This window comes from Plecotus auritus (assembly GCF_963455305.1).
Source record: "Plecotus auritus genome assembly, chromosome: 1".
Lineage (NCBI taxonomy): Eukaryota > Metazoa > Chordata > Mammalia > Chiroptera > Vespertilionidae > Plecotus > Plecotus auritus.
Window position 1 is genome coordinate 29,484,684 of NC_137770.1, and position 561,834 is coordinate 30,046,517.

The 561,834-nt window shown below is 45.0% G+C and overlaps 10 protein-coding genes and 1 pseudogene across 31 annotated transcripts in view; 8 read left to right on the forward strand and 3 right to left on the reverse strand.

The window, feature by feature from the left end:
- The window catches only part of MED6 (mediator complex subunit 6), a 22,366-nt gene extending 19,206 nt beyond the window's left edge, over window positions 1-3,160 (forward strand). For both annotated transcript variants that reach the window (XM_080660557.1, XM_080660558.1), the window contains one exon: window positions 1-3,160. This exon is cut by the window's left edge and continues 1,227 nt beyond it. The gene's annotated coding sequence lies outside the window, so the exon portion shown is untranslated.
- A 22,158-nt stretch (window positions 3,161-25,318) lies between these two features.
- Window positions 25,319-28,297, forward strand: LOC308257367 (disintegrin and metalloproteinase domain-containing protein 20-like; the record flags this gene model as incomplete). Its single annotated transcript, XM_080686866.1, has 2 exons — window positions 25,319-27,487; window positions 28,256-28,297. The coding sequence occupies exons 1-2, from the start codon at window positions 25,331-25,333 to the stop codon at window positions 28,295-28,297; spliced, it is 2,199 nt and encodes a 732-aa protein (XP_080542992.1). The 5' UTR covers window positions 25,319-25,330.
- Window positions 28,298-38,626: 10,329 nt separating this feature from the next.
- LOC308244493 (disintegrin and metalloproteinase domain-containing protein 21-like) lies at window positions 38,627-40,759 on the reverse strand (the record flags this gene model as incomplete). Its single annotated transcript, XM_080660546.1, has 1 exon — window positions 38,627-40,759. The coding sequence occupies one exon, from the start codon at window positions 40,757-40,759 to the stop codon at window positions 38,627-38,629; it is 2,133 nt and encodes a 710-aa protein (XP_080516672.1).
- A 16,197-nt stretch (window positions 40,760-56,956) lies between these two features.
- On the reverse strand, window positions 56,957-89,973 carry LOC308257410 (disintegrin and metalloproteinase domain-containing protein 20-like; the record flags this gene model as incomplete). Its single annotated transcript, XM_080686985.1, is given in 6 exon segments — window positions 56,957-59,183; window positions 59,185-59,211; window positions 59,213-59,285; window positions 59,288-59,321; window positions 89,179-89,196; window positions 89,857-89,973. Coding segments are annotated over 6 exon segments (2,496 nt in total).
- A 291-nt stretch (window positions 89,974-90,264) lies between these two features.
- On the forward strand, window positions 90,265-124,442 carry LOC308250804 (synaptojanin-2-binding protein). Its single transcript, XM_080673532.1, has 4 exons — window positions 90,265-90,449; window positions 109,664-109,800; window positions 119,547-119,642; window positions 120,970-124,442. The coding sequence occupies exons 1-4, from the start codon at window positions 90,386-90,388 to the stop codon at window positions 121,108-121,110; spliced, it is 438 nt and encodes a 145-aa protein (XP_080529658.1). The 5' UTR covers window positions 90,265-90,385; the 3' UTR covers window positions 121,111-124,442.
- Window positions 124,443-135,851: 11,409 nt separating this feature from the next.
- On the forward strand, window positions 135,852-220,549 carry LOC308250810 (cytochrome c oxidase assembly protein COX16 homolog, mitochondrial). Of its 5 annotated transcripts, XR_013960871.1 has the most exons (6): window positions 135,852-136,080; window positions 141,955-142,026; window positions 148,942-149,004; window positions 176,375-176,534; window positions 184,644-184,763; window positions 185,104-185,402. XR_013960871.1 is itself a non-coding variant. In XM_080673545.1 (4 exons), the coding sequence occupies exons 1-4, from the start codon at window positions 136,012-136,014 to the stop codon at window positions 220,486-220,488; spliced, it is 279 nt and encodes a 92-aa protein (XP_080529671.1). In that variant the 5' UTR covers window positions 135,852-136,011; the 3' UTR covers window positions 220,489-220,549. The 5 variants fall into 5 exon arrangements, 3 of the variants coding, with proteins under 3 accessions (XP_080529671.1, XP_080529670.1, XP_080529672.1); XR_013960872.1 differs by lacking the exon at window positions 141,955-142,026 and having other exon boundaries at window positions 135,867-136,080; XM_080673545.1 differs by lacking the exons at window positions 176,375-176,534; window positions 184,644-184,763; window positions 185,104-185,402 and adding an exon at window positions 220,414-220,549.
- SLC8A3 (solute carrier family 8 member A3) lies at window positions 164,325-321,886 on the forward strand (the record flags this gene model as incomplete). 8 transcript variants are annotated; one of them, XM_080673470.1, is made up of 8 exons in its annotated part: window positions 194,786-194,869; window positions 269,320-269,393; window positions 305,856-305,959; window positions 310,531-310,548; window positions 314,466-314,590; window positions 315,404-315,503; window positions 317,357-317,632; window positions 319,930-321,884. In XM_080673470.1, 6 exons carry the CDS (start codon window positions 305,941-305,943, stop codon window positions 320,304-320,306), a joined length of 915 nt encoding a protein of 304 aa, XP_080529596.1. In that variant the 3' UTR covers window positions 320,307-321,884. The 8 variants fall into 8 exon arrangements, with proteins under 8 accessions (XP_080529594.1, XP_080529595.1, XP_080529596.1 ...); XM_080673468.1 differs by lacking the exons at window positions 194,786-194,869; window positions 269,320-269,393 and adding an exon at window positions 164,325-164,519 and having other exon boundaries at window positions 319,930-321,882; XM_080673463.1 differs by lacking the exons at window positions 194,786-194,869; window positions 269,320-269,393 and adding an exon at window positions 220,476-222,262 and having other exon boundaries at window positions 319,930-321,886.
- An 8,169-nt stretch (window positions 321,887-330,055) lies between these two features.
- On the reverse strand, window positions 330,056-469,626 carry SMOC1 (SPARC related modular calcium binding 1). Of its 8 annotated transcripts, none has more exons than XM_080649872.1 (13): window positions 469,243-469,626; window positions 403,192-403,357; window positions 401,943-402,055; window positions 381,002-381,101; window positions 378,339-378,386; window positions 365,752-365,808; window positions 363,779-363,859; window positions 347,666-347,858; window positions 347,094-347,176; window positions 344,894-344,999; window positions 337,041-337,285; window positions 332,525-332,578; window positions 330,056-332,044 (listed from the first exon to the last, which is right to left on the reverse strand). In XM_080649872.1, exons 1-13 carry the CDS (start codon window positions 469,339-469,341, stop codon window positions 332,031-332,033), a joined length of 1,359 nt encoding a protein of 452 aa, XP_080505998.1. In that variant the 5' UTR covers window positions 469,342-469,626; the 3' UTR covers window positions 330,056-332,030. The 8 variants fall into 8 exon arrangements, with proteins under 8 accessions (XP_080505998.1, XP_080505997.1, XP_080505996.1 ...); XM_080649871.1 differs by having other exon boundaries at window positions 330,056-332,047; XM_080649870.1 differs by having other exon boundaries at window positions 365,752-365,841; window positions 469,243-469,601.
- Window positions 414,859-415,907, forward strand: LOC308248440 (glyceraldehyde-3-phosphate dehydrogenase-like; annotated as a pseudogene). The gene has a single exon. The product of its transcript is annotated as a glyceraldehyde-3-phosphate dehydrogenase-like (transcript).
- A 10,164-nt stretch (window positions 469,627-479,790) lies between the features above and the next one.
- On the forward strand, window positions 479,791-481,738 carry LOC308238317 (aquaporin-9-like). Its single transcript, XM_080650042.1, has one exon. It carries the CDS (start codon window positions 479,919-479,921, stop codon window positions 480,768-480,770), a length of 852 nt encoding a protein of 283 aa, XP_080506168.1. The 5' UTR covers window positions 479,791-479,918; the 3' UTR covers window positions 480,771-481,738.
- Window positions 481,739-536,652: 54,914 nt separating this feature from the next.
- On the forward strand, window positions 536,653-561,080 carry SLC10A1 (solute carrier family 10 member 1). Of its 2 annotated transcripts, none has more exons than XM_080649921.1 (5): window positions 536,653-537,191; window positions 545,656-545,866; window positions 553,218-553,396; window positions 555,183-555,379; window positions 557,519-561,080. In XM_080649921.1, exons 1-5 carry the CDS (start codon window positions 536,836-536,838, stop codon window positions 557,620-557,622), a joined length of 1,047 nt encoding a protein of 348 aa, XP_080506047.1. In that variant the 5' UTR covers window positions 536,653-536,835; the 3' UTR covers window positions 557,623-561,080. The 2 variants fall into 2 exon arrangements, with proteins under 2 accessions (XP_080506047.1, XP_080506048.1); XM_080649922.1 differs by having other exon boundaries at window positions 536,708-537,191; window positions 545,728-545,866; window positions 557,519-560,932.
- Window positions 561,081-561,834: the final 754 nt, after the last annotated feature.

Here is a 561,834-nt window from a genome sequence, read left to right on the forward strand (position 1 = left end):
AATAGTACAAAGGATTCCTACATATATATACCTTTTGCCAAAACTCCTCATATGTTAACGTTTTTCCATATTTGTTTTTATTCTTCAATCCTTTTCTGTCCTCTCCCCCATCTCAAACTCTCGCTGACAATTGCTATTTTCCTCTCTCTCTCTCTCTCTCTCTCTCTCTCTCTCTCACTCTCTCTCTATATATAAATATAAATATAAATATAAATATAAATATAAATATAAATATATAGATAGATAGTTATTACACGTATATTCACACCTTTTACTTTTGGATTGAGAGTCATTTGCAGACATGTTCATGCCCATTTCCCTTAAGTACTTTTGTGTATATTTCCTAAAATCAAGGACATTCTCTTACATAGCTATAGTACAGTTACCAAAATTAAACTGGAATGATACCATTACCTAATCTGTAGATCTCATTCATATCTTACCAGAGGTGCCAAGAATGTCATTTACAGCAAAAGAATATCCTGAATTATGCATTGGGTTTAGTTGTACTGTCTCTTTAGTCTGTTTTAATCTGGAATAGTTCTTTGTGTTTCATGACTTGATATTTAGAGTTTAGGCCAGTTATTTTGTTGAATGTCTCTCAGTTTGCTTTTCTTCGATATATTTTCACGATTAAATTCACCTCTTGTGCTTTTATCAGGAATAACATGGAAAAGATGCTTGTGGAGGTACATGCTATTAATTGGCCTCATTTCTGATGATGTCAACTTTACTTGGTTAAAGGTACTGTCTGTCAGGTTACTCTACTGTAAAGTTACTATTTTTTCTTTTGTAATTTAGAGCTATCTTGTGGGGGAAATGGAGGTTTTGTAAATAGCATGGTATTCCTCAAACTTTTTCCCACAAGTTAGCATCCATTGATAATTCTTGCCTGAATATGATGGTTGCCAAATGGTCAATTTCTAAGTCCAGAATTCCTCTATGACTATTAGTTGGCTTTTTGCTATAAAGATGAGAGTTTTCCTTTCTCCCCTTTGTACTTATTTATATCATTTTGAACTTCTAGATTCTTATTTTATTTGATAAGTTTTATTTCTTTACTATTATTATTTATATTGATGCTCAAATTGTCCCAGATTGTGCCATGAGAGCCTCTTCACGCTGATTCCTGTGTCCTTTTGATATGACCCTCTCATTCATTGAGCATTTTCTTTACATTTTGGCACAGTAGGATATTCCATGTTCTTTCCAACCTTGGCCTGGAATCAGCCATGTTTCTAAGGTCCCTAGTTCCTTTTGGTGGAGAATGCATTTGGAAATCAAGATCTTTGTGCTAGGTGTGTTCGTTTGCTATTGTGTCATTGCTTCTAGGCCCTTTCAGCTGACACAGTTAAGAACTAGATATATACTTACAGATGAGTGAATACACATACATCTCCACACATATATCTATGTTTATTAAAAGCCATCAATTCACACTAATACCCCCAATGCCAGTCCATCACCACAGGGTTCACTCTTTTCTATATGTATAACTCTCACATTGGTGAGAATGCTGGTTCCTGTTATCCACAGTATTTTTACTTGCTTAATCCTATAATAACAAAGTAGTTTTAGAATTGCTAACTGTACCTCTGCCAAAAAGAGACCTCCTAATTAGAGTTCAGAGTTTGCTTATTTCTTTTAATGTTTAGCTTGAAGCTATGTAGTTTAGATATTGTGTTTTAAAATTACTTCCATTCAGCCCAGCTGGTGTGGCTCAGTGTTTGAGCGTCGACCCATGAACCCGGAGGTCACAGTTCAATTCTAGTCAGGGCATATGTTGGGTTGTGGGCTTAAGACCCAGTAGGTGGCATGCAGGAGGCAGCCGATCAATTATTCTCTCTCATCATTGATGTTTCTATACCTCTCCCTCTCTTTCTCTCTGATATCAATTTAAAAATATTTTAAAATGCTAATTACTTAGAAGTAATTTTTACCTTAAGTGTAAATTGCAACAAAAGAAGTAAAGCTGAGCCCTTGCTGGTGTGGCTCAGTTGGTTGGAGAGTCATCCTGTACACAGAAAGGTCGTGGATTCGATTCCTGGTTAAGGCACATAGCTAGATTTCAGGCTCGATCCCTAGTAGGGGGCTTTCAGGAGGCAACCAATCGATTCTCTCTCATCGTTGATGTTTCTATCTCTCCCTCTCTCTTCCTCTCTCTGAAATCAGTAAAAACTATATTAGCCCTAGCGGGTTTGGCTCAGTGAATAGAATGTTGGCCTGTGGACTGAAGGGTCCTGGATTCGGTTCCAATCAAGGACACATGCCCAGGTTGCTAGATCCTCAGTGGGGGACATGCAGGAAGCAGCCTAGCAATAGCAATGATTTTTTCTCATCATTGATGGTTCTCTCTCTCTCCCTGTCTCTGGCTGAAATCAATAAAATATATTTAAAAAAAATAAAAACTATATTAAAAAATTACATTGGCTCACTTTTTTTCCTTTTCAGTGTGGTTACATTACTCATTTATTAGGTTGTTTGGTTGATTTTATTCTGTTCTGAATTTAATTTTAGTTTCCCCCCCCATCATATTAATTTCTGTTTTGTTATATTGTTTGAGGCATGTGAGATGTTAACTTGGTTATAATTGTCAGAACTGTCAAAAAAGATTCTAAGTATTTTGCCCTTCATCCTCTGGCCCACTCATTTCTTCTGTCTTTTCCACCTCATTCCCTACCCATCCCCTCAACAGTAAGCAACTTAGTTATTCTCTATTTTACAAAGATATATAGGTATATTCCTATTTTCCCTCTTACACAAAAGGCAGCATATTATATAAACTTTTGCACTTTGCTCATTTTCCATTTATTTAAGCATGAATTTTTGACATAAAGTTATTAACTCTTTCTTTGTCATTCTTCCTTCAAGTATTTTTCCAGCAAAGCTCCTTTTCTAATAACTACATTACTGCAAAATATCACTTAATCGAAAAGCACACAAAATATTAGAGTACAACTCATTGTACCTGTGTAGCTCAATATGCAGGTAAAGAAATTGAACATTGCCATTACCTCAGAAACTACTTTATGTTCCCTTCTATTTACAGTGCTTGTCCTTCTGATCAGAGGGCATCCTTATCCCTAATTTTTTTTGGTAATCACTTGTTTTCTTTACATTTTTACTGTGTAACAATGTATCTATAAATAAATGTTTTGATTTCCTATTTTTCTTGTCAACCTTTTATTTTAGTTGTACTCACTATAGTAATTTTGAAATTTCAAAATATACAAATATATAAACTAAAATGTGAGCGTAAAAGAATTATTATTTCTATTTCAACTAAGTCTAATGTGTTAAAAAGATTTGCTAAGGGCTAGATCTTTAGAAAAACTGCAGTCAATGAAGAGTGGGTGAGACAACTCTAAAAGATTGAGGAGAAATATAAATCTAGATAGAGTGTGTACCTGGATTGCTTTGTGAATGTTTTTAAGTCCTCACTGCATTTTAAAGAAACTGAAACCAGAAATCTTAAATAATAATTTAAGGATATGATTTACTAAGAAGGAACAGGTGGGCCCATAGTTAAAGAAAAGTCCTTGGTCCTATATCCAAAGATTGCATAATGAATTTACATATTTTTTAAAACTAAAATGAAGTACTTAAAGTATCTTTCCCTATGCTTTAACATTTTTCTCATTAACCAACCAATGGACCTGGTTGAGTCAGTTAACAGGCTTAGACTATATAATAATTTTTAATAAAAATGAGTTCATCTATATATATACAATGGCAGTGACCATAAGGACCGAAGGCTCGACTGAACACCAGAAGTCAGTCCTGCAGTCAGTGCTGGGTTGCCGTGGCGACCCAACACTGACTGCTGCTGCTGCAGGCATGGCAACCCAGCACTGACTGCTGAGGGGGCTGCAGATCAGGCCCAGAGAGAGGTCTGGAGAGAGAAGCAGGGTCTGATCCATAGCCTCCGTGACAGCTGTTGATCAGCCCTTGCCACTCTCTTTCTCTCCGGGCTGCCGTGGGGGCTACTAATCAGCCCCCCTTCTCTGATCAGGCCTGGAGACACTGACTGGCATAGAAACCGACCAATCAGAACCAAATCTGGGTGAACTGTGAGGAGCGAATGGCTGCCTAGGAGGTGGAGCTTTTGACGCTGACTGGCATAGAAACCAACTAATCAGAACCTAATCTGGGTGAACTACGAAGGCAGAGCCTAGGGTGGGGGCTGAGGAGGGGTTTTAAGGCAGTTGGGGGCAAGATCAGGCTGGCAGGGGAGGGCCATTGGGGGTGAGATCAGGCTGACAGGGGAGAGCAGTTAGGGGCAACCAGGCTGGCAGGAGACGCAGTTGGGGGCAAGATGAGGCTGGTAGGGAGGGTAATTGGGGGTGAGATCAGACCGGCAGGGGAGGGCAGTAAGGGGTGATCAGGCAGGCAGAGGCAGTTGGGGGTGAGATCAGGCCAGCAGGGGAGAGCAGTTGGGAGTGAGATCAGGTCGGCAGGGGAGGGCAGTTAGGGGTGATCAGGCAGGCAGAGAGGTTAGGGGTGATCTGGCAGGCAGAGGGGTTAGGGCAGCCGTGGGCAAACTATGGCCCGCGGGCCAGATCCGGCCCGTTCAGCTGTTCTATCCGGCCCGCGAAGCCGAAAGAGTGGAGGGTTCTCTTGCTCTCCCCTCCGTTCCTTCACCAGCAGCAGTGTTAACATGGCAACGTCGGGAAACACGGCCGCAGCTCCTTCTTCTGAGTGGGCGGATTTATATCCGCCCATTCAGTAGAAGGAACAACCTCTCAATCTTCCAGAGGCTCCTTGTAATGCCCGCGGACGCGTCCCCCGACATCACCCTGGGAATGCGTACACACGTTATCGTGGTGATGTAGGGAGACACGCCCCTGGAGAGCACAGTATCAGAGCATTAGCTAAAAAGGAGACCAACAACACTGTTCCCACTGAAGTTGATGTTTTAAAGACCAAAAACCTTTCAACCCAGTCTACATTGCCATCTACATCTACGTCCCGGGCATAATTTGGAAGTTGCACTAAAAAAAATGTTTAATTTACTGTTTACACATTTTGTTCTTTTCTATTTGTTTTACTTTTAAATTATTTTATTATATTTAAGTTTAATTTGAAAGGCTTTTGTACCTTTCCTTTGTTAGGCAATTTTATTTTGCCTTTGCCATCTTCAATATAAGGTATGTTATTGTGCTGTGATTCCTCCATTTTTTGAAGTTTCAAATTATAATAATTAGTGTTTACATTCTTCTTGTTAAAATGTTTGAAATGGCCCTAACGGGTTTGGCTCAGTGGATAGAGCGTCGGCCTGCGGACTGAAGGGTCCTGGGTTCGATTCCGGTTAAGGGCATGTACCTGGGTTGCAGGCACATCCCCAGTGGGAGGTGTGCAGGAGGCAGCTGATCGATGTTTCTCTCTCATCGATGTTTCTAACTATCTATCCTCTCCCTTTCCTCTCTGTAAGAAATCAATAAAATATTTAAAAAAAATGTTTGAAATGAATAAAACTATTGAAAAAAAAAAAAAAAGACCGTACCCTTTTTTTTTTTTTTTAATATATTTTATTGATATTTTACAGAGAGGAAGGGAGAGGGATAGAGAGCCAGAAACACCGATGAGAGAGAGACATCGATCAGCTGCCTCCTGCACACCTCCCACTGGGGATGTGCCCGCAACCAAGGTACACGCCCCTGACCGGAATCGAACCCAGGACCCTTCAGTCCACAGGCCGACACTCTATCCACTGAGCCAAACCGGTTTCGGCAAGACCGTACCCTTTTATGTAATGATGTTTACTTTGAATTTATATTAGTTCACACAAACACTCCATCCATGCTTTTGTTCCGGCCCTCCGGTCCAGTTTAAGAACCCATTGTGGCCCTCGAGTCAAAAAGTTTGCCCACCCCTGGGTTAGGGGCAATCAGGCAGGCAGACAGGCAGATGAGCGGTTAGGAGTCAGCGGTCCCAGATTGCGAGAGGGATGTCCAGCTGCGGGGTTAGGCAGTCAGACATCCCTGGGATTCCTGGTTCAAATGGGTGTTCCATTTTTAATTTTTTGAGAAAACTCCATAAAATATCAGACTTTATATGTTAGTCTCTATAGTTCACCTTCATCCTTTTTCCGGTTTTCCCCTTTAATTCTTTATTGTTTAAAGTATTACATATGTCTCCTTTTTCCTCCATTGACTTCTCTCCAGCCTCTCCCACCCCCCAGCACATGCCCTCACCCCCCTAGTATCTGTGTCCATTGGTCATGCTTATATGCATGCATGCAAGTCCTTTAGTTGATCTCTTCCCCCCCGCAACCCGCCCCCCCCCCGCCCCCGTCTTCCCTCTGAAGCTTGACAACAGTCTGTTCGATGCTTCTCTGTCTCTGGATCTATTTTTGTTCATCAGTTTATGTTGTTAATTATATTCCACAAATGAGTGAGATCATGTGATACTTATCTTTTCCCAACTGGCTTATTTCGCTTAGCATAAGGCTCTCCAGGTCCATCCATGCTGTTGTGAATGGTAAGAATTAATTTTTTTTTCACAGCAGTGTAGTATTCCATTGTGTAGATGTTCCAGTTTTTTAATCCACTCATCTGCTGATGGGCACTTAGGCTGTTTCCAAATCTTAACTATTGTAAATCGTGCTGCTATGAACATAGGGGTGCATATATCCTTTTTGATTGGTGTTTCTGATTTCTTGGGCTATATACCTAGAAGTGGGATTCCTGGTTCAAATGGGAGTTCCATTTTTAATTTTTTTTAGGAAACTCCATACTGTTTTCCACAGTGGTTGCACCAGTCTGCATTCCCACCAGCAGCGCACAAGGGTTCCTTTTTCTCTACATCCTTGCCAGCACTTGTTTGTTGATTTGTTGAAGGTTGCCATTCTGACAGGTGTGAGGTGGTACCTCATTATCATTTTGATTTGCATCTCTCGGATGATTAGTGACTTTGAGCATGTTTTCATATGTCTCTTGGCTTTCTGTATGACCACTTTCAAAAAGTGTCTGTTTAGGTCCTTTGCCCATTTTTTGATTGGATTGTTTATCTTCTTTTGTTAAGATGTATGAGTTCCCTATAAATTTTGGAGATTAGACCCTTACTGGATATAACATTGGCAAATATGTTCTCCCATGCAGTGGGCTCTCTTGTTGTTTTTTTTATTTCCTATTTTTAAAACTTATTCTTGTATTTAAGTACTAGAGGCCCGGTGCACGAAATTCATGCATGGGGGCGGGGGCTGTCCCTCAGCCCAGCCTGCACCCTTTCCAATCTGGGAACCCTCAAGGGATGTCTGATGTACGTTTAAACGGGCAGTCGGACATCCCTCTCACAATCCACGATTGCAGGCTCCCAACTGCTCCCCTTTCTGATTGCCCCTAACTGCTTCTGCCTGCCAGCCTGATCACCCCCTCACCACTCCCCTGCCAGCCTGATTGATGCCTAACTGCTCCCCTGCCAGCCTGATTGCCCTAACTGCCCTCCCCTGCAGGCCTGGGTCCCCCCCAACTGCCCTTCTCTGCAGGCCCAGTTGCCCCCAACTTCCCTCCTCTCCCGGTCTGGTCACCCCTAACTGCCCTCCCCTGCAGGCTTGATTGCCCCCAACTGCCCTCCCTTGCAGGCCTGGTCCCTCCCAACTGACCTCCCCTGCTGGCCTGATCACCCACAACTGCCCTCCCCTGCTGGCCTGATCCCTCCCAACTGCTCTTCCCTGCTGGCCATCTTGTGGTGGCCATTTTGTGTCCACATGGGGGCAGCCATCTTGTGTGTTGGAGTGACAGTCAATTTGCATATTACCCGTTTATTAGATAGGATAGAGGCCTGGTGCACGGGTGGGGACCAGCTGGTTGCCCTGAAGGGTGTCGTGGATCAGGGTGGGGTTTCCCTTGGGGTGTGGGGTTGCCTGGGCGAGGGGCCTGTGGTGGTTTGCAGGCTGGCCACCCACCCGCCCCGGGACCCAAGTGGAGGTCCTGGTATCTGGGATTTATTTATCTTCTATAATTAAAACTTCGTAGCCTTGAGCAGAGGCCAGGGCCAGCCAGGAAGCTTGGCTTCCTCCATTGCTGGGAGCAACCCAAGCCTCCTGCTCTCTCCAGCTCTGTGGCTGCTGCCATTTTTGTTGGGATTTATTTATCTTCTATCATTGAAACTTTGTAGCCTTGAACGGAGGCCAGGGCCGGCCAGAGCAGGCGGGAAGCTTGGCTTCCTCCATTGTTGGGGAAACCCAAGCCTCCTGCTTGCTCCGTGGCCGCAGACATCTTGGTTGGCTTAATTTGCATATTTGCTCCTGATTGGCTGGTGGGCGTAGCTTGTGGGCATAGCAGAGGTACGGTCAATTTGCATGTTTCTCTTTTATTAGTGTAGATAGTTGCCATACAATCTTATATTGGCTATATTAATTTCAGGTGTACAATTTAGTGACTCAACATTTTTATACCTCACAGTGTGATCACTAATTCTGGTAATCATCTGTCACCGAGTAAACTTACCACAATGTTATTTGCTATTCCCCTTCCCCTTTTCACCTATTCTCCTACCCTCTCCCTCCTGTAATCATCTCTTTGGTCTCTGTTTCTATGAGTCTGTTTTTAGAGTCCACATATAAGTGAAACCATGCAGTATTTGTCTTTCTCTGCCTGACTTATTAAACTTAGCATAATACCCTTGAGATCCATCCATGCTGTCACATTCTTTTTTATTGCATAATAATCTATACATGTGTGTGTAATCTTTATTTTTAATTTTTAATATAAATGAATTCAGTGTGTGTGTGTGTGTGTGTGTGTGTGTGTGTTTCACATATGCCTTATTTTGTTCAATATTAAGTTTTTGAGGTTCATCAAAGTTGTTTCATGTTATTGCAGTTTATTTATTTTCATTGCTGTGCAGTATTCCATTAAATAAATATATTATGACTTTTAAAAATCTATCCTAATGGTGGTAGACATTTGGATTGTTTGTAGTTTTTTGCTATTACAAAAACTTGCTTTTATGAATATTCTTGTACATGGTTTTTGGTGTATATTATAAGCTGAATTGTGCCCTCCCTGACTCTGCTCCCAACAAGATATGTTGAAGTCCTAACTCCCATACCTCAGAATGCGACCTTATTTGGAAATAGGGTCATTGCAGATGTAATTAAGGTGAGGTCATGCTAGAGTCGACTGGGCCTTTAATCTAGTATGACTGGTGTCCTTATGAAAAGAAGTCCAAGTGAAGAGACAAACGGAGAATGTTAAGTGAAGATGGAGAATTGGAGTGATGCATCTGCAAGCCAGGGAATGCCAAAGATTGCAGCAAATCACCAGAAGCTAGGAAGATGTAAGGAAAGATTCCCCTGCAGGTTTCAGGGACCGTGTGGCCCTGCTGACACTTTGATTTTCGACTTCCAGCTTTCAGAACTTCGAGACAATAAATATCTGTTGTTTTAAGCCTCCAGTTTGTGGTACTAGTTACGGCTGCCCTAGGAAACTAACAGCAGTGTACGTGTGCTCATATTACTGTTTTACTGGGTCATAAGTATGTCTTTATTCAACTTTATTGATCATGCTAAAACATTTTCCAAAGTGTTTGTACTAGGTTATACTTTGGCCAGTAGGGTTTGAGTTCATGTTGTTCTATTCTTTTGTTAATCTTTGATATTGTCAATTAAAGAAAAAAATCAGTGATTCTGATGGTATACAGTGGTATCCTGTTGAAGCTGAAATTTGTATTTCCTGTCGATTGATGATGTTAAGCATCCTTTTGCACATTAAAATTTTTTTTCATCTGTCTTTGTCTTATAGCATTGGAAAAATTCTTTATATGTTTTGGATAGGAGTCTCTTGTCAGTTACATGTATTGTGTTTAAATGTATCTTCTCAACCTTGGCTTGCCTTTTTACTTTATTAATGGTGGCCTAAAATTTTAATGTAGTTCACTTTATCAGTCTTTTCCTTTATTTTTAATGCTTTCCTGTGTCTTATTTGAGATATTTCTCCACATTGAGGTTATAAAGATGTTTAGAAGCTTCATTATTTTACATTTCACATTTAGGAGTATAGCCATTTGTTTGGGATTGACCTATAGGTCAATTTGGGGAGAACTGACATTTTAGCACTATCAAGTCTTCAGGGCCACAAACATGCTATATTTATCTATTAAGTTTTCTTTAATTTCTGTCAACAAAGTTTTGCTTTCTCAGCGTATTTTTTTTTTTTAATAATGTAAATGGAGCCACTTTATAATAGAGTCAGGGCTACCACCCCAGAGGAACTGTCTTAGCACATCTTATGTCTCAAACCTTTGGAATGTTAAAACAGGGCAGAATAACTTTGAACTGGCTCTGAACCAACAGTGTATTTCAAACAATTGTTTGCAGAGATAACAAGAAAACATATCATGACTACTGGATTAAAAATTAAAAATATTTGCCGAAACCGGTTTGGCTCAGTGGATAGAGCGTCGGCCTGCGGACTGAAGGGTTCCGGGTTCGGTTCCGGTCAAGGGCATGTACCTTGGTTGCGGGCACATCCCCAGTAGGGGGTGTGCAGGAGGCAGCTGATAGATGTTTCTCTCTCATCAATGTTTCTAACTCTCTATCCCTCTTCCTTCCTCTCTCTAAAAAATCAATAAAATATATTTTTTTAAAAATTAAAAATATTGTTTAGGATTAGCATCACTAAGTTAGCCTATCTGCACTTATAGAAATTGTAAAAAAATTTTTTTTAATTAATTTTATAAAGAGAGAAGAAAGGGCGAGAGCAAGAGAGAAACATCGATTTGTTGTTCACCTGTTTAGCCATTCATTGGTTGATACTTGTATGTGCCCTGACTGGGGATCAAACCCACAACCTTGATGTATCTGGTCATAGCTCCAACCAACTGAACTACCTGGCCACAGCCCCAAATAGCTATTGTTTTATCTCAAATAAATGCTTGTTGCCTCTCACTTTGGCCTTTTATTTTTAGGTTAATAGTGTATACACATTCACATTCTTTTATTCATTCACAGGCAATGGACATTTGAGTTGTTTCCACCCTTTGGCTACTCTAATAATGCTGCTGTGAACATTGATGTACAAATATCTGTTTGAGTCCCTGCTTTCAATTCTTTTTGTGAAAGTACCCAGAAATGGTAATTCTATTTTTAATATTTTTGAGAAACCACTATATTGGATTCCATGGCAGCTGCATCATTTTATATTATAACCAACAATGCACAAGGATTTCAGTTTGTCCACAGCCTCACCAACACTTGTGATTTTCTGCATAGTTTTTTGGGGGTGAGTGTGTGTATGTGTGTGTGTTTTATAGTAGCCATCATCATAATGGGTGTAAAGTGGTATCTCATTATTGATTTTGATTTGCATTTATCTAATGCAGTTCTGACACCAATTCTAATGTATGTTTTTTCCATACCACCAAGCAATTCTCTAAGGCACCAGCTGGGTGTCCTGCAACTGAATTTTGACATCATCTACCTGGAGATAGCAGAGTCTCAGGGGCTCAGTCTACAAGACTGCCCCACTAAAGATGCAAATCGCAAATCCAGATTTGTCAACCTGGGCTTTGACTATTATAAATCAGGAGGTTGCCGTGACCTCTGGTGATTTGGGGTTGACAGGATCTGTAAGTAGGAGATCTCTGGGTGTGGTAGTTTCCCATCCCTCCTGATAGCTATACGTTACCTGAGGCACTGATTACCTTCTAGTCACTAGTGACTCCCTAGAAACAGTTTCTATTCTTGCCTTCTTCAGCATTATAATTTCTTTCAATCTTTTTCTCCCCCTTGCTTGCTCTCTGCTTGTTTCATTTCTGTTGCCTTTGTGAGCTATCCTTTATCAGTGTGTCTTAATCTTGGGCCCTTTCCTTTTCTCTGCTCCCTCTACTCTCAAATCCTCAAGCCTGCTTATGATTTCAATTATCTACACTAATAAAAGAGAAAGATGCAAATTGACCATACCTTCACAATGCTCACCAGCCAATCAGGAGTGGGTGTGCAAATTAACCCAACAAAGATGGTGGGTTAATTTGCATACACATCAGCATCGGGCCTCTAGTTGAAAGATAAATAGCCACTCAACTTCTGAAATTAAATGTCTTTTGCTTTTCCTTAGTAAGTACTCAGTTCTTTCCATTTACGGCAGTGTTGCACTCAGTAGGAAACCCTGGAAATGTGTTCCAGTGCTTTCATCATATTAACTCTGTGGCTACACCCTTAAACCAGGTATAAGGGAACAAGTGTGTGGCATAATCACTAAGACAAAGCATTAAAAGGCACAAGCTCCCTTTGTAATATCTGAAGGAGAACTGGTAGAGCAAATAAGAAGAAAGAACAAGGCTTATAAACAAAATAGCCAGGAAAGGGCCCCAAAATTATAGAGATATAAAAAGACAAAAGTCATGGAGTCAAAGGAAAGCACAGTAAAACATACTTTGTTTTTATGATCTTCATAAAAGCAAGCAATGACCTGCAAAGTTCTCCAGTGAATTCATTTCACAAAGGAATCTAGTGAGAAAAGGTATAGAATAAAAGAAAAATAATATATAGGCCAAACCTTATAGTTACTGCCTTGGCTATTAGAAAACACATGTGCGTGTCTGTGTGTGTATATGTAGTGTCAAGTACACTGTGCAGAGCTGTGAAGATTCTCTTGTCCTCAAAGTTGCTCAGGGTCTAGCTGGGGTAAAAAGACATGACAATACAGAATTATAGTGGAATGGTAAGATGGTGTGCACAGGGTTCTTGGCAGCACAAGTTATTGGAGTGGAGGGGAGGCAATCAGAAACATTTCCCAAGAGAGTTGACAACTGAGTTACCTCAGAAGGAAAAGTGGTAATGAAAATAGCCAACACTTATTGAGTACTTACCAAGTATCAGGTTCTAACCTAAAATAATATTAATATTAATGAACTCATTTCACTTTCAGAACAATTCTAACAGATGCATATTACTATTATCCCCATTTATAGTTGGGAGAACCTAGGCACAGAAGGATTGGTTAACTTATGAGACATACCTGGGAAAAAGTGAAGTTGTATTTGAACCCTAGACTTTGCTCTAAATCATTAAATGAGTATGAGTTTAAAATCCACATGGCATGGAATACATGACCTTTAAAGTCTGAGAATCCAAGTTCTGGCACTTAGTATCAATAGTAACTTGAGCACTCTTTAACCTCCACAATTTTTACTTCCTTGTTGGAAACACTGCGATTAAAATTTCCAAGGTTCTTGCAGACATTGGAGACTGCACAAGTACAATACCAGTCACACAGTAAGGATGTGAGAACAATGTGACCCTCTGCACTCTACTGGGCAAAAGTGAAGGGCAAGAACTCAGCTTCTTGCTGAGGAATGATGCTGCTCAAGATCCAAAGTATGAATTGGACCAAGATTATTAGGGTGGAGTTGTCTAAGTCATTCTAAAATGTTAGTCATAGTATAATGGACACGGTTGTACATTCATTCATCCATTCATTCAACAAAGATTTACTGATGTTTTTGGGGTGGGGGGGGTAATGGTAAGATATGTACACATATAATACCTTAATAAAAATTTGAAAAAAAAAAAAAAGATTTACTGATGTTGGGCACTGTGAGAAATGCTGGGGATACAGCAGAAAGCAAGGCTGACGTTGCTCATGGATGTTGAAGTCTAACATAGACGTCAAATACTAAACAAATAACTAAGTACAACTGTGTTGAGAATCCCCAAAAGAGAAAATTAGGGCCTATGAAAATGTATAAACTAGTTTGCAATTCAGAAAAGGCTTCCCTTTCTGAGAAAAGACATTTGATCTGAGATGTAAAAAATGAAGCAAAAATAAACAAGCTGAATGACAGAATGCATAAATTCCACACAAAGGGAAGAGTATCTGCAAAAAATTACCATCAGTATTTAACAGAGCTAATTACTTCCTTCTCCTTAAATTGCTTTTTCATTTGGTTTTCATGGGCTCACTTCACTGGCAGCTACTTCACCATTATTCTTTCATATATCCCCAACTCTAAATGTTGGGAGTGTTCTAGTGCTCAGTCCTTGGACATTTTCCCCCTCTCTCTACACTCATCCTACTGGTGATCTCATCCATCTCATGGTATTCAAGACCGTACATATGCTGATGACTCCAAAATGTGTATCTCCAGCTGGGACTTCTTTAAAATCCAGATTTGTGCTTCTAACTGCCTACTTGGCATCACCACTTGAATGTCTAATTGGCATTTCAAAATAAATATGCCCATACTACATTCTTTATCTCCCCCTCCCACCCTCACCCCTAAACTAGTTTGTCCCACAGTCTTCCTCATTTCAGTTAATGATAATTCTATCCTTTGAGAGGCTCGGAACAAAAATCTTAGTTATCCTTGATTCTTCTTTTTGTCCTACCTCGTATCCAATCTATCAGCAAACCCTGTTGTTTCAACCTTCAAGATATACATAGAATCTAATCGCTTCTCACAACCCCACAATTATCCTACTGGTTAAAACCACCATCATCTCCCACCTTGATTACTGCCACAATCTAACTTGTCTTCTGTTTCCATTCTTATCCCCAACACTCAATTCCCACATAGGAGGCAGTGACTGTTACAATGTAAGTCATACCCTATCATTACTTTGCTCAGAATCCTCCAATAGTTTCCCATGTCATACACAATAAGTCTATAGAACGTTCTACGAGGTCCTACCCAATGTACTCCCTCCCTGCCTCTTTACCTCTCTGACACATCTCCTACTTATTCTGTCCTTTGTCCACTCAGCTGTTCTCCTTGCTGATACACTAGCAAGCTTACCCTACCTCAGGACCTTTATTGTTACTCCCTTGACCTGCACTGATGGAGGAAAAAAGGAATGGAGGGAGGAGGGAATAGACTGAATAATCAGTTTCAAATTCAGCAGAGGAATCTCACCTCAATACATACATTTGGGAGTCTCCAGCATATAGAAGACTAGAGACCCGATGCATGAAGATTCATGCAAGAATGGGCCTTCCTTCCCCTGGCTGCCAGCACCGCCTTTGCTCTGGCCGGAGCTGCCTTTCCACCTTCCCACGCTGCCCAGAGGCCCGGAGCGGCTGGGGCAGTGCGGAACAGCTGCGTCATTGCCATGGTGATGACGCATCTTGCCCCGGCTGCTCAGCACCTGTGTATGCAAGGGGCTTGGCCCCCCCTGCCATGGCAGTTGCTTCTGCCTCAGCCCTTGCCACCATGGCTTCGTCCAGAAGGTCAGCTTGTCTAATTAGCATATTACACTTTTATTATTATAGACTAGAGGCCCGGTGCATGAAAATCATGCACTGGGGTGTGTGTGTGTGTGTGTGTGTGTGCCAGTGTGTGTTTCTCAGCATCTAGAAGGGTTCAGGAATCTGGAGAAGGCTCTGTGTGTAAATTAATCAAGAGTCTAGAGACGAAACATAATTTTGGAAGGCAGTTTGGGGAGCCAGAGAAGACTTAGCTAAAGGAACTAAGTTCTCTTTTCTCTTTGGACCCCTTGCTTTTTATTAACACAAATTGTCCTAAGGCAAAGTAGATATACATCAAAGGCAAGGTTTAGTATACAGAATCCATTGTCAGATTGGAGGTACTACCTCCGGCTGTTCAGGTGTTTGGCCAGGAGGAGGCAATAACATGTATATTGAAATGCCCTCAGCTGTCTGGCAGTAAGCAATCATTTATGCATCCTTATCAGGTTTGGGGAAATACCCTCAGCCATTTCCAGATGATTCAGCCCTGCTGACATGCAAGAATTGGCTTCCGGCAGGGGTTGGGGGGGAGTCCCTCAGCCCAGACTGCACCCTCTCCAATCTGGGGCCCCTAAACCAGCAGTCGGACATCCCTCTCACAATCCGGGACTGCTGGCTCACAACCGGTCATCTGCCTGCATAACTGATCCCCCCCCCGCCCCCGCCAGTCTGGTCACCCCACGCAGCCTACTGTTCAATCGTTTGGTCATCCCTCACTCACCCCCCTGCCGGCCTGGTCGCCCCTAACTGCCCCCCGCTGCCAGCCAGGTCACCCCCAACTGCCCCCTCCCTGCCAGCCTGGTCACTCCTAACTGCCCCGCCCCACCGGCCTGGTCGCCCCTAACTGCCCCCCCTGCTCGCCTGGTCGCCCCCAACTGCCCTCCCCCCCCCGCGGGCCTGGTCACCCCACACAGCCTGCTGTTCAGTCATTTGGTCGTCCCAACTGCCCTCCCCTGCAAGCCTGGTCGCCCCTAACTGCCCTCCCCTGCAGGCCTGGTCCCCTCCCAACTACCCTCCCCTGCAGGCCTGATTGCCCACAACTGCCCTCCCCTGCTGGCCTGATAGCTCACAACTACTCTCCCCTGCCGGCCATCTTGTGGTGGCCATTTTGTTGCCACATGGGGGTGGCCATCTTGTGTGAGGGTATGATGGTCAATTTGCATATTACCTCTTTATTATATAGGATTAAACATAAAGAACCAAGAAAATCTATTTTTGATCACACTTTCTAAATTAATGGACTGTGGGTCATTGAACAATGATCATGCAATTATCTTCTCTTCCCAAATATACTTTCTTTTTTAAAATTCTTTATTGTTTAATGTATTACATAAGTCTCCCCCCCCCCAATTGCCCTCTCCCCAGCTGCTCCCACCCCCCTCCAAAGATATTTTCTTTGAACCAGTGAATATTTTGCAATTCTTCCATTTCCTGTTTTAAGTTGTAAGGAAATATCATTATTTAGGAACTCATAAAAACAAAGTACTCTGATAAAAACATAAGATATTGAGCCCTGGCTGGTGTAGCTCGGTTGGCTGGAGCATCATCCCATAAACTGAAAGATTGTCAGTTTGATTCCTAGTCAGGGCACATACCTAGACTGCGACTTTGATCCCTAGTTGGGGGCATACAGGAGGCAACCAGTTGATGTTTCTCTCTCTCTGTTTGGGTCTCTGTTTCTGTCTGTCTGTCTCTCTCTTTTCCCTCTCTCAAAAATCAGGTTTGGGGTGGGGGGGCATATCCTCCAGTGAGGATTACAAACAAACAGACCATAAGATGTTAAGGCAAGGAAAAAGTGTGTGAATAGAATTATTGTGCAAAAGTATTCTGTTAATAGTGAGGGAAGGAGACTGCCCCTTGGAGCTGGGCTGCTGTCTGAGCTTTCTCCATAGCCTGTAAACTCACAGTAAGAATGAGCCCGCCCATACTGACAGTGGCAGTGCCCTTCATCGTTGCACAGTCCTCTCTGATAACATTTCTCTAATCTGGTCATAGTTGAGTGTTAAAGAATTGATACAACTCCTCATGCATATCTATTTTTATTGATTTCAGAGGGGAAAGGAGAGGGAGAGAGAGAGAGACATCATTGATGAGAGAGAGTTATTGATGGGCTGCCCCCTGCACACCCCCTACTGGGGATCAAGCCTGCAACCTGGACATGTGCCCTTGACCCGAATCAAACCCGCGACTTTTCAGTCAGCAGGCCGATGCTCTATCCACTGAGCCAAACCAACTAGGGTGACTGTTGGACATATATATATGTAAAGAGGTAATATGCAAATTGTTTGGAATGCCATAATGTCACAACTGCTCAGGAGGAAGCTGCGCGTGCAGGTGGGTGGGAAGGGACTGCATGCGAGGTGAGGCAAGCCACAGATGCCGCAGAGACTTGAGCAGGCCTGGAGTGGAGACAGGGGGGCCTGCCAGCCACGGTGCACCAGCAGTCCTGCCTCTGCGCGTGAGCTGCAGAGGAAACACCTTTTCTGACCACTCATTGGCTAAGTTCCCAGTACGCCACTCACAGTGTTCTTGGTAACTTGGGAAATAAGAATCCAAGAAGGTGATCTAGGGTTTATCCACCTCACTCCTGGAGGAAAAAACAAAGGTCCGCTGCTGGAGGGGCTAAGAAATGTTATATCCTGCCCTAGCCGGTTTGGTTCAGTGGATAGAGCCTTGGCCTGCCGACCGCAGGGTCCGGGTTCGATTCTGATCAAGGGCATGTACCTAGTTTGCAGGCTCCTCTCTGGCCGGGGCCCAGATCAGGGCTCATGCAGGAGGCAACCAATTGAAGTGTCCCTCTCACATTGATATTTCTCTCTGTCTTTCCCTCTCTCTTCCACACTCTCTCAAAAATCAATGGAAAAATATCCTCAGGTGGGGATAAGGAAGGAAGGAAGGAAGGAAGGAAGGAAGGAAGGAAGGAAGAAAGATCATATCCTATGAAAGAGACATCTTGAAATGCCTAAAGAAAGTTGTCATTTTTTCGTGGTGAAGGGACTGGAGTCCATGTTGATGAAAACACCTTGGTGGCTGCGGCTGCTAGCAGAGGCAGCAGCAGCGGGGTAATGTGGGTGGCACCTTCCTCTTATCAGCCCAGTTGCCTCCCGCAAAGGGAGGCCAGACTGTGGCTTAGGTCCGCTCCCCCTGGGGGGGCGGGGAGCGGGCCTAAGCTGTAAGTAGGACATCCCCTGAGGGCTCCCGGACTGTGAGAGGGGGCAGGCTGGGCTGAGGGACACCCCCTCCAGGGCATGAATTTCGTGCACCGGGCCTCTAGTTTTGTAATAATAGTAGGTACTGTCACCACAAGGCATCTCATCCTGCATGTAGAAATCCTCAGGGCACCACCTTGATCTTCCTTTGCACTCGTCGGGAAGGTCACATTCGCTGAAGTGTATTCTACGGGGCTTTCCAGGAAAGGTCCAAAAGAATTGTATACCCAAGGTTTCAATTTATAACATCATTTGAGGGCCATACAAAATTATCAGCTTAGGCCAAAACCGGTTTGGCTCAGTGGATAGAGTGTCAGCCTGTGGACTGAGGGGTCCCAGGTTCGATTCCGGTCAAGGGCACGTAACTTGGTTGCGGGCACATCCCCAGTGGGGGGTGTGCAGGAGGCGGCTGATCGATGTTTCTCTCTCATCGATGTTTCTAACTCTCTATCCCTCTTCCTTCCTCTCTGTAAAAAATCAATAAAATATATTAAAAAAAATTATCAGCTTAAAAATTAGCCTGCTATACTTGGTCAAACATTTAATTAACTCACCCCTAATGCCTTGGCAGGGCCAGACCAAATGATTTCAAGGGCCTTATATGGCCCGAGGGCTGGACCTTCCCCTTCTCTGCCATAGACAAATGCTGTGGTGCAGCCCTCCAAGCACAGACTGTTGCTGGGGGCACAAGGGGCTTTCCGAGGAATCGCCACTTGGGAGGGGCCTGAGTGCATGTGAACCAAATGAATGTTCTGCAGTTGTTGGATATAGTGTTTTATATGTATCAATTAGGTTAATTTGATAAACTTTGCTTAAATCTTTTATTTCCTTAATTTTTATTTTTTTGGTCTGATTGTTCTATCAGTTGCTAAGAGAAAGTGTGTTAATACTTGCAAGTAGATTTTGGATTTTTCTGTTTCTCCTTTTGATCCCTCAACATTTGCTGTATATATTTTGAAGCTGTTTATTAAGGAGATACATATTCCTGTTAAAGTTTATATTAAATATATCTTTAACTATGTAACTACTTCATCGTTTCTATTATTATGGCTTGTTTCCTTAATTTGGCCAATGTAAATTAGTAAAATAATCATTATTTTGTAGGAAAAGTTTTTTCCTCTCAATTCAGATGTTGAAGTTGTTCCTAGAGCCGACAGTAGTAAGAGTACATTGTGAGGAGACTAGGCATCCCCAGCTGAGATAATGCCAGGGCCTCAAGCTAGAGGTGGCCAGACTTCTCAGACATGAGAGGTCTGTGTTCTCTCCCTGGTAGAGGGACTCAGGGATACTTAGAGGCTCATCTTTAGAAGCAATCAAGTCCAGCTGGAATTCCCCTTTGCAAATATCAAGGTGTTTTTTTTTCCCTTCTCAGTATCCTAACTTTCCCACTCAAATCTTGGCAAATCTATGTATTCAACTTACATTGTGGTTCTGAAATTCCACAGTTAAAACTTGGTTTTCTATGAGGTAGGCCTGTGTCTAAAACAAATGAGACATTCTTTTAGGTCCACCATTCTCAGCTCTAGCTGAGAATTTAGAACCTTGAACCTCATTGTGCAACTTCTGCAGTAGAATTCAGTATGGCCAACCTGCCCCTCAGTCCTTGAGGTACTTACATTCATCATCACAGCTTGGTCCCCCACACACTTGCTGCAATAGGGCATTTCATCACAATCCGTACTGGGTGGTAATTTGTGATGCTACTACATGCCCAGTCCCCATTGGACAGGAGTTCAGCCATGTGTTGATGCCATGGATATGCCCAAACCAATGCCAGAGTCCCATTTTGTCTGTCTCTCTTGGCAGCACTCTTGGTACCAAATTCTGTATCTATCAGGATCTAGTCCAGAAAAGAGAAAAATCCAAGCATAATTAATATAAGAAAAATTTTTAAAGGCGCTAAAAACCTGACTAGATAAAAAGGAAACAACAGTGGGGTGTACTGAGGTATGAGTTGCCAGTAGGAGATCCACCCTAAGAATGGGGGAACAAAGGGAAGAGGTTGAGGTTATCATAAGGTAGAAACTCTCATAAGGGCCTCGTAGATCTAGACCTGGACTACAGAAGATTGGGCATTTCCCAGGTGATGCTGGCAATTTAGGAACTCAGAAAAGGAGCATCGTGGAGCCGATAGCTGTACCTCTTATAAGGTAATGCTGAGTTTGAGCTGGTTTCTTAGGGACGTGGAAGAAGTTCCACCAAAACTGGGACTCGGATCTCGGAGAGAGGTGCCATATACCTGGGGCTTGCATCAAGGCATTTTGGTTGTGGCCTGGAACATCAGAGAGGGACCCTGGCTGACTGGTGTGGGCTGTCTAGGCTCTTGGGTACTGGAGCATGGCTCTGTACATCCAGTCCTCAGGAGGGCGCCCTGTCCTGCCGTACTCGTACCCTTGACAGGGCTTGATGGAACTGGTTCTGGGTCTTTGTGGTAACCAACCCTCACCAGTAGAGCAAGGCACCATTGCTGGGGATTCACAGAAAGTCACAGCAGGCAAATAGGTAGTAACAAGTCCCTTAGCCTCTGCTTTTGCCTTCTATCCCCCCTCTAGTGCCCTTCTTTGGTAAAACTTCAGGAAGCCAAATAGCGATGGAGAAAGGCACCATGCAGAGCCTCAGCTCCAGTTTCATAGAAAAGGTATAAGTTTTAGTTTTGGAGTTTAGAAAATAGTTGATAATTAGCATAAGAAGGGACAGCAGAATGCTGCTCTAGCTTCTATGGTGACAGGTAATAATAGCAGGTGACATGATCATGATCTCTGTGAAGCTGTCTGTTATCTGTTTTTTTGGGTTTCATTTAGCTGTGGCTCACTAAATCGAATTCATGACCCTGGATGGTTTCTGACCCAAGTTTGAGAAACACTGAATTAGGCCATGACTGAGAATAAGTGGAGACATGGTAAGGAAGGGGTTTTGAGGGGTTTGTTATAGCTGCTGGAAATATAGGGTGTCCCAAAGAATGTATACATATTTTGAATGATTATAAAGTCAATGTTTATTAACATACAATTCATTTTTAAAATTTAAAAGCATCTACATAAATGAATAATTTTTTTTGTCAACACCTATTTTCAAACTGATGACCTTTCTGGTCCCGGCACTGCTGATAACACGAAGCAATGGAATCGCAAACACCAAGAATCATTTTGCCTGGCTTGTTGTGACTCAGAGGGTGATTGTCAAGCCCTGAACCAAGAAGTCACCAGTTTGATTCCCAGGTCAGGTACTCAGTCCCCAGTAGGGGGCGTGCAGAAGGCAGCATTTCAATGATGTTTCTTTCTCATTGATGTTTCTATCTCTATCCCTCTCCCTTCCTCTCACTCTAAAAGGCAATAAAAGCGTTTGTTTTTTTAAAGAATAATTTCATTTGGTATTTGTGTGCCCTCAATTTGTCAAGTGTTGCAGGTTTTGCACCACAAACTTTATCTTTTATGTGTCCCCATAAAAAAGTCTAGTGGATAAATTTTCTTTGTTCAAAGCTTAGTCTGGCTTCACCCATTATTTCAAATCAGTTAAACCTGAAAAGGAGTGAAAATTAAGTGAGTTATCAGCTGTTAAAATAATTATACAAGCAGTGTTTGTACTTCAACTGCATTTTCAAACTCTCAGTAGCATTTTAGGATGAATTTTCTGTGTTCAAAACTTAGTCTGGCTGAAAGGAAAGAAATGTCAGTTGAGCTGTCAACTGTTAAAGTGTGTATACATGCTTTTGGGATATCCTGTAGGAGAAAGAATTAATAATCGATACAGAGGATACACTACTTGAAGTGCTGATAATGCTGGAAAGGAAGGGCTTTGGAGTGACACCAGTTCCCATAATTAATGGTAAAGTGAAATTCCTTCAGAGCTTATCTTTGGAGTCATGCAGTAGTGACAAAGACTGATATGTCTCAAAGATTCTTGGCAATAAACTTTTCTATTACCACATCATGTTTCTGATAAAATTTAGTATGGGTTATTTTCTTTATAACATTTTATTGTTAACTAGAGGCCCAATGCACGAAATTCATGCAAGAGTAGGCCTTCTTTCCCCCAGCTGCCAGCACCAGCTTCCCTCTGGCACCTGGGACCCGGGCTTCCTTCCAGCCACCAGCAGGCACCCGGGACCCAGGCTTCCCTTGCAGCTCCAGTTTCATCCGGAAGTCATCTGGAAGGACGTCCGGTCTAATTAGCATATTATGCTTTTGTTATTATAGAAGATAATCCTCTTCCAACAATTCTTACCCATCTTAATATCTCCAGATCTGTAGCAAATACCAAGGATGTCATGGAGAGAGACCTGGAGAGGAAATCTGGTAATTAGGATTTCACCTCTGTCAGAGATGCTTTCTTGAAGAGGTTTCATCTAATATTCTTGGTTTTTGGCCCTAGCCAGCTCAGTGGATAGAATGTCAGCCTGCGGACTGAAAGGTTCCGGGTTCCATTCCAGTCAGAGCACATGCCCAGGTTGCGGGCTTGATCCCCAGTAGGGGGTGTTCAGGAAGCAGCCGATCAAGGATTCTCTCTCATCATTGATGCTTCTATCTCTCTCCCCATTTCTCTTCCTCTCTAAAATCATTAAAAATATATTTTAAAAAATAATAATATTCTTGGTTTTCAGTAGCCATTCATTAGTTCTGAAAAATTACCCACATGTATGCAGGTGTTTTTTTTTAAATAAGGTTTTATTGATTTTAAGGAGAGAGAAACATGGATGTGAGAGAGAATTATTGATCGGCTGCCTCCTACATGCCCCCTACTGGGGATAAAACTCAAAGCCCATGCATGTGCCCTGACCAGCAATCGAACCATGACCTTCTGGTTCATAGGTCGACACTCAACCACTGAGCCACGCCAGCCAGGCAAATTATTGATACTTTTAACTGAAAGTCAGTGAATGAGAAAAATTAGTTTTTGCCTGAGCTAAAATTTATATTTGTAACAGGAGTGATGTCAGTTCACTCAAATTGTGGTTTTTGAACAATTTAACAAATTAATTCTAGGTTTAAATTCCTCAGTCCAACTTTCTCTCGAGAATTTAGCTAACTCACCAGTCATGTAAAAACATAGAATAGAATCTGTATTTGTGCAACCAAGATAAGTGTCTTATGATTGAGAACATAATGCCCTGGGCTGGGTAGAGAGAAGGCTGCTGCCTTCATGTTGTGATGAGAGGCAATTGGGCTGTTTGCCTTGCCCCCAATCAGCAGCCCCACCCCATATCACTCCATCAGCATGGCTGCCTCCTTGGACATTCGTCTGGTCCTTTCTGCAGGTAAGCATGCATTATAAAATAAAAAAAATCTTCATTGGAGGAGGTCTCAAAACTAATGAGTCCCTTAAGTGGGGCTTACTTTGATAGCTAACTTCAAACAGAATGGGGAATAGATAAGATGTCTGCATGAGAAAAGGGGAGATGGAACAAACTGTTTGAATAAAGGGACCAAAAATGGTGGGTTTTGGATGGGGGAGTCCACATACTTGTTGAAGATAGCAGGGTATCAGTTGATTTGGAGTAGAGAGAAAATGTGGGACTTAGAGGTCAGTGTTTTTAATATGGAAATGTTTATGCCAATTTACATGTTTAGAAAATAGTATGTAATAAATCTTTATGTATCTACTATCCAGGTTCAACCATAATTCACCTATGATAAGTCTCATCTGTTTTTCTGGAAACCTACCTTTTTGCCCCCCCCACTTTCCCTTATCCTATATAATAAAAGGCTAATATGCAAATTGTCCCCTCAACCAGGAGTTCAACCAGCAGGCAGGCCAGCCATGTCCCCTCCCCCTGGCCAGGCTGGCCGGACCCCACCCATGCATGAATTCATGCACCGGGCCTCTAATCTACACTAATAAAAGAGAAACATGCAAATTAACCATCACTGTGCTATGGCCACAAGCCACGCCCACCAGTCAATCAGGAGTGAGTATGCAAATTAACCCAACCAAGATGGCGGCCGGCCACGGAGCTGGAGCAAACAGGAGGCTTGGGGTGCCCCAGCAATGGAGGAAGCCAAGCTTCCTGCCCGCCCTGGCTGGCCCTGGCCTCCGCTCAATACTACAAAGTTTCAATTATAGAAGATAAATAAATCCTAGACACTTGCTTCCAGCCAGCCCTGGCCTCTTCTCAAGGAGGCGGTGAAAAAAAAAAAAAAGAAAGAAAGAAAAAAAGGAGGGGCTGGGATCTTGGGTCACCGAGGGGTGATCAGGCCAGGATGGGATGGCAGGGGCTGTTGGGGGTAAGCAGACCAGCAGGGGGGCCAGTTGGGGGTGAGCAGGACAGCAGGGGAGGGGGCAGTTTGGAGTGAGCAGGCCAGCAGGGGGGCAGTTGGGGGTGAGCAGGCCAGTGGGGAGGGAAAGTGGGGGCGAGCAGGTCAGCAGGGGGGGCAGTTGGGGGTGAGCAGGCTGGCGTGGGGGGGGGATTTGGGATTGAGCAGGCTGGCAGGCAGAGTGGTTAGGGGCAATCAGGCAGGCAGGTGAGCAGCTGGAGCCAGCATCATCCCGGATTGTGAGAGGGATGTCTGACTGCTGGTTTAGGCCTGATCCCTGTAAAACGGCAGTAGGACATCCTTTGAGGGGGTCCCAGATTGGAGAGGGTGCAGGCTGGGCTGAGAACACCCTCCCCCCCCCCATGCACGAATTTCGTGCACCGGGCCACTAGTATATAAATAAGAGCAATTTCAGGTAATTTATTGATTCAAGCCTTGTCCCAATTGAAGAATCACTTTTACCTCACTTTCTTCTTTCTCCCTCTCTATCCCACTCTCCCTCCCCTCCCCACCCCATTTTAGCTCTATTTTCAACTTGCAGCACTGCAGCTCTGAGGGTCCAACTTTCCCAAGACACACATCTGTAAAGGTCAGCCCTGCACCCTGAGCAGCTCAAGGGAGGAACTGTACCAGCAGTGCCTCATGCCTCAGCCTTTCTCTGCCCTGGACCAATGGCTCCATAATGGCTTTGGGTGAGGCCCTGGTGCACATCAAGGTCACTCTTCTGCTGTTTTGGTTTGGGGTGTCTCTGTCCATTTCTGGCCACTCTCAGGCCAGGCCCTCTCTGCGCTTCTCCAGAGAAGTCGTGATCCCCTTGAAGGTGACCAGCAGGGACCGAGATGCTAAGGCTCTGGGCTGGCTCTCTTACAGCCTGCAGTTCGGGGGCCAGAGACACATTGTCCACATGAGGGTCAAGAAGTTCCTGGTTTCCAGACACCTACCAGTGTTCACCTACACAGACCAGCATGCCCTCCAGGAGGATCAGCCTTTTGTTCCTGATGACTGCTACTACCATGGTTATGTGCAGGGGGTCCCAGGGTCCCTGGTTGCCCTCAGTACCTGTTCTGGAGGTTTTCGAGGAATACTACAGATAAATGACCTTGCTTATGAAGTTGAGCCCATCAGGCACTCTACCACATTTGAACACCTGGTGTATAAGATAGATAATGATGATATACAGTTCCCACCTATGAGATGTGGCTTGACAGAAGAGAAAATAGCACGCCAATTGGAGTTGCAAGAGTTGCCTAAGTCCACTCTGATGCAAAGTTCTTATGTGAACTGGTGGACTCACTTGCGATTTCTTGAGTTGGCATTAGTTGTGGACCACTTTCGATACGTTTTCTCTGGAAGTAATGTGTCATTAGTGCAGCGTGAACTACTTAGTGTTGTCAATGTGATAGGTATCTTCTATAGCCCTTTCAAGCTTAATGTAATTTTGACCGGAATTGAGATCTGGAATCAACGAAACCTAGTTTCCACTGATGACATAGACCAGCTTCTGGAAGACTTTTCTCTCTGGAAGTTTACCCATCTTGATGGCCGACTGCATCATGATGATGTCCATCTTGTCATAAAAAAAAAGTTTGGTGATAAGCTTGGTCTTGCCTACGTTGGAGGACTATGCCGGAAGCCTTTTAATAGTGGAATTGTTGTTTTCCAGGACCACAATGTGTACTCTTTTGCACTTACTGTGACCCATGAGCTTGGTCATACTATGGGTATGCATCATGACACTGCATGGTGTGTGTGTGGTTTCAGGTGGTGCATAATGTCAGCCTTGAAACGGCCAACAGTTAAATTCAGCAACTGCAGTTATGCCCAGTATTGGGACAATACAATCCGTGCTGGTTCATGTATTTACCCTCCTCCATATCCAGGGAATATTTTTAGGTTACAGTATTGTGGGAACCTAGTTGTTGAAGGAAGAGAGGAGTGTGACTGTGGATCTATAAAGCAGTGTGAACAAGATCCCTGTTGTCTGTTGAACTGCACTCTGAGCCCTGGTTCTGCGTGTGCTTTTGGGCTGTGTTGTAAAGACTGCCAGTTCATGCCATCAGGGGCTTTGTGCAGACCACAGATCAGTGAATGTGACCTTCCAGAGTGGTGCAATGGGACATCCCACCAGTGCCCAGAAGATGGATATGTGCAGGATGGGATTCCCTGTGGTGACAATGCCTACTGCTATAAAAAGAGTTGTAATAGCCATGACAAACAGTGCAGGGAGATTTTTGGTGAAGATGCAGAGAGTGCATCTCAGGAGTGCTACAAAGAAATCAACTCCCAGGGAAGCCGTTTTGGCCACTGTGGTCTAAATAGCACGACATACCTAAAATGTAATACCTCAGATATCTTCTGCGGGAGAGTTCAGTGTGAAAAAGTGTCAGTTATTCCTAACCTGACAGAACATACTACAGTACATCAGCTTCAGATCGATTTCACCAGTTGCTGGGGCACTGATTACCATTTAGGGATAACCACACCTGATATTGGTCTAGTAAAAGATGGCTCAGTGTGTGGTCCAGGAAAGATATGCATCCACCAGAAATGTGTCGATATGCCTCTTGTATCGCAAGACTGTCAGACTGAGACCTGCCACATGAGGGGAGTCTGCAATAATAAACAGCATTGCCACTGCAGCCAAGAGTGGGCACCTCCCAACTGCACGCAAAGAGGCAATGGAGGTAGTATTGATAGCGGCCCACCTCCTTCTAAGAAAGAAGAACCACAGGCCAAGTTGTCTTACCTTTTTTTATTGTGGCTTATTCCTTTGATTGCTTTATTTTTGTGTTGCTTCCTTCTGCTTTTTATGAAAATGAAAAGAAAAAAGGAAGAAGAGGTAGAAAAAGAAAAAGGAGAAGAAAAAGAAAAAGAAGAAGAAAAAGAAGAAGAAAAGGAAAAAGAAAAAGAAGAAGAAGAAGTGGAAGAAGAAGAAGCAGAAAAAGAGGAACCTGAGAAAGAAGAGGAACAATAAGGCTCCTGCTTCATTTAAAAAATCTCTAGTTTTTTAATAGTAGAGAAACATGTCTACTATTTAAAGAAAAAATTTAAGGATCTCTCATGTCTGGATTATATTATCCTGAAGGATTCCCAGCACGTTCTTACTTCCTCTTCAGTGTTTCAAGCCATATTAAAAGTTCATTTTTTTTTTTCCTGGAAGTCGTCTCTTATTTTTTCAAAGAGAATTTTATAGGAATTTATTTGAGCCCTGGCTGGTGTGACTCAGTTGGTTGGGTGTCATCCGTGCACTGAGAGGTCACCTTTTGGATTCCTGGTCAGGGCGCATGGACGGGTTGCGGGCTCGATCCCCAGTAGGGGGCATGAAGGAGGCAGCCAATCAATGTTTCTCTCTCACATAGATGTTTCTCTCCCTCTCCTTTCCTCTCTCTGTAATATCAATAAAAACATATTTTTTAGAAAGAATGTATTTGAGTCAAATTGACAACATACTGGGGAGCAAGATCTCAAATGCTCCATGGAAGTCGCCTCTTTCTGTATCCTGAATGAAGGGACACAGGTCTAAACCTTCCCCCGCCTTTGCATTGTAAGTACTGTCTGGGAAGTGCCACTATATACCTCATTTCTGTGTTTGCCAGCTCTCTTCCAGGTAGCTATGCCAAAGCGGGGCAGTAGAAGTAGCCTGGAATGAAGGATGAGGGGAGAAGGAGTTGACTTTCCTGTGTGCTAAAAGTTACACTTAGTGTCCTTTTGGCTGGGGCCATTCACTCTGGTTGCCATGTTCGGTTTGGGATTCCAGTTTTGTTGGCTTTGTTACAACCATCCTCATCCTTCCTTAGAAGCACCAGCACCAGTTGGCCACGGACACCCTCAGAGTTGTGATTTCAGTGCTGGGGTTAGCAAGGTGATCCTCCTTTGAGTTCCTGAAGCGTGAGCGCTAGCTGGTCACTTGCCCTCCTTAAAGGGTCTTGGTCCCTGCTCTGCAGAGGAGCTCCTTTAATACGCTCAACTTTTCTTTGTTCCCCTGGCCCTAGAGCTTTGTCAGTAATTACTTCCTTGTGATAGTTGGAGTTCTCCAGAAGCAGACCCCGAATTGGAGTTTAGAATGCAAGATGTTTCTGAGGGATGAACACCTGGAAAGGAAAGCGCTGTGGGATGAAAACAGTTTTGCAGACAGAGAAACCGAATTATTTTGTAGGCCTGAACAAGCCTTGGCCAACCTGGATGAGCACTAGGGACCAAATATTTCCTGTCCGATTTTTCTTGCTTTGGGCTGCATTGGCAGGGCCTTCATCCCCAGTTATATATGGAATGTAGGTGCTGGTGGTTCTGGACCTCACTTACACTGCCCATTCCCTATGATCGTTTCCTTGAAGTTATAAATAAGGTTTAATGAGGGTAAGACCTCTGATTCCTGACAATCCAGTACTTTTGTTTTCTCAAAAATATTTGAAAGAATTAACTGTTGAAATCCTTTGTGAATCTGTGATTTCAGATTCAATCCCTTTAACAGAGGTAGAACTATCCCGTTTTTTAAATCTTGTGTCAATTTTGGTGAATTATGTTTTTCAAGGCATTTCCCCCCTTATTTTTCTCAAGTTTATTAACATAAAGTGTTCATAATACCTTTTCTTTTTCCTTTTTATATTTATATGAACTCTAATAATGTCTCCTTATTCCTTCCTTCCTGATACTGACAATTTCTCAATTTTGTTCTTGATCAATTTTCTATATGCCTGTGTTCCTATACAGTTAGGATTATTAGGTTTTCTTTCTTTTTTTAAAAAATTATTGTTTAAAGTATTACATATGTCTCCTTTTTCCCCATTGACCTTTCCCCGGCCACTCTCACCACCGCCCCCCCCAGCACATGCCCTTACCCCCCTAGTGTCTGTGTCCATTGTTTATGCTTATATGCATGCATACAAGTCCTTTGGTTGATCACTTACCCCCATCCCCTCTCCTGCCTTCCCTCTGAGGTTTGACGGTCTTAGATGCTTCTCTGTGTCTGGATCTATTTTTGTTCATCAGTTTATGTTGTTCATTATATTCCACAAATGAGTGAGATCATGTGATATTTATCTTTCTCTGACTAGCTTATTTCACTTAGCATAATGCTCTCCAGGTCCATCCATGCTGTTGTGAATGGTAAGAATTCCTTCCTTTTTAAAGCAGCATAGTATTCCATTGTGTAGATATACCAGTTTTTTCATCCATTCATCTGCTGATGGGCACTTAGGCTGTTTCCAAATCTTAACTATTGTAAATTGTGCTGCTATGAATATAGGGGTGCATATATCCTTTCTGATTGGTGTTTCTGATTTCTTGGGCTATATACCTAGAAGTGGGATTCCTGGTTCAAATGGGTGTTCCATTATTAATTTTTTTAGGAAACTCCATACTGTTTTTCACAGTGGTTGCACCAGTCTGCATTCCCACCAGCAGCGCACAAGGGTTCCTTTTTCTCCACATCCTCACCAGCACTTGTTGTTTATTGATTTGTTGATGATAGCCATTCTGACAGGTGTGAAATGGTACCTCATTGTTGTTTTGATTTGCATCTCTCGGATGATTAGTGACTTTGAGCATGTTTTCATGTCTCTTGGCCTTCTGTATGTCCACTTTCAAAAAGTGTCTATTTGGGTCCTTTGCCCATTTTTTGATTGGATTGTTTATCTTTTTTTGTTAAGATGTATGAGTTCCCTATAAATTTTGGAGATTAGACCCTTATTGGATATATTGGTAACATTGCCAAATATGTTCTCCCATGCAGTGGGCTTTCTTGTTTTATTTTTTTATGGTTTCTTTTGCTATGCAGAAGCTTTTTATTTTGATGTAGTCCCATTTATTTTCTCCTTAGTTTCCATTGTCCTAGGAGCTGTGTTGGTAAAGATATTGCTATGACATATGTCTGATAGTTTGGGATTGCTGGTTTTCTTGATGGTCTCTTCTAGTGAAGTTACTATATCTACCGTGTTTCCCCGAAAATAAGACAGTGTCTTATATTAATTTTTGCCCCCAAAGACACGCTAGGTCTTATTTTCAGGGGATGTCTTATTTTTCCATGAAGAAGAATACGGTACACATTTATTGTTAAATGAAAATAAAGGAAATTTATTACCTGTATACGGTACGGTAGTACAGTAGTTGTCAACACAAACCAGACAAACTGTAAATCCTACAGTATCAAGAATTTACTCATTTATGTCATCATCTTCTGGAACATCATCATAACAATCCAATTCCTGAATTTCCTGGTGAATTTCTTGTGACTCCATTTCTTTCAGAATCAGTGGACCAAATCTCTCATGTTTAGCAATAGCACTGTCTTTAAATGAGTACTTCTTGTCAAGGTAGCCTGCTCGCAGTGCATTTGCAATGCAACTGTCAGTGATTTTCTCCTATGAATTCTTCACCCAAGTCACAACTTCTTGCAGTTTAGGTTTCACAAAGTTTCCACGCTGATTTCTCTCCATTCTATTTTCAATGTAGTCATTAATTTCCATGCGCAAATTGTCTTTGAATGGCTTGTTTATTGCAATAGCAAGAGTCTGGAGATAGGCTGTCATTCCTGCGGGAATCATTATCTGATCTATTTTTCTTTCGTGAAGAAATATCTTCATGTCTTTAGCGCGGTGAGTGCTGGGTGCATCCCAGACTAGCAGACCTCTTTGGCTCCCTCGCATAACAAGCGGCAGCATTAAATCAACTCACTTCCTTATAACTGCTTGTGTGGCCCAGGCTTTTTCAGTTTCAGGAATAAAAACGCCCAAAACACGTTCAATCTTTTCCTTCTTGCCCTTAGAAATGATTAAAGGTGGGATTTTAGTGCCATCCAGACGAATTGCCAAAATACAGGAAACATGTGCACTTTCGTAAGCCGTGGAGGGAATGTTCAATTGTTGTTTGAGATGATTGGCCCATAAACACTGCAGTTTCATCCATAGCAATCATGTTGGAAAGATTGTATTTAGAGAAGTCAGCATCATCAATAAAGGACTTGAATGCAAGTGCTCGCTTGATAACTTGAGTATCTTCCAACCTAAACAATGTTGTAGATCTTCTTAAAGACAGTTCACTTCACTGAAGGAAATTATCCAGCCAGTGTTGTGATGCTTTGAAGTCTTCGGGGGCTATGTCAAACTGTGGTGCCATTGCAAGGGCAAATTCTTGAATCTGAGCCCTATTCACAACCAAAGCCTTTGCTCTCCTGTCAACAACCCATTCACAGATCAGGTCTTCCAGCTCGGAAAATAATGGTTGCCGACCTGATCCACACTTGCGCTTTTTAGCATTTCCCTTGTCCACTTGTTCAATGAGGTTACCATACTCTGCTCGCCATTTTTGGACCAATCGGATACTCAACATCTTCTCTTTGCAGAAAGCAGTAAGATTTTGGCCCCAAGAGTCTTCCACGATTCCTTTCTTGTACTCCATGGAGTAGCTTTTTCTTTTTGCGCTCATTTCTAGGGGTAAAAAAAAAGGAATTGGGGTATCAAGGTGGGGGGAGGGGGATCACTCAAAATGACACAGGGGGGATCAGAGGGGGGAATCAAAATGGCACAGGAGAATCAGGGGGGGGATTACCATTTTAGTAACCCCTTTTGATCCTCCTGTGTCATTTTTATTGCCCCCTCTGATCCTCCTGTGTCATTTTAAGTGATCCCCCTCCCCCCACCCCTGTGCCACTGAACACCTTCACCAGACATCCCCTCTACCCCTTTATCAGACATTTACCCCCTAGGGCCTGCCTGGGGACTGTCACTGGGCTTGCTGGGGCCTGGATCTGGGCTGGAGCAGGGTCTGCCACTGCCTGAGAACCTTCAGTCATCATGAAGGCGGCCACGAGCATCAGGTAGTGTCACCAGAGACAGACCAGCACTCACCACCTTCGCCGCGTCCCATCCGCTCTAATCCTCCTGTTCTTCTACACGCATCTGCGAAAGTCTCCTCCTCTCTCCCGCCCCACGCTCACTGCTCACTCCGGCCTCCGCTCCGCCTCCACACAGCAGTGACGTCAGGACTCCGCGTAACATCACTGGTTGCTAGACGCCAGTCGGGGCGGCCCTAGCGACCAGTTTATGGTAAATTAATTTTCATTCTGAGACAGAGCCTGGGGACCTTATTTTCGGGGGATGCCTTATATTTCACTCAGAAGGAAACCTGTGAGTAGGTCTTATTTTCGGAGGATGTTTTATTTTCGGGGAAACACGGTAGCACAGTGCACATGACTAGAATTTCTACTTATGTAAGTTGATGATAATTCACTGTCACTCACAAAGACCCATTTGATTCTTTGCTGTAGAAATACTATTGAATTAAATGGGAATAGGATGTGGATCACCACCTGCAAGCATTAAGTGGTGGCATTAATCTCTGCTGCTTCATTCGTGATATGTTAGTGTTTCTGTTTTACTATAGAGATAGGAGGGTATGGAGGAAATATTTAGGGTTTCTCACTTGGTCTTTGCTATCATAAGTTACTTCACAGGTCAAAGAACCATTATGAGGGCCCTGTCATCTTCTGAATTTATTTACTTGGGAGCCAGGGAAGTTACCAAAGTGTGGGTTCACAGACCTAGTGAACTCATTGTGAGATGCCCTGGGATCAGGATTTTCTTTATTAACATAGTCTCCTTCATGGGGCATTTTGTGGTGTGTCTGTCGGGTCAGACCTTGCATCCGATAGTCTTCAAAAGATAGGCCCCTTTCTCCCATACATGAATATCCATTTGGGGAATAAGTACCTTTGGGAAACAAGAACCAGTTGGGGGAAACAAGGTAAGGGTTATTTATTGCATATATTTGTGGTGACATTGCATGGTGTTTCCTGAAAGGTACCTGGTTTTTCCTTCCATTGGAAATGGCTCATTCATTGATCTGACTCAGGATTTGAAAACTGGACAAAAGATGCCCACTGCAGAAGTTGGCATCAGTATGTTTATCACCAGCTCTTGATCTTTTTTTGTTGTATAATGCAATAAATGCCCACATTGTCTGCCCCTCCTATATCACCCCTAGGAGAACCAAAATCTATTATACATGGCCTCAGATATACTTAGGTCAGGGCCCAGATTTCGTCATTCTAGTCTTATTGCCAATTACAGTAATTATACCACTTTGTTTCTAATAGTTAAGGACTAACACCATTTTTTTTTTTAACTATTCTGTAATCTATAACCTTCACTGGCACTACGGAGCCCAGTTCTATAGCACCCGGTCCTGTTATCAACCCAGGCCTACAGAGACAGCCACCATTGAGGTCCCAGTGCTGACTGCTTTCCTCTGACTGGCATGTGCATTTCTTACTGCTTGAGTCAAGACATTCCTCTGGGACCTCCAGGGAAATTGTGTCAGCGGTGGTTTCTCTGGCCTTTTGTAAGAAATTCATTCTAACACACCTTCTTCCCTAAATAGTCTGACCCCCATATTCACTTCTCTGCCAAAGTAGTTCTAGCATCTCTACCTCAATTATTATAGTCCACCAACATTTCCAAGCCTCAAAAATACAATTCCAGCATGGCCGGCGTGGCTCAGTTATTGAACATCGACCTATGAACCAGAAGGTCATTGATGTTTTTTTCTCTCTCTTCCTCTCCCTTCCTCTCTGAAATCAATAAAAATATATTTATATTTAAAAAAAAGAAAGAAAAACTTCTACAGAGACTTCACTGTTTCTGACTCGGTGACACAGCCTTGAAACCTAGGTCTTCACAGAGAGTGAATTTGTTTAAAAAATGAATAAAAATAAAATAAAATAAGGGGTTCTCAGGATTTAACATTCTTGCAGATACCCAGAGCTGATTCTAACGTGCTGCTGGAATTATTGCATTTTAAAATATTTTTCTATTTACTTCAGAGAGGAAGGGAGAGGAAAAGAGATATAGAAACATGATTGGCTGCCTGCTGCACACCCTCCACTAGGATTGAGCCCGCAACCCAGGCCTGTGCCCTGACCAGGAATCGAACCTGGGACCTTCAGTCTGCAGGCCAACGCTCTATCCACTGAGCCAAAGCGGCTAGGGCTGAGTGCCCCCTTATTTAAAAGCTTTCCCTTGTATAATCTTATATTCTATTTCTCCTGAAACAATATCCTCAGCATTTGTTCCTATACATTCCTGGTTCCCAAAGCTCTCTTGACCGGTGATCTACTTCTTTTCATACTAAGAACTGTACTGACCCTAGTTATTGGTCTGGGTGCAATGAGGGAAAGTTAAGAACAGAAATTTAGGAGGATAAGCATGATCTTTGGTGGAACATGGTCTCCAGGCAATGAGATGCTGTGCTCTTCCAGAAAAGGGTAAGGAGTGAGTTCTGCTGGCCCAGGGTGTTCATGAGAATCTCAGGATTCAAATTTTCAGATGCATCCACTCCAATGTCATCCTAAATCTCAGGATGGCATTTCTTCCTTAATAGGATTTTTACATAGGAAACATACCAGAGTTCTAAATCCAGTAATCCTTATAAATCTGCATATTGATGACAAATCTTGGGTATTATTTTCAACACAGTCTATAGAATGAGATTCTCTTCAACATTGTCATAGAGGTCTTAGGACTTTCACACCCTGTCTGAGTTATTTGAACTAAGCCTGTCATTTTCGTTCTTCATGGTTTCTTCACCAGTTAACTAACTTCATAATCTTCATACTTCTAATTCAAACACGAGAGCTGTTGTATAAGCCAGGGCACCACTTCCATCTGTGCCTCATCTTAACATACCACAAGTGAGAGTCTTAGTTCCTGGTGTTGCAGCACACCAGTTGTTACAAATCCACTGGCTGCAACTGTGAGTCCTAGTGGCCTTCTGACAGATGAGCAATCCAGTTCGAGAATCTCACATCCTATGGATCTGCCTTTTAAAGAACACTTCTGATACTAGCTATGCCGGACCCTGAGTCCACGAGATAAAAATTTGAGTGTGAGTAGTTTATTTGAGATACAGTCCCAAGATGTGAGTGCATGGTGAAGGAGTGGAAAACAGAGACAGGAAAGGGTTAAAAGCAATTCAAGCATACATGGGTGACCATGTGAGCAACCAGGACAGAATTCTACTACGGCCTTTCTGAGAGACATTGTCAGACACCTCACAATTATCCTATGAGGTTTTGGGGGGCTGTGAGGTATATTTACAAAATATCTCTTATTGGTTAACAGTTACTTCCAGATGTATTAACTTCCTCTTGCTTCCAGCCTGCTCCTGAATGGGCCAAGTACACTCCTGTAAAGTAAAAAGGTATTAGTGTATATAGGAATTGTCGCCAGTACAACAGGAGATAGATTTGCATTTAATCCTTGCCCTAGCATCTGTTTTCTAGGGAATCTGAATACAGTAGATGTTTATGGTCCACCCTACATGCCCTGGCAGCTACAGTAGACAATGTCCATCTCTGACAGTTTCCTACTTTAAGTGTTGTATCTCACTTCTTTTCCTGATAGCTTTCTCCTGCACCATGGAGGAGTATTCTGAGGTTTGTTTCACATGGCTTCTTATTGAGTCCTCAGGGGGATAGCTCCAGTAGTTCACAGTGGGAACTTGCTCATTAATATGCTCTTTTTGTGCTTCCAAATAAACTAGCTCAACCTAAATCCTGGTCTTGCATTTACTTTTTGGGGAATCCAAATAAAATAGCAGGTAAGACTCTATGTTTGCAATAGGAGGTTAATTCTACAAAATTATAAAAATACTAGAGGCCCAGTGCATGAAATTCATGCAGAGGGAGGGGGGAATCCCCTCAGCCCGGCCTCCATGCTCTTGCAATCTGGGATCCCTCAGGGGATGTCCGACTGCAGTTTAGGCCCGATCCCAGCAGTCAGACATCCCTCCCGCAATTTGGGACCACTGGCTCCTAACCGCTTGCCTGCCTGCCTGCCTGATCACCCCTGACCACTCTGCCTGCCTGTCCAATCTCCCCTAACCACTCTGCCTGCCTGCCTGATTGCCCCTTACTGCTCACCTGCCTGCTTGATTGCCCCTAACCACCTCTGCCTCAGCTCCCGCCACCGTGGCTTTGTCTGGAAGGACGTCCGGAATGAGGTCCGGAAGGTTGTTTGGCTGTCAGGTCTAATTAGCATATTATGCTTTTATTATTATAGATTTTTAAAATATATAAATCCTAGTAAATTTAAAAGAATTATTTAATTGATAAATTTGACTATCATCAAATGTAACTTTTTTTTTTTAACAAAAATAAAACAACTTCAAAAGACAGTAAACTGGAATAGCTGCCTTTTGTCTCCAGATGGCCATATACACTTAAAACATGTGGGTCTTCTCCAAGTTTAATCATATTATATTATTGATTCATGCTTCCCTGTTTCTATGGCTCAACTACATGTCCCTTCTTTCTATCCCTGGCTGGTAGGTTGTTAGACATTCTCCTCGTATATTCCTAGAGTACATCAAAGGGATGACCACAAAGTGACAGAAGCATATAAGTAGAACACATAACGTTTCACAAGGAAATGCCTTTCCAAAGGTATGATGTTTAACCTCTATTGAGAGAAAAATAGGAGTTTTCCAGGGCCTGGGTAGGGATGGTGGGTGGGGGAGGGTGGTAAACAGAATTTTTGGAATGAGAATTGCATGTACAGATGTGCAGACACACAACACAGCCAAGAATATTCAGAACAGAAAATAGAGGGTGCAAAGTGTGCAAAACATAATGGAAAATGATATCAAAAAGATCATTTGACTCAATTTACAAAGACTATCATTTAGAAGTTATCTAGATTATATATACAGGGTACCTGATTAGATATGTATTTTCAAGAGACAAGATTTCCAAAAGCATTGAAAACAGAATGGGGAGAAGACAAATTTGGGACAAAGAGACTGGTGAAAGGTAAGAACCAAAGCCAGCATTATAAACACACTATTTTAAATATTCAATGTCCAGTTTTGAGCAGGACTTTCAGTGGTTTTAAAAACAGGAGCAAGTTTTATTTTTAATTTTCCAAATTAATATAATTGATAATCCATTTATACTATTTCTTTCAAATATTTATTGTATATAAAGCACTGTTCTATATATTGGGATAAAACAGTGTGCAAAAACAGATATAAACAACCCTGCCCTCCCCGAGATCATGTTCTGGTATTCAAAGAAAATATGCCAAATCACCAAATGAAGGCAAAGAAAGCAGACAGACTTGGTTAGAAAACGCAGAGGGTACAGGGCCAGGAGGTTTATTAAACAATAATTTGTTTATACTTTAACAGGAATTTCTTTTTGTTACCAAATAGACCCAAGAGTTTGGGTGGGACAAGCAATAGTATCCTCTTTCTTTTCAGATTTTGGAGCAGAATGTTAGAAATTTTAAGTAATTTTCCCAACTTCATCACATCTCTTTTGACAATAGGAGGCACTGTCACTACAGGGAATCCAGGCCTGGGCATTTCCATCTTCTGGGCATTGATGGGATGTTCCATCGCACCACTCTGGAAGGTCATATTCATTGACCTGGTTTCTACAGAATTCTGTTGATGGCATGAACTTGCAGTCTCAACTTGTTCTATGCTTATCCTTGGGAAAACACTTCCAAGATTCCAAATTTCAATCCAAATCCAAATCACATAAGTACCCCACTGCGGATAAATGGTATTCACTATGCTGACAACAAGAAATATATCCTCTTTACCTCTGAGAAATTACTTTGGGAATAAATGGAGAGGCAAGACTCACCCATGGGTCTTCAGATGTCTGTCTCCTGGCTTTCCCATGAGTCATATGTGCACTCAAGAAACACAAAGAGTACCAACTCAGAGGGAAACTGGGGCTTTATTTGCTCTTTACACAATGAATAGTAGTTAGGAAGGTGTTGGGAATTACCTTTTCTTGATGGCAATGTTTCTGATATTGACCTGTTATAAAGGAAAGTCTCTTCATTTTTTTTTTGTGAACTGTCAGAAATGTGCTTCAGGCATGTAACATTTCTATCTCCAAGAAACTAAAACTTTATGATGCATAAGATATTAAATTAGAGGCATTTTCTTAATCTGAAGGGTGAGCCTTGGTCTTCTAGGGACCCAAACGTTTTTGGAGATATATAAATACAGTAATCGACAATAGGAGCAAAACAGACAAACTAAGCCCCGTAACTAGAAAGAATACTTTTCTGGCAGATGCTGGGCCGCTGTCAACACTACCTCCATAGCCTCTGTGCAGGCAGTAGGGCGGGGACCACCCATAGCCACAGTGGCAGTGATGTTTGTTATTGCAGATTCCCTTCATGTTGCAGGTCTCAGGCAGGCAGACTTGTGATAGGAGAGGGAGACTGACACACTTCTTCTGTATGCAGATCTTTCTTGAACCACACATGGTGCCATCTTTCACTTCACCAATATCAGGTGTGTTTATCCCTAAATGATGACCGACACCCCAGCAGGTGACACCATTGATATGAGTGTGCTGCAAAGCAGAGTGATCTCTTAGATGGGGAATGTTTCTTACATTCTCACATTGAACTCTCCCGCAGAAGATATCTGAGGTATTACATTTTAGGTATGTCGTGCTATTTAGACCACAGTGGCCAAAACGGCTTCCCTGGGAGTTGATTTCTTTGTAGCACTCCTGAGATGCACTCTCTGCATCTTCACCAAAAATCTCCCTGCACTGTTTGTCATGGCTATTACAACTCTTTTTATAGCAGTAGGCATTGTCACCACAGGGAATCCCATCCTGCACATATCCATCTTCTGGGCACTGGTGGGATGTCCCATTGCACCACTCTGGAAGGTCACATTCACTGATCTGTGGTCTGCACAAAGCCCCTGATGGCATGAACTGGCAGTCTTTGCAACACAGCCCAAAAGCACACGCAGAACCAGGGCTCAGAGTGCAGTTCAACAGACAACAGGGATCTTGTTCACACTGCTTTATAGATCCACAGTCACACTCCTCTCCTTCTTCAACCACATCATTTCCACAGCGCTTCAGCATAAGCATTTCCCCTGTACTTGGAAGATTGTGCAGACATGATCCCTGGTTTAAAGTGGTCTTTGTAAAAGCTGCATAACTACAGTTGGTGAATCTCTCTGCTGGCATTCTAATAGCACTCATGATGCAACCACTTTGCCCACACCAGCAGAATTCTTGATCATGCTGCATACCCAAAGTATGGCCTAACTCATGGGCCACGGTGAGGGCAAAAAGAGACCAGGGGTCTTCTTGGAAATTATTAACTGCACAGTCAATAGGAGGACGACATATTCCTGCAACATAGGCTATACCAAGTGTACTTATAAGTGAATTTTTAATAAAAATATGGGCAGCATCACACTGTAGCCTCGAAAGACTGATTTGTTTCCACTGAGCAAAATCCTCCAGAACCTGTTCTATGCTTATCATTGAGAAAACATTTTCATGATTCCAAATCTCAATCGCAATCAAAATCACATAGGTATCCAACTGCTGATAAATGGAATCCACTATGTTAATAACAAGATATACATCCTCCTGCACCTTTGAGAAGTTACTTTGGGAGTAAATGAAGAAATTTTGATCTACCACCACAACCAGCTCCAGAAACCATGAGTGGGCCCACCAGTTATCAGTTGAATTTTGTTTCAGAGTTGTTTTCTCAGCCTCTTCTAATCCCAGTTGTTGGTGTGCTACATCCTTCTTTGTCAAGCCACATCTCATAGGTGGGAACTGTATATCATCATTATCTATCTTATACACCAGGTGTTCAAATGTGGTAGAGTGCCTGATGGGCTCAATTTCATAAGCAAGGTCATTTATCTGTAGTATTCCTCGAAAACCTCCAGAACAGGTACTGAGGGCAACCAGGGACCCTGGGACCCCCTGCACATAACCATGGTAGTAGCAGTCATCAGGAACAAAAGGCTGATCCTCCTGGAGGGCATGCTGATCTGTGTAGGTGAACACTGGTAGGTGTCTGGAAACCAGGAACTTCTTGACCCTCATGTGGATAATGTGTCTCCAGCCCCCAAACTGAATGCTATAGGAGAGCCAGCCCGGAACCTGTGAACCTCTGCCCTTGCTTGTCACCTTCAGGGGGACCACCACTTCTGGGGAGCTGAGGTGTTGAGAAAGCCTAGCCTGGGAGAAGCCAGAAGGGGATAGAAACACCCCAAGCCAGAGCAGCAGGATAACAGTTCTCATGGACACCCTGGCATCCGCAGCCTCCATTATGGAGCTGCCATTACGGAGTCATCTATCCAGACAGAAAGAGTGTGAGGCACTGCGGGTCTGGCTCCTGCCTCTGAGCTGGTCGTTGTGTAGAGCTGACCTTTAAGGATCTGATTCCTGGCAGAGCTTCAGTGCTGAAATTGAAAATAAAAAGAAGGAAAGTGGGAGAGAGAAAGAATTGAATGGTGAAAAGTGATTGATGAATCATGAAAATGCTTTAGATTTGCTTCCAATAAATGGTGGTGGAAAGTTGGGGGTTATAGATAACACAGAATTGGCCATATGTTGATAGTTGTTGTAGTTGGATGATAGGCACGTGGGTTTTAATTTAATCTGATTAGGCTTGTGTAGGAGAAATGGAAATGAAGATGCCTGACCCACTACCAATGATCTGCTGGACTCTGAATTAATCCCTAGTCAATACTTCTTTTACTCTGATTCAAATCCTTCTATGTCATCTGTCCATACAGCTTCCCTTATGATTTCTGCTGTATTTTTTTGATGGCAAAAAGCGGGAGAAAGAGGGGGAAAGAGAACCAAAATGAATCCTAAACCTCTTCACAGAGCTCCTTTATATATACTTATCATATTAAACTTGAGCTTTCCCTAAAGCTCACTTTAGAGAAATCCAATTCTCAGAAGCCCTATATACCTCATGGTCCAGAGCCTGGGCTCCTATTCTCCCCATGAAGTCATTTCCAAACTATTCATCCTGCTACATTTGACTACACTAATTTTTAACTTTTCTTTCTCACTCTTCCATTAACCACTCCCTATCATTCTTATACAAACTTCAAGACAGTCTTATGCTCCATCAAAAGTCATGAACAATGATAGCAAGTATATAGACAACTCATCTGAAAACCAGAAGGTTTTTGTTTTTTTTAACATTTTTCAACCTCTCCAATTCAGCTTCAGTGTACTTCAGTTTACCCACCCATAGTCATAATCTATACCTCGTCGTCACCAAATGAAGCAAAACCAAACCATTTCTTATACACCAAGCCATTTACCAATAATTTTAATCGTTCCAGCTCTCTTTACTCCTGCTCTACCTATTCCTCAAACTCAAAGAGAACCCACATATTTTTGTCTTTCATTATCTCCCATTTCTCTCAACCTCATGCCTCTGTCTTCAGTTCCAGTCCATTTGAGCCTAGTTGGTCAGTTCTATCACTTCAACCACTTTCTGACAAAACCTTTAATTCCCAACAGCTCTACAGTAATTCTAATTTTCAAAAGAAAGAAAACTGGTTTAATTCTGCCATATACTTTTTCCATTTCATACACCATGGTGGGGGAGGGGGGGCGGATCTCAAAACAATTTGTTTGGGAAAATCTTACAAGGGGAATGCACAATCAGAATGAGAAAAGTTTGTGCTAGCTCCCCACCCTAAGGGATGGAGATGATAACTCAGCTGATATTTCAAACCCTCCTATGCCATATTGCTCTTTTCTTCATTCATTCTCCTGGACATTACATTTACACGTCCCGAATATTCTGAGTTCCTCATTTATGTATAGTGCCAGTAGTCAATATATTCTGATTACCTTTCAATCACAATTAAATAGTTAACCTACAGTATTTAAGATTATAATTTATCCTAGACTTGCTTTTATGTTGATGCTGGTAGGTAGGAAGGACTTGTTTTAGTCTGAACAATATCCTTAACATTAACATGCCTAGAGAGCTTGGAGCCCTATGAGCACATTCCATTGCTAATGGATAGGCACTTTATTCCAGGTGCAAGTAGTTCACAAGAGAAAAACAAAATTTATAGATAAATTCAACTATATAAAAACTTCCAACAGCAAAGCTCTCTAAATTGGGTGATACTCTCTTGATATGTTTGTTACTTATTATGGAGTGGCAGTTGTGGCTGGAAGTGCTGATAAAAATATAGTGTGGTGAAGAAGGCTGATAACCTATATAAACCATGTCATATTATTTTTCTTAGCGCTCCTCTTGAGAGCAGGAAATAATAGGAAAATGCTTCAAAGAATCTTTGAGCCACACTCTTTGCCCTTATTATATTATTCCAGGACCCCAGAGACTCAGACTCCTAAAGGAATATCATCCTACCATCAATGTAAAGTGGTGCCATTAAACACCCATATGCTCACTCAGCCTGTGTGACTCAGTTGGTTGTGGATCATCGCATGCACCAGGAGGTCACCAGTTTGATTTCCAGTCAGGACACATGTTGCGATTGTGGGCTCAATCCCCAGTAGGGGCGTGCGGGAGGCAGCCAATCCCTGTTTCTCTCTCATCGATGTTTCCATTTCTCCCTCTCTCCTCCCCTCTCTGAAATCACTGAAAACATTTTTAAAAAATCATATGCTTTAACATTATTGGAATCTCAAAGTAGAGAACAGTCTTCCTCCACATGTTTTATCAACTCTTCCTTTCCCCACAGCTATTTTAAATTCCTCAAGACCTCTACCTACCCATCTCTCCTCTTATTCTATCATGCTCAAATGCACTGTTTCCCCATCTGTCACTAATGTTGACTCATTAGTGAGTCGTGAAATCAGTTTCATTGGGCACAAGCTGCAGTTTTTTTCTTTAAGGAAATTGAATAAAAATATTAGAGGACATTCCTAGAAATTCCTTAGCAACTCTTAGGCCAAAATTTGGGGTGTGTTTGTGGCCACTGGGGCACAATATGAAATGGATTTATTACTCTGGAACACAGTAAAAATGCATATCTATAGTGATGCCAAATTCAAAGATAAAATGGCTTCTAAGATTTTCACCAGTACAAACTAATCTGAATTCATGCCCATTTCTACTTTTCCTTTACCCCACTCCATATCCCAGTCCAAGATCACATCTCCTACGTACTTGAGGACTGATCCTGTCAGTTTTCCCTACTTTCAACTCTATTTTGTGTTATTTATCAGTTTTTTAAATGTGTTTTTATTGATTTCAGGGGGATAGGGGAGAGAGATAGAAACATCAATGATGAGAGAGAATCATCAATTGGCTGCCTAATATAATAAGGGCAATCATGCCCCCAACCTGGGATTAAGCCCACAACCCAGGCATGTGCCCTGACTGTGATCTCCTGGTTCATAGGTCAACGCTCAACCACTGGGTCACACTAGTCAGTTTATCTTACCAGTTTTTAACTGATAATTAGGGTAAGCAATTCATTCCGGGTTGCCCTAGACCAGTGGTTGGCAAACTCATTAGTCAACAGAGCCAAATATCAACAGTACAATGATTGAAATTTCTTTTGAGAGCCCAATTTTTTAAACTTACACTATATAGGTAGGTACATTGTTATTAACTTAATTAGGGTACTCCTAAGCTGGCCTTTGCTAAAAACTCAAGCGGCCAAAGAGCCGCATGTGGCTCGAGAGCCGCAGTTTGCCGACCACTGCCCTAGATTGTCTTGGTTCCTGGTTTTTAAACCACAAGTCCTGTATCCCAGCAACCCCTTCAGTCCTAGGTAAACTGGAATGGTTAGTCAACCTATCCACAACACCTTACCCCACCCATGCTCAAGTCTCTCTCATCTTTAAAAAGGAAAACAAAACAAAAATTAAACTTCACATTATCCTATATAATAAGGAGCTAATATGCTAATTAGATCAAACAGCAGAACAACTGTCCGGATGACCTTCCTAATGAAGACGGGGATGCGAGGGCCAGCCGAGGCAGGCAGGGCTGCAAGGCCTGAGACCCTTGCATGAATTTCGTGTATCGGGCCTCTAGTACAACATAATATTCTGGATATCAACTTGTACATAGAGCCAAATTTGATGAATGACTTACCAGCAGAAGAAACAGTAGTTTCCATGATCTTTTCTTCCTAGACTGTTAGTACTACACTCATCAATGAACAAAGATTGGTAGTTGAGACCTCACATAACAAAAGGAAACATTAGCCCACCCCCTTTTGTCTCTCAGGTGACTAAATTCTATATTTAGCTGCTTAGCAACAAGAATCTTTCACTTCCCTAGAAACAATGGACTCTGAAGAATATCTTGCTCTGATTCAACAATTTCTATACAAATTTATGTCTGACTTTAATATAAATGGAATTGGGTAGCCTCCTCAGCTCCTTTCTATCCTCCTACAATGCAGATGCATTTCTGCTCCATAATTTTGCTCATGCAATTGCACTGGCCTAGACTATCAATCACTTTTCACTATTGGACTAAATTATAATAACTTTCTATGTCAAGATCAAATTCTACATCCAGCATCATATCTTCTGTAAATAATCAAGACAACATTGATATTCTGTAATACCCTTTTAAATTGCCATATTCAATGTATTTTAAATTATACAATTTATAACCTTGCTATTTTGTTTTATATACAAGTTTTTAAAATTACATCTCCTATTAAACTATAATGTTTTAAAGAAAAATATGCTCAAAATGGTTTGTGAGAGAATTTATGGTATAGTATTTGTCAAATATATCATCTATAAGATTTTGACTGTGTAAATATTGCATAGGATAAAAACTAATTCAATAAAGTATTAACTCTAACTCTGGGTAGATTCTTTTTTAAAGGGATATAAAATCATGATCTCAGTTCATTTCCTGGAACAAAGTCAATTTTCAGATCCAGAATCTGTTGATTAGAGAGACTGGTGGATTTCTAAGAGGAAGGACATATCAACATTATGATAAACACTAGTGTCCCGTGTTTTGTGCACATTGAAAAGAAATTAATTAGAAGAAATATTTTAATATCGCAATTCACTCTTTCTCTATAATAGAAGTGTCAACCAAATTCATGATCAACAATGACAGATCGAAACACATGCATGCAATTGGTGCCAGTGAGAGCTTTATATGAATCATGCATGCGTGAGTCAACTTAGCCTTTTATATATGTACTAGGGACCCAGTACACGAATTTGTGCACCTTGAAAGGAACTGTGGGCCAAGAGGCTATGGTAGGCATAGGGGCGGGTCTCAGCCCATCCTCTGTGCCCCCACCTGGCCCCTTCTGCCATGTCCCCCAGTCCCCTGTCTGCTGGCAGCTCTGCTCCCTCCGCCCCCACACACTGATGGTGCCAGCCCCGCCTGCACCCACTGATGGCGGGGAGCAATGGGGGCTGGCGCAGCAGTGGGTGCGAGTGGTGGCTGCTGCCCTGATTGCCCCTCAGGAGCAGGGGGAGGTGGAGAAGCCCTCAGGGGTGATCAGGTTGGCAGCTGCCGCTTGCACCCACTGCTGGCGCCAAGTGATCAGGACCGGTGCTTGGCACTGGCAGTGAGTGCGAGTGGCATCTCAGGCATCAGCTGTAGGTGCGAGGAGGGCTGGCGCTGGCAGTGGGTGCGAATGGCAGTTCCAGCATCATCAGCGGGTGTGAGTAGGGCCAGCACTGGGAGCAGGTGTGAATGCTGGGCTGGACCATGGCACACGGGAGCAAAGAACTTTCAGTAACCACCAGAGGCTCGCCCCGATGACAGCAACCAGCGCCCTGCCTTAGTCTGGTGCCGCTGCTCACCTGCTCCACCATCCCATCTCAGCCAACGCCCACTAGGTTCCGCACACGCCCCTGGTGGTCAGCGCATGTCATAACGACCGGTTGTTCAGTTGTCCAGTCTATTTGCATATTAGCCTTTCATTATATAGGATAGATAAACTTGCTTAATTAGACCTGCTTTCTGATTTAGCTAAACTTTTTCCAGCCCAGTGAAGCACCCCAACTTTTCTTTCAGGTAATTGTCAGCAACACAGCAGTAAATATCAACATGAAGCAGATTATTATTATAGATCATGCAGGGAGAACAAAGGGTGAAATATTAAACTGTAGCAATGTTTGACTATATTCTGTGCAGTGAGAAAACCTGAAGTCATTTTCAAGTTCCACCATTTCTTACTTCTTTTCAGTTGGGTCAAGTGTCTCAACTTTCTAAATCTCCATCGTCTTTCTACTGAGTCTCCTATCTACCTACTCCAGGACTTCTGTGAGGATCAAATGAGATGAGGCATGGGAAAATGCTTCACAAACATTTGGTTGAACTGTAAAATGTTTGCACCTGGCTATAAAGCAAGTCAGCTTCCTGGGCTGAAGAAACTCCAAGGAGGCTAGTCGCTAAGAAGAAGAGGCTGAGCATTGCTACGTGATATCATTACCCGGCGCCCACAGCAACTGTTTCCAGGCTGGGCACGGCTGTGGGCCACATTTTGCGCCATGGGGTCTTGGCAGCATTGGCTGTGATTTGGTGGGGTGTTGCTCTGGGGTGGTGGCAGGGTCTGTGTCCCACTTGGGGGAAGCCGAGTGTTGATTTGTCAGCGCCAGGTTTGTGGTGCTGTTTATTTTTAAATGGCCAGTGCGGGTCATGGCAACTCCTGCATTGAGCATCTGCCCCCTGGTGGTCATTGTACATCATAGCTACCGGTTGGAGGGAAGGATGGCTACTTAGCCTTTTATATATATTGACTAGAGGCCCAGTGCACGAATTCCTGCACAGGTGGGGTCTGGCTGGCCCAGCCGCAATCGGGGCAGATTGGGGCCAGGCCTGTTAGGAGGAGGAGACGGCAGGAGGTTGGCCAGCCAGCCCCACCCCGGATCAGGAGGGTTATGTGGCCTCAGTGGGCGTCATAGTGACTGGTCATTCGGTTGTTATGGCGTTACGGTCACTGGCTTTATATATATATAGATGTGATGTAATGATTATCCTAGTCCTTTCCTCAAGAAATCTATAGCCATTTTCTTGGGAGTCTGTATGCCAACCATATAAATATTTAGAGTTGAGAGGATCATTGGATATAGTGTCTGCATTGACATGGATACCCAGAACTACAAAACATCATCATGGACATTGTTATAGTGTCAGCTTTTGGACATCAGTCAATAAGTGGAGTCCTAGCTGGCGTAGAGATTACAGTGGGTTCAGTGGTCTTCAGGCCAACCCAGGTAGGTAATTGGGATTGACAGCTTCAGCAGTTAGAATAACATTCTCATAGGATCCTTAGTGTCATCACACTGCAGGTAGAAGTTCTTAAATGTTCCTCAAACCCTGGCCAGCACAATAAATCAAAAACAATCTTGTGTTCTGGGTGGGAAGGGGGATATATGTGCCACCATTAAAGGCTAAAACATGGGAGCCTGGACTCCAGCACCTTCTGCCTCATCCAATTTGGAGCTGGCTCAGGGGTTGTCGTCTCCATACCCACAAGCCTGTGCCTGCCGCCTATTTGGATGCAAGGTTTCCCTGCAATTATCATATGCTGCCACTAGGTGGTAGTAGATACAGCAGTATTTTGAGAGGTGCTCTTTTTTTTTTTTTTTTGGCCCAGGTCCCAGGTCTCAGATAATTTGGTCTCCAGATTTGTACCCTCTTATTTCTGAGCAGAGCGCCTGGCAGGATGTCCCTGCAATGTGTGGAGGAAAGAGCAGAGAGCTTTGATCCTAGAGACTGCGTACAAGTTCTGGCCACCACATCCCAGCCTGTGCCCTGGAGGGACCTCTCAGTACTATTCACAATGGCCCAAAGGTGGGGGCCACACAGGTGTCCATGGACCTATGATGGATAAACAGTGGAGGTCCAGTTGTAGGAAGGAATATTACTCAGCTTTAAACATGAGGGAGATTCTGACACGTGCCACAACCTGGAGGTGCCTTGAGGATGTCCTGAGTGAGGGTAATACAGTTCATAGCCACAGTGACAAATGCACAGAGGGCCCTGGAGCCTCCTGGGTTCGTGAAAATGGGGGCCACACACATCAGCGGCAGAGACCGTCCTGACTCCCAATCCAGCTCTGCTCCATCCCAGCTGAGGGGAGCGCCCAGGCCTGGATCTTATCTGTGAAATGAGATTGATGTGCTGGGCTGGCTCCCAGTGGGCACTGGCTGGGCTGCAGGGATGACTCTACCTTCTGCAGTAACAGGAGTGGGCCAGCAGAGGGCGACAGCCTCTGCCACCTCCCAAGGCAAGCAGCTGGGCTGGGCGGAAACCACACCTGGTTCCCCTTCCTCAGGGGTGAGTGAGAGGCTGAAGGAGGGCTTTGGGGCCAGGTGGGCTCCAGCTGCCCTGGGAGGCCTGTTCTACCTGCCACTCTGCAGATGGGTCCCCTCTGGTGGCCGCATTGCGCAGGCCCAGCCTTCCAGGAGCTGGACGTCAGCACAGACTCAGTGCTCAAGACTTTTCGGAGGGGGGGCGGGGAAGGGGAGTAAGGAGGGGGGAGTACCCAGCTGGTGTCTGCACCCCTCTGTCTAAGGGGTCAACCCACCAGCCCCTCCCAGACTGGTTTGAGGACCCTGGGGCTATAGGGGACTAGTGACAGGCTGGGGCCCAGGCTCAGCAGGTCCCTGGAGCTGTAGGGGAGTGCTGAGCACTGAATGGGGGCTCCAGGGGATGAGAAATGCTGCCACAGAGGTGGGGTGGCATACATCAGGGATTTGGACCAAGCAGCACTGGGGCAGAGCCACATCTCACAGAGCAGGAAATCAGCTGGTTTGAAAACTCGGAATCAATTTCCTTTGGAAGTAAAACAAAACCTGCCAGGGGAGGCAGGCAGGGGAAGCCAAAGGAAGAATAAAGGTACGTTGTAATCTAAGCCACAGACGAAGAGGGGAGGCGGGGCGTTCTTCACACAAGGCCCTCGCCCCAGTGCAGCGGGACTCTGCCAAGGTTACCAGCTTGGGGGGGGGGGGGGGGAGTGGGACTGCGAGACCAAGAGAGCAGCTGCCCAGAGGCATTGGTGTAATGACAGGACCCCTGTCCTCTGGAGGTGGAGGAGGGGGAGTGGAGGGAAGGGTGAAGCCCATCAGAGCAAATGGCCACAGGGTGAGGGGCCGCTTACCCAGAGGTCACAGGAAAAGGAGACACAGGCTCTGGGCAGCCCAGTATTCCATTGTTAGCTCTGTGCTTTCACTGCTGTGTGCCCTTGAGGAAGTCCCTAGCCCTCTCTGTGCTGCAGTAGCCTCACCTGTACAATGGGCCACAGCTGCTTCCCACAGGAGTGTGGGGTGATTGTGTGTGCCCCACTTGTCCTGAGGGCTTTCTGCTTCCTAGTCAGCACCCCGCCTCACTACCTTTCCCTCCCACAGCCATCCAGGGACTGCACAGGCCCCCCTAGACTTTTTTAAAAATATATTTTTATTGATTTCAGAGAGGAATGGAGAGGGAGAGATAGAAACATCAATGATGAGAGAGAATCATTGATCAGCTGCCTCCTGCACACCCCCCACTGGGGATCAAGCCCACGCAACAGGGCATGTGTCCTTGACCAGAATCAAACCTGAGATCGTTTAGTCCGCAGGCTGACAGCTCTATCCACTGAGCCAAACCAGCTAGAGCCCCTCTAGACTTCTTGGATGGACTCTGGACGGACCAATGCTCTCCTGTCTCCTTTTCAATCCCAGCTGTCACAGTCCCAGCAGGAAAGAGATGGCACACACAATTTTCTGGAAGGACTTTGGCAAAGGGACTGTTGACAGGTATGAGGAGCAGGGGCAGACGGCCAACCAGGGAGGTGGCACCCACAGAGACCACCCAAGGCCTCAAGGGGGCAGGGCCACGTGATCACGTGAGAGTGGGCATGTGAACAAGGGATGGGGCCACGTGAAGATTGAAGGGATGCAGCTGGTCAGGAGCCCCCAGAAGCTGAAGAGGCATGAAGGATCCTCCCCTGGAGCCCTCTGAGGGAGCAGAGCCCCACACACCCTGATTTCAGGTTCTGGCCCCAGAATGGAGAGAGCTCATGTTCCTGTTGCTTTAGGCCAGTCTGTAGTCATCGGGGCAGCAGCCCCAGGAGCTAGACCCCTCCTTGCCCCTCCTTTGGGGGCTTTGACCAGGTTCTGGGAACAGCTGAGCCCTGTGCCCCGGCCCTCTCACCCTCTAGACCTCTCACTGCAGGGGCTCACAGGGAGATTCATCCCTGTGCCTGAGCCTCTTCCCTGTCTCCCGCCCCGCCCCCCCTCTGCCCCCGGGGGCTCCTCGGCAGTGACAGTGCAGTGGGCACACCAGGGCAGGCTGTTCAGGGACTTCTCGCTGCCTTGGCGAGTCCTCAGCTGCAGGAGGATGATTCAGGGCACTCCCCAGCCCCGCCCTTATCTCCCAGGCCTTCTCCGCCTAATGAGTCCATCCTGGGCCTCCTCTTCCTAGAACAGTGGTCGCAAACTCATTAGTCAACAAAGCCAAATATCAACAGTACAACGATTGAAATGTCTTTTGAGAGCCAAATTTTTTAAACTTAAACTTCTTCAAGTTTAACGCCGCTTCTTCAAAATAGACTTGCCCAGGCCGTGGTATTTTGTGGACGAGCCACACTCAAGGGGCCAAAGAGCCGCATGTGGCTCGCGAGCCTCAGTTTGCCCACCACTGTGAGCATCTGGGTTGACAGGAGCCAGCAACTGGGTTGTCATGCCCATATTCTAGATGCCAAAACGGAGGCTCAGAGATGGGGTGCAGAGGTCCCTACCCCAGCCCACCTCCCCCTCAACTCAGCCCAGCTCACAGGTGGCTCCCCAGCTGCCACCTGGTTGCCATGATGTCAGAGGAGAAGGAGGAGGAGATTTCTGAGAAGCAATCCAAAAATACACACCAGTTGGGCCCTCCTTCCTCACTCCCTCTCGCAAGCTTCAAAACCTCCTTTTGTGCAGGTAGCGGGGGCCTCTTCCTGGCCAGGCAGCCGGGAGCAAAGGAGGTCAAGGAGGCAGAGGGTCCAAGTAGTGGGCTCTGGGACCTCAACCTCACCCAGCAGACTTCCTGGACCTGGGCTCCATCGCCCTCCCACAGTTCCCAGACCAGGCCGGCTGTTTCCTGCCTTCCTGCCTCCACCTTGAATGCCCTTCCTTGTCCTTCAAATCCCAGCTCAGCTTTAACTCCACTGGAGAATCTTCCCTGAGTCACTTGGGGCTCCCCATGCATCCTGCACCCACCCCAGCCACAGCTGCTTTCTTGATGTTCTCACAGGGCTGTGAGGTCTTGGGGATGCTAGCTTTGCCTTTGAACCCCAGGCCCTGGCACAGACAGGTGCTCAGTAAATCCAGAAGGAAGGGAAGGAGGGAGGGAGGGAAGGGGGCAAAGAAACACCTCTCCTAGGATTGGAGAGGATCTGGATTGTGAGCACCTGGCACAGGGCTGGGCACGGAGCAAAGCCCATTCCCTTCCTGCCGCCTCCACTTGAGCCTGGGCTCCAGCACCTTCTGCCTCATCCGATTTGGAGCCGGCTCAGGGGTCAACTCCATACCCGCAGGCCTGTGTCTGTCACCCATTTGGATGTAAGGTAATTACACCAGGATGCAGCCGTGCACTTGACTTCATAAGAAGCTAGTGTGTTTGGGAGAAAGGCCTCCATTCTCCCGAAATCCCGGACTGTGCAAACTTGCAAGGGCCTGAGGGGGTGTTTTCACACTGAATACTTTCTGCAAACAAAGCCTTACCTGAGGCCATTATGGAAACTGAGCTGCTTGGGGAGAAGTGGTGGGTGTTTAAGGCTACTGGGAGATGGGACCACAGTCACCTTTCCCCTGTAGCTCTGGGTCCCAGGGAGATGGGGGTTGGGGTTGGCCCTGGCAGTGGAAAGGGGCAGCCAGGAGAGAGGGAGAGCCCTGGGGAGAATCCAGTGGCTGGCATTTACTAACTGGTACAGAAGGACTTCAGTATCTTCAGAACTGCGTGTTCATGCCAGGGTGGCTGGGCCAACAAACTCATCTTTCACAGCAAGAAGTCAGTCTACACAAACAAAAATGAAAATATGTCCCTGGAAAAAACCATAATGACTTCAACCTTTAATGTTCTCACTATTTCTTTCTTTTTTTTTGATCTTTAGGGGAAGTATCTCTTGTCTAGAGGAAATATATGAATTCAGCAATTCCATCAACTTATCTTTCTTTTTCTTTTGTGAAATTCAAGTAAAAGTAAATTTAAGATTGTATAAAACACACACACACACAAACACAAACACAACACAGACTAAAATATGCAGCAGTGGTTGTCCCTATCAGATCCCACTCAAATCCCCAATCGGGCCCCTACAAAAACCATATTGATCCTGAAGAATGACTGTAAATTACATCAAGCTCTGCCCAGCAGAATCTCGTATTGTAGCTGCTGCGTCAGATGTGCTGTCATTGCTAGAGCAAACTAAGGCAGCCTCAAGTGCATGACATGCAGCCATTGATTTAGTAATAGTGCTCATTGCTGTTATGATCAGAAAAAGAGTATCATAAACAACTAGGCTCCATGTGGCAAGGATAAATGTCCTTATTTATAGCTTTGCCAGCAAGGGCTATATTCACCCATCCCCCTTACTTTGTCTTATAACTTTGCCCTTTGTTGATATGCCAAAGCCCTAGAAATAGGATTTAAAAAAGTAAGGCTAACCCTGAGCATTTCTGCCCGTGCGCTAACTGGGCAAAGTCCAGCTGTAATGAATCTGTCTCAGATATCGGGCCCCAACTAGAAACCACTTTTAAGGAATACACATGGTAGGCTTTACCACGACACAGCCACCTTTTAGAAGTTATGGCCTACAACCTGAATTGTCAATGCTATTTAGAAACATTTTAGGTGGGCAGACTACACCCACCCTTGGGTTAAAATCTTATTTCACCGTTCTGGAGAGAGCATGAGAACCAAAGACAAAACCGCACACACTCACAGTTATGGTAGAAGAAATTAAACAGCCGCAGGGAAACAAAAGGTCCTTAGCAAGTGCAAAACAGGTTAGTAAGGATATGAACCAATATTGAAAACGTGGGGGCAGAGGAGTTGGGAAAGAGAGGAAATCTTACTGGGTCCACAATTAACATGCTCTGGTCAACAGGCTGCTGAAACTGAAAGAGAATTGCTTCCCCTCCTAGGAAGAGAGTCTAGTTTCAACAGTTGCCCATGCATCAGCAAGAAATAACCCTGTTGGTCAGTGGTCATCCAACCTCGATTTTAGGAGATTGGTTGACAACTGCAAATGCAGCACCCCTGTTTGATAGGAGCATAGGAAGCAGGGACTCAGACCCATCATGGATGAAGGTCCAAATCACTCGACCACATACCAGTAAGCCACCTGACAAGTGGTGGCCATGAGAGCTCTATACAACATGGACTAATTGCAGTGTGACAGACTGATTATCTCCTGCTGCATCCCTCCTCCACCACTGGGTGGCTGCCCTCATCTGGACTCTGTATTTCCAGAAAGAGACTTGATCTGAAGCCTGAGGCGTCTAAATGGCACAAATACAGCACACTACTTGTCAGACTCTGTCCTAGTGCACTATTTCTGAAGTGATTACTTCCTGTTTCCTTTGACCTAAATGTGTGTCTTTGTACACACATCAGACAATCAGTTCTATTCTGTAATTTATAGGCAGGCTGTGATTAGTCAATTCCTTAGATTTTAATTGTGAGATACTGTGGATAGCGGCTACAGTTTTTGGACAGGGTCAAGCCTTGGACTAATGAGAAGGCACAGTCCTCTCATGGCCACGTTCAAGTCTCAGCTTGGAGGGAAGGGCTCTCCAAGCACAATTATAGTCAACAGCTATAATTGTAAGCTTGAACCCATGGTCCGAACATGTGGCCCCACGTGCCTAAGTGATATAGGCTGCAAGTAAGCAAAGTTTGATCAGGTGCATGTAATTGAGTAGGATCAAAACTCACAAGAAGGTTGTAAATATTTTGACCATGCCCTTACTTTGCCTTGTGGCATCTGGTTATAAAATAAAGACATGGCTTGTAGTCCGTGGCGCTGTCGCTAGTTCTGCATCAGAGAGGCTCTCCATCAGAGAGGACAGTGTCCCACCGAGCCCCAGCTTTCACTCTCTTGTCTGTCTTTCCTCAATCCTTTACCCGCCCCACTCAGGTTCACCCTTGGCTGTGCTGGCATGGCACAAAAAACTCTGACTTCAATAACCAGAGGCCTTATGAAATGATGTATCAGGGTCAATGGCTCCTCAGGTGTAGTTTTGCAATAAAGATGCAAGGCTGAAGTCATTATATTTGCAACTAGAGGCCCGGTGCACGAAATTCGTGCACAGGGCGTGGGGGATGGGGGGCTGTGTGTCTCTCAGCCCAGCCTGCAATCTGGGACCCCTTAAGGAATATTCGACTGCCCTCTCACAATCCAGGACTGCTGGCTCCCAACCACTCACCTGCCTGCCTGCCTGATTGCCCCTAACCACTTCTGCCTTTCAGCCTGATCACCCCCTAACCTCTCCCCTGCCAGCCTGATTGATGCATAACTGCTCTTCTGCCGGCCCAATTGCCCCTGACTGCCCTCTCCTGCTGGCCTGGTCTCTCCTAATTGCCCTCTCCTGTTGTCCTGGTTTCCCCTAACTGCTCTCCCCTGCTGGCCTGGTCTCCCCTAACAGCTCTCCCCTGCCAGCCTGGTCTCCCCTAACTGCTCTCCCCTGCTGTCCTGGTCGCCCCCAACTGCCCTCCCCTGCAGGCCTGGGCCCACCCAACTATGCTCCCATGCTGGCCTGGTCACCCCCAACTGCCCTCCTCTGCCGGCCTGATCACCCCTGACTGCCCTCCCCTGCAGGCCTGATCACCCACAACTGACCTCCTATGCAGGCCTGGGACCCCCCAACTGTCTTCCCCTGCAGGCCTGGTCACCCCCAACTGCCCTCCTCTGACAGCCCAGTCACCTCTAACTTCCCTCCCTTACCAGCCTGGCCGCCCCTAACTGCCCTCCCCTGCTGGCCTGGTTGCCCCTAACTGTGCTCCCCTGATGGCCCATTCACCCCTGACTGCCCTACCTTGCCAGCCTGGTCACCCCTAACTGCCCTCCCCTGCCAGGCCGGTCATCTCAACTCCCCTCCCCAAAGGCCTGGTCCCCCCAAACTGCCCTCCCCTGCAGGCCTGGTCCCCCCAAACTGCCCTCCCATGCAGGCCTGGTCCCCCCCAACTGCCCTACCCTGCTGGCCTGGTCTCCCTTAAGTGCTCTCCCTCTCCCCTGCAGGCCTGGTTGCCCCCAACTGCCCTCCTCTGCAGGCCTGATCCCCCAACTACCCTCCCATGCAGGCCTGGGTCCCCCCCAACTGTCCTCCCCTACAGGACTGGTCACCCCCAACTGACCTCCCCAATGGGCCCGGTCACCACTAAATGTCCTCCCTCGCCAGCCTGGTCACCCCTAACTGCCCTTCACTGCTGGCCTGGTCGCCTGCAACTGCCCTCCCCTGCAGGCGTGGTCTCCCACACAACTGCCCTCCCCTACATTCCTGGTCCCCCCCAACTGCCCTCCCCTGCCGGCCTCATCTCCCCTAAGTGCTCTCCCCTGCTGGCCTGATCACCCACAACTGACCTCCATGCAGGCCTGGGTTTCTCCCTACTGTCCTCCCCTGTATGCCTGGTCACCCCCAACTTCCCTCCCCTGCTGGCCATCTTGTGGCAGCCATCTTGTGTCCACATGGGGGCGGCCATCTTTGACCACATGAGGGTGGCCATCTTGTGTGTTGGAATAATGGTCAATTTGCATATTACCTCTTTATTATATAGGATACCCCAGGTTGACCTCAACCAAAGAGGAATAATGACAATTAGGAAAATGACAGAGTTAGCATAGAGTGCTTAAAACCTGTGGGCTTCTCTTAGATGCTTTCTTTGATCATGATATACCCTTAGAAATATATATATATATATATATATATATATATATATATATATATATATATATAATTTCTGCATGTAATTGTGGATCTTGAAAACATAACATTCTAAGGCTTCATGAAGGATCACAAACTGAGCAGGTGGTAGCAGTACTGTTGCCATCACGGGCCTATGCCACAGAAGTTTTTGATCTTCCCAGTTTTTCTGACGAGGGATTCCTCTTATGCTTACTTTACACTCGCAATAAAGTCAACAAATAACAGAAATTTAGCACATAAGCAGTTACTGAAAACTGTTATAAAAATCGTGCACACCACTGTACACAAGGTTTTCTACAGGCGCATCTATAAGACATAAGGACCAACATCTTAAGTAAGTACAGGTCCTCTTGCTAGTGAATCTAAGAGTTCCTACTGTCATCTACAGGAATATTAACAATATGGCCACATATGACTTGTTAAATGAGTTGAAACACACTGGGCCTTTTTAAATCTCCAAGTCATTTTATTTCAAGATGACAACCTTGGAATAGCTGTAGGATGATGTCATTATCAGAGTGAGTATTGACTATTTCTCCCAGTAAGTGCAATGTGATTTTACCCATTGAGTAGGTTCCAGTTAGCATTTAGTAAAGTTGTGGGGATTCTGTTTCTGTACCAGTTTAATTTTCAGTCCTCTTCATCCTGATCTGAACCTAAGTATGAAATGCAGCCAACAATGAATGCACACAGTAAAAGGGCTGAACGAACCATCAGTAGAACTAGAGCCTGGTTTACATTCACACCTATTTTGCCGCGAGCCGATGGTTCTCTGTCAGGTGGAGGGCCACTGTCTATACTACCACCCGGTCCTCGGATGTCACACAGGGGTGGATTCCATCCTTTCTGACAGTGACAATTTTTCCTATTGTTGCACACCCCTCTGAAATTGCATTTCTTGACATCACAGTCAAAAGCCATGTCTTGGTGAAAAGTACAATTCATTTTAAAACAGTAACTTCCTGGCGCACAGGTTGCACCATCTATTACATACGCAAGTGGTGGCAGGTCTATCCCAAAGTGTGAATCGAATCCAAAGCATCTTTCTTGGTTAACTAATAGCTGGTGAAATGTAGTGTGCTCACCTCCACCAGGTACTTGTTTGACATCACGACAGTGCAATATTCCACAAAGAACATCATCTGGTTCACATGGTTTATGTCTTTCTCCCCCTTTGTAGAAGACCTGCCCACAGTTTCCAAATCGGTCACCCCTTACATTCAAGGTATCATAGCACACTTGCGGGGCATCTCTTACTCGGTAGCCAAATAGGGCTTGACACTGCATGTCACGGTCACTACAGTTTCCTCTCACACAAACGGATAATGCTGAACACGGGGTTCCATCCTGGATATAAAAGTCATTTGGACAAGTAGGCTTTTTCCCGTCACAGTATTCTGATAGATCACAAATGCCACCCTTCTCTCTACAAATCCATCCAGGATTCGCGTATTTACAGTTAACACAGCACTCGCCTGTACTGCATTCACTACCAAGGGAGAGGGCACAGTTGGTCTCACAACATTTACTTTCAGCACAGTCTTTCAAGGAGCCACAGTCACATTCTTCCCAATGATCTATGATCTTGTCACCACAACGAGGCGCTACGTAAGGAAAATTATCGTATGGTGTCGTTGTGTAAGCCAAACATTCATCATATCCTTGCATTCGATAGTGGATTTGCGTATAAGAACAATTGCTGAACATATCGTTAAGACCTGGCGTAGGAGACATGACACAGAAAGTTCTTCGAAAACATTTACAACCAGCTACATCATGTCCCATGTTAAAAATATGACCCAGTGTATGTGCGGCGACACCGGCACCTAAAAATAGATGAAAATATGGTACATATACAAACGATACCCCCCAGTTGGGGTTGCATATTCCATTTTGGAAGCCAAAATATGTGCTACCAGCGATTTTATGTCCTGTAAGAAGTATTGAACAATCATGAATAATGAATTTATACCATCCCCAATATTTCCACAAACCATAAGTTTCCATAGCTTTACCGACATTACGAAAATTTGTTACGTCCGTTTCATCCCTATTCTCCCATATGAACATGACACGTATGTGGACAATCAGACGTTGATGATGAAAAATGCTGTGTAATATGCTGTTTATCATCACCACTCTCTCTATTATATCTGTCTTATTAGGCCTGACCCTGTATAATGAGTTAGTAACTGTGTAGTGAAGTTTTAAGTCTCTCCTATGGGGCCACCATAAATACACGGGCGCTGCTCTTGGGGTTTCAGCAAACTTTGCCTCTTCAAATGCTAGATCTGAATCTTCTTTTTCAATCGTACAACTTTCGTCCTCTGTTGATCGTTCTTTCACAAGCAGAGAAATCACATGCTCAAACTTGGAAGAAGCCTCCATTGGTTTGATTTCATAAGTCGAGTCATCCACCTGCAGCATGCCACGCAGACCCCCATAGCAAGTGTCCAGTGTGCCCATGGACCCAGGAACCTCCTCCAAGTAGCTAAAGTAGTAGCAGTCTCGAGGGATAAAGGGGTAGTCCTCCTGCATGGCACCTTGGTCGTTATCGGTGATAACTGGAAAATGTCTGGGCAGCAAGTCCTTCTTGACCTTCATGTGAACCACATATCTTCGGCCACTGAAGTGAATCCTGTAGGAGAGCTGGTCTTGTACCCCAGCTCCACCCAGCCTGTGGGACACCTTCCTGGGGATCACAATTTCAGAGGAAGTGAAACGCCATCCTGGTAGGGCATGGGAACCACTGACCTGGGACAGGAGTAGCCAGAGGAGAGTCAGCCAGAGAGGCCCTGTCAGATGGGCCTTGGCCCAGGCAGGCGCCATGAGCGAGGGAACCTGTGACCATAGAAAGTGCAGGCAAGACTAAAGCTGCAGTAGCACCTTTTCCAGCATGAGGAGAGCAGAGAGAGGCTGGAGGTTTGGCACCCCCAGAGCCTGGGTGGGGGAAGGGGTAGCTATTACGTAACAATGGTGCATTCTTTGTGGGAGGCTGTGCTCAGTGATGTAGGGAACCTGGGCTGAAAGGTCCCTTGGTCTCTTAGAGAAGACTCAGGGGAAGGCTATGTGGGTTTGGTGGCAATTTTAAGACACTTGGTGGCTTTTTTCCTCAAGACTAGAACATAATAGGTCAACATGACATTAAAATGGAGAATGGTGAGGAGAGTAGAAGATTCTCTGTATACGAATTTTGAGGAGAGAATTAGATTCTCTCACGCTTTATAAAAATTAAATGCAGTGGCACTGAGTGATGGAAAGGAAGTGTAACTAGATGTAACGATTAAGAAAACCAGGGTGTATAATCATAGTTTCTTGTAGAGTGAAACTCACACCTACTCTATGTCTCCGAGATTGTAGTGCTAGGAAATTACCCACTAAGACGTGCGCATGAATATTCATAGAGGCATTATTCATGAATTTATCCCATCAAATGGAAACCAACAACCAGTACTCAACCAGTATCTCAAATGGATAAACAAAAGGGTATATTTGTCCGATGGAATATTCTCAGTAAATCAGAAGAGACTCCTGATACGTGTAAGAACATGGATGTGTCTCACAGATATGAAGATGATGATGATGATAGAAAGACACGAGACCAAAGCAACTTAATATATGATTTAAATTTTATGAGGTTCTAGAGCACTCCAAAACCAGTTCTTGGAACAGAATTTAAATCAGTAGTTTCCTGACTTGGGAATGGAGGAGTGGAGAGAACTTTCTAGTAATGGAAAACTTGTGTATCTTGACTTGGGTGTGCTGTAGATTAAGTGTTTGTGTCCCTCCCAAATTCACATGTTGAAATTGTAAGTGTGTCCGGGTTTTGTGAAATTTGAGTAAAATTAAATTTAAAATTGTATCAGAAAAGAAGAAAAGACTGAAACATGCAGCAGTGGTTGTCCCTATCAGATCCCACTCAAATCCCCAATCGGGCCCCTACAAAAACCATATTGATCCTGAAGAATGACTGTAAATTACATCAAGCTCTGCCCAGCAGAATCTCGTATTATAGCTGCTGCGTCAGATGTGCTGTCATTGCTAGAGCAAACTAAGGCAGCCTCAAGTGCATGACATGCAGCCATTGATTTAGTAATAGTGCTCATTGCTGTTATGATCAGAAAAAGAGTATCATAAACAACTAGGCTCCATGTGGCAAGGATAAATGTCCTTATTTATAGCTTTGCCAGCAAGGGCTATATTCACCCATCCCCCTTACTTTGTCTTATAACTTTGCCCTTTGTTGATATGCCAAAGCCCTAGAAATAGGATTTAAAAAAGTAAGGCTAACCCTGAGCATTTCTGCCCTTGCGCTAACTGGGCAAAGTCCAGCTGTAATGAATCTGTCTCAGATATCGGGCCCCAATTAGAAACCACTTTTAAGGAATACACATGGTAGGCTTTACCACGACACAGCCACCTTTTAGAAGTTATGGCCTACAACCTGAATTGTCAATGCTATTTAGAAACATTTTAGGTGGGCAGACTACACCCACCCTTGGGTTAAAATCTTATTTCACCGTTCTGGAGAGAGCATGAGAACCAAAGACAAAACCGCACACACTCACAGTTATGGTAGAAGAAATTAAACAGCCGCAGGGAAACAAAAGGTCCTTAGCAAGTGCAAAACAGGTTAGTAAGGATATGAACCAATATTGAAAACGTGGGGGTAGGGGAGTTGGGAAAGAGGGGAAATCTTACTGGGTCCACAATTAACATGCTCTGGTCAACAGGCTGCTGAAACTGAAACAGAATTGCTCCCCTCCTAGGAAGAGAGTCTAGTTTCAACAGTTGCCCATGCATCAGCAAGAAATAACCCTGTTGGTCAGTGGTCATCCAACCTCGATTTTAGGAGATCGGTTGACAACTGCAAATGCAGCACCCCTGTTTGATAGGAGCATAGGAAGCAGGGACTCAGACCCATCATGGATGAAGGTCCAAATCACTCGACCACATACCAGTAAGCCACCTGACAAGTGGTGGCCATGAGAGCTCTATACAACATGGACTAATTGCAGTGTGACAGACTGATTATCTCCTGCTGCATCCCTCCTCCACCACTGGGTGGCTGCCCTCATCTGGACTCTGTATTTCCAGAAAGAGACTTGATCTGAAGCCTGAGGCGTCTAAATGGCACAAATACAGCACACTACTTATCAGACTCTGTTCTAGTGCACTATTTCTGAAGTGATTACTTCCTGTTTCCTTTGACCTAAATGTGTGTCTTTGTACACACATCAGACAATCAGTTCTATTCTGTAATTTATAGGCAGGCTGTGATTAGTCAATTCCTTAAGATTTTAATTGTGAGATACTATGACTTCAATAACCAGAGGCCTTATGAAATGAAGTATTGGTGATCAAAGGCTCTTTACGTGTAGTTTTACAATAAAGAGGCAAGGCTGAAGTCATTATATTTGCAATACTCCAGGTTTAGCACAACCGAAGAAGAATAATGACAATTAAGAAAATGACAGAGTTAGCATAGTAAGTGCTTAAAACCTGTGGGCTTTTCTTAGATGCTTTCTTTGATCATGATATTACCTTAGAAATATATATATATACACACACTGAGTGGCCAGATTATTATGATCGTTGAACGCATAATAATCTGGCCACTCAGTGTAGACTGACCACAGAGTTGGGATTTTTAAATAAGGTTTTTCCATGTATAAGAACTGCATTGTGGGTAGTTAGAAAGAAGCAGAGGACTTACTAGCCAGAGGCTGGGGGCCACTATCTTCTGGTCCCTTGACATATCAAGATTTGCAAGCTTTTTCTTACACATAAGTACACTGAGTGGCCAGATTATTATGCGTTCAGAGATCATAATAATCTGGCCAGTCAGTGTATATATATTCTATTTATATAAAAACCCTGGTTGTAACACATCATGACAGAAGTTGGACCAACTGGAAGGAAGTCAGTCTTGCAGGGGTCGCCTTAGCAACGACTGCACCCTCCCTGAGCTGTTCCCGCTGAGGGTGAGTTTTGAGGCAGGAACTGGCTCTCTGAGTGTGGAGGCACTGAGTCCTGGGTCGCCTTGGCAACAGCTGCGCCCTCCCTGAGCTGTTTCCTTCAAGGCCTGAGAGAAGAACCTACCCTCGGAGTGCCAGGAGCGCCCAGCGGCAGTCAGTCCTGGGTTGCCAAGGCAGAAGCCACTCAGTGGTAGAACTCTGGGTCTGGCCCAACAGGGATCATGGCAAGCCTTCAAACCAGACCCTGACAGGAGAGAGGAGGGAGCCCCATTCCTCACAGAATCCGCTGTTGGATAGCTTGCTGTCAGTGGCCTGCCAGCCAGGAACCCCATTCACCTGCACCCCGAATCCTGACAGGAGGGAGGAGGGAGCCCCATTCTTCACAGAATTCGCTGTTGGATAGCTTGCTGTCAGTGGCCTGCCAGCCAGGAACCCCATTCACCTGCACCCCGAATCCTGACAGGAGGGAGGAGGGAGCCCCATTCCTATTGGATTCGACAGGTGGCCAGCTTGCTGTCAGGGGCCTGCCAGCTAGGAATCCTATTCACCTGCATATCTGTATGTGCCGTGCCAGGATGGCCAAGGGTGACCCTGAGTGGGGGTAGTGAAAAGCTTAGAAAAGACAGACAAGAGAATGAAAGCTGGGTCTCAGTGGGACGCTGCTTCTCTGAGAGACAGCGACTGCGTCCACAAGCCATGTCTTTATTTTATAGCAGATGCCACAAGGCAAAGTAAGGGCCTGATCAAGATGTTTTCAACATTCTTGTGGGTTTCAATCCTACTCAACTACATGCATCTGAACTCTATATCCAGTAATTTGCTTTCTTCCATTTCTTTAATCTGTGACATGTTTCTTTGTCTCCGCATTTTGGCTGCTTCCCTGTGTTTGTTTTTATGTATTGTGTAGCTGCTAAGTCTCCTTGAGTTGATAGAAGTGGCCTTGTGTACTACGTGTCCTATAGGGCCCAGTGGCTCAGTCTCCCCAATCACCTGAGGTGGACACTCTTGGTGCACCCATTTGGGGGCTGTGTGCACAGTCTTGTTGTAGTTGAGCCTTGATTACTATTGGTATCAGTGGGAGGAATTGATCTCCAGGCCAATTGGCTGTGAGGACCAGCTTTGTCTACAATGGAAGAGCTGCTGTGCAGGAGACACCCTTATGGGGCAGGACTTGCTTCAGTGGGGCTTTGGTGCTCACTGAGTCTGTCACTTATGGATGTGAAGAGTTCTAATCTGGTATGGTCTTGCACTGACCACTGGGTACACTGGCCCTTGGATCTCCAAGGAGGTGCAAAGTCAGCCACTGCCTGGGCCACCCAGCAGGAGCTATAGAGAGATCTGCAGATTCCTCCTCTTTGTATGGGGTTTGGAAGTGCCCAGACAAGGCCCAGATTGTTTGACAGGATTTAGGCTGAGAAAGGACACGCCATTCATATGCAAAAGCTGCTGTGCGCAGCTTGGGTGGGGTTGTAAATTGGGAAGGGCAAGGTCTCAGGGAATCTCCAGGGTAGAGCAAATAGCAATGGCTGCCAGTCAGCCCTGCACCAGGGAGGTCCCAGCACAGGAACAATAAACATTGCAAGCACCTTTGTCTGGAAGAAAGCCACCCCTGCATTCCTGCCCCGATGCCAAACAGTCCAGTTTTTCCCCGTATGTGTCTGGGTCTCCCAGAGTCTCATCTGGCACTGGAGTTCAGAGCAAGCAGGACCTTGTATCTCCCTCCCGATTAAAAAGTGCCACACCCGGAGAAACCAAGATGGTGGCATAGGTAAGCACCTAAACTGCTGCCTCGCACAACAATTTCAAAACTACAACTAAAAGACAGAACGGACATCATCCAGAACCACAGGAAAGCTGGCTGAGTGGAAATTCTACAACTAGAAGGAAAGAGGAAAGCTCACAGAGAATCAGAGGAGTGGCAAAGGGCTGAGGTACAGAGACACGCACAGAGAGGAAGGACGACTGACTGCCTGGCTGACTTTCTCTGGCAGGAGGGGGAAGGAAGCCTCCGACTGCACTGAACCCCAGTTCCGACTGCACTGAAACCCAGTTCCGGGCGAAACCCCGTGGACCCAGGCTCATACAGGGGGAGTCTGGACTGTCAGGTAGAAAGAAAGGCACACGGAGACTCAGAGACTCGGAGACCCGGGGAGCCGCTGCGGGTCTGGAGGTGCACACGCGCACGTGAGTGCTCGCAGAGAAAGCTGAATGCGGAGGTTGCCACAGGCATTCCCTAGCAGAAGGGAGTTGGAAGCTCCTGACTGCACTGAACCCCAGTTCTGACTGCACTGATCCCCAGTTCCGGGCGAGCCCCTGGGGACCCATGCTCTTACAGGGGGAATCTGGACTGTCAGGCAGAAACTCAGGGGAGTTGCAGAAGGCAGAGGTGTGGAGGCACATGCATAAGGGCAGGGCTGACGGGAAGCCAAGACTGTCTGCTCTGCCCTGAGACTCCACCCCATCCAAGCTGAGCACAGAGGCTTTTGCAATTTTGCAAGTCTAATTCTATAAGGCTGTCTCCAGCACCGAACTTCTTCTAGCATAGACACAGTTGATCCTCACAGCCAATTGGCCTGGAGGTCTATTCCTCCCAGTGATACCAACAATACCATAATTAAAATGCCAAGGGCAAAAGACAAAGAGAGAATATTAAAAGCAGCAAGAGAAAAACAGTTAATTACCTACAAGGGAGTACCCATACGACAGGGCAGAAGGGAGTGGCAAGAAATATTCAAAGTGATGAATAGCAAGAACCTACAACCAAGATTACTCTACCCAGCAAAATTATCATTCAGAATGGAAGGTCAGATAAAGAGCTTCACAGATAATAAAAAGCTAAAGGAGTTCATCACCACCAAACCAGGATTATATGAAATGCTGAAAGGTATTCCTTAAGAAGAGGAAGAAGAAAAAAGTAAAGATAAAAATTATGAACAACAAATATATATCTATCAACAAGTGAACCTAAAAATCAAGGGAATTAAAAGTCTGAGGAACAAAATAAACTGGTGAATATAATAGAATTAGGGGCATAGAGAGGGAGTGGACTGATAGTTCTCGGGGGGAGGGGGAGTGGGGGGTGCAGGAAGAGACTGGACAAAAATCGTGCACCTCTGGATGTGGACAGTGGGGAGGAGGTGGGGGTGGAGGGTGGGGTGGGAACCGGGTGGAGGGGAGCTATGGGGGGAAAAAGGAGAAACAATTGTAATAATCTGAACAATAAAGATTTATTAAATTAGCCCTAACTGGTTTGGCTCAGTGGATAGAGCGTCGGCCTGCGGACTGAAGGGTCCCAGGTTCGATTCCAGTCAGGGGCATGTACCTGGGTTGCGGGCACATCCCCAGTAGGGGGCGTGCAGGAGGCAGCTGATCGATGTGTCTCTCTCATCGATGTTTCTAACTTTCTATCCCTCTCTCTTCCTCTCTGTAAAAAATCAATAAAATATATTTAAAAAAAAAAAAAGATTTATTAAATTAAAAAAAAAGTGGCACACCCGGGTGCCAGACTGTTCCGCGCCTCCGCACCTCCTACCAGCCTCAATGCACTTTCTTCTTTACCTCTCTAGTTGTAGTACTTCCACTCAGCCAGCTTTCCCACAGTTCTGGATGATAGTTGTTATGTATTTTAGTTGTCATTTTGATGTGGTTGTGGGAGGCAGCAAGTACAGGAGTTTACTTATGCTGCCATCTTGGTTCTTTTCTTAGTGTTTTTTTTTTTATGTACTCATTTTTTGTTTTTTACTAACACATACTAGTAATTAACATCACATTCTACAGTTTTAGGTGTAGGATTAGTGTCCTTATAAGAAAAGACACTCAAGCTCTCTCTCTCTCTCTCTCTCTCTCTTTCTCTCTCTCTCTCTCTCCCTCTTCTCCCTTCTCCCTCCTCACCACCCTCGCCTCCACTAACCCACTCCCCATGCACACTCAGCCACTGAGGAAGGTCATATGAGGACACAATGAGAAGGCAGTCATCTGCAAGCCAGGAAGAGAGCTCTCACCATTAACTAAATCAGCAGCAACTTTGATCTTGGACTTCTCACATCCAGAACTCTGAGAAAATTAATTTCTGTTGTTTAAACCACTAAGTCTCTGATACTTTGTTATAGCAGCCTGAGCAAACTAATAAAGATTTTTGTACTGAGAAGTGAGGTGGAGGAGAAACCAAGATGGCACCATAGGTAAACACCTATACTGCTGCCTCGCACAACAATTTCAAAACTGCAACTGGAAGACAGAGCGGACATCGTCCAGAACCACTGGAAAGCTGGCTGAGTGGAAATTCTACAACTAGAAGGAAAGATAAAAGGACACTGAGACCCAGAGGAGCTGTGGAGGACAGAGGTGCGGAGACCCGCGTGCACAGAAAGGGTGGGCAGCTGAATACGTGGCTGGCTTACTCGGGGTGTACGCAGAGGGCAGGCAGCAAGCGCGCTGCTAGCTGTCTCGTTCGGGAGGGAAACAAAACCTCCCGACTGCACTGAAATCCAGTTCTGGGTGAGACTTTTGGGTACCCAGATTCATTCGGGGAGAAACTGGACTGTCTGGCAGCAGGCGAAACTAGAGGGCAGCCTTCTCTCAGAGGTGCGTGCAGCCATTGCCGGGGGACACTGAGACACAGAGGCCTCGTAGGGCGGGGCTGATGGGAAACCAAGGCTGTCTGCTCCACCCTGAGACTCCGCTCCATCCAAGCTGAGCATAGAGGTTTTCCCAGCAGAGACACAACTGGTCCTCACAGCCAATTGGCCTGGAGGTCAATTCCTCCTAGTGATACTAACAACAATCTAGGCTTAACTAAAACAAGACTGCGCACACAGCCCACAAAGGGGCACACCAAGAGTGTCCACCTCAGGTAACTGGGGAGGCTAAGCCACTGGGCCCTGCTAGGACACCTAGCACACAAAGCCACTCCATCAACTCAGGAAAGCAGCCAAAATGCGGAGACAAAGAGGCAGGTCACAAATGAAGGAAATGGAGGAAAGTAAACGACTGGATATAGAGTTCAAAACCACGGTTATAAGGTTTTTCAAGAATTTCCTAGAAAATTTAACGAGACCCTCAAGGATATGAAAAAGGATCAACTAGAAATTAAGCATACACTGACTGAAATAAAAAATATTATACAGAGACCTAACAGCAGACTAGAGGATTGCAAGAACCAAGTCAAAGATTTGGAATACAAAGAAGCAAAAAACACTCAACCGTAAAAGCAAAAAGAAAAAAGAATCCAAAAAGTTGAAGATAGTGTAAGAAGCGTCTGGGATAACTTCAAGCATACCAACATCAGAATTATGGGGGTCCCAGAAGAAGAGAGAGAGCAAGATACTGAAAACCTATTTGAAGAAAATAGTGACTGAAAACTTCCCCCACCTGGTGAAAGAAATAGACTTACAAGTCCAGGAAGCGCACAGAACCCCAAACAAAAGGAATCCAAAGAGGACCACACCAAAACACATCATAATTAAAATGCCAAGAGCAAAAGACAAAGAGAGAATATTAAAAGCAGCAAGAGAAAAACAGTTAGTTACCTACAATGGAGCACCCATACGACTGTCAGCTGATTTCTCAACAGAAACTATGCAAGCCAGACAGGAATGGCAAGAAATATTCAAAGTGATGAATAGCAAGAAACAACAACCAAGATTACTCTACCCAGCAAAGCTATCATTCAGAATTGAAGGTCAGATAAAGAGCTTAACACATAAGAAAAAGCTAAAGGAGTTCATCACCGCCAAACCAGAATTATATGAAATGCTGAAAGGTATTCTTTAAGAAGAGGAGGAAGAAGAAAAAGATAAAGATAAAAATTATGAACAACAAATACGTATCTATCAACAAATGTATCTAAAAACCAAGGAAATAAAAAATTTGATGAACAGTATTAACTGGTGAATATATTAGAATCAGGGGCATAGAAAGGGAGTGGACTGACAATTCTTGTGGGAAAAGGGGAGTGGGGGGTTCGGGAAGAGACTGGACAAAAAGCCTACACCTATGGATGAGGACAGTCGGGGGGAGGTAAGGGCAGAGGGTGGGGTAGGAACCTGGTGGAGGGGAGCTATGGGAGGAAAAAAGAGGAACAATTGTAATAATCTGAACAATAAAGATTTTTTTAAAAAATATATTTTATTGATATTTTACAGAGAGGAAGGGAGAGGGATAGAGAGCTAGAAACATCGATGAGAGAAAAACATCGATCAGCTGCCTCCTGCACACCTCCCACTGGGGATGTGCCCGCAACCAAGGTACATGCCCTTGACCGGAATTGAACCCGGGACCCTTCAGTCCGCAGGCTGACGCTCTATCCACTGAGCCAAACCGGTTTTGGCAAAGATTTTGTAAATTAAAAAAAAAAAAGAGAGAGAGAAGTGAGGTGTTGCTATATTCAATACATAAAAATGTTCAAATAGATTTGGAACTGGGTGATGTGTAAAAGCCAGAAGTTTCCAGTCATGTGCTTAAAGCCTAGTTTGCCTTGAAGGGACTGTTGGTAGAACTACAAAGTTAAAAGTGAGGATGCAGAGAAAAGGAAATCCTCATGCACTGTTGATGGGATTATAAATTGGTTCAGCCACTATGGAAAATAGCATGAAGGTTCCTCAAAAAATTAAAAATAGAACATATGATCCAGCAATTTCACTTCTGGGTATTTATCCAAAGAAATAAAAAACACGAATTCAAAAATATATATGTAGCCCTATGTTCATTGCAGTATTAGTTACAATAGCCAAGATATGGAAGCCACCTAAGTGTCCATCAATAGACAAATGTATAAAGAAGATGTGGTACAGGCCTGGTTGGTGTGGCTCAGTGGTTTTGCATTGACCAGGCACTAGGAGGTCGCAGGTTCATTTCTTAGTCCTGGCACATGCCTGAGTTGAAGGGTCAAGTCCCAGTAGGAAGCAGCTGATCAATTTTGATGTTTCTCTTGCTCTCTCCCACTCCCTTCCTCTCTCTCACAAGCCAATGAAAACATGTTTGTTTTTTTTAAAAAAAAAGAAAATGTGATATCCTATATAATAAAAGAGTAATATGCAAATTAACCATCACTCCGCTATGCCCACAAGCCACGCCCACCAGCCAATCAGGAGCAGATATGCAAATAAACCCAACCAAGATGGCTACGGCCACACAGAGCAGGAGGGAGGCTTGGGTTTCCCCGGCGATGGAGGAAGCCAAGCTTTCCGCCTGCCCTTGCCGGCCTAGGCCTCCACTCAAGGCTACAAAGTTTCAATGATAGAAGATACATAAACTCAAACAGAAATGGCCGCAGCCACAGAGCTAGAAAGAGCAGGAGGCTAGGGTTGCCCCTGGCGATGGAGGAAGCCAAGCATTCCGCACACCCTGGCCGGCCCAGGCCTCGCTTAAGGCTACAAAGTTTCAATTATAGAAGATACATACATCCAAAAAAAAAATGGCTGCCGCCACGGAGCAAGCAGAAGGCTTGGCTCCACTCCAGGCTACAAAGTTTCAATTGTAGAAGATAAATAAACCCCAGATACCAGGGCCTCCGCTTGGGTCGCCAGGGGGCGTGGCTGGCCTGCAAACCACCACAGGCCCCTCGCCCAGGCCACCCCACGCCCCAAGGGAACCCCCACCCTGATCCGGGACACCCTTCAGGGCAAACCAGCTGGCCCCCACCCGTGCACCAGGCCTCTATCCTATCTAATAAAAGAGTAATATGCAGATTGACCATCACTCCAACACACAAGATGGCTGCCCTCTTGTGGTCAAAGATCCTGGGTGAAAAAGGTGAAGGGATTAAAGAAGTACAAATTGTCAGTATATAGAGTCAAAGGGATGTAAAGTACAACATAGGGAATATAGTCAATAATATTATAATCACTATGTATGGTGTCAAGTGGGTACTAACTTATCTGGGTGATCACTTTGTAAGCTGTATAAATGTCTAATCACTATGTTGTACACCTGAAACTAATATAATATTGTAGGTAAACTGTAATTGAAAAAGAAAAAACATGTGACACTTGAAGGCTATTGATCAGCCATGCTCCATGCAGTGGATTCACCTGAAGGGTAACCTGAGCAATGCATCTCTGTGGCTCACAGAACAACCAACCGCTGTAACCAGTAAGGTTTTTTTCAGGAGCCACACAAAGATCTTAAATGAGAACAAGATATGGACCACCATTCTTAAGTCCTTGAGGTAAACATTACTTCTGCAACTGCCTTCATTACATATTGCTTCTATGTTGGTGGAAGAGGAAGTTTAAGGAACTTTCTCTTGGACTTTGGTGCTATAATGACCCTTTCTCCATTTATCAGGAAACCCACGAGAGCATCTTGCAAGCTGCTAAGTGTGTCCATCGATTTTTCAGTGTAGGACTAGAATAAGAAAATGCCTGTCAATCCTTTCCATAGATTATGAGAAGGACTTGTGCCAGCAATCTACCTCCATATGCTCCCACATTAATGGATAATTATGATTGCATTTTGTTTCCCTTGTTATCAATGTCAGCTCAGACCTTGCATCTGACAACACTAGTAAGATCTGAAAATCTCCCTTTCTCTAAGATCTGAGTATCATTTGAGGAAGGAGTGGGGGAACAGGTTCTATAAGTACATTTATTATTCCCTTCAGAGTCTTCCCTTGAAGTGATTCCCTTGAGATGATCCTGCTTCTACTTCAATCATGGGTCTGGGTCTGGGTCTGGGAATCAGCTTAGGTCTGGCAATTGGATGAGAGATCATGATTTTCCATTGTGGCTACTAACATCATCCCTGAGAACTTTTTGCATGCATAAGTCATTCTATGCCTTCATTGACTCCCCATCTATCTCTCTCATAGGAATATCATGTTCTATTAGACATCATAGACCCCTGTGGGTCAAAGGTTAGGGGGTTGACATTCCAACCTTATTAATGTTACATAATTATACAATTTTTGCCCTCAATGGTTAAATGTCATATCTAGCCTCTGCCACTCTGGAATTCTGTCATCTGTAATGAGACTAGGAAGTCCAGTTCCATAGTAGCATCAAGCCAGCTCTACAGAATTCAGGCATCACTGAGCTGCTTAGAAGTAACTGCCCCCTTTTCTTGCTCATTCCTTATAGATTTTAGTGAAGGGATGCCCTCAGAACCCTCTCATGCAACATATCCAGCTGGTGGATTTTCTAGTCTTACACTCTAAATTCATTCTAGCATGCCCACCTCTGAGTGTTAGGTCTGATTTCCATCACAATTTGACTACTTTCAGCTACAGAAGATGAGTGCCTCTTTCTTTAAAATTTTTTAAAAAATCTTTATTGTTGAGAGTATTACAGATATCCCTCTTCTTCCCCCCCACCCAGTACTCCCCTCAACCCACTTTCCACCCCGCCCCAGACCTTCACCACCCTATTGTCTGTGTCCATAGGTAATGCATATATTCATGTAAGTTGTTTGGTTAATCTCTTCCTGCCCCCCTTCCCTCTGAGATTCATCAGTCTATTCCATGTTTACATGCCTCTGGTTCTATTTTATTAATCAGTTTATTTTGTTTATTAGATTCCTTGTTAGTTTATTTTGATTTTCAAATTCAATTGTTGATAGCTATGTATTTATTGCCACGTCATTGTTCATATTTTTCTCCTTTTCCTTCTCCTTCTTCTTCTAGAATATCCTTCAACATTTCATTTAATATTGGTCTGGTGGTGATGAACTCTTTTAGTTTTTTCTTGTCTGTGAAGTTCTTTATCTGATCTTCATTTCTAAATGATAGCTTTGTTGGGTAGAGTAATCTTGGTTGTAAGTCCTTTGAATATTTCTTGCCACTCCCCCTGGCCTGCAAAGTTTCTGTTGAGAAATCAGATGATAGTCCTGTCGGTGCTTTCTTGTAGGTAACTAACTGCATTTTTCTTGCTGCTTTTAAGATTCTCTGTCTTTAACCTTTGACACTTTAATTATGATGTGTCTTGGTATGGGCCTCTTTGGATTTCTCTTGTTTGGGAATCTCTGTGCTTCTTGGACTTGTAAGTCTATTCCTTTCACCAGGTAGGGGAAGTTTTCTGTTATTATTTCTTCAAATGGTTTTCAATACCTTGCTCACTCTCTCCTCCTTCTGGCAACCCTATAATATGAATGTTGGTACACTTGAAGTTGTCCCAGAGGCTCCTTACATTATCTTCATATTTTGGGGTTCTTTTTCTTTTTGCTGTTCTGATTCGGTGTTTTTTTGCTTCCTCATAATCCAAATCGTTGATTTGATTCTCTGCATCCTCTACTCTACTGTTGAATCCCTGTAAATTATTTTTTTTTGTTCCCTGTAAATTATTCTTTATCTCATTTAATGTATGCTGAATTTCCATCTGGTCCTTTTTCATGTCTTTGATGGTCTTACTTATTTTAAGATCCTTAAAATTCTCACTAAGTCCCTTGAAGCTCCCATTAAGATCCTTGAGCATGCTTATAACCATTGTTTTTAACTCTGTATCCAATAGTTTGTTTGCTTCTATTTCATTTAGTTCTTTTTCTGGAGATTTCTTCTGTTCTTTCATTTGTGACATGTTTCTTTGTCTCTGTATTTTCGCTACTTTCCTGTGTTTGTTTCTATGCACAGGCAGTCCTTGGGTTACGTCAGACTTGACATAAGTCATTTCATGGTTACATCGCCATCTCCCATTTATTTATATAAAAAAAAGTTCCGTCATTTCGACGTATGTACATATGTGCTTTATGTTTTTTTTTTATTATTTACTGTATTTATCACAAGTAAAGGTCAAGAATTGTTATCTTTCTTTTAAATTTTTTTTTTTACTGTTTCACTTCATTACTGCTGTGTATGTGCTCCATGTGAGTGACGTAGGTGCTTATATAGGTGGGTTCCGACTTACGGCGAAAATCGCGTTATGTCACCCATGTAATCCGAGGACCTACTGTATTAGGTAGAGCTGCTATGTCTCCTGGAATTGGTAAAGTGGCCTTGTGTAGTAGGTATCCTGTAGGGCCCAGTGGCTCAGTCTCCCCAGTCACCTGAGCTGGGCACTCTAGTTGCACCTCTGTGAGGGTGTGTACAGTCTTGTTGTAGTTGAGCCTTGATTGCTGTTGGTATCACTAGGAGAAATTGACCTCCAGGCCGATTGGCTATGAGGACCTGCTGGGACTACAGTGGAAGAGCTGTTGAGCAGGAGACACCCCTATGAAGCAGGACTTGCTTCAGTGGGGCTTTGGTGCTCACCAAGTCTGCCCCTTGAGTGTGTCACTCGTGGATGTGTAGAGTTGTAATCTCATGTGGTCTGAAGCTGTCCACTGGTTACACTTGCTCTGAGGCCTCCCAGGAGGTGCAAGTCAGCCACTGCCTGGGGCCACTTGGCAGGAGCTACAGATGGCTGCTACTTGTTGGGCTTGGAAGTGCCCAGGTGAGGCCAAGCTGTGAAGCAAGGCAGGCTGGTGCTAGTGCTGGGTCCAGGGCCTCTTATTGATAGATATGGGGCATGCTGATGCCAGCTGCTGTTTGTCTGAGAGATTTTAGGATAGTCTAAAGCCTGAGCCAGGATGGGCAATTCATATGGAAAAGCTGCTGCAAACAGCTTGGGTGGGGCTGCAAATTAAATGGAGCGGGGTTTCAGGAAATCACCAGGGTGGCAGCGTGAGCCAGGCTGATGGAGACTCAGATATGGCTGCCAGTCAGCTCTGGGACAGGGGGGTGTCAGCATAGGAACAATGAATTTGGTGAGCACCCCTGTCTGGGAGAAAGCTGCCCCTGAGTTCTTGCCCTGATGTCATACAATCCAGTTCCTCTCTGTATGTCCCTGTATCCCCCCAAGCCACTACTCCAGATCTGGAGCTCAGATGTAGTGAGTCCGAGTAAGTCCATGCCCCGGCCCTTTAAGAGGAACTGCCTGGTATTCCAGCAGCCTCCATGCCACTCAGCCACAATCCCCACTGGTTTTTACAGCCTGAAGTTATGGGGACTTCTTTTACTGGCACTGGAATCCTGGGCTGATGGGTCTGATGTGGGGCTGAGACCCCTTGCTCCTTATGGGAGGCCTCTGCTGCTGAGATATCCCTCACAATTAAAAAAATGCCACACATGGGTGTTGGACCAGCCTATTCCATGCCTCCGCCCCTCCTACCAGTCTCAATGTGCTTTCTTCTTTACTTCTGTAACTGTAGGACTTCCGTTCAGCCAGATTTCAGGTGGTTCTGAATGATGGCTGTTCTGTATTTTAGTTGTAATTTTGATTTGGTTGTGGGAGGCAGTTAGTGCCAGCATTTACCTATGCCACCATCTTGAGTCTTTGTCATGAGTGCCTCTTTAAGTGGAGATTTTCTGGGTTTTATAAGATATTCCAATTTGATAACTGGCTAATCTGAACCACCAAACAAAAATTCTATAGCAATTAAAATAGGCATACAATTTTACAATTATTATAGTTACCATTGCTCCAGTACTTTCAATAACTAGAGATCTTACCTAAGCCATTGTACCTTCTTTCACCTGAATCTGTCATAAGTGATAGTCTTCGTTAATACAATGGCATAAATATTATCATTACCCCACTTTCTGCCATAAAAACGGTCCTGTTGTCAAATGGCTATTGAGTGATCCGATTTCAAAATCCCATTCTTAAAGTCCACTTCCTAGGATCACTTACAGTACCAACTATTTTAGTAGCTTTTCCTTGATGCAAACTCAGAGAAAAAGACTTGCTCGAGTTCAAGTACTTCATTTAAGAGGTGCCTCCAGGAAATACAAGTATAGGAGTGGAAATATAAAAAAGGGAAGGGAAACAGCCATACAATGTCTGTTAGTGAGAAGGCTACTGCTATGAGCATCTGGGTCTCATTCATGATGCAGATCTCTGAGAAACTGTAAAACATGCATCAGAATTGATCAATATTAGGAGTGAGGAACCTGGCTTATCCATAAACTCTATCTTTTAGTGGTTGCAGACTGCTACTGGGAACACTGATTCCAAAGCACTTTCTAGCCTTTCATGCACATGAGCAATCTTCAGCAGCTATAAAATAAATAAAAGTAAACAAACAAACAAAAAAGCTCTCAGCAATAGAGTCACAGTTAAGATGCCTGAATGTACTGGAAAAATAAGAGGCTAAGAATGAAGCATAGACCTGATTTCAGATATCACGATTATCATATATCACATTTCCTTATGAACTTGATTTCTGAATTTTGTATACTACTCCACTGATTATGTTTCTATTCATTTACCATGCTGTTTTAATTACAGATGCTTTATTTAGACTATACTAATAAAAGAGAAACATGCAAATTAACCATCACTTCGCTATGCCCACCAGCCAATCAGGAGGGAATATGCAAATTAGAAGGAGAAAGATGGTGGCCGCCCAGCTGCTCCAGGCGTGGAGTGGCCTGCAGAGCAGGAGGCCTGCTATGAGAGGGAGGGTAGGGGGCAAAAGGATCTACAGGAGCAGCACTCTGGCCACATCGAAGATGAAGACCACAGACTCTGCCCGGAGTCTGCAGCGAAGCAGAGAAGACAAGATGGCAGACTCCGGCCTCAATCTGCCGCGAAGAAGGCAGACTCTGGCTGGAGTCTGCAGCAAAGACGAAGGTGGCAGACTCTGGCCAGAGCCTGCAGCATAGACAAAGAAGGCGGACTCTGGCTGGAGCGAAGGCCTGGGTCCCAGGTGCCGGAGGAAAACCGGTGCTGGAAGCCAAGGGAAAGAAGGCCTATTGCACGAATCTCTTCGTGCAACGGGCCTCTAGTGTGTTAATCACAGATAGGGCTATCCTGCCCCTAATTCTCTTCTTCTTCAGGAATTTTCTAGCTGGTTTATATTAAATTTTATATAGACTTTATAATCAAATCATCTAGCTCAAAAAAAAGTTATTAATTTTTCTGTTGAGATCATCTTGAATTAATATCTTATCTATGGAAAAACTGGCATTTTTATGAACTCAGGAAATGCTGTCTAAGAACAACAGATGTTTGTCTAGAACAAGTCAAGTTTTTGTTTTACAGGATTTAAATTTCAATGCATATATGTTGAAATTTCTTATTAAAAGTACTCCTAATCTTTCATATTTAGTGTTGCTATTGTAAGTGGAAATTTCTCTTCCATTAAATCTTGTAAATATTAATAGCTCATATATATGAAAGCCAGGTTTTGGGGTTAATTTTTCTTATGTGAAATAATTGCACTCATTGCTATTTGTATTTAATTTTAATCATTGATTCCCTTGGGGTTTCTATGTATACTTTGATATCAATTGTCAATAAGGATCTTTTCATGTCTCGCTTCTTAGTTCTTTTGCTTCTTACTATATTATCTTACCTGATTACTTTAGAAAATGATTTTTTCAATGTTAAATTATTTTGGAGATAATGAGGATCTAAGTATTTTTCCCTGTCTTTAGTGGGATGCTTCTACTCTTTCCAACGTTGCTAACACACTGGCTTTAGAGCCAAAAAAATATATTGACTGTATTCTATTAAGAAAGCATCAATCAATTGAAATTATGCTGAGGGATTTCACTTTTAAATTAGGAATGGTTATTGAATATTGTCAAAAACATTTCCAATGTCCCTGAAAGTAATTGTATATTCTTACTTTTAAATATTTTAATATATTTTAATGCTTTTTATAATACCTAACCATCTTTACATATTCAGAATGAAATCTACTTGATCAATTACATTTTAATAAGCAATTGGTTTCAGATTGCTCACTTTACATGTGGTTTTTGAATCAGTATTCATAGATTGGACTGTATATCCTTTTGTGAAATGTAGTGAAAATGTAGTGTCTACTTCTGTGTTTTGAAAAAAATGTAGCCTGGCCAGCATGGCTCAGTGGTTGAGCGTCAACCTTTGAACCAAGAGGTTACTGGTTCAATTCCTGGTCAGGGCACATGCCCAGGTTTTGGGCTCAGTCCCCAGTATGGGGCGTGCAGAAGGCAGCCGATCAATGATTCCCTCTCATCATTGATGTTTCTCGCTTTTCCTTTCCCTTCATCTCTAAAATCAATAAAAATATATTTAAAACAAAACAAAAGACTGCCAAGTCTTTCCAAAGTGATTGTATCATACTATAGTCCCACCAGAAATGTATGTGAGTTTCAGTTGTTCCACATCTTCACCCAAACCTAATTAATCTTAGGCATGCTAGGGGATGGCAAACAGTACCTTATTCTAGCTGTAATGTGCATTTCCCTGTAACCAATGACATTATGTGTCATAATTATATTTGTTGAATAGTTCCATATTTTTTTATGAAGTGACAGTTCAAGTTTTTTTGTTGTTTTTGTTTTTGTGGGGGTTTTTTTTTTTTGCCTATTTTTGTTTGGGCTATTTGTCTTAGTGTTAACTTGTAAGCATTCTTTATACATTTTGGATACACATTTCTTTGTTCATAGGTGTTTTACAAACGTTTTCTCCTAATTTCTGGGTTGCCTATTCATTTTGTGAATGGCATTATTTTAATCCTCTCCCAAGGATATGTTTATTGATGAGAGAGAGAGAGAGAGAGAGGGGGGGGGGGAGGGAGGGAGAGAGAGAAACATCAATGCAGAGATAAACATTGATCGGTTGCCTCCCATATGTGCTCCAACTGGAGACTGAACCCACAACCTAGGTATGTGCCCTGACTGGGAATTGAACTCAGCTTTCAGTGTATGGGATAATGCTCCAGCCAACTGAGCCACCCAACCCAGAACGTGAATGGCATCTTCTTAAGAGATGACATTTTTCATTTTGTGGAATCCCAATTTATCATTTTTTGTTCTCATTAATGTCTGTTGTGTCCTATGAAATCTTTGCCTATTCCAAGTTAACAAGAATATTTCCTTATTATTTTTCTAAAAATGTAAACATTTTATGCTCTGACTGGTGTGGCTCAGTTGGTTGGAGCGCCATCCCATGGACCGAAATGTCATGGGTTCCATCCCAGTCAGGGCACATGCCCGGATTGCGAGTTCCATCTCAGGTCAGAGTACATGCAGGAAGCAACCAATCAATGTTTCTGTCTCTCTCTCCCTCTCTTTTCTTCTCTCTCTAAAATAAAAACACATCCTTGGGTGATGATTAAAGAAAAAATTAAAAATTAAAATTAAAATGTAAGCATTTTAGCTTTTACATTTAATTGTAAGATCCTCCCACATTAATTTTTGTATATAGTAGAAGTACAAGTCAAGGTTAATTTTTTTCCCACATAAATATCCAGTTTTTTTCACCACCATTTGTTATGGACTAGGCGTTTTCATCTGTATATAAATGGGAACATGAGCCCCTTCCCATGGCCCAACCCCCCGCTCCACCTCTGGGCTATAGTGAAGGCCATCTGTAAGTAGACTGTGAGACCTTGAGAGCATGGCCAGCTCTTCTGTCTAAGAAAGGCCAACAAGAAACTGCCTCTTAATGTGAACCTGGATTGTAAACTGCTAGTGTTTAGATCTTACACAGTTGTATGTGGCACAAACCCTGTCCCTGCATGCCCTGTTTTGCTTTGTTTTCCATACTCTATAAAACCTTGTATTGGGAAAGTCTGGGTTTCAGGAAAACCATGGCACCAGCTGGCAGCCCCTGGTGGGGCCAGTCCGCAGGCCAGATAGGACTTGATGGAAAAACCTCACCAGTGGTGGCCACTACTAATGCACATGTAAGTCCTAATAAACCTGTGTCTTTCATGGCCAGTCCTTTGGGTTATTTCTTTGAAAAGCACAAACAATATGCTGAGGTTTTCTCAGACCTCCCTCAGCACTTTGCATAACAATTATTAAATTATCTTGGTACCTGTTTTTGTTTGCTACTAGAGGCCCGGTGCATGAGTTTGTGCATGGGTGGGGTCTGGCTGGCCCGCATGATCAGGCCTGCTGGAGGGAGGGGCCGCGGGGGGGTGGCCGGCCAGCCCTGCCCCCTGGCCCTGGTTGAGCTCCAGATCGAACTCCCAGGAGACGGGACAATTTGCATATTAGCCTTTTGTTATATAGGATTGTAAAAAATTATCATGTAATTAATGGTTGAAACAATGGAAATGTATTACCTTAACAGTTTTATAGGCTGTGTTCGTTTCTGGAGACATGAGGTGGGATCTGTTTCCTTATTTTATCCAACTCCTGGAGATGACCCACTTTTCTTGACTTGTGGCCCCCTTCCTCCATCATCAAAGCCAGCAACATTGCATCTCTCTGACCATTTCTTTGTAGTCAGCCTCTGACCAAGACCTAGAAAGGTTCTACTCTTTTAAGAACTCATATGTTTAGATTGGGTTCACCTGGGTAATCATCCCTCTCAAAGGCCCTTAACCATATCTGCAAATTCCCTTTTGCCATGATAGGTTAGATATTCACAGGTTCCTGAAATTAGGACACTGATATCTTGCAGGAGGAGTGGGGATTATTGTCTGTCTTTTCAAAAATCAATAAAAATTTTTTGGTCTTTTTTTGGTCTATCTTTTTATTGCTGGGCACCATATTTTCAATTGACCTATTTGGCCATTGTTTTGACAATGTACATTATCATTTTTTTTTCTTAATTGGTTTCAGAGAGGAAGGGAGGGGTAGAGAGAACAATGTACATTATCTTGATTGCTATGGCTTCATAGTAAGTCTTGATATCAGCAATATGTACACAAGGGATTACTGTGAGCATCTTTACAAACAATCTACCACAGTGAGATATAAAAAGTATTGTGTTTTTTAAATTTTTTTAGAGAGAGGAAGGAAGAACACGAGAGAGAGAGAGAAAGAGAGAGAGTGAAAGAGAGACATTGATTTGTTGTTCTCTTATTTATGCATTCATTGGTTGCTTCTTGTATGTGCTCGTAACCTTGGTGTGTCGGGACAATGCTCTAACCAACTGAGCTACCTGGCCAGGGCTATAAAAGGTATTATTTGGCTCAGTGGATAGAGTGTCGGCCTGCAGACCAAAAGGTCCCAGGTTCAATTCTGGCCAAGGGCACATACCTTGGTTGCAGGCTCCTCCCCAGCTCAAGTCCTGGTCGGGGCTCATGCAGGAGACAACCAATTGATGTGTTTCTCTCACATTGATATTTCTTTCTGTTTTTCCCTCTTTCTTCCACTCTCTCTAAAAATCAATGGAGCCCTAGCCAGTTTGGTTTAGCGGACAGAGCATTGGCCTGCAGACTGAAGGGCCTAGGTTCTATTCTGATCAAAGGCACATGCCCGAGTTGCTGGTTCGATCCCCAGTAGGGGACATGCAGGAGGCAGCCAATCAATGATTTTCTCTCATCATTGATGTTTCTATCTCTCCCTCTCCCTTTCTCTCTGAAATCAATAAAAATATATATTTTTTATATCAATAAAAAATATTCTTGGGTGAGGATTACAAAAAAGAAGGTATTGTTTATTAAATTTAAATTTTCAAATGTTTATTTTAAGAATGTGGAAATGTGTTAGACACTTTATATTATATTCATAATCTGCAAAATTTACTTATCAGTTCAATAAATTTTGCATAGATTTCTTAGGGTTTCCTAACTAAACAATCATGTTGTCAGTGAACAATAATAGCAGCAACAATTTTACATCTTCTTTCCAATCTTCACATTATTTTTATTTCTTTTTCTTGCCTATTTATACTGGTAATTTTCCCAGTAAAAGCTCAACAGATATAGTCAGAGATGACATCCTTTATTGTTCCAGTCTTAGAGGAAGCATTCAATATATTACCATTCAGTATGAATATCACTGTTGTTGATACTCTTCATCAAACTGAAAAAGCTCTCTTCTAGTCCTAGTTTGCCAAGTCCTCTTTAAACCATGACAAGTGCTGAAATTTATCATTTTTTAATGCCATGGTCAGAAGGACCACTTTTCCCCACCATATTTACTGAGGTATATTCTATATATATATAAAAGCCCAGCAACCATAGTGACGGAATGACCAGAACGACCGTCGCTATGACGCACACTGACCACCTTAGGGAGATGCTCAATGCAGGAGCTGCCCCCAGTTGGTCAGTGCTCTCCCACAGCGGGAGTGCTGCTCAGCCAGAAGCCGGGCTCATGGCTGGTGAGTGCAGCGGCAGTGGCGGGAGCCTTTCCTGCCTCCACAGCAGCACTAAGGAGTGGCAAGCCAAGCGGTAAGGAGCGAGCAGGCGGGCAGTTAGGAGCAAGGGGTCCTGGATTGTGAGAGGGTGCAGGCCAGGCTGAGGGACACCCCCTTGACCCCAATGCATGAATTTTGTGCATCGGGCCCCTAGTTTACAAATAAAATTGTATATGTATAAGCATATATATGAAGCATATAACGTGATGATCTGATATCTGTATATATTGTGACTTGATTACCACAATCAAGTTAATTAACATATCTATACCCTACACCAAGCATGTCAAACTCAAAGCTAACACGGGCCAAATAAACAAGGTTTAAGTTTATGTGGGCCACAAAAAAACAAAAGCTTCAATTTTCATAGAAACATAGGTTTATTTTGATAGAGACATGCTAAATACAAAGGGCTGAAATAAATGAGTAATTGTTAACATAAAATAATAGAACATTTTAATAAAAATTAATATTTTTTCTTGGATATTAACTTACCAGATACTGAATAACTATACAAATTAATAGGCATAACACAAATAAACCTATTTTTCTTGTCCTCCAAAAGTGAAATATTTCCTGTTGTGCACACCAAACAAGTCAGTCCAAGACTAATGACATGACAATCAGCTGCTAAAATATTCGGTGCTACTATTAGTGGAGAGAAATGGCACGTAAGGGAAATGAATGTAACATGATTATAGTAATCAATCATTAACGAACATTGTAGTTCATTATTAATAAGTATGTATAACAAGATATTGTAAAAATCAAGTTATGAAATTTTTATTGAAACGTTTCTTACATATCGTTATAATGGCTGGGTCACAAAAATATTCGTTGTGGGCCACATGTGGCCCGTGGGCTGTGAGTTTGATATGCTTGCTCTACACAGTTACCTGTGTGTGTGTGTGTGTGTGTGTGTGTGTGTGTGGTGAGAACACTTAAGATCTAGTCTGGTAGCAAATTTCAAGTATACAATACAGTATTGTTAACTATAGTCACCATTTTATGCATTAGACCCCCAGAACTTATTCATACTATATTCAAAGTATACCCTTTGACCAACATTTCTCCATTTACCCCACCCCTCAGCCATGGTAACCACCATTCCACTCTAGGTTTTTGTGAGTTTTACTTTAAAAAAATAAATAAATAAATAAAATATATATATTAGAGGTCTGGTGCACAAAATTCATGCACTGGCGGGAGGGGGGGGGTCCCTCAGCCTGGCCTGTGCCATCTTGCAATCTGGGACCACTCAGGGGATGTCCAACTGCTGGTTTAGGCCAGGTCTGCAGGGATCGGGCCTAAACTGGCAGTCGGACATCCCCTGAGGGATGTAGCAGTGCGCCAAGCAGCAGGTGGCCAGGGAGGAGCCAGAACTCAGGCTGGGCACCATGCCACTCGCTCTCATCCTGGTCCACTGCACCTGCTGCCACTGCTCTGTAGTGCTGCCTCAGAGTTGGGAGAGGCTCCCGCTGCCACAGCTGTGCTCACTGGCCATGAACCCGGCTTCTGGCTGAGCGGCGCTCCCTCTGTGGGAGTGCACTGACCACCAGGGGGCAGCTCCTGCGTTGAGCATCTGCATCTTGGTGGTCAGTGTGCATCACAGCGACTGGTCAACCGGTTGTTCTGGTCATTCAGCCATTTTGGTCACTTAGGCTTTTATATATAAAAATTTTTATTGATTTCATAGAGGAAGAGAGAGGGAGAGAGAGACAGAAACATCAGTAATGAGAGAGAATCATTGATTGGCTGCCTCCTGCAGTGGCTGCCACACACACACATTGAGGATCAAGCCCACAATCTGGGCATGTGCCCTGACTGTGAATCAAACCATGACTTCCTGGTTCATAGGTTGATGCTCAACCACTGAGACACACTGGCTGGGCTTTTTTTTTTTTTTTTTTTTTTTAAGATTCCAGTTATGAGTGAGAGAATGAGATAATTCAGTTTTTGTCATTTTCTATCTGGCTTATTTTACTTAGCATAGTGTCCTCCAGGCTCATCCATGGTGTCATAAATTGCAGAAAACAGCATACTTAAGAAGCAAGAGATAATACACCTGCATCTAATATGGGAATAATAAGGTTTCATCCCCCAACAGCAGTGTCTGATAAGTCCAATTACCATCCTATATAATAAAAAACTAATATGCAAATTGTCACCTGGACCAGAAGTTCACCCAGGAGTTCGAACAGGGGGTGGGGCTGGCTGGCCAACCACCCATGGCCCCGCCCCCCAGCCGGCCAATTGGCTCCGATCAGGTTGGGCCAGCTGGACCCTACCCGTGCACGAATTCATGCACCAGGCCTCTAGTGAAAACATAAAATGATATCAGTAGAGCCCAGAAGCAGCAAATTCTAATTTTTATTTCTTTGGTTAATCCTCATATGAGGATATTTTTTCCACTGATTTTGTTTAAATGACAGTAACTGGATTTTTTAAAAATATATGTTTTTATTTTAGAGAGAGAGAGAGGATGGGAGAGGGGGAGAGGAATAGAAGCATCAATGAGAGAGAAACATCTCCATCGATTGTTTGGCTGCCTCCAGCACACTGCCCCCCTACTGTGCACTGAGCCTGCAACCCAGGCATGTGCCCTGACAGGGAACTGATCTGGTGACCTCTCCACACTGAACCACTGAACCACACTAGCTGGATTTTTTAGAGAGAGTGGAAGGGAGGGAGGGACACCTCAGAAGGGGGGAGAGAGAGAGAGAGAGAGAGAGAGAGAGAGAGAGAGAGAGAGAGAGAGAGAGAAACATCAAGGTGAGAGAGACACATCAATTGGATGCCTTCCCCATGCACCCAGACCAGGGCCAGAGATTGAAACCGCAACCCAGGTACGTGCCCTTGACTGGGAATTGAAACTGCAACCCTTTGGTGCACAGGCTGACACTTTAACCACCAGCCAGGACAACAAGTTCCAATTTTAAAGAAACTGTCGCCAGTGTATATAAAAGCTGCACACAAAGATACAGATATATACTTTAACCAGTTGTTAGCAATGGGACAAATTTTTCTTTTGGCAGTCTGCAAAAAAAAAAAAAAAAAAAGGAGACTGCCTTTTGAAGGCGAACATTCTGGATTCATTCTGAGGACATCACAATGTGAATGGGAATAAATGAAAGGAAAACAAGCAGCAGAACTAGGACACTAGTGGGAGCAGCAGGTGATGAGACAGCAAAGGACAAATACAGTGTAACCTTCAGCAAGTGACTGAGTTTAAGTTTCATTATCACTGAAATACATTCATTCATTGAAGGCCTGCTACCAACTCTTCTAGGTAATAAAGATAAAGCACTGAACACGGAGAACATGGAGTGGGAGCAGAGGCCCAGCAAATACAAAGATCTAAAGCAAAATAAACTTGTTTGAGGAATATTAAAAGGCCAGTAAAAATGCCAAGTAGGGAGTGGGGGAAGGGGGTTGTTGTAGTAGATGAATGAGAGAACTAGGCAGAGGCCAGATCATACGGGAACTTGAGGGCAATATTAAGAACTTTGACTTTTATCCTAAGTCAGATGGACTTGATTGAAGAATTTCAAGCAGGTGCATGGCATGATATAATTTACATTTTTGCAAGATTGCCCTGACTTCTGTGAGAAGAACAAATTGATGGTGGGGAGTGGCAATGGGGCAAACTGTTAGGAAGAAGAGCAGAAGTCCAGGCAATAAATACTAGTGATTTGGAATAAGATGGTAGTAGCACAGATGGTCAGATACAGGCTATGTATACGTGTGTGTGTGTGTGTGTGTGTGTGTGTGTGTGTGTGTGTGTGTGTGTTATTGTTGTTAATCTTTACCTAAGGATATTTTTTCCATTGATATTTAGAGAGAGTGGAAAGGAGGGAGTAAGGTGGGGTAGGAGAGAGAGAAACACCAATGTGTAAGAGAGAGACGTTGATTGGTTGCCTCCTGCACACACCACAACCAGGCCAGGAATCGAACCTACAACTCTGGTATGTGCCCTTGACTGGAAATTAAACCTGTAACCCTTAGGTGCATGGGCTGATGCTCTAACCACTGAGCTGCCAGCCAGGGCAGACTATATATTTTTTCTATGTAGAGACAACTGGACTTTCTGATGGGTTGTATGCGGAGTAAGAGGGAAAGAATATGATCAAGAATGGTTGTGAGCGTCGTCCTTTACACCAAAAGAGGGCGGGTGGGTTTGATACCAGGTCTGTGCAGGGCTGATCAATGTTTCTCACTCACATAGATTTTTCTCTCTCCTTCCTTTCCTTGCTTTCAGATCAATTTTAAAAAATTATTGTGAAGATTTTTATTTGAACTGAATAAATAAAGTGACCCAAGGAAGGGGAAAGACTAAAGGAAGTATAGGTTTGAAGGTGTAGGGGTTAGGAATTCTATTTTTATCATGATAATTTAAGGTACCTATTAGGCATCCAAATTTTGAGATGATACGTAAACAATTGACTTATACAAAACTAATGCTAAATGAAGAGGTGAGCGCTGGAATATCAATGGCATTTATAGCTAGGGGACTAAATTAGATTTCTTGTAAAGAGAGTTATATATACAAAATAATGGAGAGTACCAACCAAGAAGGCTGCTAGAAGATGAGATCATTATAAATGCCTTACTGATGCTTGCTGTTATGAGTAGTTGAGGTCTGCAGTGCAACTTTCCCCAAGAACTTGGAAATTAAAAAAATACTACTGCTACCAGGATTAAACTAAAACCAATATGTGATGGGCCAATGCAGATATACAATGCCATTTTAAAGATATAGAACAGTTCTAAATCTGTAAGACATCACTATAATCTGTGTTATGAGATAAACTGTGTCCCCACAAAATTCATATGTTGAAGCTCTAACCAGCAGTACCTCGGAATCCTATATAATAATCCTATACAATAAAGAGGTAATATGCAAATTAACCCTCATACCCTCGCACAAGATGGCTGCCCCCATGTGGCCAAAGATGGCCACCACAAGATGGCTGGCAGGGGAGGGAAGTTGCGGGGGACCGGGCCTGCAGGGGAGGGTACTTGTGGGTGATCAGACCAGCAGGGGAGGGCAGTTAGGGGCAACCAGGCTGGCAGGGGAGGGGCGTTGGAGGCAACCAAGCCTGCAGGGAAGGGCAGTTGGGGGCAACCAGGCCAGCAGGGGAGGGCAGTTAGGGGCAACCAGGAAGGGTTGTTGGGGGAGACCGGGCCGGGAGAGGAGGGCAGTTGAGGGTGGTTGGGCTGGCAGGGGAGGGCAGTTGGGGCCAATCAGGCTGGCAGGGGAGCAGTTAGGTGTCGATAAGGCTAGCAGGGGAGTGGTTAGGGGGTGAACAGGCTGGCAGGCAGGCAAGTGGTTGGGAGCCAACAGTCCTGGATTGTGAGAGGGATGTCCGAGGGGTCCCAGATTAGAGAGGGTGCAGGCTGGGCTGAGGGACGCCCCTCCCCCCCCAGTTGCACGAATTTTGTACACCAGGCCTCTGGTGTTAATAATATATGGAGATAAGGTCTTTATAGAGGCAAATAAGTTAAAATGAGGTCTTTAGGATGAACCCTAAATCAACATAATTGGTGTCTTTAAGAAGAGGAAATTTGGATACAGATGTGTGCATGCACAGAAGAAAGATCATTTAAACAGAGAGAAAGAAGACAAACATCTACAAGCCAGGCGGAGTGGCCTGAGAAGAAACTCATACTGCCAACACCTTGATCTTGGACTTCTTGCCCCCAGAAATGTGAGAAAATAAATTTTTGTTGTCTAAGCCACTCAGTCTCTGGCATTTGTTATGGTAGCTCTAACAAGCTAATATACTCTGACTAAGTGTAATAACACAGCAAGTAAAGAGGTTTAATCACTTAAGGAAACATACAGAAAAATATAATATGTAAGAGTCTGAAACCAAAGGGGTCAGTTACAGGGCAACTTGGAACAAATGCCATATCAAAGGAGAGATGGTTAAATCTTAAATTCAAATACATCTATGAGTTAGTCATCAGAGAAGCAGATAGAATAAAATATTGAAGTAGGAGAGGATAGGAAGAAACATAAGATTGGGAAGACAAAGTGAATATATGACATGAAATGTGCAAAGATAGAGCAAATTGTAAATGAAGTCCCTCAAGGTGTGAGGCAAAGTTTCCACTAATATTGTAGATAGTAGGCTGAGGTATCCAAGATTCATACTTTTTAATACTTCAAGGTCATAAGGCCTTAAACAGGCTAGTTCAGACAAACAGTGTTATTTTGTGTGTCAGACTACCAATGGCCTGCCAAAATCCATTCTCATCTTTTAACCTATAATAGTAAACCTGATTTATTTTAGTTGGCACATTTCCATCCCACTAAAATATAGCATATCCTAGGTCTCCCTTACAGTTAGGTATAACCATAAGACCAGGTTTCTGGCTATCTATCCTAATAAAAGCCTAGGTGGCCCTCGTGCCCTCACATTGTCACAAGATGGCTGCCCCACATCATCACAAGATGGCTGCCACAAGATGGACACCCCCACATTGTCACAAGATGGCCCTTACAAGATGGCCACCACAAGATGGCTGGCAGGGGAGGGCAGTTGGGGGAGACCAGGCCAGCAGGGGAGGGCAGTTGGGGGCAACCAGGTTGGCAGGGGAGCGCTTAGGGGGCGATCAGGCAGGCAGACAGAGGGGTTAGGGGCAATCAGGCAGATAGGAAGGCGAGTGGTTAGGAGCCAACGGTCCTAGATTGCAAGAGGCAGTCGGACATCCCCCGAGGGGTCCCAGATTGGAGAGGGTACAGGCTGGGCTGAGGGACACCCCCCCCCCAGTGCACGAATTTCATGCACCGGGCCTCTAGTCGAGATATAAGAAGTACATGAAACTTCAAAGAGGTCTCCGTAAAGGTATGGAGTGAACCTTTCTTTGCCTTTTCTTCGCTACTTTCTTGGAATGTAAAGATGAGGGTTGAAGTTACAAAATCCATTTTGGACCATGAAGCAAAGGCCATACCTTTGGGAGAGGGCCGGAGAAGAGAACAGAAAGCTGGAAGGAACCTGGGCCCCGTGACTGAGGAGTCTTGATAGGAGGCTCCAGAATTCTTAAATACGAAAGAAATAAACTTCCATTTTAGCCTACTGCAAATAGAATTAAGTGCATATCTCTGCACTAGTGTTCCTCCACGATCTGTTTCTAGACTATTTTTTCAGTGTTATCACCTTGTCAACTCATTCTGCTTTTTTTCACTCATAGACTCTGTTGTATTTGCTATTCCCTAAATACCAATCCCCATTACTATCCTGATTCCATAATTTTTCTCAGTTGTTTTCTCTGAGTTGAAATCAGTATATCCTCAGTTTTCTTCCTTCCTACATACTAAAAGTTTCCTCATTGTTAAAAAACTATACTTACATTAAGATATAAAGGCAATTTACATGCCTAACCTGTTACTCCACTAATTACCAGTATTTCCTGAACTTATTTGGTGACTCTTTTCCTTTTACTGTCCTAATGTGTCTCTCTTGAAGTGGTGTGTTCAGGTGTGAAGGGTAATATTCCCAGGTACAAGCTAGTGATTTCCCCTTCAATAGTACACAAGAAACTTTTTTTTTTCTCCTCCAAATGTCTTCATTGATAACTTTCTTGATTTTATCTTCCTATTTTCACTTTATCTTTTTTCTCTTGGTATTCCAATATCTTACTTATACCTTAGTTTTTTCACTTTTCATACTCTGCTTTTTATTATGATCATTTTATTCATTCAATCTACATATGTTGAGGAGGGTTGGAAGTGAGGGTGGTAGGAATCTGAGTTTGAAGTTGAGAAGTAATCTTTAAAATTTCATCTCACTTAATCCTTTCAACAACCTTTTAAAGACCTATGATTATGCCCTTTTTCAGATGGGGGAAACACGGGAGATGATTATCTTACCTGCTCAAAGCTAGACAACTGGAAGAAGATAAAATCAAAACTTGAGATCAAGCCTTCTAACATTATCTCCTGTGTTCTTTCCACTATTCCATATTCACTTCTCTCTGGATTAGCTAATAAAAGGCCTTCCTGAGGAATCCACCTCTTTCTTGTTTTGCATGGTAAGTACTGTAGCTTCTGTTTTAATGATTTAATCTGAATTTGAATGCCTTAATGGGAACTGCACTGTTCAGTCCTCCAGAGTCCCCACCAATTCGGGTGGTCTAACTCGAGGTAGTTTCCTACATTTAAATCACCTTCTTGATCCTTCAGGCTTGTGAGTTTTTGACCCCTGAAGGTTCCTTCAAGCCCTGTTTTGGAATTCCACCTCCAGAGTCAGGAAGGCTGGGCTGAAGTCACAGCTAGTTCACCCACTAGTCTTACTGTAAGAATTTTTTTTAAAGGATTGAACTTTCTCTTTTACTATAACAAAGAGAACTTTACCCTTTTCCCTTTTCTTAAAGGATTTTCTTGAGTGAACTTGTAACCATAAATCCTTCCACTATTCCTTTTATAAGTCTATAGTTGCCTTGCTCAAAGCTGTAAGGACCTGCTTGTCATAGAGATAGAAACGTTTTAATTTTTACTCTTGATTATGGCAATTAACTAACACAGATGGTCACCAAAATGGTGACTTACCAAAGGGTGTATAGCAAATGGTGCTGTTAAGTCCTCTTCCGTGAAAACGTGCAAGTTGTGCACTGTATCTGCGTGGCTACATAAAAGAGTGAAGTTTCTGTCTGTCTTTGCAGTCATATGGGCGAACTGTGTGAGACGCCCAGCCCAGTCTGGTTTGGTGATCACAGAATAATAGAGCTCTTTTTTTTTTTTTCTTTGCTCCATTGGTGGAGATTTCTTAGAAGTTGCAGGATATTTTCCTTTTAATTTTTCCTTGACACTGACGTAGGTCTCTCACCTTTGCTTTCCCTCCATCCCCCACCCGCAGCAGTAACTTTGCTCCAGGCTCACTTTGCTCCAGTGCAACCCCATCCGCCACCAGAACTACGATTCCCAGCATTCTTGGTGCTCCCGCGCTCGGCTTCCGCTTCCGGTCCAGGGGCCGCAGAAACTGAAAGTACCGTGTTTTTAGGCGCCCCACTGAGATTGATTCACCTTCACCTGTGCGAGACCTAGTTGACCAGGTGGGAAACCAGACAGGCAGTAAAATATGAACGGAAGAGTGGATTATTTGGTCACTGAGGAAGAGATCAATCTTACCCGAGGACCCTCAGGTACGTTCGGAATTGGGCATCTTTGGGAGTAGGGTCCTTGAAGTGTGATTGCAAAGCAGACACCTCTTCTTCTGAGCCAGATATTTTTGGACTCGAAGCTGGCAGGCCCCAACCTAGAGGTTTCCTGCCACGCTTTCGAGCATGTAGAACAATATTTTGGCATCCATCGTTAGCCAGACAAGGACCTGAGGAATCCGTCTCATTTTTTTTTAGTTGGATTACCTTCTTTATTATAGTCAGGACAAGTTTCTTTCTGCTAATGGTACCAGAAAATCCTGGGAGAAAGCCTGCTTTTTAACCAGCACACAATGCACAACACACTCCTCCCATTGCCTGGTCTATACCTGTTTCTATGAGAGACTTTAATAAACATGGAATTATAAACGGTGTAGACTGTAAATGCACAGCCGTTTTCTTGGTGCTAGTATTCCTCCCTTCCTCCTTCTGGAAAAGTCATTTCGTGTCAACTTGAATTTTAAAGCAGAAAGAAAACTTAGCGATCTATTACAGAAGTTCCCAAACCTGGTTCTGCCTCAAAATTAACCAGGGTTTTGCTTAAAAAAAAAAAAAAAGTTAATTATTAGGTCCGGTCTCTAGGAATTTGGATTCAAAGCAGGCATTTTATCATTTGGGTTCTTGTGTGTGTGTGTGCTTCTGGAGTGCCAAAAATTTTCTGTTTCTTGACATGGATAATGGTTCCCTGATTCTGATACCGCCCAAATCTTCATTTACCCACAGCCCTCTTCCCCCTGATGCTCTTCACTCACGGGGCTGCTACCATTACTGCATGCTGCCTGTCTCGATTTTGTTGCTTTTCCCTTGCACCTGTCTAGTGTATGGATTCAGGAGCTTTAGCTGTGGGATTATGTAGGTCTCAATCTGATATCTGATTTCCTCCTAGTTCTTTGATATTTATACTCTGACCCATTTAACTGATGTAAGCCTTAGTTTCTCCTCTGTAAAATGTGCATAATAGGATACACTTCATAGGGTTATGAGAATGAAATGAATTAAACTATGTAATACCTTTAGAACATTTCCTACCACATGGTTAGCAATAGATAAGTATCTGCTATTACTGTTGTTATTGTTAATAGATGAATGGCGAGATTAACACAGTAAATCCCACTAAATACTGTTATTCCAAGAGTCTCCAATAAGTCATTAAGTACCATGAGCTCCATCTCCGAAATGTTTCTGTGAGCCTTCCACTCTTTTCTGTTTTACCTAGAACAGTCCATTATCTTTTCTCACATGGAATTTTGTAATAGCCTGACCACCATTTATAAATTATTCCCCATAACATATGGCTTTCAGAATCATTCATATTTTGCCTTCTTTCTTGTTATAAAAAATGGGAAGGTGACTTTACTTATCAAAATATAACTCATGGCTTATCTGCATGGTTTAGTGTCATGTACCATATGAGTTCCTAAACCTTTATCAAAGGCTCTTATGCCCAAGTTTCTTAGGTTCCCTTTTCCTGTTTTATGTAAATATCTCCTTTCTTTTTATTTATTTATTTATTTTTAAATTTAATAAATCTTTATTGTTCAGATCATTACAACTGTTTCTCCTTTTTCCCCGCAAAGCTCCCCTCCACCCAGTTCCCACCCCACCCTCTGCCCTAACCTCCCCCCCCCCACTGTCCTCATCCATAGGTGTACGATTTTTGTCCAGTCTCTTCCTGCACCCCCCACACCCTTTCCCCCCTGAGAATTATCAGTCCACTCCCTTTCTATGCCTCCGATTCTATTATATTCACCAGTTTATTCTGTTCCTCAGATTTTTAATTCACTTGATTTTTAGGTTCACTTGTTGATAGATATGTATTTGTTGTTCATAATTTTTATCTTTACCTTTTTCTTCTTCTTCCTCTTCTTAAAGAATACCCTTCAGCATTTCATGTAATCCTGGTTTGGTGGTGAATGAACTCCTTTAGCTTTTTCTTGTCTGTGAAGCTCTTTATCTGCCCTTCTATTCTGAATGACAACTTTGCTGGGTAGAGTAATCTTGGTTGTAGGTTCTTGCTATTCATCACTTTGAATATTTCTTGCCACTCCCTTCTGGCCTGCATAGTTTCTGTTGAGAAATCAGCTGACAATCATATGGGTGCTCCCTTGTAGGTAACTAACTGTTTTTCTCTTGCTGCTTTCAAGATTCTCTCTTTGTCTTTTGCCCTTGGCATTTTAATTATGATGTGTCTTGGTGTGGTCCTCTTTGGATTCCTTTTGTTTGGGGTTCTATGCGCTTCCTGGACTTGTAAGTCTATTTCTTTTACCAGGTGGGGGAAGTTTTCAGTCATTATTTCTTCAAATAGGTTTTCAGTATCTTGCTCTCTCTCTTCTTCTGGCACCCCCATAATTCTGATGTTGGTACGCTTGAAGTTTTCCCAGAGGTTTCTTACACTATATTCAACTTTTTGGATTCTTTTTTCTTCTTGCTTTTTTGGTTGAGTGTTTTTTGCTTCTTCGTTTTTCAAATCTTTGACTTGATTCTTGCGTTCCTCTAGTCTGCTGTTGGGTCTCTGTATAATATTTTTTATTTCAGTCAGTGTATGTTTAATTTCTAGTTGGTCCTTTTTCATATCCTTGAGGGTCTCGCTAAATTTATCGGCCTTTTCTAGGAGATTCTTGAAAAACCCTCTCGCTAAATTTATCGGCCTTTTCTAGGAGATTCTTGAAAAACCGTGGTTTTGAACTCTATATCCATTTCCTCCATTTCTTTCGTTTGTGATCTGTTTCTTTGTCTCCGCATTTTCGCTGCTTCCCTGAGTTGGTAGGGTAGCTTTGTGTGCTAGGTTTCCTATATGGCCCAGTGGGTCGGCCTCCCCAGTTACCTGAGGTGGACACTCTTGGTGCATCCCTTTGTGGGCTGTGTATACAGCCTTGTTGTAGTTAAGTCTTGATTGTTGTTGGTATCACTGGGAGGAATTGACCTCCAGGCCAGTTGGCTGTGAGGATCTGCTGTGTCTATGCCAGGAGAACTTCTGTGCTGGAGACAGCCTTATAGGATCAGACTTGCAAAATTGCAAAAACCTCTGTGCTCAGCTTGGATGGGGTGGAGTTTCAGGGCAGAGAAGACAGCCTTGGCTTTCCGTCAGCCCTGCCCTATGAGGCCCCTGGGTCTCAGTGTCCCTTGGTAATCGCTGCAAGCACCTCTGAGAGAAAGCTGCCCTCGAGTTTCTCCCAGTGCCAGACAGTCCAATTTCTCCCCCAATGAATCTGGATTCCCAGATTCTCGCCTGGAACTGGAGTTCAGTGCAGTCAGGTGCTTCCAGTTCCCTCCAGCTAGAGAAAGCCAGCGGCACACTCAGCAGTCAGTCCTCTCTGCGCGCACTTGCGCGTGCGCCTCCAGACCTCTGCCTTTCACGGCTCCCCTGAGTTTCCACCTGACAGTCCAGATTCCCCCCATAGGAGCCTGGGTCCCCAGGGGCTCGCCCGGAACTGGGGTTCAGTGCAGTCAGAACTGGGGTTCAGTGCAGTCAGGAGTTCCCGACTCCCTCCTGCTGGGGAAAGCCAGCGGCAACCTCAGCAGTCAGTCCTCTCTGTGTGCACTCGCGCGCACATGCGCGCTCCTCCAAACCCCTGCCCTCCGCGAATCCCCCGAGTCTCCGTGTGCCTTTCTCTCTACCTGACAGTCCAGACTCCCCCCGTATGAGCCTGGGTCCACAGGGTCTCGCCCAGAATTGGGGTTCAGTGCAGTCGGAACTGGGGTTCAGTGCAGTCGGGAGCTTCCTTCTCCCTCCCGCCAGAGAAAGCCAGCCAGGCACTCAGCCGCCCTTCCTCTCTGCGCGTGTATCTCTGTACCTCAGCCCTTTGCCGCTCCTCTGATTCTCCGTGAGCTTTTCTCTTCCCTTCTAGTTGTGGAATTTCCACTCAGCCAGCTTTCCTGTGGTTCTGGATGATGTCCATTCTGTCTTTTAGTTGTAGTTTTGAAATGGTTGTGCAAGGCAGCAGTTTAGGTGCTTACGTATGCCACCATCTTGGTTTCTCTCTGAAACATCTCCTTTCACCATCAAGGAGCTAACTTTGAAGCTAACATAGAAAATTATTAAACCAAAATTTGTCTTTTTTGTTGTTGTTTATTTAAAAAAATATGTTTCTATTGACTTTAGAGAGAGGAAGAAAGAGGGAGAGAGAGAAATATCTATCGCCTGCCTCCTGCATGCCCACTGCTGGGGACCAAGCCTGAAACCTGGGCATGTTCCCTGACTGGGAATCAAACCAGCAACCTTCTGTTGCATGGGACGCTCAACCAAGTGAGCCACAGTGGCAGGGCTGTTTTTATGTTTTTCATCCATTGATACTTGTTCTTCCCATAGGGCCCATTAAAACAATGGTAGTTCCTTTTCTGATTGCCCTGCATATATTTAAAGGCATCTAGTTGTCCTGCTTCTGTTTTGTCTCTTCCTGCTATAGTCTGCTTTTGATCTCTTGTGATGTGGTTTGAGGTTTTATTCTTGTCTCTTAGGAATTTAACGTACTTTGACATAGTCCTTTGGCTGTGGCATCCAACAGTATTTTCAGGATCTCCTTATTAGAGGAGAGCAGAACTCTGATATTATCTTGCATGTTCTAGTCACTAGATATTTTTAAAGTTCAGTATAGTATCACTTTACCTTTTTTGGTATTTGCCTAACAGTGTTGCTTGATGTTTAGCTCACATTCACTAAAATTCTGTGTTAATCTTACAGATGTTAGCATTTTTTTTCTGAATCATTGCAGTTAGGACAAACTTCAAGGAACTAATTAAGAAGAAGAATTATATCTAGCTAGTATATTTCCCCCAAAAGGGGTTTAATTTCTATACTATATGTGTATTTATTCACCTGGTGGCTTCTTTAAGTAGGTTCATGTCATACTCATATAAGTTGATAAACAAGAGAGTAGAGCCACAAATTTTGTATTGAACTTAGATTAGAACAATCATTTGAAGTTTGGGTGATTCAGTTAATAAGAAAAGGTATCAAACTTCTGTTATTAACTCCCAGAATTCCTTACCTGGTATGTGGTGTTCCTAAGAAGTCTCACAGTCTAATTCAGCTTTTTTTCACTGTATCATCATGCAGATACACAAGGAAGAAGTCCGTCATCACCACTGGAAACTTCCAGTGATTTTGGTAGTCCCCATAGGGACCTTTCTTTCTATAGAAGAACTATGAAAAGCCTCTAGTTCGCAGTATGCATTTCTGTTTGTGGACACTATTGTCACTCTTTGTGTACAACTTCCTATGCAGGAACTTGATAATTTAATCAGGTAACTGCAAGAATATACACTGACTGGCCAGATTATTATGATCTCTGAATGCATAATAATCTGGCCACTTAGTGTATATCCTATTAATAAAAGGCTAATATTGCAAATTGTCCCCTCCACCAGGAGTTCGACCAGCAGGCAGGCCGGCCAACCACCCATGTCCCCTTCCCATGGCCAGGCTGACCGGACCCCACCCATGCACGAATTCATGCACCGGGCCTCTAATTAATATATATATACATACACACACACACGCACACACTGAGTGGCCAGATTATTATGCGTTCAGAGATCATCATAATCTGGCCACTCAGTGTATATATCTTTGCTTTTTTTGTCGCCAATGATCTGTCAGGGGCAAAAGTCTTGGATATTTCCAGTGTTTGGGTCCATTTTGCAAGGCAGATGAACTGTTCTGTCTGATCTTGGTTACTTTAAAGGAAATAATGAAATCTTAGGAAAATTAAAACAATGTGGTATCTGGGGGGGCAAAAAGAAGCTTGGCATGCAGTTTGGCTTCTCTCCTATAACAACTTCCTCAACTGTGTAAGGAGAGGCTTAGGCCAGATGACTTTGCACATTTTTTCCACTTCCAAGAGTTCAGGATTCTTTGGTCATTTCACATATTATTTTATGATTCCTGCCATTTTGGACTAATAGTGGGTGCTTGAAGAATTGTCAAAGACAGTGGTCACAGTCTCAAATGTCTTCAAGGGTTTGAAGAGTTTACCTTTTATGCTTTATGGAACACTATCAGTTTTCTTTCTATGGTAGTCCAGCTAGATTAAGTCTTTAAGCCCCCTACTTGTTCCTTTATCAAATTGAGAGGTCTTAATGTTGGAAAGACTCTGTTACTCGAAGAAGTATGACCAGAATCTAATCTTGCTTCCCCCCCTCCCAACCTCCCACTGAAACAGGTAGAGATTGGTCATAAAGACAACCCTATTGTACATTGGGTATTAGGATTAGGATTCCTTGTTCAGGGCTGAGTCTCAATGGGTTTCAGCAAGTTGCTCCTGATATATCTTTAAAGAGTGGGGAAAGATCTCTTTCTCTACTCTCTTAAAAGGAGTTGCAGGAATAAATGGGTTGGTGTAATGTTTTAATACTGAATAATTAAGCAAATATCTTTTTGGTACTGTGCTAGTTACTTTATATATGTATTAACTCATTTAATTTTCACAGCAACCTTGAGAGTGGTAAGTGAATAATCCACATTAAGGGTAAGTGATTAATCCACATTAAGTATTTGCCCAAGTTCTAAAGCCAGTGAGTTTCAAGAGCTAGGAATTTAACCCAGATCTCTTGATTCTACTGTTTCATATGCTACATCCTAGTAGAGTAGCCATGTTTAGGGAGTTGACTCCAATCATTCTCCTGACCTTTATTTTATAATATCATGCCTTATTCCCAAAGGATTTGAGGCATCTTAAAGGACTTACACAATCCACAGTGGAAAGTTTTTATAGTTTGCTGTTGATAGAGCCAGGGCATGTCAAGGTGAGAACCTGAAAACAAGAAAACTCATTAAGTCCAAGCATTTAAGCCTCTACAAACCTCTCATGTGCTTTCTGTTTAACCTGAGACAGCTGCTAACAGTTTTCTGACCTATTCCTTCATGTACCAAATAGATCTGAGACTGAAATGCTGTATCTTTGCTGTATTTTCTATTGATTACATGAAGTCTAGCCCTCATGGAAATTACATAATTGGCATTCTCATGTAACAAGTTAAATCTCTGTGCAAAGATGCAGATGGTTATGGATTATGACCTGCATATATGTAATGGCAGGGCAAAGGAAGTATATAGCGGAATGTGTTCATCTGATCCTGTGATGGAAAAGTTCAAAGAATAGAGTTGTTGATAAGGCCAGATTGACCAATTACAAGAAGATAGAGCTTACGTTTATTTTGTAGATTGACCTTAGGCGAGTGTGAGAACAGGGATGGATATGGCCTAAGCAGTAATAGAGAAAATAAAATAAATTAAGCATATTTTAAACTCAGTGAGTAAACCAGCCTAGATAGAAGGAGAGTTAAGGGAGATGAGGTTGTTAAAATTGGTAGAGATTGGATGATTAAAAGTTCTCCATGTTACTGTGGAAACTTAACCTTTCTTTTTTGTTGTTGTTAATCCTCACTGGAGGATATTTTTTCCATTGATTTTTAGAGAGAGTGGAAGGGAGGCGGGAGGAGGGAGAGAGAGAGAGAGAGAGAGAGAGAGAGAGATTGGCTGCCTCCTACACGCTACCCCAACTGGTGGGGCTCGGAATCAAACCTGCAATCCTTTGTTGCGCAGGCCAACACTAACCACTGAGCACACTGGCCAGGGCGAAACTTAACCTTTCTTTAAGGTTCCATCTTGATTTCTTCTCCTTTGTATTTAGTGGTTAAAACTGAATTCAAGAGTCACCACCTCCAGGAAGCTTTTCTGATCCAGGCTAGATATCTCACTGATTAAGACTATCAGCCTGGCCGGTGTGGCTCAGTGGCTGAGCATCGACCCAATCAGCAGGAGGAAGCTGATCAGTGTTTCTCTCTCATCATTGATGTTTCTATTTCTCCCTCTTCCTTCTTCTCTGAAATCATGTGGCTAGGCAGCAAAGTAGCCAATTATTATATTTGAGTAAGATCAAAATTATGTATTGAAGAAAAAAAATTATATTTAGATTATGAATCAGAACAAACTATTGGTCTCAGAAGACTCAGAAATGAAGGGAAGCTATTTTTAAAAATACTCACTTAGTGTTTACTACATTATGATTAGAAATCATGGATGCTAGAATAAAAATTTTGAAAATGATCCCTATTTTTAAGAATGTTGCAGTTCAGCCTGGCTAGTGTGGCTCAGTGGTTGAGTATCAACCTATGAAGCAGGAGGTCATGATTTGATTCCCAGTCAGGGCATATGCCCAGGTTGTGAGCTCTATCCCCAGTGTGGGATGTACAGGAGGCAGCCAATCATTGAGTCTCTCTCATCATTGATGTTTCTGCCTCTTTCTCCCTCTCCCTTCCTCTCTGAGATCAATAAAAATATATTAAAAAGAATGTTGCACCCTAATCAGTTTGGCTCAGTGGATAGAGCGCTGGCCTGTGGACTGAAGGGTCCCAGATTCGATTACAGTCAAGGGCGTGTACCTTGGTTGCAGGCACATCCCCAGTAGGGGTATGCAGGAGGCAGCTGACCGATGATTCTCTTATCGGTATTTCTAATTCTCTATCCCTCTCCCTTCCTCTCTGTAAAAAAAATCAATAAGATATATTTTAAAAAAAAGAATGTTGCAGTTCAATAGGAGGATAATTATGATAGGCATGTGTCAAGTACCTTCAAGAGGTAGAATAATGAAAGTGCTATGGATCCTCATCAGATATGTTGTGTTCCTTGAAGAGTCAGAGGCAATGAATCATTTCAGGCAAAACAACAACAACAACAAAAACCCCAAGAAAATATTAAACGCCTTTAAGGAGCATTTTGGAAACAAATTAGATAATGTTATTTTTCCCCTTGTACAAAACTAAAGTATATTCAGGCAATGGCAATGATTATACATTGTGCCATTTACTGTATGTTGGGCAAGAAGAGTTGGAGTAAGAGAAAGTTGAAAAGAGGGTAGTGGAGAGGGTACTGATTATATTTTGAGGCAAAAATGAAGAGATTGAAACATTTCAAAAGCAATGAAGCAAACTGAGACATGGTGTAGTAGAGGCCAGGCATTTACGTTCAGTGCTTGAACAAGGGCTCGTTCTGGAGTGAGAGAATAAGAATGTCTACCTCGATATTTGAAAGCGAAGTTTAGGAGCAATAAAAAGAGGCCTCGGTATAGATCCTGGCAGGCACTGCCGGAAATATCTTTGGTAGGCCATATTTTGTTGCCCCTGTCAGAGGAAGCACTGGGATGAGGAGGGCATAATCCATGCTTTTATTGTTGGACCATCTTTCTGTTCCTTTGAGGTGAAAGATTTTCCCTCTTTCTGTCATTATTTGTCAATGCATATTTGTTACTGTCTTTTGGGAGAGGTAACAAAATGACAAGTGACATATTTCATCTTTGTAACAGTGGGTTTCTCCAGGGAATATATAATAATTTTGGGTCAAAAAATGCCTAGTAATTTAACTGGACTTGAAGATCTCCCTGACTTATGTGAGCTATGAGAATTATTCAGTATACAACTCCCTAGTTTTTGTGTGTCCAACCTTGTGGAGTTTCACTCAACATATGCATGACCTAGTACTTGGTAAAGACACATGCAGGTACCTAGAACTCCTTTTTTCTGTCTAACTACCTCCTTTTCAGAATTTTACCCTATAATTTCTAGCAACCTCACCTCCACAAACTTGGATTCCCCATCTCATCAACTCAGTGAAGCTGCTAGATTGTACTTGGGCCCTTCTTCCTGTGGTCATGATCCAGAAATTGCTGCTATACAGTAAATCAGGCTGATCAGAGAGTTACACTGTGTTAATTCAGCAGCATATTAAGAGGGATTATACACCATGACAAAGTGGGATTTATTCCAAGAATGCAAAGAAATTTAAGAAAATCCATCAATGCAATACATAATATTAATAGAATGAAGGAAAACCTTCATGATTATCTCAACAGAAAAAGTATTTGAGGAAATTCAACACCTTTTCATGGTAAAAACAATCAACAAATTATGAATAGAAGGAAACTTCCTCAACATGACAAAGGTCATATATGAAGAATCCACAGCTAACATACTCAATAATGTATGAATAAAAGTTTTTTCCTCCTAAGATCAGAAACAAACAAGAATGCCTGCTTTCACCACTTCCATTTAACATGGTATTGGAAATTCTAGTCAGAATAGTTAGGGAAGAAAAAGAAATAAAAGGCATTTACAGAAGACACAATCTTCTTATATATACAAAATTCTAAAGATTCTACACCAAAAAAACCTGTTAGAATTAATAACAAATTTTGCAAAGGTTGCAGGTTACAAAACACAAAATTAGCTAAGTTTCTATACATTTAACAATGAATAATATGAAAAGGAAATTAAGCAAGAAATTCCATTAACAATAGCATCAAAAAGAATAAAATACTTATACTGTTAGTAAATTCAACCAAGAAGGTAGTAACTTATACTTTGAAAACTGTATAATTTGGCTGGAAGAAATTAAAGACAAAAATAAGTAGAAATATATCCCACATTCATGGATTGGAAGATTAATAATGTTAAGGAAGTAATACTATCCAATGCACTCTTCAGACTCAATGTAATCTCCATCAAAATTTCATCAACCTTTTTTCAGAAATAGAAAACCCCATTCTAAAATTCATGTGAAATCTCAAAGGACCTCCTAACAACTAGAGAATCTTTAAAAGATTAGAACAAAGTTTGAGGACTCACACTACTTCCTGGACTGGAGCAGATACTTGTACACCAGTGTTACAGCAGCATTATTCACAACAGCCAAAGTATGGAGACAATCAAGTGTACATTGATAGATGACTAGATAAACAAAATATGGTATGTACATGCAATGGATTATTATTCAGTCTTTAAAAGGAATGAAATAATTCTGATACATGTTACAGCAAGGATGAACCTGGAAGACATTGTACAAAGGGAAGTAAGCAAGACAAAAGAACAAATATTGGATTATTCCACTTATCTGAGGTATGTAGAATAGGCAAACTCAGAGAAACAAAGTATAATAGAGGTTCTCAGGGGTTGGAGGAAGAAGGAATGAGAAGATATTCTTTAATGGGTACAGAATTTTTGTTTGGTATGATAAAAAAGTTCTAGATATGTATAGTGATGGTTGCACAACAACATTAATCATGCACTTAATGCCATTGAATTAATGTAACACACCTAAAAATGGTTAAAATGTTAAATTTCTTGTTACATGCATTTTACTACTAAACAAACTGAGTTGTGTGTCTCATACAGTTTTATTTTATGTTATGTTTATCTTATCACAAAATAAATAAGTAGTGGGTTGTGTATTTAGTAGAGTTGGATTGATGTCTAAGGGAAATTATAAAATTATCTTGTATAGAAAAAGCCTATAGGTAAATACAGAGAAAATAGGGTGTTTGTCAGTCTGGAGTTCATAACTCAGCAAGCAGCATTTATCATTGATGTTAGTGGACTATTTTTTTTTTCTTTTTAATTATGCTCAGACATTATTTCTAGAATAACAGATTGTTAAACACTGGTCTTTTATTTTATAACTTTTAGATTTAATAGACAGGAATCTGAATAAATTAAAGGTTTTTCCTTTTCTGGCCTGAAAGTTTGGCAATAGGGACCCTAACTAAGGTGACAAAACTCCAGAATGACCAATTCTTTCTCTGGAATATATTACCCTTGGGGACTGTTCTACAACAATTATCCCAACACTTGTTATTCAGAGCCAGACCAAAGACATTTTTTTCTAAAGCCATTTTTTTATATTTTCTGCAAAGATACAGTGTAGTAATAAAATGGTTTATAACTCACACTTTGGAATTAAACATCCTGGCTTAGTGTCTTGGCTTTATGAAAAGCTAACTGACCTTTTGTAAAGTTACCTAATGTCTTTATGTCTCACCTTTTAAATTCACCTGTAACATTTTTTTGAGAAGATTAAATGAGATAATATATGTGTAGTACATAGTGAATACCTGGTACGTATTTAATGCTCAGTAAATATTAGGTGTTGCTGCTGCTATTACTGATCTTATTCATAAACAAGCTCAAGGTCCAGACCTGGAAATAGGAGCAGTCCACAAGAAGATGTTTCTTGTTTAAATTTCCAAGGCTCTTAACCTAGGCACACTCTCTCCCAGTCCTATGGAGGTGGTGTCATTCTTATGCCTTACTTACTTTTGTTGTGTTTAAGACTTCTCTTCTAAAGTTGAGACTAAGCCACCCATTTTAATCTTGCCACTGCAAACCAAAATTAATTTTAGACTGTAGTAAAGAGTAAAAAGCATTAATATGAGCAAAAGAAGCTGCAGCCCAGGATAGATTCAGGTAGCAACCTAAATTGTGCCCCAGGAAGAACAAAGAAAGGGTTCTTAAAGGGAAAAATCACAAAATGTAATTCTTTCATGCGAATGAAGAATTACTGTCTAGGTTAACAAGGTTTGGTTAGTTGCAATATGCAAACAAGGGAGGCAGAAACTACAAGAAGGAGGTAAACTCCATATGAGTCCATGTAGCAGTTGTTCCAGGATATTGATGACTCAGTCTTGAACTGTGTTTAGCAACAGATTTAGCAACTTAATAGCAGCTCTGAGAATTGAGGCTCAAATGTGCAGAGGCTGTTGGGCCCCGCTTTCTTAATAGCCTCCTGACTCCATTTTAGGCCCCCCTGATATAAGTGACTACAGTTTAGATATTTTGGTTCACATCACATTTTAAAATTTATTTTTTTTATCTCTAGTAAATCTACTAGTAGTCGTTTTCTTTGCTCTCTCACCTTAACCCCTTTTGGATCGTAGATGCTGAGAACTGAATTGATTATATCCTTTAGATCCATAACACATTGTCATCATCAGTACATGCAAGATCTTTTTTGTTTTGTTTTATTTTTATCTTTCATTTCTAACCTCATCCTGTATCTTTCCCTAATAGTTACCCACTCTAATATTTCTTCACATGTCCTTAAATATGCATGCATTTTTGTAAATAGATGATACTGTTTTGTGCGAATGGGTTTTTAATTTATAAGAAGATATTGTGCTATTAATATCAAAATTAAAATTTAAACCTCCATTACTTTATATATGACTAGAGGCCCAGTGCATGACTTTCCTGCACTGGGGATTGGGGAGTCCCTCAGCCCGGCCTGCGCCCTTTCCTCAGTCTGGGAGCCCTTGAAGAATGTCCTTAGTCAGACAGCTGCCGCATAGGCGAGGCGGAAGAGGCTCCCACCACTGCTGCGCTCGCCAGCCTTCAGCCTGGCTTGTGGCTGAGCGGCACTCCCCCTGTGGGAGTGCACTGATCACCAGGGAACAGCTCCTGTGTTGAGCGTCTGCCCCCTGGTGGTCAGTGCACATCATAGCGACTGGTCATTCTGCCATTTGGTCGATTTGCAAATTACCCTTTTATTATATAGGACTAGAGGCCCGGTGTGCGAAATTCACGTATGGGGTGTGTGTCCCTCAGCCCAGCCTGCACCTTCTCCAATCTGGGACATCCCTCTCACAATCCAGGACTGCTGGCTCCCAACTGCTCGCCTGCCTGTCTTCCTGATTGCCCGTAACCGCTTCTGCCTGCCAGCCTGATCACCCCCTGACCACTCCCCTGCCAGCCTGATTGCCCCTAACTGCCCTCCGCTGCAGGCCTGGTTACCCCTAACTGCCCTCCCCTGCAGGCCTGGTCACCCCTAACTGCCCTCCCCTGCAGGCCTGGTCACCCCTAACTGCCCTCTCCTGCAGGCCTGGTCCCCTTAACAGCTCTCCCCTGCAGGCCTGGGTCTCCCCCAACTGCCCTCCTCTGCCGGTCTGGTCACCCCTAACTGCCCTCCCCTGCTGGCCATCTTGTGGTGGCCATCTTGTGTCCACATGGGGGCAGCCATCTTGTGTTTTGGAGTGACGGTCAATTTGCATATTACTCTTTTATTAGATAGGATAGAGGCCTGCTGCACCTGTGGGGGCCAGCTGGTTTGCCCTGAAGGGTGTCTTGGATCAGGGTGGGGGTTCCCTTGGGGCATGGGGTGGCCTGGGCTAGAGGCCTGTGGTGGTTTGAAGGCCGGCCCTGGCGACCCAAGCAGAGGCCCTGGTATTTGGGATTTATTTATCTTCTATAATTGAAACTTTGTAGCCTGGAGTGGAGGCCTGGGACAGCCAGGGTGTGCAGGAAGCTTGGCTTCCTCCATTGCTGGGGAAACCCAAACCTCCTGCTCGCTCCGTGCCCGCAGCCATCTTGGTTGGGTTAATTTGCATACTCACTCCTGATTGGCTGATGGATGTGGCTTGAGGGTGTAGCAGAGGCATGGTCAATTTGCATATTACTCTTTTATTAGCTAGGATTATTCAGTGCTTCTAACTTTTAACTATGTTTTAGTTACTGATTCCCCAAAGGATAGACACCTAAATTACTATCAGTCCACGCTATCACAAAACATGCTGCAATTAACATATTCTTACATCAGCCTTATAGATAGGATGATCACATTGGTCCAAACTGAGATGCCTTTGAAATTGAAGGGGAGTATTTTTATTACAGGAGTATTTCAAGACTCCCAGACCAACAGGAAATGTGGTCCACCCCGTTTATGGCAGATTGTTCTAAGACACAGCTGATAATCAACAGATATGTACTGGGATGGTCTTTCCCTTTTTGTTTCCAGCTGATATCTGTTGCAGTTGGTTGGTGCATGTGCTGGACTGATTATTGCTTATTTTAAATGCCACTCTTTGTAGATACTGCTCATGAGGAGAAATGTCTGGGTTACAGGTTATAGACATACTTAAAGTTTGAGTTTGTCCAGTCTTGTCCTATTAATGGATGGATGGACTTCTTAAAAATATATTTTTTATTGATTTCAAAGAGGAAGAGAGAAGGAGAAATGGAAACATCAACTATGAGAGAGAATCGTTGATCAGCTGCCTCCTGCATGCCTTCTACTGGGGATTAAGCCCATAACCCTGGCATGTGCCCTGACTGGGAATTGAACAAGTGACCTCCTGGTTCATAGGTCAACCACCAAGCCACACCAGCGGGCTGGATGGACTTTTTAATCTGTTTCCCTATATTTCAGGTTTATTCACATTTGTACTGTATAGTTATTCATCCTTTCTCCATCAAACTATCTGGTTTGGGACTGTAAGCAGGTACTACTAGTTCATTAACAACTACTTTAGTGCAATTCTAGTTTATAAGGGTTTTTTTTAGATTTATTAAGATAATTGGATCCTAACAATTACCTTTTGAGGTAGAGAGGGTAACATTATAATCCTTATGTTACAGAAAAGAAAGCTGTGGATCAGAGATGCAATGACTTTTTTTAGTCCACAAATCTGTTAAGTTATGGAGTTGAATTTGTGACCCGGTCTTCTGATTTTTATTTGCTTTTGCAAAATCTAAAAGGGACAAGAAAAGGGGTAAATTTCTGTTTATGATTAAAGCAGGAACTGTCTAGTTTAGCTTTATGTCTTTCTCAGAACATAACACAGTACCTGATACATGGTCAATCAGTAATTTTTTATTTACTTATTGATTTATTATTATGTTTGTTTTTTTTAGAGAGAGGGAGAGAAAAAAAACATTGATATGTTGTTCCACTTAGGCATTCATTGGTTGATTCTTGTATGTGCTCATCTTGACTGGAGATCGGACCCACAACCTTGGCATATTGGGATGATGCTCTAACCAGTGCTCGGCAAACTGCGGCTCGCGATCCACATGCGGCTCTTTGGCCCCTTGAGTGTGGCTCTTCCACAAAATACCCCGTGCGGGCACGTACATTGCGATTGAAAGTTTGTGGCCCATGCGCAGAAGTTGGTTTTCGGCTCTCAAAAGAAATTTCAATCGTTGTACTGTTGATATTTGGCTCTGTTGACTAATGAGTTTGCCGACCACTGCTCTAACCAATTGAGCTACCCAGCCAGGGCCAATCACCAGTAATTTTTAATGAACACATGAACTGGGGATTATGTAGATATCCATAGGTACCAGGTTTGAATTGGTAATGTTGCTGCTTCTCAGTACTTTGGTGACTTCTGTTTCTTGCAGCAGTGCTTTGAATTATAAGTGAGTTCAGTTCTGTAAATGTTCTGGCTGAAGAAAGGGATTTCACATCAGTCCAGGAGTTTTCATATTCAGTGGTGTGGTTCATTTACAACTGAAGTAGCAGTAGGTTATAAACATGCCTGTATGATGGGATTTCTAGAGGGAATAGACTGCACTTGTTTATTTTTAGAAAATTTCAGTAAGATTTCTTTCACTCTTTTTTTTTAGACACTGTTCTATAGGTTTAAATAACCAGTAGCAGAGTTCCTCCTCTTTCGTTTCTTGTTTTTAATTCTCATCCGAGGATATTTTTCCATTGCTTTTAGATGGAGTGGAAAGGAGATAGGGTGGAGAGAAAAAAACATCAATGTGAGAGAGAACATTGATTGGTTGCTTCCCGCATGCACCCTTTCCTGGCCAGGGATTGAGCCTGCAACCAAGCTACGTGCACTTGACTGGGAATTGAACCCTCAACCCTTTGGTGTGCGGATTAATGCTCTAACCACTGAGAAAACCAGCCAGGGCCCCTTCTCTTTCTTACTACTACGGTATATTGCATTCATCTGCTTAAAACGTGCTTTCTACCCAAGATTTCTAGTGGCAGCTGCAGTAGTGTTTGATTAGGATGTTGGATTTCACTGAAAGATTTTCTCCAAATAATTTTTTTTTTTTAAAGGAGCAAATTCTTTCTTTCTTTCTTTCTTTTTTTTTAAATATATTTTATTGATATCCCACAGAGAGGAAGGGAGAGTGACAGAGAGCTAGAAACATCGATGAGAGAGAAACATCAATCAGCTGCCTCCTGCACACCCCCCACTGGGGATGTGCCCGCAACCAAGGCACATGCCCCTGACCAGAATCAAACCCGGAACCCTTCAGTCCGCAGGCCAACGCTCTTTCCACTGAGCCAAACCGGTTTCGGCTCCAAATAATTTGTTCCAGTATTGAGAGAGGCTAGTTGGCCTGAGCCACCTTGCTCAAACCTGTCACAGTTGTTGTTTTTTAAATATATATTTTTATTGATTTCAGAGAGGAAGGGAGAGGAAGAGAGATAGAAACATCAATGATGAGAATCATTGATTGGCTGCTTCCTTCACGCCCCCTACTGGGGATTGAGGCCGCAATCCGGGCATGTACCCTTGACCAGAATCTAACCCAGCACCCTCCAGTGCACAGGCCAAGGCTCTATCCACTAAGCCAGCTAGGGTAAACCTGTCACAGTTTTGAAGTCATTTCAAAGCCTTCCATAAGGTAGGCTCCACCTACCTTTCCATCTTATCTCAAATAACTCCACCAGCCCCTTTCCAATACCTGCCACCCACTATAATACAAATTAAGAGTGTTCTAAGAGAAATCATTTAGTAACTTTAAATTTTTTATATCCTACCCTTCAAGGAAGTTGAAATAGTCATTTTCCAGAAGTAGTTCTTCTATCATGTATCTTAAATCCTTCTTTTCATTCTCTAGCTGCAGATATTCTGTGCACAACTTATGCTATTTAAGTGAAATATTTCCTGCTGCTTCTCTCTTCAGCCATGCATTTTCTTAAATCACAGATTAATTTTCTAGTGCGTATATTAATATTATGAGCTTTATATGTAAGTTCTCATCCCACCAGTGAGGAGAACTTTTAAGTATCTGCTTTCTATTGAAACCAGTAAGTAGGCTAGTGATTATGGCTATTCCTGCCAATTGTACTACCAGATTTTTGTTTTTCAATTGTTTCTAAACTATCTCCTTTCTCTTTGCACTGTTTGTTGTTTTCACTTCTACAGTGCTTGACATGAAGAAAACTCTAGGGAAGTTCTTTTTCTTTTCTTCTTATTGCATAGATAAAATCCGTTTATAACTATGGTTTTCACAAGCTGAAATCCCACAATTTAATGGTTGGTACATGAAAATAATACTTTGGTAGTCAGGTTTATTTTGTTTTATTTGTGTTAAAACATTTAAATGATATCTACTCTCTTAACAGATTTTTAAAAAATAAATTATGATTGAGTTATGTAATCAACACTACAGTTTTCATTCATTTACTTATTTATTTATTATTTTTAATCCTCACCCAAGGATATTTTTCTATTGATTTTTTAGAGAGAGTGGTAGAGAGAGGGAAAGACAGAGAGAAATATTAATGTGAGAGAAACACATAGATTGGTTGCCTCCTGTACGCACCCTGACCAGGGCCCAGGCCAGGGAGGAGCCTGCAACCGAGGTAGGTGCCCTTGACTGGAATCGAACCTGGAACCCTTTGGTCTTCAGGCCAACACTTTATCCACTGAGCCAAACCGGCTAGGGCTCTTAACAGATTTCTAAGTGTACAATACACTATTGTTATCTGTACAATGTTGTACATCAGATTTCTAGAACTTAATCTTATGTAACTGAAATTTTATGCCCATCTAAAATAGTCACTCCTAGAAGGGAAGAATAGAAAGAATGGTGGTTACCTGGGGCTGGGGAGAAGCTGAAATGGGGAATTGCTAATCATTGAATCAGTTTTCTACTGCAAATAAAACTTAGCAATCACTGTACCCAAGTGCATTGTTGTTTGCACTTGAGGTAGAAAAGGAAAGAAGAATGAATTTGATGATTTCCTTCTATCATGAAGCATCAGTTACCTTTCTATTTTCCAGGTTTCCTGCCAACACTTACACTACTGCCCCCTCAACTCAAAATAGAAAAAATAAATAAGACTACCAAGACCATTTCTTCCAAAATATCACCATACACAAATTCTCCCAAAGGTTGGAGAAGTATGGAAAATAAAGTTTGGTTAGTAATCTCTCTTCTACTAAATTAAGAATGGTTTATTTGCTAATTAGTTAAAAACATAGCTTCTTCTCATAGACGCAGCTAACCCTGTTACATGAATAAAAGGAAAGTCAAGAATTGGGTCCACTGAGTGCCATCAACAGAATCAGAATCAAATGTGAACAGAAGCACATCTTACAAGAATCACCATTATTCGTTCACTGAGTTAACATAGATCTTTCTTTTTATATTCAACAAACCATGTTGACCACGGTGTTTGTATTTTTAGTTCTACCTGATCTGAGTGGGCAATTCTAGATACACTTGACCACTGTTGGTGATATTATTCACTGACCTTGCCCATGAATATTCACCAGCTACATCAGTCTGACTCACCAGCCTCCCCTCTCTACTAGGCCTTTCCTCTCTCTTTATCTTCTTCTTCTCTAATCCCTTTCTTTTTCTTCACCCCTATCTCCTTCACAACTCCTCCATGATTTTCTCAGGGCTGGGCTTCAACATCGTCGGTGGGACAGATCAACAGTATGTCTCCAACGACAGTGGCATCTACGTCAGCCGCATCAAAGAGAATGGGGCTGCGGCCCTGGATGGGCGGCTCCAGGAGGGTGATAAGATCCTCTCGGTGAGAAATGGCTTCGGCCTCCTTCACTGTCCCTTGTTCCCTAGACCCTACTTCCTACTCTAACCCCTTCCTTGGGAAGAATCCTGCCTGCCTTTTTGGATCAGAAAATATCCAATTTGTAGAGTTCAGTAGGAGGGACCTTGATCAGTTGTCTTTTCCACAACTATCATAGAGTATGGAGTATATTAACTTGCTTTGATAGACAAAGCAAAAGTAAGTCTAGAAAGTAAAGTTACTTACCCATGTTTTAAAAGCATGAAACAGGGAGAGTTGAGGGACTGGTTGGTAGAGGGAGGTACTTAAAATCCACAATTTTGGTTTTTCTTCCATTATACTTTATCACTTCCTCTTTGTAGATTAAAAAGTTAATAAGTCTCCCTTTACACCAGAAGTGGCAAAAAAGTGAAGGTAGGAATTAAGTGTTCTTTTTAGACTCAGAGCCCTTTTTCACCCATTATTATGATAAAAAATTGGAATGCAATCTGATTTGGATATCTGTCCACTGTGCTTGCTCCCATTTCAACTCTGTTAATGTCTCTAGTAAAGACCCTTACTGCATGGTAACCATTAATTTTATTGTTTTTTAGAAGTTCCTCAGGTCAGGGACCAGATCTTTTTTTTAACCTTTTACATATGTATTTAACAAATAAAACAAGTTAGTAAATTCAGGCAAACCCAGCAAGGTTAGCTGATCAGAATATTAATAAAGTATCATGAGTGGTAATTTCCCATTTTAGTCCTTCTCACTGACCATTTTGCCTCTTTTTAGTCCATTAAACTTCTAGACCCTATTAATTAATCTGTTGAGATAGAGACAAAGATAATCTACCTTTTATCTCAAAAGGATATTGAGAAGTTAAGAAGCAGATTATTTCCTATTGCTCCAAGAAAGACATTCTGAAAATATGAAATCAACGTGAGTGGTACATAAAGGAACACTTGAGAGTGGGTTAAAAATAAAAGGTATAGCATGTAGTTAGAAACTATGTAGTCCAATATTTTGACATAAGAGGGACTTGAAAAGTATAGGGGTTAAGAAGAAAGCCTTCTTATTTGAAAATCTTTGGTTAAAGGCCTATTGAAAAATTAGAATGGTTAGCAGTTTTTGAGCACTATATGCTAAGCAATATGCTGAGAACTTTAAACTTATTTAATATTGTATTAACCCTATGAAGTGGGTACAATTATTATGCCTATTTTGCAGCTAAGAAAGCTGAGGCTTGGTAAGGTCAAGCAGCTTGCCCAGGGTCACATAAGTAGTAAGTGGCAGAGGATTAAAATTAGGTCTGTGAATTTGGAGCCTGTACTCTTAACCAGTATACTATACTGCCTCCTAACAGGTATAGGACTAGTTATCCTAAACAGAAAGTTGCATAGTGAATTAATAGTAGATTTTAGGTATGGTTTTATATAGAAACCATATGGTTTTATATAGAAATTAGTCTTTTTATAAAGGGTAGAATTAGATAAGGGGGGGGGAGACATAAACCTCAATGTGAGAGAATTTGTTAGACATAAGCTGAGACGATGAGCCTTTTTTATATGGGCCATTGCCTCATAGAGAAAGAAATTGGAAGGCCATACAAGTTTTTAAAAAGGGTAGGAGATAAATGTCATGAGAAAAGTAGATGTCTAAATAACTTAGCTCGCTTGACTTTAACATTTATAGCAAAGAGGATTTCACTTTATCAAATACAAGAAATATTACAAAAATCTATACAAGACAGTAAATATTACAAATCCTATATAATAAAAGCATAATATGCTCTGTCCAACTGATTGGTCAATGGTTTGGTCGACTGCTTGACCAGTCACTATGACACACACTGACCATCAGGGAGCAGATGCTCTGATTGGTAAGTTAGCTTGCTCCTGGGGTCCAGCGGATCGGGACTGAGTGAGAGGGCTGGACAAGCCCCCTCCCCAGCCAGCTCCCCGCTCCACCATCGGCCCCAATTGGGGCCAACCGGCCAACTTTCCATGGTCCCTCCCTGGCTGGCCCACCCCCATCAGCCCCAACCGGGACTGGGTGAATTTGTACACTGGGCCTCTAGTATATATATATATATAAAACACAGTACAAAGAATGATTCAAGTTTATGTTCTGTCCAGTTAAGGAAAAGACATGTGAAAGAAGAGAAAGGAAAATGCAAGTCAGAGTTGGAGAGAGATAGAGAAGACAGAGAACGAGGAAACAATGGAGCATATATAGGTGGAAAAGGCCAGCTATCCTCTCCATTCTATCTAGGTCTATATTCACTGACTCCAGTTTCCCTTCTAAGAGTTTGCTCCAAAATTCTTCTGGATCCCATTCCTTAAGAATTAGTGACTTTCTTGTCTCACCATCCTGTTCCCTCTATATCCTAAAGTGAACTAGTTACCCATTAATCCTTAAACAGTTACATCTATGCTTTAGCTCACTTTATCCCTTTGACGTACTTAAGTACTTATTAATTTTGGCTTTGGAGTCTCTATAAAATGATGCTAAATTATTTATTAGTCTATATTCCCATTTATTCTGTATGAGCTTTTCTATTCTCACATGGGTCCATGTTGTAAAATATGCCCCAACTTTTTTCTTGTAACTTTTGCCAGATAATCAAACTAAGAATATGCCCTTTCCTGAGCACAATATCCATTTTGGATAACTACTAGCAGTATCATTAAGTGATCTAGATTTCTTATGAGTATTATTGACTATTAATTTAATTTAATCTTTGCATTTCTCCCTAAATACCCATGTTTTGTCTTACTTTCAAGTTCTAAAATTAAATAACTGTATAATTCATTTTGCAGTTTCCCTTTCTCATTAAATGTGAAATTTAATTTTTATTTTGATCACTGTGGATGATTTAAACTGAAAAGAAAGAAAGAAAAGTTTTTCTTTAATGGATGTAAATGATATTTAAGATTGAAGGCCCTGTTACATCCGATAACCATGAAACAAAAACAGATATTACCAATAGAAGAACAGACCTGAAGCTGAGCTGAGGACTGGAGATTCATCACCCAAAGTTCATTTTTTGTGTGTGATGGTAAAGATGGTTTAATATCTGTATAGGTTACCAGAGAATCTGGGGAAATTTTATTTTTGTGGGGGGGAAAAAGGTATCTGTTTAGGTTTCTCATTTTTTCCATGTGTCAGGTGGGTAGTCAAAAATAGTCAATCCTCAGTGAACTATACATTTTTATAAAGCTCAGGGTGATATAGCTGGTTATTATAATGCACAGATGAATGTTTCATTTTGACCAAACCTCTTACATAACAAAAATGGCACAGATTGGGCCATTAGTCAGCTGCATTTCATATTCTCTTCAAGTACACTTATTAATTTGGTGAATGAAAGAGTTGAGTAGTCATTGACATTTATCAACTATTGTACTTGATGGCCTGCAGAGCACTGTGCCAGGTGCTATGGAAAATTAAAAGAAAAAATGAAAGTCTTGTTTCTGCCCTTATCTAGAAATCAATCGGAAAGACCCATTAGAAATCCTCATCCAGTCAGCTGCAGAGACATTGAAATATACAGACGGTACCTCTCCAGAAGGTACTTTGTCTTCCCATTTCTGTGTCCCCAGCATGTAGGTCTGTAGCTGACACAGAGTAAGCATCTAGTAAGTTAGTTGCTCTGTGAATGAATTATAGCATGATTGACATTTCTGGTTGGTCCTGATTAATTGGAACTGGATAATTTTCTCCCCTTCAACTTTGATAAAAAAAGAGACACTCCCTCCCCCAATTGCAGTTCCTTTCAGGATTTTGGTTAAAAATTTAAATACCCAGAGTATAACCTGAGGCCAGTGCTTATTAAATTGAACCCATTTTTTTTCTACATCTTATACATATACATTTATATTATCCTATAGTTATAGAGTTCCTGTAACTAACATCCTGAGATAATGTTAGATTATCCTGAGGCAATTCAAAATTATTACTCAGCAAAGAAAACAAATTTTAACTCATTTTATTCATTTCCTAAGTTTCCAGGAAATAGGAAACGCATTTTTAAAGACTGCTAACAATCATAGTTAAAGCAAAAATTTTTATGTTTTCTTATCAGAACACCTAGAATACTACTATCCCAATTCCCTGAACATTTAGTAAAATTTTCTAGCATATTGTAAATCTGCCTGTCTCAGGTTCAATAAAACTTACTATGCCATGAATTATGGAAGCTGAAGTAGCAAGTTTAGTAGTATTCTAAGATTTCTCATCTGAATAGCTCTTGGTACTAGAAGTGAGGTCCAAGACTATCTGGCCACCACATGAAAACCTGTGAGAAATAAATGCAGAGCCTCAGGAACCTTCCCTGACCAGCATTATAATGAGATCCCTGGATGAGTGTGAATAAAGTATGAGAAGCACTGCTCTAGGCAGATGTCTTTCAAACCTTTTAAATTATCGACTGTAATAGGAAATATAAGTGTGTGTATGTGCGCACAAACACACACACAATTGAAGCAAAGTTTAACAAAATAATAATTCTATATGTGATTATTTCTGATATATTGTATTTTCTTCTAATTTTACTTTTAAAAAATTCAATACTGGTCTTGACCTACTGGATTGCCTTCATTATCTTCTGTAATAGGTCAACAGACCCATATTTTTTTTAAAAAAAGTCACTACTCCAGTAAATGGAAAATCACTGATGAAATCTGTGGATGCATAAAGTATATATTAAATAGGGTCAGTAGACTGGGTATGGAAACCAGTTAGAAGACAATTGCAGGCAGTTTAGGTTAGAGCTAACTTAAACTTCAGGATCAACTGGAGGGCTTGGTTAAAGCATAGAATACTAGGATGGGCCTAATTTCCACGTTAAACAAGTTCCCAGAGTAATGCTAATGCTGCTGATTCTGGGACCACACTGAGATTCTCTGGTCTATATTAGTAAAGATGATGATTTTCTTTTAAAAAAAAGGATGTCACTTATATTTAGGGGTAAACCTTACAGAACTTGGTGGTTAATCAATAATGAGCTGGAATCTGTAAAAACACTTAGAGGAGCTAAATATTAAAAAGCAAATTTGTCTTTAGAGTAGAGGTGACATTGTCAAGAGAGAAAGAATCATAATTTGTTTTATGGGGCTGGTTTACCTCGGGCAAAGGATGAAAAATGGTTCTTTAAAAAAGAAATTCCCTTTGCATTTCTAAAAGGCCTCTTGTTTGGCATTTCATTTGTTTATTTTTTTAAGCAGTTGGAGTAAAAGTCCTCTTATATTAGAATACCTTTAGGCTTAAATAGGAAGGTCAAAAGGCGTAACCAGCATAATGTGCCTGTGCCCTGTGTAGCACCTTCTTTTGCCTGATGTCACCAATATCTTTCTTCCCCATTAGCAGGAGGAGGCTCAGCAGAGGACCGAGATTACATACACATTGAGTCGTGGGTGGGTAAAGCTGCTAATAGAGCACAGGCTTCTCAGCTTTGTGTCATATTGAGAATATGACCGTCAGACTTCGTGTAGTTATTTATGGCTGTTTGCAGGGTGTACTCTGCAACCAACCTTCAGAAAATCATGTGACATTTCTTATACTCAAGTGTTATTCAACACGCTATTTAGGTATTATAGGGATTATAATGATAAGTTGCGATACAAGCTCTCCAAGATATTTACAGTAGTATATAAAGTGATTATGATATAAGGCATAATTTAGTTTGACTTTAAGATGGTTATGTATATGGAGATTCAAAGTAGCAGATCAGTCACATCTAGAAAGGCCTTGTCAGTGACATAGGAGTTAAGTAAATTGCTTTTTAAATTTTAATGCTACTTCAATACATACAAATGAATAAAAATATTAATATATAAACACTTTATATTTTTATACAACTCAATTTTTTCAGTGTGTTACATACAGGTTCTCTCCCCAAAAATGTATATACACTTTAACAGCTGATAGCTCAATTTTGAAAATGAAATGTATTTTAATAAACACTGCCTTTATAATTATTCAACGTGTGTGCATACATTTTTGGGGGACAGCCTATATTAGATACAAATGAAATTGCAAAATCAATAAAAATTCAATTTACAGCATTAATGTGATGGATGGTGATATGTTACTGAACTAAAATTCTTGCTTACAGTGTAAATTTCTATAGCGTTTTAAAGTGAAAGTTTTGGCGCCAGGCAGCTTGAGTTTGAATCCTGGCTTTGCTGCTCCCATTATATATACCATGCACAAGCTGCGTAGCCTCTCTAGTTTTATCAATAACATAGGGGTTCCTAACTTACGGGACTGTTGTGAAACTGAGTAAGTGTTACATGTGAAATGACTGGACAGCTCCAGAGATTATGATAAATATGCAGTGGTTCCTGGCAATTATTACTGACTAACATGGCAAAGATTATTCTGAACTCACCGTTTTGTTTTATCCTCACCTGAGGATATGTTTTTATCGATTTTTTTAGAGAGAGAGAAAAACATCGATGTTGGAGAGAAACATCTATCGATTGTCTCTCATATGCGCCTCAACTGGGTATTGAGCCTGCAACCTAGGTATGTGCCCTGACCAGGAATTGAACCTGCAACCTTTTGGTGTTCAAGACAACGCTCCAACCAACTGAGCCACCCAGCCAGGGATGAACTCTGTATTCTTGCCGTTGAATGTCATATAGTTCTCTCATTTGCATTCATATTACTATGAAACTTGGCTCTAATATTGAACTATGACATCTGGCATTTGTTAGCATGACTACATCATTAACTTATTTGTCTCTGAGAGGAAATAAATACCTATTTCTTTAAATGAGAACTACAGTTGTCACAGGCTAAATTAGTTAAGTGAGTATTCTCACTACAATCAACAGTCTTTCCCCAGGAATTAACTAAAATAATTGAGTCATTGAGACATCTGGAAGTTTTTCCCTGTGGCATATCTTTAAAAAAACACACAAAAAAGATATGATCAGAATATGGTTTAGTAGCATAAGATCAAAGTCCATCAATTAGAAAACTTTGTATTCATTTCTACACTATAGGTACCAGGACTGATCCTATTTAAAATCAATCTTAGAAGATAAGTAGAATTTTTTAAAAGAAAAGGGTATTCAGATAGTGGATATAGCTTAAGCACAGGTATGTAAGTAAGAATATATGTTTTTTGTCTCAGGGTAATGTGTTATGTGATTTAGCTAGAGCATAGGATACGTGAAAGGGAGTAATGAGAGATTAAATTGGGAAGGTAGGTTCCAAAGGAAGGAATTTGCATTTCAGAATGAGAAATCAGGCATGCACTCTTTCCTCCCCTGCTTCAAATTCTGTTTTTGTTTTTGAGCCACAAAGTGGTATAATAAACAGAATTGTACTTCAGAAAGATTGGTCTGGGGACATAGTGTTTGAATAGAGTAGTATGGGGGAGGACCTATAAAAGTAAATCAGAGAGAAGGTGATTATGGTAGTTCAACTAAAAGTATCCACAGTCTAAAGAGAGAGGTACTAGACAGAAGATAATAGCATATGAGGAATGTCACCATGTTAGACTATAGGATTTGCCAATATATTGTATGTGAAGATTGACAGAGTACAGAGAGTTTAAAACTATTATCAAAAATTTAGTCTGAAAGGATGGTAGTGGCAATAAAAGAAAGTTGGGATAGTCTGGTTTTATGGGAATAATAAAGAGGATTTGGAAATGTTGGGTGGGGTCTGGCAGAATATCCAAGTGCAGGTACCCAGCAGAAAATAGGTAAATCCAGAAGTAGAAATAGGGATACAATTTTTTAAAATATATTTTTTATTGATTTCAGAGAGGAAGGGCGAGGGAGAGGGAGAGAGAAACATCAATGATGAGAGATAATCATTGATTGGCTACCTCCTGCACCTCCTGCACACCCCCTACTGGGGATCGAGCCCACAACCTGGGCATGTGCCCTTGACTGGAATTGAACCTGGTATCCTTCAGTTTGCAGGCTGACGCTCTATCAACTGAGCAAAACCAGCTAGGGCAGGATATAAATTTTGGAGTTGTCTTGCAGATTACAGTTGAAATTGTGAATAATCACATGGGAGAAAGAATAAGAGGACAAAAGACAACTGACATTGAGGAATATTTACTTGCCTTAAGAAGGAAAGAAGGAAAAGGGAGTTAGGAAAGGTATAGTATAAGAACTAAGAGAGCTAAATGTTCATAACTGAGACAGGAGAGAACTGCAAATCAGAGGAGGCAGTCTGAAGGCTGAAAAGGGGCCGTAAGATTTGGTGATTGGAATTCACTGCCCAATGTTGAAGTCCAAGGCTTATGCCACTTGGTGACTAATATGTAATAGAGCTAGAAACTATTAATTTGGGAAGGCCAAACTGTTGGTAGATGAATTCACCAAGGATATTGGCAGTAGATAGAGTGAAAGGACTTTCTGAACCTCTGGAGAAGGAACACTGTGACAAGGAAGGTGAGAGGTTTGAATATGTCAATGACCTGAGCTTTAGCTGAGCAGAGAATAGTTGGTGAGTCAAAGCAGAGGAGTAATGCAGAAGGAGCAGTAAAATCCAGGGTACTTTGATTTTCCTTCTGGTATTTAAACATACTAGCCCTGGTTTCTACACTTACTATGCCTTTGGGTACATTCCCTAACCTTGCTAGGCTTCAGTTTCTTCATCTGTGAAAACAAGATAAAAATAGTGTCTACCTCATAGGATTATTGTGAGAATTAAATTAGATAATTCATAATGTAAAGCGTATAGCACAGAGCCCATCAAGTAAATATATTAGGTGTTTTTGCTGCTGTTGCTGTTGCTGACACTAACATGCATAAAAGATATGTAGATCTTCATAAGGAAGGCCATGCTGTGTCACTGAGTGCAGCATGGATAGATATCACTGTGGCCAGTGTCACTCCTGACACTAAAAAGTAGTAATACCAGTAGTTCTTCACAACTCTCATCCCTAAGTGGTAGGACTGACCTACTGTGAAACATTTTTTACGAGTTTGGATCATCACAGAAACTTGAGGAGGATAGGAGTATCAATGGAATCAAGGGAAATTGTTCACAGTAGAACAAGACCAATGGAATGGGCCAGGAGATTTTGTACCACATCACAATGAATTGTGGGAGAGTTTCATGTAATTATATTTCTAGAGATGAAGCTGGCAATGCCAGGGATTAGAAATAAACCTGGAAGACCATGCGAGCTTAGGAAGCCAGACTGATGCTCATGGAAGACATACAAATACAGTAAAGAATTCCAGGTGTCCAAATGAGACTGGCCATAGGAGCTAAGAAGAAAGAGACTACCTTTTTAAAAAATATTTATTTTTTTAACATTTTTATTTATTGATTTCAGAGAGAAGGGAGAGGAAGAGAGAGAGAGAGAGAAACATCAGTGATGAGAGAGAATCATTGATCGGCTGCCTCCTGCACACCCCACACTGGGGATTGAGTCCTCAACCTGGGTGTATGGCCTGACCAGGAATTGAATTGTGACCGCCTGGTTCACAGGTTGATGCTCAACCTCTGAGCCATGCTGGCAGGCCAAGACTACCATTTTTTTTGTGTGTGTATTTTTTTTCTTAAATTTAAACTTAAGTGCTCTTCAAATGGTCCATAGAACTCAGTTTTAGGAAAACATAGCTTTGAAAATGAAAAACATTACATTGAGTTGACTTTATCCATTCTCCTAAACCTTGGAATTTGCTCTGTAGGCGTTGTTTTTTAAATGTTTGATCACCTGAAAGTAAATATTTGACTTCAGAGAGTTTACATTCTAACTCTTACTCCTTTTTCTTGATGTTTTCGACAGGTAAATGGCCAAGACCTAAAGAACCTGCTGCACCAGGATGCTGTAAACCTCTTTCGTAACGCAGGCTACGCTGTATCCCTGAGAGTGCAGCACAGGGTAGGTGTGGTGTCCTTTGCAGCCAGCACCGGGCCCCAGGCGTTTGTGCCATTGTGAATAAACCCTGTGGGGTGATCTTCAATGGTGTGTTTGGGTATTTTTCCTTTCACTCCCACTCTTTTGAAGAGCTTGTCTGGCAGGGGTCTTCTGGAACTCTGCTCATCATCAAAGGACATTCATAACAGTATTTTTGCAACCCAGGGCCTAGTTTTAAAGATAAAGCTTGACAACCAAATTGAAATAAATGGGGTGTTGGGGGGTATACAACCACAGTCAATTTTTTTTAGTGGGGAAGGAAAACATGTGTCTATCATTGGACATTGTTGTTTATAAAACTCTAAGTACAAAGATGGTAGGTTTTCTCCTACCTACCCACTATGTGCTTTTCCCTACCACCTCCATGAGCACTTTGGTGACTCTCCTGACCAAAGCTCTGGTGCTCAAAGTTGAGCTCCAGGAAAACAGAAATGGAATCCAGAATTCAGTCAAGACAGCACCTATCCCTGTATCCACTTCTTAGTTCCTAGTGTCTTACAATGTGAATGATGGGAAGAGAAGCCTGTAGACATAATTCCTCCCATAGCAAAGATTTTGGGGGCATTTGCAACACAGGTTCAGTGTGTCTTTAAAGTTATTCTCTCTTAAATGGATGCGTGGTTGTGATTTCTTTTCACTTCTTTACCTCTGATTCTGTTTGCCTCCATTCCATACAGGTTTCACCTTTATCTGTGTCCAGTGTCACAGAATAGGGGAGGAAGGACACAACCTCATGTTAGGAGGGAGTGGGGTGCCTTTTGAGTTGGAAATAATGGAATTACCCCTTGTGCAATTTATGCTTAGATAACAGATAATTTAAATAACATTGCTCAGATCTGCTCTTATTGCACTCTACTGACTGATTCTTTCTAAGTAAACATTCTAGGAAGATGGACATCCCCCCTGTCCCGACCAATAAATTTCAGGTTTCTTATAGGATCAATAGACTTCATCTCATATCTTCATTTCCTGAGATGATACACATATAGCTTGGTGGAGGCAGTACAAAAGCAGAAAGAGGTTAACTGGCTTATTCCCGGGGGTCCCTTTAGGTCAGTAGCACAGAAAAGGCAAATGTCTCCCCATCAGACTTATTTTGTTTCCAAAGAATCAGTGACATTGAACTATATAGTGAGGACAAACCAAGAGGACACTCTTTGCTAGATGTGCTTGGATTTGCAGCTTTGGGTAGTCTAGAGTTTATAGACCCAGGTAATGTGTCAACCCGGACATTTCAGTTGTGGTAAACTCACATTGGTCATTAGAGTTAACATTTTTCTTTCCCTTCCAGTTACAGGTGCAAAATGGGCCCCTAGGACATCGAGGCGAAGGGGAGCCGAGCGGTATTCCCATGCCTGTGGTGTTGGTGCCACTGTTTGCCCTCACCATGCTGGCAGCCTGGGCCTTCATGAGATACCGGCAACAACTTTGAAAAGCTCGCTTTCTTCCAGTGCTCCTGATGAAGATAACATTTCTTCCTTTCTCTCCTCCTCCTCCCCTGCCATTCTCCCATCTCTTGCCCTCTCTCTGCATAGCTCACACATGATTTAAAGAGACTGCTTCCCAACCAGAACCTGGCTCTTCAAAATCTCCAAGGCCTCGTATTCTGATGGGAGAGTAAAGGCATTGTTTGAAGGAAAGCTGAAGAAAGACTTGCTTAGGACAAATGAGGAGTTACATGTTTTACTAGGACCGCCAATAGAATCAGCTGCAACCAAAGAGGGAAAATCCAGTCTTCCCGTCACCATGGTGATACCCGTTTTCTTAGCTGGCTTGCCTCAAAGGCCAGCTGTGTGATATAAGAGGAAGAGAGGATTTTTCTTTCTAATGATCTTCCTTGGGAAATTTTTGTGGCCTTTATTTACTTTCTAATGACATACTTGGGTGCCTATATCAAACAAAATACAGTGAGGAGACCATTTTTACTTTGTGAAAAACAAATATATATGTATTTACGCATGTATGCACATACATGCATAAATGATAGTGAACAGTGAAGCCTTATGGAGAGCTGAAGAGGTAGAAAGCTGCTTGGTTTCTAGATTTCTGGTGGAAGGGGTGATCTGAATTGAGGGAGTAAGAGAGTGCACCTGACAGGATGCCCAGTTTGAGTCGTAAGAAAAAGGAAGGAAACTGAAGCAACTACTTTAAAATCTTAGAATTCTTATTTCTCATAACAGTTAAGGTGAAGTTGAGGAAAATGCCATAATCCAGCTTTGCGCAAGTCAATCTGTCGGAAAACCTTCGAGGTTTAGAGATAAATCTTACCAATCTCTGGCCTACCTTAGTGACTTTTTTGATACCTCACAGCCTGTGAACGGATCAGCTGGAACGATTGTGGTCAGAGCTGTAGTGATGGGGCCAAAACAACCCAGGGGAAAAACTCCAAAAAGGAAAAAGATAGTGCCTCCAAGGTGGTGCCTAAACCCCAGGCTGCCTGCCCCTCTCCGGGGGCTAATTACAGGCAAACTCTGAGCGAGGGAACTGCTCTCGGCAGGGTGGGCATGAAACCAGCCTTGCTTCTGATTCAGTTCAGTTTAGAGAGTTTGGATTGCTAGTTTGTTATTTTTTTGAAAAAACACGAAACACTGGTTATGGTTTTAATGAATGAACCACTTTGCAGGGAAGGGGAAGAAAAGAGTTTTGTTTGTTTTAGGGGGAAGGGAAGTTTCATAGGGAAACCTTGAGAGAAAGATGCAGATGAATGGATGCCGGGGAATACTGAGGTTAATAATGAAGTGGGAACCGTCCTGTGTAAGTGGTATTGAAGGGTGGCTTTAAAGCATGAAGGAGAGGTGAACCAAGCCTAATTTTCTGGCTTTAAGAAAACCATTTCCATCTTCCAAACATACTAGCTAGACTATAGGCCTTATACATACAATGTTGACAACAAGAGTGTGAGGATTTCCCCTCAGGCAAGCGGTTGTGTCTATTATTTAGCATAGATGATCTAACAAGTATTTTACAAATGTTGATTGGACATCAGCTTTGTTAAGACACTTTTACAAAGAAAGAAAATACATATTGCCTCCATCCTAAAGGTTTTTTTTGGTTCCAGTTGGGAACCAAACCTATATCCATAAAAATGGAATCTGCATAGTCAGGGCAATGTAAGTTTGGTGTCAAATGTACACTGCAGACAGCAAAAGGGAACAGTTACTGAGAACTGAGCAACCATCACTGAGAACGTTCCGTGGAGGAAGGGGACGAGTTAAGGATCCTTGAGGAGCCACAGTCTAGTTAGGAAAAGTCACATGTTATCAGGTTAAGTAACAGTTGAACACAATAATAAAAGAAATGGTACTATGCACAGCACCATGCAGCCATCACATTTTTTAAAGGCATTCAGAAAAAAAAGCTACCGCATAATGACACGAGGCCAGAGTGGAAAGGGAAGGCTTTTAAAAATAAAAATCCCAGTAAGACCTTGCCTCTGGGTCAACTATTCCTATAGGGAGAAACTTGCTTTAAATAATCCTGATGTGACTTATGCCTTTAAACCTGAACTGTTCACCTAGACAATTGGCATTTGTACATTCCTCAGAGAAACACTGACAATATTCCAGTTCTCGCCCCAACCCGCCCACTGTGGAGGCTCAGCCTCGGGGTCCTCCCTGTACCTGAAGTGTGTGTAGCCATTTCTGTAGGGGCCTGCTGGCCTCCCACGGTTCACCGCAGGGTGTGTACATTAACTCTTGAGAGGACCTGAGACATACATACCGAACGAAGCAAAGGAAAGGAAAGCTCTTTCTAGTTCCTTATTTGTTGGTATATGTAAATAAAGAGAACACCTATCCCATCGCTGGTAGAAATTTTGCTTTGGTCGATAATAGGGATTCTGATGCATTTTAATTTTGGTTTTCCCTGGATTTAAATAGCATTTAAAGATCAATATATTAACATTTTAGGCAGGTATGCTATATTTTTGTTTCTCATTCTTTAGAAGACTACATTTTAGATAAGATGTCAGAATCCATTGTAGGTCTTTTTAAAAAAAAATCCATGCTTTTTATGAATTGAATAGAATATTCCTGCCGTTTTATAGATTGTATTATTTCTACTACCTAAATTATTGTGTTCAAAGTTTTAAAGTATTTTTAAGACCATGTACTTAGAACACTTCTCTATATCATCCTATATTATACATATAATCCTAATAAGACATTGTTTGCTTCAATTGTGTATTTCCATTTCCTGCCAAGTTTTAATCTGTGCTATTAATTTAATTAATCACACCCTCTAGTCATGTGTAATGGAAAAGGGAGATTAATGTTTGTTACTGCATTTGTGCCAGGTACTGTACTAAACCCTGATTGATAACACTATTTGTTCATGCCTCACAACTCTGAAATCTAAGTATTGTTATAAAGACACTAAAGAAAATAAAATTACTTTCCTAAGATTGCATAGGTGGTAATAACAATCAAGATTTAAACTCAGGTCTTCAGGTGCCACCATCAGTGATATTTCCTCACTGGCAGTGGTTCTCAAAGTGAGGTCTCTGGTTAAAAGCATCAGCATCAACATCATAAACCTAGACACCGTTTAAGTTACATACAGACATGGCTCCAGCCACAACTGAGGATTTCACTTGGGTCTTTTTATTTTATTTTCTTAAAATGGAAGCTTATATTGCAATTTTCCCTCTACTTTATTGATTTTTTAAGAGAAATATCAGTGATGAGAGAGAATCATTGATTGACTGCCTCTCCTAGGGATCGAGGCTACGACCTGGGCATGTGCCCTGACTAGAAATGGAACTTGCTAGAAAAGCAAGTTCTTGGGCTTTATTCCAGACCTATTGATTCAGAAACTGAGTAGGGCACCCAGCAATCAGTAATAATCCCTCCAGGTGATGGATTCAGCTAAAGTTTAAGAATCACTTCTGAATGCCAATAATCGTCCCCATTTTCTCAGGTGAGAATTACCTGGAGAGCTTATAAGAATTCTGATGCCGAGGCTGTATCTAGGCCAATTCAACAGACTTTCTGGGTGTGGAAGTCAGGCATCATAAAATAAAGTTTACCAGGTGATTCTAGTATGCAGTGTCAGTAAAAAACAAACAAAAAAACAAAGAAAACAAACCACAAAACAAAAAATACTCTATGGCATTTAAACCTAGACACCGTTTAAGTTACATACAGACATGGCTCCAGCCACAACTGAGGATTTCACTTGGGTCTTTTTATTTTATTTTCTTAAAATGGAAGCTTATATTGCAATTTTCCCTCTACTTTATTGATTTTTTAAGAGAAATATCAGTGATGAGAGAGAATCATTGATTGACTGCCTCTCCTAGGGATCGAGGCTACGACCTGGGCATGTGCCCTGACTAGAAATGGAACTGGTGACCTCTTGATTCCTGGGTCGACGCTGGCCAGGCCACTTGGGCTTTTTTAGAGCCCAGCTCTCCATGAGCTTCTGCCCAAGTATAGATGTGGAATAAGAAGTGGAACATTCGTTGGCTTCTGATTTGCTAATGACTGATCAACCTCCAGCAAAATGTAGTAGCGTTTCAGGTTGTGCATCTGTTAAATCAGAAGCAAACTAGAACCCTGGAGCAGAAGGAATCTGGAAGATGCTAGGATGTATTTGTCTCAGATGAGAAATGAAGGCTCAGGGATGTGAGCTCACTTAACCCAGATCACACACTTGCTTTGTTGCATAAGTGCTCTTTCTATTTCATCTTTATGTCTTGAATGTATCTACTACATGAACATATACAAAACTCCTTTTTTTTTCTTTTTCTTTTTTTCTTATCTCAATCCACTTCCATCTTCTCTCTTTGGGTCTTAAATAAAGACCAAAGGAACTGATGGACTACACAAGTGTGTTGCAAGCTTCATGCATAATTGGGAGATGCCACAGAATAATCTGAGAAAGATCTAACGTCAAATTCAATTAAATGAGCTCTTCTGAGACTAATTTCAATAGTTCTAGAGAAGTATGTTTTTTGACATTGGACATTGTTTTTATTGTATAAATAAGCAAGTTAAGATATAATTTCGTGTGGAGCCAATAAAGATTTTACTGTAGTCAAATCTAGCCAAACTTATCTTTGTACAGATGAGGGTTTTCTTTTCCTTCAGCAAATGAGTGCATGCTAGGTGCTGAAGATACAAAGATAACATATAGTCACTCTTAAGCTAAAATTTCATTATTGGAAAGTGGTGGAGTATTTATTGGTGATCTTGATGTTAAATAATTTTTCTAATATCACCAAGAAGCAGAATATTGAGTTATGAAACTCTTTACCTCTCAGCTATAATAAGTTGGAAGGTGATTATGATCTTGGGTAAGCCCCTTTTTCTGTTTCTCTTTTATCTGCAAATCTTAGAGACCAGCATTTACATTTAAAAGGGTAATTGTGATAAAAAGGGAGCCAGTATTTTAAGGAATTCTGTTCTGATTGGAACCAGGTTCTTAACTGCCATAAACTCTTGCCTTATGTTGATATTTATATTTGGGCTACAAAGCACCTAATCTCTTACCTGATGCACTTGATGATAATGTAATAACATACAAGAAGGCATTGCTGTGTCTAAGGAATTAAGTTATACAAACACCAGGTCTTGTTTCTCTAAATGTTGTCCTTCCTGTTCATGTTCTTTTTGCTGAGTGAAAAGGGAGAGGACTGGGTAATGTTTTCAGATGCAAATCGATCATTAACAGAGTCATGTACAAAAGAACTTTGTAGTTACTGTAATTATTAAATGTATTGACCAATCAGGAAAGTTGAATAATCCTTCATTTGCAGATTGGCAAATGGAATCACACAATTCCATTTTAATTCTGTATCTGCAATGCTGATTTGAATATGAAATTATTATTGCTGGATATTTGTGCATGTTATCCCTGGGCCATATTAGTTCTTATAAGATTATTTTCCTTATGAACCTTATTTTATTTTGCTTCCTTTCTACTTTGATCCTAGTGTCACATTGCTTCCTGGACCTAAATAGCAAGTAGATGCCCTATAGCATCTTGGAAGATACATGGGCATAAAACTATCTTCTAGGAAATATAACTACAGATTAAATATGTTAGTGATGCCGTCAAATAAATGATAATTTCCTAAGCTTTGCTATTTGATACCAGATAGAGCAAATGAGATTCAACCGTGCCTCGCTCAATATTGGCATTTAATAAAAAATTGCTGCATTTGTCAGTGATCTTTATAATTTTTCCACCTTATTTTGGAGATTACTGAATTTTTTTTTTCTTTTTGCCAACTTCTTAAGAGTAGTGCCTCTGACAAAACAATGGAAAGAGGAAAGAAACATCTAAATGATCAATTTGAGGCTTAGCTTTGACTAAGGAGATAAGGAAGGGCACTATAATGTACTACTATTAACTGGCTAACGATTATTGAGCTCTTTTCAGCATTTCAGCTACTGTCCTAAGCATGTGTTCATTTAAGCCTCACAACAACTGTTGTCATTATTCCCATTTTACAGTGAGATGAGCGAGGCATTGAGGGGTTAAACCCCCCCCCCCGCCCCCAGTTATACAGCTAGAACCTGCAAACATAACCATGGCACTGTACTGTCCCTAGTCTCCATGGTGTCAGGCACTATCCTGGGGTGCTCTTTTGCATAACTAAGATAAAAAAAATCTCCCAATTATGCAACATAATGTCAGTAATCCCATTTTACAGGTAAGGTAACTCATGGTTTAAAGAGGTTAACTTGCTCATGATACATAGCTAGTTAGTTCCAGATCTGGGAATTTACTTAAAGCCAATGAGGAGTTCACTTCTCAGCAATCCAGAAAATGCAAGTTTAGTTTACTGAATTTGGTTCAACCATGCTAGCTCAGCCTTCCATTGTGGATAATAGGGAATTGGCTACACCAGGTACAAAATAGCAGTAGCTGTACCCTTCTGCATTTACATACAACGTTTGAAGGCAATTGCCAACCTTTAGTATCTTACTTCTGGTCCCTTCAACCCCCAAACCCATAAAAGGTACATAGAGGCAGAAATGGGTTTGTGCCATAGGATGAAAAAGGATTTATCAGAACTGAATATTGACTCTGCTTATAACTGACTTTGTTGTGAACAGGAAAGGCAGTTTACACTGGTCATTATGGCTCTGTCACAGAGCTTAAGCAAAGTGCAGGCCTGGAATCCAAGTGCGAATCTGTATCTGCTGTGTGTACAGAATGGCCACCTTCTCCCCGATGGGCGAAGAACAGATGTCAGTTATCAACTATATAACAAGCCACTGCAAAATTAAGTGACTTAAATCAATATTTTAATAAACTTTTAAAAGATTCTATGGGCTGCCTGAGTGTTTCTCCTCCTGATATCACCTGGGGTCACAAGCAGCTGCATTTATCTGATGGCAGAGCAGAGCATAGGTAGTCCTGGACATTAGTGCTGGCTACTAGCTAGGTGCCTTGGATCTTCTCCACATTGCCTTTCATCTTACAAACGACTAGATTGGGCTCACAGACTGGGGCGGAGAGGGGGGTCTTAGGGAAGTGTTTCCAGAAGGCCAGCCCCAATGTGGAAAGCACTAATCAAGCTTTGTATCCTTCACATTGCTGATGTCCTATTCGCCAGGCCAAGCCCTGGCCAAGCCCAGAGTCACCATGAAAGGGGCCCTAAACTCCACCCCTTGATGGGAGGTAGTGCAAAGAATTGGTGAACCTTTTTAATCCGTCACAGAAAGAAACTAGAATTTGAACAGCAAAATCCAGGGCTCAGCAAACTTTTTCATGAAGGACCAGATAGTAAATATGTAAGGCTTATGGGCCTTGGTTCTTTGCAGTTTTAGTGTGATAGCAACCATAGACTGTATCTAAGCAAAAGTGTGGCTGTGTTCCAGGAAAACTTTACTTACAAAACCAGCAGGCCCTGCCAGACTAGAGTTTGAGGACCGCTAACAAAGACTATTGCAGGTTGTGATGGACTTTCAGGAGTAAATTTGAGAGGAGAAAGCGCCCAAATGTTGGTCTCTTTCGAGTTCCAGACTGAAGAACATTGACACATTTCCTAGGTGTGTGTGTGTGTGTGTGTGTGTGTTTTAAAATCTTTTATCCGCCAAGAAAGCCAGAGAAAGTCCAACAAAAATTTCCCTTCATGTCATTCTGGAAATGAGTTGAATGACCATTGTCAGACCTGACTGAGCCCCCAGCATGGCCAGGACACAACTCAAAATTCAAGGACTCACATAAAAATACTAGTGATATTATATACTCACCAGGCACTTTGTAGTGGAAATCACTTAGCGTTTTAAAAAACCTTATTAGAGCCGAAACCAGTTTGGCTCAGTGGATAGAGCGTCGGCCTGCGGACTGAGGGATCCCAGGTTCGATTCAGGTCAAGGGCACGTACCTTGGTTGCGGGCACATCCCCAGTAGGAGGTGTGCAGGAGGCAGCTGATCGATGTTTCTAACTCTCTATCCCTCTCCCTTCCTCTCTGTAAAATATCAATAAAATATATTTAAAAAAACAAACCTTATTAGATTGAAATCATTCCCCTATTTTAAAGATGGAAAAAGAGAAAGTTACAGATGTGAAGTTCCTGTCCCTTGTTAGTGTCATTGGGTTTTAACACCCAAGATTTGAAGTCAAAAGCAGAACTTTTTCTGTGTTCCTTATACTCTACCATATTGCCCTTGTCTCTTGAATTTAAGAAGAAAGTAATGTATGTAGAAAACTTACTCATGGAACAATTACGTACTATTAGTAACATAAAATAGTGTCTCTGGGTGCAGATAGAAGAAGGAATAAGAAAGGATTAGTAGCTTTCTCCTTTTGTTTAAGAAAATATTTTTTCATTGATTTCAGAGAGGGAGAGAGAGAGAGAAAGAGAGGGAGAGAGAGAGAAACAACAATGATGAGAGAGAATCATTGATCGCTGCCTCACTGGGGACTGAGTCTGAAATCAGGCATGTGCCCTGACGGAGAATCAAACCATGACCTCCTGGTTTATAGGTTGACAATCAGCCACTGAGCCACGCTGACTGGGCCCTCCTACCTCTTTTAAATAGTGTGTATTAGTAGAATACTTAAGGCCAAAGATCAGGAGACAACCAACTTGGAAAAGACCATTTGTTACAGTTCCCAAGGGGACACACCATGCTGTGGGGCCACTCAGGGAAGCACTGGCATTGGTCACAAGGCAGAGGGAGAGGGAGGACCTGCGGACAAGAGCCTTCATTGTGGTTTTCATGGGAAGGAACAGGCCAGGCCAAGTGAGCAGACTTCGGATTGGCTAATTTGAGTGATGTCAATGGTCTCTGTGGCAAAGGAGCTGTCCCCAGTTGTCTGGTACCTGGCCTTGGGGTGATTGGAGCCTGTGAATAATGACCCTGAGTGTGAGAGCTCAATACAGAAGGTGGTTGGAATGTGGGCTCTGGATTAGTCGGTTTGTATTTGAAAAGGGCACGCATGTTTGATCCCCCGTCAGGGCACTTATCTAGCTTGTGGGTTCAATCCTCAGTCAGGGCGAGTAAGGAAGGCAACCGATCGATGTTTCTTTCTCACATCCATGTTTCTCTCTCCCTTCCTTTCTCAAATCAATTTTAAAACCAAATATCCTCAGATGAGGGTTAAAAGAAGAAGAAAAAAAGTGCACTCATGATAGAATTGTTTACTATCTCTAAAAATTAGCTGACCCCAAGAGGGTCATGTGTCAGAACATCAAAATACAGACAATACAAGACATAGTGAATGCACTACCATGACTACTATAGTGGGTTCTCTGTCTCTCCAATTTCTGCCTTTACTCCCAAACCTAAGATGGGCTTTAGTTGCCAGGGCAATTGAAGGTTAGAGTTTTCCTGATGTGCTCTCCCTGATGAAATGTGTCACAATCTAGGTAATAGAGCACTTCGAAACAATACAATTAACTGCGATTTTTTTTGTTTTGTTTCATTAATCTGTACAGAAGAGACCTCTAACACTTTTGTACAGAAGAGTTAGCTTTGATTTTTTCCAAAGTGTTACACAGCAGTTTTTTCTTTGACATAGCATTGTCACCTTTCCCGTTGCCACTTTATTTATTGGTTTTTCCAGAATTTATGAATTGTGGTTTAGGACTACAAAGGAAATTACGGAGGACAGAAATGTATCAGACATAACCCCATTCATGCCATAGCTTATATTCCATAAAAAAGTAATAAGACAATACATGAATAATTCTGAAACTAGAATGTTAATGATCACTATCACAAGAGAAATGTGTGCATTAAAAAAGAAACAGTTGATCCCCTAGCAGTCAGTGGTCGGCAAACCGGGGCTTGCGAGCCACATGCGGCTCTTTGGCCCCTTGAGTGTGGCTCTTCCACAGAATACCACGGCCTGGGCGAGTCTATTTTGAAGAAGTGGCGTTAGAAGAAGTTTAAGTTTAAAAAATTTGGCTCTCAAAAGAAATTTTAATCGTTGTACTGTTGATATTTGGCTCTGTTGACTAATGAGTTTGCCGACCACTGCCCTAGCTAAATAATGTCAAGGACTTAATTTTAACTTGTTTCAAATTGGACTGAACTTGCAACTGAGTAGCCAATGCTTAACTAATCTCGTTCTAGCCATAGGAATTAGGACAGCCCCGCTGGCACAGCTCAGTGGTTGAGCATCGACCTATGAACCAGGAGGTCACGGTTCGATTCCTGGTGAGGGCATATGCCCAGGTTGCGGGCTCAGTCCCCAGTGTGGGGCATGCAAGAGGCAGCTGATCAATAATTCTCTCTCATCATTAATGTTTCTAACTCTCTTTCCCTTCCTCTTCGAATTTATGTAATTAAAAAGAAGAATGGGAGGCAGAGAGTGAGGGAGAAAGAAAAGAAGGAATACATCTTCATGGCACGCTGACTTTGAGTTGTACGAAAACCATTGAGGCTACTGGATATGTACCAGAAATCATCCATGCTGTGATAACATTTGAAGCCAAGATAAGAGTTGAGTTTACCTAGGGAAAGAAAATAGAGCAGTGGTTCTCACACTGTAATCTTCAGACCACCAGGAGCAAAGTCTGTTAGAAAAGTCAATTTTCAGGTGTACTGAATTAGAAACTTTGAGGATGGGGCTGAGAAATCCGTGTTTTAATAAACTCTCCAGGGGATTCTGTGCACACTACAGTTTGAGAGTCACTGGGGCAGAACAAAAAGGGGAAAAGGATAAGACTCCAGTTTTCAGTCTACAAAGCTGAAGAAGAGAAAAGGAGGTCTCCAAGTTAGAGAAGATCCATGAGAGCCAAACATCCATGGAGGAGGGGATTTCAGGAAGGAGACAGTCAACGCTATTGTCAAATGCTACAGGAAGTTTAGTAGCAGTTGGGGTGCCGGGGTTCTTTTCCCAGCCTTACAAAGGGTTCAGCATTCTGGAGAAAGGGGCTGCGCATAGATGATTAAGAAGGAGTCCAAAGATGAAAGATAATTTTGAAAGGCATGGGGGGTCAGAGGAGCTTCAGCTAAAGGGAGCTAAAGACTCTCCCCTGACCAAGGACCTGTGCTTTTATTCAACACGATTTATCCTAAGGCAAGGTGGAAATATACACTTCAAAGGGTATGGTATCAAAGGGTAGAATACAGAAACATTATCAGTTTGGGGAATAGCCTACAGCTTTTCAGGTGTTTGGCCAACAGGAGGCAATAAAATGCCCTGAGCTGTCTGTCAGCTAACAATTATCCTATTCAGGTTTGGGGGAAGTGCCGTCTAGCCGATTCCAACCGGTAAATTACATATGTGGCTCACCCTTGTTGAGCTGCCCAAGCGTCACCAACCTTTTGGTAAAACTCTTGTAATTATTACATGCTGGAATTGGTTCTCGGCATTGGGGCATTTGTACTACTTTACAAAGTGTGACCTTGTGCAAGCCTCTTACTCTTCCTGATCCTCAATTTGCTCACCTGTAAAATGAGTCTGCAATCATGCTCTTTTAAAATTTATAAGGTTTTTCACCCTAGCCAGTTTGGCTCAGTGGATAGAATGTCAGCCCGAGGACTGAAGGGTCCAGGGTTCAATTCTGATCAAGGGCACTGCCAGGGTTGCAGGCTGGATTTCCAGTGTGGGGTATACAGGAGGCAGACAATCAATGATTCTCTCTCATCATTGACGTTTCTATCTCTATTGCCCTCTCCCTTCCTCTCTGAAATCAATAAAAATATATTTTACAAAATTAAGAAAATTATAAGGTTTTTGAGTGAATCAATTTAGATAATATATGTCAATTATGGAGCCATAAAAAACTCATGAAGAAACTAATCTTTCCATACCATAGCCATTACATCTGGCCATAGTTCTAAAACCTGACCTCAGTGCTAAAGCTCTCAAGATTGGTGATTTTGATACCTCTCATATACCTGCATGAGTCAAGTGAAGGTAGAGCAGATACTGGAGGGTAACTTGCCTAGATATCAAGAACATACCAGTGCTGAGGGACTGGCTTGGGTGGTAGAGATACCTTGTTTCCTGCATATAAATTTTATATCCTCCCACTTGGAAGTGTGACCGTTATAATGGATTTGGATTGTTTGTTAATACTGGAAACACACAGATGAGATTTGAGTCGTATTTCTGAAAAGGCAATAGAGCCCATACTGATGAGCTATTTTGTGCATTTTTAAAGTGAGAATTGTAAAAGTGATGACAAATGTCATTTGATTTAACAGATAAAGAAACTGAGATACACCACAGTAATGCTTAAGGTGAGTACTAAGCATAGACAATAGAATTTCTATGTAATAATATCCAATATGTGCTTAAATTCCTCTCTGCCCCAAAATTTGTCCCCTGACAATCTTCCAGCATACTTGTAATTCTTACAATTTAATTGCATCTTCAGGACCATCTCAAAGTTCTCAATAAATGCTTATTTGAATGATTGAACAAATGAGAGGCTGAAGACTTGTATTCACTTAAATAGAATATATGCTTCATCTGAAAAGGGTAACAGATTATTAGCTATAACATTACCTAGAGTATATGTATATTATTTAATCCATTATTAGCTACTAGTTGAGTATAGGGCTTTATTGGAGTTGGATCCAGTATGGTGATGTTTTTATATAGTTAAAAGGTAGAAAAAGGTCTAGACTTTTATTTTTTGTTAATCCTCACCTGAGGATATTTTTTTACATTGATTTTCAGAGAGAGTGGAAAGGAGAGGAAGAGACAAAGAGAAACATTGATGTGAGAGAGACACATTGATGGGTTGCCTCCCACATGTACCCAGATCAGGGCTGGGGATCAAGCTGCAACCGGTACATGCCCTTGACCAGAATTGAAATCAGGACCCTTCAGTCCATGGGATGATGTTCTATCCACTGAGCAAAACTGGCTGAGGCAAGGTCTGGGCTTTTAGAATAGCATGCTTGGCATCTAGGATCTGAGGGAAAGGGGACAAATAATGGACTTAACTAACCTGGATGCTTTATGAGTTCTGAAATGTCAAAAGGAAATGAATGAAGAGAGGAGCAATGCCTACTACAAATTTGCATACATCACAATACAACTTCTAATAAATGCTATGGCCCTATGTGTGTTTTTCCTGCACAAAGATTAATTAAACAAACACACAACAAAAGGCATAAGTCAAACAATCCAAAACAAAGTACAAATGAATCACAACATTAAAGGAGACCCTGTTTATAAACCATAGCAATCCTGTTTATAACCCATCCCTTCAATCCGAAATCCCCCTGCATTCTACAAATGCTCCAGACTCTCCTATAAATCTACGTAATTTTCTCTCAGTACTCTCAGACTTCTCAGGTTAAGTCCTCTCACCTTTCTTACTGCTCCAGTCCCCAGGTTTGCAATGTGTCTCTTCCTTGGAGAGACTGGAGTGAAGGAAGATTGGAGAAATAGGGATAAGGAAAGGAATTAACAAGTCTTACTTTTATAAGCCTTGTCCTGATCATTCTAAACCTCCCTTGGCTCAGTGTAGGTGATGCTTTTGAAGTGGGCAGGTTTGACTCATTTCCTTAGCCCAGAACCCAAAAGAAAACGCCAAGTTTCACATTAAAACTGAAGAATTCTTCCCACTGTGTTATTTTCATTTACTTATATGTTATTCAGAGCAACAATGACTTCATACACTAAAACTAAAGAGTGATAGTGCTCTGTGATATATGTTAGTTAAAAGCTACTGGACCTCCTAGCAGGGAATAATTTACATTGCCTGTGGAGTAAGGGAGGATTCAAGAATCTGGTGTTCCTGAAGCTGCATTTTAAAAAATACATTTTATTGATTTTTTACAGAGAGGAAGGGAGAAGGATAGAGAGTTAGAAACATCGATCAGCTGCCTCCTGCACACCCCCTACTGGAGATGTGCTGCAACCAAGGTACATGCCCTTGACCAGAATCAAACTTGGGACCCCTGAGTCCGCAGGCCAAGGCTCTATCCACTGAGCCAAACCTGTTAGGGCTGAATCTGCATTTTGAAGATGTGGAAGTTCATGGAATACTCAGGGAATAATATCTCCTCCAGGCTGGAGTATGGAGTGAAAGAGGAAAAGTGGCAGAAAAGACAGGCCAAAGTTAGTCATATTACAAAGGGCCTTAGATTCCTTGCTAAGAAATTGGAGTGACTATGTAGTACTTGGTAGGTGAGGCTTTCTCTGACTCACCCTGGCAAATGGCACCTGGGTGCGGTTTCCTAAACTATCACAGTAGTTCGACACATGTTCATTTGAGTGCCCATTAGATCGCCAGTTTCTTTAAGGCAGGGATCATATATTTTCATCTTTATGTTCCTGGAGCCTTCTAATGACCTGCAAAAAGGTGTGCTCGTTTGAATGACTGTAGAATTGTCATTCATGAATGAAGATTACAGGCTCTTTCACAGTAAAAGCATTAAAGCTTCAGTGATAGCATGACACTATATTGATTACCATTCAGCCTAACCGTTTGTGGCGATTTATGTATTTCTAAAAATCGATATTAAACTGGTAAACTCCTCATCCCACAAATAGCCACAGAAACGATCTCCAACTTTACTTTTTCCTTAGCTGATTTTATCGAGCGGCTGTGTCCCAGGGAGTGTTCTGAGGAGACGGTGGTCAAGACCCAGAACGTGGGCGGTACCGGTTACCATATCACCTGCCCACGAGTACAAACAACATTTAAATCCTTACCAAGCCAGCGTGCGGAACCAAGCTCTGACACTCCAGTTTCCGGACGGACGCGCGAGTATGTTACGATGAGTCGATTGCTTTTGCCTGGCGGAAGCCCGACGGGGGCGTACCCTGCCCCGGAGGGCGAGGGAAGGTGGCGAGTCTGGGACGTCCTGGTCTGGAAGGGAGGTTGAGCCCCTGGGATTCGCGAGGGCGTGAGGCCGGGCCAGCTTGGCCGGGTGTCCACGCGGGTCGGAGAGTCCCGTCATGTTTACACACGCGGTAACGCGCGCCTTGCGCAAGAACAAGACCCTTCGCTACGGGGTCCCCATGTTGGTGAGTCCAGAAGGAAAGAATGGGGCGGGATTGTGGAAGGGGTGGGACCTCAAGTTTGTCTGGGTGGAGGTAGCGGGAAGTCTGTCAGGGGAGAGCCGGGGCCTGTAACCTGGGCTAGGCAAGGGCTGGCGGTAGGCTGGAGCTTTTAGGCAGTCCTGTTCTCGTCTCTGGCTGGTAATGGCATCTCGAGTCCCCCCTCCTTCCTTCCCTGGTGCTTCAGAGAGCCACGTGAGAACCGGGTTTTTATCCAAATCTGAATGATTGCTGAACCGCCCCCCACCCCACCCCTCGTCTCTACAGCTTGACGTGACACGGGGTCACTGAAACTAGTCGGATTTACTTCATTTAACGGTACGGTTTCGGGCATCTCCATTTTCCAGCGTCCCGGTTTGTGGACTGGCTTCTCCCAGGTTGCTGTTGAGTTGAGGAAAGCCTTGTGACCTGAGTGTTCCGCACGGCGCCTACTCATCGTAGCAGCCCTCACAAGGTCGATGTTTATATTTTTAAAGAACTCAGGAAGTTCCAAGTTACTAGCTCCCTTCCGGGAACCCGGGACAAAGACCAGACTGTAACCCGGGTCCTGTGATTCCAGTGGGCCAGGAGAGCGAGGATCGTGGCCTGGACTACAGTATTAGAGAAGGACAAAGTCAGAAATTGTCAGACTCAGGAAATATTTTGCAAAGTAGAGGTGACAAGTCAGGGATGGATTGATTTGAGAAAGGAATGAGAGGAGCTAAAGATGACTCCAAAGAAGTTGGCTGGAGTATTTGGATGAAAGTAATTGACATTTTCCGGGACATGAAAGATTGGTTACGGGCAGGTTGGGGCAGAAAGAGTGTTGGGGTAAAAATCAAGAGGCTTAAAAAAAAAGTTAATTTGTATATACCTGTTAGACTTTTAAGTGGAGATGTCCAATAGGAAGGCAGGTCTTCAGTTCAGGGGGATATTTCCCATTGAAAGTGTACATTTGGAGGTTGGTAGGTCATAGAGGCTATATTTAAATCCATGGAACTGGAAGACATCACGTAGGGTCTTAGAGTTGGTCGAGAATAGGGAGAAGGTATGAAGATTGTAAAGGTGAATGAATAGAAGGAAACTGAGAAGGAGTTTGGAAAACGAGGGGTGTGTCTTTACATTGAAACAAAGAGATAAAAAGTATTTCGCTTTACAAAAAATTCTTACATATGGACATTGCAAATATTAACTGATTATATGTAACAGGTATACAGCTGATTTGTGGTCTTTTGACTTATGTTGTTTTATTTTTGTTAATCCTCACCCGAGGATATATTTCCATTGATTTTTAGAGTGGGAGGGGGAGAAATAGAGAGAGAGACACATCTACCGTGTTTCCCCGAAAATAAGACAGTGTCTTATATTAATTTTTGCCCCCAAAGACACGCTAGGTCTTATTTTCAGGGGATGTCTTATTTTTCCATGAAGAAGAATACGGTACACATTTATTGTTAAATGAAAATAAAGGAAATTTATTACCTGTATACGGTACGGTAGTACAGTAGTTGTCAACACAAACCAGACAAACTGTGAATCCTACTGTATCAAGAATTTACTCATTTATTCAATGACAATCATGTCATCATCTTCTGGAACATCATCATAACAATCCAATTCCTGAATTTCCTGGTGAATTTCTTGTGACTCCATTTCTTTCAGAATCAGTGGACCAAATCTCTCATGTTTAGCAATAGCACTGTCTTTAAATGAGTACTTCTTGTCAAGGTAGCCTGCTCGCAGTGTATTTGCAATGCAACTGTCAGTGATTTTCTCCCATGAATTCTTCACCCAAGTCACAACTTCTTGCAGTTTAGGTTTCACAAAGTTTCCACGCTGATTTCTCTCCATTCTATTTTCAATGTAGTCATTAATTTCCATGCACAAATTGTCTTTGAATGGCTTGTTTATTGCAATATCAAGAGTCTGGAGATAGGCCGTCATTCCTGCGGGAATCATTATCTGATCTATTTTTCTTTTGTGAAGAAATGTCTTCATGTCTTTAGCGCGGTGAGTGCTGGCTGCATCCCAGACTAGCAGACCTCTTTGGCTCCCTCGCATAACAAGCGGCAGCATTAAATCGACCCACTTCCTTATAACTGCTTGTGTGGCCCAGGCTTTTTCAGTTTCAGGAATAAAAGCGCCCAAAACACGTTCAATCTTTTCCTTCTTGCCCTTAGAAATGATTAAAGGTGGGATTTTAGTGCCATCCAGACGAATTGCCAAAATACAGGAAACATGTGCACTTCCGTAAGCAGTGGAGGGAATGTTCAATTGTTTGAGATGATTGGCCCATAAACACTGCAGTTTCATCCATAGCAATCATGTTGGAAAGATTGTATTTAGAGAAGTCAGCATCATCAATAAAGGACTTGAATGCAAGTGCTCGCTTAATAACTTGAGTATCTTCCAACCTAAACAATGTTGTAGATCTTCTTAAAGACAGTTCACTTCGCTGAAGGAAATTATCCAGCCAGTGTTGTGATGCTTTGAAGTCTTCAGGGGCTATGTCAAACTGTGGTGCCATTGCAAGGGCAAATTCTTGAATCTGAGCCCTATTCACAACCAAAGCCTTTGCTCTCCTGTCAACAACCCATTCACAGATCAGGTCTTCCAGCTCGGAAAATAATGGTTGCCGACCTGATCCACACTTGCGCTTTTTAGCATTTCCCTTATCCACTTGTTCAATGAGGTTACCATACTCTGCTCGCCATTTTTTGGACCAATCGGATACTCAACATCTTCTCTTTGCAGAAAGCAGTAAGATTTTGGCCCCAAGAGTCTTCCACGATTCCTTTCTTGTACTCCACGGAGTAGCTTTTTCTTTTTGCGCTCATTTCTAGGGGTAAAAAAAAAAAGGAATTGGGGTATCAAGGTGGGGGGAGGGGGATCACTCAAAATGACACAGGGGGGATCAGAGGGGGGAATCAAAATGGCACAGGAGAATCAGAGGGGGATTACCATTTTAGTAACCCCTTTTGATCCTCCTGTGTCCTTTTGATTGTCCCCTCTGATCCTCCTGTGTCATTTTGATCGTTCCCTCTGATCCTCCTGTGTCATTTTGATTGCCCCCTCTGAACCTCCTGTGTCATTTTAAGTGATCCCCCTCCCCCCACCCCTGTGCCACTGAACACCTTCACCAGACATCCCCCCTACCCCTTTATCAGACATTTACCCCCTGGGGCCTGCCTGGGGACTGTCACTGGGCTTGCTGGGGCCTGGATCTGGGCTGGAGCAGGGTCTGCCACTGACTGAGAACCTTCAGTCATCATGAAGGCAGCCGCGAGCATCAGGTAGTGTCACCAGAGACAGACCAGCACTCACCACCTTCGCCGCGTCCCGTCCACTCTAATCCTCCTGTTCTTCTACACGCATTTGCGAAAGTCTCCTCCTCTCTCCCGCCCCGCGCTCACCGCTCACTCCGACCTCCGCTCCGCCTCCACACAGCAGTGACGTCAGGACTCTGCGTAATGTCACTGGTTGCTAGATGCTAGTCGGGGCGGCCCTAGCGACCAGTTTACGGTAAATTAATTTTCATTCTGAGACAGAGCCTGGGGGCCTTATTTTCGGGGGGGTGCCTTATATTTCACTCAGAAGGAAACCTGTAAGTAGGTCTTATTTTCGGAGGATGTTTTATTTTCGGGGAAACATGGTATTGGTTGCCTCCCGCATGTGCCCTGACCAGGGCTGGGGATTGAGCCTGCAACCGAGGTATGTGCCCTTGACCAGAACTGAACCCAAACCAAACCTGGGACCCTTCAGTCCTCAGGACCCTTCAGTCCTCGGGCTGATGCTCTATCCACTGAGCCAAACTGGCTGGGGCTGTGTTGTTTTAATTTCATGTATTTGTTGGGATAGATGTTTTAAGTTTTTATGTGATCAGATTTATTGGGTTTTGAAATTCATGGTCTGAAGGTTTTGTTGGTATTCCAGTTTCAAAATTATAACTTTTTATGTCATGATGTTTCATATCTTTTTGTATTTCCTTTTTTTAAAATATATTTTTATTGATTTCAGAGAGGAAGGAAGAGGGAGAGAGAGATAGAAACATCCATGATGAGAGAGAATCATGGATTGGCTGCCTCCTGCAAGTCCCCCACTGGGGAACGAGCCCACAACCCAGGCATGTGCCCTTGACCGAAATCAGACCTGGGACCTTTCAGTTCGCAGGCCGACGCTCTGTCCATTGAGCTAAACCAGCTAGGGCTGTATTTCTTTAGTTGGTAATATTATCTGTATACAAAAGGCTAAATATCCATCCTTCCCTCTGACCAGTAGCTGTGATGCTCACTGACCACCAGGGGGCAGACGCTCAACACAGGAGCTACCATGATGCGCACTGGCCATTTAAAAATAAATGGCAACCCAGACCTGGCTCCGACAAATCAACACTCAGCTTCCCCCAAGTGGGGCACAGGCCCTGCCACCACCACAGAGCAACACCCCACCAAATTGCAGCCAATGCTGCCAAGACCCTATGGCACAAAATACAGCCCACAACCCAGTCCAGTCCAGAAAGGGTCACTGTGGGTGCCGGGTAATGACGTCACATAGCAACGCCCAGCTTCCTCTCTATAGCGACTAGCCTCAGAGTTTCTTCAGCCCAGGAACATGACTTGCTTTATAGCCAGGTGCAAACATTTTACACTTTAACCAAATGTTTGTGAAGGTTTTTCACGTGCCTCATCTTATTTGATCCTCACAGAAGTCCTGGAGTAGGTGGATAGGAGACTTGGTAGAATCCTATTTTCTTTTCATTAGCTGGAAAACGGAGATTTAGAAAGCTTAGGAATTTGACCCGACTGAAAAGAAGTAAGAAATGGTGGACCTTGAAAATGACTTCAGGTTTTCTCACTGCCCAGAATATAGTCAAACATTGCTACAGTTAAATATTTTACCCGTTGTTCTCCCTGCATGATCTACAATAATAATGTGCTTCATGTTGATATTTACTGCTGTGTTGCTGACAATTACCTGAAAGAGAAGCTGGGGTGCTTCACTGGGCTGGAAAAAGTTTAGCTAAACCAGAAAGCAGTTCTAATTAAGTTTATTCTATATATATATAAAAGGCTAAGTTGACTCGGGCCTGCGAAATACATATAAAGCTCTCACTGACGCCGATTGTGTGTGTTTCTATCTGTCATTGTTGATCGTGAATTTGGTTGACACTTCTATTATAGAGAAAGGGCGAATAGTGATATTAAAATATTTCTTTTAATTAATCTCCTTTCAGTGTGCACGAATCTGTGTACCGGGACACTGGTGTTGATATAAAAAGAAAGGTAGAGATTAAACTTAATGTTTTCCAAATTGTTATACTTTTGCAGCTTTAGGATGAGGAATTGAAGCTCATTAGGTTATTGGAGGAGATGATAAAGCAGCAAGGACAATTTGAGGGCTCTTTTGAGATTGAAAATATACTGAGAAGTATGGCATATTTCATGAGACTCTTATCACTTGGTAGGGTAATGGAGAAAAAATGCTCTCCCACTGGTCCTGAAGAAACAAGGCCAGAATTTTATTCCTGGCGTTATCCATTATGATAATGAACAAGTCATTTATTAAATGGATTTTTTTCTTTATTTCATGGGTCTTTTGTAAGGATCAACTAATATAATGCTTGTGATGATATTATTTAAACCGTAAGGTTAAGTACAGGTATGGGGTACTGGTTTTGGTATTTGGTAATGTGCTAAAATGTTTCCCAGTACAGTACATAAAGCATCTACTCTGAAAGATGAATGGAAAAATAATCTATAGGATTTGTATAATCTGTCACTATTGGCATTTAGATAAGTGATCTACAGGTAGACTGAATTCTGTCCTTCTGTTTTGTTTAATTGTTTCCTTTCTTTGTTTCAGTTGTTGGTTGTTGGAGGTTCTTTTGGTCTTCGTGAGTTTTCGCAAATCCGTTATGATGCTGTGAAGATTAAAGTAAGAACTGTATTTGGGATTGACATGTGTCTGTGTATATGTATGTATTGGTTTAGGAGATGTGTATACTCAGTATATTAAGCAGTCTTGAGTTTTATCTAGCTTTTCAAGACTGATATAATGATTGGGCTCTTGCTTATTCTTTAAAATAATATTAATGATCACTTGGAAATGAATCATGAAATGTGAAGAATTTACTAATCTTTCTCCTCATTCACTAGAAAATTTGCAATGTTAGTTTTCTGCCACACTTGCTCTGATATAGTTGTTTTGGGGATTTAGAAGGGACTAAAGTACATGGGACAACAATTCACTCCATTTTATTACTTTAGTTATAAATTAGCTATTTCATATTAATACCAGTAATTTTATACATTATATTGCTATGCATTATTAATAACTAATACTAAAAAAATTATTTTTCATAATAAAGAGTTATAGCTATCTTTATAGGTATGCCTTTGTGGAAGGACTGTACTGGTTCATATGTATATGGTTGTTTTTATTTTACAGGTGAGGACACTGAAGCTCAGAGAGGTTAAGTAACTTGTCTACTAAGGTCACGTGGCTTTTGAGGGGTAGAGCTAGTATTCTCACGCTCTGTGATTACACAATTACTGTCAAATTTAAGCCAAGTGTTACATAAGAACTCTGGTTGATTGATAAGTAGGTAGTTTTTGTTTGTGACTCACATTTGATATTGGAGGTTTTTTTCCAAGTAATATATATATTTCATTAGCAGACCTCAGTAATATGGGTGCAAAAATAAAGAGTATTCAATGTTCTCAGTTAATTTTATGGTTTAAGAGAAACACCAACTCTAGCTAATCTTAAAGACAATAGATTTTGAATAAATATTACATTCATTTTAAAAGAATGTACAATGGTTTCTGTAAGGGAATAGAGTGATTATCATCAACTAAATTAAAAAGTTTCTATTAGCATTCCCCATTATTTTATTGAGGAATTTTTCCCCTTTTGCTTTAAGATGAAAGTCATAATAATCTGACTTTTGGAAGTAGAATGACATGTACATTTTTTCTTATTGTTGTTAATCCTCACCCGAGGATATTTTTTTTCCCCATTGATTTTTTAGAGAGAGAGGGAGGGAGGGAGAGGGGGTTAGAGAGAGAGAGAAAGAGAGAGAGAGAGAGAGAGAGAGAGAGAGAGAAATATCAATATGAGAGAGACATATTCAGTGGTTGCCTCCTGAATGCTCCCTGACCAGGGCTGGGGATTGAATTCACAACCCTTCAGTGCTTGGGCTGATGCTATAAACACTGAGCAACATTGGCCAGGGCAGACATGTACATATTTGAAAAATAATTGAATATTTGTCATATTTATTATGTGTTAGGTCCAATAGATAAAGATTTAATAAATTGGTTCTTACAAAGCTTATAGCATAATCAAGATTGGAAGACATCTAAATATAAATATGTACCCAAACATATAATAACTAGAGGCCCGGTGCGCGGATTTGTGCACCAGTGGGGTCCCTCTGCCTGGCCTGTGAGGATCAGGCTGAAACCAGCTCTCTGACATCCCCTGAGGGGTCCTGGATTGCGAGAGGGCGTGGGCCAGGCTGAGGGACCCCACTGGTGCATGATTGGGGCTGGAGAAGAACCATGTGAGGGCTCCAGGGTGTGTCCAGCCCATCTCGCCTAGTCTCGATTGCCAGACCCCAGCAGCAAGCTAACCTACTTGTTAGAGCATCTGCCCCCTGGTGGTCAGTGCACGTCATAGCAACTGGTCGAATGGTTGGAGGGACAATTAGCATATTAGGCTTTTATATATATAGATGCTCAGAAAAAATGCTACATTAGAATTTTGCATCAAACATTACTAGAACTTCAGTTTAGACTTGGGAAGGATATTCAAGAAGGTTTCCTAGAAGTATCAACCTTTGAATTCAAGTTTTAAGAATGAGTAAGAGCTAACTGGTAGAAATGATTATTATTCTATAACACTGAGGGGAGTATTAGGCTTATGGTCAGATTTTCATCTTAGAAATATCTCTCCTGTAACAAGAGGACAGGATGGATAATGGTGTTTGGGGGATGAAGATGGAGGGAAGAGATTATTTCAGCTGGAGGTGAAGAGACCTGTTATGTTGTTTTGGCAGTATTATAGATGAACAATAATGGAACCTGAAATAAAACATGTACAATGAAGATAGAGAGAAATAATCGGGTTCCAGAAGAAAGTTTAGCAGCAAATTGATAGTATTTGGTGACTGATGTGATTGATGTACGTAATATAAAAATATGAATAAATCTCAGATGACTTGAGGTTTTGGTTATGAGGATTGGATAAATGGTGATGGTAATCACTCAGTTAAGGAAAGACAATGAGAGAGATTGGGATAATGGGGTCTAGAAGATAGGGTTAAAGTAAAGAGAACAAAGTTAGGTACAGTTGAGAGAAAAGGGTTGATTGAAGTGAGAGACAAGGTTGGTTGAAGTTAAGAGAACAACGAGAGTACAGGATGGGAGGTATGGTTGGTCGCGGTCTATGGAAGGAGGGGGAGAGGACAGAGTTCAGGTGATAAGGATCAGAGGGCAAGACCTACTGAGATTGAGAGGTTGATGTTGAGAAGTCAAACTGAGGTGAAGTCAAGAGTCATTGTTTGGGTGAGGTTGTTTTCAAATAGGGTAGAGAGGATGAGGTGGACTCAATTTGAGAGGATAAGATTGGTTGAGATTTACAGGTGCTACACAGGTTGAGATTAAGGGGGAGTCAAGAGGGCGAGTTTGCTGAGGTTAAAGTCAAGGCAGGTAAAAAGGGGTTGAGAGGACATATTTGGTTGAGATGAAGCAAGAAAGGATAAGTTCAGTAGAGAAGTTTTGGGATGGATAGATAAAGATGGTATTGATTCAGGGTAATCAGCCATGTTAGTTTGCCTGGAACTGTCCTGATTTTAGGACTGAAAGTTTAGCATCCCAGGACATAAAAGTTCCTGCTTTTCAGTCATGTGTATAGAAGGTTGAAAGGAAAGAAAAGAAGCAATGAGAGGACACAGGGATGTGATGTACAGCATAGGGAACAGAGTTTTCTAGAACTTTAGAATGTCTTGGCCCATCTAGCCATGAGATCATAATAATATCGTAATAACTATATACGGTGACAGATGGTTACTAGACTTATTGCGGTGATCACTTTGTAAGGTATATGAATGTTGGAATCACTATGTTGTAAAGCAGAAACTAATAGGTGTGTAAACTATAATTAAAAATAATTTTTTTAACCAGTTAATTGCCACGTGTCCAAAACGGAAACCATCCCCACACGCCATGATATTTTGAATTTAATTAAAAAATCAATTTGCAATGAATATTATAAAAATAAATATATTACAATTCGGGTGTTCTTGAATATTTTCGGTTGAAAATTCTCACGAAAAATGATTTTTAAAGTTGGTCTATAGATGCTTATGGCAGGCAAATGGTTAATTGGAAAAGAAAAAATAGAAACCATGAGATGGGCTAAGAAAATAAACTGAAAGCAATAGCTGTCAATTTTTAGTGTGAAATAGATATGACATAGTTTATCTGCCTTCCTTAGTGGCCATTGCTCTTTTATCTCCTGACTCCTAATGTTGACAACCATGGATTCACAATAATAGATCATCCATTGTTGCATCATGCTAAGTAATATGATATAAGTGTGCAGTTAAGTGTGTTGTAATCCTGACCATTATCAGTCTTTTTTTTTTTTTAAATATATTTTATTGATATTTTACAGAGAGGAAGGGAGAGGGATAGAAAGTCAGAAACATCGATGAGAGAGAAACATGAGAGAGAAACATCGATCAGCTGCCTCCTGCACACCCCCCACTGGGGATGTGCCCGCAACCAAGGTACATGCCCTTGACCGGAATCGAACCCGGGACCCTTGAGTCCGCAGGCCGACGCTCTACCCACTGAGCCAAACCGGTTTCGGCTATCAGTCTTTTTTGTTTGTTTGTTTTTTTTGTTTGTTGTACTTTGTAAGAAAAAAGTGCTAATTAAATTTTTAACATTATTAATATTGTGACCAGGTTTTCTAAGATTTAGATAATGGAAATGAGAAAAATAATAATAACCAATGCCAGTATGATCCAGACATCACTGAAAAAGAAAGCTAGCTGGGCCAGCATGGCTCAATGGTTGAATGTTGACCTATGAACAGGAGGTCACGGTTCGATTTCTGGTCAAGGCACATGCCTGGGTTGCGGATTCTATCCCCAGTGTGGGGTGTGCAGGAGGCAGCCAATCAATGATTCTCTCTCATCATTGATGTGTTTATCTCTCTCTCCCTCTCCCTTTCTTCTAATACACACACACACACACACATATATACGTATATACATATACATACACACACACATATATACATATATACGTATATACATATATATACATACACACACACACACACACACACACACACACACACACACACATATATATATATATATATATATGAATGACTTATTTTAATGACAGATGGAAGGACACTTACAACTGGATTAGGGAGTTAAATAACCAAAACAGATCATACTACAAAATTAAACAAAAAAGAATTTGAGATTGGGAGGAGAAGAGGAAGTTGGGAGAGCTATTCTAAACAGAGTTCTTCCTGTTGGGCTTCATTATCAGGGTAGATCCCAAGAGTTTCCCCTTCAGGCCTTCCAACTTGATTTTAAATGAGGTTTCTTCTTATTAATTTTTACAATAGATTTGGTCCATGGACCATACTTGCTGACCCCATGATTCTTTCATTGCTAGATGGTATTCCACTAAGTATTATAATTATTTATTTATTTATTTATTTAATCTTTGATAGACATTTGGGTTGATTTGCATTTTTTGTCTAGTGAAAATAATGCTGTTCTGAACATTCTTATTTGTTTTTTTTGTTGCACATGTACAAAAAAAGAATTGTTAGGGTATAGGGTATGTATATAATTTCTAAACTATTTTTAGAGTGATTGAACCAGTTGTAGGGGAAGAAAAATAATTTTTCCTTTACCCTTCTAGGTTCTTGGCTGAGATTCTTCCTGTAATGAAAGACAGATTAATAAGAGAAAAACAAACAAGTTTTATAATATGTATACCTCCTGTATACATGGGAGATACCCAGAAAAACTTAGTAATACTTTTCCCAAAATGGTCCAAGCCATCACCTTAAGTACCATCTTCAGCTAAAGAAGGATGTTTGGGGAGTGGGAACAGTTATGTGAAGTTAGTGTGTATATTTGAGGGGATGGTAGCAATCTAAATTTGTTGGGCTCAAAATTCTGTATAGACCTATTAGAAAAAGAACATAATTATTTTACTCACCTTTAAAAATAATATTTATTTATCATTTGCTTCATCTATTACTTTCTGGGGAAGATATGTTAAGCACCTATAGTATGTTTTTTGTATTTCTTATAGCAATTGTAGTCACATAATATTTTATAATTCTAACATCTTGAAAAATTGTTGTGTTTATCAATATAAAGTGTTCCTTTTTTATGCTGTTGGCCTTGAAACTTTTGTCCATTAAAAATACTGCTATGTATTGAACGCCCAACCCCACTAATATTTTTTTGTGTTGCATCATTTTTGTAACCCTCTGCCTTCAACTTTGTGCTTTCATTATTTTTTAAGTACATTTCTTATAAGTAGTATGGTATATAGCTGGATTTCTAAAAATTTCAGTCAGAAAATCTCTAATAGATGAATTCAATATTTACTGGGATTATTGATATGTTTGTGTGCATTTCTACCACTCAAACCAGTGATAGAGAAAACCTCAATCAAGTAGAAGCCAAGAAAGAAGAAATGAGAATATAGTAATAGTAAAATTGAAGTTCAAAGTAATCTCTCGATAATCAATATTGAAGAATAGTTTCATTTTATTTTAGCATTTTAAATTGCTGACCAACAATCTTTTTTCTAATTTTTATCCCTTTGTAGGTAAGCTGTCTTTTCACTCTTATTTTTCTTTTGAGACTTTCTTTTTATCCTTAATATTCTAAAGCTTTGCTATTACTTGACTAAGAATGGACTTTTGTTTATTTTCTTATGGTTATTTTTTATTGTGGTATTTCAGTCTAAGGACTTATTTTTTTCTATATGTTATTCATTTAATTACCGATTAATTATTTAATTATTGCCCTTATTCCATTCTCTTTAAAACTCTCTAATTCTAAAACCCCTAACAGACGTATGTTGGAACTTTTGCATCTAGCTTTCATAATATACCTTTTCTTTCTTTCATCCCATCTCTTTGTGCATCATTCTAATCCTCAGGTTGTATTTCTAGTACTAATTAGATCTTAAGCTGTGTTCAGTCACATTCAGCTATCCCAAAGATTTTGCCATACACAGGTAATATGGCATCAACTCCTATTTACTACTGTGGAATCCTGTCGAATTTTTTCATAGATACTTCTTTGTTTACAGCATGTGGAAGGAGTTCTCTTTTGTTTTTAAGAGCAACATTCTATTTATTAGTATTTTTATAACATTTCTAAATAATAATTTAGGGTGGTGGTTAATAGCATGGACCTCTGGAGGCAGAGGGCCAAGGTTCAGAGTCAAGTTCTGCCTCTTTGACAAATTATTCAAACTCCCTGTTTCCTATTATCCTTACTTGCGATCATAATAATAATACTTATCTCAGGTTTTTGTGAGGATTAAAAGAAATAATATTGTATGTGCCAAAATGCTTGGCACATAACAAGTACTCGGTAAGTATTAGCTGCTGTTAGTAGTGGTAGTGGTACTGCTACATTGTTACCATTATGCGATTGGATGGATGGATGGTGGGGATTTTGCCACGTGTTTATAATCTGCCATGCCATCCTAGCCGTCCCTTAAATAACTTCAAATTGAAAATTAATTCTACAGACTTAACGTATGGCTCTTCTTTCTCTTCTTACAGATTGATCCTGAATTAGAAAAAAAACTGAAAATGAATAACGTGTCATTGGAATCAGAGTATGAGGTACAGTGTTAATATAGTCTGTCTTTCACAATCTTCTTTGTTAGTGACTGGTTCTGTCTGCCTTAAAGTAAACTTAAATTATTAACAGTGCAGAAAAAATTGTTTATCTTTTAAAAAAATATATATTTTTATTGATTTCAGAGAGGAAAAGAGAGGGAGAGAGAGATAGAAACATTAGTGATGAGACAGAATCATTGATTGGGTGCTCCTGCAAGCCCCCCACTGGGGATCAAGCTCACAAACCAGGCATCGAACTGTGACCTCCTGGTTCATAGGCCGATGCTCAACCACTGAGCCACACCAGCCTGGCAAAAAGTGTTTATCTTAAGTAATATGGTATTGGGACAACTGTGTAGTCATTTGAAAAGAAAACAAAGATGCATCTGTATTTCATATACTATCAATGAATAAATTCTAGATGAATCAAGTATTTAAAAATAAGCCCTGGGTGGTGTTATTCAGTGGTTAGAGTTTTGGACAAGCACTGAAGGGTCATGGGTTTGATTCCTGGTCAAGGCCATTTACCTGGGTTGCAGGTTCGATCCCGCGCCCCTGTCAGGGTGCATGTGGAAGGCAACCAATTGATGTCTCTCTCTTACATCCATGTTTCTCTCTCTTTCCTTTCCTCCCTCCCTTCCATTCTCTCTAAAAATCAATGGAAAAATATCTTTAGGTGAGGATTAACAGAAAAATAATAAAAGAACAAAATGCTAAAAGTACTAGAAGGAAAAAAATGAACATTCTTTTTTGTGGTCTTGAATCAGAAAAGCCTGTTTAAAATAATGTGATACCAAACCCAGAAGCTTTAAAAGTAAAGATGCGTTTGTTCATACTTAAAAATTTAAAACTTCAGCCTAAAAACAAATAATGTATATAAAGTCACTAGTTAAGTGAGAAATCCTAAAAATATTATTTATCCTATGATGAATTAACTTATTGAAATATGAAGAACATCTGCAAATCAATGTGAAAAAGTTCAGCCATTCAGTTGGTCAGTGAGAACATGGGCAAAACATGTAAAGATTTCAGAGGAGCCTGGCCGGTGTCACTCAGTGGTTGAGTGTCAGCCTATGAACCAGGTCAATGGTTCTATTCCTGTCAGGACGCATGCCTGGCTTATGGGCTCCATGCCCAGTAGGGGGTGTGCAGGAGGCAGCTGGTCAATGATTCTGTAATTTCTATCTAAGATATTTCTATCTCTCCCTCTCCTGTCCTCTCTGAAATCAATAAAAATATATTTTAAAAAATATTCAGAGGAAGGGAAATAAATATATTTCTTAAACCTATGAAGAGATGCTCAATTTATAATAGGAATGTTAGTTAAAATTATAATGAGGTGTCACTTTCTACCCATTTTATTAGCAAAAATCAGAGTTTAATAAGTAACACATTGTAATATAGAATGTGAGGGAGGATGTTCTCTATCTCTTAGTTTGTTCATTTTTTTGGCTGGATTATACAAGGGTAGGCAAAAGTAGTTTTGCAGTTGCAAGTATGTGAAACACAGTTTATTCTTCTAATATTATTAAATTAATAAAATTTTGCTCATATATATATTTAATATAAACTCCTGATAAAACTATAAGTGAAATTTAGAGAATGATTTCATTCACTACTTCCCTCTTATTTAAAACCTGTAACTTGCTACTTCTCAATATATAAGCACTAGGTCAGTAGTGATGCTGTGGAGCAATGGTTCTCAACCTTTCTAATGCTGCGTCCTTTAATACAGTTCCTCATGTTGTGGTGACCCCCAACCATAAAATTATTTTCGTTGCTACTTCATAACTGTAATTTTGCTACTGTTATGAATCATAATGTAAATATCTGTGTTTTCCGATGATCTTAGGCAACCCTGCTAGCGGTTCTCAACCTGTGGGTCGTGACAAACCATCCACAGTGTGGAGGGTTTGTCTCGGAGTAGATTTTAGTTCTTTTAGAAACTGTATAAATTGATAATTGAAGAAACCATGTAGATCATTTGGTCCAACCATTTTATTATTAGTTACTAGAGGCCCGGTGCACAAAATTCGTGCATGAGAGGGGGGTTCCTCAGCCCAGCCTGCACCCTCTCCAATCCAGGACCCCTCGGGACTGCTGACTCCTAACCGTTCACCTGCCTGCCGGCCTGATCCCCCTAACTGCTCTCCCCTGCTGGCCTGATCCCCCTAACTGCTCTCCCCTGCCGGCCTGATCCTCCTAACTGCACTCCCCTGCCGGCCTGATTGCCTCTAACCACCTCTGCCTCAGCCCTGCCACTGTGGCTTTGTCCAGAAGGACGTCCGGAAGGTTGTCTGGAAAATGTTCAATCTAATTAGTATATTACCCTTTTATTAGTATAGATGCCACCTTGTCCTAAAAATGCAGGTTGTTAGCAGGTTTTCCTATCATGGAAGGGGAGCCCGTAGTAGCATCCTGGGTTCTGACCAGGGCTTATGCACTTGTGCTTTATCTCAGCAGATGAGATTCCTAGAAGACTCTTGGATGTACCTTGAACATTTCTATCGATTTTGCCAAATCATCCTCCAAAAATATTGAGCCACTTTAAACTCCCACCAGCAACCATGTGTGTGCCCTCTGTCCTACTTTGATGCCAATATCATTGATTTCCCCCTAGAAGCTTCCCTCCCCTCAGCCGGGACTGCTTGGCACTTGAGCCAACCTCACTGTTCAGCCCGGGACTTGATTTCCCAAGATAGAATTATGGAGGAGGAACAATAGTTTTCCTCTACCCTTCTGAGTTCTTAGTGGAGGCCCTTGTAATGAAAGACAGATCACCAAGAGAAAAACAAAAGTTCATTAACATGTGTACCTCAAGTATATGTGGGAGATCCCAGGGAAAAATGAATAACTCCCCAAGGTGGCTTAGAATCCAGATTTAAATACCCTCTTCCTAGAGAAAGGGGACAGGAGATGTAGGCCTCTTAGAGGAGTGTAAATGATTTTTAGGAAAGATGAATGGGGGTAGGGGGAGATAGTTGGTAACAAAGTTTGGGTGTGATGTCAACTTCTAGTCTCCTGTCCTGTGACAGGAGTCGGTCTTCGCTGGCTGATGACACTTTTCCCATCCAGGGGACCTATGACATTTAAGCTCCTTTTGGGGGGTCCGATCTTAGGCAGATCAGGAGACTTCAGTGAAAGCCTCTCCTTGCATTTGCTGTTTTTCAAGCATCTGCAGCTCAAGATCATCAATATAACAACATGGCATATATTGGGGTGGCATGTTCTCTGACCTTCAGAATAAACCCAACAAAAGCTTGTTTCCTCTCTTAGATGATTTGCCACAGTAGTGTTATTCCCTGGAGACAGTATTCTGATCAATCCTTCCTGGGAGTGGTCATAACATACGCTGTGCTTGTAGAAAGGTGTGGGCCATATCACTAAATAAATCAGGGTCAGTTTTCTTAACTTGTGGAAAAGGAGATAAAGTTATGATAGTTTATCTCCCTTTCTACAGGTTTCCTGCAGGTTTGTGTCTCCGCTGCAGCCCCAGCGGCCCAGTGCCACTGCGGCCTCAGGGCTTGGGGCCACTGGGCGCCGGGCCCCCCTGCGGGCTTGTGTCCCTGCTCCTCCGGTTCCAGCAGCCCCAGTGCTGCTGCTGCTGTGGGGCTTGGGGCTGCTGGGTGCCGGGCCACCCTGCGGGCTTGTGTCTCTGCTCCTCTGGCCCCAGTGGCCCCAGCGCTGCTGCGGCTGCGGGGCTTGGGGCTGCTGGGTGCCGGGTTCCCCTGTGGGCTTGTCTCTGCTCCTCCGGCCCCAGTGGCCCTAGCACCACCGTGGCTGTGGAGCTTGGGGCTTCTGGGTGCTGGGCCCCCCTGCGCGCTTGTGTCTCTGCTCCTCTGGCCCCAGTGGCCCTAGCGCCGCCATGGCCGTGGGGCTTGGAGCTGCTGGGTGCCGGGCCCCCTGCAGGCTTGCATCTTTGCTCCTCTGGCCCTCGTGGCATTGGCGACGAAGCAGGCCCAGAGGCCCCTCCGTGGGTGGGGTGGGGCAGAACGCCTGCATCCTGGCCCAGCCACTGCCATCTTTGTTGTGGAGTGACAGTCAATTTGCATATTCCCTCCTTATTAGATAGGATTATTAGATAGGATGAGGGAATTAGTGTCCAGATAGCCCTAGGTTATACAGCTCATTTTAAAAGAATAAAGCTTAGAATTCAAGTGTCAAGGTAAATGTACATTATTCCTTGTCTCTGGACATAAGGTGGCCTGTGTTCTCTTGAGCCTCTTTTTCTATTTAATTCACTGAATTATTCCAGAACAATGAAAGCTGATGAATGAAAGTTACTGCAAGAAGGTGAAGAAACACTCATGTTCTTTGCTTTTATCCTACTTTTATTCCTGGGAGACACTTCACAGTAACTGAAGACAGGGATCCAACTGTATTTGACTAGTTTTTATTACCTGAAAGAGCTTTGCTCATGGCAGCTATAAGGAATCTCTTTTCATTCTTAAACCCATGCTCATTTCTCAGGTGCAGGACAAATCATCTTGGTCTGTTTTTTTTCCTTCCAGCAGACTTCAGGGTCTCCACCTTTGTTCTTTTCCTCTCATTTACCACTATCACTCATGCTAACCCATGCTAGTCATTATTATGCTGGACCAGCCTTCACAGTCAGAGTTTTGTTTTCCTAGCTTCTTCCCTTTCTCTGTGCTCAAAAATAAAGCATGTGCACTCTTTTTTTTTCTCAATTTAATAGAATAATTTATTCTGATGGAGGAAAAGATAGACATTTACATAAATAACAAGTAAGAAAAATTCCAAATCCTAAGAAATATGTTACTTCTTCAGTTATTATGCTTGATATGCAGTGATTTTTTGTTGTTGTTGCTAACATTATAATTGAGGGCCTATTGGATTCTTTCCATTCACTTATTCATTCATTCATTCATTCATTCAGTGATGTCCTAATCAAAACCATAGGACTCTTATATATAATTTTTGTGGCTCTATAGAAAATAAAGGATTCTGCTTTTGATGATTGGAAGAATATTCGAGGACCCAGGCCTTGGGAAGATCCTGACCTCCTCCAAGGACGAAATCCAGAAATTCTGAAGACTAAGACAGCTTGACTATGCTGGTTCTTTTTTTTTTTTTTTTTTTTTTTTAATGTTATCAACTGAATTTGCACTACATACTCCTATCTGGTGGAAAGAAAATTCCAGATCTGCAGAAGCCTGGTTGTGAGTAATTCAATACAGATAATTATGATTTAAAAATCAGGTTCAAGTTTTTGCTTCCAACTCTGCCATTTGCAAACGTGTATTTTATAGCATTCAATAAAAGTGTGAACATTTCTACTTAAAAACTGTCATTTTTTCCACTACCAAATACACACCCATATTTCTTTTCCACCAGTCACTGGGGCAATATTTTGATACTTTAATTTTATTCCTAATGAGAACTGTAGGTCTGGATCTAAATTCTCATAGTAATACAGTATGTTAAACCTACGTAGGAAAGTAATATTGATAAGAATCTTGTTTTTATTTCTAGTACCTTACATGGTGTGCTTAATCAGTCTCCAAAGCATCACTTAGTGATTGTATCGCTACCATCAGTGTGTTAAGATAATTATATTGTTCCTGATTAAAACAGAAGTGATGAAGTATTGCATATTATATGCAGATACGGCAAATTTGTTCAGATAATCCACAGATGACTATAGTTTGAGAAACACTGATTTAAGGTATGGTTTATACCTTAACATGATTACATGCAAATTATTATAGTTTTTTTTTTTTAACTTAGTGTTTGCTATGATCTATTTTATTTTTTTTTTTATTGATTTGAGAGAGAGAGAGAGGAGAGGAGAGAGGAAGAAAGACAGAAAAACATCGATTTGTTGTACCACTTACTTATGCATTCATTAGTTGCTTCTGGTATGTGCCCTGAATGGGGATTGTACCCACAACCTTGGCATGTTGGGACAACCCTCTAACTAACTGAGCTATCTGGCTGGGCCAGCATTTGCTATGATCTAAATGCTAGGCAAAAGGGTAGAATTGAGGAAAGTTAGGTTTTTTTGTACGCAGTTTTCTTTTTGTTAGCCTTGTTTCCCTACATAATTGCCAAAAAATTTATAAATCCACCCACCTCTTCCCCCCCAAAAATCTCTATTTTCGCCTTTAGTGTGTCAGCCTGCACACTGAAGGGTTGCGGGTTCCATTACTGGTCAAGGGTACGTACCTGGGTTGCAGGTTCTATCCCCAGCCCTGGTTGGGGCGTGTGCAGGAGGCAACCAATCAATGTGTCCCCCTCACATCGATGTTTCTCTCCCACTCTCTCTCCTTCTCTCCCTTCCAGTCTCTCTAAAAAGCAATGGAAAAATATCCTTGTCTGAGGATTTATAATAACAACAACAAAAATCCTTGTTTTCAGTGGCTTAGTGTTAGCAAAAAGCAAAGCAAGCTGATTACCTAGTGCAGTGGTCGGCAAACTGCGGATCGCGAGCCACATGTGGCTTTCGAGCCGCGGTTTGCCGCTCTGTTGATTAATGAGTTTGCCGACCACTGCCTTAGGGAAAAACACTAAACATTTTAATAATGTACTAATGTCTTTAACCTGAAGTCAAAACTTCTGGGTAAGGGTAATGCCTTACGCAGTGGTTGGCAAACTCATTAGTCAACAGAGCGGCAAACCGCGGCTCGTGAGCCGCATGTGGCTCGCGAGCTGCAGTTTGCCGACCATTGACCTAGTGGATAATTTGTGATAGAGATGACTTATAAGACTTAGTTACCTGAGGGAGTAACTCAGTTTCATGGACAAAAACAAAACTAAACCTCTACTTAAGCTTCACTCCTTGTACAAAAACTAAGTCCAAATGGATCAGATTTAAATCCTATTCTATATAATAGAAGGCCAATATGCAAATTGTCTCCTCAACCGGGAATTTGACTGGGAGTTTGACCAAGGGGCTGAGCCAGCTGGCCAACCACTTGCGGGCCTCTCCCCTCCCCTGGGCCAGCCCCACTTTCAATCAGCCTCCCTCACCCTGATCGGGGGCGGGACTGGCTGGCCAACCTCCCATGTCCCCTCCCCCTGGCCGGCCTGGCCTGATCGGCCCTAATTGGGGCAGGCTGGCTGGACCCCACCTGTGCACGAATTCATGCACTGGGCCTCTAGTATAATAAAAGTATAATATGCTAAGTGTCTGAACGGTCAACCGCTAGACCAGGCACTATGACATGCACTGACCACCAGGGGGGCAGATGCTTCGACTGGTAGGTTAGCTTGCTGTTGGAGTCTGACCAATCAGAACTGGGCAAGAGGGTCAGACGTGCCCTGGAGCCCTTCCGCGGTCCCTCCTCTGCCAGCTGGCCCCCATCGGCCCCAATTGAGACTGGGCGAGATGGCCCCAATCAGCCCTGATCGCCAGCCGGGCTGAGGGACCCCACCTGTGCAAGAATTTGTGCACCAGGCCTCTAGCTTAAACATAAAACTTTTAGGAAAAAATAAAGTTATTAGGACCTAGTGTATAGTTCTTACCAAAAAGTTCATAAAGAAAAACTTGAAAAATTGGATACTTCATCAAATTAAAAACTTTTGCTTTCCAAAAACTCTGTTGGAAGGATAAAAAGCCAATCTTCAGAATGAGGAAATATTGTAAGCCACATATCTGTCAAAAGACGCATATTTAGGATATATAAAAAACTCTGAAAATGAAACAGTTAAAAAAAAGCAAACAATCCAATTAGAAAATGGGCAAAAGACACAGACATTTTACTGAAGAAGATATATGGATGGCAAATAAACTCATGAAAAGAATGTTTGACATTGCTAGCCATTGGGGAAATACAAATTTAGCTTCCATTGATAAATAGCTACACATCTGTTAGAACAGCTAAAATTTAAAAAACCGACAGTACCAAATGCTGACAAGGATATGGGGAAACTAGATCTCACACATTGCTAGTATGATAAATGGTATGACCAGTCTGGAAAATGTTTTGGCAGTTTCTTAAAAAACGAAGTAGGAGATTTCTGGTTTCCAGTTCAACATTATAGGAACCTTGGAAATCATAACTCCAATCCTAACAGAGAAAAAAGCTGAAAAACAAAATCCATGACTATTCTTTAGTCCATGAAATAACTGAGGTCACAAGACAAAAAACTCCACAACTCTGAACACTTGAGACAAATACAGAAAATCACGTTACTGGAGGGGAAACCACCACTGGGAATAATTTAAAGGGTAATTAACTCATTACCAGGGACCAGGCTGGGGGCACACGTTTGCGAGTTTTACTTCCTGGAGTCCACCAGCTCTTCACAGCGACTATCAGAGAAAAACGTCCTTGTGTTTTCAGCAGGGAAGGGGAAAGTAGTCATTCAGAAATATGCCCACTCCCCGAATTCTGTTCTCTTGAACAAAAGCCTGGCCTCAAAGGAAACTGTTTTGCTAGAGCCAAATCACACTGGATTTTACCAGAACCTAACCAAATGGGGTAAGGGAAATACCCAACTCCAGCCCCCTCTAGCCTTCCTGTCTCACCTAAATGGGAGTGGGGACTGAGAAGCAGTTGTGAGGGTCCATCTCAATGGCCCATGATCACTAAAAGACTGGGACCTAATCATAACACCATAGAATGTTCCCCTCTCCCTCCACATTAGTGCTATGTCATTCAAGTCCAGCGGGTATCATGTCCAACTCAACAACAAAAACTACAAGGCATACTACTAGTGAAGAAGCACTGTTTGAAACAAAAAGCATTAGAATCATTCATATATGAAAGGGATATTGGAATTATCAGACTGAGAATTTAAAATCACTGATGAATAGAGCTTAGAGCTCTAATGGAAAAAGTATGCAATATGTAAGAACAGTTGGGAAATGTAAGCAGAGAGATGGAAGTTTTGAGAATAAAAAGGAAATTCTAGAAATTAAAAATGTTATTAGAAATGAAGAATGCCTTTGATGGGGTCATCAATAGGGCAGACATGACTGAGGAAAGAAAAGGAAGGGAGGAAGGAAGGAAGGAAGGAAGGAAGGAAGGAAGGAAGGAAGGAAGGAAGGAAAAAGGAAGGGGAAGAGAGCAATAAATATTTAATTTCAGGCAAAGCAGTCTTCAGAGCAAGGAAAACTCTCAGGGATAAAGAAGGATAAACAAGTCAATTCTCCAAGGAGAACAATATTTAATGTACTTGCACCTAATGACACAGCAGCAAAACACTTGAAGCACTAAAACCAAAAGTTGTGTTGTTTTTTTAAAAAAACTGATAAAATTGGCAAGCCTTTAGTTTTACCAAAATAAAAAAAAAGAAGATTCCTAATTAAAATCAGGAATGAAAGAGGGACATTACTAGCAACCTTAGAGAAATAAAGAACTCTGAGGGAATGCTCTGAACAATTATATGCCAGTAAATTAGATAATTTTGATTATGTAAATTTCTGGAAAGACACAAACTACCAAAACTGACTTAAGAAGGAATATAAGCCCTGCCAGAATGGCTTAGTGATTGAGATCGACCTATGAACCAGGAGGTCACCATCTGATTCCCAGTCACGGGTGAGGGAGGGTACATGCCCAGGTTGCTGGCTCAATCCCCAGTGGGGGGCATGCAGGAGGCAGTCGATCAGTGATTCTCTATCATTGATGTCTCTATCTCTCCTTTTCCCTTTCCTCTATGGAAAAAAATATTAAAAAAAGAAGGAATATAAATCTGAATAGATCTATAACAAATAGAGAATTGAATTAGTATTTTAAAAGTAGCCACAAGAGCCAGCAAGCATGGCTCAGGGTTTGAGCATCAACCTATGAACCAGGAGGTAATGGTTCCCAGACCACGTTACCGGCTCGATCCCCACTAGGGGGTGTGCAGGAGGCAGCCAGTCAATGCTTCTCTCTCATCATCGATGTTTCTATCTCTCCCTCTCCCTTCCTCTCTGAAATCAATAAAATATTTTAGAAAAAAAAATACCCACAAGAAAAGCCCAGACCCATATGGCTTTGTTGGTGAATTCTACCAAATATTCAAAAGAAGAATTAGTACTAATTTTTTGCAAACTTTCCCCCCAAAATAGAAGAGAATGGAACACTTCCCAGCTCATTCTATGAGGCTAGTATTATTCTAATACAAAAACATCACAAGGTAAAGACATCACAGAGTTACTGAGCAATATCTTCCTTAAAATCTTTTTTCAGTTTAATTATTTTTTTTATTGATTTCAGAGAGTAAGGGAGAGGGAGAGTGAGACAGAAACATCAATGATGAGAGAGAATCATTGATTGGCTGCCTCCTGCACACCCACATTGGGGATTGAGCCCGTAATCCAGGCATGTGCCCTTGGCTAGAATCGAACTCGGGACCCTTCAATCGCAAGCCAACACTCTATCCACTGGGCAAAACCGGCTAGGGCAGTGGTCGGCAAACTGCGGCTCGCGAGCCACATGTGGCTCGCGAGCTGTGGTTTGCTGCTCTGTTGACTAATGAGTTTGCCGACCACTGGGATAGGGGCTTAATCACAAGGAACAACAACAGCCTGTAATTATTGGAATCGAAAGTCTAGGTCAGTCGTCAGCAAACTCATTAGTCAACAGAGTGGCAAACCGCGGCTCATGAGCCGCTTGTGGCTCGCGAGCCGCAGTTTGCCGACCACTGGGCTAGGGCGACCAATATCTTTTAAGAATGTAAATATAAAAATGCTCAACAAAATACTTGCAAATCAAACGCAGTAACATATAGAAAGGATTATACAGCATGATCAAGTGAGATTTCAGGAATGCAAGATTGATTTAATATTAAAAAATTATGTAATACACTATGGCAATAGACTTAAGGACCAAACAACAACAACAACACCCACATGATCATATCCAGATGTAGAAAAACATCACAAATTTTGACATCTCTTCATGATAAAAACAATAAACCAGTAGAAAGAAACATCTTTAACCTGATTAAAGGCATCGACAACAATAACAAAAAATTAGCTCACAACTAACATCATACTTCATAGGCAAAAAAATGAGTGCTCTCCTCTAAGAACACAGAGAAGACAAGAATGTCTGCTCTCATCACTGCTACTCAAGGTTGAACTGGAGGTTGTAGCCAGGTCGATTAGGAGCGGGGAAAGGAAATAAGCATCTAGACTGGAAGCAAGTAAAATGACCTCTACTTGTAGATGCCATGATCCTGTAGGTGTAGAACATTCTAAGGAATCCACTAAAAACTATTATAACTAATGAGTTCAGCACTTATAGGTGTATTCACTTACAAGGGTGGCAGTAGGATTTGGTAGGACTCAACCTCAAGGGCAGAGAATGTTTCTTTTAATTACCCTGTCCAATCTTTTCTCTCTTTTCTTTCTCACAACCATACTTTCTGAGCTGACCTGCTGTGGAAGGTCTTTCCAAGCTCCTGGTAAGAAATTAATATGTTGATTTAAGGCATTGGTACCTTTTGCCTTTGAGCATTCAGTTTGCCATGGGAGCATTTCAGTTTATAATGCAGTTGATTGGTAATGTTACCGTTTTTGACTTCCCCAACCTAAAGAAAATTCAGCTTCCTGACACAAGGTATTAATAATGTAAAATGTACTGAAGGTTTCATAGAGAAGAGACAGTTTACACTGCGCACCATATAATGAATAGCTTAGGAAATCCTCTTTTTAAATGTTTCCCACAAAGTTCATCATGGGCACCCCATCCTCTTCTCACTTGGCCATTTTCCTCTATAGGGCCCAGCCTCGATGGATCCTGATTTTTCTGTTTCTGCATCTTCTCTTGCTCTTAACCAATACACTCCCAATGCATTCTTTCTCCCCCTAACTCATGACTTTCATATGCACAGCAAGTCAGCTTTTACCAGCTCCTGCAAAGCTCGGTGCCTCTCTCCAGATCCTCTGCACATAAGCTCCTTTCCATCGCAGCAACCATAGTGAGGAACATTATATTGTGTGCATTAAATATACATATATTTAGTATATATGTGTGCATTATCTTGGGGAAGTTATTTAGCTGCTTCTTGTTTCCTCATGTGGAAAATGGAAATGATAATAATAGTAGTTAATGTGATTTAGTTATGTAAGGCTCTTAGATCAATAACTGGCATAGAGAAAGCACTCAGTAACTGGCATAGCTATCATTATTAAATAGAAAAGGATTATTAGTGACAACAAAAGTTCTTATCCAAACGTCACATCTAAAATAGTACTTTAGCCCTAACTGGTTTGGCTCAGTGGATAGAGCGTTGGCCTGCGGACTGAAGGGTCCCACGTTTAATTCTGGTCAAGGGCATGTACCTTGGCTGTGGGCACATCCCTAGTGGGGGGTGTGCAGGAGGCAGCTGATCAATATTTCTAACTCTCTATTTATCTCCCTTCCTCTCTGTAAGAAATCAATAAATATATTAAAAATAAAATAAAATAGTACTTTAATAATACTGCCCAGCCATTTATTAAATTGATAGCAATTAATCCTGTGTGGAAAGATGTCTCTAAGTGATCTCATATATCCCTCCTGCAAACAGCTAAGTGCAGTGGGAAACCATGCAAACTAACAGACCTGAATTGGAATCTTGGCTCTGTCCATTTGTCAGATTGCAAACTGTGTAATTTTACACAAATTACATAACCCATTTGAGTTTCAGTCAACTCATCTGTGAATTGGAATTTTGTAGTTGTCTGTGTCAATTAGGCAAAGAAAAGATAGGTGATAAAATGGTAGCTATTATTATTATTGACTAGTAGATGGAAACTAATCTGTTTACAGATGGTAAATATTGTCAAGTCATTGCTTCAAATAATTCAGTGAAACAATTTTCTCTGGTTGTTTTTCTGCCTTTTGACCCTTAAATATTTAATCTGCTGGAAGCATTACAAAATGACAGATTGAAAATGGACAAAGGTTTCTGAGATGGGATTTCTGATTTCCTCTGGTGAATGGAGACTAAACTTTGAGGACTAAAAGGTTAAGAGGCCTAATTTTGGTCTGTGGTGCTCCCATCAGTAATCACCTTGGTGTGAGAAAGCCTTGGAGTCACTGCTTCATACCACCAGAGGGCGAGCTAAGGCTATACGACACTGAGTTTGGGACCTAGAGGATATCTTAGGGACTGTCCCAGATTTATGTCAGACCACAGGTCCCAAGGAGGGAATGGATTTCATAGGAAGGCCATCTTGTCTTGTGACACTGTGCTGTGTGTGTGTGCATGTGTGTGTGTGTATGTGTGTGCGTGTGTGTATGTGTGTGCGTGCGCGTGTGCGCTCTTCCTGGAACATGTAATAGGTAGAAAATCAGCATTCCCACCTTTTACCTTCCAACATATCTGGCTCCACTCCCAAATCCCAAGCCCCATTTCTTCCTCTCCTCTGTTCATGAGGAATGAGAACTTGGGAAAGAGAGGGTTCAGTTTTGAACTGCTTGTGGCTGGTGAAATAATCTTGAAATAGCTCATTAAAATTTTTAGTACCCAGATGGACCTATATTTCATTTCATATCCCAATCTATATCCAGAGAGATCCAAGTCCTGAAACCATTTATTCTTTTCTTATCTGTTATGACAAATGTTCCCCCAAACGCCCAAAGGAGTTGGTTTAATTTCACATTGCCATCCCCAGATCACCTACCATCTCTATGTGTAGGTCTCTCCCAAAGCCCGGAGCTGCTGCAGCAGGTAGATAATGAGGCAGGGGGAGGGGACAGTTAGAGGAGCACCAGCATAGAAGGGCTCTTCTCTTTTGGAGACTAGATTCCTGGCACTTGACGAGTCAGTTAAAGGAGAGTGAGTCTGAAGGTTCACAGGGAGGATTTTGCTGCCTGCTTCCCATATCTGCGAGCAGAGCAGACTTGGCTGCTCCGGCTCAGTCTGTGATCCCTGGAGGGAGGAGTTATATTACCATGGATGAGCCAAATTATATTGTGTTTTTCTGGGAATGGGAATCAACCCAAGCTTAACTCCTATTTCTGTAAAATGAAAAAGATAAATTAAAGGGTTAGATACCCTGATTCACCATGATTTGCACTGAATTTTGTGCTGGAAATGGGCTCACTTAAGCTCTCTTTGATTTCATCAACTAATGAATATTAGATTTAAATTCAGGTTTCAGCGTCGTTGCTCAAATCAGTTTTATGGTATGCTACAATGCACAAAAACACACCCGGACGCTAGGGATTAGGTTTCCGATAGGCATAAGGGTTACAGTAGGAAAATAAGTCCTTTGAAGAAAAAATACTGGAAACATTTATACTCTGAGGCTAGTCAGAACACTCAGGGAATGGTGTCCTCCAGGATGGCGTTTGTAGTGAAAAGGGCATAGTAGCAGCAATCAGGTCTATTATATTACAAAAGGCCTGAAATTTCTTGCTAAGAAAATCAGAATTAATATTGTATGCAAAAGCAGGAGGTTCCCGTCATTTATATCTTTTAGGTAACTTTCAACCGTGTTTAAGATAAGACTTGAAAGTTACAATGGTTTCTTTCCTTTTTTTTTTTTTCTTTCCGTATTTCACCCCATAGTCCTGTAGCCATGTGTTACTAGAGATTAGGAATTTCTCCTGTGGAGACCACTTAAGGACTACTTTAATAGATGGAAAGATGGTAAGAAAATAAACTAGATATGTTTCAGTGGCAAAAGAGAGGCCAAGACAAATGGAAAGATTTCAGGGCTACCGCGGGAAATGTTACTCTGTATCACCTGCACTCTATACTATTGATCTCAAATAATACTTGATAGGTGAGGCTTTCTGGGACTCACCCTGGCCAACCGCCCCTGTGGGGGTCTGTTTCCTAAGCTACCGATGTACTTTAGGCACACATTCATTTATGTGCCCATCAGATTGCTGGCTTCTTTAGGGCAGGCATCATATACCTTTTCATCTCTGTCTTCTGCGAGTCTTTTGATGACCTGCAAGAAGGTGTGTTGGATGGTTGTTGAATGAGTGGGAAATACATATTCATAAATGACTAAAGATTAAAGACTAATTGGCAGCAAAAGCACTAGCATTAACGAGTCAATGATATCAAGACAGTAGGCTGTTTGCTATCAATCAACCGAACCTTTCGTAGCACCTAAAAATAAAAATAAAAATTAAGCTTGTAAATTCCCCATCCCACAAATAGCCATAGGCTAGAGTGCTAGCTTTACAATAACTTTTTTTTCCTTGGCTGGTTTTATTGAGTGGCTAACAGGGCGTGTTTTCAGAAGACGTTACTCAAGAACTGGAACACGGGAAGTACTACTTTCTCTATCAGTTTGATGGTAAAGGCGATTAGGAATTCAAATCTCCAAATTCCAATTACACGCCGGCGTGCCGGAACCAAACCGTTCGTGCTGCCATTTCCGGGCGGATGTCTGATTATGTTACAACGGATCGATAGCTCAAGTCCGGCGGAGGTCCCTCCGGAGAGGACTGCGAGCTGAGAGGCTGAGTCCTTGTCCTGGACGGAGCTTGAGCCGCAGATATTGGGGCACCGCGCTGGGCCTGTTGGGCAGTTTGTCCTGGATCGGAGAGTGCGCCCGGCGCAAGAACAAGACTCTTGGCTACGGTGTCCCGATGTCGGTGACGGTGTTGGGAGAGGTGAGAGCCAGCGGGCTAGAGGAAGAAGCGTGCGTGCGTGCGGGACTCAGGAAGGGGCGGGGGCTCCGCTGGGTGGGAGCAGATTGCGCGGAATCTAACGCGGGTGGCTGAACCCTGGGAACCTGGCACCCCTGGGTGGTGGATGGATAGGGAGTTTTTAGACGGCCCTCCCTAAGGCCGAGAGACTCGCAGAAGGTAACTCAACATCAGAGCCAAATTTCAACCCAAGTCTGGTGATTACAGAGTCTGCATTTTGCAATTCTTACAGCGTGCAGCTTCTCAGGATCGCTGGGGCCAAACGCAGTTACTTAATAATTGTACAATTTAGGGTATCTCCATGCACCAGTTTCCTAGTTTATGAAATGGGCTTAATTCGTATTTCACATAGTTGTAAGGATATTTATAGGGTTTAGCGCAATGTCTGCTAAGCAGTAGAGACTCCCAAAGTGATAGCTGTGTTCTCCTTTTTGCTTCTATAACTCTTTGTACTTACCCTTAGTACGTTACCGCTCCCAGGATATTCAGTGATGTTCTTCATGTGTTCCTGTCCGATCTTCCCTGAGCGCCCTGAGAATGGGGACTCTTCCCATTGCTCAAGGGAACACATGTTAACACTGGTATAACTGGAAGGATTAGGCCTTGAAATCAGTTAGACCGAGTTGGAATCCAGACAGCTCCCTTTATTTGCTGTGTGATTTGGGCAAGTTGTTTGCTTTTGCAGTCCTTATAACAGCATAATTAGGATAAAGGTTTGAAACAGGAGGTAGGCCTTTCAGTCAAAATTAAGTTCAATTATACTAATGGGACCAAGGACATGGTCACTTCATTTTCACCATAAAATAGTCTGTTTGGGGGAAGGGTTATAAGCCTTATCTTTGATGTCCTGTCAAATATACTGATTGGCTTATGAGCACAGTTGGAGTCAGGCAGACAAAAGTATTGAATTCAATGATCTTACCCCAACAAAAGTACTAGAATAGAACATCATATTATTTATATATGCTTCATAATTACTGTAACATCTTCAAGGTAGATTATTTCTTCTGATAAATATTAGTAATTTTTATGGAATAACATACAGAAGAGTGTTTTTACAGTACCAGGTATACACTAATAGTTTTCTCCTTTTCTTTTCTATTAACATTCTCCCCTCACCCCCAATAATGAATTTTCTGCTTGAGCTTCTTCTCTACCTATTCCCTAAGTTTCCCTGAATGATATCATCAGTGACCTATCACTTTCTAAATTCAGTACTTTCTCATTTTTATTCACTCTGACTGTATATGCTACCAATGCTGATTTCCTGCTTTTTAAAAACTCTGTTGTCTTAATAAATCCGCTGTGCTTCTCTTTTTTTGCTAACTTGCCTCTCTCATTTTCCTTCATGTTTTTTTGGGGGGTCTGTCCATTAATATGTATTTTTTAGACAGAAAGTCAAAGGACCAAGATTTGCCCAAGACAGTAATTAAGGTATATGAGCAAGGATAGACAAATAGACATGACTAAAAATAATAGAGATTCCAGGAACTAAAGACCCATGTATGTCAATACCTGATTTATGAGAAAAAAATTAAGGCATTATAAAGTACTATGTAAAGGAAGATCTTTTAAATATCTAGTGTTGAGATAAAATATTCACATGGCAAAAAATAAAATCTTGACTTCTATCCCACACCACATAAAATCAATATTCCATTAGTTATATATCACATGTAAAAGGTTAAAAGATATATATATATATATATATATAAAATCCTAATATGCAAATAGACCGAACAGCAGAACAACCGAACAAGCAGTCGCTATGACGTACACTGATCACCAGGGGGTGTGCGGGGAACATGATGGGTTTTGGCAGCAGACGGCAGAGCACATAACATGGTGGGCATCGGCTGTGGTGGGATGGTGGAGCAGGTGAGCGGGGGTGCCACACCAGGGCGGGGCGCCGGTCACTGTCATTGGGGTGAGCCTCTGGTGGTAACTGAAAATTCTTTGCTCCCACGCACTGCGGTCCCGCCAGGCTCTTGCACCCCTGCTGGCGCCAGCCCCGCTTGCACCCGCTGCCAGCACCCAGCGCCAGCCCCCATCACTCAGCTTGGTCAGTGGGTGTGAGCAGCGGCTGGCGGCCCCGATTACCGCTCAGGGCTTCTTTACCTCCCCTGGCTCCTGAGGGGTGATCAGGGCCGGCAGCTGCTGCTTGCACCCACTGCTGGTGCTGGCCATCCTCATACCCGCTGCTGGTGCCAGCTCCAATCGCCCTGCACAATCAGCGAGTGCGAGTGGGGCTGGCGATCTCAGCGCATGGGAGCGGTGGTGGCGGGACCTGGGCTGCTGGCAGACAGAGTACTGGGGACCGCCGTGGGAAGGACTGGGCAGGGGCGAGGAGGATGGGCCGAAACCCACACCTGTGCCCATTGCAGCCTCGAGGCCCACAGTTCCTTTCAGGTGCACGAATTCATGCACTGGGCCCATAGTTTTTAGATAATAGTAGATAATCTATTCAATGCAGAAACATAATTCTTAGGTGTAACATAAAATCATCGTAAAATAAAATATTGGTAAGTGTACAGTTAAAATTAAGAACTGATGCTTACCAAAAGATAACATAAAGAGAGAGAAAAGACAAACTTTATATTGGGAGAAGATATTTGCCACATATGCAATCAATAAAGGGCTTGTGTCCAGAAAGTAAAATGAACTTATAAATCAATAAGTAAAAGGACAGAGTTTCACAAAGGAGGATATCCAAATGGCCAAAACAAATGTGGAAAGAGTTCAGCCTCATTAATCAGAGAAAGAAATGCAAATTAAAACCACATTGAGATACCACTACACAGCTGACAGAATGGCTAAAATTTAAAAAGGAGAAAAAGCAGGAATCAGCAAGGATGTGGAACAACTAGAACTTTCACACACTGCTAATGGAATATAAATTGGTACCATTAATTTGGAAACTGAAATATGAGCCTGTGTATCAAGACACATAATAAGACTGTTCATAGCTGCATAATAATAATTCATAGCAATAAAAAACCAAAATCACCCAAATATCCATTATCAGCAGAATGAAAAAAATAAATTTATACAATGGAATCCTTTACAACAATGAAAATAAAAGAACTGTAGCTATATGCAATAACATAGATGAATTTCACAAGTATAATAGGGAGTGAGAAAGTCAAATATGAAAGAATATATGAGTTCCATTTATAGACATATCAAAAATAAACTACTGTGTTTAGGGATTCATGGTAAAATTATGAAGAAAAATAGCAATTACTATATATGTCACAATCATGTTTATCTTTTGGGAGAGGTAGGAGATAGGCATTCATGAAGGGTTATATGGGAATTGAACTAGGTCAGGCCAAATCTGGCCTTTCTTCTGTTTTTGTCAATAAAATCCCTTATTGAACACATCCATATCCTTTTGTTTACTATTGTCTGTCACTGCTTTTGCTACAACAGAATTAAGCAGTAGTGACAGAGTTCATATATCTGCAAAGCCTAAAACATTTACATCTGGCCCTCTACAGAAAAAGTGTGCTAACCTTTGCTCTGGGTGATGGTTACATGAGTGTGCTTTGTGATCATTCATTGAGCCTTACAGTTTTGACATACACTTTTTTGTTTGTATTTTATATATCACAATATTTTAAGAATTAAAAAGCAGTGGAATGCAGTAAGTGTTCTAATGCAAACATTTTCAAATCACTATGGAAGCACAACAAAGGCTCAGCAGGCTTAAAGTGTAAAAGAATGAGGAGGTCTGGCCCGGGTTGCTCAATGGTTGAGCATTGACCTATGAACCAGGAAGTCATGGTTTGATTCCCTGTCAGGGCTTAATCCTCAGTAGGGGGCGTGCAGGATGATCAATGATTCTCTCTCATAATTGATGTTTCTATCTCTCTTCCTTCTTCTCAATTAAAAAAAGAAACTGTGTTTCTTTAAAAAAAAAAAAAAAGCATGAGGAGTCCCAGAGGAAGTGATTGTGAAGCTGAGTCTGGAAGCATGAATAGGATTGTCCCAGCTGCCTGAAATAGGGAAGGACGTTAGCAGCACAGGTATCAACATGTATGCCCGCAAGAGGTGTGAGAGAAGAGAGCATGTTTTGGAGAACAGATATGGTTCAGTATGGTGGCACGGGAAGAATGCTAGGAAATGAGGCTGAAGAGGCAGCTGGGACCTTGACAACAAAAGTGATAGGGTATGTCATATTTACAGGTTTAGAGCTGACTTTGTGGAGGTGGTGAGGATTAAAAGGCATCAAGCAGAGATGTGAAAAACTCAAGCTTACATTTTATTAAGATGATTTTGACAACAGAGGATGGGTAGGAAGAGGATAGCACTGCAAGTGGGGAAAAGCAACTAGAAGACTGTTGTGTTTCCTAGAAAGAAGCAGTTTTAATAGGCCCTTATTCTTGCAGCACATGCCAAGGCCATTTAAAAGCCACGTTTGCATTCTGCTATGACTGATCACTGCTGCTGTACTGAACTGTTTATCTCAATATATCCCTCACGTCTTGCTCAGTTTGGATTTTAACTTATTCAGCAGCTAATCTTTACCTTGCTTGATCTTGATCTTGCATGATCTGATGCATGATCTTGACTTCTCAAATATGACTTTGACACTTCTCAACACTTAAATACATTAGTGTATGTAAAAAGCTTAGAACACCATTTGGTACATAATAAGTTTTTTTACAGTATTATAATTTTGCTGATACAGTATTATAATTTTGCTGACCTGATATTAAACATCAAACCAGACGTTGAGCTCAGACTTTTCATTTTTTCCAGACGTACTCAAGAGTATGTGTGTGTAAGACTACTAAAGATTGCGGGTGGGGGGGGGCGGAGATAAAGGAATTTGCATTTCATTTGTACCAACAGCTTAGAGTTTCAGGGTATACAATTTCTTTCTAAAAGTTTCTCAAATATTTCCAGGTTGAACTTACTCTCTCTTCTCATTCTTTACTCATCCCACGATTCCAATCTTCATGAATGCAGAGTATTTTAGCAATCTGTTTCTTCAACTTTAGTTCTACTGTAGGTGGCTCAAAAATTGATGTACACTTGTCATTCATTGTCTGTCTCTTTTCAGTAAGAATGAATTACTTTCTTCTGGGAAAACTTCAGGCCTGGTGTTCATTTGTAGTGAGTGGGTGTAAAGTTAGAGAACTTCTTCACTCCCATGATGGTAAAGAATGTACTACCAGAGACCCACATGATATTTATTCTACTGCATAATCCCAGGATAAATAATTTCATTCATGAGTAATTCTTACTCTTTTCACTCCACAGGACTCGGTAGCTGACTTACTATGTTATAATTATAATCCCTGTTGATATTCAGTTTCTTATGTGGAATAGTAAATAATTTAAATTTCTACCAAATTAACAGTTTGACCATAGTTATTCTAGTGGAGTATTCCTGGGGAGAAGAATGGGAAAAGTGGTTTCTAAGAGGGAGAGGTGACATTCTTTTCTCTGCAGACATTTCTAAAATGGCAGATAGCTCAGTGAATGTGGCTCAGTGGTTGAGCGTTGAACTATGAACCAGGAGGTCACGGTTTGATTTCCGATCAGGCCACATGTCAGAGCTGTGGGCTCACTCCCAAGTAGGAGGCATGTAGGAGGCAGCCAATCAATGATTCTCTTTCATCATTGATGTTTCTGTTTCTCCCTCTCTCTTCCTTTCTGAAATCAAAAAATATATACATTTTTTTAAATGGCAGATATTCTTTTGTTCCCTATACATTTTTGTTTAAAATATTTTTGTAATAAAGAGTGTGACTGCATTTTTTGATGTTTGACTGGCATCTTTTAAGCCTCACCTTTCCCTTTCCCTGCTTTGTCCCACATATGGGCACACCGATAAGAAAGCCCAAGTGATCTTTCTTTGTGCCTCTGGAAGTTTAAACCATGCACGGGAACCTTTGTTTGAGTCACCCTCCCTGGTCACCATAAAAACCCCAAGCCAATCTTCTTTTCCTGCTCTCTCAAGCCATTTTGGGGCCTGTTTGGAGCCACCCTGCTCTCATTATATGAGTAATACATCTTTTCATACCTTCTTGGTGTGTGTATATATACATTGAAACCAGATTTTGAGATCTTTGGCTTGAATAGAGTCCATTCCTACACTGTATCTGCAATGATTTTTATTAAATATTTAATGTATACAAAAGAATATTTTATGATTAAAGTATAAAAGTAGCAATTTTGAAAAATACTAGACCTATCACCAAACCTAAGAAATAGAACATTACCTATATATTTGAAGTGCTTTTCCCTGATTTCATGCCTCACCCTCCATAAACCATCCCCCAGTTAATCAGGGTATTAATTACCATGGATATTTGGTTATTTGATTATCACTCCCCTTATTTTATTTTTACTTTTTAACCACAGATGTAAGTATTCCTAAATTATATATTGTTTTGTTTTGCATGTTTATTAACTAATATAGATGAAATCATACTGTGTATACTATTTGGGTACTTTTTCTTTTCAATACTACTTTTGAAAGTTTTATTCATGTTCATTCATGTAGGTGAATGCATTCATTTTCTCTATTATGTTGTATGTCCATTGTATTAATATATTACAAGTAACTTATGGATTCTTCTTTCAGTAGAGATTTGAATTTTTTCCCTATCTTTTGATCTTACATGTAATATTGCTATGAACAAGAGCACATAAGGTCTGATGAAAATTTGCAAGAGTTTCTCCAGCATGTTTGGCCAAGAGTGGAATTTCTGGATTATACAATATCCTCAGTTTTAATTTTATTTAATGGTGACAAATTGATTTCCAAAGTGGCTGTAAAAATTGACATTCCAATTTTTTAGTTGTTGTTAATCCTCACCCAAGTATATTTTTTCCATTGATTTTTAGAGAGAGTGGAGGGGAGGGAGGAAGGGGAGAGGGAAACATTGATGTGAGAGAGACGCATCGATTGGTTGCCTCCCACAGGTGCCCCAACTCCTGGAGGTGGGGGGTGTAGAGGGGCAGGGGTGCGGGGATCGAGCCTGCAACTGAGCTATGTGCCCTTGACTGGGAATCAAACCGAGACCCTTCGGTCCACAGGCCAGTGCTTTAACCACTGAGTAAAACTGGCCAGGGTGGCATTCCAATTTTATATTTGACTGTTTGGATAAATAATTTTCCTAGCACCATTTATTTAAAGGTTCTTAATTCACTGATCCATATTATCGCCTCTCTCATAAGTCAAGTTTGCATATTCAGACGTTCCTTGATTTACCATAGGATTATGTCCTAATAAACCCAATGTAAGTTGAAATTGTCACAAGTCGAAAATGCATTTAATACACCTAACCCACTGAACATCATAGTTTAGGCTCAGCCAGTTTCTACTTTCACACCATTGAAAAGTCAAAAATTTGTAAGGTATGCTGTCTGTACATGCGGTCTGTTTTCAGAGTTCTCTATTCTGACTGATTTATTTGTCTGTTTTTGTCTCTTTCTGTACAAGTACAATTTGGGCTTGTGAATGTGGCTTAGTTATAAGCCTTGATATCTAATAGAAAAATACTTGCACTTTATTATTTTTATTCCGGAGTTTCCTAACTATTCTTGGTCCTTTGCTCTTTGATAGAAATTTTAGAAACAGCTTATTGAACCACTAACCAAAAAAAACAAACCAAAGCAAACAACAACCAAAAACTTGTTACACTTTTAATGGGATTGAATTGAATCTATAAGTCAATTCAGGAGGAGCATTTGAGGATTATTGACATATTTTTGCAGTCTTGAATCTACCTATATATAAATATGGCATAACTCCCCATTTGTCGAAGTCATCTTTATTGTCCTTAAAGAAAGTCTTCTTGTTTTCCCCAGGAACGGCTTGCATAGTTTTAATTAGATTTATTTCTAGCTACTTCATTTTTATATGCTATTGTAAATGTAATCTTTTCCTAAATTAGGTTTTACATTTAAAAAGTTGTGTTTTGATGACTATATAAAATAAACTGACTTGTATATCTTGGTTTTGTTTCCAAATTCAGTTAACAAAACTTCAGAGAGTTTACAAACTCATTCCAATAATTTATCTATAAATTATTTTGATTTTTCTCTGTTTCTCTAAATAATATTTTTTTAAAGCTTTAAAAAAAATGATTTTAGGGAAAGAGAGGAAGGGAGAGGGAGAATGAGAAACATGGATTGGCTCCCTCCAGCATGTCCCCTATTGGGGTCGAGCTGCAACCCGGGCATGTGCCCTAACTGGGAATCGAACTGGCAGCCTTTTGCTGCACGAGATGATGCCCAGCCAGCTGAGCCACATTGGTCAGGGCTCTAAATAATAACAGTTTTGATTCTTCCTTCCAGGCCTTGCATCTTTTAACTCTTTTTCTTGCCTTTAACTGGCTAGAACCTTTAGTACAGTGCTGTATAGACATGTCTTGTTCCTGATTGTGAAAAAGAAGGTTTTACCATAAAGTAAGTATATAGACTTTTTGTAGATTCTCTACATTGACTGATGGTGATCCTGAGGTGCCCTTTGGTTGCCTGACAATGAAACAGTTGGGACTGGGGACACTTCCTCTCCCAGTTCAGCTGGAGGAGTAAGCCTGAGCCTAACCTTTCCAGGACTGGATACTCTTCTTCTTCCCCAAGGTGCCTGAATCGAATTTCCCTGAGATCATCAGTAAACATGAAAACATATGACCATACAAAGACTTGAACACAAATGATCATGGTGGCATTTTTCACAATAGCCAAAAAGTGGAAACAACCTAAATGTCTATCACCTGGTAAATGGATAAATAAAATATGGTATAGTCATACAAGAGAATACCATTTGTCAGTAAAAAAGAATGAATTACTGACACATGCTACAACATGGATGACTACAAAACCATTATTATACTCAGTGAAAAAAAGCCAGCCACAAAAGAACACATTGTATTATTCTATTTATGTTAAATGTCCAAAAAAGGCAAATAGGTTAGTGTTATCTAGGGTTGGGAATGGGAATGGAAAATGGCTGTAAATGAACATGAGGTTTCTTTTTAAGTGATGGAAATGTTCTAAAATTAGGTTGTGGAGGGGTGTTTGTACAACTCTAAGTTATAGTAAAAAGTTCGTTTATACACTTAAAATAGATTAATGTTATGGTATGTAAATTATATCTTAATGAGGCTGTTTAAAAAAATGATCAATAAAAGCAGCTGAAGTTTCATGATAATTATCTGACTGACTGGTTTCTAAACCTAGCTGTCTTGGTGTCTAGGTCCTGACTGATTATTCCCTGCATAGAGGCTGCTCTGATGCTTGCATGGATGTTAGGATAGCAAAGGGGCAGAAGATCATGGCAAACAAATTACTGAACTGCTGCCATCTATTCAATTGCTTGCTAACTATACTTTCTACACTAAAGGCCATTCCTATTCTTCTATAATAATAAAAGTGTAATATGCTAATTAGACCGGATAGCCGAATGACCTTCCGACATCCTTCTGGATGAAGCCACGGTGGCGGGGGAAGAGGCAGAGGTGGTTAGGGGCAATCAGGCAGGCAGGCAGAGTGGTTAGGGGCTATCAGGCAGGCAGGCAAGTGGTTAAGGGTGATCAGGCAGGCAGGCAGGCAGGCGAGTGGTTAGGAGCCAGCGGTCCCAGATTGTGAGAGGGATGTCCAACTGCCAGTTAGGCCTGATCCCGCAGGAATCTCTGTGGGATCGGGCCTAAACCGGCAGTCAGACATCCCTCGAGGGGTCCTGGATTGTGAGAGGATGTAGGCCGGGCTGAGGGGGACTCCCCCCCCCCCCCCGCCACCCCCTGTGCGTGAATTTCATGTACCAGCCCTCTAGTAAATAATTATAAGCCTTATAGCAAGGCTATAGAGTACACATCTCCCTGTTCCCCATTGTAGTACCACACCTCCATCCAACAGTGCTCTGGCCCCTGCTTATCTCTGCATTGGATTATGAGAAAAAAGGAGGAATTGGACCTTGTCTTGCCGAAATGTTCCAAGTTTCCCCCTAAAACAAGACAAAACAAAAACCCCTGTTATGTATATGCATATCAGATATCACTATAGCGTTTGCCCTCACCTACTTCTTTAAAATTTTTTTAAATGGATTTTTTTTTAAGAGGAGAGGAGAGGGAGAGAGAGAAAAACATCGATGTGAGAGCAAAACATGGATCAGCTGCCTTCTACACGTTCCCTACCTAGGATTGAGCCAACAACCTTTTGGTGCATGGGATGACAACCAACTGAGCCACACTGTCCAGGGCTCACCTACTTCTTTTTTTTTTTAAAATATATTTTATTGATTTTTTACAGAGAGGAAGGGAGAAGGATAGAGAGTTAGAAACATCGATGAGAGAGAAACATCGATCAGCTGCCTCCTGCACACCCCCTACTGGGGATGTGCCCGCAACCAAGGTACATGCCCTTGACTGGAATCGAACCCAGGACCCTTCAATCCGCAGGCCGATGCTCTATCCACTGAGCCAAACCGGTTTCGGCGCTCACCTACTTCTAATCCTAGTTTGCAAATAACATTGTTATTATGGTGGACATAGAATGATTGAAATTTCCCCCATCTATTGAGGGGATTATCTTATATTTCTCCTTTAAGATGTTAATGTGATGAGTTACACAGATTAATTTTAGATTAGCTTTCTAATCCAATCCTCTCTTCATGAGACAAACCCAGCTTGGTCAATGTAGCAGACTGTTGGTGCCCCACCCAGATCTCCTGGGGTCCTTTTTACCATTTTTGTATACCCACCCCCCAGCTGCTGCCAGTGATGCTGCTAACAGGTCATACTCTCATGGTTCTCGGAAGACTTGCCCCTCTTCAACTGAAATTGCTTCACTAGACGATACTTACTTAGATGATCCTGTGGTGATCCTAGAAATATCGGTGGGTAAGACATCTTGTGGGATCTCTAGAAAGCATCAGAAGGAGAGTTGCAGTGGAGATGTCAACCAGCCACACTCACTGGTTACCACAGTGCTGATAAATGGGCTCATGAATTGAGGAGCCACAATGGCAGAGATAAAGGCTATACATGGGCACAAAAGCATGACATCCCTCACCAAAGCTGACCTAGCTACCACTGCCACCATACCTGCCAGCAACAGAGTCTGATACTAAGCCTTTGATCATGCATGAATCCTTGAGGAGATCAACCAGCCACTTAGTGGCACTTGATAACATAAGACCCCTTGCACCCTGGAAAGGACAGCAATTCATTTTGAATAAGATTGACATGTTTTCTAAGTGTGAGTTTACCTTTCATATCTGCTTTGAAAGTGGTTAGCACCTCTACTCGGGCTCACAGAGCATCTGATTCACTGACATGGGATCTTTCACATATTGTCACTTCAGATCAAGGGACTAAATTTATGAAAAAAGATTCAGTAGTGGGCACATGCCTGTGTGATTCACTGGTGCTGCTACATTCCACATCATTCATACGCTGCTAGCCTGATAGAGCAACGGAATGGCCTCTACGAAACACAGCTGAAGCAACAGCTTGGAGATGATACCCTACAAACATGGAGCACTATCCTTCCAGATGCAGTATGAAGGTTAAAGCAGAGGTTAGCAAACTATGGTTGAGAGGCCAAACGTGGCTTGCTGCTATTTTACAAACTTTTTGTTGGAACATAACCACACTCATCATCTACATATTGTCTATGGCTTCTTTCAAATTGTGATCAACCAGAATCCTGGAGAAGTTGTAAAAGAATGGACTGAACCTAATGTGCACAGCAAGTGGACCTGAGTGGTACAAGGGGTGGAGCAAAGCAGACAATGTTGGTGCTCTGTCTAGATTTTCTGGGTCTCATATTGATTCTGTGTGCCCACTCTTCTCCAGGTGCCTCACGTGATGCTACTAATGGCTCACACCTGCAACATTTTCTGGAGGCTTTCCCTTAGTAGATTGGAGCAACATCACCAGGAGGTGTCTGGAAGTTATGCACCACTCATCCCTGTAACAGTCAGTAAACAGTGACTGCCTAAAGCCTGATATGGAGGTACAAAAGCCTCACATCCTTGTCGCAATGTGCAAAGACTGTGGTGTGTTATAGGCATTAGAGCTCCTGGAGATTTCAGGCTGAGGCTACACCAAGCATGTCAAACTTGCGGCCCGCGGGCTGCATGTGGCCCACAATGAATATTTTTGCGCCCCCCCCCCCAATATAACGGTATGTAAGAAACATTTTAATAAAAATTTCATAATTTAATTTTTACACTATTCTGTTATACATACTTATTAATAATGAACTCCAATGTTCGCTAATGACTGATTACTATAATCGTGTTGCATTCATTTCCCTTATGTGCCTTACGCGCAGGTGCACCATTTCTCTCCACTTAATACTAGCAGTGAATATTTTAGCAGCCGATTGCCATGTCATTAGTCTTGGACTGACTTGTTTGGTGTGCGCAACAGGAAATATTTCGCTTTCGGAGAACAAGAAAAATAGGTTTATGTGCGTTATGCTTATTAATTTGTGCAGTTATTCAGTGTCTGGTAAGTTAATGTTCAAGAAAAAATATTAATTTTTATTAAAATGTTCTATTATTTTATGTTAACGATTACTCACTTATTTCAGCCCTTTGTATTCAGCATGTCTTTATTGAAATAAACCCACGTTTCTTTGAAAATTGAAGCTTTTGTTTTTTTCTGGCCCACATAAACTTAAACCTTGTTTATTTGGCCTGTGTTAGCCTTTGAGTTTGACATGCTTGGGCTACACCGAGCTGAAACCACATCTGTGGTTTCCCCTCATTCCCTTACAATTTCTTTTTTATTTTTATTTTTTGGTAAGTATAGTTATGAGGATGGACTATAAAAGATGCTGTTGATATGCTGATTGGTCTAAAACATGCAGCCCATGATTGTGTTTGGCCCAAGATATCTCATGTAATTATGTTATTTCTCCCTTTAAAAACTTGATTATATTTTTTCTGCTTTTGTAAAGTTTATTCTGTTTCTCCCCTAATGTCTAAAGATGGAATGCTTAGCTCGTTAATGTTGAGCCTCTTTTGTGCTTACTTAGGAATATATAATTTTCCTCAAAATAAGACTTTAGTAGTATCTCACAAGTACTGAGATGTCAACCAGCCACACTCACTGGTTACCACAGTGCTGATTAATGGGCTCATGAATTGAGGAGCCAGGATGGCAGAGATAAAGGCTATACATGGGCACAAAAGCACTGAATATGACTTTATCATTCAGCTCTAAGAAGTTTCTGATTTTCATTTTGACATTTTTTAACCCACAAATAAAATTTCCAAATACATGGCAATATTTCTACTTGTCTGTTGTTATTGATTTTTAACTTAATTTTATGATTGTCAAGTAAGTGTTCTATATGATATGAATTGCTTGAAATTTATTGTGATTTGTTTTATGAACTATCATGAATATTTTGTGCTTGAAATGAATGTATATTCTGCTGCTGTTGAGTGTGGTGTTCTATACTTATCTTTTTCATTAAGCTTGTTAGTTGTGTTGTATAGATTTTTTTTTAAAATATATTTTATTGATATTTCACAGAGAGGAAGGGAGAAGGATAGAGAGCTAGAAATATCGATGAGAGAGAAACATCGATCAGCTGCCTCCTGCACACCTCCCACTGGGGATGTGCCCGCAACCCAAGTACATGCCCTTGACCGGAATCGAACCCGGGACCCTTCAGTCCGCAGGCCGACGCTCTATCCACTGAGCCAAACCGGTTTCGGCTATAGATTTTTTTTATATCCTTATTTCTTGGTCCTTTTAATTTACTGTGAGGAAATTAAGTTAAAATCTTCCTTTAAGATGGTGAATTTGTTCATATATTATGAGACTATGTTATTAAGAGCATAAGTTTAGAACTGCTATATTTTCCTGATGAATTAAAGTTTTTATTTTTATGTAGTGGCCATCTTTATCACTAGAAATACTTTTTTGCTTTAAAATCTCATATTTTGTATGATATTAGTATAGCTACACAAGATTTCCTTGTTTAGTATTTTCCCCATGTCTTGACTTTTAGACTTTCTCTGTTCAAATGTTTTGGGTGAGGCACTTACAAAGAGCATAGAGTTGGATTATTTTTAATCCAGTCTGACAATCTTTGACTTCTAATTAGTTTAGACAAATTCCATTTATTAGGATCAGTTTTACATTTGATATGGTAGATTATTTTATTATAAAAATATTCACTGACCTTTCCTAATAGCTCCTCCTTACAAGGCCCCTCTCTTCTAGGCCTGCTCCTGTTAAAGTATTATACTTCTAACCCCATTAATACATAAGTATGTTAATAGGCTTGGCCATGTGATTGATTGATTTCTTTTTTAGCAATTAAAAGTTAGTATAATTAAATGTGCTACTTCTGAGTCACATTGTTGTTCTGAGTTGCTCTCTGCTACAGTAATGTGGTGTTCCAGACTGAAGCAATAGCTTGGGTCTTGGTCCGAGATTGAATATCTAAAGCCAACTGAAGACTGGCATGCAATGTGAGTGAGAAGTAAATCTTAGATTCTGTAAGGCTATCCTGCATTTGCTCCATAGCAATTTTGAAATTTTGGTGGGCAAATATTGCTAAAGCCCTCCATATTTGAGGTGAGGAATGTTCCTTGATTCAGTTACTCTACAGAGAGTTGAGGGATTTCTTGTTCCATTGTTTGTTGTGGCCCTGACTCTGCCTTCTGGAAAAAATTTCCTTTTCCTTTGTCCTTCTTGACCACATCTGAAATAGAGGGCAACAGAACCTCCTTTTGGATCGTGGTTTTCTTAGTGCTTTTCTTGCCCTACTTCCTCTGGCAATAAAACTACCCAAAACTCAACAGACTTCCTATCTATTTTATTCCAATCAGCTGTATGTACCAGATCCATATCCATAGTTTTTTATAAGATGTACTTTCTTGGGGTGTTATATTTCTCTTTTCTCACATACATATATTCTAATTACCAACCCCTTTAATACCAAGTGATTTGGGTCTATTAGAGGTCACTGGGGAAGATACATAAGTTGTTTTATCTGAATAAGCAATTTTTTGGGTACCACACCCTAATTTGGTTTTTGCCCGGAAGTCCTAAATCCATCTAATGGTTTTCACAAAGTTATAATGGACACACCTTTAATTTGACCTCTGCTTCAAAATTGTGTTACAATTAGCTTTTGTTACTCAAAGATTTTATTACACTTAATTTTTACATTTTGGGGTGGTAAGGTAGTGGTGGGTTTTTGTTTTTTTTCATCTCTGAAAGTCCATGGATTTTTATATTTTCTATTATCTTTATTACTGTTTGCAAACATACGAATTATTTTCTGAATTCAGGAAATGGTCAAAGGCTATCAACAGTTACCAACATTACTAGTAAAGTTTTGTTTTCCAACTTCTTCCCCTAGATACTTCTGGCTCTGTAATCTTGGACAAGTTACTTAACCTTTTGTGTATAGGTTTCTTTAGTTTACTAGTATAATATTGAGTTAGTAATAATACTATCTTCTTCAGAGGGATTTTTGAGGATTTAAAGTAATAATCCAAGTAAACCCTTAGAACACTCTTTGGCATGTATAAGTGATTCCTACTATAATTATTACTACAGTGTAAGCACTTCAGTTTGCATTCCTTGCTGTAGACAGAACTCCATCCCTCCACCATTAGATAGATTAAGCCAGACAATCAGATCAGATCATAACAAGAGAGCAGCTGTGCTTTCTGGGTTATTCTGCCCTAAGCAATTCTGCACAGGGACATCAATCATCCAGCCCATGTTGAGCTAAAGTGTGGCCAGTCCAATTACTTTTTATAGTCTCTATTCTAAAGGGAAGATCCTGCCTCACATCCTTCCTGCAGTTTTCAGTTTCCTGGCTCCAGATATCCTGCACATAATTAACTAAAAAGGAACGAGCAACACTTGCAAGGTAGTGCTCTCTAAATTCACACAAGCAAGCAACAGCATTTTCCCACCTTCACCATCCACCTCCAAAGAAGTTACAGTATCTCAGACATATTTCTGATTCAAACACACTTGAGAAGCCCCATCTCTCCCCTTCCTCCCCCCCCCAGAAAAAAAAGGTAAAATCAACTCTAAGTCAAGACTGGAAAAAAGTTGGCAATTTATAAAAGATTCCCAAAGAATCCTAAAACCTGGCTTTAAATAATCATATCTAGATATAAATTTAGATTATAAATAAAACTAGAGACCTGGTGCACGAAATTTGTGCACGGGGGGTGGGTGTCCCTTAGCCCAGCCTGCACCGTCTCTAATCTGAGACCCCTCAAGGGATGCCTGACTGCCTGTTTAGGCCCGATCCCATAAATGGGCAGTCACACATCTCTCTCACAATCCAGGACTGCTGGCTCCCAACCGCTCGCCTGCCTGCCTGCCTGATTGCCCCTAACTGCTTCTGCCTGCCAGCCTGATCACCCCCTTAACCACTCTCCTGCCAGCCTGATCGACGCCTAACTGCTCCCCTGCCAGCCCGATTGCCCCTAACTGCCCTCCCCTGCCGGCCTGGTCACCCCCAATGGCCCTCCCCTGCAGACCTGGTCCCCCCCAACTGCCCTCCCCTGCAGGCCTGGTCCCCCCCCCAATTGCCTTCCCCTGCTGGCCTGGTCCCCCCCAACTGTCCTCCCCTACAGGCCTGGTTCCTCCCAACTGTCCTCCCCTGCAGGCCTGGTCCCCCCCAACTGCCCTCCCCTGTAGGTCTGGTTCCTCCCAACTGTCCTCCCCTGCAGGCCTGGTCACCCCCAACTGCCCTCCCCTGGAGGCCTAGTCACACCCAACTGCCCTTCCTTGCAGGCCTGGTCCCTCCCAACTGCCCTCCCCTTCTGGCCATCTTGTGGTGGCCATCTTGTGTCCACATGGAGGCAGCCATCTTTGACCACATGGGGGCAGCCATCTTGTGTGTTGGAGTGATGGTCAATTTGCATATTACCCTTTTATTAGATAGTATGTACATATATAATTTTAGCAGAAGAGAGTCTACTTCCCATAATATCTTAAAATCAGCTCTTTTCACTGTATTACTAATATATTTGATGTCAATACATTTACAATATTGTTTTTCTGGTTTATTGTATTCTTCTGTATGAATGTAACAGTTGCCTATACTTGACATCTGGATTGTTTTCTGAGACTCCCCAAGACAACAGTGATGTTATAAACACTCATAAATTAAATTCGGAGAGCAGGTTTATTTGTTTACCTTGGGTTTTTTTTTTTTTTTTTTTTTTTTTTTTTTTTTTTTTTGATGTAATTGTAAGTCTTTCCCACCTTTGGAAATAATCCATTTGTAAGAAAGAAAATCTTAAAATATCCTAATTTGAATGTCCCATTTATTTCCAGTTAGAACTTAATTGACACAAAGACTATTACTTATAATATCTACAATGTGTCTTATACTTTACATTCTTAAATCACCCAACAGCCATTTGTGCTGTATTATTATCCTCATTTATAAAATGAGGCTCAAAAAAATAAAGTAGTATATGTTCAAGGTCACAGATGATTAAGAGCAGAAAATTTGAATTCTTTCTGGTCAGACTTCAAAGTTCAGGAACTTTCTAACACCATATTCCTGAAGAGATAACATAATTTAATTTTTTATAGATCCAAAAGTATGTTAGGTGCAGTAAAGAAGATGACCATTTAAAACTGTCAGTGAATGAATTTGTAAAATGAGTCATCATTCACTAAAAATAGATGGAAATTAAAATGTTTAGTTATAAAGTAGATGAAATCAAGAGATACTTCTCTAATTTCCTTTGATCCTGAAAATGCACAATTTGTACCATCTACTTGGAGATGGATGCCTGCTCAGGCTAAACTCCATGCTCTTCCTCAGTGCCTGTCCCAAGTTCTTTGAGAAGTCTCTAATCATGAATGTAACTCTCTGTTCTTATACTGTACTAGAGGCCTGGTTCACAAAATTCATGCACTCGGAGGGGGGGTTCCCTCAGCCTGGACTGCACCCTCTCACAGCCCAGGAGCCCTCAGGGGATGTCCAACAGTTGGACATCCTTAGTGCTGCAGCATCTTTAAGCCATCAGTTGGACACCCTTAGTGCTGCCGCAGAGGCACGAGAGGCTCCCACCAACGCTGCTGTGCTAGCCAGCCATGAGCTCGGCTTCTGGCTGAGTAGCGCTCCCCCTGTGGGAGCACACTGACCACCAGGGGACAGCTCCTGTGTTGAGTGTCTGCCCTCTGGTGGTCAGTGCGTGTCATAGCGACCAGTTGTTCTGCTCTTCAGTCGATTTGCATATTGGCCTTTTATTATATAGAATAAGTTAACCTTTCCCCACTAGGCATTGACGGAAACATAAATACTAATGCCAACATGTTTTAGATTTAACAGAGAAAATATTTGAAGAGTGTGCCACATTCTCTGTATGTAAGGTATCGTAGGATATAGATTCTGGTTGGTTCCTTTTTGTCCACTCTTTGATCTAAGTCTGTCCACCTTTTGGAGAGATCAGCTTCTACCAGTTGAAAGATAAATGCAATGCGTCCTGTTCACCCAGTTTGTCAACTCCTGAAATGGAATTTGTCAGTTTGTAGTTTTGCATTACTACAGTATTGCGGCTGCCCTTCAGAAAAGTTGAAACTCTCACTCTCTGGCCACCCTGGGCAGGTATCAATTAGGATAGGTTTACTTGCAAGAAAGGGTGCCTTAAACCATAAGAAATGTTCTTGATTCTTTTTTTAATATATGTTTTCACTGATTTTAGAGAGAGAGGAAGGGAAAGGGGTAGTGATAGAAACATTGATCGGCACATCCCCTACTGGGGATTGAGTCCTCAACCTGGCATGTTCCCTGACCAGGAATCGAACCAGTGACCTCTTGCTTCATGGGTCAACACTCAAGTACTGAGCCATACTGACCAGGCAAAATGTCCTTGTTTCTTAAGAAAGATATTCAAAGTGGGCAGTTCCAGAAATGATTGGCAACTCAAAAATGTCATCAACAGCCCTAGCCGGCTTGGTTCAGTGGATAAAGCATCAGCCTGCGGACTAAAGGATCCCAGGTTCGATTCCTGCCAAGGGCACATGCCCGGGTTGCAGGCTCGATCCCCCTCCACCCCCCGCCCACAGGGGACGTGCAGGAGGCAGCCAGTCAATGATTCTCTCTCATCATTGATGTTTCTATTTCTCTATCTCTCTCCCTCCCTCTCTGAAATCAATAAAAAAATATTAAAAAAAAAAGAATATTAAAAAATGTCATCAACCATCCAGTCACGAGATGGCTAACACAGCTCTAGGCATTAGCTCTTCACATTATTTTTAAAGGTGAGAAAAGCAGGGCAAAGGAAAATACCTTTTCCATTCATTTGGAAGGAAATATTTTACAGATTTTCTCCCATACAGGAACTGGATCACATAGCCATCCCTAACTGCAAGACAGCTGAAAAGTATCTGGCAAGGGGGTTTAAAATCCCCATAATTGGTTTAAGCCAGTCACAATTTATGTGTATTCAGCCTTTTTATTCCTACTTTTTAAGTGCTTTTTAAAATTTTTTATCTTTCACTCTTACAGTGGCCACGGCCCAAAAAAGGAGAAATGTCTATGGGACAAGCAGCTCATGTGATAGGGAAAGTCATATGATACTGTGCTCTGATAAGTAAGAAAGAACAACAATAAAGTTACCTATATGCTATGATTAGGGCTGGCCAAGTAGTGGCCTTGGTCTATGATTGGCTTCTTTAGACTTGGCTATGATAAGAATGAAAGAAATAACAAAGACACCAAAATTGTAGGAATACAAAAGCCAATTAAAACCCTCCATAGGCTAAACTCATTACAAGTACCATTCAGAGGATGAGCTGGGCCAAATACTAGTATAAGGAGGCAACTGAAGTTGTAGTTCTAAGTCAGGCAGAGAACAATATGATAGTATCTTTGCTGAAGACAGCTCCCCTTATCTCTTAAGAGTAGGAATCAGCCAATTTCCCTAGTTAGAAAGGCCCATTTGGTAGGGCAAAAGTCAGGATGTGTGTGCAATGATATGGGCAGTCAAAAAAATTTTAAATGCCATTTGTGTGGGAGTGTATGTGTGTGTTCCTCAGCAATGTGTTATGCATTGAAACAAGTCTGATCAACTGCTCCACACCAAATAAAATAATCTGCTCTTTATAGATCTCTGAGTCTCCCCTATCCTCTTTGTATGATACCCTCTTATAAATTGGAGAGGAGAGCCAAGAAGCTGCCAAGGTTGTAGCATGGTGGTGTTTACCTCAGAAAGCAATCACATGGGAGGTAAGCTTGGCCTTCGCGAACCATACCCTCTCTGCACTATTTCCCTTGGTGTCAGTAGAGCCTACAGCCCAGCTTGTGGAATTAAAAGGTAGTGTCAATGGGAAAGTGATTACTAAATAATGCTAATTTAAAATTAGGATACAAAATGACCCCCGTTATCCCCGAATATAGTATATTAAGCGTGTAATTATTTAAAATTAGAACCTTAATAATAGTTACTTCCAGGTGATGATATTTGGATAATTTTTCTTTATACTTTTCTGAATGTCTAATTTCACAACAATATTTCTTTCATAATTATGTAAATGTCCTTTTTTCCCCCTCTTTTTTTAAAAATCAGTGACACAGAAGAAGATGCAGTTACAACAGCTGGTACATACTGTTCACCATCTTGAGAGGAGCAAACCTTTCAAGTGCTGTCTTCTTTTCATCAAGAAGTGTATTTCTTACTGGTGAAACAGAGAATAATCAATACGAGTAGACCAAGATCATAAGTTTTGTGATAACTTCTCAGGGAAGAGACTGCTCAGGGTGTTTGGAGCTGTTCTGTCTGGCTTCCTGCTGCTTCTGGCTCGATGTAGAACTTTTCAGATTAATATATTTTTTTAAAATTTAATAAATCTTTATTGTTCAGATTATTACAATTGTTTCTCTTTTTTCCCCCCATAGCTCCCCTCCACCCGGTTCCCACCCCACCCTCTGCCCTTACCTCACCCCCACTGTCCTCATCCATAGGTGTACGATTTTTGTCCAGTCTCTTCCTACTCGCCCCCATACCCATTTCCCCCCGAGAATTATCAGTCCACTCCCTTTCTATGCCCCTGATTCTATTATATTCACCAGTTTATTCTGTTCCTCAGATTTTTAATTCACTTGATTTTTAGGTTCACTTGTTGATAGATATGTATTTGTTGTTCATAATTTTTATCTTTACTTTTTTTCTTCTTCCTCTTCTTTAAGAATACCTTTCAGCATTTCATATAATACTGGTTTGGTGGTGATGAACTCCTTTAGCTTTTTCTTATCTGTGAAGCTCTTTTTCTGACCTTCCATTCTGAATGATAACTTTTCTGGGTAGAGTAATCTTGCTATTCATCACTTTGAATATTTCTTGCCACTCCCGTCTGGCCTGCATAGTTTCTGTTGAGAAATCAGCAGATAATCATATGGGTGCTCCCTTGTAGGTAATTAACTGTTTTTCTCTTGCTGCTTTTAATATTCTCTCTTTGTCTTTTGCTCTTGGCATTTTAATTATGATGTGTCTTGGTGTGGTCCTCTTTGGATTCCTTTTGTTTGGGCTTCTGTGCACTTCCTGAACTTGTAGGTCTATTTCTTTCACCAGGTGGGAGAAGTTTTCAGTCATTATTTCTTCAAGTAGGTTTTTAGTATCTTGCTCTCTCTCTTCTTCTGGCACCCCCATAATTCTGATGTTGGTACGCTTGAAGTTGTCCCAGAGGCTTCTTACACTATCTTCAACTTTTTGGATTCTTTTTTTCTTTTTGCTTTTCCGGTTGAGTGTTTTTTGCTTCTTTGTATTTCAAATCTTTGACTTGATTCTGTGTTCCTCTAGTCTGCTGTTGGGTCTCTGTATAATATTTTTTATTTCAGTCAGTGTATGTTTAATTTCTAGTTGGTCCTTTTTCATATCTTCGAGGGTCTCACTAAATTTATCGGCCTTTTCTAGGATATTCTTGAAAAACCTTATGACCGTGGTTTTGAATTCTATATCCAGTTGTTTGTTTTCCTCAATTTCTTTTTTTTTTTAATGAATTTTATTGATTTTTTACAGAGAGGAAAGGAGAGGGATAGAGAGTGAGAAACATCGATGAGAGAGAAACATCGATTCAGCTGCCTCTTGCACACCCCCCACTGGGGATGTGCCCGCAACCAAGGTACATGCCCTTGACTGGAATTGAACCTGGGACCCTTCAGTCTGCAGGCCGATACTCTATCCACTGAGCCAAACCGGTTAGGGTGGTTTTCCTCCATTTCTTTCGTTTGTGATCTGTTTCTTTGTCTCCGCATTTTCGTTGCTTCCCTGAGTTCGTAGGGTAGCTTTGTGTGCTAGATTTCCTATATGGCCCAGTGGGTCGGCCTCACCAGTTAACCTGAGGTGGACACGCTTGGTGCACCCCTTTGTGGACTGTGTGTACAGCCTTGTTGTAGTTAAGTCTTGATTGTTGTTGGTATCACTGAGAGGAATTGACCTCCAGGCCAGTTGGCTGTGAGGATCAGCTGTGTCTATGCTGGGAGAAGTTCGGTACTGGAGACAGCCTTATAGGATCAGACTTGCAAAATTGCAAAAGCCTCTGTGCTCAGCTTGGATGGGGTGGAGTCTCAGGGTGGAGCAGACAGTCTTGGCTTCCCGTCAGCCCTGCCCTTGCGTGTGCACCTCCAGACCTCTCCCTTCCGTGGCTCCCCTGAGTTTTCGCCTAACAGTCCAGATTCCCCCCATAAGAGGGTGGGTCCCCAGGGGCTCGCCCGGAACTGGGGTTCAGTGCAGTTGGAACTAGGGTTCAGTGCAGTCAGGAGCTTCCGACTCCCTTCCGCTAGGGAAAGCCTGTGGCAACCTCCGCATTCAGTCTTCTCTGCGAGCACTCACGTGTGGGCGTGCCTCCAGATCCCTGCCCCCCGCGGCTCCCCCGAATCTCCGAGTCTCCGTGTGCCTTTCTCTCTACCTAACAGTCCAGACTCCCCCTGTATGAGCCTGGGTCCACGGGGTTTCACCCGGAACTGGGGTTCAGTGCAGTCGGAACTGGGGTTCAGTGCAGTCAGGGGCTTCCTTCCCCCTCCCGCCAGAGAAAGTCAGCCAGGCACTCAGCCGCCCTTCCTCTCTGCGCACGTGTCTCTGTACCTCAGCCCTGGATTCTCAGTGTGCTTTTCTCTTTCATTCTAGTTGTAGATTTTCCACTCAGCCAGCCTTCCTGTAGTTCTGGATGATGTCCATTTTGTCTTTTAGTTGTAGTTTTGAAATTGTTGTGCGAGGCAGCGGTTTAGGTGCTTACCTATGCCGCCATCTTGGTTTCTCCTTGCAGATTAATCTTGGTGCTCCACTAAGAGTTTGTTATTTTTATTTTTTCATTCTCACTGAGGCTGTTTTTATTGATTTTTCAGAAAGGGGGTGAGGGAGAGAGAGAGAAAAACATCAACGTGAGAGAGAAAGATTGGTTGCTCCTGTGTGTGCCCCTACCAGGCATCGAACCCACAACCTAGGTATGTGCTCTGATGGGGAATTGAACCCACAACCTTTTGGTGTATGGGAGGATGCTCCAACTGAGCCAGCTGACCAGGGTCAGACTTCGTTATTTATAGCTCTGTTTACTTCTAAACTATAGACAAACGAATATGCAATATACAAAGTACCTTGCTGGTGGGCAACAGAGTCCACCCCCCACCCACCTACCCAAGGAAACAGCCTTTCATTAGGAAGAGGACTACTTACACCAAGAGGAAGAATGATACAGTATCTGAGGTAGAAGGTATTTAAAGAAGATGAAATCAAGCTAAAAGCCTCAGGGACTCCAGGCTGCCTGGCTTCTCCTCAGCAGGTTTTCCCTTGTCTCCTTCTGCTCTCCCCTATCATTCTCTAGGCTCTTCTCATTCCTCCAACCCAGCCACTGCTCCTCTGCCCCCACATCTGCACATGGCTCACTCCTTCACTCCACTGATGTCGCTGCTCAAATGTTAACTTCTTCTGAGAGACCTTCTCAGAGAATTCAGTCTAGATTGCTAAAACATGCCCACCACAGCCTTCCATCTGGCTTGAGTTTTCTTTGTGTCACTTATCCTCATATTAAGTTTTATAAAAACACACCTAAGTTTATTTGTTGTTTATCTCCCTTGGACACAGAAGCACGAGAGCAGGAACTTTGTCTTGTTCACTGCTGAATAGCCACACCTGGACACTGGCATGTATGTGTAGTCAACTTTCAGTGAATAATTGTGTCATCAATGAATGAAGGAACAAATCGTCCTCCTCAACCCACTTGAGAAGGTGATTTTGTGGCCGCTTTACATCCCATCACTAAGTTGCAGTAATTCAGAATCTGATGTTGAATACGTTTGTCCCTTTTGTGTCCCTCCCTCACCGTGTTCACTGCCAGACTTTTAACTGTATTCGTGTCTACTTCGTTTCCTTCAACCTTCCCCCTGGGGAATCCCCTTAGAGCCTCAGCCTTTCCCAGTGTCTCCCTGTGTTCTTTTTTGCCAGCTTTACTGAGGTATGATTGACAAATAAAATTTGCATATATTTAGGTTGTATGACATTATTCTTTTAAGGTGTGCAATGTGATGACTTAATATACAAATATATTTTTGTGGTGAGAACACTTAATATCTACTCTCTTAGCAAATTTTAAGTATACAATATTATTAACTGTAGTCATCATTCTGTGCATTAGACTCCCAGAACTTATTAATCTTACAACTGAAAGTACCCCTTGACCAACATCTCCCCATTTCCTCCATCTCACACCCCCTCGCAACCACTGTTCTATTCTCTGGTCCTATGAGTGTGACTTTTTTAGATTCTCTGTGTAAGATACAGTATTTGTCTTTCTCTGTGTGGCTTATTTCATTTAGCATGGCCTCCAGGTTTATCCATGTTGTTGCAAATGGCAGGAGTTTCTTCCTTTGTGCACTTCATCATAATTGAAACCTGCTCTTCCCCATTTGGACCTCACCTCTGAACCTCAGAGACTATTAACTAGTGTCCAAGGTCAGTGACCCGGAGAAGCCCACAATGGCAGAAACTCCTATGGGGCCTAATTCACCCATGATACTTAATTCAGGTCTGTGATAAGTTTTTCTCCCTCAACAAAATGGAACAGATAGTCAGTCCTGCATTAAAACCTCTTACCAACTCTGGAGCTTACAAGCATGAGGGGAAAAGTCAACATGCCAGGGGCAGTTGAATAGAAATGTCTTACATCCTGGATGACATTACTGAACTGTTGAATTACCCTGAGATCACTTTCCTTTGAACTTCTTATGATTTTAAACTACTGTTGTTGAATACCCCATTACTTACAGAGGGAAGAAATCCTGACAGGGTTGTGGGCTGGAGTAAGGATTTCTTTAAGGATGGAAGATACTTGCACAAATGGAATGTACTTGCACATTAAGTCATTTTATATTTTATAGACAAAGATGCCTATTATTTTTTCTGTTATTCAATATTGTTTTACAAGTTTTAGCCAATATAAGAAAATAAAATGAAAAATTACAAATATTGGTAAATAGTGAAATTTTTATTTTCAGATTAGAAGATTGTTTTCCTAGAATCTAAGAAATTCTACTTTGTTTCACTTTTCTTATCTATAGAACTGATATATCTACCTTAGATATAACTGGTCTACCTTATAGGGATATTATGAGAATTAAATGAGCTAATCCTATGTAATAAAGAGGTAATATGCAAATTGACCATCAGTCCAACACACAAGATGCCCCCCCCCCCCCGCCATGTGGACACAAGATGACTGCCACAAGATGGCCTGCATGGAAGGGCAGTTGGGAGGAACCAGGCCAGCAGGGGAGGGCAGTTGGGGCAACCAGGCCTGCAAGGGAGGGCAGTTGGGGGTGATCAGGCCTGCAGGGGAGGGCAGTTGCGGGGGACCAGGCCTGCAGGGGAGGGCAGTTGGGAGGAACCAGGCCAGCAGGGGAGGGCAGTTAGGGGTGACCAGGCCTACAGGGGAGGGCAGTTAGGGGTGACCAGGCTGGCAAGGGAGGGAAGTTAGGGGTGATTGGGCCAGCAGGGGAGGGCAGTTGGGGGCAACCAGGCCTGCAGGGGAGGGCAGTTAGAGGCAATCGGGCCGGCGTCAATCAGGTTGGCAGGGGAGTGGTTAGGGGATGATCAGGCTGGCAGGCAGAAGCAGTTAGGGGCAATCAGGCAGACAGGCAGGCGAGCGGTTGGGAGCCAGCAGTCCTGGATTGTGAGAGGGATGTCCGACTGCCCGTTTAGGCCCAGGCTGGACTGAGGAACACAGCCTCCCCCGTGCACAAATTTCATGCACTGGGCCTCTAGTACACATAAAATACTTAGAACAATGTCTAGCCCTTTGTTAGTTTTCCATAAATGTTAGGCTGTTATTTAAATAGTTAAATAAGGTAACTGGATACAAAAGTAAAATACTTTTTTAAAAATTCATTTTAATAAATAGAATTAAAAATACATATATTTTTTGCATTTAATTTTTTCTTTATTGTTGAAAGTATTACAGATGTCCCCTTTGTTTCTCCCCCCCCCCCATTTATACCCTCCACCCCACACCTGCCCCTCTCAGGCCTCTATTGTCTGTGTTCATATATGCATACTAGAGGCCTGGTGCATAAATTCATGCACAGGTGGGGTCCGGCCAGCCCACCCTGATGGGAGCCCACCGGGGGTGGGGCTGGCCAGGGGGAGGGGCTTTGGGAGGGGTTTAGGGCATGTCCGGCCCATCTCAGTTCCAGTTGGCCGGACCCCAGCAACAAGCTAACCTACCGGTTGGAGCGTCTGCCCCCTGGTGGTGAGTGCATGTCATAGCGATCAGTCGACCGGATGACTGTCTGCCCCCTGGTGGTCACTGCGCAGTCACAGTGAGTGGTTGAGTGGTCTTAGCATATCATTAGCATATTATGCTTTGATTGGTTGAACAGATGACTGGATGACTGGATACTTAGCATATTAGGCTTTTATTATATAGGATAAGTTTTCCTGTTAATCACTCCTAACCCACTGCCCCACCCCCACCTTCTCTCTGAAATTTGTCAGTCTGTTCCATGCTTCTATGTTTCTGGATCTATTTTGTTCATCAGTTTATTGTTCATTAGATTTCACATATGAGTGATATCATGTGATACTTTCTCTGACTGGCTTATTTTGCTTTGCATAATACTTTCTAGGTCCATCCATGCTGTTGCAAATGGTAAGAGCTCTAGAATTTTAAAAAGATTTAAAAATATAGGTTCCATGAGGGCAGGGAGTTTTATCTTCATTATTCAATTTTATCCCCACACTAGAATAGTATTTGGCACATAGAAGGTGTTCCACAAATATGTATTTGTTGAGTGAAATAACACATGTAAAAACAGATAGTACAGCCCTAGCTGATTTGGCTCAGGGGTAGAGTGCTGGCCTGCGGACTGAAGGGTCCTGGATTCGATTCTGGTCAAGGGTACATGCCTGATTGCGGGCTGGATTCCCAGTAGGAGGCGTGCAGGAGGCAGCTGATCAATGATTCTCTCTCATCATTGATGTTTCTATCTCTCTCTTCCTCTCCCTTCTTCTCTGAAATCAATAAAAATATATTAAAAACAACAACACGTAGTACAGGGTCATAGGCATTCAATGAAAGCTGGTTTCTTTGCTTCCTTTTTGTTAAATTATAAAATCCATCATGTTTCAAGGTTCCAAATAACCCTAGGTAACTCCTTGAAGTTGGAATCTAATAAGGACTCATAGAATCAGCCAGAATACTTGGACTCTGTATTAGCCTGCTAGGGCTGCCATAACAAATTACCACTGACTGGGTGGCTTAAAAACAGAAACTTATTTTCTCACACTCTGGAGGTTAGAAGTCCAAGATCAAGGAACCAGTAGGCTTGGTTTCTTCTGAAGCTGCTCTTCTCAGCTTGCAGATGGCTGACTTCCTGCTTTATTTTCACATGGCCGTCCCTCTGTCTGCGTGGACACCAGTCATTCAGTGAGGGCTCACCATAACAACCCCACTTTAACTTAATTACCTCTTTGCAGTCACTTTCTGAGGTACTGGAGGTTACCACTTCAACATACACATTTGTGGGGGGGTGGGGGTGGGCACGGCACAGTTCAGCCCATAACAGATTCTATCCCTTGTAGGGTTCTGTGATTGGATCGAATCCCCTCCCTTCTTTGGGCATCAGTATCCTCCCAGCTTAAAATGAAGTTGGTGGCTCTTGCTCCGAATGCTGACCATCAAAGGTTTGCTTGCTGGCTTTACTGTGAAAATCCTCTTGAGTTCTAGCACAACCAGAAATAAAGGAATAAATAATGGCAGAAATTGAAGGCCAACTGTAATCAAATTTACTGTTTTCCAACCCTGCATGCATGTAGTAGAGAGGAGGAAATAGATGAGAAACTCCATGTCGTGTTCACAGGACAAAGTCGGGTGTAGAACTTCCAGTGGGAGAGAAGCAGGGTTGGGAGGAGAAAGAGAATTCACATATTTGGGAATTACTCTATACCGGACTATAATCTCACTGAATCTTCACAACTCCTTGAGGTGGATGTTATTACTTGCATTTTACTGGTGAGGACACAGAGGCTCAGAATGTTGAGTTGGGTTTTGTTATTTCAGTCTACCTAGAACTCAGAGAACACCCACAAGTCACTCTGCCTTTAGCGATAGTTGAATAAGTTCAGTAGCAAAGCACCTGGCCCTAGAGAGGTGCTGATAATTGGGAAGTATTATTTGTTGGCACCGCACACTTGGCTTTAGGTAACAGAGGCCTGAGAGAAACAACGTCCCCCTCTTATATTCTGTCCCAGAATCTGCATTGGTGTCTCTACAAAAGGCCAGCCACCATGATCATTTTAGATCTGTTTAACGCCATCGATGTACTAGGGAGATGAAACCCCATTCTTAGGAGAGGCCTGCTCGCCTCTCATGCCTCCAGGAGCAAGCCTGACAAATATAGCAGAAATTACAGGCATCTGATTTAAGGCTACATGTGTACACTTCGCCCGAGCCAAGCCCCAAACCCTAGTTCTGCTGCTGCATCAAAGGACCATCTCTCTTCCAGGCTCCAGGCTCAGAGTAAGCAGCAATTTGGGAGACAGCCCCCTCTTATTTTTAGCCTTAAAAACCCCAAACCAAAACATACCAGCGCTCACCCAAGCGTCTCTCACAAGCTGTTGTTTGATTTGGGTTGAGAAAATGACAGACTGAGTTCTGCACCAAGAACAGCAGAAAAAAAAGGGGGGGGGGAGGAGAAAGGAGTTTTATTTTCCCTCCACTGCCAACCTCCATCCTCCTCAACTCCTCCCCTAGGCCTGGGTGGACCCTGCCTGGGTAATCGTCCCCCTGCTATATTTAAAAACCACAGATGTTTGGTGGAAACTCAATTTCGGAATTGCAGACGGCGTCTCCTAAGGACAAGGGGAAAGCCGGTGCCGCGCGCCCGTTGCCCGCCCTCCCTGCCTGCTGCCCGGAGCTCCGGACTCGGCGGAATCCAGGTCAGGACGCGCCGCCGTCTTGGAAGTACCGCTGGCTTGGAGGAGCGGGGCGCCAGGCTCCGACGGTTGGGTGGGTGGCCGCGGGCGAGGGGTTGTGTCTGCATTCGTCCTCGGGTCTCTCTGGACTCAACGAGGTTCGGGCTCGACTTCCACACTGCCGGCCGGGAAGCGATCTGAAAATTCCCCCCACGGGCGGGCGAGGATACATACGCGCGGCTTGTCATTCCGCGCAGCGCGCTCTCTCCCAGCTGATAGGGTGACGTTCGGTGTGGAGGCTCAGAGATTGGCTTTTTGATTTGGCTTCTTGCTGCAGCTTAGTGGGCAAAGCTCTCGGCTCTCCCAGAAACCAGCCCCTCCGCGCGTCCCCTCCGTGCGCGGCGAGGCCGAGACGTCGCTCCCGGTGACGGCGTGCGAGGAGGAGAGCCGGCGCTCTCCCAGCCCCGGGAAACCCCGGCGACGCGACTGCAAGCCGGGGTCCCTCGGAGCCACCGGTACGCGCCAGCTGCCCGCCTTCCTGCCCCTCCCGGCAGGGATCCCCTGCAGCCGGCGGCCGGGACTCCGGGCCTCTCCCGGGCTTAGTCCGGAGCCCGGGGTCGGGGGTTTCCGGGGGTCTTGGGCGGGTTTTCCCTGCTCCTGCAATCCGCGCCGAGGGACCCCTCCCCACGTGCCCCGCCCCGGCCCCAGCCCTCGCGCTCCAGATGCGCTTCCCCGCAGCCCCCTGAAAGCTGCGAGCCCACGAGCCGCGGCCAGCCGGCGGCGGACTGACATGCCCCGGACGCGCCTGCGGCCGGCGGGCAGCCCGCGGGGGCGATGAGCGGCGGCGGCCGGTGAGGAGCCCGGCGGAGGGGGCTTCGCACGCCTTCCTCACCCCTTCATTTGTCCACTCCGCTCGGGAGACCGGGAAGAAACGGTGAGTAATGGGTGAGCCTCTTGCCCTTCCCCCTCAGCGGGTGGCCGAGGCAGGGGAGGCAGAGGTTGGGGGGCTTGAGCGTGTCCCCAAGAGGGTTCCAGCTTGTGAAGAATGGTGTTAATTAAGTTATTTTCTCAAGAGCATTCATATGGACTGCCTTCCTGAGGGCTTAGTGCCTGAAGAGGTGGGGGGAGGGTGCCCCGGAAAGTGTACGTTTTGTATGCGGTGTTGGGGGGGTCAGGGGGGAGCTTCTGGCAGAGTGTCTAGCAGGGGTGAGGGGGGTGAGGGGGCGGCGGAGCAAGAGATGCCTGGCCATGTGTGTGCAGTCGGGTTGGCGGCGGGTGCTCATTGGGAGGCAGACTGCTCGTGCTGCGTGCTGGATGCGTGTGTGCTGGCTGTGCCAGGCGTGCAGTGCTCCTGAGGCTCTGAGTGCCCACGGGCGTGGGGGCTTGGAGGGGAGCGCGTTAATCCAGTCGGCGCGCGCCCGCGTGCACACCGGCACGCGCGCACCCCAACGTCCGGACTCCACGGCAGCGGGTTGGGAACTGCAACCCCAGCGCACCCGCCCGCGGCGGCCTAGGGGCGGAGAGGAGGAGGGTCTCCCGTTCTGTGCTCTCCAGACAGCGGTGGTCTGGGCGGTCCCGGGCCAGGTGGAGAGAAGCGAAGTATGTAACTACCCCTCCAATACCCCCTCCCTGCATCACACACACACACACACACACACACACACAGCGCCACAGGCCCTCATTCAGAAGCTAGAGCTGCTCCTGCAGACCCTGCCTGACCTGCCTTGAGTACCGGAGCCATTGGAGGACATAAAGAAAGCCATTTAATCCAGGGGGAAAAAGAAGCTTTTCGTCTTTATTCACCGTGTTTTATTTTTAACCGTGGAGGGTTTGAGTGTGGTTAAATAGAACAAACGCCTTTAATGCAGTGCCATAAATTTACCCGTTCGCTGCCCGCCTGGTCCTCCCTCCCCCTATTTCTCTCCCTTCTGGCGATTGAAAAGCAAACCCAGAAGGTTTGGTGGTCTGTCTCCTGGGCAGAAGGATTGAAATTAGTGACTGTTATTCAGAAACGCAGGCCGCAGCTGGGGGCAAGGCGTAGAGCTCCTGGGTGGTCAAGAAACACCCAAGAGGAAGGAGTTGGGGGTACGTGAGAGGAGCACAGCTGGCCCACTGCTGGGGCACCGAGAGGGAAGCCCGGGGCCTTTGGCGACCTGGTGACTTACAGCCGCATGTGATTAATCTTCCACAGCTGTTGTGCCCCAGCCACTTGAGCCGAGCTCTTGTTTACCTCGATTTTCAAATATAGCTGCTGCGCCATGCTCTTCCTGAAATAGGGGGTCAGTTCACTCGCCTGGGCACTTGGCCTCTCACTGGCTCTTCTTTCCCTGCCGCACTGGGTCCCAGTTGGAGAGGAACTTGTCCCTTCATGCCTTGCAGTTCTTCAAATGAGGATGGTGAGTGATCAGAGCTTGGGTGACTAGGCGTGGGGTGGGCCCCCCAGCCCCGTCACTGCAATCTACATTTCCTATGGGCAGTCCCCACACAAAAGTCCACATGACAGCCTCATAGATGTGGGTTGAAGAGCAGCAGATGGAACCTACGGAACTGAACTTGAAGTGGTTCTTGAACTGAGTCAAGATGGGAAGGCTGTTTCTTCTCCTGAACTTCAACCCCCCTGGGTGTCTAATGTCCTCCTGTTCACCCCTTAGCTCTGACTCCCTTGGTTACCTCCTCCAGTAAGCCTCCCAGGCCTTCTTTGGGCCAGATCCCCTTATTTTATATACCTACTAGAGGCCCGGAGCACGAAATTCTTGCACTTGGGGGGGTCTCTCAGCACGGCCTGCACCCTCTCGCAGTCCCGGAGCCCTTGGGGGATGTCTGACTGATGGCTTAGGGAGAAGGCCTAAGCTGGCAGTCAGACATCCTTAGTGCTGCCATGGAGGCGGGAGAGGCTCCCGCCACTGCCACTGCACTCGCCAGCTGTGAGCCCGGCTTTTGGCTGAGCTGCGCTCCCCCTGTGGGATCGCACTGACCACCACAGGGCAGCTCCTGTGTTGAGCATCTGCCCTCTCGTGGTCAGTGTGCATCATAGCGACCAGTCATTCTGCCGTTTGGTCGATTTGCATATTAGCCTTTGATTATATAGGATAACCCAAACCAGTTATTTTGAAGTAATTTAAAGATGTACATCAAATCTATGAATGTGATTGAATAATGCCAGTTACACCTTTAGACCGTAAGCTGCAGGAAGGGAGGAAAGACAGCTGGTGAATTTACTCACATTGTATCCCCAGGGCCTAGCACTGTGCCCACCATAGAGTAGTTACTCAGTATTGTTGTATTAAATAAACATACTTGGAGGGAGGCGATACATCTCCTCTCTGCTCATGCTCCTCTGAGCTCCACATTGGCATCTCTTGCACTGCCCTCCACAGCCTTCTGGTCAGAGAAGGGAGAAGAGAGTTTTCAAACTGACCCTGTAAAAACATTCCCTTCCCCCAGGCTGCTCCCTGGGCTGAGGCCCTAAAGCCCAGGCAGTGTCCTCTTACCCTCGTCCTGCCCTATCTTTGGGCAAGGCGGTTCCTTATATAGGCTCTGGGCACAGTTGCTGGTATTGTCCATGGATGGTCATCATGGGCATTGTTCCATGGTCTGAATTGCCCACAATCTGGACTTGGGGGAATGTGTCACACATCTTGGCTTTTCTTTAAGCTACCAAGGTCAGATAAGAGGGGAATATAACTCCCTTTTCACTCAAGTCTGGTTACTTTGTCTAGAGCAGCCTTGGGCAAACTATGGCCCACGGGCTGGATCTGGCTGTTCTATCCGGTTCTCTTGCTCTCCCCTCCGCTCCTTTACTTTGAATTTATATTAGTTCACACAAACACTCCATCCATGCTTTTGTTCCGGCCCTCCGGTCCAGTTAAGAATCCATTGTGGCCCTCGAGTCAAAAAGTTTGCCCACCCCTGGTCTAGAGGTTCAAATATTGGGTGAGGTTCAGAGATACATTGGACTCCAAAAGAAAAAGCATTCATTTACTTACTCAATTAGTTATCCTATATAATAAAAGGCTAATATGCAAATTGACCGAACGGCAGAACCACCGGTCACTATGATGTGCACTGACCACCAAGGGGCAGACACACAATGCAGGAGCTGCCCCCTGGTGGTCAGTGCGTTCCCACAGGGGGAGTGCCACTCAACCAGAAGCTGGGCTCACCAGAAGCCTCTCCTGCCTCCATGGCAGCGCTAAGGAGACTGACAGCTTAGGCCCACTCCCCACTCTAAGCTGTCAGTCAGACATCTTCTGAGGGCTCCTGGACTGTGAAAGGGTGCAGGCCAGGCTGAGGGACCCCACCCCCCCAATGCATCAATTTTGTGCACTGGGCCTCTAGTTTATTCAATAAATATTCAACAACAACCTACTCTGCCAGGCATTTGCTGGGTACAGAGGCAAAGAAAAGAGAATGGTTCCTTTCCTCATAAACACACATTCATTTCAGCAGGCAATGACCATCTATATAAAATGACTCCTTTTAGTGGAGGGTAAATCCTGGGCACAATGGAAGCAATATAGGAAGATCACCTCTCTATGTGGCTTAAGGAGGGCTTCCTAGGGACAACTAAATCTCAGAAAGAAAGGATGGGTAGGAGTTGGCTTTGGTGAAAGTATGGAGGGGGTGGGGTGGGGGAGAAAGTGTTATGAGGGAAGGGATTGGATGAGAGCTCTTCCAAATGACTGAAGCCAGAGGCTAAAATTCGGGGACATGAGTTTTGAGAAGCTCTAGGGGCCAAACTTCGAAGGGCTGGTACTCCATGTTAAGGATTTCCACTGAATTTCCTTTGGGAGCTTAGGGAGGTTTTCAGTACTGAAGTGCAGGGCCAGATTTGTATTTTAGATAGTATGCGGAGACTGGGATGTAGGGAGAGAGAGGGAGGCAGGGCGTTAGGAGTCTGTGGTAGAAGCTGTAGTGTATCATTGTCCGGGTGGCCTGTGAAGGAGGGTAGGGGATTCCTCTTTCTGTTTTAGCATACAAAGCAGAGTTGCCCTTCTAGAAAGAAGTTCTATTGTATTATTTTTTAAAATCTTTATTGTTGAGTGCTCGCTTCAGCAGCACATGTACTAAAAAATCTTTAATGTTGAAAATATTACGTATGTCCACTCCCCCCCCCTCCCCCCATTGACCTCTTCTAGCCCGCTTCCACCCCCCACCCCAGGCCTTCACCATCTTATTGTCTGTGTCCATGGGTTATGCATATATGCATATGCAAGTGCCCATCAGTAGATGAATGTATTAATAAAGCTGTGGTGCATTTACACAATGGAATAGCACACAGCTATAAAAAAGGAAGAACTCTTACCATTTGCAACAGCATGGATGGACCTGGAGAGAGGTTCCACTATTTTTAATGAGATTGGTTGTCTGTTTTTTGAATGGGCACTCTAAACCCAACACTGGGCAGGTCACATTTGAGGGAAGAAAAAGTGGCTCCAGCAGGTGTAAAACATACTTCCTGGCCTACTGGGCTGTAAGGAGAACCCCCAAAGATAAGAGATCTCTGGGGGCTGGGGAAGGCCCCAAGAAGGAGTCTGGAAGGGTAAGAAGTATGTATATACATAGAGACAACTGAGCAAAGATATCTAGATAGGAAGAATCACAAATGTATGTGTATGCCTATGTTTTGGTAATATGAAGGGTGAATAAAGGCTAATTCCAGTATCAAGAGTTTTCAGATATGGCACACAGAGTCAGTTCTAAGAAAACAGCTCTATTTCGTCCTGGATGTAATTTGGAATGAGCCAAGTAGCATGGATGACATCGATATTTGGAATGATAAATAGTGCTTTTCTGGTTGTGTGCAAGAACAATAGGCCATGTGAGGGACTGGATCTGGGAGTGGGACTGGAACCCATAATCCTGCCCTGGCTTTCATGTGGTAGTTTCCAAGTCACTTGAGAGGGGAGAACCTCAAAGTCACGCACTGCTATGTCCGTCCTGCAGAATGAAGCCAAACAGTGTGAGCTTGGTTGATGTTCTTTGCGCCCTGTTCTCCCCACTTTGTTCCTCATCCTTCCCTGTCACTAGTCTCCTCCTCCTTCTGCATAGTGCCCAGGATCCACCCCGGCCCTGCCATCAAACCCCGTCCTAAAATGAACATCACTTGTCTAATTCCATCCCCCCATCATGCTCTTTTCCCATCTTACTGACAAAAAACTTTTACAATTTTAGAGTAATCACCTGTCTTTATTTTCTCATCACTTACTCATTCATTTAGCCCCTTGTTTTCCCACTTTTCTCCACCACTGGCCAATTCTCATCCACCAAAACATAACTTATTCTCCAAAACATAACAACTTCTTCCCGATTACCTATCTGTCATCTATCTTTTTATCTACCAATCATCTATTTATCTAACCTACCCCCTCCCCATCCCCATCCGATAAGATTGACCAGTAGTTCTTAAAACTTTCCCCTTTTGGCTTCTCTCCCACTGAACACTCTGGGCCCCACTAATTCTCTAGGTGGTCCCTCTTCCACTTCTCCAATATTCTCTCCTTCCCCCCAGGTTTCCCCTTTTCCGTTAGCCCTCGGCATCTCCTGCAATGGTTTGTGCTGTTACTCCAGTGCCGATAGTTCTGGCTCTGTGACTCCAGCTCTCCAATCCCAGTGAGTCTTGTTTCCAGCCACTTGCACAGTGCCTCCAAAAGGCTATCCTGTCAGCTCCTCAAGTTGAATTCTTGCTAAATGGACACCATCTTTGTTTTAAGGTGCTGCTCCTCCTGACTTCCCACTTTCCACTGATGGCACCAGCCAACTTCCAGTCACACTGGCTCAAAAACCCCAAGTTTATCGTTGACTCCTCTGCCTTGTCCCCCAAGTATTGCTAATGTCTGTTAAGTCCACCCCCCCATTCTATCCATCTTACTACAACCTGAGGACAGATTTGATGACTTCCTACATAATAATGACGATAATAGCAATTATTATTGTTAAAGCAGCCAGCATCTGTGTGTGTACCACCTGGCAGCTACTCTGTTGCAGAATGCTTCACCTGTATTAAGTAGTTGCTATCATACTATAAAAATAGCTTTCTGACATCTTCCCAACTTCAACCTCCCCCTCCAATTAATTTTCACACCTGTTACAGGATTCCTCTCCTAAAACGCCCTTCTAGGCTTGTCATTTTCCAGCAAAAACAAACAAACAAACAAACAAAAAACCCTTGAAGGGCCTCCCAGTATTTGCAGCAGTCCCAACTGCTCGTATTCAAGGCCCTCGTGGCATGGGTCACCACTCCATGTCTGGTCTCATGTTTTACATTTTCCATGTGGGCACCTCGGTAAACTTGGCCTTTTTCCTTCTGTGCTTTGTTCACAGTGTACCTTTCACTGAGAACCTACCCAATTCAAACGGTTCTTCCTGATGGGGAAGCTTCATGCAAAAGCAGTTCTTCCTCTGAATTTTGGTAACACAGCATCTATTTTTCACGTGGTCCTTACACCTATTGAAATGTGCGGGAGGAGGTTATTTGTTGTTTTTTTTGCTTGGGCTCACCCCACCTCCTGGACCAAGTGCTTTTTCTTTCTCCTACTCCCTGTTGCAATGATACCTGAAACACAGTGGGTATTCACTGGAAAATAAAGGAGCAAACGAATGCCTCACATAAAAAAAAATCTTTATTGCTGAGATTATTACAAATGTCCTTCCTTTTTTCCCCCATAGCTCTCCTCCACCCCGTTCCCACCCTACCCCAGGCCTTTGCCACCCTATTGTCTGTGTCCATAGGTAATGCATACACTCATATAAGATCTTTGTTTAATTTCTTCCTGCTCCCCCATCGCCCTTCCCTCTCAGAATCTTCAGTCTGTTCCATTTCCATGCCTCTGATTCTATTTTATTCACCTGTTTATTCTGTTCATTAGATTTCTTCTTCATTTGGTTTTAGATTCAATTGTTGATAAATATGTATTTGTTGCCATTTTGTTGTTCATATTTCTTACCTTTTTTCTTCTTCCTCTTCTTAAAGAATACCCTTCAGCATTTCATATAATACTGGTTTGGTGGTGATGAACTCCTTTAGCTTTTTCTTGTCTGTGAAGTTCTTTATCTGACCTTCAATTCTAAATGATAGTTTTGCTGGGTAGCGTAATCTTGGTTATAGGTCCTTGCTATTCATCACTTTGAATATTTCTTGCCACTCCCTTCTGGCCTGCATAGTTTTTTTTTAAAAAACATTTAAAAAAAAATTTTGTATATTTTTATTGATTTCAGAGAGGAAGGGAGAGGGATAAAGAGATAGAAACATCAATGATGAGAGAGAATCATTGATTGGCTGCCTCCTGCACGTCCCCTACTGGGGGGGATCGAGCCTGAAACCCCAGCATGTGCTCTTGGCCGGAATCGAACCTGGGACCCTTTAGTCCACAGGCCAATGCTCTACCAGGGGTCCACATGCGGCCCGCCGAGGACATTTATCTGGCCCGCCGGGTGCCGCTGCCTGTCCTGCTTAGCAGCTGACTCATCCCGGGCCCGCAGTGCACATAGGAATTTGTTGATAGTTTTTTTTCTTTAAACTATAGTCCGGCCCTCCCAACGGTCTGAGGGACAGTGAACTGGCCCCCTGCTTAAAAAGTTTGAGGACTCCTGCTCTATCCACTGAGCCAAACCAGCTAGGGCAGGCCTGCATAGTTCTTGTTGAGAAATCAGCGGACAGTCATATAGGTACTCCCCTGTAGGTAACTAACTGCTTTTCTCTTGCTGCTTTTAAGATTTTCTCTTTGTCTTTAGTCCTTGGCATTTTAATTATGATGTGTCTTGGTGTGGTCCTCTTGTTTGGCGTTCTCTGTGCTTCCTGGACTTGTACATCTATTTCTTTCACCAGGTAGGGGAAGTTTTCTGTCATTATTTCTTCAAATAGGTTTTCAATATCTTGCTCTCTCTCTCTTCTTCTGGCACTCGCATAATTCAGATGTTGGTACACTTGAAGTTGTCCCAGAGGCTCCTTACAATGTCTTCATATTTTTGGATTCTTTTTTCTTTTTGTTCTTCTGGTTGGGTGTTTTTTGCTTCCTTGTATTTCAAATCGTTGATTTGATTCTTGGGATCCTCTAGTCCAGCAGACGCCAACCTTTTAGACTTCACAGACCACCAGTGGTTCAAGGACCACTGGTTGGCGACCGCTGCTCCAAAGGCTTCCTTTAACCAGTGGTCGCCAACCTTTAGGACCTCACGGATCAGCAGTGGTCTGCGGACCACTGGTTGGCAACCTCTGCTTGAATCCCTGAAATATTATTCTTTACTTCAGTCAGTGTATGCTTAATTTCTGACTGGTCCTTTTCCATTTTTTTGGCATTCTTACTAAGATCCTTGAAAGTCTCACTACGTCCCTTGGAGGTTTCTAGAAGATTCTTGAGTAACCTTATAACTGTGGATTGAACTCTATATCTAGTAGTTTGCTTTCTTCCATTTCTTTCATTTGTGACATGTTTCTTTGTCTCCGCATTTTGGCTGCTTCCCTGTGTTGGTTTCTATGTATTGGGTAGAGCTGCTATGTCTCCTTGAGTTGATAGAGTGGCCTTGTGTACCAGGTATCCCATAGGGCCCAGTGGCTCAGCCTCCCCAATCACCTGAGGTGGACACTCTAGGTACACCCCTTTGTGGGCTGTGTGCACAGTCTTTTGTAGTTGAGACTTGATTGCTGTTGGTGTCACTGGGAGGAATTGATCTCCAGTCCAATTGGCTGTGGGGACCAGCTGCTACTACAGTGGGAGAGCTGCTGTGCAGGAGACACCCCTATGGAGGTCTTACTTCAGGAGGGCTTTGGTGCTCACTGAGTCTGCCCCTTGAGTGTGTCGCTTATGGATGTGTAGAGTTGTAATCTGGAATGATCTGACACCGGTATGATCAGACACGGACCACTGGGTACACTGGCTCTTGGGTCACCAGGGAGGTGTAAAGTCAGCCACTGCCTGGGGCCACCCAGAGGAGCTACAGAGTGATCTGGAGATTCCTCCTCTTTGTATGGGGTTTTGGAAGTGCCCAGACGAGGCCCAGCTGTGAAGCAAGGCAGGCTGCTGGTGGTGCTGGCCTTGGGCCGCCTTTTGATAGCTTTGGGGCTCCCTGACCCAGCTGCAGCTTGTTTGATAGGTTTTAGCCTGAGCAGCTGCTGCAAGCAGCTTGAGTGGGGTTATAAATTGGATGGGGTGAGGTCTCAGGGAATCACCAGGGCGGAGCAAAAGGAATGGCTGCTTTTCAGTCCTGTGACCAGGAAGGTCCCAGCATAGGACCAATGACCGCTGCGAGCACCTCTGGGAGAAAGTCAGTCAACCCTGAGTTCCTGCCCCCATGCCAGACAGTCCAGTTTCTCCTCGTATGTGTCTGGGTCCCCCATTGCCTCTCCTGGCACTGGAGCTCAGAGGAAGCAGGACCTTGTAAGTTCAATTTGTGGTGCCGGCCTTTTAAGAGGAGCAGCTGGGTCTCCAGCAGCCTCTATGTCACTGAGCCCCAATCCACACTGGTTTTTACAGCCCATAGTTCTCACTGCCCATAGGGACTTCTCTTGGGGCTGGGACCCCTTGCTCCTCTGGGCAACCTCTGCAGACGATGTCCCTCCCAATTAAAAGAGTGCCTAGTGGGTGCCCAGACCAGCCCGTTCCACACCTGCTAGCCTCCTACCAGTCTCAGTGTGCTTTCTTCCTTACTTATCTGTGCTGCGTCGGCGAGCTTGAGGGAGGGCCGGGGAAGGATGAAGAAAAGACAAAGAGAATAAGCTAGGTCTAGGTAGGTGGATCTTCTGTGCCTGGCTGAGGCCACAGAACAGATCCAGACTGCAAGCCAATGCTTTATTTTATAGTCAGAGGTAAACAAGGTAATTTACAATGTTCTTGTAAGTTTCACTTGTTTTGGCAGCACTTGCTGCACCTCCCATAGCCCATTAGCTACCCAGGAAAGATCTAGGGAGCAGTCACAAGATCAAGCTTAATTATGCTAAGAGGGCTGTGCCCTCCAAGCTGGGACTTGTTTGTGGCTTTGTCAGCAGGTCAGTCTGAGGCTTAACCCTATAACCGCTCCCTACACTTCTCTAGTAGGACTTCCATTCAGTCAGCTTTCCGGTGGTTCTGGATGATGGTTGTTCTGTATTTTAGTTGTAATTTTGATGTGGTTGTGGGAGGCAGCGAGTACAGGTGTTTACCTACACTGCCAACTTGCTTCTCTCTCTCCTGCCTCACTTTTGATGCAGGTGAAACAAGGTCAAGAAAGGAGGGGGTGTCTATGCCATTTATCAAAAAAGAGGCCAGTGGTGGAGTAAAAATAATCAAGCGAGGAACAGGCATCGAGGTGTCATGGAAACAGTGCTGAACTGGTGGTGAGAAGGTTATGTTTTAACAATCATAGGCAAGACCCACTTACGCTCTCTGGGCCTTGCATTCCTTATCCATCAAAGAGGTTATGTTGGATGTGTTGACTTTTAAGCAGCCTCCCTGGCCTGACAGTTCTGTATTGTGAGTCTTGTTCCACACCCAGTGGATTGCCTCCTGCTAAGAATACTTTTAGTGCCAATAGTACCTTATACCTGCAATTTGAAGCCCCCAGTTTATCCGTTGTCACATCGGATCTGTAGTGGTCAACATGGCCAGCCACCTTGACTGTCTGGATATTTGACCAGTGAGGGACCCTGAGCTGGCTAAGTGCCCTGATGCCCCTAGGTTGGCACTTCCATATGGAGTCACCCCCCCCCCCCCCCCCGCCCCACTGCAACACTCCAGGGCATTCCCGGAATGTCTAGTGGTGCTCTAGGCCCCCAAAGGCTCCAGCCAGTGCTGCCTCTACTCCTGAGCTTCTGTCATTCCTTTTCCATCCAGGAAGGATGCATTTAGAGCCATGTAGACTCTGTCAAGAGTCAGTGTGGAACCACTCTGCTCAGTAGCTTTCCAGGGACTCAGCCCACCGGCTGGAAGAGTCATCCTGAGCAAGTGCTTCCAGCCTCTCAGAAGGAATTAATCAGGGCATCAACTTCAAGGAGAATCATTAGAAGAGTGGGGAGTGAGCACAGCAGCAAAGTCAGTGGTAGATCTGCTGAGAACCCTAGGCATCTGCTCCTACCCCCTCTTGTGAAAGGGGGCCCAGAGAACCCTCAAAGTTGATTGTACCAGAAAATATCCTAGCCATGTCTCAGAGAGATGACTTTGACTGCTTGCCAGCATCCATTTGTTCTTCATTCAGGCAATGATATCAGTTAATTCCATATTTCAACACCTAAAAATTAAGAAAAATTAAATGGCATTAAAATAAAGCAAGCTCCTGGAGAATGAGCTGAGGAAAAGGTATATAAAGGCAGCTGATCATCAGCGGCCCCCTGATGGGTGGGTAACAGGGCAGAAGGATGTTGGCACTCTCTCTGTGGGTGACCACAAGAGCTAGGGCCCAGGTGCTTCCCTCTGGGAAACAGGCAGGGGCAGGAACAGTGCCCCCTCCGGTTGCCCTGGGTTCCTCACTCCCCTGACCCAGCCTGATTTCCTTGTAGCGGCAGGGGATGATTGCTCCTGGTCCTTGCTGACATGACACTGCTGTAGGCCTGGTGGAAGGAGACCTCTGGCAGCCAGGGGACCACAGCTTGGTTCTGGCTCCATTATTTGTTGGCATGGAGACTCTTGGCAATTAACTGAGCTACGGTTTCTTCATCTGTATGAAGAGCCTTACAAGAGGATTAAATGAGATCATGTGAGTGAGAAGGCCTTTGTGAACGGTTGGCACATAGAATTGCTTAATATTTATTGAATTAACGATGCACTATAAATATGGGTTATCATTATGCCACACACTGTGGAGAAAAGGTGCCAATGAGAGGGCTATAGTGGAGGAAGGAATTGTGTTTTGAAACAACCTCACAATTGCCGCCCACAGACTGTGGTCCTGTTGGTTTGCTGAATGAACAAAACTGCCTGCTGTCTGAGGTCTGGCTTTTCACCATTGACCTCTCCCAGCAAGTCTGAAGTCTCCCCTCACAGGTACATCTGTCCACACTTAATCCTGCAGACTTAACATTGATCCGTTCGACAAGTACCGGCATTCACTCTGCCGGGATCCACTCATACTGTGGTCAGCAAAAGGGACATGTTTCCTGCTATCATAGAGTTTATATTCTGTGATACACCAGTGACATGTAGAAACAGTGATGATCTCAGCAAGTGATATGTGCTCTAAAGAAAATGAAAAGTGGTGACAGTGTTGGTGAGCAGACACAGGATCACCTTTAGATACGAGGAGTGGGGGAAGCATCTGAGAAAGGGGCGTCTGAGACCTGAATGCAACTGAAAAGGTATCTACAGCGATCTTTCTGTAAGGGTGTTCCAAGCAGAGGGAACAGTAAATGCCAAGGTCCTAGGGCAGGTGCTCGCTTGGCAAGTTCTGGAAACTTAGAGGACTCCACCTTCGTTGGAGTGGCAGGAGTTAAGGGCCGTGGGTTAGGAGTCAGAAAGGGTCTGGGAGTTTCTGCAGGAGGAGGAGTTGCAAAGAATGGCGTGATCTATTAGATTTATATTTAAAAAAGACATTTTTGGCTGTTTTGTGGCAAGTAGACTGTAAGAGATGGGGCAAGACGGGCAGCTATTTTAGTATTCTAGATGTGAGGTATAATGTGAATCTCCGGCAGCTAGATCAGAGTGGGTCACACGTTTGGCACTCATAAATCTGGGAGCACATCTAGGCAGAAATGATCCTCAAGGAACCTACAACTGTGATGGGCACATAGCAAGTGCCCAACGAACAAATCCGTAGGCAGAATCACGCTTTCTTGTAGTCACTCTAGGACTTGAGTTCATCTCAATATTTTGGAGCTTTTAAAAATACTTTTTAGTTCTGTCCAGGTGGCTCGGTTGGTTGGAGTATCGTCCTGTACACCAAAAGGGTGTGGGTTTGATTCCCCGTCAGGGCACATACCTAGGTTGCGGGTTCCATCCTCGGTTGGGGCGCCTACAGGAGGCAACTGATCACTGTTTCTCTCTTACATCAATGTTTCTCTCTCCCTTCCTCTCTCTCTCAAATCAATAAAAACATGTCCTCAGGTGAGGATTAAAAAATACTTTTTCTTTTTTTAGGTAGCAGTATTTCATAGGGGCAGTACCTCCCATGAGTTCATTTTCTTCTCTGCGAAACTGTGTTCTTCTTTGAAATAGACATGAGAAATCCACCTCCATGATGCTTTCAGCCAGTGTTCATGACTCCCAGAACCCACATTTAGATACTGATCTTGTGTACTTTTCTTTGCACTTCTCCACGGCAGAGACCAGACCTGCTTCATCACTGCATCTCCAGAGCTTATCATCGTCTGGACTATTGAATCAACAAATAGTTACGGCGACGAGATTGCACTCTGGTGCCTTGCTTGAAGTCCAGGGCCTTCCTGCTGTCTCCCTGGAGCACCCAGAACTCTCACTGGCCTCATTGATCTCACAGTCACAGGACATTCCTGAAGCTAAACCTGTATCTAAGTTCAATGGTTTTATGCTGATTCCTTCAGCTTCCATTTCTTTGGGCCTCGAGATCCCTGAATCAGGAGGAACTTTGATACAGTTGGGTCCTTGCTATGCCTCTTCATTCCTCTTTCACCATCATCTTCTGTTTTCAATTGGTCTCCAGCATGTATTGATTCTACTTTTGAAAGAGCTCTTAAATCCACTCCTTCCTCAGCAGGCCTGCACTCCTTGCCTCTGCTTAGGTTCTGATCACGTCTCTCTCAAAGGCCGTGAGAGACTCTGAACTAGTCTTCCTGCCTCCAAGTCTTGCCCTGCTTTCTCCACCTACCCAAGGTCCATACTGTCATCACTCTACGTCTGCTATTCAAAGGAAAAACATTGATATTGTCCCTCCTCTGATTAAAAAACTTTCAGTGGTTCCTGATTGCCTCCAAGATGATGCCCCAATTCCTTGGCTGGGCGTACAAGGCCTTTTTCTGACCTAGTCCTCACTACCTTCGCAGCTTTTTTTCAAATGCCTTCTCCTTCAGCCACCCTGCTCATCCAGGCTGTCATTCTCTTTAGCATGGGCTTTGTTACCATTGTGTGAGATGCACTGGCTTCTACCCAGTTCGCTCCTGTTCATTCTCCAGATCCCAGGTCTAAAGTTACCTCGTTCATGGACTGGCCCTGACAATCTCAGGCAGCCTCAGAGCTTTCTTCCTCTGAGCTTGTTGGCACATGGCAAATGCTTCCAAACCTAATCCTTGTTTTGTTGTAATTGGTTTTCTGTCACTGTTCTCCAGTGAAGTGTGTTCCTAACCAGGAATTATATTTTGTTCATCTTACTGAAATTTGAAAAACCTTGCTCATAGCATCCCTGACAGATGGGATGCTCCATTTGAACACTGCCAAGAGTGGGAAAAATTACTGGATGTTATGCCTTCTATTTTTGCATACTTTAATCAATCTATCTATTCATTCAATAAATAAATACTGAACACCTACTACATGCCAGGCACTGTTATAGGCACTGGGGATACAGAAATACCAAACAGATAGAAATTTCTACCCTCTAGGAATTTTTACTGTAGTTTTTTTTGAGTGTACACAAAAATGAGTTGGGTGCATTTTTTCAGTATAATTTAGTGAAAGCCAACCTGTGACATATAGACTGGGTTTCATGCAAATGCATGCATGAATAAATAAATGAACAAAATGAATGAACAAACAAAGAAGTCCCGAGGAAAAGTGTGGCCAAGTTAACCTAAGCCATTATCCTTAAAGAAAAAACAACTAGAAACATGTCTTGCTGAACATGGATGAGTAGCATCATATTCCTGTGAAGATTAGGGAACACTGGGTCTTCTACATTTCTTTAGTAAAAGTGTAAACCAAGCAGACAGCAGGTTTAGGGAGAGACAGAGGGAAAATCCACTTATGTGAGTAGGGAGTTGATGCTGACTATCTTTGGCAAGGTATGAAAGTGAGAGTGTGGGAGGATGGGATGTTTGTTCATTGCCTAGAAAGGCTTTGTGGGACCCATTTGTGAGTCAGCTCATGATACACCGAGAGTCCTTTTCCTGGTCCAAAGAAAGTCCCTAATGGTTGGAATCTCTGAGATACAAATGTTGTATCATAGTCAGGCTATGCTCCTTGTCTTCTCTCCCAGGATTCTCCACTTTGGGTGTACTCAAAATCAACTAAGGAACTTGTTAAAAAACCTAAATATCTAGGCTCCCCTCCCAGAGAGTCTGACACTTAGGTCTGGAGTAGGATCCAGCTGTCTGTCTTTATTAGAGCTCCAAAGTTATTCTAATGTACCACCTCTCTAGCATGTGGCCCTACTGCTGGTAGTGCCTCCGCCTTGGGGGATGACTTGAACGCAGATGTAGATCTAGCAGTGGGAGAAGTGGAACTTAAGTGGGCAAAGCCCTTCCTTTTCCCATTTCTCTGGCCCACCCAGTCACTGTTTGCGACTCCCCAGATCTGTTAAGGACTTGCGTAGGGCAAAATGCTCTCTCTGGCTTCTGCAGAGCCTGGTAAAAGTAAACCTAAGAATCACAGAATCAACAAGGCTTTGAATCCTAGACTTTTAGGGGAGGCATAGGGGATTAACAGAATTCAAGTCCAACCTCTGAGCCTATCATTAGATTTCCACTGAGTGTGAGCACTTTTTGTCCTCCACCTCCAAAATAAATGCGTAAATAAACAAAGCTTCCGTATATCGAGTTGAAATCCCCCCTGGGAATGTACATGAATGTAGGAGATGTACATGTAAACAGGTAAGCTCAGGTCAGTGTACCAAGTGCTTCAGTGATGAACAAAGTGCTGGAGGAACGGGGTGTAAATGACTCATTTGGAAAGTGGAGGAAGAGGGTGTTGTCAGGGAAGGCTTCCCAGGGCAGGTAGAAGGTTCTGGGACTCTAGGTTCTTGACCTCAGGGCTCCAGATTCATATCCTTCCCTTTCACCCTACCCTTTACCACCTGGGGTTGAAAAGCAGACTTTGGTAATAGATATACCAAGTTTCACAGCCCAGCAGTGTCCCTCGCTCAGCTAGTGGACCTTTGGTGAATTATTTGTCTTTGAGCCCAAGACTCCTCATTTCTAAAACATACAACAATCCCTGTCTTATTGTGCGGTCCTTAGGGATTAAATAACAGCCATAAAAGTGCCTAACACAGTGCCGGCCATAGAGTAGGTACCCAATGAGTAGATGTGATTTTTGCTGTCATTTTTAAAGTCCTTGGTTCATGTAGAACACAAGGAGAAAGAGGCCTGCTAGTGCCTGGACCATTCAGGGGGCTTCCACTGGGGTGTTAGTGCCTGGCAAAATGTCAGCAGGGTTCCATGAAGTTATCATGTGGTTTGGATGCCCAAGGGTTTGAGGGGCTTCAGGGAAGGCAAAATAGGACAGTTGCATGAGATCGGAGAAGCAAGAACAGTCAAATACTGTATCATGTACTACGGCAAGATTCTCTGTGTTCTAAAGCCATGCTGCATTGCAGCCACTGACCACATGGTTGAAGGAGCTGTGTAGCAACCAACCTGAGAGCTCAGAGCAGCACGAGAGAAAGATATTACTTCCCATGACATCATTGTAATCCATTACTCCTGTAATTACTTGCTTGTCTCTGTCCCTCAGAAGATAAACTCTCTAAGGTTGGGGATATAGTATAGCTCATCCATGGCTGTACTCCCCATCACCAGCACAGTGCTTGGCCCCAAAAGGGCATTCAAAGAGTAGTTGTTCAAAAAATGGACTCGATCCAAGGAGCTTTTGGTAAATCCAGAATGTAGGCCCTCCTTGACTTTCTTCTGGGCTCCCCTTTTCTACCACCCAACCTTAACTTACTCTCTTATCCACTGAGGTCTCTTGGGGAGTCTCAAGTTTAGTACCTGGCTCTCACATTACTCAGGCCCAACTCATCTGTGTCCCGTCCCTTCTTTGCCTTTTGAGAGACAGGCTGCCTGCACTCAAAGCATCATTGTCTTAATGGAACTGTGGAGATCATCCAACCCAACATGAATTTTCTGGATGGGGAAGCTAATGCCCCGAGAGGTTCACAGACTCTTCAAAGTCTCACAGCTTGCTGAGGCATGGCTGGGAAGAAAGTTCTTTCCCCCTGCTTTCAAATTTGGGGCTCTACCATTCCTCTAGGCTGCCCTGGAGTATGTAGAGCCTCCACCCTTGTGGTGAGGCCTCCACATCCAGAAAGACTCCCCCTGCCCTCTCCAGGGCCTTGCTCAAAGGGGGGGGGGTCCCCAAACCCTAAGTACATACCCAGTACGGTTAAAACCACGTGTTCTGGAGTCAGGCTTCCAGAATAAAATGCTTATTTTTCTACTTAATAACTGTGATCTTGGGCAAACTAATCTTTACGAGCTCATATTTGCTTGTCTGTAAAAAGGCATGATGATAATAGTACTTCCTTTACTATAAAGATTTGAAGAGATAATGCACAAAAAACAGCATCGTTACGTTTTCCTCCTTGGATGCAAGTTCCAGTGGTGACAATCAAACTGCCTAAGCAGCTGAGGGCACGTATTTTCCACTCTTGGAAGTGCAGGGGACTTAGTTCCTGTGTTTCTGGTGGGGGTGGGGGGAGCATGGCCACAGAGAGAAGAGGGCTCTGCACTGACCTGCATGCCCTGTAGGCAGAGGAAGTGCCGAAGTTGCTGTGCTCTTGGATCCAGTGCAGCCTGGCTGCACCTAAAATTTTAGTGTAAATTGGCTGTGATGCCTGTGTAGGAGCCCAGATTTAGAAGCAGAGCAGGACGATTCTACACAGGCTGGTGACAGGCCCGGAGCAGTGTTCCCATTGGAGAAAGTGGAGGGCGTAGCAGAGGGAGACTTTGCTCACTCTAGCCTGGTGGCACTGTTTTATTAATGATCTGGAAGAGCAGAGGAACAGTGACTTTAATTAAATTTGCCAGTGATATTAAAAGATGTCAAGAGCCACTGCTGAGGACATAGACACCTTGCAGATGGCCCCGGGGGGTGTTAGGAAAATAATCAGGAAAGAGATGAGAGGCCGTGGGCTGAGCCGGGGTATCCATTCAGCTGAGGAAGAGGACAGAGGGTCATCATCTGCAGAGTGTATATACACTAGGCCCGCCCTCTTCATCTGTATCTGTTCTATTTCCAAAGGATTTCTAACTGATCTTCCTGCTCTGGTCTTGTCCCTCTTACAGCCATGCCTAAACCCTTTAGCTGAATTGGTTTTTTTCTGAACTACAAATCAGACCATGTCATTCTCCTGTTTAAAATCCTATCATTGGCTTTTCCCTGCCCTTAGGATACAACCCCATCTTCTCAGCCTGGCATATACAACGCCATAAATTGAGCCCTCCCTGCGTGTCCAGTTTTCTGAACACTCATCTTCTGCCCCTCCCGCTTCCCACAGGACTCCTTGTAATCCCACACACAGCAGGCTTCCCCATGTCTTCGTGTCTTTGCTTAGGCCGTTCTCTTTGACTCGAATACCCTTCCCACTTTATTTTGACTGAAGCTCACTCATGCTTGAAGACTCATTTCAGGGATCACCTCCTTCAGCATGCCTCCCTGACTCCCCAGGCTGGCTCCATGCCCTTCTCATGTTCTCACTTATTATAGTAAGAGTGCCGGTTTGTGCAGCTCTCCATCCCTGCTGGATAGTGCCCTTGAGGGCAAACCCAGTATCTTATTTTTCATTTTCCCCACCAGCCTCTAGTATCAGGCCTGGCAAATCACCTGCTTTTGTTAATTTTTGTCAACATTAACTGATGGAAGAATATTTAGGTGGGAGACAGCATTGGATAATTAGGACAGACCCAGGAAGTCTGGGGACTAGGCCAGTGTACCAAATGGCTAGTCTCTCCTGTTAGGGTGTGTGGGGCTGTCATATTGCTCCTAAGTCCACAGGGGACTGGAAGCTGATTGGGGGTCATGGACATTTTCGAACAAAGTGAGACATCTTAGTAAAATGGAGTGGTGAAAACCAGACCATTTTATGCCATCTCTGTGTGAGTTCTGACTCTCCTACTTCCTTGCTTTATACTTGGAGGAAATGACTTAACCTCAGTTTCCTGAAACTAAGGTGGGATAAAAATAGTACAAATATCACAGGATTGTTATGAGATTAACTGAGGAAGTACTTAGCATTATCCCACAATAGTCAGTTTTTGTTTTTGTTTTTTTAAATAAATCTTTATTCAGATTATTACAATTATTTCTCCTTTTCCCCCCCATAGCTCCCCTCCACCCATTTCCCACCCCACCTTCTGCCCTTACCTCCCCCCCACTGTCCTCATCCATAGGTGTATGATTTTTGTCGTCTCTTCATGAGCCCCCCATACCCCTTTCCCCCTGAGAATTATCAGTCCACTCCCTTTCTATGCCCCTGATTCTATTATATTCACCAGATTATTCTGTCCCTCAGGTTTTTAATTCACTTGATTTTTAGGTTCACTTGTTGATAGATATGTACTTGTTGTTCATAATTTTTATCTTTACTTTTTTCTTCTTCCTCTTCTTTAAGAATACCTTTCAGCATTTCATATAATACTGGTTTGGTGGTGATGAACTCCTTTAGCTTTTTCTTGTCTGTGAAACTCTTTATCTGCCCTTCAATTCTGAATGATAGCTTTGCTGGGTAGAGTAATCTTGGTTGTAGGTTCTTGCTATTCATCACATTGAAAATTTCTTGCCACTCCCGTCTGGCCTGCATAGTTTCTGTTGAAAAGTCAACTGACAGTCGTATGGGTGCTCCCTTGTAGGTAACTAACTGTTTTTCTCTTGCTGCTTTTAATATTCTCTCTTTGTCTTTTGCTCTTGGCATTTTAATTATGATGTGTCTTGGTGTGGTCCTCTTTGGATTCCTTTTGTTTGGGGTTCTGTGGGCTTCCTGGACTTGTAAGTCTATTTCTTTCACCAGGTGGGGGAAGTTTTCGGTCATTATTTCTTCAAATAGGTTTTCAGTATCTTGCTCTCTCTCTTCTTCTGGCACCCCCATAATTCTGATGTTGGTACGCTTGAAGTTGTCCCAGAGTCTTCTTACATTATTTTCAACTTTTTGGATTTTTTTTTTGCTTTTTGCTTTTTTGGTTGAGTGTTTTTTGCTTCTTTGTAATTCAATTCTTTGACTTGATTTTTGTGTTCCTCTTGTCTGTTTTTGGGTCTCTGTATAATATTTTTTATTTCAGTCAGTGTATGTTTAATTTCTAGTTGGTCCTTTTTCATATCTTCAAGGGTCTCGTTATATTTATCGGCCTTTTCTAGGATATTCTTAAAAAGCCTTATAACCGTGGTTTTGAATTCTATATCCAGTCGTTTGTTTTCCTCCATTTCTTTCATTTGTGATCTGATTCTTTGACGCCGCATTTTCACTGCTTCCCTGAGTTGGTAAGGTAGATTTGTGTGCTAGGTTTCCAATATGGCCCAGTGGGTCTGCCTCCCCAGTTAACCTGAGGTGGACACTCTTGGTGCACCCCTTTGTGGACTGTGTGTACAGCCTTGTTGTAATTAATTCTTTATTGTTGTTGGTATCACTGGGAAGAATTGACCTCCAGGCCAGTTGGCTGGGAGGATCAGCTGTGTCTATGCTGGGAGAAGTTCGGTGCTGGAGACAGCCTTATAGGATTAGACTTGCCAAATTGCAATAGCCTCTGTGCTCAGCTTGGATGAGGTGGAGTCTCAGTCTTGGCTTCCCGTCAGCCTTGCCCTTGCGCGCATGTGCGTGCCTTCAGACCTCTGCCTTCCCGGCTCCCGAGTCTCCGCCCGAGAGTCCAGACTCCCCCCACAAGAGCGTGGGTCCCCAGGGGCTCACCTGGAACTGGGGTTCACTGCAGTCAGAACTGGGGCTCAGTGCATTCAGGAGCCTCTGAGTCCCTTCCACTAGGGAAAGCCTGTTGCAACCTCTGCAGCCTTTGTGCACACTGGCGCGCGCGCGCTTTCAGTCCTCCGCCTTCCCCGGCTCCCGAGTCTCCGCCCGAGAGTCCAGACTTCCCCCATAAAAGCGTGGGTCCCCAGGGGCTCGCCCGGAACTGGGGTTCAGTGCAGTCAGAACTGGGGTTCAGTGCGGTCGGGGGCTTCCTTCCCCCTTCCGCCAGAGAAAGTGAGCCAGGCTCTCAGCCGCCCTTCCTCTCTGCGCGCACAAAGACCCTTTGCCGTACCTCCAATTCTCTGTGAGCTTTTCTCTTTCCTTCTAGTTGTAGAATTTTCACTCAGCCAGCTTTCCTGTGGTTCTGGATGGTGTCCGTTCTGTCTTTTAGTTGTAGTTTTGAAATTGTTGTGCGAGGCAGCAGTTTAGGTGTTTACCTATGCCGCCATCTTGGTTTCTCTTCTTCCACAATAGTTTTAAGTGTTATTTGCTGTTATTAATATTTTCATCATTTTTTTAAATATATTTTTTATTGATTTGTTACAGAGAGGAAGGAAGAGGGATAGAGAGTTAGAAACATCGATGGGAGAGAAACATCGATCAGCTGCCTCTTGCACACCTCCTACTGGGGATGTGCCCACAACCAAGGTACATGCCCTTGACCGGAATCGAACCTGGGACCCTTCAGTCCGCAGGCTGATGCTCTATCCACTGAGCCAAACCGGTTAGGGCAATATTTTCATCATTTGGGGTGGTTCTCAGGGATCGCTAGCTGAGTCATATTCCTGAGTACGCCTTAGGGCTGATGAAGAGCCTTCTAGAAACATTTGGGTTTCTAAGGGCTGGGGTGGACTCCCAGGACGTTGGGATCTGTTTCAATTGGTGTCGGAAGCACACAAAAAATGACCATTGGCTTGGTCATGAGAGGTGCCCCTCTCCCTCCCAAACCTCAAGCATAAACCACTTCCTGGCAGGGCTGGAAAGAACAACTGGGAATTCACAGGTCATTTTCTACCTTCAGTTCCAAAAACTTGGTGCAGGCATTTACTAGCCTCCTTCTTGCCTTGTATTCTTTCATCCTTTCCTTCAGTTCATCTGTTTTCGTAGGGAAAAGTCTTTCTAAACTGGCCTCTGATTCTGACCACATGATAGCTTATTTTCCATAGAAACCTGTTGCCACAGGTGTCCGTAAGACTGAGCAGAACAAAGACCATGATCCTCCTTGATTCTCCTGGTGGGTAAGAGAAGTAGGAGTCCTTATCCCTGTTAATCAGGATAACTCCACTACCTCAGTGTTCCGTGTCCTTTGACTGCAGAAGGCCAGCTTTCTTCCCTAACCTGTGGATAGCCTGCCTTCTTGGGGCTGGCTGGTCTACCCAGCTGCCACCTCCTGTCACCTCGTTGGCTCTTGATCAAAGAGCTGCTCCAGCTGTGCCCACCTTCTGTCTCCTCCTGCATGGGGCTTATCAGAATCTACAAGGTGTGGGGTTTCCAGAGGTCAAGGCAGGGTGCCAAGATCTGTCTCTATCCATATCTCTCCAGGGTGAGTGATTGTTAAACCTGTGAATGGGGTCTCTGTGTACATCACAGATTATGAGAGCTTTTTCAATCTTTTGAATATGGATGCTGAACACCTTCAACCACTCTGCTCTTCCACAGTCATTCTTGTAACCTTTTCTCTTCAGAGTGAGGTCAAAGCCCCAAACACCTGCTATGATGACCCCCAGCACCTGGACTAATGGGGAATGTGGCCTCAGCACTTGGCTGCCATTCTGGGGAATAAGAAACCAAGTTAATCCACCGAGCCCTTTGGGAGGAAGGCATGCACGAAGGCGTACTGTGTCCGAAGAGATCTTCTCTTTGAGTACAAGCCTCGGGAGTTTAAAGAGGTCCTATATAACCTCTAAAATTGAGTGAGGATTTGTCTATGGTATTTGTTTATTCTGTTTCTAAAACAAATGGCTATGTTCAGATCATAAAATGGCTTTAAAGAAGGCCAATGTTGGAGTGGTGGTAGTCTGCTCAGGCTGCCATAACGAAATACCATAGACTGGGTGGCTTAAACAACAGAAATTAATTTTCTCTCAGTTCTGGAGGCTGGGAGTCCAATATCAAGGTGTTGGCCAATTCCATTTCTGGCAAGAGCTGTCTTCCTGGCTTGCAGATGGCCACTTGATATGTCTTCACATGGTAGATCTCTCCCTCTCCCTCTCTCTCTCCCCTCTCCCCCTCCCCCCTCCCCTCTCTCCCCTCTCTTCTGCCCTCTCCCTCTTTTTATAAGGTCACCAATCTTATCAGGGTAGGGCCCCACCCTGTGACCTCATTATACCTTCATTCCCTCTTAAGAGCCCTATCTCACTATGCAGTCACATTGGGGCTTAAGGCTTCAACACATGGATGTGTGGGGGTGGAGGGGATAGACACAATTCAGTTATAGCACTGAATAAACTTCCTTAGTGACTACATATATTTATTCCAAAAACATACATTTACTGAACACCTAACTATCTCACTATTAGGATATCATGATAAACAGAATAGACAAAGTCTTTGCCTTTGTGTCATTCATAGTTTATTAGATGAGTTAGACATTAATCATATAATCTCACGCAAAATACAGGTAACTTCAAAGCTTTATAAATGCTGTGAAAGAAAAGTAAAGAGTGTGATAAGAGAACATAACAGAGGGAGTTGGACCATTGGGGGGTGGTGCGAGGGAAAGCTTGAGAAGGCAACTTAAGCTATGATCTGGATTGTTAAGAATGGGGATGCAAAGAATAAACAGTCATTTCAGGAATGCATGGATGATGTCATGTGCAAAGGTCCTGAGGTGGAAAACAACCTGATATGAAGTTCATTATTGCTGAAGTGCAGTAAGAGGAAGAGTGGCAGGCGATAAAGGTGGAAAAGAAGGAAGTGGTAGTGTAAGTCTTTGTTCTGTTTTTGCTTTAAAAAATATTTCTTTATTGATTTCAGAGAGGAAGAGAGAAGGAGAGAGAGATAGAAACATCAATGATGAGAGAGAATCATTGATCTTTTGCCTCCTGCACACCCCCCACTGGGGATCGAGCTGCAACCCAGGCATGTGCCCTTGGCCAGAATCGAACCTGGGACTCTTCCATCCACAGGCTGATGCTCTCTCCACTGAGCCAAGCCAGCTAGGGCTGTTTTTGCTTTTTAAAAACAGATTACTGTGGCTCTATGAGGACATGGACTAGAGAATGGCAAGAGTTGGAGTGGTGAGTTCAATTTGGTAGTTGCTGCATAGATTCATCAGGTGAGGAGTAATGGTGTATTGGGCTGTGATGGTGGTGATAGAGACCTAGGAAGAGTTGATAGGATTTAGTGCTGGATTGGATAAGGGACAGGTCGGAGAGGAAGGCTTGCATACTAGCAGGAGTAACTGGGTGGATGGAGGTGTTATTTTCTGAGATGGGAAACAGCAGAGGAGGAGGAGCAGGTCTGGATGCAAATGAGCATTTCTCTATTACTAGAAGGTCCCACAGGGTTGTAGCAGTAGTGGAAAAATTGGCATGGTTATTTGCATTCTCATTCTACCTGAATGAGGCAATGAGTGGAAGGATGAGTCTTAGTTTCAGTTGAGTTTCTTTCCATTCTTCTGAATTCACCTTTTAATGGCTTGAGGCCACCAGACGAGGCTGCATTTCACACTGAAATCTTGTCTCCAGTTAAAAACATTTATTTGAGAGCCACTTGCATGTTTTATTGATAGTGATTTCTACCACTTGACTCTTTCAGGATTTGGTTTGGAATTTGAATGGCTGACTGATCTTCATCTTCCTGTAACTGGAAACCAAAACGGTTTCATAAGCATGTTTTGCTGGAGGGCGAAGGGCTGCTGTGGACTGGGTTTTAGGCACAACTTATAGGACTTTGTTTTAGCTACACTGCAGGTAGCACTCACTACAGCATCAACCCTCTAGATTTTCCAAGCAATCTCAGAGTTACAGATTGCCTGCAGAAGTTTTGCATTGAGGGCTCAATTACACATAGACAAGGTGTTCTATTTTGGAGTTCAGCTCATGATAAGTTCAAATCTTGCAAACCTATGTTATGCAAGATTCTTGAGTATGATAACATTGAGGTAAAGAAGACTGAAAACCCTAGAAATAGTATAAGTGGGGATGAAAATTCAGGTCATCTTTAGCCTATTTTAAGTTGATTCTTTTTAAAAATATATTTTTACTGATTTAAGAGAGAAAGGGAGAGGGAGAGAGAGATAGCAGCTTCAATGATGAGAGAATCATTAATCGGCTGCCTCCTGGATGCCTCCTACTGAGGATCAAGCCCGAAATTTGGGCATGTGCTCTGTCTGGGAATCGAACTGTGAACTCCTGGTTCATCAGTTGACTCTCAACCACTGAGCAACACCAACGGGGCTTAAGTTGATTCTTGAGAACTCTCACAGATACCAGTAGGGTTGGAAGACAGGACAAGATGGCATCACTTATGTTTCCATTACCAATATTCCCAGCTATTTTAAGCCATTTCACAACCGAGTCTCCACCAGATGGTCCTGAGGACAGAGCAGCTATTTGTGTCTCCCACTGATATGTATTTTTCCAAGTGAGAGACTGCCCCATATGTTAGTACAATATGTTATTCAAGATGAAATACCAGTTTGTATTGGTGGGAATCTGCCATTGCTGTCTCCCTTTTCCTCATGCCTTTTCCTACCTCTCTGGTCTTTTCTAGGTCTCTGGCCTGTCAGGAGGACCATTGGTGCTGCAGTGGAAGCCAGTGGCTAAGTCTCATGTATGGCGTGGTTAAGGTTGCAGCCTCTCACCTCTGCCTTCCTCCATTTTGGGCTGATAACTTTTGTGCTCTTCCTGAATGGTCTTCGGGCAGAGACTGGTGGCTCAGAGGATGTGCCCAGCACAGGGCAGAACAATGAGTCCTGTTGGGGGTCATTGGACTGCAAGGAGGGTGTCATCTTACCAATTTGGTACCCGGAGAACCCTTCCCTTGGGGATAAGATTGCCAGGGTCATTGTCTATTTTGTGGCCCTGATATACATGTTCCTTGGGGTATCCATCATTGCTGACCGCTTCATGGCATCTATTGAAGTCATTACTTCTCAAGAGAGAGAGGTGACTATCAAAAAGCCCAATGGAGAGACCAGCACAACAATGATTCGGGTATGGAATGAAACTGTCTCCAACCTGACCCTTATGGCTCTGGGTTCCTCTGCTCCTGAGATCCTCCTCTCTTTAATTGAGGTGTGTGGTCACGGGTTCATTGCTGGTGATCTGGGACCTTCTACCATCGTAGGCAGTGCATCCTTCAACATGTTCATCATCATTGCCATCTGTGTGTACGTGATCCCCGATGGAGAGACTCGTAAGATCAAGCACCTACGAGTGTTCTTCGTCACTGCTGCTTGGAGCATCTTTGCCTATATCTGGCTCTATATGATCCTGGCAGTCTTCTCTCCTGGTGTGGTCCAGGTTTGGGAAGGCCTCCTCACTCTCTTTTTTTTCCCAGTGTGTGTCCTTCTGGCCTGGATAGCAGATAGGAGACTGCTCTTCTACAAATACATGCACAAAAAGTACCGTACAGATAAACACCGAGGAATTATCATAGAGACAGCGGGTGGCCACTCCAAGAGCATTGAAATGGATGGGAAAATGATGAATTCCCACTTTCTAGATGGGAATCTGGTGCCACCAGAAGGGAAAGAAGTAGATGAGTCCCGCAGGGAGATGATCGGGATTCTCAAGGATCTGAAGCAAAAACATCCAGAGAAGGACTTAGATCAGCTGGTAGAGATGGCCAATTACTATGCTCTTTCCCATCAACAGAAGAGCCGCGCCTTCTACCGGATTCAAGCCATCCGTATGATGATTGGTGCAGGCAATATCCTGAGGAAACATGCTGCAGAACAAGCCAAGAAGTCCGCTGCTATCAGTGAGGTGCACGCCGACCAGCCTGAGGACTTTGTCTCCAAGGTCTTCTTTGACCCATGCTCTTACCAGTGCCTGGAGAACTGTGGGGCTGTACTCCTGACAGTGGTGAGGAAAGGGGGGGACACATCCAAGACCATGTATGTGGACTACAAAACAGAGGATGGTTCTGCCAATGCAGGGGCTGACTATGAGTTCACAGAGGGCACCCTGGTTCTGAAGCCAGGAGAGACCCAGAAGGAGTTCTCTGTGGGCATCATTGATGATGACATTTTTGAGGAGGACGAATACTTCTTTGTGAGGTTGAGCAATGTCCGCATAGAGGATGAGCAGCCAGAGGAAGGGATGGCTCCAACAATACTGAATAATCTTCCCTTGCCTTCCAGGGCTGTCCTGGTGTCCCCTTGTGTGGCCAGAGTCACTATCTTGGATGATGACCATGCAGGCATCTTCACTTTTGAATGTGACACTATTCGTATCAGTGAGAGTATTGGTGTCATGGAGGTCAAGGTTCTGCGGACATCAGGTGCCAAGGGCACAGTCATCGTCCCCTTTAGGACAGTGGAAGGGACAGCCAGGGGTGGTGGTGAGGATTTTGAAGACATATATGGGGAGTTGGAGTTCAAGAATAATGAAACTGTGTAAGTAACTTTCAGTATTCTATCCCCTGCTATCCCTTGCCATATCCTTCTATCCTTCTGCACCACTTTTTCAATTTTTCCTTGGATTTGTGTTAATATAAAACTTTGGTTCCATCACAGGTATGCAGGATCAGCAGACACTACTGGCAGTTTCTGCTTCCAAACTCTCCTTCAGTTTTCTCACTTTGAAATGTTTCTAGGCAAGGAATCCTGAGGCAGGATCTCAGGACACAGATTTTTGTCTACTGAAACTCAACCTGATGGCTGGTGGAGGTGTGGGGTGACAGAAGTTTTGATATCAGATTTTGGAGAATTCTTGTGATTAAGCGAGAGCTAGGAGATTACTTGGGTGTCTCCTTCCTCCTCTCCTTGTGCCAAGAGCTTCTATGAGCCTTGAGGCCAATCCTTTCCACTCTGAGATAGCGCTAGCCCAATCAGGACATCCTCAAGAAAGCAAGTGGCACTGGCTTTTTTTTTTTTTTCCAGCGCCATATTGTAGTTGTATTGTACAACCAGATTTCAGGTACCTCTCCTTCAATTTGGAAATTGCAAAATTGATTGAAACTTGGCAGTCTGTTTAAATGCTTGTAGGCTCTTCTATGAGGCTTGCCTAGTCTAGGTGAGATGAGTCAGTATGGCTTGGGCACTGGATGTATGCTGGAGGCACAGAGCTCCCAGGGCAGCAGCCACTGTCTTTAGTCACAGGTCAGCTCCAAATTCTGTCTAAACAGTGAAGGAGATGCCTTTTAAGAATTGTGGGAGAAAACACATCTTCTGTGTGGTCATCTCTTTTCACAGTCTGGAATTCTCCTGAAAGAGTTTTCAGGTTAAGGCCCCATTTAGTCCTTCTCACACTGTGGGTATTACACTTCTATTGCCTCTGTAACTCTCCCCATTGAACCTTCTTATGCTGGGTCCTCTGTCCTCTTTCAGATAGATAACTGTGAAGAAGAACACATAATGACTTTCCCCAGGATTTGCAGCTTATGGGAGGGAAGACTTTCCAGGGTGGCCAAGAAGGATGTGGATGAGAAAGGGGAACCTTGTCTCTAAGTTCCTGTGGTGTCCATAAACAATAAGCAGTGGCAGGAGAAGGTGTGAAGAACAAAACGGGTATATAGAAATGGGGGGGGCGTGGTGTCAAACTGCTCCAAGAAACATTTTCAGTGGGAGGTGAAAACATAAACTTCCAGTAGAGCAGAGGAACTCATGGGAAAGGGGGTCCATAGATCTGAAAAAGAGATGCCATAGACGAGCTTTTCCCCAGGTCCAGCCTTGGGACAGAGCTTTAAAGAGGTTGGATTCTGCTGACAACAGAGCTGAGTGAGTCATTCAGGAGACTCTGCTCTTGTTCTTTCAAATTCTTCCTAATAATGTGACTTTGGGCAAGTCGTTTAGTCTTAGCTCTAGAACTAAATAGTCTCATCTCTAAAGTGGGAGTAACAACACTTTTCTTGCATGCAGGCAGGGTCAGATCCTTTTGCAGTGCCTCCCAGCTCTAGGATTTTCTGTACCATTGACATAGGCCACTCAATGTAGGTCATATTTGCACCAGCCAAAGATGGGACAGGGGATATTGTTTCCTGAAGTGAAATAGCCACTGACAAATTGATTTATTAGAACTCTATTTAGTCATTTTGCTGGGAATGATAGTCATTTGTTAGCGTAAGTAAAAACATGTGCCAGCTAGAGAATATGATCCATTTATATGTGCTCTGGAGAGAGTGTTTATACATACAAATGAAGGACAGGCCTTCGCTGGGAAGACAACTCCGTGATATTTCATACACTGGTTTATGGCAATGTCAGTATATAAGAGGTTACTGTCAGGCATTAAATGACATCAAGACCACAGCCTTGGCCATAATTTGACAGACCTGTGGTTCCTTTAGTTCAGTACCTATTCACCAATGGCACTGAAGGATAGTTTTTGAGGGAGCAGAAGCCTGGCTCCAAATTTCTTTGTCCCATGAATAATCAGTTGTGCACCTAGGTTCTCTAAATATACTAAACTTTCCCATCTGTGTTTTCAGCTTAAATGTAACTATGCTTCATGGATGATCACTTCTGGGTGATATTGGTGCTAAATGTATCTCGACCTCCACACATTTGAGATTCTGGTCCAGGTATTCTAGGATTTGATGAACAAGTCTATGTTCCCATCTATTCCTGTGCATTATTTTTTAGACCTTAGTAGGTTTAGACTACCCCTTTGGTCTTCTTCATTGCAGAAGATGGAGTCCAAAACCTGCTAGTCTCTCCTCACATTGCGTCCCGATGCTTGATACTTTAAATTTTACTGGAGGCAGTATAATGTAGCAGAAAAAACACGGACTCTAAATACTCTGGGTTAGGGTTTTGTCTCTACTATAGATTTAACCATGTAGTTTTGGGGAATTTTATTAATTTATGAGACTATTTTGTCATTGGTAAAAAGGGGATAGTAATGTTTCTTGCAGAACTGTTATGATGATTTAAGATACTATATGCACTGTTCCTTGTACATGGTATGTGCTCAGTGAATGAGGCCATTGATGGTAATATCGATGAATTAACAATATTGTTCAGAAGACACTGTGGAGGTGATCAGGTTGCTTGGATCTCTGTGTGACCCACATTAATAAGCATGCTAGTTTTTGGCTATCATGAAGATTCCTAGTCTCAACTCCTAAAATATTAAACTATTAGAGCCAGAAAAGACCGTAGAATATCTTGAGAGTGATGTTTCTCAGATTTTAATGTGCTGATGAACCACGTACAGATCTTGCTAAAATGCAGATTATGTTTCAAAATGTCTAGAGTAGGACTTGAGATTCTGCATTTCTAACAACCTCCTGATGCCATTGGTCCCAACTTAGAGTTGAAACCCTCAGGGTACTTAGACAGAAGCTGTGTGATGCCTGCAACACTGGCACTTTCTCATCCTTCCCTCTTTATGTAGCTCTATTTGCTCACCAAGCCTGGTAGCATTGTCAGTTTTGCCCTCACCATACTCCTCTAAATCTATCCAGGTGAAGCCAGGCTTATGCTCTATCAATAATGTTGGATCTGTGAATTCACTTATTTGGCTTTATGCTCTCCTTCTTCAAAGACGGTGAGATGGAAAAACATGAACTTAGGAGCTTGACAGACAGGTGCGAATCCATCAGTCACCAGCTGTGTAACTTTGAACAGGTCACTTCACCTATCTGAGTCCCAGATAGTTTGTTGGGATGATAGGAATCATAGTATCTAACTTGCAGGTGTGTGATAAGTACCACATTCAAATATGAAGAAAATGCACAACGCTTGCTCGTAAAAGGTGCTCAGACATTCAGTAGATGTTCATTAAATATCTGCTGCGTGCCAGGTACATTGCTAGGGACTCTGGAGATAATAAAGACAAGCTGGCATCCCCGCTCGCAAGGATCTTCTTCTCAGGTGGAGAGGATACAGGTAGACAGGTTAGGAGAGGCATATAGTTGAGATAAGTTCAATAAAAGAGGAATAAAATATCCTTGTTGTATGCATCACACCACTAAAGTTTTCAGAGTAACCATCGGGATAGTAGTGAAATAGATGACGTGGGGGTGGATACATGATTACTTTAAACCCACATTACAATAAACTCTTGACATTTGAGAGGGATACTATTGAGAAGAATCCCTACCTTTTTGACTGCCACTTGCTGTACACGATGAGAATCGTGGCCTTTGAGCTGACAATAGCAAAATCTCACAGAGCTGTGGGTTCTGCCAGCACATTAATCTCACTCACTGAACACGTGACTGGCTCCTGTAGCCCAGGCTAACAGCACGCTGCTGCAACATAACAGATTACTGAAGCTCATGGACCTTTGGGGTCTCTGGGAGTAGTCAAAACCACAGATGTCAAATATGCAAATGCCAAGATCTGCTGTAATTAAACAGCTTAGGCCTCTTTTGAAGAAGAATGGTGTATTAGCTGTGCCACATATTTTCCAACAAAATTAGACTTTTAAAGCTGGAAGGTGCCTGGCCAGCGTGGCTCAGTGGAGCATCAACCTATGACCCAGGGGGTCATGGTTTAATTCCCAGTCAGGGCACATTGCAGTGTGGGGCGTGTAGGAGGCAGTCAGACAATGAGTCTCTCATCATTGATGTTTCTATCTCTCCCGCTCCCTTCCTCTCTGAAATCAATACCAATATGTTAAAAAAATTAAAAATAAAACATCTTGTGAAAAAAAAAAGCTGGAAGGTGTCTGACCTCCCATTTTCACGAATGATGAAGCTGGATTCAGAGAGGGAAAGTAACTTGTCCAACAGCTGTCTAGGAAAGAAAGTTAGAGTTGGAAAGGAGTTTTTAAAGGGCACAGATTTAATGTCTTTGGACTTTTCCATTTTATTTTAACCCACCAGAAAAACATTAGCTTTGGAAAGGATATGGAAATTCTTGTGTGGAAGATGCTCTGGAAGTACAAATCCAAGAATATTATGTGACTAATATCTTAACCAACACTAAGAATATATTATGCACTATTTTAAATCTCTCGGTTCACCTTGAGACTGACTGTTCAGAAGGAAAATATTGAACCCATAGAAATTAAACACATACACACACACACACACACACACACACACACACACACACACAACTTTAACTTAGCAATCTCTTCTGAGAAAAGGTGACATCTTTCAGGCCCTGCTGGTAAACTGCAGACAGGACCTTGTTCCATGAAACAATGAAATGTTTTCACAATGATGCAGGCCATTCTCCACCAGGGGTGGTTGCTCCCTGCCATTTCAACCGTTAGTGACCTTTCCATCAAAACGTAGGAAAAGTCTGGAGTGCTCTGGACACAACGTAAACATTCTCCAACTTGTCTGAGACAAAGGAGGCCCTCCCCCACCTTTTTTTTTCTTTGATTCAGCAGAGTGTTAGGATCCTCTCTTTCCTGCCACCCAGGGAGGTCATTTGCCTTCAGAATGCCCTTCCTGTGCTTGAGAAAAGCCATGAGCTGCAAGTGGTGTGAGGGTGGGAGTCAGATGGAGGAGGTGATCATTCTCTAAGGGCCAGTATCCTCCCTTTCCCCTGGCCTCTGCCTCAGTGCCTGACTTCCAGTGACAAGCTCTCTCCCCAGCTTTAGGTAGCCAGTCGGTCACGAGGACCCATGGCTTCATGGAACTCGTGGTGGAACTATGTACCTGGCTTTGAGTTGTCCTGAAGAAGGGAATCCATGTCTATGCCAATTGCTGAATGGAGCAACTTAGCACAGTGGGACATTTCTAGTGGGTTGTTCAACGACAGTTCTTCTGGGCCTGATCACAGGCTATGTGGCCTTTTTAGTAGAGCTTTGGATATTATACCCAGAAAGGTCCACACCCTGATAATTTTTTCTTTCTTACTGAAATTGTCAAAAATTATAGCAAAGAAGGACATATTCCAACTCCAGGATCCATTAAGCACCCCAAATCTACTTAAATGTTATGTCTGCAGAAATCACTACAAGTCCAGAGCCTTCCTAGTTTATTTGTTTTAGGCCTAAGGGTGCAGGGTCCTCAGGCAACACTGGATCAGGCAGCACCCCTCTCCCTGCCTTGGTCAGGAACCATACGCATGCCCGCCCCGGTCTTCTCACATTAACTCATCCTCCGGAAAACTCAGTGTTGCAGGGTTGGAGAGCCCACGAGGGAGAATGTCAGGTTGGTTTCAGGAGAAGGCACATGGTGATTGACCACATGACTGGCCAGTGAAAAAATGAAACCGGCTGATGCCCAGTGCAGGTCCTCCTGTGCACTGCTTGGAGAGGTGCTAGTTGGGACTTGAGGCAGTAATAATAAAGGGGTACCGATGGCGATCCTGCCATGGCCTTGCTTATTTTGTCTCAATTCCTGGCTCGTAAGGTGAAAGTTTCCTCATTCACTCACAAGAGTGATGGAAAGGGACACTTGGGCAAAGTGATGCAGGTGAGTGGGGAGGACTCTTCCATGTCGTCCAACCATTTATCAACTTCCCAGATGTATTTGGATGGTGTATGAGCACTCGTTCCTTCTCCACCTTTTGGCTCTGCCCACGACAACTCCACAAGGAAGGTAGTAGAAATTCAGAGCTATGGTCTTCAGCTTATTCAAGGTGTTGTTTTCTTGTTGTTTTGAAAAGGAGAGACTAAATTGTGCGTCCAGAATCCAATAGGAAACCCTGGCCTAGAGCCAGTAGGATATAATTGATAGTTGGAGAGAGAATGCCTTGATGTACAAATAGAGCAAATACCCCATATTTAAATTCTGCACAGTCCAGAAGCATTTTGGAGGAATCAAATGCTTTGAGAGTTTTGCTACGTGACCATGAAGGAAAGCATAGGATAAACATTCTCAGGTGGCATGATAGTTATCATGCATAGGAATTATATTCTCACCCCTACCACCTACCAGGTACCCAAGTAGGAAATTACCTGGAGAAATAGAGTAGAAGATCAAGTTGAAAGTGAAACTTATTCATTATGGAGGAATTTGCCTTTATGAAAACTATGTGTGCATATTATATTTAAGTTTGGTCATTGATGTGGCACCATCCTGACCCATTCCAGCAATGGCTCAGCATGCCTAAACACAGCCTGGTTAACCTGTCCCTGCCTGAGCCCAGTTCATTTACCACTTGGTTGTTAGGTTTCACAAAACCAGTTATTTGTGATACAGACAACACTCTGTTGTACGTTTGTTGGTTCTTTCAAAAGGAGTGACATCATGATAGTAACTTAATACTCAGAATATGGCAGTAGAACAAATTACAGATTATGGGTGACTAATACTGCCCTTTCTCCCTAGTGGTCCATCTTTCGCCAGAGCTCGTGGTCTTGATTTGTTTCTCTGTTGGTTTTCTCGTAACACACGTGAATTCTCCTTGTGAACTCTCCTACCACCAGACCCTCTCTTTCTGAACTGTGGTGATGTGGGGTGTACTGTGCCACCATCACTAGAGCTAACCATGGCCCTGGCTACAAGTCTTCATGTCTGCAAATCTGTATTTCCCTGCTCATACCTTACTTTCTGTTTGTATACTCTCCTCTTCCACTTTCTCTCTTTCTCTCTTCTAAACAACTCCTGCTGCATCTTTTCTTTTTCTACTGTATATGCTTCAGGCATTGGTGCTGTGGTGTCCAGTCCTGCTCCCACTCAGTGCCTTTCTCCCCATTTCTGCTAGTCCTGTCTCCTCTTTTATTCTTATTCTAGTTCCTATAGCCCCTTTCTTCACACTGTTGGCGTCTGTAGTTGGGTTGCATTCTGTCCACTGTCTGATCTACGATTTCCTTGAGTGATCAAGAGTGAGCTGTGTATCCCTTAAGAAAGCCTGTCATTTCAATGGAAAGAACTATCATCACGATAATGCCAAGAAGACTGATAACTCCCAGGAAACAAACCACTCCCGTGGTGCTCTTTTCTCCTTCACCACAGAGTGTTTGCCGACTGGATTTTAAGACAAGAAGGTTGAGTTGTGAGGATCCAGCACTGACTGAAACTAGTACCAGAAAACAATCAGAGGCTGAGGGTGCCCTGGGACCACCTTCTCTTTCTGATGTGCTCCCCCCAGGCCATGTGGTCTCTGCCTCCTGGCATCTTTGCTTCTCTCTGTGGCCTTCTCCCTCATGGCTTCCACCTTGCAATACCTCTATGACCAGCAGTCCTATCTCACGGCTTCTCCTCCATAATGCTTTCAACTCCTACCTGGAAAGATCTTTCTATTTTTCTAGCTCAGATTCACAAGAGAGAGAATCTGATTCTCCTCCATGCTCCCCACTCTTTCCCTCCACCACCATTTCCCCAACTTGGCCATGTGAAGACCACTGGCCAGATATGTGTTGGTTGCCCTGTGTCAAGCCAAGCTCCTCCCTGCCCCACCCCAACCTGACAGTAATCAGCCTCAATAGTCCTCTCCAAGATACTGAGTGGTAGGGTGGAAAAATGAACTTGTCATGGGGATTCCATGATAAGCCACCTAAGCGGTGGCATCTGTAAGTGGTGCACAATGTCACTTAGAAGGAAGTCCCTTCTAAGTAAGGTGGGACAGTCATCTATCACCTCGAAACAGACACATTATATAAGGTTTGCAGGGCCTCGGAGAGAGCATTGATTTTACAGGGGTCTATGCTGAGGCAATAGGCTGGAGAATGAGAAGAATAGCCACCTCTTGAGCCCCAGCCCCATCAGATCCATCAAGCTGACCACTGATTCAACAGCCAAGATTAAGCTGGCCTCTGCCTAGATCAACAGAAAACATGCCTAGGGCCTGATTGATGCTCAGTGACACAAATATCAAGGCTACCAGGGTCATTTCTCTCCCTCTTCTGCTCTGTCCTTTCCAGGACACTAGCGTCAGAAGGTAATCTGCTGTCATTCTCAAGTACACTATTGGGGGACTGTGTCACTTTCAATGCCTCTTCCAGGGTTTGGGTTTCCAGAGCAGCCTGTGTTCCAGACAGAAACAGAAAGTTTCCCTGTCACTCATGCTTGCCAAGGGTAGATGACAGCTTTCTCTGTCTCGCCCCTCCCCTACTGGACAGCTGGTCAGCTGGACTTAGCTGGATCCAGCAGGCGCCCCATCTTTATCTTTGTGGCTGTCCAGGGGCATCTTGGAAAGGATTGTTGAGGCTGTGTGCATGCGAAAAGAAAAGGCCAAATACCTGTCAATGCCAGTCTAGGGATGAGAGATGGAGAGATCTTCATGGGATAAAGAATCTAGGAGTCTCCATTATTAGCATGAAGTCACCACTATCGTGCCAATACTGGGCTAATCCTAATGGGGAAAATGCATTGACTCACACTCTTCCGCATCCTACACAACACAGGGTGAATCCACAAGGACATACATTCCTATTGGACACATGAAGCAGATAAGTTCCTAATAGACCAGAATATTCCAGAACCCCTACTGATCTAGTGGGTTTCATAAAGTTGACCAGTGGTTCCCAACCAGATCCATACACAGACCATTTTATCTGCCCTCCTCATGGAACCCATGTTTTAGAAGATTATGAGCTGAAAAGTAATTAGATTTCCATTGTTTTCATAACATATAGCAACAGATAACTAGTGTTACTCTAGTGCAGTGGTCAGCAAACTGCGGCTCGTGAGCCGCGGTTTGCCACTCTGTTGACTAATGAGTTTGCCGACCACTGCTCTAGTGAGTTAATATAGTTCTATCCAAAGCAGAAAGAAATGACATTTTTAATTTTTATTTTAAATATATATATTTTTTGAGAAATGACATTTTAATTAACCCGTGTAGACTGCTGGAAGAACATATACTTCCTCTTTTGGGGGGTTGGGGAGAGAGTAGAATGAACATAGCCAAAGGCCAACTTTCAAAGGAACTAACTGATATACAACACTTTGAAAATTCTGGAGTCTAGTAGTTTAAAGTGGTTTTGATGAGAGTGGCCCCAGGGGAGAGCATAATATTCTAGAACAGTGGTTCTCAACCTTCCTAATGCCGCGACCCTTTAATACAGTTCCTCATGTTGTGGTGACCCCCAACCATAAAATTATTTTCGTTGCTACTTCATAACTGTAATTTTGCTACTGCTAATGAATCGTAATGTAAATATCTGTGTTTTCCGATGGTCTTAGGCTCTACTGCAGCGGTTCTCAACCTGTGGGTCGCTAGCAGGGTCGCCTAAGACCCTCAGAAAACACAGATATTTACATTATGATTCATTAGCAGTAGCAAAATTACAGTTATGAAGTAGCAACGAAAATAATTTTATGGTTGGGGGTCACCACAACATGAGGAACTGTATTAAAGGGTCGCGGCATTAGGAAGGTTGAGAACCACTGATCTAGAGAAATATCAGAATCCAGGACACAGTGTTGGTTACCTGGGCCTTACCACTGTTCAGATCTGGGGGTGGGGGGTGGGGTGTAGATTACTATTGTGGTTATTTTTCTTGCATAATAAAACTTCTAATATTTATATGAAAATATAAAAAAGTATAAGGATATTGTTATACCTTTAGGGTTAATATTACCATTTTCTTCAGGTTAGGTAATTGAGTCTATGAAAGATTAAATAATTTACCCTAGAACAAGGAACTTTTAAGAGTTTGTATCAAAACCTAGATCTTTGAAATCACATGATCTTTCTATTGTGTTACGTATTTTAGCATCAGAATAAGGTATGGAGGCTGAAAGCATCAGGCTTTCCTCCCCTCATATGGAAGAAGCTAAGAGAGCACCTCCTATCTCTTCCTTAACAGCCAGACTGGCCTTTCTTCTTAACCCAGCGCTAGCTAAGCCCAGGGAACTTGGCAAGGGCCAGTGGACTCCTTGACGCCAGCTCAGAAATCTGGGTTCATCACCCTGGACGGCTGACAGAGACCCACCCTTGCCCCAGCCAGTGTACAGAGGGTCCTTGTTGGTGTCACGTCACCACCAGAAACTGCCAGCAGGCAATGCTTTGCCCTGCTGCCTAGGAAACAGGGTGAGGCTGGCTCAGGACCATGGGTTGGGATTCAGGGGGTCTCCTTCGATGTGTCCATGTGTCCATGATATCTGAAGGCATCCAGGATCAAGGGATCGAGGGGGTGATGATAGAAGAGAGCAGGGGAGTGGGGGGGTCTCACTGGCAGCCCCTGGAGAGCCCGTGAGTACCCTCCAAATCAATGAGGCAGGAAGCAATGGGAGAACGGGGACTGGGAGGCGGGTGTCAGTTGCTGAGGATCCAATTAGCAGACTTTTGTTGAGCTCTTACTGTGGGCTGAGCACAGTGAGAAAAGGCACAGCCCCTGTCCTCAGGGAGTTCCCAGTCTGGTGGAGGAGTATGTGAGAGTTGTTGTAAAAGAGGGGAGCTCCGAGGGCTGTGGCCACACAGAGGCACTGCCCCTGCCTTTGGTCAGGATTCCGTTTGGTGTCGTTCAACTGAATTTAAACTGGAATAATTGCACACCCGCTCCAGTCAACCAGAAGGACTTGAGAGAATAGGCACTTGGCTCTGGCTTGTGCAGCACACACAGCTGTAGGTAGAAGTTGGCCTCAGGAGTAAATGGTCCCCAGGAAGACCATATCCTCAGACCACAGCCATGCCTGGTTCTTCCCGGTCCCTCCGAGCGCCTCATTCTGTGTCCCATTATAGCAGGGCGAGGAACCTTTTTTCTGCCAAGGGCCATTTTTATATTTATAACATATTCGAAGGCCATAAAAAATTATCAACTTGAAAATTAGCCTGCTATATTTAGTCAAACATTTAATTCACCCCTAATGCCTTGGCAGGGCCAGATCTAATGATTTCTTGGGCCTTACACATTCCTAGGGCTGGATATTCCCCACCCCTGCATTGTAGGGACACACAAAAATAAATGTCTTCTGAATGAATAAATGAGTGAATGAATGAATGAATGGAGTGAATTTCTGGCATGCCCTCTGGCTCTGTACCTCCTCCAGGTTGCAGCAAGCCCAGAGGACATGGGACTAGAATACCCACCCCCTCCCTCGCGTGCGCTGTGGGCTTGGGCATCCCTGAGCAACTCCACAGCCTGAGCCCTGCCCCACACCAGCTCCTCGGAGGTTCTGTTCCTGGGCTGCTGGGTCACCACTGAGCCCGGCTGCCTTTGATGCTCAGGGGACACCCTGTAATTCAATTAGGAGCTCCTTCCAGGGAGCATGTAATTATGTCCTATCTGGGCCTTGTAATGACAGCCCCCTGCCACTGCGCCCTGCTCAGCAGCCCAGAACCTTTTGCTGGGAGGGAATTAATCTGCTTAGCCCAGATTGGATGCAGTTCTGCATAGCCCTTCTCCGAAGGCCTCAGAAACGGGTCCCCACTAGCAGCAAGGGTCGCCTTGGGGGACCATGAGGCTTTTTGCCCTGAGCCCTCCTGCCTGGGATTGTCTGGGAGTGCCTAAGTGGGAGGCCTCATGGCCTGAGCTCCTGGGTGTCCCCATCTCTCCTAGGGTTAAAAGGGAGATGAAAGGAGAGATTGAAAGCATTTACCTATTTTTCATGTAGCTTGGAGGCGAGGGGAGGGGGTGGGATGCAGAGTGAGATGATTTGAATTACCGGGCATTTTACCTGGATAATTCAAATGGTGCACTTGGGAAGAAAGGCTGGCTGCTGTGTTTTGAGCTATGGGGGAAGTTGCCTTTGTTCTCTGCGTGACTTCCTTGGCTCCTTTGGGCTAGATTTCTGTGAAATGTTTTAGATGCAGGGGCAGTGCCTCAGTCCGCCACGGATACTGACTGCTCAGGGTGGTCTCCCCTCACCTCCCCACCTGCATGGACCCCTCCTCTTGAGAAGCTCAAATCCTTTCCCTGCTGTTGTGTGGGATCTGCCAAAACTGCCATTGACGAGCTGTCCTGGGTTGAATAGAGTCCCCCCTCCAAAATTCACATCCACCCAGAACTTCAGAACTCGACCTTATTTGGAAGTAGCCTTGCAGATGAGCTTAGTTGTGGTGAGGTTATACTCAGCAGGGGGGGTGGTCCTCGATCCCATGTCTGTCTGGCATCCTTACGAGAAGGCCACGTGACGACAGAGATGCAGAGTGATGCAGCTATAAGCCAAGGGACACCGGGATTTCGGGCAAATAGACTCTCCCAAAACCTCTGAGGGAGCCATCAACCCTGCTGACACCTTGATTTCAGACTTCAGCTTCCAGAATAAATTTCTGTTGTTTTAAGCCACCAAGTTTATGGTAATTTGTTAGAGGAGCTGTTGGAAATGAATACCCAAGCTCTGCATGATGCCTTGTGTAGACTTCAGTGCATGGGGGACCTCTCACTGATGGCCAGAGGAGGGGGTGGGGAATAAGAGGAGAGAGGGTGAGACGAGTGCTCCCTCTGGGGTTAGCTGTCTGGAGGCTTCAAGACAGCAGGAGGCCAGAGCTCATTTAACAGCTTTGTTACAGATGGACTGGGTTTGTAAGCCTTTCAATTCCTGTTGGCAAGTTAGATGAGGGCCCAAAAATAAAAAATAAAATGGCCACTTTCTCTAAGCCACATGCCCAATCAGTTTAGTTATGTTATTATCCTATCTAATAAAAGAGTAATATGCAGATTGACCATCACTCCAACACACAAGATGGCTGCCCCCATGTGGTCAAAGATCCTGCCCCCATGTGGACACAAGATGGCCACCACAAGATGGCCAGCAGGGGAGGGCAGTTGGGAGGGACCAGGCCTGCAAGGGAGGGCAGTTGGGGGCGATCAAGCCTGCAGGGGAGGGCAGTTAGGGGTGACCAGGCCGGCAGAGGAGGGAAGTTGGGGGCAAACAGGCTGGCAGTGGAGCAGTCAGACATCAATCAGGCTGACAGGGGAGTGGTTAGGGGGTGATCAGGCTGGCAGGCAGAAGCAGTTAGGGGCAACCAGGAAGGCAGGCAGGCAAGCAGGGGAAGGACCCCGAGCCAGCATTCCTGGATTGTGAGAGGGATGTCTGAATGCCTGTTTAAACGGGCATTCGGACATCCCTCGAGGGGTCCCAGATTGGAGAGGGTGCAGGCTGGGCTGAGGGACACCCTCCCCAGTGCACGAATTTTGTGCACCGGGCCTCTAGTAGGTATTATAATGGCCTCCTATCTTCCAGTCTCCTTAGTCCTGGTCCATTGAGCGTTCTTAACTTCCCAGGGGCTTGGCTGATGCTCCAGGAACTACAGGCCCATTTCTCGTCTTCTACCCTTCCAAAGGCTGAACTCTGGGCTGTTGGCAACGATGCCCAGTGTGTAGTTAAGAGTTTTCATGTTGTGACTGGGGAGGCAACTGAGGATCCCATTCTCCAGATCCTCTCTCCCTTTGGAGTTTACTGATGCTTTGCAACTGGTCCAGAGACGCAGGTTTGCTTGTCCCGAAATGTGGGTATGTTACCTGCTTCCCTGTGCAAAGCGAGGCAGTCTTGTTTGAACACAACTGAAAATGCTGTGGGCAACTTAAGGGCAAGCAAGCCATGGCTGGCGGCACTGACAGCTGAGTAGGGGACGCTGAATGAATACTGGGGAGCTGGAAATTTTGCTTTATCGTTTGCACAATGCAATTGCCAATAGCCAATAACCAAATTGTGAGAGCAGCAATGTGGGTAGAAGCCCACCTACACATAGGGTAACAGAGCAGGGTGATTAAATGCTCTGACCAGGTGTCACACAGACCATGTTGGCTATTGATTGGTGATGTGATCTGGGGAAAGTTATCTAACTTTTCCTTTTACCCATCTACATAATGTGGATAATAACATAGGGTTGTTGCAAGGACTGAACACGACTACAAAGCATTCAACATGGTGTCAAGCCTAAATTACTCATCAGGTGTGTCAGGTGCTAGTAATTCCTTAAGTAGTTAATAGAATCTTGGCCATGTCGCAGCCCATCTGACCTACGTGGGCCAGCGTATTGCTCAGTTCCCTTCAGCAATAATCCTTGTCCCTCCTTGAGCCCAAGGTGAGCTTTTAGGAAGAGACAGTTGATCTAAAGATAGAAAGTCAAAGAGTCTTGTCTGAAGGAAGGTGGAGGGGAATGCCATCTGAGCTTTCTTTGACGGTGTCAGGGAACATGACAGGCTGCTCTCCCAGGAGAGAGCAGCCCCAGGCCAGGGTAGAAGGTGACCTTGAGGTTGATTCCTCTGCATCCTGATGTGGACGTTACTGGATTTGTTTGGGAGTTAAAGGGGAAGAAAGAAGGAACGTAGAGAGAGGAGGAAGAAGGGCAGGGAGGAGGATGGGAAAAATCTTTCTAGTTGTGAGGATAATTACATGTGAAATTACTTGCCAGTGGGACACTGGGGCTGGGACGACTATAACTATAATAATTACAGTACAGGTTTCTGAGGGCTCTTGGGCAGGTCTCTGAGCGCATATAGGCAGTGTTGAGCCTCTCTCACTCGAGCTGCCTTCCAGGCCTCAGGGTACACCATCTACCCCAGAACCTGTTGCTGATCAGGAAGCTTAAATAGAACAACTACCATTTCAGAGTGGAGTCCCACCTGTGGGCTCCCGTGATGCAGACCACAAGCCTATAGGGCAGGGGTGGGCAAACTTTTTGACTCGAGGGCCACAATGGGTTCTTAAACTGGACCGGAGGGCCGGAACAAAAGCATGGATGGAGTGTTTGTGTGAACTAATATAAATTCAAAGTAAAGGAGCGGAGGGGAGAGCAAGAGAACCAGATAGAACAGCCGGATCCGGCCCACGGGCTGTAGTTTGCCCCCGGCTGCTATAGGGCCTGGGCGCCTGCAGATGGAGCAGCCTGCTCTTGGTGGCTGTGATCTGGAGCAAGACAAGCAATACTCCCCCTAGTGCTGCCCCAGGTGCTGCGCCTTCCCCAACGCCACCCAGAATAGGAAGTTCATTGACCAAAGAATGCCATCTTTTCCAGCCTCATTCTGGATTTCCTAGTCAGGGCCTCATACCTTTCTTTTTCATCCTTGTATTCGGAGATGACTCACCCTTGCCTTCATCTTACGTAAGCAAGACAGTCACCTACTGGGAACATGGCAATGGTCATATGCTGTGATTATGTTACAAGGCAAAGGCCAAGGGATTTTGCAGATGTAATTAGGGTTCCTAACTGGTTGACTTTTAAGCCTTGACTTGAAGGGAAATCATTTTAGGGGGACCTGACCTAATTGGATGAGCCCTTTAAAAGAGATGAGAGTCTCTCTCCTGCTGGCCTCGAAGAAGCAAGGTGCAAGTTCTGCAATGGCAAGGAAATTAATTCTGCCAGCAACCACTATAATTTGGAAAAGGACCCCGAGCCTCGGGCAAGACAGCAACCCCAACTGACATCTTAACTATGGCTAAGTTGTGCCTACACTCTTGATCCATGGAAACCGAGACGTAATGGTCAATGTTGTTTGTGGTAATTAGTTACACAGCAAGAAAAAACTCATACAGCGAAGGAGTGGCAGAGTCAGGATTCAAATACAGGTCCCCCTGCCCCCAAAGCTGATGCTCTTCGCCTTCATGCTGTATAACACGACCGTTTCCTACCTACCCTTCCTTTTGTTGTTCATGTATCCTGCAGTCTCTGTGATTTGAAATACCATAGACAACCATTCTAAGTTGTCAAAATTATGCCAAAAAGTAGAGTCGATTCTTGTGATTTGCAGTAGTTATGCTCTATAAAGTTGTTGAAAACACCGAATTAGTGAATACTGAAGCATTGCTCATGACGAAATACAGAGTTAGGTTTCTGTGAGTCTCTGGTTGCAACATTTTTTTTTTTTAATATTGATTTTTTACAGAGAGGAAGAGAGAGGGACAGAAAGCTAGAAACATCGATGAGAGAGAGACATCGATCAGCTGCCTCCTGCACGCCCCCTACCGGGGATGTGCCCGCAACCTAGGTACATGCCCCTGACCGGAATCGAACCCGGGACCCTTCAGTCCGCAGGCCGACACTCTATCCACTGAGCCAAACCAGTTAGGGCTCTGGTTGCAACATTTCCACTAACTGATGAAACCTTGTTTTAAATGTGTTTCTGTTTAGAGGCACTTTAATATATACCGTTGGCTAGTTAACGGTAAACTCACAGCCACAGCACTATAGATCATGCCCGAACACAGCTCATCTAAGACCCATATTTTCTCCGTAGGCACATCAAACACTAGACAGCACTTCAACACTATGCTTGGGGGCCACTTTAAACAGCAAAATCATCACCATCAACAAAAGACCCATCAAAATGTGAAAAACCTGGCACTAAATAGACCGCAGAAGGCACTGGGTTACAGTGTGAGATGGAACGAGAAGGCAGAGCATCACAGTGGTCAAGCTCCCCTGGAAGCAGGCAGTCAGGTGACCCAAATTTTAGAAACAGTATATATAAAACAGATAGGTTACTTGTCCCCTCAAATCTTTTTCTAATATTTTTTTAAATAACCATATTGAGGAGCTAGACAAGGGTCGGAAGTAAGGGCCCTTCTCCCTTTTCTGTTGCTGGGCCTCTTTGGAGAGCATTTCAATAATATTTCACAGCTCTTCTAAGGCACCATTAAAAGAGGGAAACAGAGTCACTACTGATTAAAAAAAATAAAACACCTGTTTGCCCATCACTCTTTACTAAGAAAAAGAATAGTTGGGGGAGCCTGGAGCCTTTTGAATACAGGGATTCAGCCCCCTACCTTCCAGCCTTGTTGCAGACCCAGATTCCTGCCAAAGGCAGTTCAGCTTCCACTCCTTGGCCATGGCATCATGGATGCTACAGACCTCCTGAGCTGCCTGTAGTGGTGAGACATCCACAGCAGCTGTTATATTTCAAAGATTGCCAAAGGGGTGAGGCCCATGTGGCTGGAGCTGGGTGTGGGTTGGCCAAACAAGATGCCCTTTCTTCTGCCTGTGGTGAAGGATGGCAACCGGGTCCAGCTGGTGGTGCCTTTGAGACACACTTGTGGTGTTCCAGAGGCCACCTTAGCCTCCGATTCCGACATTGGGGCACGCTGTCGTCTGGCTCTGCCCTCCTTCCTTCTACTCATCTGCTCTGAAGCCAGCTTTGCTGAGCGTCTGTCTTCGTGCCCCCTCATCAGTGACATCGGAGCCCTTCCCTTCTTCCTACTCTGCTAACTGCAGCTCATTAGAAGTCGGTGGCAACAGCTGTGTGTGCCAGGCAGCAGCAGCTGTGAGGCAGAAAACGGGGGGCCTGGGATCTGGTGTTGGGCGACAGGGTGGTGCAACGATTTTCCGGGGCAGGTGAACTCATTTGTTTCTTTTGTCCGCCTTTCCCCACCCCACTTTGACTGCACCAAAGGAAAACAGAAAACAGTGATCTGTTTGGCAATGTGGCTGCCTTTGGGTACCAAGCCTGCCGTCTGTGGGGGACCCTACTGAATCATCATCAGTCAGCAAAACAGGGCAGAAACCTGTGTTTCATAGCTGGCACAGCTGAGCAGCATCTGTACGGAGGGGGCTGGGAATCTATTTCCTTCATTGAGAAGTTAAGTAGCACTCCTGATTCCATATTTAGAAGTCCTACCTAGGAGCGAGTGTGCGTGTGCAGGCCCCAACCAGCCCAGCTGGCTCCATGTCTTTCCCCGCAGTGACTTGTTGAATTTAATCACGGAGATGTATGCATCCAGAGATTTGAACTGAAGGTTTAGGGGATTTGTGTCAAATTGATATGGAAGGAATTTGGGAGTGGATGAGGGATTCTTCCCTGATACTTCTATTTCAGAGCCAATAAGCATTTACAAAAAGCTAAAAAAGAAAAGGAAATAAGGCTTAATCTGAGAATTTGTGTGTCATAGGAACCACATCTTAGAATAAGAACTCTGCTTTTTCATTTCACAACCAGTCAGTATATATGATTAGTGAGTACCTAGGAAGTTCAGGGCACTGGGCTAGGAGGGGTTACCAAAAGTCTTCATTTAGCACAGCCCCGCTAAGCTCCTGACTTGTGCCAGCCTGGGGCTGCCTCTGAAGGGTCATGTCAGAGAGTGTCAGGCCTCAACAGAGCTTACAGTTTGTCAGGAGATATCAAGCAAGCGAGCCAACGAAATGGTCTACCACCTTAGAGACAGTCCCTAAATTCATGGAGTTCACCATCTGGTTAGGAAGGTAAGACGTCCACCTATGAGCATTGAAGGAAAACAACTATTGATGACAGTAACAGAAGAAGGCTATTGACAACTGAATTACACAGACGGCGATGACTATAAAAATTCACCAAAAGTGATCATTACAAACTGGGAGCAATCCAAGAGACATCTTTTTTTGGAGACAGGTTTCGAGCCAAACCTTGAAGGGTGGGAATTACTTTTGTTTTTTGCTTCCTGTAAAAAGTCTTTGTGTCAAATGGAGGTGAAGGGAAGGAGAGGTTGTGGCAACAGGAGGAGAAAGATTTCTCTAAAGATTTTTCTGGTATCAGAATCTAGCTCTTTATGTCTGAAGGTATTTTTTCAACCAGACGTCTGTCCTCTGTGCTTAATGCTTTGTTACACAGTGGGGGAACAGAGACTATTCAGACATAGCCCCAGTTCCTGTGTAGCTCACAGTCTGGGGGTTGGACAGAGACACACTTATAACAGTGAGATAAGTACAATGAGGTAAGTACTCTATGGGATGGATGATCATAGTTTTGTGGAACTTACAAGAAGGAATGACTAACTCTGGAGGAGGGACAGTGAGAGGGGCATGGGTGCAGGGGGAGAATTCACAGAGGATAAGCAATTGGGTGCTGTGAGCTGTGTCTGTAGCTAACAGCCATGTTACGTTTAGAATACAGATAAAAGGGGATAGAGCTACTGGTTCTCAGTGGGGAGGAAAGGGGGAGAGTAGTTGAGGATTTTAGAACACTCAGGTTTTGCAGGGGCAAAACCACCAAGTTATTGTTGCTGTTAGAACTCACATCAGCTCTGGGATCTCAAATTTGAACACTCAGGTAGGCATGAGTTCAGCACTTTCCTGTGGGCGAGTGGTTCTCAGCCTGGCTCCTATTTACAATCTCTACCTCTAGAGATTCTGACTTCACTGGGCTGAGTTGGGCCCAGGCATCAGTATATTTTAAAAGCAACCCAAGTGATCCTAATACGTGGCTGGGGTTGAGAACTGCTGCTCTAGAGTATCTCCCTGCACTCCAGAGGTGCTCCCAGGCCCTGGTCCCAGCACACCTGGGTTTAAATCTTCAGGCCACCATGTAGTGACCTTGACCAAGTTACTTAAACTTCCTAAACTTAATTAATCCTTAATTTGTAAAATGGGGACAATGGTAGGACCTCCTCATGGGATCATTGTGAAGTTTACTTGGAGTAATTCCGAGCTCATGAATACGTGCTCACTCAGGTGCTGTGGGCTGGGCCCTCAACACTTAATGTTTGAAACCAAGGGCAACAGTGAAATGTTAGGAATTTTATGCCACCAAGTAAATAATCTGAGACCACTGTTTAGAAGTAAAAACCAATCTCCAACAGCTCTCATTTGGGGACCATGGGAGCTTGGGTGGGATGAGTGTGCCCCACAGAGTTACCTGGAGGTAGGTGGGAACAGAATGAAGCTCAGGAAGACACTTCAATGTCATGTATATTTGCTCAATGATTAGATCATTCCATGAGTGCAGCCCCCAGACCAAAACTTTGTTGGTGAGGCAAAGACAATGAGTTAATTTTGCATTCATTGGGGAAAACTTCTAGAACTGTGCCTTTTTTTTTTTTTAAGGGAGCAGAAGAATCTAGATTATGTTTAATCTAAGTCCATGTGTAGGACAGAATCTTGCCCTCTAGACTTGATGGAAAAAAAGTCACTTAAGAGAAAGAACAAGAGGACCCTCCATAAAAAACCTAACATCCAGAGAACTACTTTTGAGTTAGGTCTTCTGGGGAATAGATTCCATTCATAAACGAATATATTTCTATCCAGGCCAATGATCAGAAGGCAATACGGGATTTCAACGTGATTCCCAAGAGAAAATCCAGTGTCATTCCTGTGTTGGTCTTTGGGAGAAATCAACCAGCCTATGCAAGGTTGGTTTGGGTCCAAGAATGCAGCCTCAAACTAACTCTAGCAAAGAATTACCTGAATGCCTTATACATAAACTCACAAATACTTGTGTAGAAGTTAAGTCATATTTCAGGGAGCCCTAGGGTCAAATGAAGAATCTTTCAGAGATAAAGCAATGTTCATCCGCTCTGTCATCCCCATAAACCCCACCCTACTTCCACATGAATCTGAGTTGTTGACGGATTCTAGCTTCTTTTCTGGTCTATGTGAGAGTGGAGTATAGCATTTCTCAATAAAGCCCAGGGCTGCTTGTTGGGGAGATATTGGAAGCCTCTCTGACAATAGCAGTTATGTGAATCAGTCAAAAAGTTATTCTACATACCAGACCTTCTTTCATGGGGTCTCTGGAGTCAGCCCTACCCAGGAAGGGGCAGCAGCTGATTTCTCTCTTTGGCTGCACATGGGTCTGCATTGGCCATTAAGTGCTGGGCTGGACTCTGTGGAGCTGGGCTCTATGGCTGGGCTCTTGTCATTGGTAGTAGGGAAGCCATTGGGAAGGATCTACAAATCCCAGGAGTAGCGGCCAAGTGGGCACGCTTTTCAGAGAAAACAGATTACAAGATGAAAAGCCCACTATGAGGTCAGCCAGGTAGAGGAGAGAGCAGATATAAGAAAGGTACTGAGTTCCTGGGGGGTGTAAAAGGAGGGTATCAGGGATGGCTCTGTAGGGTGTGATACTATTCCTAAAATCACAGCATTTAACTTCTCGTGGTGAACATTGATTTATGATCAATTGAAACTAGGGCATATGCCCCTGGTGTCATATCTGAAGCCTCACCAATCTTCCCACTAAGTCTGAGGAGAGGTTGTCCTATTGACAAGTGGTTAGGAGGGGCCTCACGAACTCTTTGGTCCTGTGAAGAGCTCCACAGACTGAAACAAACAAGTGATGTATTTATGAACTTCTGCTTTGGAGTCTTGTTTCTACTGAAAGACAGTGGACCTGACTGAACTCGAGAGCCAGGGAGCACAAATCTCCAAACTGTCCTTGATTAGCTACACATGTTTTGGCAAGTCGCCTAACCCCTAGCACCAGAACACAGGAGTGAAGGCTGTGCTTTGGAGACAAATGTCAAGGCTCTGAATCGTGAAGCTTTCATTTCCTTAGTACATCACGTTGAGCAATCTATTTAGCCTGTACACTTCTCTACTTTTCCACCTATAAATGGGCACACTAGTATCTATCATATAGATTTGCAGTACGGTCTAAATAGGATAATACACATGGGATACACTTTGAACAGTGTCTGTGCATATGGTAAGCTCTTGACAAATGTTAGTTAAGGCCAGTCAGCTATCCCACCAGCAAAAAAACCCTGTTAACCAGGGTTGATGGAAGGAGTCCATGAGAGAATGCATTTAAAGTACCTAGTACCATGCCTGATACAGAGTATTTGCTTAATAAATTAGTTGTTACGATCAGCATTATTATCATCATCCTCTTGCTCCTCCATAGGCCTCAGTTTTCCCAGCTGTTTCTCAGACAAACATCTCAGCTGAGGCGTTGTGTTGGGCTAGAGCATAGAAGTGGGAATGTGGTTCCACCCTTAAGTAGCTTATGGTCTAATTAGGAGCATATGATGTAATCAGATGGTAAGGAAACGAAACATATGCAAAACAGTTTGTGGGAAGTGCCCAGTGCTGCAGATAAAGGTTTCAGTTTGAAGATCCTATCTCCACAGGAGATAAAGGAGGAGGGTGCACCTTAAGTGAGGCTTTCAAGAAAAGGGCTGAAAGAATTCGTATTAATGTATTCCTGCATTACCTACCAGGCCTATGCAAAAGTGTTATCAAATCCTCACAATGCCTTGATGGGAGGCACTATGCCCATTGTACAGAGGAGGAAAAGGAGGAGGCTTAGACTCACTCAGTCACTGGCCCACAATCCCAAGGTGAGATGTGGTACCAGGACAGATCCACTGCTGCCTTGCCCCTGATTCATGCTCTGAATCCTCCACAGTGTCTGCCTTTGAACACATCTGGAGCTCAGGCCACAGGAAGGAATGGGATCAATGTTCTGCAAAAGTTGAGAGCGCTGGTACCTGTTGCTATGTGGCTTTCGGAAAATTATTTTACCTCCATAGACCTTGGTTTCTTTGTCTGTTCGGTGAGGATTGTATATCACACTTTACATGGCTGCTATAAGTACACAGTGATATAACCTATGTGTAAGTAGATCATTACGCAGTCTGAACTCAGGACGTACACAGCACAGTTTTATCTTCATTCACTGTCTCCAAAAGCCTTACGTTGAATTGCCCTCCCTCTCTAGGGCATGTACTTTAATGACCTCTTGGACAGAATCCCATGATTTCCTGGCAACTTCTGTTGTTAAACTTATCCTATCCATCTAGTGTAAAGTGCCAATCTCAAATCTCATTTGAGGATCCCCTCCCCCAGGGTAGTCAGGTTCATGACTCAAGGGGGGACTTCAAGGGTGAACCACTGCTTGTCCCTCTGGTCCTCGGAGTAGCAATGGGGATGCATGGTCGGCCCTGGGACACTGCCACCCTGGCCACCTTCTAGGCTCCAACTCCTCTGATGCTTTGGGTCAAGGTTGGGGAACAGGAAAAATGTCTTGGGTTGTCACCCCCTCTGGCTTCCAGTGTTGTGGATACAGCTCTACAGTCACTGCAGGCTTGCTAGGAGAGGGGCAGTCACACTTCCCTTAGGCCAGGCCCCTTCCCCCAACCTCTAGGGGGGATGCTGCCTGGGCAGCTTCACGGCTCCTCCCCACCCTCTACAGCAGCCTTAGGAGCCTCTGGGTTCCTCTTTCATACCCTCTGAGACCCAGAGGTAAGGAGGAAGGGGAGGGACATTAGGGCATTACACAGCTATTCCTCCTCACCTGGCTAGCTCCCTGGGCCACCCGCTGGGCAAGAAGCAGTAGGCATGCATCCAGTGTCCCCATATGGCCCCACCCCTAAGTCTTACATCCCACCTTAGCTCTTTTAAGAACTCTCTTAAATCTTTGCTCTGCTCAGCGTAGTGGCAGTACCAAACCGACATGCAAAATATCCACTGGGCGTGAAATACCAATGTCCTCTTCTTGGAGGTACCTCCAATATTTCTGAATAATTTTCTTGGTGCCCCTTCACTTGTCTTGGCAGGTGTGAGAGAAAGCACTTCTTCCCTTATGAAAGGAGAGGGAGAAGCCAAATATCTTCCGCCTGGTCAACAGTTCAGCGCCCCTCCTGTCCTGTTTTACAGACCTGAAAGGGGGCTTCCTGGAGTGGTGGCTGGGAGAGGGCGTGGCCAGAGCCAGCTCAACTGCCTTTTGCAAAATCCTGAGGGAGGTTTCTGGCCTGGACTGCTTTCTTTAAGTCTGGGGAGACTTAAGGCCTCTTTGCCTCAGCCCTGTACTCCAACTGCCAATGTTGGGACAGCAGGAGAAGTTCCATCTAACATCCTGGTAAATATGTAATGCATATTAGCATAGGGCCTGGCACTGGGCAGGTGTTTTCCAGGTGGTAGCCAACAGGAGGCCTACTGTATGATTTTCCTCTTTGCTTAACCTTCGAGGTGGCTAGGACCCTTTGTGTGTCCCACACAGCAAGACAAACAGAGCACTGAGACCTTGGCGCTCTCAGCCCTGTGTCCTTATTCCACCCGGGAGTCTGGAAGACACAGCCTAGAGACTCTCTCATTCTGCAAGTGTTTCCTGGGGCCTGCTCTATGCAGAGCACTGGGCTAGGCCATAGAGGTCACCTTTTCTGAACTCCAAGTCAGGACTCATGGTTGGACTACTTCAAGTGTGGGGACCAAGGGAAGAGTTGTTGTAAGCAGAACTCCAAGTCCCTACCTTCCAGGAGTTTGTAGTTGGTGCAGTTATGGGAGAGGCGGAACCAGGATTCAGTCTGCTTGATCTAGGTAGGTGGCACAGTGGGTGAAGATATGAGTTCAGAGCAGGAAGAAACCACTGGTTCAAAGAAGGGTCTGTCACATCTAAGCTATTGCATATGGCTGGTGGGAATTAATTCTTTCTTTCCTTCAGTCAACAATGATGTCTGAGTTCCTACCATTCTAGGTACTGAAGATGCAGTAGTGAGCAGAGCAGATAAGACTCCTGCCCCGAGGAGCTTATATACTAGGGATTGAGAGCCCCGTGCTCAGCAGCCACTCTCTTTATTAGAGAAGCCACAGGCTGTTCTCTCCTCCTGGTACCCATTGCTCCGAGAGAGTCACATAGGCCATCAGGAAGCCCTTCCAGCACCTGCACCCTCCGCTCCCTCCAGGGCAGGGCTTCAGCCGCTGGCAGTGTGAGGAGGGCCACCCCATACCCTGTTGCCTCCCTTGTCCTGAAAGCTAGATCCCAGGGAACACCTGCCATGCATTTTCCCTCCCTGCAGAGCACCAGGAGAGGTGTATGAGGGGGTTGAGAGGCATGATGGATTGGGGTACTGTGGAAATGAATCATGGCCCAGCACAGGGAGGAGAGCGAGGAGCCTGGCTTAGAGGACAGGCTGTACTCAGTCATCATTGTTCTCCCGCACAGAGGTGAATTGAAGATCCCATTTTTCCCAGAGAGTCAAATTAACAAGGTGCTGGGAAATTTCCAAATTGGCAAAAAATAAAAGATTGTCACCACCAGTTCTCAAATCAGACAGACTGGTGGGTGTTGTTGTTTTAACAGATCATTGCATTTGGCATCCAACCCTGAAAAAGGGGGTGACAGCAAGGAGTCTGTATTGAAAATGTATCCACCTCTGAGCAAGTGGTACAAATACGTATCATTGTGTTTTCAGAAGCAGGAATCACGGTTGGCCTGGATACCAACTACCTCAATAGACACAAGGCTGAATTTTCACAAATTATGAGTTAGGAAATTGTTGCTAATTTTATAAATTGGGTTACCTCGGGACTCCTTTTAAGTGGCCAGCCCCCTCAGTAGTTCTAAAATATGACTTGATTTATAAAAACTTGACATATAAACAGATTTCCGTGATATTCTTAGCATATGCTGATAGAAAAAGCATGAGTTTCAAGTCTTAGTGGCCTGGTTTCTAATTCTATTTCTGATTCCAACAAAAATATTCTATCACCTACATTGATTGGCCCTCTGTGCTTCATAGTGGGTGCTCCTCCCTTCAATACAGGGAGATATAACAGGAGGAGCCTTCAGTGTAGTATCCATCTATCCACCCATTCATTCATTAATAGCATAGTCATTGAGTAGTTTGACTGTGCCAAGCCTGTGTGAAAAACCAAGAACGCATTGGTGAACAAACGCCTTCACGACAGTGACGGTGAACTTGGCTTAGAATAGCAAGCCTACTTTAATGGCCCATGCCCTTCTGCAGCTAATATTCTAGTGGAAGAGTAAGATAAACAAATAGCTTTAAAAAAAGTGAACAACTTTAGGTCAAGATTGGTGCTGTGAAGGAATAAAGCAAGATGGTCTGGAAGGGCCTCTCTGAAGTAGACACTTTAAGCAAAACCAGATAAGAAAATGCCAATTACATGAACATCTGGAAGAGTAATGTTCTGTGGGAAAGGACTAACACATACAAAGGCCTTAAAAGAAAGATGGGCCCTACTGTGTTCTAGAACTTGAAGAAAAATCCAGTGTGGCCAGAGTAAGGGTGAGATGGCATAAAGGGGGTTCACTGGAGTAGGCAGGAACTTCATCACACATGTTCATAGAAGCCATGGGTGTGCGTTTCCCAGGGCTGCTGTAAACAAAGTACCACAAACAAGGCTTCAAACAACCAGGAATTATTGTCTCACTTTTGTGGAGGCCAGCAGGCTGAATGTAAGGTGTCACAGAGCCACACTTCCACCACAGAGGACCTTTCTTTGCCTCTTCCCCAGCTTCTGATGGGTCACCGGCAGGCTTTGGTGTCCCTGGACTTGCAGCTGCGTCACTCCAACTTGCCTTTGTCACCACATGGCATGCTCCTCTGTTTTATAAGGACACTAGGAATACTGGATTAGGGGACCATCCTACTTCACTAGGACCTCAGCTCTCCTATATCCCAGAATTTTGCTTCTACCAGAGCTGGGTTTTCTTCAGAACATCCCTTAAGCTTGTGTCTCCATTGCCCTTTTGTGTTTAAATTCCTGTCAGATCAGCTGAATGGGGCATTTGGGATGATCTCCATCAAGAGGGGCCTCCTGGCTTTGGTACCCAGCATAGTATGACCTCATTGGCCCCACCATTAGATGTGCTGTTGCCCCATTCTGGGTTCTCCTTCCCATGCATGGATTTGACCAAGACATGCTGAGTATCAGTTCCTCTTAAGCCTCAATCAACCTTACTCTGAATAAGATATTACCACCTAAGAAAATATTAAGGCATTTTCCTGCACCAGAAAGGGCCCCCAGCCCTCTTGTGGCTTTATCTGGGTGACAGTGAAGGAAGGAGTGGCTGCAGGGCCCACCATCTTTGGGCAGACCACCTCAGAGCTGTCATCTGGACCACTTGTCCAGCCTGTTGCGTGGAGGTTATTCTGCCTGAGCTGGGATCACAAAAGAGTTTTAAGCATCACTTACATCCCATTGTTTATTTTTCTCTTTTCCGTCATGGCTTCATTATTTTTAGCTTGAACAAATGGCAAAGGCCATTCCATTAAAGGTGCTAAGCGAATGGTAGGTGCTATTGGTTGGTGGAGAAGGATTTCTTAACTCATGTTTTCTTGGCTTTTATTGAGTGTCGATCTGGCAGTAAGTTAGACTCCAAAGACAGCAGTCAGTGATAAGCAGGGAGGCCAAAGGTGTTGTGAGGGGCAGGCAGCAGAGACAGGCGAATTGCTGGCTGGCCCCAAGAAGGGGATTCGAAGGTCTCATTCAGTCCTGTGGTGAATCCCCAGATGCCCGAGGATGGGCTGAGGTTACCTGTGCTCCTGCAAACACTGTCTCGTCTCTCCTCACTAGAGACTGACAAACAACACACACTTGCTCACAGGGCCAGGTATTCAGCAGCAAAGCAAAGAGCTGCATTTATCTGGTCAATCTAGACACCCCTTTCTGAACACCCATTGCCAGGATCCTCACCTCACTAGGCTTCCCTGAAATGCAACTGGAGAATGGGACAAAGGGCTTCCTGTCTCCTCCACATGTGCCTTTTGAGCTGCTCAGAGCAGCCAGTTGAAGCCGCCAGAGCTCTGCTTGCTTGCCCATACCTCACACACACAATGGCACTCCTGTGGCTGGGAATCTGAACACCTCAATTCTAGTCTCAGCTTGGCCCTGGATTCCCTGTGTGCTTGGCAAACTGCTTTCTTCATCTGTAAAATGAGTTGCCTCTTCCCAAACTGTTGTGTTTTTGTTTTGTTTTTTCAGCACTAACATACTAGGATTCCCACTAATAAACTAAAATAGTATATAGTGCAAGGAGGTGGGTCTCTGAATATTACAGTGAAGCCTGCAGCATTTCCTGAATTTATATAGATGGAGGGCTTTCATTTCTTGTCTGGTTTCCTCTTTCCCATTCCAACCCAGCAAGGCGGGATCACCAGGAGGGGAATTCATCAAGACAAGACAAGCCAACTTTTTTTAAAATTCATTTCAACCAAACAGATGCCATGGAAAGAAGCAAAGGATTCAAGTTCTTGCTTTAGCTCGGCATCAACTATGCATGTAGCGTCTGGAAATCAGCTTTCTGGACTCTAGCTCTTCCTTTACGTGATGACCAGGCAACCTGGAAGATTGCTAACCACTCTTATCCCACTCTCCCCTCCCCCAGATGAGAATCTGCTCACTTGGGAATTTTCCCATGAAGGTTGTACAGGGAGATGTCCCTCTTCCTGTTCAAAGACAGCCCTTGACCCTACCCGCTCCTTCCTTCCCCATGACCTTGTTTCATTTTTTATCTTGTTTCTACTTGGTCAGTTGTTCCCTCACTATCCTTGTCACTTCTAAACGATCACTAAGAACTTGACTTTCTATTATCCCTAAACTTCACCCCGATTTTCACACAGACACAGTGTCTTCCCAAACAATTACAGACTGTCACATTCTGTGGCCGGCACATCTCGGTTCAAGTGCAGTGAGCGGGGAAACCCACCACTTCTCTCACTTTCAGCAAGAGAAATGAGTAGCACTTGAACTGCACAATTTGACGTCACTGGGGCCAGTCCCTGAATTTGTCCTACCAGTCCCTATCCCTTCTGTCTTTTAGAAAACTCCTCCTATGAACTCGTGTCCTCCTCTAGCTCCATTTACAGAGCACCTACTGTATATCCTGTAGTCTAGCTTTTATTATGTTAATCTTACTGATGAAGAAACAAACTTGGATCCCTGGCTGGTTTGGTTCAGTGGATAGAGTGTTGTCCTGCGGACTGAAGGGTTCCAGATTCGACTCTGGTCAAAGGATCGGTTGCAGGCTCGATCCCTGGCCCAGTTGGGGTGCGTTCGGGAGGCAAACAGTAGATGTGTCTCTCTCAGATCGCTGTTTCACTCTCTGTGTCTCTTCCCGTCCTTTCAACTCTCTCTAAAAATCAATGGAAGAAATATCCTCGGGTGAGGATTAGCAACAATAACAAAAAAAGAAACAGCTTGGAGGTTAAAAAAAAATCATCTACTACAAGCACACAGTTGTATGGAAGCTGAGAGTCTAAGTTATATTTGATTCCAGAGCATTGCAGAAGCTCTACCCTCTGCTGCCTCTCCTACATCGCTTCAGCTCCTTCCCTCTCCAACCTCCAACTCCCATCCAAGCTTCTCAAACATCTTAGTGTCGCTATGCCCCCATCTCCCTTCACTCCTTGGCCCTCTGCCATCTCTGAGATCATCCGAGACGTCTCTGCTGGGTTTGACACTGTGGATCACTGGCCTTCCTGATGCTCCTTACTCCCATGTGCTCCAGAACAGCATTCTCCTGGCTCTTCTCATTCTGCCTCTGCCTCTTTTGCTGGTAGCTTGTTCTCCATCATGCCTCATTCATAGTGATGCTCCTCAGGGTCTCATCTTTGCTTCCTTGCCATACAGTGTCCTTGATCTATTTTATCCACTTAGGTTTTGCCCATAATGTCTGAATTGATAAGACCCAAATTTATCTCTTTAGCCATATATTTTGTTACTTGCTAGACACCTCTACCTGAATGTCTCACAGGCATTCCTCACAGTTATGTTCTTCATGGAACTGCCTCTTCCTCAGTTGGTAGCATCACCTTACACCTTGTCACCCGAGCTAGTAACCTGGGATTCTTTCAAGCTGCCCTTGCTTTGTTTCGCATCCAATCAAATCCCATGTCTGTTTCCCTAACAACTTTTCTCATTGATGTGTCTCAGAATGGCCTCTAATAATTCACCCCCTTCTTTCCATCTGCTCATCACCGCCCCTATTTCAGGTGTTCATCATCTCCATTTTCTTTTACTACAGTAGCTTCCTAAATGGTCTTGGTGTCTTTAGCCTTCCCCCCTCCACGTCCATTCCTCACATGGTCACCAAAGTAAACTATGCTCCTAGTACGTGGCAGAGCCAGACTAGAATGCAGTGCCATGTTTCCAGTGTTCAGGAGCCAGACAAGATAGACCTGGAGAGGGAGCAGGGAAATGTTGGAAGGGGGTGGATGTGAGGATGGGGGATTCCAGTTGCCCTCATTCCGCAGCTCAGTCCAGACTCCACAGCAGAGAACAATCCTTTTTTAAAAAAATATTTTTTTTATTACGGCATAGTGCCTCTTTCAAAATAATTTACAGCACATAACCAAGCCTGCTGTGCGGCATTACAATTTGTCATTAAAACTCCATTCCTCTTGCCAGAGTAAATGAGCCATTTACAGCCAGGGCGCCAAGATGGACTGTTGTTATTTTTTTCTGCCTTTGTTATTATGACTGTTCATAGCTCTTCTCAGACAAGTCCCTGGGGATTCCCAGAGGGCTTGCCTTGCCATTCAGACCAATTAGTCAGGCGTGTGGTGTTTTCCTGGATATGGATGTCACCCTTACAGGGCAGCAGGAAACCAGACCTGGTTCCTCAAATGTGGATGGTGAGCCTGAGAAGTGTCACTTGGACCTACACGTGCTATTACACATACACATGTACACATACACACGAGCTCACATGTGCACACACATGCATTCACAGTGTAAAAGCAAATCTGGGAAAACCAGTGTCTTGTCCTTCCTAGACATCAGCATTGTTGCGCCTCCATTAAGGGTGGGAACACGTGGATTAGCAGGTGAATTTCAAGCGAGTTGAGTATCATTAAGGAAGGTTATTAAATCTCCTCTGAAACATGGGCAGGGATAGGCTCAGTAAATGACTTCTAAATATTTCAGGGTATGAAGCTCTTTTTCCTAGTCTTTCAGGTCTCAGAATTACAGCCCCAGATGCTGTTCTGGATGTCTGACCCAGACTAGGCAGACGACAGTCAAATGAACAAGTAGGCCAAGTGTTCATGGAGGGAAGGAGGAGGAGGAGACGCCTTGGGTGGCTAGAGAAAGAAATATGCTACTGACTAAGGAAGAAGTTTACCCAGAGGGCTGAGGGCAAGGACTTGATCTTATTTATCTTTATATTCCACCCCCTCTTCATTCACATACTGCCCTGCAGGTACATAGAAGATGCTTGATTTTTAAAAAATCTGTTGAATTGAACTATGTATAAAAGATTTGATTCTGCCCTCAAGGAGTCCACAGTTTAGTTTCCCAGAAAGCACATGCCCTCCTATATCTGCCTTTTGAAGTCTGCCTATCTTGCCAAGCTGCTGGGCCAAATTCTCTTTTCTAGGTGAGACTTCTGAGTCAGTGCCAACCTGTCCATCTCCCTAACAAAATCTGGTTTACTTAAATATTTAACTGTCTTCTTGACTGGCCTGTGAACTTCTCGGGTCAGGGAGCATATCTGATTCATCCTTGTATCTCCCGCAATGTGTAGCACAGTAGTAAAATACTCAATACTCAATAAATACATTAAAACATGAATGAAGCTTACTAAATGCTCTGTTTTAGGAATCACAAAATGCAAACTTCTATAAACATTTTCTTCTCTGTGAAACAAGGATGATAACATTAATACTCACATAAGATTGCTGAGAGGATTAAGTGAGACGAAGTATGTAAAGCTCTTAGCACAGGCACCTGACTCACGGTGATAGTAGTTACTACGTAATGGTAGCCTCTGGAGGAGGTATCCTCAGTGTGATTTCCCCCTCCTTTACATCCAGGAGTCCAGATCAGAATGGTCAGATTCCGAGACACATGTTTTCTGTAGGTGCTTCCCTAGGAGGATAAGTAAGGTTCCTTAGGTTTCCCCATACTCTGTTGAACTCTGTCCTCTATTCACAGGCATTGAGTGTGGCTTTCCAAGCTTGAGAAGGGTGTGATCTTGAGATTGGGTTGAGTGTAGAGGGGAATTATGTGGGAACCCCTTTCACGTCCCGCGTGGTTCAGGGTTCCGGTTCAGGGTTCTGGTTCTGGAAGAGGCCGCACACAAATGAAAGAAGACTAGAAAAATATTAATTTGGGAAATGGGGGCCAGGTGGAAGCCCACCTCTAGTGGGAGGACTACCCTTTGCTTTGGCCTTGCCATCCCTTTTATTCAGGTTTGGGATACACCCATTGCCTTTAGGCAGGTAATTCCAGTGACAGGCAGATTATTTTATCAGTAAGGATTTACATGATTATTTGGTGGGGAAGTTGCTTCAGCTACTATTGTCTTAATTAGATAGGGAGTGGTTGGCTCTGACCTTTCAGAGCTTCAATGTTGATCAGCCTTCCAGGTTCCTTGTCCACATCTTTCTATTAGTGAGACAATGATCGGTTTCCGGCAGAATTATATTTAGGTCTACCCTATACAGGAAAATGCATCTCCTGAGGCCTGTCTGGCCTAGTGTAGAGGAGTTATACATGGGTATTTAGGCCCAGACTTCAAGCCAGTAATGGGACCCACTTCATATATGTAGCCACCTCTTACTGTCCCCACCACAACCACTGTGCCCATAACTACAACAGAGGCTAATAACCTGGTGATACCATTGACAAATGTCAAGGCACCCTAATGATCAAACTTCTCAGTGCTCTCTGCATGAATTTTTAAGCTGCTAGGGAAGGAAAACTGTTATATCGACACCTATCATGAAAGACAGGTGGCAAGAGCTAAAATAGAAGTACAAAGGAAAAATTATAAGGTGGTAGGATTTTAACAGCCTGAGGCCGGGCCCATTGATTGGGAGAAAGAAAATGTGTTAAAGGAGGCCACCCTATGACCACTTTCTCCAGGTTTTTTATGGTTTTGCTTTTTTGCACTGCTTCTTCTAGCATCTTTTTATCATAGTCTTAATAACCAGCAGGCCATCAATCTAACTAAAATGTTAAAAGGCATCAGTCTGGGAGAATATGTGGGATGAGAGATGACTTCATTAAAGAAGTGAGTCTTAAAGAAGTAGGGTTTTATCAAGATGGTATGGAAGGAAGGACATTTCTGGTCAAGAGGAGGAATTGTGGAGCCCATCGAGGAAGGAGTGAGTAGTGTAGTGAGGCTGGAGCAGGGTATAGAGTGAGAGAACTTCAGAGTATGACTGAATTGTAGGTCCCTGGACAACAGGCTGAAGGACTTGGTCATTATAGGCCATAAGTCACAACAAAAGTTCATTTTGATTCTTGAAGGGTTAGTCTGGCAGTCATATGGAGGATGGATAAGGGGCAGAAAGAGGATTAAGGAATCAATTAAGGAACTATCAAAGTAATGAAGGTGAAGGATGATGGGGGCCCAGTATGTTTATTGAAATAGATAGTAATAGATGGGTCATAAGGCATTCTATGATGAGAACCAATAGATTTAGAGATTAGGTGGCACTATGGAGGGAAAACAAGAGTGTAGAGTAAAAAAATGACTGCCCAGTTTTAATCCAACATGACAGAATGGATAGAATTGCCCTTAAAAAAGATGGAAAATATAAAAGTGGAGAGCAAGTTTGTGAGGTATTTGGGGATTAACGATGAGTTCCCTTTGGGGCATATTGTTTTTGAGACAGTAATGGGACATCCATGGGAAAATGTAGACAAATGGAAATATGGACCTGGCATTCAGGATAGGTTCAGAGCTAGGGTTGTAAGAGTGGAGGTGAGACCGAAGACACGGGAGTAGAGGAAATCACAAAGGGTTTAATTTAGAATTTAAAGAAGAGGTCAAAGCCTAACTCTGTGGTGTCCCTTCTCCTCCTGGCACCTTTCAGACATGAGCACACACCATCAGAGTGCCATGATGCTACTCCCCCGCTAATGGATAAACACAGGCAAGTCCCTTCTCTAGAAGGGCCTGATTTCCTCAGCTGTAAAATCAATCGGGTGGACTGGATTGTCCACATTCTGGGAAGCCATGTTTGGTGAGCATGTAACAAAGTGGCTGCCATCAGAGAAGGTCATTGAGGTGGAACTGAGCAAAAAATGTCTAGCACAGGGAAGAGCCTTCTGGTGCTGGTCCTAGGCAGGATTCCGCTTAACCCAATTGCCATCACTATCATCAGCCTTCAGCAACCACTGATCATGCTCACAAAAAGAGAAACAGTTAGAGCTGAGAGTTAACCCCGGGGAGATGGCTAAAGAACACTGGTTTGCAAGGCCTGTCAATAAAGCACTGTGCTTCCTGGGAGGTTTAGAAAGTCTGCCTGCTCAGCACACCATGCCCAGATGTCTGACCTTTACCAAGTCCACATTCACCATGTCCTCTACAGACCCAGTCTCAGCACCACCCAGCCTCTTTTTTCAAAGAACAGAACATTTGGTACTCAACTGTAGGTGTCTTGGATTCTATTTACTCCCCGACCCCCCTCCCCTTCCTCCATCGCCAATCCTTTCTGTCTTCTTCTAGTCTAATTTGCATGTAAATTACTTGGGAATGAATTTGGGAGCCATTACTAGGGGAATAGAAGGCAGAAATGATGGGAAGGGTAGAAGATGTTTCTTGCTACTTCCTGTTGTGCTCAGCAACTAGGAGGCATCCTGGGAGCCCCTTGCTATGGCCAGGAATTGGTTGTGGTGTGGCCTAACCTGATAGTAGGTTTGAGATGATACCAGCACTCTTTAAAAAATATATTTTTATTGATTTCAGAGAGGAAGGGATAGGGAGAGAGCGAGAGAAACATCAATGATGAGAGAGAATCATTGATCGGCTGCCTCCTGCACACCCCCTAATGTGGATCGAGCCCACACCCAAGCATGTGCCTTGACCCAAGAATCGAATGGTGACCTCCTGGTTCAACCACTAAGCCACACAAGCTGGGTGATACCAGCACTCTTAAGGTCAAAGAGACCTAGCTGGGAATGGCAGGAGGAACATGGATCTTTCCCTTCCCTGGGTGCCACCTGAAAACTGTTACTGTCAAGACCCTGCATTTAGTTCTAAATTGTGTGTGTTGATTGTTTTTCCTCAGTTATGGTCTAAGTTCCTCAGGACAAAACTTTGCGTTTCTTTGTGTAATAGTCTACCCTTAACCACAGTTTTACTTTCTATGGTTTCAATTACCTGTGGTCAACCCTGGCCCAAAACATTAAATACAAAGTCAGAAAGAATCCATAAGTTTTAAATTGTGCTCCATTCTGAGTAGCATGATGACACCCCTCCCTCGAGGAACCGCTCCATCCTGCCCGGGACATGAATCATCCGCATGTCCAGCGTATGCACGCTGTAAACACTCCCTGCCCATTAGTCACTTAGTGGGCATCTGGGTTATCAGATTGGTTCTCAGAGAGACACAGATAGGGACACCACATTCATGGTAACTTTTATTGTAATACTTTGTTATAATTGTTCTATTTTATTATTAGTCATTGTTGTTAATCTCTTACTGTGCCTAATTTATAAATTACTTGACCATAAGTATAGGAAAATACACAGTATATGTAGGGTTTGGTACAACCCACAGTTTCAGGCATCCACTGGGGCACTTGGAACGTATTCTCCGTGCACAAGGGGAGGGGGGAAAACTGTATTCTCTACACAACCCCTTGAATAATTCTAAACAATAATAGGGATTCATTAAGTCCTTGATTTTAGGCAGCTCCAAATTTCCTACATAGGAGGTGCCTTAAAGTCAACACTGTTATGAGAAAAGTGTAGGAACTTTTCTTAAAGCAGAAATGTTGAGAAAATGTTCATTGTGCATATTTAAGAATGGGTGGAGCTTAATAACCCCAGGTTACCCGTACCCTCATTGATTGATTGATTATTTGATTGATGATTGATTTGAGAAGTAATGTTTCCATTGGGTGTAGGGAAAAGAATATACTTTAGGTTTTTCATTTCTTCTAATTCTGGGAGCCTTTGATGAAGGTTTTTAGATTTCCAGTATAATAGCTGGACTCTGCTGGGGGAGAAACTCTTTCTAAAATGGAAGGAAAGACTGTTATAACTTGAATGCACCTTAAATACAATGCGGTAAAACCACCTTATTTTCTAACCAGTGAAATGAAGACCCACTGAAGTGCAGTGATTTGTTCATGATGACACAGCTATTCAGTAAAACCAGGACTTCAGAATCCCACTTCCCTTTTCTTCAACCAATGGTTCTCAACCTTGGGGGAGCTCTAAAAACTACTAGTGCTGAATCCTGCCCACACTAATTAAGTCGGAACCTACGGGAATGAGACCCAGACATCAGTGTTTTTTTAAAAAGCTCCCCAGGGTTGAGAGCCACAGCTCTATCTTATGGGGCCTCTGCCTTATTGTAGCTCAAAATGAGTTTAGAAAAATTTATGGATCAACTTTAAAATATTTACTGGCTTTCTACTATATGCAAGGCACTGTGTAAAGCGGCTGCAGGGGAATTAGAGGAGGGAACAAAGGCAAGGTCATGGCCTAGATGAGCTTCCTACTAATAGGAAAAATAAGCGATAAGAATGGAATGCCACCTTCTTCTCCCCCTTCTCCCCATTGTTTTGACAAGGGCAGATACTGCTGATTGGTTTAGCACCTTTTCCCCTGACCCAAAACAAATATGGTCTCATAAGCCTTTTCAACCCAGAGCTCCTGGCAGACATCACCTTTGGATCTCTTGGCACCTGGGAATAAACCCACTTACTGTTCTCAGACAGGTCATAGGTATATGGATAGAGCTGAACACTAAGTAGGGAAATAAGAATTAAAGCAAGGATTATAGGTTTAGGCGATAAAGAAGGGTCTTGTCTGTCAGACAGTGATTTTAAACTTTATTTTGTTGGCAATCACGAGTGACTGAAGTTTTTTGGATAAGAGACTATAAATAAGATTAACCTGGTTACTATGAAGGACGAAGAGACTGCAGTTAGTGAGACCAATTGGGAGGCGATTGCAGAGTTGAGTCATCAGGATGTATAGGAGGCCACAAGGGCCTGAGCATCGGGAGTCACAGTGGAAATTGAGAAAAGGGACAATTTGAGAGACATTGAAAGAGAAGAGTTGATAGGGCCTCATGATTAATAGAGTGAAACGCTAGAGAAGAGTGAGAGAACTCAGATGACTATCAGGTTTGGGGACTGAGTGAGTGAGGAAATGGTAACGCTGTTGGTGAGAAGAGAGACGCCAGAGAAATCACTAGATTTAGTGGAGAGATGATTAACTTGGGATGTCCAGACATTATACCGGTGGGAAAACCTGTTGTGTACTTTTAACAATAAAGATTTATTAAAAAAAACCAACAACAACCTGTTGTGAAGTGGCATTGGCATGCCTGGGTTGAAATTCCTGGTTCCATCCTTTATCTCTGAATGAAATAGAAATGGAGTAGGTAAGCCTTTTAATTTGTCCCAGTTGTAAAATGGGGGTGATGATACTAATAGTCGTATCACAGGGTTATTTTGAGCATTAAAAACACAAGTGTAGCAGGGCTTTGTAAACAGTAAGAAACCACAAGCAATTGATTAATTATGGATTCTTCTGGCTCATCCACATGGATGTATGCTGGCCCCGAGTCTGGGAGGGAAGTCAGGCCTGGAGATGGAGACTTGAAATTATTCTCTGTGGAAGAGATAATAAAGTTAGGCAATGTTTAAGATCTCTTGAGTAGATGTCCAAAAGAGAGCAGAGATCACATGGAATGTTGAATAATACACTTTTAAAGCAGTTTATTTCTAGCATAAAAGAAAATAAACCGTTCCACATAGTGTCCAGCCACCATACACATTATTCACATTTTATTGTATTTCTTTCTTTCATGTTCTTTGTTTTTAGCATAAACAATTATTTATAAAGGAGAATAAGGAAAGGAGAGTGAATAAGACATTTAAAAAATAGTTGAAATAACCTTAACTATGGAAGAGAGTCATAATACATTTTCTTTCCAGGAAGTGGGGATAGAAATCACAGATTCCTCCAATCGGGAAAACTGTTGAGGTCGTTTAGTCTAAACTATTTTTGTTGTTGTTGTTGCCAAGTCTACATTCATTAAGTTGGCATTATGCTCCAGGTCTTTGGCTAAATGATATCCATGCAATATATCATAGAATACCCCTAGGAGTGTTATGAAGTAGATAGTATTACTGTCCATCTTACAGATGAGGAAACAGGCCCAGAGGCTTAGTATCCTGACTCAGGTCTCAGGGCCAGGCCTGTCTGACAGCAGAGCTCAGGCTTTTAACTGCTGTGCCCTCAGAGCCCTCCCCACCGTCCTTGACCCAGTCAGGCTGGAGCTCTTCATAGGACTGGGTGTGGGACTGTGGCCCCGGGGGTGTGTCTGAGTCAGAAGCAGCTGGGAGTGGGCTGAGAAATGAGTCTTCTGTGAAACAGAGCGAAAAGAAAAGCGGGTCAGGAGACAATAATCGTTGCCAATCTTGGTGTGAATGTGTGGTGTGGGAGTGGGACTATAAAGGACTCCAAAGTCACACAGAGGAGACTTGTGGCTGCTCCCTGTCCCCATTCACACACCTGCCTCCCCCCCACCCCTGCCCCAAATCTTCTCTGATGGTTAGCTTTGCTTCTTCAGACAAGGGGTGCCCAGTCATCCTGCCTGGGGGAGAGGTACAGCTGTACCAGTAGAGATGAGGAAACCACTCCTCCTGAGTGAGTTTGTCTTTAAACAGAGCACCTGACTCCATAATCATTTGGAGAGAGCCTTGGGCCATTGCCCTTCTCTTGCCAGCTGGGCAATGCTGTGAGAAAAGAAGATGCCCTAGGTCCAGAGGCCGGGGAACCACTCCCAGCCCCTGTAAGAATCAGAAGGGCTGACAGGATTCCTTTTTCAGAAGCAGCCTTCCTCTTCCTTTGGAAAGAAAGCCCTCTCTCCAGCTCTGCTCCAAGGCAGCCTCCTGCAGAGCATCCAGAGAGCTGCTGAGCTGTTCCCATGACAACGGAGGAAGGGGCTTTTTGTTTTCCTCAGAGGGTTGAGTCCTTTCAACCAGAAGGTGGCTGTTGGCTCTTTTCCATATTCCACACTCCACCCCCTACCCTTGTTTGCGTGACTAGTTTTGCATTTATGGAGTTTTCAACATTGTTAGTATGGGTGTGGGCGTTGCAAATGCATACCTTTTTCACCTTCAAACCCAAAACTTATAGCCAAGAGTCACAGTGGTTAAACACTCTACTTTTCCCTTTCATTTTCTCAAAATATGCCCTGCTTTCATAACAATAGCAATAGCATATTAGTCAGGGTACTTCATACTAGCTGCTGTAACAACCTTACATATTAAGTTTGTGTCTTACTCATGCACAGGCTAATAGTTTGGTTCTTCTCCGAGCCATTTCTCAGGGACACAGGCTACTTCCATTTGCTCCACCATGTTGGGCTGCAGAATTGCTCTGGCACAATCCAGCCGGTAGAGGAGGGTGGTCTTTGTACCTGTCACTTAACCCTCTGGCCTAGCAGTGTCACACATCACTTCTACCTCCACTCCTCTGGTGGTCACTCAGTCTGTGCCCTGCTTAGTGCAAGAGAAGCTGACAAAAGTGGTCTCTGGCTGGTCAGCTACATCCCAGCAGCAACTCCACACTGTGGAAGGGGAGCTGAATCTTTGTTGGTCTTCCCCACAAAGCTAGCATTCATACAACATGTATTATTTGTCAGGCAATGTGCTAAGTATTATTTCATTGCACCAACCCTGTAAGGTTATCACCCTCAATGTACAGATGAAAAAGCTGACTGTAGAGATGTAACATAACTCTGTGTTATAACTCACAATATAAGATTACATAAGTAGTTGGTGGTAAATCCAAAAGTTAAGCCTTAACTCCAGAGCAGTGGTCACCAACCTTTTGGACCTCACAGACCATCAGTGGTCCGCGGACCCCCGGTTGGCGACCGCTGCTCCAGAGCACAGGCTCCTATCTGGTACGTTCCACTGCTTTTAGCTTCTGGCCTGAGAAACTATATTGGCCACTAAGCAGCCTAGGCGGTCTTTAGCAATTTACTTTTACTCTCTGCATCTTGGTTTCATCTTCTGTGAAGTGAGAATGTTAAACAGGATGAGGTCTGAGGTTGCTGGTAGCTGGGACATCATATGATTCTTGGGATGAACATATTAGTTGTGTGAGTGTCTTAGTCAGCTTGGGCTGCTATAACAAAAATATCATAGAATGGGTGCTTAAACGACAGACATTATTTCTGGAGGCTGGGAAGTCCAAGATCAAGGTGCCAGCAGATTTAGTGTCTGGAGAGGGCCCACTCTCTGAGTTGAAGGTAGCAGCCTTTTCGCTATATATCCTCACATAGTGGACAGAGAAAGCTCTGGTGTCTCTTCCTCTTCTTCTTTTTTTGTTTTTTTTAAAATATATTTTATTGATTTTTTACAGAGAGGAAGGAAGAGGGATAGATAGTCAGAAACATCAATGAGAGAGAAACATCGATCAGTTGCCTCTTGCACACCTCCTACTGGGGATGTGCCCGGGATGTGCCCACAACCAAGTTACATGCCCCTGACCGGAATCGAACCTGGGACCTTTCAGTCCGCAGGCTGACGCTCTATCCACTGAGCCAAACCGGTTTTGGCTCTTCCTCTTCTTATAAGGGCACTCATGGATGCTCCACCCTCATGGCCTCATTTAAACCTAATTGCCTCCCCTTTACTTTTGTTAATATTATCACTTTAGAGGTTAGGATATCACTGTGAAGTCTCATATCAGCCCTGCCTAGCCTCCTAGGAGGTGGCTGAGATAAGGAAGTTCCACCTCTCCACTCTTGAGAGCATTCCCTCACGCATCCTCCTTCCTTCCCTCCTTCCCTCCCTCCTTCCTTCCCTCCCTCCTTCCTTCCCTCCCTCCTTCCTTCCCTCCCTCCCTCTCTCCCTCCCTCCCTCCCTCCCTCCCTCCCTCCCTCAGGTGAGGAATCTGCACATCCCAGCAGGGATTCAGCTTCCCTCTCAGATTTTGCTTGCTATGGTAATGGCTTCAGTTGAGGGCTTGTATAATTGCAGAGTAGATAATGATCTCCAGGCCAACTTCAAGTCAAAGCTATTTTTAATGGAATTGCCAAAGGTGGTAGGGATGGGGATAGGGAGAAGAGATGTTTGGAGAATGCTTTTTTAAGCCCATACATCTCCCAGAATTTTAGCCCTTGTATTTCTGAACCTAAATTTTGAAGAGGGGGTTGGAGGATGCCAAGTAAATCCCCACAGACATATGTAAGACCTGGGTTCACTCTCCTGCACATACCTGTCTCTTTTAGATGCAGTTGCATAGAGTGGAATAGTCAAGTGACTGTTGCATATAGGCCAACAGTCAAGTGACCTGAGTCTATTCCCAGCTCTGCTAAAAGCTCTTCATGTGTCCTTGAACTGGTTGCTTCCCCTATCAGTTTCCTCATCTGCAAAATGAGAAGGTTGAACTAAATGATCCTCATGTCCCTTTCAACTCTAAAATCCTAGATGATCCTCAGATGTCAAGAGTGGTAAAGCCCTGAACTGAAATGTCATGTGCTCCACAAATGGCTGGATTCTTTCTGTTTAAACCCTTTCCTTCAAGACTTCTCGGTTACCTTTGTTGATACAACCTGACCTGTCTTAAGTGTCCAAGTCACAATATAATATTGAATATCAACTCTAATTGAAAAATTAAAATAAGCCAACAAAAAAGAACCTAGGGCTTTATTTTATACATTTTCTTGGGGAAGAAGGCAAAAGTTTTTCTGGGTTATGAATGCCATCTAGAAGGGCATAGTTCATGAGACTTATTATCAAATCTTCACAGAAGAAAATTTTACCAATACCCAGCAATGTAAAACAAACAAGCAAACAATGCCCCCTCTGCCATAGTCAGGTTAGACTGCTGAATTTGGATTTGACCTTGAACTTGTTATAAGTGAATGAGATAGACCAGAGGTGGGTTATAAACTGATTTGGGCAATACTGGTTCTATCTGTGAATGTTGACTTGGCCTGTGGTTATAGTGCTAACAGTTTAGTAATTTGCCTCATTTTTAATCTCCCTTTCTCTTTAGCAGGATCATTTTCTCTGTGTTAAGGGATTAACACTGAGGTAAGAATGGCTACATAAGAGCTCTTTCTGGAATACAAATGACTTTATAAATAAAGGAACACAAAAGGAAGGAGTAGGAAGAGTACTTAGCTCTATCAAAGTTGGCATATTCCATATGCTTTCTCCCCTGATCATAGCATTATGCATTCAGGTCTAGACACTATTTCAAGACCCATGCTAGAGTCTCCCCTGGGCACAAAGACCAGTGTGCTTAGATGAATAGTGTTCCCCAAAAGTTTATGTCCACCTCACAATGTAACCTTATTTAGAAATAAGGTCTTTGCAGATATAATATTTAAAATTATTCCAGAGTAGGTTGGGCCCTAAGTCCAGTATGACTGATGTTCTTGTAAGAAGAAGAGAAGAGACAGAGACACACAGACTGACAGGGGAGGTCATGTGATGACAGAGGCAGAGAGTGGAGTGATGAATCTATAGGATGAGGCAAGCACATAGTTTATTCTTATATTACTATTTACTAATTATTGTGTTATTTGCCATATGAATGATTGTAAACCCAGTTTTGCCCCACCCTGTGTAAGCCAGGGAACAGCAAGGATTGCTAGCAATCACCAGAAGTTAGTGAGAGACACAGAAGGAGGCGCCTCCCTAGAGCCTTCAGAGGGAACATGGCCCTGCTGACACCTTGATTTCAAACTTTTAGCCCCTGGAACTGTGAGACCATAAATTTCTGTTGTTTCAGGCAACCCAGTGTGTGGTCCTTTGTTACAGCAGCCCTGGGGAACTCATACAATCAGGGTGGAGAGGGGTCTGGAAGCCACATGAGAACAAATTGGAAGAGCCAGAAACCCCCAGTCTTGGGGTACTCGTTGCCCATTTTCTTCATTCCCACTTCCAGCTGTTGAGAAGTTGTTAAACCTGAGGATGGTCTCACTGCAAATCCTGCTCCCTAGTCCCACCCTAACCATCATGGCTAGTAGCAGCCTTGTATTCCTCTCTTACTGGCTGCTGTCCCATCCCCTCAAAGACTGTTTCAAACCTTTCTCAAGTCTCCAGATTCATCCACCTGCCTCACCCTCAATTGATGATTTACTCGTAGACACTGATGAGAGCACTCTTACCTTCTCTCTTCACCTGGAATCCCTCTCTGCATCCCGTGTCTGAGGGAAGGTGTGCACCTCTTGCTTATCAAAGGGAATCTTCATCTGTGCTCTTGACCCCAGCCCTTTGGGCAACCTCAGGCACCTTACTCCTTGAGCTCTTCTCTCCCCGGCTGCTGTCTCAATCTCTCCCTTCCTGTGCTTCCTTCCCTCCCCATCCTCAGTGTCTTTTTTATAAGCAGGCTTAGGTCTCTTTCAATAAAACTAAACCAAGCCAACAAACAAACACATTCCTCAGACACTATTGATCTTTCCCTTGACCTTCAGATTTCTTTACCGAATTGTTAATAGTCACTCCTTCCACCTCAACATACTCTTGGAGGCTATTGCCCTCACCCCTTAATGTGAAACCACTAGGGACTTTCAGCATCCACAAATCCCATTGTCTTCTCTCTATTGACATTAAAGACTTCTCAAAAACTAATCTTAGCCAGTTCAATTCCTGGTCAGGGCACATGCCCAGGTTGTGAGCTTGATCCCCAGTAGGTGGTGTGCAGGAGGCAGTGATAGATGATTCTCTCTCGTCATTGATGTGTCTATCTTTCTCTCCCTCTCCCTTCCTCTCTGAAATTAATAAAAAATGTATTTAAAAATAATTTTAAAGCACCACACATAGTCTCATACTTAATTTAAGTTTTTGCATCTTCACACACACACACACACACACACACACACACTCACACTCACACTCACACACACACATGGTTAACATGGTCACATGCTCTCTACAGCACTTATCACTGCTGACCATTCACTCTCTTCTTAAAACTTTCAACCTGCTTGGACCCAAGTTTTCTTCATACCTCTCCAACTGTTCCTTCTCAACATCTTTGGCTGGCTCCCCTTCCTTTTACCACTTTTGTTGGCCACTTTCTCTTCTCATTCTACATGCTACAATTTCAATGAACACCCACATGCTGATGGCTCACAAATTCTTATCCTCAGCCCAGACCTCTCCACTGATCTTCAGTCTCTCTTCTCCAACTACCTGCAAGGCAGCTCTGTCTTGATGTCCAACAGACACCTCATTTTCAACATACCTAAAGTTGAACTTGATCTTTCTCAAATAGTCTTCCTTTTCTGTGTTCTTTATCTCTGCACCAGATGTCTGCATCCACCTGCCACCCTCCTGTGTGACCTGGGAGCCACCTTAGGGCTTTCCCTTCTATATCTTCTACTTCACCTCTACTCCTTGTATGCCTTGGCTGCTGTCCCTGGCAGCACTATTTTCTTGGTCACTCAGAAGTCATTTTTGAGCCTATCATCTTGTCTCAGTGGTCAAATACTCTGGCTTCCAGCCCCATACTATTCCTCAAAACTTTTGTTTTTCATTCCTAATACCACCAATGAGGCTTTCATTATATTTCTTTCATTTGGACCCACTGCAATAGATTACTACCTAGCCCTGCAACAGGTTCTTTTCTGAGCCAATACCAACTTAAATAGTGACAGAAAATCCAAAGTACTGCTTAAGGTCTGAGTTTACGGGAGCATGACTTCATCCTAGTTAAAAACAAAAAAGTTCTTCGGTGGCAGAAGACTCAGACTGGCCTCCATCTGGCCTCCCTGCATGTCCTACTGCTCCCTGTACTTGCTCAAGATGCCAACACTCCTGGTTCTTTCAGCCTCTGTGTCTTGGCTCGGAGTGCTACTCCCTTCAGCATAATGGCCCCACCCACCCCACTCCTGCATCATCTAGCACTGCTCACTAAAATTCAGGACATACTTTAAAATTTATCCCAAGTCATCATGGCCATCATCACCACTGTTACCTTATGTTTGAACAGTATTTCACAGTTTTCACATGCATTTTCTCAAGCCTCACAGAAACCCAGTACTGGGAAGGGTAAATATTTATTATTCCTTGACAAATTTTGGAAACAGATCACAACAGGTAAATTGTTGGCCAGTACCCCACTGTCTTTGGGCCCTTCTTTATTTTTCTCTTGTCTCCCATCATATTCTGTCTCCTACTATGATTATTTGTACACTGGTCATATCTTCCATTCTATATTGTGAATTATACCACATCCTCGAATAATGTCGTTTTATCCAACATCGTTTCATTATAATATTTATGAGATGCTGTAGGAACTTCGTTCTCATTTATATCAATTAGAATATGGTAAAATTGGTTTGGTAATACATCATTTTGCTTAAAGTAACAGAATCTATTGCAGACATTAGTGATGAACATAAGACATAGGATGAACGCAGTATTTTGGATTGTCACGGTGGCTTGATTCTGGTATTTGAAAATTTGACCCATCGAAGAGTAAGAGGTGACTTCGTTTATGTGTCCCCATCTTGCAAAGCTAAAGCCGGTCAGTGGGCTTTAGAGGAAAGGCATTGTGGACCTGAAGCAACTCGATTACACTCAGAGCAGCTGGACACCTCAACTGTCAGAGACGGCCCATGTCAGGGATATTGCAGAAGCTACTTCTGCATTGAGGAGGGAAGATGGCCAGGGAGGGTAGATTCTTTATTTATCCCTTCATTAAATAACATTTAACAAGAATCATTTATGCACCAGGAACTGTGCAAGGTGATGGGAATGCAGTGGTAATAAAAACCAAGTCCCTCCTCTTGAGGAATTTTCAGCCCACTGGGAAAGATGGGCATAAGTGATAAGTAAATATGTAAATTACAACCTGTGAAAGGTGCTAGTGTTCTACAGAAAATAAAGGGTGCTGCCTTGAAAATCACGGGTGCACTTCATAATGAACTCAACTGGCAGATAGAGAAAAAGCAATCCAGGCAGAGAGACACCAAATGCAAAGACCTTGAGGTGGCGAAGAGCTTGGAGGAGAGACGGAAATGAAGGACGGCCAGTACGGCAGCACAGGCGTTCCGGTGCAGAGCTGGCGGGCCCCATAGTCCACGGGAAGGAGTTTAGATTTTCTTCTCAATGCCCTGGGCAACCATGGGAAATTCTAAGGTACTTTCATGTTCTAAAAATAATGTAATTGCTGTTTAAAAGCTAATTTATCTAAGGACGGCAGACTACATCCCTGTGAGTGGCAGCTGTTCTAATTCAGAGTGGGTGCTATTGCCAAACCCAGGGAGACAGATCTCTGATTCATAAAGAGGGCATTTTTCTTTGGGAGGAACCCTGAGATCTGTCTGGTCTCAGAGGAAACGAGACAGCAAGGGAAAACAAGCTGTTGCGATAGGGCTATTGTAGGGATAAAAAGAGGGAAGGAGGCAGCGAGCCCTTTTTCCTAATCCACAACTTCAGCTGAGACACACACACAGGAGAGAAAATCTCAGAAATAACTTGGGCTGCTTATCCAGTGGTTCTGTGAATTTTTACTGAGCCTCACTATGTACCAGCTGTACCAGGCCTTGGGGATCTGACCATGAGTCAGACAGAAAAAGCTCTTGCAATCAGAGAGCCTACCAATGGACGTGAGGGGGCGGAAAGCTACCCTTTAGGAAGTCATTGTAAGCATGTCCCAGAGAAGCAGAGCTAAGGGCAAACACATTCATTGATGCCAAACATGAGAGAGAGAGAGAGAGAGAGAGGGAGAGAGAGAGAGAGATTGAGATTGTAAGACCTGCCCTGAATGATGAAAGGAGGTTTTTGGAAAGGAAAATAGAGAAGGACAAGGGAAATTATCTGGATGGCAAAATTTGTTTCCTGTGGTACCTCAGTCTCTCTTTAATCCTTTTCTATCCCAACCCCAAATTTAAAAGGATTGCAGGAAGCTTTCGCTGGAGTCATTTCTGGGATAAAAAGATGTGCAGAAATGAAGACTTCCGTCCTGAGTTTGCAGACGCACCCATCTTTCACCCCTATTGTGTAAATCAGCTTGTATCAAAAGATAAGCTGTGGCCCTTTGAGCCGCTGTGATAATGTTAGGACCCCATCGAATGGGATTGGCATGAATTAACCTACTGCAGTATGTCTACAAATCAAGAGGTTGGCTTTTACTGGAAATGTCCCAAGGCTTTGTGCACAGGGCAAGCCAAATGTCTCCCCTCACTGAGACTGAAAATGCCCCGAGTGCCCTTGCTGATAAGATCTGATGTGTAGATGCTTGTCTACAAGCACTCAGCGGCTGCTGGCAACATTTATTACAACCCGAGTGTGAAACGTGCTAGTCTATTTCCGAGAAAATGTATCAGCCACAGTAGATGTATAAGAAATCTGGCTTTGCTGTGACTAATTTCCCATTTCTGTACCACCTTTAGCTTGGGGACAACGTAAGAAGGTGCTTACCAAATGAAGAGATACTGAACCCCCAGATTACATCCTTGCTGTTGAGGTCAGAACAACTACACCTAACCTACCTTTCCAGCCTCAGCTTTAATCTATCCTCCGTTACTCTGTTACCCCTCCAAACTAGACTACTTGTGGGATCCTGACTGGTCATCTTTGTTCTGCCTGGTACTTTAGCCAGGAACGGTCTTGGTCACCAGAGGAGTTTTCTCTCATCCTTTGTGACCCAGCTAAAATCTGAATGTCTCTGAAAATTCTCCCTGCCCTGCTGGAGAGCTTTTCTCCTTTGGGTTTCCATAGGTCAGGTCCTGTGCTTGGCATTGGGGATACAAAGTCAAGTAACATAGCGTCTGCCTCCTCAAATCTTCACAATCTGGCAGTGGGCCAGGCACCCGTCGCTATAATCGAATGTGGGCCCCAACCTTGAGCTCTTCCATCATCAGGAAATTCCCAGATGACTAGTGATATCACTGTCCCATCCTGGCTCTCTAGCCGGCACATTAGCCTCCTTCCTAGAAAGGTAATTACCATTCTCATTACAACCAGCAGCAACCTGACCACCATCATAATTTTAAAATTAGTAGGACAGAGCTAATGATATGCGAACTTTCTAAGTCAACAATGTATGGGATGATTATTTGTATTCTGAAGATTTTTCAATTTCTAAAGGCCTCTGCAAATGCTAAGATTCCTGCTACCAGGAAACTTGAGTTCCATTTACAGATATCGAATATAGTTCATTTGTTAGGAATGCTTCTCTGTTTCATGAAACAAAATTAAAAATGCATGTGAGACTATTAGCACAACAAAGTGGCAAAATAAATTGCATCTAGTCAGATATGAACTAAGATGCACATGCACTAACAAGGGGAATAGTGATGGTCACTGCCATATCCACAACATGATATATCTTTTTCAATGCATCTGTTGAACAGAGTACCAACTATTCACATGCATTAGAAGTTTGCTTCTTATACTTCAGATAACTTGTTTTTCTTAGAAAAGTTTTAGTTTACTCTCCTATCTATCAATTTATCCTTAGTGGAAACTAGAAATTCACTTCTCTGTTACACTGAACTGTCTATCCTTTTGGCAGTACCACCCTGGCTTAATTACTGTGGCATTTTAATAAGCAGTGGGAGTTCCTCAACTTCGTGCTTCTTGTTCAAAGATTATTCTAGGTCCTTTGCATCTCCATATACATGTCAGAATCAGCTTATTTATCAATTTTTACTTAGAAAATTGGTTGTGATTATAATTGGAAACATGGTGTTGAGTGTATAAGTCAATTTGGAGGAAACTGAAATCTTAACAACGTTGAGGCTTTTAGCCCATGAACATAATGCATCTCTTCATTTGTTTAGATGGTTAATTTCCCTCAGGAATGTTTTAGGGTTTTCAGTATAGATGTATTACATATATTTTCTTAAACTCATTTAAAAGGATTTTTACATTTTTGATGCTATGTTAAACATTTAAAATATTTAAAAAAATTTTATATTCCAGTTGTTTGCTGCTAGTGTATAGAAATACAATTGAGTTTTGTACATTGGCCTCATGTCCTACAACCTTGCTAAATTTACTTATTAGCAACTAATAGTTGTTTTATATATATTTTAGACTTTTTATATAAACAATCATGTTATCTATGAGTAGTTTTACTTCTTTTCTACTTGTATGCCGTTTATATATTTTTTTCTTGTTTTATTACACTGGTCTCCCATTCTTCTGGGTTTCTTCCAACCTTAGAGGGAAAAATGTGTACAAAGTAGAGGCATCTTTTCGAAGCAGGTTCTTAGTTTTTCAGATTGGAATCATGTTGGCGCTCTGGGCCCTTAGGGAAAGCAGCGAGCACAGAGGAAACGGTGTAGGCTCACAATCATTTGCCCTTATCAGCTCCCACATGGAGCACATTCCCATTTCCATTCTTGGCCTGCCATCCTGTTACAATTTAAAGTTGCTGGCTTTTTTTTTGTTGCAAAAAATATGTCTCAAAATTTTCTAATGCCTCTTTTTTATTTTAAGCCAATAAAGACTGTGCCAACACCCAGCCGTCAATCTAGGAAGAACTGTGGTTATTTGTGTGCTGTTTTCCCTAGACAGAAGGTGCTGAGTCCACATCCTCCATCCAGCTACTTCCTGTGACCAGCATGGACCTTCACATGACAACCTGCTGGGAACATCCTCTGAGTTTTTGACCACACCGAGCCAAATGGCTGATCCGGCCTTAACCTTGACCTTACCAGCACTATCTTCTCAGCACCACTTTGGCTCGGTAGCTGAGGGGTTTATTCCAAGTGATGAGTGAATGCAGTGTTAGTATCTCTTTGGGGCTTTTGAACTCATTTATCTATCAATCTTTTGTGAAAGGGAAAGACGAGGAGAAGATAGGCTAGTGTTTGCACTATTAGAGGTTGTCTGATTTCTCGCTGCATGTTCTTGGCCACTCTTCTGCTGTATCACAGTTCTGAAAGCCGTAGGAAAGTCATCACGGGGCTCAACACGATGGCATTGGCTTTAGTAGGTCTTGTGCATAACCGGGTCAGACTTGGAGCACAAGCTGTAAGGTAGTGATTTGGGTGAATTATAAATTCTGGCTTTAGGTGTTCATCATCAGAGCTGTTGTCAGACTCATGGCCCAGAATGCCGGCACCCAAGGAACACCTCAAAAATCTCAGGACCCTAATTCCTGAACCAGTCTTATGGTCCAAACCGAGGGGAAGAGTATTTGCAATTGGGGTAATCCCGGAGAAGAATCTAGATCATTTTTCTGCAATACTTTCTCACTTTTCCAATGTAGTTCTGATTACCATTTATAGAGCATTTATGCAGCCAACACTGTACTAAACTGGTATCTTCATTCTCTGTGAGACAGGTACTATGAGTCTAACTTTACAACGGGGAAAACTAAGACACGAAGAGATAAATTCCATAAATTAATTGAGCCTGTCTGTGGAGAAGCTGAGATTTGGACCTAAATCTGTCTGTCTCATTCCATAGCCTTCACTCTAAATCAGAGCTTGGCAAAGGATTTCTGTAAAGAAAAGATAGTATCTTGGTCTTTGGAGGCAATATGTGGTCTCTGTCTCACATTCTTTCTTCCTGCCTTTACAACCCTTTAACAAAGTAAAAGCCATTCTGAAACCACAAGCCACACAAAGAGGTCATGGGCCAAATTTGGTTTGGATTTGGCTTGTGGGCCAAGTTTGCTGACCCCTGCTTTCAGTCAGCACATACACACTGTTTCTCAGGATGCGAAAACTCAGTATTTCCAGTGGGAATTGGCCAGAAAAACAGGGCCTGGGAGAGGTAGCCAGTTACAATAGGTGTTATCCTTGCTCTGGTGAGATGAATGCGGGGGGTCACTTTAACCCCCTGTCAGCTGTGCCATGGAAGGATGGGTTCACCTTTCCCTTTGGGATCCCCTTAGGAACCTCAGGCCTCCAGCAGCCCAGAGAACCGCCGGCTCGGGGGAGATGCCTTCTCTCAGAGAAGGAAGCGGGCAGGGCAGACATTGTCTTCACATCTGCCTGACCCTTCTCAACCTGCCTCCTCTTCACCCTCTTGGTTATAATCACTGCACTATCAGGAACCCTGGAGTCAGCAGCTTTTCCTGTTCATATTATCATTTATTTTTTAGCTGCCAAGTGTTCGACTGTCTGAGGGACTCCACAGTAAATGTTTATCCCCGGCCTGGGAGAAGCTGAGGTCCCTTTGCTGAGCTCACAGTGTGGCTCTGAGAACGCTCCTGACCAGGACGGCTGACTGTCTCCGGCGGGCACAGTCCCCAGCTGTGGGCTGAGTCCCTTCCAGAAAGGCTGCAGGGCCAGCCAGCATCCGTGACTCCCCACTGCCCGCATCTAACCAGCATCTCCCGCTCCTCGCCACACGCTCGCTCCCCTGCCCACCCCCTTTCCCTGGCGCAGACACATTCTTCTGCCTGGAAAAGGAGCCTTGTTTCCATGGAAGCCTCATTAAATCTGCATCTTGCTCAGTTTGGGTCTGATCCCGGCTGCCAGAAGTATTTTTAGCCCGTGCACTTGTGTAATGAGATAGGGGTTGGGAGAGGGGACAGTATGGACAGAGAGAAGATTTTTTTTAAAAAAAAGAGAGGTAGGAAGGGAAGGCAAATCTCAGCAAGGGAGGGTTTCACCCCTTGGGCTGTTGGGGCCACTGCTCCGGGCTGGCTGCATCCTACTGGACGTCCATGGACACTCGCCATGACAACTGTCCTGGTCACATGTCAGGGAGCCTCTAATCTCCCTTTCCATGAGCTCAGTTGGCCCAGCCAGGGTATCACTTAACCCAGGGAGTGTGACTGACTGATGCTGCTGCCCAGGGATTTCCCCTCCCAGGGGCAGAGGGGCAGGGAAGGGAGAGCAGCGGGCAAAGGGCTGGTCCTCCGGGGTCTGCAGTGTGTGATGGCCGCAGAGTGACAGCAGGGGGGCGAGGGTGTCTTAACACATTGGAGGTTTACACCCAAAGTCAGGACTGGGGGTCAGACAGGGCATATGGTGCTGGAACCTTATACCGAGTTCATCCCTGGGCTGCTGGGCTCCTTAGAAGTTTTGTGTCCGTTCTTTAGCCAGACTGTGCCCTCACCTGCCCCTGCACTCGAGAGAGCACTTGGTAATGGGTTGGTTGTTTGCATTGGAGTTGTTGAAATGTGTGTGTGTGTGTGTGTGTGTGTGCGTGCACGCGTGTGCACATCCATGCATAACACCACATAAAGAAATAAAAACCACAGGCAGAGAGAATGGCTAATGCTCATTGAATCCTTACTGTGGTCACATGATATTCTAGGCATTGTTAACTCATTTTCCTTTTCCCTAATTCTATGGGCTAGAGTAGACTCTCACTATCTCCATTCTACAGACAGGGAAACTGAGGCACAGAGAAGTTGAGAAATTCCTCAAGGTCACAGAGTGCATGAGCGGCAGGGCCAGGTTTTGTAGTCAAGCCGCCCGCTTTGAGAATCTGCGGTTCTAAATCAGTAACGTCTCATTGGCCTGTCACACGTTTTCAACCTCTTTCTGTGCACAGACCCATTTATAGTAACTTTGTATTGATGAGCTGAAAGCAGTCTGCAGATGTGCCGCAGGGATTTCATTCATCCTCAAAGACGTGGGCTTTTTTTTTTTCTTTTTCCTTTAAAGATTTTCTGAGGGCGGTATCCAAATTCATAAAAATCTTTATAGTCAAGGTTTGCACTAGCTTCATTCTGACTCTCCTGCTTTGCCATTCTTCTCACATTTCCAGCTGGTTTTTATTGCCTCATCTCTCTCGAGTGCCCCATGGCCCCCAACATGGCTAGTAGGTCTGTGCCCCCCTTCACATTCTCGGGCAGCAGGGGTTCCTCTCCTGTCCAGCCCCACAGTCTGGCTTCTCCTCTGGGGACAGCATTTCATTTCCCACTGTTTTCTCCAGTCTCTCCCCTGAGGGGTAGCTCTGAGGGCCTTCCTTGAGCGCGGCAAGCTGCTTCCTTCTTTACCTGCCAGTCTCTTGGATGATGTATTTTTCAATCTGCCCCTCTTCAAAGCCTTTGTGTTCCCTGAAGTGACCCACTTCTCTCCGTATCCCTCCCAAAACCTATGTGGAGACGATGAAATCAAACTCCACTCACAGCCCTGCCTGCCATAGTCTATGTTCTAAATGCTTTCCCTGTTGTGTTTAGGACATGAAAATCATAGACGTGTGTTGAGGATTTATTTATTATACCATGTGCCTCAACCTTTACAATATGCCTGTGAGATAAGTTCCATAAATAGCCTCATTTTACAGATGAGTAAACTGAGGCACAGAGAGGTAGAGTAACTTCCTCAAGGTCACACAGCCAGGAAGTGGTTGGAACCGTGATGTGAAACTGGACAGTCTGGCTCCAGAACCTGTGCTCTTAGTCACCACTCTGTATTGCCTCCCCCTTGGGAACGTCCAAGGAAAAGATTGAGAAGGGTCAGCTGCAGTCTTCTTGTACAATAAAGCGGAGGCCATTGCCCTGGTCTACACTGGCTGAGTGTTCATTGTCAATGGCTCACATTCAGAAATGACCTCTAGGGCCCAGGGTGTTGCTCGGGTGCGGTGACAACTGGACAGCACCAGGGACAGCCGATGACTGATTTCACCAGTAATGCGGTAATTTGAGGGCAAGGCAGGAAGAGTGCCTTGTCCTTGTCACTCTCTTTTAGTGACCAGAAGCAGGAACCCACCGAATCTAGCTCTAAAAAAAGCAGGATGCATAAGATACAGAGGTGTCTTGCAGAACTCAAGTTAGGCAAACGGGCCTCCTGAGGCCCAACAGAAACTGGGATGTTGCCGTCTTTTCCTCTGGAACCCAGTGGGTTCCTCCTGCTTTTCTCACACCGCTGCCTCATTTCTCTCCATCTCTTGGGCCTATCTTTCACTGACTCTTCATGTCCGTGGAGAAACCTGCATCGACACTCCCAAGTTACCTCTGGCTGTAGCCATGGTGTCCTTAAAACTCCACATTCCCAGGAGAAAACATGGGTCAGGGGCCCAGCTGATGGGCAGGAAAATGGAGAAAAAGACACAGCTGCCAAGACCATGTGCAGCAGGGACTGGGCAGGAAGCTGTTGTCATGGTCCAACATGACAACTTCCAGGGTCAAGGCAGAAATGAGTCGCGTGCTTTTCACAGATGGAGAAACTGAGGCACAGAATGAGCCGGGCTGGGGATGCAGATCTCTGGCCTTTGTGTCAGTCGGAGGAACGGCAGATACGGTATCCAATCCCAAAGGAAGTATGTGTTTTCTCTACTTTGTTCTGCAGCCGTCCACACAGCACTGGCTGGCCAGGGCGGGTTGGGGTCCTCTTAGGATCAACTCAGTTCAAGAGCCCAGGAGAAAAGCACCCCAGGTGAAGTTTGGAAGAGCTCAGGCTCTGGATAAGGATGCCTGGGCCCGGGACCAGCTCTCTGCAGATCTGTTGTGAGGTGCCCTTTTGGAACTAACACTTACCGCTCTTGGCTTTAAATACAGGTCTGCAGAGCCTCCCTTCTTCCCACCATGTGACAAACTCATAAACCTCCCAACAATCCCATGAGAGACGAGTGCTTTCGGGCCCATATCACAGACAAGCAAATTGGGGCCAGAGGGTCAGCAGCGAGTTCAAGGTCACACAGCTGAGCCAGGATGTGAACACAGCTCTGTCTGATTCCTAACAGCCACTCGCGACACTGCTCTCTGCTTCATTTCCTCGTCTGTCAGATGGGAACGATAATGCCCGTGTCACATGGCTATTGTAGTGGGGGAAGCAGATGAAAGAAGATAAAGTGCTCTGAAAACGTAAGCAGCCTCTGCAGACGGGAATTATGTTTGTGGCTGTCACACACCGCCAGCGCCAGCCCGGGGCTTTGCTGAGCTGTACCCAGCATGGAGCTCCTTCCCGCCAACAGCAGGGGGGACAGTCTGTCTTCATCCCGAGCCAGGCTGACAGAGTGAGCGCTGTTCCCCCCACCCTCGCTTCCCACTCCCAGGAAGGACCTGAGCTCATGCTGCATCCTCCATTGTTGCGGGGAGGGAGGATGCAGACTCTAGAATTTGAGTTTCAGCAGGTCATGGAGATAAGGAGATAGATTCCCCCCACCCCCAAATTTATATTGTTGAAAATAATTTCATTTGTGGATTTGGGTCTGCATGCGCTTTTCTGCCAGAGATGTATGCTATCCCAGGGATAGGGGGCTGTTGGTTTTATAACTGGGGGATGGGAAAGGAAACGTCGGTTACTGAGCACCTACTGAGTGCTGGGTTTTATGATCCCCATTTTACAGGCTAGAAATGTGACCCAGCAAGGTTGTGCTTCTTGTGCTAGTTCTCCTGATGGCGGCAGGGCTGTTTTTCTACCACTGCCCACCCCCTGGGAGGGGAGGCCATGCAATGGGTGTCAGAGACATCCCCTTCCAGTCAAGCAGATTGGGAAGCTGCTGGAAGCTATTTATGCAAAGGTCAGCAAGGAAAGAAGCAGAGTGGGAGCTGGACAGCGCCCCCAGGCACCTTGCCCATGCTGGCCCACACCATCTGGCCAGTTGTCATCACTGGGTCTTAGGGCTGGCCGTCGGACAGAAACATCCTGGATATTGTACAAGCTGTGGGCACCTGTGAGGTTCCGCCCAACTCGTTAGCTAGGGCAGGTATCTGGGGGCATGTTCCAAGAGATGGACTAGGACAGTGGTCGGCAAACTCATTAGTCAACAGAGCCAGATATCAACAGTACAACGATTGAAATTTCTTTTGAGAGCCAATTTTTTTAACTTCTTCTAACGCCACTTCTTCAAAATAGACCTGCCCAGGTCTATTTTGTGGAAGAGCCACACTCAAGGGGCCAAAGAGCTGCCTGTGGCTCGCGAGCCGCAGTTTGCCGACCACTGGACTAGGAGACTGTTTAACTGACCAAAGGCTGAGCTGATAGGATGTCTGAGCAATGGCAGACAGAGAAATGTCCGGAAGCTTGTTTTGGCACTGGAGCCAGGAGGAGAAGAAAGCAAGCAGAAAGGCTCACCTGAGTTCCTTGACAAAGGTGCACCGGGCCAGCTCCAGAAGCAGTTGTCCGCCTTCGACCATATGTTTATCAAAGCAGCCCTGCCAGCCCTGCAGTGGCCTCTGTGTTTAGAGAAGGGCCCAACAGGATTCTCCTAGAAAGGATTTGACAACAACAGCAAGGTGCCACCATATGTGCTTTCTCATTGCATCCTTTCAGTGGTCCCGTGAGTGCTGCAAGGCAAGTCTCTCCACTTGGCAAATGGGGAAAGCACAGCCCAGAGCAGTTACGTTGCTTCTCCAGAGCTACACAGCTGCTAAACCACGTCCATCTCAGCTGTCTTCTCTCCCACGTCCAATGGTCTGTGCACCATGCAAATAGGAAGCCAGCTGGGCAGCCATTGAGCCCGTCGCTGAGTGCGCATGTTACACTCTCCCACATTTTGTCTTTCAGGGTTGTGTCCTGGAAGAGCTAATTATTCTTGGTTAGATAAGACTAATTTGCCAACATTTCTGCAGGATGGTTGATCAAATACCAAGAGAACAATCTCAGACCCAAATAGATGCTCAGAATGTGTGTTGAGTCACTTTACTATACACTCTAAGGTGGGATTCTCATACTGCTAACCCAGTATGACGTGTTCACTGTCATATGACAGACTTAGTCACTGTCACCTCTGTTACTGAGTCCACATTACAACAACCACGGTTTCAGGCTTTGAACTAACAACGGCTAGGTGTACGGAGCCCCCCTTTCAATTCCAGGCCCTGAGTCAGCACCTAGAAGTAGAGACATGAAGAAGGTGGTCAATATTACTTTGTCCCTGTCTTTTGCAAAGTTGGCTTCCCAACTTGCATTTGCTCTAGAGAAAGGGATTCACTGGCTCAGATAAGCAAAGCACGGGCAAAGCAGTCCCAGGGATGACCATAGCCAGGAATGTCTCCAGGATGCTTCCTGACTTCTCCTTTGATGTTAGCTTTCTTCTGCCAGACTGGTCCCCTCCACTGGGCTGGGGTCAGGTTGCAGGCAGTCGTCAGGCTCACATCTTTAGATTAAAGATAGTCTGTCCCTCTGGTGTCAGAGTCCACATAGACCAGCCACTCTTCCAGGGAGGGAGGATGTGTAAGAAGATGGCAGCTCACTTGGTTAGAATGAGAGGAATGAATATACTCCAAAGCAGAGTGTTGGAGGAAGGAGGTGCATGCGCTAGGTGACAGATAATATGCAGTCCTTGATCTGAAGGACTGAAGGAGCTCCCAGTCTAGTGAGGTGTGTGAGTGTGTGAGTGTGTGTGTGTGTGTGTGTGTGTGAGTGTGTGTGTGTGTGTGTGGGGGGGGCACAGACAAGTAAGTCACATGATAACACTGTGCCATGAGCTCTATGACGCAGAGCCTTGAGAGCCAGAGGAGGGGCATCCATGTGGGTCCGGATTAGGGTGAGGAGGGGCATCATTACAGGGGAGGAAGAGCTCTCCAGACAGAAACAGCCACCTTAGCAAATATGCAGAAGACTGTGAGAACCTGGGAAAGGCAAGTAGCTGAGTATTGCTGAAGGTCCAGGTTCAAAAGACAGGGCAGGAAGGCCCTGATGTTAAGGATAGAACAATAAAGTTTCTTCAGAAACATTTGTGGAGTCAGGATCTCAAGAACCCTGAAAGGATTTTTTTTTTAGGAGCAGAATCAAAGGACAACCTGAACGAAGTATATGGGTTAGGAAGTATTGAATAACAGGTAACATGGTGAGAAATGTTGGCTTGAAAACGGTATCTGTAGCATGATGGTATTTTAGAGGATTTTCCTTTGGAAAGAGACAAAAATCTCAAATTGTCTCAGTAACTAAAGAGCTTTCCTGTTTCCTGTACTCACAAAATCTTAGTGAATGCCTTTAGGAGGAGGCTGGTGCGATGGGCACAGTTGATCACAGCATAGTTTGTAATTAGTGGTTGCTTAAGTTGGCATATTTTTTTAGGTCACACTTTCAAATATGATTATGAAAAATTAAAGGTCAGTGAAGTTTGAAAAAAAATATTGATGGCGGGAGATTATGTTGCCTCAAGTTAAAAGGGATGGACATAGGAGATGCTGACTCAGATGATCCAGAGCACCAAGCTGCCCTTTAAGATTCTCCAGAATGGTGCAGGACCCAGATATCAGACATGTGCAAAGCAATATGGAATGAGAGAAATACCAGATATTTGAAAGGTTGGAACTGATAGAGAATTTTCAGGTGCCAGCTTCAATAAAATGAAATGAGATCTGATAAAGGTGAGTAGAGGTCAAGGGACAGGAAGATATTAGAGAAGGCAAGGAGCCAGGCTTTGGTGGGAAAGGAGCAGGAAGAGGCAGAAAGAGCACGGGGGCCTCCTCCTCGCCTCTCCTCCCTCTTGCTAAAAAGGGGGTTTGATTTAGCTGAAGTGACCATAAGGCAAATTTTTGTTTGGAAAAAGCTATTTTGTGCTGACTTCCATCATAAAACCAGAGCTGTGCTGACATAAAATAAAATCTCATAACAGAATGGGTAGGAAGGTTGGTATCCTGCAGAAGGAAAGAGGGCAGCCCGCTCAGTGCCATGCTGGGCGTGATTGCACACAGCCAGGCATCCCCTTCCGGGAGCTGTAGCTACTGCCCAGCAGTTCACATTTTCGTTGCAGCTGTTTTCTGCACATTCTGAGGTTCCTGAAATCTCTCCCCCATCCACAATGGATCATTATTCTGGAGCCTAAGGACCTTTAGGGGATCAATGGCTGGGTTTTCAGAGGGTCGGTGAACCCTCTGAAGTTACATACAAAATATCGTTTGTGAGCACGCACAATTTTCTGGTAAAAAGGTACCTGAATTATCAAAACAGTTCATGACCCCTCAAAAGGCTTTATCCCTAGAACGGAGTTTTTGCTACACTTCCAGATTTCACCAGGGCAGCTCACACAACAGGGAGGCACTTTCACACTTGACGCAGGTCTACACCCAGCGGTACACAGTCATCAAGGACATTTGCAGTCATTCTGTAGGATTCATAAATGTGGCATATCGAATTTATTTAGAATAAGGAGCACTGTGCACAGTTCTTCCAAAAGATCCAAGATTCTTCCCTTGCCAAGAAAGAACATTATCAGACTCGTGCAGCTCCCTTGTATTTTATATTTCAACCCTGAAAAATAATTGTTATTTTGCTAAATAAAACCTTTATACTTACAAATTGGAAAATACTGGCTGATTTTGGCTTCCAACGGTAAAATGTAGCCCTTGTGAAGTGCCAATGCACTGTACTCTCACCCACTGATAGGACCGAGCTTTTGAGATTGACAAGTAGTCGTAATAAGGATGTGCCCATGTTATGTGATATGTTTAAGGGCTCACAAATATTCACTTGAAATGGAGGCGATGAAAATTCAGAATGTAGAATTTCTTAAGAAAAATCAACTTGGAGGCAGGAGGCAGAGTGAGCAAGAATATTTTTTATAAAATATGGGTGGATCAATAGCCAGCCAATGTTGATTAAAGAAATTATCTTTTAAGGGAAAATAGTAAATATCAATTGAAAAATAGTCACCACTCTGCATAAAAACAAGCAACAGCCTGGCCTGTGTGGCTCAGTGGTTGAGCGTCAACCTATGAACCAAGAGGTCTCGGTCCTATTCCTGGTCAGGGCACATGCCGGGGTTGTGGGTTTGATCCCCAGTAGGGGGTGTGCAGGAGGCAGCTGATCAATGATTCTCTCTCATTATTCTGTCTCTCCCTCTTCCTCTTCCTTCCTCTCTAAAATCAATAAAAATATAATTAAAAAAAAACAAAAAAAACAGCCATCGGAAGTCATGATGGCCTGCCTGTGTGATGAGTTTATTAACAGCTGGAGTTAGCAAAATATGCTCAAAAAAAGAGAAAGAATTGTTAGGAGGAAACACACACAGTGCAGATCTTCAAAAAATTTTAAAATGGAGATAATTATTCAGAAAAGAAAAAGTCCTGAATCATATGGGTAACTGGTAAAACTTCCTTCATGAAGAAGCCGCTGTACAATGCTCTTTTCTCTATGAATTCTATAGTGAAGACATCTTCTATGTGGATTACTTCAAAGATGTCTTCTTTGTGTATAAATCCCACATCTGTGTCTCCTAAGCTCTGTTCCCTTATGTTTACCCACAACCTCCCAGTCAGCATGTCCAAATTGAAAGCATCATTTTCATTCACCAAAACCAGTTCCTCTTCTTCTATATGTCCCTCTCTCTGTCCATTGCCCCACCTTCCCCACCCAGTATGAAACCTTAAATTTACCTTTGACTTTGTCTTACCTCCAATTTCTGCATTCAAAATGTTTTCCTCATTCATTCATTCATTCATTCACTCATTTGTTCATTTCACAAGTATTTATGAACTCCTCTACATTCTGGAAACTGTGCTTGGTGTTGAACATGGCCTTACAAACAAGCACTGGCAATTAAGTGTGCTAAGTGTCATCACAGAGGCAAGGAGACTGCTAGGGGAGGACACGAGAGACTCACCAAACCAGTCCAGGGAAATGGGGAAAAGATTCTCAGAGAAGGGGATGTCAGAGATCCTGAGGATGTACAGGGACTGGGCGAGAAGGAGGGCAAATAACGGCATTCCAGAAAAGGGCCTTTTCAGCATGCTTAAGAAGCTTGGAGGACAGTGAAGAACCATTAAAGGGGGAGGAGGGCCCTAATGAGATTTGCAACTTGAACAGATGGCTACAGCTGTGTTGGGAGAATGAAACTGAGTGATTGGGCATGAATTAATTAGATCAGGGTGATGAGTTAGGAGACTGTTATTGGAATCCGGGCCAAAGGTGATGGCATGAGTTTTATGAGGGAATGGAAAGGAGAAATTGTGTTCATAGGCTGTAAGTAGTAGAAACAACAGGATCTGGTGCCTGATTGGAAGTGGGAGTAGGCAGGAGAGGGATCCAGGATGCAGGAGTGAGTGGACAGTGATGATCCACTGACATAGGGATCAAAGGAGGAGAAACAGTCTTGGTAAAGCATGTGAGTCCAGCTTTGATCTGTGTGAATGTTTATTTCAGAGGTGGAGCCGTTCTAGGTGATGACAGAGCTCAGGGTGTAGACTTGAGAGTGATGGCTGAAGCAGTGGCGAAGTCATTAAAGATGAGAAGGTCAAGGGACTGAGGGCCAAGGATTTTGGATTAGTCATCTTGGGGCCACTAACATCACCAGGGATGCTGGTGGGAAGACTGTGAGCCAAGTACCAAAGTCTTCAATGTTACATCTGAGGCAACTGACTCAGATGTCAGCAGACAGTAGCAGGAAGCAGCAGGGAAGGGTTTTATGGCCTGCGGGGAAAGGGACCATTACCTGAGGATAACAGGGAGGACAGACTCATTCCTGGCTGATGCAGCTTTGAGGATTGTGCTGGTCAGCCAACCCTTAGGAAAGAAACAGCAGTATCCGTAGGAGATGGTGGCATCAACTTCTCCAGAAAATCTGCTGAAATGGATTCTATTCCCAAGTCCTCCTATCTAGTTAAGAGGTTTTGTTATTTCTCGGAGCATCACCAACTATATATATATATATATATATATGTATATATATATATATATGTCCCTTCTTACGTGCTCCCACCTTCCTCCTGCTCTGGCCATATGGTCTATCCATGGTCTGCTGAAAGTACTTTGTATTTTCTTCTTTCAGAGCTGTACTATTTGTAACCTTCTCTCCTTTTCTTCACCTCACATCCTGAACCTTATGTATTCTTTTTAAAAATATATTTTTAAATTGATTTCAGAGAGGAAGGGAGAGGGAGAGAGAGATAGAAACATCAATGATGAGAGAGAATCATTGATCTGCTGCCTCCCGCACACCCCCTACCGGGGATCGAGCCTGCAACCGGGCATGTGCCCTGACCAGGAATCAAACCTTGACCTCCTGGTTCATAGGTTGATGCTCAACCACCAAGCCACACCAGCTTGGCTGTATTCTTAATAAATACTTACGAAGTGATCATTCTCTCCACTGACTGCACACTTCCCGTAGCTCCTGTTCTATAGCTATCAAATACTGCCTGTTAGGCACATATAGTGCATTCTTGGCAGACAGACAATCAGACCTATAATTTGTCAGTTTCTAGCACATTTCCATGCATACATAGATGCACCATAAATATCCAGAAGACCCGATAGCTATTTTCCTACTTGGCAATTAGAGGGACTGCAAAGTTCTGGCTTGTGTGTTTCTTTTATAAAATAGAAATGACTAACAGTACACAGAGCTCAAATTCTATGAAGCAAATACATATAAGTGATGGTGCTGAGTTTTTTGTTGTTTGTTTTTTTCTTCCCCTTTTTGGCTCTTGTAGCAACTGTTTTGAATTTTTTTGATTTACCTAAGAGCTAAAATTGTGAATGGCAACTCAAGGGATTTTTCTGTACATCAAGAAAATGGAATTGACTATTTGATAGAGAGTAATTGCTTAAGACAGGGAAAAGAGGAGATTGTAGCGCTCAAGATTTTTTTTTAATAGCAGAGCAATAAAAAATGTGAAGATAAATGAGGTCGAGTGGCAAGTGTCTAAACCTGTTGGACATAAGCCCCTGTGGCCATTGATGGACAGTGTTTATATGACTGCTGGGCTGTTGATAGATAGATAATGTGCACGAGTGGCCACTGTTCCAGGAAGTTTAAGGAGATGAATGGAAGTTGCACGGCAACCCAAGAGCCTTCCTAGGAAGGCAGTTACTCTTACAGAGTGCCATCTGCCTGTCTGCCTGTTCTCTGTTCTTCACTCCAAACTGTCTTCCTTCTCTCATCTTTATGATGGCTATCTGAATAACATGCTAGTGTGAACTTTGGCCAGGACATCTAGAGAGAGGACAATCCTGAATTATTTCCCCTTTTGGGTCATGCTTTAAAAAATTGGGTAGATGGCTAGAGATCCTTGAAGAGTTTTCTTGGATCATCATCCAACACAGTGAGACCTGTGCTTTGGATAGTGATACCCGTGGAAGCTGACATCAGCAGCAGCCCCAGGCTTCAGTGATTCAGGGCCTTTGGAGCTACAGGGGGATCATTGGCTGATACTCCCATCATCTTCCCTCCAAGTGCTTGCTAACTCGGCACTGGCTCCATGGAGTCGCGGGTCTGGTTTACGGAATCTGATTCAGACTTAGCAAGAGGTGGGTACAGACTCATTCCCAGAGCAGAAGGCTTGGCATGGCCGGTCTTAGGCTGAGGGAACTGGAAAAACTTGTCCTGTTGTTCTTGAAACTCCAGAATTTCGGGGGCACACAACCATCCAGTCCATGACAGGTGCACTGCTAGGACCCGTCTCGTCTAGCTGTAATGAAGGTTACGAGATGTGTTGAAAGCACTTAACACAGTGCCTGGTATATGAGGAACACTTGATAAATGCTTGGTGTAAGGAAGCCAGAGAAAACCAAAGGAGACAGTGGATGACAGTGGCCAAAATTTCCTTCTGCCTCACTTAAAAGCAGTTTTAATGATCTCATTTGAAAGGCAGTATAACATGGTGGTTAAGGCCTTGGACTATGGAACTAGACCATCTCAGTATAAGTTCTCTCTAGTTTTTTTAGCTGTGTGACCTTGGGCAGGTGCCTCAGTTTTATCATCCCTAAAAGAAGATAAAAAATAATAGTTCCTACCCTGTTGGGTTGTAGGGATTTGATGAGTTAATACATGTAAAGCTCTTAAAACAGTGCCTGGAACATATTAAATGAGATGTAAGTATTAGCTGTCATTATTATTTTAAAACAATAAGTGATTTAGGACATACAGGAACTTCAAAGGCTCGAGGTCCTTCCCAGTTTCAGAAGTCACCCTGAGTTTTCAGTATAAACATCTGCTTACATGTTAGCCTTCCCCATTGGGCTGTGAATTCTTGAAGAGGAGGAAAACTCTTTTATTTATCTCTGTGTAGCATAGCATCTTATTACGCTATGGCATCTATGCCATTTAAAAGCCTGACATTTACTAAGTGCCAAACACAGTGCTGGGCATATTGTAGAGGTTCAGTGGGTCAATGCAGGTGGGGAGGTGAGCAGGTTAAAGGTGAGAGAAGGGCCCTAGAGGCATCACACTAAATATTTCCCAATACAAACTATCTAGGACAGTGGTTCTCAACCTTTCTAATGCCGCGACCCTTCAATACAGTTCCTCATGTTGTGGTGACCCCCAACCATAAAATTATTTTTGTTGCTACTTCATAACTGTAATTTTGCTACTGTTATGAATCGTAATGTAAATATCTGTGTTTTCCGATGGTCTTAGGTGACCCTGCTAATGGTTCTCAACCTGTGGGTCACGACCCACAGGTTGAGAACCGCTGCTGTAGAGCCTAAGACCATCGGAAAACAGATATTTACATTACGATTCATAACAGTAGCAAAATTACAGTTATGAAGTAGCAACGAAAATAATTTTATGGTTGGGGGTCACCCCAACATGAGGAACTGTATTAGAGGGTCGCGGCATTAAAAAGGTTGAGAACCACTGATCTAGGAGGAATCAGGTCAGCATTTCACCTTCATGTCAACAGCACACAGGCCCAGGGAGGACGTGTGGAAGGAAAGGGAAAATGATGATGTGCTTGCATGTGTCTCAATAGTAGTAGTAGTAGTACTGTATTTGTGTGTGTGTGTGTGTGTGTGTGTGTGTGTGTGTGTTGTGTGTTCATTTTGATGTACATGGAAAATGGGGCGTCAGTCTGCTCCCCTTCCCAAGACTAGAGCTCAAGAGCAATCACCACAAAGACCTGTAAGCTATGAGTTTGGCAATGAGGGCTTCTAGGTCACTCTTCCCCAGCATCTGTCATGTGTGTCATGCCAGGCTCTTGGGGGTAAAAAACAATGTCTTATTCACGTTAGTGATTCCTTCATCCCCTAACACCTATCACATGCTTTGTCCATAGAGGCTCAATAATAATTTATAAATGTAATTGAACTGAAGTCCAGGAAGCACTCATTACCCATCTCTCCCCTACTATACGGTTTGTCCAGCCAGGTCTCCCCTTCCACCATCCACTTTATAAACAACACGTAAACATTTCCCAGGCATCTTCCTCCACTGCTTTTCGTCTCTCAAAATCTTCAAGTGCCACCTGGGAAACAGAATTATGGAAATCCAGAGACCTAGGACTCTTCAGACCTGCAATCCAGTTTTTTTTTGTTTGTTTGTTTTTACCTCAGGCAGGTCCCTAATTTCTCTCTCAAATTCTATTTCTCCTCTTCCTCAGTGACTATTTTCTGAGTCCCCATCAGGCAAGTCTGGAAAATGTTCCATATTCCCTTCTCTTAAATGCCATCCTCCCAGACACCACATCCCCTCTAGAGACTGAACACTGGAGAGAGGTGGAAAAGTACTTTGAAAGTGCATGTGTGTGAGGAAAATGCTAAATGTTCTATGTGATGGCTTTTGTGACAAGTTCCCTTCTTTAGAAACTTAGCTAGACAGAGTGTGAGGAAAAATTGAAAAGGCAGAAATGTATGAAGCTTGGCTGAATAATGACCAGCAGGGTAAAAAGATAAGATAATCACTCACCCCCGGGATTTCTATCCTCAAGCCCCAGAAGGTGGACAACAACAGCATTGAAGTAGAGGGTATGCTGCAAAAGCCACGTTCCAGCCCCTCTTAGGCCACAGGACAGGGAAGTGTGTGAAACAGAGGAGATGCCCAAGCATGTGGGACACCACATCGGCCTTGGAAAATAGCCAAGATGATACGGTCTTATTCGGGATCATTTAATTAAAACAGATTCGGTGATTAATGACCGTGTTGTTGTCAACAATCAAAACAGCAGTGAGTGCCCTGGCCAGTGTTGCCCAGTTGCTTGGGCTTGGTCACACTTCTCTATAGGCTGCCTTCTTCACACACGTTTTCTGTGGCTCTAAAAGTTGGTTTTGATAGCCATCGGAATACTGCAAAGAGCATTGGATTGGGAATCCAGGTAGCCTGGGTTCAAACCTCTGCTCTGCTCTTTACCAGCTGTGTGACCTTGGGCAAGTCCCCAGCCTCTCTTGGGCCATTTCCTCATGCAAAGATAATTCTCCTTCACCATGACGTTTTGAGAATCAATCCAGTGAAATGATGTCTGAGTAACACTGTAGGAACACTGGGCTTTACAGTGCAAGTTTTTATCATCAGCTCTGAGTCTGCCATGCCCACATTAAAATCCAGTGAGTGGATGGAGCGTTGCACATGAATTCAGGAGCCTTCTTTTCCTGTCTGCCCTTATGCAATGTTGGTTCCCCCGTGGGCTGAATCCATGATGACACTGGGCCGTGATGTGGCTCCGCTGGACCCTGTTGTTTTGCCCCCCAAGCACTCAGAGCTGAATGAGACAGTGTTTCCCCACTTTCTTCCTGGGAACAAGTCTAGTTTGAGCATCTTCCACACTCCAGCATTGCGATGGCTATTCCTCCACCCAGCCCCATTTGCTGTCTCCTGACTATTGATAGAGAAACCACCTGCGGAAGGCTCCTGGAGCCAAGGATGTGGCTGGGCGAGAGGCGCGAGCAGCTTTCAGCAGTCAGGCCTCTTTAGCTCCTTTTTTCTTGAGAGCTTTTACTAGGCAGCGCCTCCTCCTTTCTCTTGGCGGCATCTTCTGATGGAACGCACAGACAAGGGTCCTCAGAGAGCACCAGCTTACCAGGAACAGTCCCCGGCCAGACCCACTGATCTTCATGGCTGAGCTCCATTCTTCCTTTCAGGCTGTCCTCCCCCGTTCCCTCCCCCCATCACCATAGCGACACAGTGGTATAAAAAATAAAAGAGCCAAGGCATCTAAATATAGTCTGAGTCTCAACACTTTCAGCATGGAGTCTAAAATGTAGCGGGTGACAGCTAGAAGCATCCAAAGGATGAGTGGCAGCCAAGGGGAGGGTGAGTCAAGGAAGGGTCAAGGATAGAGGGGTAGGATGGGGAACAGTCATTTACTGAGCCTGCTGCCCCTGTCTTCTCATTTAGCCCACACCACCCAATGGATTCTACCTTCTCCATGTTACTGCTGAAGACATTGAAGCTCAAAGAGGCTAGGAACTTGGTCAAGGTCATATGGCTTGTATGTAAGCAACAGGCTCAGACTTTTAACCCACATCTCTGGGACCCCAGAGTTTGTGTTTTTCTACCACATACACAGGTGCAGGCAAGAGGGTTTGCTGGGGGGGGGGGATGCTGGGTTTTTGAGAAGGTCAAATGAATAAGCTGAGGCCAGACCTCATTAAGTTATTGGAAGAGAAGAGGCCTAATGGGATGCAGATGGGGAGGGGAAGGCAAATATATGACTTCTACTTAAGAAACCTCTGTGTGCTCCCCCAGGGCTGGGAGAATGAAGGGGGCCGGCTGGTGAGACCACGTGATGATGTGCAGTGGGAGTGGAGGCCCTTATGATGCCCTCAAATGGGACTTAAGCCAATGCATAAAGGGCATGATTAGAAACTCTAAACCCGAGAATTCTCACTGTGATTCATACCGTCCCTCATTCCCTCCTTTATTCATTCAACACATATTTTTATTAAGCATCGGACATGTGCTTCAGTCTGGAGATATGGAGACGAGAGCAAATACAGCTCCAGTCCTTGTAGAGTCTAGGGCAGTGGGGAAGACAAATAAGGAAATAATTACACCCTTGGTTGATTCTTTACAACTGTGAGATGTACTGTAAGTTCAAAACAAAAGAACATCAGCTCCCTGACGGTGTCAGCAGAAGGGAAATACAGAAGCTCTTACACATGAAAAAACCCACTTGATCAGGTTTAAGGGTAATGTGCACTTTCAAGGTGAATGGAGAGATTGTGTTAGAAGCTCAGTGTGGGCCATGGGCCTGTGTGATCAGCGCACCCTGCAAACCCAAAGCCTGCCTTGTGTCTTCATAATAATCAGGAAGTCCACCTGAGAGCCAGAGAGACGGAGCTTTCACAACCCAACCAACTAAACCCAAGTACAGTCTGACAGGAAATGTATATGGCTTTTCCCTATAGCCCTGGGTGTCACTGGCATAAAACCGAACGTGTGCTATGTAGACGAGGTGAGTCGTGCTGTGGTCTTGGCTCCTTAAGGTCAGCAAGGACAGCACTGGGAAGTGCCTGTGAATTAAGCAGGAGTGGGTGGAGAGGAGCAAGCATTACAGCTGTGAGCTTGTGTGGATCCAAGGCTTTTCCAAACTACCTGCAAGGCAGCAAATATGGGGGATGCTGTATGAATGAGCTAGAATTAGATAATATAATGTGTGGGGAGCCCTTTAGCTCTTTAGAGAAATGCTGTCTAAATACATAGTGTTCGCATCAAAGATAATGATACAGTGCTCTATTTGTAGTGAGCTACTACCTCCCTCCCTGGCAGCTCTTTCCCAGGGATGTGGTGCAGATGAATGGGCAAGATCTGGGGGATGCACTTTGAAATCCTTGATTAAAGGCCCTCCAGGCAGATGTAGAATTTTAAAGGTATTATATTACTGTCACTGTCGTTATGTTTTCTGTTATCACCCTGGGATGCCACTGCCTTCCATTTCAGGTGGAATGCTGTGCCTAACCACTGCATGCCTTGAATGCCATTGGAAAGGCAGCAGCCCACAGATGTGCAGTGTAAGCAAGCATGTTTCTGCCTGAGGGTCCAGAGGCATTGGGGCAGGCTCCTGTCAGCCGGCCATTGCCTCTCTGTGAACCCAGGCTTTCCAAAGCTCATTTTATTTCCACCGTGAGAATAAGAATATGCCAAAGTCTCTCTTGCAATGAATATTGACTACAAACATTTTGACCCTGAATGGGGGATGAGAGGTGGCAGTTGGAGGAAGGGCAGATGTGTTCTGTAAGGGAAACATTCCTTTCACCACCTCATCTAGTAAGGGAGCATAGCTCAGGAGAAGTGGTGAGGTGAGGGCCGGGTGGGGAAGGAGCTTGAGAAATTGCCACTGATTGGGCCTGCAGAACTAGATTCTTACATCTCTGCGGGGGGAGAGGAGAAAGCGTGTGAATGGGGGCTTATCTGTCAACAGGAACAGCCAGGATCAGGCTAGAAGGAAGTGAATTCAAATGCTGCGCCCACTCACTTGACCTCTAGTGAGAACTCCTCCTCCAAGGTTGAGGAGCCTTTTGTAGGACAAATCCATACTGTTGGTTCTTCCACACATACTCCCCTGGAGATCAGACAGGACCCTAGAAGGCCCTTCTCTAACCAATGGGATGAAAATATGCAAATAAGCTGCCTCTGCACCCACCCCCTGGGCTCCCACCCCAGGAGAGAACAAAGAGCAGTATAGGATGGTAGGGAAGGTTACCTTCTGAAAGGCATGCAGCTAACATTGGGGCAGCAGGTGCAGGAGCAAGATAATCCTCATGTCCAAACAGACTTCCTAAAGGCAAGCCAAGGTCTGTATGCAGGGATAAGAACGTGAGGAATGACGTTGAGGAAATGCACACCTTCCTCTCCAGGCCCATCCCTTTGTCTGTAATTCTTCCTCAGTCCAGACCACAGAGTTCAGGAATTTCCCTGCCTGGTTCCAAACTAGCACTTGTCAAACCCCCAACTATCTCAACCCTCTTTTGACCCTATTCTGGAAACCAGGGAGAAATAACCCCTTTATTGGTTGCTTCCATTATAACTTAAACAACAGACTATTGTCAAGTAACATTTATGACTGCTTATTTTTATTTTTGTACCAGCAATTATTTTTATTTTTTAAAAAAAAAATCTTTATTGTTGGAAGTATTACATATGTCTTCCCCTCCCCCATGGACCTCTTCTAGCCCGTCCCCACCCCACTACCCCAGGCCTTCACCACCCTATTGTCTGTGTCCATGGGTTATGTATATATGCATTTAAGTTCTTTGGTTGATCTCTTCCCATCTACACACCCTCCCCCGCCTTCCCTCTGAGGTTCAACAGTATGACTGCTTATATTTTTAATGTTTACATATTTTATTGAGATATAATTGACTTGTAACATTATTGTAGTTTTAAGTATACAACAATGATTTGATATGTGTATATATTGTGAAGTAATCAGCACAATAAGTCTAGTTAAGGTTCATCACTACAAGTAACTGCAATTTTTTTTCTTGTGATGAAAACTTTTAAGATTTATTCTCTTAGCAAACTTCCAAATATGCAATACAGCATTATTAACTGTAGTCACCATGCTGTACATTACATCCCGGGACTTGGAAGTTTGTACCTTTTGACCTCCTTCAGTCATTTTGCCGCTTGCCTTTGACAACCATCCATCTGTTCTCTGTATCTATGATGGTTTTTTCCCCCCCACATATAAGTGAGATCATATGGTATTTGTTTTTCTGTGTATGACTGCTCATTATATTCTGGTTACCCTGCTATGAGCTTTACTTGCATTGTCTCATTTAGTCCACTCAAAACCCTATGAGATAGGTTTAATTTTTGCAGGAAACTGAGGCTCAAAGATGTGAGAAAATGCTCATCTGTCCAAATACACAGAGGCAGAATACACTCTTTGAGAGCAGGTGTACGTCCCATTTTACAGGTACACCTGGAGCAGGGAACATAGCCTATTTATTAGTCCTTCCTCTGGTTCCTCATTGGCTGAGTACTATGGGTCACCTGTTTCCTCATACGTTGCATAAGTCTTGCTGTCTCCCATTGGGCCATTGAAAAAAATTGGGCTGAGGCCTTTCCAGCTGCCTCCGCTTCCCCTGTCTAGCTGAGGCAGACAGCGTTTCCACCATGATGCTGGCCCACGTGTACAGTTCTTTGTTCCTCTTCCCTCCTCCCTACATTCTCTTTGCCCTGGGAGAATTCAGCAAATTCCATCAAAAGCCGACCATGCTGGAGATGGATCACAGAGGTCCATTTCCTACAATAGAGATTAAGGAATTTGCCAAATGTCCTAAAACTCTTTAAGTACTGAATCCAGATAGCGCCACCCTAGGGCCATACTCGTAACCACTGTTAATTTAAAAACATTCAAACCTGTAAAGAATTTTTGTGAGTTTATTTGAGCAAAATTGTCGACAATTGCTGGGAAGCAGAATCTCAATGGATTGGGATAATGCTCCAGAGAATGGCAGTTTTTCACCTTGTTTTATATATTACAGTTAAAGAAAGAGACGTAAGTGGGTTACATGAACTCCATTGGTGATAGATTAGGGTGGCAGGAGAAAGCAAAGCGGGGAAACCTCTGGGACTGGATAAAAAGTAAAATGATAGACACACACTTCTTTAACTTAGGTGGGTGCAAGATAGTTAACAGTCAACAATGAACATGAGAACAATAACAATGAAGGAATTGATGGTCTTTGTCCCAGCGCCCTGGCGCATTTGGTTGTGCCCTGAGGGGTCTGGAAAAAGGGAAGTTACAAGTTACCCTGACATTTCAGAGGTACGTTATCTTAGATGCAAAAAGACAATATGCTCAATTAGGGTAAAGATTGACCTTTGTCAGGGAAGATACTGGCCTAGGACATGATTACCCACTATAAACTGCTTTTAGTTAAAGTTTTAATTTCAGACCACCCTTTGCGGTTACTTGAGGTCTCTGAGTTTGCAAGGCTGCAATGCAGGCCTTCCCTGAGCTTGTCAGGATAGCATGTGGCCCCTTTTTCCGTCCACAGCACTAATTGTTATGAATAATTATTGGATAATTATTTTTATGGCATCAGTCACCGCTTAACTGATGTCATGAATGAATAACCGAGGTGACAGTAACCAGGTTCGAGCCAAGGTGACTCCCTTTATGCATGTTTTGAAGGCCAAAGGAGCTTAGATTTGTCTGGGAACAGAGAGGGGAGCGACTGAAGTGGCCTTTGTATAAGAGTAGCCCAATGACAGTGCTCTGAAGAATATGGGTAAGAACAGAATCAGGGCATTAGCCGGGTCTGACACAGTATGCCTATCAGTATAATCACATGTTAAGTGTTAAGTCAGGTTCTGCAGTCAGTGGGGGAGTGATATGTTTTTATTTTCTTTAAAAATATTAAAAGCATTTTGGCTGTTGAAGGGGGAATGGACTGTAACAGGGCTAAAGAAATGGACGCAGGAGCCAGATAGGGTAGCTATTGCACATATACATACACACAGACACACACAGATACACACACTCACATATACACATACACTCAGACACACACACAGCTGAGTAAGATCTGTGGTTTCCAAAAACAAGGGTTGTGGTTTTTTGCTTATATTGTTACGCACAAAAGTCCTAAGAAAGAAATAAGGCGTCTTGTCCCTGTCTGGGCTCAGAGAGGGGAAGGGCCTGGAGAAGGCAGCGGGGTAGAAGCAGCAGCAAAACTCAAGCTCTGGGCCTTTGCCTTTTTGTCCCATGTCCTCTCCTTACACCACAGGCACAGTGACACGAGAGTGGATGGGGATTAGGGTGAGATGAGTCATGTGAGTGCAGGCTCGGGTCCTGTCTTTATGTAAAATTTTGACATCTTGTTCATCCTGGATTTCTTGCAGTTTTTTAAAAAATAGTTACATTTAAAAATATTGCATTAAATTAGTATATGTCTTGATCACATGTATACTCATCCATTCAGGAACATAATGCACTCCCCACCATAGCGCAGCAAAGAGGAAGCATGATCTTTATTGTGGCTTAAAGAGATGAGAGGACTCTTGTACCAGGAAAAAAAAAAGTGTACTTAGACAACAGATGAGCACATTAACTTTCCCATGTGTGAGCATGCACACACACACACACACACACACACATTTATCTTTACATGGTGGCCATAAGCAATAGTCAAGCTTAGGAGCCTCCTTGAGGTTTGTGGTATTCTCGAAACGAGACCAATTTGAGCTGCCTGGGCAGTGCTAGTAAGTTGATTTCCTCCATGGAGGTACTAACTTTCCTAGAGTTTAGTGTTACTCACTACCCCATGGAACTTCCGCATAAGCAAACTAAGGGGAGGTGCAAAAGGGGTGCTTTCTATACATGTTCACACCACTAGATTATATATTTCATGATAGCAGGAACATGCTTCAGATAAATAAATGGGTGTGTGGGTGGATGGATGGATGGATGGATGGATGGACATTGCAGAGAACTTCCAATTCCTGGGATGAAGAGTTTATTCTTTATCCCCTATGAAAGGGTGGAGAGGATAAAAATTTGTGAGTTAAAATCTTTTCTGCCCTGGAGAGCTGCCCTTCAAGGCGGCCATCAAAAAGGAAGGTGCCTACTTGAGAAGACTGCCTTTTAAAAAAAAATTGAAGGTCCCCTCACTTTGCCCTGACCTTTGAGAAACAGAGTGGCCCCTTTCAGGGTTTTGACACCACTTTGCCTCTACTGGCATCAGATGCCCTTTCCCTTTAGCCAAAGGTAAGGTGCTTGGCAGGCATTGGGAAAGGGGATCTTTAGGAAAGCCACGGGTTGATTACCAGCTATGCTGCCCAGTGATGAGCCAAGACATTCCAGGATGGATAGCGTCAGCGTCGTCTTCAAACACCTGGGTGTATGCGTCCATGGACATGCCCAGCGGTCAGATCTTAATTGTCAGTGGAGACAAAATGTCCTTACGTTTTGCCTAGGGCAGTGGTCGGCCAACCACGGCTCACGAGCCACATGCGGCTCTTTGGCCCCTTGCGTGTGGCTCTTCCACAAAATACCATGTGTGGGCGCGCTCGTACAGTGCGATTGAAACTTCGTGGCCCATGCACAGAAGTCGGTTTCCAGCCTGGGCGAGTCTATTTTGAAGAAGTGGCGTTAGAACACTCAAGGGGCCAAAGAGCCGCATGTGGCTCGCGAGCCGCGGTTTGCCGACCACTGGCCTAGGGCAGTGGTCGGCAAACTCATTAGTCAACAGAGCCAAATATCAACAGTACAACAATTGAAATTTCTTTTGAGAGCCAAATTTTTTAAACTTAAACTTCTTCTAACGCCACTTCTTCTAAATAGACTCGCCCAGGCCGTGGTATTTTGTGGAAGAGCCATACTCAAGGGGCCAAAGAGCCGCATGTGGCTCGTGAGCCGCGGTTTGCCGACCACTGGCCTAGGGGAAGCCACAGCCTTGTGGGGTTTCTTTGATCAGCCCAACTAGTCATAGGTATGGAGAAGTTGCAAGCAGCATGGTCCATACACATTCATACACCCTTCCCTCCTACTTTGTACCTCTCTGCCTGCTCATCCTCCCACCCACCTCTTGCAGGAAGTTCTTCAATGGAATCCATCTCTCTCCTTAGCCTGTCCCATATTCCTGTGGGTTCAGGCATGTAGGTGAACAGTGAATCAGGCGAGTCTGCCAAGCAGGTCTGCTGCCTGCAGTTGTGCCAGCTGTGCACGGCATAAAGGCCCCTGAGTGGAGGCTGACATCGAGCCAGCGCTCTCTGTGCCAAGCCCTGCACCCTACCATATTGCTACGCAAGCCAGAGGAAGACACCTGGGGTATATATGAGGGGTATATATCCAGGCTGTATCTTTTCTCAACCTTGCATGAAGGTGCTGTATAGCCTAGTAGGGGCCCTGCCATCAGGGCAGAGTATCCTGATTACCAAATAGATACTGCAAGACAGTTCCAAGAGATCATCTGGCTCCGTTCATAAAGTGCACAAGCCTCCCATGTTAGTTGGCTATTGCTGTGTAACAAATTGTCGTAAACTCAGAGGCAGAGCACCATACCCACTTATTATCTCACGGTTCTGGAGCTCACAAGTCCAGGTATGGTGTGTCTGGGTTTCTGCTCAGGGCTGGAATCAAGGCTCTTATCTGGAAGCTCTGAGGAAGTGTCTGCTTCTGAGCTCATTAAGGTTATTGGCAGAATCCTATCTCTTGTGGCTTGAGGTCTGAAGGGCCCTGTTCCTTGCTGTCTGTCATCCAAGGACCACTCTGTTCCAGAGGCTGCCTACACTCCTGGCCATGTGACACCCTCCATCGTCAAATCAGAAATAGCGTATTGAGTCCTTCTCATGCTTGGAAGAGATTGATGCAGGAATCCCTCTGGATTCCCCTTCCACTGCAGCCTGAGAAAGATCTCTCCTTTCCATGCGACTAGATCAGGCCCACCTGGATGATCTCCCTATTTGAAGGTTAGCTGTGGCATATAACAACTGTATCATATAACATGATGGGAGTGACATCTCACCATAATCACAGGTTCCAGGGATTCGGGCAGAAAATCGTTAGTGAGACATTTTAGAAAGTCAACCTAGCACAGCTTCCTCACCCACCCACGTTCCTTTTAAAAGCCAAACCTTTGAACCTTTTTCTCCCCAAAGGCTTGCTTGAATAAGCACATTAATACCTTACTTTATCAGATAGTGACCCATTTTGAGCAAATGCTAGCATGTGGTAAAATAATGTGTAAGTCAGTCAGAACTGCCTTTTCCCATCCTAACCTCTCTCACACATTTTGGTAGAATCTGACTTGGTAGTCAGCTGTATGTTGCAAGTGGCTCCCACCAGTTCACAAGAGCTGATTGTTACAAGTTTAGGAATTTTGCAAGCTGGTAATTAAAACTATTAGTAGCTTAAAATTGACTATAGTGGAGTAATTTATACCGTGGAAGGCACACACCCCAAATCAGGGTTCCTCCTCCCACCCCCTGGATGGCGGGTTTACTAGTAGACCATTGGGTGCAGACCTTTATAGGTCATCTACTTGATCTCAGGTAGCATGCAGGACCCTTTCTATGGCCATTGGATGCATGGTCACCATTTTGCTTTTTAATGCCACCAGGAATGGGGCAGTCACTCCCTTCTAAGCAGGCTCGCCTCACTGGTGTGGTAGAGGTGATGCCTGCCTTCCTGCCAGTGGCCCCGGTCCTTTGGAAGCAGCACTGGTGACAGCCCAGGACCATTTGGAGGGGCTGTCATCTCCCCCTGGAGAATCTCTCCTCTGGATCCACATATCAGATCCCGGTTAGAAGTACCATCTTTAGAGCCACACTGTCTGAAATTCGATCCCAGCTCTGCCACTTATTTAGCTACTAAATAAGTCTCTTAACTTTCTGGGCCTCTGGTTCCTCATCTATAAGATGGAGATAAAAAAAATAGTACCTACCTCACCGTGATGGTGAAGATTAAATGAGATCATGTGTGCTGAGAGAATAGCATCTTGCCTGGCATGTTCCTATCTCACAGGTTTGTTGCGAGGATTAAATTAATGTAAATGAATAGAACAGTACCTGGCACAAAGCAAGCACTTATACATTTTAATAAATTATTTTAAAATGTGGTTTTTAGGCCCTTCATCATCTTAGTCACCCTATTCTGGGTATATTTCAGTGTCCCCCTCAAAATGTAGTGTCAGAATGGATCTAATGACTCCAGCCTTTGGTTGACGTGCTACATGTTGATTCTAGCCCCCGACCTTTTCCTAACCAGCAACTGCATTTGAGCAGGGTCCTCCTTTCACCTACATTTTTAAGAGTTAGACTTCTCCAAGGAGTCCTGGGCCCTGGACCCGCAGCCTGTGCAAACTCTGGAGCTTGTGAGAAATGCAGAATCTCAGGCCCCACCCCAGACTTTTTGAACCAGAATCTTCATTTAACAAGATCCCCAGGGGATACACAAGCACACAAGAGTTTGAGAAGCACTGTTTTGGGGCACCCTATCTACAAGAGAAAATAAGTGGAAGCATCCTACACTTCCTCATGAGACAAGGAGCCTTTCCCCCAGACCTTGGTAGGGTGAGGAGGGTGGCAGTGTTGGGCTGACAGAGGTGGTTGGAAGTGGGAGGGGCTTTTTGTCCTGGTTCAGAGCCAGAAACCTGCCAGGGAAGAGATGGGAGCTTCTGATGCCCAACCGGGAAGATAAAGACTAAAAAAAGAACCCAACACAGAAATATGAGGCTTCTGAAGGCTCCCGTGGAAAGGCTAAAAGCTCTGCCATCAGCTCTATTCCATAGCCCTGGGTCAAGGAGCAGCCAGTGTAAATTTAGAAATGATGAAAAGGAGCCCTTCTTGATCTGGTGAAGAGTCACTTCAGAGGAACCAGGAGGGACGAGGTCACCGAGTCAGAGATTATTTAGAGATTATTTCTAGCAAGGGAGGGCCAAAGGGTTAGGAAGCCACCTACTAACACCACAGTGCAGAGGCACACTCACTTATTATCTGCCTGTGCTGCCTGAATTTAAATGGGAGAATGCTGTGGTCCCTCACTGCGGCCACAGCGTGGGGATGGTACCCAGAGTTTACCCATTTGCTATAGGAGTAATAGGAGACATACACCAAAATCCCAGCTCTGTTGCTTACCAGCTCTGTGACTCTGGGCAAGTTACTTAACTTCCCTGAGCATCATTGTCTTGTCTTTTGATTTTTAAAAAATACATTTTTATTGATTTCAGAGAGGAAGGGAGAGGAAGAGAGAGATAGAAACATCAATGATGAGAGAGAATCATGGATCAGCTGCCTCCTGCATGACCCACACTGGGGACTGAGCTCCAAACTCCAGCTGGGAATCAAACCATGACCTCCTAGTTCATAGGTCGACACTCAACCACTAAGCCATGCCAGCCAGGCTGTCTGATCTTTTTAAAGGGGAAGTAATAATGGATATGTTTCACAGTTTAAATAAGCATGAAATAAGAAAGTTCTCATGGTGCTGAATATAATGTAAATGCATGTATTAACTTACATCCCTGTAGTAGTCATTCATCCATTCAACAAGTAAATACGGCTCCCTCCCCCTTTCACCTGAGAGGAACTCAGTGGTTGAAGAGCAGCCTTTTCTCTTTGTAGTACCCTGAGCACCAGAGAGGCCTGTTTGGAATTGGGTGTCTGCAGTGCAAAGGAATCTTCTGAGGGGTCAGCCAGGCAGCTCAGCAATGTGTTTTCTAATCCCTTCTGGGCTGTTGGTGGGAGATCTCCTAGGAGCATCTCCCTAGCAGCACAGCCAGGTCTTAGCTGGGAATGCTGCATGCTTTCACACCTCCTGTAGCAGAAGGCCCAGAGCGGAGGCAGAGGCAGTCCCTGGAGCTTTGGGAAGCATTCCTGCCTCAAGGAGCAGCTGCTCTGGGTAAGCTGACCCCATGATCATTTAGTAAGTGCCACTGGGATGGAAGGAGGAATTGGGAATAGAGTCCAAAGCCCCTAGCCTAAACCCATAAGTTAGATCCTGGCTTGCTGTTGGAGAGCTCTCCCATAGACTGAACCGATTAGCAGGCTAATAAAGTAAGAGTATAGTTCAATGGCATTGGGATTCTGGCCTCTTTGTTTCACCGAGAATCCTTAGACATTCCATTAACATAGCTTTCAATTTTTTTTTTGTCCCTAATGAGTTATATGTTTACTACAAAAAGGCAAAGTAGATTGATTTCATGAAGCCTCAAGTGTGTTAGAAATTCACGATTAGTCACTCAGCAAGTCATTGTTGAGGGAGGGCCTCCTCTATGCAAGGTACTAGGACTACAGAGGCAAATTTGAGACAAGTTCCCCGTCCTCATGGCACTCACAGTCTAGTGTGGACAGAGAGACTATAAACAAGTAAGTTTATAAACTAACCAGCTAACTTCAGGCTGTGATTAGTTCACTGGAGGGAATGAGCAGAGGGACCATGGTGGAAAGTGACCCATGGTGGAGAGGTGGAGATGGTGGGAGGAAAAAAATCCAAGGAGATAATGTGGCCATGGAAGGCCTCTCCAAGGAGATGATGTATATGTGGAGACTCAAAGGTTGAAGATAAGCATAGACCCAGACACGGAGAACAGCAAAGGTGATGCCCTAAGTGGGAAAGGTCTTGATTTAAGGAAAAGAAAGACCAAGGGGAGAATGTTATGAATGAAGTCAGAGAGGTCAACAGCACCTGTATCATACAAGATCCTATAGGTCACGAAGGATTTTGTATTTATCCAATTGTGGGCCTGGATTGCATTTTTAATAACTAATCTTGGTTGTTATGCAGGGAAGGATTTACAAGTAGAGGGTAAAGGCAGGAGCAGAAAAATCTCTTAGGAGGCTAATGCAAACTCCAAGGGAGAAGTAATGGTGTTTTGATCCAGGTTTTGATAGTGGAGGGAATGATGGTGGCAAATTAATAAATTAGGGTTGGAGGAAGGAGCGGGGAGGGGAAGAGGGACAGGAAGGAATTAAGGGTGATTCCAGGTTTGGGGCTTGAGCAATTTGACAGATGATGGTGCCATTAACGGAAATGGGGAAGAGTAAGTTTGGAAAGAGAACTCAAGACCTGGCTGGTGACTCTGATGGAATTTAAATATTCTTGGGCCTCATTTGTGGCTTGAGCAGAACTGAGAACTTTCTCAGTTTTTAAGAGCTGCAAGGGATTTCTCTGGGCTTCAGGCAAGGTGACACCTTATGTTCAAACAGATGTGGTGCCTTCCCCAAGAATGATCTCATGAGGGTATCTCACACCTGCCTCCTCCACGCATGACACCCTCCAACAAGTGGTTCCAGCTAGCTAACCCAAATTCCTCTTGCCACTACCTGATGTCTGTCCTCATTTCCCTATCTTCAACAAAGTTGTTTGTGGCTTCTCGTATTCTGTTTATCTGCTCACTGAAAATCACAAGAAACACAAGTCAGGCTATGTTTTATGACATGTGATCTGTCTAGCCCAGAGCTTGTTGAGGACAAGGGCATAGGACCAGATTTTGGGAGATCATGAGAGTTGCTCTCCATCCTACCACCCTTCACGTTCCAAGCCCCTCAATCCATTTGGGATCTAGCATCCTGCTTTAGCCACTTCTTTCTTGACCTGATTTCTATTTCCAGCCTGTACCATAACTTGGGTCACCAGTTCTATTTATTGATTTTCCCTTATTTTTTGACTTAATGGCTGGAAATGATAAGATTCCCTTATATATTACTCTCAAACCACCAATCAGGTCATGCTGCTCTTAGTAACCAGGGTTGCTATTTATTAAACACTTACTAGGGAAACATGCACCCTGTCAAGCACTTCCCATGCATGATCTCATTTAAGAGCAGTATGAGGTAGGTACTAGTATTCCACTTTACAAATGAGACGTGGAGAGGTTTGGCGAATTGCCCGATGTCACCAGCTAATGAGAAGTGGGGGCTGGATGAGACCCCAGGCGTCAGTCTCCACTCCCAGTGCCATGCTCTGGAGGAAGGAAGGGCAAAGTGTTGTGGCCTTTTGGAGGTTGAACATTCACCTTCCGATGGTGGCTAGTCAGGTGTGTCTGTGACTGGGGTGGGTGCTTGCTAGCAAGTAAGGAGGGGATGAAGTCTTTGTTTTTGAAGCATTGGGCACTGGGGGCCAGGGTGAATTAGTAACTGCTGTTACATTCACTTCAGGAACAATGAACTCACATCTGCTTCTGTGGGATTGACAGTATGGACAGAGGAAGCGCTGTAGACACCCAGCTCTCAGGGTGACTTGAAAAAGCTCGGTAGAGCAGAGTGGTCGCCCCAAGTCAGAATGTAAAGATATTTCTACTTTATAACAAAAAATAACAGGAGGATCTGAAGGCCTTAGTCTCCTCAACAAAGGCCAGGTCTCTGAGTCTGAAAGGGGGCACGCCCACAGGCAGCTGACAGGGTTTCTGCGTGATCCCATCCTTCCTAGGGCTGAGGGAGACTCAGCTCCACGCCTGCCCCATCCAGCAATGTCTCACACCCCCTGGGCCAGGCCTAAACATCTTGACTCAGGTCCAGTCCTGAAATATCCCCGTCATTAAGCAAAGGTTGGAAGAGGCCTGGCCCAGGTCCGTCTTCGTTTTTTAAAGCTCCTAGTAATATAGAAAAAAAAAAAAAAAGAAAGAAAGAAATACAAAACAGGGTTACTAAAATTGGTTTATATTTTTCAATGTTTAAATTAGCAAAATAACACCTTTTAATATAAAAACCAATATGATTGTGCTAGTCACAATATCACCGTAGGGTTTATAAGCTCATCACAATTCAGAGTACGCTGGAGTTAATGTGACCTGGTCCATGTTTCCCTGGGGCTGCAAAGCTCATTTGGAGAGAGAGCGAGCCTCAGTAGCTTCTGAGGCCCATTGTGGATTCCCAGAATGTGCAACTCAAGCCGAATGGAGCCTCCCGGGCTCCCTGTGACAGTCACTGCCCAGAGAAAGGGAGAAGTCCTGCTATTTTCAGGCAAGACTCCCACCGGCCAACTCCCCCCACCCCCTTTACTATAAAATAAAGCTTTCAGATCAATATCAGCTGGATAAGGCAGCAAGCATTATGGGAGGACCTAAATGCCTGAGCCATTATATGTGTAGTATTTCATGGCTCTTGAACTGCCCTGGGATGTGTAAGCATTATTCAACCTGCTTGTGTACCAGTTAAAGTATTTGTCCAAGGTCACATAGCAAATCTAGGACCAGAACCCAGAACCTTTGACTGTAAAGCCTGTGATCTTTCCAGTCTTCACATCTGGTCATATCATGAAGCCACATGAAGCCCAGGAGGGGCCCAGTGAGGCAGGGAGGGGACTGGGGCAGACCCTGTCCTTCGTTGCCCCTGTGGTGTTGGGGCAAACTTTGACCTTTCTGGACTTTTTCACTGTTTCCTTCTCTTCCTGTTTCTTCTCCTGGCTGGCTTGCCCCTCTCCCCACTCTACTCCTTGCTTATGATACTTATTTTTCCATCCACAGCAAAACATTTCCCGTCAAGGTAATTGATGGTGAGGCGTATGAGAAAAACAAGAATTACTTCATTGAGATGATGGGCCCCCGCATGGTGGATATGAGTTTTCAGAAAGGTGTAGTACCCTGTCCTCCACACTAACATTAACATTCTTCTCTCCTCTTCTGTTTCTTTCTTTCTTTCTCCAATCTGTTGTCTCCTCTGCCCCTTTCTTCTACCTCTCTGGTTCCCTTTCCCTTGTTTCCTTTCTTGTTCTTTCTTTTTCTCTCTCCCTCTTCTCTCTTTGCTTCCAGCTGTGTCCTAACATCTGCCAGCCTGTCACATGGTATCTGTAAGAGGGATGCTCAAGAGCCAGTGGTAATTTTTGTAAGATGGGTAAATGGATATTGGGAAAAACTGTGTGAGAGAGAGAGACAGAGAAGAGAGCCACAGCCCTGAGAGTATGTGTATGAAGCTCCCTAATTCTCCTAAATGGCTTAATATACAGGAAAGAAAAAGACCAGATAGCACAGTGCTAGGCAGGACAGCAGCCCTTGGAAATTCGCCCAGGCTCTCAGCACGGATTTCCATAGGGCAACTATTCTCAGGGCTGAGCTTATAGTCCCTGGGCATCGAGAATCACTGTATTTAGATTTAGATTCTGTTTGTGGTTCTTCCCATACCCCAATGCAGGCCTTGGGAGCCATCTTATCTGTTATATCCCCTGCTATCAAGGTGTGTTTCTCTCCCTGACCTTGATAGAGCTGAAAGCACAGGTTTGAGTTCCAGGTCTAGGTCAAAGACCTATTTGCAGTTCTCTGCTCTCCCTATGAGGAGCATCTAGATAAGGAGGCAGAGAGTTACAAGAGTGGGAAAGAGGATTCTGACCTGAGTGGGAGCTTCACCAAGAAGTCAAAGGACTTCTCAGCGTGGATGGAGCTTTTGCCTCCAACTTAAATGACCCCATACACTCCAGGCCTCTAAGAGGGAAGCCGGAAAATCCTCTTCTGGAAAGATAACACTGTGGCAGGGGAGCTGCCAGTATTGGCAGCAATACACCTTCCCTAGCAGAACTGTCAATCATATCCCTCAGGCCATGCCCATGGTCACACAGCGGCCCGCTCCCATCACACAGCCGAGTCCCTGCAGTGGGACAACAGGCTGGGCTCACATCTCGTAGACAGCCCAGGGTCTGGGGCCTAGGGAGAAGTTCCCAGAAAATGCTGCTTGACGATCAGTGAGGTTTATTTTTTCCACTAAGCAAGGTGTCCAAAAAAGTGCTAGAAAGGTGACCAAAAAGTGTACTCACAAAACACACACACACACACACACACACACACCAGCAAATCCTATGCCTAACAAACCGACTCAGATCAGCCTACCTTTTCATACAAAACAAAGATGAGCCTGCCTTTAAAATGGAGGAGGAGCCTCAGAGGCTCTGATTAGACATTTGAGGCTATTGTTTATTAGTGCTTCTTTGCCCTTTAGAAAGCATTTAAGTCCAGAGAGAGAAAAAAAAAATCATGGCTCACTGTTGAGACCCACCAATCCCACTTGGTTCCATGAAGGAGCCACACAGGGAGATCCAAGCCCACACAGCAACTCCATGATGATGGGCCTGTGCCAGTTTCATGCCAGTCTTTAGGGGGGAGCTATTTTCAAGAAAACTTTGATTCTTTGATGATTTGTTTTTATAATACACAGTGTGTTGTTGAGATGCCCAGAAATGAACAGAAACCCCCATCACCTTGTCCCTTGGATCCTTGGGATTTAAAATGTGATGATTTATATCATTTTCTTCACGCTTTCCCAGGAGTGCATCAGGTGTAAATAGTAAAGGATAGTAAAGGAGTCCTATATCAGATAGTATTAAAACATTTTATGTTAGTTTCCACCATGGAAGCCCTGTGAGATAAAGAATGAGATCATAGGATTCCACCCTCCTTGCTTTCTCTCTCTCTCTCATTTCCCTTCCTTATACTTTCCTTATGAAATTTTCTTTATGTGGCTCACATAAGAAATGGGTATATACACAAGGAATGGAAATAAGTCCCTAGCTAGGTACTGTTGACATATTTCCTGTAGTAGAAGGGGCCTGGGTCATACCCAATGGACCAGTAGTTTACCGGCTGCCCAAAGAAATGCCACTGTTACCATGTGACACCCAGTGGAATGTGCTGCCCAACTCACTTCCTACTAACCATCAGCAGGATCTGAAATGACTCCTCCCCACCATCAACCCCTTCTCCCTTACCACTCCCTTGCTGTCCTTCTGGATCCCTTTCATCTTTTTGCCCTCTTTTCTTTGCCTCCTGGCTCTCTTTCCCTCTCATCCATAAGGACAGCTATGACCAAGAAGACAAAAAAAGCTAAGACCATTTTTAAAAATATCAGAGAGCTGGCTTCTGAGGTTGCAATCTGAAACACACCTTAGTCTTGTCAAAGCCACCATGGCGGGACTGGGCTGCATGTGCCAAGAGTGATGGGAGATGATTTTAAAGGCTGTGCTCCAAGTGACCAACCAATATGCCGACCCATTCGACACACACTCTCTCTCTTGTTGTCCCTACAGGAAAACCATAAGGGTTAAAATAGTAGATGAGGAGGAATACGAAAGGCAAGAGAATTTCTTCATTGCCCTTGGTGAACCGAAAAGGATGGAACGTGGAATATCAGGTGTGAGATTCTTTAAAAAAATAAATAAATAAAACAACAAAAAGAAAAAAATTTTAAACAAACTGAAAAGCAACAACAAAAAAAGCAACTATATTTTTTCTCCCTGTTTTTTGTCCCTTTTCCTCCTTCCTCCTTTTGACCAACATACTTTTTTTATTCTTTTCCCTCCTGTATTCTCGCTCTCACCCTGTTTCGGTATCATCTCTGCCTTCTCAGCCTTAGCTTATTTCCAAGTCCTCCTTTCCCACCTTTTGGGCAGCACTGCAGCCTCGGCTCCTCATTACCCTCATGAGTTACTTCCGCCTGTGCTCCAATGATCCGATTACCACTGTCCTCTGCACTCTTCCCTGCAGCGCCCCCCGCCCTCCCCCCTCCACACAATAACCTGTAAATGTGGGGATTCCTTGGTGGGTGGGGAGGAGAAGAAAAAGAAAGGAATGTGATGCAATGCATGCTGGTGCCCCTTCCCTGCCTTCTTCCCCTCCCACCCCTCACTCTCTAACCTGGATTGAATGGGGGAGGGTCTGATGAGGGGCTGGGGCCCATGTTGCAATGATGCTTTGACCGTTTTCTGCTGCGTTCCCCAACCTCCGTTGAATGCTTGGCAGGTTATTCACTTGCAGAGTGTCCCATAGGCCCCTCTGCCCTTCATGAAGGTAAGTGTTTTATCTGGCTATTTCACAGTTGGGTAGACAGTGGCATGAAAAGGTATGCCATTTGTCAGAGGCCACAGCTTCTGAGAACTCTTTGAGAGAGAGCTTGCTTCTGAGGTTGTAATCTGCAATCCTGAGCTATTCTTCCTCCCCTTGGTATCCCACCCCATCCCATTCTACCTCTGTTCCTAGTCAAAGGTAGGGTACTTGATTCAGGATACTTTAGGATAAGACAATCTTTAAAGCAGAAAATTGGGAGTCTGCAAAGGGAAGGAAGTCTCCTTAGCCCTAGAGAAGGACTGATAATGGGCAGGCCCAGAGTATTGACTTTTCCAATTGGAGAAGGGACTCTTATCTAAATGGTGAAGCTGGTGCTGAACCTTGAGAAACAGGTGTTGTATGGTTCACAGAAGGCTACCTTTGCTTCAAATCTGCAAATGAGCATATCACTCAGCTCCCATGATAACCCGGATCCCACACCAGAGAAGTGGCCTCATCTCCTTTCTTCTGGACATGCTGCCTCTTGGAATACCTGCCAGGGTTCTATTCCTAAGGGATTGGTTATGTTGCAGCCACAGTAGAGGTAAGGAAAGATGTCTTCCCTTGAAGAAAATAATTGGAAGCCACTACTTTGAAAGTGTTGGAGGAATATGTATGGGAATGGGTAAGAGTGCCCTTGGGAAATACCAAAAGGAGGACATTCTCACTCCCCTCCAAGAGACATATGCTGCTGGGAGTCTTGTGGAAGATTAAAGAGATGCACCTATTTGTAGAAGGTGTGATGATTCTGCAATTACTTCATATTTGCATCATAAAGCCTCTCACCCAAGGACAGATCTAAGTGATTTGGCAACTCTGCTTCCAAAGAACCATATTTCACTGACAGGTCTTCTTCTCAGACCCATAGGCTTGATCAGTCCTCGTTATCTCCTGTGGACTCACTCTGCAGACTGGACCACTTCTATGCCCACACTGGTTTGGACACACCTGGTGTTCTAGAAGCAGAAGCCCGCTCCATCTTCTATTACTCATCCTCTCCTTGGCCACTCAATAAGATGCTGCCATGAGCCTGCCTGCCAAAGAGTACTGGAAGAAAGAAAGAAACAAATATCTGGCTCCATTGCTTCCCAGATTGTATTCCTGCCAATCCTCCAATTTCTGCCACTGAGAATATTCTCAGAAATTGCCTCAACACCTGCCCTACCTCATTCCCACCTCCCTTGTGCGTTTACTCCACATCCTCATGATTGGCTGGGTGCAGCAGTCACTAGCTTCATCACTTTTCAAGTCCCAAGAACTTAGGTGTAAATGAAAGCAGCAAATGGACCATATCTTTCCAGGGTAGCTGGAAAGAAGGCAGTGGCTCCGGACAAGATGAATAGGTTGGAAGTCTGTCCATGACTTTATTCCACCAGTAAAGAGGCACTTCTTTTCTGCCTCCCCAACAAATTCCTACCAGCAGCAGGACAGACAGTGACCCAAGATAAACCTTGGTCAAACACAAACACCTGTGGATTGGATTCTCCACATTTGAGGACCTCTTTGTGCCACACTAGATTCTCTGTCCAAGGAGATGTCAGTAAATCCCTGGTGGAGCCTAGTCCTGGGGCGGTGTGTGTGTGTGTGTGTGTGTGTGTGTGTGTGTGTGTGTGTGCGCGGCATATATAAGAAGACAAAGATTTCACCAAGTCATTGGTGTGATATGCCCCAGTTCTTCCCAATGACCAAGATGCCAAGATGAAAGGTGCCAGTAGGAAAGATGTCCCTTTCCTAGCCTCCTGTTCTATTGTCTGTGGGGTTAATTTTTGGTTTCTTCAGTTCTTTCCATATTTTGGCATCAGACCATAAGGTGAAAGGTCATAAAGCTTGAGTATCTAGACTCAGAATTAAATAAAAATCCATCCTGATTTCTAGAATTCCCTGCTGTTCTTGGAGTGAGAAATAGTACAGTGGAGATTGCTTTTCATTATCACTGCTACATGGGAGAGTCTTAGGCATTCAGAATAGCATAGTCTCTGCATGGTCAAAATGACAATTGCATTCTCAAAAAAGAAAAGTAAAGGACTGGATTTGAAATAGGAGATTTCAAACAAACCAGATATCAGAGGCGAGGTTAAAAGTTTTGGACAAACTGGGGGATGAGAAAAGGGAGGATGACTAGGAAACACCGTTGTCCTGGTGTAGAGTAAGTATTGGGGTCTAGAGTGGACTTCTGAGAGCAATGCTGAGTAGCACAGTCAAGGCTGTTGGGCCTGGGCCTGGACATGGAAAGTCTGAGTTGGGAAGGGAAAGCACTCCCCACCCCCCACCCCCGCCCCCTGCCAATGGGGCCTGTTTGTGCCTCTTCTTACTACACTCATGGGTTCCCCATGACAAGCTGCCCAGATGCTTCCAGTTACTCACAGAGCTGTGCTGTTTCCTGCTTGCCCCTGGGGTATCTGAGCAGGGGGATAGAGGACTCTCACCTGACCCCAGGAATCAATATAGGTAAAAGTTTAGCTTCAGCATCTCTCAGCAGCAGCAGCAGGAGAAACACCCGGAGGGTATTGTGTCACTCAGAGCTGGATGAGATGGAACTCACTGACCCATCTTTAACTGCTAGGTGGAAGGTCTCAGATTCATGTAGAGAATGAGCAGAGAATGATGGAATTGCAGCTGACTGCAAGCCATCTGGCTGTGCTAGGGATGATCCTGGTGTTGGGAGGCATGTCAGACTGAAAAAGAGGGCGGCAGGGACCTTTAATAAGAGTTGTCCCTTGACTGACCTACCGGGGTGTTTGGATCTCTGATCTCCACTGGAAATGGGGCCCAGGAGGTGCTCTTTCATGCAGATTTATAAAAAGAGCAGAATGAACTATCTATCTATCTATCTATCTATCTATCTATCTATCTATCATCTATCATCTCATTGTGGTAAGGAGATCCATTGATCCATTACCCCTTGGAATTCCATATGGGAGAAACCAGAAAAAGTCATTTGCTGTTCTCCTGAATTTATACCATAAATATCCTGGATCCACATGTGTCTTCAGGGACTGTGACTATGGGATGACGGGTCACAGGTCTGAGTTGTATTTCTAGAGAATTTTGGAACACAAAGGCCACCATCCAGAGATGTAGTACCACAGGATTTATGAAAAATATAATTGCCAAAGCATTTAGCAAATAGCAAACCTTTATTGAACAACTACTAGTTGCAGTGACCACTAGGCACAGGCGACCCAAAATGGGAGGAGTGCATGGCCCCGACTTCCAGGGTACATCTATTTTTTAAAAAACACACTCAAGGAAAACGTTCTACAGGTCTTTCTCTCAGGGGAACTCAAAGTTCTGGCAAACACAGTAGCTATGAAGCCATCTGTGGCCGTGAAAATGTTACGAGCATGATCTAATTATGAGGTTAGGAATAGAAGACAAAATGGGGCCTGGTTCCACTCTAGTACAACATTACTCAATGCCCTGAGCTCCTATTCAAGCCCCAGAGTCATATTCTCCATAGATGAGCCAGCTACTCTGGCATTCTGGATTCTCACTCCTTTCCAGAATGGATGTGATAACCTGATTCCTTAGGAGATCATGAAGGGCCAACCATGTCTCTACTTCACCCACTTGGTCCTCCACCCTCACTCCTCTATCCCTTGACCCTCAGAGCTGCAGGGAAGGTGTGGGGAAACCTCTCATAACTACAGGGCCCTGGTGCTCAGCAGTCTCTCCAGCGGCTCCTGCCTCTTGCTGCTGCTGCTGCTGCTGCGCATGCTCCAAGTGCTGCCTTTAGCATGTGGCTGCAGAGCTCTCACCTACTAAGCTCACTGCTTTTTCTGCTTCTGCAACCACAAAGCCTGGGGATACTTTCAAGATGGGACCTTAATGCTCTTTCCTTTTCTTTCTCCCCCTTGTCTGGTATCTATTTGCAAACAGCGCTCCTGTTGTCTCCAGGTAAGAGGTGCCTTGCCTCCCTCTCCTTTCTACTTCTTGCCAATGCCATTATTCAGGTTAAGACTAATGTCCTGTGATTTATTTAATAGGAACTGTAAGCTCAAGTTAACCTGACAAGTTCTCCTAAAGGCCATGAGATTTATTTCCTCACTTGAAGTAATTGTAAGGAAATAGACAATGCCTTGAACACCGTTTCTGTTGGTGTTCATGGGAAAAGGCATAGGTTGGTCCTTTCTGGGACTAGGAAGGAATGGTGGATCATAGGCTTCTCCTGAGTCTTCATTTATCTGCCAACTCAGACTGTGAGGCAAGAGAGCAGATGAAAAGTTAGAGCTGAATCTCCCAATAAGATCATGATGGCGTTTGAAAGAAAATACTTTGATCTTGAGTGATCCAAGGAAAAAGAATCAGGAGCTGCTGTGAGATGGTGAAAAGCAATTTTTAAAGAATCTGGAATTTTACTGATCCTGGAGATCTTCCATGTTAGCACAGCCGAGGTTTAAGTTGCTAGAATTTTGATTTATTTGCCACCGATACTTGAAGTCACATGTGCTGTGAACAGCAAGAAGAATTAAGATATAATGGAGGGTGTGGATAATTGTCTGGCTGGAAATAGAAATTTCAGAGATTCTCTTTTAAAGGGATTCTCATGCAGAATCTTGAGCCTGTCGGAGGACATACACCTACTTGGACAGTACCGTATGCTTGGATCAGTGGGGCCCAATGGTAAAGAGTTAGCTGTGAGCAGATAGGAAAGCGTGTCCATCTCATCCAGCAACACCACAGCTTGTGGTGCAGGCGAAGTGAGCACTACGAGATATTTCAATATATTTTGAAAGAACATTTTACATTTTATAAGTTCTTTGAACATATGAAAAATTCAGGTCATTTAAGAGGCAAAGCATCTTATAGAATTCATTGTGTTCAAAGCCACCGATTTGCTACTCCCTGGGTTTGAGAAAGGGGAAGTGTACATAATAAGGACATGTGCCTCTTTGGAACCTTAAACAAAAATGTAGGCAAACCCCTGCATTTTCACTTCCTGAAAAAACAATGACTCCAGCATCCTTGGCCTCTTGTTCCTTCTTCATACCAATAGGATAAGGACTATTACCAACCCCATATTTTCCACTCGTCTCCCAGGGTGTTGATGTCTAGCACTGGCTGTCTTTCTCCACTTCGCTCAGCCTCTTGCCTGAGAAGGTATTTGGGCTTCTTTGTTCTAACTTTTGCCTCCACCTCCCACCAACCATACACAAAAAAGACTGTGATTTAACTTAAGCTTCTTTATACTTTTAGCATATTTGCACAAACACGAATAGAAGCTTAAAAAGGAAAAGAAGGTGTTACAGTATTTCCTAGATCTTTCAATCCAAACCTGCTAAACCTTTAATTTAGGAGCCTTTGGTTAGACATTATATTCACTGGAAATTTTAAATCTTTGTTTGAATTTTCCTGGAAGGACAGGCGAGCATGACTAACAATGCCTGGGGGTGAAAGATGGAGAGTAAATACGTTCATTCTGAGCTACCGCACCAAGTGCAGGGACCTGGGAGTGAGAGCACGGGTGGCATCACCCCACTTCTTCCCGAGGATGTCTGTAGAGCATCCCTGACAATTTATTCCTGTCAGGCCTGGCAAGCTCTTTGTTCTTCCAATATTTGCTCAATTTTTCATCCTATTCTCTCTTTTTCTACCTCCCTCCCTCTTCCTCTCTGCCTCTCCCTTCCCCGTCCTCCTTTTTCTAGATTTGAGAGTTTATTTAGTCAGTCTGAATATCAACATCACTTGCCATTTATTCTCTTTACTTGAAATTCTGAAGAGTCACATAAACAAGTGAGGAGAATCACTATGGTCTTTTAGGTTTGAGATTTATTACTCCAGAAATTAAATTGAACACAAGGAATGATTATTACAAAATATAAAAAGGGAGGAGTTATTATAAAACCAAGACACTAAGTGAGATATATATATCTGTGGCTGAGGGAGATACGAAGATAGAGGATTGGTTATTTGTCAAAGACATTTCTGCAGAAAAGCTAGATGGAAAAACTGACTGTCACCACAGGGTGGACAGGTCAGTAGGTTGATCAATATCCTGCCAGGTGGATATAATGCTAGATTGATTGCTAGACATGGGGTTAGACAGGTACATTTATATGTCACTGGGGAGCTCATTATATTGGTATATAGTTCTTGTGGCACATGTAAAGTCTGACATGGGGGAATTGGGAAGGGGTGGTGGGATAATACTGTCACTGCTAGAATAGTCATTGTTATGTGGTGCCAAAACCCACAGGTGGAGGAAAAGAGTACCCATGCTTTTAAGGAATCTATGTCTTTTTTGGAAGGCTTTTTCTCAGAATGGCTTGCAATCTGGCTTCTAGGATTGCTAATTTTATAACCAGAACCCTGGATGTACCCAGATTTACCTTCAGAATTAACTAGGGAAAGACTCATAATTAAAGAATTAAAAGAAGCCAGGCTGCTAGAAGGTGTCTGCTGACTTAGAAGTATACAGAGGAACACAGAACCTGGAGAAATAATTATTGCTGAAAGCCATCACCAGCACTAACAGTAGGACAGCACCACGGACAGCTCCCAAGCATTTTGGAATTGCCTTCTGTGTTTGGTGCCAGAGCCTTGAATAAAACAGCCAGCTCAGGAATCCTCTGTGCACTCTCTTACCATCTTCATTCAGGCTGACTGAGAAAATCCATACATAAAATGGGCTCTCTGCTTGGTAACTTTGACCCTTGGCTTAGAGTCCACTCAGTGAATTCCTTTCCTTGCAACCTCAAGAGCTTGAGTCTGACCCCTCCCCACGTCTCACCAATTCCCAAGACAGAGAAGAAGATCTTCTTGGCCTCTGACCCATTTTGCCCTTGAAATTATCCAAGACCAGAGGATTTCCCTAGGATGCTCACTGTGTGGAGCGAAAGCAGTTAAGGAACGGAACAAAAGAAGTAATTGCATGCAAGAATGTGGACTTGGATGGGAAAATGTTTAAACAAGCTCTGAAAGAAACAGGCTGCCAAGACCAATTATCTAATTAAAGGGGAATAAAAAGATTCCATCTCTATTTCACTGTAATCCAGTACACAGGTCTTCACGGTGAAGGGGTCTTAAAATGGACTTTCCAGCTGAAGTGGAAAAAATTTCTAACTGTTCCACATGAGAAGGGATCACTGGTAAATGAGTCAAGATGCTGAGGGACAAAGGAATGCCTTCAGAGAAAGTAAAGGAAGATCTCTCTTTTGTTGTGTTTTTGAACAAATATTTGTGTTCCAAAAGAAGCGCGCCTGCTTCCTGTTGGAAAACCATGAAATTTTGGGGGGAAATCTTTCAAGTTTCTCATTGTGAGGATAATATCCATTTGTATGAAATGTAGATATTCCTGGAAACAGCCCTGATTTCTCCTTTATAAAGGGGACAGTGCCAAGAGTGCCGGAAGCCAATGTTACTATGAACCAGTGGACATTACCCTTGGATTAAATGTGCCTCTGACCTCCAAGAACTCTTACATGGAGTAGCTGAACAGTCCGGCACAACAGTTCAAAATTGTTAAAGGTCCAGAGATAAGCTCCTATCTCTCCCATATCTCACCAAACAACTTAGGGACTGACTTTCCTTGGAGGAATTTCTCAGAAGGGCAGGTTGCTTGCCTAGGTATAAAATGGAAAGAAGGGTGCTTATGCCAGACCTGCAAGGAAGCTTTTGATTGTCTGATGGTCATAAAGTGTCCAGTAAGCACTTTCTATGCTTTCTATAAAGCATAGAAAGAGGCATCCAAAGTACACAGAATCCCCAAGAGCTACATGCTTTTTGCCTACTGCCCAGGCCTACTACTCTTTAGCGTTAGATGTTTAAGAGAATGGAGAGCGTGCTGAAGCTGGTCTGGTTTTGTTTTGTTTCAGAGGTAACAGACAGGAAGCTGACTGTGGAGGAAGAGGAAGCCAAGAGGATAGCAGAAATGGGAAAGCCAGTATTGGGTAAACACCCCAAACTAGAGGTCATCATTGAAGAGTCCTATGAGTTCAAGGTCAGGCCATAAGTGAAATCAAATTGAGTAATAGACTGGTGGGAGGGAGACGACCCAGGGTTTTGATCCCGTTTTACCACTGAATTTGTGAACTTGTAGTGCTGACCATTTTGTATCCGAGGAATATTATGAGGACACACAATATATATCTATCTTACCTAATAATAGACAAACATGTAAATTGACCATACCTCCGCTATGCCCACAGCCAATCAGCAGCGAGTATGCAAATTAACCCAACAAAGATGGAAGGTTAATTTGCATATGCAGGCCCAGAGCAGACGGGGCGGCATGCCTGCTATTGGGGGGGGGGGGGGTAAGGGCAGAGGGAGCTACAGGAGTGGTGCTCCGGCCAGAAGCGGGGACTTGGCGGCTCCCGGGCGGCCCCTGGGCGGCTGGGAGCGAAGCCAGGGGAAAGAAGGCCTATTTTTACACGAATCTTCGTGCAACGGGCCTCTAGTATGGAATAAATGGGCTCTAAAGCCTCTGGATGTGTCATTGCTATGGCTTAACTGTAATTTTAAAACAAAGATACTAAAGTTTACTACTCCAGAACAAGGTTTATTGATATCATTGCTGTTGTTCTCTGTTGTATTGCTCTAAATATCCAATGTCAGCAGTCACAGCCAAAGAAAAGGGAAATGGAAGGACTGCCTCAGTAGCTACCCCCCAAGGCCATTCCATGTGTAACTTGCAGAATGTACGCAGAGCTCCCTGGGATGGAGGGCGTCTTTCATTCCCTTGAAACACCAGTCTCCTCCATGGTTCTGAGCATTCTAACCTCATGGTTCCAAGTTTGTATCTCCCTGACAGAAAACAGTGGACAAACTGATCAAGAAGACAAATATGGCCTTGGTCGTGGGGACCCATTCCTGGAGGGACCAATTCATGGAGGCCATCACCGTCAGTGCAGGTAAGAGGGTCTCAGGATGGGCACAGGCCTTGCTTGGGGAAGCAGGTAACACCAGAGGAATAAAACAGCCACATCAACAGCCTGCCAATTTCTGGGAAGACCTCTGTGTCTGGTCTTCCAGCTCTAGCCCAGATGCTGGTCTGTTTCACTAGGTCACATGGACCAGTGGGACCCCCCAGCTCATTTCCACTGGAGAGGGATCACGGAGCAACTAAAAGAGCAGGGCCATCTCTGGCTCAAGACCTGGTTCTGCCATCTGAACTGGGACAGGGTATCCTATCTGGGCCTCAATTTCCTTATCCAAAAAGGGAACTTCTGCTGCCTTTCTCAGAAAAGTCAGTAGGAAGGTATCTCACTATGAGGATAATATCCAGTTGTATGAAATGTAGATATTTAGTCTGGTACTAACCACAAGCTCCATCAATTCTGGTTCTGTCATTCCTTCCCCTCATTAATTTGGTCCTCATTTTTGTAAAATGGACCCAGAGTTTTGTTCCAATTTTACCACTGAATTGTGAACTTCAGACGTGGGATTTGGAGTTTTTTTTTTTTTTTTCTCAAATTTTTATTAAGGTATTATATGTGTACATATCTTACCATTGCCCCCCCCCCCCCCCCCCCCCCGGATTTGGAGTTTTTGAAACCTTTGCTTTCCCACTCTGACACATCTCCACCCTGGATGATCCCTTTCCTGCGGCATTTACTGACGGGTCCCCTCAGGGGGACCACAGTGCAGCCAGCGTCCCAAAGGCCTACCAGCCTGTTGGAATGGGATGCCAAGGCTCTCATCACCACCACCAATATAGCCTCTCAGCACCACTGAGGCCTCCTTGTACTGCCTTTTCTCTTTTCATGAGACTTTGTTGTCATAGCAACCCATGGGGTCCTATCCCAGGGCCCCAGAGCCACTACAAAGCACAGCCAGGGAGGAAGGGGTGCTGCAGCGGCCGCTGGCCCACTTTTACCTGGCCTGCTTCTGAAGCGCCCAGTTCCCCCTCGGGTGACCTTACTTTGCTCCTAAAGAGACAGTACATGGAATCTAGGGCACACAATCTAACTCTCTCCCTTTTCAAAGGGAAAGGAAGTTCAGAAACAAGAGGTGACTTACTCCAGGTTACAGATTCTCTCCGTGGCAGAGTTGCAATTGGGACGCAAGTGTCCTGACTCCTGCTCTTTGGAAACCTGGCTTCCATGGGTTGTGCCGAAGCATTACAGAGGTTGCCCTTGACGAGGCGCCAGCATGCCTCAGCATATCCTCTGCTTCCGGGCTGCTGAATGGGCAAGTCTGCCCATGTTTCCTGGCAAGGACATGCAGAGCCCAGGCCCGCTCTGTCCTGTGGGATGTTCGGAGGATGGCGCTGGCTCTCTGGTGCGCCCACCTGATCTGGAATGACAGCCGTCCCTCTGGGGATGGTTAACGACCAGAACCACGAGGTTATTGCAGTAGCCGTGTCAGGAAAACCCGAGAGGAGCCCCACTGGTGTCCAGTGAAGAGTGGGCACACGGCTGATGTCACTTTTCCTCACCTAGGCAACCAGTGTAGCCCGCTCCACCCACCTCTCTCTTCCACTGCCTTGCCCCCCTCCTGACCTCCCCTGTTAGCTCTTAATCTCTTTCTTCTCTTGCTTATTCCTCTGTGCCCTGCATTCAGATTGACCAATGGGACACCCCAGCTCGTTTCCCATTTCTCAGCTGTTTTCCGGTGCCCACGCCCTGGCCCGCGCAGGCTGCCCAGGAGAGCGCTGGAGCCTCCCCTCAGCTGATGGTGCTCGTGATGGGGGTTAGACGCGACTTTCTCAAGAATGGGACCTGACCTCGCTGCCCTCTCCTGGGCCTGTTTGTCTTGCCTCCAGCAGGGGACGAGGAGGAGGATGAATCAGGTGAGGAGAAGCTGCCGTCCTGCTTTGACTACGTCATGCACTTCCTGACGGTCTTCTGGAAGGTGCTGTTTGCCTGCGTGCCCCCCACAGAGTACTGCAGTGGCTGGGCCTGCTTCATCGTCTCCATCCTCATCATCGGTGTGCTCACGGCCATCATTGGGGACCTGGCCTCCCACTTTGGCTGCACCATCGGCCTCAAGGACTCGGTCACAGCTGTTGTTTTCGTGGCGTTAGGCACCTCTGTGCCAGGTGAGAGTGCAGGGTGCTTGGGTCTGCAAAGAGGATACCACTGGGCTCAAGTGACCCTTTGCCTCATCTTCTTTACCATCTCAGATCTGAGCTTAACAGACCCTCTGCCGCTAAGGTGCACAGGAGTCAACCAGAGATGAATGATGACATTACTAATGACAGCTAACATTTCTTGAGCACCTTGATGTGTCAGTAGGCACTACGCAGTTTACATGTTTTGTCCCTGTAATGCTCACCACAATCTTACTCAATAGGGGCAGCTATTATGCCCATTTGACAGGTGAGGAAACCAAGGCCCACAGGGGTTAAGTTACCTGCATAAGGGACCCAATTTAGTAACCTCCACATTATATGAATAGACCGCAAACAATGTAATTCAAAGAATATGGAGATTGTTCTCCTTCCATTCCCCTCTGGCAGTCCCTGAGAGGCTAAAGACTAGCCTGCTTGAAGGTGTCACAACAGAAATTCCCACAAGCATTCCTGGCCGCCTCTGCTTAGAAGGACACCTGTGAGTACAAAGTGTCTTCCACCGGATTAGGCGAAGGAAGCTTAGGGACCTCTTTTCTTTCTCACAAACAACTAAAGGCAGACAGGAACGGACATGCATTTATTCATTCATTAAACAGATATTTGCTGAGCCTGATAGAGCCTTGTCCTAGTTTCTGGGGCTATAGTGGGAGGCAAGACACACACACTTCTCTCCACATGGACTTACAAGCTAGTGACGGAGAGTACACTCAACTCCTGTAATTAAAGTTATCTCGATAAGGTCTGTGAAGAAGAAGTACAGGTGCCGTGTAAGCATAAAATGTAGGGGCCTGGGTGAGGCTGGGTTGGAGATGGCTTCCAAGAAGGCATATATGTAAACTGGGCTGGGGTGACGCGTGGCATGAGCAGAGAGACAGGGGCTGCATTCGCTCAGGCTCCTTACTTGAACCCTGAACTCCTGATGGCCTCCTGGTTGCTACAGGAAGAGAGAGCATCCTCCTGTAAGAGGGTTAGGCTGAGTCTCAGTAGACAGGACTCTGCTGGCGGGACCAGGGAAACCCATCAGGACCAGGAGAACAAATTTTCTGAGAGTCAGTGAATCTGCATCACACTCTGGCAGAACCTCTTCCCCAAACCACAGCACAGACCAATGGGATTAATTACACATCGGTGATGCCAGAGGTCTGGCTATGATGGAAATGCATCCGGTGGTAGACAGTTAGATGGATGATCCAGGGAAGGCTTTGTGGAGGACATGCCTGGCGATCTCTGTTTGCCAGGTCTCAAGGGACCAGAACTATCAGAGAGGAAGGAGCAAAACTGGGAAAAGGAACAGATGTGGGAAGAAATTGCCGAGGACCAGAGGCAAAAAAGCAAGGTCATGGGCAAGCAAAGGCAAGAAGTTTTCTCTGGGAGCTCTGAGAAAAGTGGCGACAAGGAGGCCAGCCAGGACAGCAGCAGGGGAGTTGGGGGCACTTCCAGGTTCTTGTGGTTGGTCCAGGGAACAGCTGGCAGCTTTAGGGGCTTGAAGAAGGTTGTGCCATGGTCTCCTCAGCTAATTCTGTGGCTTTGGCTGAAACGCTTTGGATGTAAGGTGATGGTATGCAAAGGGCCCTTTGGGAGGCTTTTAGCATCAAATCTCTTGCTGATTACCCATTTGACCTTGGGTAGACTCCTTGACCCTTATTTTCCTTACTTGTAAAATAAAAGGGTGGCTAGATAGTCCCTGCCAGTCCCTCTAGGGCCTGCACTCCATGCCCACATCTACATCAAACAGCCTGTGGGCCCTGTGCTAGACACCAGCTGCGAGGGCTCACCTGCACGTCCCCATTGCGGTTCCCCAGCGTGTCCTCTGTCCCGTGATCCCCGCACCTGCAGTGCTGAGCCCACGGGCACTGAGCAATAAGCTGTCTGTGTCACGTGAGTAAAAAGCACCAGGTGACAGTCACAGTCAGGCCTCTACTCTGAGCAGCTTCCCAGGATGTCAAGGTTCCCCGGGGAGGTATTATGGGATAACAAACTTCCCTTACTAAAAAAAAAATAGTCAAAAGGGAACAGCAAACCCACTTGGTAAACATCAGGACCAGAAAGGACCTTAGGAATCTCTCAGACTCCGACAGGTGAGGAACGGGAAGCTCAGAGAAATGACGTGACTTGGCCAAGGCCACACAGTTTGTTAGTCGCAGAGCTGCCTTTGCTTCCCAGGCTCAGCCCGCCGGCCCGAGCTGCCCTTTGGACACACGCAAAGGCAGGCCCGCCTCGTCTCAGCCTTCCTCCAGCTCCCATCTGTCTCTGCCCTTTTCCAGATACCTTTGCCAGCAAAGCTGCCGCCATGCACGACATGTACGCAGATGCCTCCATCGGCAACGTCACCGGCAGCAACGCAGTCAACGTCTTCCTGGGCCTTGGCCTGGCCTGGTCCGTGGCCGCCATCTACTGGGCCATGCAGGGAGAGGAGTTCCGCGTGTCTGCGGGCACGCTGGCCTTCTTCGTCACCCTCTTCACCATCTTCGCGTTCGTCTGCATCAGCGTGCTCCTGTACCGCAGGCGGCCCCACCTGGGTGGGGAGCTGGGCGGCCCCCGGGGCTGCAGGCTGGCCACGACGGGGCTCTTTGTGAGCCTGTGGCTCCTCTACATACTCTTTGCCACACTGGAGGCCTACTGTTACATCAAGGGGTTCTGAGCCACAGACACTGCCGCCGGCAGGGCAGGCCTAGGACTTCTCCTGAGAGAAGGGCACTTCCCCCCCAGGGACGTCCCCGGGATAAGCAGCCCTGGAGAGGCAGCTTCGGACCCGAGCCCCAGGGACTTCACCCGACCTCCACCCCGGCGGTGATCCGAAAGGGCAGTGTCTTCATCAATCAGACAGAATGGGGGAAACACCTACACTACCAAGTATTTAATTCAGTACAAACCAACAACAGCAACAAATCCACCTCCACCCATTCGTCCCCCCTCCCACCCCACCCCATGTCTCTGACCCGTAGCCAAGGTCAGATCCTTTCACCATCTTCTATTTCACCTTCTGATTCCTCCTGTGCTTCTACTGTCATCAGGGCAGGCCTCCTCCCGTCTGTGCAATCCAATGCACCGTTGTCCTCACTCTCCTGGCGGGCGTGGAAGTCAGTCTCAGCCGTGTGGCTGGTTTGGGGCTCTCTCCTCACGGGAATCATTATCATGGTTGCTTTCGTTTTTCCATCAGGTTTTGCTCGTCGTTTGTTCGTTTTGTATTTTCTCTCTGACGTTCGTGACAAAGGCGCTGTGGAGGAACCCAAGGTTTGAGCCGGTGGGCAGAGGCATGAATTGTCAGACACACACTCTCCCACTCTCAGCAGGTGACAGCTGCCTCTCAGCCCCATCGAGGTCCTGTCCCCCATCTCCTTTTCGTCTCTGGGTGGAAGTGATCTTGCACACCCACGCAGGGCACCAAAGATCCGGGTGGTGGCAGGAGCAGGAGTTTCCCTTGCTGATGTCAAAGTTTAAAAGAAGCAGTCATTGTTCCTTCCTTGCCCAGGCCTTTCAAATTCTGTCTCGTGCTGTCCATGTCTACATGTTCTTTCTTCTGCAGGAAGGCCCACCCAACGGGTCTGACTGTATTTCTTGAGGTAATGCAAAAACGTAGAGGTTTATAAGAAGACAAGGGACCCCTTTCACCTCTCCTGGACCCCTAGGCCACCTTTGAAAGCATTTTCACAAGGTAGGAACTGGAATTCCTCGCTGTCTCCCACATTCCTGCTTGGTTTAAAACCTCCCAAAACTCTTTTTTTTTAGCCTGTGGGCTATTTCTCGCCCCAGTAGGAGGAATCTTAGTTGCCATAATCCCATGGAGCCCGAGTTTATAGAAAAAGAGATTGTCCTGCCCTCTAGAGCTTCTCCCAGCAAACTTTGAAAGGACCTGGCTTCACACACACACACACACACACACACACACACACACACACACGATCACAAAACTGCCCACAGATCTTCAGGCTTTCTGCATTGACATAAATACATTTTTAAGGGGAAAAAAATTAAATAAAAAAAATCTGTTTAATTTTAAACACATTTTTTAAGAAAACGGAATAACTAAAAAGAAACAGTGCTCATGTCATAAGCTATGTTGACAGTTGCCAGTGGAAATGTTGGGTTGGTTTAAAAAAAAATAAAAGCTATACTTATATCTCTCTACATACAGCTTGCTTCTCCCCACGTTTCTTCTGGAGCAGGTGAGGCTGAGGTGAAGGTGCCGTCTCCTATTGGTATCTCCAGTGTGTCTCTGTCATCTCCTCAGATGCCAATGTATCAGACCTGGTGTTTTTAAAGTGAAAAGAACCTTGGGGATAGTCCACTTAGAGTCTGGACTCCAGGTGCTGGAGGACAGATGCGGTGGAGTTACGATGATGAAAGGGGAAGGAGCTTTTTGTATGAGAAAGGTGTGGAGGGGCAGGATTCCAGCAAGGCAGCCAGTGCCCTGTGTTAATTACCAGTAGGCCTACTCATTCATTTGATTGCTCAGCATTCATTCAACAAATGTATTTCTATGCATTGAACGCCATTCGGTTGATCCAGAAAGAGTAAGATAAAGTTCCTGACCTCAAGAATCTCACAGTCCCTAGGGGGAGGTAAAACTTCTTTTAACCAAGGCTCTTTCGGTTACAAAGAACCGAAACCCATTAAACTAGTTCAGGAAATGGAGGGAGGCAATATTGAGAAGGCCTAGGGGGTGGGGCTCTGCTACCCAAGGCAGGAGACATGGCAGGCCACAGGAGCCTGAAATCCTGTAGGGCCACTCACTCCCCTCCCCAAAGCACATCGTCTCCCCATCATTGCTTCCTTCTCCCTGTGGGCCTGGCCCCTCCCCTCCCAAGCTGCTTCTCTGCTTTGCTTGTCTTGCCCATGATCCAGCACAGCCACCAGCCCCAGTGCTCTATCATGACCTCACAGCCCCACGACCAACTGGAACATCCCAGTGAAGAGAATGTGGCCAATACCCCACCCACAAGGCCATTCCCAGGAAGCAGAATCCTTTGTAAAAGGCCGTGTCACAGTGGTTGGGGTGCCTGGGCACTGGTCCCTTTGGGTCAGGCGTCTGCTCCTGGTCTGAACAACTCGGGTAAGGGAGGGTGGCGGGTGCACTGATGTCCTAGTGCCCCTTCCCAAAGCTAAGTGATGGGAAGAAGCGACGAGCATATGAGCCACCAAGGTGCAAAGGAGAGTTAGAGTTCTGTGTCGGGCGTGCTCTGAGGGGCATAAGCAGAGCGCCATGGGGACACAACGGAAGGAAACACTCAGCCTGGAACTGGGAAAGAGTTCCCGGGAAAAGTGACATTTACGTAGGAGCTTGAAGGAAGAATAAATAGTGATTTGCCTTGGCGAGGGGGCTTGGTGTTGAAGGACAGACAGAAAAGAAAATAGCATAAAGGCGTGTGTGTGTGTGTGGGGGGGGGGGGGGCGCGTGAAATGGGATCAAGAATTAGCACGGCTAGGGTATGGAGTTCAACAGGACACAACCCAGCAAGGCAGGCAGGGAGGAGGGTTTGGGTAAGGCCTGTTTGGCTTTTTGACACTCATTAAATTTAAAATGAAAAGTGCCCTTTAGCCGATTAAATGGTAGACGTAAAATCGTGAAATCCATTTGTACCCGTATGTCCCCTTTTTGAGTCATTTTTGCAAGGAGGGAGGGATGGAGGGGGAGAGAGAGAATAAGAAATTGAGTCACAATCATGGAGACTGCCATCATTTCTGGGTTATTCAGATGTTAGATTTTGTCAAAAGAGAAGCTGGGATGAACCATAGAGAATGGGAAACGGGGTTCAGAAGAGGAAGCGGGTACTAATCTAGATGCCACCACTAACTAGTTCTCAGAGCCAGACTGGTGCCCTCCCTGCCCTGCTAGATCACGAGGCTTTGCTCCTGACATTGTTGTCCCTTCAATGACATCCTTAGCTTCCCCTCAAGGAGTTATTTCTCTGTAATACAGCCCCTCATGACACCTTTGTTTGCAATGGAATGTACATCTCATGGTGCTATTTCCACCTCATTTCACTGCCTCAGCAAGTAGATTTTATTATACTTTTTCCTAAACTTCTCAGATTTTAGATACTGACATGACACACTACTTACCATCACAGAACACACCCTCCTTCCACATTTAGTGGATTTGTTTGTTCATATATATCATGCCCCTCTTTAGTCTTGTATACCAAATTAAGTGCCATTAAGAATACTAAGTTAAAGGTCTGGCTGTGCCACAAGCTAGGTGTCAGATCTGGAGAAGGTCACAACTTACCGAGGTCCTGGACTGTTCATGCAAGAGGATTAGAGCAGGTGATTTTCCAGGCTCCTCAGCACCAAAGTTCACTGATGATGCAGAGGAAGAGGAGGTGGAGGATGACTCACAGAGACTAAGCCCCAAAGTTTGCACCAGGCACTGTGCCATGTACTTTACCCTTGTTGTCTCACTGAATCACCTTGGCCACCCTGTGAGAAAGGATCATTAGCCCCATTTTACAGATGAAGAAACTGAGACTCAGGGCAGACAGGTGATCCATCCACCATTCGAAACCAAACTCTAAATAAGTGGTTCTCCAAGTATAGGCCCCAGATAAGCAACATCAACATCACCTGGGAACTTATCATAAATGCAAATTCTCAGGCCCCACCCCAGACTCTCCAAACTACTAGGGATAGGTCCCAGCAAACAGTGTTTAACAAGCCTTCCAGGTGAATCTGATGCATGCTTATGTGTGAAACCCCCTGTTTCAAACCATTATGCTCTACCACCTTCCTCTCTTTCTCTATCTCTCTCTCCCTCCTTCCTTCCCTCCCTATATATATATCTCTCTCTCATCATATTCATCTTACTACATGCTCAAATATAAAGATATCAATACTGCTCTTTAAGCCTCAGTATCTATTGTATATCCAATTTTATCTTTAAACTAGTGGCCCAGTGCATGAAATTCATGCACATTAAGGGGGATTAATTAGAAGAAATATTTTAATATTGCTATTTGCCCTTTCTCTATAATAGAAGTGTCAGAGATGAAAGAAAATTAGTAAAATGTATATGAAAATCTTCTTCCTGTCAGAGTCTGGGGCACACCACGGGATCCAGAGTCAAGTCCCCACCCACCCATGTGCACCTCAAAACTGCGCAAGACCCAGACCCAGCTGCCCCCCACCCCCCATTAGGCTAGATCCATACCTGGCCGGTCCCACCCTTATCAAGCCCCACTGGGCGGGGGGCGCACCCTCAGTTCCCCTGGCCTGGCGCTGGGGTGGGGGGTGCAGCCTGAGGTCTCCTGTTAAACCCCACCGGGTGGGGGATGCAGCCTGAGATCCCCTGTCAAGCCCCACCGGGAGGGAGGTGCAGCCTTAGGTCTCCTGTCAAGCCCCGCTGGGTGGGGGGCACGGCCTGAGGTCCCCCAGCCCAGCACTCGGGTGGGGAGTCATACCTTGAGGTCCTCTGTCAAGCCCTGCTGGGACAGGAGGTGCAGCCTCAGGTCCCCTGGCCCAGTGCTAGAATGCGGGGCACAGCCTGAGGTCCCCCATCAAGCCCTGCTGGGTGGGGAGCGCAGCCTGAGGTCCCCTGGCCTGGCGCCAGGGTGGGGGGAGCAGCCTGAGGTCCCCTGGCCCAGTACCAGGGCGGGGGACGCACCTTGAGGTCCCCCGTCAAGCCCTGCCGGGCGGGGGGCATGGCTTGAGGTCCCTTGGCCTGGTGCCAAAGTGGGGTGTGTGGCCTGAGGTCCCCCGGCCTGGCGCCAGGGTGAGAGGTGCGGCCTGAGGTCCCCTGTCAAGCCCCACAGGGGCGGGGGCACGCAGCCTCAGGTCCCCGCTGATTGCTTGTTAAGGCTTGTTACAGGAACTCAGCCTCCGCTGTGGGTGCAGCCATCTTGTGTTACAGAAACCCGCCCCCCCCCCCACCCCGGCCTTCGCTGTGGGTGCTGTCATCTTTGTGGTGGAGTGATGGTCATTTTGCATATTCCCTCTTTATTATATAGGATGTGCTAATTGTATACTTCTTCCCATATATCTCAGGATATCTCAGGCATTAAATGTTTTATGATAACTGCCCTCATTCAGGTTTGCAAGGTGTTCTAAGCCTTAAGGTGGGCACTCCAGTCTAGTAGAAGGAACAGACTTGAGAATTAATTATTACAACGTGGGTAGAAATATGTGCTAGGATGGATGATGTATGGGCAGGCTGTTAGGAGCCTGAAGCAGCACCATAGATTCTAAAGCAACATATAATGAACAAAGAAGTTGGGGATTCTTTTTAAAAGGAAGTGACACATGGGTAGAGTTTCAATCATGAGCCACATGAATAATCATTGCTATTGTGGTTTGTTTGTTTTCATCTTAGTTCTTTATTTAAACATCAAAAAGAAAATCTTTTCAACAACTCAGACTTTAGTTGACTGTTCCACAATGACAAATTAAGAACAAGCCCTAACTCAAATTGTCACCATATTTCCTCCTGAGAGCTCAGGGCTATAGCTGAGGTGAGGACAGGGGGGCTTGAGAGCATTTGGATGGAAGCACTGAGATGCAGACTGGGTGAGCCATATGCTGAAGGACCAGGCATCACTAGCTGGAGGTGGGAGACAGAGGAGGTGCACACCCTGGGCTGTGCTGCCTGGAGAAGTGGCTGAGAGCAGAGAGTGGCTCAGTTGTGAAGACCTCGGTTCCTGTCCTGCTCCCCTTGTCCTGGCAGGGCAACCTTTACTATGTCACCTGAGGTGCTGAAGCCTTGTATTTTTCACTCATTTACATAATTAAGATACTATTATCTACTTGAGGGTTTGGGTGGATTAAATACTTGACACATCACATTGCCTGGCTTTGTGATCATGTGTTATCATGGATGCTGCTGTTCCGGGAGGAAGCGTGAAATGTGAAGGCACTGAGTAGCGTGTGACACAGGAGGATATAATATGTGCAACTGGAAGAGGACACTCAATATGCAGGCAGCGGGTTTAGCTGGACGTGCACCAGTGAAGCGTGTAATACTATAGCAATGAAATGTGTACATGTTGCAGGAAAGTGTGTCTGAAAGGAGTGGTTGAGGATCAGGACCAGATCAAGTTTAGTTTTGTGGGCTAAACTAAGCAATTGTATTCATCCTGAAAGCCATGGTATTAGTCTGCTCAGGCTACCATAACAGAGTAAGACAGACTGGGGTGGCTTAGACAACAAGAAGTTTTATTTTCATAGTGTGGAAGCTAGAAGTTCACCATCAAGCTGCCATCAGGGTTAGTTTTTGGTTTGGCCTCTCTTCCTGGCTTGCAGATGGCCACCGTCTCACTGTGCCTTGGCTCTGCTGTCTCCTCCTCTTTCTATAAGGACACCAGTCCTGTTGGTTCAGGGCCCCACCCTCATGACCTCATCTATATTATAAAAAGCCAGTGGCCATAACGCCGTAAAGCTGTAACACCGTAAAGACCAAACGACTGGTCACCAGGAGGTGCATTGATGGGTCCCGTGGTGGTGGCAGGAGGGACTCTGGGTCTCACATGATTTCATGCATTGGGCCTCTAGTTTAACCATAGTTACCTCCTTAAAGGGCTTGTCTCCAAATATGGTCACATTGGAATTTAGGGCTTCAACCTATGAATTTGGGGGACACAATTCAATCTGAGCTGTCTGCATTGGAGAAGGTGGTTGAGGTGGGGAATGAATGGAGTGGAGACCACAGGCCATTTACAACTATTGAGTGTTTTAGGGAGCAGATGATAGGGGGCTCTAGGGGTGGGAGGAGGGCACAGGGGAAAGAATTGGGAGGGGAATTTACAGGATATGGTGATGAACTGAATGGACGGGAGGGAAGGACATAGGTGGAAGGAGGCAGGGAGGGCTCTGGGCTCCACGCCCAGGGGGTGGCTGGCTGGTGCACCAGCACAGAGGAGAGGTGGGTGGAGAGTGTGTGTCAGGCTTGAGGCATATTGAGTTTCAGGGCTTGTGGGACACCAAGTGGAAGTGTCCGGGAGCCCGGACTCAGTGGAGCCCGGACTGGAGGCTGAGACTGTGACAATCTCAGTAGCAGATTTCAAGTGCGCTTGAGATTCCCCTGATGGCTATGCTGCAGGAGTGAAGAACCCTTTGTGATGGAAGCTTTGAGGTTGGGGAGTGTATTACTGCAGCTTCTCCTGGTCTCTCCTGACTGGTTCGCATGAGGCCTTTAGCAATGTGCCCATTGTCTTGTTGGAGGACCATGGACCATTAGCCATAGTCAAAGCTTTGGCTAGGAAGACTCCAGGCAAAGTGACCTTCACCTTATTAAAGAGTGCACCTTGTTAAAGGAAAAACTGGTGGTGCAGATGGGAGGTCTGTGGCTGCATTGATGAGGTGTTGGCGAGAGTCAGAGAGTTCGCCTAGAGTTGACAAGAAATGACAAGAGATACCTGGGTCACACAGGCTTTTATAGGCAGGCATATAACCAAGGTAATGACCCTTCTCCCTATCAATTCATGAAAGGCACATGAAGGGGGGCAGTGACCCCAGCCCTGGAACTGAGGGCTTCATTTGATGGCATTACGTGGAAAAGTTAAGTTCTACCTGTCCTCACCTCTATGATGGGGGAAGGCCCGATGCCACAGAGCAGAAGAGCAGGGTGCCTGGGAAAAGCAGCCTCCTTGGTGGGCATTTGTAGGTCATTTGGAGACTTAGGAGTAAATGACCGAATGATCAGCCTGGCTTTCTCTGTGTTTTTTTTTCTACAAGGGATTGGTGCTGCCAGTCTCCCATCTCACCCAGGGAACCGCCTGGAGGCCCCTCCTCTGATAGCATCACTGGGGCCCCGACAAGATGCCTGGCCCCGCAGCAGTCATCGTGTGACATCCCGACTGAAAATGCCCACTGTTCCCCTCCCCACGGGGCTAAGCCTGGCTCAGAGCCTCTTGGTGCAGGAAGACACTGGGTGGGTGGATTGTTCACTTTTTCTTGATTCTTGGTCCTGCTGCCAGTTTGTTGTTGTTGTTTTGTTTTGGTATTTATTTATTTATTTATTTATTTATTTATTTATTTAAAGCAGTGGAAAGCTAAATTGGACCTCCAGCCAAGTGTGAGCTCAGACCTGCCCCCTTCCCACACCAGGCTGGTCTCTCTGCTGGAGGCTAGGTCAACCCCAAGTCTCCCAACGAGGTCCTGAATGAGCAAATTCCCTCTTATTTCTCTTCTCCAAATCCCTAAAGCTTAGGATAGTCCTCTGCAAATTAGCGGCTTTTAATGAGCCTCTAAGCTGCTCAGAGAAAAAAATGCTCTCACAGCTGAAAGCAAGCACCCGGGGCCAGAGCTGGACAGGAGGGAGCAGGTAGCTGTTCTCGCCCCTCAGGGAAGGCAGCTGGGGAGTGGGCGGAGCTCTGGGCTGGGACTCAGAAAACCTGAAGGTGATTCCCGGCTCTGCCTTTCCCAGCGGGAGGCATCCAGCAACTCACTGAACCTGGGAGTCTGAACCACACGTGTGAATGGGAGCCCGTCCCGCTGGGCTGTGGTGGGTGTTAAATATGACAGGGCCTGCGACACAGCACAGAGTCAGCACTGGAGGAGGAGGGACCCCTGTGACAGCATTCAAAGGGGTAGACCCTTTCCCAAGGAAGCTTAGCTAAAGAGAGGATTGGGAGACGTTTTCAAGGGAAATACCTCCTGTTCACCTGCACAGGACAAGGCGCAGAGTATGGCAAAGGATGTGGAGGAGGTTCTCAGGAGACGAGGAAGCCCTTTCCCGGGACAGCTGTGTGTGGAGACGGGACAAGGGGAAAAGATGCCGGGAGCCCTGGAGAGAATGTAGAGCCTCGTCTTCGCTGTCAGTCCTCACCTGAAGTCCTCCAGCTCTGGGGACCACCCCAGCTGCCTTGATCTAATGTGTCCCCTACAAAACCAGAACACAGCTGGCAGGGCCCCACTGAGGACCTGTTCCCCGTCTAAAGCTGCTTCCCAGCCTGGGGTCTTGCAATCTGGATTGCGGCCAATGTGCCCACTCCCACCCACCAGCCTGGAGCCATGGGATGGGCTATCCCCGCCACCACGCCCCCATGTCCAGTCCCACCCCCAAAGCACGGCCAGTGACGTTCTGTACTCTCCAGGATGGTTTGGAGGGGGCAGCTGAATGGGTGGAGGCAAGAAGGAGAATTACAAAGAGGACACAGACACTGTAGCCAAGGGCAAGGGGATCAGTCAGTGTCCTCACAACAAAGTATGGTGCCACCTTGTGGCCATCTGGGTTCCCTGGTCAGGGCACATGCCCGTATTGTAGGCTGCATGCTCAGTAGGGGGCGTGTAGGAGGCAGCTGGTCGATGATTCTCTCTGTGTCTGACAATTCATGCCTCTGCCCACCGGCTCAAACCTTGACTTCCTAGGATCAGTATGGAGGGCACCCGAGCTGGGGACAACTCAACCTTTAGGAAATGATGCCCACCCAGAAGCCACCCAAAGAAAGAGGTAACAGCCACCAAGGTTTACCCATTTTTATTTGTCATAAAACAAGCTACAAATAGTGTCCCTCCCTCCTCACAAAGGAAAACCACATAGCACAGCTACACAGGTGAGGAGGAGGAAGCCTGGGGGAGAGCTGGGTTTCTCCAGGGGGCGCCTTCTCCGTGTTGAATGCTCCCCACAGGCCCCAAAGGGGACCGGGTCTCCCGGCAGGGCCGTCCAGTGCCACACGCCCAGTTCTCGGGTGGAAATGGACGAGCGCTGCCTTTCCACATGCCCACGTTGGGATAGGGCCTCCAGTCTTCTGCAGACGAACGCTAGGGCTTTCACCAGGACAGCCAGAACCTTCAGCTCATGTCACAGAAGGCCATGCTCCTCCCTGAGGGCCCTCCCCCCAGCCAGGCCTTGAGGGGCTGGCTCTGCAGACCCAGGTGGGATACACTGTCTGCAAGGTGGGGCACCTATGGGAACACTGGGACGGGATGCCAGGTGAGGCCAGATTCACAAGAGCAAGCTGATATGGGCACCAGCCCCAGGGGACCCGCCCTCCCTCCCTGCTGCCACGGCTGCTTCTGGGATGAGGCACTAAGCGTCACTTGCTCTCTGAGTGGGCATGGTCACCTGGGCAGAGGAAGCTGCTCTGCCCGAAGGCAGGGCAGCCCCCACTGGAACCCTGGGGACAGGTCTGACGAAAGCGAGGCCGGTGTTCCCCCAGGTGGTTATTATTCCTGCACTTCCAGGAGAGGAAGAAGTAGGAGGCCCAAGGTCAGGGTCTTGCTGAAATTGGCCTCAAGCCTGGAAGCCCTTTAAAAGTATTTGAGGAAACAGGAAGAATCTCAGGGTTAAAAAATAAAACCATTCGGTTACCTTCATGGTACTGGACCCAACTCCTCCCTCGGGCTGCACTGATCACTGAGATGGCGGGGCGGGGAGAGTGGAGGAAACACCCAGTGTGACCTGGCAGCCTTGGAGGGCCAGGACTCACCTGCGGGCCTGCAGGGGAAGAGCCCTTCTGCAGGCCCTGCACTCTCCAACGATGCTTTCCGTCCTCTTCCTTCCGTTGCTTAAACACTGACCTCTAAATAAAAGCCCCACTGTGTGCCTTTTTCCTCTTTGCCCTCCCTCTCATGTTTTACACAGAGTAGGTACTAAATGTGGGGGGAAATGTTGCAACTGATTCAATGCAAATCCTCTGAGGACATCTGCACAGGGGGTCACTAGAATCCTGGTCTGGCTATGGGCCCCGGGGCCACCTGGGGGTCTGGGTAACAAGGAGAACTGGTATCTTAGCTGCCTATTTCCCTCGGTCCAGGGGCAACTCCCACCGCTCCCCCTACCCAAGCTCCCTTGAGAAGGCCAACGGCGATGTGGCTTGCCAACCTTGACAGCTACGGCGTGGGGCGATTCCCTCCTCCCACTAAAAAGGACTGGGGGTGTCTGCAATATAATCACAGGGCCCCCATCCGTGTGCATACAGGGTCAGTTTCCAAACAATGCAGGTGGGATGGGGATTCAGCCCTGGGTTCTAGGAAGCTGGGCCGTGTGGCCAGAGCTTCCACATCCAGAGCAGGGAGAGGGAGGGAATAAACAAACAGCAATGCCAATGCCTGTACAAAAGAACTATACAATTTACATATATATTTATATACAGTATATAAATCTCTTTCTTCTCAGTCCCGCAACACCTCCCTCCTCCCCCCCCCCGAAAAAAACCCCTAAAAGTTGTCAGTAGCAGATCCAAAAACTTACAATAAGAGAGAGAATAAACAATCATTCTTCCCTTTCCTTTTCCCACTGTGGTATTAGATATTGGTGTTTACAAATGAAACCAAAAAGAACACACGCAAATAAGAGTTATTAAAAGTGCAAACAGGGTGGGCACCACTCATGTTACATGGGATGTGGCTGGGCCGTGGCAAGGTTGAAGGTCAGGCGTCTGGTGATCCGTCCTGTCTCCCTGGTCTCGCCACCTGCCCTTTGGTTTTCTGCTTCTTAGACGAGGCGTCCTACTGAGAAGGGGGGATATAAACAAGAAGAGGGTAGAGCTGAGTTTATGAGAAATCCAACTACACGGATCCATTTCCCCAAAAGAGCAGCCTTTTCCACCTGCTGCTAGCAATGGGGTGGGGCAGGACACAGGTAGCCTACACTTGCAGATAAGCCCACCTTTACCAGCCCATCCTCTGCCACCAGGAGGCATCATCACATGGCAACTGGAACAAGTTTGGCTTGCTCTCTGCACAAACCACACTTCTCCCAGATGCCAGCCTTTCAACCGGGGCTGGCAGAAGCGGTGGGTGCTCATCTACAGGTGGGGATGGTGGGATCCTCACAGCACTAACCAACCTTTCTCCTGTATCCTCAGCAAAAAGAGAAAAAAAGTAAATGGGAGGCTAGGTTCCTTGGCCAATCCCTCCACTCCCGCTGCAGTACCAGAGCTGCATGAGGGGGCCCATAGAGCAGACCCCAGAAAGAAGGCAACTTACTGAATGGGTTTGTGCCTGCTCGTTTTCCCTGGGGGGAGCTGCCAAGACTACCACCTGCAACAAATAGGAACATATGACGCTCGAGTGGCCTTGACCCAGAGAACTGGCAGAGCTTCTTCTCCATCCCCTCTCGCCCCAGAAGGAAGTGGATGTGGGAAAGAGCCAGGGGTTGCGTTGTGCTTCCCGTTCTGTGGGTGTCGGCAGCCCTGCTCTGCCTGAGTGAGCTCATCGCTAGCCAACACCTTCAAACAAAGTCCCTTTTCCATCAGGCCAGGCCCCACTGGGGGCCTCTCTGGAATCCCCTCAGCTGTTAGCTCAGAAGAGCTTTGGTGCCGATGGACACATGCATAACCTTCTTGGTCCTAGTTCTCCAAGTCACAGAATGTCAGAGGTGGAAGCATCTTTGTGACCAGCTGGTCCCTCCCTTTTACTTGACATATCTGGAGACCGAGGCTCAGAGCAGTTGAGTGACTTAACCAGGGTCCAAGGTGTGTTCTGTAACACCCATTCCACCCCACAGGGAGGCTCCTGCGGGGCCCAGGTCTTCGAAAGGAAGAGTGGGCAGCTGGGAGGCAGCACTCCAGGAGTCATGTGACTATGCATGTCCATCACCCTCTGGGTAAATCTGAAGAATGGGAGTTAGGACCAAGGCCCTGCTGCTCCTGCTCTGCCTCTCATAGGACTACCCTGAGGATCGAGAATCTGTGGAGGTTGAGAGAGGGCTGTGAGGAGTATGAAGCGTGGTGGGATCCATGCCATCCGCTGGTCATGTGAGCCCACCATTCTATGTGCCTCCAGTTATGCTAACCTTCCTGAAGACCTGAGAGGGAGAGGACACGGGGTGGGCTGGGCACAGGGCAGATGTTGGTACAGCCAATTCTACATGGACAGACAGGCAGGTGGGAAGTGGCAGCGCCATCTTTCATGGCCTCCAGCCAGCAGGCTTCTCCCAGTAGTAAGCTGAGACCTCTACACCTAGAGCCTTCCGCAGCCCCGCAGCCCCACCCACCCGCTGAGACGAGAAGGACTCACAGCAGCAGCAACCAGTTCTCCCTGTGAGGCTCACCGTGCTAGTCCCTTCACGTAAGTCCAGCAATGCACTCCTCATGGCAATTGTATGTGATAGCTGGAAAATGGTCAAATTATCCCCATAGGAGGCTTGGAGATGGCACAGCTTTTATGTGGCGAAGCAAACTCACCTGGCTCTCTGCTTCCGAACCACCGAGGAGGCAGCGGGCAACAGGGGCCTGACCCAGAGCAGGCGGCATCCAGGGCAATTCAAGGGGAAGTTGCCATTTTTCAAAAATGGAGGAACTAGTCTCCACCCTGCCTGTCTCACAGGAGGGTGACAATATTCCTGATAAAGGTGCTTTATACACTGGGAAGGGCCAGTTAAGAAAGAGGCCTACCCTTTTTCTGCTACAGAGCATTTCGCTACTGTGAGGAGACTGGTTGCTAAAAATACCCGACCGTGTTCAGGAGTCATTTCAAAAAAATTTGATCTCGCAGACCCAAAGCTACATTCACCCCCAAACACTGCTTCCTTCCCCAAACCCATCCGTGCCCCCATCTGGCATGCAAGCTCCTCTCAGCCCACCAGAGGGCAGCACATGACATCAGATGACCAAGGCATGGGCTCCGTTCCTACAACCATCTACCTAAGTGGCCTCCGAGGCTCCTGGAGCAGAGGGACCAGGGAAGCTGCTTTCAGTCCGTGGGTGTGTTCCCCTATTACTACTAGTTTGCTTTTGTATATTCACCACGAACCAGGCCTGGGCTAAGCTCTTCACATGCACCATCTTGTTAAATCTTCACACCAAATCTATGAAGTAAATAACATCATTTCCACTTTGCACGTGAGGAAGCTGAGGCTCAGAGAGTTTAAGTAACCTGCTAAAGATTGCAGAGCTAGTAAGAGGCAGAGCTGGCGGCTGCCTTCAGGGCCTGTGCAGCAGCTGGGATTTAGCCACCTGGTGCCCAGCAAGGATTGGGTGGACCTGAGGTCACCACACTCTGCCTCCTCTAGGCCTGGGTGCTGTGTGGACCATAACTACCCTCATGGGCAGGGGACAGAGTCGCTACAGACCTCTGTGTGTCCAACCCTGCTCTGTTCAGAAGTGCTCCTGGCTAGGCCTGGGGTCTACACTAACACTGGGTGGTCTCTTTCCAATACTGGCCTCTGCATGTGCTCTGTGAAAAAAGCACAGATTCCATGTGTGTCGAAGCAGGATGTCACCACCAGGGGCAACCCCCTCATCCATTCATTCACTCAGTTGACAAGGTTCTAATGGACTGCTACCAGGTACCATGCACGGTGCTAGAGGTAAGGAACTGAAAAGGCACAGTCCATGGCTTTAAGGGGAAACAGAACAGTAAAGTGCAACACAGTGTGGTAAGTGCTACTGACAGAGGCAGGAATCTCATGAAGAAGAACAGTAATATTGGCATTCTATTGAGCTTTCTCAATGTCTCGGGCATTATGATAAATGCTCTCACTCACTGTCTCACCGAATCGGCACAACAGCCCTACGAAATAGATGCTCTAGTTATTCCCATTTTACAAATGGAGAAACTGGAGTCCAGAGGGGCTGAGTAGTTTGTGTGTGGCGAAAGAGCTAGTCTGCGGCAGAGGCAGGGTTTGAACCATGACACTGGTGACTCCGAGAACTCTGGGGACACCAAGTGGCATCCTCACCGGATGGAAGTGCCAGAGTGATGAGGTCACTCACCCCAGAACCAGGGCCAAAACCCAGAGATGGAGGGGGCAGGTCCTGAGACTGGATACCTGTGGTGACTCAGCCACTGCCCACGCAGTCCCTGGGTTCACACCATCCACTGAGGGTTAGAACAAGGACAAGGCCTCGGGTCTCCTCCTAGGTGGCCTCACCTTTTCCAAAGCTTGCATTTCAAGTAAGTCAGCATCACCCAAGTCAGTACCATCAGCCCAGACCCTTCACCTGCTCTACAGATCATCTCATCTTCGGGCGCATCCCACTTGACACGCCCTAACATGCTTGCTGCCTTCCCTGGCCCCTATGCACGCTCTGCTCTCCTTTCCCTGCCTCAGTGAATGGATCCCCGTCCAGCTGTCCATCATCCCCATCTCCACTCAGCCACCACGTCCTGCCTCTCTCAAACCCACCCACTCTCTTCATCCCCACTGGGTTTCTCATAACTTGGGCCTCCCTCACCTCCTGCCTGGACGATGCCACAGCCTCCTGTTGGGTACTGGACTTTGTTCATCTCCATTCTGTTTCCCACGCTGCAGCCAGGATAATTTTTTAAAGCAAAACTGATCTATAGTTTCTCACACTGAGCCCCTTCAACAGCTTCCCATTAACCTAATAAAGTTGAAATTCACCTTGATTCCTGCCCCACCCCTCTCCTCCATCCTCAGACATGCACTGCAGCCACACTCACACCTCTGAGTTCCTCTCACACTCGGTGTCCTCACCTCTGCACTTGCCCTCTTCCTTTCCGTCACCTGGCCTGTCTGCTTCGTCAGCTCCTACTCATTCCTCAAGCACTGGTTTAGACCAGGGTTGGCAAACTTCCCTGTGAAGGACTCGATAGCAAATATTTTAGGCTTTGTGGGCCATGTACTGTCTCTGTCATTCTTCATCTTTTAAAAGAATTACATCCCTTTAAAAATACAAAAATCCTTCTTGCTCACAGACCATATGAAAACAGGCCACAGACTAAACTGGGCTTGCAGCCAGGGTTTGCTGATCCCTGGTTTAGACATCAGTTCCTTCAACAAGTTTTCCAAGGCCGTCTGGCCCCACGCTGATCTAGGTGCCCCTACCTATGTCCCTACGATATTCTGTACTTGTCTGCCTGTGACAGAGATAATTAGATGTTGGCCAGACTCCATCTTCTCCTCCTCCTCCTGGGCTCCCAGCCTTCCTTACTGTTGGGTGTGGTCCAGTGACTGAGTTCCGGCCAGTGAAATACGGGAGGTAACGTGTGTCACTTCCAGGCTGGCCCATAAAACTCCCTGCGTGCACTGCTCCATGCTTTACCCCTGACTGAGGATGCAGATGACCCCACAGTGACCTTAGAAGCCACCTGGTAAAGATGGCACAGTCATTCTTAGCCGGGATTTCAGAGTATGGAGCAATCCCTGCTCCTTCCTGCTCCTTCCTTCCTCTACTCACCACACACACACACACACACACACACACACACAATGACTTGGAATCATGCTGAACATGGAAGAGACAAACCAATTTCCACTGTGCTGAGCTATTGCATATGTGGGTCTGTACCTGGCTTATCCTAACACACTCTCACAGCACTTATCACAACATCTATAAACATTTTCATGTCCGAGGAAAGATGGGGACCTTGTTCATCACTTCCTCCAGTGTGCAGGCATCTAGAATGAAGCATAGCATCCTCCCAGGACACAGCTGAATAAATGAGCAGCTGGGATCTCATTGATTGGAGAGCCCTTGGTCCCTGGGCCTGGTGGGACACGTATTGGAAGGCCAGGAGCCCAGGGGCGAGCACTCACCTTCTTTGCTCACACCCAGGCAACCCTTTAGCTCGGGCAGCGAGATGACCTTGTCCTTGTTCAGGTCACAGTAGTCAGTGAAACGCCGGGCGCATTTCTTGGGCTTGGCTTTCTTCTTCACGTAGCGCTTGAAGGGCTTCATCTCCCGCTTGTTGATGTCGTTGCTGCTGTTGCTGTCCAGCTGGCTGAAGTACCAGTGCACCACTCGCTCCTCCAGGGTGTGGCTGGGGTCCGGCTCTGAGAACCTGGGCCACGGGCAGACACCCCCACCCCAGAGAGCATGGCTCAGATGCCGTAGGAACCATCAGCCCCACCAGATTCTCTCCCGTAGCTCAGGTGGTGGGCTGTGGGCAGCCAGGAAGACATGGCTCCTCCAGCCAGAGACCTCCCAGACCCACTCAGCCTGTGCAGAATCGAGCCATCCTCTCCAGCCTGAGTCTCCAGCCTGGATGGTTCAAGTCCAGTGAGTGACTTCATCACATGAATCTGCTTCACTTTCTATCACAGCCATTTTTGTACAAGATGGGTGCTCAGACATATTGGCTGGACTTAACTCACCTGAGAAAACCACAGGTTGGACCTGAACTGTCCTTCTCCTGGCCTAGTGTTCCCTGCCAGACAAGCTGTTCTTCACACATGAACATGTATGAATGTGGCTCAAATGCATGTGACTATGGGAAAGGGTGCTCCAAGTGGGTACCACACCCCCAGGTCCCGGGAGGGCTTCCAGAGTGGGAGGCGCAGCCCCTGGCCCCAAGATGCTCACTGTCTCAGCGACACAGAGCCCCGGACAGGAAAGCAGGCGGGGAGAACTCGGTGTGAAGTGTGACGTTCCTGTGGCCCCTCACTGTCAGGTCCCGTAGGCATTGAGAGAAGGTCGTTAGGAGGGATACAAGCAGAGGTTCTAAACTGGCCATCCTGCTAGAGGCGAGTCCACAGGGAAGGTTGAGCCAGGAGGTCCCGGCGGGCCCGGCGTGCCACATGCTAATGAGAACGCCAGCGGCTCTGCTGAGAAGCACCGGACCAGAGGAACCACGACAGCCTGCTGGTGTGTGTGGCACAGCAGCGGGCATGGCTCACAGCCACAAACATGTGGTGACCACACAGTGACACTGCCTGCACTGTAACTGCATGCGCGGCTTACCCCTTGTTTTGGTCACTGATGCCTCATCTTCTCCCCAGAAGGACTCCGGGTGCTGGCTGATATTTAAAACTTTGAAAGCCAGTGATGGGTCTATTCCAGGGGAGACCGAGGTCTCTGACCAGAAGGCCAAAGCCATGGGAGTGAGTATAGACACAAACAGAGTTTCTAAAACTGGCCAGTCCCAGACTCGCTAGAGGTGAGTCCACAGAGAAGCTTAATGGCAGGAGGTCAGGGGTGGGCCCAGGCCCTCGTGTTCAAACTCCTGGGCAACCTTCCCTTGGCAGGGGGCGTAAGACTGAGCCCGGGAGTTCCACACATCCAAATACTTAGTCTGCAGGGCACTGGGGCAGACAGGTAACCACCATGCGTCAGAAGCAAGACCGAGGGGCTCCCTGCTCCAAAGGGGTCCTAGCTCAGGGGCTCGGGGCCTGCCAGAACATTCTGCAGCTGAGCCTGGCAAGAAAAATATTCAGGGCACTTGCCAATGCCTTGGGGTTCCTCGCTGGGGTTTGCTGAGTTTTCCAGATGGGAGGGGACCAACCTTAACCCCTCCTCTATGGACAAGCCAGCAAACTCCCTCCACTCCCTACCCCCAAGTGACCTCAACATTTAGGGGAAAAGAAGTTTCATTACTGCTAATGCTCAGTCCTCATTAAGTGGATTGCAGTCTTGGGCAGGCCCCCTGGGCACCCTGGACTGATTCCAAGAGAGCGCAATTAGTGGATCTGCCAGCGGGACCTCATCCTGACAGGTTTAACGCGGGAGGACCTGGGAAGGTGGAGGCACGGGCTGGGGCTCACTGGGAATCCGCTCGTCTGTCCTGGAAGCCAGGCTCGGGAATTCTTCGGATCAGGCCTGCAGTTATTCAACGCGGAGCTCAGATTTCTGTCTCTGCCAGTAGAGACACCTGGGTGTCTATTTTACCTGCAACATTCATTTTCAAGCCTGCCCCTGCAGCGTGTACCAGTTGGGCAGCAGAAAATTCTTTGTCAGGATGCTCATAGTGCAGGGGAGGGTGGCCAGCTCCCTGTAGGAGCGCCTGCCTGCCTGTGCAGCCTCTAAACTCGAGGGAGGACCCACAGTGGAGAAGCCCCAGGAGAGGTGTTCCAGTTACTCCCACCAGGGGTTCTCTGGGGCAGCTGGGGCTGGGTAGGGCCCTCTGGCCAGGGGACCATGAGCGTCCCAGTCAAAGGCAGCTAACCTTTAGGCTCAGCATAGCGTAATGTCTACCTAGAGGCTGGAATAATAAAGTCTCAGTTGCTGAGACGGGAAGGAATGAGGTCATCCCGCCTGGACGCCCTGCCAGGAGCGGCTCGCTGCCTCCAGCATGTGTTCCTGGGGCTCCCGCTGGCCCAGTTCTCAGCACCTCCACTGATGGAGCTCCCTGCACCTACCTTTGCAGCAAGAAGCCTCTCTTCTCACTTTACAACTCCTAAGAGTTCCCTCCTGTGCTGAGAGTTAGTCATTTTGCTCCTGCTCCCTTGTCCCTCCCTTTCTTTTTTTAGAAATTGATTTCAGAGAGAGATAGAAACATCAATGATGAGAGAGAATCATCGACCAGCTGCCTCCTACACGCCCCCTACTGAGCATGCAGCCTACAATATGGGCATGTGCCCTGACCAGGAGTCAAACTGTGACCTCCTGGTTCATAAGTCACTGAGCCACACCAGCCGGGCTTCCCTCCCTTTCTTCTGACTCTCCCTTCCTTCCCTGTCTCCCTTGTCCAGAGAGCCATGTTCCTGCCCTCCTTGTTCCCCAGAACCTCAAGCCCGGAGCAGCCATGCCTTCTGACTGCCGGCCTCCCCTGGACCGCCTCCTGACCTGGCCCCTGGAGGCTCCGAGGACATTCTCCTCCAAGGAGAGGCCCTCTGCGGTCCCGCGAAGCAATGCCCCTTTCTCTCTGTCACACTGACACAGCCCCAGCCTGCCTGTGGAGCCTGAGGGCCCCCCTCTGTCCTTCCTCCTCCCAGCTGGTGTAGGACTCTCGGCTCCGAACTTCTTTGACCTCCACACTCCCCCTCAAATACAGAGCTTGGCTCTCCACAGGAAGCAGCAGCGCTAAGGTCCTACCTTGGAACCCAACACCTTGTCCAGGCCAAGCGCCCGATGCATTTAAAGCAAGCATTTCTTAGCTTTGGGAGATGGTCAACCCTTCTGAGAACCTAGGTAAGCTATAGTCCCTCTCCCTAGGAAAATGCACACATGTACACAGGACTCTGTAGATTTTAGGGGTTTAATGGATCCCCTAAACTTCGTCCAAGGTCACAGACTCAGGTAAAGAACCCTTGATTTACAATTTACAGGGAAGGAGATTCTCACCACACCCCGAAGAATGTTTAAGCATGAACCTTCCAGAAGAAGATGGGGTGAGACAAAACATAGTAACACGGAAGGATTTTGGGGTAGTTTCCATATTTCCAACAAAACATTAAAAAAAAAAAAAGAAAACTCTGGAGGCATCTGGTTTAAAACTATATAAATCAGGTTTCTGGCTTCGTAACAGCGTTAAGTCCAGGCCTACCAAGCGTCACAAGATTTAGTTAAAACTGAGATCTGCTGAGCGTCCTGGGCCAGCCAAACCAGCCATGGGCACAAGTGGAAGACAGGAGGCCTGTGTTAACTAAGGGGAGCTAAGGTTTTCCCAACAGAGCGAGCAGGGGGCCAGGAGGGCCCCTCCCAGAGTTCCCAAGACTCTCTCAAGCAGTCTTGACTGGAGCCCTTTCCATCATAGTTAGGCAAATTTACCCCAACCTCCAGGCTACACCCTACTGAGACCACCCCACCCCCCCTTTTAGCTTTCTATAGTATCCTTTCAATACTTTGACAACTTGCACTCCCAGCTCTAGGCTTATAATGGCATCAAACTTCGAACCCCTCTCTCACACGTGCACACATGATATCCACTGGAGACCAGGACTACTGGAATTCAAAGCTGGTTAGACAGGGTCCGGGGATCCTACATTCAAGGGTGCAATGGTCCCTTCAGCTCACTTAGCATCAATTTGCTGGTCCATGCCACAGCCTCCCTACAGGTAAAGTTCCACTTCTACTAAAAGGGACCATTGGATATGTAGGGCATTCAGGTATCCTTGGCTATGGTGGGAGAGACACAGTAAAATGCCCTGTCTCTGGGCTGTTTAGGTGGCTGTTCCGCTGCCTCCTGCCTCCAGGGATAGGGAAACCCGCTAGAGCCAGGGGCCCCTTGACTGGCCTCCATGAGTCTTCTCCCAAGTGGAGAGGTTGCAGGTGCCACCCTTCTGCAGCACTTTCAGTTTTGCTTCTGGGGCCTGAGCCCTGCCAGGCCTTGGCTGCAATGCACAGCTGGAGAGCCAGCCCCATTTACTAGTACCACAAGGAAACTTGCTTCGGCCAAGATCGTGGGCCCAGTTCTGCTGTCCCAAGCAGTTTTATAGAAGGTGAGGTGGGACGGCCCGGAGGCACTAGCCAAACCAAACAGACCAACTGAGCTGCATCTGGCATTGGGGCCAGCCTGGCCAGCTGTGCGGGAGGGCGGGGCTGGGAAATGCCAAGTCAGCCACATTCCAGCCTCTTCCTGCAAGGCCATCAACAAGTAACCACACTGGGCAGGAAGGAGGAAACCACAATAAAGACAGTCTCTCCTTGAGGGACCACAGAAGGCCCAGGAGGTTCACATGTCCCATCCCACCTCCCCACACAGTTGCCTTTCTCCAGGGTGAGTGAAGAAGGACTCAAGCCCAGTCCTCCAGCTGGGATCTCAGAACTCTGCCTTTGGGACTGATAAAGGCTAATTGGGTGCCACGGGAGGACTGATCTAAGGGAGAACTCTGCTTCGTGAAGCCCTGGTGGGAAGGACCAAGATGATAATTCAATCATCCAAGATGCCTTCATTGAGAACGGCTGCCATGAAAAGACACTAGGCCAGCCCCTCCCATGTACCAGCCACAGACGGTTCCAGGGATGCCCATTCTACTTTGTCTATTTTTAGATTTGGGTGGCACTGCTTTCCCTCTAGGTCAGGCTAGCAGACCAGAAAAGGAAGTAGACATCTCTCTCTCTCTTCCATTTCCTGCATCTGAGAAGTCTTCATATCCTATCAATCTCATTCCTAAAGCTTCAGTACATCATTCTTTCCCCATAGCTGTAGCCCATCCTTCCTCACGGTTCACACTGACCATTGTGTAGCCTTCCTGCCCCAACTGGCTGCTGCCCTCTTTGCCATGTATCACAAGACCCAGCATGATCTGGACGCCACCCAACTCTGCCGCCTCATCTCCTGCCTGGCCACAGCCTGACTTCCAATGTAAGCCATGCTTCTTGCAATTCCCTCCACAAGGACCTACCTTGTTCATACCTCACTACCCCTGTGGCCCCCTCTGCTAGGATGCCCTTACCCCTGGTCCATTTAAGTCGGAGCATTTTCCCATTTGTAAGAGAAGAGGTGGCTCCAATGTCGCCTCCTGTGTAAAGCTTTCTCTCACATGCCCTCCCTCCCCTGAGTCCCTGCAGCACCTTATCTGTCTCTATTATTATACTGACTTTAAAGTGCAATCACGTGATTAGCTATCTCGTCTTCCAGGAGCTCCTCCAGACCAAGAGCTGCGCCCTTGTCCCCGAATGTCCCCAGAACCCAGCGCAGAGCTTATGTGAGGGGAGGGCAGAGATGTAAGAGCGTGTGCAAAACTAAAATCTCCATGCCTGACAGGTGGACTGGGAGGGAAAACACCCTGCATTCAGCACTGTCCAGCATCCCTCCTGTCCCTTCTTCCACTGTCCTGAGTAGGACTGTTTCCCACTGGCCTCAGCTGATATCCAGCTTTAACTGCCAGACTCTGAGTGGATGCAGGAGAGCCGGATGTGGTTTCCTTTATGCTCATGTGTGCGTCAAAGAGAACTCAAGTGCTCTGTACTCCCTCCTGGTCCTCCCTGTTTCCATCATATGCCGTCCTCCTTCCTGCCATTGAGGACTATCACTTCATGTATCCACTTCTGAGACCAAGATAAAAGGCCTTATCAAGACATATTTATCAGTGATCCCTCCACCTATCCACCCACCCTTCTAGCTATTTAATCATTTAGCAAACATTTATTGAGCACCTGCTATGGGCCAGGCACTATTCTGAATTCTGGGAATAAACACAGCAGGGAAGAAGGCAGAGAATGCTCCTCTCACAGAACTTACATTTCTATCAAGTGGAGTGACACAGATAATAAACAAAACAGCAAAATATCAGATAGTGGTAAGCATTAGGCTGAGAATTAAAAAGAGGTGTTTGATGGAGGGTGCCCGGCAGCTCCTGCAGACTGGGTGGTGTCTGAGAAGGGATATTAAAATGCACCAGCAGGGGACAATCCTGGGAAGACAGGGAAATCATGGTGCTGGGTTGTCCCCAGGGCCCTACAGCTCCAGGCTGAAGGAGCAACCGACATAGAGGCCCCGGGCAGGCAAGAGCTTCACCTAGAGGAACTGAGCAGGGCCAGTGGCTGGAACATAATGATGGGAGGGAGAGGAATGTGAGAGGAGGACCGAGGCCACAAAACCACCCTGCAGAGCCCGCTCAGGTCAGCTAGGGCTCACTCTGAACACCATGGGAGGATCTGGGAGGGCTTTCACCCAGGAAACTGACACCCATGGCCAGCTACCTCCCTGTATAACTGCGTCTTTCTCTTTCTCTCACCCCCACCACCTTCCTTGATTTCTAAACGATTTCTTAGTCCCCTTTGTTTGTCTTTTGATTGCAAGTTCAGCCTCTGGGTTACACAATTACCAAATGCAGCTCAAACCTTTCATTCCCATCAAAACCAAATACGGACAAGCTATATAAGCTTAAAATGTAAAAACATTCCAGGAAAGCATATTTTTACAAACTTCTCCCAACTCTATATGGCACCTAAAGGAGAGGTAGTTTTTGAAAGTATCCCTTCCTTATTAAAAGCATTTATACACTTCTTAGTTTTTATTTTTTGTAAAAATCTCTTGGCCCACGATTTGAAAGTAAGATATCAGTCCTAACCACTCCTGGCAGCAGGGTCCACCTGCTCTCTGGGCCCCGAGCGGCCCCTTCCTTATCTGCTGGCCCAGGACTCACAGGTCTGGTCCTTTCCCAGCCCTCAGCCTGCCTGGAGCAAGACCATGGGGTCTCAAGGTCTGGGCCCCCAAGAAAGCTAATGGGACGAAGCTTGAGGTCTCATCTCCTTCACATTGAAGCTCAAGTGCCAGTCGGCTCCCTGAGCAGTTGCGGCTTCACATCGGGACTGCCTCAGGCAGCAAGCACATCAGCTCCTGAACTAAGGTGGTTTTGGCCCCAGGAGTGTCCAATCTCACTGCAGAGAACCCTGTGGGATTACCAGGGATCAAAAAGGCACCTGGCTCCTTCCTTCTGAGAAGATAATGCAAGCGCTCTGTCCTCCCTGGTTTCATTATATGCCATCTCCCTTCCTGCCTTTGAGGACTACCACTCCACGTATCTACCTCTGAGACCAAAGTGCTGGAAGTCTCCAGACATCCCTGGACTTGCCTGTAATCTGGTAACTATAAGCTACAGACAAGCAACAAAGAATAGGGAGGGGCTTTTTGATGGAAGGAGGGACAAAGCAGTCTCAGAAGGACTGATCCTACTCAATACCTCCCCAATCCCTGACCCCACTCCCCAGCTCCAGTCTCCACAGCATCTGGAAAGTCAGGAGCCCCATGTTCCCTACTGGGCCCAAGTCCTGCTCACATTCTCACCTTCCACCTCCAGTGGGCGCTGCTGAGTTAATGGCCTGCACCATGTCTGTGGTGAGGGCATCCAGTAGGCTGGTGATAAATTCCATTTTCTTTCCTTCCGGACAGCCTGAAAAATAAGGTGAGGTTTGAAGGCTGACGCCAGGTAAATAATCAAGTAAACAGTTTCCTCGGCGACCACCATTTCCCAAACCTCTCCCAGTCCTTCTTGTCTAGCCAAATCCATTTTGGGAATCATTTACCGCTCAGATGACTCTCACAAACCTCCACAGTTCCTCTACCTGCAGCCCACAAAGGACCGTCAGACTACATGGATAGTGAGGCTTTCAATTACTTTCATCCCACAAACTTTTCCTGTGTGTCAAACTCGGGCACAAACTTTTGCTGTGTGCTAACTGTTAGGGATCTAACACAGGGCTCTAGTGTCCTCATCCTCGTGAAGGTCACAGTCTACTGGGGAACTCAAGCTAGTTCTGGTACAGTGTGGCCAGCGGTCTCTGCAGGCCAGAACCAGGTGCTGAAGGCACACAAGGTCAAAGTTGACTCAAACAGAACTACCAGTTTACCTATCCAAGAACCTCCTCCTTTTTTTCGCTTCTCTTCTCATCCAACTTAGGTGATAATGATCAAATCTCCTTTCTAAATGCTCTCAAATCCTTTGTTTTTCTTCTCCTCCTTTGCTCTATTCCAGCAAGACCCAAAGCATGGATGAACCTTCTCACAGATTTGCTCTTTCCAAGTTGACAGCCATGTAACTCAGGATTGCTAGTACGCACACCATCACACAAATGGGTGTCCCTGTCAATTCAATGGGCCCTTGACACTCCCTACACAGTCTTCCTTGGTGACTATTTCATTCCCTTTTTTTTTTTTTTTTGCAAATACCGCAGGTGTCAGTATACCTTCTTTGCAAATACCTTTTCAGAGAAGCCGAAGACTCTGAAGTAGGCTCTCCCTGCCCTTCTCACAGCACCGTGCTCTTTCCCTTCAAAGTTACTGTCACTGCCATTTGTATGTTTGTATTCATTTATTTGCACACTCTCTGTCACCTCCACTATATAAACCTCATGTCAATTTTTGTTGTTGTTAATCCTCACCTGAGGAAATGTTTCCATTGAGAGTGGAAGGGAGTGGGGGGAGAGAGGGGGAGAGAGAGAGAGAGAGAGAAACATCAATATGAGAGAAACACATGCTTTGGTTGCCTCCTGCACATGCCCCAACTGGGGCCGGGGGTCAACCCGTCAACCCAGGTATGTCCCCTTGACCGGAAATTGAACCCAAGACCCTTCTGTGTGTGGGCTGATGCTCTAACCACTGAGGAACACTGGCCAGGGCCCACATGTCACTTTTGATCATGCAATGATACTCAGTGCCAGGCACACAGGAGAATCCCAATTCATGTTTGCTGAGGAGATGGCTAGAAGGCCTCCACAACTCCATTCTTGTAACAAGGTGACTTCTACACACCTCACTTGGAAACCCCAGGCCTTCAGGAGCCTCTGTTGCCAGTCTCACACTGGAGTCCTGATGGGGAATGGGGAATAGGGACAGGGAATTGGAAGGGGGGCCCAGCTCTCACAATCACGGGTCCCAGTTTATGCTGATTAAAACCACCAATCTGTAGTAATCTTCTCGTAACTCACTAGCAGAGCACTCTATGAATAAGGGGAAAACCAGCACAGAAGCCATTTAGACGTCCTGGGCCCCCCACTTGCGTGTCTTGTGTCATAGCCCAGTGACAGTCCTGGGCCCCCAGGGATCATCGCAAATACACTTGGCAGGGCAGGCGACAGGCACTGCCCACATCCCCCAGGACAGTCCCTCCCTGAAAGCTGTCTGCTCTTCGCAGCCCTGGGGAAAAGGGTTCATAGCACCCAGAATGTTGTCCCAGTCACCACAGGACAGAGAAAGGATTATAGAATTGCAGGGACAGGATCGTAAGCCAGTGATCACATGTTACAGATAAAAAGGTAAAGGCCAGGAGGAGAAACAATGTGCTCAGGGGCACAGGACTAATTAAGAACAAGTCCTGGACTGGATGCAGATCCCACAGCTCCTGGCTCCGTGCTCCCAGATGCTCCTGTCCAGCATGCCTGCTCCATCTCACAGACAGGAAACAGACCTCAGGAGGGAGCACTTTGCATGATGAGGAAGGGATACAGAAAAAGGCGAGGTGCCAGCAAGGGGCAGCGTCATCTCCCACCTGGCAGCTCCCTGTCCTTGAAGGGGTCATCCACCTCCGTGCTCTTGGCCCTGGCGTCGCTCTCACAACTGGGCATCACGTACCTGGGAGAGAGAGATGATGCGTGAGGAAGGGACTTCAGCCACTACTGCAGCAGTGATCTGTGCTCCCAGGGCTGGCAGGGAAGTACCTCCTGCCCTGTCCAGCAGCCTCACTGAGCAACCCCAGCATAATGTTCCCACTGAGATGTGTCCTTTCAATCGTTTAAGCATAGAGATGGCACCGTATGTCTGCACACGGGATCTTTTTTGATCCATAGGACCTAGTGACTCAGGCAGGGCAATAGCCTTCTCATCGGTGAACTGGGCTTCAGAGAGGCTACTTACTTTTCCAAGGTCGCCCAGCATCCAGGACCCAGAACTCTCTATCGGAACCTCATCTGCCCATGAAGGGAGGCACTGGTCCCCCAGTGCCTTGATTCCTCCCACCCAAGGCAGTGAAGCTGGGAGGGGCCGGGGGCCAGCCCAACAGGAAGCTGGTTCTCTTGCCCCAGGATCCACCCGGGGGGGACAGGACAGGCTTGGGGGACTTACCGTGTGGAGGTCCCAGGCAGCGGGCGCCCCGTGTCCACCAGCACACACCAGCAGTAGCCCGTGGACTGGTGGCACTGCACCGGCTTATAGAGCCCCCCAGGGGCACACTCTGGGATGACAATGCCCTCCCGGGGGTTCTGCCGGGCCTCCTCCAGGGCACTCTGCCTCTCCTGGTCACATGAGTGGACTTTCTCTGCAAAAGAAGACACAGCCTGTGGCTACTATCTCTCCCGTGACTCATCATTGCTGCCCTCCATGCAAAGACCCAGCCTGGTCCCAAGGAACTGACAGCTTGGCTGGCGAATCCTCAGGAGCAGAGTGGTGCCTCCAGCCTCCAGGGCTCATCAGCATCCACACCCAGCAGGCTCCAGCCAGGGACTGCAGCGCTCCTTACCAGGGCGGTGGTTTGCCAGGGGCTGGGGGTGGGGGGTGGATTTCCCGACTGTTTCAGAGTGGCTCCTGCTGTGCACTGTCTGCTGGCTCGGGGAGCTGACAAGCAGAAGCAGGAATGCCTGCGTGTGTGTGGACTCTCGCAAGCCCAGACACAGCGGGACAGAGCCACGGGCCGCCGGCCTCGGTGGGAGCCATGCTCAGTGCCCAAGAGGGGCAGATACAAGGCCCCACCCGCTCCTTCCCAGCTCCAACAAGGCTGGACAAAGGAAGCTGACGGGACTTGATCCTATTACACAACTCTGCTTCCAGCCAGTGGGAGGGAGCAACGGGCCCACGGGAAGGTGTCTGGACTCGGTGGCCTGGGGAACCGTGAACGTGTCTGGACACTCACACTTGGCTTCCCTGGAGCCAGGCCCGGGCTGAGGCGTGTGCACTGCCCAGTGCCAGGAAGGCCGGGTCAGAGGGCCTCAGACCCACACGGCCACCGACCTGCAAATCCCACCCCGTCAACCAGCCAACCCACCTCACTTCCCTTTCCTGGTTTTCTTTTGTTGTTATTGTTGTCGGGCTGTGCTACGTCTTGCAATTATTAAAAATAAAGAGCATTGGGTGTCTTTTCGTGTTATAAAGAAATATTTAAAAACCCATGATCGCACCAATTCAATGCTACCTCCCCTACATCTTTGCTTATGCACATACACATGCAAATGCATATGCACACGCTGACTTATATTCTTACAATCAAAGTGATCACGCCATAAACCTGTACTGTTACATTTTATCTACTTATTTATTTGTTTGTTTCCCTTATTACTTTATTTTCTTTTTCAAGAACATTATTCCAGAACTTTCCTCTTGAAGATGACAGGAATACAGGCTTGAGCGTGCCGTGGAATTTTCAGTGTGTTACAAAAATACCATTCCTAGGGCCAGGAATTTGGTTTCAGCAGCCTGGAGACTCATGCTACTCACTGAGCAACCGAACAAATGATCAAAATAACAGAAACTCAACTCAATGGCCCTGTTAATGGTCCGCACATGAAAGTACAGATGTTTACACTGCAGTCATGCCCAGAGATGCAAAGCAGCTCCACTCTGCCTCCCAGAGACCTACGGCCTCACAAAGCTGAGGAGCGGCTCACACCGCAGGCTGCAGGGGGCGGGGAACGTTGGATGGGTGAAACCTGGTTGGAGACCAGAGGTTGCACTTGAGCCCCTGGCTGGGATGAAACCCTGGCACCTTGCAGGGGATTACGCAACTATTTTTCAGCCACTGCACAGCCCCCGTGTGGTAGCCTGCTTTTCCTACCTCGTATTTCATGCCACGGAAAAGGCGAGCAAAACCAAAGGAAAACAGCGTTTGACCAGCACCACGTTGGTGAACAACCTCTGACAGAGGCTTTAAATTAAGATCCTGTGGTCCAACATTCTAAAGCCATAAATCAGCCTGAAAGCCAGACGCAGAGAGGTGGGAGGAAGCTTCCCCAGGGGCAGAGCACATGATGAACCTGACCTCACACCACTGGGGATCCCGCAACTGCGGAAATGTGGAGGGGGGCCATCTCGGGAGGGGTGGGGACTGCGGTTTGGGGCCTTGTGTCTGGGAGTCCCTGGAGGCTGTTCTGAAATGCTTACAGCAGCTTCCATAGAGGCTGCACCAAGTTCAATGGAGAATAAAAACCATACAAATGAGGAAGCTCACTAATTTGGAAAAAATGGGGGCTGACGTGAAACTAGAGAGAAGGATAAATGCAGGGGTTACTCCCCTTTTGTTTGTTTGCTTGCTTGTTTGCCTATTACTTTACGACAGTCCCTACAAGTCTGGGTGCCCCTCTAGGAGAGAGACAGGAAAGGTCTGTAATAATAGCACTAGCACTTTGTCTTCCAACAGAGAGAAAATCTCCTTTAAAACCATCCTTAAACTAATAATAGTCCAAGCAAACATTTCGTGAGTAGCATGTGCCCATTGACAAACCGGGGGCTTTGCTTGCCTCGTCTCTTCATCTGTGTGAGGTGGACATTATCATTATGGCCGTTTTGTAGACAAAGAAGATGAGCTTTGGAGAGACCCATGAACTTTCCCAAGTTCACTCAGGCTGGGAAGAGGAGGGCTGGGGTTCTAGTCGAGGGCTTCCGAGAATCAAGCCTGTCTTGTTAACCTCTGGACGGTCCTGCCTCTAATCATTGGCTCTTGGAGAAAAATATGTTTATTTTTATAGTGTGGAGTTTTTCCAGGTCAGTTTCTTTGCAAACGACCCCAAATTGCTGCATCCAAACACATACTTGCTCATTCTACACAGCACAGCTTCTTCTGGAATAATTTTCTCAGCTTCATCACACTAGGAATGTTACACCCGAGTATTTTTCCCTCTTTGCCTTGGAGCTGGAAAACTTAAAGCCAAATTTGCACCGCGCCTGCCATTACAGAGGAGTGACATGAGCACCAAGAGCTAACATCCATTTGAGTGTTTTTTGTGCGCCGCGCTCGGTACTGGCACTTGCACTATCTCACTTGAAGCGCATCACCAGCCTCTAAGACAGGTGTTCTCATTATCCCCGCTGAGCAGGGAGGGCCCGCGAACACAGACTGGCTGGGTGGTTTTCTCAAGCTCATACAAGCAGGAGGTGGCAGAGCTGGGGTTCGCCCAGGCAGTCTGACCCCAGGCTCTGCTCCTTACCTCTGCAATATTGTCTCTCACCAGATAGACAGGCCAATCTGATTTTATTGTAACCTGTGTTCTTCTTTTATTTGGTGTGGCAGATTGTTACAAAATGGTCCCTAAATCCTCCGCTAATTCTCAATCTTGATTGTGCCCAGAGTTGATCCTTTTGTTCTGGGAACCTTTTCTCCTTTATCATGTTTTGCTTTTTTTTTTCTCCTTTACTTTTTAAATTAGGTAATTAGGTCACACAATGAATTGCACCTCCCTTTATCGGGCCCTGTGTAACCCCTCTATGTTTGTTGACTCTGATTTGCTCTGATCAGTGGAAAGGGCAGAGGTGACAGTGTGTGGCCTTCAGTCCTAGGCCTTTAGAGGCCTTGGAGCTTCCACTGTCACTTTCTTGGAAGCCACCTTGAGACCACCACCTAAGGAAGCCAGTCTGACCCCTGGAGGATGAAAGGCCACAGAGGAGAGCCAACGGGGCTCAGCCTCAGCCAGTACCGACTGCCACGCATGGGAATGAGGTCATCTTGGCCATTCCAGCCCAGCTGACCCTCCAGCTGGATGGGTCCCAGAGTGAGTTCGGGTAGAATCAGCCAGGGAACCACCCAGCCAACCCACAGAAGCATTAGAAAGAACACATTTTTATTTAAGGCATTAACTTTTGTAGCTGCTTATAAAACAGCAACAGATAACTGAAACACTAGACTCAACTCTTTATCAATTCACCTATTTTTGTAGGCCTCTCAGACCCTTCAGCCAATCAATCAATCGACCAACTATTCCTACAGTATTTCTCCAGAGGTCATCCAAATACTAGTCACTATGTAACAAGGATGAATGGAAGAAATTGGAAATATCATCAAGAGACAAGACGTGTCATCAGAGACCAAGGCTAAGATCATCCACACCTGCGCATTCCCAATTACCATGCACAGATGAGAAAGTTGGACAGAGAAGAAGACCAATAGGAAAAATTTTATTCATTAGAAATATGCTTAACTTTATGAACACCATGGACCACCAGAAAGATGAATGAGTGGGTCCTAGAGCAACTTAAGCCTGAAACATCTCTGGAAGCAAAAATGACAAAACTGAAGTTGTCCTACTTTGGACACATCATGAGAAGGCAGGGTTCTTTGGAAAAGACAATGATGCTGGGAAAATAGAAGACCGAGCATGAGAAATTGACTCCATAAAGGAAGCCATAGCCATGAATCAATAGCAGCTGAGCAGGGCTGGCAAGGACAGGACATTATAGACATCGCTCATTCATAGGGTCACCAGGAGTCAGAGCTGACTCACTTTCACACACACACACACACACACACACACACACACACACACACACACACACACTCTCCAAGGAACGTGAGCTCATTCTGTCTCTGAGGACCCAGAAGCCAGTCCTAGCCTTGGAGCCATTTTCACCTCCTACCCTCTGAGTCCCCACCCAAATGAATCTTACAATTTCCAACTGTCAGTTTTCCTAGATATCAAGAAATCACCTTCGAGAATGCAAGGAAAGGAATCTATGTCAGGGGTCTCTTCGTGGGCCTGGGTCAGAGAGGGCGCTCCCCGGAAGAGAACACTACTGTTCTAAAATATTCCATTTCCGCTTAGGAGGCTTCGAGGAAGAATGACAAGGTTAGAAGGTGTGGCCTGATAACTGAGAATGCACCAGGACTCTCTGTAAACACTTGAAAGACATAAACAGCAGGAGAGAGGGAACAGTCAGGGCTGCCCAGGGAGCCTGGGCTACCAGCCACACTTTCTTACACACTCATGCGCACCCACCCCTAGAATCCAATCCCAGGTGATGGAGAGAAGAAGAAAGAGCCAGGTTTCACTCACAAACTCTGACAGCCTAAAAGAAGAAATGCAACGGAAAAGTGTCCTGTGGGAGACATGGGAACACGATCCAGCCATTGCCACAGAAAACACACCAAGCTCCGTACCCGCAATTTCACCGAGCACCCGAGCACAGCAGGACTGAAATGGGTGGGAGAGGGCAGGGAGGGGACGGGAGAGAGAGACTGGGCTGAACCACGCGAACACAAACCCTGTCTGCAGGCCCAGGGCACAGGGCACAGGTTCTTACGTGTCCAGCCAAGACGGGATAAGCATGGAGAACAGTTCTGTCTGCTCTGGCCAGCCCGGGCCTCTGTGCCTCTCAATTATTCGTGGTAATTAGCAGCAAAGGGGAGTGTGGATGACCTAAATCCTCCACTAATCCCCAATCTTGATTGTGCCCAGAGCTGATCCTTTTGTTCTGGGAATCTTTTCTCCTTTATCACCTTTTGCTTTTTCCTCCTTTACTTTTTTATAACAAAAATGGCCAACAAACCTAAACATTACAAGATCCTAGTTTCAGGTCCTTGGGCTGGTCTTTCAGATTGCTGCCTTCCAGAGGAGGAGCTGCTGAAGGAATGAGCAGACGAAAAGCCGAGGCACTGGGTAACCCAGCATCCACGTAGCAGGTACAGGTGAGTCAGTCACGTAGAGAACGCTTTGGAGAAAGAGCAGGGGAACCACATGGTGATGGAGGCGGCACAGTGATGAGTGGAGACAGAAGAAACATTCAGAGGTCAATAGCAGTTAGGCTCTCTAGAGAAACAGAACTAATAGAAGAAATATATATATATATATATATATATATATATATATATATATATATAGAGAGAGAGAGAGAGAGAGAGAGAGAGAGAGAGAGAGAGAGATTTTAAGAAATTGGCTCAAGTCTGAAATCTGTAGGGCAGGTTAGAAATTCAAGCAAGAGTGATGGTACAGTCTTGAGTCCAAAATCAATAGGTCAGGCCAGGCTGGAAACTCAGACAGAGTCTGCAGACAGAAGCCCTCCTCCTTCAGGAAATCTCGGTTTGTTCTCTTCAACTGATTGCACGAGGCCCAGCCATATTATAGAGGGTCAACTGCTTCACTTAAAGTCAACTGATTTTAAGTGTTAATCGCATCTAAAAAATACCTTCACAGCCACATCGGGACTAGTGTTTGAGCAAACTGTGGGCTGCACCCTAGCTGATTTGACACATACAGTTGACCATCACAAGGTCCATATGAAAACTGAGACAAAGCCCAATCTTAGAGAAAGCCGGGCACAGAAGGACCAAGAAGGATTGTGGCCGTAGAAACATGCACTGGGAAGGTGTCTCAATGAGTGACACGATCTTTCCAGAGAAAGGACCAGAAGCTCTCTCCCTGGTGAGGCTCAGCTGGTGATGAAGGGCAGCTGTCAGACCACTCTGACCGAGAGCTGCTTACACCTGAGAAAAGGGGAGTGGGGAGCTGAGGGCATGGGGGACAAGGTCCTGAGGGAGGAGGGTGCTCACAAGGAGGATGCAGAGAAGGTCGGGGACCTTTGTGGACCGGTTCTCACACAAGCTGGTACTGGGGTGTGCTGGCACCATGTCCGGCTTGTAACACGTAGCAAGAAAAAAGAACTGGCCACATGATCTTAACCTACCCTCCTCCCAGCCGCCCTCCATGCCTGCAGGCCCCAACCCAGAGGGCAATCTCCAGCGCTGAGTCTAAGACTATCTGCTCCCCTCATGCCCACCTTACCCCTGGTACTGTGACCTGCCAGACTGTAAGCTCCTGAGAGCAGGGGCTCGTTTGCATCCTTCCTGATCCTTCACCACACCCATCCTTGGCCCCCGGCTCCCTTTTCATAGCTGAACCATGGAACCTCAGGTTTAAGGGACCCACAAAGAGTATTTAGTCCTAAAACCTCTCCATTGCTTATATCCTGTGGTGCCATCCCCAGCCACAGAATTCTGTTCCAGCCTGACCTTCAGGGATGGGACCACCCACTGCTGAGTGATTGCCAATCAGTGGAGATGAGGCCACAGAGGCTGAAAGAAGAATATCTGTCCCTTTGACTCATCTTGGGAAATGATACACTCCACCCTCAGACTATCAAGTTCTGGATTTTCTTAGGTGGAAAAATCAATAAAAAGTTACCCGCTTGAAAAATGAGAGGAGCTTATTTATGTTTCATTGCAAAAGGAATCCGTCCCACTAGCCAAGAATATTCAGAAAAACACTAGCACTGTGTCGCCTACAATTACTCTGAAACCCCTTCAAATACCTCACAGCCACTTAGCTTCTTATCAAAAATGAATGAAATGTCGAACAATAACCCAAAATAACAAATTGTGTGTTAACAAAACCACCTTCCCTAAATCACAACATGAAATTCCAGAGGCGTAAGAAATCGCGTGGCTCCTGGTCAGAATTCCCTGGGCCGGTGCGTAGGATGGTGCAGGGGATCTGGCTGAGGAGGGGACAGCAGAGACAAAGGGAGGGTGGGACTAGGTCTGAAGGCACTGACTCCTATTCTTTTTAAATATATTTTTATTGATTTCAGAGAGGAAGGGAGAAGGAGAGAGAGATAGAAACATCAACGATCAGAGAGAATCACTGATCGGCTGCCTCCTGCAAGCCCCACACTGGGGATCGAGCCTGCAACTCGGGCACGTGCCCCAACCGGGAATCAAACTGTGACCTCCTGGTTCATAGGTAGATGCTCAACCACTGAGCCATGCCGGCTGGGCCTGACTGCTGATCCTGGAGGGCCGGCCAAGGTACTGAAGATGTGGCCGCCAGGGAGGAGATGCTACTGGAGGCCAAATCTTCCGGAGGGACTTAGGAACATCAGGCCCTTTTTGGTTTTTTCGCCACACAGAGTTCTAGTATTTAAGGTTTCAAGCCAACTATGTGAAGAAGTTATTTTTCTTACTTGTGGACTTTGCACTTTTCACAGGAGGTCTAAGTGGCCCCAGAGGACCATTTTTCTGAGCACCATTTGCTGCGCTGGTTCTGCCCTCTTACTGTGGGCTCTCCGTCACATCCAGCACTGAGCTGCCACTCGGCTGTCGCCAGTTCCTGAGCCTCACAGTCATCCAGGGACTCCGAGAACCCCACAAAGAGAAAGGAAACCCAGAGAGAACCACTCAGGGCTCCCTTTGGAGCAAAGGGCAGATGATAGGCCTGGAGAGACCCAGAGGAGAGTCTGGCCAGGGCAGGGAAGGAGCAGACGCGCTGACACAGAACTAAGTCAACCCCTGAAATAGTGCTCAGATGAGTATCAAGTAGGGGTGGGGCGGGGAGAATAGAAACAGAATATGCACACATTCAAAATGGTCACCTCTTCCATGGGAATAAGTTTCCCCATCTCATTTCATCTAAAGTCCTATTCCCCATAGAGTAGACAACCAAATGAAGTGAAAACGATAACGTCATCTCCCAATCTTGACCTACAATGGGACCTTGGACCACTTCCCTGGAGGAAGGCCACCCTTCTGATGGACTAACTGGCTGAGAGAAGAGATGTTCTGCAGCTCTGGCCCAGAAGAGTGGGGGTGTTGTGAAACCTCAGCAGGATGGCTACTTCCAAAGGCCAGAGGGAACTCATGGCAGTCAGAGGAAAGGGGTTCCAGGAATGAAGGGGGTAGGTGGGGCTATCTGACTTCCTTGGCAAGGCTGAAAGCAAGAGTAAATGCCTACTACCTTGCTCCTGTACGTGCTACCCCAGGGTCTGCACGTGGAAGGTTCTGTCACTGTTTCATGGAAGTCAACCATAGTTAGAATAGAGACAGTATAGCATGGAGGTCAAGACATGGGTTTTGGGAGATGAATGGATTAAAAAGTTGTGGTACATCTACACCATGGAATACTATGCAGCTATAAAAAAGAAGGATCTCTTACTCTTTGAGACAGCATGGAAGGACCTGGAGAGTATTATGCTAAGTGAAATAAGCCAATCAGAGAAAGACAAGTATCACATGATCTCACTTATATGTGGAATCTGATGAACAAAATAAACTGATGAACAAAAAAGATCCAGAGACACTGAAGCATGCAACAGACTGATGTATTTCAGAGGGAAGGGGGTGGTGGGGTGGGAAGAGATTAACGAATAAACTTATATGCATATATACATAGCTCATGGACAGACAATAGTGCGGAGAAGGCCTGGGGAGGGGACAGGAGCTGGGTGGAGGAGGTCAGTGGGGGAATATTGGGGGGAAACTGTAACACTTTTAACAATAAAATAAGCTTAAAAAAAAGACATAGTCTTTGGGGTCAGAAGGATCAGCCTCTACCACTTTTAGCTCTGTGACCTTGGGCAGTTAACTTAGCTCTTTAAGTCCCTGGTTTCTTACCTGTATAACAGAGTAACAACAGCACACGCCTCATAGCGTCATTGTGAGGACTAAATGTAATCGCGTAAGTAAAGTGTTTAACCTGGCACCAGAGTTGATAAATGGTAGATAGTTGGCTGGTCTGTAGTGTCCACAGCAAATATGGAGTAAACCCAGACTCCTGACCCATCCCAGTGATGACCAGTCCCCTCCCTGGACTGCAGGGGCTGACCACAGGCAGGCTGTGGGAACAGCCTGCTCTGGGTGCAGGCAGCAAAGGGCCACACTGTAGGCAAATTAAAAAAGGAATACAACTGAGAATCAGTCTGCTTTTTATGTTACCATGCAGCAACTCAAAACAATGTCTGTGATAGAATAATCCCCCCGACTAAGGTGGACTGCCCCTCCTTTAGGCACACCACTGTCCCACGGTCAGCTCCTTCCCGAGATGGGCCTTATAGTTCTTCCATGGGCCCCTCAGCACCAAGCAGAGGACTTGACACATAGATGTTGATGGGCCTCTGACCCTGGGAAAGGCCCTTAACTAGTGTGGGCTCCTTCTTCTCATTTAAGGTGAAGCAGTGGTGCCAGATGGGACCACTCTCATGGCTGTGTCAGGTATGATCCCCACACTCAGGGGCCCGTGAGCGCCGGGAAGGGCCTGATGTCGGGCAAGGCCGCTAGGGGCCTTCAGGTTCTCCCCCGTACCTCATACTGCCCTCCACGCTCATGTGTGTGGCCCAACCTGCTGTGGCTCAGAGGCCCCACCGGCAGAACAAGATGAGCAGAGCCCGCCCCACACCCGGCGCTGGCTGAGAGCACTGCTCCTGGCGGGTGTGCAGCGGGCTCTGGAAATCAGGCTTGTGGCTGGGATGAAGGTGAGGAGGTGTGAGGGAAAATTACACACCATCACCCTAAGCAATTTCTCTCTGTGGAATCTAAAACGGCCACGCACGGTGCACCATCGGGGCCTTCTTTCCCACACAGACAGAAACTGAGGAGTGAAAGAAAACAAGCTATAAATTCTACCAAAGATATTTCTTCTGGGATGAACTGTCCCAATATAGCAAAAAACAACACTTTTCCCCCAAAGCACCGCTGAATCACACCCACTCGGATTTTAGAAAAGGCTCCATCTCCATTGACTCATGCCATTAAGTGGGCTCATGTGACCATCCCACCGAAAGAAAATAAGTGTGGTTTTGCAACGAGAAGTGGCAAGTTGTCTTCTTTTGAGTTCTTCTCAGTAACTCGTTGACCTTGACCTCCTAAGAAGCTCTGTCCCTTAAGGACAAGAGCTAGTCAATAAAAATGCAGGCGAGAAGGAAGCAGAGGGCACAAGACAAAGGGGGAGACAGGAGAGAGATTTTTTAAGTTTGTCCAAATAAAGTATCATAACTTCACTCTTCATGGCCCAAACCACTAATGCCGCCTGGGAATGTGTTTATAAAATCTATAGCCTGCCTACTTCCAAAGCCGTTTGACAAACACTGAATGAGGACCCTCGGATCAAAGCAGAGACCATCGCTGACTTCTAGCAAACTGGAAGGAGTCAATTACACTCCCCAGCAGGACCTTTGCTTTCTGTTTTTTTAGCAACAGAGGCCAAAGAAAAACACAGGGACACGTGGTTTTGCTATCAACACCAAAAAGCATACGAACTCACCTACAGAAAAAATAGCACCTTTGCTGGTCGAGCAAGTTCCAGAGGCCGGATCATACCCCCACATCCCACCCACTATACCTCTGTGTTCCAAGCAAACAACGTGGGGTGAAGGCCCAAGGCAGCCAGAAAATCTAGTTTTAAAACAAGTAAGGATGGACCATGGGGTAGGCTCTCTGGGGCCTCCAACCGTGTTTATGGCTCCTCTCTGCAAATGGAAAAAGGCCTTTGTTGCCACAGAGAAAGCCGTGGGGATGCTCGCCCGTCCCAACTCTGTTCCATTGGCCATGACTGACCGAGGCACCTGCATAGATAGACAGGCCAACATCCAGAAGGCCCGTCAGAGAAGTAAACATCAAGGGTTTGTTTTTATATAGATATTTTAAATGCACACAAGCCCAGACCCATCCTCGGCTGCTAACGTTAGTGGATTACTCATTCTTCCTTCCAATCACGTCATGTGCAAGGTTCCAGGTGGCTGCGGGGTATTTGCTTACAACGGCTACCGCTGGTTTCCCTGAGAGCTGTTTATTTTTCCAGGCCTCAGGTCATTACATCACCCGCGGTTTCTGGGCAGGCCAAGAGTGCTGGTTTGGGGGTGGGGGAATCAGCCAGGAGGTGCAGTTGCCTCAGTGACCCCAAGTCCCAATCATAGCGGCAGCTCTCCGGGCAGGAACTTGCAGGTGAGGAGGAACAATCCAAAATGTGGCCAAAGGGCCCTCAGCAGGCCCAGAGGAGCAAGGCTCCAACACGGGCAGGTAAGGGCAGGATGCTGCGGACGGCTTGTCTGGTGACACGGGTGGGGAGGTAGGCACACTCACTCATGTATGAAGAGACAGGGGGCCATTTTCCTGGCAGAACATATAAGAAATGTATTTCCACCTGCATCCCCGCTGATGGCTGTCTCTGGGGACAGTTCCCACGAGCTGCTGCCCAGGTCTGCCAGGCAAAGAGGCAAGGAAGGGAAGACGTGGTCTCTTTAGATTTCACGCAGGGGGCCAGGTTCTAGGGCCTTCTTGAAGCCCCAGATCAGATCATGAAAGAAGTTAACGAGAAAAGATGGAGATAAAGGAAAGAAAGAGACAGAGAAGGAGGAAGGGCAGGTAAATGACCCCACCAAAGGCTACAGAGTCAGCCACTGGGACCTGGGACCGAGGGAAGGGGCCAATGTGCTTCACAAAGAAGGGTTAAGGCTCAAAGACCATATTTCCTGAGAAAGAGCATTTTTTTCAGAGAAGAAAGCATAGACGTTTCCCATACCAAGAAAATAAAAAGGAATGAAAAGACTTTTATAAATCACAGTTGTAGCCAAATGTCCACAAACAGTAGAATTAGAAGCAGTGGGGTATGGGATGAAGAATGAGATGAAGCCTAGTTTTTGTCATTTCTTTAATCTCTCTACGCTCTTCTATAAAATGTAGATGACTTTCAAAAATTGTTTTAATTCTAGTTATATTAAGAAATTCCTTGGTAACTAGCTCCTAAAACAAAAAACCCAGCAAGAGTTCCTATTTTCTTATAAAAGTAGAACAGAGTCTCTGGCCAACACTCATGCATGAGACGATGCCCACTCTTGAGTTCTAGGTGTTAGCCGGCCAGGTACATGGTCTTGCTAAATGCAAGCACCCCTGGTGTGAGAATCAGAGAGAAGTCCAATGAGGCAAACCTGTCAATGCTGGACCTGCCAAGTCCTCAGAAGGCAACACTGACCATGGTGAATATATGACAAAGCCTTAAAAACAAGGACCAGCACCTCCGGGAGGAGTGAAGGAGACAGGCTAAGTCTGCAGGCATACGTGTCATGTTATTGCAAAACTGTGGCTGCCCAGTGGAACCTCTCCAACATCAACAGTCCCCAGGCCAGAAAACAAACCTGGCGTCACAGGGTCTGAGTGTGAAAGACCGACGTTTGGGGTGTAAAAGAAACTGGGATGGCCTCTTCGCCTCTGAAACCGAGAGCTGAGAAAAGCGCTCGCTCAGTTGGTTCTGAGTCCCATTCCAGCCTCCCCAGAGTTGTGGGCCAAAGAGCCCTGGAAGCCAGAATCTTTCAGCAAACTCTACTGGGAAACTGTCTCAGGGGCTTGACCCAGAGGTTCCAGTCCATAGCAGAGCCAGCTGCCCAGACACGAGGTGCCATTAAGGTATATCTGACTTTTCATCAAACCAAGGGAGAGAATCTGAAAAGTGGCGAGCACAACTTGGCCAGTGTGGCTCCGTGGTTGAACGTCGACCTGTGAACCAGGAGATCATGGTTTGATTCCTGATCAGGATACATACGCAGATTGCGGGCTTGATCCCCAGTAGGGGGAGTGCAGAAGGCAGTTGATCAATGATTCTCTCTTATCATTGATGTGTGTGTTTTTAAAAAATATGTTTTTATTAATTTCAGAGAGGAAAGGAGGAGGAGAAAGAGATAGAAATGTCAATGATGAGAGAGAATCATTGATTGGCTGCCTCCTGCACACCTCACACTGGGGATCGAGCCTACAACCTAGGCATGTGCCCTGACTGGGTATCAAACCGTGACCTCCTGGTTCATAGTGTCGATGCTCAACCACTGAGCCATGCTGGCTGGGCTCGTCATTGATGGTTTTCTCTCTCTCTCCTTCTCCCTTCCTTTCTGAAATTAATTAAAAAATACTTTTTAAAAGTGGCTAGCACAATACATAAAGATATTCCATCAAGAGTAGCTACTGCTTTTATCTCTCCCCCAACATCCTACCCTATACCCTAACCTTACAGACATAACCTCACAGATAAAACTGGGGCCAACCAGGGAAAAACCAAAGTGGTTGGGTCACCCAAACAAAAGGAAGGTGATTATACCTGCCTGGCAATCATTTCTCCATACTCATGGCCCCATACTCATCCAAATGGAAACCATATAGAAGTAGGAATGGAAAGCAGAACTTATGGAAGCAGACAGCATCCGCTGACTTGGCATTGCCACTTGACTGCATGCAGAGAATACAACTCAAGAAGACAGGCACTCTGTTCCCGAGGGTATGTGCTTTCCGCCAGCCACAACACTTGCTAGCTGTGACTCAGAACAAGTTACTGTCTCTCTACCTCTGACCCTTCACCTGTAAGATGGGGACAATAACAGCACTTATCTCATAGAGTTGTGGTAAAGCTCAAATGGGATAACACATGTGACCTCCTACAGAACCAGACACAGATGGGCTCTGATGACAGCGATGACTCCGGTTTTACTAAAGATGATGATCTTGCCTCCTCCATCCTTCCCCAAAGCAATCAAACACCTTGAGCTAGCTTCTTTAATAGATATATAGATGTATTAGATAGCTAATAAAGTCTTGGTCCTCACAGAGTTTATAACCTAGGTAGAAAGATTAACCACTTGCAGATGAAAATGAAGCAATTTATAGAAGCTGTTGCTAAATGTCAAATGAATGTTCCAGGCAAAAGGTGCTGTATAATTTCAGAGACAGCACACTCTCATATCAACCTGGTCACAGAATTAAGCCTCGTACTGGGGCTTTGCAGAGCTGCTGGGGGCTCAGGGACTGGGAGACCATTTGCAGATGTCACTTCCAGGTGCCCCAAGCACCAAAACCACTTCTCTTTGACTTATGTTATTTGCCTAACAGTGAGGGCGAGTGGAGAAGGTCCTAAGTAGAGGCTTCCTAATAGATGCTTTTGCTTCAGGTGACAATCACAAATTCTCTCCTGATTGAAGAATTCTCACTACAAGCAGCATCATTAATATTCCTATTTTTTCCTTCCAGTAATGATGATAATAACAAATACATGTACTTGCAATATATCACACACTTGATCACTTAGCCAGGTATCAGTCAAGTATCATACAAATGTTAACTCATTTTAACCACAATTCTTTGAGGGAAAGATCATGATTCCAGATGAGAACTGAGGCTCAAGGGGATGATTTGACTTGGCTGAGTCACACACTAAGTATTGGAGCTAAAAAGTGAACTCTAGCCTGGTCGGTGTGGCTCGTGGATTCAGTGTTGTCCCATGCACCAAGAAGTCTTGTTTGATTCCCGATCAGGACACATGCCCGGGTTGCAGCTCGATCCCCAATAGGGGGTATGCAGGAGGTGGCCTATCAATGTTTCTCTCTCATCAATGTTGTTTCTTTTTCTCTCTCTCTCTTTAAAAATTCAATAAAAACATATTTAAAAAGTGAACCCCAGATTTCACTGATTCCCCAAAGCCCGTGCTTTAACTACAGCCCTGTTTTATCAAAGAATCTGGCCCACAGGCGTTCACATGGTTTCCTTTCCACCCACCATCCCACAGCGACTCCAGCTTTTACCAAACGGAACCAGACACATGCTGAGGTACTGGCCTGCCCAAGTCACAGAGGAATCAACCAATGCTGCACTGATTTACCTCATAGTCTAACTCACTCCATGCATGCTAGTCCCCACATTACTACCTTTAGGACAGTGCTAAAGGGGGCCAAAGACAGCACACTCATGAATCACTGGCCATATAAAACTCTGTCTGCCAGTTGAAAGGGATGTAACTTTTGTTTATATTCCTTGCTATCTACAAGAAAAAAGATGATATGGCTAAATTCAAACAGGCAGGCATAAATTATGCCAAATGGCATTTCTCACAATGAAGCCTTAGGCTAAAAGAAGGATGATTCCCCCTGATAAGAGATATGGATTGGGTCTGATAATACATTTCCTGTTGATGGACATCTGATCTTTACTAATGGTAAATAAACCTTATTGACTTTGGCCTTCATTGATGGTAAATGAACTCTACAAACTTGATTATCACCTTTCTACAAGGGGTTCAGCCAGTACCAAAACCTGACTACTCACAAGTTTCTCAAAAGATCAGACTAGAAAAGATACAACCAGAAGCATTTATTCAGAGCCTTAAAAACCACACAGAACCAAGGCTCTTGAGACTTGAAGTACCACTGCTCTATGTCCAACCATTCTTCTTTCAAATACAGAAAATCAATTAAAATATTAAAACATAGAGCCAAAAGGTTGGTTTTTTTTTTAGCTAAAAGTGTCAACTGCTCATGAAAGAGGATCCCTGAGATAATAATTGAAGACAATTAAAGATGGAAGGGATTATCTCATCTAGTCTCATTCTACAGCTGTAGAAACTGAAGACCAGAAAGGGTAAATAATATGCGCAAGCCTACCCAGTAGGTAGTCATGGGGTAACCATGGGGCAACCATGGGCTATCAGGTAAGCATATAATCCAAGGCAGATTATTTACCTGAATTTCTTACATTGGTGTTGTTCAGTTTGGAGTCCTTGATTACCAAGTGCTTAATCCATAGAGTCGGAGCTGTGATTTCTGAAAGAAAAAAAAGGAGAGAGAAAATGAAGTCTAGGCAAAGAGAGCATGTACATTGGACTGTAAACTCCCAGACTTCTTAATAGCTTTTTTAAAGCCTGAGGCATTGAGTCTTGACTATCTGCCTCATCTGCCCTTTGTCCCAAAACCTCTCCCTTCCTTGCTGTGGAAGCTCCTCTCCCTATCAGTTCGTAGGAGCCAAGCAAGGGCTCCTGTTCCGGGAGGCAGAGAGGTCAGCGTCCAGAAGCACTGAGCCACTCCATCCAGGAATAAAAATATTATCCCAGGAGGTGAGGAACCTGGGCCAAGCCAAGTCTCCTTAGCTGCTTCCCTGGAAGAACTTAAAGGGGATAAGTCAACAAACAAACACCAAACAAACCACAAAGGCCATTTTGGAGGAAACGGCTGAGCCACAACGGATTTTAGGTGCTGAGCCTCTGCTGCATGTGGGGAAGAGAGCAAAGGGTTGGTGTGTGCTTCATGCCCTATCCAATGGTTCCTCACTGAACAGAGGCTGACCCCCATCCAGAGAGCACGGGGGTGCTTCTAGGCCCTCCAGGGTTTGGGTCACCCAGTGGACAGATGACCATGAACACACCGTAGAGTGACAAGTTGGGGTACTGGGGAGGTCTCCCAAGCTGGCATGGTCTCCATTCTCCACCCAATCCCCCAGGGTCCCAGGCTTGCTGGTGATAAAGGGCCTTTGAGGATCACAGAAGCATTAGAACTTCTGGGCATGAACACAAATATGTCCCATGAAATGATCAGTTACAAAGGACAGCTCATGCTAGGGACATCCCTAGCCACAGTACCAAACAGTGACATGATTTCTTTTATTCCTCTATCTCACTGTCCAGGCTCATGATCCAGCCTGCATACACTCACTGAAAGCTACTAAAAGGTTGCTGTGCATTGCACCAAGAGCCGAACCTAGCTGTCAGACTCGGCACTGTGCCGAGCGTCCTGCTCCTCCTTGTGGGAACCTGGAGTACTTAGCAAAGCACTCTGAAGAATATAGGCCCTGAGCACCTCAAACTCAAATCGAGACCAGCCTTCTGCACCCCAAGCTCTTCCTAAACACCCCTTATACCTCCAAGGACATCTATTTTGCCATAAGCCACACTATTGCGCTTGACCTAGAATTTCTCCTCTCTCAATTATCTTGACTCAACTCTCATGATCCCTACAACTTAACTAAACCAGCTCACTAACCTGTCCCTTTCCTTACTATATCCCATCCCCACAATATCCCCTCCCTTGTCCATGATGGTCCCCTGCCTGGAATGCCCTAATTCTTCCTCCCCACCTTCAAGGTCCAGCTCAAGTCCCTCCCATCTCCTCGCAGAATCTCTCCCCAGACCATTGTGATCTCTTCCTTCCATACATTTCTACTACAATTATAACTGAGACCACGTAATTTAACACACAAAGCCCTCCAGGGGTTGCCACTGTCTTTAGAGTGGGGCTTCATCTGTTCTATTTCTCCTTCATCCCCCAGAGGCTGAGCACGAAGCTGGGCCCAAGGCAGGAGCTTCTCAGTGCTGGTTCATTTACTGAGGGGACGATGCCGGCCTGTCTTTCTCCACGGTGGCTCCTCAATCTTGGCAGCTCCCAGGGTCTGTGCAGGCTGTGTTATTGCTGGCCATCAGCAGCCAGGCAGGAAGCCTGGCGAGCACAGAGGGCCTTTTCAGAAGTGGGAGGGTTTACAGTTCCTGGGAGGGTTTGCATTTGTTTAAAAGGTCAAAACAACCCAGCGTACACTAATAAAAATTAAAATTTAAAAAGGAAATAATAATGATAATGCTTAAACAAACATCCGAAGGCAAGTCCTACCTTCCCCAAATCTGAAACCGGGGCAGGGAATGGGAGTCAGAAGTAATACCAGAGCTTACCGTCCCCATCGAACACTGGCTGCGTCTCCATCGTGGGTGTCGGCTTAGACCCATCATCTGAATTGAGGGTTAAAAAGAATCGAAAAGAGACTACCATTATTGAGGTAAATACTATCTACTCTCCAGCACTGTTGAATGGTTTGGGTTTGCACATGGCCCGGCCAAGTCCCAATGAAGAGACCAGAGAGAAAGAAAAGAACAAGAAGGAAAAGAGAACCACAGAGAGACACCAACAGGAAGGCAAATCCAGGCGTGCTCACTCTTCCAAAGGAGGTCAAAAGGGAGCTGGGCTGCCATGGCTTTGGAGGACCCTTCCTCGTCGGTCTGAGTTCCTCGATCCTCCCCACGCGAAAGCTCCCCTTCTTCCCCAGCAGCCCCGAATTGTGGCCAGGCATGATCACACAGCGTGGCCTCAAATTTCCCAAGTTTCTTCCTGCCCTCTTGTGAAAGGTAGCAGCCTAGTACCTTTCTAGTGGCCTTCATTAAAGAGCTTAAGGAAAACAAGAGACTGTGGTGCTATTACTCTCCCCCTCCTCCACCGAACTCCTAACTATTTCTTATCCTCATTTAGAGTAAAGTACAGCATAGGGAAAAGAGTCAATCATCTATATATATAAAGAGGTAATGTGCAAATTGTCTGGGACGCTGTAACATCACAACCGCTCAGGAGGAGGCTATGTGCGCAAGTAGGTAGGAGGGGACTGCGTGCGTGGTGAGGCAAGCCACGGGTGGCACAGGCCCGCAGAGAACAGGGCCTGCCAGCCATGGCACGCTGGCAGTCCCACCTCTGTGCATGAGCTGCAGAGGAAACACCTTTTCTGACCGCTCATTGGCTAAGTACACCACTCACAGTGTTCTTGATAACTTGGATAATAAGAATCCAAGAAGGTGATCTAGGGTTTTTCCACCTCATTCCTGGAGGAAAAAAATGAACGTCCACTGCTGGAGGGGCTAAGAAATGTCATATCCTGCCCTAGATGGTTTGCCTCAGTGGATAGAGCCTTGGCCTGCTGACCTCAGGGTCCGGGTTCGATTCTGATCAAGGGCATGCACCTAGGTTGCAGGTTCCTCCCTGGCCAGGGCCCAGGTCAGGGCTCATGCAGGAGGCAACCAATCAAAGTGTCCCTTTCACATTGATGTTTCTCTCTGTCTTTCCCTCTCTCTTCTATGCTCTCTAAAAATCAATGGAAAAATATCCTCAGGTGAGGAAAGAAAGAAAGAAAAAGAAAGAAAGAAAGAAAGAAAGAAAGAAAGAAAGAAAGAAAGAAAGAAGGAAGGAAGGAAGGAAGGAAGGAAGGAAGGAAGGAAGGAAGGAAGGAAGGAAGGAAGGAAGGAAGAAAGAAAGGTCATATCCTATGAAAGACACATCTTGAAAATGCCTAAAGAAAGTTGTCATTTTTTCATGGTGAACGGACTGGAGTCCATGTTGATGAAAACACCTTGGTGGCTGCGGTGGCTGGCAGTGGCTGTAGCAGCAGGGTGATGGAGCTGGTGCCTTCCCCTGATCAGCCCAGTCACCTCCTGCAGAGGGAGGCCAGACTGTGGCTTAGGCCCGCTCCCCATGGGGACTGGGCCTAAGCCGTCAGTAGGACATCCCCTGAGGGTTCTTGTATTGGAGAGGGTGCCAGTCGGGCTGAGGGACCCACCTCCCCCCTCCCACCCCCCGTGCACAAATTTCATGCACCAGGCCTCTAGTATTGTAATAATTATGTAGGGTGTCTGATGGGAACTAGACTTATCAGGGTGATCACTTTGCAAGTTATATAAATATTAAATCACTATGCTGTGCACCTGAAACTAGTATAATATTGTATGTCAACTGTAATTGAAGAATTTAAAATTAAATAAAATTTAAGAATTAATAAGAAGAGAAGGCAGGAAGGACCATTCTCTCTCCAGCATGCTGAACTGAAGAGAATTGGGAACCCCTCTGAAATAGCATGTACCACAATCCCCTGTGAAGGGGTGGGGGGCAAACAACATGAGAGGGGACATGGGAGATTGCACCCTGGATTTGCTTTCCAATGTCTAACCCAGATGATGGGAGCAGGGAGTTCCTGGCAGCCAAGTCCTGCAGGGTTGGCCGCTCTCTCTCACCTTTCAGGACTCGGTTATTTTCATCAAAATAAACCTTAGTTTGCAGCAGTGGTTTTCAATCCCCCCCCCCTTTTTTTCATTATTACTCACCTAAGGAGCATTTTTAGACACTTTTCTCCTAATCACTTCCCTAATAAAAGATACGCTCCATGTACTGTATGCATATCTGTGCTTTATATATAAACAGAGCATACCCCCACACACACACCAAAACCAATGCCCCAGAATCAATGTTTGCCTCCTTGGCAACAGCTGGGAGCAGGTATCTCCGCCCCCACTGAGAAAGCATAGTTTAGAGAATTCTGTTTCCTCCCTCAGTGCAGGGAGGAAGGAGAGCACTGGCCGCAGACATTTTTATGGTTACACCAGCTCTCTCTTCCCAAGACCCCCGGAGGTCTTTCAGAACTCAACACTTTATTCTCTGAGCATTAACTATTTGTGGAGAATGCGAGTTCTCAATCTCTGCAAAGCCAGTCAGATCATCAGTAATAACAATCCCCACCATTCGGAGCTCCAGAACCTTTGGCTGACTTCCCTGCATCATGTCCTAAGAGCCAAAAAGAACAGAGTCCTGATCCCCTTCTTGCACCAACACCTGACCCTTGGGATCTTAAGATGGGAGAGCTATACAGACCCTAACCCTTGCTGGAGGCTGAGGCCGGTGACCCGACAGCTGTGTGACACCTGTCCCTCCTCTTATTCTCATGTGCTGACACCAAGACCGACCTCCCACAGGGGCCCAGGTGACCGGGAGTCACCTGACCATCATCCCAAGGGATAAGACGCAGCAGGAAGAGAAGAGTAACTACAGAGCTGGAGTTCTTATTGCCTCACCCTGGAGTGTGGAGGAGGCGTTGCTGGTGCCAAGCTGGGTGAGTGTGTCTGGAAGTCATTGAGGGAGGATAAACACGGGGCAGAGCCACACAATGTCATTTTTAATAGCATCGCTTCCCCTGACCCTATTAACACCTCTTTCCATTGACTTCAACGAGCCACTGAATGAAGCCTTTTGGCAGCTGCAATACACATTTGGTTGCGGCCGCTGGATGCAGAGTTCATAGCCTGAATGGCCCAGCGCAGTGTGCGCAGCCCCTTCGCATAGGGCGGAGGGGCGTCGAGGGTAACAAAGGGAAAGTGAGAAGTCACACACCACCAGAGGGACAATGCCCGGTGAAAACCTAAGTGGAAAATGGCTTACGTAACATTGTAATATTCAATTAAAATCCTCCCGTATTCCAAGAGCTGTATCTCTCTCTGGAGCAGAACAACAGAAACATTCTGTTTACATCTCCCATCGTCCAGATAAGAGCCTGGGACTGCCCATCTGGTCCAGCGGCCAGACCATAATGCCTGCTGCTCAGGGAGAGGAGGAAGGGCTTCCGGTCTCCTGGGAAAGCGTGCAGGTTGAGGACCTCCAAGATTGCCCAGATGCAGGCCCAGAGGCCCACACAGCATGAAGCCACGTGCAGGGAGTGGATCTGTCTGCAGGATAGGGTCACCGAGGGTGAGGAGATGCAGCTGCACTGCCCCGGGGAGGCCCGAGGTGGAAATCTTTATGAAGTGCGAAAAGCAAGGTGCCCTGCTGCCAGGAGAGCCACCTGTGAGATCCAGCATGCCCAAAGGATGGGAGGCCAAGCCAACGCCAACAGGACCCTCTGACCATCATCTCCGGGCACCTGGGCATCTGGCTCCTGACCCAGCAAACAAGCGCTCACTACCACCAAACGGGTCTAAGGCCTGGGTCCAAGGTCCACATCGGTCCTGCCTCCTGGCAAGCCTTCGGGCAACACCAGGCCCCACACGGGGCTCTGGGGAGACAGAAACGCTTCCGCATGTGCCCTTGGCCTCCCAGTCTCCAGTGGGCTCACACTCCAGATCCAGGTGTTATAGGCAATAAGTTGGTAACCCAAACCCCTCACTTTTCTCCTCTGGGCAGTGATTTCTAACAGTGAAGGTTGCCTGCCTCCCCAGCCTCAGGATGCTGTGTAGGAGGAAAGACTTTAAAGTCCTCTTAAAGGAGGTATAGTAGTACTAAAACGTCTCATCCCACAGCCTACTTTTAAAATTGGATTTGCAAAATTAAAATCCTACCAAAGTTTTTTTAAGTTAAGAAATAAAGTAAAACTTACAACTCAATAAGAAGACAAACAATCTGACTTTAAAATGAGCAAAATATTTTAAAAGACATTTCACCAAAGAACATGCACGGATGGCTACTGAAGACATGAAAAGGTTCTCAATGTCATTAGTATTAAGAAAACACAAATTAAAACCACAATGAGATACCACTGCGTACCTACTAGAATGGCTAAAATTTTTTCAATAGATAATACCGTGTGTTGGCATGGATGTGGAGAAACTGAAACCCTTGCTCATTGCTGACGGGAATGTAAAATTGGGTAACCACTTTGGAAAAGAGTTTGGCAATTTTTTTCAAAACTTAAACATAAATTTACTGTTCAACCCAGAAATCCAATCCTGAGACTATCCAAGAAAAATAAAAACATATCCACCTAAAGACATGCATACAAATATTCACAGCAGCGTTATTTCCAGCCCCAAACTGGAAACAAATGTTTGTCAACTGGTTAACAGATAAACACATTGTGATATCTCCATATAAAGAAATATTGTTCAGCAGTGAAAAGGAATGAATTACTAACACATGTGCAATATAGATAAACCTCGAAAACATTATACCAAATGAGAGAAGCCATGTGCAAATACTACATATTGCATGAGTCCATTTACATTTAATGCCTAGTGAAGGTAAACCTACAGAGACAAAGCAGACCCCTGGTTGCCTAGGGCTGGGGGTGGGAGTGGGGTATAACTATAGGTGGGCAGAAGGTTTCTTTTTGGGGAGATGGAATTGACCTTTGGTAGTGGCTGCACAACTATAGAAATGTATTAAATTCATCGAATTGTGCATTGACAGTGAGTAAATTTTATGGTATGTAATTATACTTCAATAAAGCTGTTAAAACAAAAAGGGAGGCAATGTCAACGTCATCACAGATAAATCATCAGGCGGCAGCAGCAGCTATGTTATCTGAGCAATCCTTGATTTGGGGGAGACTTTTCCATATACAGGGTGAAGCAAAGGTAGGTTTATAGTTGTGAGTATGCAAAACACAGTTTATTCTTGTATTATTATCTATTAATTATTGTATTATTTTCCATACGAAGAACTGTAAATCTACTTTTGCTCTACCCTGTATTTTAAAGAAAAAGATAGCTGAATCTCAGTTTATATATATGCACATGATAATTTGATGCCTGACACTTACTCTTGGTGATTTTTTTGGACCTCAAATAGCAAGACTTTATTTCTTTTTCCTATACCATGACATACTTCTAGACCATGGTGAAGCAGACAGAACACTGGGAAAAAAGCCAATTCAAAGATTTTTACTTTTCATACTGGGAGAAAAAAGTAAATTGGGAAATATTTTTAAAAAAATAAACAAGGAAAACTTGAAAGAATTTCTCAAGGATGATGTCAAGATCAACAACAATAATAATATTGCCACATTTTACAACGCTCCACGTTTCTGGCAGGTGGCTTTCCTCAACTATCTCACCACCGGCCAGGGGAGGGGAAGTCACAAAGAGACTGAGTCTCAGTAAGAAAGCCTTCAGGCAGTGAGCAGCCTTGGAAACGGCCCAGCCCAGAGCCACGGCGTTTGGCCTCCCAAGATGCCCCACCCCCAGGCTCGCCTCCTTGCAGGTGCAGCCCAGATCGCGCAGCGGGTTTGTGTGACAGCACAATTCCTTGCCCTGCGAGAAGGCCTGGCCCACGCACAGACAGCTGGAAGTCACTTCGACCCCCGATGACACCGTTCAAAGCCTCCTCTGTTTGGCTTTTTGATTCCTGATTGACATTCGCTGGCGAGTGGAGATAAATGCTGGGCTGAGGACAATGTTGATCCGCTCTGACTATTCTCAGGAAAAGACTTTTCAGAATAACAAACAAAAAACAAAACAAAACCCCAAAACATTGGTGTGCGTAAGGGACTGAATAGAGCCCAAGAGGTCCAGGGAAGCCGGGCTGGGCCTTTCAAGGGTCTGGCAAGTCCATTGAGGAGTTAATTGTTTGGGTGTACAATGAGTTTATTCTGACCACATACAAAGAGCTTTCTCTTCCAGGTCCTTCAAAAGCAAATGTGTCAAAGGGGCCAGAGGAGGAATCCTTATTAATGGCATCTTTTGGGGTCTCCAAGACTGAGAAGCCTTGGAGAATGAGGAAAAAAGAAACCACCACCCCCTCCTGAGATTCAGAAGGTCTCAGTGATCCCAGCTCCCCTCAATTCTTGGGCTCCGTCCAGTCTGTGTCCATCACTGGTCACTCTTCCACTTATATTCTTTTAGGCTTCTGTTGGCCATCTTGTTCAAAGACATGGAGATAAACTTCAGGCTGGTAGAAGTGTGGTAGGTTCTTGCTTTTGAAGGGGCCACATTTATGCCAGACTCGGGGACCCAGTGTGGAAGTTGAGATTACTTATTTTGAGCATCATAAAGAGACAACTAGGCCTGTTTGCAAAATCCCTTAAAACCTGGCTGGAATCACACCAGGCGGACGATGGAATGTTACTCAGCCTCGGCATTTCCTGAGATGCATGTCCCATGACCACGGAAGCTCAGAAAAGCACTGGGAGCTGTCCCGACTCAGAACTTTGAGAGCAGAAGCTATCTGAGCAGTTTGGGTCCTTTCCAGAGCAAAAGATCAATGTTTTACATTCCGTCTTCCCACCTGCACACTCCCTCCCTAAAGAAATGAAAACAAGCTTAAAGCTGTCTTTTTGCAAGCAGTTGCCCACATCCTCAAGTTCCACATTCCCCTGAATAAGAGCAAAAGCATGAGGCTGGTGCAAAGGGTAGACCAGGGGTGAAAGAGGAAGAGGAGGGAGACTGGGAGACAGGAGGAGGAGGAGGAGGAGGAGGAGGAGGAGGAGGAGGAGGAGGAGGAGGAGGAGGAGGAGGAGGAGGAAAGGCTGAGGAATCGGTTCAGGGCTGGGTTCACACAAAGACTGCTGTTTGGTTTTTTTTTTGAACTTTTTATTTTGAAATGAATATAGATTCATAGGAAGTTACAAAAATAATACAGAGTAGTCCCATGTATCCTTCCCCCAGTTTCCCCCAGTGATGGCATCTTTATAGTTAAGATAATTATATAGGTAACAAATTATATAGGTAATATCATTATAGTACAATAGCAAAATCAGGACTGATGTTGGTATGATTCACAGACCTTATTCACATTCCACCAGTTTTACATGCACTCATTTGTGTACGTAGGTAGCTCTATGTAACTTCTATGCAATTGTATTCATGTGTAGATTCATGTAACCACCATCACAATGAAGATACAGAACTATCTCATCACAAGGATCTCCCTCGTGCTACACCGTTATAGTCATACTTCCCTTCCTCTACCTCATCCCTCACCCCTGCCAACCACTAACTCCATCTCTATCATTTTGTCATTTATAGAATGTTACATAAATGGAATCATGAAGTATGTGACCTTTTGAGATTGACCCTTTTCGTTTTGCATAATGCCCTTGAGAGCCATCCGAGTTGTTACACATATCAACAGTCTGCCCCTTTTTATTACTGAGTAGTATTCCATGGTGTGGCTGCAACACAGTTTACCCACTGAAGGGCATGTGAGTGTGCCCATCTTTGGCTCTTACAGATAAAGCTGCTGTGATCATCCATGCACAGGAAGGAGACATGGTACACACATAACACTCATGCACATCTCTTCTGCAATGAATCTCTGCAAAGCTGGTGTACGGATATGCCAGGCCTGGTCAGGGTGGCTCAGAGCACCAGAAAGCAGCAGCAACATGCATGCAGAGAGCAAAGAGCTGCCTCTCCTGGGCTTGGAGCTGCTCAAGCACAGTTCTGTTCAGCAGGCCCATCATGGGAATGAGAATGCTTCTCACCCCATGGGGGAATTCAATGTGCATAGAAGCCAACCCGTACAGGTCATCCGCTGCCCGCCTCCATTCAAAGCCAGCGCAGGCTGGTAGGTCATCACACTTTTGCCATCTGATGGCCATGCTGACAGATCAACTACTGATCCAGCTTCTCCCTCAGTGCTGGGGAAAGAGGAATCAGAAAGATAGCTGGGAAGAGGGTACAGCAGAAATGATGCCCCACATGTAGAATGTCCCAAGACAAGAGCCTGCACACCTCAGCCAGGGCTCAGGGCAATGAGGCGAACCTCCTTAAGGTGTGCTAACCACCCCCTTCCTCTGGGACGCCTGCCATCCATCACCCCTGCCCTAAGCACATCCCTCAGCCCCGAATGAGGAGGATGCTTAATCCATCACTTGAGTGACAAGATCTCCAAGCTGGTACCAATCTGTAGACCCAGGCTCCATGAGAAATTCTAAAGATAGAGACCAAGGAGAGGGACCTTTGTCTCTATCTTTACCTGGATAAAGGAGTATGGCCTACTCTTTACCTGGAGCACATACTATAGAGCAGCCAGTGAAGGATTAAAAAAAAAAATCTCTGCAAATTAAAGGTGGGTTGGGTTTTGGAAGTTCAGTCCCTCTCCAAGACTGGCTTGACAAATACAGAAGCCCATGGAGAAATGTATGCAGAGGCTGCTCATGTTTTTATTTCTTTCCTCACTTTCTTTAAACAGCTAGCTCCCAGACCTGGTACAAGGAGAAAAAGGCAAACTGCAGAAAACCCCTGGTGACCCTAAACTTGCCCCTTGCCATGTATAGAAGCATCACTCTCTAAGGTCCTAGGTGCTCAGAAGGAAAAACCTCCCGGAGAACTACCAGAACTCAGTGTACAGGGGCTCTCCTCTATTTCATGCAGTTACTCCTCGCCACGCCCCTCCCCCACTGCACCCTGGCTGTGCACTTCCCTCTGCCACATCACAAGCAATGACTCCCAGGACCAGTCCCTGGCTGTATTCAGTTATCCTGAGGGCTCCTCAAATCGTCCACATTCATTATCACCAACACCCCAAAAAGAGGCATCGTAGGAAACCCCACAAGCCTTGGTCGGCCAGGAAAAGCCACTTGGTAAATTCATGATCTCTAAACACATTTGCTTCCCAGCCATTCTTCAGACGACTTCAGTTGAAACCAAAAATTCATCTCTACCACAACGGCTGCAGCGTTGGGCTGTTTTAGCAGCAGATCGTCAGGGGTTAAGGGCTGCTGGGGGCTCTTTCCCCTGTTCTGACATTCCTCTGTAGCCTCAATAAAATACATGTGGATGCACGTGTGTCCCCCACCCTCCAATACACACAGACCCCTTCCATCACTCTTCAAGGGCGAGGACCAAAGGAGAAGAAGGGGAGGGGTGGCCGGGATGGGAGTGCCCCAGATCAATGGATATTTGAAACTCAAACACATGGCCGGGACCTACACTGCACGTGTTAATTACCACACATGTGCCTGTAAAGGAGTCCGGGAAACACAAGGGGCCCAAAGATCAGAGCCAGGCAAGGACATTCCAAGGGATTAAATAAATAGTCTGAAGTTCTGACCCTCTCCCTTCTAGGAGCACGTGCATCTGGGTAAGATAACAGCGCCTCCCTCCCTCCTTACCCTCCCCCTTCTCCCCTCGGGCTCCACACCTGTGGACCCAGGAGCCTCGGCAACCCAGGCCTCCCTGTCCAGGCCAACCGGCTGTGACCTGCTACTGCCTGGCCTCTCTCCCTCCTCCTTTGCTCCTGCTATCTCTCTGGGCCGCCTCCCCCAGCCTCCTCTCACTCTGCCTTTCTCCTCTGCTTTGGAGGACTCATTCCTGGCTGGCAACCAGACTCTCCGTGGCTGCACAATACGTCTTTTCATTCCTTCCAGGCAGAGAGAACCGATCCCTCCAGCCCTGTCAGTGGAGCATGTTCAAGAGGGTGGGGAAAGAATAGGCTGGGTCTGCTCCTCCCTCTCAGCCCCCCACTGCTCACACACCCAGCCCTCCAGCCTCACCTCCTTCCCACCCGTACCCCCTACCCTGCACAAGGGCCAGGCCCAGCATCTGTCTGTGGCAGGCCTCAGGGCTGCGAGCTCCGGCTCTCTGGAGATGCCTGCTAGGAGACCCCACGTATGGGCACGAGCTCAGACAAGGGGCCTTTGTGTCTTCCCACCTGCTGCCCTGGGAGCACATTCCATTCTTAAGTGGCAGCTGAAAGAGGGACCTCAGTGGGCCAACACAGGATATTACGAATGCCCTCTAGCACCCTGTCCCCATTCAAACCTCAGCTTCCTGGGCAGGTGTGGCTTCAGGTGGCCCTTCCTACAGGTGGCCCTAAACTGCATTTCACTGCACTGCCCATGGCAGACAGAGAACAGGACCAGCACCTACACTGATCCTCCAAAGTAGAAGGAAAAGAGCCCACTGACACGTCAATTCCCAGGGCAAATAAGCCCCAGCATCCCTCCCTCCCCATCCCCAGGCCTTCTCACTAAAGAGGGGGCCTCGGCAGAACCGTCACAGAGGGAGGAACTCATCTGGTGTAGGACAGCAAAGAACTAAAAATTGATGGCAGCTTAGCTCTGAGATGAGGCCTCAGACTCTACACCCCTGTTCCCTGTACCACCCCTGGAGGAATCAGGTTCCCCTGCCCTCTTCCTGATAAATCCGTGAGATCCCACCATGACCATGTGTCTGATTCTTACGTTATTCGTGAGGTGCAAAGTCACATCGATTTGGAAAGTACTTCTCTGTGCAGTTTAAGAACCCAAACCCCATGGGCCTTTCTTGGTGTGGATGCTTATCTCAGCATCGTGAACTCTGTACCCTCTCCTGGGGAAAATCTGGATGGTCAATTCTGAATGGATTGCCTTTTTTTTTTTCTTTTTCTACTACCAGAACCTCATGCCCAGAAATAAAGGGCATGTTCTGAAGACTCCTGTTGCAACAAGCAACACTGAAGGCAGCTTTCTTTTCCAGCCCCAATACATTGTAGATACACGCCATTCACAGAATTGATGATTCCAGGTCATTGCAGAAAGAAACAGCCATGCCCCTCTCCCACTGGAAGGAACCACCCACACTCACGGCTGTCTCCTCTGTTCTGGGGAAGACCTGGGAAGGCACTTGCTCTCTTTTTTTCACCCACTTACTCATTCCTGCTCACAGGAAGGGGAGCAGCCCATCTAGTCCATTGGTCCATGTTTTCTACTGGGTGGTGGTGTCACCATGCCCTACTTTCACATCTTCTTGGAGCACCCACAATTGGCAGCAGGTTCTCCGGACACTCATCTCCTACCTTCAGAAAGGGTGACCTTGCCTCCTCCTCCCATCTCCATCCAGTAAGTGCCTGGAGCAGGGTCTAGGGAACTCACTTTGGTCTCCCTGTGACAGCGTGTGCCAACTAGCACATGGGTCTTATGAGCGTGAAGTTCCCAAGGCCCAGTTTCAGGTGGGAAGCCTCAAACTCAGCCAAGGTCCCTTGTCTGGGTTTTACCTGAAAATGGGGGTTCTGGATTTCTCACTCATGCAGTGAAATTGATAGTTATTTTCTATGCAACCACAACTCTCCGTGTGCTTGTACATCATCCTGGAGGTGAGAGCAGTGAGCGTAGTGTCTGCCACACCAGAAATTATGGTCCGCATACCCCAGGGACCTGCTCCTCGTGGCAGGTGGACCCCTAAAGAGCACTCAGACAAATGCCTTAATCGGGGTATATATAATCTGTAAGGCCCAGTACACAATGAAAACGACAGGCCTTCTGTTCAAAAAGCAGAGGAAAGTGTCATTAAAGAGACTAAAAATAAAGTTGTATCCTCTCTTCCATAGCCTCTCTCTTGACTTGCCATGGTGTTTTTAATTTGCTATTTGATGTTGCTCTAGGTAAAGAAAAATTTTTGAGCATACTATAAAAGCATGCATCACAAAAGCTACGTGCACATGGGGCCAAGGATCAGCAGCAGACATGCAACTGCATGTACTGCTGCTCACACGCACGCATCATTGTCCCATAGACTTTCCGCACTTAAAAGCACAAGTTCAAAGACAAAAGAGTTGAGAATTTTATGACAACCAATGCACAGGTCACAAGCCCATGAAGCCAGCCTAGTCTTAGTGAAGAGAAACTGGAGGAGCTGGAATAGTTATTGAGAAGCAGTGAGGGAAAAATGCTCAGATGGGTTTCCAAAATAAGAGAGTCGGGCAGACTTGAGCACGCCTACTTTCATTATCTTTCTTGTTTAATGCTGGTGACACTGGTGAGTTGATTGACTGAACTTCCTAGGAACCAAGATTCTCAGGGTCCCTGCCAGCTCTGTGGCCTGCACTCGCTCACCTCCCCCAGAAATTCTGGGAGCTTGGTCCCCACCACCGATGAGCCTTACTCACCTCGGTGCTTCTGGAAGGAAACACAGAGTAAGAATGGATATTTTCTGCAGGGCACCTTTAGCTTTCACCCCAGCTCCATCCATCTTGTCCAAGAATTCTTGCTTGGACTGGCTTTAGGAGCAAACATTGAGATAAAGCGTAAAACTCTACTCACCTTTCCTTCCTGAGTTACCCTGGCTCAAGGGCTTGTCGGTGACTGAACCTTGGGTGAGAGGGGAAACAGAAACACAGACATTCAGAATGCATCGTGGTTGGTTCCTTTCATAGAGTTGGCAAAGCCTGATGTTATGAGCATATGGTTATGTGTATATATATCGTATACACAACTAGGGATATTATATACACAGTTAGTACATACATACATGTTGAATGGGGTTTGTTTAATGTCAATGTCACTGATACCACAGCACTGTTGAGATGAACCATGATTTCCAGGTTCCCTGGCAAGAGTTGTAACCAGACTTCTCTCTTATTGAACATTCCAATGACTGCCCCTCGCCTCCACTCCCCATCTCCCCGACTCTCACCAGCTTCATGTTCTGAGCCATATCTATTCAGTAGGGCCAACCGAAAAGAAACCCCCTCTTACTGCAAATGCAATGATTGACATCCCTTGCTGGTTAGGGCAGGAAATCGGCGATTTTCCATCTGCATTAAGTAGAAAATTGTTGGCCCAATTGTCCTGAATGGGCCAAAATAGTCTGAGGCATGGAAACAATTTTCTAGATGCAGCAGGCTGTTCCTTAAGGAGAGGGTAGTGTGTGAGTTTGGCCAAACACTTTGCCCTGCAGATGCTAGGATGCCATATGCACCCATCCTTTGGTCCTGACCGTATGGCACCTGTCTTCTCCACAAAACCCACACAGGCAGGGCACAGCCAGCTCATCCACAGAAAGGCATCTGTGGAGGCCCCACGCCAAAAGAAAAGAAAGAAGCCTTATTTCCCCAGTCTATATCATACCCTTTTTCCAGGTACTGATTTTGTGAGAATTCAGTTATCTTACCCTGCATGACTTGTTTCTAGTGCATTTGTTTGCTTTCAATGGAACTTTCCAGGTCATCTGCAAGGAGGGCTCATTCCTGCCCCTTCCCACAACAAGCCCAATTAAGGTTTCCAGTTTCCATGTAAACCAAAAATAAACTTTCCTTTTTGGCCTGCAAGTCTTGGTTTCCTAATGTAGATACTTACTGCCCTTCCCACTTACTTCTCCCTTTATATAGCAGGACCAGAAGAAAAATGAATAAATTTTGTGACAAAAAGGAAAATGTTAGGATAGCAAAACTGCTAGCCTTTTGGATCTCCCATAGGTTTTAGAATAATGTTTCATCCTTTGCTTGCACTTCAAAATTAAGATAAGTAAATATATAAAACCTCTTATACATAGCCACTGAGAAATATGAAACAGCAGATGGTGGGATGGCTTTTGTTTTTGTGTGTGTGTGTTTTTTTTAATGAAGGCTGAGCTGCATAGTGAATTAAGGGAGAAACTCTCATCTTAATGGAACGTAAAAGTGTGGGGCTTGTGTAAATCCATAGTCCACAGTCCCCTGAAGCTGTTCTAAGAGCAAAATTTCCCTATGCTTATCAAGTTGGAAATAGAAAGGACTTAATTTTTGCCATGGGCAGACCTAGAGGGTCACTATAAAGCTGTGGTGCCCTAAATGGTCTACTCATCAGAACCACCTGAGAATCTTCATACACACATGGACTCCAGGTCTCACTGCAGACCTGCTTGGTGAGAATATACAGGAGGGGCCTCAACACCTGGGTTCTTTTTCATCCCCAAGGCACTGCTGAGGGCAGCCAGATGTGAGGGCCACTCTGATGAGAGTTATCCATCACTCTGCATTACATTGTTCAGGGTGGCACACCTATGGTGCATAGGCCACTGCTGGGAACCAATTCCAACATGTCATAATTACAAGAGTTTCATCAAAAGGTTGGTGAAGCTTATGGGGGCTCAACAAGGGCTGAGCCACATATGTAGTTTACCTGTTGGAACAGCTAAAAATCATCTCCCCCAAACCTGAATAGGATTGTTAACTGCCAGACAACCCAAGGCATCTTAATCTGCATGTTATTGCCTCCTGTTGGCCCAACACCTGAACAGCTGTAGGCTATTCCCCAATCTGACAATGCTTCTGTAAACCCTACCCTTTGAAACCCTGCCCTTTGAAGTGTATTATCTCCACCTTGCTTTAGGACAATCTGTGTTAATAAAAAGCACTGGGTCCTGAGTCAAGGGGTAGTCTTTAGCTCCTTTAGCTGAAGCTCCTCTGACCCCCAATGCCTTTCAAAACTATCTTTCGTCTTTGAACTCCTTATTGAACCTACTTATCAGCCTTTCTCCAGATTGCTGCACCACTTCGTAATGCTGGGCCGAGAATCCCGGCAGGCCACCACTCTCCTCCTGTGCTCATGACAAACATCACTAATTGGCCATCATGGTCTTTGATTTTGCATTCCCATGCAGTCTTGAAATCCACCTCAATCAAGTTCTCCCAGGGCCATTAGCAGCCAGAGCATTCAAGCTAAAAAGGTATATGCCATGCTCTAGGGGTTACAGCCAATATTTGGGGAAAAGAGCCTTGAACCAGAAACCTACACTTACAATAATAAATATATGCCTACAGGCATATACTGACTCTGTCACCCAGCTGACTAAGAGCAAGTGCATGTTCGAGTGGGACGCTCCCTCACCTGGGAGTGGCTAATAACCACCACCAATCTTTCAAATATTCCCTTACATGATACAGGGGACAGCCAAGAGGTCTCTCTACAACCCTTTTCTTTCCTCCCACCCCTCCCTACGGTACCTGAACATACAGGAGTTTTATTCTGCACAGAAGAACCACTGATGGGCTTCCCATCTGGGGTGACACACCAGCAGTACCCTGTGTAAGTGTGGCACTGCACCTGTACGGAAAAGTCAAAGGGAAGAACTGTAAGTCTTGGGGCACAATATCAACAATCATCTCTCACCCCTTCAAAAGCATCCCCAGTATGGTGAGCAAGCTCCTTCCACCTCTCACCCCAGCATCTGTCCCCAGAGTCTCTTGCAGGAGGGCTTGTCAGCCAACAACATTATGTTTTCTGCATGACTCCCATGCACAGCCATGGAAACTTATCTACTTCTGACTTCTAACACTATCTTAGATCCAATGCGTGTTTCCTGTGATGGTTCTCACTAATGCCCACATATTTCCCTCCCCACCCCGCCAAGTACAGGTTAAATGTCCCCATTGTAGGTTGATGTGACCCTTGTTTAACAAGCAGAGGCGGTGGTAAGCTTTTCTTGTCTTTCCAGCTTTTCCCAGCATCCCTTCATATAGTCAGCTGCCTGCTGATCAGGTGGCTCTCCTGAGACAAGGACACACGTGATGGGGTTAAGGCAAGAACAAGGTCACTTGTGCCTGCAGGTTCTAGCTGCCCCTCTGCACCAGGGCTCAAGCCTCCACCCTGCCTGGAAATAGTACATGAAAAGGAGGCTTTCTTCATTCGGGGTAACTCTGCTTTCTCTGCCGATAGCTGCCACTCTATCCCCCTCCTCCCACCCACCATCCTCTTCCCGTCTGCTTTCTACACAACTTCCTAAACACAAATCAGGGCATCACTCCCCTGCTTAAAACCCCCAGATGACTTGCTAGACTCAGGATGGAGATTAAGCTCGTGATCGTGCAGGACCTCAAGCAAATTTGTGTGTCACTCAAGGTCCTCCATGATCTGCCTCCTCCCTATTCCCACAGCCTCATTTTACACCCACGTCTCCACACACACTCTCCATTCCAGCCACAACAAACCCATTGAAGCTTGCAAGCACATCCAAGTTTCTCATGATTTTGAATTTTGTCTGCTCCAACAATTCCTTTCCAGAAAACCATTCCATAACCCATGCCCAGCCCACTTCTAATCCCTTCAGATTCCTACCTCCTTCATGACACACCTTCTCTGCAAAGTGGTCCCAGCCTCCCCCACCTCTCCTCCCTCTGTCCTCTGATCCTCCACACACCTTGGTTTCCCAAGTTCTGAGCCCTTATCACAATGAACTCTAACTATTGCTCTATCTAGTCCATTTCCTCCCTTTACTGTGACCTCCCAAAGGCAAGGGACTACAAAAGGTTATTTCTATATTCTAAGCATCTAGCATAATGCCTGGCATTTACTGTAGGCATTTGATGATTTGAACAAATGCATGAATGATCGTATTTACTCAGTCTTGGTCTCCATCAATTCTAAAAATGTAACATCAATTTAAACAGCTCCACCACATCGAATGTAGACCTCATTCACAAGATGTGACAATTTGCACAGATATTAAAGTATGAAAAAGTGTGCCTCCTGGGATCAAGGACATGCTAAAATTGAAGGTAGACAGTAATAGCACACAGCCTGAGTGCTGAGGTCTACGAAGGGCACAGAGGTAAAGGAGATCCGACGGCCGGCATCGGTAAGGCAGGAAAGCCACAGAAAGGCCTCTGCTTTTGTGTGGATCCCAAACACCGTAGTTTTCCCCAAGGCTAGTCTTTTCCCTATGGACCTACCCCAGAAATCAGGACAAGAACAAGATGGAGGGCATCCTGTTCCTACCAGTATGATTCTGTGTTTCAATGAGGCTTTTACCTCTCCTGTCCATGCAAGGAAACAATACTAGCCAAGGCCTTCACCCAGTGCCATATTCCACTCCCACCTCATCTCCTGGAGCCAATCCCATGCCCATGGCTGCTGCCCAGATGCTCTCTCAGGATCCACCTCTTGGATTGGGTCAGTGCTACCTTCTGAGGAGGCGTAATGGTGGAATGGAAAGAAACCCAGGCAGACCCAAGTTGGAAGCCTGGTCCAGCCAGTTATAAACTTAGCTCTTTAGTCCCATCTATAAAATGGGGGTAACAATGCCAAACCTGGAAGGCTCTGAAGAGCAGAGCAAACAGTGTGAGCCCAGTGCCTAGCGTGGATGATGGCCGAGGCAGGGTGGCTGTGGCAATGATTGCTCTCAGCTGCGTCAGGAACACCTGGCAAGCCGGCCTCCTCCTACGCCAGAGCTCCCTAAGCTTGGGTGGGAAACGCGGTGGAAACTTGGATTTTACCCCTTCAGATTCTGTCAGCCCTGCAGGGGATAGTTCCTAGAGACGATTCCTCGCCACTAACAATTTTAATAGGGCCTGGCTGGCTGCGTTCTCCTCGTTGGCCAATAATCACCTCAAGGGAAACCTGTCTCTGGGGCTGGGCAGCCACACTGACTCACTCCCGGGCCCCTTGGCTCCCATGGTCAAGGCTGCCTCCCGCTCCTTGAGGACAGTACTGCCCAAGGCCAGCACCCGAAGCTGTGCCTTTGGCCCAGTGCTGCCTGCTATACTGAGCACTGTGGTCCAACCACAGAGAACCGCTGGGTGGGAGCCCCCTCCTCCCAGACATGCAGCGTCCCACCCAAGGCTAGTGGGCTCAGAACTAAATGGGTAAGAGCTTAAGCCCAAAGCTTTGTTTCGAGGGATATAATCTGAGCTCTGGGCTCAGCGGGTCCCAAGGGCCACATGCTCACTGACTACGCCCATTGTCTCTCCAAGGACACATGGACACTGCCTCCCAGCCCCCAGCCAGGCCCATAGGCCCAAACACAGCCCCTTCCTTCCCAGGGCCCTCAGCATTTCCCTTGGACCAGGCTCCAAGGAATAGACTCCAAATCACGAAATCCTCAGGCTGGGAGCTACTTCCAAGTCCTAGAAAACTGGAACCAAGTGAGGAATTGTTGCCTCTGAGGCCTGGAGCACACAGAAATGGGCTCACCTGCCCCAGGTATGCTGCAGGGCAGGGGCAGTGGACAAGGTCACTTCCCAGTGCTGAAAGAGCCCCAAGTGAATTAACCCATGATTCTCAATCAAGAGAGTGTTCGTAAGTTGTCTTGGGGAGTTTGCAAGACGTCATCTTGAAGAAAAGACGTTACATGAAGACAGGAAGCAATGGTCATAAAGTCAGACTGCAGCTCACCTTCCTTAACACACCAGCTCCCACTTAACCACTGAACCTTCCAACCCTCTGCGGCCTCGAAAAGGTTCTTAGTGAAAGCCAGCCTCAGACTGTCTGAGGCTATTTTAAAAGGGGAGCTAATAATGCCTACCTCACGTCACTGCTGATAGAATTAAATTAGATAATGAAAATAAAGCACTTAGATCACACAGTTAAGCTACACTATTTATCATCATTGTGTTCTTTTTCAGCAAACTATCTTTTTTTTTTTAGAGGGAGGGAGAGAGAAAGAAACATCATTAATGAGAGAGAAAATCATTGATTGGCTGCCTCTTGCACACCCCCTCCTGGGGACTGAGCCCACAACCCAGGCATGTGCCCTGACGGGGAATTGAACTGCAATCTCCTGGTTCATAGGTCGACGCTCAACCACTGAGCCATGCCAGCCGGGCATCAGCAAACTATCTATACACTCAAAAAGGGCACAATCAGATTCTCTGGTGGGAACCAAAAAACACCCTATTCTGACCAGGCACACGGAGGGGGCAGTCTGGAATTAGCAAAAAGTTTGAAGAAGTTTCAATAGAGTAAGGGGAAGTTTGTTTTCATATAGCAACAGTTTCATTACACTCAAAGGAGAGAAGTGAGGCTTCTTGCAGAAAAATTCAGGATATCAAGTCTATAGAATTGATGGTTTATGCATACATCAAGATGTAAGTTCTACCTAGTTTAGCCTCTTTTTTTGTAAACTTATTTATTCTTTTGAATTAATAAATTATTTATTCTTCATTCTACCTCCCTACTCCCTCAGATTAATCAACTCACAGATCAATCTGTGGCAAAAGCATGGCCCAAGAGGAATCGACAAGGTAATTAATTGGCCATTTCTAGTATCCTACTGTGCAGTTCTCAAAACTCAGGATAGTTCTGGCCCTAAAGGTGCAGGTACAAACCATGGAATTTGCTCTCATCTCATTCTGGAGCATCCCTGGAAGGCTGAAGTGTCAATTGATGGGTCCTTTCGTAAGAGACTAAAGTGTTTGTACATCAGCCTACGTGAGGTTACTGTCTGCTTAACCATGTTGTTGAATGTAACTGGTATTCCTAAAAGTACTTTAAAAGTGTGTTCTGCCCAGCTGGTGTGGTTCAGTGAACCAAAAGGTCACGGATTTGATTCCTGGTCAGAGCACACGCCCCGGTTGTGGGCTCAATCCCCAGTATGAGGTGTGCAGGAGGTAGCCGATCCATGATTCTCTCATTGTTGACATTTCTATCTCTCTCTTCCTCTCCCTTCCTCTCTCTCTAAATTCAATAAATATATTAAAACACAAAACAAAAAAAGTGTGTTCTTAGATAAGTAAATTTCATCTCTGACTCATATACTTGAAGATTTTTGGTTTGGCCCTGACCGGGTGCTCAGTTGGTTAGAGTGTCGTTCCAATACACCAAGGTTGCAGGTTCGATTAACCAATGAATGCATAAGTAAGTGAAAAGGCAAATCTCTCTCTCTCTCTCTCTCTCTCTCTCTCTCTCTCTCTCTCACACACACACACACACACACACACACACACACACACACAAAGAAAGATTTTGGCTTGAAGTCCTTTATATAAATAGCCCAGTGGTATATTGCAAGTCAACCTCTATCTAAATTATGACAAAATTTGAAATTATTTTAAGCCTGTTAGTCTTCAACATTAGCCCAACTCCTGGACACTGGCAGAATGTGAGAGGCTGACACTCCCAACAAATGCAGTTGAGTAAGTGATGAGTAGAGAAGACTGGGCAAACACCTGCTCACAGGATCGAGCAGATTGGGGTGAATGGAGGAAAGCACCGAGAAGGACAGGGGAGACAGCGATAACCACAGGTGCCAGGCCCCACATGGAGATCGCCACCTTCTACTTTACAGCGGTTTTCGATCACCACAAGTGATCTATTCATTATCTCATTCGGGCCTCGGTCACCCTGTGTGCACGTCTTTCATAGGAGAGGCACAGGGAGTGGAGGATGCTTGTTCAAACGTCACAGCTAGTTCACAGCAGCATAGGCATTTGAATCCCAATCTCCAGCCTCTCGTAAAATATGAGAATGGACAGAGCTGGAGAAAACGTTAGCATTCACCTGTCTAACCCAAACATTTTCCAAACAGGAAACCAGAGACAGAGAGGTAGCCTGCTGGCCGGCACCTAGTTGTGGCAGGTGTGCTGGTGTCAGAGGGAACTGTGTCTCAATTCTCCAGCAAATGGAGCTCTTTGGAGGGAGTAGGAAGATATGGGATAAATGGTCAGGAGGCAGCTGAAAGAGGGTCTTTTGCCCCAGTTTGAGTGAGAAGAATTTCCTGGAGTAATTTGGGGAACTGCATGGGGGCCTCCGCTGTGCGCAATGGCCGGCCTGTTTTCCTTGGTTATTCCTGGGGTGGTCCTCTGACGGGGTCGGACCTCACATCCCACAGTTCCTCTCTGTCGCTGGACTTTTGCTTCCCCTCGTGTGAAAGGTCCCCTGCTTCCTTAACCAGTCTCTCCTGCACGTGCCCACTTTTCTCCTCTGCTCCCGACACCTTCACACGGCCACTTGGATAAGTGATGAATGCAGTTGGTGTCCTGTGGGGTGTGGCTAGGAATTGTTGAGGATGTGGAGCTTCTCTAGCCAAATAACTTTGGAAATATTGGGTCAACTGAAATGAAAAGAGGTCTCAACTGCAGAACATCTCAGAGCCTTACATCGATCCATGACTTAGCTCTCAGAGGACGAGATAGATGGTTTGCAGCAGTGCCTAACCTTATTTCACTGTGGGGCACATTTCATGGTACTAGTGTTCTCTGAAATTTGCTTTATAAATTTATTTTTAAAAAGGCAATATAATGAAGTGCAGGGCCTTGCCGTATTTCTTTGCTTCTCCCAGCCCTACTTTTTTACAGTCTGGGTAGCAGGCTCTCTTGAAATAATTTCCCTCCGGCAAGCCCCACTCCCGTTTTCGTAAGGCTTTCTCAAGCTCTGTTATCTGTGAAGAAATCCAGCTTGAACTGCCCCAGACCTTCACTGACTACTGCCCCCGCCACCCTCTCCCCGCCCCTCCCCCCCCACCCGCCCGGCACAATGCCTCCTTGCCTGGTGCTTTTGTTCCCCCGCTCTGTTTCTTGGTGCCTCTTTTGTAAAACAGAAAATATGAACCATATGCAAAGAGACAGGCTTGGTTCAACATCCTTAGTAGCAACTACCGAACTTGTGATGGAATGTCGACTATCATGTACCTGAACATTTCCCAGTGGGAACGAGTTAAACTAAAAGCAGAAGGCATGCAGATATTTGTCTCTTTTGGTGGTGAGAGTATGAGGCTGCCTTTTTATTTTTAATCTGCCAGTTGCTCCAAATCAGTCAGCAGATTCTTCGGATTACGCGAATGCGCAGTGCAAGTTAAGGATCTTGCTGGGTTGGTCCCACTGACCGCTTTGTTTCTGGGCAGCCCCCTTTTCATTTGTCGGCATTGCCTACAGAACCTCTGAGAAACTGTGTGTTCCATGGGGTGTCCCGGCCCTGGCTGGAAGACCGAGGCTCCAGGCCAGCCGAGGTTGCTACTTGTACCCCCAGAACACCTTTCTCCACCAGAAGCTGCAGGAGAGCATTGCTCATTGCCTAGAGAGCCTATGAAAACAGATGGCTGGGCCCCACCCACAGAGTTTCTGGGTTCATTAGGTCTGGGGTCAGCCAGGGAATCTCCATTCTAACAAGTTCCCAGGTGATGCCATGGCTGCTGGTCTGGGGACCATCCTTCAAGAATCACTGTTTTAAAGGAAACTTCGCATGCCACCCTTTCTGGCAATGATCATGAAACACTCAAGAAGCAAGTACAAAGTTTTCTAGGTGGGAATGTGCAAACAAGGAGCCTGTGGCCATCCTTCTTTCCCAAGTTCTTCTATTCCGGTTGTTTTGATGGCATATGCTCTTTTCATTCGTGGATCTGGTGATTGCAGCATTGCGTTTTCTGGTGATTTCACACGCGGAGGAGAGTCTGGAGCAGTGAGAAGGAGCGGGGCAGAGGAAGGGATGGGGGATCCTTTTGGTCTGCCGAGAACAAACATGTTTTTTTTCTCAGTTTGAAAAAGGTTATCCAGCAATGACCACCTCATCTTCAGTCAAGTTTGACTCAGAAGCAACAAGATGCAGAAAGAAAAACATAGCTTTGGAGCCCAAAGAACCGATCTCGCCTACAAGCTGTGTGACTTTGATAAAGGCATATAACCTCTCTGAGCCTATCTATGAAGTAAGGCTAATGGCGCCCGCCTTGAAGGTCACTGAGAAGACAAAATGAGACAAGATATACAGGGTGGGGCAAAAGCAGGTTTAGAGTTGTTCCTATGGAATATAATAAATACATAACACAAGAATAAACCATTTTGCTACTCACAACTGTAAACTTGCTTTTGCCCACACTCCTAGAGCATCTAAAGTACTGGCAGGTCTAGAGTCTGCTCTCAGCATACCCTGAGTCCATCCTTTTCCCCTTCCTTTGGGCAGGGAGGGTTGGAGGCCGAAGCTTCAAAGCACAGCTGTTCTTGTGGGCTGCAGACACTGTCCCCTGCTCTCTGCCAGGTCTAGAGAGGGCAGTCTGTGAAGGAATGAGGGATTTTCCTTTTACAGTATTTACCTCATCCTCCAGAATTTAATGGAGGAGATGCAAGAAGGAAGATAACCCTTCAATTTCAAATCCTCCTAAATAAGGGATTCTTTGTTGATTGTGTTTTTTATGAGATGATGATATAATGTGGCTGCCAACACCATATTAGTTAGAAGTGGTGTGTTTAGAATGAGGCAGTCTATTCTTCCCCAGGCTGATTATGACCACATCCAAAATCTTGTGTCCAGTTTGGGGAAGGACACTCTATATTGAATTCAGAAAAAAAGAGGTCAGAAGGAAAGAAAGACATAAATAAGTCCCTATGACATGGGAAGGAGTGATAGAACTAAGGATTTATGCCAGGACAAAAAGAAATATTTGTTGGCTAAAAGGTAGAATTTCATAGGACATAATGGTGTCTGTCTTCAAATCTTTTTTGTGGAAAGTAGGATTTCTGTGGATTCTATAAGTCCCACAGCTGGAACTGAGATCATTTGTTGGAAATTACAGGAAGACAGCTCTCAAGTCATTGTAGAGAAGGACTTTCCAACTAGATTGTCCCAAAATACATTATGCATGTTCTCATTGGTGGTGATGAGTTTCCTGTCTCTGGTGGCAATCAAGCAAAAGTTAGATGACTGCTTCTTGAGAAATTGTCAATGGAAACTGAGCCCTGGATTGGGGCAGGACAGGGAGAGGAAGGAGAAGATGAACCAGGAACCTCTGAAGTCCCCTTTAACCCAAAAGTTATATGACTCTACAACCCTCTCTAAATTGAACTTTTGCTGCTTAGGAGTAAGGTACAAATTTACAAATTAGTACTCAATTTGTCAGTGTTAATACCACACTTTCAAGTATATGATGAAGCCCTTTTTCCCCAAAAAAAGTATGAATGAACACTGTCCCAACACACATCTAAAATATATTTAAAACCTGGGTGTTAGGGCTTCAGGGACTCAAAAAGCTTTATTTTCTTGATTCCTGACCTTCTGTTTGGTGCTTAGAATAGACAAGGTTTTGTAAACAGCAAATATGGTACCTGGATCATTCACTTTTATTTCCATTTGGTGGTGCAGTGGGGAGGGGGAGATCAAATATGTTTTTATGTTTTAAAATGCCCATTAAGAGTCCCTCCTGTGTAGGAGCTTTGCTTAGATCTGAACTGTGAGGGTCTGGCCAGTCCTGGGCCTGCAGGAGTTGGAGCTCTTCCTCTTTCTGTATCTGACTTCACTTTTAATTTAACTTTTCTGCCTTCATAACTCCCTCCTGTGTTCCTATTACTTTTCTCTACTTTGACCTGGCAAAAAATACCTGACCCCTTTAATTTTGCAAAATAGTTTAGTTGACTGACCTGCAAGGACTCCTCCTGGTGTGTTATATGCACAGAGTGGTGTGGCAATGGCCCTAAGTGTGGGTATTAATGGTTCTGCCTGGAAGGTCCCTGAGTAAGTGCTTGCTGTGGGCCTACTGTGTACCTACCCACCTGGTTGAGCAGTAGCAATCCTAATAATAAAGAGGTAACATGCAAATTGACCCTCACACCCTCACACAAGATGGCCGCCCGCATGTGCCACAAAATGGCCAGCGAGGGAGGGTAGTTGTGGTGATCAGGCCTTCAGGGGAGGGAAGTTGGAGCTGACCAGGCCAGCAGGGGAGGGCAATTGGGGGTGACCAGGCCTGAAGGGGAGGGCAGTTGGGGGCGACTGGGCTGGCAGGGGAGGGCAATTGGGGGTGACCAGGCCAGCAGGGAAGGGCAGTTAGGGACAACCAGGCCAGCAGGGAAGGGCAGTTAGGGGTGACCAGGCTGGCAGGAGAGGGCAAATGGGAGTGACCAGGTCAGCAGGGGAGGGTAGTTCGGGGCAATCGGGCTGGCAGGGGATTGGTTAGGAGGTAATATTGGGCTGGCAGGCAGGCAAGTGGTTGGGAGCCAGCAGTTCCAGATTGTGAAAGGGATATCTGACTGTCAGTTTAGTCCCGATACCTGGTAGTCAGACATCCACCGAGGGGTCCCAGATTGGAGAGGGTGCAGGCTGGGATGAGGGACACCTCCTCCCCCCCCCCCCCCCCCAGTGCATGAATTTCGTGCACTGGGCCTCTAGTTGTCTTATAAAATCCTAAAAAGTGTGCGAGTTACTCCCCAGGAGTCTTCAATTTAAGCTCCTTCCCAATGCATTGGCACTTCCTTCCCACCCCGCATCACCCCTGCTCAACAAGCCTTCAGTCCCTGCTCGTCCATTTCCCAGTTAAGTTCTCTTTGGTTCAGACCTTCCATCTGTGAATTGCTCTACTTGTAAAAAGTTCTTCCCTATTTTGAGTCAGAATCTGAGTCATTATATACACTGAGTGGCCAGATTATTATGATCTCTGAACACATAATAATCTGGCCACTCAGTGTATATCCTATATAATAAAAGGCTAATATGCAAATTGTCCCCTCAACCAGGAATTCGACCGGCAAGCAGGCCAACCAACCGCCCATGTCCCTTCCCCCTGGCCAGGCTTGCCGGACCCCACCCATGCATGAATTCATGCACTGGGCCTCTAAAATATATATATATACTGAGTGGCCAGATTATTATGTGTTCAGAGATCATAATATTCTGGCCACTCAGTGTACATACTAGAGGCTCGATGCACGAAATTCATGCAAGGGACTCGGCCCTCACAGCCCCAGTCTTTCTGCTGTTCAGTCTAATTAACATATTAACTCTTTATTATATAGGATTTTACTCAGTAATCCTGAGTCGGCTCTGTGAGACTATTCAGTAAATAGCTATTGTCATCCACAGACAAATGTCTGAAGAAAGTGCTCATTTATCCCTTTGGTCTCCAAATAAACCATCTCTGGCTCTTTTGAATATTCCTCATGGGACATAATTTTCTAACCGATTCACCTGAGTCACCCCCTAGCTATGCTATAGCCAATATCACTTTAAAAGATGCAATGCCCACCCGGCTGGTGTGGCTCAGTGGTTGAGCATCGACCCATGAACCAGGAAGTCACTCTTTGACTCCAGGTCAGGGCACATGCCTGGGTTGCAGGCTAGACCCCTAGTAGGGGGCGTACAGGAGGCAGCTGATTGATGATTCTCTCATCATTGATGTTTCTCTCTCTCTCTCTCCCTTCCTGTCTCTGAAATCAGTAAAAACAAAAACATACCAAAAAAAATTTTTAAGATGCAATGTCCTTTAGAGAGGCATAGAGAGTAGTGATTAGGACTAAGAACTCTGCAGCAGGCCCTTGGGTTTGAATCCTGACTTTACTACTTGCAAGCTGGGTGACCCTGGGCATGTTGGAGTCCCATTTTCTCATCTATAAAATGGGGATATAATAGTGTCATAGCTCAAAGAGAGGACTAAATACTGCCTAGGTCACAGCGAGGACTGAAGAAGTTAATATGTGTCAAGCACTTCTAAAACAGCCTGGCATGTGGTAAGTGCTATATAAATAAGTGTTGTTGTTGTCTAAAAAAAATGAACCACAGAGACGGTGATTGAAGACTCCCATCACTGAGCCTCCCCATTCCCATAGGCAGAAGGAAGGCCAGAGAAGCAGGCCTCCATCCTTCCCTCCCTCCCAAGGACACCCCTTCGCAGAGGAGGAGCTGCCATACCATCTAGAGCTTGCTTCTTTCATTTCCACAACAGACAAACTTTGGGGACAGACTCACCCAGGGATGTGCCCTGCTGGGAGCACCCAGCCTCTGCAGGCTTCCTCCAAAGCAAAGGAGGCAGCCAACCTGGGAAAGGATGCTCGGTGGCCATTCAGTTGGAGAAGAGCCATTGAAGACAGTAGGACTGAGCAGTGGTAGGCAACTCCCGACAGAACACAGTGGAGACAATGTCCTGAGCATGCTGTACCCACCCTCATCTTATTGCACATGTCTGCACCTGCTGGGTGACCCAGGGGTACCAGCTCTCCCACGGAAAAGAAGACATATGTATGAGATTAGATAAGTCACTTGCAAGACAAGTCCTTTCTGCACTGGATGAATCAGGCCCTGTCCCTGTCACCATTTACATTTAAAGTTTGCTTTCACAGCAACATAACTTAGATTGTATATTCACTGCAAATTACTCGTCACCTAGACCACGCACAGGAAAGCAAGAAGTAGAGCCCCCTTGAGCAGCCAGCTGCTGGCTCTTGCTCACCAAGGCTCAAGCTTCTCCATCTTTTCATACCTTGATGTGCTAAGAACCTTAACGGCCACAGAGCTATGTCAGTGGAGGGAGAGGAGTAAGCGGGAGCCCAATGCCTGACTCACGCAGGCAGCAATGCATCTCCTCAGGCATCAAGGCTCGCTGTAACCCACGGTTTCTAATTTGAAAAAGAAATCCCTTCCCTACTATAGAATCCAAGAAGAAATATTAGCTTGCCAAAGATAGAGCTCTCTAGTGATTCTAGAGAGTTTCTAATCCCCTCATTTGCACCTTTCTCCCACCCCACCCCCGCCCGCCCCTTTTCCTTCCTTGCAAATACCAAACCAAGGACATGGATACTTGTCACAATGCCTAAAACCACAGCAGTGGCTTCAGGCTCCTGGGCCCCCATCTCCTCACTCTCCTGGTGATGGTAGCTGGCATTAACCCCACACATGGGTTCAGAACAACACTCACCCCACTGTTCATTTAAAAAGAAAATGGCCCTAGCTGGTTTGGCTCAGTGGATAGGGCATCAGCCTGTGGACTCAACGGTCCCGGGTTCAATTCTGGTCAAGGGCACATGTCCGGGTTGCAGGCTTGATCCCTAGTAGGGGGTGTGTAGGAGGCAACCGATCAATAATTCTCTCTAATTATTGGTGTCTCTATCTCTCCCTCCCTGAAATCAATTTAAAAATTTTAAGTGTTTAAAAAGGAAATGGAAGATTCAGAAATTACTACAAAGCTGTAGTAAGAAAGATAGGGTGGCACTGACATAAGGAGAGACATGTCCATGAATGGGATAGAATTGAAAGTTCAGAAAGAAACCCTCACATGAACAGTCAATAAATTTTCAACAAGGAAGCCATGACAATTTAAGGGGGGAAGGAGCGGCCTTTTCAACAAGTAGTGCTGGGATTGCTGGATATATACATGCGAAACCTCACACCCTGTACAAAAGTGAGCTCAAAATGGATGATCAACCTAAATATAAAAGTGAAAACCATAAAACTCACCTTGGATTAGGGAATGTTTTTTAGATAAGACACCAAGAGCACAAGCAATGTTTTTTAAAAGTAGATAAATTGGGCTTCATTAAAATTAAAATTTTTATGCATTAAAAGACGTTATCAAGAAAATGAAAAATTAACTCAATGATGGGGGAAAATATTTGTAAACCATATGTCTGATAAGATTCTTGCATCTAGAATATAAAAAGAACTCTTACAACTCAATAAAGTTAAATAACTGAATTTTTTAAATGAGCAAAAGATCTAAATATAAATTTCTCCAAAGAACATATACAAATGACCAAAAAGCACATGAAAAGATGCTCAATATCAATAGTCATTAGGGAAATGCAAAGTAAAAACACAATGAGATACCATTTCAGCCCGGCCAGTGTGGTTCAGTGGTTGATCATTGACCTATGAACCAGAAGGTCATGGTTCAATTCCTGGTCAGGGCACATGCCCGGGTTGCAGGCTCAATCCCCAGTAGGGGGTGTGCAGGAAGCAGCTGATCAATGATTCTCTTTCATCATTGATGTTCTTGTATCTCTCTCCCTTTCCCTTCCTCTCAGAAATCAATAAAAATATATTTTTTTAAAAAGAGAGAGATACCATTTTACAGCTAACAGGATGGCTATAATAAAGAAAACAGACAATGACAAGTGTTTGCAAAGAAGTAAAGTAATTGGAACCCTTATACATTGTATGGGTCAGAGTTTGCCAGCCTCTGTATGGCTCAACTAGCTCTCCCATTTTACAGCTGAGCAGCCTGAAACCTGAAGAGGAAGAAAATTAACATATGTCAAACAGCAATTAGGTGCTAGATAGAGGGCATTTTCGTGTAAGTTATCCCATGCAATATCTAGTTGTTTGGAACAAGAGCAATTCAATGAAAAAAACACATGTGAACATCCTGGGCATGGTGGATGTTCACATTGTAAAAAAAAACACACACACACACACAAAAAAAACCCCTAATATTTTGATTGAACACTTAACCAAATAGGAAAAAGACAAGCAACCACTTGCCCACCAACAGTGGGTCTATTGACCATTATGTCATCGATACATAAAGGATGGGCTTGGATTTTTAACAGTGTGACTGCTTTTTTTAAATAAAAGTTGGCATTGTACATGCCACAGAAGGCTGAGGGAGCCTAATGCAGGGTAGTGCCCAGTAAAACATACAGGACTGGCTTTGTTTGGGGGAAGCCATGGGCTGGGGAAGCTCAGAACACTCCAGCTTATGGATGCAACCAGGGTCTTGGTACTGGAGCCTTCTGAGCCTCTGGACTCTTTTGGGACCTCCAGGCTCATCAAAAATAGGACAAATCCTTTTCACCCTATGAAGATGCTCAGCAGTCCCACCTGTCTATGTTTAATCAGCTGAGGCCAACAGAAGCTCACAGTCTAGGCCCGTGGTCGGCAAACTGCGGCTCGCGAGCCACGTGCGGCTCTTTGGCCCCTTGAGTGTGGCTCTTCCACAAAATACCACGGCCTGGGCGAGTCTATTTTGAAGAAGTGGCGTTAGAAGAAGTTTAAGTTTAAAAAATTTGGCTCTCAAAAGAAATTTCAATCATTGTACTGCTGATATTTGGCTCTGTTGACTAATGAGTTTGCCGACCACTGGTCTAGGCAAATCACCGATACCTCCCGTACTTGCTGGGGATCTGGAAGAGGGAGGCCCAGATGGTAAACCCAGATGTTTCCAGGGCAAGCTAGTCACACAACTCAGGCTTGTAGGGGTGACCTCAGGAAGCACAGTTCTACTCTGTGGGGTTGGGTAGGGGAGGGGGCGGGGGAAAAGAGGAGCTAAAAAAGAACATCAAGGTCTGCTCATAGTTCAAGCCCAGGCACTTAAGAAATAGGCTGTAATTCCCTGGGTTTTGGCAAATACAACAGTAAGAGCTATAAAATGCTGACAAAGGGAGCCCACTGTCTTTGCCAAAAAACCACAACACATTTTCTTTGGGCTTCCAACTTCAGAATACAGCATTATGAAGAAGAAAGTACAGCTTCCCAGACCCCTATATGCAAAAAAAAAAAAAGACTTCAGAAAATAAGAGTACGTATATGTGTGCATTGGTGGAGGAACAGTGATTAGAACAAGTAAAAATGGGGAGACCGTTAGTGCCAGACAGATCTATATCAAGAAAGACTGTTCCTGGGGCATGGAGCTCAAATAGAAGCAACATTATGAATGGAGTTCTATATTCTATAGTATTATTAGAGCTACAATCCATCTACACAACAACTTAAAATGGCTTGGGAATGTATTTGATAACAACCACTGCTCAACACCATGGAAGACAGTTTGGTAGCATGCATCAAATGCCTTAAAAAGTGAATGCCCTTTTGACCCAATATTCACCTTCCAAAAATTTAATCCTCAAATTTCCAGGATTCATGGTACATTCATACAATGAAATACAAGGCAGCCATTTTAAAAATGAGGTAATTAACCTGGAAATAAGTCTACAATATAATTAGTTTAAGGAAGTGTTACATATCATATATGATAGTATACCATTTCTTTCCTAAATAATAAGTACTCACAAAGAAAATAAATCTAGAGGGTTATAGCCTTCATTGTCCCTATTTCAGGAAGATGAAATCACTGGCTTTACCTTCCTGCCTTATGTGTTTCTGTATTGTCAGATTTTTTTTTTTTTTACAAAGTATATGTAACTTTTTCATTTAGAAAAAAAATGAAAATAGTTCTCTCTTTAATTAATTGAGTCCCTAACATACTTACAGATACACATATATATAATAAAACTTTGCAACACACCATTTGACTAGCTGCATAGTGTGTGGCTATGCCATAATTTGTTTTGTTTAAGCAATTCTCTATTATTGAATATTTAGTATTTTTGTTTTTTCGATCCTCACCTGAGGATATTTTTCCATTGATTTTTAGAGAGAGTGGAAGAGAGAGGAAAAGACAGCGAGAAATACCAATGTGAGAGAAACACATCGATTGGTTGCCGCCTGCACGAGCCCTGACCAGGGCCCAATCCGGGGAGGAGCCTGCCACCAAGGTACGTGCCCTTGACCTTTCAGTCCGCAGGCTGACACTCTATCCACTGAGCCCAACTGGCTAAGGCTATTATTGTATATTTAGGTTGTTTCTAAATTTTTGCTACTATAAGCAAAACTTAGGTGAAAATCATTGTGGCTACATATTTGCACTTATTTTTAATTATTTTCTTAGAATAAATTCCTAGAAGTAAAATTCCAGGTTCAAGAAGTGGGCACAATGAAAAACTTTTGACCCATCCTGCACAGTTATGCCATAAAAAGTCAGTGCCAATTTACTCCCCCAACTGCAATTTGGGGGTCATCTTCTCCCTTCACTCAAGCCTATTCCAATTTTTACCAATCTGGCAAGCAAAGTGACACATCATTATTTTTATTTGTATTTCTTTCATTACTAAGGAAAATGACATCATTCACTTTCCCTTATTGGCTATCTGTTATTGTGTAACCTGTTCGTTAATATCTCTTGCCCACTTTTCTACTAGAATTTTTTTCTTTCTGGTTTGTGAGAGTTCTTTATATAATATTAGTCCTTTGTCATTAAGGCTAATAATATATATCATTTGCCTTTTAGTTTTGCTTCAGATGTGATTTTTATGTTCAAAAAATTTTAATTTATATATATTTTCTCAACAATAAATTATGTACATTCAGGATTCTAAGTTACTGACTTGTAAATTACTGAGCATTTGAAATATAACCAGTTGTACATGTATGATCTCATACACTGGCTACTTTATCATATGTTTTCATCTCTTTTCTGCATGTGAGATCTGTGGAGGCACAGGTCATGACATTTCTTGAATCCCCCATAGCAACCAGCACATAGCTCAGAACATAGCAAAGCTCCAAATTGTCTGAAATGAAAAAATATTGTCTGGGATTTGCTTTGAAGCAATCTAATTTGGGGTGGAAGGCAAAAATGGGATAAGATGAAACAGAACCAGCCACATGTCAATCATTGTTGAATCTGGGTGATGGATACATGGAATTCATTATACTATTATTTCTATTTTTTATATATATTTGAAATTTTCCATAATCAAAAGGGTTTTTTAAAATCTCTGCTTGACCAGTCGGTCAACAGGATCAGAGAGGGGACTTCTAGAACAACAATGGGAAATAAATTTCATTTATATCAAGGACCCTTCTGCAGCATAAAAAAGTTAAGATCACAGGCCTTGAAACTAGGCAGGCTGGGTGCAAGTCCTTTCTAGGTTAGTGACTTTGAACCAGTTATTCAACCCCTCTGATGCTCATGTTTCCCTTATAAATAAGGGTATTAATAACTACCTCAAAAGGTCCTAATAAAGAATTATGGGTGTAAAACTCAGTGCCTAGCACCAAGTAGCACTCAATGAAGAGTCGTCAACATTATTATCCAGTGATGCACAAGCTTGACACGCCACAGCCACACTTCCTGGTGGTGGTGATCCGATACCTTTCTACTACAGCTCTGGTTTCTGTGAATCAGCTCGGGCATTGGGCAACTGCTTGGCAGAGAACTTGGTAGAAGAGATATCAGGAGCCACGTTCCTGATACCCAGAAGAGAAAATAGATAAGGCCACCGCAGAGGACAAAAACCACAGACCCCCGACCTTACTCAGCAGGTCACCAAAGAGCAGTAACTCCATGTTCTAATGATGCAATCAAGAACAAGGGTGATGTTGCCTGGCCAGTGTAGCTCGGTGGTTGATTGTTGACCCATGCACCAAGAGGTCACCGGTTCAATTCCTGGTCAGGGCACATACCCTGGTTGCAGACTCGATCCCCATCACCCAGCTTCAACAGGAGGCAGCCGATTGATGTTTCTCTCTCATCGATGTTTCTATCTCTCTCTCCCTCTCCTTTCCTCTCTCTCTAAAATCAATAAACACATTTTTTTTGACATTTTCAACCATAAAATTTAAAAAAAAAAAAGAACAAAGGTGACGAAGCCCTGACAGCAGTGGGCCAGTCGCAGCTTTGACCCAATACTGGCATCACCTGGGGTCCCACTCCCAGAATTTGACTTCATGAAACTACGGCCCGCGGGCCGGATCCAGCCCGTTCGGCTGTTCTATCTGGCCCGCGGAGCCGAAAGAGCGGAGGGTTCTCTTGCTCTCCCCTCCGCTCCTTTACTTTGAATTTATATTAGTTCACACAAACACTCCATCCATGCTTTTGTTCCGGCCCTCCGGTCCAGTTTAAGAACCCATTGTGGCCCTCGAGTCAAAAAGTTTGCCCACCCCTGGTCTAGGATGTGGACCCGGTAGGTATCAAGGCTTTAAAAAATCTAATGTGCACCAACCACTCTGCTGTGTGAGCTGGGGTGGAGAGAACAGGACAAGTAAAAACAAAGAAGAGAACAGAGATCATTGCATCCCACATGAACCCCATTAAAGCCAAGCCAGTCATGTGGTCCCAAGCTGTGTCCCATGCCAGACAAACCTAGTCCCTTTCAAACCCCTTCCCTCCCCCTCTAAACTTCAAGAGTATGTCACTGTCATAATTCATAGTGCTAACAAGTTTTATTAACGCCAAGACACATGCATATCGATATTATAAAGAATAGGTAAGCAGCATAGCCATAGCTGATCTCTGGGTTTCGGTCTTAAAAAACAATAAAGTCCAGCTCGGTGCTGGTGGAGGTTGGGGGAGGGAGAAAGCAATTTGTCCCTCGCCTTTTGGCAGCCCGTCAGTGCGACTGAAGCTCACTCAAAGAGGCAGCCTTGTTTTGTGAAGTTATTGCAGTGTCTTTGATCAAGGGGAAAAGCACATCCATTTCAATCACTGTAACAGGCCCGGCTGGCTGTCTGACCGCCTGGCTGCCCACCGGGGTGACCAGCCTTGAGCCTGCAGACACATGGCAGCGCTTACCGTGTCAAACAAATGAGGGGTTCCTGACTGCCTCCCCAACCTTTGCTGAACTTCAGGGGCCTCTCACTTAGCAATTCCGCCCTAACTAATCGGGAAGTTCCTCTCCCCGAAAACACCACCTGGTCCGGCGTGGTCTAGCCCAAACAAAAGCTGGCCAACAGCTGTCTGTCATGTGGCAGCAAACACTTCAGAACCAGGAGGGCAGGGGTCAACCGCTCTCATAAGCAACACACTCAGAATTACACAAGCCTAGAGAAAAGGGGGGAGGGGGGAAGAGATTTTGCCTCCTTCCTATGACCTTTACTCCATCTCAGCCCCAAACTCAGCGGAGAGAGGTCTGTTTTTCTCCCCGGTATGTGAATTCTCAAATCCATATACAAAGATCGCCTGCATTCTTTCCACTAGAATAAATACTGTAATAAAAAATTGAGGAGAGGGCTAATCAATTTTCAAACTTGGGGAGGTTCAACACAAGGTTTTATTTTCCTTAAGTGACATCATTCATAAAATCTTGGGGAGACGTGCGTAGCAGAGCCAGAGTGGAGATGAGGATGATGATGATAACAATGACAGATATTTATACAGCAGTTTATGTGCTTCAAGTGTTTTACATGCATTAACTCATGTAATCTTCAACACGACCTTATGAGGTAAGCTATAGTAATACTTATTGATAGTAATAATAGTAGCATAATAATAGATATAATAATTATCACTATGTATAATAATGGAGGTAATCTCCATTTTCCCCATAAGGATAGTATGACCCAGGAAAGTTCAGTGGCTTGCCTGAGGGGTGGGGGCTGGGAGTCATGCTCAGGCAGTCTGGTACCCTAACCACAGCATTAGGACCGGTGCACTCACCACAGCACTAGACTGCCTTCTGCCAGTCCACACCTCAGAGCCCCCTTTAAAACTGCCCGTTCAGAGAACAGCAGAGTGTGGAGGCCTCTGAAGCTAGAGAGAGCTGAGCTTGCACCCCAGTTCCGCCACTCTGTGCCCGGCTGTGGCTGCATCTTCTGTGAATGGGGATAATAGCACCTACCTCACAGGCCCAGGGTGAGGCCTAAGTGAGAAAATGAGCCAAGGTCCTTTTTAATGCAGTGGCCCTCAGTCCTGGACGAACATTTGAATCCACTGGGAATTTCTAAAAATGCGAGGCCCAGCCACTTCCCCACCACCCCGCCACATTTCCTCCTAAGCGGGTGGTCAGTCTGAAAGCAGCCTTCCCCTGGGCGCAGCCCCCAAAGGAGACCTGAAACCCATGGGCCCGAAGACCAGCCCACACCCTTTGCCCCACCGAGTCAGAATTGCAGGGAAGGTTGAAACCTCTGATGGCTTTGCTTCCATCCATCTCCGCTCTCTTCCACGGAGACAGTCAAGGCACCAGGACCATCCCCGACCCCCAGCTGGCTCACCCCTGCCAGTGACCTTCCCCACTTTCATGGACAGTGCCTTCATCCAGCTGCCTCCCGCCCCACCTCCAGCCTAAACGCTTATGAAGGAGTAACCTGCTGTCCTATTGTCCCCTGCTGCCTGTTTTAGAAATAGTCTGAGCCAACATCAACACGGCCAGTGTTACTTTTACACAAAGCTCTGGCCAGAGCAGGATGAGAGGCGGGACTGCCTGAAAAGAAACTTTAAAATCTGTGTGCACACACTCACATACACACACACACACCACGTACTCCAAGCACCACAGTACACCTTGTACTCCAAGGGGTCCCTGCCTCATTGGGGGACTGGGGGAAGGCAGAGGGGGAGCAGAGAGCGGTAGCAATAAATAGTGAAGGGAATATCAGGGTTACCCATGGAAACTGGCAAGGATAAGAAAAAATAATCAGCCTCCATTTGACAGAAGAGAAAAATGGAGAGGGCCAGCAGGGAGGATGGGGACCAAGCAATGCCAGTTTCCTGGCTCGGACTTGCACACGCCTTCTCAGCGCCCACTGCCAGCTGGCAAGGGGCCACGTGGAGGGTCCAGGAGGGGGAACGTAGGCACCAGAAGGTAGCACAGAGGGTGTCAAAGAGCCTCAGCTGTTTCCCAGAGAGCCAAGGCTCGGGGCGGCCCTCCTGTGCCTGGCACCTCCTCTCGGCCCCCGGCCAGAGAGACTGGGCCAAGGCCTCACCTGGGTAAAGGAGCCATCCTCGCTGCATTCCGGGACAAACACCGCCTCCTGGGGCTTCTTGGCTTGCTCCAGGGCCTGAGCCCGCTCCAGGCGACACTTGCTCTGGCCAGCGTCTAGAAGAGGAGAGGAGCGAGCAGATGTCACACTTCCCTTGGATTCCGCGCAGGCGCCATGCAAGCTCATGGCTGTCCGGCCTGGGAGCCTGAGGACCCCTCGGGATCTCTCACATCCATCCTCACCACAATCCCGGCAGGAGCCCCCACAGTTCTGGCTCCTCCAATGGCAGGCAGGGCCAGTGAGTGCACAGGCTCATCCTCCTCGTCAGTGTTCTTCTTAGAAAAGCGGGGGTTGTATTTATACCACATTCTATTTATTTTTTCTTCCAAGTACCCCCCCAAAACTTGTTCCACTTCTCTTATTTTTCACTGGGTTTATTAAAAAACATGCAAGCCCACGGGGCCTCCAAGATGTTTTCTAGTTCAAGAATGGCAAGCACTTTCTTCAGGAAATCAGAGGCCTGCTTCGCCTCCCACAATTCCTATAATGGCTCCAAGCAGCCCAGAATCACAAATCCAAATATCTGCAGGGGGTAGGAAAGTGACATCAATTAGAGAAGCATTCAGCTTGGAGACACCATAGGGGGTGCTGAGGACTGTGACAAATCGGAGAGCAGGTTCCCCTTTACAGGAGGTAGCTGCTCCTCAGCTCTAGCTGCGTGTTGCCTGGTGGGAGGGAACACAAACATAATATTCCCAGAGCTTCCAATTTTTTATGAGAAGTACAAAAATCCAGATTTTGATGTTGAATCTCCTAATTTTTAAATGTTGTTGTAAATGTTTTTAATATTTTTAAACAGGTGAGCAGACCAAAAAAAACACCAGATCTCTTGGCCAACAATTTGGAACCCCTGTTCAGAAGCCAGCAATAATGTCTTGCTATTTTAAGCATCTCCATTTATAAAATAAAAATAAATAGCCCTAGCCACACAGCATCACGTCCCTCTAAGCCCGAGCCTGGCGACAGTATTTCAAAGACAGGAAAGTGCTCATTTCTTCAGGTAGACCCGTTCACTTCATATTCCCTGGTAGAAAGGGTAGGGGGATAGGATAGCAGACCAAATAAATAGACTCGTTCTGAGATCCCCAACTCCCGTGCCCCCACCACCACACGCTGCTAAGGAGTGTACCATGCAGGAAGCTGTGGTGCCCAAGCACCTCTCCTCAACTGGGCAGAGATGTACATAACTCACCTTTGCATCTGCCTCGATGTACCACACCCAGGCCTGGGTCTCTGCACTTGGCTCGCTGGTACTCACACATGGATTCATAGGACCGGCCATCGGAGGCACAGATGGGTTTGGGTTGGGTCCTAGAGCAGTGGAGGTTGCACTGAGGGTCACGGTCACTTATGAGAAACTAGATTGGAAAAAGTGAAAGGGTATAGAGGTTACTCTTGCAAGAAAATGAGGGGCGAGCCCATGACTTACAATACTGATTTACTTCACAAGTCCAGAGTAAACCCAAAGTTATTACTAGTAAAGCCTGGATGTGGAAGGGAACTGAGCAGCCACAAAGTCTCACCAAGGAAGGCACCTGTGCTGGGTAATTCCCAGCAGGATCTATCTCATCAGTCCTCACAACAACCCTATGGACAGAAACCGTCTATTTTGTAGATAAGGAAACTGAAGCTTAGAGAGAGGTAACTTGCCCAGAGTTACATAGCTATAAGTGGTGCATTTGATTGGCCAGAAGTCAAATCAAAGCTTTTCCCACTGGGACCTTCAGCCTTCCCATCCATGCAGGCCACGAGAACTCTCTTTTGGTACTTCCCCAAATTAGGAACTCCCTAGCAATCTCTAAATTCCATCTTTGGATAGTTTTGTTTATTAGAAATTAATATTGAGACCCAAATCTATTACTCTTTCATTTCGGCCCACTGCTCTCTGGCAGAATACAGCTAAATGATTTTCTATGAGTAAGGGAGTTCCTGATTTTAAACATAACAATAATAATCAGCTTGGAAAATGCTGAGTTAAACAGGTTTCTTTAGGACTTCTCAGACACCTTGGGTACATTCTCATGCATTGTGAATCTCCAAGAGATTCAGTAAATTAAAGATTGCTGCAAATTATTTGCTATTCTTCCCATTGAGCTGTGGAGTCTAATTCCCTCCCCATGAATCTGGACTGGCCTCACTAACTTACCTACCCAATCAAATGCTGCAGCAGTGTTGGGAATTTCCAAGCAAGTTCATACAAAGTCTTACAGCTTCCTCCCAGGCCTCTTGCAACACTCACTCTGGAGGAAACCAGCTGCCATGTAAGAAGTCTAACAACCCTGAGGCGGCCATGCTATGAGGAAGCCCAAGCTACCATGTGGTGAAACCATGTGCAGGGAGAAATCCCCAGACAACCCAGGCCTGGAGACACGTGAGTGAAGCAACTTCTGATGAGTCTACCCCCAGTTACTGTCTGATTGCAACAAACAGAGATGAAAGGAAGTAACTGTGTGAGAGACCCCAAGTGAGCACTGCCCAGCTGATCCCCATGAACCCACAGTACTGTGACGGATAATAATAAATTGTTGTTTTAGCCATTAAGTTCAGTGGTAGTTTGTTACATAGCAATAGATACCCAGGAAGGGGCATTTATGTTGATGCATCTCCCAAACTTATTCAACCATGAACACCTTTATCAGTGAACCCCTGTTAACAGGAGGCCATACAATCCATGAGCTCCTTTTGAACAGCCCGTAATTCGACAGCATGGGCCTTGAGAGCTGCGTCTCCTCTCAACCACCTTCATATAGCACAGCTCTGGGCACACTGAAGCCTCTTCATCAGTGTGGAGGGAGAAAATGGGTATCCCACAATGCATAGCGATGTCATGAGCACACAACTGGCTGCAGTGGTGCTAGAGTTGACTGAATGATCACACCAAGATCACAGGGTACAGGGAAGGTATGAACACAACCCCTGTTTCAGGTATATCTGCAGGCCCTTTGAGTGAAGCAAAAAGATGAGAACTCGCTGACCCTTTTTCAGAACAGCAGAGGGAGGTCCAGAGGCAGTGCCATTTCTTCAAGGGAGCACTGGAAACCGACGCCCCCTACTGGAAAGATTCCAAGAGAGCCCAAGCCTGTCCATGAATGCACCAACTCCTTCCAGCTGCAAAACCAGTCCCTCCCACCCCAACCCACACCCCGACCTCCTGCCTGGTGCTGGCTGCTCCGCACAGGGAGGAAGAGCTGAGGGCTGACAGCACCGCACAGGCTTCGTCAGGTGGATTGCATCGTGGATCTCCCTTCAGAGACCCTGAGCTCCACACTCACAGGTTCAACCTAAGTCTTTCCCAGAGCCCAAAAGGAAATGTCCTGAGAGTGTTTCATGATAGAGCCTAGTGCTCCAGGATAAAGATCAATAATATATCGAGTCACATCCAGAGGAAGCCTGCCGCCTCCCAGGCAGGCACACAGAGGAGGGATGAGCTGATAGGACAGCAGGAGGGGGCACAAGACCGCCAGCCTCAATTCCCCTCAGGTTCCCCCTGCTTAAAACCTGAGGTGTCCCACTACCCTCGGGGACCTTCACATGCTTTTCTTCCTGTAGAAGTCTAACCCCGAGGCCGCTCTCTGGCCTCAGCACTTCCTGTTCTGTCCCCTCCCTGCTGGCTGCTGGTCAGGCACTGGCCTGCGTTTTCCCCAGAGGAGCCACACTGGTTCCACTTCCAGGCCTTCGAACACACTGCTCCTGCTCCCCTCTCTCTCATCCCTGCTTCAGACCTCAGCTCACGTCACCTCCTCTGGGAGGCCTTCCCTAACTCTCACAGGTGAGGATGGTCCCCCTGTAATAACCTCTCACACCCCACTTTTCCTTCAAGGCTCTTAACACAGTTTGTGTGATGCATTGATTGTGTGCTTTGACGAACAATGGAAACACCAACTCAGAGCCCCACATGACAAAGATACCGTCTATTCTGCCTGTGAACGCATCCCCAGCATCGGAAGGTCTGGGCACGCCATTCTTGGGCGAAGAAGCATCCCTGCCATGGCATTTCCCACGCAGCATTAGCTCAGAACCAGCTGGTGCAGGCGACAGGCCTGGCATCCCAGGCTCCTGCCCCCCGGGGATCCCTGGGCCTCTTTTCCACCCTCATGCTCTGAGCTTTCCCCCTCCCTCCCGAGTTACATGGTGGGCAGCAGTGGGCACAGCTTCCTGCCTTGGCTCCACCCCAGAACTTAAGTTATCTTGAGGCTGAGCTGAGAGGTGTGTCTCTCCCACCCCGACCCCGGCCCCTCTGCCTCTACAGCCCCCAGCCTCCAACCGCCTGTGCACAGGGAAAGTGTGGGACCCATAGGTCCAGCTGAACACGGCACAGGACACAGGAAGCTGCAAACAGCAAAGCTGGCCTCCCTTCCTTCCTCCCTCAGTATGGCTCCCTGAGTCCCATTCCTAATCTGTCTGCCACCTAGAATGCAGCCAGACCTGGCTCCGTCATTCTCCCTGGTGAGCAGCAGACGCCAGGCCAGACGGCGGGATCCATTGTCCTCACGCGCAAGGCTGGCCAAGAGCAGGTTAGGGCACTGCTGTCGTCACACCACTTGCTCCTTGTCCATGGAAGTCAGGGCTACTTACATGAAATAACGCACTGATTCTTAAGAACTATGTGTTAGGTTATTTTGCCATGGGAATCAGCAGGAGCCGAGGAACACATGCCCTCTGTTTTCATGATCACACGAGGACGGAAATACAGGTACCTTCCAACGCCTGGGAAAACCGAGGGGCCCATCCTTAGTCACAGGGCGCTGGTAGCCAGACCTGAAGTCTGAAGAGTAATTATAATAAAAGCCGATAATCATATATTACTTACAACATGCTAACAATGTGGTCTTCATAATCACCCTCTGAGGCAGGGTATGTTATGATCTTCATTTTACAGATAAAAAACTGAAAGCCAGAGGAATTAGGCAACTTCTCCAAGATTACACAGTATGTCCATGTCCATGCTGGGATTGATACCCACGGCCTGGCTCCAGAACCATGCTTCTAACCACTCACCCACACTGCCTTCCATTAGGACAGAGTAACACTGCTGAAAACAACTCTGGCCCAATTGCAAAACTGATTCACACAATCAAAAACTGTTTGTCAAGAACCTACTGTGTGCCAGACACTAACCTGAAGATCTAGATAGGACAGCCCTGCCCACTTTAAGCCTAGTGTGAGAAGTTCCTCATAGGGGTCTTGTTCACCTTAAAAACAAACAAACAGGAATCAAAAAAGACAGTTTCTTTTCATACTCCAGGAGGTTACCCTGTTGTCTCCTCCTCAGCTCACAGGGGATGACAGTTGCAGGCGTCACCATGGCATTGAACTACAGATCATAAATTCGGTTTGAAAACAGCCTTCTCTGGGCCAAAATAGGCGTCGCATAGACGCCAGGAACCAGCTTAATAACTAGGGGAACACTCTGTCTACAGAAGACAGGTTAAAGAGCTTCAGAAGAAGCCCCACCTGCCTCACACATGGACATCCTTCCGGCTTCAGAAGCGCTCCCAAAAGGTCCCAGCTGGAAATTACTGATCCCTGAGGCCAAGTGAAAAAGTTCTGGGACAGCACAGGGCCCTTGCTAAAGACCATCTTCAATCAACTGTGGCGTCTTATTTTCATATGTTTTAGGAACCATGTGTGTTTGTGACTGTTTAAAAAAAAAAAAAACAAAAAAAACCCCAATGAGTTCTATAAAATGGAGTTTGGGTAGGATGACTATACCCTCATAGTTATCCTATCAAAACCTCCAGGGCCCCAGGGGGATTACTGTGGGTCCACAAACACTGCTTATTTAGCCACCCATTCATCTACTTTTGTACTCAACAAGAGAGTACTGTGAAGAGCCCAGCACTGCAGGAGGCGTGGGAAGCAGACCAAAACCAACATAGTCCTGCCCTCAATGAGCTTCACTCTAGGGCAGACACACAAGCAAGACGACATGGCAAGGGAACAGGACACTGAAGGACAAGAGAGGATTTAATCCTAAGGTCTCTGCAATGCTACAAAGCCACACAGTCCTCTGAACTTTCTGCGGGGATGGCCATATCCTACATCTGGGCTGTCCATATGGTAGCCACAAACCACACATGGCCATTAAGAACTAAACTGTAGCTACTGCAACCGAGGGACTAAATTCTTAGTTGCATTTAATTTTAATTAACTTAAATTTGTATAGCCATATGTGGCTAGTGGCTACCATATTCAAGAGCACAATTCGAGAGGGGAGGGGAGATAGGTCCATCCTCACTGGAATTTCAGATTGGATTGAGGGGTCAGAAGGAGAAGGAAGAAGCAGATCTTGATGATAATTTCCACATTCTGAAACTGGACAAGAAATCAGTTCATTGCTTATGGGTCAACAGCAGGACAGTCCAGGAGTTCATCACAGTCCACCTGAAGCCACAAGGTAGATATTTCCCTCTCTACTGCAGGACCCAGGAGGTACGGGCTAGAAGTCTCCAGCACCAGCCTGTGGCCTGGGTCAGTCCTCTCAGCACACAGACAAAACTCAGTCTGAGTCACCCTGCTGAGACCTGAGCCTCCGAGCCACAGAAGTCTGCTGTGGGCTCAAAAGCAACTGCAGTTGGTGGAAATTTTTGGTGTTGGGCAGAGGCGAGCTGTCTCCCCAGTGAGGCAAACGCTGAGCCATGTCCCTCTGGGGGAAAATAGTATTTTCATTAAAATCCTCACATACATTCCCTTCCCTCTTCCTAACCAAAAGACAACAAAAACAAAATAATTATGTTAAACATGATTGCGTAATAAGGAAACCAAACAAAAGGGGCTGGGACAACTGTGCATTTGCAAGCTTCTCCCGCCCTCTCTCCTTGGGGAGTGAATGATTCCAAAGCAAACACACATTTTGTGGTCTGCTCACATTTGTAAAGTAGGACAAGCACTTGAAATACATATAAATAATCCATCCTTCTTACTGGAGTAGCAAGCTACCGATGGGGGCATCCTTCACCATAGAAGAGATGGGGATAAAGGAAATCAATGTTAGGCCAACAATCCCTCTGTCTGAAAGGCACACACGCCAGTCTGGGCCCTGCAGCCTCCAGCAGAGCAGAATGCAAACCCTGCCACAGCTTTTGCTCAGAGAGACCACTCCAATACCACAAGCTGTGTTAGGTTTGACTGACTGCCAAGTTTCCATGACAATATAGGGAACAACAAAGGCAGCCTAAGGTTCCATCTGGGAGATGTTTGATTCTTTGCAATATGAAGTTGGTTTCACGGTCCTCACTTCCACCTGTACCATGCTGACTTAACCTGTATCTAAAATTCTACACAGGCATTTTTCTGGTAAGATGCGCTATCTCTGCATGTTTCCCAGGTGTAGAAGTTGGCGTAGGAACCATAATAAGCAACCGAGCAGTGGCCCATCACTGTGAGACAGCCACAATTTGGAGTAGCAAGTAGTCTTCCTCTTTATGATATCAGACTCAAAAATCACAGGCCAAACTCAACTAATTTGAGGGGGTTTTGTTAATAAACTCATATGTAACACAGCTTCAGGTACTCACTTAGCTATTGCTGCAAAACAAACCAACCCTAAACGCAGTGGTGTCAAACAACGATTTATGATTTCTCTCAATTCTACAGGTTGGCTGGGCTCACCTCGGAGTTTCTTCAGCTCCACGTGGTGTCTGCTGAGATTACACTTGGCTGCATTCAGTTGGGAGCTTGGCTGGGGCTAAAACATCCATGAAGACTTCACCCTCTGGCTCAGTTGGGGTGGTGGAAATGGCTGGGGGGCTGGCGGGGCCTCTCTCTCCAGCTGGCTTCCCTCTTAGCCATGATGACTTTATTCAGTCCTTTATCTCTTGCCGAGATGTTTGACTCGTTGCCCTCAACCTTTCTTCCTGAGTCAAGTTCAGATTCCATACAACCACTGAGGTTACCATCTTAAAAAGCAAATGCTTTCATGTTTTAAACACCACCACTAGCTTCCTTGAACTTGCAGCTGCATTGTGCTCATACTTCTATCAAAGCCTCAACATACGACATTATCATTCATGTGTTTACATGTCTAGGAAAGACTTGCTTATTCCTCTTTCTATACACAGGGCCTCACCCTGCCTGATCAACAGCAGTTGTTCAATACCTATTTGAAGAATGAATGGGTGACTATCAAACCGTACCTAACATATATCCTAGATAAGAAACTCCTTTTTTTATCACTTACTATGAAAAGAGATATTCTTTGTCCAAATACCACCAAAAGCTTAAAGCTCTCAAACGCAGTAAGGAAAGCAGTTTGTTCCTTTTTTCCTTTCAAGAAACATCTATTAGATAAGGAAAACCATAAACACCATATTTTTCCCTTGAAGTAAAGCCATTGAAGATAATGTACCAAAGTGGCTGAGACAGTATCCATATACCATGCACGTCGTCACTAAGTCACCATGGAATTCCCTCCCGAGAAGGCTGGCTTAGCCTGAGAGCCGCCTCCCACAGCCCTGCAGGGAGCCTTCCCACCACCCTGCAGACAAGTCTTGTCACCCATCAGTCAGGCAGTAATCTGAGATGCCCGGGGTGGCTGAACCTGAACTGAGTATAATTTAACAGCCAATGGGATTAGCACTCTAGTTTTTCTGACAGCTACCATATGCATGCACTCCAGTAAGAACAACAGCCAGATAATAAAATGTATTCATTTATAAGTCAGATTTTTCACATGCTGAATTCATTTTTTCCCACAGAATTAAGGTTGTAAATAACGGTGAGCTTCCCAGCTCCATCCACAAATGCCTGTTTGGAAGGAATGGGGAGGGGAACGTGTGCCTGTTGAGTAGGGAGCAGACACAGTAAAGGACCCTGGTGCCTGGGCCCACAGTGGGGCAGAATTCCTCAGCCCCCCCGCCCTGTCCTGCCTGCCTCCGGACCTGGCACATGCTGGTCCATCTCCCTGGACTGTGTATCCATCTCATACGCTCCTATTCACCCTTCTGATCTCAGAGCACATACATTTACTTCCCAAGGAGGCCGGGACTCCTGCGAGGAGCCTCCACACACCCTCTGCTTTCCCCTGTGGCCTTTGTCATACTTGTAATTAAATGACTAATTGTTCCATTGTGTTTCTTGCTCATCCTCCCCACTAACCCATAAACTCCCTGCGGCAGGAACCAAGATCTGCTGGGTGCCACACTGCTGGATCCCCAGTGCCCAGCAGGGCATTGCCCAAAGGGGTGCTCGATCAGTATTGACTGAAAGAAGGAGGAGGAAACTGAGGCTCAGCCAGGTTGAGCGAGCAAGTGGTGGAGCACGCCTTCAGCCTGCCTGTAAAGGCCCAGATTCTTCCTGCTGCAGCACACGCTTCCGCGCGGGGCGTCCAGCCCTGAGCCCTGGAGCTCAGGCGGGCACTGCTGTCCAGGAGCGGAGGGGCAGTGCTCTTAGCTCTGGCGGTGGCCCCTCCAGTGGACAGGAGAGAAGAAGGGCTCTGCGAGCAGAGAGAGTTTCCTAAGGGAGGGATACTTTTCCCATCTTGATTGTAAATCAAAGTGCAGCTCAAGTTTTGTTTTGTTTAATATATTTTCATTGATTTCAGAGAGGAAGGGAGAGAGAGAGAGAAACATCAATGATAACAGAGAATCATTGGTCAGCTGTCTCTTGCATGCCCCCCACTGGGGATCGAGCCCACAACCCAGGCATGTAGCCTTGATCAGACTCGAACCCAGGCTCCTTCAGTCCAGAGGCTGAAGTTCTATCTACTGAGCCAAACTAGTTAGGCCCCAGCTCAAGCTTTTAAACTCAGGCACTACAAAGCATTTCTGGGAGGTAACTCCGCTATTGAAAGGGGTGGGGGGGTGGGCCACTCCTGGAGCCTGCACCTGGAACAAAAAGGAGAGAGCACATTCTAGACATCGAGCTGTGGCTCGGCCTCTTACTCTCCCACCTCTGGGCACTTGCTTCCTCATCTGCAAAACTCTGTCACTTGCTTCCTCGTCTGCAAAACCAAACTGTGGCCTTTTCCTCCGGGGCCGCTCCTTTGGGAACGGAGAGCAGTTTCCCATTAAACCATCACTCACCCAGCCACTATCTAATCCATCATCCGCACTGAGAAACCCACATCCCTGCTCCTGCCAGCTCGCTCTCACCCTCCCCTGACCCCGCAGCCACTGCATTTACACAGGTGCAAAGGGGCGGCCAGCAGGGCTGGAGTGGGTCTCCTGAAGATGGAGGAGGGCAGATAAGGGAGGTCAGAGGGAAGGCGCGGTCCGTACCACACAGATCTGCTCTTCTTCCACACACCTCCACCGCCGGTCTGACAACAGCACGCCGATTAAAGGGCTTTTCACGGCCGCTGAGGGAAAGCAGACGGCCCCCTCCAGCTGTTCGGCAGCTGGAACCACTTCTGTTGTTTTAGCCAGGAGAGGTTGACCTTCATCACCCCTCCCATCCCCTCCTCAAGAGAGGAATTTAGTGGTCACCTACCCCATCCACCCAACTTTCCTCCTCCACTGTGCCCCCCACAAACACGGGGATGACAGGTCAGGACCTGGGGAGAAGGCTGTCTTACTCCAGGTGCCATTATGGGGAAGGGGGGAAGGTGCCATTATGGAGTGGGTTAGACAAAGCAGCTGGGACCCTGGACTGAAACTCACACAGACCCCCATCCATGCCGGTGCCAGTCTATTAGAAAGGTGGGTGCAGATAAAGTGTGGGCTAGGGCCCAGGTCATCAAACTTCCAAAATATGAAGCATTATCCTGAGTGAAAGGAACCAGGCTCAAAAGGCTACATACGGATGGTTCCATTTGTAAGTGACAGTCTGGGAAAGCCAACACTATATGGAGAGAGATCAGATCAGTGACTGCCAGGGACTGGAGGTAGGGGCGAAGCATGATAGTATGGGGGAGCGGGGGGTGTTCTCCTTCTTGATTATGACAGTGGTTATAAAACTATAGAAAGTTGTTAAAATTCATAAAAGTGTACACCTAAAAAAGGGTGAGTTATATGGCATGTAAATCATATATCAATAAACAAAAAAGAGAAACGCGTAACACTAATGAAAAATAATTCCAAAGCATGTTTGTTTTGAACAGCAGACCTCCCATAGGTCCTCAAAGAGGTTTCTGGAGATTTCTCTGCCCACCCCTGTCATGCTAGGTGCAGTGGGGGTTACAAAAATAAACAACAGAGGCTCTGCCCCCGAGAGGCTGAGCTTGAGGCAAGGACTGACATGCGTACAGTTAACTCCATGGGGACCACATTTTCAAAACCAGCAACGAGGAGGCAACGCCTAAGTCACAAACAGACAAAAGGGTAGAACATTTGAAAATGGGATGCCAGGAAGTCTGTGATGGGAGGTGGCTAACTCTTTAAAAAATGGAGGGGAGGGGAGGGGAGGGGAGGGGAAGGGAGGGGAGGGGAGGGGAGGGGAGGGGAGGGGAAAGGAGGGGAGGGGAGGGAAGGGGAAAGGAGGGGAGGGGAAAGGAGGGGAGGGGAGGGGAGGGGAAAGGAGGGGAGGGGAGGGTCTCGGGTTCCCCAGGGCTGTGCTGAGCGCTGGGGCAGAGCAGCTGGCCCTGTGTCCTGTGGGGTCAGAGTGAGAGGTTAATGCAGACTGGACGGGCCAGGACTTCTCCGAGAACCATAAACTGGTCCATAAAGGACCTCCACAGGCAGGAAGGGACGACTGAAGGGCATCCTAAGCAACAGCAGCAGGTACACGGAAGTAAAGAAGCAAACTCATTTCAAAAGATAGTTTAGACATGACCATTTAAGGGAAAAATAAGGCTCTAGGGCCAGACTGGGGGTGAGATCACGGAGGATCTTGAACATTCCCAGTTTTCTTTTTTTCTTTATTAAAAGACCTGGAAGCCAGTGGAGGAAGTAGAAGACAAGATTAGACCTGAGCTTTAGAAATCTCTGGCAGGGGCATGAAAGTCAACAGAGCGGCCGCTCGGAGGCCATGCAGCTGAATGCAGCGCAGGAGGAACGGAGAAGGGGGACATGGGCCAGGGCAGTGGCTGCGTTAGACTGTTGGGTGAGATAAAAGCACCGAGAACCCAACAGCCATCTGCAGGGAGTGGGGCAGCTGCCGTGGGAGGTGGCCTGTGTTCTCAGCACAGCCTGCAGGACGTTCACGAGGCTGAGGAGGGACGGGCGGGATGCCACACGCATGTTGGCAAGGAAGAAGAAATGGAGGACACGTGGAAATGAAAATATTTCTTTGAAACAAAACAAACAAAACTGAAACAGACTCATAGACAGAGAGCAAACTGGTGGTTGCCAGACGGGAGGGGGATTAGGGGACTGGGTGAAAGAGGTGAAGGGATTAAGATGTAAGATGGGGAGTTACACAATAATCATGGGAAGTAAGTAAAGCATAAGAAATATAGTCAAGCCAAAACCGGTTTGGCTCAGTGGATAGAGCGTCAGCCTGCGGACTGAAAGGTCCCGGGTTCGATTCTGGTCAAGGGCATGTAACTTGGTTGCGGGCACATCCCCAGTAGGAGGTGTGCAAGAGGCAGCTGATCGATGTTTCTCTCTCATCGATGTTTCTGACTATCTATCCCTCTTCCTTCCTCTCTGTAAAAAATCAATAAAATATATTTTAAAAAAAAAGAAATTGGATGGCAAAATTTAAAAAAAAATAGAAAGAAATATAGTCAATAATATTGTAATAACTACTAGTATGTATGGTGCCAGTTGGGAACTGGAACTATCGAGGGGAACACTACGTGAAGTAGATGATTGTCTAACCACTAAGCTGTACACCTGAAACCAATGCAAAATAAAATTGAAAGAAAAAAATGTTTAACTTTAAAATATATATTTCTTTGACTAAGTGGAGTCCTTCAGCTTAAAAACCATTGAGGTTTCGGCTCTCTGCTCCTCCTGTTCGTCAGACAGCCACTCCTCCTGCGCTGTGCCAGCAGCCACAACCCTGAGACACGATGGTGAAGGTCGGAGTGAACGGATTTGGCCGCATTGGGCACCTGGTCACCAGGGCTGCTTTTAACTCTGGCAAAGTGGATATTGTCGCCATCAATGACCCCTTCATTGACCTCAACTACATGGTCTACATGTTCCAGTACGATTCTACTCATGGCAAGTTTAAAGGCACAGTCAAGGCTGAGAACGGGAAGCTTGTCATCAATGGAAAGTCCATTTCCATCTTCCAGGAGCGAGATCCCGCCAACATCAAATGGGTGATGCTGGTGCTGAGTATGCTGTGGAGTCCACCAGTGTCTTCACTACCATGGAGAAGGCTGGGGCTCACTTGAAGGGCGGAGCCAAGAGGGTCATCATCTCTGCCCCTTCTGCGGATGCCCCCATGTTTGTGATGGGTGTGAACCATGACAAGTATGACAACTCCGTCAAGATTGTCAGCAATGCCTCCTGCACCACCAACTGCTTGGCCCCCTTGGCCAAGGTCATCCATGACAACTTTGGCATCGTGGAGGGACTCATGACCACAGTCCATGCCATCACTGCCACCCAGAAGACCGTGGAGGCCCCTCTGGGAAGCTGTGGCGTGATGGCCGAGGGGCTGCCCAGAACATCATCCCTGCTTCTACTGGCGCTGCCAAGGCTGTGGGCAAGGTCATCCCTGAGCTGAATGGGAAGCTCACTGGCATGGCCTTCCGTGTCCCCACCCCCAATGTGTCGGTTGTGGATCTGACCTGCCGCCTGGAGAAAGCTGCCAAATACGATGATATCAAGAAGGTAGTGAAGCAGGCATCACAGGGCCCCCTCAAGGGCATCCTGGACTATAATGAGGACCAGGTTGTCTCCTGCTACTTTAACAGTGATACCCACTCCTCCACCTTTGATGCTGGGGCTAGCATTGCCCTCAATGACCACTTTGTCAAGCTCGTTTCCTGGTATGACAATGAATTTGGCTACAGCAACAGGGTGGTGGACCTCATGGTCCACATGGCCTCCAAGGAGTAAGAGCCCCCTGGACCACCAGCCCCAGCAAGAGGAAGAGAGAGGCCCTCCGCTGCTGGGGAGTCCTTGCCCCAGATCAGTCCCCCGACACACTGAGAATCTCCTGGCCACCATTTCCATCCCAGACCCCCTGAAGAAGGGGAGGGGCGTAGGGAGCCCTACTTTGTCGTGCACCATCAATAAAGTTCACTGTACCCAGCCAAAAAAAAAAACTATTGAGGTTTCAGTCTTCCTTGCTCACCAGCAGGGTGTCAGGCGAAAGCACTTGTTTTGTTTCCTGCATGCAGTCCCGTCACTAACTACGAGGCAACAGAACTCTCCATCGAAGGCATGGAGAAAACCACTTGCCTGTCCCCACTCCCATCCCTCAAACTCTGCCACCACGGTAAATAAAAACTCCTCCCACTCCACATCAAATACACAGTGTGCTCTCCAGGACCCAGATTTCCTCAATTCTCTCAGCCCACTAGCACTGGAAAAAAAGGTCAAGTTGATGGTATTAACAAGGAACAGCACCATGGCCTTGTATTTGAGGTGCATCCAAGAGATATTGGATTATAAGGGGGAACTCAGATGCAGTGCAAAGCAAAGAGAACAGGGAAGGTGTTCTTAAGTACCTGTTTGGATGTGCCCTTCATCCCAATGACACACTGGTAGTAAGGGTTTGCTGAATTAGCACTCTCTCCACCAGGGCTAGTGGCTCCTTCCAAGGTTAACCTGAACTCTCCCACAGGCTCCACACAGTGACATGCTCCAAATTCTCACGGGGTATTGCTAAGTTTGGAATTCTTTAGCATGTCACTGAGTATCCTGGCTAGTGGTGATGGGGCCAGAGATTATTGCTGCACACCCTGGCCCTGCCACCGCCATACAACCATCACTAGTAGCAGTTCAGATCAGTTCATGCCCAGCAACATGTGACATGTGTTTTCTAACTGGGGGAATGAGTGAGGAGATTGGTCAGGATTGGGACTAATGACTTGTAGGAGGGATGACTGGGGTTGGTCCTGACTCAGCTGGGTGCTGGCGGTGACTTATCCCCTGTGGCTAGAAGGGCAAGGTCCCAACCCAGAATTGTTTTCACAGGAGACTTGGTGAGTTTCCGGGCAAAGGAGGAGGTACAGAATCTGAAAAGGTGCTCGAGAGGTTCGAGACCACTTTGAGAGATTCTAGGCACACTATCTCAGGGCTTAGGCAACAGAGACACAGAAACGAGGCAGGTCCTTTTCCCCACCTCTGCATGACACCTAGCCCTGCCCTGGCAGCTGCGGCGACAGCTTTGGCGACCGCTGGAGACAGTTCCATTGGCCCAGACTTGGTGTTCTCATGACGAGCACTGCCAGCAACGAGGTTCCTCTGGGCACAGGGAAAACGAGGTTCCTCTGGGCACAGCTTGTGGAAATATTTAAAGCGCCCCAAAGTAGGTGCTCAGGGGGACTGCTGTTTGAGCAGATGAGTCATTGTAATTTGGGAGCAAAGGTAAATGTGGTACCATTTTGTAATCACGGACAGAAGAGGCTTGGAAATACCAGTTCTAAGAACAGATGCTAATGGGTGTGCAGGCCCACATAGCAGGCTGTGGGAGGCAAAACAAGCAGCCCCCAAGTCAGGAAGAGTTTGCAAAGACCAACCAAGATCTGGAGATCAACTTTCCAATATGGGGATATCGGACATGGTTGTCAGGCTCCGGGGCTGGTCAACAAAATGCCAGAGGAACTCACAATGTGGCTGAAATAAAGCTAATCACGCTTGGCCCAGAGTAGGGTGGAGAGTCTGAGGGGGTAGGAGTTGGACAGCTCTCTCCCCCCACACCACCACCACCTGCTCCCGGCCCCCACCCTCGCACCGACAGCCACAGCATCCTGGGTGACAACAAGGTCCCAAAGCCCCTTCAGGACTGAGCCCCTTAACTGAAAGACAGATGCGCATCTTGGCCAAGACTTCTTTCTTATCTTGCCAGAAGGGCCGCCTTTAGCCTCACCAGTCCACCCCTCGGGATTCTTAGTGCTGCTGCAGTTGCTTATCTGACCTTAGAAGATTCTTGTCCGTTCACATATTTTGCAGTGAGTCCTCCAGCTGCTACCAGTTACTGCTGCCCTTATCAACACAAAGTAACCCAAAACAGCCTTACCATAGCCCGACCACGATAAAAAAATAAATAAATAAATAAAAACTTCCAAAGTTTAAACACAGTAGGAAGAAGAGACAAGAAATTCACCCTCCCAGACTCTAGGAATGAACTCATGGATCCATCATAACTAGAGAAATTGGTATGCTTTCAATGCCATCGGATTATCACGAAGGAAGATGTCATTTTAATGCCCGTTTCATTTGGGCAAGACACTGTGGCGTGTATATACACAGAGGCTCATCTTCATATCCACTTACACAGAAGGGCAATTTACATCGACAAGGGGTATAACAGAGGAAGAGAGGCTTTATCCATAGCACTTGAGGAAACCCTCCCCCTTTATAGCACTACGCCCCAGGGATGGGCGTCGAGCAAGTACAGACTAAAACAAACAGAAGAGGAAATCCCAGTCTTGCTGTGTCTTCGAATTACGTTAGGGCTGTGTGTGCTTAGACGGTGTTTCCTTTGATTGCCATTTCCACGGTCATCTTGAGATCCTGCTGTGCTGGAGGTAGGCTTCAGATCATGAAACAGAGCATAAGCATTCATGCCCCTGAGTGTGTGCGCATGCATGCACACTCACGCACACACACGCAGACAAAAGAGAAGAAGAAATAGTTTGGCCCAGGTGGGACTGCCGTGTGCCATAAAACCTGGTGCTGTCAGCCCATCTCGGGCTGAAAATCCCCACTGCGTCGCGCAGACAAGGATTAATTACTGCTGTCCAGAGCCCAGGCTCATGTCTTACTTCACACAGTGTGAGGCTGTTCTGGGCAGGAGGGAAATCCTGTAGACCCAAACTGGGTCAAGGAAAAGTAAATAGAAAGAACCATGTCAAATTTACAGGCAGGAATGGGAGGTCAGTGGAAAACCAAAGCTAGCCCACTCCCAAGGCAGAGACAAAATGGTCCTTCCATTTCCCAACTTTTTTAGTTCCTGGACACAGACAAAGTCTTTTTTTAAATGATAAAAACCTGTGTTTGACTTTTGAGGATCTTTTTCTTCTATGCCAGGCATTTATGACCCTTCAGGCCATATTTCCCTGGCACACTAGAGCTGATGGAGAGGACACTTACCTTTGCAGCAGCTCCCATCTGGGAAGCAAACGAGACAGCGGGCATGGCTGAGTCTGCTGGGAAGAGCCTTCTGAGCACACCAAGCAAGCCTGCGACTCCCAAGGCCTGGGCTCTAAGACTTGGCACTAAACACCTTTATTCCAGGCTCCAAAGGCATTCTCAAGACTTTTTACTGGCCAATGAAATGCTCACAATACAAAGTTAAATAAAACCAAAGCAGACTATCAAACATATATGCATGTATGTATAGACAGATAAGATACTAGTATATATACATACATATATGCAGACACATAATACATAAATGTACACATATATACATATGTATATCTTCCTCCTGCTCCAGAGAAAGAAAGAAAATATAGAAGGAAATATACCAAAAGGTTAACAGTTGTATCTCTACAAGGTAGAAACACAGATGGGTTGGCTTGTTCTTCTTTTGCATTTTTCTTTATTTTCCAAGTTTCCTACACTATGCATGTTTTAAGGGGGTTGAGAGTGAAGCACGTACCAAACTCCAAATAGATTGACCCAGACCTGCCTCTTAAGCAAAGTTGCCCCCAAGCTCTACCCTGGACTCTGGTGTCACCTGAGGAACATGGGAGACCGAGAGCCAGTGGCCCATCCAAGGCGAGGACTGGAAGTGGGAGGGGAAGGGTGTCTTCCTCTTAGCTTCTTTATCTCCTGAGACTGATCAAGTGTCCTGTTCTTCTGCATCACACACACAACTCTGGTAAAGTGGGCACAGAATAACCAGGAACTTTCCATGAGGTGCCACGTGGGGCCTTGTGATAACTCTGCAGCCTCTAATCTTGGCAACAGCCTTGTCACCATGTCATCTCCCTTTCAATTCAGACAGCACAGCCAGGAAGTCTCCAGCCTTCTCTGGGACCTTTCCCAAAGCCACAGTTTGGTTCAGGCCATTTAAATTAATGTTGCCCCCGGCGAAGGGCTCACCAGCAGCATCCGGCAGCCTTTCTCTCATCAGCCATCAGACTACAGGGGAGGAGGATGGCGACTATGTGTCTTCTGGACGAATGGGAAGGAGTGGAAATCACGTGGCTAAAAAGAAGGCCTTGGAGGACAAGCTGCTCTAGCTTCAGGTGTGGGAGGGAAGCAGAGAGTCCCTCCCATCATCCCTGAAGATGCCTTTAGAACAAAAATGTCCTTGCATTTAGTTCCTTGCAAAATAAATCAAAATCTGCAAATTTTTGTGTCTTGGCTCTACAACTTGCCACATACATTCACTGGATAAATATGTATGAACCCCTCTGTGGGCATGGTCCCTGCCTTTGTGGGCTGTGTTGAGTTTACAATCCTGTTGTTCCTATGCCACATACAGATGACGTCCTTCTAGACAGAGTTGGGTCCCAGGCACAGACCTCAGAGTAGGAATAAGCCCAAGTGGGATGTGCCACCACATGTAGCAAATTCCTTGGGAAAGGTCCTTCTTGGCCTGAGTCACACAAGAAAATGCCATTGCGGAGCTGATCCAGGAAAACAGATCGACTCTAAAGAGAACCCAGAAAACTCACTGGAAGAGGGACTCCTGAGGGCCCCCGACCACCTCCCAATGCTGCTCAAGCTAATCAGAGGCCTCAGGCTGAGTCCAGATCCAGGGGACCACCCACGGCCAGGCCCCCAAGAGGACAGGACTAAGGGTGACGTGCTGGAGCACTTGGTCTTGCATAAGAAACTTCCAGGGAAGGCAGAAAAAGATAACTGCCAAGTTGCCCTTTTATACCTCAATAGAGTATATCCTCCTAAGTGCTGCTGTATTTTAAAGCATTTCCAAAGAAGATGCTTAAAGCAGAAGCTTGAAATAGATTCTCCATGCCAGATCTAAATCTGCTAGGGAATCAGTAGTCACCAGAAAACTGCCTCAAAGCACTGTATTTTAGTGCAGAAGTTCCAAGAAAGAAGTCTATATTGACCTAACCTTGACTATAAAGCACCTAAACGCACAGCTAAAATTTAAAAGCACTCTAAGAGAGAGTTGAGGGGACAAGGCCATAGCAAAAAAAATTTGGAGGGGTTCTCATTTATTGCCAGGCACAGTACAAGGCATCTATAATAATAAAAGGGTAATATGCTAATTAGACCGGACATCATTTCAGACATCCTCCCAGTCCTGGGTGCCTGCAGGCAGCCGGAGAAGGGAACCCGGGTCCTGAGTGCCGGAGGGAAGCCAGTGCTGGCAGCCCAGGTCCCAGGTACCAGAGGGAGGCCAGTGCTGGCAGCCAGGAGAAGGAAGGCCCACTTTTGCACCAATTTTCGTGCATCGGGCCTCTAGTTTTACATAAAATATATTAATTGATCCTGACAACAACCCAAGAAGTAATACTTTGCATCCTGCTTTGCAGTTGAGAAAACAGAGGCTCAGAGAAGTTAAGCAATGCTCAAGGCCACACAGTCAGAACCCCAACCCAGACCTGTGATTCTATAATATCCCAGCCAACAAGGAACAACGAATTATGTGCAGACCCATAAGAGTTACTCACTCTAGCCTAGGACTATGTAAAGGTTTGGCAATTTTAAAAATTCAGTCTCAGAAGGAGACTTGACTTTGCATGGTGAACTCACAATACAATATACAGATCCTATATTATAGAATTATACACTTGAAACCTATCTAATTTTATTAACCAATGTCACCTCAATAAATTCAATTAAAAATTTTTATCTGATATGGTTATGTTTTTGCACTATTGAGTAAAAAAAATGTAGACTTCCAACACCCAACCATCACATTCTCACCTCCTCCAGACCTTGCCCTTAAAAAAAATACAGGACAGGAGGGCAGTGAGGAAGAGCAGGATTAAGCAAAGATTCTGGACCCTTCACAGGCCATGGCACCTGGTCACCAGCAGCAATTTTCCCAGAACCCAACACTTCCACCTCAGTGGTCCAGCTCCACCCATCTTCCCAGCTCCCGTGGCTGGACTGGGGGTCACTCTGTCTCTTGGAGGGGGCTGCTTTCTAACATGAGATGAAAATATCAGGGACAACGTTCAGAGTCAATGCCATTCTATGTAGGGGAAAGAGGTTGCCCTTATTTATGGGTTGTGGGGGAAGATGGATACCAACCTTACTCAATACCCCCATGGTCAGCCAGCGGGGACATTGTTAACAGAGACCAGATCTGAGCCTTTCACAGGACGCAGCCAAGAAGTGCTGTTTGGGAAGGTCTTATGCACCATGCCAGGCAGAAAACACAGGTGTCAAAACATAGACTGCCCCAATCCCTGGACTGTGGATCTCAGTCAAGATATTTCCCTCTGAGTCTCAGTTTCCTCATCTGTTAGACAAGGAAATATAGCAGTTCTACCATCATAGGTTGAACCAAGAACAAAAGAGTAGGTTGGCATTTTTAAAAGTTCTTCTATTATCAACTAAATGAAGGTTTTTCAAACTGCATTCCGTAGTTTCACCTATTCTCACTGAAGATCCTGGGGACTGGTTTGCAAAGAGTTAAACTTTGGCTATTTTGAGAAGTAGCCACATTTTCTTTGTATTTTACATTTGCGTGAGTGCCTTTCTTTCTAATTTCATATTATTTTTCATATTTTCAACCACAGCAGGATCATCAAGAATGATGACAAAAAGAAGTGGAAAATATTTAAGTTCTGAAAAGTCATAAAATGTTTAAATGGTACAACTGTTACTATAGTCAAAAAGTGTCTTTGATTTGTTTTATGTAAATAGCAACAATGGATTTTTCAAATGGGGGAATAATGTTATTACAACCCTACAATTGACATCTGACCCCATTCTTTCCAATAAGAGTCTCTGGAAGTAAAACAGTAAGATAAAACTGTATCTTGAAGAGTTATTTTGCAGCAAAACTATGGTTTTCAGCTGGTTATTCTGGCCAACGTGGGTAAAGGAGACTGAAGGAGAAAGAGAAATAAATGCAAATAGACAGTGAAGAGGCGCTGGCAGAAATCTAGGCCTGAGGTGTTGACAGCGGCCCGGGCTACCCAGTGGCAGTGCAGATGGAAAGAAAGAATCAACCCAGGAAATGGTGGAGAGAAGATTCTGGAACCAGCTGTCACTATCTTCTGGCTCCAGCCTAGTTCAGTAAATGTGATGTAATTAGGTCACTGCCTGCATTCCCTGTTCCGGGCCAAGAGCTGCTTCGGGCGCTGGGGCGAGTGTCCTTGTCACGGAGCAAGCCTCAGGAGGCTCTCTGGCCAACCAGGCTCCTCGGGGACGGTCTCTCCAGGTCCTCCCTGGAGAGGGAGCTTTTCCAACGCCCAGCCCGGAGGCCAGCCGCTCTGGCTCCCTGCTCCATTCCTTAGTGTCCCTAGGGCCCCTCTTCCCAACTCTGACCTTCCAAACTCCAGCCCAGGGACCTAAGGGCTGGCTCCTGCCCAGGAGAAGTATTTGGAAGTGACTGGGTGGTGTTACTCTGCACCCTGTCGGCTGCCAACGGGAAAAAGACATCTTTCCCAAAGCCACAGTTTGGTTCAGGCCATTTAAACTAATGTTCCACAAACGAGGACTCGGTATACCCTGACCCTCCTCCCAGGCACATATCCATCTGTCTTCAGGAATGTTTTTGGCATAAGGCAAGTGCCACGTGGACCTCTCGAGTGGGTGGCCCAGCAGCCAACTCGTGGGACCCACTGTGTGGTCACTCTAACCCGGCTGCAGATGTGCAGAGATGGTCAGGGGCCCATCAGGAGTGCCAGTCCCTAGAAGGCAAGAGGAGGTGGGAGGCAGAGGATGGAACGGAGCCAGGAACGGTCCAGAAGCAAAGCAGCAGAAGCACATGTGGATGCTGCAGCCCAGTCTCCAAGATGGACTTGAGGGGCTATGACAGCCACTGGCCAGTCCCCCACCACCTCCTTCGGGGAGGAGCTGAGTGGCCCTCACTGAGTTCTGCAGCCAGCAGACCTTACTTGAACCTCCAGAAGCAAGACTATCCCCTGCCCGGCACAGACACCTGGAAGAGCTTTCCTTGTAAGATAGCTTCTCTCCTCCTTCGCCAGCCCAGGGCCCTGGCCTGCCTCCTTCCATGTCCAGTCGGAGAAACGAGCCCCATGGCTTCTGGCCACACTCCCAATTACTACTAGGAAGTCCTACCTGTGCTTAATCCGGACCCAAGACGCTCTTTATTGATTTGTATGTTTCCCCTGGAGAGCATCCCACTCTTCTGGGGACTCAGATTTTTAAAGGAGCCTCCAAGATTCAATACCCTGTATCTAGACTTAACTCTCAAATGGCTTCTAGAACATCTCTTTAGAACATGCACCCCAGTGCCGAGAAAGTATTCAGTATTACGGACATTTCTGTGGCCAGTGTAGAGCAATGTTTAAGAATGTGGCCTTTAGAATCAGACAGACCAGGTTTTCAAATCCCATCACCACCACTTACATGCTGTGTGACCTTGGACAGGTTACTTAAACTCTCTGAGCCTCAGTCTCCTCATCTGCAAAATAAGAATAATGTCCATTCCATGGACTTGTTGTGAGTTCAGACAATGCATATAAAGCACCTTCGCACAATGCCTGGTACTCAATAAATGCTAGCTATGTTTATTAGGACCATTCCACAGCCCTCAGACCCTAATTGAATCTATGATAAAGGAAAATAAACATAAGTATAGGAAGCATAGATATGCATGATTTAACTATTTGGGCTCTGAAGATATGTAATATTAGTAACTATATACCCAGACAAACACATAAATTGGGCAAAATGGATTAATCTAGATTTCCCCCCAAATTGTTATGTGAGGTGGGGTCTTCTTTCACTTGCACTCTGAAATAAAGATCCCAGGCAACAGAAAAAGGGTCCAAGGAAAAGATCCCCCAAAGCAGGGCACATAGGAAACCCAAGGCCGCACACACACTACATGCACCAAGGATCAGAAGACCCCGAGCAGGAGCCACATTGGCATTAGCAAATCCAGCTACAAAGCTGTCTGTGCTGGGCGGGACCCTCGCCCTGGCTGGCTGAGGCCGGTCCTCAAACACACTGCATAAACAAACAGGGCATCACGCTGACCCAGGCTATGAAGAGATTGCATTTTTGCTTTCCGAAAAAGTTGCGATTTGCCAAGAAAAACCATCTCTAATACAGACGAGGCAAATCTCAAACTAAATCAGAGCTGCACACAAGGAAGCCCGCCTGCTTCCTGGAGGAGGAAGCTAACTAGAGGCCTATCCAACCTCCTGCTCCCCAACCTGGGTGTCAGCTGCAAACATCCACAGGGATACACGGCCTCCTCCAGGCCTTGAGCAAGCCCCTCCTCCAATCTGGGCCCCAGTCTGAAGCTTCCTGGATTTATTGGAGGCATCTCTTCTCTTCAGCAGGAATCCCACCGCATCAAGCCCAGCAATCCTCCTTGCCTTCCTTGCGCAGTTCCCTGTCACCCTATCTTCTTCTCCACACTGACCCCCACCTGGTTATTCCTCTCCTGGTTTCCTCAAGGGCTCCCTCTTCGCTCACATTACAGGACAGGAGGGAACTCTGCTCCATTATCCCTGGCCGAGGTGGCTTGAAAATCCTGCCAAGTACTTGATTCCAGTGTGAGCAGGAAAGGAGGACGGGGCCCTTCCAGCCTCCCTCCAGAAAACCAGAGAGCCGCTGCAGAGTGTCTTTGCCCAAGCAGCCTGCACCTCTTCTGAGGTTTTCTGGCCAGAATGGGAGGTGTTCTCTTACCATTTCACGGAGCCCAGCTCCCTATGCTGCCAGCCCCTCATGCTCTCAGGCAGTCGCGAAGGCCTTCCTATTTGGCGATTATGGGCCCCAGCACACACACAGCAAGTGCTCAGATGTCAATGACTTCCCAATCCGAACCCCAGGCCCTGACCTCCAGAGTCGCCTCCGATGTGTGACACTGCAACAGCTGGCGGCTGGCCTGCGCTTTACAAAGCACGGTCTGCATCTATGATCTCACCTGGTCACAGGAAAGAAATGCTTACCTCACTTTAGTCTGTGGCCTTGGACATGTTGTTGAACTTATCTGTACCTCAGTTCCCACAGCTATAAAATGGGCATGATAATAGAACCATCAGCTATAGATGAGGTAAGCAAAGTGAAGGACCTGTGGAGAATGTAGCATCATGCCTGGCACAGGTAGAGTTCTTGAGCAATGTTAGCCATTATCATCATTGTAACCATGTTCATGTTCTTAGAGCAACCTGTGAGCCATCCTGGGCAGAGCTTAACTGAGGTCCCGAGAGGTGAAGGTCACCACGTAAAGAAGTGCTAGAACATGGCTTTCAATAAGGTCTTCTTACTGCAACGTACTTTCTACCCTTCAGCATCCAAGAATGGTTATCTGGTGCCAATGTATCATTCTGTTCCAGGAGCGACAATGGTGAGCAGGGCAAGCATGGTCCCCAACAGTGCCCTGAGAGGGGCAGTAAGTGTGAAGGGAGGAAGCTGGCTTGGGGCAGGTGGACAGGGTTGGTCAGCAGTATTGGATCCTGAAGATCCTCTCAGAGCCTCTAGGACTAGAGGCCACGAGAGGAAGATACAGTAAGAGAAGGAACCCAAATGTCTTCTGCACCCACTGCCCGGCCATCGAGTCCTGTTTCTACCACTTTCCCTCCCCCGTGCTCTTATGTACCAGCCCAGCAGTCTGCCCGGCCCCATGGCCTGACCTGCAGCTTGAAGTGGGGAGGATGGGCCAGTCTCCCCTGGCCCCAGGCACAGAACACTAAGATCCAACCTCGCTGTCTGTACGGGGGTGATGGGCCACAGCACTGAGCCTTCTCCTTTCAAAGCTTCACTTCAGAACACCATTCAGAGGTCCGGCTGGCTTAATGTCATGATTGTCCTAAGACTCTCCCTTTAGGAAAATCCTGCCTCTTGTTCTTCAAAGCTGTCATCCAGGAGAACATAGTTCATTTGTGTTTGTTCCCTGGACACGCAACTTCCAGACTTCATCAGGGTTTGGGTAACACCAAGTCAGGAGATGAAAAAAAATTTTAAAGGCTGTGATATTAGCCAGGTCCACAGGCCCCAGTGCCAGAGGGTGCCTGAGAGGAGCCCCTCATGGGGCATTGAGCAAGCCCCCGGGGAGGTGTGTCTTCAGGAGGGAAGAACCAGGACACTACTTCAGTGCTCAGATTTTTCCAGATCCGTCTTTTTTTTCCTGGTGGTCTGAGGTAGAAGAAGGAAGCTGGGTCTCATTTCCTGCTCTGCTTATTTTGATAAGAAGAAAGTTGGAAAAAGAACAACTTCTAACCTACAATGAACTTTCCAGATAGAGCTGCCTGACCTTAAATGGGCCCGTGAAGATTCCAGAAAATGGGCAGCCCTCACGTCTCTTTGCTCACTTCTCCCAGTGTTCATTGGTCAACAAATACTTGAGCCTACTGTGTGCCCAGCTCTTTCTTAGCGCTGGGGGTGCAGCCCTGAGCGTGATACACGTGGCTTTGTTCTCACAGGCAGAGCCTCTTCGTGGGCTGAGCCAGACAAGTACACAAATAAATGTAGACAATTTCACAGTAATTTTTGTCTGAAGAAAATAAAACAGCGGGATGGCACAGCAAGTGACTGGATCTTATGGTCAAGGAGAAATATGGAGGGGGGGATGAGCATAGACTAGAATGTCAGGAATGAGCTGCCAACACAAAATCAGGGGGAAATCCTGGCTCCTCCCCTCAAGAGCCTCCCAATCTAGTGGAGGAGAAAGATGCACAAATATCTGAGCCACATCCTACCTGATGCCCAAGGTGGGAGAGGATGCGGGAGGGCAGAAGTCAGGTTATGGAGAATTCTACATGGGCCAGGGTGAGAGTTTGAATTTCATCCTCAGTGCCATGAGAAGATGATGAAGGGTTTTCACAAGGAAATGGTGTGATTTGATACATTTCTTTTTTAAAGATTCACCCCTAATGAGAAAACAAATTAACCCATTAAAAAGTAAGCCAAAAACCTTAACAGACATCTCACCAAAGATATGCAAATGTAAAATAAGCACATGAAAAGATGTTCCACAGCATATGTCATCAGAAAAATGCAAATTAAAACAACGAGATGGCACCACACACCTATTAGAATGGCCAAAACTCACAACACAGACACCACCAAATACTGACGATGATATGGAGCAACAGGAACTCTCTCTCATTCATTGCTGGTGGGAATGCAAAATGGTACAGCCACTTTGAAAGACAGTTTGGCAGTTTCTTACAAAACTAGTCATACTATTACCATATGATCTGGCAATAGCACTCCTTGGTATTTACCCAAAGGAGATGAAAACCTATGTTTATATAAAAACCTGATGTTTATATCAGCTTTATTCATAATTGCCAAATTTTGGAAGCAACCAAGATGGCCTTCAGTAGGTGAATGTATAAATGAACTGTGGTGCCCTGGCCCATATGGTTCAGTTAGTTGGGCATCATCCCCTTTCCCTGAAAGGTTGCAGGTTCAATTCCCATTCAGAGCACATGCCCAGGTTGAGGGTTTCAATCCCCAGTAGGGGGTGTGCAGGAGACAGCCAGTTGATGTTTCACTCTTTCATCCATGTTTCTCTCTCCCTCTCCCTTCCTCTCTCTCTCTAAAAATAAATAAATAAATAAATAAACTAACAAGCACACTGTAGTACATCCAGAAAATGGGATATTGTCCAGCACTAAAAAGAAATGAGCTATCAAGTCATGAAAAGACATGGAAGTACCTTAAATACATGTTACTAAGTGAAAGAACCCAATCTGAAAAAGCTGTATGTGGTATGATTCCAACTATATAAAATCCTGGAAAAGACAAAAATATAGAGATAGTAAAACGATCAGTGGGGTAAGGGTAGGAAATGAACAGACAGAACAGAGAATTTTTAGGGCAATGAAAATACTCCATATGATTCCATAATGATAAGTAAATATTATTATACATTTGTCCAAACCCAGAGAGTGCACAACACCAAGAGTGAACCCCAAGGTAAACTATGTGGGTTCATCAATGGTAACAAATGTAGCACTCTGGTGGGGGATGTAAATAATGGGGAGGCTATGCATGTATAGGGGCAGGAGGTATATGGGAATCTCCATACTGAAAAGCAGGAAGACCAATATTGAGGTTATTGAGGTTATCCAGGCAGTTTAGAATAGGATGATTTAAGTGGAGAGAGAGAAGTCAATGCAGATTGGATATAGTTTCAAGAGACTCAACAAGATTTGCTGATGGACCAGATGTGGGTAGTTGAGAGAAGGAAAAAAAGAACCAAGATTGATCTCTAGATCTTTGGCTTGAGAAATGGGTGAGTGATAGTGCCTTCTACTGAGATAGGAAAGTCTAGGGTGAGGGGTGGGGGAGGGGAGAAGTTTGCAAGGGAAGAGCAATTTGAGGTTTGTTAATTTACAGAGCTTATTGGACATTGCAAGTAGCTGCTGTTGGCACCCCACCCAGATCCTCTATTCGAGCTGGTGGGCCCATCCACCAATTACTGAAGGCACTGCAGATTCTCTCTGCAGAACTGCCTTGATGAAGGCACCCACCTCACCAGGGGACACCAGGGAGGTTATAGAGCCACCCTTCCCACTCTACCCAGTAGATCAGGCCAATGTTAGACATTACCTGGAACCACATCCTCCCCGCCCCCCCCCCCCACAACCCCAGCTTCATTGAAGTATGATTGACAAGTAAAAGTTGTATATATCTAAGGTGTACAACATATTTTGACACATGTATATATTGTGAAATGATCACTACAATAAAATTAATATCATATCCATCACCTCACACAGTTACCTTCTGTGTGTGGTAAGAACACAAGATCTATCTCTTAGCAACGTTCAAGTACACATTAACTATAGTCCCTGTGCTCTATGTTAGATTCTCAAAACTCATTCCTCTTATAACCAGAAGTTTATACCCTTTGACCAACATCTCCCTATTGCCCCATCCCAGCGCCTGGTAACTATTGTTCTGCTCTCTGGTTCTACGACTTTGCCTTGATTAGATTCCACATGTAAGGGAGTAGCACCACATTCTTGTTTAGCCTCTTTTCCTACCCTATCTGGCTTCCCTCAGTCCCTTTCCCCAGAGAGCATGCCCTCAATAAAGCCATGCACCAGAATCCCTATCTCAGTCTCTGTTTGCAACCAAGATGACACCTAGATGAAGATGTCCAACCAGCAGCTATCATAGGAGGTACGGGCTGGAGATGTAACTGTGAAGCCATGGGACTCGACATCATCTGGCGGGATGAGTACAGTGGAGACAGAAGTCAAGGACCAAGGCACGGAGTAATACCACACTGAGAGCAGGCAAATGAAGGGAGGCAGCCAGGACACTGCGAAGGAAACTCAGTGAGATCGAAGGAGAGCCGGCAAGTCTCGCCCTCCTTCTAGTCTACACCAAGTCACCCCACGCACTCCTACCACCCCAGCCCTAGCTGCGCCTGGGCTTCAGAACCAATGAGAGGAAACTCCCATTTACATGGAAACCGTCTGCTGTATTTGTTCAAAGATTTGTTGAGTCCTACTGTGAGCCAGGTGGTGAGCTGGTGTGGAGGTAAAGACAGCTAGGTGTATGGTAAAGACAGAGTCAGCAGGTGAACAACGTTCAGTCTGACAACCAATGGGAGGCAGAAAGTCAGAGGTCAAGTCTGTTGGTTTTCAGTTCTCTCCCCTGCCTACTCCCCTCCCCTCCCCTCTGCGCATATGTACCCTCTTCCCCACCACACCAAAAACAGAGTGAAGGCTCTGTCCTCATGAGCTGATCTTACGTCAAGCAGGCTTCTTGAACTTTAAGGTACATATGAACCACCTGTGGATTACGTTAACAGGCAGATCTCCTTCAGTCGGTCTGGAGGGGCCTGGGATGCTGCATTTCCAACAAGCCTCTAGGTGATGCCCGTGGACCACCCTTTGAGCATCAATGTGTAGAGAACTCATTACACCCAACAGCAATGGCCAAGGGCAACAGCAGGGGGTCAGCCTGAGCCAAGACTTGCCCCAGGTAAGCCAGCTCCTGTGGCAGGAAGGGTTCAGCTAACCCTGGACCATATTTCTGAATTTCCAGCAACAGCACTTACAGATGTAACAATGCACACAACACCCTGAAGCATGATGGGAAGAGTAAAAGAAGCAGGTAACTATATCCATCGCCGTCTATTGAGCTGGCTGACTTTATGCCAGGCACTGTGCGAAGGACAGTAAGTGTGTTTTTCAGTCTATCCGCCCAGCTTACACTCATGTTACCAAGGAGAAAGCTCCAGCGATCACATTACTAGCCCCCGACAACCCAGCCCTTACCCAGGCAGTCCCACCCTAAAGCCTGGTCTCTGCTTTATGACAACGGGGCTGCCTCTTCAATGAGCAGAGGAACATGAAGCCACCGCTTTGAGCTGGGGCACTGCCCACTTCTGCAGCAGGTCTCTGGATCAGAGAGGTAGGAGGTTGGGACGATGGAAGCAGTGTGCCAGGAGGGGCATCCCAGGACCACAGCAAGCCTAATTCCCCCGGAGCACCTGGTGGGGAGAGGCGAGGGTCTCCTTCCCTTGGACCCTCCTCCATCCTGATGCTTAGCCTGCTGTTTCTGGTTGCTACCACAGAGCACTGGAGGCTTCAAGACCCTCTGAGCCATTTCACAAAAGAAAAGAAACACATGAGTAACATCCATTTGTTCCTTCCCCAGCTGGATGCAGTGAGACCACCCAAGTGAGGGCCCAGCCCAGCCCCCGGGAATGCTCTGGGGTTGGAAACAGAAAACTAATAAGATTCTCCTGGGGTTTATGTCAGCCGTCTCCCTCCCCAGAAGACAAAGCCCTGCACAGAGATGGGGTTTCATTCACCCCTCTCGCAGACCAGTCCAGAGAGGAAGTGTGTGTGTGTGTGTGTGTGTGTTGGGGGCGGAGGGGGGGGGGGGCTTGTCACCAGGCTGGGAGTCCCACGGGTACAGGACAGAGCTTGTGACCTCTAAGAACTCAGGACACAGAGTCCAGGGACTCGGAACATGATCCACGTGGGGTGTGTGATAAGTATGTTAAATGAATTGATGTCTCCTCTGCTCTACTGGGAAACTTGGCCCGAACAGAGAAGAAATCATCACTCCGAATCGCACAGTGCATAAGTGGAAATGAAAAACAGTGTGTCCTGAATGGTCCAGGCCTACTGTGTGAGCCGGCAGGGGCTGCTCGGGCCAGCCGCTCCTCTGCATCAGCTTGCAAGGTCCTGCCCTGATGTAGCAACCGAGGCCGAGCTGCGGCTGCAGAGCCCAGCTTGCTCTCCCCCTGCCCCTGGCCTCCCCAGGCTGTGACGCAGGAAGCAGAGCTCAGGTGGCATCCAGCATCCGGTCAGCCCTGCGGCACGAAGGTGGTGTGAGAGGGCAGTTCATGGCCCATTCCAGCCACTCATTCCAGCCTTCCTCCCTAAGGAGGTAAGAGTCCGGTGGGAGTCAGGGTGTGTCATACACCTAAGAAATCCAGTGCTGAGGAATACGGGGCAGGGCTCCCCATCTGAGCAGTGATTGGAAACTGGCTTAAAGAATGGGTAGAATTTCAACAGGCCACCTCTACCTGCTAACCTTCCCCTAAGCTGTGCCCTCTGCCTCGGGCACCTCCCTTCCCTCTCACTGAGGGAGTCCTCTCCTCCTCCTCCTCCTCCGGGCTCACCTGGAACAGCTCACCCTCTGCCTCTCTGACCCTCCAACGGGAGTCAAAGCCCAGGGCCAAGCAGCTCTCCTCCGCAGCTCCCGCTGCATGGCAGCCGTACTTTAGTTGTGTGATTATTCTATTGCTTCCCCATTAGATGGCTACTCCGTGGTGGCAGTGGCTGTCTGTCTTGCTCTCATCATTGCATCCTCACCTGGGCTCAATACAAATGTGCTGGAGGGATGTTGGAACAGTGCTGGGAGGACAGAGTAGGGGCATTTCGGGTGGAGCAAATAGTTTGCATGTGGCAGGAAGCTATGGCAATGGATGAGCATATGAATTATGACTCTAAGTCCCACATCTGTGTCAACAATTACATAGGGGCTGCCTGCTCCAGTGAGCCCTCCCCGCCCCCAGGCTCAGTTGCACCTGCCTATTTTGTATATCCATAAAGCCCACGGCCAGGTGGGTGGCAAGAACAGAGCCAGCAAGGGCACTCACCATATCTAGGATGAGCACATTAGGGTTCATTCATTCGCAGAGTCCATCAGAGCAAAACCCTAAAGAAAACAAGGACGGAAAGAGTTTCCCACCACAGAATACAAGGACCCGGGAGTCATGCTTTGCTGGCACTGTCCCCCTGCAGGGGCAGACGCTGTCCTTCTGCCTGGGGATCCAGGCCCCACTACAGGCTCTGAGCCTCATTCTGATGAGATCCCTTAACCTGAATCCATTCCACTGCGACACCTTGACAGCACTAGGAAGAGAGCCCACCCACACTCCCAGGGGACCATGGACAAGGCGGCACCCACCTTGGTGTTAAGGTATGATGTGTGCATTTCATCCCTACTCCAGGAGAGATCAGGGCGAGGCAGGTGGGGGCGGGGGGGAGAGAGAGAGGAAGGAGGAGCAGGAAAAGGAAGTGTGGGGGGGAGAGAGAGAGAGAGAGATTGAGATTTATCTTAATAGGATGATTTAGTCCAGATGGTTATGTTAATTCTATGTTGGATAATCCTCCAAATGTATATTGAATGATTGTAATAAAAGCACATTTAAAAGATATCTACCTCTGGCAGGTTTCCACTGATTTCGTCAAAGCCAGGAGAGTGAACAAAGTAGGATTCCCTACAGGTCTTGGGCCCTGTCGAGGCTCTGACAGCTGTGAGTTAAGAGCATGAGATTTGACGTCATGGTCAGAGCTTGGTGCTCAGCTTTACACTCACAAGCCAAGTGATCTTGGGCTTAGGTCAAGTTTAATACGCCAGTTTCCTCTGTGTGTCCATAAAATGTAAACAATCGGGTGAAATGGGATGATATTACATGTGCCTGGCACCTGCTCGGTCTCTGTAAATATCGGTAGTAATAACTGCCATGGTTAAAATAATAACCGTTATCATTTTTTAAAATACAGAAGGCAAAAACGGTTTAGGGTACGTGCGGGAGGTAACGTCCCCCTTGGCTGGAACACAAGCTGGATGAGGGAGACACAAGGCTGGGGAGGTAGAGTCCAAATTTGGGGAAGGGTCTGGAAGGCTGCACCAGGAGTCTGGGCATTGTTCTTCACCCCCAGAGGGAACACCTGGGTTTCTGACCATCTTCCCTGTCCCAGAATAGGAGAGGGTTGCTTCACCCAGCTCTTTCCATCAACCTGACCCAGCTATACAGGCAGCAACAGGGTTTCCCAATAGGAATCCAGCCCCATGAGAAAGAAGATCCCACCTCCTTCCTCAAAAAATAACCCTAAGTCAGCACTTCTCCATCCTACCTCGAGTGGGTGGGTCCCAGAGGCAGCAGGAAACAAACAAACAAATGGCTTAAATGCTAGAGGAGTGGGAATCAGAGACGCCCACGTCACGCCCCTTGGTTATCCTCATTAACAGAAAGATGTGTCCTTATTCCTGTATCATTTGTCTGGTGTGTTTGATGTCCTGAGAATTACCCAAAGCCCCTCAAAATGCTGCACTTCAGAAGGGACATGGGAGTTTTGTTCTCGGCTCCATAGCCTGTGGTCTTTACCAGCTGCACTGCTCTGAAAAGTGTCACCTCTCAGAATAAAAACGGCAAACTTTTTTGTTGCTGGGCACTGTCCTAACTATTTAACATGCTCATTCATTTAACCCTCAATAACATTCTGTCAGATAAGTACTTTTTACAGATTTTAAGTTGAAGAAACCGGGGCATAGGAAAGTTCTGTTACTTGGCCAAGGCCACCAGCTGGTAAGTGATAGAGCTGCCCATGGAATCCAGCCAGTCTGACTCTAGGGTTCATGGTCAAAACCACATCATACAGCCTGGCCAGGTGGCACAGTTGGTTGGAGCAGAGCATCGTCCGGTACACCAAAAGGTTGTGGGTTTGATTTCCGGTCAGGGCATATACCTAGGTTGTGGGTTCCATCCCCAGTCAGAGTACGTACAGGAGGCAACCAATTGATGTTTCTCTCACATCAATGTTTCTCTCTCTCTCTTTCCCTCTCTCTGTCTCTTCCTCTCTCTAAACATATCCTCAGGTAAGGATTAGAAAAACAACAACACAAAAACCACATCATAAAGGCAAAAAGAAAGGGGGAGCAAGGTTTTGTTTTTTAAAGAGGACACTGCATGCTGCCTCTGCTTCTGACTTCTGCTGTGTTCAACATCTAACATTCATTAACTGAGTGTCTACTATGTGCTTAGAAGCTATCTTTAGAATCATCCCTAATGGCCCTTTGGAAAAGACACCCAAGTTCACTAGCCTGATGCCCACTGCTCAGTAGATTCACACAGAACCCAAAAAACAATGTTTGCCATTTTTAAAAAGAGGGTTAAGACAAAGAATAAGTCAAAACAGTTTAAGTGTTTTTATTTTTTTTTTCTATTTTCTTTTTTTTTAATTTAATAAATCTTTACTGTTCAGATTATTACAATTTTTCCTCTTTTTTCCCCCCATAGCTCCCCTCCACCCGGTTCCCACCCCACCCTCTGCCCTTACCTCTCCCCCACTGTCCTCATCCATAGGTGTACGATTTTTGTCCAGTCTCTTCCCGCACCCCCCACACCCCTTTCCCCCCGAGAATTGTCAGTCCACTCCCTTTCTATGCCCCTGATTCTATTATATTCACCAGTTTATTCTGTTCCTCAGATTTTTTATTCACTTGATTTTTAGATTCACTTGTTGATAGATATGTATTTGTTGTTCATAATTTTTATCTTTACCTTTTCTTCTTCTTCCTCTTCTTAAAGAATACCTTTCAGCATTTCATATAATACTGGTTTGGTGTTGATGAACTCCTTAGCTTTTTCTTATCTGTGAAGTTCTTTATCTGACCTTCAATTCTGAATGATAGCTTTGCTGGGTAGAGTAATCTTAGTTGTAGATTCTTGCTATGCATCACTTTGAATATTTCTTGCCACTCCTGTCTGGCCTGCATAGTTTCTGTTGAGAAATCAGCTGACAGTCATATGGGTGCTCCCTTGTAGGTAACTAACTGTTTTTCTCTTGCTGCTTTTAATAGTCTCTCTTTGTCTTTTGCTCTTGGCATTTTAATTATGATGTGTCTTGGTGTGATCCTCTTTGGATTCCTTTTGTTTGGGGTTCTCTGCGCTTCCTGGACTTGTAAATCTATTTCTTTCACCAGGTGGGGGAAGTTTTTGGTCATTATTTCTTCAAATAGGTTTTCAGTATCTTGTGCTCTCTCTTCTTCTGGCACCCCCATAATTCGGATGTTGGTACGCTTGAAGTTGTCCCAGAGGCTCCTTACACTATCTTCAAATTTTGGGATTCTTTTTTCTTTTTGCTTTTCCAGTTGAGTGTTTCTTGCTTCTTTGTATTTCAAATCTTTGACTTGATTCTTGTGGTCCTTTAGTCTGCTGTTAGGTCTCTGTATGATATTTTTTATTTCAGTCAGTGTATGTTTAATTTCTAGTTGATCCTTTTTCATATCCTCGAGGGTCTTGCTAAATTTATCAGCCTTCTCTAGGAAATTCTTGAAAAACCTTATAACCGTGGTTTTGAACTCTATATCCAGTCGTTTGCTTTCCTCCATTTCTTTCATTTGTGATCTATTTCTTTGTCTTTGCATTTTCACTGCTTCCCTGAGTTGGTAGAGTAGCTTTGTGTGCTAGGTGTCCTATAGGGCCCAATGGCTCAGCCTCCCCAGTTACCTGAGGTGGATACTCTTAGTGCACCCCTTTGTGGACTGTGTGCACAGCCTTGCTGTAGTTAAGTCTTGATTGTTGTTGGTATCACTTGGAGGAATTGACCTCCAGTCCAATTGGCTGTGAGGATCAGCTGTGTCTACGCTGGGAGAACTTCTATGCTGGAGACACCCTTATGAGACAAGACTTGCAAAATTGCAAAAGCCTCTGTGCTCAGCTTGGATGGGGTGGAGTCTCAGGGCGGAGCAGGCAGCCTTGGCTTCCTGTCAGCCCTGCCCTATGAGGCCCCTGGGTCTCAGTGTCCCTCGGTAATCACTGCAAGCACCTCTGAGAGAAAGCCGCCCTCAAGTTTCACCCGCTGCCAGACAGTCCAGTTTCTCCCCGAATGAGTCTGGGTTCCCAGAGTCTCGCCCAGAACTGGATTTCAGCGCACTCAGGTGCTTCCATCTCCCTCCTACTTGAGAAAGCCAGCCGCGCACTAAGCAGTCAGTTCTCTCCGCGCACGCGCCTCCGGACCTCTGCTTTCCGCAGTTCCTCTGAGTCTCAGTGTGCTTTTCTCTTTTCCTGACAGTCCAGATCGCCCCCCGCATGAGTCTGGGTCCCCAGGGTCTCACCCAGAACTGGAGTTCAGCGCAGTCTGGAGCTTCCATCTCCCTCCTGCTTGAGAAAGCCAGCCACGCACTCAGCCACCAGTCCTTTCCACACTCGCGTCTCCCTACCTCTGCCTTCTGTAGCTCCTCTGAGTCTCAGTGTGCTTTTCTCTTTCCTTCTAGTTGTAGAATTTCCACTCAGCCACCTTTCCTGTGGGTTCTGGATGATGTCCATTTTGTCCTTTAGTTGTAGTTTTGAAATTGTTGTGCGAGGCAGCAGTGTAGGTGTTTACCTATGCCGCCATCTTGGTTTCTCCCAGTTTAAGTGTTTTTAAAAGCATTTAGCCTGGCTGGTGTTGCTCAGTGGTTGAGCATTGACCCATGAACCAGGAGGTCACGGTTCAATTCCTGGTCAGGACACATGTCCAGGTTGCAGGCTCAATCCCCAGTAGGGGGCGTGCAGAAGGCAGCCAATTGATGATTGTCTCTCATCATTGATATCTCTATCTCTCTCTTTCTCTCTCTCCCTCTCTCTTCCTCTCTCTGAAAGCAGTAAAAACATTTAAAAAAGAAAAGCATTTAAAATAAACAACTGATGTGTTATTGTCCAAATTTAACACACTGAACAATGCCAACACATTGTCTTGTGGTCCCAAGGTTTTTGCACAACACTCAGTAATAAAACTTCTCCCAGGACATATCTTTGTGTGTATTTAAATGTTTTCTAAATATGTCACTTGTTGATTAAGAAGCTCTATGTGTTTTGCTTTGTTGTTTGTCTTTTTTAATTAACATTGCACATGTCTGTCCATGTGAAATTCTGCAAGCAAGTGAAGTTCAGGACAACAGCACATGTGCACTACAATAAAATGCTCAGGCACATCCACTCAGCAAGGGTTCTCATCAAAGTGTTTTGGTCAATTAAAAACTCATGAATGTATAACTTATCACATCATAATAACAGCCCATTATTGACAGTCTGGGGGCTTATAATGAACTTGGATATTTCTTTCCAGACTGGTGTGTATGTGTGTGTGTGTGTATGTGTGTGAGAGAGAGAGAGAGAGAGAGAGAGAGAGAGAAGAGAGAGAGAGAGAGAGAGAGAGAGAGAGAGAGAGAGAGAGAGAGAGAACAGTTGTTAAATACTGTAAGTAATTCAACTATCCTTCTTTCAAACTTCTGGGTTTAACTCAAGCACGTTCTCTATCACAAAGTAAATCAGGACTTTTTCAACACTATACAAAAGGACAACAAAAACAAGGTAAAATTAGATTCATTTAAATTGTTCAAATGTCATTGCTTTCTATCCTACAAATGTGAGAGAAAGGTCAAGAATGACTCCAAAGGTTTTTTTTACAGTTGTGAAGATGGTGTTGTAATGGATTAAGTTGGGAAAAACTACAGGTAAATGGTTTTGGTAGGTTGGCGGGAAAAATCTGGACTTTAGTTTTGGTCATTTTTGGTTTCAGATACCTATTGGACATCTACATAGAGATGTTAAATAGGAAATTGGATGTTTGACATGGATATATCCAAGCTAGAGATACAGATGTGAGATAACTCTGCATATAGTACTATTTAAACCATAAAATTAGGTAAGATCAGCAAAAGAATAGAGAAGAGTTCCAAGGGCTAAGCCCTGAAGAATTCTAACATTTAGAGGTGGGAGAGAAGAGGAACCAGGAGATCAGGAGGAACCAGCAGATCAGGCAACAGGGAGCCTCTGGGAAGGCAGGACAAGAACTGAGTGATGTCCTGGAAATTAAAGGAGACAGGGGACAAGTGTGTCAAGTGCTACTGAAAGCCCAGTAAGACGAGGACTGAAGGTTGACCATGGAATTAACCAGCTTGGAGGTCAATGTGACATCGTCAAGTTGCTTCAGGGAAAGGATAGAGACAAAAACCTGATAGGTGTGAGTTCAAGAGAAGATGGAAGGAATTGAGAAAAAGCCTGTATAGACAACCCTTTCAGGGAGTTGGCTATCAAGGGCAGCAGAGTAATGGGGTGGTAGCAAGAAGATGACATTGGAGAAATTATAACAGGTTTGACACTGAGGAAATGATGCAGATTTGGGGGGAGGGGATAGTGATAGAGAAGGCAATTGCTAAAGTAATGTCCTTGAGTAGCTACAAGGAGATGAGATCTAGTGCAAGGTGGAGGTTTGTCTTGGATAGATGCAATGGCAGTTCATCCACAGTGACAGGAGGAAAGATGGAATATTTGGGGACAGAAATGGGTAGATTTGGAGAGGTAGTCATGGCAGCTTGCAGATGTTCTCTCCTATTTGGCTGTATTTTCTCAATGGAAAAGAAAGCAAGGCCACCAGCTGAGTGAGGAGGGAGGTTGTGTTAGACGTTGAGGAGCGAATGTGAGACCTAGTCTTCTAGAACACGGGGAGAGTGAATGCACTACAGAAACCAAACAGAACTGCCAGTTAAAACGAAATAAACAGGAACAAACTCTCGGTAAGGACAGTCCGAATGGCCTCATTAATGAGCATTCCAGTTGGAAACAAGGGAGGACTTACAGATGGACAAACTCACTATAGTTACCCGGCCCCTTGAGAGGGGGCCCTCTCTGATGACAGCAGCTACTACATCTGAACCGAACGGCTGTTTTGTTTTTTTCTTCCTTGTGGCATCACCTACTTCTGATTATTTGGCTTTTAGGGAGCATTTCACATCTATCAATCACTAGAAGAGGCAAGTGACAAGCAGGTCTGACTACCCTAAAGGAATGTTCATTTTCGCAGGGGTCACAAGTGACTCAGAAGGGACAATTCCAGCCCAGCTCCCCATTTTTTGTGAATATAAAGCCTTACTTACATTATACTAGTAACACAGCCACACCCATTCTCTTACATATTGTTTGTGGCTGCTCTTGCACTACAATGCCAGAGTTGAGTCCCAGAGACCCTATGACCCCTAAATCTAAAATATATACTGTTTCTTTAAAAAAAAAAAAAAAAAAGGTTGCCTATCCTTGACTTAGAGCAGTGATTCTCAAACTTCAATATGTATCAGAATCACCTGTAGTATTGTTAAAAACAGATTCCTGGGCCCACCACTAAGAGTTCCTGATTCAATAGATCTGGGATGGGGCTCAAATTCACATTTCTAACAAATTCCTAGGCAATACTGATGCTGCTGGTCCAGGGACCACACTTTGAGAGCCACTGGCTTAGAGAAAGCCCTGAATGTCACCTTTGGCCTACTGTGCTCAAATCAAAAGGATTTTATTCGTGACTCTGTAGTGAACTTGAATTTTTCTGTTCTAACTCTAGGTTCAAATGCAAAAAATAGATATTAAAGGAACACAACTCTTTTTTTTTTTAATTCTCTAAACAGGCAAGGGATGAGCCAAGGAGATAAGGGAACATAAACCTCACATCACCCCTCAGTCTCATGCAACCCTAGCCAGGGTTTCTCTAAGGACTGTATTGACTGATCTCATTAGCAGCTCTAAAAAGGGAAACTTATTTTCTCTTGCTTCAGAAGAACATCAGAAGTCCCACACTCAAAGAAAAATTAGATCAACAAATTTTGCACCCTTGTGCCAAGACTGAGTGTGTTTCATTAAAATCGATCCTATTCCACCAGCTGCATCAGGCTGAAAGGGAACCAGAGCCATCTTCTGACACACATGCAGCCCAAGTAGGGTTGCCAGATTTAACAAATAAAAACACAGAATGCCTAGTTAATCAGGATTTCAGATAAGCAGGGAATAGATTTTCAGTATAAGTGTATTCCATGCACTATTTGGGACATCCATGTACTTAAAACAAAAAGAAATCATTGTTGCCCGGCCAGTGTGGCTCAATCGTTGAGCATCAACCAATGAACCAGGAGGTCGTGGTTCGATTCCAGGTCAGGGCACATGCCCAGGTTGCAGGCTTGATCCCTGTGGCAGGCGTGCAGGAAGCAGCCAATGATTCTCTCTCTCATCACTGATGTTTCTATCTCTCTCTCCCTCTCCCTTTCTCTCTCTGAAAGCTATAATAATATATTTTAATTGTTTATCTGAAATTCAAAATAAATAGGTATCCTGCTTTTATCTGACTGGCCTAACTCTAAGGTTCCCCAAAGAATCCATTCACATTTCACTTTATTTAGTCTTCCTAAAAAGCTGACAAAGAGTACATAATTCACATGTATATGTACATAGAACATTGGATGTAGGTGGAAAATCCACCATGTTTCTCCCCTCAGGAGAATACATCTAGTAGAAAGGAAAAAAGGTACAGAAAGTATTTTGTTATTGGCAAACCAACCCTGCAAATGGAATTACATCATCAAGATGCCAGAGGCATGGAAGCCACCCAGAGCTGTTTGCCCCTATGCTCAGTGGCCTTGGGCTATCATCCAGGTTTCCTTTCTGCAAAGAAATTTCATTGTCAAACTATCAGTTGTTAGTGTCTCCATATGTTAGCCTTTATCTATCCCTCCTCCAACTTGCTAATTTGATGCTTCCAATTTTCAAGTGAAGTTAAAGTAACAGACTTGTTCAAATCGTGCTCAAACTGAAAATAAACGGGCCCTACGTGAAAGCCTGGATATCTCCCCTCTGCAGGGAACAGTCACACACACACTGAAAGATAAAGACCAACGGGAGCCTGAACGGGCATGCAACCAGGAGGCAACGAAATGTGCGTGTCCAACCTGAGAAGGAGATGCAAGAGCCTCTACCCGTTCCCTCTCCTGCATTTCCGGAAGGGAATGTTGAAGCTAGAGCTCCAGAACCATCTTGTGACCTTGAGAAAGGAAGCCACAATCTAAGGTCGATGGCACAGGAAGAGAGGAGAGCCTGGGTCCCTGATAGCCTTGTGGAATCACTATACCAGTTCCAAACAGTCTACATCTGGAATTCCCTTATGTGAGAGAATAAACCCAGATATAATTAAACCTAAACTACAGCTGAGTATCTGCTCATTGCAGCCGACACCATTCCTAAATGCTACATGCTCAGGGTATATCAAAATATAAAGAAACACTAAAACAAGGTGACCAAAATTCTGTTAAATTTTCAAGGCAATTGACCCTGGAATAACATGGAGGTTAGGGACGCAGACACCCATGCAGTAGAAAATCTGTGTATAACTTTTGACTCCCCGAAAACTTACCCACTAATAGCCTACTGCTGACCAAAAGCCTTACTGATAGCATTACCAGTTGATTAATATATATTTGTATGTTATATGCATTATATATTATATTCTTACAATAAAGGAAGAGAAAAGGAAATGTTATTATGAAATTTGTAAAAAAAAAAAAAATGAGAGAGAAAATACATTTACAGTATTCATTGAAAAAAATCCACATATAAGTGGACCCACACAGTTCAAACCCGTGTTATTCAAGGGCCAACTGTATAAACACTTGACAGATGAATGGGGGGGGTTTTCCACATACAAAAATAATTGTGCTATTTACTTCTTTCAATCCTGTAAATTGTGACTGTACATGTAACTTCACTTGGAAACAATGTCCAAAAAATTTCAGAAATGCAATTTAAAGCCACAATGAGATGCCATATACCTGTCTAAAAAGAAATATAAATAAATAAAAAATAATGACAATACCAAGTGCTGGCGAGGATGCTGAGCAACTAGAACTCTCATGCATTAATGATGGGAATACCAAATGGTACAGCCACTCTGGACAAAAGTTGGGCAGCCTCTCATAAAGCTAGTCATACACTTACCTTATGACCCAGTAATCCCACTCCTAGAAATGAAAATTTATGTTCATATAAAAACCTGCACATGAATGTTTCTAGCAGCTTTATTCATAAGCACCAAAAACTGGAAACAACTCAAATTTCCTTCAACTGGTGAATGGATAAACAAACTGTGATATATACTCAGTAATAAAACTATTGATACACGCAATAACATGGATGCATCTCAAATGCACTATCATTCATGAAAGAAGCCAGATTCAAAAGACTACATAATTACATTTATATGACATTCTGGAAAAGGCAAAACTATAGGGATGAAAAACAGATCAGCCGTTGTCAGGGATCCAGGTAGGATGGGTAGATTAAAAAGAGCAACATGAAAGAATCTGGGGCGGGGGTGACAGACTGCTCTGTATCGTTATTGTGATGGTTACATAACTCCACGCATTTGCCAAAACTCATAGAACTGTGCACCCAAAACAGTATTTCATTTACTCTATGTTAATTGAAAAATAAACTTCTAAAAAAGTTGAAACGAGTGGCCTTCTGGGAAATAGCTGCGGCTCCATGGCTCTCCTAAATGCTACAGGCTCAGGGCATATCAAAATATAAAGAAACACTAAAACAAGGTGACCAAAATTCTGTTAAATTTTCAAGGCAATTGACCCTGGAATAACATGAAGGTTAGGGACGCCGATACCCATGCATAGACTGGGCCACACTGGGCCCAGTCTCGGTGTCTATCCCCAGGATCCACTCCATCTCCACCCCCTACCCACAGGCACTGTCTGAACATTCTTCCAGAATCTAATACAGTGGTAGTCAGAGAGGGTTCTCCATGCAAATCCTGGACACATTTTCACACCAGCCACTAACTGGCACCCCTGAAATGCAGAACAATAGCCTTATTGTATGCAGCTCCATACAGGCCACTGCATCAACATTAGCAACAAGTTCCATGGTGACTCCCTGCTACTGGCCTTTGCAGCTGCCCAACTCCCAGGACTTGAGGATCTGCCCAGGGTAACATGGAGTCTGGACACGGTTCAATGTGTCAGTCTTAAATCTATAGTTCGTAACAGCCACAGTCCTTGGGAACTCCCTGGTAATAATACAGGCAACAGGCCCACTGCCACCCAAAACCCCAGTTTCAGGCTACCAAATAGTTATCCCTGATGATCCCCCAGAGGACACGGCACCCTAAAGCTTTGAATGTCCAGGGTTAATCCCTGAGAGTCGGGCCATGGAAATTCCATCTGCTCAAGAGGGACTCCGACCAGGGCTCATTTGCCTCAACACCTCTTCAGCATAAGCACAGTCTGTCTCTCTTGACCTTATGAGCTACTAAGCCTGGTTTATTAAATATTGAGTATTCAAGGCTTATTGCAATAGGGGTATTTTTGTCAACCAAAAAAAAAAATCCTTCAAACATAAATCATTTAAGGCACCCTCCACATTAGCTGGCATGAAATAAACAGAGCCTGTCTTGTGGGAAGAAGGTGCCAGAATAGTGTTGCCAGCTCCAAACCTCCTGCCTGGCCATCATAAACTCCACCCTAGATGCTTGAAATATAGTAAAAACCTTCACAAAAAGGTTTCTTCCCAACCATTTTTTCCACCCACCTGTGCTGGGTAACCTGAACGCTGCTCTAACGTGCTGTCAATGCAGCCTGGCGTATTGGAAAACACAAGCGCTTTGTAACTAGACAGACTTGGGTTAAAATCCAGTCTCTTCCCTAGGAGTCCTGAGCACTTTCCTTAAATTCTCTGCCCCTCGGTGTGCTCATTTATCCACAAGGATAATAACTCGTCCCCTTGGCAGGACGGTTAAGGGAAACAAAAGAGACTGTATGCAAAACACCGAACGTGGGACCAAACTCATAAAACATGCTCATCCCATTGGAGTCTTTCTTCCCCTCCCCGCCCCCCCTCTCCCGCCCCGGCCAGGTAATTTCCTCTATCTGGAGTTACCCCCCCCTTAAAAACAAAGAAAGCAGAGGCAAATGACCAGAGGGCAGTGGGAAGAAGCCATCTGTTCCAAGTTAGGGAACCTGGTTCAAAGGAGTGACTGAAAGGTGAGTGAAGAAACGTGGTCTCTGATTGTGTCACCCTGACTAGTCCTCGGGAGTGTTAGACCAATAAACCTCTGCTCTCTCACTCCCCAAATCCTCATTCACACCCGGTTGGAATTCTTTCTTTGGCTCAAGAATCAATGAAAAACAAATTAAATGGGCAATGTCCATCAGAATATAGATTTTTTGTTTAAAGTGTTTTAACTACTCCCACCTCCTAGGGTGCTCTTGGAAAATGCCCTGAAATTTTCTGGAAACTTTTTACACAGCATAACTTGAAAACCAGGATTGTTTTCCAATGGAAAACAGCTCTTCGCAAACATAAGAGACTGAACATTCATTAAAGATACAGTCACAATTTTGAAAAGCTTTTACACAAATCCTCGCCAGAAGTCAGGTTTCCCTAAGGCTACCCTCGGAACTGAAAGCTGTCTCCCTCCACCGCCTACTGCAGGGGCAGCTTCGTAAGTCAGCCTTCGATAGGTCCATCTATAAAACCCTAGTGAAGGCCATCAGAGGCACGATTTGATTCCAGAGGTTTACCACAAACAGGGAAGATCATTAGCCAGTCTCTGCTTTCAGGTTATAATAATACATGTTCCTATCATAAGGCAATATTTTATACACTAGTTACAGTGAAATTACATTGCACATAGAGGAAATATGGACGATGGTTCAGAGACACGGGAAACTCACATATTTATGACGAAATGCTGGTAGGTGCATAATAGGTGATCATTTAGCACTTGGTACATGTTGGGCCCTCGGAATTTCCCTGTTGGTAAGATAGAGATTGAAGACAGGTCTCTGCCTTCTGACTTCTTTTGATGTAGTTGCAAATATGGGATTCCTGCCCCCAAGGAGCCCACAGTTCAATGCGGCAAAAAGACACAAATACAGTGAACAAACCAATCCATTACTTGGCAGTTGTGAGCGGACACAGAGCAAGAGGAGATGGACATTTCGAATAAACAATCTGGAGAGTAGACGTCTCCCAAATAAAAATCTCCCAAAAATAAGTAAATAAATACACAGACATATCACACACACACACACACACACACACACACACACACACACACACACACCAATACTTAGCATTAACAGGAAAAGGGGAAGGAAAGAGAAAGAAACAGGAAAAACAACTGCCCTGCACTGTTTCAAGCAAAGCCCGCCCCAAGTCCTAATCGTACCTGGGAGGTTACCACAATAGACCAGAATGGTCTCTCCTTCCAGCCTCCAGCACTAACAGGAAGAACGTCGGAGGGCACCGGAAGGCCAGCGCAGCACCCGCAGAACCCAAAGCACCGTCAGAATTAGAGAGGCGTCCAAGATATACACATTTTTCACAGAAACGGGACAGAAGCCAGATGAGAAGGAGGGCAGAAAGGATGCTGAGGCACAGGCCCTCCCGTCCTGGCTACCAGGTTCCCAGGGATCCGGCTGTGTTCTTTGCTTGTCTGCGTTTAAACACAGCCTGCCCTGTGCCCATTCTGCCTTATTCCCACCACCCTCTGAGCAGCAGTCATCATGGAGGTGCAACATGGCTTCATTCAAGGGGGCGAAACATCAGGAACAGCCAGGATTTACCTTCTTGCATATATAACACCATGCAGTATTAGTCCACTTAGGCATTTGAAATGAGCGGATAGGCAGATTCAGTGGTTACTTCGCTTTTACTGGTTGTGTTTATACACACAAGAAATGCATGCTCCGATTAAACAAGAAAAATGAAAATCTCCAAAGTCCCACCGCCCAGAGGAAACTCTTCCCATTTTAATATGTGCTCTTTGCTCTGTGCATATTTATCATTTACAAAATGGGACTCCATGATGCACAATACATTAGGTTTGAAACTCCCCTTTGCCCCACAGTAAATCCATTGTGAACTTCCCCATGTCAAAAACTACCAAGCATTTTCATAGATTGTGCTACAGATCTGTGCCATAACTTACTTTCTACTTAGGTTCATTCTTCATTCTTCTCTTCTGTTTCTGTCTTATTCCCCCTCATTTTTACTGAGTGTCACTGAATTAGAGGCATGCTGCCTTCACAGCCCAAAACAGCAGATTCACCTTAAGTCCTGGGTCCTTACTCTTGTTCTCTCTACTGGTGGTTAATTACAAGATAAAATGGAATCTGAATGTCTCTTGTGTAGTTCTGGAGAACTGGGTGGGACCAGTGGATAGAAATTTCAGAAAGGTGGAATTCCATTTCAAGGAAAAAGCAATCATTATGTACTTAAACAAGAAAACAGATCACCAGTAGGGATGTTTTAGAAAGAATTGAGTCATATATCTGAGATCCTTGTGGTAGATTTCACCTTTTATAAATGGATAGTGAAGTTAACTACATTTTGCTATCAAAACAATAATACAATTACTCAAGAATGAGACATTACATGGAATAGCACTGCTTCCTGTGGTTGTCAGCCCCTGAATTCTAAGGCGATGTCTGCTCCACAAAGAACGTCATGGCGGCCACCAGAAGAAAAAGCGGTTGAGGTTCCCAGCCTCAGAAACTATCTCTACCACCACCCATTCAACCTCCTGCCCTCCTCACTAGCGGTTGCTCAAGACCATTTCTTCATGAGTGTGGTTGTTTTCATCAAATTCCTACTATTTCCTTCAAGATCTTCTTCTAATAATAATTATTTCTTTCTGCATCTCCAACCACTTTCTCCTCTCAAATGTTTTTCAAGAAATATCATCTTTTAAAGAGAATTCTTTGACCCTGCATTTCTAATTCTCACCCTTCCTGTCCCATGTTGCAGGGCCATTTCCACTTTCTTCCTTCATGGCAATCTGATGCCCTGAAAGTGCTCCTGCTGAAGTTGCTAATGGTTTCCTAGTTGCCAAATCCATTGGACACCTCATCGGTTAGCTGTCTGGACCTCTTCTAGGCTTCCCTCTTGCTTGGTTAGCTTCCCACTTCTCTTGACTCTTCCTTGGTGCCCTTGTTCTGGTTATCTATTTATCTATTACTGCATAGCAAATTGGCCCATGTTATTGTCAGTTCCAGCTGCTATAACAAAAATATCATAGACTCGGTGGCTTAAACAATAAACATCTATTTCTCATAGTTCTGGAGGCTGGCAACTCCAAGATCAAGGTGCTGGCAGATTTGATGTCTGCTGAGAACCCACTCCCTGGTATCTTCTCACTATGTCCTCACATGGCAGAAGGGTTGAGAGAGCTTACTGGGGTTTCTTTTATAAGGGCACTAATCCCATACATGAGGGATCCACCCCTTCATGACCTAAACACCTCCCAAAGGCCCCCACTCCTAATACTATCACATTGGAGGTTGGGATTTCAACACATGAATGGGAGGAATACAAACATTCAGTCCATAACAGCCTAAAACTCAGTAACTTAAAGCAACAATTTGTTGTGCTCACAGATTCTATGGGCCAGGAATTTGGAAAGAGCACAGTGATGTGACTTTTCTCTGCTTCAGGAAGGACTCAAAGGCTATAGGCTAAATTTACAGCAGGGGGCAGAGATCAATTGATGGTGTCTTCATTCACACTTCTGGCAGTGGATACTGGTTGTCAGCTGTGACCTCAGCTAGAGCTGTTGGTCAAAAGAATTACAGCTGGCTTCTCCCTGTGACCTAAGTCTTCAAATCATGGCAACCTCAGATTCTTACATGGTGGCTCAGGGCTCCAAAGGAACCAGTGAAAACTGCATCTTCTTTTATTAACTAACCTGGAAGTCACAGAACATCACCTACACTCGAGTCACAAGCCTGCTAGATCATGGGAAAGAGACAGACATCCTCCCCCACTTCCACTCCTAGAAGAAATGTCACTGTCACACAGTAAGAAGAACATGGGGATGGAGGATATTGTTGCAGTCGTCTTTGGAGAATGCAATCTGCTACAATCCTCTTCCATGACTTTTCTTCCTATTTCCAATTTAATTGTAGCATTCTCCAGAGTTTGGTCACACATTTACCCAGGACAACTTTATTTGTTTATTAGAAGCCCAGTGCACGAAATTCATGCACTCTCAGTCCGGGAGCCCTTGGGGGATGTCCGACTGCCGCAGGAGTGAGCCCAGCTTCTGGCTGAGGGGCACTCCCCCTGTGCAAGTGCACTGACCACCAGGGGGCAGCTCCTGCATTGAGCATCTGCCCCCTGGTGGTCAGTGCATGCCATAGCGGCTGGTCATTCCGCCCTTTGGTCAATTTGCATATTAGCCTTTTATTATATTTATTTATTATATTTTTAATTCCTCACCCGAGGATATTTTTCCATTGATTATTTTTAGAAAGAGTGGAAGGGAGAGGGAGAGACAGAGAGAAACATTGATGTGGGAGAGACACATCGATTGGTTGTCCTCCCACACACACCCCGACCTGAGCCAGGTGCCTGCAACCCAGGTACATGCCCTTGACCAGAATCAAACCTAGAACCCTTCAGTACGCAGGCCAATGCTCTATCCACTGAGCCAAACCAATCAGGGCTACCCAAGACAACTTTAGCCATACTTAAGGCTTTAACTCTCATCTGCACATTGGTGGTCCCTCAGTCAACATTTGATCTAGACTAGCAGTCGCCAACTGGTGGTGGTCCGTGAGGTCCAAAGGTTGGTGACCGCTGATCTAGACTATGACCTGAAAACTTCACCTGGAATTGAGATGCTTCAAATTCAACAAGTCCAAACCAGTCCTTCCTTGCCCCTTATCGAGTCTGCTTTGTTTTCTGCACTCCCCAATATCATTTGTAGCACCACCTAAATTCTGAAGTTATCTAAGTGATGATGATTTCAGAAATTAGGCCCTCAGCTAGCAGGTGGCAGAGCCAGCCTTTGAGCACATGTATGTCCGACCCCAAGGCCTGTGGTATTTCACTACCTCTACTACCTTCCTTAGTCTCAAATAAACGATACCTCATATCTCCTAGGCATTTTAAGAACAGACCAGGAACCCCAGAAGTCAAATGTGTGAGAGCCTATTAAAGGCAACAACTAACCTCAAGAAGTCAACTTGGATAGAACTTCTCCCAATGAGGTAGAGGAAAGTCAAGTGTCCAATCACCTAAGTGATCAGCAGAGAAGCGTTGTTGAAGGTCTCCCCTTAGGTGCATGTGCTGGAGAAGCCCACCCTTTGGAGGGATAGTAACACTATCATGCAGATAAGCTACACAAACATGAACAAGAAATGGAATTCACCAACAAGTGGATTCACATGTGCATACCTAACAGTCAGAACTGTTGGAAATCAGTTTCTGTTGCAAATGACAGAAACTAAAATTAAACTGACTTAAGCCTAAAAAGAAATGTATCAGAGATTTACTGATATATAGCAAACCACTCCAAAATTTAGTGGCTTAAAATAACAATTTATGATTCTGTAGGATGACTGAGTGGCCCCTCCACTGGTTTCACCTGGGCTCACTCATGCAGCTGCATTAGGCTGAAGTCCCCAAGATGGCCTCACTGACAAGCTTGCCAAATGGTGCTAGCAGCTGGCTGGGGCACTTCACTTCTCCTGCACATGACCTCCCATCCTTCAGCAGACTAATTTTCTTACACGGTGGGCTCAGGGCAGAGGTCTAAGAGGGTAAAAGCAAAAGCTGCAAGGTCACTTGAGGCCCAGTCTCCAGAATTCATACAATGTTGCTCCCACCACATTTTATGAGTCAAAGCAAGTAACTGGCCAGCCCAGATTCAAGAAGTGGGGAAATAGACTCTACCACTTAACAGAAGGAGCCACACACACCAAAAAAAAACAAAACTATATTTATGTACCACAGAAGGTCACTGCACATATAAATGGGAGATACAAGGGAGCTTTAAGCATAGCTGCATCCAAATGCTCACAATGAATTATCAGAAACCTATCTCGAATGTCCTCTTTCAGCTTGTTTTGCTCTATGTTGGCTTTATTCTCAGGCAAGCTTTTCATTCATAGTGACCACCAACCACTATAGATCTACATCCTCACAATGTCCCAACCCCAGAGCTTGTCTTCCCCAATAGTTTCAACAAGTTTCCCAGAACTAAATTCATTGGCCCAGTGTGAGTCACATGACCATCCCTGACCAGAAGAGAGCACACACTGATTGAGCAAGCCCCAGTCACACATTTACTCTGCAATGGGGAGGTAGAATCAGTCCACTTAAGTTATTGGGACTAAGAGGGAGGGAAGGATTTTCCCCCAAAAGAAAGTGGAGATTCTATTACCAGAAAAGAGAGAATAGGTTCTAGGCAGATCAAAGCCCAGCTGTTTACTATAAGCTTCTCAAGATGATGATGGGGCAAACAGCCACCACACAATGCACTGAACTTCTCTCTCCCAATGCATCATACAACTTCCCCAGCTGGCAAGTCCCAGTTTCTCAGTGGGGTGGGATGTGCACCATTGAATAGCGTGTTGTGAATATGAAAAACAAAGACATAAGACAAAGCCTTTTGCAACAAGCACTTGCACAATTCTTCCATCTGGCAAAAGATGTCCTTTCTTGAACATTTGTCACATTGCTCCCGAAGATGCCCCTCCCTAATAGGAATCAGAATGTTCTTTGTCTTCTAACTTGGTGCTTTTTTCTGGATCAGATGCAAACACAATTTCCTCATTGCCTCCCACAGCCCTATTAAAGGCCAACTCATAAATGAATAAATGAATAAGGAATGAGTAAAAATGTACCTCCCAGGTGTAGAAGGCAAAGATGGGCAGTGGAGCAATCCAACCAGTCCATCTCTTCGCAACCTCTTGGACTCCAATGTTCTAACTTATTTTGTAACACTTCTTTCCATCTTCCCGGTCATCTCCAGAGTATGGGACAAGGGGTTGGGAAAATAAATCTTCATTTTTAATTTCATCTCATGGTATAGCAGTTGCCCGTGACCCTTAAGACGTGGTCTTCTATGGAATTAGACATCAGTCTTTTAGAGCTTCACTTGCCCAGCAAAGATTCTCAATTTCATGTCAGTGCAGGAATGGCTCCAACCCAAAAACAAGATGCTCCCCCACCCTCAAATATGAACTTAACATCTGGCAGAGCAGAGGTCAGAGACATCAAGAGGCTCCTCCTTCCTTCCAAGGGAGCTTGTCTTGACATATGTAAGTAGCTACTGGCAAAAGCAAATGGAATTGGCATTCATTTGTGATCTTTTAAGTCATAGGTGCATAGGCCATAGATTCCAGGCCCTGCCTAAGATTTTATTCCCTTCTACAATTTTAGCCTCAAAAAATCTCAAACTAGAGTGTGCATGAGAATCACCTACAGTTCTTTTCAGAAATTCGGATTCCTGGGCACTGTAGCATCTCAGGTGAGCTACAGACTAGACTTTAGGAAATAAACTCTTTGAGAAATACAAATCCACAAGATATAACAAGATTCTTAACTGCTGGTTCTCAGCTTCTCAGAGAAGAGGCCAATTTGGGTGTTTAACGAACTGTAGTTAAGAGGCCAATAATGATGTCCAGTTACAGGCTGTCATGACTAAAGGCTCCATGCCCTGGACCAGCCCATTGTGGTATGTGGTCATGAACCCAATCAGCCATGGTGAGTGCAGGGATGAACAAGCAATGTACACTGTGATGCATAACTCACTTGCTTTAGCACTGGGAACACCTGGTTAGCGGGTTTTTCATAATTAATACAAGAGGAGAGCCTCTGGGTATTGGAGATAGGCAAGAATATGTATCAGGGTCTCATAGTGAATATCAGAGGAAACCTCTCCCTGCCGCCCACGCTTCTAGCAGGGGAAAGGAAAGTAGCCACTTTGAAATAGCCAGAGTGTTCTGTTCTTCTTAACAAGGCCTGCCCTTTTTACCAAAGCCTAACTTATTAGGGTTTTATTAGAGCTTAACCCACCTGGAGGAAAATCTCCAACTCCAGCTCCCTCTGGCCATCCTGTCCAACATAAGAGGAAGAAAACACTGACAAGCACTTGTGAAGTTCATGGTACAGAGGTTCAGGTTCACTGAAAGACTGAGACCTGGAGATCCAGAAGATGGTAGCATAGGTAAACACCTGTATTCGCCGCCTCCCACAACCACATCAAAATTACAACTAAAGTACAGAACAACCGTCATCCAGAACCGCCAGAAAGCTGGCTGAATGGAAGTCGTATAACTAGAGAAGTAAAGAAGAAAGCACACTGAGACTGGTAGGAGGTTGACCCGGGCACCCACGTGTGCCACTTCTTTTATCTGGAGGGAGATCGTCTCTGCAGAGGCCACAGGGAGAAGCAAGGGGCCCCAGCCCCACACCAGACACCCAGCCCAGGGTCCCAGAGCTGGTAAAAGAAGTCCCTATAGGCAGTAAGAACTACGGACTATAAAAACCAGTGCAGATTGGGGCTCAGTGATACAGAGGCTGCTAGAGACCCAGCTGTTCCTCTTAAAAAGCCAGCACCACAAACTGAACTTACAAGGTCCTGCTTCCTCTGAGCTCCAGCACCAGGGCAAAGCTCTGGGGAACACAGACACATAGAAGGAGGAACTGGATTGTCTGGCATTGGCACAGGAACTTGGGGGCAGCTATCTCCCAGACAGAGATGCTCGCAGGGATCATTGTTCCTATGCTGGGCCCTCCCCCGTTGCAGGGCTGACTAACAACCACTTCTGTTTGCTCCACCCTGGTCATTCCCTAAGACCTCACCTCATCCTATTTACAACTCCACCTAAACTATGTGCAGCAGCTTTTGCAAATGAATGGCCTGTCCTTGCTCAGGCTAAAATCTCTCAAACAAGCTGCAGCTGGTCAGGGAGCCTCAAACCTATCAATAAAAAGCCCAAGACCTGGCATCAGCACCAGCCTGCCTTGCTTCACACCTGGGCCTCATCTGTGCACCTCCAACCCCGATACAAAGAGGAGGAACCTGCAGATCTCTCTGTAGCTCCTCCTAGGTGGCCCCAGGCAGAGGCTGACTTTGCACTTCCCTGACCCAAGAGCCAGTGTACCCAGTGGTCAGTGTCAGACCATACCAGATTACAACTCTACACATCCATAACTGACACACTCAAGGGGCAGACTCAGTGAGCACCAAAGCCCCACTGAAGCAAATTCTGCTCCATAGAGGTGTCTCCTGCATAGCAGCTCTCTCCACAGCTGGTCCTCACAGCCAATTGGCCTGGAGGTCAATTCCTTCCAGTGACACCAATAGCAATCAAATCTCAGCTACAACAAGACTGTGCTCACAGCCCAGAGTGAAAGACAAAAGTAAGAACAAAGAACATGAACAACAAATAGGAAACAGTAGCAAATGCAATAGATATTAATCTGACTATATCAATAATCATCTTAAACATCAATGGTCTTAATACACCAATTGAAAGTATTTAGACAGGGGCGGGGAAGTGGATGTGGCGGGCACACCTTATCTGGAAATATCCCTCTAGAAAGGCATGCTAACAGCGAGGGGTTTTGTTTCTGAACTGCTCTAAAAGCAGGTTGAATCTTTTGTGGGCCCACCCTCAAGCCCTGCTGTGACTGACTTTGCAACCCAGACAAGAGAAGGCTTAGCATGGGTGAGGGGAGAAGGGGCATTAGAAAAACCAGGCACTGCTCCTCCAGCTCCATGGAAGTGCCTGGGACCAGATCTGGAAACATTCTGGGCAATCAGCACCTAACCGCCAAACCCAGGATCTATGAGGAGGACATGTCAGCAGGGCCCTCAGCTACCTCCTAATGGCAAAACTGCTTCTCACAGTCTTAGAGAAAAAAGGAAGGTGATCAGGCTTGGTAGAGTTTCCTTCAGATGCTCAACTTAGGAAAACCACTTACCATCCCAGGAAAAGAAAAAAAATGGAAGAAGACTTTAGGAAGGAGAGAGTATACAGTGCTTGGAAAAGACGCAGCCACATGACAGGTGGAGAAATCGTATCAAAGCACATCTTTCCTGTACTCATTCCATTTAAGGGGGTCCCTCCGACCTATAGCAGGTTGGGAAATGGGAGGGATCTAATTTATTGCACAAAAACTAGTTTCATTTTAAATCAAAGGGAATAGACCACAGGTTAGCAATATTCCATATATTGCAGGGGGGCAGGAGGAACTAAGCAAAACAAAACAATTTTGGGTTCTCATCTGAATCTCTCATATTTTCTTATTTCATCTGCTATTGTTAAGAAGACTGAACATTTACTGGGCATCCTGCCATTATTTCATTTAAGCTACACAATGACTCAATGAGGTAAATGATACCTTCAATTTACAGATGAGGGAATGGAAGCTTAGAATTCAGTCAATTTGCCCAAAAAAAACACAGCTAGAAAGTGGCAGAGCTAAGACTCAATCCTAGGTCTCTTTGGCCCCAAATCACTAAGTACACTGCCTTCTGGTTGGCACAATATATTCATGGGAGGCCTTTAGAAAAAGGCCAGATCATTTGCCATGTGACTCTGTGGACATCTGCACTGATTGCATTTCTATTGATGAGCCTTAAGAATCTTAATGTCAAGATCCACCTTCAAACTATATCTCTGGCTACTTGCTTTGGTTCCAACCACTGTAAATTGGTGGATTAGCCAAAGGCAACTCAGAAATATAATCCTTTACTAGAGTTCAAGGTATTTCCTCCCCTTGGCTAAACTTCTGCATCTTTCCCAAGTTCTCCAGGGCATCTGTGAATGGAAAAGTCGTGGACAGAGCAATTGAAGTGCAGATCTGCATTCTAACTCTGGCTCTCAACTGTGGCTTGTTGTTATGTGGACTTTGGACAGTCCTTACCTCATGCATTCAGGGAAGGCATCCTGAGATTTCTTTCAACTGTGGGTCTATATAACATGCTCTCCTCATTTGGGAGATCTTCTGGAATCTTCTTCATAGGCCTATTTATCCTACTCTGAAAGTGTCAAAATTCTTTCTACGTTCCCTTTTCCAATCAGCTTCTAATCTTGGAACTCCAAGTCCGTGCTGGTAGTCACATTGGAGGTCAGTTAGTCTACCTTTAATAGATGGAAGAACTGATCACACAGTAACATATCTCCCTTTCTGGGTCTGGCCATCAACGTCCAGCAAATACACTTCTCACCACACATCCCACCCACCATTCTGCTGGTCTGCCAATGCTACAGATCCCACATCCCAAAACGGACACTGGGCTTGTTGCCCCAGCCTGCCTTCCACTCTCCCACATTTTACAGCCATGTGGTCAGGAGGAAGGAAGAGGAATAACCTGACCCCCAGATCCAGAACTGGGCACCCTATCTCCTTGCCTGCCACAGTGAATAGTCTACGGAATCTAGGCCTAGGTCACACAGCATGGCACTCTCCTGGCCAAAGGGATTGATTAAAAGAATAGGCATTTGACCCAATGTATATAAATAAGCTAAGAGTCAAAGTTTTCTGAGAGCATGTAGGAAAAGGCTATTGAAAGCTAATTCTCTCGTCCTTCTTCCAAGCATCATCACATTGCAGTGATTCTGCCACCTTGAAAACCTAGTCTTCTGATAAACACATACCACAAAGGGCAAAGGGGAGAGATAGCCATTCACTGAATGTTTTGAAGGCACCATTAAGCTGCTGAATCAAACCAATCCTGAAACCCACCAGGTATCTGTACCTTCTATTATTACTTGAGCCAATAGGTAAGCCAGTTCAAAACTTGGTAACTGTTTCTTAGAATATACATTCCCAAGTGTTGTACACATGCCAAAGATCACACACAAAGCTGATCTACAGTTACACTTTAAAGGCCTACTGATTCGCACTAGAGTAAAACCAGCTCCCTCATGCTTTTACTGCTGGCACCCAAAACCAAGGAGACTCCCCTTCCTTGGCCACCAACCAAGAACTCCAGCAGAACTTCTCACTCAAAGCTCTGCAGTCACACTCAGCTTCCCTATCCAAAGGCCACTGCTAAGAGGGCAATGATGGTACCTAAGCCCCTCCCCCTCCATGGTAACACCAGAGACCAGAAATACTAAATGCCACACAAAAGTTGGAAGCCTTTTTCAGTCTACTTTTTGAAAAACCTAAACTCCTACAAATTAATAGGTCCCAAAGTGATCATCACAGGGTGCTAATATCGCCAGTGTTATGTGTCTCCTGATGGAAGCACCTACCAACTCCCATGAAATACACTTGCCAAAAATACATCAAATCCATATCTGATCAAGCCTCCAGATCTATCATTTTATAGGAAATATAAAGGACACAGGAACATGTCACACAACACCATGGCAAGGCAATCAGCGAAATCTAGTGTGGAAAACCCTAGAACAACCTGTTTTTTCAACAAATAAATTACAAAGTGAAAAGGAGGTGGAGAGAAACTCATAGATTAAAAGAGACTTAAGATACAGATAAGTGGGAGAAACCAAGATGGCGGCATAGGTAAACACCTGAACTTGCTGCCTCACACAACCACTTCAAAACTACAACTAAAAGACAAAACGGACATCATCCAGAACCACAGGAAGGCTGGCTAAGTGGAAATTCTACAACTAGAAGGGAAGAGAAAAGCACACTGAGACTCAGAGGAGCTGTGGAAGCAAAGGCAGAGGTACGGAGGCGCGCGCAAGGAGAGGGCTGGCAACTGAGTACGCAGCTGCCTTTTTCAATTCGCAGAGAGACACAAGCTCCCGATTGCTCTGAACTCCAGTTCTGGGTGAGACTCTGGGGACCCAGACTCATACAGGGAGAAACTGGACTGTCTGGCTTCAGGCGGAACTCGAGGGCGGCTTTCTCCCAGAGGTGCTTGCAGCCATTACCGCAGGACACTGAGACTGGGGACCCCTTAGGGCAGGGCTGATGGGAAGCCATTGATGTTTGCTCCGCCCTGAGACCCTGCCCCTCCCCAGCTGTGCGCAGAGGCTTTTGCATATGAATGGCCTGGTCCTTTGAAATCTAAACTTACCTAACTGTAGCTGAGTCAGAGAGACCCAGAACATCCAAAAGAAGGCCCAAGGCCCCACAGCAGCTTGCATTGCTTCACAGCTGGGCCTCATCTGGGCACCTCCAAAACCAAAACAAAGAAGAGGAATCTGCAGATCTCTCCGCAGCTCCTGCTGGGTGGCCTCAGGCAGAGGCTAAATTAGCACCTCCTTGGAGATCCAAGAGCCAGTGTACCCAGGGGTCAGAGTGGGACCATCCAGATTACAACTCCTCAGATCCATAAGGGACACACTCAGGGGGCAGACGCAGTGAGCACCAAAGCCTCACTGAAGCAAATCTTGCCTCATAAGGGTGTCTCCAGCACAGAAGTTCTCCCATCGTAGACACAGCTGATCCTCACAGCCAATTGGCCTGGAGATCAATTCCTCCCAGTGATACCAACAACAATCAAGGTTTACCTACAACAAGACTGTGCACACAGCCCACAAAGGGGTGTACCAAGAGTATCCACCTCAGGTAACTGGGGAGGCTGAGCCACTGGGCCCTATAAGACACCTAACACACAAAGCCACTCTATCAGCTCAGGGAAGCAGCCAAAATACAGAGACAAAGAAACAGATCACAAATGAAAGAAATGGAGGAAAGCAAACGACTGGATATAGAGTTCAAAACCACGGTTATAAGGTTTTTCAAGAATTTTCTAGAAAAGGCCGATAAATTTAGTGAGACCCTCGAGGATATGAAAAAGGACCAACTAGAAATTAAGCATACACTAACTGAAATAAAAAATAATATACAGAGACCTAACAGCAGACTAGAGGATCGAAAGAATCAAGTCAAAGATTTGAAATACAAAGAAGCAAAAAGCACCCAACCGGAAAAGCAAAAAGAAAAAAGAATCCAAAAATATGAAGATAGTGTAAGGAGCCTCTGGGACAACTTCAAGCATACCAACATCCAAATTATGGGGGTGCCAGAAGAAGAGAGAGCACAAGATACTGAAAACCTATTTGAAGAAATAATGACCAAAAACTTCCCCCACCTGGTGAAAGAAATAGACTTACAAGTCCAGGAAGCGCAGAGAACCCCAAACAAAAGGAATCCAAAGAGGACCACACCAAGACACATCATAATTAAAATGCCAAGAGCAAAAGACAAAGAGAGAATATTAAAAGCAGCAAGAGAAAAACAGTTACCTACAAGGGAGCACCCATACGATTGTCAGCTGATTTCTCAACGGAAACTATGCAGGCCAGATGGGAGTGGCAAGAAATATTCCAAGTGATGAAAAGCAAGAACCTACAACCAAGATTACTCTTCCCAGCAAAGCGATCATTCAGAGTTGAAGGTCAGATAAAGAGCTTCACAGATAAGAAAAAGCTAAAGGAGTTCATCACTGCCAAACCAGTATTATATGAAATGCTAAAAGGTATTCTTTAAGAAGAGGAAGAAGAAGAAAAAGGTAAAGATAAAAATTATGAACAACAAATACATATCTATCAACAAGTGAATCTAAAAATCAAGTGAATAAAAAATCTGATAAACAGAATAATCTGGTGAATATAATAGAATAAGGGGCATAAAAAGGGAATGGACTGACAATCCTCAGGGGGAAAGGTGTGTGGGGGGTGTGGGAAGAGACTGGACAAAAATCATACACTTATGGATGAGGACAGTGGGGGTGAGGGGTAAGGACATGGGGTGGGGTAGGAACTGGGTGGAGGGGAGCTATGGGGGGAAAAAAGAGGAACAACTGTAATAATCTGAACAATAAAGATTTAATAAAAAAATAATAATAAAGATAAAAATAGTGGCTAGGGCTGAAAATACACGCACACACACACACAAAAAAAAAACCAGATAAGTGAGTGTGGACCTTATTTGGATCTTGATTCAAATGAACAGAAAAGCATATTTGAGAGATAATCAGGGTGATTTGAATGTTGATTGAATTATATTATAAGAAGGAATGAATTATTGTTAATATTCTTAGGTTGTGATATAGTATTATAGAGTTTTTGTGAGTCATCATCTTTTAGAGATATGTATGAAAATATTTACAGATGATAAAATACAATGTCTGGGAAAGAAGTGGAGGATGGTATAGGGAGAATAAATGTTGATGGATTCAGACTTGACTTGCTGTGTATAGATGGTGTGCTGTAGAGTTGTGCACCTGAAGCCTGTATAATTTTGTTAACCAGTGTGACCCCAATGAATTCAATAAAAAGGAAATAAACATACAATGTCTGGATTTGCCAAACCGGTTTCGGCTACATCAGTATTTTTATTTGCCAACACTAATGGCCAATAAATTGGAGAGAATAACCGACCTCATCCCTTGTCATCCAGAAAGAGCAAGTACAGTGTGAAGAGCAGAAGAAGCCAGGGCAGCAGAGAGGAACACAAGCACCATAAGGCAGAGGTGGGAAAGGGACCCTCACGTGCACCTGGCCCTGAGCTGGTGGGGGAAGCCTGGCCTCAGGGCTTCGGGAGGGCAGGAGGGAGGTGGCCAGCACTTGCAGTGAAGGTCAAAGTGTGGCCAAAGGTCCCTGTACATGTTCTGCAGGGAAAGGAAAATAGTAATGAGCAGCACAGAGCAGAGGACCCCTTCCAGAAGCATCACTTTTATTATTTACTCGTAAAACTTTGTTGTGATCTATACATTTTTATTTTTTATGGAAAACTTTATGATATATTATGGATACATACAAAAAGGAATTTTAAAATCCATGTACACACCTCCCACTTTAGAGACATAAAACATTGCCAACCAATATGTTTCTCTCCCTCTTGCCCTCACAACTCTTAATTTTCTCACAAATTTTACATATGTATGCACCCCTAAACAATAGATAGTTTATGCATGCTTTCAACCTTTATATAAATGGCAGCATAATGTATATTTTCTTCTACAATTTACCTTTTTTCATTCCAGATTTTATTATGACATTCATTCATAATGAGTATAGCTTTAGATTAGTCATTTAGAGTGCTGAGTAATATTTCATTATGTGAATATACCATAATATATATTTCTAGTTTCCTGTTGATTAGTATTTAGCCAGTTTCTAATTATTTTTACTACATCAAAAATGCTGCTGTGAAGGTCCTTGAACGTGTCTCTTGGTACATATTTATGTTTTAATATGTTTTTATTGATTGTTTTGAGAAAGAGAGAGAGAGCAAAACATCAATGTGAGAGAGAAACATTGATCAGTTGCCTCCCACATGCACCCCAACTGGGGATTGAACCCACAACCTTGAGTATGTGCCCTGACCAGGAATTGAACTGGTGATCTTTCGGCACACTAGACAACACTCGACTAACTGGGCCGCACCAGCCAGGGCTCTTGGTATATATTTAAGTGCATTTCTCTAGGGTGTATATATGGGACTGGAATTACAAAGTCAAAGAATGTGTGTAGCTTCAACTGTAGTTCTACAAAGTGATTGTACTAATTTATATTCCCACGAGCAGCAATAAATACATTTTTTTACAATTATGTCCTGCTGAGGTAAATTGAAAACTCTCCTTTAAAGCTGACTGAGTTTAAAGTATCCTGAAAATGAGTAGGAGGCCTGGTACTAATAGTTACTAACCCTAAAAATCAGCCCAATGTGAACACAGGCCAACTATGTCGACTCAATCCCAGGGCGACCTGAGGATCAGGCTGGACTGAGACAGGTGTAGAGCTTTTTTAAAAAATCATGCACTTCTTAGTCTTTATTACTTTCCTCTAAGATTAAACAATGCTCATTGTAAACAAATTTATTTTAATAATTACTAAGACACATCTCAGGAAAGAAACATCCGATTTTTCTATACAACAACCAACTTTTCTTTTCTTTTCTTTTCTTTTCTTTTCTTTTCTTTTCTTTCTTTTTTTTTACACAACGGGAATTATATATTGTGGCTTGCGTTTTACTTCTTTTACTGTTCAATATTTTTTTACAAGGAAAGAAACAATCTGCATTTATTGAAAATTCTATTATTCAATAAACATTTACTAAGCACCTGTTCTTGGGCAGGACGGAGTCTATAAAGAAAATTAAACAACTCCACCATTAAGAGACTCTCACTCTAAAAGGAAAGAAACTAATAGACATAAGTCATAATAATGACCCCTCCCCCCATTTATCAAGCACCTTCTATGAGCCAGGTATTGTACTAGACCCTTAATGAGTGGGGGTGGGGGCAGAATAATGACCCCCCAGGTCCTAATCCTAATACTGCTGTGTTACTTGGAGGAATTAAGGTTGCTAATCTTAAGGTAGCTAACCTTCAGATAGGAAACCAGTCTGGACTCTCTCATTGGGCCCAATGTAATGGATTACAATGTCCTCAAATGAGGAAAGGAGAGTCAGAACCGCCGAGATGCAGCATGAGAAAGAAGGGACTGGCTCTGGGGCTTTGAAGGTGAAAGGGGCTGTGAGCTCAGGAATGCAGGCAGTTTCTAGAAACTGGAAAAGGCAAGAAAACAGATTTTCCCCTAAAGCTTCCAGAAAGGAACTCAGCTCTGCTGATTACTTAACCCGTTGAACGCTGTTCGTAGAAAATGCTCCTTTAATGTGTGTTGTTTGCGGTATTTATTACAACAGGAATAGGAATGGGAAGCTAAGACATCCCACTTTGTTATTCCCACCACTCTGGAACCTAAATGCTGTGACCTCCAGTGGACAAATTGGAGAACCAAGGACCCAAAAGGTTAAATTACTCCCCAGGCTCAAGTGGCAGAGCCAGACTCACTGTGGGTCTGTGTGCCTCCAAGGCTGTGCCCTGAGGCTGCCCCACTACCCTCCTACCCTCCTACCTTTGATTGGCTGGATTGCAGGGCAGACCAGACCGGGACTCACAGCACTCTAGGAGTAAGCGAGCACAGGGTGAACCTGCCTGCAGGGAGGCTGGGAGGGCTGTGTGGAGCCATTTGAGTCTTTCAAATGAAGGGCAGAATTTTGACAGAGATGGGGAAAGAAGAAAGATCAGGAAATGCAGCAAGGTTCAGTTTAGCCGAAGTCTGGGGCACGTGGGGATTGGATGTTCGTTGAGAAGTAAGCCTGGGCACGCTGGTGAGAGACCAACCCTGTCCAGTGAGATAGCAACTAGCCACATGGAGCTATTAACATTTAAATTGAAACTAATTAAAATCAAATTAAATTAGAATTCCAGTTCTTCCGTCGTACTAACCATATTTAAACCTTCAATAGCCACACGTGCAGATATAAAGTATTTCCATCCTGGCAAAAAGGTCTCGTGGAGTCGTCTCTGAGCAGGTGAGTGACACTGTGTACCTGACGGAGTGATCATATCCCTTCATAACACTTTCCACCTCACCCTCTCACTATCTATTTTTGTGTACTCTCCCCAGAGGCTTTGCAGAATTTTTCAAGAATAGATGCACGACAAATAGATACACACACATACACACACACACAAATATTTAAAACTCCCAGCAGTTTCTAGAGATGCTTATCTATTCCTAAAAAGAAACCACTCTGGGAAGTGGGTATAGTTTTTCTCCTCTGTCAATACTGGGGGAGTGGGGGGCGGGAAGCCCTTATAGATAAGTAGTTATAGTTATCAGATCGACAATGGAGTGTAAGATGGTTTTTAAGGGGGATGGCTACCACTCACATTTGTAGACTGTCTGTCAGGTTTCAAAGCCCCTGACACATTGCCTCCTGGGACCTGGTTCCTGGTCCTCCCTGGTGTTGGGAGGGGATGAGTGGCCTTTTCTGCTCTGTAGAGGTTGCCCCATGCTGGCTCCAATAAAAGGAGGCTGAAATCCACCCAGGAAACATCCGGGAAGTGCACAGAGCTCCTCACCTATCAAGCTTAGCGGTCTGCCAAAGGTAAGATTAATTGTGCTCTAGGCATTCATTTGAGGATGATGTCAGTTGCAAAGGGAAATCCAATTAATTGCGATAATGACCAATGTTGCTTTGGGGTCGTCACGGGGCTGTTGGAAGTGTTCATGGAGATCCAATCCTCTTACCTCCTGGGTAACTCAGGATTTGTGCAGTATGTACAATGCTAACTCTGTTTGGCAGGCCTCACAAGCAGGTCCGATCGATTTCTCATCCGCAACTCAACCCTTGTCCTCTCCCAAACAGCTCCGCAGTGACAAACGCTGAAGGAGGGGGCCCTCCGCATGGACATCCCCCTCCACCACCAGCAATGCCAGGAACTTGGCTGCTTAAACAATAGATCTCTATGTGGTTGGGAGAGAAAGGGTGCCCTGTACCTGCTAAGCAGGGCCGTGCCTCCTCCCCCAGCCTCTGCAAAGGGGGGTGAGGAGGAGGTCGGAATGAAGACAGGCCTCAAACCACAAATCGCCTCCCCCACCCCCACTGGCAAATAAGGCTTCTGACCCAGGCCTCAGCGAGTGAACTTTTCTACTCTGCAGGGCTGGGCGCTCAGATGTCCAGGCTGATTCCCCTGAGCAAGGGAGAGGGAAGACTGCCCGCAGCCAGCTCAGCTTTACAGGAGCCCTTTGGCCAGCTGGTGTAGACATTTATGCCAGGACCTGGGCCTGCTCTGGGTCTAACTGGCCAAGAATTAAAACAAAGCCAATAATCACTCCCCAAGGTGGTGTTTTAGGTGGGGCCACAAGCACATCTGGAAAGCGGGTGGAGGGAGCAAGAGGCAAGAAAAAGAGTTCCTATTTAGGGGATTTTTGTTTGACCTGAAGTGCAAAGAATTTAATTATAATTTCTGGTTCATGACACATTCAACATTGGTACATGCAGGGCCCACTTTTATTTTTTATTTAATCAGCTATTAGATCTTTACTAATGAACAAATACCTTCAAACTCATCACCACCACCACCCCCCGCCACGAAAAGAAGTAAAGTACTTACACCAACCAACTGGTCATGTCCCCCAATCTATTCCCTGTCTCACCCTTACTTCCCCCTGAATCCTGTGCTCATCATTACCTTGATTTTTTTTATGTAGTTTTACTGCAGCTATATGTATTCCTAAACGTGTTATCCTTTCATTTCAGCTATTTATAAGTTTATAAAAGCTGCTGTGCTGCATCTTTCGGTGCATTTCTTTTACTTAATATCATATTACCAAGATTTGTCTGTATTTTTGCATGCCACTGAGCTTAATTCTCATTGTGTGAATACATCACAGTTTATTCATCTGCCAACTGATGGCCAGTTGGATTCTTTCCAGGCTCGTGGTATTGTGGGCATGAGTTTCTCCTGGGCATACATACCTAGGAGTGGAATCGCTGGGCCATAGAAATGTGCATGTTCAATTTTCAGAGGTAATGAGACAATATCAAAGTGTTTTCCATTTGATTGCATTTCCTAGAGTTTCTGAGATGATTGTTTCCTCCTCCTGTCCTCCTCAATTTTGTTTCTTTAAATTACACATGTCAGATCTATCAAAATGTTTAAACCTAGTTCTTGACCTAACTCCTGAGTAGCATCTCAGATAAATCCCCCATGTGGAAAAGAAGGCTTCGTGTCAGGCACACAGATCATCAGAGAGACATCTGTGCAGACACAAGGACCCAACCCTGATCCTGACATGAGGCAGGCTAGTCAAAAGGAAGGGAACTGTCTAGAAGCTGCTTCACATTTGGCAAATGCAATGTAAAAAAAAAAAAATAAAGGTTTAGGGTGGAGCTAATGCCTGTTTCCCATCCAAGTTTGCTTGCTCTCCTCCCCTAAACCTTCCATAACCAACACACACTCTTATTTTTAAACAAAGAACAAAGGCCTAAAAATGAGAAAAGAAATCACTTGTACGTAACCAATTTCAGGTTCAAATGAGAGCGGGGGGTCCAGCTTGGAAGTCACTGCACAGTCCAATTCATTGCAATAAATATTTACAGAATGCTTTGCAGTGTGACCAATAAGATCTCTATTCTGCCCTCAAGGGTTTTCGAGCTTGTTCATTTAACAAGACAGGATCATGCATGAAGTGCCGAAGGGGCCGGTTAGTGCTAAAAAGATGCAGATGCTGGCCTGATTTCAAGATGCTCACTGTAGAAGGATTAGCAAAAGTTAGAACACAGGAGCACCAGATATAGGAGTTGGTAGGAGGTGAGTGTGATGATTCCAACCAGTAGGGAAGCTCCTAGAGAGTGACGTTGGAGCTGGGTTTTGCAGGATGAACCAAGTAAGCAACAAGAGGCAGGTCTATTCTTTATTCAAAAATAAAGAATAGACCTAAAACTATTTTTTAAAAAAAATGTCTTACTCAGACTTCTGGACCTTCTCATTTTCTCATATTTCTCAAACTTCTTAAATCTATTTCCTGCCTCCACCACCAAAAAAGTGGTACCCACAGGTCTCGGTGAAACATGCATTTACTTGTTCATTCCACAAACACCTACAAAGTCAACCCCTTGTGCTGAGCTCTGGGGATACACCGACAGACAAGATGGGCACAGTTCCTGCCCTCACTCAGCTCCGGGCTTTCAAGGGCAGACAGAGGATTAGACAAAGACAGGCAGTTGACTTGGCCTGACCATCAGCCAGACTCCATTGGCCTCGGAGAGGCCTGGGCGCCCCCCCCCCCAATCCCATTCTCCCTGTAAAACATTTTCAGTAAGTTGTACAGGATTAAAGAAATGGCTACCTCCTTGGTCATTAAAAGGATCCTAACCATGTCCCAGGTATCCATGCTGCTCAGAGCTGAGAGACCAAAAACTCAGGTGCTTCCTACATAATAGCCTCCAATCTGATACCTGATCGCTGCTGGTTTCCAGCGTCAAACAAATGTCAGGAATTTTATGAAGGCAGGAAGCAAATAAGGGGGCAAGGATTGGGGTCTAGGCCTCAGGGGAGCTCAATTAGTGAGCCAGATAAAGTTAAACCAAAAGGGCATACTCTGGGTTTCCTGGAAAGCCAGCTGGAAAAGATGCCAATCCTTAAGCTTCTGTCACTCAGAAGATTAACAGAAGAGTCCGAGGGGTGCCCAAGGGAACACAGCAACACGCCAGATGTTTCTGCTCCTCCTGTGACACTGCCACTCGCCATCAGAGCCACACTTCAGAGGCCACCAAGGAGCCACATGAGAGAAGGGTGGTCTTTGCAACAGGTCGAAGCTCAAAGACAGCACCCTTAATATCCAAAAATATTATTACTAACCCTCTCTTACAGACTCGCCTGATGCATCTGGGTTCGGTATTTTCTCATTGAGCTATCTCTTCCTTTAACAGCGACGGCAGCCCTGGTTTGACGAACACTCCCTGCAGCTGCTTGGCGGTGTGGCAAACACAGCCACCTGTAAATACACATAAACTGTGCTTCGGCTCCCAGACCTGCAAATGCACCATGAGTGTGTTCAAGCAAGCCGTTCAGCCTCCCTGGGTTTCACGTGCAAAATGTTCTTATGAGCATAAGCGATCCTGGAAATACCTAGCCCAAGCATTCATAAATGGTAGCCTTATTGTTGCCTATAAAAGCAACAGGTAACCACATGCTCAAGACAGCAGCTTCCCCTGGGTACTTTCTAAACACACACACGTGGGGGAGGGGGGCCGTGGGGGGAGATGCAGGTGGGACACACACAAACCTATTCACAGTTCCTATTTCTGTTCTATCACTTCTATGGAACTAAAAACTAAAGAAGTTGGAGGGAAGCCTAACCAATAGTCTGGCTTTCCCCTAAACGTTGCTTCCTCCAATTTCAGGAGTCAGGGAAGGAGAGCCATATGGCTTAAGACGCTAGACATGCCCAGCAGCAAATAAGCCCCCCACCATTTGTCTCCAGGCCCCTCGTGTGGGCGGGCATCCAGATTTCAGTCGGGGTGCTCTGGTCTGCATCTCTTTCTTGACTGTTCCTAATTATTGGAGGGAACGCCATGGCTCTCCTGACCTCAGAGTTTAAGAGCTGCAGGTCCTAATATCAAACCAAGCAGCTTCATTTAAAAGGCATCCTCAACTGCATCCATAAAAGTCACTCCCGGAGCCCTTACTTGCCCCAGCTTTGGAAATGCCTGCTGTCGAGGATTTATGACACGCCCTGGATCTAATCTGCGGCACTTTAACTGCTGCTGTTGCACATCTGGTCATAAAAGCAAGGGCCGGCCCAACACGGGGACAAACACTTTTCTTTCCTAAGTGGCTGCAAATCTGATCTCACAGTGATAGCTGGGCTCGGATGTAATCAGCCAGCATCTGGGCAGTCGTTAAAGCTCGTCAAACTTTGCAAGGCTTTTGCTCTCCACACGACAGCTATAAAGACGATTCTCATATAGCAAGGGCTATGAATAAAGAACCTGCCATCTGAACAGGTGGTAACGAGGCTAGGCCCAAGGATATCCAGGAAAGCACGCATTGATTAAGGAGCCAACCTTGTTTTGACAAAGGTCCTAGCTACTTCGTGGACTCCCAAGATGTCAATGGAGGCAAGCAGCTACCCTGAGAGGCCACTGACCTGCCATAAGCTAATTCTTGGCCAGAGATTGTCTAAATACAATTTGGCCAATTGTTTGGTCAAATGAACAACGAGGTGGTTTAATAGTACTTTTTAAGGCAGTGGAATTCTTCATTAGACCAATTTGGGGGGTGGAGATGGAGGACAATAATCTAGAGCAAAAATGAACACAATGCTATCGGCTCCAGGAGAGTTTACAATGCCCTGTACAGCCTGTCCTGTGCACAGAATTGGCACGTTTCACATCGTTCAGAATCTCCAATCAGACCAAGGTTCAACAAGGAGTCCAAGCTCCCAGCCCCAAGCCGGGGGAAGAGACCCTTGCACGCTGCGCACCTCCTTTGTACCACCTCGCCACGGGCCCCCCACCTCTAGCCTCCTCCAGGGCTGTAGCCAGCAGGAGGGAGCATTAAAATTATCTGCTGTGGGTTTTACGAGCAGCGATCGCTTTTTAAAACAACACAAGGTCCTTGTGTGGCTCTCGGGTAACCTAAAACTCTGGAGGCAGAGCTGCCCCCCGCCGACTGCCAAGAAGGCCAGCGCTCCGGGAGCGGGAGCGGGCGCAGCGTGAGACCACAGGCAGCCCTACCAGAGCGGAGAGCGAGAGCAAAATGCTCTGGGAGAAGAGATCTGTGAAGAAAACCCATCAGTGACAGTTCGGGTTTCGGGGGTAGGCAGAGTCGCTGCTGCAAGAAAGGATTGGGGGTGGGGGACAGACAATGGGAGAAATTTTTATTTCAGCAACTTCGCCAAGAAGCCCTCAGGAGACTGGGGGGGGTTAGGCGGGGAGAGACAAGGTCTGACACCTCCCTTCCTCTTTCTCCCTCCCCCCTCTCCCCGCCCCTCGAGGACGAGAGCGAGCGACCTTCGTCTCCCTCGGCAGGTAGGCGCGCGACTGGGGGCGCACTTACCCGGGGGCCGGTGGTGCGGTGGCCGCGAGCCGGGGACAACTGCACCAACACGAGCAGCAAGTGGGGCGTGAGCAGGCGGGCGCAGCGCGCGGGCAGCATGGTGCCAGCGGGCTGCGGGCCGGGGTCTCGGGCTCCGCCGGGCGCACTGCCGCGCCTGCCTTGCTGCCTTCCTTCCCTCGGGGGCCCTGGCGGTGGCGGAGGGCGGCCGGCAGCGGAGGTGCAGCGCGGACTGGCGGAGGGTGCGGGCAGAGCGCGCGGTCATGAACCGCGAAGGAGGGAGCTGGGGCGCGAGCGTGTGCTCTGCGCGCGGCAGTCGCTCGGCTGGGCCGGTCCCGGCGGCAGCAGGTTGGTTGCCAGAGCCTGGGCCATGGGAATTCCCGTTATAAACCCCCGAGGGGGGCGGGGCGGAGCCCGATGGCCCTGATTGACGGGCCGAGAGGCCCGTAGCAGCCGCCCCTCTGGCAGGTGAAAACCAATGGGAGAGAAGATAGAGGGGCGGCTCGCGATCAACCCCCCCAGAGGAGAGATACACAGTTGGTCCCCTTCAGTGGGCTCTGGCAGAGACTGGGATCGAGAGGAACTTTCTGCCCGCCCTGCTGTCCGAGGAAGCCTCAGAGAGCGGCAGCAGCCCTAACCTACCAGAACGCCCACCCAGCTAACAGCAATGCCTTCGGCACGTATAGATTTCAGCACCAGGGCTTGAGTTGCCACAACAGCCCAGTGAAATAGACAGGGAAAGTCTCCTAGCCCCGTTTTTCTGATAAGGGTACTGGGGCGCAGAGGCGCCAAGAAATCTGCTTACCCGCTGTTTCAACACCAGGAAGAACTTGGAAGTCACTGGATGACCCCTACAGGGTAGGCTGTTACTGGCGTTGGGAGTGGGGAGTGGGCACATTAACTTCTTTCAAAGAAGCTTCCAGAAGGTGACACCCAAATCCTACAGAGGTTGTCCCAGGACCGGAGAAGTGTCAAAGAGACAAGGTGAAGCCCTGCATGGCATCTGCGTCCTGGGTGTGGAATAATGGCCCACCAGTGGCCTGTGGTGGATCTGGGATTGGAACTCAGGCATTCTGGCTCCCAGCCTTGAACTGGAGGGCCAAGGGGTAGCCTCTCTGTGGCCTGGGAGCCCTGGGAGAGGGGGTCAAAGGGGCCGGGTCTCCTGGTGGGGGAGAGGGAGTCTGTGGACGCAAAGACCCCAGAGATGGGTCAGAGGAGGGAGGGGAGACCTCTCCTGAGTGCCTGACCCACTTGGATAGGACAGCGCAGCAAAGGGGTCCAGCTGGATGTTGGAAGGTTCTGCCCAGGGTGGTCCCCAGAGAGCCATCTTGGGAATAGCCAAGCATCACACCAGCTCCAGGCCAGTACATTCACCCAGGGGAACCAGGTTTCTCTTTTTGTGTGGGGCATAACCCTTAGAGTTTACTCCCGTTGGTATGGACCACCCACCTCACAAGAAAAATTCTTTTCCCGGCCAGACTAGAAGCAGCACAAACGCTTAACTCCACCTCCTTGTCTGGGCCTGTGAGGCCCTGACAGAGGTTAGCTCTGCTCCCTACGACTTCCCTCCTGGGTTGTATGAACAAGCTTCCCACCCTGTAGTCGGTTATTCTTCCAGAGAGCAAACCTGACTGCACCACTCCCTGCTTAAAAGGCTTCAACTCTCCCAGCACCCTCAGACCAAAAAGCCTGGACTTGATGCCGGGACACTAACAGGGTACCTGTAGTTCTCCAAACAAAAAAATGAAGAACACCTCTAAGAGAACTGCCTAGCTTCCTCTGCTGGGACACAGTGCGGTGGTCAGACCTGCTCTCTGGAGCTAGACAGGATGGGTTCAAATCCTGGGTCTGCCACCTAGTGGTATAACCTTGCATGAATCACTTTACTTTGGGATCCAATTTTCCCGCTGTAAAAGGGATAAAAATACCATCCACCTCATGATTTGTTTTTGGGGTTTTTTAAAAAGATGGAGTATATAAAGCCCTTAGAATGATTACATTGGAAGTATCACCATCTGGCAAGTAGTAGATAGATTCATCTTCACAGGAAGTAAACGGATACTCCATGAGATTGTGACTTGCCTGCCCTCATTTGGCTGGTGAATGACATTCGAGGTTCAAGCCCAAGTTTTCAATCTAATTCTGCCTCTCCCATACTCCCATACGATGACTGCAATGGCCCATCTTTTTAAATAAATAAATTATATATATATATATATATAAATTTAGAGAAGAAGGGAGAGAGAGTTAGATTCATCAATGATGAGAGAAAATCATTGATCAGCTGCCTCTTGCATGCCCACACTGGGGATCAAGCCCGCAACCCGGGCATATGCCCTGACTGGGAATTGAACCATCACCTCCTGGTTCATAGGTCACACACAACCACTGAGCCACACCGCCTGGACTGCAATGTCCCATACTAAAAGCCGTAGGATTAGACATTCCCTGTGTGCTCCTTGGGGATTTCTTCAGTGCCCTGCAAAGGAACTGAGACTGCTGAGCTTCACTGAGCTCCAGGGAAAGAGTGTGGAAACAGCCAGGGTCAGCCCTTCCTGGAAACAGCCCTTGCAACCTGGCATCCTGGGAACCCGCCCAGCTGGCCTCGTGACACTCGTCCAGTACGACTGCGCCACATGCAGCGCTTACATCAATTCCTGTGTGCCCACCTAAGTGTTTACCCAACCGGGGCCCGGCAGGATGGAAATGTTACCGCTGGGCTCAGAAGCCTGACGGGTTTGTCCTGACTCTACCACTTGGTTATATGCACCCCCATCAGGCTGGTCAACTTCTTTCTGTTGCTGGAATTATTGAGAAATCTGTTGGAGTAAGTAAATATGCTTGAGATGGCCCCCAGTTTCTGGCAGCACCAACTGCCCAGGGAAAAGGCATTGCAATAGTCCTTTCCATCCATAACACCACATGCTGCCTTCCAGCCAGACTACTTACTTCCAAGTAGTCTCTGGTCCAAAAGTCTACATTAGTCTGGATTGCAACCATGTAGCTCAGTTTAAAATATGAGCGACTGCTTTCCAGTTACTTTGCTCAGCAAGTATTTTCTTTCCCTCTGGTTGGCATGCGGGGCCTGTCGAAACCATGGCCATCATTCAAATGATGCATTTTCTTCTCCTAAGTCCAGAAAAGGTTAGAAGTTCCAGAGGACTATTAGTCCCAAACAGCGCCTCTTTGCCAGGCTCGATCTTTAGATCCAAGCAAAGAGTGAAATTGACAAGTTTCTTCTTTCCCTGGAGTCCAGGCTTATAAATAAATCTAGCTATCCCAGCATCTGGTCTGTCCAGTTTCAGCCATACCTCTGGTCCTGTGGGACTTCTATTTGCAAGGGGATATTTCAGTAGAAGAAAAAGAATACTTTCTATCCCATATTGAGGCCTAAGGGCCTCGAATATTTAGTACTAGCTAGGAATGCCCATTTCAAATAAGTTTGTTTCTGTATAATCCAGAGGAAGCTTGCCTTGTCTTGTCCACAGGAATAAAACCTCCCCATTCATTTTTTTAAAAATATATTTTATTGATTTTTTACAGAGAGGAAGGAAGAGGGATAGAGAGTTAGAAACATCGATGAGAGAGAAACATCGATCAGCTGCCTCCTGCACACCCCCTACTGGGGATGTGCCCACAACCAAGGTACATGCCCTTGACCGGAATCGAACCTGGGACCTTTCAGTCCGCAGGCCGACTCTCTACCCACTGAGCCAAACTGGTTAGGGCTCCGCACTCATTTTAACAAGCACTTGGATGCATCTCCTGTGCCCAGCACATGCTCATCATTATGAGGGACTTTTGGATGCACACCCTGCCCTCTGAGAGGTTACAGTCTAATTGAAAACACACAGCAAACAGATACTTGGGGACCATATTTGAGAGCGAAGCCTGACATGTGTTATAGGCACTCAGAGAGCGGGGACCCACTATAGATCTAATGGATAGGGAAGGTCTCATGAAGAAGGTAGATCTGGAATGGGGCTTTGGAGAAAGGGGCTTCTATAATATAAATATACCTTGATTTTTGTTTGCTTCACTTGACAACAGCTACCAACAAAAAAAGGTGAGTTGTATCTAAGGTCTGACTCTTTTCAAATAAACTACTGAGCTCAGAAGCCTGGGACACCAAAATTCCTGGGTTCTGTTTCTAAGTGCAATAAATCAGAAAAAGACGGACACAGTATAATCTCACGCGCAGTAACACTTGGTATTGGCTGGGGAGGTATTATTAGTCCCATTATGCAGAGGAGGTTCACCCACAGAAGTTAACCTTACCAGGTCAGTCCTTCAGTTTTAGATATGCATGACAACTCTCTCTCTCTCTCTCTCTCTCTCTCTCTCTCTCTCTCTCTCTCTCTCTCTCTCTCCCCCCTCTCTCTCTCTCTCTCTCACGCGCATGCGCACACACACACACACACACACACACACACACACAAGGTAAATATGTGAGGTGATGGATGTGTTAATTAACTCAATGGGGGAGTCAATTCACACTGTACACATATATCAAACACTTTAACTATCTCACAGTTTTGTCAGCTACACCTCAATAAGGATGTAAATATGCATGACAAAGATAATTATAGTGACAATTTAGAAGCTTATTTCTCTCTCTTGTCCCCAAACTCCCTTCCCAGTATAGTGTAGTTCCTTCTAACCTGGGGTCCTCTAGTATCGCTCTGTCATTCTTAATTAGCAGCTTCTGCCTCATGGTCCAAGATGGCGGCTCAAGTCTAGCCATCACATCTGTTTTCCCGTCAACAGAGAGGGAAAAGGGTAAAAGAAGAGCATGCCTCTATTTTTTGTTGTTGTTGTTCTTGTTAATCCTCACCTGAAGGTATTTTTTCACTGATTTTTAGAGAGAGTGGAAGGGAAAGGGAGAGACAAAGAGAAACATTGTGTAAGAGAGACCCATCGATTGGTTGCTTCCTGCACTCACCCAAACCAGGGCCAGAGAACCTGCAACCAGGTACGTGCCCTTGACTGGAATCGAATCCAGGACCTTCAGTCCGCACAGGCTGATGCTCTATCCACTGAGCAAAACCGGCTATGGTGAGCATGCCTCTATTTTTAAGAACACTTCCCAGAAGTCACATTTAATTTTATCTATTGGCTAGAATGTAGTCATATGACCACATCTACCTACAAAGAAGGCTGGGGGGTGGGAGGTGAATAGTCTTAGCTCAAGTAGGCCAAAGGTATTCAGCTAAAAATCAGGGTTTATGTTGCTAAGGAAGAATAAAATACTGGGACAACTAGAGTAGGGGCTCTCATTATTATAACAGCTTGAGTTGCCAAATGAAAGAATCATGGACAATGGAGTTCAGAGGGTTCAGTGTAGCTTCCCTCTAGCTCGGCATGTCCAGCTCAGAAATACTAATGGCCTTAGAGCCAGACACCCAGACTCTTTTTTTTTTCAGATGTAATTGACATATAACATTGTATTTGCCCAAGGTGTACACCATAATGATTTGATATTTGTATATATTGTGAAATGTTTCCCACAATAAGTCTAGTTAACATCTGTCACCTCATAGTTACAATATTTTTTCTTGTGATGAGAACTTTTAAGATCTACTCTCTTAGCAACTTTCAAATATACAATACAGTATTGTTAACTATATAGTCACCATGCTGTACATTCCATCCGCAGAGTTTATTCATCTTATAAACTGGAAGTTTGTACCTTTCGACTCTCTTCACCCATTTTGCCACCTCCATCCGCCACCTCTGGCAACCACCTATCTGTTCTCTGTATGAGCTCAGTTTGTTGTTGTTGTTTTGTTTTCTTTTTAAATGTCACATATCAGTGAGATTATACTGTATCTGTCTTTTTCTGATTTATTTCACTTAGCATAATGCTCTCAAGGCCCATCCATGTTGTTACAAAGGGCATGACCTCCTTATTTTTTATGGCTGAATAATATTTTATTGTATATGTATGCCACATTTTTTTATCCATTTATTCATCAATGGACACTTAGGTAGTTTCCATATCGTGGCTATTGTAAATAATGCTGCAAAGAACATGGGTGCAGACACCTTTTCAAGTTAGTGTTTTGGTTTTCTTCAGATAAATACCAGAAGCGGAGTTGCTGGATCACATGGTAGTTCTGTTTTTACCCAGACTATTGATGCCACAAAAAAAATTTACTTCTGGTATTTCCCTCTTTATACACCTTCAAGTGGGAGGAACCAAGAACAAACTTCGACAAAGCTCAAGCCACATGGTGCCAGGGTGGCAAGAAAGGAGCCTCTTAAAGAGACCAGTGGTCAATTATGATCACCAAGAATAATGCACATCTTTGTGAAAATATTCTTGGTGATCTTCTGTATTCATGTTTCTATTTCTTTCCCCTCTTCCACCTACCAGGGAATCTCTCTCTTCACTCGGTTACTTTTCTGTGACCTGGTTTCAAAATTAGTAATAGTAGTAGGAGGAGGAGAAGGAGGAGGAGGAGTAAGAAGGAGAGGAGGAGGAGGAGGAGGGCTTAGCAAATGCCAAATGCACAGACCTTAAACACACACTCTGGCATTTACTCTATGAGGTAGATGCCATTATTGTCCCCTACTCTATGAGGTAGATACCGCTCGCTAAGAAAGAAACTGAGATTTTGGGGAGGCTACATAACTCACATAGCCAGAAACAACTATCAGACCAGAACTTGAACCCAATCTACCTTGTGCTACTAAGAGCTGAACTTTTTGCTAAGCACTTTTTCTATGTGTTCTCATGTCCTCAGGCCCAGCCTATGGAGTCGGTATTATCAGTCCCATTATGCAGATGAAGAACTGAGGCTTAACCACAAAGATTAACCTTATCAAGGGTGATCCTTAAATTTTACACACACATCACAAGTTTTGGCATCCTCTTAAATCTATTGGTTTTAGGAGTCAGAAGCATATGCTATATTTGCACGTTCTAGTTTGTGTATTACTGAAGGTTGACTCCTGTTTCCATGTGTATGAATTTTCCACACTCAACTGCTTTGATTTTCATTTGTGGGTTTCATTGGTTTATATTGGTTACACTGAAGCCGAGGCTATTGCAAGGAGCCTTTTCCATGTCTTCACCATTGGGTACTGTGAAGGCCCAACTATGTAATCACCACAGTTGGGTACTCCACAGAAAGCATTGCTAAAAGGACCTCTTTCATATAAATCATCACCATTTGGTCCTAATCCATTGACACTGAGACAAAGTAGTCAACCAAACAAATTTCATTGCATCCCAACAGTGTACCTAAGTATTGCACTAGCCCGGGGTGGGCAAACTTTTTGACTCGAGGGCCACAATGGGTTCTTAAACTGGACCGGAGGGCCGGAACAAAAGCATGGATGGAGTGTTTGTGTGAACTAATATAAATTCAAAGTAAAGGAGCGGAGGGGAGAGCAAGAGAACCCTCCGCTCTTTGGGCTCCGTGGGCCGGATAGAACAGCCGAACGGGCCGGATCCGGCCCGCGGGCCATAGTTTGCCCACGGCTGCACTAGCCACTGGGTACACAATAAGAACAAAGGGAGCAGGTGACTAACCTCAAAGAGCTTACAGTTTAGTGGGAAGACAGACATTCTGCAACTAATCCTACATAATAAAGAGGTAATATGCAAATTGACCATCATGCCCTAGCACAAGATGGCCACCCCCATGTGGCCACAAGATGGCCGGCAGGGGAAGGCAGTTGTGGGTGACCAGGCTGGCAGGGGAGGGCAGTTGGGGGTGACCAGGCCTACAGGGGAGGAAGGGCAGTTGGGGGGGACTAGGCCTGCAGGGGAGGGCAGTTAGGGGTGACCAGACCAGCAGGGGAGGGCAGTTGGGGGCAACCAGGCCTGCATGGGGAGGGCAATTGGGGGCAATCGGGCCAGCAGGGAAGCAGTTAGGCGTAGATCAGGCTGGCAGGGAAGTGGTTAGGGGGTGATCAGGCTGGCAGGCAGAAGCTGTTAAGGGCAATCAGGCAGGCAGGCAGGCAAGAGGTTGGGAGCCAGCAGTCCTGGATTATGAGAGGGATGTCCAACTGCCTGCAGGATTGGGCCTAAACCAGCAGTTGAACATCCCCCGAGGGGTCTCAGATTGGAGATGGTGCAGGCTTGGCTGAGGGACAACTCCCCCCTAGTGCATGAATTTCATGCACCAGGCCTCTAGTCCTATATAATAAAAGCCTAATATGCTAAGTGTCCGGTCAGCCAGTCGGCTGTTCAACCAATCAGAGCGTAATTTGCTAATAATATGCTAAGACCACTCAACCGCTCTCTATGATGTGCACTGACCACCCGGGGAAGACGCTCTGACTGGTAGGTTAACTTGCTGCTGGGGTCCAGCTGATCAGGACTGAGCAAGACAGGCTGGACACACCCTGGAGCCCTCCCGTGGTCCTTCCCTGGCTGGCCAGCCTCCCACATTCCTCCCTGGCCCCTGCACCCTCTTGCAATTCTGGACCCCTCTGGGGATGTTGGAGAACCTGTTTTGGTCCAATCCTGCAGGCCAGGCCTCTAGTTACTAATAATTCACTAATTACAAGTGTCCATAGAACTGCAAAGATATACAGGGTGTTTGGGGAGTTATTAAAAAGATGCCTAACTCAGTTTGGAGGGTTAACTTTCCTGAGAATGTGATGTTTAAGCTGAACAAAGAGAAGGGGGGAAGCATTCTGGGCATGGCAAACAGCATGTGCAAAAGCACTGAGGCAGGAAAGAACATGGAACTAAATTTGCGACTAACAAGATCACTGTTACCCCTTTAATTCTCAGTAGTCCAGAAAAAAATAGTTATCACTATTTACTATCTGGGTCTGATGGACTCATTTCATGTTTTAATACATTAGCACAGATACAAACCAGTCAAACAAATTTTATGTTTTATTTTTTTAATAGTTTATTGATTTTTCAAGAGAGAGGAAGAAAGAGGGAGAGAGAAACACCAATGTGAGAGTGAAACATGGATGGGGCTCGAGCCCGCAACCCCGGCATGTGCCCTGGACCAGGAATCGAGCCTGCAACCTCCCAGTGCACGGGATGATGCCCAGCCAGCTGAGCCACACCACCCAGGGCTATGTTTTTATAGTTTTAAGTCATTTTACAAATAATTTACAGAAGTAGGAATAAAGGGATACTATGTTCATTATCTATTGCTACCTATCAAATTACTCCAAAAACTTAAAACAACAAACATCAGGAATCTAGGAATGGCTTAGCTGGGTGGTTCTGGGTCAGGGTCTCTCATGAGGCTGCAATCAGGGCCAGCTTCATAGGCGTGCAACCTATGTAGTCACAAAAAGTCTCCCATTTGACTTAATCCTCTGTTGTTGATGTCTTGAAATTTTTAATAATTTTTTAACAAGGCCCCCCCCCCATTTTTGTTTTCCTCTGGACCCCATAATTTTTTAAATATATTTTTATTGATTTCAAAGAGGAAGGGAAAGGCAGAGAGAGATAGAAACATCAATGATGAGAGAGAATCATTGATCGGCTGCCTCCCGCATGCCCCCAATTGGGGATTGAGCCAGCAACCCGGGCAGGTGCCCTTGACTGGAATCAAACCCAGGACCCTTCAGTCTGCAGGCAGACACTCTATCCACTGAACCAAACCAGCTAGGGTGACCCCATAATTTGTGTACCCAGTTCTAGTTGCAGTCAACCTATCAGCAAAGGGTTACCATTATCTATGGCTAGAAGACCCACTTCCAATCTCAGCCATGTGGTTGTTAGCAGGCCTCAATTCCTCACTGGCTATTGGCTGGATACTTTCATTCTTCTCCACACGGGTCCTCGCAATAAGATAGCTGGCTTCCACCCAGAGCAAGTGATCAATGAGAGAGCCCAAGATGGAAGCCAGTCTTTTATAACTTAATCCCAAGAGTGACATACCATCACTTCTGCCATATTCTATTGAATACAGACCAACCCTGGAACAATGTTGAAGGGGAATACATATGGGTGTGAATACCAGAAGGCATGGATCAGTGGGAGCCACCTTGGAGGCCAACTAGCACACTCAGTGAAAAACAACTTGGTTAGAAATGTTAATAAGAATTTAAATATAGCCCAGCCAGTGTTGCTCAGTGGTTGAGCATCAACCCATGAACCAAGAGATTACCAGTTCAATTCCCAGTCAGGGCACATGCCCGGGTTGCAGGCTGGATCTCCAGTATGAGGTGTGCAGGAGGCAGTCAGTCAGTGATGTTTCTCTCTCATCGATGTTTCTATTTCTCTATCCCTCTCACTTCCTCTCTCTCTAAGAATCTTTTAAAAAAAATTTTTTTAAGAATTTAAATATAATAAACCCAAAATTTTATTCTATATTTCCCTAGTTTTGTATGGCCATCATCTTTGCTCCATAATTATAAAACATTTTCATTTTCAGATTGATAAAACTAATTTAATATCTTCAATCTATTTCATGTTTTTATTTCCACATCATCTATTTCCTCTTTGTATACACACCTGCCTTCGACATTTGGCTATCACAAACCACTTCAAGTAAATGTTGGTGCACAAAAATCTAAACGATCACTTTTGTTTTTGTTTGACTTTTTATCGAGGCAGCAGCGGGAGCAGCTGTCCTTCAAGTTTCACCCTGCAGTCCAAGGACAACAAGAAGGAAGATGCTGACATGTGTGGGTGAAGTAGGGAGCAGACAAAGTGGGTCCTAGAGGGAAGAGTAGTCCTTGGAGAAGCCACAATGCCATCGGAGAAGGAACAGAGGAGGGAACGCATCAGGCACAGACTGATGTTGAAGAGCAGTTTGGCTAAAGAAATACTCTCCGAGTTCTTGGGCACGTGTATAATGATCGTTCTCGGATGTGGCTCTGTTGCCCAATCTGTCCTCAGTCGAGGAGCTTCTGGAGGAACCTTAGCTGTGAATGTTGGCTTTTCAATAGCAGTCGCAATGGCCGTTTATGTGGCTGGGGGTGTGTCTGGTGGCCACATCAACCCTGCTGTGTCTTTTGCTATGTGTCTCTTTGGACGGATGAAATGGTCCAAATTTCCTTTTTATGTGGGAGCCCAGCTCTTGGGAGCCTTCATAGGGTCTGCAATCCTCTTTGGTGTTTACCATGATGCATTTATGTCCTTTGCTGATGGAAAACTGTACATCGTGGGAGAAAATGCAACAGCACAGATTTTTGCAACATACCCAGCTCCGTATCTGTCTCTGGCAAATGGGTTTGCAGACCAAGTAGTGTCCACCATGTTCCTCCTCATGGTTGTCTTTGCCATCTTTGACTCCAGAAACTGGAGTGTCCCCAAAGGCCTAGAGCCTGTTATCATCGCCCTCCTGATTTTGGTCCTTACTTCCTCTTTGGAACTGAACTGTGGCTGTGCCATGAATCCAGCTCGAGACCTGGGTCCCAGGCTTTTCACTGCTTTGGCAGGATGGGGGTTTGATGTCTTCCGAGCTGGAAATCACTTCTGGTGGATTCCTATCGTGGGCCCTATGGTTGGTGCTGCCACTGGAGGCCTCATCTATGTTCTTTTCATTGAAATCCACCACCCAAACCCAGTCTTTGAGGGAGAACGACCAAGGACAAACTAGAGAAACACCAGTTTAGTGTAGTAATGTAGCAGCGTGTTTAGTTCTAAGTTTACAATTGGCTGAGCTGATGTTCTCTTCAGGAAAGATGGCATCCAGGTGTCTATGTATTCATAAGACTGGGGTAGATCTGCCCAATTTTCTCTGCTAGCCATTTGGGACCCTTGATTGGAAAAGCATCTGAATAAAGTTTTGAAAACACTGACCTCTTCTCTACCAGTTCCCCCTGCCTTCAAAGTAGCATGGACTGTCTCATGCAACAGTCTTCTCTCAGCCCTGTTTATTTCATTCTTTCATGTGAATTTTTTTTTTTTTCTGAGTGAGCACTGATAACTTGCAACTTTGACCTTGGACTTATTTGGATGGTCTCAACTGCATTATCTGTATGAAATAGTATCACCAAAGCCTTATTTTCAAACCCATAAGGGTTACATTCTGAATATTATTATTAAGAAGAAGGGAAGAAGGAGAAGGAGAAGGAGAAGGAGAAGGAGAAGGAGAAGGAGAAGGAGAAGGAGAAGGAGAAGGAGAAGGAGAAGGAAAAGGAGAAGGAGAAGGAGAAGGAGAAGGAGGAGAAAGATGCTGGAAAGTCGGCCAAGAAAGACAAAGACCCAGTGAACAAATTTGGGGGCAAGGCCAAAAAAGAGACATGGTCCAAAGACAAAGTTCGGGACAAGCTCCATAACCTAGTTTTGTTTGATAAAGCCACATAGGACAAACCCTGTAAGGAAGCTCCCACTATAGACTTATTCTAATCCCAGCTGTTGTCTCTGAGAGACCGAAGACCCCAGTTCCTTGGCCAGGGGAGCCCCTACAGGAGCTCTTTGGGAAAGGACTTATTAAACTAGTTTCAAAGCACAGAGCTCAAGTAATTTACACCAGAAACACCCAAAGTGGGGATGCCCCAGCTGCTGGTGAAGATGCAGGAAAACAGCTATACATTTTGAGAAATAAAACTTTATTAAATTTTAAAAATCTAAAAGATTAAAGAATGTCGTCATCTGTCTTCTTAGGAAAACAGGAAGGCTTAGGCTCTTGTCATAAAATATTGTATAATTAAGTCCATCTGGTTGAGTAACTGCATGAAAATACCATATTTCCTCTTTTTCCTTAAAAATATATTCTTAATTTATTGAAAATCATCTAGGATATCATTATCTAAAGATTCATAGGCTAAGATTTCTTTTACACAATTTCACTACCATCATTTGCTTATATTCTAGAGTGCTACATTAATCTTCTGACTTATGTAATACTGTAATTATGAAAACTCATCCTCTACCTCTCTTGGCCAGTATAGGGAGAAAAGGAAAAATTCGGTCTTTTCAGTTGTATCAAATGAAACTAAAAGCAGACCACAAAGATGATGTTTCCAGTTTTCTTTTATATCTTATTGAAAAATGATATAATACTTTAGGCAGTGAATTAAGAAAACTGGAGGATGATAAAATACTCATGATTTACTATACTATTGCCTCATCCTTCTTGGTAATTCCATCTTCAGTTTTCTTACTACTTTAGTCTTTTTCACCACAGTTGGAAATAATTGATAAGTAATGATAAAATCATTCCTAGGAAGACAAAAATAACTGTTTCAAGACACAAGAAAAAAATAAGATTATTAAGATCTCATAATATATCTTACATTTATAAGAGAGTTCCAATGCACTCATATCATAACTACAAGATGGAATGAGTTTTATTCTATCTTTAGAAAAATAAGTAAATATTGTTTTTGTGCTTTGGAAGATAACTTAAAAGTCAAGAAGTAGTAACACTTTACAAAAATTCCAAGTGCTTTAGTCTGGCCCCTTAAACCACTTGGCCATCCTGACACATTTTAAGTGCTTTAAAAAATCAACTAAAATTGGGCCCAGTGGACCCTGGATGGAATGACACAACCAATCTACTGGATTTGGGAGAAGTGGCACCACTAACATGACAACACTATTCCAGCCTCACCCACGTCCCTTCAGCCCACAAGCATCCTTGCAGCTTCCTAAACTCCCAACACCTCATCTTTTTGCCTGCGGGCTTCCTTTGGCTACTGGTGCCTGCCTGCTCATCCTATGTGGAGGATTCAAAGTGCCTGGAAGGTCATACCCCCATGAGCAACCCTCACCCAATGAGGAATCAAAATTAGTGGGTAAATTCTCCAACTTCTTCACCTCACCCCCAACAAGACAATGCTGAGGTGTGTTCCACAGTCTTTTGATGAGTCCTCAACAGGATTAGGCCCTCATTGCCCACAGCAGTAGCCATCTCATTAATAAATCATTAGCTATATGGACAAAAAGGGGGCCACATACAAAACCTGGCAAGTTCAGGGGAGGCCTGCATGGCAGGACTTACAAACTCAAAGAAACCACATGGGATGGTCTGAACATAAAAATCCCTAACTAAAAGTGGGTTATGGCAGATAGTCACATTCTAGGCCTGTAGCTTCCTTGACAAAGGTGGATCTTTACCTTAAGTGAGCCTGTCTACTGTCTTTTGAATCTAAGATAACATACCTTTGAAATATCAGAGTAGTAATCTCCTTTTTCAGACCCCTCATGGCAGAATCGAGATACCAGAGCATGAAACCACAGAACCACTCATTGTGATCTTGTTCCCCACATACCATCTCTATGTGCTGCACATCTTAATTATGAACTATCCTGGACCCACCAATGTAAAAGAAATGTGTCTCTCCATTTTACTTTTTATCCAATGCCAGAGATCCCCACCCCATGCTTTCTCCTGCCCCCAAAAGCTATCCCCAGTGTACTTCACGTAAGCCTCCTAATATCTCCTCCTCTGATTCTAATCTATACTAATAAAATAGAAAGATGCAAATTGACTGTACCTTCATGACACCCACCAGCCAATCAGGAGTGAGTATGCAAATTAACCCAACAAAGATGGTGGGTTAATTTGCATACACAGGCGCCGAGCGGCTGGGGGCGGGACGCTTGCGTCATTGCCATGGCGAGAATGCAGGCGGTCTGCACTGCCCCAGCCACTCCAGGCCTCTGGGCAGCGTGGGAAGGTGGAAAGGTGGCTCCAGGCCAGAGCGAAGGTGGTGCTGGCAGCCAGGGGAAGGAAGGCCCATTCTTGCACAAATCTTCGTACATCGGGCCTCTAGTGTATAAAATAAGCTGCAAAGCTGCCAGTCTCTAGAGCACTTGTTCACTTCATTGAGATTTTCCTTTCCAGCAATTGTTATCAGTGTGGCTCAAATCAACTCATAAAAATTCTCTACAGTTTTGGACTTTTCCTACTTGGACAGTGGCCTTGTCTCCTTTCCCTGCTGCACTTCCCCACTGCCTTGCTATTTCCTTGAATCACCTCCAAATACACTACAAAATTCCCTATTTTAGAATCTGCCATTTAAAAATAAAGCCTACACCAAGACACAAGGTGAAACCACATAATAAAGCAGCTGCAGCTCCCAGAGGCATTGGTAGGGCTATTCTTGCTCTACCTGGAGGCCTCGCCAGGATTACCATCAACACAGAACAGAGAAAAGTGGGCTGATGCAAGCAGGCCAAGCAGTGAGGAGACTAGTTAGTGGTGGTGGACTGCAGTTTAGGAGAAATAATGCTTGTAGAGGTCATTAGAACAAATTCGAAAACCATCAGAAGTGCTTTCTCCAATTGACAAAAAGTTGGAATGGGCTCCCGGTGGGTGGCAGATGGACAGTCTGGTCTCATTTAAGAAACAGCCTGGGCAGTGGAATAACCCTGGGCATGGAGATGGGGGACTTGGATTCCAGTCCCAGCCCTCTCTGCCTTCAATTGATGCCTCTACCAAATAGGGATAATAAAGTCTTCACAAAGTTGCCTGGAGTAATAATGGAAATCATGGGTTTTAGCAGAATGCTAGGTGTTTTTCCATCTTCTTTAGCAAGATAATTTGCCAGCGACCTTGGGGTGTAGGCAGGGGCAGAAACTCATCTCAAAGCCTTGTTTTAGAAGAGGCACTAGAGACCCCTTTAGTCAAGTAAGTGAAGGCTCCGTAGGCATCAGGGTCCTGGGAAAGAGAATAGCAAGCCCTGTTTCGTGCTGGAAGCAGCTTTGCTCCTTTAAAGGAATGTGGCTCACAGCTTTCCTGGAGCTCTTGGCGACCTGGGAATGGCTGTGTGAGTGAACTGGGACATGTGGACAGTGGGGACCCTTGGGCTCAGGTCTCAGGGAGAGGGATTGTGTGCGGCTGGGGTGGGGAGAAGGCACCTTCCTTGAGGCATTTCAATATCTACAACAGCAACAAGATCAGAAGATTCAGCGCCACCCCCGCCCCCCGCAATGACCCCAAGCTCTGCCTCCCACCTTAGAGGATTCCTTCACCAGCTCAGCTAGTGCATCCTCTCTTCTGGTTGCTGCCGAAGAGACTCCATCACTGTTTTGTTCGTGTCCACCTCACTGCAGGTCACGGACAGCAGCACCTGACCTCTGGCGTCCCAGCGCAGCATTCTGGGCACATGACTGATGAGGGCACCTAGAGTGTACACCCCTCACAAGGGTGGTGCTGGCCACCCTGGCAGCTTGGTCACTGTCAGCCATGGAGAGGCCTATGAGGCAGGCAGGAATCCTCTCCCAGTGTCAGTCACAAGCACCAAGGCATGGCTGGTGCAGAGTAGGGAAAGGCCAGAGCCCTGCCCTGGAGTTATGCATCTATTTCCATCAGGTGAGGGCTTGTGTGGCTCAGCCTCAAGCTTGCTATCCATACCCAGAACTCCACTAGCACACCTAGCAACCTAGCAAAACTCTCCTGCACATGCCCAGTCAATGTTTAGGATGTTAGCTCCCTCCCGGCATCAGTTTCCTACTGCTGCTGTAACAAATTACCGCCAACAATGGCATGTAACAACCCAAATTTACTATCATACAAGTATGGAGGTCAGAAGTCCAAAAGGGGTGTTCATGGGCCAAAATCAAGATGTCAGCAGGGCTGTCTGACTTCAGTGAGCTCTGGGAAAATCTGTTTTCTTGCTTTTTTTCCTGGAGGCTGCCTGCGTTCATTGGCTTGCAGCCCCATCCTCCATCTTGAAAGCCAGCAGCTTCCTCCAGTCTCTCTCTGACTCTGACCCTCCTCCCTCCCTCTTATAAAGCCACTTGTGATTACATTGAGCCGAGCCAGACAATCTAAAATAATCTATCTCAAAATATTGAACTTAATCACATCTGCAAAGGCACTTTTCCCATATAAAGTAGCATATGCTGAGGTCTCAGGGATTAAGATGTGGACAACTTTGCAAGGAGGGAATTATTAAACCTACTACATTCCCCTACACTTCATTTCCCCTCCCTCCCACCTTTTCTTTAACCAACTCCAGACCTCCACCTCCCCCTGCATCCCATCCCTTCATTGGGGTTTGTTGCTATCACGGCCTCAGTGCCAACTTGTGTTTGGGTGATTCTCAAACTAATGCCTCAGCCCATGTGCCTCATCATAAACAGAGCGCATGATCTCCTTGCCACCCCCAAAGTCCCACCTTGTTTCCACATTCAGGCCACCACCGATCACACCTCCAGACACCTGGTCCTCCAGCCTCAAAACCCCTCCCACCCCACTTCCAAAGCCTACTACCTTCCTTCAACCTTGCAGTCACATTCATGGTTCTCCACTCTTCCATGTGGTTTTCCCAGCTTCCAATGCATTTCTTGAAGACAAGTCATCATACCCTATCCCATTGCTCCATTCTCCTTTCCAAGGACCTCTAGTTATCTGTATTTTTGTGATGATGAAAGTGTTATTTAAAATATAAAAAGGAAAGATCAAATCCAGTCTCCTCTGCCTTCTCAACACAACAAACGCATAAACTTCCCTCTATCTCAAGGCCCCTCATTAGGAATCCCCAACCCAACTGAGATATTATTCACCAAAGAGGTAGTGAGCACCCGCTCTGCATGAGGTACACACGTTGCAGAATTCAGCCTCCACCCTTATCTAGACCATCTTCTCTCCTCTTCAACAAATCAACTGGCTTCATCCTCCATGAAGCAGACCATGATGATGTAGCCAAAGTGGCAAAACCGTCCCAAAAAGAGAAATAAATATAAATCTAGTGGGGTTCCCACAAGCTTTACATTAGATGCACTATAATAGCTACTATTTATTGAACATTTACAATAAATCAAGCACTTTACAAACATCTCATTTCATCCTCATGACAATCTTATTATCCCTGATATTTCCATATTTCAGATACAGAAACTGAAACTAGAGAGGCTAAGACACTTTCCTATGGTTACACAAGCCTCAGTGGCAGCGTGGTTTTCAGCATGAACTTGCCTAACCCCAAAGTCCATGTTCTTCGCCACTGGCCTACATTGGAAGAACTGGACAGCCAGATGGACAAGACAGTCTAAAGGCTGGGCTGGCACTAGAGGCAGGAGCTTGGCAGTCTCCACAGAACCTATGTTCTAAGTCAGTGGTGTAACCAAGGTCCATGGCCTCTGGACAAAGCAGCACTTGGGAAGAGTCCCAAGACTGAGAGGCAGGGCAACCCCAACCGCAGCCTCCTTCTCTAGGGTGCACTGCATGGACTCACACCAGGCTTTGCGCCCAGCCGAGGAGGCAGTTTGCCCTCGGCCAGGACTCACTGCAGTCAGCCTCGGGCCTCCCAGCAGCCCACTGCCTCCGGCAATCCGGTGCCAGTGTTCCTGGAGAAGGTCTCTCAGGTGGCCACATGTCTCTGGCCAGTTAGACCACAAACATCTTGAAGTTGGAGTCCCTGTCTTCTATTTTCTGGCTTCTCTACCTTCCCCCATAAGGACAAAATCCATCCTCATCATACTTGTTAGTTTAACCACTTAAATGGCCAGATGACATTGAGGTAAGGGACTAAAGAATGGCCAAATTAAATAAATCACTTCAAAATTAACTAGGATGAAATGATGATTAAGGAGAAATTATTTGTTATTGCTGTTTTCCCATGTGAGAGGTGTATTTTTAGTAAGAACATATAAAAACTCCTTGCATATATTTCATGCCTACATTTGTGCCTTTACTAGATGTCTTGCACAATTAGTCATCTGTGCAAAGACAGAAATACTTGATTTGGATACATGCAAATGCAAGAGGAAGGAAATATAACATAATAGTTATGTCCTGATTTGGAGAATTAGACCTTGACTTGAGTTCTATCTCTGTGACTTGCTGTTTGACATGGACAAATCATCCCACCTCTCTGAGCCTCAGTTCTCTCATTTGTGAAATAGTAATTAAAAGTGCCTCCCTTGTTCATACCCATTAGAATAGCCATTATTTAAAAAAAAAAAAAAAAAAAAAAAAAACAGAGAAAATAACAAGTGTTGGCAAGAATATGGAGAAATTGGAATCTTTGTTGGTGGGAATGTAAAATGATACAGCTGCTATCAGTACTTCTTCAAAAAGTTAAACAGAAATATTATATGATCCAACAATGCCACTTCTGAGAATAAACCAGAAGAACAGAAAACGGGGACTTGAACAAGTATTTGTACACCCACATTCAGAGCAGCCTTATTCACCAGAGCCATCAGATGGAAGCAACCCAAAAGTCCACCAACAGATAAATGAATAAACCAATGTGGTTTATCCATACAATGGACTATTATTTGGCAAAAAAAAAAAAAAGGAAGAGAGAGAGAGAGAGAATGCTACATGCTATGTGCTACAATATGGATAAACCTTGAAGGCATTATGCTAAGTGAAATAAAGCAGATACCAAAAGGACAAATATGGTATAATTCCACTTATATGAGGTACCTAGAGTGGTCAAATTCATAGACACAGAAAATAGAATGGTGGTTGCCAGGGATTGGAGGGAGAGAGTAATGGGGAGTTATTGTTTAACTAGAGGCCCAGTGCATGAAAATTCATATACTGAAGGGGGGTGGTCCCTCAGCCCGGCCTGCCCCCTCTCACAGTCCAGGAGCCCTCAGGGGCGGGAGGCAACCCAGCGATCAGGGGAAGGCAACACCCCCATCACACCTCTGCTGCTGCCACTGCCAGCAGTGCAAGCCTCGGCCGGCCCTGGTTATCTGAGCCTCGGGCGGCCCTGGGCAGCTGGGCAGCCACCATCCAAGGCTTGCCTGCACTTCAGGCGTAAGCTGTCAGCTGCCATCCTAGGCTTGCCTGCGCCTCAGGCTGGTCCTGGGTGGCTGTGCAGCCACCATCCGAGGCTTGCCTGCACCTCGGGCCAGCTCTGAGCAGTGGGCAGCTGACATCTGGGCTTGCCTGCGCCTCAGGCCAGCCCTGGGCAGCTGGGAAGCCGACATTCGAGGCTTGCTGCGCCTCGGGCTGGCCCTGGGGGGCTAAGGGGACTGGGGGACTCCGGAGGCAGGCGCGCGGCATGGCCGGACCCACCTGCGGGCAGGACCGGCTGTGCCATGCGCCTGCCGCCCTGGCTGGGCTGAGGGGTCTGGGCGCTGCCATCTTGTGGCTGTGGGCGCCACCATCTTTTGAGGGTGTGACAGTCAATTAGCATATTCCCTCCTTATTGGCTGTGGGAGCCATCTTTGTGAGGGTGTGATTGTCAATTAGCATATTCCCTCTTTATTAGATAGGATGGGTATGGAGCTTCAGTTTAAGAAGATGAAAAACTTTTAGAAATAAATGGTGGTGATGGCTGTACAATAATGGGAATATGCTTAATGCCACTTAACTGTACACCTAAAAATCGCTAAAATGGTAAATTTATATACAATGGAATACTAGTTGGCCATAAAAAATGAAATTTTGCCATTTGTGACAGCATGAGTGGACCGTGAGGGCATTATGCTAAGGGAAATAAGTCATAGAGAGAAAGACAAAAACTGTATGACTTCACAGATATGTGGATTTTTAGATACAGAGAACAGATTGGTGGCTGCCAGAGGCAGGAGGTGAGGGGATGGGTGAAATGGGTGAAGAGGGTCAAAAGGTACAAACTTCCAGTCACAAAATAACTAAGTCCTGGGGATGTAATGTACAGATTGGAGACTATAATTAATAATACTGTACTGTATATTGAAAGTTTCTAAGAGAATAGATCTTAAAAGTTCTCATCACAAATGAAAAAGAAATTCTGTTGCTATGTGTGGTGACAGATGTTAACTAGACTTGTTGCAGTAATCATTTCACAGTATATACAAATATCTAATCATTCTATTGTACAGCTGAAACTAATGTAATATGAGTTGATTATTCTTCATTCTTTAAAAAGGTATATTTTATGTTACATATATTTTACCACAATAAAAAAAAAAAAGTCCCTTCCTTTCGTTTTGTTTACTAATGGATGAACATTTGTAAAGCAGCTGACAGGGCCCAGCACATAGTAGGGGGTTCTAAATTGTAGATATCACCATCATTGGCTTTAGTGCTCAGAACCTGGCTGGATCTCGACCAACCCAGGGTCTACCAGTAGGACTGAACAAGAGCAAGCAGATGAGTAGAGAACCCCAGACTGAGACATGAGGGGATTATAATGAGACAGAAAGAGAGAAAGACAACAGGGCCCTGGGGAGACCTAAGTCCCAAAAGCACTCCAGGATGAAAAAAGGAGGCCCTATAAAGACCCAGAGAGGAAAATCTGCAGGGTCTCACAGGAAAGAGGGCCAGAGCAGGGCTGCCAGAAAAATGCAGGACACCCTCGTAAACTTGAACATCACATAAACAACGAGCATCTTTTGTAATAAGTAGGTCCCAAATACGGCTAACCTGTTTTATTGCATGGGACATACTTATGCTAAGAATTTATTTATTGTTTATCTGACATTCAAATTCAGCTGGGTGTCCTGTGTTTTTATTTGCTAAATCTAGCAATTCTAGGCCAGACACCTGGCTCATCCTCCAGCACTTTGCCCTAAGTCGTTTCAGATACTTATAGATCCTACAATACCTGGTGTCTGAATGGACAGGGCCGAGGATGGATTAGGATTCTTTGCTTTATAAATTTATCCCTTCACAGTTGAGGTCCTAGAAATAGCAAGCTCCCTTAACCATCTTAACATAGAAATTAATTTTTTGAATTTAAATTTGCAGCCCCACTGTTGAAGGAGCCCACGTGTCCAAGGTTAAGGCCACAGAGGCCACAGTCCCAAAAGCTGTGGTTCTGCTGGCTTCCGAGAGCAGGAGAGGGGAAGTAACGCATACCAAGGTCCCCGGCAGACAGAACGGTCTGGTTGATAAAGGCCAAAACCCCATGTGTCTTCCCCCAGACCTCAGCTTCAGAACAGCCCCAACACCTTCTGCCCAGGCTGCCCTGGCCATTTGCACAAAGGACTGCGGATTTCTCTGAAAGCAGAGACCTAAGAAAAGGGCTTTGTCTGTGTAAAACCAAACACAATTCTCTCGCCTCAGCCCTAAACTGATTAAAAGCTGGAGTCATTTGTTTTGTTTTGAGAAGTGCCAGGGTTTATGCTCGAGGTCCCCCCTTCCCTCCTCACTACTCCCAGCTGCTGAGGCACATCAGTGTGAAAGACCACACACCAGCAGGCCCAGCGGTGCAGAGGCCTGGTGGAGATTAAACCCCAGGCTCTGGGGAGGGTCTTCCCCGCCCCCCCTCCCACTCCCATGCAGAAGGGGAGCTGAGTACAGAGAGCGGAGTTCAAGGACAGAGCCCACCCTGGATTCCCATTCACCGCAGCCAGGCCTTGTCCATCCTACAATCAGACAAGGAATGGCCAAAGGCAAGTCCCAGGGACAAAGGAGAACACTGTAGTGAAGGTGGCCAAAACGCCTTTCCCTCAACTTTTTTTTTTTTAATTTAACCAAATTTATTTACCACTTAACAAACTTCATTTGAGGGGAAACCTGGGAGCAGAGGGTGTGGGTTTTCATCCCAGCTCCACCAGCTAACTGGGCGACCTGGGACCATTTTGCCTCACCGTGGCAGTCTGCCTGGCTTTCCAACCAGGGAGGGCACGGATCAAGACTGAAACCAGACCAATGTGCGGCTGGGTTATTTTCATGGTCCCACTTAGGACCACCTGAAGGAGTGTGCTTGTTTGCTCATTCTGTTTATTGTTGACCTCACCGATCAGAATGTCGGAAGCTCAGTGCTGGAGACCTGGTGGCCAGCACAGGGCCAGCCATCCATCAAGTCAGGGCTCCTAACGTTTGTTTTAGTGGAATGAATAGTGTGGAAGGTATACTGACGAAGGAAGGGAGCTGGGCAGGAGAGCTGCCCTCCCCACCTGAGCCTACCTCTTCTCCGCCCTGCGATCTGTTTTCTCGGGATCACAGGGGCCCTTTTGAATGCCTGGGGTTCCTGGCTATTTTCTCACCCCAAGTTCGGAAGCAAATGGGCGTTAAATGTATGGTACCGGGCATTGGAACCTTCCTCCTTTGCCTTTGGAACCAATGCCCTCCCCAGCAATGCTGAGGGGGTCTTGAGGACATGGCAGGGGTGTCCCTTCTGAGGCCACAACACAGAGCCTTTAAAGAACCCCTCTTTCTGACCCTACCTGCCAAGTGTCCTACCAACAGAATGGGGTTCTCTGGGATTCAGGAAATAAAAATGGGCAGAAGGTACTTAGGGGAGGAGGCCAGAGTTTCTGTGGCCCCAGGACAGAAACAGGCCTAGGCCAGTGATCCTGAGAGAAGTGGGCGGCCTTCTTCCCCCACATAAACTGTCGGTGCTTATTCTCTCTCTTCCTCCCCGCTCCCCACCTCCACTCCCACCCAAATGCCATAATGAAAAATTCATGTTAAAAGCTTCCCATATGATCTGATTTTCAACACTTTAATGGGATTAATTGAAGCAGGGAGTATAGTGAGCCCACGGCCCTTCCTCCCCAGGGTCCCCCCACCTACAACTCCACTCCCCCCAACTTGCCCCTTCCCCAGGCTTCTCCCTCTTTCTAGACTCTTTCTAGACTCACTGCTTTTCCTGTCTCTTTCTCCCCCATCCACAGCACTCCTTCTCACTTCCTTCCAGCTCCTGCCCAGATCCTCTTCTTCTCTGTGCCCAGCACTTTTTAAACTCCAGTACAATTTTCTCTCTTTCCCAACGGAGGAGAGAACAGTTTGATCACTTAAAACCCTGATGAATGGAATGTCTAAAACTCGGTGAATTGGATGTATCTAAGGAAATTTGACTTTCTTCGGGTCTAAAACATACACTACAGAATAATAGCACTCAAAGTTTTTAACAGGTAGGAATTAAATAATTAGTATAACAGTTATTAGTGTGCAAGTGTTATGGATAAAGGCCCTCAATCTTGAGGTGACTGACATTTCTCAGACACAATCTGGGCCACCCCATATTTTTATAGCTACAGCTAAGCTGCAGAGGGAAAAGAAAAAAAAATTCCCTAGGTTGTTTCAATGATGCATATTAAGTGGCTGGGAGGTATTCTATCCTGAGCAACAATAACAAAATCCTGTATAGCTGCAAAGTTCTGGACAGGCAGTTACCTGAGTTTCAGAGCCAACAAGGTGCCCCAAGACTAACTCACAGCGAGACCTTGTACATGAGGCTTTATTCCTCTCCCTCAGTTATTTTAACTCTATGACCAGAGGGGCAGCCTGGATGGGTGGATCCAATTTTTTTTATTGTATGCCTCTATCAATAAAAACACTTTGAGCACTCATCCCCATGTATAATATATATTATGATATATATTAGAATACATATTATAATATATAATCCTATGTAATAAAGATGGAATATGCAAATTGACCGTAACTCTGCAACAAAGATGGCGGCGCCCACAGCCAATAAGGAGGGAATATGCAAATTGACGCCACAAGGCGAGTGGCAGAAGGCGGCTCTGGGCCAGAGCGAAGGCAGAAAGGTGGCTCCAACCAGAGCGAAGGTGGTGCTGGCAGCCAGGGGAAGGAAGGCCTATTCTTGCATGAATCTTCATGCATCAGGCCTCTAGCATATGTGTAATTATATTATACATATTACATATATAGTACATTATACATATAATTATATTATACATATTATATATATATAGTATATTATACATAATGTACTATTATACATACATATAATGTACTATTTGTATCAATATATTATGTATACATATGTAATGTACTATTATATATAATGTACTGTAATATATACTATTTGTACCAATATGTTATATATATGATATACAGACAATTTTAAAGGATAAGAGAAACATGAAATAAATTCTATTTTTATGTTTTACTAACCATAATGGGTTTAATTTATCATTGGCTAATATTTCAAGGCAACATATTTACTTAGGACAAGACTCTCCACTAAGAGTTGCTGTAAATCCATATTTCAAGTAGCAAGATAATTTCCATCTGTTTTTGCTGCTGATTTCTTGCCAGATCATTGTTCTTATCTCCTAATGTGGCTGAAAAGGAGAACTCATAAGAGAAATTAGAAAAGTGTCAGCACATCCATTATCATTGTTTTTGCTTACAACACAATATTATCCTATATATTAAAAGGCTAATATGCAAATCGACCGAACAGTGGAAGGACCTGTTGTTATGACATGTACTGACCACCAGGGGGCAGACACTCAACGCAGGAGTTGCCCCCTTGTGGTCAGTGTGCTCCCACAGGGGGAGCGCCACTCAGCCAAAAGCCATGCTCACGGCTGGCGAGTGCAGTGGCAGTGGCAGGAGCCTCTCCCGCCTCCGTGGCAGCACTAAGGATGACTGACTGCCGGCTTAGGCCCGCTCCCCGTGGGCCTAAGCCATCAGTCAGACATCCCCTGAGGGCTCCTGGACTGCAAGAGGGCGCAGACTGGGCTGAGGGACCCCTCCCCCAAGTGCATGAATTTTGTGCACTGGGCCTCTAGTGTTACATAATATTATATTATTCATATTATCTTTAAAACTCAGTTTTTTGCAAGAATCTTTTTTAGGTTTGTGAGGGTAGGTATTAGTTATGCCTAGACAATATACTTTGTAAATTGTTATTAATAGGCAAGCACAGGGAAGGATGAGGGGTTTCCTCCTGACTCAGGGATCTCTGCTCACGCATCCAGGCTGGTGCACGCCGCTTGATGTGTACACTGAGTGAGGGAATAAGAACCACTCTATGATTAAACATTAATAAGCACTTTTATGTATATTTTCAGACAGACTGCAAATAGAAAAAGAAGTTCTACTATTCTCTTCCCACCATCCAGAGGACTGTCTTGGAGCTGCCCTTTGGTGACCACAACAATTCCCTTATCATTAAAGCTCTTTGACTCCCCACTGTCTCAGTAGATGGAATCTCTCTCAGCTCCCCAGTCTACCTGCTGCTGGTCAACACTTTCTACGTGTAAGTTGAGCCAAGATAATGGCTGACCCTGGGGTCTACACACTGCAAAGGGGTGTGCGGTCTGGGGCAAGCATCATGTGGTGCCCTTGGTCAGAGCTGGGCCAGACTGTGTGGGGATCTGGCTCCAGGAATGATTCTCCACTGCTCTTTCCCCTGTACAACCACTGTGCACAGCGAAGAGTCTCTCCCTTCTCCCAGTGTGCGAGGAACCCAGTTTTTGCTTAGCCAACCCCACTTCTGCTGGGAGAAGTAAGGAGACCTCTTCTTGATGTGCATAGGTGTGCACACAGATGGAACTAGACTGGATTTTCCACCTAGGACCTTCTGCCCAGTTATACTTCTAGAGAGAATAGGTGACTTGACCTGGGTCACAAAGCTACTACATGGCAAAACTAGAATGTGAAGTTGATTGAGGTCTTAACCCCACACTGTTTCCAACTCTCCAAGAGCACAAAGTGACTAGGGTTTGTATATGTATCATGTGTTTCCAAATGTGCACATAAATATTCATGTCTATATAGTCAGACAATACAGTTGATCACACGGTGGATGGTTGGATAAACAACTATAGTGGAAATGCTGACATGTCCCAGAAAAGTCACAGGTCCCAACAGGGACTGACAGGTAGAGAGCCCCTGGAGCAGGCAGTCTCCTTAGCTCACACCTAAGACCAGCTCCTGGTGACTGTAAAGAGCACAAGGGTGTGCCCACTCACAACCTCGTAGGAAAACCGAAAAGTAAGGCTCAGATTTGTCTGCTCAAAACTCCTCTGTCTGGCCTCTTTGAAGGGGTAACATTTACTCTGGACTTGAACAGAAACTGTTCTGGATTGGAGATGAATCAGATTCCTTGTCAAGGTGATTATGACCCACATACCACTTGGGGCCCTTCTGCACCAGCTGTCCAAGCTCAAGGGAATAAAGTCAGCGAGGAATTTGCAGCCCTTCTGCACCTACGTGACTATGTGTTTGGCAGTCAAGTGCAAGTTTTAAAAATAAGAGAGCAGAGGAATAGAAGCAGCAAAACAGGGCTCCTCCTTGAGTGCGATTAATTGGGGGAGAGTATTTCAAAATAAAAGTCTACACTTCACCCCCACAGTATTAGTTTAGCCCCACTTTCAGTTATGGGGGAGGGTCTCAGCATCAAGTTAATGAAGGTGATGATGACCATGATGACAATGGTACATCATTTGTTGTACACATACTTTGTGCAAGAATTGTCATAAATATTTTTCAAACATTACCTCAATTCACCCCATAATCCTTTGAGGTAGCAACTATTATTACCCTCAGATGAGAATACTAAGGCTCTGAGGTGCTGGCTGGGGAATTATCCCAAATTCACATTGCTATTGAGGGGTGGAGCTAAGATTTGAATCCAGATCTATCTGGCTCCAAAGGCCACAATCTTAACCACTGCTCTAGGAACCCCAGGTTGGAAACCAAAGAGAGAAGGACCGCCCTCTTATAATGCATTTATCATGAAGCAATGTGACCCAACAAATATTTAAGGCCAGGTACCTGTAGGTGGTCATTCATTTATTCAATATCAACTGAACATCTACTAAGTGTCAGGCATTGTTCTAAGTGCTATGGATAAAGCATTGAATAAAACAAGTTCCTATTCCCACAAAACTTAGAATATAATAGGAGAAAATAGACAAATCCACTAATATGTAAAAAGTCAGGGGATGATAAGCACCATAAGGGAGACAGAGAGTGATGGGGGTGCTCTTTTGGATAGGGTACTTGAGGAAGACCTCTCTGCATGGGGGCCATTTGAGCAGAGACCTGAGGAGTGAGGGGTGGAGCCCTGCAGAGATCTGGGAAAGTGCCTTCCTGGCAGAGGGAACAGCAAACAGAAAGAACGCACAGTGAACGCATGCTGAAGACCAGGATTGCCCTGCCTTTTAGCTCTCCTTCCCTTTAGTTAATTTGCAGGACCACATCATTGTTATTTCGCTGTGAGGAAATCAGAGGCCTAGATTCAGAAAGGTCTCCTCCGTGGTTTCACAGATGAGGAAAAGCAGGTAGCTTTTACTGTATTTACTCACATGAGCTTATTTATCCTTACTATGGCTCTGAGAAGCCAGTGTATTAAAGCTATGGTCTGCCGGCTTCAAAGCCTATGCCCTTTCCACCATACCTTGTGAAGTGAACCACATGCGTTCAGACTGATGTAATTCCTTCCTTCTTAAGAGCTCAGAGCACCTGGAAATCAGAACTTCAGGTCTTCATCCAGCTGACACGGGCTGAGAGCCTGTTGGGTGCCAGGCCCATGCTGGGCACTGTGAGGGCACAGCGATGAGCGTGACAGACATGGCCCCTCCTTCAAAGGATAGCTCTCAACACTCAGCAGGACCGCTTCCAAACCACACATCATCAGTGTGTCATATGTTCTCTTACTCACCCTCCGGCCCTACGAATTCTTCCCATCTTAGCTCTGGCAGAGGGAAAATGAGTCCTGAACCTCTAGGCCTCAGCCACTTTGAGCTCCACTGGGGCACAGTCTCTGCCACCTGCCCCAGTCGCCCTCCACCCTTCCCTGGGAAGTCTTCCCAGCCAACAGAGCTGGTTTTCAAGCTGAACTCTCCAGTTCTTGCCCACTGACAGAGGTAGAGTGGAGGAGGTAACTAAGATCCTGTCACTTCCCAACGAATGGAATTCGAGGGGCTCCATAGCATGGGCCAAGCCATTAGAAGAATCCAAGATGGGTTTGGGGATTCAGACAAAGGTCGGGCCAGTTCTCGTTTGATCCAAACAATATGCCTGACAATAAGTCCACCACACCCCCTGCCTCCAAAGGGAATTAAACTCCATCAAAGGTTGCCAGGAACCCATCTATCAAGTTCTCCCATAGAGGGATGTAACTTCTAAACCCAGTAGATCTCAGGATCCAAAAACAGCCAACAGATGAGACATGAGTCTGACTGGGGGCTGTCAAATCTTATTCAGAAATGGACCTGTCAGCCCACCACTTCCCTCCATCCAGAAAAACTAAACAGGGTGGTTGGAAATAAGACTTGGAGGGATGGCAGAGGGGAAGAGTATTAAATTGCAGCTGAAATCCACCTCCCCCAACCTCAAGGGCTTCGCCTCCAGTGTCAACAAATATGCAACCAATTAATGTAATTGCAGAGTTATTTATGGTGCCCAGCAAAGTGCAGCTGGATCCTAAAAGACAAGGGTGGAAGCAGAGAAAAAAACTCCCTCGGTTTTTGGTGTGCAGTTTTCTGGGTTGGATTTTTTTTTTCTTTCCTTTTCTTTCAGATGTTTCAGTCAACTTGTGGTATCCATGTGTCTGGTGGTCATGGCCCCTTCCAGTCAGTTTGCAGGTGTTCCTGCCTGGGGGGGAGGAAGAGAAAGGGAGGGGGAAACTCGAGGGAAAAAGCTAAAGGTCTTCAGATTTCAAACTGTGACCTGTCATAGAAGACTTTTTCAAGGTTCCCCACTCTGACTGCACCCCTGCCTTAATCCTCTCCATTGACCCTTTCCATAGTAACCACCACCCAAAATTGCATATAGAGACTTTTTTTTCCATAGCTCTGTTATGTGATTGTTTGGAATGACAGCTGTGTTGCCATTCAGCACCCCACACACAAGACAGGTTTTAATTAGAGTTATTGAGGGGTTTGAATTGGCACAATTAGGGCCAGCATTAATGGGGTCTCCATGTGTTCTTTTGAACAGTTTGGCCCTACAGGGAAGGAGGGAGTTGCAACTAATGAAGTTGGAGAGTGCAAATTATCTGAGCAAAAGGAGGGCAAGTGTGAACCACCCAGGGGAGGGGCATGCAAAGAAAAGAAAGGGGTTACATGTGGTGAGGCACACACATATTTGTACATACTTACTTTTGTGTTTTCCTTTTTTAACATGGTCCTTTTAGAAGGAAATCCTGGCCACCAAATATGTATCATTGGCTAAGAGAGGAAAGAGAAAAGGTGTGTATCTTATGTCAAACTAAAGCTAACGAAGGATGTGTATGTGTGTGTACGTGTGTGTGTTACACTTGCCCCAATTATGGGCATATTAGAGGAAGAGCAAGATACAAAGACACACTTCAATTATCAAATGTCCTAACCCTTCATTATCTGAAATGTTGATTGCTCTGTACTATCCCAATTTCCCAAGTCCTTTCTTTCCTGATGTCTGTTCTTCTCTTTTAACTCCTTAAGCCCTTGTCCTCTATGCTTTCTTGGCAGGGCTCAATTGAAAAAATATAAGCCCCACCCCAGCCAGCATGGCTCAGCGGGTGAGCGTCAACCTATGAACCAGGAGGTCATGGTTCCATTCCTGGTCAGGGCACATGCCTGGTTTGTGGGCTCGATCCCCAGTAGGGGGCGTGCAGGAGGCAGCCGATCAATGATTCTCTCTCCTAATTGATGTTTCTATCTCTCTCCCTCTCCCTTTCTCTCTAAAACCAATAAAGATACATTTTTTAAAAAACGTAAGCCCAAGTCTCTGAGCCCCCCACCCAGGAACTGTACGTAGCCAGGGAGGGCACTGAGGACACTGAGCTAAGAAGCCTGGGCTCTGATGTCTCTGACTTCTCTAAGAACCTGACACTCTTCCCAGAGGGGTTTTTTGTCAAGGCATTTCCAGTGAAAAGTCAGTACAGTCACTTGGACAGTAGGAAGGTCAGAATTGGAAAAACAAATATCTTGGAACCAGTTATCAATCAACCCTACGTGAGAAAAAGGGAGTTGAACTGAAACTGGCCTCAGTTCAGTGTGGCCCTAGGGCCTAGGGTTGGCTTTTGAGTGACTGGGGAGTGGAACCACTCAGTAAGCTAAGGCAGCCCCAGGCCACAGCAGGACAAGGAGGTGGAGGAAGGGTCACATACAAGTTGCAGCTAAAAATGTTGTGAGCACTTAGGAAAATCGGGGGAAAGCCCCTGCCATCGCTGGGCCATCGCTGGGGCTGGCTTATTGCACAAGGAGGCTCCATTCTGCATGGCGGCATCACCTTCCTTCTTGCTGCCGTCGCTGGCTACGTGTCTGGTGTTTTAGCTCTTCCAGTGGCCAAGGCTACTCTCACTCACAGGCAGAGTGAATGGAGGAGGGAGATCGGCTCACCCTCCGCGGGGCAGTCTTGGCAGAGAGAAATGGGGAGAGCACTTGAAAGGACTGAAGGCCACTCCAGACAGACAGACAGATGCCCAATTCAAAATGCCCCAGCATTCAATGCAGCTTTGGGTTCTGGTGTCCAGATTAGTTGGCCTTGTCTGATTGAGAGCCAGCTCTTCTGACACACCCTCTACAAACCACAGGGTCAACTTTTATAAAAAGAATCCCACTGCCCTGGGCAGTTTAGCTCAGTGGGTAGTGTCAGCCCACGGACTCAAGGGCATGTACCTAGGTTGCAGGCTCCATCCTGGGCCCCAGGATCAGACACATGAGGGAGGCAACAAACCGATGTGTCTTTCTCACATCTATGTTTCTCTCTTTCTGCCTCTCCCCCGCCCTCCCACTCTTTCTAAAAATCAATGCAAAAATATCCTTGGGTGAGGATTACCAAAACAAAACAAAACACAGAAGAATCCCATGTTGCTGGTCAAATTGGTTTCCCCAAAAGATGAAATACTAGACCCAGCGAAAACCAGCCTGCCAGCGTGTGTGCGTGCAGCATGCCAGGGTTGCTCCAAAACAGCAGTTCTCAACAGGGGCCGACTTTGCCCCAGGGAGCATTTGCCAATGTCTGGAGATGTGTTCGGCCGCCACACCTGGAAGGGGGGTGCTCCTGGCAGCTAGAAGGTGAGGACCAGGGATGCTGCCTTCCATCCTGCAATGCACAGGACAGCCCCACAACAGAGTTGTCCAGGCCAAAACGTCAACAAAGCCCAGGCTGAGACAGCCTGCTTTCAAGCCCAGCAGACCTGCTACAGCTCAGCCTCTGCCTTTCCCAGCTGGGCAATGCTAGCAGCCAATAACCGCTCGAAGTTTTGCATTCGGCACCTGTGAAACAGGCGTGTTGACACCACCCTCCTAGGTGACGCTTTGTTAGGGGGCAAGGAATACCCTTTTTTCCATTGTTTTTTTTTTTTTTTTTTTAAGTTTCTTTCATGCAGAAGGAATGTTCTGGACTATTGTGATTGGAATCACTGAAAGAATGTGGCAGTTGGCAATCCCTACTGAAGCCTTCCAGCCCTGAAATTGTCTTCCACACTTGCGGCTGCACCGGCCTTCTTCCCGAGGTGGTCTTCTGCCACCGCAGCTGAGAGGCTGGGTGCCCACGCCCTTGGGAGACGCCTTCAGAGCCCCGAGTCAGCAACACAGGAAAGGATTCTGCAGGGCGCGTGCCCGCGCTGCCTGGGGCCAGCTGCGCTGTGGTCCCGCCTGCGCCCCGGGACCGGCCCTGGGGGGAGGGGCGGCCTCATTTCCGGTGGAAGTGGACTTGAGTGCGGCCTCTTCTTTTGAACCACAGGGCGGCCAAACGTCAATTAGCCGAGCCCTGAAAAATGAGTGTGCTCTGCGCACTCCCGGGGGAGGGCAGGGCGCCCCGGCCCCGCCTGGGGTGGCTGCCCCGTTCCCCCTATTGTACCGCCAACAAGAGCGTTTCATTGAAAAGAGCCAGTGCGGCTAATGCAGTTATCCGTGTCCGCCCCATCGGGCCTGGGCTGCGGGCGAGGGCGCAGCTGCCGCCCTCACACGCTCCAACAAAGGAGCCGCCTGCAGAATGTGCTCCCTTTTGAACAGCTCATCTGGTTTCCATTTTTGAAAGGTCCCCAATCTTTGCTTCCACCCAGCCCCCACCCACCTGCACCCCTCCCTGCTCCCCTCCTCTGTGCCCTAGATGTGCCCCTGGGCGGGAGGAGGGGGGGCGCCCCCCACTCTCCCCCCCCAACCCCGCTGCTGCCCTATGCGTTGGAGGCACGGACTTCCCCCCACTCTGTCCATGGCCACCCGTGGGGGCCCAGGGCTGGGGTGTGAGGGTCTGGGGGGCCTCGTGCCTGACTTCCCTGTCAGCCTCAGTTTCCCCACCTTTAAGATACCAGCTTGTGCCTTTCAACCCCAGAGGTCTGAGTCAACGAAGAGATGTGTAAAACATGTGGCACATACAAAATAGTATAATTCATAAATTTTAAATTGTCATAAAATTTCACAGCCTGGAGATAACCACCGTTACCATTCCAGAGCATTTTCTTCTAGCCTTTTTATACATGCAATAAGTCATATACAAAATTATCATTGCTGGATCGGGCTCATGTTGTATAAACATGATCCTGCTTTTACTTTATCTGGGGCGTTTTGTTCTGTTAATAGTACTTTAAAATATCTTTAAACAGCTGCAAAATTACAGCTTGTACCATAATTGATTTAACTGGTTCCCCCATTGTCGGACATTTAAGTCATTTAGCTGTTTGCTTGGAGTTTGTTTTGTTTTTCCTCACTATTACAAATTCAAGGCAATCTTTTTTAAACAGAATCCTCAAGTGGCTTCCCAAGTTGACAGCGGGGACTAACCCCTGCCCCGTTATAAATCAGAGGCATATGGCAGGCACTTCCACCTCCTCCTAGGGCTGGCATGGAGGGGAAAGGTCACCCTGGGCCCGCCTCCTCCCCTCCCTGACACCTCCAGGCACCTGCAAGTTGAAAATTCTGGTGTGAATCATGGCCCCTGTAAATTATGGCCGTGAGCAAGCTGTATAAACTTCAGAGTCCTCAGTTACATAATGAAGATACAATCATAACGACCTCAGAGGGCTCTTGTGAGAACTAAATGAAACAAGATACTCAACATGCTTAACTGATGCCTGGCACCTACAAGTCCCTCCTTCTTAACGGAGGCCGAATTCCCGGATGAATTTCAGGTTCCACAGGCCATGGGGACTGGAAGGCGAAGATGAGACGTGGTCCCAGAGCTCTCACACTCTGCCCACAGAGCAGGGTGTGTAGCAAGGACACAGATGCCTGGCTGCCCCATTTACTGTGTGACCTTGGGCAAGTTTCCTAACCCTTCTGTGACTAAGTTTCTCCACCTATAAAAGGGAGTGTAGTGAGGATTAAATAAAGTAATGCATAAAAGTACAGGAAACAGTGCCTGACACATGCTAAGTGCTTGATGCATTTAGCTGTCATTATTGTGTACCTACCTGCCTGCCCTGCGCATGGAAAGTAAGGTGGGCCTCCCCCAGGAACTGGTTTTCTCTTTCGTCTCCAGTACTAGCCCCTTCCATGACCTTATCAATGCAGGCTCCAGCCTTCAACCTCAGGCCCAGTTCAAAGCCGAACCCCAATGAAATGCTGAGCTCCAGCAAAGAGCCCAGTCCCCAGAGACAGGCTCACAGATACCCCCAGCCTCTGCTTCTGGGACTTGGCATTCCCATTGGTCCAGAGAAAGAAACAGGTTGGGAATGAGGAGGCTGCCTTGCTATGACCTTGAATTTCCTCTCTTGCCTTCTCAAGACTTTCTGTTCACTTGTCCAGTTAAGAATTACATCAATGGCAGCCACCGCTGACTGAGTGTCCACTAGATCAGCGGTTGCCAACCGGTGGTCCGTGGACCACTGGTGGTCCGTGAGGTCTGAAAGGTTGGTGACCACTGCACCAGATGTCAGACCCGTAGCTCATTTAATCCACTGAAACCCTGGCAAATTTTAGAATAGCATCCATTGCCCAATGAAATATGGAAACTGAGCCCCAATTTCCCAAAATGGTAGAGCAGAGATTTGAACTCATGAGAATCTGACCACAAAGCCCTGCTCTTCCCAGAATGCTACATGGCTCAGGTCCCTTTATTGGTGAAGTCATAGTCACCTTCCCTGACGAACATGCCCTGAAATGGGAGGGCCCTTGGGGGAGGGCTGCCAGATTTAGTAAATGAAAATACAGGACACTTGGAACTTCAGCTAAACTTTTTTTGTGTAAGTATACTAAGAAATCTTCATTACAAGTTGAATTCAAAGGTAACTGGGTGGCCTGTATTTTACCTTGCAACCCTTGTACAGGAGCTTCATTCACACTCTCCAGCAGCCGGTTCAGCAGATGAGATGCAGTCTTGGCCTCCAGACCACATGACAATGATGTGGTGTCACTTCATCCCCTCTCATCCCTGTGCCACACACAGCCCCCATCTCCTGTCCTGAGTCTCCTGCCATCATTAGAGTGCTTAGCAAAGTGGGTTGCCACAGGTCAAGGAAGGATCTGTGCCTTCCAGTGTAAAATTGCCATTCAGCTGCATTAACATAAGAAAAATATAGTGAAGATTTTAACAAGTAATACAACCTGAAGACTCTCTCTTCAGATTTATTAAGAATCTTTTGGTGGCAAGTGACAGAAACCCTAATCTAAATGACTTAGACCAAAAAGGGATTGGTAACTCATGTCACTGAAAAGTCCAGGTGACCACAGGGAGAGGAGCCAACTGGCATCGCCCAATGCTCCAAGCCAGAACAGCTGAGCAACAAAATAAGCAGACAGTATTGGATCAGATCGAAAAGTACAAAAGAAAGACACAGAAGTCCACACCTACATAAATGAATGAGTGAATGCCAGGTGTACCGGTTCATAATGCGGATTTTGTAATCAAAGAAAACACGATAATCTCAAGAGAAACGTCAAAAGTGCTTTATTCAAAGTAATGTCCATCGCTAGTTACACATTGCCCCCATCTTTAGGGAATTTGTCGATACCGTCCCAATAGAACTTTTCTTGTTTTGAGGCAAACCATTCAGAGACCCAATTTTCCACTTCTTCGTACGTTTTGAAGTGCTGCTCAGAAAGTGCGTGTACCATCGATCGGAACAAGTGGTAATCTGAAGGAGCAAGGTCTGGTGAATACGGCAGGTGGGTTAATACTTCCCAGGCAAGATCTTTTAATGTGTCTTTAACTGGTTTTGAAGTGTGTGATGGTGCATCATCATGAAGCAAAATTACTTTGCTGTGTCTTCTGGCCCATTCTGGTCATTTCACGATCTAAGCGTGGTTCAACTTGATTATTTGTTGTCAGTAGTGATCAGTATTAATGGTTTCACCTGGTTTTAGAAGCTCATAATACACCACACCTTCCCGATCCCACCACACGCAGAGTATTGTCTTCTTTGCGAAGCGATTTGGCCTTGCAATTGATGTTGATGGTTGACCTGGATCAACCCATGATTTTGCGAGTTTGGGATTCTCAAAATAAATCCACTTTTCATTGCCAGTACAATTCGATGCAAAAAAGACTTTCTTTCGTGCCTTTGAAGCAACATTTTACTGATGTCCATTTATCTTTTGTTCAGTTGATGTGGTACCCATTTTTCTTCCTTTAAAATCTTTCCCATTGCTTGTAAATGATCCGAAATTGTTTGCTGAGCAACGTTTAATCTTTCTGCAAGTTGTTTTTGAGTTTGACACGCATCTTCATCCAATAATGATTGTAATTGTTGGTCTTCAAACTTTTTCGGTTGACCTGGACATTCTTTGTCTTTCACATCGAAATCATCATTTTTAAAGCATTTAAACCTGCATTCACAAATATCTTGAGATGGAGCATGTTCACCATAAGCTTCCTGAAGTATACAGTAACTTTTTCTTCAAAATAAAGTAATGAATTAAAACTTCCTGCAAATGCTCTGTTTTTGGCATGAAATTCAACGTTTTTAAGCATAAAAATATCTATGATATGAACACCTTCAGCAAATTTGACATATGAAGTTTTGAAGCTTGCTGTCAATACAACAAAATAGCATACATATCAAATCACATATATATCAACATATGTGTAACTCCATCTATTGAAAAAAATCCGCATTATTTTTTTTTGTTCTTCCTTAGGTTTTTTTTTAATAAATCTTTATTGTTCAGATTATTACAGGTGTTCCTCTTTTTTTTCCCCATAGCTCCCCTCCACCTGATTCCCCACCCCACCCCATGCCCTTACCCCCCGCCACTGTCTTCATCCATAGGTGTAAGATTTTTGTCCAATCTCTTCCCACACCCCTCACACCCCCTTCCCCCTGAGAATTGTCAGTCCACTCCCTTTCTATGTCCCTAATTCTATTATATTCACCAGTCCATTCTGTTCTTCAGATTTTTTATTCACTTGATTTTTAGATTCACTTGTTGGTAGGTATGTATTTGATGTCATTTTGTTGTTCATAATTTTTATCTTTACCTTTTTCTTCTTCCTCCTCTTCTTAAAGAATACCTTTCAGCATTTCATATAATACTGGTTTGGTGGTGATGAACTCCTTTAGCTTTTTCTTGTCTGTGAAGCTCTTTATCTGACCTTCAACTCTGAATGATAGCTTTGCTGGGTAGAGTAATCTTGGTTGTAGGTTCTTGCTATTCATCACTTTGAATATTTCTTGCCACTCCCTTCTGGCCTGCATAGTTTCTGTTGAGAAATCAGCTGACAGTCGTATGGGTACTCCCTTGTAGGTAACTAACCGTTTTTCTCTTGCTGCTTTCAAGATTTTCTCTTTGTCTTTTGCCCTTGGCATTTTAATTATGATGTGTCTTGGTGTAGTCCTCTTTGGATTCCTCTTGTATGGGGTTCTGTGCACTTCCTGAACTTGTAAGTCTATTTCTTTCACCAGGTAGGGAAAGTTTTCTGTCATTATTTCTTCTAATAGGTTTTCAATATTTTGCTCTCTCTCTTCTTCTGGCACCCCAAAAATTCGGATGTTGGTACGCTTAAAGTTGTCCCAGAGGCTCCTTACACTATCTTCATATTTTTGGATTCTGTTTTCTTTTTGTTTTTCTGGTTGGGTCTTTTTTCTTTCCTCATATTTCAGATCTTTGGTTTGATTCTTGGGGTATGTTGATCTACAGTTGAGTTTCTGTATATTCTTTATTTTAGACAGTGTATGCTTAATTTCTGACTGGTCCTTTTCCATTTTTTTGGCATTCTCATTAAGATCCTTAAAGGTCTCACTAAGTTCCTCAGAGGTTTTTAGAAGATTCTTGAGTAACCTTATAAATGTGGTTCTGAACTCTATGTCGTCCAGTAGTTTGCTTTCCTCCATTTCTTTCACTAGTGACATGTTTCTTTGTCTCCACATTTTGGCTGCTTCCCTGTGTTGATGGAGTGGCTTTGTGTGGTAGGTGACCTATAGGGGCCAATAGCTCAGCCTCCCCAATCCCCTGAGGTGGACGCTCTTGGTACACCCCTTTGTGGGCTGAGTGCAAAGTCTTGGTGTAGTTAAGCCTTGATTGCTGTTGGTACAATGGGAGGAATTGACCTCCAGGCCAATTGGCTGTGAGGACCCCCTGTGTTATAATGGAAGAATTGCTGCGCTGGAGACACGCCTATGGTGCAGGACTTGTTTCAGTGGGGCTTTGGTGCTCATTGAGTCTGCCTCTTGAATGTGTCACTTATGGATGTGAGGAGTTGAAATCTGGTGTCTCACACTGACCACTAGGTACACTGGCTTCTGGATCTCCAATGGGGTGCAGGTCAGCTACTGTCTGAGGCCACTCAGCAGGAGCTACAGCGAGAACTACAGTTTTCTCCTCTTTGCTTGGGGTTTGGAGGTTTTGGAGCTGTCTGACCCAGGCTGCAAGTTTGCTAGGTTAAGCTGCGATAGGGCATGCCATTCATATGCTAAAGCCACTGCTTGGAGCTTGGGTTGGTTTGTAGGTTGTGCGGGGCGGGGTCTTAGGGCGTCACTAGGCTAGGGCGTGGCAAACAGCGATGGCTGCCAGTTAGCTGGCTCTGCATCTCCGACCGCATCCCCACGTCCTGTGCCCCAGCACAGTAAACGATTATTCCTGCGCGCAGCTCTGCAAGCAAGCCACCCTCACTTTCCAACCCGATGGCAGACAGTCCAGCTTCTCCCCATAGGAGTTTGGGTCCCCTGCGTCTCCCCAGAAACTGGATTTCAGAGTAATCGGGATCTTGTCTCCCTTCGGGTTAAAAAAAGCAACGCCTGTCGCCAGCCCTGATCGCATGCCTCCGTACCTCAGCTTTTCAGTGCTTGTGCACGTCTCAATGCTCTTTTCTCTTTCCTTCTAGTTGTAGAACTTCCACTCAGCCAGCTTTCCCGTGGTTCTGGGTGATAGATGTTTTGTCTTTTAGTTGTAGTTTTGAAATTGTTGTGCGAGGCAGCAGTTTAGGTGTTTACCTACGCCGCCATCTTGAATCCTCTTCAAAAATTCGCATTATTAACTGGTACACCTGTTCATACAAATTTTGCAGTCCTGTGCTCAATTTGCCTAAATAAAAGGAGGTAAGACAAATACCCTACGCAAGAGAACTCCAAGTAATTTATGTAAATACTCCAAAGGGAAGGAACATAAATCCCCATGGGCTGCACATACTGACTGCCTTCCAAAAATGACAGTTTGGAAAAGGTTGAGCAATCACTTCCCATGGACAAACGTGACAAACACAACCTCAGCCAGGTGAGCAGGGTCAGAATGGTTAAGCAAGTCATATTAACAGCATGTACCCTTGATAGGATGTGATGAGAGCCTGATCTTCCTCCAAAACATATGACGCCAGGCTAATTATGAGAAAAACATCAGACAGATCCCAATGGAGGGTGCTTTACAAAATACCTGACCAGTATTCCTCAAATGTGTCAAAGTCACCAACAACAGGGACAATCTGAGGAACTGTCACAGCCAAGAGGAGCCTGAATGTAATGTGGTATCCCAGTGGGCTCCAGGGTAAGGGGGATTTGGGGAAAACTAAGGAAATCTGAATGAAATGTGCCAATATCAGTTCATTCATAGAGATAAATGTGCCATATTAATACAAGATGTTGATAATAGGTGAAACTGGGAAGGCGGTCTATGGGAACACTGTACTATCTTCACAAATTTTCTGTAAATCTAGAACTATTCTAAAATAAAAGTTTCTACTCAAGAAAAAGCCAGAGGCTTTGGGCATGCTGGGCTTGGAGCCCTAAGAAGGCCCTCTGATGGCTTCTGTGTAGGCTTCGGGCTCCACATGGTAGCGGTATGGTGGGTCCAGCATGGTGGGTCCAGCACGGTGTCCTCACTGGTTAGACCCCCACACAAGGGAGCAGCTGCTTCTTCCCCAGAATCCTGTGAGGCTCTTGGTGCCTCACTGGGTCTGGCTGACCCACAGGCTCAGTCACTGGGGCTGGAGGAAATACAAGCCCGCATTGCTTTAGCTCTGAATCAGGGACTGGTTATGGGAGAGAGATGGACGCACCAAAAAAAAAATGGGGGCTATTACTTAAAGCAAGTGAATGGATGTTCAGTGGTTAAAACTCATCAATGTGAAGAAAAAACAACAACAATAAAAACTCATCAATGTGCACTTTTGGTGCTAGTATGTACCTATATGAAATGATGGTGATTATTCTTTCTTTAATATCCCTACTTGTCAAAATAGTTAACTACCCTAGCTGGTGAGGCTCAGTGGATTGAGCATTGTCCCATGGACCAAGAGGTCCCAAGTTCGATTCCCAGTCAGGGCACATGCCCAAGTTGTGGGCTAAATCCTCGGTAGTGGGTGTACAGGAGGCAGTCAATCGATGTGCCTCTCTCATAGATGTTTCTATCTCTCTCTCTCTCTCCCTTCCTCTCTATCTAAAAATCAATAAAAACATATTTTTAAAAGATCTTCTTTTAAAAAGTTAAATATTCTGTATTTGTCCATTGATTTTTGTTCATCTGATTCAAGAAATCCCAGCATGAAGGAAGCACTGTTCAAGTCTGACTCACAGAGTTAAAGGATCTCAGAGGAAAGAGTGGGAGTAATGAATTGCCAGACTGTCCTGACCTAACACTGTTTCCTAAAGCAAGTGCTTGGGTGTTTGGTGGTTAAAACTCATCAATGTGCAATGCCCCCCTTAGCACTTTTGGTGCTCATATGTCCCTATGTGAGATGATGGTGATTACTCTTTCTTTAATATCCCTACTTCATCTTGAGGGCCCAAGAAACTGATGCACAAGGACCAAGGGAGCAGAAAAGCCAGAGGGCTCCCCAAGATGAGCCCTTCTTGGGCTGAAGCAGGAAAGGTTGGGCAAGCCCCAGTTGTCATAATAATGCTTAGTGATGCTTACAAAGAGCCAGACACATGCCTAAGCAGTACATGCATGAATGTCTGTGACCCTCACAGTCGTGCTATGCAGTAATTCTTATTATCCCCATTCTATAGGTGGGAAAACTAAGGCAGGGAGCTTCAGTAAATTTGTCCAAGTCACACAGCTGGCAAATAATAGAGCTGGGGTCTGATCCCAGGCCCTGCCCAGAACCATTCTTTAAAAACTGAAATAGGAAATGACCCAAAAATACAGATAGTAGTCAATCTCCAGCTTCTCACCCCCAGTTCTTAGGCATGACTGAGAACTGACCTTCATTTGGTTGGGAAGTCACTTCAGTTTTTCACCCTCATGGGCCTGAACCTTGCAGAGGAAAAAAGTAATTTCTCTCTCACTATCTAAAAGGGAAATAAAACTAAGCTGGTGGGGAGGGACTGAACAGGTTATCTGTATCTATAGAAAATACAAATTTTGCGGTCCTGTGCTCAATTTGCCTCTGTGTGTTATTTTTCCTTGCCTGATGCACGAGATATTTTAGAGAAAACTTAATTTTTTCCCCTCCTGTGAGTGTCGCCAGTTAGCGCAACAAATTCACCCTGCCTGTTCACAGCTGTGGCCCGGCACCGGGCAGGTGCTCAGAATGAGCTTGGCATTCTCAGGCAGGAGCACTCCCTGCCAGGGACTCAGTGAGGCCAGGCTGTTGGCTAAAAGCAGACGTGGGGATGCAGTATGCTGACCCTCTTTCAGGAAATTCCCGTGGGACTGTTTTGGCTCTCTGTTCCTCACTATTACCAACCTCGAGTCCACAGTAACCAGAAAGAACATCTTTCCAAACCCAGCTCAACTCTATGAACCTGCCCCTCCATCTGCGTTCCCTGCTAGGTGCTGCTGCCAGCTAGTCATTCAAACCAGAGTCCTGGCCTTCACACCCCAAAGCCAACCAGTCCCAACATCCAGGGAACCTCCTCCCTGTCTCTGAGCTCACCTGTCCTCACCTGTCCTTACCCCTCACCTGGTTTGTGACAACTCCTTCAAACCCTTCTACCTCCAAGTCATTCCTCCACTGTCACACTGTGGCCAGCATTATCTGGAACCCAATGACAACCAACCACCTCAAAAAGCCCCTGGACCCCACTGCCTACAAGACAAAGGCTGAACAGGGGCTCCTGCGGGCCCAGCTCAGTTCTAGAAATTGTGGGAGAGACGTGAGAAGTGGAGGACATTGCCTTTGTCCCCAGAGAGTCACAACAGAATTGAGAAGGCGAGAGAAACATACAAAGCTACACACGAAGCAGACTTAGAGGTTTACCTAAGTGCGGTGTTCAGCAGAGTGCCTGCACACAGTAGGGGCACAGTAAGTAACAGCAGTAATAAGTAGCGTTAGCATTATTGTAGGCTATTATGTGCCAGGAGTCAGCTGGGATTAGGCGGAGGACCCACTGGACCTCCCTTTTTTACATTTGCCAGGTGGATCCAGCTTTGGGAAGAAGCATTGGAGCCCTTGAATGAAAGATGTTCAAATATCCAGGATGAAAGATGTTCAAATATCCAGGCTTTTCTGGACTTGTCTCTCAACACCTCTCCAATTCCTCACCACCACCACCACCTCCCTCCCAGATCAGGCTGGGGTCTCCATGCCGGTTCAGAGGGCCCAGCCGCTCCAGGGCCTCCGTGCTGCCTGGCCCACTTCCTGGCCTTCCCCAAGAACATGCCCAGCTCTGTGACAGGAGAGAAAAAGCCCTCAGGAACACTCTGGCTCTCCAGCTTCCCCACAGCTGGCTTTCTTTGCCAAGATGGACAGCAGATGCAGGGCCTGTCCCTGCGCTACGCAGGCCCTAACACCTTAGCTGTTAATAAAATTCCAGCCTTGCTTTCCAGAGAGCCAGTACCTTGGCCAGGAGGGTAGACCAGACTCAGGCAGTGCATGAGCATGCACACGCACCACCGTGAGTCTCCCAGGCCTCAGCCCTTCCCCCACGTCCCCTCTGCTCTCAGCCACTTGCTCTGTGCCAAACTCCAACACCTTCAAAGGTTTCCCAACTGCTGCTGCTAATCCAGTTCTGGGGAGCAGGTCAGCAATGAGGGAGCCAAGCTGCGGCTCATGTGAAAACAGGCCGAGCTGGCCCCAGCCGCTCACACCTGCACACTCCATTCATCCCCACTGTTTACACATTGTCATCTGCAGTTCATGCTTTCCCAGCAACTGCAGCAGGCTGATTGCCCCACCGGCACATAGGGACCCCATTCTGAGCCCTTGTGTCTGTTTAATTGAGCATGGGGCCCTGTGATTAAATTAAGGTTTGTGGCTCTGACACTGTGGCCCCCACTCCACCCCACTCCGCTGCAGCCTTCCCTTCTTCCTCCTCCTCCTCCTTTTCCTCATCCCCCTCCCTCCCCTTCTGCTTTCCCTTTCCATTCATCACAGGGCCTCTTTGCAGTTGATTAGGGGAGGTGGGAAGGCGGAATGGCCTGGCCACTGGACAGGGAGGCAGAGTAGATTTCTTCCATTGAAAGCAGGATCAAAGGGGATGCATGACCTCGTGGTGAGAGGAGCTCTGGGGAGAGAACACAGTGCTGGAACTAGAAAGAAGGGGGTCAGGGAGCCTTTGCTGAATTAAATAATCAACTCCTAGAACCAGTATGGCAGAGTGGCTAAGAACACAGTCTCCAAGGTAGACAGGCTGAGTTTGGGTTTGATTCCTGGCTCTGTCACTTTCTACCTCTGGGATCTTATTCAAAGTTAGTTAAGTCTTGGTTTGTCTGAGCTGGGCAGTGAGATCAAAATAAGCAAAGAAATAGAGAATGATATGGAAGAGAATGGTACTTGACTTTTCTGGTTTTCCTCCCAAAACCCCATAAACCCAGTCAAACCATGAGAAAAACATCAGACAATTCCCAATTGAGGAACATTTTACAAAATCCCTGGCTAGTACTCCTCAAAACCAAGGAAAGTCGGAGCAACTGTCATAGCCAAGAGAAGCCTCAAGACATGACTTAAGGCAATGTAGCATTCTTGATGGGATTCTGGGACAGAAAAAAAAATTAGGCAAAAACTGAGGAAATCTGAATAGAAGATGGATTTTAATTAATAATAATATATTGGTTCACTAATTATAATGAATGTACCATAATATTGTAAGATGTTAATAACAGAGAAACCCTTTTAATAATAAAGAAGTCTTTGTAGGATTATTCTAGTTAATCAATAAAGATTGATAGAATTAGAATATTATCATTTTTACAACCCTGAATGAATGAATGAATGAATGGATGGATGAATCTACTAAGTAATGAACATCCGTGGTTGAGAAAGTCATTATTTTGTTGATAAACCACAAAAAAAGAATTAATCAGATATTACATACCTCTCAATGGTATATCCCACCATCTATGAGATACTCTTGCAAAACAAAGAATAAAAAACAAACAATAAATCCCTAAAATGGACCTAACTTCAAATCTAACTTCCAAGATCCAATTTTTAAAAACACAGGGGACAGAGAAACATGTTAAACAATACCGCACTTAAGAAATCAGCCAAAAATAGGAAATTTACAGCACAAAAAAATTGTTTCTTCAACAACAAAAACAACTAAGTTATGAAAAAAATCAAGATAGGGAAGAAAACTATAGATTAGTGGAGTCATAAGAGCCATACCAATCAGTTACAATGTAGGAACCTTTCAAATCTTGGTCAAACAAACTCAAAAACTGTAAGACGATCAGAAAAATGTGTACACTGCTCATTGATGATAATTAAGGGATATGATGATTTAGGTATGAAAATAATATCCAGGTTGTATTTTAAGAGTCTAACTTTTAGAAATACGTAATAAAATATTTATAGATAAAATGATATAATGATTTGGATTTGCTTGAAAATAAAGGGTGTGGGGAGTAGATTAAGTATAGATGAAACCAATTGGTCATTAGTGACAGTTGAAGGTGAGTGATGAGTACATGAGTTTAATAAACTATTTTTTACAGTTTTGAGTTTGTTTTAAATTTTTTATTTTTTTAAAAAAAAAAAGACAACTTGGAGGGAGGGAAAGGGACAGAACATTGATCTGCCAAGATCTCTGACAACCACACTTCTATAATATGAGGTAATTATTAATCTATTCCAGTTAAAATCATGATCAACAATGTTCCCAGAATATTTTCTGTTGCCGTGTGTGTTGGTGGAGCTCTAGCCATAACCTCTGAAGATGAGTTAACATGTAGAACTAAGATCTCATGAGCTGGGTCCTGGGTTCCAAGCCCCACTTGGGGATCATTTTGCCTGCATGTTGATTCCACTCTAAGCCTCGTTTTACTCTGCTTTCTATGACCAAGAGCATTGCTGTTGATATTTATCTCCACAATACAGAAAGATCTTTGGAAAACTGTTGAATGCTTAATCTAATTAACACATTAAATCTTTCAGAGTTTTTCATTTAAATTATCAATAAAGAAAATACACAATTGAAAAAGACAGCAAGTGAGGGGTGGGAGAAGTAAAGTAGGAACTAGAAGACCATCAGGGTATAGAGGCCATAAGCGTGGACTCCAAGGCTGCTCAGGGAAAAGCATGAAAAACAAAACTGAACCAGCCAGTCCAGGTATAATCCAGAACATCGTCTAAGCTCAGTCTCCTGCTCCACCCAGAAGGGTCCCCAAACAACTGCAGTGCAAGTCCATGGTACCCTGCACATTAGATACTGCCTTAGTTGCTCAGCGACTATAACAGAAATGCCATCGAGTGGGTGGCTTATCAACAACAGAAGTTTATTTCTCACAGTTCTGGAAGCTGGAAGTCTGAGATGGTGGTCGAGTTCTGGGGAAAGTTCTCTTCTGGCTTTGAGGCTGCTGTCTCTTGTCGTATCCTCACTGGTGGAGAGAGAGAGTGGGAGTAGTCTCTCCCATGACTCTTATAAGGAAACTAATCTCATTCTTTATGACCTTATTTAATCCTAATCACCTGTCAAAGGCCCCACCTCCTAATGGCATCACATTGGAAAGAAGGGTTTCAACATATGAATTTGGGGGGCACAAACGTTCAGTCTATAACAGATACCAAAGCCCAAGGCAAGGGCTCAGCCACATGCTCACTAGGAGTCACAGCTTCCCCGCCCCACTGTGACCCGCTGGGAGTTGACTCCTCATTGGTGAGCTGACTTCACCACACACCTGTCTCTGCCAGATGCAACTAATCCAGTTTCACAAGAGGTGGAGGGCCAAGGGGGTTGGCTTTCTAATCCTTCCAAGTGAGTGTTCATTGAGGGCATTATCTTAATGTCTTTGGCACCGAGCATAGGTCCTGGCACCCAGATCAATACACCACACACACACACAGCACCCCTCAGCCCAGTGATAGACATGGAAAATGTACTAGAAAATAGATTTACAATAAGAGTGAAATACTGGGAAGGTTTTCATGTATTACTTCTGTCACTAAATATATAATTTTTTTTAATGTGGTAACACCAAAAATGCCAAAGCCCTGGACCTCCTTTCTTTCATCCTGGAGTAAGTGTGTCTTTCTTCTGGACCTCATCAAGCCCCAACAGCTCTCTAGAAGCAAAGATATCTCCAAAGGAGAAGAGACCCAAATCCACATGAAAAGGAAAATGAACCAAAAAAGCATCTGCCTTCTACCCTTCCTCCCTTCCTTTCTTCCTTCCTCCCTCCCTTTCTTCCTTCCTCCCTTCTTTTCTATATTTTTCAAGATAATATTTTATTACATACTCATTGCAGAGAATCAGAAAAAGAAAGATTTAGATTTATCTGTACACTAGAGGCCCAGTGCATGAAATTCGTGCACTGCTAGGGTCCCTAGTGGCTGCTGGCTGCCGGCCAGGGCCTCCCTCCCTTCCCCCAGCCAACCCCACCCCCTGGTCGAACTCCCAGTCGAGGAGACAATTTGCATATTATGCTTTTATTATATAGGATTATATATGATGGTAATAATATGCAGCCATTGAAAGACATGCATTTTTTAAGCATAAGGTTTACCTATATGTATTGACATGGAACGATGTCCATGACATATTGTTTAGTGATAAAAAGCAAATTACAGCATAGTGTATATAGTGTGATTGCAGTTGTATTAAATATAAATACATATGTTTATATGTGCATATAAATGTCTGGGAAAACATATACCAACCTGTCCACAGCGGTTCTCTCTGGGGAATGGAGTGGTGAGAGGGTAAGAATCTATTACTTCTGTCTGGTTTGAATTTCTTGCAAGCCTGTATGACTCTTGTAATTTTTTTAAAATCTAAGAAAGTAAAATAAAAATAAATGCAACAGAAGAACTAGTATGGATATTTCAACATTGAAATGAAAAGAAATATATCAATAAGCAAAAAAAGGGTCACGTATTACCCATATTCCTCCCTTCCTGTTTTGAGGCAATCACTGTGACTATTTTGTTGTATAGCCCAATTTATTTTTTAAACATGTAATGTATAAATTATTGTTATTTTCATAACAATTATATTGCCCTGGCTGAGTGGCTCAATTGGTTGTGGGTTCGATTCCCAGTCAGGGCACATATCTAGGTTGTGGGTTCAATCCTTGGCACGGGGTATGCAAGGAGGGAGCTGATTGATGTTTCACTCTCACCTCTCTCTCTCCCCCTTTCTCTCTCTAAAATCAATAAACATATCCTCGGGTGATGATTTTTTTAAAAGGGATTGTAGCCAGCCAGTGTTGCTCGGTGGCTGAGGGTCAAGCAATGAACCAGGAGGGCACGGTTTGATTCCAGGTCAGTGCACATGCCCAGGTTGAGGGCTCAGTCCCCAGCAGGGGACGTGCCGATCAATGATTCTCTGTCATCACAGATGTTTCTGTCTCTCTCTCCCTCTCCCTCCCTCTCTCTGGAATCAATAAAAACATATCTTTTAAAAAGGGATTGTATTATCTATACTATTTCCATTACTCACCTAATAATACAACATGAACATCTTTCCAAGTCAATGAAAAGACATCTCTCAGTGTTTTATATGGTCATGTGCTTATTTAGGTTGTTTCCTTTTCTTTTCTTTTTTTTTCCTTTTGTTGGTTAATCCCCATCCAAGGATACTTTTCCATTGATTTCCAGAGAGAGTGGAAGGTAGGGGAAGGGAGGGAGAGAGGGAAGCATCGATGTGAGAGGGACACATCGATTGGTTGCCTCCACCAGGGCTGGGGATTGAGCCTGCAACCAAGGTACACACCCTTGACCAGAATCGAACCCGGGACCCTTCAGTCCTCGAGCCGACACTCTATCCACTGAGCCAAACCAGCCATGGCAATGCACAGAAGTTTCTAAACGTTGAATTAAGTGAATTAGTCTTTTCCTTTATGGTGTCTCTGTTTGGTGTTACATTAAGAATATCCTCCCACTCCAAGACTACATAAATACTTACCAATATTTTCTTCTATTGTGACATTAAACTCTTCAGTCAAAAAAAAAACAAGAATGTGGGAAATTTCCTTGCGGGACATTCGGTCATGTCTAAAGCATCCACAGAAACCTTTAGTCTGTGTAGTTAATGTAAATCCCACTTCCCCACAAGATAGGAACCCTGACCCACCACTAACCCTCTGTGCCATCACTAACCAGGCCACCAAGGCAAGAGGGGTCATTATTGGCAATACAGCCACAAGACAATTATTGAACCTATAAAGCATGGTAGTATTTCTATGTATTAATCCTGTAACACAAAAATAGAAATAAACATGATGGGCTATTTAAACCCAGGGCTGATTTTTAGGCATGGACACTTTGGACAGGACCAAATTTCAAGGGCCTTTAGTGTGGATCAAATGTCACTGCAGGGGTTTGGGACCAAATGTCTGTTAATCACTAATCAGGAAATTTACTTGCCAATTAATTTCAGGTCCTGGCTTCTCAGTGGTTAGAGCGACGGCCTTCACACTGGAGGGTCTTGTGTTTAATTCTGGTCAAGGGCACATACCGGGGTTGCAGGTCCGATCCCCACCCCCAGTCAGGGCAGGTATGGGAGGCAACCAATTGATGGGTCTCTGTCACATCGATGTTTCTCTCTCTCTTTCTCTCTCTCCTCCTCTTCCTCTTCCTTTCTCTCTCCTCTCCCTCCCTCCTCCCTTCCATTCTCTCTAAAATCAATAAGGGGAAAAATCCTCACTCCTCGGGTGAGGATTTAAAAAATAATAAATAAAATACTTAATTTCAGGCCCTGGTCAGTGTGGCTCAGTTGGTTGGGCATTGTCCTGTGCACGGAAAGGTTGCTGGTTCGATTCCCTGTCAGGGCACAGGCCCAAGTTGCTGGCTTGATCCCCAATAGGGGGTGAGCAGGAGGCAGCCAATCCATGTTTCACTCTCACATCGATGTTTCTCTTCCTCTGCATTCCTCTCTGTAAAAATCAATTTTGAAATCTGTTTTTTAAAGGATTAATTTCAGTTTATATATGAAAATATTATGCAAATACCCCCTGAGTACTGAAAAGCACAAGCCAAGGCTGGGGAGTGTTTGGCCTCCCCTCTCCCCACACCTTCCCCAAGCCTGGGGCTCCTTGGCCAGCCCTGCAGCACTGCTGGGCTCCAGCCATGCAAAAGCACCAATTATCCTTGGCAGCGAGACCCAGGCTTGTGACCGGCCAAAGGCGGTCTGAGGGTCATTTCAGTGTGAATATATTGAACTATTTGTTTTTTCAGGCAGACCGAGAATGGGGGGAGAGATGTGTCTAAGGTTTGGAGAAAGCTTAGACCCATTTCATTTCCCTACCTCGATCACGCCAAAACACATCCAGGGCTTTCCATGCAAACTCCCCCTAGTGGTGGGCCAGGGTTCCTATTTTGTGGGAAAGTGGTATTTACATTAACTAGGAAAACTGAGGAGTTGTTTCTAGCAGGAGAAGAAGAGAGGGGTCCAGGCAACAAGTCAGCAAGGCCCCAGCTTTATCTTGGAAGTGGGGAGGGCTAGCTGAAGGAAGGAAGGTTGGGAAAGCCCACAGCTGTGGGATTTCCCATGATTCAGCCTGATGCGTCCCATCACATCCCAACCACCTCCACCTGTGGCAATGCCACATGGCCCGGTGATATCCATGGGTTTCACAGCCCCGGTTTCTAAGAATCAATTCAAGAAAATGAGGTGGTTCATGGGGAATAACAGCTTAACGACATGGGGTTTTACTTCAAGGTGGTTAAATGTTTGGGAGCTGGGCAGAGGAGGTGGTTGCCCAACATTGTGAATGTACTGTCACTGAATTTGTTTACTTTAAAGTGGTTAATTTTATGATATATAAACTTTACCTCAAAAATTTTTTTAATTTTACCTCAATTATAAAAAATAAGATGATTTGATTCAGTGGGTAAATAAAAAATTAATATTCAAGAACCAGTTACCTTGACATAGAACAGAAATACCCTCCAAAAAAACGGAAACTGGAGGGAAAGTCCATTATAAATGGCAACCAAAACTGTAAAACACTTAGGAGCAAAGTTAACAGGGAAGGTGTAAGATCTGTGCATTTAGAATTATCACATTTAACTTAAGGGCAGCACAGAAATCATTTGAATATCTAAGGAAAGATTTGCCATAATCCTAGAAAGGAATTCTAAATATTGTGTAAGTGGTGAGTCTACCCATGGAGTTTTATAAATTAAATGCAATTCTTAATCAAAATCCAACATCTTTTCTGGAACTTGAGAGTTTTACTCTAGAATTCATTTAAAAGATAAGAAGTAGAAAGTGCAATCTCTGGGATTTGCCCAAAACGCTTAACAGCACACGTCACTTCCTTCGACAATCTTGCTGTACAATTTGTGTACACGTTTTTGGAAAAGCTCTAAGTCACAGGGTGGAGATCTCGGGCTCTGTAGTCTGTTGATGCCAACTCCGCAGGTTAAGGTTGTGTATATGACCTTAGCCGGATTCTTAACCTCCCTAAACCTCAATGATCTCTTTTGCAAAATGAGGTAGATATTCATTCCTACCTCATAGATATGAGGATTAAATGAAATTTTCATGTCTGAGTACTTAGCCTAGTATTTCAGGCATAATGGATCTCAGCCTCTACACACACCCCTAGGTACTCCCACCCAACTCCCAACCCGCCAGTGGTCCCCAGGTGCAAGGCAACCCCATAAGAGGTGCCTTGCTGCCATCTGGTGGCAGAATCGGTAAGGGCAGCTAAGATTTTTGTCCTTGGGTTTGATCTGGTAAACAGAATGTGATCTACCAGGCACAATCATTTTTTTCTCTTTTATTTGGGATATAATTGACATGTAACATTGTGTGTGAGTTTAGGGTGTACATCATGTTGACTTGATCCATTTAACTGTCATGATATGACGGCCATTGTAGCAATCCTTCATTTAACTGCGCTCCCGGAGCTACAGGGAATGTAAAGATAGATCAGCCTCACACCTCCCCAGACTCAGATGAAGACATTTGGGTTCCCGGGAAGCTCATAATAACTTGGGGTCCCTTCAAGCCTGTTTTAACATATGTTTAGTTGGAGTAGGGATTCTCTATTTAATAAAAACAGAAATTATATATTTCTTTATGCTCAGATAAGGAATTTCCTACATGTACTCACATAAAGCTTTAATCATTCACGTGTAACCAAAGAAAGATTGTTTACAAGCATATTGATATAAAACAATGTCCAAACGTACTTTTAATTATCTTGCTGACCTTGTCAGCAAAATTTTCTTATATTTCTTCTCACTTAGTTCCTTCTGCAATTTTCCTAAGTGGGCAACTTTTTGAGAGGCAAATTTAAGGACTTATAATGGAGATAGCACATCACTTCTTATTGATAACTACTGGCCCAGTGCACAAAATTTGTGCGTGGGGGGGTGTCCCTTAGCCAGGCCTGCACCCTCTCCAATCTGGGACCCCTTGGGGGATGTGATCGGGCCTAAACCAGCAGTCGGACATCCCTCTCACAATCTGGGACCTCTGGCTCCTAACTGCTCGCCTGCCTGCCTGCCTGATTGCCCCTAACTGCTTCTGCCTGCCAGCCTGATCGCCCCCTAACCACGCCCCTGCCAGCCTGATTGATGCCTAACTGCTCCCCTTCTGGCCTGATCACCCCCAACTGCCCTTCCCTGTTGCAACCTGCCTCCTCCACCTGGACTGGCCTCCTCCACACCACATAGAGCCATGGGACCCCAGGCCTCTGCTGTGCATGCGGCCATCTTGTGGCGGCCATCTTGTGATGACATAGATGCTGTGCTTTTATTAGTATAGATGCTGTGCCATGATTACCTGATTTTGGAATTCTGAGCAGCTGTCACAGCTGATAGTGTGCCCCAGCATTTCCACAGCACAAAAACACTTCTTAGATCAGGTGTGATGCTGTCAGGACTGTTTTTTAGTCCTGATCCAGAACCATATCAATGAAAGTAGGACCAGTTTACTTCTCCCCACATGAACAGAGTTGCATTTAGAAATCTGAGTTCACTGACACTACATTTCCAATTCATTCCAGTGACTTTTTTAGTGTGTATATGTACATCTAAATAATGCATGCATATGTTATAAAGAATAATACAATGCAGGTGTAAGTACCCATTCCCCATCGACTTCCACAGACTATATCTCTCTCTCACCAAGGGGAATTCAATCCAATCATGCTTTTGTACCTTGCGTTCATCAGAGTGCCTGGCTGAAAAGCATAGAAATCAACTTTCATGGTCTTTAACCAAAAAAGGGGGGTTATTGAAAGAAGAGAGGGGTTCTCACAGAATTTATAGGAAGCTGAAGGTTCAGCTCAGACTTAAATAGGCAGGAACCAGCAGGCTGGGGTTGGCCTGCTGCCCTCGACACTGAGTAACTCACTGCTCCCCAGACGGGAACCCATCTGAGCTTTGCCTGGAAGGCATCCTTCCCTCACAATAAAACAGTTTTCCAAACGTGAATGCTGAAGATTGATACAAAAATAAGAATTCTTTTCCACATTTAGCTGGGTTCTGTGCCCAGAGCAAGCAAGATGGTGTGCCAACCCTGACGATGGTCCACTACAGTTGAGCACCCAGAGCTGCCAGGTGGTGCACCCGCACCTGCCTCTGCTGCTCCTCCAGGGGATTTCTATCTGGGAGGGAAGCCACCGGGCAAACAGAGAGCTAAAGAGGACAGACGTGAACCGTGTCCTGTGAGGTTGCCAGATGTGTATTGAGCGCCTCCACTGAGTACACACACATGTGGCAAACCTTCCGAGAGGGAGGGAGGAAATGCTTCCCGCCAAGGACAGGTGAGCCCCTAACAGGGTGGGGTGGACTCTGAAACCAGGTCTTGGAAGACCCTGGACGTCTTCCTAAAGAGTTTGGATTTGGCCCTAGCCCGTGTGGCGCGGTGGATAGAGTGTCAGCCCGCGGACTGAAGGGTCCCAGGTTGGATTCCAGTCAAGGGCATGCACCTTGGTTGTCCTGCTCAGGACACGTACAGGAGGCAACCAATCAATGTGTCCCTCACATCCATGTTTCTCTCTGACTCTCCCCCTCCCACTCTGTCTAAAAATCAATGGGAAAAATATCCTCGGGTGAGGATTAAGAACAACAAAAAAGAATTTGGATTTGAATCCTGTGGGATGTGGAGGGTTGCTAAATGGTGTGTGTGTGTGTGTGTGTGTGTGTGTGTGGAGCAGAGCTGTGCTTTGGGAAGGTTATGCTGATGATGAGACTCGTGGGATTGAACTGAGTTTGACCCCTGCTTGTTTCTCAGAGGAGGAAGGTAAAGGGAGGTACAGGGGCATCTCCGTTCCCTTGGCTTTGGTGTAATTGCCCCAGCCCAGCTCCCTCCCCCCATTCCCTCTCCCCTGAGGATGGACTGTGAGGGACCTGAAGGGTGAGCTTGGGGTAAGGAGCCCAAGGATGCAGGTCAGCTTTCCTGCCTCCTCTCGGGAGCCCAGCTCCCAGCAGGCAGTCCACTCAAAGCAGGACCTCTAGTCGGCAAAGTTCTCATGAAGTCTTGGCACAGCCTCTCCTGGGTTCCTGCTGCCTCGCTGGGCATTCTTTCTCCGTCTGCTTTGCTAGGTCTTCCTCCTTTTCCCCAACTCTACTTGCTGGGAAGCCTCGGAGCTCTGACCTCAGACCTCTTGTCTGTATCCACGTTCATCTCCTACCTTCCCAGCACGTAACTGCCACCCATACACTGATGCCTTCCACATGGGTACCCTGACTTTTCCTCTAAATCCCAACTCCACATTAACTCTCTGGATGAGAACGAGACCTCTCACTCGGCCTTTCCCAAATGTACTCATGAATTTCCCCTCCCCTAACCGTCCCCTCCAGTGACCCTCATCTCTGTAAATGGCACCACCAACAAACCACCTGCTCAGCCCTCACCTCTCACCTCTCAGGTTCTCGTCAGCTCTACTTTCAGAATCAATGTGGAGTCCACAGCATGCAATCATTCTTTGCCACCCCCACCGCCCCCTGTTCACACTTTAACTCTGTGCGTCCAATAGAAATCTAATGCAAGCCACATGCAATTTTAGATTTTTCTAGAAGCCAGCCCAGCCGGCATGACTCAGTGGTTGAGCATCAACCTATGAATCAGGAAGTCATGGTTTGATTCCCTGTCAGGGCACATGCCCAGGTTGCGGGCTCAGTCCCCAGTGTGGGGCATGCAGGAGACAGCCGATTGATGATTCTCTCTCATCATTGATGTTTCTATCTCTCTCCCTCTCTCTTCCTCTCTGAAATCAATAATATATATATGTTAGATTTTCTAACATATATAGAAGCCAGATTTTAAAAGTAAAATGAGTCAGGTCAGATTAATTTTATTATTTTATTGTTTAAGGTATTACAAATAGTAGTACATATGTCTCCTTTCCTCCCCCACCCCACCCCCTGCCATTGACCTCCTCCTGGCCTCCCTACCCCCCCGGCACTTGCCTTTACCACCGCCGCCCCCCCCCCCCCAGTGTCTTGTGTATATTGGTTGTGCTTATATGCATGCATACAAGTCCTTCAGTTGATCTCTTACCCCACCCCCCAAACCCTCCCCTGCCTTCCCACTGTAGTTTGACAGTCTGTTCAATGCTTCTTTGCCTCTATTCAGGTCAGATTAATTTTAATAATATATTTTATTAACCCGACATAGTCGAAATCTTACCATTTCAACATATAATCAATATTTTTAAGTTATCAATGTGAAATTTAAATAAAATTTAAATGAAAAAAGTTATCAGTGTGATTTTTTTATTTTCTTATTTTTGTTCTCAATCTTCAGAATTCAGTGTGTAATTACACTTGCAGCGTATCTCAATTCAGACTAGCCGCAATTTCTGGTGCTCACGCCAGCACGTGGCCGTGGCCTCCACATTGGACACATCGCCCAGAGACAGGCTAAGAAATCCATCTCTAGCCTGGACCATTGCAATAGTCTCCAGTTTCCACACACGCTCCGCTAAAGGCATTCTACAAAGCAGCCAGATCGCACAAGTCTGATCGCATCACTTCCTTTTTTAAAACCTTCAGTGCTTTCCTACCGCTCTGAGAACAAACTAAAGGATCTTTCCCGTGTCTGACAAACCAGCATGGGCTAGCTGTGGCTCCCTCTTTTCCTCATCACCTACTCCTGGCTCCCTTCCTCGGCCGCTTCTCTCCCTGAACTTCCTGGTCACCCTCCAACCTGCCAAACAAGCCCCGAGCCCAGACCTCCTCCACGTGCTGCTCCCTCTGCCCAGGACACTCCTTCCCCAGTCATGTTCTGTCCGTGCACCCTACTTCCCTTTATCCCAGCCATGAAGTCCCTTTAAACCCAGCCTTTGAGGCCACGGGAGGCAGAGAGGAGGAGTTCGCCAGCCTGGGCCCTCCCTACCCAGATGTGCCATCCACCATCTGCATGAGATTGCTGCTGGCCACAGCAGGAGGCTCTAGGATCTCAGTCAATCACCCTACACCCAACTGGGAAGGAGCACAGATCCTCTCTGCCCTAACCCCAAATCTATCCAGGTGACTGTGTTCAACCTGAGCTCGGCAGAGAGACAGGGTATGAGCCCTTTCCAAGGGCTTCGTTTCTCTCTGGCTTCCTCTCTGACTCTCTTCCTCCCTACTCCAGACCTTCTGAAACTGGTCTAGACCTTGTCCTTGAAAGCCATCGAGACTCTGCTCTCTGTTTTGAGTTTCAAATAAAAAGCCGAGTATCCACATGCTTCTCTCTGCGTTTCTGAAGACCTGAGAAGGTCCCAGCCAGGCAGGGGAGGGCCGTGGGATACAGGGCCATGTGAGCTTAGGGACAGGAAGGTTAATATTCAGCATTATCATCCTGCCACTTATTCAAAGGTATTTCCACTTAAAGATATTTCTATTGTGAGATATCCCAATAATAAAAACAAGACTGGTGCTAAAATGACCCATGATATGATGTAATGTCACCATGATGTGTTACAAATTCACACCACAATTGCCCCAGGTTGGGTGACCGTTTGTGGCAGAAGGGAAGGTCCTGAGCTATCTTGGCCTGTAATCCAGAACCATACTGTGTGCTGCCCTAGAGTGTGCTCCTATGTCATTTCCCACAGTAGGCCTGCAGGTCTGCAGGGCCCCAGCCTGCCCACCAAGCCACATTGATGACAAGTGCAAGTTAGCACCAGAGATGGCAGGAGAGGCCAGGTTCGAGGCCGGCAGAGAGAGGCCCACACATTCCTAGGCGGGCGGTCTCCGTGAGGTTCTTGCTCATCTGTGCTCGCCTGCACGTTTGCTCATTGCAGCTGTTATATGGTCCAACCTCTTCTGTTTCTTTGATTAGATCCTAACTAGCATTTACGGAGTCTTAGAACCACCTCCACAGAGGCCTGGGTCCTCTAGGAACCCCGTTAAAAACCGGCAGGCTAAAATATTAAACATGCTTCTCCCTGGGTGGTGAGCGTCTTGTTTTCTTCTTTGGGCTTATCTTTATTTTCTGCCTGCTCCAAAACAGACCCGTGTGACTTGTGTAATTTTGTGTAAGCCTTAAAGTAATCGATGTTATAAAGAAACCCTGACCCTGCGAATCCCACACTGTCCTCCTGGGACCTTTAGTCTCCCATGCACTTTGCCCGCTCCTGGCCATGGAATATTTGCTCACATCTACAAGCTGGTGATAAGTGTCTCGGGGGTGAAGCTGACCTTCACGCCACCAGCCTCCCCATTTTCCAGGCCAAGTGGTGTCAGCACCATAAGGAGAGTGCCAGTACCCCCAGCCTGAGTGGTTGTAGGAGGATCCTGAAGAACTCCAGTAAACCTTGTAAGACACAGGGAGTTGTCTTTCCCATCCCCCAGTTCTAGCTCATAATCACGGAGTCAGCAGATCATGGTCCTTCAAAGACCTCATGGCCTCTGCCCACCACCGCCTCCTCTCCCCCGCCTCCACCTGACCTATCCGCTCTCAGAGACGGGCCAGATTCTCTAGTAGCGGTGTCACTGCGGCCACCGAAAACCTGCTGAGACCCCCAGCTATGCAGCATCAAGTTCAGACATTTGCAGGTGTGTTTTGTGGAACAGGAAGAATTCAGTGGTACCCCGGGGGGGCGGGAGGGTGTTGTCACTGTCTCCAGATGTAGGAGGAGGGAGGACATACTAGCTGTTCTTTCAACACCCCACTTTTAGCACATTCCATGTTTATTTTGGAATGGTGTCAAGCCTGAGAGTGAACTAAAGAGTGTGCTTTCTAACTCTGCTGATGTAGCAGCTAGCATGCGCATTTCCCAACCACGTGTTGGAATGCTGAACTGGTACCATTTTGGCCTCAATCTGAACAGACATATAACGAACAGATGATGCTTAGGGTTGTGTGAACCCCTCCTATTCATCCCCCCTTCACAAACATATCCCATCCCCCAGCTCCGTGGTCGGCAAACTGCGGCTCGAGAGCCACATGCGGCTCTTTGGCCCCTTGAGTGTGGCTCTTCCACAAAATACCACAGCCTGGGCGAGTCTATTTTGAAGAAGTGGCGTTAGAAGAAGTTTAAGTTTAAAAAATTTGGCTCTCAAAAGAAATTTCAATCGTTGTACTGTTGATATATGGCTCTGTTGACTAATGAGTTCTGGGGTTAGACCTGCCCAAGCTGGTCTAACCCCAGAATCTCAACTACTGTCCTTGTTCAGATCCCCACTTGGTACTTGAATCCCCTGAAAAAATGGTCATCTCTGCTGGAACCGTCCCACCCACCCAAGCTCTACTGACAGGCATTTTATTTTTTTTTTAGACAGTGAGAAGTTCAAAGTTTTCCCTATGTGAAATCAAATACAGTTTCACCTTCCTAACTCTGCAATCCCCCAATCCAAAATGCTCTGAAATCTAAACATTTGTTTGTGATTACTTTGACAACAAACCCTATTCTTTTCATAGTTTCAGAGAGGAAGGGAAATAGAAACATCAATGATGATAGAGAATCATTGATCGGCTGCTTCCTGCATGCCCCCTACTGGGGATCAAGCCCACAACCTGGGCATGTGCCCTTGACCGGAATCAAACCTGGGACCTTTCAATCCGCAGACCCACGCTCTATCCACTAAGCTCTATCCACTAAGCCAAACCAGCTAGGGCACAAACCCTATTCTTTACTGGTGTGGGGGCTATCTATTGTCTTTTTTTTTTTAAATACATTTTATTGATTTCTTTTTTTTTTTTTTTTTTTTTACAGAGAGGAAGGGAGAGGGATAGAGAGTTAGAAACATCGATGAGAGAGAAACATCGATCAGCTGCCTCCTGCACACCTCCCACTGGGGATGTGCCCGCAACCAAGGTACATGCCCTTGACCGGAATCGAACCTGGGACCTTTCAGTCCGCAGGCTGACGCTCTATCCACTGAGCCAAACCGGTTTCGGCTATTGTCTTGATTTATTTACTCATCATGTGATTCACTGCAGAAATGTTGAAGCGTTTGACTGTGGCACAGCCCCAGGCCTCAACGGGAATGTTAGTTAATATACAGTGCATGTATTATATCACCTTTCCAAACTTGGAAAAGTTATGGAAAGTTCTGAGTAAGAAATTGTAAACGTGTATGTGCTTCTCTGATATTTTGGTCTTCTGTTTCCATTTTATTTTTTTCCAGATGACCTATAGCTGAATTCAAGTGTCCTACTACTGATTTTCTAGTCTGTTTGCCCCTGAATCTCCTGTAACTTTAGCTTTATGAATATTGTGCTTTCTTATTTGGTACATAGGCTTTCTTTCTCATTGTGACTTGCATCTTTGAGGGTTATAAAGTGCCTTTCTTCATTTTCACTGTGTGTGATAGCAAGGTTATGAGCTGGGCTGCTTTCTATTCTTTGGATTTGTTTCATATACCTTTGTACATACTTCTATTTTCAGCCTTTCAGAACATACTTTGTCTTAGATGGATCATTTCCTTGATACAGTATAAAGGTGGGTTTTGCCTGGGAAGAGTCTGAATATCTTTTTTATTTTAATAGATGAATTAGCTCTCATTCTCCTCTCTCTCCCTCTTCTCTCTCTCTCTCTCTCTCTCTCTCTCTCTCTCTCTCTCTCTCTCTCTCTCTCCCCTGCTGGCTCCAACAACAAGAAGAAGAAAATAATAATAGATGAGTTAAATCTATTTTAACATTTATTGATATGTCACATGTTAGCCTTAGTTCTATCATATTAACATTATGTTACTTTCTGCTTTAATCATTTTCACTATGTAGTCTGTTGTCTTGGTTGCTGTAATTCTCAAATTTCAAAAGATTTTTATTTTTGCTCTTTTATAATGAAAGCTTTAACTAATACCTCAAGTTTTCTATTATTTAACTAATAGACATTAGTTCCTTACTATGCACAATAAAAAAGAAAACACATTTCCTCTTTGTTTCTTCCTCTCCTCTTCTACCGTACTTTAGTCAATAATGTATTTCTCATAGTTAATCTTTGTATTTTAAAAAATGCTTATTACATTATTTGGCTGGTTGAGGAATGTTTTTAGAATACTGAACTGGTACCAATTATTACAGATGGAGCAATAAGTAAATTTTACCTCTCACCTATTTTCCTAATTCCTCTACCAATACTTATTAAGTACATTGTTTACAAATTGTCAGGTAACATCATTTCACATCCTTCTCAATAACTCTCATTTTAGAGTTAGTCCACAGTAAATGTATTCAAACTTTGCTGTTGATATTTTTCCCATAGCTTTCCCAATTACTTCTTAGTTGGCTGACATTCACCTACTGGTATTTTCCTCAAGAAAAGAACATTCTCGGGCCTAACTGGTTTGGCTCAGTGGATAGAACGTCAGCCTGCAGAGTGAAGAGTCCCAGGTTTGATTCCAGTTAAGGGCATGTACCTTGGTTGCGGGCACATCCCCAATAGGGGGTGTGCAGGAGGCAGCTGATTAATGTTTCTCTCTCGTCGATGTTTCTAACTCTCTATCACTCTCCCTTCCTCTCTGTAAAAAATCAATAAGATATATTTTTTAAAAAAAACATTCTCAGGAAAGAACCAAGATGGCGGCATAGGTAAACACCTGTACTTGCTGCCTCCCACAACCATATCAAAATTACAACTAAAGCCCTGACCGGTTTGGCTCAGTGGATAGAACGTCGGCCTGTGGACTGAAGGGTCCCAGGTTCCATTCCAGTCAAGGGCAGGTACCTTGGTTGCGGGCACATCCCCAGTAGGGGTCATGTAGGAGGCAGCTGATGGATGTTTCTCTCTCACTGATGTTTCTAACTTTCTATCCCTCTCCCTTCCTCTCTGTAAAAAAATCAATAAAATATATTTTTGAAAAAAATTACAACTAAAATACAGAACAACTATCATCCAGAACTGCAGAAAAGCTGGCTGAGTGGAAATACTATGACTAGAGAGGTCAAGAAGAAAGCGCATTAAGACTAGTAGGAGGTTCGGAGGTGCAGAACAGGCTGGCACCTGGGTGTGCAGCTTTTTTAAGCGGGAGGGAGATACAAGCTCCCGTTTGCTCTGAGCTCCAGTGCTGGGCGAGACTATGGGGGACCCAGACACATATGGGGAGAAACTGGACTGTCTGGCATCAGGGCAGGAATGCAGGGGCAGCTTTCTTCCAGACGGAGGTGCTTGCAACGGTCATTGTTCCTGTGCTGGGACCTCCCTGGTGCAGGGCTGACTGGCAGCCATTGCTGTTTGCTCCGCCCTGGAGATTTCCTGAGACCCCGCCCCACCCAATTTACAATCCCACTCAAGCTGTGTGCAACAGCTTTTGCATATGAATGGCCTGTTCTTTCTCAGCCTAAAACCTGTCAAACAAGCTGCAGCTGGGTCAGGGAGCCCCAAAGCTATCAAAAGGCGGCCCAAGGCCAGCACCACCAGCAGCCTGCCTTGCTTCACAGCTGGGCCTCATCTGGGCACTTCCAAACCCCATACAAAGAAGAGGAATCTGCAGATCTCTCTGTAGGTCCTGCTGGGTGGCCCCAGGCAGTAGCTGACTTTACACCTCCTTGGAGATCCAAGAGTCAGTGTACCCAGTGGTCATTGTGAGACCATACCAGATTACAACTCTTCACATCCATAAGTGACAGACTCAGTGAGCACCAAAGCACCGCTGAAGCAAGTCCTGCCCCATAAGGGTGTCTCCTGCACAGCAGCTCTTCCATTGTAGACACAGCTGGTCCTCACAGCCAATTGGCCTGGAGGTCAGTTCCTCCCAGTGATAACAACAGCAATGAAGGCCCAACTACAACAACACTATGCACACAGCCCACAAAGGGGTGCACCAAGAGTGTCAACCTCAGGTGATTGGGGAGGCTGACCTGGGCCCTACAGGACACCTACTACACAAGGCAACTTTATCAACTCAAGGAGACTTAGCAGCTACACAATACATAGAAACAAACACAAGGAAGCAGCCAAAATGTGGAGACAAAGAAACAGGTCACAAATGAAAGAAATGGAAGAAAGCAAACTACTGGATATAGAGTTCAAAACCACAGTTATAAGGTTACTCAAGAATCTTCTAGAAACCTTCAAGAAACTTAGTGAGACCTTCAAGGATCTTAGTGAGAATGCCAAAAAAAAAAAAAAGGAAAAGGACCAGTCAGAAATTAAGCATACACTGACTGAAATAAAGAATAATATACAGAGATTCAACGGTAGACTAGAGGATCCCAAGAATCAAGTCAAAGATTTGAAATATGAGGAAGCAAAAAACACCCAACCAGAAGAGCAAAAAAAAAAAATAATAATCCAAAAATTTGAAGATAGTGTAAGGAGCCTCTGGGACAACTTCAAGTGTACCAACATCCGAATTATGGGGTTGCCAGAAGAAGAGAGAGAGCAAGATATTGAAAACCTATTTGAAGAAATAATGACTGAAAACTTCCCCTACCTGGTGAAAGAAATAGACTTACAAGTCCAGGAAGCACAGAAAACCCCAAACAAAAGGAATCCAAAGAGGACCACACCAAGACACATCATAATTAAAATGCCAAGGGCAAAAGACAAAGAGAGAATATTAAAAGCAGCAAGAAAAAAACAGTTAGTTACCTACAAGGGAGTACCCATACGACTGTCAGCTGATTTCTCAACAGAAACTATGCAGGCCAGAAGGGAGTGGCAAGAAATATTCAAAGTGATGAATAGCAAGAACCTACAACCAAGATTACTCTTCCCAGCAAAACTATCATTCAGAATTGAAGGGCAGATAAAGAGCTTCACAGATAAGAAAAAGCTAAAGGAGTTCATCACCACCAAACCAGTATTATATGAAATGCTGAAAGGTATTCTTTAAGAAGAGGAAGAAGAAGAAAAAGGTAAAGATAAAAAAAAATGTGAACAACAAAGTGACAACAAATACATATCTATCAACAAGTGAATCTAAAGATCAAATGAATAAAAAATCTGATGAACAGAATAAACTGGTGAATGTAATAGAATCAGAGGCATGGAAATGGAGCAAACTGACAATTCTCAGGGGGAAGGGGGAATGGGGGTAGATGATATCATCTACAATATCAATATACAGCAAAGATCTTATATGCATGTATGCAGTACCTATAGACAGTGGGGTGGTGAGGGCCTGGGGTGGGGTGGGAACTGGATGGAGGGGAGCTATGGGGAGAAAAAAGAGGGACATCTGTAATAATCTCCACAATAAAGATTTTTAAAAAAGAAAAAGAACATTCTCTAAATTCTTTCATGTTCAAGACTATCTGTGATCTTTATAGTTGAACGGTAATTTAGCTAGATATAAAATCCTTGGATAACACTTCTTTTTCCTGTAATACCATTTAAGTATTGCACCACCAGTTTCTGGCATTGAATGCTGTAAAGACCTGGTTTTTGTCCCTTATAATTGACTTGATCATTTTACTTGATTGATCATCTTCAATGATAAACTCTCCTGGATTAATTTTTTCTAATACATGGTATAAATTAAAGTCTTCTTTATTTCAGAAAATCATATTCGTATTTGATCTGTTTCATCATTTTGGTTTTCTTCTAGGGAGGCTCCAATTATGTATCTATTAAATCTGCATTCCTTGATTCTAAATCTTTTTCTATCTAGACTTTTCTTAACTCTTTATTGCCATTCCATTTTGCTTGCCTTCCTCATGTCTCACTTCCATGTCCCTTGCTATGATGTTCTTAATTGTCTTTTATTTGTATTCCTTCCATTTCATCTTTAGCACTCTGATATGGTGTTTTTCCTGAGTTCTTCCAGCCATGCTACATCTCCTCCTGTTATCTCACCATCTCTTTCCTGTGTCCTATATCATTTCAACTTTTTATTTTGAAAAATTGCAAACTGACCAACATATTGGAAGAATAATGCAATGAGTATCCATATATCTTGCACACAGTTTCAACAATTGTTATCATTTTGCCATATCTGCTTTTCCTCTCTCTATACACACACACTATACACAAACACATTTTTCCAAACTATTTTCAAAAAAATTGCAGGCATCATGACACTTCACCCATTAAGCCATCAGCCTTCATTATTTCTAAAACGAGAACATTACCCTAAATAACCACAATGCTAATCTAATAATTTCACTGTATCATCTACAATATCAATATACAGTCCATATTCAAATTTCTCCAATTACTCCCCAACATGTTTTTAAATATCTTTTTAACCCAGTATCCAACCATACATTGCATTTGGTTGTGTCTCTTTATTCTTGAAATGTAAAATACCCAATTTTGTTACAACAATTACTTGTTTAAGAGGACATGCCAGTTATTATTTATTTGTTCTTGTTGTTAATCTTTACCTGAGGATATTTTTCCATTGATTTTTTTTTAAGGAGAGTGGAAGGGAGGGGGAGAGACAGAGAAAGAGAAACATCAATGTGAGAGACACTGGCTAGGGCTAATATGCCAGTTATTTTGTAAAATCTCCCATGTTCTAGATCTGGTTAGTTCTTTATATTTTATCAGAGACCTGGTGCACAAAATTCATGCATGGGGAAGGGTGGTCCCTCAGCCCGGCCTGTACCCTCTCCAATCCAGGACCCCTACATCTTTTTCTTATCTAGATAACCTCTTCACATTTAAAAAAAATTAACTGAAATACCACCTACTCTAGAAAATCCTCTTTGAACAAATCTCTTTACAATCTGTATTAAGTATTTTCATAGTATACCATTCTTTTCTTTAGCAGCAACTTAGAGTGGATGCAATCTGCTTCTCATTCTTGCCTCTGAATTCTTTCTTGTTGCTCTTGTAATAGTGAAGCTTATCCAATTTACATTTGCCCTTCAAGGGCTTATATTTGGTTCAGTTTCTAGTTGGCTCCCTGCTTTTTTTTTTTTTTTTAAAGCAATAAATTTGGGTTGTGATAGTAAACCTCACTTGTAATCAAGCCTGTAGGTCTCCCTATCTGAATATTTCTATAATACCTATCACTTTAGCATGTCAGAGATGGTGTTCATTTATAGAAAATAACAATAAATATCACGTGATCATTTGATCTTCTAGTAATATTTTATTGCAAGGTGCATTATTCTAGTAATTTAACTATTACAAAACTGAGGCATACAGAAATAAATCACATTGAACAATAAAGAATGTCTCAAATATCAAAGCATAGTACACTTAGGGACTCCCTTGTTCTGTGCCTCGAATATCATAGCATAGTACACAGTTCACATGGAACTCAGCTTCCTTTAAAATAGAAAGGGATGCCATACTCATGAAGTAGCTACTTCCACACATTTTTTTTAAATTTAATTCATAGCACATACTCTTTATACTAATTGTTGGAAAATCACCCTAGCAATTGCCTCTGTTCCTCTGTATTGTTGCCTTACATTCTGATGTCATTACTGCACTTTTATCATCCACTCGCTCTAATAAGATTGTGAATTATTTAAGGACAGAGATCGTGACTTGAGCTTGTGTTTCTCTGTCATGGTGCCTAGATAAATACTCAAATGCCATTCAGGCCAAATGTCTGTGATGAGAGAGGCCCACCATTGCTGGAGACCTCTGATTTTTATTTAGGGAGCCTCACTTGTTCTGTGCCTTTACAGAGGGATGAGTAGGGGCCAAGGGAATTTGGGGAAACCCAGACAGAATTCTCCTCCTGCAAGATTTTGCTAAGCTGGCGCCTGGGACCACGGGCGGCTTCTCCCGTGCCGGGCTGCAGCCACAGGCACCAGGGCCCCGGCTCTGTCAGGAAGGACATCTGGACGGTTGTCCAGAAGACATCTGCTCTAATTAGCATATTATCCTTTTATGAGTATAGATTTGTTTTCCTAACACTTGTACTTCCAATAAATTGCCAGTTCAGTCTAAAGACTTGATGAGATTCAGAGTAAGCATTTTTTACTATATTTATATTGTGCAATTCATATTGCATTCCATTAAGAGGCACGTGATTTCAGGTGGTCATGCTATTGAGAATGCCAACTTTAATCACTTGCTTAAGGGGGGAACTGCCAGGTTTTGCCAATGTAAAAGTACATATCTTCCCTCTATAATTATTAATTAATCTATAAGGTGACTAGTAATACTTTATCACCAGAGGAATATTCCGGTCCTCAATTACTTTTTACCCAAAGGTTTTATCATCTATTGATGGTCCTTACCTCAATCAACTATTACCTTTAGGGGTTCAAAAATGGTAATTTTTTTAATTGTGTTCTTACATTGCTATATTGCCTTTTTCCTTCAAGGAAGTAATTACTGCATTCAAGTTCTTATTTTTTTAATTCAATGGCATAATGTTTGGACAGTTTTTATTTGCTCTGTGGCAATGTTTTCCTGGTGAATAGTCTTCAGTTGTTGGAAACTTTTTTTTAAGATATTTTTTATAGAGAGAAAGGGAGAAGGATAGAGAGTTAGAAACATTGATGAGAGAAACATCAATCAGCTGCCTCCTACACACCCCCTACTGGGGATATGCCCACAACCAAGGTACATGCCCTTGACCAGAATCGAACCCGGGATCCTTGAGTCCGCAGGCCAACGCTCCATCCACTGAGCCAAACCTATTAGGGCAGTTGTTAGAAGCTTTTGCTACTCTTTTCCTCTTTTACTTTATAGTGGATTTAATTTCATGCTGTGTATTACTCATTATCAAATGGGCAGCTAGTTACCTGCACAAGACTCCTGCAGAGTGGGCCAGAGTAGCCTTCCATCAGCCAGCTCATCCACCTGATTCTTCGTGTAGGCCCAGGTGGAGGATCCTGCCACCATTTATGCAGGATTCCCAAGGCCCCTGGGGCCTTGTTGGCGTCGTACTCATTTTTAGGTACTTCCTCATGCCAAAGTCAAAATCCGTCCTCACCTCTATCCCACAGTGGCTCACGTTCTGGTCACTACTACCCTGCCCTCTGGAGTCCCACACAGAAAGCCTGATCTCCCGTTTCAGCAAATACGGAACTATGAGACCCCACCCAGGCCTGGTGGGTTCCAACCCAGCCAAGAGGCAAGTGTGTTTCTGAAGACTGGTCTCTTGTCCCCTCTGAAGGTCCTACCCTAAGGCTGGGAGAGAGGAGGAAGGCTCAGAGGGCCACACATTGTGAGCCTGCCCCAGGCATGCCTGTCTCCGCCTCTCTCTCTCTCTCTCTCTCTCTCTCTCTCTCTCTCTCTCTCTGTCTCTCCAGGGCTGCTGTTTGAGCCTGGCTCCCAGCCAGAGACACACAGGCACAGAACAAAAGTAGAGCTGTCAAGAAATTGGAAGGAAAAGCTGGTGCATTCCTGCTTCTTGCTCAGAAAGTTTCCCAGCTATGGGGCTCCCCGGACTGCTGGCCAGGGAGTCTGGACACAAACCTCCACAGCCAAGGTGCCCTCAGAGCTGCCCTTCCTGAGAGCCCCTCAGCCATCCCTGCAGGCTCTTCCCACTGGAGGTGAGCATGTTCTTCCCCTGGGACCCTACCATCCAGGTTTGGGGATAGGACAAGGGTTTCCCCAGCACAGGCAAGAAGGACACAGGCAACTCATCTCCTGGGAAAAGAGTCGTGGACACATCGCTCCCTAGAAACCATTGACACACCCGTCCCTAGCCTGTCGCACAAACCCTTGGGATGTGCCACCAATGTCCGGGAAGGAAAGGTACCGCTGGATTCATTTCACCCCGAGGTTTAAGAGCGGAGGTGACTCGCTGGGCCTGGAGAAGACACCCTCCTAAGGCATCCAGGACTGAGCAGAGGATGAGAAAGGGCTGGACTTGGACTGGTGCAGGCCCTGGACTGGGCCCCAGGAACAGAATATCTGGGGCAAAGGAGAGAAATAAGTCCCTGGTCCCAGAAGCAGCCAAGTGGTAAAGGAGCGTCAGAAAGGTGGAGGAATTCAGGAGAGACAGGGCAGGCTGGGCAGATAAGGCTCTGGGCTCTCCCCTTTGAGGCCACAGCCAGTTGCATAATCCTTCTATTTGCATTCTGGCCTGGACAGCCTACCAGAGTAGGACATATCAGACCCACGACAGCTCCATTTGTCCTGACACTTGGCCTCGGGAGGTGACCGAAGGTGTCCAGCCAAGACTGAGCAGCAGAGGGAGCCAGGGCGTGCAGGTCTCCCGCTGCAGCAGGAGGATGGAGGCCCTCAATGTGTCTGTCCCACTCAACTTCTCCCTGCCGCCCAACTTCGGCAAGCGCCCCACCGACCTGGCGCTGAGCGTCATCCTGGTGTTCATGCTGCTCATCATGATGCTGTCGTTGGGCTGCACCATGGAATTCAGCAAGATCAAGGCTCACTTCTGGAAGCCCAAGGGGCTGGCCATCGCCCTGGTGGCGCAGTATGGCATAATGCCCCTCACTGCCTTTGCCCTGGGCAAGCTCTTCCGGTTGAACAATATTGAGGCGATAGCCATCCTGATCTGCGGCTGTTCCCCTGGGGGGAACCTGTCCAACATCTTCAGTCTGGCCATGAAGGGGGACATGAACCTCAGGTAGGACTGGGAATGCGGAGGGAGCAGCCTGGGGACACGGGCCACACTGGAGGGATCACAATCGAGGGGGGAATCTGGGCTAAAGACAGGAGAGGAGAGGAGTGGGGGCCGGGTGGATGGTAGGGCTCGAGGTGGCAGGCATTTATTATCAAGACCTTATGCCGGGCTGGGAGCAGGAGCTGAGGTGTGTCTTGGTTTAAGCACCACGCCAAAGGGGCCACGCTAGTCCAGTGGCATTTTGGAGACCCCCTACTCCCAGAGGCATCTCAGGTGGGGCATAAGGATTGTTTTAAACCAAAGGGGCCTCTGGAGAACTTTACCTGCCTACACTGGGGGACAACTTGTCTGCTTTGAGGCCAGAGATCTGACAGGGGGTGCAGATTGGTTCCAGACATCTCCATGGAGACCAAGATTTGGCTTGGAATCAAATAGGCACCTCCAATTCCTACAGAGCAAGCAGGAATTTCCAAAGCTCCTCCAAACTATCCAGGCAGACGGGATGTCTTCCCTTAACTTGCCCCATCCTCCCATCAGACACAGGAACATTTCCATGTGAAGACACAACCAGGTAGACCCAAGAGTTTCCCAGCACCGCCCAGGTGATGCTGGGCCTCACCTCATCCAAACTGGTGTGGGGCTGGGGGGAAGGGGAGAGCGGGGAGTGGGACCAGCAGCATCCCCTATGCTGACCAAGGAAACATCTGCAGAAGCTCCTGCCTTTATCTAGGCCTCAGCGTCAAGCTGTGTCCTTTGGTTGGGTCCTCAGTAGAGGTGCTTTTCTAGCGGGGAGGGCAGTGGATTCAGATAGTCCAGCTGAGTGTCTGTCAGCGCCCTGCCCTTGGCCGACATTTACTAAGGAAAGCACCCAAGGAAGAAAGTCCCTCCTGGTGATGCCAAGTGAGGCCAGGATGTATTTTTAAATGAAAAAAAGAGAATGATACTTGGGGTTTACTAGGACCCGCCATCTGAGCAGCTCTGGAGTCTCTACCCATAGGATTCAGCCCTCACCGAAGTAGACTATGGAAGAGAGGAGCTAAGGAAGAGGCTTGGCTTGTCCAGTCTCCCAGGGGAACATATCCAACATTGGAGCACCACACTCTGAGGAAATTCTTCCCTCTATCTAATCCAAATCCTGCCTGCTGCAAAGCAAGCCCTTGGTTTTTGGGGGTTTTTTAATTTTTTAAAAAAATTTTTTTTAATTTTTATTGATTTCAGAGAGGAGAGGGAGAGAGAGATGGAAACATCAATAATGAGAAAGAATCATTGATCGGCTACCTTCTGCATGCCCCCAACTGGGGATCGAGCCCACAACCCAGGCACATGCCCTGACTGGGAATTGAACCCTGACCTCCTGGTTCATAGGTCAATGCTCAATCACTGAGCCACACCAGCCAGGCAAGCCCTCAGTCTTAATCTGGCCCCTGGACAAGGCTCACTGCGGCCTCTGTGTCCTGAGAAACCCAGACTACATCCTAATTCTGGCTGAGAAGGGATGCGGGAAGTGGCTGTCGGGAAGGGGCCTTCTGAGGACTTTTGCATCTGTAGAATAGCAGGGCAGGCGGGCCAGTGTAAAGGACAATGGGGGAGTGTGTCAGTGTCAGTGGCCAGATGCCTCTGCCTCTTTAGCCCAAGGGCACTGGCAAGGTCTCTTCAACACAGCTGCATGTCTGAGGCCCTCAGCCCCCACCCACATCCAGTGACTCGGGGATGGGACCTCGATGCTGTCCTGCTCAGCCTCCTTGTCTGGGGACCTGGAGATGGTCACTTCTACCTGGGCCCCCCAAGAGATAATGCTCTGCCTGGACAGCCACCTTCCAGCAGAGAGCCCCTTCCCATAGGCACACCTCCCGTGCACACTAAGCCACGCCTCAGACCCCCTGACGGAGCATGAGCTCACCATCAGCCATCACACGTTACCAGACTTCGTATTCCAATGTGAGTTCCTCCAGGACAACGTGGGGCATGTAGTGTAATTATGATAATGAGACCAACAACGAGAAGCCGCCCTGCACTGCGCCAAACAGTCTACCTGAGATCCTCCTGCAGCAGCCTGCGGGGAGGTGCCAAGATCGGGAAACTGAGCCGGGAGGGTCCAAGCCTGTGCTTTTTGCACAGACATCTTCAGGGTCGGGCCTGAGCATAAAGGAACACAATGCCGGGAGGTCCCCCTAAACAGTGCAGGCGCCCTGGATGCTCTCTGGGCACAGGAACCCACCACCGCCGCAGCTTCCTGCTTTTCCAAAGAGGGTAGGAACTCCCTTTTTATGTGAAATCCCTACAACTCATTAAACATTTTTAAAAACACCAGGCAACTGCCCTACCTGGTTTGGCTCCATGAACAGACTGAAAGGTCAAGGGTTCAATTCTGGTCAAGGTCACACACCTGAGTTGCAGGCTCGATCCCCGGCCCTGGTCAGGGCATGTGCAGGAAGCAACCAATGGATGCTTCTCTCTCTCTCTCTCTCTCTCTCTCTCTGTCTGTCTCTCCTCCCTTCCACTCTCTCTAAAAATCAATGGGAAAATATGTCCAGGTGAGGATTAACAAAAACCAAAGCACTGTGCAGTCAAACAATACATGTCAGAGGCCAGATGCCGCTCAAAGGCTGCCAGGGTGAACTTCTCTGTAAGCACCGGTCATGAGGAAGCTGATGTTCAGAGACTTGCCCGAGGCTTCCCAGAATTTGTGGGAAAGTGGTGTCTCCTTCCTGGGACTCTGCCTCACAGATGGAGTGATTCTGGGGCGGCCACCATCACATTGCAGGTGGGCAGGCACATTCGGGAGGCCGGGCCACCAGGCAGCCACTTAGACAAGCTCCAAAAAAGCAGGTAGCCCCAGGCAAGAGAAAATATCCTCGAAGTTGAAGCGAGCCCAGCTTGTCAGGGACAGAGGGTCCCAGAGGGAACTGGCCCCTCTGAACACCTGTGACGCCCCTCAGGTTCATCTGCTCCCTCTGACCCAACTCACAGCAGAGACCAGAGCCACTGGCTGTGGGGCAACAGACATGGACACAAGCCAAGGATTCCCACAGCCCTACCCACCATGACATAGGGAACCTAACCAGGATGAGATGGCAGCCTGGCTCCCAGAGGTCTCCACTTCACCAGAGAGTCTGGCAAGTCCCCTCCCAGTTCCCTCAGCTTCTGCCTCTATCGATAGGGGCTCTGACACAGCGTCTGAAAGCAGGGTGGTGCTGTGCCCCGAGAACTTAGGCAGAAGGGATAAATAAAAAACCAAACATGCTCTTTCCCTCTGCCCCCTGGCTCCCCGAGAGGCCACCGGGCCCACACATCACTATGGAACAGGTCCCAGTCTCGGAACTCGAGCCTGGTGGAGTCAAGCTCCCACCCACCCCCATTCCTGTCCTTCAGGGTAAACTGGGGAGCATGATAATCACAGATTCCAGCAAATCGGGAGGTGGTTGTCCCTGACCAGGGTCCAGCACTTACCAATGTGGAGGAGGTACCTGAAGGTGTACAGCCTGTTCCCACACCCCTGCATGCACAAGGCACACCAAGTCCCAGAGCAAATTCCAGAGCTGCCGACGCGCCAGGCCAAAGTAAGCATGACTCCTCTGCTCAAGGACATCCAAACAAGCCCACCCGCGTGTGGCCTTTCTCCTAAGAGGGATCAAAAGCTAGCACCGTGTGCCCCGCCCCACTCTCTTCTCCCTGTCCCCACCCCGCAGGGAGCACCTCCTGGAATTCAGCACTATCATAGTGTAATTTATGCTATTACTCCTTAGGTACTGATCCATAAGCAAGATACACTGTTGTGTTTGCCTGTTTTCAATGTCATACAAACACTATCATACTGCCCATGTCATTTGACAACCTGCTTTTTTTGAGATAAAGGCATAGAAATTAAATAGCTCCTTTGTGCATTTGAACTGCCGTGTAGTTTGCTTGTGTTTGTTTATCTATTCTCCTGCTGTCAGACATTCATGTGGACTTCACGTGTTGCTGCTGTGACCGGCCTTGGGCATGTGCCTCAGTGCTCACGTGTGAGAGGGTATATTAACAAAAGCGGGCAGCGGGTCGTGGGGTTCACGCATCTTCTACAAGCTGTCTCTAAAGTAGTTGAGCTTTTTCCATGTCTTCCTCTGTATTTGGAATTATCAGACTTTTCCATTTTTGCCATCTGGTGAGACTAAAAGGGGTCACAGTAGTTTTAAATTTTTTTAATTTCATAGGAGGTATAGTACCTTTTCAAATATTTATTGGCCATTTGGGTGTCCTCTTCAGAAAATATATCCTTTGTCAATTTTTTTACGGGACTGTTGTGTTTTTCCTCATTAATTTGTAGTTTGTATTGTTTTTATATGTTGCAACAGTCTACTCACAGTTTGGAGCTTGTCTTTACACTTTGATAATAATGTCTTATAACACAGACTGCTTATTTTAATTCAATCGAATTTGCCAATATCTTTTCTTGACAGTTTCTGTTTTTTGGGTTTCTTTAGGAAGTCTTTTATTACCCTCAAGGTCATGAAGATATTCCCCTAAATTTTCTCTGAACCGTTTTAAAGTTTTGCTTCTCACATGGAGAGCTTCAGTAGACCTAAAACTTATTATGCATGCTGCGATCTAATTTTTTTTCTATATTACAGAGAAAATCCCCAGTGCCACTGAGTTAATTTTTCTCCAGTGATTTGTAATGCCATCTCTCCCACAAACGAAATCCAAAAATATGCATGTGTTTGTGTCTGGGATCTCTCTTCTCTTCTATTGGTCTATGTGACTATTCTTGCACAATATCACATTTTCTTAATTACGACTTTATAATAAATCTTGATTTCTGAAAGGTAAGTTCCCCCTCCCCTTCCTTGTTTTTTCAAATTCACCAGCTATTCTTTTTTTTAATATATGCTTTTTTAATTTTTTTATTGATTAAGGTATTACATATGTGTCCTTTTCCCACCATTGCCCCCCAGCCTCCCACTCATGCCCTCACCCCGCTCTTGTCTGTGTCCATTGGTTAGGCCCATATGCATGCATACAAGCCCTTTGGTTGATCTCTTCCTTTTCCCCCCACCCTCCCCTATCTTCCCTCTGAGGTTTGATGGTCTGATCGATGCTTCTTTGTCTCTGTTTTTGTTCATCAGTTTATGTTGTTCATTATATCCCATAAATGAGTGAGATCATGTGATATTTATCTTTCTCTGACTGGCTTATTTCACTTAGCATAATGCTCTCCAGTTCCATCCATGCTGTTGCAAATGGTAAGAATTCCTTCTTTTTTACCGCAGCGAAGTATTCCATTGTGTAGATGTACCACAGTTTTCTAATCCACTCATCTGCTGATGGGTACACCAGCTGTTCTTGACCCTTTACTGTTACACTTTAATTTTGGGATTAGTTCTCAAGTCTACAAAAAATGTTGCTGGAATTTTGGTTAAATTTGCATTAAATTTATAAATAAATTTATAGGCCATCTTTATAATTTGAGTCTTCTCGTCCATAGAAATAGTGCAGCTTTTCTTTTACTTTGGCCTTATTTTATACCTTTCTATGAAGTTTTATAATTCATCCCCTAAAGATCTTGCATCTTTTTTACTCATTTCTAAATATTTTATAGTATTATGATTATAAATGGCACCTTTTTAAAAAAATCATATGATGGTTCTTTTTCCTACTAGACCAAGACAATAGAATTTTTGGTATTAATAATGTATTCAGAACTTCATGGATCTCTTTTTTACTAGTTATAATTGAAATTCACTTGGATTTCCTCTAGAGACAGTCCTATCATTGGCATATGATGGAAATTTAGTTTCTTCCTTTCCCATCTCTATACCTTTCTTATTTCTTGTTTTGCTGTGCTAGCAAAGACCTATATGTAGTATAATTTACAACAAAGTTGATGATACTGCTATTCATCTAATTTTTCACCATTAAGTTTACTGTTTCCTGTAGATTTTTGATAGATAACCCTTTTCAGGTTCAGGAATTTCCATTCTGTTGCAAGTGTGCTAATTTTTATCATGTATGAACAGTGAATTTTGTTGAGTGACACTTTTCTGCCTATAAAATGATTATACCATTTTTAATTCGATAATAGATTATCTAATGTGAAACCATTCTTTTAAAAAAAAAAGAATAGTTTGTTGGGGTTTTTTAGAGACAGAGAAAGGGAAAAGGGAGGAACATCAATGGGAGGGCTTAACCTCCATCGGCTGCCTCCTACATGCGCCCCCCCCTCCACTGGAGATCAAACATGCAATCCAGGTATGTCCCTGACCGAGAATCAAACCTGCCACCCTTCCGGGTACGGTACAAGGCTCTAACCAACTGAGCCACACCAGCCAGGACCAAGGTTTTAAATTGTGTGTTTTTTAAAAGATACATTCTTTTTTAAAAAAAAAAAAAAAATATATATATATATATATATATATATATATATATATATATTATTGATTGTTTACAGAGGAAAGGAGAGGGATAGAGAGTTAGAAACATCGATGAGAGAGAAACATCAATTCAGCTGCCTCTTGCACACTCCCTACTGGGGTTGTGCCCGCAACCAAGGTACATGCCCTTGACCAGAATCGAACCTGGGACCCTTCAGTCTGCAGGCCTACGCTCTATCCACTGAGCCAATCCGGTTAGGGCCAAGGTTTTAATTTTGATGAAGTCACATTTTTGTTTTTTCTTTGGTTGTTTGTGCTTTAGGTATCATATCTAAGAAACCATTGCCTAATCCAAGATCATCTCCCCCGTGTTTTTGAATATTGCATTATATTATTATTCTGTCCCAAATATTACCTTTTTTTCATTATTTCATATTTGACCCATGAGATAATTAGATGTTTTGTTTTTCCAGTTTCAACTCTCCTCTTTTAAGAAGCCTAAGATATCAATTCTGGCCCCTCCCTTGGGCATTAAAACCTAAACTTCCAGATTATCACAACTAACACTCGACCCTGGCTTCATTTCAGTCAACATTGTTTCATTAAAATACTGATGAAATGCTGTGGGAACTTAATTCTTGTTTTTATCAGTCCCTGGTAAAATTGCCTTAGCATGTACCTCACCTTGCTTAAAGTTGCGGGACCTATCAATAACTTTAAATGAAGGCACTTTACTTGGCATTCTTTGTTTCTGATCCCTGGAAACCTCCCTTACTTTCTTGCAAGCTCACGCCTGTGCTTACGTTCTTAAGGGAGGGTTTTCCCATTATTCAGTCCACAGGATTCTTTAGGGTCCCTGCTCACCTCTGACAGCTTCCTGTCCTGAGGTGCCTCCCACTGCTGCTGTTCTTGATGGCTGCCCTCTGGCCCCTTTGGACTAGGCTGTACTTGATGTTCATTTAAGCCATAGTTCACCTGTATGGACACAATGAAGATGAGGATGGGGCTGTGGAAAGGAGGGATACACCCTTACTGTGATTTTCCTGAGGTCTTGACAAGCCTTCTCCCCCTACCACCCGCCCCCAACCTTCCCACTAGAATGGAAGCCAAAGCCACATAGTATAAGGTCAAAATCCCCAAATCCAAGAATGCTTCCTACCAGCTTCATTCTCTCAGCTGGTCTTTCTGGAAGGCCTGTGCCTACACAGGGTCCTGGGACTAACATGTATTGCATTCCAAATGGAAATGGTAACAGGACAATTAGGATACAAATTAGAGCTGAGAGGATGTATTATTCAGGCTCTGAGACTCACACTCAAGTTATCTTAAATAATGTAAGGATAAAACACAAAGCAAATAACATGAGAATTATCAGTGTTGGGGACTGGAACTGCAGTCAGGATGCAAAGCAGGTCTGATGGCCAGGCTATCCGGTCACTCACTCAGCAATGGGTAACTAACGGCTGCTGCCTTCTCTATCGCTCCACAACAGGCACTCCAATTATTCTGTTTCTACGGCTTTGCTGCTATTTCTTATAGTCCTTCTAATCATGGCCTCTGTTTACTTTTTCTTCACATGTTTTTGGCTTCTGCCTGACCATCCCTCCGATGACACCCCCTCTCCAAGACCCAGGGTTCTATCACTGTGTCTCATATTCAGAATCTCCAAGGGAGAACATGTTCTTGATGTAGTTAATCCTTGTTATCCCAGTTGGACACAGCCATTGTGTCCAGGCATCCCTAGGCTCTGAGACAGACACGACTGTGGGCCGGGTGCTATTCTGTGATCCAATGGGACATAGTCAGAGTGATGAAGTCACACGGTTAACTTTCTTCTGAATGGGCTGTGCATAGGGCAAGTGCTCAGAGCAAAGAGCGTTCTGTTACAAAGGAGATCATGCAGGGAGTGAAGCAGCTGGACAGACCTGGGTACAAATCCTGCCTCAGCCTTTGCTACCTGCATGATCCTGGACAAGTCACCACTCCTCTGGTCCCCAGCTTCCTCCTCAGCTACCAAGAACAGGAAAGAAAGCAATGTGTGTCTGGTAAATCAGCACTCACCAAAAGAGTCTATATTAATGGGCTTTCTCTCTGCACTTTCCCTGTCTCCCACCCAGCATCGTGATGACCACCTGTTCCACCTTCATTGCCCTGGGCATGATGCCCCTCCTCCTGTATGTTTACTCCAGGGGGATCTATGATGGGGACATGAAGGACAAGGTGCCCTATGGAGGCATTGTGTTATCACTGATCCTGATTCTCGTTCCTTGCACCATAGGCATCTTCCTCAATGCCAAAAGGCCACAATACGTACGCTATGTCACCAAGGTAAGAACCTGGGGGCAGGGCAGGGAGCAAGAACGCTGCTATCCTCTCAGTGTATGGCTTGAGGCAAGTCATTGGGCTTTTTCTGTGTTGGATTTGTTCCTTGTTTTGTTTTTGTGTGGTTTTTGGGGTGTTTTTTAAAAAGACCTACTATTAGGACACCTACTCCATAGGATTGTCATGTCCCCTGAGAATACTTTCAAAAAGTTAGGAGGAAAAAGAAAAACACCACACACACTATAAGGTATTTTATAGTCATTACTAGAGTCCCAGCACACGAAATCATGCGCAGTAGGGTCCCGAGGTCTAGCCTGCGCCCATTCACCAGTCCTCAGTCCCACCCCGCTGCCGCTGACACCCACCCCAGTTCCCCGTTCACCATCTGGCAATCTATCAGAGCCTGAGGGCCAGGGGGAGGGACCAAAAGGTCAGCTGTTCTGCCCACTCACCAGTCCCCAGTCCCACCCCACCACCGCCACCCACCCCAGTTCCCCGTGGTTCCCTGTTCACCATCTGGCAATCAGAGCCTGCGGGCTGCGGGGAAGAACTGAGAGGTGGTCAATGCACCTCATAGCAATTGGTTGATCTTCTGGTCGTTATGCTGTTATGGTTGCTGGCCTTTTACTATATAGGATTTTAATAATAAAATTAAATTTTTATTATGCACCTACTAATGCTAATCTTTCTCCTACACTGTCCAAGGATTCACTGTTCTCAAAGAGTTTATTGCAGAAAGTAAAATAGCACATGAGAAACAAGACCCAACACAGTGCACAATCAAGCATTGGCAGAGTACAAGGAGGTGAGGTTAGTGAGGGCTGGGTAGTCATGGAAGGCCTCCTAGAGGGGACAGTCTTGAGCCAGACCATGAAAAAAGGATGGGACTTGGGTAAGCCTGGGACAAGCGTGAGCACAGGAGTTCAGAGGGCAAACTTGGCTGACTGGTCAAGAAGCCAGAGGGGCCAAAACCGGTTTGGCTCAGTGGATAGAGCGTCGGCCTGCGGACTGAAAGGTCCCAGGTTCGATTCCGGTCAAGGGCATGTAACTTGGTTGCGGGCACATCCCCAGTGGGGGGTGTGCAAGAGGCGGCTGATCGGTGTTTCTCTCTCATCGATGTTTCTAACTCTCTATCCCTCTTCCTTCCTCTCTGTAAAAAATCAATAAAAAAAAAAAAAAAAAGAAGAAGCCAGAGGGGCAGAACCCAGGGAAGAGGTGTATGCACACTCCCAGCCATTTCAGGAGCAGGATGGGAGGAGACTGGAGTGAGTAAAACTCCAGAGGGTTTGGGGTAGCACTGTGGTCACAGACAGGGCATCATGCCACTGCCCTGTCCTTGGAAGAATCAGATTCTTGGGGGGCTACCAGGGTCCCTCTCCCAACTTTTGTGACCTCAGAGCTCAGTCTCTGTCAGTCTCCACTCAGGCTCACTGCTCATCACTTGTCCTTGGGAAGGACTCTGCCTCCAACATTCTGAGGGCCTGTTTCTGTCCTGCCCCTGTTTCTGTGTCCTCGGACCAGTCTACACAGCATGCTACCTAGAAGCCAAGGCTTAGCAGCTGCTTGAGCCCTGAGATAAAAGATCTGTAAGTCAGCCCTAGCCGGTTGGGTTCAGTAGATAGAGCATCAGCCTGTGGACTGAAAGGTCCCAGGTTTGATCCCAGTCAAGGACACATGCCCAGGTTGTGGGCTCAGTCCCCAGTAAGGGGTATGCAGGAGGCAGCTGATCAATGATTCTCTCTCATCGTTGATGTTTCTCTCTCTCTCTCTCTCTCTCTCCCTTCCTTTCTGAAATATATATATATATATATATATATATATATATATATATATATATTTTTTTTTTTTTTTTTTTTTTTTTTTAAAGGCTGCAATTCAGGTTTTCAGGGTTATTTGATTCTCACACTATCACTGTCAAGAGTAGTTTTGCCCAGTACTGATACTGTGCCACAGCTCCTTTCCTGCCTGTTGAAAGACATGGATGCGCCCTAGCCGGTTTTGCTCAGTGGATAGAGCATCAGCCTGTGGACCGAAGGGCCCCAGGTTTGATTCCGGTCAAAAGCACATGTTTGGGTTGCAGGCTCAATCCCCAGTAGGGGTTGTACAGGAGGCAGCCTATCAATGATTCTCTCTCATCATTGATGTTTCTATCTCTCTCTCCTCCCTTTCTCTCTGAAATCAATAAAAATATATTTTTTTAAAAAGACATGGATGCAATTCCTCGTCTATGCTGATCACCCTACTCCACTCTTGGCACTTCCATTCTCTCCACCCTTGCTTCTCAGAAACCTCCTTTTTATTGATCATGTCGCCCACCTCCACTGCTCCATCTCGTTCTCGTTTCCAGAACATCTCTGAGTTAGTTCTTCACAATCAGCATTGATACAATGAATTGCCAAACCTTTCTACATGAATATGCTTTTAAAACTCAGTATGTCTTAAAAGCATCTCTACCCCATGACGGCTCCTTCCCTCCGCCCCCTGTGATTATCCCAATGAACAGCATTCCATTCAACATGCCCAACTGCCTGAGCCAGAAACTGGAAAGTTATTCTCAGCGTCCCTTTCCCCACACCCCAACCCCGGACTCACGCTAATCAGCGATTCTCAATTCTACCTGCTTTTACTCGAATCCATCCATTCCTCCCATCCTAGCCCACTGTCTTCATTCTGGCCTCTATCCTCTCTCACTAGACAACTGAAATAACCTTTAACCTGGCTCCCTGACCCTGTCTTACCCTGAGAGTGGAAAGTTCAAATGCCATCATGTCACCACTGCTTAAAGGCCCTCATTGGGTTCCTTACTCTCCCCCACGATAAAGTTTAAACTCCTTACTGTGGCTCCTCTGGCCTTTCTTGATTTGGTCTCAACTGACCTCCCCAGTCTCAGCTCTTTTCTTTGCACATGTCCTTTCCTCCACCTGGACACTCCCCTCTCCAAGTCCCCCTCACTCATCACCTTTCTGGGCTCACACCCACTCACCCTTCATATCTCAACACAAATGGCATCTCCCCCAGAAGTTTTCCTTAGCTCACAAGCTGGTCCTATTTACTCCCACAGCACCCAACACTGGGCCCTTGCAGCATTTATCACACTGTGTTATAAGTACCTGTGTGTTTATTCATTCCCCTCACCCTGAGCTCCTCAAGGCGAAAGATCCTAAGGCTGTGTCTTAACACTGAATCCCAGCACCTGTCACAGTGCCCCCACAGCCCACACCTGATAATAAATAAAGGAATGAAGGGCATGTTCTGTCTCTCCCACACATTACTAGGAAAAAAAAATTCCAGAAACGTGTTTGTGTCCATCATTTCATTTATCCACCATAGCTTGTGGGGGTGTGGAAATAAAGAAAAAAAAAAACACAGAATACAAAAATATGAAATGACCCCTGATATAATGTAATGTGACTCTACCCTTCCCCATTTTATAGATGAGAAACCCAAATAAGTAGAACCCTAAGTGCAATTGATATAAGAACATATGCCTCATTTTTACCTCTGAATAACTTTAATCAAAAGTGTTCTGAAGGTGCAAAAAAATCTCAGATCTTAAAGCTGTAAAGTCCTTCACAATAACCTTCTAACCTGGCTCCTACTTCATTCCCATTTTATGGGTAGAATAACTGAGGCCCAGGGGCGTTACTTGGCAGAGCCTAGATTATCAGTCAGTCTCCTGCTTCTGTTGTGCTGCACAACCACTGCTCAATCCCACACTGAAAATGGAGTCAAACTAACCCCAGAGAACATTGAAAGGGCTACGATTCACCTGGAACGGAAGGACAAGGACCAGTAACAACCGCATAAAAGGTGATTTACAAAGCACAGGTATACATGAGACCCAATTTACTGTGGCTAAACCCCCAGGGTTAAACCACCAGAGGTGAGGGGCTCCATTTATCAAACACTCCCAAACAGCACTCATTCCTGTGAAGATGCAGACAAATGTGCAGCCACAAGGCAAAGGCTGACATTTCCTTGCTTTTAAGGCTCTTTCATCTCCCTGTTCCATAAACTATGAGTTACACGCTGAAAAATGAGCCAACAATCATCCCAGCCGCTTTGCACACTTAACCCTCCTAGAGATTTCCAAATGAAAGTTAACTCCTAAAAACTGGCTCTGGCGGAAGGTATCGGCTCAAACTCTGTTCAACCAGTTGCATTTCCTAGTGGGAGGTCATAGATATGCCAATATACAAGGTCAGGGTCGCCCTATTTAGAAAGGCAATTCAACTAGCACTTTGCCTTACCCATGCAAGCGTTTATTCAAGGCTGTGTGGTTAGACCAGGAGCCAGTTTTACCATAAGCCTTCCACCACTCTTTTAAAAAGGGTCCAACCATTACAGTGACTCAGCCACTCTACCTATGCTTTTGTCATACCTGCTGCTACTGATGAATTAACCCGACCCCTTTTGTCACATAGCTTCTGCCAACTTGTGGCTTCTGCTGCTCCCAGGCCTCTGTGTCTTTAATACTTGCATCTGCTCCTGCGTCCCTGTAATTCTGAAATCTCCCAAAAGGAGAGGATGCGACTAGTTGGGTCATTCACCAGCATGTGTAGGCCACCTCTGTGGGAATAGTTTGGGCCAGGTCATCTCCTGGGTCAAGCTGATGGCATTGGCTGCCCATGAATGGACTCATCGCAGCCTCAATCACTCATGAGAGGGCAGTGCAGTCAGGTGGTACAAAAACCACAGTGACCTGTGGTGAAGCAGGTGGTTGTGGACATGAGATTTCCACAGATGACAGGACTGAGTGTGACAGGAAACTTTGGGATGTTAGTTTCTTCTCCTTTACCTATCTCTCTATATAAAAGGCTAATATGCAAAGTGTCCCCTCAGGAGTTCGACCGGGAGACTGGGAGTTCGATCACTCGCTATGATGTGCGCTGACTACCAGGGGCAGTACGGAACAAAGGAAGGCCCAAATCAGCCCTGATTACTGACCAGGCCTAAGGACCATACCTGTGCACGAATTTCGTGCACTGGGCTAGTGAGTAATAATAGGAGCTACACTTTAATGAGTGGTTTTGATGTGGCAGGTCATAGAGGTTGAGTGACTCATTGAAGTTTACACATCGTGAAACCAGCTGAGGCAGTTTCCACACCAGGATCACAGGAACATCTGTGCTCATAACCACTCTACAGCCCCCAAGAGTGGGAGACCGAGCAAGAGTGAGAGTATGAGAGTAAATGCCCACAGAGAAAAAGGGCTGCCGGATTCATGGGGCAATTCCTGTAGCCCAATGCCCTGCCCCTCCCATTATCCACTACACTCTTTTGATGGGATCAAAAACTATTTGGTCATTCAATCGAAGACAACAGACAGGAATCCAAAAGGAGAAATAATTCAAACTGCAAGAGCAAACTGAGCAGTTCATCAGTGAAGTCGTGTAGTAAAATTTGAAGCATGTGGGTATTGATGAAATCTGTGAAATTCCTTCCTATCCTGGAATAGGAACTAGTTTGCACAGGTGATATTTTATATGACCACATCAGTTGGAATAAGGATTTAAAACACAGAAATGCAAAGCTGCAGCTGAAATTTGAGGAAAATAAATTTTAAAATGCTACCAAGACAACCTTGTGTATCTAATTAGTGCCATTGAATGGTACACTAAAAAGTGGTTAAAATGGCAACTTCTGTATTATAATTTATGACGATTTTTTTAAATGGTACTAAGGGTAGCAAATGCTACACGTGAATGAACTGAAAACTGAACCAACACATATAATCATTACATTTGCTATGCGTATGTATTTACTAGAATATATCTTTACTCAAACAATGAGCAAGACAAAGAGCATTAAATCTGTGCATATATATTATCAGTTTGGAGTGTATCTTTCTCCAAAATGCAAACAATTAAATGCACTTTTATTTTTTTATTATATTTTATTGATTTTTTACAGAGAGGAAGGGAGAGGGATAGAGAGTTAGAAACATCGATGAGAGAGAAACATCGATCAGCTGCCTCCTGCACACTTCCCACTGGGGATATGCCCGCAACCAAGGTACATGCCCTTGACTGGAATCGAACCTGGGACCCTTGAATCCACAGGCTGACGCGCTATCCACTGAACCAAACCGGTTAGGAGAAGAAAATGCACTTTTAAAGTTTGCATCCTATGTCACCTGCTAAAAAATCTTAACATTGTAATCTACACTAATAAGAGAGAAAGATGCAAATTGACTGTACCTTCACGACACCCACCAACCAATCAGGAGTGTGTATGCAAATTAACCCAACAAAGATGGAGGGTTAATTTGTATACACAGGCACAAAGTGAAGACTGAAGACTGAAGGCTCCACTGCGGCCAGAGCCAAGCCTGAAAGCTGAAAGCTTGGCTCCACTGCGGCCAGAGTCAACCCTGAAGGCTGAAGGCTTGGCTCCGCTGCGGCCCGGGTCCCGGGTGCTGGAGGAAAACCAGTGCCAGCAGCCAGGGGAAGGAAGGCCTATTGCACAAATCTTCGTGCAACAGGCCTCTAGTTTCATTACAAATCTATTGAAAATTGTATTGATGCAACTATAAAAATGTTTAATAAAACAACATTGCTTTCATATTAAATATTAACATATTTAATAGTAATTATTAAGGGCAATAAATGTTGCTTTCACAGCACTTGCCTGGGATAAGGTGGTCACCTGCATTGTTTCTATGACGCCATTATTACCCAAGATATTTCTGAAACTCTCTTTTGGGAACTTCCTTTGTAACCAATTTGCAGGTCACTCAAGAAAGGCACATCCCTTTACATTTGGGATCTAAACCCACATTACCTGTCTTCATCATCCAACTTGTTTACCAGCTTCACTTCAAATGATTCTTGGCAACTTCCCAGAGTCAAATTCATCCTAGAACGTATGAGGTCCCTACCCATAATGGCGGTATTTGAGACAAGTAGGACAGGTTCTAAGAATAACAGATTAAGTCCCCAACTACTTGGAGCAATGACAGTATTGTTGGATTGTGTACACAAGCAATTAACAACTTTGCAAAAGAATTTTTAATTTACAAGAACCACTTTGCAGGAGGACTGAACCGTCTCATTCCTTCAGAGCCACTTACTGAAAATCGGCTATCCACAGATATCCAGCAGATGCTGCACTTGGCTTAGTCTTCAGTAACAAGTGTTAATCGGGTCTCTGTCCTCCAAGAAGCTTCCTAGCTACTGAAAAGAATCCCAAAAACATGGAAAATAAAGGTCTTTGTATTCCCTTCCACTTCAAGTAATTTTTAAAAATTAAAATGTCTTTCCCCTCCAATGCCCACCTGGGCTTCACCACGCCTCTCTGCTTCTCCCTATCCTCACCCCCAACCCTTTTAATGGCCTTTTCTTGTGCTCATTCACAGGGAGGAATGGTCATCATGCTTTTGCTCAGTGTGGCCATCACAGCACTCTCTGTCATCAACGTGGGCAAGAGCATCATGTTTGTAATGACACCCCACCTGTGGGCCACCTCCTCGCTGATGCCCTTTATAGGCTTCCTGCTGGGCTACATTCTCTCTGCTGTCTTCCGCCTCAATGGACAGTAGGTATTACTTTAGGTCTCACTGTTCTGTGGGCCTCATTCTTGTCCTGGTCTCTCAGGAAAAGGATGAGGAGATCTGAGATCCGGGGAAGGCATTTCGCCAGCAATATGTTCAAAGGCATTAACTGAACAAGGGACTTTGGACTGAAATATTGGGAAGGTATTGAAAGGGTTAGAAACATTAATCCAGAGACCAATGGCATCTCTCTAATCATCCAAAGAGCAGCAAGTCATGGCTCCCTCCAGAGGCTAGATTCCATCTCCTGCTCAACTCCCTGGTAGCTAATGGCACTGTGGTATCACTGTGTCATTATGACAAATGTTGATCATATTCTTCCTCTTCCACATTTCCTTTTTTCCTTTGACAAGAACACCATCAAGTGACAGCTCTGCTAAATGGCACTCAGAGCTGACGTAGCAGGGACCTCAGCTAGAGTCTAATCCAATTCACAAACAGCTGCTACTTTAAGGGAATAGGTAACTTTGAAAGTCTGGAATGGGAACATCAGACACCCTCGCTATACAAAGCAGTACATGTCCAGAACTTTTGCTCTTTTCAAGCATAGTAGACAAATGCTTATGCAGTTTACATTAGTAGCACCCTAGCGCTCCCGCCCGCCCCCTCAAAAAACTTGTGTTTTAAAAATATGATTTTAAAATAATTATTCATACAGAGAACAAGTTCCCAGTAGGAGGTGGGGTTGGGGAGCTGGGTAAAAAAGGTAAAAGGATTAAGAAGTACAAATTGGTAGTTACAAAATAGTCACGGGGATGTGAAGTACAGCATAACAAATATAGTCAGTAATACTGCAGTAACTATATATGGGGCCAGGTGGGTACTAGAATTATCAGGGGATTACTTTGTAAATTATGTAACTGTCTAACCACTATACTGTACACCTGCAACTAATATAAAATAATATCAACTGTAATTAAAAATTTTAAATAATTTTTAAAAATAGTCATCCATTTTAAAAAAACATGCTAATAAAGGACAAATAGTACAGGATATAACACATGGTGATATAGTAGAGTCAAAAGACTTCCAATGACCTCTTGACATCAACTTTCACGACCGAGTGGTAGGGATCATAACGGCCCCAGCATCAAGTACCGCCAGAGCAGTCTTCCACATATGCTGAGACAGCTCTCAGGGGTTTTAGTAAATAACAATTATTTTAATACACTCATTACAATTCAATGAATTAAACGTACATTTATTAAATGTAAACATCCAATTCTTTAATTCATAAAATGGGAAGCAAAACCAAGAGACTGTATTCCAATGATAGATAAATGTGGCTCAATCAGGTTTATTTTTTTCATCATCACGTTTTAGAGTTAAAGGTAACAAAGCCAGAAACTTGGGAACAGGACAAGATCTTCAGGCATTTCAATCCTCTACTATATGTTGAAAAGTGTAATTGTCCTGTATGTAAGTCCAATATAACAAGCCAATGATTGGAACTGGTTCACACCTTCCTTTCCTCCCTCACCAGCTGGACATTTCTCCAAATTTTAATTTAGTGACCCTACAAAAGTGGACCAATCATCCATTTCCAAGACAATAAAAAATGATCTCATGAACCCACTTCCACAAGGCTGGATTGGTGGTTTTAACGTGTGTCAACTTCCCTTTTCCTGAACCATGTGCACTCCACTCCCTGGCACACTTCCTGTCTCAGACTGTTCAAGTATCTGGGAGGGAGAAGATAGGGAAGTGAGGCTGTACACTCCTGCCTCTTCCGTGAGGGCATATGGGGTGGTTGTTTTGTAACCTACACAGATGCAGGCGCACTGTCAGCATGGAGACTGGATGCCAAAATATTCAACTCTGCTCCACCATCCTCAATGTGACCTTCCCCCCTGAAGTCATCGGACCACTTTTCTTCTTTCCTCTCCTCTACATGATTTGCCAGCTCGGAGAAGGGCTTCTCCTCATTGTCATCTTTCGGTGCTATGAGAAAATCAAGCCTTCCGAGGGTGAGTACTGAATTATTCTCCTTGGAGGTCTCACATATTGGAGAAAAACAAGTTTCTGGCAAGGACCTGTTAGATGGCGCTATAACTATCAAGTCACTAGAAACCAGGTAGCAACAAGAAGTACGAAGGGCCTCAAAGAGCCAAGGCTACTTCACTCACTGCAGTTTTGGGTGGAGTTTGCCTCATGGGACTAGGTAATTTGGCTGCTTTAACTGAGGAAATCATGTATAGGGCTCAGGATGAGAACATAGGACAGAACCATTTTGGCCAACAGATAGCTTGAGGCGTCAGTTCTGTGAAAGACGCTATTCACGAGAGTTCAGGAAATTTGTACTGTAGGTTCTCATGTCTTAGAACCAGGTCAGAGTCCCAGCACCACTGGCACCCCTACAGAGGGAAAGCATTCAAGCAATGCAGCCTAATAACCCTGAATCCAAAACAGAGGATCCCAATTCTGGTTACACAGTAAAGAAAACTTAAGTAAGCTTACTGAACAATCACTTTCACAATCTGGTCTGATTTGCTTTATACCTTAATCTGATTACTACTGGATTAATCACTTCCTAGCCAATTAGCACCTATTTTCTAAGAGGCTCAGATCATTTCATTCTCTTCCAAACATAATCAAAACTCAAGAAAGCTCAGAGTCCCTTCCTCAAAGTGGAATTTAACACTATATCTTTTTTTCTGAACCAGGAAACAACCTTACTTGATAACATTTTAGTATTTTATATTCTAAACATTAGTATATTCATAATCACTCAAACCCTCAACTCTTATTTCTAAGAATTTAATTGAGGGCCCCTTCAAAACCTTTCTAGGCCCAGGGGACTGATTTACACCCTAAAAGAAAGATGAAACTTCCCTGGTAAAATTATCTTATAGCAGCAAACTCAGATTTGCAATGAACTAAAATGCAATCATGGTTATCAAGCAGTCAAAAGAAATAGAGGATTATACTTCAGAACCATATATAAGTTTTAGTTCAAAACTACACTGAGTGGCCAGATTTATTATGGTCTCTGAACACATAATAATCTGGCCAGTGTATATCCTATATAATAAAAGGCTAATATGCAAATTGTCCCCCTCAACCAGGAGTTTGACCAGCAGGCAGGCCGGCCAACCGCCCATGTCCCCTCCCCCTGGCCAGGCTGGCCAGACCCCACCCATGCACAAATTCATGCACCGGGCCTCTAATATAAATACATACACACACACACACACACACACACTCAGTGGCCAGATTATTATGCTTTCAGAGATCATAATAATCTGGCTACTCAGTGTATAGTAGAACTGTAGAAAATCTAGTCTGATGCTTATCCAAGAGCAACTCAGAAGTCTGTTGCCCATTGAAGTCTCTCCACCCTCTTACCAAAAAAATGCAAGAGAGGGGAAAAGTTTCTACAATAACCCATCAGGTTCCTAGTCTTAGTCCCAGAAAGGCCCAGAGTGACCTCATGGGACCATTCTCTAATTATGGGTATTTGGCTTTCAAGACCTAAAATGAACTTCATTCACAATGCACTTCAGAAGACCCTAGGACAAAACTATGTGAAAGCACCTTACTTTGGGACCTAATGGACCATAAGGACCCAAGCAGCAGTACTCAGGATGAAGAATCTGCCAAGTTTTTATGGTTTTGATATCTGTACCCTTCTACAGAGATGTGAGAACCAGAAATGTAGACCCCATCTTCACAGCTCACCACAGCCATGCAGCTTGAAAAAGTAGACCCAACAAAATGGGGAAAGGGAGGGGCATGGGAACCCACCTTGGAAGACTTCCCTGAAGTTCTTTTCTCCCTGACCCCTGCTTGCTCCCCAATTGCAGTCAACAACTTCGCTTAAATTCAACTCCCCTATTGAATTGCATGTACAATGAAGTTGGACATGGAGTCCCAGAGTCAGTCTTCTGCTAATTAGACCTTTTGTGACTAGTATTACCATTAGGGATGTTGAGGGAAAGCAAATCCTTTCAGAAGTAAGACATGGAGGAGAGATGGTCAAGAGATGGTAAAAAAAAAAAAGCCCACCCTAGGGATAAATTGGTCTTTTGTCTTAAAGATTGAACAAGCTTTATATTTACCATTCTCTCATTCTCCTCTCCCACCCATAACCCTTTTCAACTTGACAGATAAGACAAAAATGACCTACACAGCTGCCACAACTGAAGAAACCTTTCCAGCGGCTCTGGGAAATGGCACCCATAAAGAGGAGTGCCCCCCTTACACAGCCTAGCCTTCCCCCAGTGACCTGGATTCGGGTCAGAAGATAATTCAGAAGGAAATGTGGTAAACTACAGAGAAAGCAGAAAGATGAAAGGAATACACCAGCAGTGACTGAGTCTTTCTCCAACATTTCCAGCAGAAACTATCAGCATCATCGAGTCTTGCCTGGAGGACAGATGGGGGTGGCAGGCGGTCGGGGGGTAGGGAGGTGTCTAATTCTAAAAGCCTCACCTATCTCCAGCTTAGAATTTGATACTTGTTTTAAAAAAAAGACTTGCTCAATGACAATCCTTTGAAGGGAACCCAAACTGCCTTTTACCTCTACATCCCTAAAACAGTGCCTGCTAGGCATATATAACAGGCACTCTTTCTCATTCTGGCCAGGTGGCTTAGATGGTTGGAGCATAATCCCGTACACCAAAAGGTTGCCGGTTGGGGTGCCTCTGGGAGGCAGCCAATCAATGTATCTCTCTCTAAAATATCAATGAACATATCCTTGAGTGGGGATATTTTCAAAAAACACTTGATTTGTGAACTAGTAAAAAAAATTTTCCTCAAAATCAAATACCCAAATCCAGTTCCAAGGGGATTTTGTTTTTAATATTTTTATTGATTTCAGAGAGGAAGGGAGATAGAAACATCAATAAGAATCATCGATCAGCTGCCTCTTGCACGCCCCCTACTGGGGATCAAGCCCGCAACCCAGGCTTGTACCCTAACTGGGAATCGAAACATGACCTCCCGGTTCATAGGTCAATGCTCAACCACTGAACCACACTGGCTGGGGCCATTTCAAGTTTTATTACTAAAAAATAATGCTCAAAGAGCTGCAGAATTAGTAGACTTCCTTTCTAATAACCTTAAAAATCCAGATCTTGTTCCTTCCGTCACTACTGGGATTAAAGCTCCTGAGAACACAAGTAAAACACCAAGTATGCAAAAGCAACTAGACAAGACAAACTCAAAAACTTGGCCATAATGAAAGACTATAATCCCACTAGAGGGGAAAGCTGTAATCCCAGTGTGGTGGTGGGGGGGGGCGGGGAGGACTTTAACAAGAAAAAGCCAGGCAACAATATAAAAATCAATAGAATTGTTTCATTAATCTAATAATTCTATATCCCATCAGTTCATCGGTGGTTTTCACATTAAGGTCCCTCAAAATTCAGAGTTAAGATATTGCCAAAATGAGTGGTTTCTCAATTTGAAGAAAATACTCAAATTGATATTCTTAAAGTTAAAAGTTTCTCCAATAAAACTTAAACATTTTGCATATTGTTCATTAAGCAGTGGGTCAAATATTAACAACTAATATTAATAACACTTCCAAACAGACTACCATGCCTAGCTACTTTTCACATCATTTGACGATTAGATACAACTGAAACTGACAAATTTCAGGACATCAGTCTGGCAAACGTCCAGGACTACCAATATTCCCGATACCAGAGCAAACTTAAGAATCACTGATTTGGGCCACTAATACCCTATTAAAAATGAAGATTTGTGAAAAGGTCTACCATTTATCTTTTTTACATATTATATCCATATTGACCTGTGTATGCCAATTGTTTTCTCTAAATGGAAATGGCACCCATAAAGAGGAGTGCCCCCCTTACACAGCCTAGCCTTTCCTAGCAGACATTATCTGCTAGGAAACTTGGTTAAGTACAACAAAGCAATATAAGAATAAGTTTAGCTTTTTGAGGAAGGGAAGGCTGGACTTAAGATTTAATGCCCTCTGTGTAAAAAGGTGAAGGGGAATATAGTCAATAATATTGCGATACGTCTGCATAATGACAGATTGCTAGACTTACTGTGATCACCATTGTAAGATGTCAAATCACTATTATACACCTGAAACTAATGTTATATTATACTAGAGGCCCAGTGCACTAAAATTCATGCACTGGCGGGGGGCGGGGTGTCCCTCAGCCCGGCCTGCACCCTCTCGCAGTCCAGGACCCCTCGGGGGATGTCCACCTGCTGGCTTAGGCAAGGAGCGGGCCTAAGCCACAGTCGGACATCCTTAGCACTGCCGAGGAGGCAGGAGAGGCTCCTGCCACCACCGCTGCACTGGCCCAGCTTGTGGCTGAGCAGAGCTCCCCCCGTGGGAGTGCACTGACCACCAGGGGCCAGTTCCTGCATTGAGCATCTGCCCCCTGGTGGTCACTGCACATCATAGCGATCAGTCGTTCCTGGTCATTCCACCGCTAGGATTAATTTGCATATTACCCTTTTATTATATAGATTATACAGGATACCAACTATACAAAAAAAAAAGGTTGCAGGCAAAATAGATGCTACTCTCAAACTTACCTTACAGCTTGCTAGATGAAAAGTTGCACAAAAGCTGCACTATGCCCTGCAAAGGCTTGTCTTAAAACTGCTTGCGCTCACGCCCACTCCGCTCATGACTTCTCAGAACCTGGATCTGAAAATTTAGGCTAACTTGTTGGTTCAAACTAAGTCAGTCTTCTCTACCTTTACATAAAGGGTCTTATTTTATTGCCTCGCTGTATAACAAACTATTTGTAATATTAAAACAGTAAGGCACTTATTTTACAGGGGTGGAAAAATCAGAAAGTCAACTGGTAAAATGTCCAAGTACCACACTTATCACCAAGGTATATTTTAAAAACCCAAAGGGGAAAAAACTAGGTTCTACCATTTTATTTTTCTTAAACCTCACCCAAGGACTTTTTGATTTGAGGAAAACATCAATAGGTTGCTTCCTGAACACCCCCTGACCAGGGATCGAACCCGCAACCTAGGTATTTACCCTCACAGGGAATCAAACCTGTAAACTTTTGGTGCACCGGACACTTCAACCAGTGGAGCCACCCAGCCAGGGCAAGTTCTGGCGATTTTTTTTTTTTTAATATATTTTGATTTTTTACAGAGAGGAAGGGAGAGGGAGAGTTAGAAACATCGATGAGAAACATCAGCTGCCCCCTGCACACCCCCCACTGGGGATGCGCCCTCAACCAAGGTACATGCCCTTGACCAGAATCGAACCCGGGACCCTTCAGTCCACAGGCCGACGCTCCATCCACTAAGCCAAACTGGTTAGGGCCCATTTTATCTTTTTAATACATTTTTACTGATTTCAGAGAGGGAGATAGAAACATCAATGATTAGAATTATTGATCAGCTGAATCCTGCACACCACCCCCCCATTGGGGATTGAGCCCGACTGAAACCAGCACATGTGCCCTGACCAGATATCAAACTGTGACCTCCTGGTTCATAGGTCAATACTCAATCACTGAGACACACCAGCTGTGTGGTTCTGCCCTTTTAAATAAAGCCAGTGTCCTCCATCCAAATTAACACATTGCAGACCAGTAGTTTTATTGCTAGCTTTATCCAGTGGCCAGGTAAGTTTCTATTGAACGAGTACAAAAGACGTCTTACATAAATGTTAAAGCCTTGCTTTAAAATTAAATACCCATTGTTTTTTGAAGTTATTACATGTTCTTACAAGCTAGTATCTTTTTAAAGAATTCTCGTAATTGGCCACAAGCCTTAGAACAGAAAACACGAGAATTCTCGTGATCCATCCGCAACATGTTAACATATCACATGAATGCTCCCTAAAATAAGCTTCACAATTTTATGGCCCAAGTTCTAGCCTTCAACAGAGGGAAGCGGGCATGCCAGTAAACCAAAAAGCTTCCAAATCCAAACCCCAACTAGAAACTCCCCAGGCGGATCCGACACTTTGTGGAGAAAAAAAGCAATCTTTTTGGTGCTTTCCTCAAAATCCCTGCAGGGTTATGCAAGGGTCTGCACTGAAGTGTGATTTTAGGACTCTGAAACTAGACTTTATGGGCTCTAATACCAGTTTACCATTTACTTGCTCTTCTCTTTGGCATAATTTCCTCCAGTAAAACTATTATCTAGTAAGTAGTTTTGAAGATTCAGTTACCAAGTATTTTTAGAATACTAGCACTCATACAGAAAACTAAAGCCTAATCAGTCTCTGAGATTTCTATACCTTTCAATCATTACCTGCAGGCAGCAGGATCTACCACTTAAGATGGATAGAGAACCTTAAGCAGCTTTCACTATTGTTTTCCCCTTCACATATATTGCCACATCCATGTCTCAGGACTAAAAGAAAAAGCATGTGAACCCCTTTAAAGCCATGTGCATGGATCTAAAAAATATCCCCCCCCAAAAAAAAAAAAAACCTTTATGTCCACCAAAACTGTAGTAC

What these genes read in the sequence shown, in the direction of transcription:
- LOC308250804 (XM_080673532.1), top strand. Translation starts at nt 90,386, where the DNA reads ATGAACGGAAGAGTGGATTATTTGGTCACTGAGGAAGAGATCAATCTT. An exon ending in TCTTACCCGAGGACCCTCAG is followed by an intron (nt 90,450 to 109,663) that starts GTACGTTCGGAA and finishes TGATTTTCTCAG; the next exon opens with GGCTGGGCTTCAACATCGTC. An exon ending in AGGGTGATAAGATCCTCTCG is followed by an intron (nt 109,801 to 119,546) that starts GTGAGAAATGGC and finishes TGTTTTCGACAG; the next exon opens with GTAAATGGCCAAGACCTAAA.
- SMOC1 (XM_080649869.1), bottom strand. Translation starts at nt 469,341, where the DNA reads ATGCTGCCCGCGCGCTGCGCCCGCCTGCTCACGCCCCACTTGCTGCTC. An exon ending in GCGCCCACTGGAGGTGGAAG is followed by an intron (nt 337,286 to 344,893) that starts GTGAGAATGTGA and finishes CCCGTGGCCCAG; the next exon opens with GTTCTCAGAGCCGGACCCCA. An exon ending in CCTGGGTGTGAGCAAAGAAG is followed by an intron (nt 332,579 to 337,040) that starts GTGAGTGCTCGC and finishes TATTTGTTGCAG; the next exon opens with GTGGTAGTCTTGGCAGCTCC.
- LOC308250810 (XM_080673544.1), top strand. Translation starts at nt 136,012, where the DNA reads ATGTTTACACACGCGGTAACGCGCGCCTTGCGCAAGAACAAGACCCTT. An exon ending in ATGATGCTGTGAAGATTAAA is followed by an intron (nt 142,027 to 148,941) that starts GTAAGAACTGTA and finishes CTCTTCTTACAG; the next exon opens with ATTGATCCTGAATTAGAAAA. An exon ending in CATTGGAATCAGAGTATGAG is followed by an intron (nt 149,005 to 153,953) that starts GTACAGTGTTAA and finishes GTGGCTCTATAG; the next exon opens with AAAATAAAGGATTCTGCTTT.
- SLC10A1 (XM_080649921.1), top strand. Translation starts at nt 536,836, where the DNA reads ATGGAGGCCCTCAATGTGTCTGTCCCACTCAACTTCTCCCTGCCGCCC. An exon ending in GTCTTCCGCCTCAATGGACA is followed by an intron (nt 553,397 to 555,182) that starts GTAGGTATTACT and finishes TAACCTACACAG; the next exon opens with ATGCAGGCGCACTGTCAGCA. An exon ending in GAAAATCAAGCCTTCCGAGG is followed by an intron (nt 555,380 to 557,518) that starts GTGAGTACTGAA and finishes TCAACTTGACAG; the next exon opens with ATAAGACAAAAATGACCTAC.
- LOC308238317 (XM_080650042.1), top strand. Translation starts at nt 479,919, where the DNA reads ATGCCATCGGAGAAGGAACAGAGGAGGGAACGCATCAGGCACAGACTG.